The sequence below is a fragment of the Bos grunniens genome, chromosome 10 (assembly GCF_055505025.1).
Source record: "Bos grunniens cultivar Pamir isolate PY7600 chromosome 10, Bosgru_T2T1.0, whole genome shotgun sequence".
NCBI classification, from domain to species: Eukaryota; Metazoa; Chordata; class Mammalia; order Artiodactyla; family Bovidae; genus Bos; species Bos grunniens.
Window position 1 is genome coordinate 52,583,606 of NC_141174.1, and position 564,213 is coordinate 53,147,818.

The window sequence follows — 564,213 nt, forward strand, 5'->3', positions numbered from 1 at the left end:
CTGTGGTTAGTGGCTACAGTATTGCCCTGTGCAGATATAGAATATTTACATTGTCACAGAAAGTTTTATCAGATAGCCCTCATCTACAGCAATAATTTCCTCATCTTTTCAACTGACATCTCTGTCCACAACGCTGTACCTTCATTGGTCAGCCTGAAATGAGCTTTGGATCTGGAATTTTCCTCCAGCCTCATCTTTACAACGTTATATCAGTTGTCCCTGATAGAGATGATTTCCCAGGTCCTTATATGGTTTTGTCTCGTCTAGCAGTTCTGATCAGTAGATACTGCTGCCTGGACTGAGGCAAGAAGGATCCAGAGGCTGGTGCTGGACTCTGGGGGAAAAGCCAACGCATGTGAGCCAAGGGGCAGGGCTGCCACCTGGGTGCTGCGCCTCTGACAGGTTCTCACAAGACATCCCAGGCATGGAGGATGCCCTACAAGAGTTTGTCAGCCAGGGGACTTGAGTGACTCTGATGCCCCCTAGGGAGACAGACCTGGCAGGCCTGGGTTGCCTGCATGCATGCTAAGTCGCTTCAGTTGTTTCCAACTCTTTGTGACCCCTCGGCTCCTCTGTCCATGAGATTTCTCAGGCAAGAATACTGGAATGGTTTGCCATTTCCTTCTCCAGGGGATCTTCCTGACCCAGGGATGGAACCTGCGTCTCTTTACATCTCCTGCATCGCAGGCTAGTTCTTACCACTAGCACTCCCTGGGAAGCCCCTGGCAGGCCAGGAATTAGGGTGAGCCAAAATGGAAAATATGAAGGGACACCAAAATCTCTGTAATTAAGATAAATAGTATGTTAATGCAATGTTTTTTAAAAATCAAAAATAATGCCAAAAATTGCACAATGAACAAAATATGTTCAAACCATGCTGTATGAAGCTATTTTCGATCTGAGGCAGAAATAAAATTATGTGCCCCATATACATGTTTTATGTAATTTTATTAAATATTTTACTTTTGTGCATCATAGTGTTTGTTGTTTTTTGGTTAATTTTTATTTTTAGAAATATTGCACAAAAGTACTATTATCTTTGGGCTGCTCTTCTCCTTACACTTGGTGAATGAGATGAGGGCTCACTCACCTCATCCTAAGCCCGGCCCTGCCCAGATGTCTAGAAATTTGTGGCTAAATTCACTTCTCAATGATTGTTATTAGCTTATCTCAGGGACGTCTAATTGCTTTAGAGGGCTTCTGGTCTGTTTTTATCCCTAACTGTCATGCCTGGTCTAATTTTCAAACTTGTGACCCAGTTTCCTTGGTGATAGGATGGGGACACAAAGAAAGCTAAGCTCTGACTCCTTTCTGAGACTCTGGAGGCCATAGTGGAGCAGGATGGAAGGAGGTGAAAATGTTTGCTCCGTCTCATCACTTGCTGGCATCCTAGAGAGAGCTCGCCACCTGGCCAGCCCTTCACTGTCCTTTGCTGCCTCCATGTGGAGGGAATAGAAACTTCTTTTTGTTGATGAGTTGATAAATTGTGTCTGACTCTGCCACCTTGTGGACTACAACATGCCAGGCTCCTCCATCCTCCACTATCTCCTGGAGTTTGCCCAAACTCATGCCCATTGAGTCAGTAATGCTATCCAACCATCTCATCCTCAGCTGCCTTCTCCTTTTGCCTTCAGTCTTTCCTAGCATCATAGTCTTTTCTAATAGAATAACTTTTGGAAAACCTTGTTTTTAAATTGCAGTATATGGCAATCCACTCCAGTACTCTTGCCTGGAAAATCCCATGGACGGAGGGGCCTGGTAGGCTGCAGTCCATGGGGTCACTAGGAGTCGGACATGACTGAGCAACTTCACTTTCACTATAGTTTATTTACAATATTAGTTTCAGGTGTACACATAGTGTTTCAAAATGGTTCAAGATTATATTCCATTTATGTTTATTATAAAACATTGGCTGTATTCCCTTGCCGTCCAATATATCCCTGTAGCAGCAGTTTGTACCTCTTAATTCCCTACCGCTATCTTACCCCTCCCCTTTCCCCACTGAAAATGAAAGTGAAAGTTGCTCAGTCGTGGCCAACTCTTTGCAACCCCATGGACTATACAGTCCATGGAATTCTCCAGGCCAGAATACTGGAGTGGGCAGCCTTTCCCTTCTCCAGGGAATCTTCCCAAGCCAGGGATCGAACCCAGGTCTTCTACATTGCAGGCGGATTCTTTACCAGCTGAGCCACAAGGGAAGCCCAAGAACACTGGAGTGGGTAGCCCAGCTCTTCTCCAGCAGATCTTCCCAACCCAGGAATTGAAACAGAGTCTCCTGCATTATAGGCGGATTCTTTACCAACTGAGCTATCAGGGAAGCCCATCTTAATTTCTTGACCAGGGATTGAACCTGGGCCTTCAGCAGTGAAAGCATGGAGCCATAACTGCTGGACCACCAGGGTTCCCTGGTCTCTCTCACCACTGGTAACTGCTTAGTTTGTTCTTTATATCTGTAAGTCTGTTTGTGCTTTGTTATAGTCATGTTTGTTTTATTTTTTAGATTCCACACGTAGGGAATGTGTTCCAGTTGGAAGAACCCAGAACCAAAGAATTCCTCTGTGGAAGAGCCCTTGGAGATCCTTGAGCTCAGCTCTCGTCTTCTAGAACGGGAAACCAGAGAAATTAGAAGTAGGCTTTGCAGGTGAGGACGCATGACAGTACTGTAGACAAGCTATAACCGTGATGGTGACTCAGCGCCAACTCTGCACTAGCTGGGATGTGGCATGAATGCAACAGACCAAAACTTCTGCCTTTATAAAGTTTCAAGCCTAGTGTGAGGTGAGGCTGGGGAGAAAAAAGAATAGGCAAGTAAAGGCCAAGCTGGTCGGTTGATGGTAAGGAGGGAAATAAAGCAGGAGCTGGGAATAGGGAGTTCCAGGAAGGGAGGTGCCAGGTGAAGGAGGATGGCCAGGGAAGGCCTTGCTTAGATGCAAAGGCCTGATGGAAATAAGCGGGGAGCCAGGCAGCTACCCAGGGGAAGAATTCACCTCTATCTTCTTATTTTTATAAAACAACACAGTTTACAATTGAGGCATTCCATACGCATCTAGCTACTAATGTGTTGGCTTCTGGCTAAATAGTAGCTTTTTTACCTTTCATGCTTTTATCATCCCTGATTGCCTCATTGTTCCCTATTTGGCTTCTCAGTTTCCATACCGTGGATGACCAATTCTCTGTAGTAAATTCTGTGCATGAAATATTGATCCTAGGCAGGTTCTGTCTTCCCAAATGGTGCCATGCTGACATAATGTGTAAGGTGTAAATTGCACCTGGGATCATCACATGCTCGGCCCCATCATCCGTGTGTTTCTCCTCCAGTGCCATGAAGATCTTTGTGAAGAAAGAAGTGTTCACCCATTGAGATATGGGGAATTCATTCTGGCTTATATGTGGTTTGGCTTGAATTTGGATGTGCTTTTCCAGTGCCATGAAGATCTTTGTGATGGAAGAAATGTTCACCCACTGAGCATTCATTCTGTCTTATACATGGTCTGGCTTGAATTCGGGTATTGAGAATGGCCTGTCTTATAGCCTTTTTATAATGCATTCTGCATCTGCTTTAGCCATTCAGAGAAGAATGCATGATCTGGAACTAAAGTATGTTCATGGTGAGGATAAGGATGAATGCCCCCCAGACCGTGCCCAGGCTAGTACTCCTTAAAAGACAAGATTCCCTTCCCAGGTATTGAGGTCACATTGACTTGCTGTATATGTGCTAATCTATTTCATTTGAAATCTTTAAAGAATATGTTAATACCTCTGCCATCATTGATGTTCTTCATTCTGACAAGATATAAAGCTCTACTGAAAACCATGCTTCTCCAGAGGGCTATCTTTCTTGGTAGAGCCTGCACTCCTGGGCTGTAGTCCTCAGTTGGGCTGAGTGAAACTTTTTTTTTTCTGTTTCTTTTGCAGATTGTCGATTGAGTATTTGCATCGACGTTTGGAACTTCCAGGCTTGTGCTCACTGATAAGCCAATACCACCTCTATTAGCTGAGATTGTTTGAGTGTGTCCCACATCATGCTGATCCTTGTATCTACCCAGAAGTCTGGACAGAGCAGTCCCTCTGTCCCTGCCCAGGTCTGCCAGCAGTTCCCTCAGCTGAGCACTCTAGAATCTAGCCAGGAGCTGTCCAACAGCTGCTTGGTTGCTTCCCAAACCAGGTTGGACAGGGCTATATGCTGGGTTTTCTTAAGTACGAACCTGTGAATAAAAAATATCGCCTGCCATATCAGAATGTTGCAGCGATCAAACCTTTACATTGCATCCACCCAGAAGATGAGCCCTGACATTACTCAGGAAGGAGGCCCAATCCCCCTCCATCTAGCAGTTAGCCACTGCAGCTATCCTTGTCAGCGCACCCCGAGGAGAGTCTGGATAAGAACAGAATACTGGCTGCAGATAGCTGAGATGCATAGCAAAGGAATGATTTCAAAAAGCCCAGGCTTTGTATCTTCCCATATGTAGAAAAGTGCTAAATTCCTTTGAGATACCTGGTTTTCCTTAATTTACAGTAATGTTTTGATGTTCTGATTACCTGGTCTTGGTTGCAAAAACTCCTATATATCCTGGCTCCCCTCCTTGCCTCTTTGGAACAGCCTCTCAGAGTTATCTGAGATGTTATGTCCCAGGCTTAAGTCCTCAGTTTTGTCCACCAAATGTAACTCTTGGGCTTCCCTGGTGGCTCAGTGGTATTTCTCCTGCCAGTGCAGGGGACACAGGTTCGATCGCTGATGCAGGAAGATCCCATGTGCTGTGAGAGGCAGCTAAGCTCTGCCACAACTACTGAGCCTGTGCTCTAGAGCCAGGGAACTGCAAGTACTGAGCCCACGTGTTACAACTACTGAAGCCCGCATGTCCTAGAGCCCGTGTGATGAGAAGCTGGCACACCACAACTAAACGGTAGCCCCTGCCCACCACAACTAGAGAAAACCCCATGCAGCAATGAAGATCCCGCACAGCCAAAAATAAATAAATCAACACTTTAAAAAAAACATAACTTTTAGGTTGTGGATCTTTTTTTCAGTTCACAGACCTCAGCCTCGTCTGCTATCACCACAGTTCTCAGTGTCTTCAGACACATGTGGGTGTTTGGACCAGTTTTCCATCTCTAGGTTTCACCCCAAGAGTGAGAAAAGGGATGACATGTTTGTTAGCTGTCCTTTTTCCTCCTCACACCGCCCCCCAACCCCGGGATGAAAGAGAGGGCTGTGCTTCCTGTTTCTGCTTCCTATGCGGACCAGGTCGCCACTCAGCCTCATCTTCCTCACTCCAAGCCCTTGATGGTAGAAGGCATATTCTTTCTGCGCCATGGAGGCCAGTTTGCTTTATGACCAAGTCCATGGCCCATGCTCCTACTAGGAGTTAAATTTAGAAAACTCTCTCTCATAACAAAGCCTGGCTTTTGAGATTTGTCTGGGTGTTCAAGATAGCTATTCTGGGTTTCAAAACTTAATGTGGACTGCTTTCTCTTGGCGTCCTTGCTATCACTGTCCCAGTTCCCTCTTTGGCCAATGGATACTTCCGTAGAAGAGGGAACAGGTGAAATGCAAGGATATGCAAAGACACGATTACTAAATTAGCTAATTTCAAAGTATTATCCCATTACATATACCTGGATATACTCTAGACTTTGATCTACTTGAAGGCATTGTCACATTTCCCCAGATATCTCAAAATGTCTAAGAGAAGTCAGATACTAATTATGAGAAGATGTATGGATTTACTAACTTTTTTGGCTTTCTTATGTTGTCTCCCATTATAGCAGCTCCTTGTAGGGCAGCTTCCTACTCTAGATTAGTTAGAAATTCCAATGAGTAGTTCCAGATGGGCTAGGGTCTTTGATGAATGAAAAGTGAAATGAATTAACTTTAATGTACTTTAAAAATTTATTTATTTTTGGCTGCACTGGATCTTTGTTGCTGTGCGTGGGTTTTCTCTAGTTGGCAGCACATGGGCTTAGTTGTCCTGAGGCATGTGTGATCTTCCTGGTCCAGGGATTGAACTTGTGTCCCCTGCATTGGCAATGGATTTTTTACCACTGGACACTAATGAACTTTTAAAAAACTAATCTTTCTAAAGGGTTTGTGTCTGGGCTAAAATTCTAAATGGAAGGCAAAAATTTGGGGGATCAACTGTATTAGTCATTCACTGAGCACTTACTCTATGGAAAGTGTCTTTTGCACATTATCTCATTTACTGTTATTTATGAACACTGTGAAAAATAAATTTTATGGCAGACCTGTCTTAAATAGGCATTCTGAAAGCCAGACAGTATAAATTTCTCTGGCTCAAGAAGAAGAAATCATTTCAGCTCAATCTCATTTTGGCTCTTTTTCTAACCTGTAGAAATTATAGAGCTATAAAGTCTATTACTAGATGGAACAATAGGTAGATTTTAAAGAAGCAACAAAGAAAAACTGACACCCCATAACTACCACCCCAGCCCTCAAATTTCTTAAAGAATGATGACCTGATTACATGTATAGGACTTTGTAATTTACAAAACACTGTCTAAAATACTTAGCCCTCATAATTCCCCAGAATTACTGTTACTATTATTATTCTCATTCTTAGATAAAGAAAGCAAAGTTAATCATTTTAATTGAACATCTACTATGTGCTGGACACTTTAAAATTGTTTTTCGCATTTATTTTGACCACAATCCAATGAGTAAGAGATTACTATTTCCATCTTACAAATAGGGAACCTATTAATAAACCTCAGAGAAGTTTGGTCAAAGTCATACAGCTGGCGAAGGAAGGCTGAGCACCCGCACATTCTTTGATGCCACGTTTAATGCATTTCCTACTCCAACCTATTACATCCCTCAAGCTGCTGGGGAGGAATGCGAATGTCAGAGCCTCCTGCACAGATCCACTTAGCTCTGCATCTCACAGCCCTGCAAAGATGTAGAGGGGAGGAAGGGAGAGTGAGAAAGGAGAAGTTTCCATTATAGCATCAGTGTGAAAAACACAGGCAGTTCAGCCTGAAAAAAATTCCTCTCCCTTTGTCTCACTTCTCCCGCTGCCTTTCTCAGATATTTTTGTAACACCTCCTTTTGCTTGTTTTCTCCTGCCAGTCGTAGGTAGCTGTAGGTGGCTTGACTCCTTGAATAAAGCCTCGTGGGTGCTCATTACTGTCAGATTGAAAATGCTTTTTGGTAGTAAGAAATCCTTTCTTTACATGGTGATCCTCCCCACTTCCAAAGTCCTGAATCCCTTTTATTTTATTTTTTAAAATATTTATTTATTTATTTGGCTACACAGGGTCTTAGTTGCAGCATAGGGGATCTTTAGTTATGGCATATGAACTCTTAGTTGCAGCATATGTGATCTAGCTCCTGACCTAGGATCGAACCAGGACCGCCTACATTGAAAACGTGGAGTCTTAGCCACTGGACCATCAGGGAAGATCCCTCTTAAAATATAAAAGTACTCTAATGCCTAGAAAAAGGACAGGTGACACTCAGTAAGCATTTTTGGATAAATGAACACATATTGAAATATAAGACTGGATGGTAGTGTTTCTATTTGAAGCATCAGCAAATTAACAACACTAAATATATGGAACGCTCGTTATCCTAAAATTTACAATCAGGAGTCCTTATGTGACTTGGTAACCTTCTGAATTATTCTAGAAATGTCAGTTTTGGTGAGTACTTTGATCACAACTGTTTAAATGAAATAATTCTGCATACAATATTTTGCCCAGATGGCTTATGCCCCTGGTTGTAGCCGATTGGACCAAAGATGGACACCCTGTCAAAGACAGTCAGTCACAGGTGAACAAAGCTGAGTTGGGTCTATAGCTATTTAAACATCCCTTCCACTTGCTAGGGGATGAAGTGGTGAAGAAAGATTGATATAAATTAGCTACTATCTGGGTTATATGGATATTTACAGCTGCTTAGTATAGATTCTATTGTACAAAAATCTGTACAAGAATATTCATAGAACTATTATTCATAATATCCAGAAGGTGGAGCAAAACCCAAATGGCCATCCAATGATGAATGGATAAACAAAATGTGGTGTATCCATACAATGGGCTATTGTTTAACCATAAAATAGGAGTGGAATTTTGATACACGAAAGGACAAATATTCTGATTCTACTTATATGAAATGTCCAGAGTAGGGTGGTTGTCAGGGGCTGTTGGGGAGAAGGAATGAGGAGTGATGGCTAATGGGAATGGGGTTTCTTTTTGGGGTGATGAAATGTTCTGGAATTGGATAGTGGTGATACTCAGTAAATATACTAAAACACTGAATTCTACTTTTTTTTTTTTTTTTTGCAGTGCCACGTGGCAAGCAGGAGTTAGTTCCCCAATCAGGGATCAAACCTGTACCCACTGTGGTGGAAGCATAGAGCCCTAACCACTGGACTGCCAGGGAAGTGCCCTGACTTGTAAACTTTAAGAGTGAATTAGACCTCAATCTGTCATTAAAAAAACATTCAAAGAAATAATAGCTTCCATTAAGAAATATAGTGGGGGTACTTCCCTGGAGGTGCATTAACAGTCCGTCTTCCTATGCAGGGGATGTGGGTTTGATCCCAGGTTGGGAAACTAAGATCCCACATACTCAGAGGGAACTAAGCCCTCGAGCCACAACTACTGATCAGCTCATGCAACAGAAGATTCCATGTGCCCCAGCTAAAACCCAACAGGGCCCTCCCCCCTACATGTAGTGGGACTTCCCAGGTTCAGTGGTTAAGACTCTGAGCTTCCACTGCAAGGGGCATGAGTTTAATCCCTGGTTGGGGAACTAGGATCCCAAATGCCCCACAGTCAGAAAAACAATAATAAAAAATAATATAAATATGTAGTAAGAATAAATGACACCACCCTTATGGCAGAAAGTGAAGAGGAACTAAAAAGCCTCTTGATGAAAGTGAAAGAGGAGAGTGAAAAAGTTGGCTTAAAGCCCAACATTCAGAAAACAAAGATCATGGCATCTGGTCCCATCACTTCATGGCAAATAGATGGGCAAACAGTGGAAACAGTGTCAGACTATTTTTTGGGGCTCCAAAATCACTACGGATGGTGATTGCAGCCATGAAATTAAAAGACGCTTACTCCTTGGAAGGAAAATTATGACCAACCTAGATAGCATATTCAAAAGCAGAAACATTACTTTGCCAACAAAGGTCTGTCTAGTCAAGGCTATGGTTTTTCCTGTGGTCATGTATGGATGTAAGAGTTGGACTGTGAAGAAAGCTGAGTGCCAAAGAATTGATGCTTTTGAACTGTGGTGTTGGAGAAGACTCTTGAGAGTCCTTGGACTGCAAGGAGATCCAACCAGTCCACGCTAAAGGAGATCAGTCCTGGATGTTGATTGGAAGGACTGATGCTAAAGCTGAAACTCCAATACTTTGGCCACCTGATGTGAAGAGTTGACTCATTAGAAAAGACCCTGATGCTGGGAGGGAATAGGAGCAGGAGAAGGGAACGACAGAGGATGAGATGGCTGGATGGCATCATTGCCTCAATGGACGTGAGTCTGTGTGAACTCTGGGAGTTGGGGATGGACAGGGAGGCCTGGCGTGCTGCGATTCATGGGGTAGCAAAGAGTCAGACACGACTGAGCAACTGAACTGAACTGAAGAATAAATGTGTGGTCCTGCCTTTGGATCCAAGAATTAATGAGATAAAGTAGACATCTACTTTTCTCTGACCAGCCTCCACCTACTCTAGGTGACAGTCTCTGATTTCTCTGGACAGTTAGCTTCCTTCTGATGGTCCTGTTGAGAGCCTGAGTTGTAGGGTCCCTTCACTCCCTCCCTGACCAGAGAAGTCTGTGACTTGGAAACCTGAACCCCAAGCTGAGTGGCTCATGGATGCTGTTGAGACTGAATCCTTCCCAGGACATCACTGAAAGTTTCCCAGTAAGACTCCTGCAGCTGGCTCCATTCCTGTGTTTAGTTTTGGGCATGTCTTGTGATACATTTCTCTTCTGCCCAGAATTGGTTAAACCGGAGCTCCTTGTGAAGGGAAATCTCGATGGATACCTCGAGTCCCTGTGCTGTAGCAGCTGCACATGCAAAATATCAGAAGTTTAAGTGTCACTGGTAGTAACTGCAGTGAACCATTGTCTATCACGTGTGGGACTGGGCTGTGCTAAGAACTGTGCTTGCTTCTTCTCATTTAATTCAACATTCACAATGATTTTAGTTGGTAGGTATTGTCTTAGCTCTAGTTTACCAATGAGGAAATACAGCACAAAGAGATTACGTACATTTTCTGAGATCATGCAGCTAATTAATGTTGGACTCCAGATTCAATCCAGGTCTGCCTGACTCCAGAGTAGTGCTCCTAACTGTTTCTTTGTACCACCTCAAAAAGAGTCAGCGTTGTTGTTACCAAAAGTGGGGTCTGGCTACTCACTGCTCAGAGGCCAATACTTGAGAGGCAGACGTGGTAGAAAGGAAAGTTTGCTTTTTTTCGGAGGCGGGCAGCTGGGGAGGACGGCAGATTCTTGTCGGAGGTCAACTTTCCCCTGACAATCAGTGGGCAAGAATTTTTAAAGGGGAGTCTCAGCAGTGTAGAGGGCTTCCCAGGTGGCGCTGGTGATAAAGAACCCACCCGCCAATGCAGGAAACATTAGAGACTCCGGTTCGATCCCTGGGTCAGGAAGATCCCCTAGAGGAGGGCACAGCAACCCACACCAGTATTCTTGCTGGGAGAATCCCATAGACAGAGGAGACTGGCAGGCTGCAGGCTATAGTTCATGGGGTCACAAAGAGTTGACATGACTGAAGCTACGTGGCACGCGTTCACAAGGGTGTAGGCAGAAAGAGGTGACTACATAATAGAAGCAGCAGAGTCCGCTCTGACAGTCATCTTGAAACTGATTATGCAGTGGTCTGATCAGTGTCATCTTGATCTTTCAAAGTTCAGTTAATCGTTAGTCCCAGAGTCAATTTGTTCTCATTGCCTTGAAGACAGTTCTCAGAACTTTTGCAGCTTTTTGGTTGTTTTTGTTGTTCAGTTACTAAGTTGTGTCCAACTCTTTGGTGACCACATGGACTGAGCACGCCAGGCTTCCCTGTCAAGAACTACCTCCCGGAGTTTGCTCCAATTCATGTCCATTGAGTCGGTGATGTTATTTAACCATCTCATCCTCTACCACCCTTTTCTCCTTTGGCTTCAATCTTTCCTAGGGAAAGATTTCCAAAAGCTTGGGAAAGCCATCCTTTTCCAGTAGGTTGGCTCTCCTGTTGCAGAAAACCAGTACTTGAAAAACCAAACACCACACTCAGAGAGTTGGAGAACTCAGGTTTATTATGCTGGTGGGTCCAGAGGAGTTAACACTCTAAGCTCTGAGCCCTGAACAAAGTGGGTACAAACAGAGTTCTTATAGGCAGACTATAGTGGGCAACACTAGCTGCTAATAGGCTGGTTTAAACTAAGGGATTTCGTGCACACAGGAACAGCAGTCAAGTTGGGGAGGGGGATGCCTGACCTTTACATGAACAGGCATGATTAAGCATGTTTGCAGGGGGTGGGCAATTGCAAAGAGCAGGACAAGGGTGAGTGAGCTAAGCTCTAGTTCCTAGTATTGTAAGTCCCCACCTTCTGAGACTCTGTGACCTTGGTGATCCAGACTTTGCAAGGAACAAGCTGAGTTACAGAGGTAGAACGAGCAGGAGGTTATGTAAAATTTTAACTTTTCCCTCTTCACCCGCATTAGCCAAAGTTATTGGAGCTTCGTTTTCAGCATCCATCCTTCCAATGAATATTCAGAGTTGACTTCCTCTAGGATTGACTGATTTGATCTCCTTGCAGTTCAAGGGACTCTCAAGAGTCTTCTCCAGAACCACAGTTCAAAAGCATAATTCTTTAACACTCAGACTTCTTTATGATCCAACTCTCACATCCATACATGACTACTGTAAAAACCATAGCTTTGACTATATAGACCTTTGTTGGCAAAGTGATGTCTCTGCTTTTTAATATGCTGCCTAGGTTTGTCATAGATTTTCGTCCAAGGAGCAAGCATCTTTTAATTTTGTAGCTACAACCACCATCCTCAGTGATTTTTGAGCCCCAGAAAATGAAATTTGTCTCTGCTTTGATTTTTTCACCTTCTACTTGCCATGAAGTGATGGGACTGGATGCCATGATCTTAGTTTTTTGAATGTTGAATTTTAAGCCAACTTTTTCACTCTCCTCTTTCACCTCCATCAAGAGGCTCTTTAGTTCCTCTTCACTTTCTACCATCAGGGTGATATCATCTGCATATCTGAGGTTGTTGATATTTCTCCCAGTAATCTTGATTCCAGTTTGTGATTCTCCAGCCTGGCATTTTGCATGATGTAGACTGTGTAGAAGTTGAATAAACATGGTGACAATATACAGCCTTGTTGTACTCCTTTCCCAATTTTAAACCAGTCAGTTGTTCCTTGTAAGGTTCTAACTGTTGCTTCTTGACCCACATAGGAGGCGTAAGGTGGTCTGGTATTCCCATCTCTTGAAGAATTTTCCACAGTTTGTTGTGATTCACACAGTCAAAGGCATATCTGTAGTTAATGAAGCAGAAGTAGATGTTTTTCTGGAATATCCTTGCTTTCTCTATGATCCAGTGAATGTTGGCAATTTGATCTCTCATTCCTTTGTCTTTTCTAAACCAAACCTTTATATCTGTGAGTTCTCGATTCATGTACTGCTGAAGCCTAACGTCGGATTTTTGAGAATTATACATCATGGCTACAGTTTTGTTATCATGTAGTTAACTTCTGCCTGCTTTCAGTATCTACTGAATAGCTCAAAGCATATGGCACAGAATATTATCTAAGGCCCTTGTAGAAGAACTAAAGATCCTACAATTTGCTTAATGCCTAAACTTTTATTATTTGGTCTTGTTTGACTGTTTCCATACTTTCTCATTTCTCTGACTAAATTATTTTGACTAACAGTTTTCCATAGGCAGGCAGAGGACTGGGGAGGAAGAACCACTGGGCCTTGCTCTGTTTCATTGTGGAGGGCTGCCCTAATCAAATGGGACCTCAGGCCATGACCTGAGAAGTTCATGGTGGCAGAGCACGTCTAGCCTTTCCCTGGCAGTGGTCTCAAAGGGAGGGCCTGCATTCTAGGACACTCGATGGCAGAGTTATCAATCCTGGCTGTACGTTACAACCAGCTGAGGAGGTCTAAAACCACTGATGGCTGGATTCCACCCTCTGATGTAATGTGTCAGCAGTACTCTTGGGCCATGGATGGTTTTCCAGTTTTTCCTGTGGTTCTAATATGCAGGGATGATTGCTGACTTCTGTTTTCTCAAAATTTGAAGGGCATAATATACACTCATGCTACCGCTACTGCTAAGTCACTTCAGTCGTGTCCGACTCTGTGTGACCCCATAGACGGCAGCCCACCAGGCTCCCCCGTCCCTGGGATTCTCCAGGCAAGAACACTGGAGTGGGTTGCCATTTCCTTCTCCAACGCATGAAAGTGAAAAGTGAAAGTGAAGTCGCTCAGTCGTATCCGACTCTTAGCGACCCCATGGATTGCAGCCTACTAGGCTCCTCCATCCATGGGGTTTTCCAGGCAAGAGTACTGGAGTGGGGTGCCATTGCCTTCTCCGAATATACACTCATAGATCTTGTTAAAATGCAGATTCTGCTTTGGGAGATCTGGATGGGGCCCAGGAGTCAGTTTTCTAACAAGTGCCTGGTAATTCCAAGTAGAAATGCCATCCTGAGTAGAAGTCTTCCTACTCAGAGTGGTGAGCAGCAGCAGCAGATTCATCTAGAGCTTGTTAGTAATTCAGACTCTTGGGCCCCACACAAACCTATGGAACCCCAGCAGGAACACCATGGAGAGGCCAGGTAAATTTCATGCATGTTAAGGAGTGGGAAGCATGTGGAACTCAGGGTATATTTAAAGAGAGAGCAATGAGGCTGATGAGGGGATTCAAAACTGAGGCATCTGAGCAGGTATGGAAGGAATGGAGGATGTGGAGCCAGGAGAAGAGGAAAGAGAACAGGAGGCAGGTGCACACTTCAATCCTGAAGAGACTGCTTTGGGAAGAGGGGGGTTACTGAGGGAAAACGCGTCATCAAAGTATGACCTCGGATGTCAGAGGGATGCATTTCTGTCCAGCAGGGGTGGTTGGTTGGTTGGTTTCCCCTGTAACTGTGGGGGCTACATTTCTTGTCAAAGAGGACAACCTCCATTATGGCAGAAGAAATTCAAAGATTGTAAAGATGTGATGACTTCTGAGCTGTCTTGCTGCTCTGAGATTGTGAGTTTGTGGAGTTGAAGTGGTAGGATTGTTGGGTCACCTGGAAACCTAGTCCCTGTGGAACTGAGATGAGACATGTCAGAACTTGAGTTTGGAGGGGTGCAGTATTTTGGGATGAAACTGATAAAAACCAGACCTATGTCAGGAGATGCCCAAAGAGTGGTTCTGGGGAGGAAGACCTTTTACTCTGCCCTTCTATGTTCTTCGGGCTGGTCTAAGAATTGAATTGACATTGGAGAGATTAAGAGGAGAAAAATCAAACAAAAGTTTAGTAACTTGTGTATGTGGCAGAGACTGGAGAAAATTGAGTAACTCATCAAAATGGCTGAAACCCTCACCTTGAATAGCATCTTCAAATGAAGACACAGGAGGATGTTGAGAGTGGGGAGAGTCAGTTATGGGAGGTGACCAGGAAAAGAGCAGTAAACAGGGATAAGGTTATGATGTGAATTTAGGTCATTGCCTTCTCCATTGATCAGTTTCTAGAGATTGGTCCTTCTTCTCTTCCAGGTACACATAGAAGTTGCCCATAAAAATGGGGATTTCCCTTACAATGGTGTTTCTCACAAAAGAGTAACTCCTATGTGTTTTTCAGAGCCCTTCCCACGTTATTTCTCAGAAAATGACCAGCTTAGAACAATTAATATGTCAAAGAGATGTATTCAGATCAGATGAGATCAGTCACTCAGTCGTGTCTGACTCTTTGCGACCCCATGAATCACAGCACGCCAGGCCTCCTTGTCCATCACCAACTCCTGGAGTTCACCCAGACTCATGTCCATCGAGTCAGTGATGCCATCCAGCCATCTCATCCTCTGTCGTCCCCTTCTCCTCCTGCCCCCAATCCCTCCCAGCATCAGAGTCTTTTCCAATGAGTCAACTCTTCGCATGAGGTGGCCAAAGTACTGCAGTTTCAGCTTTAGCATCATTCCTTCCAAAGAAATCCCAGGGCTGATCTCCTTCAGAATGGACTGGTTGGATCTCCTTGCAGTCCAAGGGACTCTCAAGAGTCTTCTCCAACACCACAGGTCAAAAGCATCAATTCTTTGGCGCTCAGCTTTCTTCACAGTCCAACTCTCACATCCATACATGACCACTGGAAAAACCATAGCCTTGACTAGACGAACCTTTGTTGGCAAAGTAATGTCTCTGCTTTTGAATATGCTATCTAGGTTGGTCATAACTTTCCTTCCAAGGAGTAAGCATCTTTTAATTTCATGGCTGCAGTCACCATCTGCCGTGATTTTGGAGCCCAGAAAAATAAAGTCTGACACTGTTTCCACTGTTTCCCCTTCTATTTCCCATGAAGTGGTGGGACCAGATGCCATGATCTTCATTTCCTGAATGTTGAGCTTTAAGCCAACTTTTTCACTCTCTACTTTCACTTTCATCAAGAGGCTTTTGAGTTCCTCTTCACTTTCTGCCATAAGGGTAGTGTCATCTGCATATCTGAGGTTATTGATATTTCTCCCGGCAATCTTGATTTCCAGCTTGTGTTTCTTCCAGTCCAGCATTTCTCATGATGTACTCTGCATATAAGTTAAATAAACAGGGTGACAATATACAGCCTTGATGTGCTCCATTTCCTATTTGGAACCAGTCTGTTGTTCCATGTCCAGTTCTAACTGTTGCTTCCTGACCTGCATACAGATTTCTCAAGAGGCAGATCAGGTGGTCTGGTATTCCCATCTCTTTCAGAATTTTCCACAGTTTATTGTGATCCACACAGTCAAAGGCTTTGGCATAGTCAATAAAGCAGATAAAGTCAATAAAGCAGTTTTTCTGGAACTCTCTTGCTTTTTCTATGATCCAGCGGATGTTGGCAATTTGATCTCTGGTTCCTCTGCCTTTGGGTGGCAAATTCACCTTCCTTACAGGAGAGACATATTTCACACAGGAGTGTTTGAGAGGAGACTCATTTCAGTTCAGTTCAGTCGCTCAGTCGTGTCCTACTCTTTGCGACCCCATGAATTGCAGCACGCCAGGCCTCCCTGTCCATCACCAACTCCCGGAGTTTACTCAGGCTCACGTCCATCGAGTCAGTGATGCCATCCAGCCATCTCATCCACTGTTGTTCCCTTCTCCTCCTGCCCCCAATCCCTCCCAGCATCAGAGTCTTTTCCAATATGCTGCCTAGGTTTGTCATAGCTTTTCTTCTAAGGAGCAAGCATCTTTTAATTTTGTAGCTACAACCACCATCCACAGTGAGTAAACTCTTCGCATGAGGTGGCCAAAGTACTGAAGTTTCAGCTTTAGCATCATTCCTTCCAAAGAAATCCCAGGGCTGATCTCCTTCAGAATGGACTGGTTGGCTCTCCTTGGAGTCCAAGGGACTCTCAAGAGTCTTCTCCAACACCACAGTTCAAAAGCATCAATTCTTCAGCGCTCAGCCTTCTTCACAGTCCAACTCTCACATCCATACATGACCACTGGAAAAAACATAGCCTTGACTAGATGGACCTTTGTTGGCAAAGTAATGTCTCTGCTTTTGAATATGCTGTCTAGGTTGGTCATAACTTTCCTTCCAAGAAGTAAGCGTATTTTAGTTTCATGGCTGCAGTCACCATCTGCAGTGATTTTGGAGACTAGACACCTCCAAATCCAGGAGGGTGACCCCAAAATCCTGAGACCTGTCCCTCTGTGCTCATGATGTGAGCACATACCTGGGGTCATGATGTGTGAACATGAGGAGCAAGAAATGGGAGGTGGGACCAAAAACTGGAGTGAATTTGCAAGGTGAATATGTCATACCAGCCAGAGAATGGGAGCTCAGATTGGAGTGTCCTGATGCTTCAGATAGAAACAGCTCTAGAAAGGGGAGGGGCACAGTAGCACCATGAAATCGTTGTGTGAAAGGACTAGAATCCATTCTTTCAAGCAGTGTGGGTTAATTGTTCCTGTGACGTGAGCAGAAGCTGAGTGAAGCCACTCAGGGAGACCTAGAAGGAAGGGGAGGTCTGGGCCCCAGGTGGCTTTACAGGTATTGGCAGCTTGGCTTTCTGGATCTTATTTCTTGGGCTCAATCTTTGTAACTGTTTGGTTCCCCTCTCTGTCCTGGTGTGGATCTGGTGTCTGCCAGTTGAATCTGGCTCTGCCACCTTGGGTGGTGGCTGGGAGAGGGGCCAAGAGCCACAGAGGCAGGGGCTGCAGAGGGTGGGGATCCTGTGTCCAGGCAGCTGTGGCCTCAGCCTCTCTCTTTGCTCTCCTGCATGAGACCATGAGGGGACTTTGCTGGCCTGTGTAACACTCAGAACTCTTCGTTGCTGTTGTTCAGTTGCTAAGTTGTGTCTGACTCTCTGGCACCCTGTGGACTGTAGCCTACCAGTCTCCTCTGTCCAGGGAATTTCCCAGGCAAGAATACTGGCGTGGGTTGCCATTCCCTCCTGCAGGGGATCTTCCTGACTCAGGGATTGAACCCAAGTTTCCTGCTTGGCAGGCAGTATCTTCAGCACTGAGCCACCTGGGAAGCCCATTGTAGGTGTTTGGCCCCTTGAGTAAAGCCCCGCAGGTAGTCAGTCTCAAATCGAAAATGCTTTTGGTAGTAAGAAGTCCTTTCTTTGTGGTGATCCTCCCTACCTCCTTAGTCCTAAATCCCTCTTATACTAATATATATATATATACATTTGACTACAGTGTTTCTTAGATGGGGGGTGAGGGATCTTTAGTTGTAGCATGTGAACTCTTAGTTGCAGCATGTGGGATCTAGTTCTTTGACCAGGAATCAAACCAGGGCCCCCTAGATCAGAAGCACAGAGTCTTAGCCACTGGACCACCCAGAAGTCCCCTGAATCCCTCTTAAAATATAAATTTATTCTAATGCTTAGAAAAAGGGCAAGGAACTAATAGGTAATCAGTAAGTTTGTTTGATAAATGGTTATTACTGAACACATATTGAAATGTAAAAGTGGATGGTTTGAAGCATCAGAAGTTCAGCAAATAATACTAAATATATGGAGCACTCTATCATAAAATTTACATTCAGGAGACCTTCTGTGACTTGGTCACCTGAATTATTCTAGGAATGTCAGTTTGGGTGACTTCTTTGCCACAGCTCTTTACATGATATAATTCTGCACACAGTTTTTTGCCCAGATGCCTATGCCTTATGGTCCTGGTCATAGCTGATTGAACCAAGGTGGACACCCTATCAAAGAGAGCCACTCACAGGTGTGAAAAGTTGAATTTTAAAAAAAAGCTGTTGTGTCTATAGCTATTTAAACTTGCATGTTAATCCCTTCCACTTGCTAGGGGATGAGGCGGTGAAATAAGATTGACATAAATTAGCTAATATCTGGGTTATGTGGATATTTATTCTATAGCTGCTTAGTGTACACTCTATAGTGTACAAAAATCTGTGCAAGAATGTTCATAGAAGTGTTATTCATAATAGCTAAAAGGTGGAAACAACTTAAATGGCCATCCAGTACTGAATGGATAAACAAAATGTAGTATATAAATATAATGGGACATTGTTTGCCCATAAAAAGGAATGGAATTGTGATACACAAAAAGACAAATATTATGACTCTGCTTATATGAAATGTCCAGAGTAGGCAAATTCAAAGAGATAGAAAGTAGATTGGTGGTTGTCAGGGGCTGTGGGGGAGAAGGAATGAGTGATGGATAATGGGAAAATGGGGATAGGGTTTCTTTTTGGGGTGATGAAATGTTCTGGAGTTGGATGGTGGTGACATTCGGTAAATTATTAAAAATACTGAATTGTGCACATTATTCTTTTTTTTTTTTTTTTTGGCTTGCCATGTGGCATGGATCTTAGTTCCCCGAGGAGGGATCAGACCAGTGCCCTTTGGAGTGGAAGCGTGGTTTCCTAACCATTGGACTACCAGGGAAGTCCCAGTAATTTTATACTTTAAAGGAGTGAATTAAACGAAGATCATGGCATCCAGTCCCATGACTTCATGGGAAATAGATGGGGAAACAGTGGAAACAGTGTCAGACTTTATTTTTGGGGGCTCCAAAATCACTGCAGATGGCGACTGCAGCCATGAAATTAAAAGACGCTTACTTCTTGGAAGGAAAGTTATGACCAATCTAGATAGCATATTCAAAAGCAGAGACATTACTTTGCCAACAAAGGTCCATCTAGTCAAGGCTATGGTTTTTCCAGTGGTCATGTATGGATGTGAGAGTTGGACTGTGAAGAAGGCTGAGTGCCGGAGAATTGATGCTTTTGAACTGTGGTGTTGGAGAAGACTCTTGAGAGTCCCTTGGACTGCAAGGAGAGCCAACCAGTCCATTCTGAAGGAGATCAGCCCTGGGATTTCTTTGGAAGGAATGATGCTAAAGCTGAAACTCCAGTACTTTGGTCACCTGATGCGAAGAGTTGACTCATTGGAAAAGACTCTGATGCTGGGAGGGATTGGGGGCAGGAGGAGAAGGGGACGACAGAGGATGAGATGGCTGGATGGCATCACTGACTCGATGGACGTGAGTCTGAGTGAACTCCGGGACTTGGTGGTGGATAGGGAGGCCTGGCGTGCTGCGATTCATGGGGTCGCAGGAAGTCGGACACGACTGAGCGACTGAACTGAACTGAAACCTCAATAAAGCTGTCATTAAGAAAACATACAAAGAAAAAATAAAAACTTTCATTAAGAAAAAGTAATGGGGGACTTTCCTGGTGGCCCAGTAAATAAGAACCCTCCTGACAGTGCAGAGGACACGAGTTCTAACTGTGCAGCAGTTAGGTCCATGGCTAGAACTATTTAGCCCCTGCTCTGGAGGTGGGCTCCTGAGCCCAAAGTGCTGCACGTACTTAAGCCGGTGTGCCTAGAGGCTGTGCTCCACAACGAGAGAAACCACCAAAATGAGACACCCCTGCGTGGCAACTAGACACTAGTCCCTGCTCTCTGCAACTGGAAGAGGTCTGCAAGTAGCAACAAAACCCAGTGTGGCCAAAGATAAATAAGTAAATATTTTTTAAAAATGTAGTGGGAATACCCTGGTATTCAGTGGTTAAGACACTGAGCTTCCATTGCAGGGGGCATGAGTTCAATCCCTGGTTGGGCAACTAAGATCCCAAATGTTCCACAGCCAAAAAACAATAATAAAAAAAATTAATATAAAAATGTAGTAAAAATAAATGTGTGGTCCTGCCTTTGGATCCAAGACTTAATGGGATGAAGGGGACATCTCCTTTTGTCTGGCCAGCCTCCACTTCTCTAGGTGACAGTCTCTGATTTCTCTGGAGAATGGGCTTCCTATTGATAGTCCTGTTGGGAGTCTAAGTTACAGGGACCCTTGCTTACCACATAGAGGGCAGGTGACCCTGGCTGACCAGAGCAGACACTGGCTTGAAAACCTGAACCCTGAGCTGAGTGGCTCATGGATGCTGTTGAGACTGAATCCTTCCCAGGACATCACTGAAAGTTTCCCAGTGGGACCCCTGCAGCTGGCTCCATTCCTGTGTTTAGTTTTGGGCATGTCTTGTGATACATTTCTCTTCTGCCCAGAATTGGTTAAACTGGAGTTCCTTGTGAAGGGAAACCTCGATGCATGCCTCGAGTCCCTGTGCTGTAGCAGCTCACATGCAGACCATCAGGAGTTTTAGCATCGGTGTTAGGAACTGCAGGGAACCACTGCCTGCCACCTGTGGGGGCTGGTGCTGTGCTAAGAACTGTGCACGCCTCTTCTCATTTAATTCAACCCTGACAGTGACTTGTCTTGGCTCCACTTACTCACAAGGAAATGAGGCCCAGAGAAATTAGGTACTGCCGGGAGCCAGCGTAAGGAGCTCCGCCCATGGCAAAGGTCATGAGGAAGGAGGCTCAACATACGCAAAGGCGGGATCGAGCCTCAGGAGTCCCCCTGGAAATTCTCAAGCATCTACCCCCAAAACCAGAGCCTGCCTACTTTACTACTTTCTGCTCTCACCTATGCCTCTGACTTTACGGGGGGCTGTCCCCCACCACCTCTTTTGGAGAAGGAGTTAACTTACAGCTCCAGTTAATAATAATTTCTGGGCGTGACAGGAGTGTTTCAATCTACAAACTCCTCTGAAATTTCTCTAGCCTGCCTGACAGGCTTGTCTGGCCACATGTGATTGCTCACAGCCTGCCAACTGTGAGAGGCATGAGATGCTTTAAACCTTCTAAAAACAGGTTCTTTAGAGAAGTTAGAAAACTATTAGTGTAGTATAGTAGGCTGATTAGAAATTGTATTGGTGAAGGGTTTTTCATTTGTTGAGCCAACTTTACTGCTAAGTCTCCACATCCCCTGCCCTTATACACATTAATGAATATATAGAAGAGATAAGTATTAACCTTTGATATTAATCACATCAGACCTTAGGCTAAGCAAATTCTTTCCTTAATTAAAACCCACTACACCCTCACCCTATAGGAATGTAGCTTTATCTGGTACCTTTGGAAGGTGGCTTCTGTTTTAAGAATAATCACCCCTGGAGAAATAAGTGTTCTGGTTGACTGATCGCTGTCACAAGGAGAGGGTCATAAATTGTCAGCAGGCCCCCTGGCCAGAAGATGATGTAACACCCCTAAGACCTCTGTATACATTTGTATGAAGCACCTGACTTTAATAAAAGTCAGGACTGCTGACCCCACGTGACTTTTGTATAACATCTCAGTGTATAAAAACAGATTCTGGAAAAATAAAAAATGGGATCAGTTCCTTGAAATACTGGTCTCCTCATGTCCTTCTTTCTCTCAACCTCTGGCTGAGTTTCCATCTGGAGCGCGGAGGCCCGCCAAGCTTACTAATTTTGCCTGGGCTTCTAAGATCTGACCGGGGAGGCCTCAGTGTCTCCTCTCCTTCGGGAGAATGGAAGGACACCTGCAGCCTATGTAAGTGGTGCAATTCTTGTCTTGAAGTTTTATTGGTTTTCCGCATAAACCAAGCTACTCAGCCTCTTTTCTCCACTGAATTTTCCTGCTGAGCTATCCTCATTCTATTACTCTTTGTATCTCTAATTAATATCTAATTAAAGCCAGTGTATTCGCCAATGCCGTCTCTCCTTTGAATTTCCCTGGATCCACCAGGGCTGGACCCCGGCAAGGTACATTTTCTGAGATCGTGCAGCTGATTAAATTGGACTCTGTATTCATTCCAGGTCTGCCTGACTCCAGAGTAGTGCTCCTAATCATTTCTCTGTACTGCCTCAAAAAGAGTCAACACTGTTGTTATAGAAAGTAGAGTCCATCTGCTTGTGGCTCAAGGTCAACACTTGAGAGGTAGGGCTGGTAGAAAGGAAAGTTTGCTTTATTTCAGAGGTGGGCAGATGGGGAGGACAGTAGACTCATGTCCAAAGGCCAGCTTCCTCCTGACAATCAGTGGGTAAGAGTTTTTAAAGGAGAGTCTCAGGGGTGTAGACAGAGCAAGAAGCTACATACAGAAACAGCAGAGTCAGCTCTGACAGTCATCTTGAAACTGATCATGCAATGGTCTGATCAGAGTCATCTTGATTTTTTAAAGTACAGTTAATCATTAGTTCCAGAGGCAATTTGTTCCCATTTCCCTGAAGCCAGTTCTCAGAATTGTTGCAGCTTTTTGTTTTTGTTGTTGTTCAGTTACTAAGTCACGTCCCACTCTTGTGACTGCATGGAATGCGGCCCACCAGGCTTCCGTGTTATGAACTATGTCCTAGTGTTTGCTCAGATTCATGTCCCTATACTCTGTGATGCTCTTTAACCATCTCATCCTCTACCATCCTCTTCTTCTTTGGCTTCGATCTTTCCCAGCATCAGGGTCTTTTCCAACGAAAAGACTCTCACATCCGGTAGCCAAATTATTGGAGCTTCAGTTTCAGCATCAGTGCTTCCAATGAATATTCAGAGTTGACTTCCTCTAGGATTGACTGATTTGATCTCCTTGCCATCCAAGGGACTCTCAAGAGTCTTCTCCAGAGCCACAGTTCAAAAGCATCAATTCTTTAACACTCAGACTTCTTTATGATCCAACTCTTACATCCATATGTGTCTACTGTAAAAACCATAGCTTTGACTATATAGACCTTTGTTGGCAAAGTGATGTCTGTGCTTTTTAATGCATTTGTTATGTTTGTCATAGCTTTTCTTCCAAGGAGCAAGCATCTTTTAATTTTGTGGCTACAGCCACCACCCATGCTGATTTTGGAGCCTCCTAAAATAAAATCTGTCTCTGCTTTCACTTTTTCACCTTCTACTTGCCATGAAGTGATGGGAGCAGATGTCAGAATCTTAGTTTTTTGAATGTTGAGTTTTTTTTTTTTTCTTTTTTTTTTTCTTCCATTTTTTATTTTTATTTTTAAAATTAAAAAAATTTCAGGTATACACGTGCTCCCCATCCTGAACCCTCCTCCCTCCCCCCTCCCCATACCATCCCCCTGGGCCGTCCCAGCGCACCAGCCCCAAGCATCCAGCATTGTGCACTGAACCTGGACTGGCATCTCGTTTCATACATGACATTTCACATGTTTCAATGCCATTCTCCCAAATCTTCCCACCCTCTCCCTCTCCCACAGAGTCCATAAGACTGTTCTATACATCATTGTCTCTTTTGCTGTCTCGTATACAGGGTTATCATTACCATCTTTCTAAATTCCATATATATGCGTTAGTATACTGTATTTATGTTTTTCCTTCTGGCTTACTTCACTCTGTATAATAGGCTCCAGTTTCATCCACCTCATTAGAACTGATTCAAATGTATTCTTTTTAATGGCTGAGTAATACTCCATTGTGTATATGTACCACAGCTTTCTTATCCATTCATCTGCTGATGGACATCTAGGTTGCTTCCATGTCCTGGCTATTATAAACAGTGCTGCGATGAACATTGGGGTACATGTGTCTCTTTCCCTTCTGGTTTCCTCAGTGTGTATGCCAAGCAGTGGGATTGCTGGATCATAAGGCAGTTCTATTTCCAGTTTTTTAAGGAATCTCCACACTGTTCTCCATAGTGGCTGTACTAGTTTGCATTCCCACCAACAGTGTAAGAGGGTTCCCTTTTCTCCACACCCTCTCCAGCATTTATTATTTGTAGACTTTTGGATCGCAGCCATTCTGACTGGCGTGAAATGGTACCTCATAGTGGTTTTGATTTGCATTTCTCTGATAAGGAGTGATGTTGAGCATCTTTTCATGTGTTTGTTAGCCATCTGTATGTCTTCTTTGGAGAAATGTCTATTTAGATCTTTGGCCCATTTTTTGATTGGGTCATTTATTTTTCTGGAGTTGAGCTGTAGGAGTTGCTTGTATATTTTTGAGATTAGTTGTTTGTCGGTTGCTTCATTTGCTATTATTTTCTCCCATTCTGAAGGCTGTCTTTTCACCTTGCTAATAGTTTCCTTTGATGTGCAGAAGCTTTTAAGTTTAATTAGGTCCCATTTGTTTATTTTTGCTTTTATTTCCAATATTCTGGGAGGTGGGTCATAGAGGATCCTGCTGTGATGTATGTCAGAGAGTGTTTTGCCTATGTTCTCCTCTAGGAGTTTTATAGTTTCTGGTCTTACGTTGAGATCTTTAATCCATTTTGAGTTTATTTTTGTATATGGTGTTAGAAAGTGTTCTAGTTTCATTCTTTTACAAGTGGTTGACCAGATTTCCCAGCACCACTTGTTAAAGAGATTGTCTTTAATCCACTGTATATTCTTGCCTCCTTTGTCAAAGATAAGCTGTCCATATGTGCGTGGATTTATCTCTGGGCTTTCTATTTTGTTCCATTGATCTATATTTCTGTCTTTGTGCCAGTACCATACTGTCTTGATAACTGTGGCTTTGTAGTAGAGCCTGAAGTCAGGTAGGTTGATTCCTCCAGTTCCATTTTTCTTTCTCAAGATCGCTTTGGTTATTCGAGGTTTTTTGTATTTCCATACAAATTGTGAAATTATTTGTTCTAGCTCTGTGAAGAATACTGTTGGTAGCTTGATAGGGATTGCATTGAATCTATAAATTGCTTTGGGTAGTATACTCATTTTCACTATATTGATTCTTCCAATCCATGAACATGGTATATTTCTCCATCTATTAGTGTCCTCTTTGATTTCTTTCACCAGTGTTTTATAGTTTTCTATATATAGGTCTTTAGTTTCTTTAGGTAGATATATTCCTAAGTATTTTATTCTTTTCGTTGCAATGGTGAATGGAATTGTTTCCTTAATTTCTCTTTCTGTTTTCTCATTATTAGTGTATAGGAATGCAAGGGATTTCTGTGTGTTGATTTTATATCCTGCAACTTTACTATAATCATTGATTAGTTCTAGTAATTTTCTGGTGGAGTCTTTAGGGTTTTCTATGTAGAGGATCATGTCATCTGCAAATAGTGAGAGTTTTACTTCTTCTTTTCCAATTTGGATTCCTTTTATTTCTTTTTCTGCTCTGATTGCTGTAGCCAAAACTTCCAAAACTATGTTGAATAGTAATGGTGAAAGTGGGCACCCTTGTCTTGTTCCTGACTTTAGAGGAAATGCTTTCAATTTTTCACCATTGAGGATAATGTTTGCTGTGGGTTTGTCATATATAGCTTTTATTATGTTGAGGTATGTTCCTTCTATTCCTGCTTTCTGGAGAGTTTTTATCATAAATGGGTGTTGAATTTTGTCAAAGGCTTTCTCTGCATCTATTGAGATAATCATATGGTTTTTGTTTTTCAATTTGTTAATGTGGTGTATTACATTGATTGATTTGTGGATATTGAAGAATCCTTGCATCCCTGGGATAAAGCCCACTTGGTCATGGTGTATGATCTTTTTAATGTGTTCTTGGATTCTGATTGCTAGAATTTTGTTTAGGATTTTTGCATCTATGTTCATCAGTGATATTGGCCTGTAGTTTTCTTTTTTTGTGGTATCTTTGTCAGGTTTTGGTATTAGGGTGATGGTGGCCTCATAGAATGAGTTTGGAAGTTTACCTTCCTCTGCAATTTTCTGGAAGAGTTTGAGCAGGATAGGTGTTAGCTCTTCTCTAAATTTTTGGTAGAATTCAGCTGTGAAGCCGTCTGGACCTGGGCTTTTGTTTGCTGGAAGATTTTTGATTACAGTTTCAATTTCTGTGCTTGTGATGGGTCTGTTAAGGTTTTCTATTTCTTCCTGGTCGAGTTTTGGAAAGTTGTACTTTTCTAAGAATTTGTCCATTTCTTCCTCGTTGTCCATTTTATTGGCATATAATTGTTGATAATAGTCTCTTATGATCCTTTGTATTTCTGTGTTGTCTGTTGTGATCTCTCCATTTTCGTTTCTAATTTTATTGATTTGATTTTTCTCCTTTTGTTTCTTGATGAGTCTGGCTAATGGTTTGTCAATTTTATTTATCCTTTCAAAGAACCAGCTTTTGGCTTTGTTGATTTTTGCTCTGGTCTCTTTTGTTTCTTTTGCATTTATTTCTGCTCTAATTTTTAAGATTTCTTTCCTTCTACTAACCCTGGGGTTCTTCATTTCTTCCTTTTCTAGTTGCTTTAGGTGTAGAGTTAGGTTATTTATTTGACTTTTTTCTTGTTTCTTGAGGTGTGCCTGTATTGCTATGAACTTTCCCCTTAGGACTGCTTTTACTGTGTCCCACAGGTTTTGGGTTGTTGTGTTTTCATTTTCATTCGTTTCTATGCAAATTTTGATTTCTTTTTTGATTTCTTCTGTGATTTGTTGGTTATTCAGCAGGGTGTTGTTCAGCCTCCATATGTTGGAATTTTTAATAGTTTTTCTCCTGTAATTGAGATCTAATCTTACTGCATTGTGGTCAGAAAAGATGCTTGGAATGATTTCTATTTTTTTGAATTTACCAAGGCTAGCTTTATGGCCCAGGATGTGATCTATCCTGGAGAAGGTTCCATGTTCGCTTGAGAAAAAGGTGAAATTCATTGTTTTGGGATGAAATGTCCTATAGATATCAATTAGGTCTAACTGGTCTATTGTATCGTTTAAAGTTTGTGTTTCCTTGTTAATTTTCTGTTTAGTTGATCTATCCATAGGTGTGAGTGGGGTATTAAAGTCTCCCACTATTATTGTGTTATTGTTAATTTCTCCTTTCATACTTGTTAGCATTTGTCTTACATACTGCGGTGCTCCCGTGTTGGGTGCATATATATTTATAATTGTTATATCTTCTTCTTGGATTGATCCTTTGATCATTACGTAGTGACCTTCTTTGTCTCTTTTCACAGCCTTTGTTTTAAAGTCTATTTTATCTGATATGAGTATTGCTACTCCTGCTTTCTTTTGGTCCCTATTTGCATGGAAAATCTTTTTCCAGCCCTTCACTTTCAGTCTGTATGTGTCCCCTGTTTTGAGGTGGGTCTCCTGTAGACAACATATGTAGGGGTCTTGTTTTTGTATCCATTCAGCCAGTCTTTGTCTTTTGGTTGGGGCATTCAACCCATTTACGTTTAAGGTAATTACTGATAAGTATGATCCCGTTGCCATTTACTTTATTGTTTGGGGTTCGAATTTATACACCATTTTTGTGTTTCCTGTCTAGAGAATATCCTTTAGTATTTGTTGTAGAGCTGGTTTGGTGGTGCAGAATTCTCTCAGCTTTTGCTTGTCTGAGAAGCTTTTGATTTCTCCTTCATACTTGAATGAAATCCTTGCTGGGTACAATAATCTGGGCTGTAGGTTATTTTCTTTCATCATTTTAAGTATGTCTTGCCATTCCCTCCTGGCTTGAAGAGTTTCTATTGAAAGATCAGCTGTTATCCTTATGGGATTTCCCTTGTGTGTTATTTGTTGTTTTTCCCTTGCTGCTTTTAATATTTGTTCTTTGTGTTTGATCTTTGTTAATTTGATTAATATGTGTCTTGGGGTGTTTTGCCTTGGGTTTATCCTGTTTGGGATTCTCTGGGTTTCTTGGACTTGGGTGATTATTTCCTTCCCCAGTTTAGGGAAGTTTTCAACTATTATCTCCTCAAGTATTTTCTCATGGTCTTTCTTTTTGTCTTCTTCTTCTGGAACCCCTATGATTCGAATGTTGTAGCGTTTAATATTGTCCTGGAGGTCTCTGAGATTGTCCTCATTTCTTTTAATTCGTTTTTCTTTTATTCTCTCTGATTCATTTATTTCTACCATTCTATCTTCTAATTCACTAATCCTATCTTCTGCCTCTGTTATTCTACTATTTGTTGCCTCCAGAGTGTTTTTAATTTCATTTATTGCATTATTCATTATATATTGACTCTTTTTTATTTCTTCTAGGTCCTTGTTAAACCTTTCTTGCATCTTCTCAATCCTTGTCTCCAAGCTATTTATCTGTGATTCCACTTTAATTTCAAGATTTTGGATCAATTTCACTATCATTATTCGGAATTCTTTATCAGGTAGATTCCCTATCTCTTCCTCTTTTGTTTGGTTTGGTGGGCATTTATCCTGTTCCCTTATCTGCTGGCTATTCCTCTGTCTCTTCATCTTGTTTAAATTGCTGAGTTTGGGGTGTCCTTTCTGTATTCTGGCAGTTTGTGGAGTTCTCTTTATTGTGGCTTTTCCTCGCTGTGTGTGGGTTTGTACAGGTGGCTTGTCAAGGTTTCCTGGTTAGGGAAGCTTGTGTCGGTGTTCTGATGGGTGGAGCTGTATTTCTTCTCTTTGTTCAGTCGCGCTGTGGGGAGGGAGGGAGGGATGCTGCAAACAAATAACACTGGCGTGCGCTCGCAGTGCCTCAGCCACACTGGGTCTGCCCCCGCTCACGGCGCGTGTAGCCTCCCTGCCCACACTGCTCGGGCTCTAGGTTGTTCCGCCGGGAACAATCCGAGGCTGGCCCTGGGTTGCATGTACCTCCCAGGTCCAAGCCGCTCAGGTTCAGGCACTCGGGTAGTCCTCAGAGGCGCAGACTCAGTTGGGCCTGAGTTTTGTGCTCTTCCCAGGTCCGAGCAGCTCAAGTGATGAGGTGTTTGGCGAGCGCCAATGCTGCGACTTATCGCCTCCCCGCGACTCGGTTATCTGGGCATAAAACCGGCGCACCTTCTCAGGCAGATGTTAACCATCCAGACCCCCAAGAAGTTTTAGTTAGCAAAGAAGCCTGCTTACAGTTTTATAGATAATGTCTCTCTGGGGCTGCGATTGCCCCCTTCCGGCTCTGGCTGCCTGTCACCGGAGGGGGAAGGTCTGCAGCCGGCTATCTCTGTTCAATTCTTTGTTCCGTGCGCGGGCCTGGCGGTGTCTTAAGTTGGGGCTGGCTTTTCGCGTGGTAGATATCCCACAGTCTGGTTTGCTAGCCCAAATTATTTCGCTCAGATAGTGCTCAGGGTATTCAGGCCAGATTCTTACTCTAAGCGATGCAGCCCGCGCTGCGCCTCCCTGCCCAGCCCCCGCTTGCTAATGGCGCGTGCAGGCGTCTACGCTGCTTCTCCGCTGGGGGAGTTACCGTAGGACTCGCAATCTTCGAGTTTTAATTGTTTATTTATTTTTTCTTCCTGTTATGTTGCCCTCTGTGCTTCCAAAGCTCGGCACAGATTCGGCAGTGAGAAGGTTTCCTGGTGTTTGGAAACTTCTCTCTTTTTAAGACTCCCTTCCCGGGACGGAACTCCGTCCCTCCCTCTTTTGTCTCTTTTTTTGTCTTTTATATTTTTTCCTACCTCCTTTCGAAGAGTTGGATTGCTTTTCTGGGTGCCTGATGTCCTCTGCCGGCATTCAGAAGTTGTTTTGTGAATTTACTCGACGTTTAAATGCTCTTTTGATGAATTTGTGGGGGAGAAAGTGTTCTCCCTGTCCTACTCCTCCGCCATCTTGGCTCCTCCTCCTGAATGTTGAGTTTTAAGCCAACATTTTCACTCTCCTACCCTCATGAAGTGGCTCTTTAGTTCCTCTTCAACTTCTGCCATTAGGGTGGTGTAATTAAAAGATGATTACTCCTTGGAAGAAAACTTATGACCAACCTAGATGGCATATTGAAAAGCAGAGACATTACTTTGCCAACAAATGTCCATCTAGTCAAAGGCTATGGTTTTTCCAATGGTCATGTATGGATGTGAGAGTTGGACTGTGAAGAAGGCTGAGCGCCGAAGGATTAATGCTTTTGAACTGTGGTGTTGGATAAGGCTCTTGAGAGTCCCTTGGACTGCAAGGAGATTCAACCAGTCCATTCTGAAGGAGATCAGCCCTGGGATTTCTTTGGAAGGAATGATGCTAAAGCTGAAACTCCAGTACTTTGGCCACCTCATGTGAAGAGTTGACTCATTGGAAAAGACTCTGGTGCTGGGAGGGATTGGGGGCAGGAGGAGAAGGGGACAACAGAGGATGAGATGGCTGGATGGCATCACTGACTCGATGGACGTGAGTTTGAGTGAACTCCGGGAGTTGGTGATGGACAAGGAGGCCTGGCGTGCTGCGATTCATGGGGTCACAAAGAGTTGGACACGACTGAGCGACTGAACTGAACTGAACTGAATTTGCATATCTGAGGTTGTTGATATTTCTCCTGGCAATCTTGATTCCAGCTTGTGATTCATCAAGCCTGGCATTTTGCATGATGTACTCTGCATAGAAGTTAAATAAAGAATGTGACAATATAAAGGCTTATCATACTACTTTCCTAATTTTAAACCAGTCAGTTGTTCCCATGTAAGAGTCTGACTGTTGCTTCTTGAACAGCATACACATTTCTCTGGAGGCAGGTAAGGTGGTCTGGTTTTCCCATGACTCTTTAAGAATTTTCCACAGTTTGTTGTGATCCACACCATCAAAAAAGTTCCTGTAGTCAATGAAACAGAAGTGAATATTTTTCTGGAATTCCCTTGCCTTCTCTGTGATCCAGAGAATGTCAGCAATTTGATCGCTGGCTCCTCTTCCTTTTCCAAACCCAGCCTATAAATCTGTAAGTTCTGCTAAAGTCTAACTGAAGGATTTTGAGAATTACATCATGGCTACAGTTTGGTTTTCATGTAGTTAGCTTCTGCATGCTTTGAGTTCCAGTATCTACTGAACAGTTCAAAGCATATGGCTCATAATGTTATCTAGGGCCCTTGAAGAAGAACTAAAGGTCCTTGACTTTGCTTAATGACTAAATTTTATTATTTGGTCTTGTTTGCCTGTTTCCTTTGTTTATGCATTTTCTCATTGCTCTGATTAACTTGTTTTCAACTAACGTTCTATAAATGAAAGACAGGCAGAGGACATAGGGAGCAAGGACCGTGGGATCCTGCTTTCTCAGTATGGAGGGCTGCCCTGAGCAAATGAACCTCCAGCCAAGACCCAAGGAGTCAAGGTTGCAGGGCACACCTTGTCATTCCCTGGCAGTTTCCCAAAGAGAAAGTCTGCACTTCAAGATACTCCATAGCAGAGTTATCAATCCTTGTGTGTTACAACCACTGGGGGAGGTTTAAAACCACTGATGCCTGGATTCCCACCTCTGATGTACTATGTCAGCAGTACTCCTGGGCCATGGGATGGTTTTCCAATTTCTCCTGTGATTCTAACATGCAGGCATGGTTGCTGACTTCTGTTTTCTCAAAATTTGAAGGGCATAATATACACTTGTGGATCTTGTTAAAATGTAGACTCTGCTTTGGGAGATCTGGATGGGGCCCAGAAGTCAGTTTTCTAATAAGTGCCTGGTAATTCCAAGTAGAAATGCCATCCTGAGTAGAAGTCTTCTTAATCAGAGTGGTGAGCAGTAGCAGCAGCAGATTCACCAGGAGCTTGTTAGTAATTTAGACACCTGGGCCCCACCCAAACCTATGGAACCCCAGCAGGAATACCAGGAAGAGGCCAGGTGAATTTCATGCATGTTAAGGAGTGGGAAGCATGCGGAGCTCAGGGTATATTTAAAGAGAGAGCAATGAGGCTGATGAGGGGATTCAAAACTGAGGCATCTGAGCAGGAGTGAAAGGAATGGAGGATGTGGAGCCAGGAGGAGAGGAGAGAGAACAGGAGGAGCCAGGTAAGCACTTTGACCCTGGAGAGGCTGCTCAGGAGGGGGAGGGGGGGAACTGAGGGACAACGTGTCATCCAAAGAACAACCGAGAGGTCAGGGGGACTTGTTTCTGTCCAGCGGTGGTGGTTGGTTGGTTGGTTGGTTTCCTCTGGATCTGTGGGGGCTACACTTCTTGTCAAAGAGGTCAGCCTCCATTATGGCAGAAGAAATTCAAAGATTGTAAAGATGTGATGACTTATGAGTCTTGCTGCTCTGAGATTGTGAGTCTGTGGAGCTGAAGTATAGGATTGTTGGGTCACCTGGGGACCTAGTCCCTGTGGAACTGAGATGAGACATGTCAGAACTTGAGTTTGGAGTTTGGAGGGGTGCAGTATTTCGGGATGAAACTGATAAAAACCAGACCTATGTCAGGAGATGCCCAAAGAGTGGTTCTGGGGAGGAAGACCTTTTACTCTGCCCTTCTATGTTCTTTGGGCTGGTCTAAGAATTGAATTGACATTGGAGAGACTAACAGGAGAAAAATCAAACAAAAGTTTAGTAACTTGTGTATGTGGGAGAGACTGGAGAAAATTGAGTAACTCATCAAAATGGCTGAAACCCTCACCTTGAATAGCATCTCCAGATGAAGACACAAGAGGATGTCAGTTATGGCAGGAAAAGCACAGTAAACGGGGGCAGGGTATATGGATTGAGATCATTGCCTTCACCATCGATCAGTTTCTAGAGAATTGGTCATCCTTCTCTTCCAGGTACAGACAGATAGTTGCCCATAAAAAGTAGGGATTTCCCTTACAACGGTGTTTCTCACAAAAGAGCAACTCCTATTTGTTTTTCAGAGGCCTTCCCATGTTATTCTCAGAAAAATGACCAACTTAGAACAATTAATATGTTAAAGAGATGTATTACAGGGTGGCAAATTCAGCTTCCTTACAGGAGAGACATATTTCATGCATGAGTGTGTAATAGGAGATTCTGGGTACCTCCAAGTCCAGCAGGGGTGACCCGAAAGTCCTGAGAGCTGTCCTGCTATGCTCTGGTACCTGAGGTCATGATGTGTGAACGTGAGGAGCAAGAAATGGGAGGTGATGCCAAGAACTGGAGTGAATTTGCAAGGTGGTTATGTCATACCAGCCAGAGAAGGGGAGCTCAGATTGGAGTGTCCTGATGCTTCAGATAGAAACAGCTCTAGAAAGGGGAGGTGCATGGTAGCACCATGATGTCACTGTGTGGAAGGACTAGAGTCCATTGTTTCAGGCAATGTGGGTTCATTGTTCCTGTGAAGTAAGCAAGAGAAACTGAGGGAAGCCACCCAGGGAGATCTGGGAAGGAGAGGTCTGGGCTCCGGGCAGCTTCACAGGTGTTGACAGCTTGGCTTTCTGGATCTTATTTCTTACATTCGTTCTTTCCAACTGTTTGGTTCCCCTCTCTGTCCTGGTGTGGATCTGGTGTCTGCCAGTTGAATCTGGCTCTGCCACCTTGGGTTGTGGCTAGGAGAGAGGCCAAGAGCCGCACAGGTAGGGCCTGCAGAGGGTGGGGATCCTGTGTTCAGTTGGCTGTGGCCTGAGCCCTCTTTGGTCTTCTACATGAGACCTTGAGGGGACTTTGCTGAGCTACACACAAACAGGAAAACTCTTTGTTGTTTTTAGTTGCTAAGTTGTGTCTGACTCTTTGAGACTCCATGGACTGTAGCCTACCAAACTCTTCAGTCTATGGGATTTTCCAGGCAAGAGTACTGGAGTGGGTTGCCATTTCCTTCTCCAGGGGATCTTCCCAACCCAGGGATCTAACCCAAGTCTTCTCCTTGCAGGCAAATTCTCTACCACTGAGCCACCTGGGAAGCCCATTGTCGGTGCTTGGCCCCTCAAGTAAAGCATCACAGGTAGTCATTAGTCTCAGATTGAGAACACATTTTAGTAGGAAGAAGTCCTTTCTGGTGATCCTCCCTGCCCCGTTAGTCCTGAATCCCTCTTATTTTTTTAAGGAAATATTTTTTTATTTATTTGACTACACTGGGTCTTAGTTGGGACATGAAAGTGAAAGTGAAGTTGCTCAATTGTGTCCAACTCTTTGTGACCCCATGGGCTGCAGCCTCCCAGACTCTTCAGTCGATGGGATTTTCCAGGCAAGAGTACTGGAGTGGGTTGCCATTTCCTTCTCCAGGGGATCTTCCCAACCCAGGGAATGAACCCAGGTCTCCCACTTTGTAGGCAGACACTTTACCATCTGAGCCACCAGGGAAGCCCAGTTGGGACATGAGGATATTTAACTGTGGCATGTGAACTCTTAGTTGCAGCATGTGGGATCTAGTTCCCTGACCAGGGGTTGAACCTGAGCCTCCTACATTGTAAGCTGGGAGTCTTAGCCACTGGACCACCTGGGAAGTCCCCTGAATCCCTCTTAAAAGACAAATTTATTCTAATGCCTAAAAAAGGACAAGTAATTAATAGGTAATCAGTAAGTATTATTGGATAAATGGTTATTACTGAACATGTATTGAAATGTAAGAGTGGATGGTGGTGTTTCTATCTGAAGCATCAGCAAATTAACAACACTGAATATATGAAACACTCATTATCCAAAAATTTGCTTTCAGGAGTCCTTCGGTAACTTGGTCACCTCTGAATTACTCTAGAAATGTCAGTTTGGGTGTCTTCTTTGCCACAACTCTTTACATGAAACCGTTCTGCACACAGTCTTTTGCCCAGATGCCTTATGCCCCTGGTCACAGCTGATTGGACCAAGGTGGACACGCTATCAAAGACTGCCACTCACAGGAACAAAAAGCTGAGTTGGGTCTATAGCTATTTAAACTTGTATGCAATCCCTTCCACTTGCTAGGGGATGAAGTGGTGAAGGAAGATTGACATAAACTAGCTAATATCTGTCTTCTGTGGATATTTATTCTACAGTTGCTTACTGTACATTCTCTTGTACAAAAATCTACGATAATTTTCAAAGCAGTACTATTAATAATAGACAAAAGGTGGGAACTCTCAAATGGTCCTCCAGTGATGAATGGATAAAGAAAATGTGGTATATCAATACAATGGGATATTGTTTGGCCATAAAAAAAGAATGAAATTTTGATACACAAAGGGACAAACAAATATTATGATTCCACTCTATGAAATGTCCTGAGTAGGCAAATCTGTAGAGATAGAAAATAAAGTGGTGGTTGTCAGGGGCTGTGGGGAAGAAGGAATGAGGACTGATGGCTAATGGAGTGGGGTTTCTTTTGGGGGTGATGAAATGATCTGGAATTTGATGGTGATGATACTTGGTAAGTATATTAATAGCTACTGAATTGTCATTTCATTCTGTTTTTTTTGTCTGTGCCACAAAATGTGCACTATCTTTGTTCCCCCAAGGAGGGATTAAACCCATGCCCCTTGTAGTGGAACCACTGGACTGCCAGGGAAGTCCCCTGAATTGTATACTTTAAGAGTGAATTAGATCTCAGGAAAGCTGTCATTAGAAAACACTCAAAAAAGAAAGAAATACTTCCATTAAAAAATGTAGTGGGTGACTTCCTTGGTGGCTCAGTGAATAAGAATCCTCCTGCTGGTGCAAGGAACAAGGGTTTGATCCCTAGTCCAGGAAGATTACACAGGCTGCAGAGCAGCTAGCTCTGTGGGCCAGTATTGAGCCCCTGCTCTGGAGTCCACAGGTCATGACTACTGAGCCGACATGCTGGAGGTCCTGAAGCTGGTGAGCCTAGAGACTGTGCTCCATAACCAGACAAACCACCATAGTGGGAAGCCCCTGAATGGCAACTAGAGAGTAGTCCCCGCTCTCTGCAACTAGAGAAAGCCCCCATGCAGCAACAAAGACCCAGCACAAAGATAAATAAGTAAAAACTATTTTTTAAAATGTAGTGGGAATTCCATGAGAGTGTAGTATTTAAGACTCTGAGCTTCCACTGTCGGGGACATCAGTTCAATCCCTGGTTGGGCAACTAAGATCCCAAATGCTCCACAGCCAAAAAACTTAATAAAATAAATATTAAAATAATATAAAAATATAGTAAGAATAAATGTGAGGTCCTGCCTTTGGACCCAAGATTTAATGGGATGAAGTAGACATCTCCTTTTGTCTGGCCAGCCTCCACTTCTCTAAGTGACAGTCTCTGATTTCTCTGGAGAATGGGCTTCCTATTGATGGTCCTGTTGGGAGTCTAAGTTACAGGGACCCTTGCTTACCACATAGAGGGCAGGTGACCCTGGCTGACCAGAGCAGACACTGGCTTGAAAACCTGAACCCTGAGCTGAGTGGCTCATGGATGCTGTTGAGACTGAATCCTTCCCAGGACATCACTGAAAGTTTCCCAGTGAGACCCCTGCAGCTGGCTCCATTCCTGTGTTTAGTTTTGGGCATGTCTTGTGATACATTTCTCTTCTGCCCAGGATTGGTTAAACTGGAGTTCCTTGTGAAGGGAAACCTCGATGCATGCCTCGAGTCCCTGTGCTGTAGCAGCTCACATGCAGACCATCAGGAGTTTTAGCATCGGTGTTAGGAACTGCAGGGAACCACTGCCTGCCACCTGTGGGGGCTGGTGCTGTACTAAAGAACTGTGCATGCCTCTTCTCATTTAATTCAACCCTGACAGTGACTTTAGTTGGTAGTTGTCTTGGCTCCACTTTACTCACAAGGAAATGAGGCCTAGAGAAATTAGGTACATTTTCTGAGATCGTGCAGCTAATTAAATTGGACTCCGGATTCATTCCAAGTCTGCCTGACTCCAGAATAGTGCTCCTAATCATTTCTCTGTACTGCCTTAAAAAGAGTCAGCATTGTTGTTACCAAAACTGGGTCTGTCTGCTTGCTCCTCAGAAACCAATACTTTAGAATCAGGGTTGCTTTATTTCAGAGGTGGGCAGATGGGGAGGATGGCAGACTCATGTCCAACAGCTAGCTTCCCCCTGACAATCAAAGGAGAGTCTCATGGTTGTAGGCAGAGGGAGGGAGCGACATACAGAAACAGCACAGTTAGCTCTGATGGTCATCTTAAAACTGATCATGCAATGGTCTGATCAGAGTCATCTTAATTTTTTAAAATACAGTTAATCATTAGTTCCAGAGTCAACTGGTTTCCATTCCCTTGAAGCCAGTTCTCAGATTGTAGCAGCTTACATCATGGCTACAGTTTGGTTATCATTTAGTTAACTTCTGCCTAGTATGAGTTTCAGTATCTACTGAACAGCTTAAAGCATATTGCTCAGAATATTATTTACCTAGGGCCGTTGAGGAAGAACTAAAGGTCCTTGATTTTGCTTAATGAATAAACTTTTATTACTTGGTCTTGTTTGCCTGTTTCCTTTGCTTCTGCATTTTCTCATTTCTCTATTAAATTGTTTTCGACTAACATTCTTCTGTAGACAAAGGGCAGGCAAAGGACATAGGGAGGAAGGACCATGGGGTTCGGCTCTCTGAGTGTGGAGGGCTGACCCGAGCAAACGGGACCTCCAGCCAGGACCTGAAGAGTTCAAGGTTGCAGAGCATTTCCTGCATACCATTCTGGCATTTCCTGGCAGTGGTCCCAAAGAGAGGGTCTGCACTTTAACATACTCGATAGCAGAGTTATCAATCCTTGCTGCATGTGATAGTCACTTGGGGAGGTTTAAAATCACTGATGCCTGGATTCCAGCCTCTGATGTAAGTGGTCTGCAGTACTGCTGGATCATGGGATGGTTTTCCAGTTTCTCCAATGAGTAAGATGTTCAGTCATGGCTACCAGCGTATATTTTTTTTTCATAATCTTAATGGCATACTATATATCTTTGGATCTTGTTAAAACACAGATCCTGATTCAAAAAGTCTGGATGAGGCCAAGGAGCTACATTTCTAACAAGCTCCAGCTGATTCTGAGTAGAAACATCCCAAGTGAGATCCCAGACCGTGGAACCCAAGCAAGGATGGCAAGGAGAGGCCAGGTGATTTTCATGTATGTCAAGGTGCAAGAAGCATGTGGAGCTCAGGGTATATTTAAAGAGAGAGAAATGAAGCTAATGAGGGGATTCAAAACAGAGGCATCTGAGCAGGCATGAAAGAAATTGAGGCTGTGGAGCCAGGAGGAGAGGAGAAAGAACAGGAGAAGGCAGGTAAGCACTTTGACACTGGACAGGCTGCTTCAGGAGGAGGAGGGGACTGAGGGACAACGTGTCATCCAAAGGATGACATGGGATATCAGGGGGACTCATTTCTGTCCAGCAAGGGTGGTTGGTTGGTTCCCCCTGGGACTGTGGGGGCTATGCTTCTTTTCAAGGAGGTCACCCTCCATTATGGCAGAAGGAATTCAAAAATTGTAAAGATGTGATGACTTCTGAGCTGTCTTGCTGCTCCGAGATTGTGAGTCTGTGGAGTTGAAGTGGTAGGATTGTTGGGTCACCTGGGGACCTAGTCTCTTTGGAGCTGAGGCGAGACATATCAGAACTTGAGTTTGGAGTCTGGAGAGGTGTAGTATTTTGGGTTGAAACTGATAAAAATCAGACCTATGTCAGGAGATGCCCAAAGAGTGGTGCAGGAAGACCTTTTACTCTGCCCTTCTATGTTCTTCGGGCTGGTCTAAGAATTGAATTGACATTGGAGAGATTAACAGAGGAAAAATCAAACAAAAGTTTAATAATATGAAGATATGGCAGAAACCAACACAATATTGTAAAGCCATTATCTGCCACTTAAAAATAAATAAAATTTTAGTTTAATAACAGGTATGTGGGACAGACTGGGGAAAAATGAGTAACTCATCACAATGGCTGAAACCCTCACCTTGAGTAGCGCCTTCAGCTGAAGACACGGGAGGATGTGGAGGGTGGGGAGAGTCAGTTATGGGAAGTGACCAGGAAAAGCACAGTAAACAGGGTATATAGACTTAGGTCATTGCCTTCTCCATTGATCAGCTGCTAGATAATTGGTCATCTTTTTCTTCCAGGTACAGACAGACAGTTGCCCATAAAAATGGAGATTCCCCTTACAATGGTGTTTCTCACAAAAGAGCAACTCCTATATATTTTCAGAGCCCTTCCCATGTTATTTCTCAGAAAATGACCAGCTTAGAACAATTAATATGTCAAAGAGAAGTATTACAGGGTGGCAAATTCAGCTTCCTTACAGGGGAGACATATTTCACACAGTGTGTGAGAGGAGACTGTGGATACCTCCAAATCCAGCAAGGGTGACCCCAAAGTCCTGAGGCCCGTCCTGCTGTGCTGTGGTACCTGAGGTCATGATGTGTGAATGTGAGGAGCAAGAAATGGGAGGTGGGGCCAAGAACTCGAATGAAGTTGGGAGGTGGTTATGTCACACAAGCCAGAGAAGGGGCACTCAGATTGGAGTGTCCTGATGCTTCAGATAGAAACAGCTCTAGAAAGGGGAGGTGCACGGTAGTACCATGATGTCATTGTGTGGAAGGACTAGAGTCCATTGTTTCAAGCAATGTGGGTTCATTGTTCCTGTGAAGTAAGCAGGAGAAGCTGAGCAAAGCCGCCCAGGGAGACCTGGAAGGAAGGGTCTGGGCCCCGGGTGGCTTTACAGGTGTTAGCAGTTTGGCTTTCTGAATCTTATTTCTTGGGCTTCATCTTTGCAGCAATTTGGTTCCCCTCTCTGTCCTGCTATCTGCCCATTGAATCTGGCTTCTACTGCCTTGGGAGGTGGCTGTGAGTGAGGCCAAGAGCCACACAGGTAGGGGCTGCAGAGGGTGGGGATCTTGTGTCCAGGCGCTGTGGCCTGAGCCCTCCCTCTTTCGTCTTCTACATGAGACCTTGAGGGGACTTTGCTGACCTCTGTAACACCCAGAAAAACTCTCCTTTTCCTTGAAGGGGCTCCTGTTTATCTTTCTCGAAACCTCTTAGGCAACCTTGCATGTTCTGTATTTGGTAGAGAGACAGAAATACTTGTGCTAAGTGTTCAGGCCTTGCAGTGCTGTTGGTGTGGAGCTTCCCCAACCTTCCTCAGGGAGGCTTGCCCAGGGCCTTCTCCTCGGTTGTGTGTGTGCTGGGCAAGGGCAGTGTGTGGGCTGGGCTTAGGGGTGATAGGTAGGGGATCAAGCAGAAACTTACCAAGAATCTGCTTGGTGTTCCTTAGGAACAAACCCATCAGGTCTCGGTGGGTTTCCCTGGCCTTACATACAGACTGGGGAGCTTCAGACTTCTCTAGCCAGCACTTGGGAAATGCAGGTCACATGGAAAAGCAGTCAGAGGTGCTGGGGGCCCTGCTTGGGGCCTCTTCTTGGTCAGCGTAGGTCAGGGGAAGGCCAAGGGAGCCTGTGATTTGAATGAATTCCCATGATGAACTGTGCTCTGTTCCTCTTATTTATGATCTCATCAAATCCTCATGAAACTACCCATTTGGAGATGACACTGTACCTCAGAGACACAACTTGCTGAGGTTCCCTGCTACGAGGTGCAGCCCTGGGGCACCCAGAGTGCTGGTCCGTTGCCCTCAGGTGCCTCACAGAGGCTTGGGCCATTTGTGTGTGGTGAGGGGGGTGGTGGGGGCAGGGCTCTGCCTGCTCAGGTGCCTGAACTGCTAGACACGTAGAAACCCTTACAGACCAGAAGAAAGGGCTATTGTTCTCCAGACAATACCTTTCCTTCAAAAGCCTTCGCTTTTAATCATGTTTTAACTGATTGTTATGATCCCAGGACGGCAGCATTAGGTTTCATTTACCTCCCAGTCTAGATTCACCAGGAAGTAGCTTTGCTCAGACCTCCGTGTTCCCTGGGCACCTTGTTCTTAGGAGGAAGTTGATAAAAGTTTTCTTGCACCTGCTGTTTGGAGTTTCCAGCCAACAGTTGTAGCCCAGCTCCAGTGGGTATTAGTCACTCCTGTTTGTGCTGACTTAGATTGACTTCTTGGAGAAGGCAATGGCACCCCACTCCAGTACTCTTGCCTGGAAAATCCCATGGATGGAGGAGCCTGGTAGGCTGCAGTCCATGGGGTCGCTAAGAGTCGGACACAACTGAGCAACTTCACTTTCACTTTTCACTTTCATGCATTGGAGAAGGAAATGGCAACCCACTCCAGTGTTCTTGCCTGGAGAATCCCAGGGACGGGGGAGCCTGGTGGGCTGCCTTCTGTGGGGTCGCACAGAGTCGGACACGACTGAAGTGACTTAGCAGCAGTAGCAGCAGCAGATTGTTTTCTGAAGGCTCTGTTGGTTCTCCTATGGGAGGGGAAGAGCAGCTGTCTCCTCCGGTACCCATCTCAGTTGCCCTCTGAAGTTTGTACTCTCAGCCCTGCTGTTGATTAAATATCATGGCTTGTCCTGAGCTAGCAACATGTCTGCTCTTTGCCACAAAGTCTGCAAGAAATTCTTCCTATGAGGAACTTCTTGAATAGATGGTTTGTTCAGTCGCTCAGTCATATCTGACTGCATGCCAGGCTTCCCTGTCCTTCTCTATCTCCCAGAGTTTGCTCAAACTCATATCCATTGAGTTGGTGATGCCATCCAACCATCTCATCCCTTGTCGCCCACTTCTGCTGCCTTCAATCTTTCCCAGCATCAGGGTCTTTTCCAATGAGTTGGATCTTCACATCAAGTGGCCAAATATTGGAGCTTGAGTTTCACTTCAGCATCAGTCCTTCCAATGAATATTTAGGGTTGGTATCCTTTAGGATTGACTGGTTTGATCTCCTTGCCATCCGAGGGCCTCTCAAGAGTCTTCTCCAACACCACAGTTCAAAGGCATCAATTTTTCAGTGCTCAGCCTTCTTTTTTTTATTGTCCAGTTCTCACATCAGTACGTGACTACTGGAAAAACCATAGCTTTAACTATGTAGACCTTTGTCAGCAAAATTAAAAGCTTTTTAATAGACTGTCTAGGTTTGTCATAGCTTTTCTTCCAAGGAGCAAGCATCTTTTAATTTCATGGCTGCAGTCACTGTCCACAGTGGTTTTTGAACCCAAGAAAAGAAAGTTTGTCACTATTTCCATTGTTTCCCCATCTATTTGACATGAAGTATTGGGACCGGATGCCATGATCTTCGTTTTTTGAATGTTGAGTTTTAAGCCAACTTTTTTACTCTCCTCTTCCAGATTTATCAAGAGGCTCTTTAGTTTCTCTTCACTTTCTGATGTTAGGGTGGTGTATTCTACATTTCTGGCATTACTGATATTTCTCCTGGCAATCTTGATTCCAGCTTGCGCTTCATCCAGCCTGGCATTTTGCATGAGGTACTCTGCGTATAAGTTAAATAAGCAGGGTGACCACATACAGCCTTGATGTATACCTTTCCTGATTTGGAACCAGTTTGTTGTTCCATGTTCAGTTCTAACTGTTTCTTCTTGACCTGCATACAGTTTCTCAGGTTTCTGCTTATAGGTTTCACATATTTAAGTGTCATTTTTATATCATTTTATATCAATTGATTTTTCTCTGTGACTTTTCTATAAAATGTTTGGTCTCTTTTCCTTCTATTTAAAGATCTATCTATCTATCTATATCTATATCTATATATACATACATATACATACAGCCTTGACATACTCCTTTCCCAATTTAGAACCAGTCCATTGTTCCATGTCTGGTTCTAATTGTTGCTTCTTGTCCTGTATATAGATTTCTCAGGAGGCAGGTAAGGTGATCTGCTATTCCCATCTCTTTAAGAATTTTCCACACTTTGTTGTGATTCACAATCAAAGGCTTTAGCGTAGTTAATGAAGCAGAAGTAAATGTTTTTCTGGAATTCTCTTGCTTTTTCTGTGATCCAGCGGATGTTGGCAATTTGATCTCTGGTTCCTCTGATTTTTCTAAATCCAGTTTGTACATCTGGAATTTCTTGATTCACATACGGTTGAAGCCTAACTTGAAGGTTTTTCAGCATTACCTTTCTAGCATGTGAAATGAGTATGATTGTGCTGTAGTTTGAGCATTCCTTGGCATTGCCCTTCTTTGGGATTGAAATGAAACTGACCTTTTCCAGTCCTGTGGCCACTGCTGAGTTTTCCAAATTTGCTGGGATATAGAGTGCAGCATTTTTTAGGATTTGAAATACCATCATCTTTTAGGATTTGAAATAGCTCTGCTGGAATTCCATCACCTCCACTAGCTTTGTTCATAGTGTTGCTTCCTAAGGCCCACTTAACTTCACTCTCCAGGATGTCCGAGTCTAAGTGAGTGATCACACCATCTTGGTGATTCCGGTTATTAAGACCTTCTTCTGTGTATTCTTAACCACCTCTCCTTAACCATCTTCTGCTCCTGTTAGGTCCATACCATTTCTGTCCTTTATTGTGCTCATCTTTGCATGAAATGTTCCCTTGGTATCTCTAATTTTCTTTAAGAGATCTCTAGTCTTTCCCATTCTATTGTCTTCTATTTCTTTGCATTGTTCACTTAAAAAGGCTTTCTTATCTTTCCTTGATGTTCTCTGGAGCTCTGCATTCAGACCAGTTTATCTTTCCTTTTTTCCTTTGCCTTTTGCTTCTCTTGGCTATTTGTAAGACCTCCTCAGACAATCATTTTGCCTTTTTCCATTTCTTTTTTTTGGAGATCATTTGGATCACTGCCTCCTATATAATGTTATGAACCTCCGTCCATAGTTCTTCAGGTACTCTATCATATCTAATCCCTTGAATCTACTTGTTACTTCCATTGTGTAATCATAAGGGATTTGATTTAGGTCATACCCGAATGGTCTAGTGGTTTTCCCTGCTTTCTTCAATTTAAGTCTGAATTTTGCAATAAGGGGTTCATGATCTGAGCCATAGTCAGCTCCTTGTCTTGTTTTTGCTGACGGTATAAAGCTTCTCCATCTTGGGCTGCAAAAATTATAATCAGTCTGATTTTGGTATTGACTGGTGATGTCCATGTGTAGAGTTGTCTCTTGTGTTGTTGGAAGAGGGTGTTTGCTATGACCAGTGCATTCTCTTGGCAGACTTTTAGCCTTTGCCCTGCTTCATTTTGCAAGGTCAAACTTGCCTGTTACTCCAGTCTTCTCTTGACTTCGTACTTTTGCATTCCAGTCCCCTATGATGAGAAGGACATCTTTTTTTTTTTGGTGTTAGTTCAAAAAGGTCTTGTAGGTCTTCATAGAACTGATCGTCTTCTTCACCATTAGTGGTTGGGGCATAGAATGGTTTGCCTTAGAAACGAACCGAGATCATTCTATCGTTTTTGAGATTATACCCAAGTACTGCATTTCAGACTCTTGTTGACTATGAGGGCTACTCCATTTCTTCTAAGGGATTCTTGCCCACAGTAGTAGATATAATGGTCATCTGAGTTAAATTCACCCATTCCAGCCCATTTTAGTTCACTGATTCCTAAAATGTTGATGTTCACTCTTGCCATCTCCTGTTTGACCACTTCCAATTTACCTTGACTCATGGACCTAACATTCCAGGTTCCTATGCAATGTTGTTCTTTACAGCATCGGACTTTACTTTCACCACCAGGCACATCCACAGCTGGGTGTTGTTTCTGCTTTGGCTCAGCCTCTTCATTCCTTCTGGAGCAGTTTCTCTACTGTCTCCAGTGTCATATTGGACACCAACTGACCTGGGAGATTCACCTTTCAGTGTCCTGTCGTTCTGCCTTTTCATACTGGGTCTTGGTCTGGTGGACATGGCCATGCTCAGTAAATCTTTAATCCAATTTTCTGCTAGTGGGTGTGGCTGTGTTCCCTCCCTGTAATTTGGCCTGAGGTCAAACTGTGATAGGGTTAATGGCAATAGTGGCAACCTCCTTCAAAAGGACTTATGCCATCACATAAGTTACTGTTTCTCTAAATCAGTGGATGAATGCAATGGTCGTTAGATGAGCTTCTGCTGCATCCACTATATAGAGCTGTCCTTCTAATACTTAAGTTAGGTGATGTCATTTTTTCACTCAAAACCCTCCAGATACTTTTTCTGAAGTACCTACAGTGATCTACCAGGTCCTATGTTGCCTGCCCTGCCCTCCTACCATTCCTTCTCTCTCACGGGCTCCTTGGCTCACCTAGACTTGTTACTGTGGCCACATTAGCTTGTATTCTGTTTGTCCTACTAGCCAATCTTCTACCTACCTCAGGGTCTTCCCTGGTGGCTCAGCTGGTAAAGAATCCACCTGCAATGAGGGAGACCTGGGTTTGATCCCTGGATTGGGAAGACCCCCTGGAGAAGGGAAAGGCTACCCACTCCAGTATTCTGGCCTGGAGAATTCCTATGGGGTTGCAAAGAGTTTTACATGACTGAATGACTTTCACTTTCTTTTCCCTACCTCAGGGCCACTGTACTTGCTGTTCCCCCAGCCATTCACATAGTTTAATCACTTCTTGCAGGTCATGACTCAAATGTGACCTCCTCAGTGAGACCTTCCCTAATTATTCCCTAGATTCGTCCTCCCTCCAGCCCTTCCTTTCTCTTGCTTTGTTATTTTCTATAACACTTGCCTATCTGATACCACATGCCCATTCCTTTGTACTAGGATTTAAGCTTTCTGAGGTAGGATGTTATTTGCTTACTTGCAGAGAACACTATCAGGCAGTAAGAGATACTGACATACCTAAGGGAGTAGATGAATGACTGTCTCCAACACAATGTCTTCAGAGGCCAGTTGTGTAACATAAATAGACAAAATGACTGGAATAAACACAAAAGTGGGAGGAGAGTTGAGAGACACACATCCCTGCTAAGGGGGTTAACTTAAATCACAGCAATAGCAATCACAAAACAGTCCCAGCTACACCAGAGCCATGTATGTGCAGCTAGTGTGTGACGGGCTGTCAGATGGGCTGATTCTCCAAACCTGGACTTCCCTAGAGTTGCTGTCAATAAAGGGCTCTGAGGAGAGGCGCCATGGTTTTTCTTGAGGGCTTGGATTCCCTGGTGGCTCAGATGGTAAAGTGTCTGCCTGCCATGCGGGAGACCCAGGTTTGATCCCTGGGTTGGGAAGATCCCCTGGAGAAGGAAATGGCAACCCACTCCAGTACTGTTGCCTAGAAAATTCCATGGATGGAGGAGCCTGGTGGGCTACAGTCCATGGGGTCGCAAAGAGTCGGACACGGCTGAGCGACTTCACTTTCACTTTCTAAGAAGTAGTTCATGAAACTCATCTAGAACATTCTAAATGTAATAAGACATTGTTCATTATATTGTAATTTTTTTCTCCCATTGGTATCATGTCTGGTATGTGTTTCTCAAATCATTTTATTTTTGAATCGTATAGACCCTAGGGCTTATGTTACTGATAGTCCTTTTTTCCAGGTAGAAAATTTAGAATTGAATCTGTAACCCTCTTAAAGACATGAGATGTTCTGGCATACATTTTTGTATTAGGCACATTCCGGTTCTACATTATGTCTTGACCATTTCATATCTTTGCATCACCTTTCTTACTTGGTCTTCCCATAAGAAATGAACTGATCACTGACTTGCTCAGGCTTTTAGGTATGAATGACATCCAGAATAAATAGGCCAGTTTCTCCCCTCCTTTTTTTTTTTTCCTACTAAGACCCTCCAACTCAAAGGTGTCATGTACTGTGTGATAGTCACTGGGAATTGGGAGAGAAATAAAAGTGGGAGAGAAATACAACTGGGATCTAACAGAGAGGAAAGGCAGGAAATAGAAGAGGCTGAAGAGAAGGTTGGAAATAGGTGGCAAGAGGAGTAGAGCTTTGCTCATAGCAGAATGAAATGACTCTTCTCCAAGAATGAGATCACCCCTCTTATACAAGATCCGACCTCATGAAATACAAAGAACATTCCCACGGTGGCCTGGGTGACCACAGGTGATTTGCACAGGTGTGTTAAAGGAAGCGCAGCTTCTTTGCTTGGGTTTTTGGGAATATCTAATGGTCTTATCTCACATTCAAGTTCTGGAGACCCCTCTGGTTTCCTCATGACTCTCAAGAGTAGGGGTCCTGCCTGTTTGTGACTGACTATACCGTCCCAAGAAGACTCATTGACTCTTAGAGGTCTTTCCATTGTTCATTTCTCAGGAACTTCATTTTGTTATCAGGGCAATAAAATCACATGCCTGAGCTACTAGCTGGATGGGCACAGCTGTAAAACTGACAGCAACCCTGACAGTAGGGGAAACCACCCTGGTGAAGTGGTCAAAAGAGAAGTAATTATTGCTTCTAATCTGACTTTATCCAGGAAATGCCCCAGTATTTCCCGATCTATGATCTGCTAATACATTTACTGTGAGCACAGAGTAAATGTTTAACCTTGCTGGTTTTATCAATTAGTACTTTTGTTTACTTTTTTTATTGGAAGATAACTGCTTTACAATACTGTGTTGGTTTCTGCCATACCTCAAGATGAATCAGCACACAGTATCAGTATTTATCCTAATGATTGTGTTGATTCTGTGTTTACTTGTTGCAAGAATGTTTCCTCATCTCCATCCCGGGAGACTGTACTCTGAATATTGTCAGGAAGCCCTTTATGACCTTGAGCAACTGCATGACTCATGTCTAACCTTAAACTCTTACCAATTAAGTGAACAGTTGTATTCTCTCATTGAGATGGTTTTCTTCCTGCTTTCATCATGTAACACCCCCTGCCAATTTTAAAAAGACCCCCCCCCCCCACCCCGCCGCCAAAGAGAGTGTCCAAACTACCTACTTGAGTTCTTGTCGTTTCTTCTGACTGGTAGCTTAATTCATTACTTACTCTCCCCATGGCCAGAATTAGGTAAAACAAGATTTATAAAGCAATTTCCATGTGTCACGACTTCCCTGATGGCTCAGGGGTAAAGAATCTGCCTGCAGTACAGGAGACCAGTGTTCGATCCCTGGGTTGGGAAGATCCCCAGGAGAAGGGAATGGCAACCCACTCCAGGATTCTTGCCTGAAGAATTTCATGGACAGACGAGCATGTCAGGCTATAGTCCATGGGATTGCAAAGAGTAGGACAGGAATGAGTGACTAACATTTTTATTTTTTCTTTTCTGTGTGTGACATACTGTTCTAAGGACTGGGGACGACTTTCCTTGCTTCATGGAGTGAACTGTGCAGTAAGGGGAGAGAGGCAATAATGAAAAGTATAAAAAACATGGTGGTAAGTGTTAGGGAGGTAAATAAACCAGGAAAGGGGAGTGGGCCATGTGTGTGTGTGTGAAGGGATATAACATGGAAGTGGGGGATCAGTGAAGGTTGCCCTGGGAAGGTGACATTTGAGTCCTGAGTTGTAGGAGTGAGCCATGCAGGTAACCAGGGACACGGGTACAGATGGTGGAGTACGAGTACGAACAGAGGCTCTGAGGAAGGGAGGTGTTGGTGGGCCAGGAGCAGCCAAGAGACCCATGGCTGGAACCATACTTGAAGGAGTGGAAAAAGTGGTTTGAAACGTGGAAGGGGCAGGTGGATGATGTCAGACCTTTGTAAGGAATTTGGTTTTGGCTGATGTGGGAGCCATTAGAAGGTCATGAGCAGAGCAGTGACTGCTTGAGTTTGAGCTCTTTTTCTATAACCGCTGTAAGGAGAAGAGCTAGGAGCAAGGGAGCAGGGAGCCTGGTTAGATGGTGATATGGCCTCAGGGTGGTGACCTCCGTGGGGGGGGGGGGGGATGGGGACGTGGGGGGAGATGGGCCAACCCTTGGTGGCCCACACACACCCTAAGATGGTGACTGGTCTACTGTCTCAAACCATGAAGAATATTAAAGATGAAAGTTCTAATTCAGGTGATTCTGACTTTTAGACTAGAATCCAATAAATATTTGCTTCTCTTAAGAAGAATAAAATTGACATTGGTGAGTTGAACTTTACAGAAAAGTTGTATACAGACAGCTTCATTTAGTCTTTTTAATTAGCTCATGAGGTAGATAGTGTTATCTATTTTAATTTAAATTGTATGAAAGGTAGTACAAGATAAAATTCAGACAGAACAAAATGGCAGTAAAATGAAAAAGGCTTCTTTGCTCATGTCAACCATGTTTCCCTCACACTGCCTAAGTTTGAGTCTATAGAGAAATCCTCTAGCACATAAAAGCATGTCATTTATATCCCCACCCAAAAAGGACCTTGGACATAACATTTTTTTTTTTTTTGCACTTAAAAAGTTTATTTATTGAAGTACAATTGACTTAAAATGTTACATTTCTTTCAAGTGGATAGCACAGGGGTTCCTTATTTTTTTTAGGTTTGTACAAAATCTTAAAAAACAAACTTATTCCATTAACATTAATCCGTATAAGCTTCTTTTAATTTTTGTGTTTTTTCTCCTTAATATATGTATTTTATTGAGGTATTGTTGACATACAATGTTTCAGGTGTACAGCAAGGTGATTCAGTTATAATATACACATATATTATTTTGCAGATTATTTTTCACTACAGGTTATTATAATATTGACTATAGTTCCCTGTGCTATACAGTAAACCTTTGTTGCTTGTTGCATATCTATTTATTTAAAATTAGAAATCTAACGTTCTATTCATACTGAGTCAAACAAGTGGAATTAAAATGTCAAATTTTTAGTTAGGCAAAAATTCTACAAGTTTTCTAAAATATATATTATGCATACTATATATATACACACACACACACATGCACAAAAGCTTTTCTACTACAGTTGATAAAGGTGTAAGAAAACATGAGAAAAAAAAAAAAAAACAGATGGTGAAATTGGAAAACATAAACCAAATGAAATGAGAGCACTATGAAATAGAAAAAGTGGAAAAACTAGATTAAAGATCATCATATAGTCCAGTTGTTTTTAAACATGGCTGATCATTAGAAACACATCTGGAGCTTTGGAGGGAAAAAGCAATACCTGGGCATTTGTATTTTCCAAAAAATTCCAAGATAATTCTAATATGCATCTGGATTTTAAAAAGTGATTACAGAGTTTTCTACTAAATGGTAGTTTTGGTGATACAGAAGTCTAGTTTTCTGTTGACAGATCATGGTACAATAGTATTAAGTGAATAATAGTTACATAATCACAACAGTAAAAGATATTTATCAGTTTTTGCAATCAGGAGCCAGATTTTAAAAAAAAAAAAAAGAATTACAATTGCAAGCCATAATGGGAACATGATTAACCTACAATATAAAATAATTACATACAATTTGGAGAGTCAAGCAGAATGATGTGGTGAGTGAAAGTACATACATGCCCAGCCAGTCTAAGTCTTTTTGTTGGTGCATTTAGTTCATTTATATTTAAGGTAATTATTGATATGTATGATCCTATTACCATTTTCTTAATAAAACAATTAAGAAAATTTGGGTTTATTTTCTGTGGGTCTTTTCCTTCTGTTGTGTTTCCTGCCTAGAGAAATTCTTTTAGCATTTGTTGTAAAGCTGGTTTGGTGGTGCTGAATTCTCTTAACTTTTGCTTGTCTCAAAAGCTTTTGATTTCTCCATCAAATCTGAAGGAGAATCTTGCGGGGTAGCGTATTCTTGGCTGTAGGGTCTTCTCACCTACAGTGAGACTATAGGTCTCACTTTAAATATATCATGCCATTCCCTTCTGGCTTGTAGAGTTTCTGTTGAAAAATCAGCTGATAACCTGATGGGAGTTCCCTTGTATGTTATTTGTTTTTCCCTTGTTGCTTTTTTTTGTTTGCTTGTTTTTTGATTTGTGAAACTTTTTTTTTTAACTTTACAATATTGTATTGGTTTTGCCATATTTTAATATTTTACCTTTGTCTTTAATTTTTGCCAGTTTGATTTTTCTATGTGTTTTGGTGCGTTCCTGCTTGGGTTTATCCTGCCTAGGCCTCTGTGCTTCCTGGGTTTGGTTGACTATAGTTAAATCCTGCTGGCCTTCAAGGTTAGATCCCCAGGCTAGGATGCCTGACCTGGGGCTCAAAACCTTCACAATAGAGAAAGAATTACTTTGGTACTATTGTCCTCCAGTTTGTGGGTAACCCACACAGCGGGTATCATGCTTACGCCCCTCCTTCTGTCTTGCTGTGGCCTCTTTTTTGCCTTTGGCCCTGGGGTATCTTTGTTTGGTGGGGTCCAGTGTCCTCCCATCGATGGTTGTTCAACAGCTAGTTGTGATTTTGGTGCTCTCACAGAGATGAGCACACATCCTTCTACTCTGCCATCTTGAACCGGAAGCCAGCTTCTTTTTCCTTTTAGACTTTTAAAAATTGGAGCATAATTGCTTTGCAGGGTTGTGTTTCTGCTGTATAACAAAGTGAATCAGCTATATATATTCAGATATCCATATATCCCATCCCTCTTGAGCCTCCCTCCCACCCCACCCACCTAAGTCACTTCAGAGCACCTAGCTGAGCTCCCTGTGTTATACAGCAGTTCCCACTAGCTATCTATTTTACACATGATAGTGTATATATTTGAGTCCTAATCTCCCGATTTGTCCACCCTCCCCTCCCTCAATCCATGTCCACATGTCTATTTTCTATGTCTGCATTTCTATTCCTACCCTGCATATAGGTTCATCTGTACCATTTTTCTAGATTTCACATGTATGCATTAATATACGATATTTGTTTTTCTTTTTGACTTACTTCACTCTGTATGGCATACTGTGTCCATCCACATCTCTACAAATGACCCAATTCCGTTCCTTTTTATGACTAATATTCCATCATATGTATGCACCACATCTTCTTTATCCATTCATCTGCCATTGGACCTTTAAGTTGTTTCCACGTCCTGGCTATTGTAAACAGTGCTGCAATAAACATTGGGGTACATGTGTCATTTTGAATTATGGTTTTCTCAGGTTATATGGCCAGTAGTGGGATTGCTGGGTCATATGTTAATTCTATTTTAAAATATTTAAAGAACCTCCGTAATGTTCTCCACAGAGGCTGTATCAATTTACATTCCCACCAACAGTGCAAGAGGTTTCCTTTTCTTCACACCCTCTTTAGGATTTATTATTTGTAGAATTTTTTATTATGGCCTTTCTGAGTGGTATGAGGTGATACCTCATTGCAGTTTTGATTTGCATTCTCTAATAATTAGTGATGTTGAGCATCTTTTGATGTGATTGTTGGCCATCTGAATGTCTTCTTTGAAGAAATGTATATTTAGGTCTCCTGCCCATTTTTTTTTCCATTGGATTATGTATTTTTTTGATATTGAGCGGCATGAGCTGTTTGTATATTTTGGAGATTAATCCTTTTGCACATATTATAAATAACATGATGAGAAAATCTCAGGGGCTAAGCAGAGTTAGTGTCATTTCGTAAAAGAGGAAACTGGTTCAGGAAGAGAAGGTAACTGGCCCTTTCTTTTGCAATCAGTGAGAGAACTAAGTAAGCCTCAAGTGTTGGGTCAGTTCCTTGTGTTAATAATTCCTACCATAACCAAGAAAGCATCCTCAAGAGTGAGAGGAGCAGGAAGCAAATTCATCTGTTAGAAATAGTGTGGAGGGACACTCAGACTATCCCGGGGCCACATAGGAAATTTGTAGCCCTCTCCTCCTCACTGTCCTCAGGTTCCATCTCTAAAGAATGGCTTTGATCTTCTGACACAGTTGCTAAGGGCTTAATGGGGAAGCTTTTAAACCAGGGGAGCAATTAAGCTGTCAGGTCTGAGTTCACCTAGTAGAGTGATTGTGACAGTCTCGATGCTGAGCCACTCACCTGTTTGCATTCTCTCTGTCATTTCCTCTACTGGGTGGGATGTACACCTATCAAAGAATTCTCTCTTTTTTTACATTTTATATTTTTTCTTAAAAAATTTTTATTTTATATTGGAGTATAGATGATTAAAAATGTTGTATTAGTTTCAGGTGTACCGTAAAGTGATTCAATTATATTTATGCAAGTATCTGTTCTTTTCCCACTTAGGTTATTACAGAATATTGAGCAGAGTTGCTGTGCTACACAGTAGGTCCTTGTTGGTTATGTATTTTAAATGTAGACATGTATAGGTGTCAGTCGCAAACTCCCAGTTTATCCCCTCTTCCCTGTAACTGTTATTTCCTTCAAAGTCTGTGAGTCTGTTTTCATTTTGTAAATAAGTTCATTTATAGCTTTTTAAAAAATTCTGCACTTAAGTGATATTATGATATTTGTCTTTGTCTGATTTACTTCATTTAGTGTAGTAATCTCCAGGTCCATTTACATTGGTGCAAATGGCATTATTTCATTCTTTTCAATAAGTAATATTCCATTATATAGGTACCACATCTTCTTTATCCATTAATTCATGGATAGGCATTTAGTTTATTTCCTTGTCTTTTGTCAATGATGTTTCTGTGAGCATTGGGGTGCACATATCCTTTTTCGCCATGGTTTTATCCAGATATATGCTGAGGAGTGGGATTGCTGGATCATGTGATAGCTTTATTTTTAGTCTTCTTAAGGACCCTCCACACTATTCTCCATAGTATCTGTACCAATCTACTTTTCCACCAACAGTGTAGGAGGGTTCCCTTTTCTCCACACATTTCTCTCTTCAGCATTTATTATTTGTAGACTTTTTGATGATGACCAGTCAGGTCCATGAATCAAGGCAAATTGGAAGTGGTCAAACAAGAGATGGCAAGAGTGAATGTCGACATTCTAGGAATCAGTGAACTGAAATGGACTGGAATGGGTGAATTTAACTCAGATGACCATTATATCTACTACTGCGGGCAGGAATCCCTCAGAAGAAATGGAGTGGCCATCATGGTCAACAAAAGAGTCCGAAATGCAGTACTTGGATGCAATCTCAAAAACGACAGAATGATCTCTGTTCATTTCCAAGGCAAACCATTCAATATCACAGTAATCCAAGTCTATGCCCCAACCAGTAATGCTGAAGAAGCTGAAGTTGAATGGTTCTATGAAGACCTACAAGACCTTTTAGAACTAACACCCCAAAAAGATGCCCTTTTCATTATAGGGGACTGGAATGCAAAAGTAGGAAGTCAAGAAACACCTGGAGTAACAGGCAAATTTGGCCTTGGAATACGGAATGAAGGAGGGCAAAGACTAATAGAGTTTTGCCAAGAAAATGCACTGGTCATAACAAACACCCTCTTCCAACAACACAAGAGAAGACTCTATACATGGACATCACCAGATGATCAACACCAAAATCAGATTGATTATATTCTTTGCAGCCAGAGATGGAGAAGCTCTATACAGTCAACAAAAACAAGACCAGGAGCTGACTGTGGCTCAGACCATGAATTCCTTATTGCCAAATTCAGACTTAAATTGAAGAAAGTAGGGAAAACCACTAGACCATTCAGGTATGACCTAAATCAAATCCCTTATGATTATACAGTGGAAGTGAGAAATAGATTTAAGGGCCTAGATCTGATAGACAGAGTGTCTGATGAACTATGGAATGAGGTTCGTGACATTGTACAGGAGATGGGGATCAAGACCATTCCCATAGAAAAGAAATGCAAAAAAGCAAAATGGCTGTCTGGGGAGGCCTTACAAATAGCTGTGAAAAGAAGAGAAGCAAAAAGCAAAGGAGAAAAAGAAAGATATAAACATCTGAATGCAGAGTTCCAAAGAATAGCAAGAAGAGATAAGAAAGCCTTCTTCAGCGATCAATGCAAAGACATAGAGGAAAACAACAGAATGGGAAAGACTAGGGATCTCTTCAAGAAAATCAGAGATATCAAAGGAACATTCCATGCAAAGATGAGCTCGATAAAGGACAGAAATGGTAGGGACCTAACAGAAGCAGAAGATATTAAGAAGAGGTGGCAAGAATACACAGAAGAACTGTACAAAATAGATCTTAACGACCCAGATAATCACAATGGTGTGATCACTGACCTAGAGCCAGACATCCTGGAATGTGAAGTCAAGTGGGCCTTAGAAAGCATCACTACGAACAAAGCTAGTGGAGGTGATGGAATTCCAGTTGAGCTATTCCAAATCCTGAAAGATGATGCTGTGAAAGTGCTGCCCTCAATATGCCAGCAAATTTGGAAAACTCAGAGGTGGCCACAGGACTGGAAAAGGTCAGTTTTCATTCCAATCCCAAAGAAAGGCAATGCCAAAGAATGCTCAAACTACCGCACAATTGCACTCATCTCACACTCTAGGAAAGTAATGCTCAAAATTCTCCAAGCCAGGCTTCAGCAATATGTGAACCGTGAACTTCCTGATGTTCAAGCTGGTTTTAGAAAAGGCAGAGGAAGCAGAGATCAAATTGCCAACATCCGCTGGATCATGGAAAAAGCAAGAGAGTTCCAGAAAAACATCTATTTCTGCTTTCTTGACTATGCCAAAGCCTTTGACTGTGTGGATCACAATAAACTGTGGAAAATTCTGAAAGAGATGGGAATACCAGACCACCTGACCTGCCTCTTGAGAAATCTGTATGCAGGTCAGGAAGCAACAGTTAGAACTGGACATGGAACAACAGACTGGTTCCAAATAGGAAAAGGAGTACGTCAGGGCTGTATATTGTCACCCTGCTTATTTAACTTATATGCAGAGTACATCATGAGAAACGCTGGACTGGAAGAAACGCAAGCTGGAATCAAGATTGCCGGGAGAAGTATCAATAACCTCAGATATGCAGATGACACCACCCTTATGGCAGAAAGTGAAGAGGAACTAAAAAGCCTCTTGATGAAAGTGAAAGTGGAGAGTGAAAAAGTTGGCTTAAAGCTCAACATTCAGAAAACGAAGGTCATGGCATCCGGTCCCACCACTTCATGGGAAATAGATGGGGAAGCAGTGGAAACAGTGTCAGACTTTATTTTGGGGGGCTCCAAAATCACGGCAGATGGTGATTGCAGCCATGAAATTAAAAGACGCTTACTCCTTGGAAGGAAAGTTATGACCAACCTAGATAGCATATTCAAAAGCAGAGACATTACTTTGCCAACAAAGGTCCGTCTAGTCAAGGCTATGGTTTTTCCAGTGGTCATGTATGGATGTGAGAGTTGGACTGTGAAGAAGGCTGGGTGCCGGAGAATTGATGCTTTTGACCTGTGGTGTTGGAGAAGACTCTTGAGAGTCCCTTGGACTGCAAGGAGATCCAACCAGTCCATTCTGAAGGAGATCAGCCCTGGGATTTCTTTGGAAGGAATGATGCTAAAGCTGAAACTCCAATACTCTGGCCACCTCATGTGAAGAGTTGACTCATTAGAAAAGACTCTGATGCTGGGAGGAATTGGGGGCAGGAGGAGAAGGGGATGACAGGATGAGACGGCTGGATGGCATCACTGACTTGATGGACATGAGTCTGAGTGAACCCCGGGAGTTGGTGATGGACAGGGAGGCCTGGCGTGCTGCGATTCATGGGGTCGCAAAGAATCGGACACGACTGAGCAACTGATCTGATCTGATCTGATTCTCACTGACGTGATACTCATTGTAGCTGTTTTTTTTTTTTTTTCCATTGTAGCTTTTATTGGTATTTCTCTAATGCTGAGCAATTTATTATGTGTCTGTTGGCCATCTGTATGTCTTCTTTAGAGAAATGTCTATTTAGGTCTTCTGCCTGGTTTTTGGAATGGGATTTTCCCTTTTTTTTAGTATTGAGCTGCATGAGCTATTTGTATATTTTGGAGATTAATCTGTTGTCAGTCAGATTGTTTCAAAATATTTTCTCCCATTCTGTGAGTTTTCTGTTTTGTTTTATGGTTTCCTTTGCTGTTCAAAAGCTTTTGATTTTAATTGGGCCCAATTTGTTTATTTTTGCTTTTATGGATCAAAAGATTTTTCTGTGATTTATGTCAGAGTATTCTGCCTATATTTTCCTCTAAGAAAACATACTATCCATTTTATAGTATCCAGTCTTCTATTTAGGTCTTTAATGCATGGTCAGTTTATTTTTGTGTATGGTGTTAGAGAATGTTCTAATTTCATAAATTTTTTCACTGAACTGTCCAGTTTTACATTTATTGAAGAGATTATCTTTCTTCCATTGTATAGTGTTGCCTTCTTTTTCCTAGATTAATGGACCATAGGTGTGTGGGTTTATTTCTGGACTTTCTTTTCTGTTCCATTGATCTATATTTCTGTTTTTATGCCAGTGTCATACTGTTTTGATGACTGTTACTTTGTCATGTAATCTGAAGTCAAAGTATGATTCCTCTAGTTATATGTTTCTAAAAATTGCTTTGCCTATTCAGGGTCTTTTGTGTCTCCATATAAGTTTTAAGATACTTTTGCATTTTAACTTTCCAAATGGAAGGATCCTTATTTTTTCTGACTATGAAGATAGTGCATGTTCATTATAAAACACATATGCATATTGCTGCTGCTGCTGCTGCTAAGTTGCTTCAGTTGAGTCTGACCCTGTCTGACCCCATACATAGACAGCAACCCACCAGGCTCCTCTGTCGCTGGGATTCTCCAGGCAAGAATACTGGAGTCTCCATTTCCTTCTACACAAGTACAAAAAATGGCAAAAATTGCCATGTACTTCTCCCAGTGCAGTAAAGCTCTGATAATAGTTTAGGTTGGTTTCCAATACAGGTGTTTGGTGTGTGCCTGCAGACCTGTGTGTAAATGTGTATGCTTTCTTTTTTATGCAGATGAATTATTTCACACATTCCCCCATACTTGTTTTCATTGACAACCCATCCTGGTTAATTTCACATGCTATCTCATTTTTTCTATGCTCCAAATCCTTTTTAGAAACTTCTCTGGTGGCCCAGTGGTTAAGACTCTGCACTTCCAATGCAAGGGACATGATTCTTATCCCTTGGGGAACTAAAACCCCAGTTGCCATGCAGGGTAGACAAAAGATTAAAAATAAACAAATCACTTTTTAAATAATTTTTTAAAGATTCCAGATAACTCTATTAAAATGTTTTAATGACTTCATAAGCTTTTATTGTCTAACAGTACCATAATTATTCTTATTTTGGTGGCTTTGATTTTTTTACTCTTAAAAACGGAAGCCTAATAAATATACATGCACATATTTTAAATGCTAAATTATTCAACTCATCAATAGGGGGAAAAACAAATCAAGCTTGTTGGTTAGAAGTCAGGGGATCCAGGCTTCCTTTCCAGCTTGGCTATCTTGGATGTGTCCTTGATCAGTCATGTGATGTTAGGCCAGTCCCATCCCTTCTCTGGATCCTTTTCCCCCCAAGTACACACAAAAAAATTTAAACTCAAAAGCAGAAAGTGTTTGTAGTGGGGCCCCTGCTTTGTGCTTGGAGGCATATCTCTGAACTCTATGGGCAAAGTGAGAAGAACAGAATATGGACAAGGTCCCCCACAGCATCACACCCTGGTGACATGGCACACGCATGTGGTAGGTCAGGGGAACCACGATCCTTACCATCATCCTCCGACCTTAAAGAGAGGCAGGGTCTTGAAAACAGTGTGGAAATGATGGCAATTCAAGAACAGAATAAATCAAAACACAGAGGTGGGAAGTGGCAGGAACATATGGGGACTGTGAGGATCACACTAGGCTATGTTCAGGTGGGAAAGGCAGTTTGGCAATGGTAGGGCTTTGCATGTTGAAAAGAGGTATTTGGACTTGACTTGATCTAAGGCAATGAACAGTCCTAGAAGATGAGGGTGGGTTGGAACTCATAGAACTGCAAAGGCCTTTCTGTGGCCAGGTTTGTGTGTGTGTGTGTGTGTGTGTGTGTGTGTGTGTGTGTGTGTTGGCCCTGGGTCACTCCTTAGAATGTCATTGCTAAAAGGGCATACAGGCCAACTCTTTTGTGTGAAAAGATAACCAAACCCAGAGAGAGTGAGGCTGTTGTTCCAAGGGACGTTAGTGGCAAGCGCAGGTGTGGAGACACACCTGAGCTTGTGTGACTGACTGATATGCTCCACCCTCACTGTCAACCTGCTGAAGGCTTGTAACATGACAGCTTGGAAAAAGCACTGAGATTGGTATTGGGAAGTCAGGGTTCCAATTCCAGCTCTGCCCTGGCTGTGGCTTCCATACCCTCCCAAGATTGGCAGTTCCTATATTGAATTACTGGGTTAGGGCATATGGCTTGTTTTTCCGGTCTATCCACACAGTCTAAATCCCATAACTCTGTTTTGAAAAGCCCCTTTGTTCCATAGTAGCTCATTTAACTCAATCCAATAGTGGCTGTAGATGAAAGAGATCTTACTTGATGTTACAGAAGAAATTTGGGTTTGGAAAAGGATTAACTGCCTTATTCTTGGTTATTCAATGAGTTGTGAAATGGGGTCAATTCAGTTCAGTTGCTCAGTTAGACACAACCCCATTTGCGACCCCATGGACTGCAGCATGCCAGGATTCCCTGTCCATCACCAACTCCCAGTTTGCTCAAACTCGCATTCATCAAATCGGATATCTTTTGCTGTATCAATAAACAAGGATGTCACAACTGTCTGTGATTCTCACCCTCCAAATGTGAATTTCTGAGCCTCATGCCAGCAAGCAGCAGCCACAAGTTCCTGAGCCATCCTGACAAACAGGTCACTTCTTACAGAATTTAAGGATGTCACAATCATCAGTGATTACAGAGCCCTAAGGCAAGTTCCAGAAAAAAACATGTATTTCTGCTTTATTGACTATGCCAAAGCCTTTGACTGTGTGGATCACAATCAACTGTGGAAAATTCTGAAAGAGATGGTAATAACCAGACCACCTGATCTGCCTCTTGAGAAATCTGTGTGCAGCTCAGGAAGCAACAGTTAGAACTGGACATGGAACAACAGACTGGTTCCAAATAGGAAAAGGAGTACGTCAGGGCTGTATATTGTCACCCTGCTTATTTAACTTATATGCAGAGTACATCATGAGAAATGCTGGACTGGAGGAAGCACAAACTGGCATCAAGATTGCGGGGAGAAATATCAATAACCTAAGATATGCAGATGATACCACCCTTATGGCAGAAAGTAAAGAGGAACTAAAGCACCTCTTGATGAAAGTGAAAGAGGAGAGTGAAAAAGTTGGCTTAAAGCTCACCATTCAGAAAGCAAAGATCATGGCATCCGGTCCCATCACTTTATGGCAAATAGATGGAGAAACAGTGGAAAAAGTGGCTGACTTTATTTTTCTGGGCTCCAAAATCACTGCAGATGGTGACCACAGCCATGAAATTAAAAGACGCTTACTCCTTGAAGAAAAGTTATGACCAACCTAGACAGCATATTAAAAAGCAGAGACATTACTTTGCCAACAAAGGTCCGTCTAGTCAAGGCTATGGCTTTTCCAGTAGTCATGTCTGGATGTGAGAGTTGGACTATAAAGAAAGCTGAGCACCGAAGAATTGCTGCTTTTGAACTGTGGTGTTGCAGGAGACTCTTGAGAGTCCCTTGAACTGCAAGGAGATCCAACCAGTTCATCCTAAAGGAAGTCAGTCCTGAATGTTCATTTGAAGGACTGATGCTGAAGCTGAAACTCCAATACTTTGGCCACCTGATGCAAAGAGCTGACTCATTGGAAAAAACCCTGATGCTGGGAAAGACTGAAGACAGGAGGAGAAGGGGACGACAGAGGATGAGGTGGTTGGATGGCATCACCAACTCAGTGGACAGGAGTTTGAGTGAACTCGGGAATTGGTGATGGACAGGGAGGCCTGGCGTGCTGCAGTCCATGGGATTGCAAAGAGTCGGACATGACTGAACGACTGAACTGAACTGAAGGCAATTCAAGAAAGAGAATACCTCTGTAAAAATGCAGGATGCTGGCCCTAGATAGCTGAGATGCATATGAAAGAAATGACTTCAATAATCCCAGACTCTTGCATCTTCCCATACGTAGGAATCGTAGAATTCCTTAACCTGCTATCTGGTTTTCCTTACTTAACAATAATTATTGATGTTTAGACTACCTGCCCCCTTTGTTGCAGATTTATATATAGCCTTGTCTCCTCCCTCTTCCTCTACTGCTACTTGGGATGCTGTCTGCTGGGCTTGAAGTCCTAAGATTTTTCAACAAATAAAATAGTCTCTACTTCAGGATGTGACTAAGTTGACAGAGTAAAGAGCAAAACCCAAGGATTAGCTTACACTTACATAGCACTTACCATGTAGCACAGATGGTAAAGAATCTGCCTGCAATTCAGGAGACCTGGTTTCAATCCCTGAGTTGGGAAGGTCCCTTGGAGAAGGGGATGGCAACCCACTCCACTATTCTTACCTGGAGAATTCCAAGGACAAAAGAGCCTGGCGGGTACAGTCCATGGGGCTGCAAAGAGTCAGACAGAACTGAGCAATTTCTTACCAGACAAAGGATTGTGTGACTTGCTCTCCGTCATTCACTGAGTAAAGAGCAAAACCCAAGTTTTGGACTCCTCCATCATTGCCATTTCCATTACACTACAGAAATGAAAGAAGGCATTTCACTTTAGCCACCTCTTAGTTGACATGTCCTCCAAACAAGATCCAAACACACCTAAGTAGAGGATAGCATGGATTTGCCCCATAGGATGTGCTCAACACTGTTGGTTAAACAAGAGAGAGGGAGATAAGTAAAAAATATTTTTGGAGAATAAACTCTGGGCTATCTGGCCTCTTTCCAGTTTATTTTCTTGCATTCCTTACCAATCTTTTCACCTAACCTTGTTGATATGCCTTTGTTTCTGACTCTGGTATGGTTATTAAGCTCATGGAGAGAACAATGTATTCATAATATCATCACAACCTTTTTTAACTACTTGTATTTTCAGTGGAGATTGGCCATTGTATAATATTTTGATGGATTTGAATAACTCAGTGGGAGGGTGGGGGGAGGGGTGTGTTGGGGGTAAGGAATGCATTGCAAGAATGAATTGAATGAGTTGTTTGGTATTGTAAACCAGATTCTTGGTTACCATTATCTTGTGAAGAATTTAGTGGAATTTCTCAACCGTGAGCTTTTGGTGAAAGGCAGGTGCAACCTCAGTTGATTCATCTGGAAGCCTGGAAAACAGTACTGACTTGGCATTCTTAGGGCTTTGGAGGCTGGCTTATTACTCAGGCTACACCTTTCCTGATACTTGACAGGGGAATCTGTGTGATTTTCCTTCATTCCACTTAGAGATGAAGAGATACTTGTGTATCTTTGGCACTTTGAGGGAATAAAATGTGGATAACTTAAAATCTCTTCTGTATAATAAATTCTTTATTTTACTGTTGGGAGACTTAAAGTATTAAGCAAAACTTTGCTGACAAAGGTCCGTCTAGTCAAAGCTATAGTTTTTCCAGTAATCGTGTATGGATGTGAGAGTTAGACCATAAAGAAAGCTGAGTGCCAAAGAATTGATGCTTTTGAACTGTGGTGTTGGAGAAGACTCTTGAGAGACCCTTGGACTGCAAGGAGATCCAAGGAGTCAATCCTAAAGGAAGTCAGTCCTGAATGTTCATTGAAAGAACTGATGCTGAAGCTGAAACTCCAATAGTTTGGCCACCTGAGGCGAAGAGTCAACTCAATTGGAAAAGACCCTGATGCTGGGAAAGATTGAAAGCAGGAGGAGAAGGGGATGGCAGAGGATAAGATGGTTAGATGGCATCACCAACTTGATGGACATGAGTTTGAGCAAGCTCCAGGAATTAGTGATGGACAGTGAGGCCTGGCATGCTGCAGTCCATAGGGTCGCAAAGAGTCAGAAACGACTGAGTGACTGAATTGAACTGAAGTAGTTAACAATGGATTATTGACTAAACAAGATAGTAGGTGATAATCTAGGAGAATATTAAGTTGGATACACATCTCACTTTATTGACAAAGATAAATTCTAAGTGGGTTGAAGATTTAAATGTTAAAAAGGGAAATCATGAATGTACTAGAAGAGCATATGGTAAATTCCTTTATATGTCTAGAGTGGGGAAGATCTCTGTAAATGTGACTCAAAAGTCAGAATCCATAAGGAGAAGGTATATAACTTTGAGAGAGGGAGAGTAGGAGACAGCGAGCATCTGCAATTGGCAAAACATACACTCTAAGAAAAGAATAAAAGCAAATAGCAACATGGGGAAAAATAGCTCCAACTCATTTCACAGAATAAGAGTAAAGAGCTAATTTCTCCAATATGGCAAGAACTCCTAGATACCAAGAAGAAAAGGAATAAACCTTGTAAGAAAAATGTGCGAAGAACATGAACCTTGAACAATAGTTCACAGAAGAGGAAACAGAAATGCTCTAAAATACATGGAAAGATAAGGCTCAACTTTACACGTAATTAAAGAGAGAGAAAATAACACTATGCTTGTAAGATATGGTTCGGGCCAAGGCAGAAAATAAGGAGAGACAGAAGTAGGTTACCTTTATTAAAGCAAGGAGGGGCGACATTCGGCCTAATGACCAGGCTGAGCGCGAGAGGGATCAGGGAGGCTTCATATTTAAAGGGAGGTTTGTGGAAGTGATAAGGGAAACGTTAGTCATGCAGGACGTTTTGGGTAATCTTTAGTTGAGGTGGCATTTGTAGTTGAACGGCAGGGGAGGTTTTGGGCAGGGGGTGATAAGTCCCAGGTAGATGCAACTGGCCCAGAGCATCAGGGCGAACTTAAAGTTTGGATTTGTTTTCCCAAAGTTGGATGATCCAGCAAGGGCCTTTGAGACTGTTGTTTTCTTTTCTAGGCCCAAGGACTCCTTCAATGCTGATATACCAAATTGGCAGAAATTGCCACTATTGACAAGGCAGTGGGGAAATGGGCATTTTTAAACATGACTGGTAGATGTGAAAATAGGTTCTATTTGACAATATCAAAGTTACAAATGCACACTCTTCATTACAGCAATTCACTTTTGGGGGGCTTTATCCTCTAGATGTATGCACACTCACGTGAAATTTAGTATACAAAGATACTCACTGTAGCATTCTTTGCAATAGAGAAAGATTAGAAACAAATCAAATGTCTTCCAGAAAAGGACTAGCCCTGGTACACAGATACAGTGTAAAACTATGCAGCTGTAGAAGAGAATATTTATGTGGCAGGATCTCTAAGATCTATTAATTAAAAGAGCAAACAACCCAGGTGACAAATATCAAGGTAGGAACCAATACTAGGCTTTTAATAATATTTTGATATGACCTGTGAGTGAAAGTGAAAGTTGTTCAGTCTTGTCGGACTCTTTGCGACCCCATGGACTATACAGTTCATGGAATTCTCTGGGCCAGAACACTGGCGTGGGTAGCTGTTCCTTTCTCCAGGGGATCTTCCCAACCCAGAGATCGAACCCGAATGTCTCCCACATTACAGGCAGATTCCTTACCAGCTGAGCCACCAGGGAAGCCCAAAATTACTGGAGTGGGTAGCCTATCCATTCTTCAGTGGATCTTCCAGACCCAGAAATCAAACCAGGGTCTCCTTCATTGCAGGCAGATTCTTTACCAGATGAGCTACCAGGACATGACCTGTATATCCATGTAAAAAATGTTCCTATATTAGGAGAGGAATTAAAGAAGTTCCACATCAGAGAGGATATGGGAACTGCATGGCAGAGGAGAAGGGTGGGTGGCATGTAGGATTTTTCATTGTATACCTTAACCACTTGTACAGTGCTGTGACATGCAGAAAAGAGCAGAATGTATAATGCTGTGCTAAGTTATTACGAAGTGAACACTGTGAAATTACTATCCAGATCAAGAAATAGAACCCTGCATCAGCACATGAGTCAGTCCTCTCCTCCACATCATGACCTGTCCCTCAAGGTAGCTACTATCCTAATTAATTGGTCAACACTTCCTTGCCTTATAGTTTTATCACCTATGTATATATCACATGGCTTCTCAGGTGGCACTAATGGTAAAGAATCCACCTGCCAGTACAGAAGACGCAAGATATGCAAGTTCGATCCCTGGGTCGGGAAGATCCCCTGGAGAAGGGAGCGGCAACCCACTCCAGTATTCTTACCTGGAAAATTCCACGGACAGAGGAGCCTGACAGGGTACAGTCCATGGAGTCACTTAGAGTCAGATATGATGCAGTGACTGAGCACACATGCATCTCTAAACACTGGTGTTCGTGGAGGTACTGGATAACATCACATGCTTATGGGTATGTTATATATCCTTTTATAATGAGCTTCTTTGCTTATTTTATTTAAGATTATATTGTACATAGCTATAGTTTTTTACTTTTATTGCTGGGTACACTATTCCACTATGTAAATATGCTACAATTTATATATTCTACTTTTGGTGAATATTTGAGTTGTTTCCTGTTTAAGGCTATGATATTGTGATATATAACAAATATGTATTTGGTATTTGTCTGTGGTTCCTAGCTCATTGTTTTCCAAACCCTTGGAATTTTCTGAGGAATAAGAGCAATGGCAGCGTGTTTTTTTGTTCTAATATTTGTTCCCTTGTTCGTGGTAGCTTCATGAAAGCAAAATCAGTGCCTTGTTAGTCATAACAAGACCCCTTCTACCACAATTGGTTGTATGTTAATGAGTTGAATTTGGGAAGCACCTTAAGAATAGGGAATAGTTGTCAGGCAAGAAATCATATATTTAGAGCTTTTGAATTTTCGGTCTCCTTTCCACCTCCCCTGTTCCATGACCTCCAGGGAAGGGAGAGGGGTTGAAGATTGAATCAATCACCAATGGCCAATAAGTTACTCAACAGTGCCTATGCAATGAAGCCTCCATAAAAACACCAAAGGAGGGGTGAGCTTCCAGGTCAGGCAACCAGAGTTTCCACATGCCACCATGCAGGCTTTAAAGTTCCATGAGCACAGAAGCTACTTTGTTGAAGACTCACTCTGTATACCTATTCACTTGGTTCTTGATTTGCATCCTTTAATATCCTTGATAATAAATCAGACATCTAGTGAGTAAACTGGTTTCCTGATTTCTATGAGCAAGTTTATTAATTGAACCCAAGGAAGGGGTTGCAGAACCTCTAATTTATAGCCAGTAGGTCAGAAGCAAATGTGGGTTTCTAAGTATCATATGATGTAGAGGGCTATCTTGTGGGACCAAGTCTTTAACTTGTGGAATTAGATACTATCACTGGATAGATTGTGTCAGAATTGAGTTGAGTGGTAGGACACACAGCTGGGATTGGAGAATAGCCTGGTGGTGTGGGGACCCTCCTCTTGCACTGAAACTGAGTGTGCAGAATTGACAGGGGCTGTTGAAGTTAAGGCCCCTGAGAATAATTGTGTATCTTGGTGAACATGTACACACATTTCTGAGGGTTATATACTTAGGAATGGAATTGCTGAGTCAGAGTGTGAATATCCTCTCTTCAGTAGATACTACCAAAGTGTTTTCATAGTGGTTGCACCAACTTAAAGTCCATTGTAGCAGAATTTGTTACTTCACATCCTCACCAAAACTTGCTGTTATCCTTTAAAACTTAAAGCCAATCAGCAGTGTGGTGGTTTTCATTGAATTTTCCGATCACACGTGAAGCTCAGCACATTTTCATGTTTATTGGCCATTTGGATATCCTCTCTTGTAAATACCTAGTCTCTTACCATTTTGCTTCTCTTAATTTCTTGTCTTTGTTTCCTCACTGTGCAAAGAAATGTCATGTTATATTGCAAATATTATCTTCACCTTTGTGGCCAGTCTTCACATTCATTCTTCCAGCCTCCCTTTCTTCTCTTGGTAACATATGCATAGTGTTCTGTACCTTGTCCTTTAAAAGTATAATTGAGCTGTGAACATTGCAGGGATTAAGGGTGCCTGCTCCCCAGTTGAAAATCTAAGGGCTGCTATCTGTCTCCAAAATGAAGGAATTGAAAAATGACTCACTCAAGGGCAGGAAGCTGAAGCAGTTTTGATAGAATCAGGATTCTAACTCTGCTTCTTGTGGTTCCACATTCTGTGGAAACAAACAAACTTTGCCACACAGTTGACTTGTGTTCATCTGTAAAATGAAAAAACAGGTATTTAAATTTATTGAAAAAACTTCACCTGTAAGTGGACTTCAGCAGTTCAAACCCATGTTGTCCAGGGGTCAAATGTGTATCCTGAGGATCTTTCCATTCTCAGAAAATAAACTCCATCCTGCTTTTTATAGCTATAATGTGTTCTTACAGCAATTTACCATAATTGATTTTAATTAGCTTTAAACTCTACTGATAGACGTGGAAGTGTTTCTACTACTTGGCAACTATTTACTGCAAGGAACGCTTTAATAAATCTTATCCTAACACATCTGTTATGCATATTGACATACTTCCTTCCATAGGATGAGTTCCTAGAAGTAGCACTTCAGGTCAGAGGAGGTATAGTTTTCATGTTGATAATTAGTGTTACATGCTCTCATTAGAGTTCCTTACCTTCTGGACAGTCTCATCTGTGTGTTCTGTTATATTTTAATTTTTAAAAATCTAATAGGGAACAAATGGTACCTTAATGTAGTTTTAAACAACTTTACTATGGCATGGCTGACATAAAATAAGTGCAGATATTCAAAGTGTGCAATTTAAGTTTTGATTGTCAACATTTGTGAAACCATCACCACAAGTGAATGAATGTGTCCATCATGCCCCAAAGTTTTCTCCTGTCCCTTTCCTTCACTTTCCTTCCTCACCCCTTCCCTCCCTGAGATACCAGTCTCTGTAGACTGTGTTGTTTGTACTGAGTTGCTTCAGTCATGTCCAGCTCTTTGCAACCGTATGGACTGTAGCTCCCTGGGCTCCTCTGTCCATAGGGATTCTCCAGGCAAGAATACTGGAGTAGATTTCGTAGCCTGCTCCAGGGCATCTTCCCAACTAGGGATCGAACCCACATTTCCTGTGATTCCTTCATTGCAGGCAGATTCTTTACCACTGAGCTACAGGGGAAGCCCCTGTCACTATAGATACACAGTCAGATCAGATCAGATCAGTCGCTCAGTCGTGTCTGACTCTTTGTGACCCCATGAATCGCAGCACGCCAGGCCTCCCTGTCCGTCACCAACTCCCGGAGTTCACTCAGACTCACGTCCATGGGCAAATCCATGGGACTTTCCAGGCAAGAATACTGGAATGGGTTGCCATTTCCTTCTCCAGGAGATCTTCCCAACCCAGTGTTTGAACCAGGGTCTCCTGTGTTGTAGGCAGACGCTTTACCATCTAAGCCACCAGGGAAGTCATATATCAGTTGGGATTTATCAATTTGTCCATTTACCTGTTGATGAACATTGGAGTTTTTTCAGGGTTCTTTTCTTTTTTTCTTTATTATTACAAAAACTGTTATCAGCATTTGTGTACAGTCATTGTATGGACATGTGTTTCCCTTTATTCTGGGTAAATATGTAGGAATGAAATGGATGGATTATATCATAAGTATGTAACTTTTTAAAGAAACTTCCAAGTTGTTTTCTGAAGTACCTGCACCATTTTTCTCATTCTCATCAGTTGTACTATTTTCATTCTCACTGGAAGTTCCAATTTTTCCACATTCTTAACAACACTTGATAGGACCAATCATTTTAATTTTTACCATTTTAATAGGAGTACGGAAGTGCTGTGGTCTTATTTTACATTTTCCTAAAGATTAAGCATCTTAGTGTGCCACTTTTATATCTTTCTTAGTGAAGTGTCTGGATCTTAAGCCTATTTTATTTTTAAATTAGGTAGTTTTCTTACTGCTGAGCTGAGAAATTTTTTGTATAATTTTCTGATATGAAGTCTTTTAAAATACCTCCATAAATATCTTTCCTCTAGTCTGTGGTTTGTCTTTTCATTCTCTTAACAGAGTCTTGTAGAGAGAAGGAATACTTAATTTTGAAGTCCAGTTTTATCATTTTTTCTTTTATATATTGTGCTTTCAATGTCCTATTGAAGAAATTCTTGCCTAACCTGGAGTCACAAAGATTGTCTGTGATTTCTTCTAGACAGGGTCGTTCTAAACTTTACATTTATATGATTTTGAGTTAGAGGTATGTGTCCAAGCTTCTTCTTCTTTGATATATGGATATTCAGTTGTTTGAAGGTTATTTGTTGAAAAGAATATCCTTCTCCAGTGTACCAGCTTGGCGTATGTTATTGGTGTTTTTAACTTGGTTCATATGTACATGGGTTTTTCTGTTCTATTCCCTGATCTATCTTTCTATCTTTATACTAATATTAAGCTTGTTTTCAGTACTGTAGCTTCAAGTCAAGTCTTGAAATCAGAGAGTGTGAGCTCTTCAATTTTGTTCTTTTTCAAAGTTGTTTTGGCTAACTTGAGTCCTTTGCATGAATTTTAGAATCAGCTTGATTCTTTCTACAAAAAGGCCAAGATTCATATTGGAACTGATTTCAGTGAACCTGTATATCAATTTGGAAAACTAATGGTAATTGGTGCTTTTACCTTGTTACTAATAACCTTAGAAATTTTAAGACACTTTGAGTCCATTTACATTCCACCTGACTTCCATGCTATTTTTGCCAAATGTTTAAGTTCTAATTCATTTAAAACCCCATGAGATGTAGCTCTGACTGTTTTATATCCATTTAGATTTATTGTTTTTTTCTTCCTTGTTCCTGTCTTCATTTCTTGCTTCTACCTGGGACTGAATTCTCCAGGTTTAAGATCATTCTTTAATGTTTTCTTTAGAGCTGTTACTAAAAAATGTAGTCACAACCTGAAAGTGTTGCAGGAAGGAGGACCCTTCCAGGGCCCGAAACTGGGCTCTTGTCTAACACTTGGAAATGAATTGTCCGAGGAGACACATGTGCCAACAAAGCAAGAGATTTTATTGGGAAAGGGCACCTGGGTGGAGAGCAGCAGGGTAAGGGAACCCAGGAGAACTGCTCTGCCACATGGCTTGCAGTCTCGGGTTTTATGGTGATGGGATTAGTTTCCGGGTTGTCTTTAGCCAGTTATTCTGACTCAGAGTCCTTCCTGGTGGTGCACGCCTTGTTCAGCCAAGATGGATGTCAGAGAGAAGGATTCTTGGAGGTGGTTGGACATATGGTATCTGCTTCTGACCTTTCCCGAACTCTTCCGGTTTGGTGACTTATTAGTTCCGTGTTCCTTAGCAGGACCTCCTGTCATAAAACAACTCATGCAAATGGTTACTATGGTGCCTGGCCAGGGTGGGCAGTTCCAGCCAGTGTGCTTCCCCTAAAAAAAGTAGAGAGTTATTTTATTTGGTGGGAATGTTTAGGATTCTGGGCCCTGGAGACCGCATCTCAGTAGCTTGGAGAAAACAGCCTCAAGGAGGCAGGAGGGGAAGTCAGACCATATACAAGTTTGCAACAAAGGGAGAAGGTAGTGTGAACATCAAAGGTCAGATATCAATTTAAGGAATTTCACGTTCTGTGTATGGAAAAATGCAGTCCTCTGTGCTCACCAAAGTCATTCCTTTCATATGCACCTCAGCTATCTGGGGCCAGTTTTGGGAGCCCTCATTCACATTTGGAGGCCAGAAATCACTGATGGCAGTGGCATTCCTTGTTTATTAATAAGGCAAGAGATATTTTCATAGTCCCTCCCCATAGTCATAAATTTGACCATATTTGGGAGAGATTTCATGACATTTTCTTTTTTTTGGTTCCAGGGTGCTGGGAGCCTCATCCCAGATTAGGTGAAAGTCCTCACTGATAAGTCACTCCAGGTGTTATTTTCTGGATTAGGCCCATTAATAAATAATAAAGGATTCTCTGGATCCTCTGTCTTGTAACTTAATAGGATCCAGGAGATATCTCCCTTGTTGCCTCTTCCCATATCTCAGTTCAGTTCAGTTGCTCAGTTGTGTCCGACTCTTTGCGACCCCATGAATCGCAGCACGCCAGCCCTCCCTGTCCATCACCAACTCCCAGAGTTCACTCAGACTCACGTCCATAGAGTCAGTGATGCCATCCAGCCATCTCATCCTCTGTCGTCCCCTTCTCCTCCTGCCCCCAATCCCTCCCAGCATCAGAGTCTTTTCCAATGAGTCAACTCTTCGCATGAGGTGGCCAAAGTACTGGAGTTTCAGCTTTAGCATCAGTCCTTCCAATGAACACCCAGGACTGATCTCCTTTAGGATGGACTGGTTGGACCTCCCTGCAGTCCAAGGGACTCTCAAGAGTCTTCTCCAACACCACAGTTCAAAAGCATCAATTCTTCAGTGCTCAGCTTTCTTCACAGTCAAACTCTCACATCCATACATGACCACTGGGAAAACCATAGCCTTGACTAGACGGACATTTGTTGGCAAAGTAATGTCTCTGCTTTTCAATATGCTGTCTAGGTTGGTCATAACTTTCCTTCCAAGGAGTAAGCATCTTTTAATTTCATGGCTGCAGTCACCATCTGCAGTGATTTTGGAGCCCCGAAAAATAAAGTCTGACACTGTTTCCACTGTTTCCCCATCTATTTCCCATGAAGTGATGGGACCAGATGCCATGATCTTCGTTTTCTGAATGTTGAGCTTTAAGCCAACTTTTTCACTCTCCTCTTTCACTTTCATCAAGAGGCTCTTTAGTTCCTCTTCACTTTCTGCCATAAGGGTGGTATATCTGCATATCTGAGGTTATCGATATTTCTCCCGGCAATCTTGATTCCAGCTTGTGCTTCTTCCAGCCCAGCGTTTCTCATGATGTACTCTGCATATAAGTTAAATAAGCAGGGTGACAATATACAGCCTTGATGTACTCCTTTTCCTATTTGGAACCAGTATATATCTAGAACCACACTATTTCAGTTATTTTACATTATAAATGTGGTCTTTTTTGGTTATATATCATATAATACTAAAGACAACCATCTTTAACAAATTACAAGTAATACAGCTAATAACATGATTAAAGTTACAAATAGGGATTTAAGCCATGAAGTTTCAGAACCAAACCATCTTCCTAAAACAACACCCATTAGAGGATTTATCTGGTATCAGATTCTGTAAGGATATCAAGGGCCATATGATTTTGTAAGACAGCTTTTCTTATCATAGTGATTTCAGAATTTAGTAGACTAATAATCTGGTTGCTATCATTTAGTGCCTTTTGAGAGAAATTTGTTAAGGCTTCAGTGTGAGAAATAACACTTTCAAATCCTACTAAAGACACAAAAATAGTTGCTAAGTGATCATACCAGTGAAATACAGATCTCTTGGCCCATTGGGTTCATATTGATAGTAAATTTGCTGGAGTCACATCTAAGTTTGTATGTAAGTAGCCTTGAGCCCAAAGGAATCCTAAAGTACACCTTCCTAGCCAGCCTGGTGGAAGCCAGGGTCATAGACTGGACCCACAATGTCATTGAATCCTGTTAGGTGCCAGCGAGTATATTTCTGTACATCTGATCCAATCTGTTCCATATCAATCACTGTCTTTAAGAGAAGTGGTACCTTGGCAGTTTTTATAAGATACCCAGCCTAATTTTCTAAAGTTATTAGGTTGATTATCCTTGGTATGATCTATTTGTTTCCAGCATAGGGTGCCCTTTAGAATTGGATTACCATGTTGTTCAGTCACTAAGTCATGTCTGATTCTTTGTGACGCCATGAACTGCACCATGCCAGGCTTCCCTATCTTTCACCATCTCCCTGACTTTGCTCAAACTCATGTCCATTGAGTTAGTGATGCCATTCAATCATCTCACCCTCTGTTGCCCCCTTCTCTTGCCCTCAGCCTTTCCCAGCATTGGGGTCTTTTCCAGTGAATCAGCTCTTTGCATCAGGCGGCCAAAGTATTGGAGCTTCAGCTTCAGCACCAGTCCTTCTGATAAATATTGAGGGTTGATTTCCTTTAGAATTGACTGATTTGTTCTCCTTGCTATCTAAGAGATTCTCAAGAGTCTTCTCCAGCACCACAGTTTGAAAGCATCAATACTTCAGTGCCACATTTTCTTGCCAGCTTTTCTTAATCTCTACTGCTTATGTTAGGTCCTTGCTGCTTTTGTCCTTTATTGTGCCTATCTTTGCATGAAATTTACCCTTGGTATCACCAGTTTTCTTAAAGAGAGCTCTAGTCTTTCCCATTCCATTGTTTTCCTCTATTTCTTTGCATTGTTCATTTACAAAGGCTTTCTTATCTCTCCTTGCTATTTTCTGGAACTCTGCATTCAGTTGGGTGTATCTTTCCCTTTCTCCTTTGCTTTTCACTTCTCTTCTTTTCATTGCCTGGTATTAGCCAGATAAATCCATCCCATAACTGAGGCAGTGTCCCTGCTATTAGTCTAGAGTTTATATTTTTTGACTGGAATTCAGCCTGTTGTTTTGACCGAGCTATAGTGACCTTAAGGCAAAATTCACATTTATGGATAGGGTTAGAATAAGTATGTTTGATTGGCCAAGAGAGTGGTTCCCATTTTGTGTTATCAGTAGTAGTCCAGACAGACAGAACTATAATTTCTTTCTTTTAAAATAAACTTTCTAAGCAACATCCAATCAGAGCCTTGGAGGGGAGAAACCCATCAAGGTAAACCAGAAGTACCGGATGCAGGTACTTGACCACAAACCCAACAATTTGATTGATTTCTAAAATTTGTATAAGATGTGCCCATGATAGAGGGGGGAAAAAAACCCCATGACTTATGTGTAAGAGTCCAAGAAACTAAGAGGAAAACTTGAGAGCAATCATATGGGCCAGGTCCAGTTTCTTGGGACAGCCGTCTATTTCTGATTTCATCTTCATCTCATCCTGGCGTTGGTGTTTCCTTATTATCAGAGTATTGTTCTAAGGTGAGTTTGAAGGTCAGCAGTTCTCTCTATAGACCAGTGTGGTGCAGAAACGCTTTTTAGGTGGGAAATATGAATCCAAGAGTCAAATCCCTTCCATTTTACTGTGCCTGAGCTAGTCAGAAGAACCTGATAAGCGCCCTTCCATCTAGGTTGGAGGGACTCATTTAAATGATCTCTCTTTTTTTTACATATATATATACATTTTTACATTTATATATACATATAATCTCTTGGTTGTAAGTCATGGGACATCTGATCTTTATTTGAGGATAGCTTACTGTAATAAGCTTTATAAACTAATTTAGAATGACTTGTCAATAATTTGATTAAACTCTTGTAATTATACAATATATCTCCCTTAAGTAATATAAGATTATATAGCCTTTTATCTAATCTCACTGGTCTCCCTATAATAATTTCAAAGGGAGACAAATGATGTTTGTCAAAGGAGTGGATCTGAAGTTGAGGAGAACCAGTGGAAGGGCCCTAGGCCAAGGGAAAGAATAAGCATCCAAAATTTTAGCCACCTGAGTTTTAATTGTTCCAGTTGTCCTTCCATTAACCCAGAAGACCGGGAGTGATAGGCAGAATGGAAATGTTGCATAATTGGACAAAATTTACAGATTTCCTTAACAATTTGTCCAGAAAAATGGGTCCCTCTGTCATTATGTAGTTCAGAGGGGATTCTCCAGATGGGAATCACTCTTTCTAAAAGCAGCTTCCCTACCAATTGTGCCATGGCCCATTTTCATGGTTAAAGATTTGAATATAGTGCAGTTAGGAAACTTGGATATTTTTGCAACATAAAACATTTCAGTATAATCACTAGAATTATGACTGATAACATTTTATCAGGATGTGTCAGATGTTAGGAATTTCATATAAACTTTGAAATATCTGTATTAATGATATTTATCTATATATTGCAACCTAAAGTTTACTTTTAATCACTTGACAATGTTTTTGAATTAAAAATACCAAATAAACTTAGATTGACATTTGTCTCTGAGGTTCCTCAAAGATGTTTCTTTGAAGCATCAATCCTAGAGTCAGCTGGAGGCTAAAAGTCTTTGTTAGATTTTGATATTTGGGAAGTTTGTTAGAAATAGCAAAAAGATTTTAAAATACAGGATCTATGTCACTTGAACAATACTTATTTATTTAACCAAGGTCACGAAGAAAATAGATCATTTAAGGGCACAGAAACTCACAAAATCTGTTATGAAAAGGTGCACTTATAACAGAAATAACATTTTTAGTCATGTTAGCTTAGTTATGCGATGCTAAGTCACTTCAGTCGTGTCCGACTCTGTGCGACCCCATAGACGGCAGCCCACCAGGCTCCCCCGTCCCTGGGATTCTCCAGGCAAGAACACTGGAGTGGGTTGCCATTTCCTTCTCCAAAGCATGAAAGTGAAAAGTAAAAGTGAAGTCACTCAGTCATGTCCGATTCTTAGCGACCCCATGGACTGCAGCCCACCAGGCTCCTCCATCCATGGGATTTTCCAGGCAAGAGTACTGGAGTGGGGTGCCATTGCCTTCTCCGTAGCTTAGTTAACTTCAGTCTAAATTTAATTAATCCTGACTATGTATAGAATTTTTCCCTCAGGATTCCTCTCATAATCTCTAATCACTTTTTGTATCCAGCCTGTCTTTCATTTTTTTACCTGAAGAAAATTAACTAGTTTATTTTCAGTTAAAATGTAATTTCATTTCTCATATCTTTTTATTGAAAACATACATTTAATCTTCTGTATTCTGAAAAGTTACTGTATTATTTTTAATAGCTTTAATTACATGTGTAAATTAGAATCCTCAACTCTTAAAACCTTAATTTTAATAGAACTAAGAAATAAGTAATTATGCACTGTCTTTACATTGGCATGTTATAAATTGGTGAGCTTGAACATCAGTGATAATTTTTAAAAGCATTTGTATTCTCATAGAGAACATCTTAGATGATACCAAACATTTTCATTTATATTTTCAAATACTTTCAATTTTCTTGTTTGTTTTTTTTCTTTTTTAGTAATTGATGTCTCAGTATCTTTTAAATAAATAAACTTTCAACACTTAGCTTAAATTGGCACAGCTTTAGAATCTTAAGTTACCAAACATACGGAAGGATCATATTAATTACACATTATAAAATATGTTTAAAGTTTTTATCCCAAAGTTTTTATCTCATTTACATTTACCTAGAAGTTTTATCATGTCCAGTTACTTCCTTGCAAGAGATTGCTGCTGCTGCTGCTGCTAAGTCGCCTCAGTCGTGTCTGACTCTGTGCGACCCCATAGACAGCAGCCCACTAGGCTCTTCTGTCCCTGGGATTCTCCAGGCAAGAATACTGGAGTGGGTTGCCATTTCCTTCTCCAATGCATGAAAGTGAAAAGTGAAAGTGAAGTTGCTCAGTCGTGTCCGACTCTTAGCGACCCCATGGACTGCAGCCTACCAGGCTCCTCCGTCCATGGGATTTTCCAGGCAAGAGTACTGGAGTGGGTTGCCATTGCCTTCTCCATGCAAGAGATTAGTCAGGTCTTATTTATTAAACCTAGGTATAATAAAGTATTATACTTAATTTTGATGACTCTTAATGAAGTTTATATTAATTTAGATCCACACACTTAAACATTAATATCAGGTTTTAACTTAATATTGAATATTTCCCAGTTCATGTGAACCTATAAGTCATCTTGGCCAGTTGTCTTTAAATGTAAGCATTTTTCATTAAATTAAAAAGAGGTCTTTATAAATCCAATTCTAATAATACCGTTTAGAAGTAGAGATATTTATAATGTGTACATAGGCATAAACTAGAGATCTCGTGGCTTTACTAAAAGCTTAGGTATGAACCAGGTATTACAATATTGATATAAACTTATTAGTGACAAACAGTTGACATACCTTCAGTTGATTGCTCAGGTATTAAGGCATACTATCTTATAAGGTTTGGCTGTTGGAACATTCTCAGCAGTTTACATTTAAAACTGTCACTTCCTTTTTTCCTTGATCTTGCAGGTCTTGCCTGCTTAATTGGGCTGAGTCTAGGTCCTTGTGGCCTGTATTCTATTTGGGTTTATATATTCGTGAGACAAAGGCAGCTGTTTAGTTTTTTCAAGTATGGTTTTGTCATCTAAAGTTACTAAAATCAGTGGCAAGATTTTTATCAAACTGAAGTGTAATTTACAAAGTTCTGTTTTATAACTTTAAAGTTTTAATTTATCACATCTTTAAAGGTTTGTATAAGGCATTTCAGTTCGGTTCAGTCACTCAGTCGTGTCCAACTCTGCGACTCCATGGACTGCAGCATGCCAGGCCTCCCTGTCCATCACCAACTCCCAGAGCTTGCTCAAATTCATGTCCATCGAGTTGGTGATGCCATCCAATCATCTTATCCTCTGTCGTCCCCTTCTCCTCCTGCCTTCAATCTTTCCCAGTATCAGGGTCTTTTCCAATGAGTTGACTCTTCGCCTCAGGTGGCCAAACTATTGGAGTTTCAGCTTCAGCATCAGTCCTTTCAATGAATATTCAGGACTGACTTCTTTTAGGATGGACTGGTTGGATCTCCTTGCAGTCCAAGGGACTCTCAAGAGTCTTCTGCAACACCACAGTTCAAAAGCATCAATTCTTCAGTGCTCAGCTTTCTTTATAGTCCAACTCTCACATCCATACGTGACTACTGGAAAAACCATAGCTTTGACTAGGTGGAACTTTGTCAGCAAAATAATGTCTCTGCTTTTTAATATGCTGTCTAGGTAGGTCATAGCTTTTCTTCCAAGGAGCAAGCCTTTTTTTTTAAATTGGAAGTTAATTACTTTACAATATTGTGGTGATTTTTGCCGTACATTCACATGAATCAGCCATGGGTGTACATGTGTTCCCCATCCTGACCCTCCCTCCCCATCCCATCTCTCAGGGTCATCCCAGTGCACCAGCCCTGAGCACCCTGTCTCATGCATCAAATCTGGACTGGTGATCTATTTCACATATGATAATATACATGTTTCAATGCTATTCTCTCAAATCATTTCACCTTCGCCCTCTCCCACAAGTCTGTTCTTTACATCTGTGTCTTTTTTGCTGTCTCACATATAGGGTCATCGTTACCATCTTTCTAAATTCCATATATACATGTTAATATAGTGTATTGGTGTTTTTCTTTCTGACTTACTTCGCTCTGTATAATAGGCTCCAGTTTCATCCACTTTATTAGAACTGATTCAAATGTATTCTTTTTAATAGCTGAGTAATACTCCATTGTGTATATGTACCACAGCTTTCTTATCCATTTGTCTGCTGATGGACATCTAGGTTGCTTCCATGTCCTGGCTATTGTAAACAGTGCTGTGCTAGCATCTTTTAATTTCATGCCTTTATCTAAATCCTGCCAACTTCTCTACCTTTGGCTTTTATAAGGATCCAGTCAACAAGCTTGGTCTTAGGGATGAGTTCAGAAGGCTTTTTCTTTTTGTTCCCTGTCTATTTTACCTACTTTTATATAATAAGGCTCAGGGATTCCCAGAGTCCCATAGAGACAAGGAAGTCAGGCCCTTAGCCTAACTGTCCCAAAATAACTGATATCACAGTGTTAATTTTTATAGCCTGTAAAATATATAACTTAAAACTGGGGTAAACAGAATAGACTTGTTTAGTTTTTAATGTTGGGGGCCAGTAGGGGGTCCCTCTTGGCTCATTAACTTTAGGTAGTGTAGTGATACCAAATCTTACTTTAATCACATAAATGTCTATTTTATTTATCCTATTCTAAATAACCATCCAAAGAATTTTTTAAAATTTATTTGTGGTAACTCCTTTTTAAAAAGAAAAAAGTTTTTACCTCATTGAAATAATAGACCTTTTTTGTTTTTTTCCCAAGTTTTTTGTTGATATTTTTAATCCTTCTTATTAGCATCTGTAAGGCCCATTGAGGAGAAGGCCTCTACGATGCTTCCTAAACCAGTTTTTCTCATTCAAAAAAAAAAAAAGTTCTTAGGTTAATTAGACTTTTGTTTTCTAGGTACCAACAAAACAGTTGTTTACAATGAGAGTGCTCTAGATTTAATAATTTGTTAGTTTCTCTAATTTTAAAAGGATCCATCATTTGGTCACCAATTAAGAACACAGAAAGATCTCTTATAGGCTTAATACAAACAAACCTGCCACATTTCACCGTATGCAGCCATGAAGTCTGGCATGCTGCAGTCCATTGGGTCAAAAGGAGTCCGACACACTGAACAACAGCAGTAAAGAACCATGCACACGATAGAACACCTTAGGAAGATCAGACAGAACCTTTACATCTCAAAGACAGAGAAAAGGAGCTTCCCCCAGAGAAAGCCTTATTCAAGCTGTTACCAAGCCAGCTTTTAATTTTTAACTGTGCATGCATTAAAGTGCCCCCTCAATATTTAGGACAAGACTTAGTTTCCTCAGTTAACTAGGTACTTGCAAGTGTGAGCTCTGTTCCTATGTCTTTCTATAATGGAGCTGCTGCGGTGTCTTTCAGCCGAGCCCCGGGTATTTCTTGGTAAAATCCAGCCTGTCCCCACCTGTGCCTTTCCACAGGTGGGTATTTTCTTTAGTATGTTTCAACCCTCGTTGCCCTGGGTGTCCTTAACTGAGTCTGTCCCCCTCCCAGTGTCTTTCAGCTGTGTGGAAATTGAATTGTCTTGCTATCTTCCAACTGGGCCCCACCCAGTATCTGGATCCTGGATGGGTATTTCCCAGTGTCTTCCCACTGGCGCCCCACCCCACCCAGTACCTTCCTGAGAGGTACCTTATAGAGGTACCTGCTGCTGCTGCTGTCGCTTCAGTTGTGTCTGACTCTGTGTGACCCCATAGACAGCAGCCCACCAGGCTCCCCCGTCCCTGGGATTCTCCAGGCAAGAACACTGGAGTGGGTTGCCATTTCCTTCTCCAATGCATGAAAGTGAAGTCGCTCAGTCGTGTCCAACTCTTAGCGACCCCATGGACTGCAGCCTACCAGGCTCCTCTGTCCATGGGAGTCTCCAGGCAAGAGTACTGGAGTGGGGCCCTGCTATACCCCACCATATAAAAATTCATCATCTCAACCAATATAGGACATCCGAGGACCAGGAGAGACTTAGTCAAATCCATTCCAAACTCCCAAGGAAGCAGATGAACACAAGGGGCCATTGCTGGTAGTATGGCTCCGGTTTCTCATAGAGTTCAGGAAAATGGAGGAGCGAAATCTGCTCTGGGTCACTTCCTGTTGGTCGCCAAAACTGTTGACTAAAACATACAGTCACAACCTGAAAGTAGAGAGTTCTTTTATTTGGGGGGAATGTTTAGAACTCTGAGCCTAGAGACAGCATCTCAGCAGATCTGAGAAAACTGCTCCAAGGAGGCAGGAAGGGCAGTCAGATCACAGACAAGTTTGCAACAAAGGGAGAAGGGAAACATCAAAGATCAGATATTAAGTTAAGGAATTTAGCATTCTACATATGGGAAGATGCAAACCTTTGAGCTCACTGAAGTCATTCCTTTAGTATGCCCTCAGCTCTCTGGGGCCAACCTTGTTTCCTTGTTCACCTTGTTTTTGCATTCCCCCAGCTCCTCAGAAATCACCATGGGGAGTGGCAGCATTCCCTGGATCCCAGTTTTGGGGGCCCTCATTCACATTTGGAGGCCAGAAATCGCTGATGGCTGTGACATTTCTTGTTTGTTAATATGGCAGGAGATATTTTCATTTCATAGAGCAATCAGGCTTCCCTGGGGGCTCAGATGGGAAAGAATGTGCCTGCAATGCACAAGACCCAGGTTCAATACCTGGATCAGGAAGATAACCTAGCGAAGGCAATGGCACCCACTCTGGTACTCTTGCCTGGAAACAAGAATGGACAGAGGAGCCTAGAAGGCTGCAGTGCATGGGGTCGCAGAATCAGACACCACTGAGCAACTAACACTTTCATTTTTTCTTTTCTACATGTCACAGACTGTTCGAGGGACTGGGCATAAACAAACTTTCCTTGCTTCATGGAGTGAACTTTGCAGTATGGGGAGGGAGGCAATAAACGAAAAGTATAAAAGACATGGTGGTAAGGATAGTGAAGTGAAGTCGCTCAGGCGTGTCTGACTCTTTTGACCCCATGGCCTGTAGCCCACCAGGCTTCTCTATCCATGGGATTTTCCAGGCAAGAGTACTGGAGTGGGGTGCATTTCCTTCTCCAGGGGATCTTCCCAACCCACGGATTGAACCCGTGTCTCCTGCATTGTAGGCAGATGCTTTACAGTCTGAGCCACCAGGGAAGTTCATGGTAAGGATTGGGGAAGTAAATAAACTAGGAAAGAGGGGAAAGAATGAGTGTGTGTGTGTGTGTGAAGGGATATAACATGGAAGTGGCTGGGAAGGTGACATTTGAGTCCTGAGTTGCAGGGGTGAGCCATGAAGGTGACCAGGGATGCAGGCACAGGTAATGAAATATGAGTAAGAACAGAAGCTCTGAGGAAGGGAGTGTTGGCAGGCCAGGAGCAGCCAAGACAGACCCATGGCTGGAGCCATGCCTAAAGGAGTGGAAGAAGTGGTTTGAAATGTGGAAGGGATGAGGTGGATGGTGTAAGACCTTTGAAGGGCCTTGTAAGGAATTTGGCTTTGGCTGATGTGAGAGCCATTAGAAGGTCATGAGCAGAACAGTGACATAATGTGGCTTGAGTTTGAGCTGTTTCCTGTAACCGCTGTGAGAAGAGGCAGAGTCAAGGGAGCAGGGAGCCTGGTTAGATGGTGGTGATATGGTCTCAGCGTGGTGACCTGGAGAGTGGGCAAACCCTTGGTGGTCCACACAGCACTTTAAGATGGTGACTGGTCTCCTGTCTCAAACCATCAAAAATATTAAAGGTGAAAGTTCTAATTCAGGTGATTCTTATTTTTAGACTAAAGTCCAATAAATATTTGGTTCTCTTAAGAATAGAGGAAAACAACAGAATGGGAAAGACTAGAGATCTCTTCAAGAAAATCAGAGATACCAAAGGAATATTTCATGCAAAGATGGGCTCAATAAAGGACAGAAATGGTATGGACCTAACAGAAGCAGAAGATATTAAGAGATGGTAAGAATACACAGAAGAACTGTACAAAAAAGATCTTCACGACCCAGATAATCACGATGGTGTGGTCACTCACCTAGAGCCAGACATCCTGGAATGTGAAGTCAAGTGGGCCTTAGGAAGCATCACTACGAACAAAGCTAGTGGAGGTGATAGAATTCCAGTTGAGCTATTCCAAATACTGAAAGATGATGTTGTGAAAGTGCTGCCCTCAATATGCCAGCAAATTTGGAAAACTCAGCAGTGGCCACAGGACTGGAAAGGGTCAGTTTTCATTCCAATCCCAAAGAAAGGCAAAGCCAAAGAATGCTCAAACTACTTCACAATTTCACTCATCTCACACGCTAGTAAAGTAATGCTCAAAATTCTCCAAGCCAGGCTTCAGCAATATGTGAACCGTGAACTTCCTGATGTTCAAGCTGGTTTTAGAAAAGGAAGAGGAACCAGAGATCAAATTGCCAACATCCACTGGATCATGGAAAAAGCAAGAGTTCCAGAAAAACATCTATTTCTGCTTTCTTGACTGTGTGGATCGCAATAAACTGTGGAAAATTCTGAAAGAGATGGGAATAACCAGACCACCTGATCTGCCTCTTGAGAAATCTGTATGCAGGTCAGGAAGCAACAGTTAGAACTGGACATGGAACAACAGACTGTTTCCAAATAGGAAAAGGAGTACGTCAAGGCTGTATATTGTCACCCTGTTTATTTAACTTATATGCAGAGTACATCATGAGAAACGCTGGATTGGAAGAAACACAAGCTGGAATCAAGATTGCCGGGAGAAATATCAATAACCTCAGATATGCAGATGACAGCACCCTTATGGCAGAAAGTGAAGAGGAACTAAAAAGCCTCTTGATGAAAGTGAAAGAGGAGACTGAAAAAGTTGGCTTAAAGCTCAACATTCAGAAAATGAAGATCGTGGCATCCGGTCCCATCACTTCATGGGAAATAGATGGGGAAACAGTGGAAACAGTGTCAGACTTTATTTTTCTGGGCTCCAAAATCACTGCAGATGGTGACTGCAGCCATGAAATTAAAAAACGCTTACTCCTTGGAAGGAAAGTTATGACCAACCTAGGTAGCATATTCAAAAGCAGAGACATTACTTTGCCAACGAAGGTCTGTCTAGTCAAGCCTATGGTTTTTCCAGTGGTCATGTATGGATGTGAGAGTTGGACTGTGAAGAAAGCTGAGCACCGAAGAATTGATGCTTTTGAACTGTGGTGTTGGAGAAGACTCTTGAGAGTCCCTTGGACTGCAAGGAGATCCAACCAGTCCATTCTGAAGGAGATCAGCCCTGGGTGTTCATTGGAAGGAATGATGCTAAAGCTGAAACTCCAGTACTTTGGCCACCTCATGTGAAGAGATTCTGATGCTGGGAGGGATTGCGGGCAGGAGGAGAAGGGGACGACAGAGGATGAGATGGCTGGATGGCATCACTGACTCGATGGACTGGAGTCTGAGTGAACTCCGCGAGTTGGTGATGGACAGGGAGGCCTGGTGTGCTGTGGTTCATGGGGTCGAGAAGAGTCGGACATGACTGAGCGACTGATCTGATCTGAAGAATAACAACATTGATATTGGTGAGTCAGACTTTACAGAAAAGTTGTATACAGACAGCTTCTTTTAGTTTTTTTAATTAGCTCACTGCGTAGATAGCATTATTTATTTTAATTTAAATTGTATGAAAATTAGTAGAAGGTAAAATTCAGACAGAACAAAATGGCACTAAAATGAAATTTTTTTTCGTGAGCTTCTCTCATGAGCTGGTTTGCTCACGTCAACCACGTTTCCCTCACACCGCCTAAGTTTGAGTCTATAGAGAAATCCTCTAGCGCATAAAAGCATGTCATTTATGGCCCCACCCAAACAGGATGAACACAGCACATTCTTCTGTGCCTTGAGTTTTTCACTTATTAATTGGTCTTGGTGCCCTTCACATTCACAGACGGAATCAATCCCTGGTCTTAATGTCTACATAGAACTCTATGGTCTGGATGACATTTTTTTTTGGCATTTAAAATATTTATCGAAGCACAGTTAAAATATTATATTAGTTTCAAGTGTGCAGCATAGTAATTTGTTATTTTTTTAGATTTGTGCATGGTCTTAGAAAAATAAATTTGTTATTCCATTAGCATCAATCCATATAAGCTTCTTTTTCTTAATATATATATATTTTTTTTATTGAAATATAGTTGACTTACAACTGACAAAGAACTAATCTCAAAAATATACTAGCAACTCCAGCAGCTCAATTCCAGAAAAATAAACGACCCAATCAAAAAATGGGCCAAACAGACAATTGTCCAGAGAAGACATACAGATGGCTAACAAACACATGAAAAGATGCTCAACGTCACTCATTGTCAGAGAAATGCAAATCAAAACCACAATGAGGTACCATTTCACACAAATCAGAATGGCTGCTATCCAAAAGTCAACAAGAAATCAATGCTGGAGAGGGTGTGGAGAAAAGGGAAGCCTCTTACACTGTTGGTGGGAATGCAAACTAGTACAGCTACTTTGGAGAACAGTGTGGAGATTCCTTAAAAAACTGGAAATAGAACTGCCTTATGATCCAGCAATTCCACTGCTGGGCATACACACTGAGGAAACCAGAATTGAAAGAGACATGTGTACGCCAATGTTCATCGCAGCACTGTTTATAATAGCCAGGACATGGAAGCAACCTAGATGTCCATCAGCAGGTGAATGGATAAGAAAGCAGTGGTACCTATACACAATGGAGTGTTACTCAGCTATTAAAAAGGATACATTTGAATCAGTTCTAATGAGGTGGATGAAACTGGAGCCTATTATACAGAGTGAAGTAAGCCAGAAAGAAAAACACCAATACAGTATATTAATGCATATATATGGAATTTAGAAAGATGGTAACGATAACCTGGTATGTGAGACAGCAAAAGAGACACAGATGTATAGAACAGTCTTTTGGACTCTATGGGAGAGGGAAAGGGTGGGACAATTTGGGGGAATGGCACTGAAACATGTATAATATCATATAAGAAACAAACTGCCAGTCCAGGTTCGATACAGGATGCTTGGGGCTGGTGCACTGGGATGACCTGGAGGGATGGTACAGGGAGGGAGGTGGGAGGGGGGTTCAGGATGGGGAACATGTGTACGCCCATGGCAGATTCATGTTGATGTGTGGCAGAACCAATACAATATTGTAAAGTAAAAAAAAAAAAAAAGCAGTGAAGTGATTAAAAAAAAAAGAAATAGGTGGTAGAGGTAGCCTTGAGTACCAGCTGAGGCCCTGTGACCTGCTGCAGAAGAGGGATTATATAAGCTATGTTTTATGTCACTTAGTCATGTTTCCCTTTCCCCCAGACCCTGTGCTTTAAAAGAAAAATAATGGAGGCAGCTAACGTTTTAGCTTCAGGTGAACGTGTGATCAACTTCTCATCCCTCCAGATCTACTCTCTATCCTTCCTGCCGCGTTCCCTGCATGCACGTGTGCTTAGTTGCACCCAACTCTTTTGCGATCCTGTGGACCGTAGGCCACAGTTCCTCTGTCGATGGGATTTTCTGGGCGGGAACGCTGGAGTGGCTTGCCATGCCCTCCTCCAGGGGATCTTCCCCACCCAGGGATTGAATCCGTGTCTCCTGCGTTTCCTGCATTGGCAGGTGGATTCTTGACCATTGAGCCACCTTGGAAGCCTATTCCCGGGGAGGTTGATCTAAATGTACTGCATCTCTTCCTTCTGGTTTCTAGTCCAGTTCAACAACAAGGGAGCTCTGAGAAAGGATCAGAGGAAGGGAGAAGAGTTAGGTCAGCATATTTACGCTCTTTCTATAATCACGGTGGCTCAGACGGTAAAGCATCTGCCTACAGTGTGGGAAGAGAAGGCAATGGCACCCCACTCCAGTACTCTTGCCTGGAAAATCCCATGGACGGAGGAGCCTGGTAGGCTGCAGTCCATGGGGTCGCTAGGAGTTGGACACGGCTGAGCGACTTCACTTTCACTTTTCACTTTTGTGCATTGGAGAAGGAAATGGCAACCCACTCAAGTCTCCACTGGACTTGCCTGGAGAGTCCCAGGGACGGGGGAGCCTGGTGGGCTGTCGTCTATGGGGTCACACAGAGTGGGACACGACTGAAACGACTTAGCAGCAGCAGCAGCAGCAGTGCTGGAGACCCAGGTTCAATCCCTGGGTTGGGAAAATCCTCTGCAGAAGGAAATGGCAACCCATTCCAGTGCTCTTGCCTGGAGAATTCCATGGACTGAGGAGCCTGGTGGGCTACAGTCCATGGGGTTGCAAAGAGTCGGACACGACTGACTTCACTTTCACTTTCACTTTCACTTTCATAATGACTGCACTGTGAACAGGCTGCATCCTTCCACTAGAAGTCCTAGCTCCCATCAAGCAGCTCTTTGCGCAGAGCTCTGTTTCCTGGTTCTCATACTGCCTTTCTCTCCCTGCCCCAAAAGCCTGTATGTGGTAATGGTACTACTAAGTTACTAATACCAGAGTATTATTAACACTTTTGGTTTCCTTAAATCCTGCCCACATTTTTGTAGAGTCCCTTTGTTAAACTCTTCTCAAATTACCAACTTCACACAAATAAGTGATTTCTTTTTTTGGTGGGGCCCTGACTAATACAGACAGGTTTTCACAGGAACCACAGGGGTAATAGAAAGATCAAAAGAAGACCTTTGTTTAAAATGTGTGTGAAATTTCTTTGAAGAATATGACTTTTAGAAATTTAAATGGAGCATACATAATACATCTAGAAAGATGCATAAAACATATGCTGCTGAGTCACTTCAGTCGTGTCTGATTCTGTGTGACCCCATAGACAGCAGCCCACCAGGCTCCCCCGCCCCTGGGATTCTCCAGGCAAGAACACTGGAGTGGGTTGCCATTTCCTTCTCCAATGCACAAAAGTGAAAAATGAAAGTGAAGTCGCTCAGTCGTGTCCGACCCTCAGTGACCCCATGGACTGCAGCCTTCCAGGCTCCTCCGCCCATGGGATTTTCCAGGCAAGAGTACTGGAGTGGGGTGCCATTGCCTTCTCCAGCATAAAACGTATATAAATAGTTTAAAGAGTAATTTACAAAATGAACACCTATATAACCAGTACTATGGTCAGATATAGAACATTGCTGGCTCCCCAGAAGCACAAACTCCCCACTCCACCCTCCAGTTCAAATCACCTTTATTCTGTGTTTTATGGCAATTGCTTCACTGCTTTTCTGTGTTTTACCAACTAATGTATATTTTATCAGCAATGCAAGCATCCTTTATTTTTTTAAATTTTATTAAAGTGTAGTTGATTTACAATAAGATAATTTACAATAAATTTATTGTAATAAATTTACAATAATTTACAATAAATTAATTTACAATAAAATAAATAAGAATCAATTGAAAAATGAAAAAAAAAAGAAATATAGTTGACTTACAGTGTTTCAGGTGCACAGCAGGGTGATTCGGTTATACGTATACACATATATTATTTTTCAGATCATTTTCTATTGTAGGTTATTACAAGATATTGACTGTAGTTCCCTGTGCTATACAGTAAATCTTTGTTGCTTGTTGCATATCTATTTTTTAAAAAATTAGAAATCTAGCATTCTACTCATACTAAGTCATAAAAGTGGAATCAAAATGTCATGAATTTTTTAGTTAGGCAAAAATTCATAAGTTTTCTAAAAAATATACGTTATACATACTGTTTACATGTATGTATTTGGAAACTTTTCTACTACACTTGATAAAGAACATTAAAAAAAAAGTTGCAGTAATTGGAAAACACAAACTAAATGAAATGGGAGCGCTGAATATGAAATTAAAAAAATAAACTAGATACAAGATCATCATATAGTCCAGTTGTTTTTAAGCATAGCTACTCATTAGAAACTTTTTTTCTCCAAAGCTCATATCTGTAGCTTTGGAGAAAAAAAGCAATAACTGGGCATTTGTATTTTTCAAAAAGTGTCAAGATAATTCTGATGTGCATCTGGATTTTAAAAAGTAATTACAGGTTTTTCTATTAAATGGTAGTTTTGGTGATACAGAATTCTACTTTTCTTCTTTTAAAGAAGCTGCCAAATTGTTTTCTGAAGTCCTTGTACTATTTTTCATTCCCACTGGGAATTCCATTTTTTTCCACATTCTTAACAACACTTAATAGGACCAATCTTTTAAATTTTGGCCACTTTAATAGAGGTCTTGGGGTTTTAATTTACATTTTCCTAATGATTAAGCATCTTAATATGCCTTTTTTTGGCCACTTGTGTATCTTTTTTTGGTGAAGTGTCTGAATCTTCAACCTATTTTTAATTTGTTTAAAAATTAGGTAGTTTTCTTATTTCTGAGCTGAGAACTTTTTTCTAACAGTTTCTGAATATGAATCCTTTTAAAATATCTTCATAAATATCATTCCTTTAGTCTGTAGTTTGTCTTTTTATTCTCTTAACAGTGTAACAGTGTCTTGCAGAGAGCAGGAATACTTAATTTTGAAGTCCAGTGTTATCATTTTTCTTTTATATATTGTGCTTTCAATGTTCTTTTGAAGAAATTTTTGCCTAATCCAAAGTCACAAAGATTTTCTGTGATTTCCTATAGATAGGATAGTTCTAGAACTTACATTTGTATAATTTTGAGGTATTTGCCCAGGCTTCTTTTTTATATATATGTATATATGGATATTCAATTGTTTGAGGGTTATATGTTGAAAAGACTATCCTTCTCCAATGCACTGGCTTGGCGTATGTTGTTTTTAAATCAGTTCATATGTACATGGGTTTTTCTACTCTGTTCCCTTTATCTATCTTTCTATCTTTATACTAATATTAAGCTTGTTTTCAATACTATAGCTTCCTTGTAAGTCTTGAAATCAGATAGTGTGAGCTCTTCAATTTTGTGCTTTTTCAAAGTTGTTTTGGCTAATTTGAGTCCTTTGCATGAATTTTAGGATCAGCTTGATAACTTTCTAGGGAAAAAAGGCTGAGATTTATTTAGTAGGATTGATTTCAGTGAACCTATGTATCAATTTGGAAAGCTAATGGTAATTGGTGCTTTTACCTTATTGCTGATAAGCTTAGAACCTTCAAGTCACTTTGAATCCATTTACATCCCACCTAACTTGCATGCTATTTTTGTCAAATATTTAAGTTCTAGTTCATTTAAAACCCCATGAGTTGTAGCTATTACTGTTTTATATTCATCTAGATTTATTGTTTTTCTTCTTCCTTGTTCCAGTTGTCATTTCTTTGCTTCTACCTGGGACTGAATTATCCAGCTTTAATATCATTCTTTAATATTTCCTATAGAGTGATCACCCAATAACATTCTCGGTGTTGTTTAAAAAAATTCTTCTCCTTTAGTTCTTGAAGGATAATTTCACTGATTCCAAAATTCTAGGTTAGATACTGTTTTCTTTCAGAAGCTTGGTGATATCTTTTCATTATTTCTTGGTTTCTAACCCTTAGGTTCTATCATGTTAGCTGATTTGGAAAACAATAAGTTGTTTTTTTTCTGACTGCTTCTAGATTTTAGGATTTTCTCTTTGCTTTTGGTTCTCTGCAGTATTCCTATCACATGTCTAAAAAAGGATTTTTAAAATTTATTCTGCTAAAGGTTGGTAAGGCTTCTTACATCTGTGGATTACTATCTTTTACCAGGTTTGGAGGACTCTCAGGTAATACCGGGGCTTCCCTGGTGGCTCAGCTGGTAAAGAATTCCTTGCAATGCGGGAGCAGAGAAGGCAATGGCAACCCACTCCAGTACTCTTGCCTGGAAAACCCCATGGACGGAGAAGCCTGGTAGGCTGCAGTCCAAGGCGTCGCGAAGAGTTGGACGTGACTGAGCGACTTCACTTTCACTTTTCACTTTCATGCATTGGAGAAGGAAATGGCAACCCACTCCAGTGTTCTTGCCTGGAGACTCCCAGGGACGGGGAAGCCTGGTGGGCTGCCGTCTATAGGGTCGCACAGAGTCTGACACGACTGATGCGACTTAGCAGCAGCAGCGGCAATGCAGGAGACCTGGGTTCAATCCCTGGATTGGGAAGATCCCTTTAGGGGTAAAGAAGCACCATCTCATCAGTCTGTAACTGACTTTGAAATGGTTTAGAAAGCAAACAAAATATTAAACTTGGAGAATCTTAAGGGCATAAAGGAGTTCTTTATACTAAATTTTTGCAAGTTTCCTGTAAGTGAATTGTATTGAAGATATTTTAGGACAGAGTGAAGAGTCCAAATGAGAAATTCTATTGTGCAGTGTCCCCCAAATGTGGTAACAGATGTAGGAACATCTGTGCTGTCCAGCCAAGTCACATGCAGAGCAGTGACAGTTATCAGTGACACAATCTCAGTGACAGAACCCACCCCTTTGCCTAATGGTTGTTTGATGTATGTTGTGAAAAAATAGTGTAGATACTGAACACTTAATTTGTTAAGCAAGTTCTCTGTTATTCAATTTAATGTTCACCACACTTTTGTTTCTAGGAATATCTCATTGTTTAGAATTGAGGAAATATGGTGTTGATGGGTAACATTGAGAGGACCTGGTGATACATTGGTATTAGGAAAAAGTGGGTTCCAGGAATGACCCGGATTTCTCTTAAAAGCCATTGTTACCCTTTAGTGATGAGAGATCTGGAAGAGAGGCTGATTTGTTTGGGAGAGGGGCTTGTAAATGAAGGGGAAATGCAGATGCTAACATGAGACATTTTAGACTGCAAGAGACACCTGATGGGAGAGGAATGTACAGATTTGAATTCTGAAGGAGAGGGGCTGGGAGTTGAAGAAATTTGTCCCTCAACCAGTTACAGCACATTTGGGATGGGCTTATGTATGTGCATTAAACATAAAACAAAGAATAGGAAATTCTGGTAAATGTTAATTGTTCCACATGATGTGAGTTTTTCAGGGATTCAGCACTAGGACTGAAGTTGTCCAGTGGCTATGTGTCTTTTTCTTGTATCCTTAGCCCTGTACTAAAGTCTCAGACGTCTTTGGGAGAGTTGAAGGGAGACCAAGGGAGCAAGACTGACTGCTCAGCAGGTTCCCAGCATTGCCATTTTTCTGAACCTCGAATGCTGGAGTTGTGAGTTATAGACGGTAGGATTTTGGTCAGTATCAAGAACTGAGGTCCTTGAATACTGCCCCAAATTAAAGACATGCAGAAATGCTGATTTATCAGAAGGAATTATAAAGTTCTCAACATGTTTATGAATCTTAAGTAAAACCAATAAACAGCAACAATCTCTGCTCTTGACTCTTCTTCTTGATGCCTCTAATAACTCAGTCAATACACTTGATAATTAATGCCTGGAATTTCCCAGGGGCAGATGGGGCTATGAAGAGTACACACACACACACACACACACACACACACACTTCTTTTTCAGAAATCGAAGAGGAGGCAATACTTGAAATTTCTGTAGGGCTAGCATTTCTACAAAACAAGACAAACACTAGAAGAAAAAAAATCACAGCAATATCTCACATGAATACTGATGCAAAAATTCTTACCAAGATGTTAGAAAGGAAATTCAACAGTATATAATGAGGATACTACATTGTGACCAGGTGATGTTTATCTAGGAATTCATGTTTGGCCTAATGTTTGAAGAACATTTGAACATCAGTGTATTTCACCATGTTAAAAGACCAAAGAAGAAGCATAATCATCTCAATAGCTACAGAAAATGCATTTGGCAAAAGCCAACATCCATCTCTGCTTAAACTCTCAGCATACTAGGCATCCTCAAACCTCTTTTAAAAAAAAAAAAACCAAAACCCTATCGCTAAAATTATACTCAATGGCAGATGATTCAATGTTTATCTCCCAAGATTAGGAACAAGTCAAGAATATCTTCGTAAGTCCCCTACATAATAACCTTCAAGTTGCAGACTTTCAGAGATGGGAACGTGTGTTCCATCAACATCAGGTGTGAGTGAAATTGCTGCTTGCCTTTTGATTGTTAGTTGGGTGTCTAGGCTGACTTTGGGCTTATGAACAAATTGGATTTATGAATATGCTCTTGAAACAGAATTCATTCATATGTAGGGGACTTACTGTACTCCTAACAATTTTGTTCAACATGGTACTGGAGAGAGAGACTGATACCACTGCTGTTTCAGAAAGGAACCCTTGTGTGAGCACTGTGAAGGGTGAGCTGATTGGTGGTTGGTCCAAAAGTGTGAGACCAGGCACCAGGCAATGTGGCAGACTTTATCACAGATCTTAGTTGTGAGAGCAAAGACGGGTGACCTATTTGACTCTTCTGTCCAATGGAGAAATGAGGTGTCTATGGAAAACACTCAATTTTCATGTGCAAATGGAGGAAATAAACTTTCTTGGAATCACTAATATCTATGGCTAGATGAATGCATCCCTGGAGAAGGACATAAGCATTCATTTTACAGACATTCCCAGAAGGTCTGCTGTGTGATGTATATACATGTATGAGTCTTAATGCATATAGATATATGTATTTGATATAATAACAACATTGATATTAATGTGATAGTATCAGTAATAATACTCAACATTTACTGATTATTGACCATATGTCTGGTTCTAGAACTGTGCTTCATAGTCTCAAAAACCCTATATGAAGTAAACAGTATTTAATTTTCTTACTTTAGAGGTACAGATACTGAAACTTACAGAAATGATGAAATTTGCTCAAGAATGGGTGTGGCGGAGCTAGAATCAGAGCACAGTTGCATTTGAGATCAAAGCTGATCCTTATAAATGCTAGCCAGTATGACTTTCTTGCAGCCTGTTTGCACCTTAATTGTCAGAGTCTCCAGTCCTTGGCCATGTGGACACACTGAGGTGGTGGGGGGAGAAGAGGTGTGAGATGTTTGAGGACAGGTGGTTTTCTGATTCTTTCCTAACTAGGCTTTCTTCTCAGGGACATTTCCTTGTTCATAGTTAACTTATTAAGAGCTATGCCCAACAGTGGGGCTACTGGTTATGGAGCAGTGTCCAGACACCTCTGGTTGTTACTCTGGGAAAGTTCATCCTTGTTGGACAGCTGTATTTGCTTGAAAGTTTTTCTCTGTCGAGTTCAAATCTATCACTTGGACCCAAAACGTGAATGCTGGGGGCTGTTGGGCAAAGAGTATGATGCAACCATTGAAATCCTCTGACCAAAGGGAATCTTGAAGGAACCCCATGATGTCGCTGAAGAGTCGGGAGCTAAAGGTGGTGGTGGGGGGAAGGGAGTGCTGTGAGCCTCGGAAATGTCGAGGTGAAGGGCTTCTCCATGTGGTCTGGGGCTCTTGCCCAACCTGACCCTTCCACTACGGTCACCGTCCTCCCGCTTCCCTGTGTGCTCAGCGCCCCACCCCCCCCTTTTTTTTTAAAGACAATTTCCCTACAACCTTACAGTCCCTGCATGTTGAAGCCAGGCAGACAGCACCGTGTTGCTGCTCTTCATTTCTGCTTTCAGATGGTGAGTTGATCACCACTTCTTATGACAGCACCAGTTAGCTGTATTGCAGGCTGTTCATACCTCCAGGTTCCTCCAGATGCCTCGAGCATCTTGGCCCCTGGATCTAAGTACTAGAGCGTGCCTGGTACTTAGTCCCTGCCAGTCATCCAGGGTAACCCCAGTGACTGGAGGAGTAACTCATTCATCCAGTATTCTGGCCCCACCATGTTTCTTCCTCTCCATGTTAGCAGGCCACTGCTTGGACAGGTCCCCTTGCAGAATCTGAAATTACAAACCCTGAAGCTCCTTTCTGCAAAGGTGAACCTCTATCTTTTCTACATCCTGCTTCCCCCTAGACCTGCTCTGTGATAGCATTTCTACTTCTGGTGCCTTGAAAGTCTTCCTTTTTTTCTCAAAGCCTGAGTCCCTGCTGGCTTAGTTTGTTTCCCTATCCAGTGTGGACCTCATGCTCATTTCTTCTGCTCTCATGAACTTCCCCCTTTCTTCTCACCCTTTAACTTTCTTTTCAGGAACCTAGTTGATTTCTCACTGCAGGTAAGCCTCAGTTCAGTTCATTTCAGTTCAGCTGCTCAGTCATGTCCGACTCTTTGCAACCCCATGAATCGCAGCACGCCAGGCCTCCCTGTCCATCACCGGCTCCCAGAGTTTACCCAAACTCATGTCCATCGAGCCAGTGATGCCATCCAGCCATCTCATCCTCTGTTGTCTCCTCCTCCTCCTGCCCCCAATCCCTTCCAGCATCAGGGTCTTCTCCAATGAGTCAACTCTTTGCATGAGGTGGCCAAAGTACTGGAGTTTCAGCTTTAGCATCAGTCCTTCCAATGAACACCCAGGACTGATCTCCTTTAGGACTGGTTGGATCTCCTTGCAGTTCAAGGGTAAGCCTCAGTCAGTTCACATACAAACTGATGGGATAGTACTGGCGGAACACAAATCCAAAACCAAAACATAACCACATTGCTTGATTTCCCTATTACACAGTTAGGTGATCATTCTTTAGCTGACCCCTCAATGCAGTTGGGTTCATTTCTTTACCCTCAGTTACTCTCTTATTCCCCTCAGCTGTTGGGGATATCTTCATTTGCAACCTCATTCTTCTTTGTGCATTCACTCAGTGACCTAGCCTTCCTTCTTCATTCCTTCCTTCCTCATTCTCTCAGTCACCTAGCCTTCCACTTCTCTGAGAAGACCGTGGCATAAACTTCCCTGTTCCTCAATAAGGGCTCACCACATCCCCATGCATTCTTTTCAACTCACACCCCCATGTCTCAGAGGAGGAAGTCATCCTTCCCCTTGCCCGAGACTGTCCTGTCTGCCTCAGCACTTGTTATCATCTACTTCACCAATAATCATCCCTTCTTTATTGTACCTTAAATTCCTCTCCAGCCTCCCCTTTTTTGGCCATGTTGCATGGCTTACAAGATCTTAGTTCCCCAACCAGGTTTCAAAGGGGCACCCCACCCCACAGTACAAGCTCAGAGTCCTAATTACTGGACTGCCAGGGAAGTCCCTCCACACCCTTGAGTCTACCACAATTGAACCCAAGCGTCCGCATCCTTATACACAAAACCTCTTTCTCTCCTTTCCGTCTCAGTGTACCTTTCCCCAGCACAGTGTTTGGCTTCTATTTATCATCTATTTCATTCTAACTTTCATTATAACAAGCTGCCTCATGATTTCATAACTTGAATCTCCTATTGTATTTTTACGTCTTGAGAACAAGGATTTTAAACCACTTTGTATGTTTTATTTACACCTTGTCCTGGGCTCGATGATGAAAATAGCATTTATCCTTCTCCAATCTGATGTAAAACATGCAGGTCACTGTGTCCTACTGGGACCTGCTGAGCTTGTTGTGAGACCTCTCCATGGTGTGACAGCAGGTCAGCACAGGAATGGGGCAGGATAACTTCACATTTTGGTGGAAATTATTGCAGGAAATGGTAATGAAGTGCCTCTTTAACCTGGAATCACCACAGGACAGAATGCTATGAGACAACTTGCTAACAGATGGCAAATAGCTAAAATTTCCATATTGACTGATTTTCATCATCAACCAGATGAAAGGAGAATGAGTCATACTGCAATAGTATTTGTTGCAAGTGCTGGCTTCATGAGAATTGTTTAGACAGCAAAATCTCTATAATGAATAATTCACGTTGGCACGTTTCACAAGGATGAAACTTTACATGCTTCAGGGAGACAGGTATGTTGAGCTGGAGGGATGTAAAAGGAAAAAAAAAGATCAGGGTGTATATTACATTCAAATCAAGAAATGTAAATATCCTGGATAAGCAGATCTTATTATAAGACTCTAATTAAGTGAAAAAATTAATTAATCCTATGATTCAACAGATTTTTGTTTGAGTTCTTGTTATGGGCAGGGTACTGCTTTACGCATGGGGGACACAGCAGAAGCAAACGGAGTCCTTGCCTTTATGGTCTCAGAAGGGCTGACTGAGGAGGGGACATTTGAAGGAAGGCATAAACGGAATAAGGCATCAAGCAAGGGAGTATGTGGGGCAAGAGTATCCAAAGGGAGGGATTGCACATGAAAAAGTCCTGAGGCAGGAGGTTCTAGAACATCTAGGAATAGCAATGAGGCTAGTGGGTGAGGAATGAGGAAGAGGAAAAATGTTGCAGATACAGCCAGAGATGGATAGCCATGCTGATCAACCAGGCTAAAGACAACATGTGTGTTAAAGCACTTAAAAAAAAATCCCAGTTGCTTCTAAATGGATTTAAATAGAATTAACTTACTTAAGTGTTGAATAAATTAATTAAATAGAAACTATTTACTCTGTGTATCTTATATATCCACTGAAGTGCGTTACCCTACAATCTCTGTTGTTGTTCAGCCCCTCAGTCATGTCTGACAGTTTGTGAGCCCATAGACTGCAGCATGCCAGGCTTCCCAGTCCTACACCATCTCCCAGAGTTGGTTCAGACTCCTGTCCATTGAGTCAGTGATGCCATCCAACTATCTCCTTCTCTGTTGTCCCATTCTCCATCTGACTTCAATCTTTCCCAGCATCAGGGTCTTTTTCAATGAGTCGGCTGTTCGCATCAGGTGGCCAAAGTATTGCAGCTTCACTTTAGCATCAGTCCTTCCAATGAATATTCAGGATTGATTTCCTTTAGGATTGACTGGTTTGATCTCCTTGCTGTCCAAGAGACTCTCAAGAGTCTTCTCCAGCACCACAATTTGAAATCATCAGTTCTTTGGTGGTCAGCCTTTTATTGTCCAACTTTCACATCCATACATGACTACTGGAAAAATAGTCATGTATAGCCATATAGCTTTGACTGTATAGCTTTGTATATACAAAGCTGTATAGTTTTGATTATACAGACCATTGTAGGCAAAGTAATGTCTCTGCTTTTTAATATGCTGTCTAGGTTTGTCATAGCTTTTCTTACAAGGAGCAAGTCTCTTAATTTCAAGGCTGCAGGCACTGTCTGCAGTGATTTTGGAGCCCGAAAATAAAGTCTGTCACTGTTTCCATTGTTTCCCCATCTATTTGCCATGAAGTGATGGGACCAGATGCCATGATCCTAGTATTTTGAATGTTGAGTTTTAAGCCAGTTTTTCATTCTCTTTCACTTTCATCAAGAGCCTCTTTAGTTCCTCCTGACTTTCTGCTGTAAGGGTGAGGTTATCTGCATATTTGAGGTTATTGATATTTCTCCCAGCGATCTTGAGTCCAGCTTGTTCTTCATCCAGCTCGCCATTTCGCATTATGTCCTCTGCTGTTGAGGTCCTTTCATGGACCAGAACCTGGTGGTCTGGAGTAGACTGATAAGAAAGTAAAGGAGAGAGAAAGAGGCTGATATTCCTTGGTTTACACAGAAAGCCAATAAAGCCCCTGACACAGGGCTTGCTCTGTTCACAGAGACCTCAGGTGCCCTCTCGATGGGGTGAAGGCACAGAGTGCCTTCTTGAGAGGGTCTTGGAAGCCTGGGCAGGAAAGTGAACTCAGAGAGCCTCTGCACTCCAGGGGATCAGCCTGAAAGAGAGAGGGAGGGAGAGAGAGAGAAAGCAAGACACGGGGACCAAAGCTCTGATGGAGCAGAGGTGTTTTAATCAACATAGTGTGGGCATATATACTATAGTTATTCTCAGCAAAGATAAAGATTAAAATTCCAGACTTAAAAAACATAGGTGATCCATATTAAAGAGAGAGAGAGAGTTGTAAACAATCACTTTTACCATATGGTTCACAAGAAGGAAAAGGGTACTTATTACCATATAGAAAAACTAAGGAAGGAAATGCCTGGATTCCTCAGCTCCACCCCCCCACCCCCCTGCCCCCGGGGAAAGGCTTGCCTCTCCTCTTAATTCCTGAATATTCAGGAATTAACAAGGAACAGAGAATTCCTGACAGATCCAAAATAGCACACAGGAAGCCTCCTGTTAAATGCTTCCTCACACTCTGCATAAAAGTTAAATAAGCAGGGTGAAAATACACAGCCTTTACGTACTCCTTTCGCAATTTGAAACCAGTCTGTTGTTCCCTGTCTGGTTCTAACTTCTGCTTCTTGACCAGCATACAGGTTTCACAGGAGGCAGGTAAGATGGTCTGGTATTTCTATCTCTCTAAGAATTTTCAGCTCAGATGGTAAAGCATTTACCTACAAGGCGGGAGACCCAAGTTCCATCCCTGGGTTGGGAAGATCCTTTGGAGAAGGAAATGGCAACCCACTCCAGTACTCTTGCCTGGAAAATCCCATGGGCAGAGGAGCGTGGTAGGTTACAGTCCATGGGGTCGCAAAGAGTTGGACACTTCACTTTCACACAGTCAAAACGTTTAGCATAGTCAATAAAGCAGAAATAGATGTTTTTCTGGAATTTTTTAGCTTTTTCTATGATCCAACAATGTTGGCAATCTGATCTCTGGTTCTTCTGCTCTTTCTAAATCCAGCATGTTCATCTGAAAGTTCTTGGTTCACATACTGTTGAAGACTAACTTGAAGGATTTTGAGAATTAGTTTGCTAACATGTGAAATGAGTGCAATTGTGTGGTACTCTGAACATTCTTTGGCATTGCCCTTCTTTGGGATTGGAATGAAAACTGACCTTTTCCAGTCCTGTGGCTACTGCTGAGTTTTCCAAGTTTGCTGGCATACTGAGTGCAGCATTTTAACAGCATCATCTTTTAGGATTTGAAATATCTCAGCTGAAATTCCATCACCTCTACTAGCTTTGTTTGTAGTGATGCTTCCTAAAACTCACTTGACTTCATTTCTAGGTGAGTGACCATATGATTGTGGTTATCTGGGTCATTTAGATCTTTTTTGTATAGTTCTTCTGGGTATTCTTGTCACCTATTCTTAATATCTTCTGCTTCTGTGAAGTCCATACTGTTTCTGTCCTTTATTATGCTCATCTTTGCATGAAATATTCCCTTGATATCTCTAATTTTCTTGAAGAGATCTCTAGTCTTTCCCATTCTATTGTTTTCCTCTATTTCTTTGCATTGTTCACTTAGGAAGGCTTTCTTGTCTCTTTTTTGTATTCTTTGGAACTTTGCATTCAGATGGCTATATCTTTCTTTTCTCCTTTGTGTTTCACTTCTCTTCTTTCTCAGAAGGCCTCTTCAGCAACCATTTTGCCTTTCTGCATTAATTTTTTTGGTGATGGTTTTGATAAGTGCCTCTTGTTCAGTGTTATGAACCTCTGTCCATAGTTCTGCAGGCACTCTATCAGATCTAATCCCTTGAATCTATTTGTCATTTTCACTGTATAATTGTAAGGGATTTGATTTAGGTCATACCTGAATGGTCTAGTGGTTTTCTCTACTTTCTTCAATTTAAGTCTGAATTTTGCAATGAGGAATTCATGATCTGAGCCACAATCATCTCCTGGTCTCATTTTTGCTGACTTTATAGAGCTTCTTCTTCTTTGGCTTCAAAAAATATAATCAGTCTGATTTTGGTATTGACCATCTGGTGATGTCCATGTGTAGAGTTGTCTCTTGTGTTGTTGGAAGAGTGTGTTTGCCCTGACCAATGTGTTCTCTTGGCAAAACACTATTAGCCTTTGCCCTGCTTCATTCTGTACTCCAAGGCCAAACTTGCCTGTTACTCCAGGTATCTCTTGACTTCCTACTTCTGCATTCCAATCCCCAATGATGAAAAGGACATCTTTTTTTTTGGTGTTCTAGAAGGTCTTGTAGGTCTTCATAGAACCATTCAGCATCAACTTCTTTGGCATTAATAGTTGGGGCATAGACGTGGATTACTGTGATATTGAATGGTTTGCCTTGGAAATGAACCAAGATCATTCTGTCATTTTTGAGATTTTTTTGCACCCAAGTACTGCATTTTGGATTCTTTTGTTGACTATGAGGGCTACTCCATTTCTTCTAAGGGATTCTTGCCCACAGTAGTAGATATGATGGTTATCTGAATTAAATTTGCCCCATCATATCCATTTTAGTTCACTAATTCCTAAAATTTTGATGTTTACTTTTGCCATCTCCTGTTGACCACTTCCAGTTTACCTTGATTCATGGACCTAACATTTAAGGTTCCTATGCAATATTGCTTTTTACAGCATCGGACTTCACTTTCACCACCAGACACATTCACAACTAGTTGTTGTTCCTGCTTTGGCTCAGCCTCTTCATTCCTTCTGGGGCTATTTCTCTGCTCTTCTCCAGTAGCATATTGGGCATCCACTGATGGGGGAGGGGACGAGGGTTCATTTTTCATTGCAAGCTTGTGCAAGCTTCCTGATCGGAGGGAGTGGCTGTGGGGAAATCTGGGTCTTGTTCTGGTGGGCAAGGTCATGATTAGTAAGTCTTTAATCCAATTTTTTGCTGATGGGTGAGGCTGTGTTCCCTCCCACTAGTTTGGCCTGAGGTCAGACTATGATAGGGGTTGGCAAAAGGAGTTAAGCCTGCCTGACCTTGGGCCTCCCAAGTCCTTTGTAGTCAGTGCTCCTGACTCTGGGGCAGTCCACTGTCAATCCACACCTCTGCCAGAGACTGTTAAGCACACAGGCAAGTCTGGCTCAGTCTCTTGTGGGTCATGCTACTTTTTTCTGGGTCCTGGTGTGCACAAGTTTTGTTCATGCCCTCCAAGAGTCTGTTTCCCCAGTCCTCTGGAAGTCCTGTAATGAAATCCTGTGGACCTTCAAAGTCAGATTCCTGGTGATACTCAGTCCTTTGCTAGATCCCCAGGTTGGGAAGTCTGCTGTGGGGCTTAGAACTTTCATGGCAGTGTGAGAAATTCTTTGGTGTAATTGTTCTCAAGTTTGTGAGTCGCCCACCCCGGTTCTATATTGGGACTAGTGGTGACCTTCTTTAAGAAGACTTATGCACACACTGTGCCTTCTAGGACTGCTGTTGCCAGAGTCTTTGTCCCCATGGCAGGCCACTGCTGACTCATGCCTCTGCAGGAGCCCCTCAAACAGTCAAAGGCAGGTCTGTCTCAGTCTCTTATGGGGTCCTGCTCTTTTCCCTCCTCCTGGTGCGCACAAGGTTTTGTCTGTGCCCTCCAAGCATCTCTGGCGGGTATGAGGTTTGATTTTAAATGCGATTGCCCCCTCTTACCATTTGTTGCGGCTTCTCCTTTGCCCTTGGATGCGGGGTATCTTTTTTTTTGGTGGGTTCCAGCATTCTCCTGTCTATGGTTGTTCAGCAGCTGTTTGTGATTTTGGTGTTCTCGCAGGAGATGAGTGCATGGTCTTCTACTCCACCATCTCTGTACCCACCTGATAAGATACCATGGACTGGTCACAAGACATACACCTGCAGATTTCAGCAGGACAGGCAACCTCTAATTGTCATATAGAAGAGATCATTTATTATGGATGTTAAGTGGACATATTCTCCCTGGCTTACTGTTTGTTACTTAACTTTGCTTGTGGTGTATTTTGCCATACTAAAATGTTTAACTTCTAGATTGTTAAGTCTCAAGATTTTAAGATTTTATTTATAGCATCTGTGTTACCTTTCTTTTTTTAAAATCACATTTCCCTTTAAGCAATACAAATATCCTTTGTTTTTCTAACATTTTTATATTAAAACTTTTAATCAGTTTGGATTTATTTGTACATGGAATGAGGTACAGGTCTAACTTCATCTTCCAGGTGGATAACTAATTATGCTAGAGCTATTATTAAATAAGTGTTTTGCTGGATATATTGACAAGTATTATTCAAAAGTAAAAAATTGTGAAGTTTAGGTTTTCTTAAAGCTCAAGCTAGTTGCACACTATTAATAATTAATGACTCCAAAAATACTTTGGAGAGCTTGCTAAATGCAAGGCTCTGAGTGGTACAAACAGGGATAAGATATGCTTCCCTTTGCTGAAGATACACACACACTGAAGTGGCCCTTTCTCCTCACCTCCTTGGCTGATCTAGGCAGTTTACTTGAGAACTCTAAGCCTCTATTTTATCATCTGTGAAATGGGAATAACAGCAACATATTCATAGGATTGCTATCAAACTAAATGAGTGAAACATTTTGCTATGTCTAGTTCATAAAAAGCACTAAACAAGCATTAAGCAGATAAGATTTAGAGCAAGTTTTATTAGCAAGATAGTAGTCTCCACCATAATCCCTCCATATTTTTAAAGTTTGAGAGCACTCAGTGCTCAATATTGATTTGTTGAATGGCCAAGTAAATGGTGGTTTCCCTGGAACCATGGTTTACTCGCTGTTGCTTCTCTAGAAAAGGACTTTTCTTCAAAGAGAAGGAAAGAGTTGATGTAGATCTCAAAACAGCATCTAATTAATAGTAACTAACATCTATAGAGCATTTCTTTGTGCCCAGCTATTGTTTGTACTGCTCTTAAGGTTTTACATATATTCATTTTTTATTGTAGCTCTGTGAAGTAGAACGCATTCTTTTTAAAATATTTATTTGTTTATTCATGGCTGTGCTGGGTCTTTGTTGCTGCACATGGGCTTTCTCTATGGTGAGCAGGGGCAACTCTTCATTTCAGTGCGTGGGCTTCTCCTATCAGTGGTTTCTCTTGTTGCAGCACACAGGCTCCAGGTGAGCAGGCTTCAGTAGTTCCAGTACTCAGGCTCAGTAGTTGTGGTGTATGAGCTTAGTTACTATGGGACATGTGAAATATTCTGGGACCAGGGATCAAACTCATATCCCCTGCACTGGAAGGCGAATTCCTATCTACTGTACCACCAGGGAAGTCCAGAACTCATTCTTGATGAGGAAACCAAGTGTTGACTTAAAAAAATATACGATGTGAGAGTTGTGAGTTAAGTTTTATTTGGGGCAAAATAGGCCTGTAGCCTGGGAGACAGTGTTTCATATAGCTCTGAGAAACTGCTCCAGGGAGGTGAGGGGAGCAGCTAGGAGTTTTGCAACAACGGGTTATTATTAATGAACAAAAACCAGATATCTCAAGGAACTTGGCACTTTTCTATGCATGGAAAGATGCAAGAGTCTGTGCTCACTGAAATCATTCCTTTCATATGCGTCTCAAATATCTGGGGTCAGTATTCTGTGTTTTCACATCTTGAGTTTCCTTAAGCCCTTCACATAGAGAAGGGCAGCAATTGCTGATGGCTGTGACATCCTTTGCTTACTGATATGGCAGGAAATATTCCATTTTTTCCACAAGGTACAGAGAAGTTAAGTAACACTTCCAAGAAAGTCATACTGCTAAGAAGTAGCAAATTTGGATTTGAACCCAGGGATTGTGATCCTGCTTTGGTGCCTGTAATACAGCATTGGGCAAGCAGGGAGTGCACTGCAGTGGGTGCTGTGTGGCCAGGGCGCTGAAACCCCCACAGTTGCTGCATCAGAAGTGGTGCGGTGGCTCCTTTCTCATCGGATTTAGTTCATCCTAACACCAGCCCTTTAGATGGGGAGGCATGGCTTCTTAGTGGTCCAGTGTCCTTATCTCAGCATTGTGAGGCCAAGTACTGAAACTAATGTATGGTAAGAAATGTCAACCTCCTTCACTTGAGGATATTAAGGTCACTTCCATGTGGAAACACTTCCTTATCACCATGATTTCTCTTGGCAGAAGTAAACGTAATTTCAGATCCCTGGAATGATATGACTAAATAACATTCTTCCCTTTTTATAGATTAAGAAAGCTCAGAAAAATTGCTCCCAGCAATTGATTAAATCCTATGATATGTTAGCCTGGTGAAATCACATTGGAAGGGCTTGAACTTGGAGGAAGTCTACAATATGGAGAGGAAGGGTAGCCTAGCAAGTCCAAGGCTCAATATAGGAGCATTAGGCTGTATGACCGAGCATGGTCTAGCCTATTTTGACAGGGATAAGGGGGTATGTGAGAGGGTGGGGATGAGGAAGAATTCCTGCCGTTCTGTGGGAGGTAGCATCTGTCAGGGTGCTTTATAATTTGTTTGACTAGGCGTTTGACACGTTTGGCCATGTCTCTTTCCTCTTGGACAACATAGAAACAGTCAACCTATTACCCTATTTACTGAAAGCTGTGAAGTGAAATACTTCAGCCAGGCCAAGCCCGTGGGAGCTTAAACAAATAATTGTTGTATGAGGAACTAGAAGACAGGAAAAAAAAAAAAAGACATTGTAGTCCTTGAATGATCAAAACTAGCATTTTCCTGCTGGTTGACTTTTTTTTTTTTTTAAATTGCTTTAACCCAGTAAAATTTAAGACCAATCAGTCAAAGAAATTGTATTGTTCAGAGGATAAGGCCCCCACTCCTCTCAGCTGTACCCCCCTGGTCTCCACCTGACTATGCAAACAAGCAGATGGCAGATACTCGCTGCCCAGTAGGGGCCCTTTGAATGAGGAAATGAGCTAAGATGTCTCTGACCTGGGACCTCATATTATCATTCAAACAATGTTTACAAAGTGGTCCTCATGCTGTGAGTAATTGCCTAGCATATAGTTCTAAGCAAAAAGATTAAACTTTATAAATGTATGGGTAGAATGACTTTTAAAATTTTATTTATTTTTTAAACTTGAGTTTCTCCATGCTTTTATCTTTAAAATGTTTGTTTTTAACCGAAGGGTAATCACTTTGCAATAATGTGTTGGTTTCTGTCATATTTATGGCCCAGCTGGTAAAGAACCTGCCTGCAATGAGGGAGACCTGGGTTCGATCCCTAGGTTGGGAAAATCCCCTGGAGAAGGGAAAGGCTACCCACCCCGGTATTCTGGCCTGGAGAATTCCATGGACTCTCTAGTTCATGGGGTTGCAAAGAGTCGGACACGACTGAGCAACTTTCACTTCTGTCATACACCAACATGTCCCCTCCCTCTTGAAACTCCCTTCCACCTCCCACCTCATCCCACCCTGCTAGGTTGTCACAGAGCCCCGGTTTGAGCTCCCTGAGTCATATAACAAATTTCCACTGGCTATTTTACATATGGTACTATATATGTTTCCATGTTACTCTCTACATTTGTCCCACCCTCTCCTTCCTCCTCTTGCAGTGTCCACAAGTCTGTGCTCTGTGCTGTGTCTCTATTAGTGCCCTGCAAATAGGTTCACCAAATAGTACCATCTTTCTAGATTCCTTATATATGCATTAATATACAATATTTGTTTTTCTCTTTCTGACGTAGGCTCTAGGTTCACCTACCTCATTAGAACTGACTCAAATGTGTTCCTTTTTATGGTTGAGTCATATTCCATTGTATGTACATTGTATATATGTACCACATCTGTTGATGGACATCTAGGTTGCTTCCAGGTCCTAGCTATTGTAAATAGTGTGGCAATGAACATTGGGGTACATGTATCTTTTTCAACACCCAGTTTCCTCAGGGTATATGCCCAGTAGTGGGATTGTTGGATCATATGATAGTTTTACTCCTAGTTTTTAAAGGAATCTCCATACTGTCTTCTATAGTGGCTGTATCAGTTTACATTCCCACCAACAGTGCAAGAGGGTTCCCTTTTCTCCACATCCTCTCCAGCATTTACTGTCTGTAGATTTTTGGTGATGGCCATCCTGACCCATGTGAGGTAATTTCTAATTGTAGTTTTGATTTGCATTTCTCTAATAATGAGTGAACTAAGATCATGGCATCTGGTCCCATCACTTCATGGGAAATAGGTGGGGAAACAGTGGAAACAGTGTCAGACTTCATTTTCTGGGGCTCCAAAATCACTGCAGATGGTGACTGCAGCCATGAAATTAAAAGACGCTTACTTCTTGGAAGGGAAGTTATGACCAACCTAGATAGCATATTCAAAAGCAGAGACATTATTTTGCCAACAAAGGTCCGTCCAGTCAAGGCTATGGTTTTTCTAGTGGTCATGTATGGATATGAGAGTTGGACTCTGAAGAAAGCTGAGTGCTGAAGAATTGATGCTTTTGAACTGTGGTGTTGGAGAAGACTCTTGAGAGTCCCTTGGACTGCAAGGAGATCCAACCAGTCCATTCTAAAGGAGATCAGTCCTGGGTGTTCTTTGGAAGGAATGATGCTAAAGCTGAAACTGCAGTACTTTGGCCACCTCATGCGAAGAGTTGACTCATTGGAAAAGACTGATGCTGAGAGGGATTGGGGGCAGGAGGAGAAGGGGACGACAGAGGATGAGATGGCTGGATGGCATCACCAACTCAATGGACATGAGTTTGAGTGAACTCCAGGAGTTGGTGATGGACAGGGAGCCCTGGCGTGCTGTGATTCATGGGATTGCAAAGAGTCAGACACAACTGAGCGACTGAACTGAACTGAATAATGAGTGATGTTGAGCATCTTTTCATGTGTCTTTTAGCCACCTGTATTTCTTCTTTGGAGAAATGTCTGTTTAGGTCTTCTGCCCACTTTTTGTTTGGGTTGTTTGTTTTTCTGGTATTGAGTTATATTAACTGCTTGTATATTTTGGAAATTAATCCTTTGTCAGTTGTTTCATTTGCTGTTATTTTCTCTCATTCTGAGGGCTGTCTTTTCACCTTGTTCATAGTTTCCTTCATTGTACAAAAACTTTTAATTTTAATTAGTTCCCACTGTTTTTATTTCCATTACTCTAGGAATCTAGGATAGATTCCATTACATCTATCTATATTTAGATATATTACCACACAGACTGTGGTTCTTGGTCATTGAGTCTGTCCCCCACTCTCACTATAAAAGGTTAAAAACATCATCCAAACCAATCTAGCCTCCATGATCTTTAGTTTGACTCTACTTTTTTCTCTTTTTATTTTATACAATTCAAAATGGAGAAACTTCTAATTTTTTCTAGAGATTTTTTGGTGCACAACTTGTAAGTGAATTTCTTTTTTCCTTTTTTAATTTACCAATGTTGTGTTGGTTTCTGCTGTACAACGATGCAAATCAGCCATAACTCTACATGTATCCCCTTCCTCTTGAGCCTCCCTCACATCCCCCCTTCCCACTTCTCTAGGTCATCACAGAGCACTAGACTGGGCTCCCTGTTTTATATAGCAACTTCTCACCAGCTATCCATTTTAAACATGATAGTGTATTTATGTTGATGCTACCTTCTCTATTCATCCCACTTTTCCCCTCCCCAACTGTGTCCATAAGTCCATTCTCTACATCTGTGTCTCCAGACCTTCCATTCAAATAGGTTCATCAATATCATTTTTCTAGATTCCATATATGTGTGTTTATATATGATATTTGTTTTCTGACTGACTTCTTCTGTAAGGGAATTTCTAAAGTCTGTATTGCAATCTAAAACTCATAAGTGATTCCTCATCCCCCTCAGTAGACAAGCCTTCCAATCTCCAGAATAGAACATTTATTTCAAATATTGTGCAATACACTTTCTCCCCAAACCTGTTTGAAGTTAAGTCCTCTCTTGAAAGAAAAAGCAATCCATGAAACAAGATTAACTTACAGGCTAAATATTATAATTCCATTTTATACAGAAAGTAACATTTTAAAACTGCTTTTTTGAGAAAAAGCAAAAGAAACCTTTTAATCTGTGTAACAGAAAGAACACAGGTTGAGAAGCCTGTGCGGTCTTGCACAGACCATGATCTTGACCATCTAACAGATCTGTAAAATGTTTTATCACCACCCCCCTCCTCTAGATAAAACAGGAATCACCACATGGCAAATTCCTTCACTCTGTACTGACCCACTCAACCCCTTCATAGTCCCTCTTGTCATGAGGTAGGAACTGCTTGGGTCTTGTCATAGTAACAAAAAAGTGAAAGCAAAATCCCTCTTCAAGGGACATTTCACTCCCTTCTCTATTCATAGCCAAGCTTATCTCTGGAGTTGTCTACACACTCTATTTCTCTACCTTGCTTCCTCCCCTTAACCTGCTCTCAGCTAACCCACTGCTTCTGCCCTTCCTAAGATCTCCCATAAACCCTTCAGATTTTTCAGGCTTTTGTCACTTTCCAGAAGCATTTTTTCCTCCTCCTTGAAGTCCTTCCCCACCCCTCCATGTGGACCATCTTCTGTGAGAGATATTACCTTCCATTCAGATACCCAAGCTAGAAATTTGGGAGTCATTCTTGACTCTTCCTCTTCTCATACTCCATCCACCATAAAGTCCTTTTAATTCTGCCTCCTAACAACCATCTCTAGAATCTGACGGCCACTTTTCCCCGGCTTCAGGAGAGGACATGTAGTGGTTGAGAGCACTGGTGGATTCTGACTCTGAACTCACGGCTATGCAGCAAAGGGGAGATGGTTCAGCTTCTCTCTGCCTCATTTCAGATGTAAAGGAAATATTAGTAACAGTGCCTTCCTGTGGGCTTGCTGTGGGGATAAATGATCGATACGTGTGATGTGCGTGGCCCCATGCCTAGCTCTGTGAGTGTGTTAGGCAAGTTCTGATAGTGTTGCTCTCCCAGGTGGCTTTATTTCACTGAGAGCTAGTCTAACACGCTCCTACCTGGGTCCTCCGCTCTAGTCTTACTCAGGTGTATATCCACCCCATCAACAGACAGGTAGTTATATAGCTTCTTCTGTGTCACCTTATCACAGAGGGAAAAAGGTAAACCTCTCACCTTAGCCTAAAAGGTATCTCATGAATAAGCTACTTGTTCATGCTGCCAGCCTCATCTGTGGCTATTGTCCCAACTCGAGAGCTTCAGCCTCTTGTCATCTGTCCTACTGGAAGCCTCCCTCTGTCTTCATACATTCAGAGATGTCCACTTGCTGTCCCTCTGTCTGGAAAGCCCCTTCCCTCCCCTCCTTCCCATGGTCAGACTGCCTTCCAATGTCTCAGGCAGTCATATTCCCTGGGAAGCCTTCCCAGATCTCATTCTTCCCAGCAGAAGTCAGCTGGCCAATGCAGCTCATGTGGGGAGCCAGGCTCCTTATCCATCCAGGAACACCATGGTCTCACCCTCAGTCCATGTTGTACCTGAAAGGATGAGAACAGAACAGATGGGGCCTGGATAGCTGCTTTAGAGATGATTTTAACTTTTATTGTTCTGTTTTTGTTCTTTTATTCATTGTGTGTAAAACTGCTCAACAGGGCCAGATTATTTCTTTACAATTAACGGGACACTCCTCTGGGAACCACTCTTTTAGGGGAAGCTGTTCAGGATTCCCTCCCCAGCAGACGTGGAGCAGTCCAGCCTGTTGCTTGGTCTTGAGCTCCTGCAGAGGGCCCATTCACCAGCTGGCTTGGTGGTCAAGCCTGGGATTGCCTCTTTCTTTTGTCAGTTTCTTCAGTCCAAACTCAGCTGGCCCTTGGGGTTGTCCTCATCTAGCCTTTCCAGGTACAGGAGCAGATCTGTTTACCTGAGATAGATTCCTTTTTCCATCCCTGTTTTAGAGTTTGTGTGCATTGGATCAGGCTTCTGAGATGGCTCAGTGGTAAAGAATCTGCCTGCCAGTGCGGGAGATGTGGGTTCGATCCCTGGGTCAGGAAGATCCCCTGGAGAAGGAAACGGCAACTCATTCCAGTATTCTTGCCTGGGAAATTCCATGGATGGAGGAGCATTGGATCAGTTGATAGAGGCCAGGCAGGGGGAAACTCAGGGTAACTAAATGTGGATTTCAAGTCCAAGAGTTGTAACTGGGCCCATGCCCCTCTATTTCAGGGTACCCAGAACCACGCATCCTGAAGCTGGTGCCCAGCCCCTGACTTGGGGGTGGGGGCAAGACTGGGCAGTAGCATCAATGTCCCTGAGCCTCTGCTTGTTCTGAGGGCAGGACTCCCAGCTCAGAGTGGGCACGTTTATCATAGTTACTGCAGGAAAGAGGACAAGAGCATGGATCTGCTGATGCAAAAGGAGAGTGGGCAAGAGGGCATCTCCTGTTCTGGTCCACTGCTCCTGAGCGTTGGGCTGCACCCACTGGGGGTTGGGCTGGCACCTGCAAGCACTGTGGTCAGGTCTCAGAGTTGTTTCCAAAGAAGCAACAGCCAGAGTTAGGGCCCAGCTTTGCCCTCTGCCTATCTCACTGCCATCACCTATCCTCAATCAGTAGCTAAATTAGGTAAAAATTAAAAATTTAATTTAATAGCAAATGAAGCAACCGACAAACAACTAATCTCAAAAATATATAAGCAACTCCTACAGCTCAACTCCAGAAAAATAAACGACCCAATCAAAAAATGGGCCAAAGATCTAAATAGACATTTCTCCAAAGAAGACATACAGATGGCTAACAAACACTTGAAAAGATGCTCAACATCACTCTTTATCAGAGAAATGCAAATCAAAACCACTATGAGGTACCATTTCACACCAGTCAGAATGGCTGCGATCCAAAAGTCTACAAATAATAAATGCTGGAGAGGGTGTGGAGAAAAGGGAACCCTCTTACACTGTTGGTGGGAATGCAAACTAGTACAGCCACTATGGAGAACAGTGTGGAGATTCCTTAAAAAACTGGAAATAGAACTGCCTTATGATCCAGCAATCCCACTGCTGGGCATACACACTGAGGAAACCAGAAGGGTAAGAGACACGTGTACCCCAATGTTCATCGCAGCACTGTGTATAATAGCCAGGACATGGAAGCAACCTAGATGTCCATCAGCAGATGAATGGATGAGGAAGCTGTGGTACATATACACAATGGAGTATTACTCAGCCATTAAAAAGAATACATTTGAATCAGTTCTAATGAGGTGGATGAAACTGGAGCCTATTATACAGAGTGAAGTAAGCCAGAAGGAAAAACATAAATACAGTATACTAACGCATATATATGGAATTTAGAAAGATGGTAACGATAACCCTGTATACGAGACAGCAAAAGAGACACTGATGTATAGAACAGTCTTATGGACTCTGTGGGAGAGGGTGGGAAGATTTGGGAGAATGGCATTGAAACATGTGAAATGTCATGTATGAAACGAGATGCCAGTCCAGGTTCAGTGCACAAGGCTGGATGCTTGGGGCTGGTGCACTGGGAAGGCCCAGGGGGATGGTATGGGGAGGGGGGAGGGCGGAGGGTTCAGGATGGGGAGCATGTGTATATCTGAAATTAAAAAAAAGAAAAAAAAATAAAAATTTAATTGTTTTAATTTGCAGAATAGTTTCTGTACTTATTTGCCATGTAGTACTTAAGAGTTTAATTTTCAAGGTATGGCTATAAGTTATTTGGTTTATCAAAAAATAGCTCTTTGGTCATTGAAAATCTTGCTGAGTGTGCCCTTCTTTTAATACATTATTTTTTTTTTTTAAGATTTATTTATTTTTTGACTGTGGTGAGTCTTTGTTGCTGCACGTGGGCTTTCTTTAGTTGTGGTAAGTGGGGTGCACTCTTCATTGTGGTGTGTGAACTTCTCACTGCGGTGGCTTCTCTTGTGGAGCAGGGCTCTAGACACGTGGGTTTCAGTAGCTGTGGCACACAGGTTTAGTTGCCCTGATGCATGTGGGATCTTCCCATGCTGCTGCTGCTGCTGCTAAGTTGCTTCAGTCGTGTCCAACTCTATGCGACCCCATAGACGGCAGCCCACCAGGGTCCCCCATCCCTGGGAGTCTCCAGGCAAGAACACTGGAGTGGGTTGCCATTTCCTTCTCCAATGCAGGAAAATGAAAAGTGAAAGTGAAGTTGCTCAGTCATGTCCGACTCTTTGCGACCCCATGGACTGCAACCTACTAGGCTCCTCCGCCCATGGGATTTTCCAGGCAAGAGTACTGGAGTGGGTTGCCATTGCCTTCTCCGGGGATCTTCCCATACTGGGGATCAAATCCGTGTCTCTTGCAATGCAAGGTGGATTCTTAATGACTGGACCACCAGGGAAGACCCTTAACACCTTATTGACTGGGGGATTTTTGTAGACGCTAATGTCTGTGGCCAGTGTGATTTGTTATGTGAGTTAATACTGAAACACTCTGGTCCAGTAATGTTTGGGTAACAAAAGACATATTACTACATCTCTGGTCAATAAATTATTAATAGAAAGAGAGATGGTAAATAGTTTTATTGTCGCTTTTTCCCACCTCCAATCTTAGAGCAGGTATTAATGCTACTTAATCCTGCTTTTTGGAGCTGGACACACATAAGCTCTTGCCAGTCTGGTAACATGTATAAATCTTTCTTTTTTAATTAAGAGATGATTGACCTAGAACATTATGTTAGTTTCAGGTATGCAACGTTGATTCATTATATGTAATATTGAAAATGAGCATCACAATAATCTAGTTGACATCTATTACCATGCATAGTTATACAATTTTCTTCTTGTGATGAAAACTTAACAAAATTTATTCTCTTAGCAGCTTTCAAATATACAGTTGAGTATTATTAACTATAGTCACCATGCTGTACGTTGCATCCCCAGGCCTTATTTATTTTATAACTGCAAGTATTTACCTTTCGACCCCCTTCATCCATTTTTGCCCATCCCTGACCTCCTGCTTCTGATAACCACTAATCTCTTCTCTGCATCTGTGGGTTTGGAGTTTTCGCTTGTTTTTAGATTCCACACGTAAGTGAGATCATTCAATATTTGTCTTTCTCAGTTTGCTTTGTTTCACTTAGTATAAATGCCCTCATCCCTGTTGTCATAAAGGCAAGATTTTATTTTTATGGCTTAATATTCCATTATGTGTAGAATAATGCACTTAAAGAATCTGCCTACAATGCAGGAGACCAGGGGTTCAATCCCTGGGTCAGGAAGATCCCCTGGAGAAGGGAATGGCTATATTGCACATTATTTTAATCCATTTATCCAACAGTGGACATTTAGATTGTTTGCATGTCTTGGCTATTGTAAACAATACTGCAATAACATGGGATTGCAGTTATTCTTTTAGTTTCCTTTGGATGAATTCCCAAAAGTGGAATTGCTGGGTCATATGGTGGTTCTATTTAAAACAATTTTTTAAAGAAACTTCCATACTGTAGTCACATTAGTGACTACACCAATTTATCTTTCTACCAACAAATGAAGAAGGGTTCTCTTTTCTCCACATCCGGGCCATTGTTTGTTATTTGTAGACTTTTTGAAAATAGTCATTCTCACAGGATAATAGTCATTCTCTGACTAGCTCCTGTGAGTCCTTCACACAGGACCCGATACCTCACTGTTGTTTTGATTTGTATTTCTCTAACAATTAGCAATGTTGAGCATCTTTTTGTGTGCTTGTTAGCCATCTTTATTTCTTCTTCATGAAAATGTTTGTTCAGATCTGCCTTCTTTTAATCAGACTTTTTTTTTTGCCATTGAGTTGCATGATTTATATATATATATTATATTATATTATTAAATATTTATATTATATATTATATAATTAATAATATATAATTATATATGATTATAAATATAAATATATATGATTATATAATATATAATAACATAGTATATAACATATATACAATATAATATATATAATATATAACATATATTCTATATTATATACTATAATAATGTATATATATTACATATAATTATATATGATATATTATATATAATTATAATACAATACATAGAATATATTTGTATTATATATATGATATAAATATTTTATATATAATATATATAATGGATATTAACCTTTATCAGGGAGAAGGCAATGGCACCCCACTTCAGTACTGTTGCCCAGAAAATCCCATGGATGGAGGAGCCTGGTAAGCTGCAGTCCATGGGGTCGCTAAGAATCAGACACGACTGAGTAACTTCACTTTCACTTTCCACTTTCATGTATTGGAGAAGGAAATGGCAACCCACTCTAGTGTTCTTGCCTGGAGGATCCCAGGGACTGAGAAGCCTGGTAGGCTGCAGTCCATGGGGTCGCACAGAGTCGGACATGACTGAAGCGACTTAGCAGCAGCAGCAACCTTTATCAGATACATGATTTGCGATTATTTTCTCCCATTCTGAGTTGCTTTTTCATTTCCATGATGGTTTCCCTTGATGTGCAGAAACTTTTTAGTTTGATGTAGTCCTTTTAAATTTTTGCTCTGGTTGCCTTTGCTTTTGGTGTAAATCCAGAAAACTATTGCCAAGATCAATGTCAAGGACCTTACTCCCTATGTTTTCTTCTAGAAGTTTTATGATTTCAGGGCCTTATGGTCAAATCTTTATTCCATTATGAGTTGATTTTTGTGTATGGTGTGAAACAATGGTTCACTAGCAGCAAGAAGGAAAAAAGGAAACTTTCTTCATACACATACAAAGGGTGTGATATTGACCAAAGATGGTGGCACAATTTCTCTATGTGCTTGCACTGGTTGAGGGTGGACTTTGGTGAAACTTGGAAGTGAATTCCTGAATTCTGGTGTCCGGAATGAGCCCACCATAGGCCTGGAGGCTGTTAGGGAGGGAGGAACCCATCCCCTTCCTGGCAGTTGTACCTCGCCCAGGGACCTCTGGGAAAATAAAGTTGCCTGATCCCAGTCCAGAGTCCCCAGTCTTAGTCGTGACCCTGAGCAGAGAGTCACACCAGGGGGATCAGGACCAAGCTGTGTGCCTGGGGGTCCAGCAGGGAGTCCCCATCAGTCCTGACCCTGATGCATCTTGCTCACTTGACTGCAATTTATCATGTCTCCTTCAGTTTCTTTCATCAGTCTTATGGTGTTCAGCCTGCAAGTCTTTCACCCCCTTGGTTAAATTTATTCCTAGGTATTTTATTCCTTTTGATGCAATTGTAAATGGGAGTTTAAAAAAAAAACTCTCTTCCCGATAGTTCTTTACTAGTGTATAGAAGTGCTAGAAGTGCCATTGATTTTTGTATGTTGATTTTTTTATCCTACAACTTTACTGAATATTTTTATTCTGACAGTCTTTTACTTTTTAATTTTGAGAAAAATTTTGGGCTGTTCTGGGTCTTCATTGCTGCACGTGAGCTTTCTGTAGTAGTTGCAATGAGTGGGAGCTATTCTCTAGTTGCGGTGTTCAGGTTTCTCCTTGCAATGGCTTCTCTTGTTGTGGAACACAGGCTGTAGGTCCTGTGGGCTTCAGTATTTGCGGCTCATGGGCTCTAGAGAATAGGCTCAGCAGTTGTGGTGCATGGGCTTAGTTGCCCTGAAGCATATGGAATCTTCCTGGACCAGGGATTGAACCTGTGCCCCTGCATTGGCAGGTGGATTCTGAGCCTCTGGAACCCTAGAGGAGTCCTAACAGTTTTGTGTGTGTGTGTGTGTGTGTGTGTGTGTGTGTGTGTGTGTGTGTGTGTGTGTGTAGCCTTTAGAGTTTTCTGCATATATTACAATGTCATCTGCAAATAGGGACAGTTTTATTTCTTTTTGATTTGGTTTTTCTTTCTCTTTCTTGCCTAATAGTTCTTGCTAGGACTACCAATACTATGAAAATAAGTTGTCTTATTCCTTATTTAAGAGGAAAAGTTTTCAGCTTTTCCCTGTTGAGTATGATGTTAGCCATTGGCTTGCCATGGATGACTTTTATTGGGTTGAAATACATTCCTTTTATACCCAATTTATTGAGAGTTTTTATCATAAATGAATGCTGAATTTTGTCAAATGCCATTTCTGCATCTGTTAAGATGATCATGTGATGTTTACCCTTCATTTTATTAGTGTTGGGTATCACATTGATTTCTTTGTGAATGCTGAACCATCCTGCATCCCTGGAATGAATCCCACTTGATTCTGGCATGTGCTCCTTTTAAAGTATTCCTAAATTTGGTTTGTTAATATTTGTTGATTATTTTGCATCTATGTTAATTAGGGATATTGGTTTGACCTGTAGTTTTCTTTCCTTATAGTGACCTTATTAGATTTTGATATCCTGGTAATGCTGGCCTCATAAAATGAGTTTAGGAATGTTCCTTCCTCATTTATTTTTGGAAGAGTTGAGAAGGATTGGTGTTAATTCTCTGAAAGTTTGTAGAATTCACCAGTGAAGTCATGTAATTTCTGGACTTTTGTCTTTTTGGAGATTTTTGGGTTACTGATTCAATCTTCTTACTGATAATGCATCTGTTCAGATTTTCAGTTTCTTCATGATTTAGCCTTGGTAGGTTGTATGTTTATCCATTTGGGACATACTCTAAAAATAATATTTCAAGGTTTTGTATGAATCAAATGAAATAATATATGTGAATGCATTTTATAAATAGTTTAAGAAAGTATATAGATTCTATTATTATCATTAATTTTCTGAGGTTTGTTCATTGTCTTCTGATTGTCTCTTCAAATCTGCTGTTACATAGGGATCAGGCCAGTATGAATGCTCTGAGTAATAGTTGGAGGTGTTTTCATATACATAAAATGTGTGAACTTCAAAAAAAAAGTATCCATTTGTTCTACATTGTCCAATTTGGTGTGTAATTGTTTGTAGTAGTCTTTTATGGTCCCTTGACTTCTTTGGTATGCATTGAAATGTCTCCTCTTATAGTCATCTTCTTATTACTTTCAATGCTGTTGGCAGAAGTATTTCTTCTTGACAGTAGAAATGAAAAATTTAACAGAATATCTAGAGAAAGAATCATGTGAAACTTTAACCTACTTGCCATTGCTCTGGAAGTCACTCCTAACTTTGTTTGCCAGATTTTATGTTGTGTGGAAAGCAAGGGCAACAGAGCCAGAAATCCTGACTGATTACAGGCACCAACCTTGGAAGAGCATGTCTGAGTTGGATAAAATACATGTAAGCCAGCTATCTCAAACTTTTCCGCCTGGTAGGGGACATCTTCCCTTTTTACCCAAATAACACAACTCTCCCGTCTATGATGGAGATAAGATTTCCCCCTGTTTTCTCTCCCACAAGTGTTTCAGAGACCACCCAGAGGATATGAACTGTCTCCCTCTCTGTCCTAAGGTTGGCTTGTGTCAGTCATGGATGTTGCTTCTCACACTCCCTGGAATAATAGCCTAGACATCACTAGGTGGCCTTTCCAAGGTGTTGCCATCCCTGCCCTCAAGCAAGGACACAGGCTTTTTGCCTAGTAAAGTTATCTATTTTACACATGAGTGTATGTACGTCAATGATACTTTTTCAATTTGTCCTACTTGCTCCTTCCCCCACTCTGTCCACCAGACCTTACTCTACATCTCTACATCTGTGTCTCCATTTCATCTTCGTGAATAAGTTCATCAGTACTGTTTTTCTAGATTCCATATATATGCTTTATATATTTTTTCTTTCTGACTTATATTTGTTTTTCTGACTTCGCTGTATGTAATGGATTCTAGTTTCATCCACCTCACTACAATTATAGCTGAGTAATATTCCATTGTATATATGTACCATATCTTCTGTATCCATTCACCTGTCAGTGAACACCTAAGTTGCTTCCATGTCCTGGCTATTGTAAATAGTACTGCAGTGAACATTGGAGTGCATGTGCTTTTGTTTATCTTAAACTGAAGGATAATTGCTTTACAACATGGGTTTCATTTCTGCCATACATCAACATGTATTAACCATAGGTGTACATATATCCCCTCTCTATTGAACCTCCCTACCACCTCCCACCCTTTCTCACCCCTCTAGGTTGTTAGAGACCCCAGGTTTGAGTTCCCTGAGTTATACAGCAAATTTCCATTGGCTATCAAAGGAGAAGCCCCAGCAAGGCGGTAGGAGGGGCTAAATCACACTTAGAATCAAACCCCATCCCCAGCAGAGATACTCAGAGGGCTCAAACAAAACCTTGTATGCACTAGGAGACCTCACAGAGACTGAGCCAGGCCTACCTTTGAGTGTTTGAGTGTCTCCTGCAGAGGTACTGGTCAGCAGTGGCCTGCGCACGGGCAGGGGCTCTGGGTGCAGCAGATCTGGGTATGGCATACACCCTCTTGGAGGAGGTTGCCATTAACCCCAACACAGAGCCACCAGATGGCAACCCACTCCAGTACTCTTGCTTGAAAAACTCCATGGACTCTCGCCTACATGGCCTGTTGCCTGAGGAGTCTGGTAGGTGACAGTCCATGGAGTCGCAAAGAGTCGGACACAACTGAGTGACTTCACGACTTCACGAGAGCCACCAGAACTTACACAGGATTGGGGAAACAGACTCTTGGAAGGCACAAACAAAATCTTGTGTGCACCAGGACCCTGACCCAGACTTACCCACGAGAGTCCAGGAGTCTCCGGCAGAGGCATGGGTCGGCGGTGCCCTGCTGCAGGGTCTGGGGGCACTGACAGTGGCAGTGAGTCCACAGGACCTTTTGAAGGAGGTTGCCATTATATGCATTAATGCCACCGTAATTTGGCCTCAGCTCAAAAAACAGGAAGGGAACATAGCACTGCCCATCAACAGAAAACTGGATTAAAGATTTACTGAGCATGGTCCATCAGAACAAGACCCAGTTTCCTCTACAGTCAGTCTCTTCCATAATCCTCTTATCCTTGTCTGTCAGAGGGCAGACAGAATGAAAACTAACAACCACAGAAAACTAATCAAACTGATCACCTGGACCACAGCCTTGTCTAACTCAATGAAACTATTAGCCAAGCCATGTAGGGCCACCCAAGACAGACAGGTCATGGTGGGGAGTTCTGACAAAACGTGGTCCACCAGAGAAGGAAATGGCAAACCACTTCAGTATTCTTGCTTTGAGAACCCCATGAACAGTATGAAAAGGCAAATAGATAGGACACTGAAAGATGAACTCCCCCAGGTTGGTAGGTGCCCAATGTGCTACTGGAGAACAGTGGAGAAATAACTCCAGAAATAATGAAGAGAGAGCCAAAGCAAAAACAACACCCAGTTGTGGATGTGACTGGTGATGGTAGAAAAGTTTGATGCTGTAAAGAAAAATATTGTTAGGTCCATGAATCAAAGTAAATTGAAAGTGGTCAAACAGGAGACGGCAAGAATGAACATCGACATTTTAGAAATCAGTGAACTAAAATGGACTGGAATGGGTGAATTTAACTCAGATGATCATCATATCTACTACTGTGGGCAAGAATCCCTTAGAAGAAATGGAATAGCCATCATAGTCAACAAAAGAGTCCAATGTGCAGTACTTGGGTGCAATCTCAAAAACGACAGAATGATCTTGGATCATTTCCAAGGCAAACCATTCAATACCACAGTAATCCAAATCTATGCCCCAACCAGTAATGCTGAAGAAGCTGAAGTTGAATGCTTCTATGAAGACCTACAAGACCTTCTAGAACTAACACAAAAAAAGATGTCGTTTTCATCATAGGGAATTGGAATACAAAAGTAGGAAGTCAAGAGATACCTAACCCTAACTTGGAGTTAGGCCTTGGAGTACAAAATGAAGCAGGGCAAAGGCTAACAGAGTTTTGCCAAGAGAATGCACTGGTCATAGCAAACACCCTCTTCCAACAACACAAGAGACAACTCTACACATGGACATCACCAGATGGTCAATACCAAAATCAGATTGATTATATTCTTTGCAGCCAAAGGTGGAGAAGTTCTATACAGTCAGCAAAAACAAGACAGGGAGCTGACTGTGGCTCAGATCGTGAACTCCTTATTGCCAAATTCAGGCTTACAGTGAAGAAAGTAGGGAAAACCACTAGGCCATTCAGGTTTGACCTAAATCAAATCCTTTATGATTATATAGTAGAAGTGACAAACAGATTGATGGGATTAGATGTGATAGACAGAGTGCCTGAAGAACTATGGACGAAGGTTCATGCTTTTGTTCAGGAGGCAGTGATCAAGACCATCCCAAGAAAAAGAAATGCAAAAGGCAAAATGGTTGTCTGAGGAGGCCTTACAAATAGCTGAGAAAAGAAGAGAAGTGAAAGGCAAAGGAGGAAAGAAAGATATAAGCATTTGAATGCAGAATTCCAAAGAATAGCAAGGAGAGATAAGAAAGCCTTCCTCAGTGATCAATGCAAAGAAATAGAGGAAAACAACAGAATAAGAAAGACTAGAGATCTCTTCAAGAAAATTAGAGATACCAAGGGAAACTTTCATGCAAAGATGGGCACAATAAAGGACAGAAATGGTATGGACCTAACAGAAGCAGAAGACATTAAAAGAGGTGGCAAGAATACACAGAAGAACTGTACAAAAAAGAGCTTCACGACCCAGATAATCACGATGGTGATTATCTAGAGCCAGACATCCTGGAATGCGAAGTCAAGTGGGCCTTAGGAAGTGTCACTGTGAACAAAGCTAGTGGAGGTGATGGAATTCCAGTTGAGCTTTTTCAAATCCTAAAAGATGATGCTATGAAAGTGCTGCACTCAATATGTCAGCAAATTTGGAAAACTCAGCAGTGGCCACAGGACTGGAAAAGGTCAGTTTTCATTCCAATCCCAAAGAAAGGCAATGCTAAAGAATGTTCAAACTACCACACAATTGCACTCATTTCACATGCTAGCAAAATAATGCTCAAAATTCTCCAAGTCAGGCTTCAACAGTACGTGTACCATGAACTTCCAGATGTTCAAGTTGGATTTAGAAAAGGCAGAGGAACCAGAGATCTAATTGCCAACATCTGCTGGATCATAGAAGAAACAAGAGAATTCCAGAAAAAACATCTATATCTGCTTTATTGACTATCCCAAAGCCTTTGACTGTGTGGATTACAACTAACTGGAAAATTCTGAAAGAGATGGGAATACCAGACCACCTGATCTGCCTCCTGATAAATCTGTATGCAGATCAAGAAGCAACAGTTAGAACTGGACATGGAACAACAGACTGGTTCCAAATTGGGAAAGGAGTATGTGAAGGCTGTATATTGTCACCCTGCTTATTTAACTTATATGGAGAGTACATCATGAGAAACGCTGGGCTGAAGAAGCACAAGCTGGAATCAAGATTGCCGGGAGAAATATCAGTAACCTCAGATATGCAGATGACACCATCCTTATGGCAGAAAGCTAAGAAGAACTAAAGAGCCTCTTGATGAAGTTGAAAGAGGAGAGTGGAAAAGCTGGCTTAAAACAGCATTCAGAAAATGAAGATCATGGCATCTGGTCCCATCACTTCATGACAAATAGATGGGGAAACAATGGAAACAGTTGACAGACTTTATTTTTTTGTGCTCCAAACTCACTGCAGATAGTGACTGCAGCCATGAAATTTAAAGACGCTTGCTCCTTGAAAGAAAAGCTATGACCAACCTAGATAGCATATTAAAAAGCAGAGACATTACTTTACCACCAAACGTCCATGTAGTCAAAACTATGGTTTTTCCAACATTCAGAAAGTGAAGATCATGGCATCCGGTCCCACCACTTCATGGGAAATAGATGGGGAAACAGTGGAAACAGTGTCAGACTTTATTTTTCTGGGCTCCAAAATCACTACAGATGGTGACTGTAGCCATGAAATTAAAAGACGCTTACTCTTTGGAAGGAAAGTTATGACCAACCTAGATAGCATATTCAAAAGCAGAGACTTTACTTTGCCAACAAAGGTTCGTCTAGTCAAGGCTATGGTTTTTCCTGTGGTCATGTATGGATGTGAGAGTTGGACTGTGAAGAAGGCTGAGCGCCGAAGAATTGATGCTTTTGAACTGTGGTGTTGGAGAAGACTCTTGAGAGTCCCTTGGACTGCAAGGAGATCCAACCAGTCCATTCTGAAGGAGATCAGCCCTGGGTGTTCTTTGGAAGGAATGATGCTAAAGCTGAAACTCCAGTACTTTGGCCACCTCATGCGAAGAGTTGACTCATTAGAAAAGGCTCTGATGCTGGGAGGGATTGGGGGCAGGAGGAGAAGGGGACGACAGAGGATGAGACGGCTGGATGGCATCACCAACTCGATGGACGTGAGTCTAGGTGAACTCCGGGTGTTGGTGATGGATAGGGAGGCCTGGCGTGCTGCGATTCATGGGGTCACAAAGAGTCGGACACGACTGAGCGACTGATCTGATCTGATCTGATCTGATGTATGGATGTGAGAGGTGGACTATAAAGAAAGCTGAGCACTGAAGAATTGATGATTTTGAACTGTGGTGTTGGAGAAGACTCTTCAAAGTCCAGTCTATCCTGAAGGAATTCAGTCCTAAATATTCATTGGAAGGACTGATGCTGAAGCTGAAACTCCAATACTTTGGTCATCTGATGTGAAGAATTAACTCGTTGGAAAAGACCCTAATGCTGGGAAGGATTGAAGGTGGGAGAAGGGGATGACAGAAGATGAGATTGTTGGATGCCATCACCAACTCAATGGACATGAGTTTAAATAAGCTCTGGGAGTTGGTGATGGACAAGGAAGCTGGCATGCTGCAGTCCATGGGGCTGTAAAGAGTCAGACACGACTGAGTGAATGAAGTGAACTGATCCATTTTACATATGGTAGGGTATATGCTTCCATGCTACTCTGTCCTTTTACCTCACCCTCTCCTTCCTCCCCTAACCCATGTCCATAAGTCTGTTTTCTGTGTCTACGTCTCTATTGCTGCCCTGCAAATAGGTTCATCAGTACCATCTTTCTAGATTCCATATATATATATGTTCAATACGGTATTTGTTTTTACCTTTCTGACTCTTTTCACTCTGTATGTTAGGCTCTAGGTTCATCTACCTTACTAGAACTGACTCAAATGCATTCCTTTTTATGGCTGAGTAGTATTCCATTGCATATATGTACCACAGCTTTTTATCCATTCATCTGCTGATGCACATCTAGGTTGCTTCCAAATTCTAGCTATTGGAAATAGTGCTTCAGTGAACACTGGGGTACATGTGTCTTTTAAAATTAGTTTTCGCAGGGTATAAGCCTAGAAGTGGTACTGCTGGGTTGTATGGTAGTTTTATTCTAGTTTTTAAGGAATCTCCATACTGTCTTCCATAGTGGTTGTATCAATATACATTCCCACCAGCAGTGCAAGAGGGTTCCCTTTTGTTCACACCCTCTCCAGCCCTTGTTTGTAGATTTTCTGATGATGGCCATTCTGACCAGTGTGAGGGGATATCATCTCACTGTAGCTTTGATTTGCATTTCTCTAATAATAAGTGATGTTGAAAATTTTTTTGATGTGCTTGTTAGCCATGTGTCTTCTTTGGAGAAATGTCTGTTTGTCTTTTACCCACTTTTTGATTAAGTTGTTGTTTTTTTTCTGGTATTGAGTTGCATGAGTTGTTTGTATATTTTGGAAATTAATCCTTTGTCGGTTGTTTTATTTGCTATTATTTTCTCCCATTCTGAGGGCTGTTTTTTCACCTTGTTTATAGTTTCCCTCATTGTACAATATCTTTTAAGTTTAATCAGGTCCCGCTTATTTTCATTTTTATCTCCATTACTCTAGGAGGTGGTCATAGAGGATCGTGCTATGGTTTATGTCACACAGTGTTCTGCCTATGTTTTCTTCCAAGAGTTTTACAGTTTCTGGTTTTATATTCAGGTCTTTAGTCCATTCTGAGTATATAGTGGGGAAAAGAGAGTCTCTTCAATAACTGGTGCTGGGAGAAACGGAAAACTACGTGCAAAGAATGAAATTGGAACACTTCCTAAAACCATATGCATGCGTCTTTTTGAATTGTGGTTTTCTCAGGGTATATGCCCAGTAGTAGGATTCCTGGATCATATGGTAATTTTTACTCTCTCTAATCTTATGGTTGGTGTTCCTGGCGCACAGCCCCCAACCTTTCAAAAGTCACTTCATTAACACAATGAAAGACACTTTTGCCGCTCTAAAAACAGAAAATTCTAAGAGTTTTAGGAGTCCAGTGCCAGAAAAGGGGCTGAAGACCAAATATATATTTCTTACCATAAATCACAGTACCATACCCAGGAAGGAAGAAAGCCTCCCTTCCATCCTCAGCATCCCTTTGGATATGCAGCTCTGCCCTCAGGGATGACACCCCTTCAGATTCAAGCCTCCTGTTCTTGGGCAGGGTCTGTCTATTTACTTTGCAACTCCAAAATAGCCCCGAAGTTTTCCAAAATAGAAGATTAACTTTAGCACCAAAGCTGAATACTGCCTTTCCTTTAAACGTAAAACCCCTGGCAGTGTTGACATAGTGGTCTCTGCGGCTTCTAGCTATTAAGGTACCAGAATTGTTGGGTGCATCAGTCATTCACTGTGTTGGGAGCCTTGGGAGCTTGATTCCTCTGGAGGTGGGTGTAAGTGGTCACCATAAGTTCACGTGCAGAAGGCTGAGGAGATTTGCTGACAGAAACTCACCTCAAGGAAAAGGAAGTTCAATTGCGGGGTTGTGGCTGGGCGTGGGATTGGGTGAAGAGGCGTGGGAGTTGAGAGCACAGCACTGCAACAATATGCCTGGGTCCAGTGGAGAGGGTGATGCAGGAAACAGCAACTATTTATAGCAATGGTGATAACCAAACCAAAAGAGCTGATTGTTTTGGTTAGAGACACAATGTTGAAGAGGCTGAGCTAGCATTAAGCTCAGTTTAACACTTGGGGCACGCTGGTGAAGGAAGAATTAATTCTTTGGGAAATATCTTTAAGATAGTCTCAAAGTATCAGCAGGATCAGCTATGTGGGCCTGTGATCTATGCCATCTCCCAGGACCCTGCACTCACAAGGGCCCTGTGCTTGATTTAATACTGCCACTGTCTTGATATTCTTAAATTTTTTTTGGCATGGGACTCTATGTTATCATTTTGCTCCAGGCCGTGCAATTACGTAGCCAGTCCTGGGTGTCAATAAGAGAAGAGGGATGATGCCGGCATGGTTGTATTCCCTTTGCCAGCAGTAGCTAAAATGTGCTGTCTTGGTGAAACACTGGAGCCAGGGTCTCCTAGCAATGTTGACTCAGCTTGTTCTCAGCTCAGCGCCAGCAAGGCATCTGTGTCTTTAGAGGCAGTGGGTGACAGGGACTTGGCTTGGGCAACAGTGCCATTAACAGGTGACACGAGCTCCAGTGGAAGCTGGAGATGGTTCAAAAGAGTAGGTCAAGAGAGGAGAATTTGGCATCCCAGTGAGCACAGGACATACCCCCGGGGATGACTTTAAAGGGCAAAGAGTGGTGGTCCTGGTCCCCAAAGCCTATGGGGACTAGAGCCAGAGACAGACTTCTAAAAATTTCATTTTTACCCCAAGACTGGTGCAGCCTGGGGAAACAGGTGTGACACATGAAAAGTGTAGATTCCGATACAGATCTGTTCACTAAATTCTGCAGCTGATCCTTTGTCGTTGCCAAGTTGTGTCTGACTCTGTGACCCCATGGACACCAGGCTTCCCTGTCCTTCACTGTCTCCCAGTGTTTGCTCAAATACATGTCCATTGAGTCGGTGATGCTGATCCTTACCAGACCCCAGAAAAGGGGGATCCTCTAACCTATTGCTATATTTGTAGTGGGGATAAACATAGTTCGCTGGTGGCTCAGACAGTAAAGAATCTGCCTGCAATGCGGGAGATATGGGTTTGATCCCTGGCTTGGGAAGATCCCCTGGAGAAGGGAATGGCTACCCACTCCAGTATTCTTGCCTGGAGAATTCTGAGGACAAGAGGGGTCAGGCAGGCTGCAGTCTATGGGGTCGCAAAGAGTTGGACACAACTGAGCGACTAACACTTTCAAACACTAACCTTTCTAGACTCTAGGGCAATATGAATGAGTAATGACAGTAATACCAGTTTTTGCTCATGTCTGTTATTGTTTCAAGGCGTTTTCATAAACTTTGACATAAATGAGCAAGAGAACTAACCTGTGAGGCAGGTCAGGTTGGGACTATGCCCAGTGAGGCTAAAAACATCAGCTGACGTGCACACTGGGACCCTGCAGGTGGAATGTGGGTGAGTGTGTTCTTGCCTCTCCAGACTGGCTAGGGAAGTGCTTTCTTTATTTTGGCAACTTGGAACCTGGAATAGAAACTGGGGCACAAAGAATACATTGAATAAATCCTTGCCAGTTTCACTGAACTTGAAGTGAAATGAGAATGTGTGGAATCCAGACCCTAATCTTCTGGTTGAGACTTGATGACCCAGAGAATGGTAGTGCTTCATGCCTGGGGAGTGAGGTCTTAAGAAAAACTGGCAGCAGAAACTAACACAGTGTTGTAAAGCGATCAGACTCCAATAAAAAAGAAAAGAAAAAATGAATTTAAAACAAAACTCAAAAACAACAAAGACTAGAAAAACCATGTAAAACTGAGAAAGGAGGCAAAGAGTGCGGTACACCTTTTCAAAACCGTATTAGTCACTTTAGGCATTGTCTAACTCACTTGCTAAGTCATCTGATACTGACAGATAAGATTTTAGGCTGCTATTTTCTACTGATTAGGGCCCGGAGTCCATAAAATTAATCTTGTGGATTTTTGTCTTGAATAGATGAAAATGATTTTGTCTTTTAGAAAAGATAACCTGAAAGCTTATAGTTGATTTATCTCGTATGACATTGACCATAAGGTTTATTTTGGCATTCTTTTTCTCCTTTAATTATGTATTTACCCATCCTATCCTCCTTGGAATGAGCTCTAATATTCTACTGATTCTCTTATTAATGAGTTAAGTATGTCTTTGTGTTAAACTTCTTGAAATTTATACTTTGATAGTTCAAACCTGTATTACTAAAATTTTGCTTGGACTGAGTTATGTTTTAGATTTTTTAAAAATGTGACTATGTTAAAAATCAGATTTGTCCATTACTATTCTGTTCTTTGGTACGTGTAATTATAAATCTCCAAGAAATAGTTTTTGACAGCTGTAATCACATCAGCATTGCATCAATACATTGGATCTTATCTTTCACAGTACATGTATTCCTAAAAACCTTCATCATGAAGAATTTTGAGCATGCATAAAAATGGACAGAATAGTAAAACAAGCCTCAATGAAACCATCATATAGCTTCAGTATTTATTAATTAGCCAATCTTGACCTTTTTATCCCTCCATTTACTGTTAATTTGAAGCATGCCAAGATATATTACCTTATCTGTAAATATATTCTTAAATTACTATATAAAAGTAATTATGAATATATCCAATGTAAAATGCTTATACACTCAGTTTTGTCAGATGACGCTAAATGTCTGTCTTGGGAATTCCCTGGCAGTGCAGTGGCTGGGACTTGGCACTGTCACGATTGGAAGACTAACATCCTCTAAACCTCATGACTCAGCCAATTAAAAACAAAACAAAACAAAACAAAAACCTGTCTTTTTTTCAGTTGATGTAACATGAACATATTTCTCTCACTGTCATTAGAAAACGTTGCCTAGAAAAGATTCACTAATAAATCCATCTGATTTTAAAACTATACATATTACATATGTATGTAACATGATCAAACATGGTCATGTTGATTTAAATATTTTTGTTTGTTTTAAATTTCTAGGCAATAAAGACTAAGGGTAATAGTAGGGAAAAAAAGACGAAAGAAAAAGAGGAACTAATCTGTAGTTTCTTAACTTACAAGATAGACTAGGTAGCACAAGGGAACTATTCTAGTAGTATAGTTGATCTCGGAACAACACAGGTTTGAACTGCGTGGGTCCATTTATATTTTTTCAATAAGTATATTGGAAATTTGTTTGGAGATGAGCAACAATTTGAAAAAGTGAGTACATGAACGGTATAGCATTCTCCTTCCCTTAGGGAAAAAATAGCATATCAGTCTGTCATCACAGGTGAGTGGCTTAAAAAAAAGTAACACAGTTTTCATTACTATTTTATGAATATAACTGTAATACAGAGTACCATAAACATTTTATAATGATTCATCCATTAGGGTATAGGCTAGTCTCCTGTGAAGCAGTTGTATTGATTATACTAGGCTACCATATAGCAATTGTAATGCTGCTTTTCAATGCATGAGTCATTATACCTGTAAATAAGTATGAATTTCTTTTCCACATTATCTTTCCACTTTTGATGTCTCATGTTGGTAATACATATAATACCTACAGTATTTTGTCTCCTATGAGGCAATATTGATATAGGTACTAACAGACAATTCATCTCATAAACAGACAATATAAACTTACAGTATCAATAAATACAACACCATAAATTATTTTCCTTATGATTTTATTAACACTTTCTTTTCACTAGCTTACTTTACTGTAAGAACATAGTATATCATGCATATAACATACAAAATATGTATTAATTGACTGTGTTATCAGCAAAGCTTCTGGTCAACAGTAGGCTATTACTAGTTAACTTTGGGGGGAGTCAAATTTTCAACCATGAGGGCAGTCAGCACGCCTAACCCCACGCTGTTCAAGGGGCAGCAGTGTAAGAGTAGCAGAGGAGCTTAAGGGAGATATGGAGCATGATTGCATGGCATCAAGTCCTGGTCCTTCCAGGAAGCAGCTGTGTAACACTCCACAGCTTACCCTGTCTGTGTTCTCATCCACAAAACAGGGGAAATCGCAGTACCAACTTGGTTAGGAGGCTGTTAGGTTGTTATGAGGATTAAGTAATATTTCTAAACCCCATAGAACCTGACACATGGCAAGGACCAAGAAGATATTAATAACAAGAGGGAATGATGTTCATTTTTTCAGATTGTCTTCCAGATCTCACCCAGACCTGTAATTTGCATTCTCAGGATTATAGGGGGCATACAGTTTTGTAATCTGTTTTTTTTCCTGTCTGTAATTTGTCTTTTTTCAAATTGCTATTATATACACTATCCTGTGTGTCGAATCAGCTTTCACAATAATAATGTTGTTTGATATTCATAGTGAGGTGGCCTGCTTTGTTAGCCTCTTACTCTAGTACACGTGTCCACTCAGTTTCTAAGTTGTGTTTGACTCTTTGTGGCCCCATGGACTGTAGCCTGCCAGGCTCTTCTGTCTATGATATTTCCCAGGCAAGAATAGTGGAGTGGGTTGCCAATTCCTTCTCTAGAGGATCTTCCCAACCCAAGGATTGAACCTGCATCTCCTGCATTGGCAGGTAGATTATTTAGGTTATTCCTGTTGTTGTTATTCAGTCACTAATTCATGTCTGACTCTTTGCGACCACATAGACTGCAGCACGCCAGATTTCCCTGTCCTTCACTATCTCCCAGAGTTTACTCACTTATGTCCATTGAGTCAGTGATGCCATCCAACCATCTCATCGTCTGTCGTCCCCTTCTCCACCTGCCTTCAATCTTTCCCAGCATCAGGGTCTTTTCAAATGACTCAGCTCTTCGCATCAGGTGGCCAAAGTATTGGAGCTTCAGCTTTAGCATCAGTGTTTCCAGTGATTATTCAGGACTGATTTCCTTTAGGATTGACTGGTTGGATCTTCTTGCAGTCCAAGAGACTCTCAAGAGTCTTCTCCAACACAGTTCAAAAGCATCAATTTTTGGGTGGTCAGCCTTCTTTATGGTCCAACTCTTTGCCCATACATGACTAGAGGAAAAACATAGCCTTGTCTATATGAACCTTTGTTGGCAAAGTGATGCTTCTTTCTGCCTTTTAATATGCTGTCTAGGTTTGTTATAGTTTTTCTTCCAAAGAGTAGGCATCTTAATTTCATGGATACAGTCTCTGTCTGCAGGGATTTTGGAGCCCAAGAAAATAAAGTCTGTCAGTGTTTCCATTATTTCCCTATCTATTTGTCATGAAGTGATGGGATCAGATGCCATGATCTTAGTTTTCTGAATGTTGAATTTTAAGCCAAGTTTTTAACTCTCCTCTTTCAACTTCATCAAGAGACTCATTAAGGTTCCCCTTCACTTTCTGCCATAAGGTGGTATCATCTGCATATCTGAGGTTATTTATATTTCTCCTGGCAATCTTGATTCCAGCTTGTGCTTCATCCAGCCTGGCATTTCTCATGATGTACTCTGCGTATACATTAAATAAGCAGGGTGACAATACATACTCCTTGACATACTCCTTTCCCAATTTGGAACCAGTCTGTTGTCCCACAGTTTGTTGTGATCCACATAGTCAAAGGCTTTGGCATAGTCAATAAAGCAGAAGTAGATGTTTTTCTGGAATTCTCTTGCTTTTTTGATGATCCAACAGATGTTGGCAATTAGATTTCTGGTTTCTCTCCCTTTTCTAAATCTAGCTTGAACATCTGGAAGTTCACGGTTCACGTATTGCTGAAGCCTGGCTTGGAGAATTTTGAGCATTGCTTTACTAGCGTGTGAGATGAGTGCAATTGTGCGGTAGTTTGAGCATTCTTTGGCATTGCCTTTCTTTGGGATTGGAATGAAAACTGACCTTTTCCAGTCCTATGGCCACCTCTCAGTTTTCCCAATTTGCTGGCATATTGAGTGCAGCACTTTCACAGCATCATCTTTTAGGATTTGAAATAGCTCAATTGGAATTTGATCACCTCCACTAGCTTTGTTCATAGTGATGCTTCCTAAGGCCCACTTGACTTCACATTCCAGGATGTCTGGCTCTAGGTGAGTGATCAACCATGGTGATTATCTGGGTAGTGAAGCTCTTTTTTGTATAGTTCTTCTGTGTATTCTTGCCACCTCTTCTTTATATCTTCTGCTTCTGTTAGGTCCATACAATTTCTGTCCTTTATTGTGCCCATCTTTGCATGAAATATTCCCTTGGTATATCTAATTTTCTTGACGAGATCTCTAAGTCTTTCCCATTCTATTGTTTTATCTCTTTCTTTGCATTGATCACTGAGAAAAGCTTTCTTATCTCTCCTTGATATTCTTTGGAACTCTGCGTTCAAATGAATATATCTTTCCTTTTCTCCTTTGCCTTTCGCTTCTCTTCTTTTCTCAGCTATTTGTAAGGCCTCCTTAGACAACCATTTTGCCTTTTGCATTTCTTTTTCTTGGGATGGTCTTGACCACTGCCTCCTGAACAATGGCACGAACCTTCGTCCATAGTTCTTCAGGCACTCTGTCTATCAGATCTAATCCTTTCAATCTGTATTTCCACTGTAAGGGATTGATTTAGGTCATACCTGAATGGCCTAGTGGTTTTCCCTACTTTCTTCAATTTAAGTCTGAATTTGGCAATAAGGAGTTCACGATCTGAGCCACAGTCAGCTCCCTGTCTTGTTTTTGCTGACTGTATAGAACTTCTCCACCTTTGGCTGCAAAGAATATAATCAATCTGATTTTGGTATTGACCATCTGATGATGTCCATGTGTAGAGTTGTCTCTTGTGTTGTTGGAAGAGGGTGTTTGCTATGACCAGTGTGTTCTCTTGGCAAAACTCTGTTAGCCTTTGCCCTGCTTCATTTTGTACTCCAAGGCCAAACTTGTCTATTACTCCAGGTATCTCTTGACTTCCTACTTTTGTATTCCAATTCCCTATGATGAAAAGGACATCTTTTTTTGTGTTAGTTCTAGAAGGTCTTGTTGGTCTTCATAGAATCGTTCAACTTCAGCTTCTTCAGCATCAGTAGTTGTGGCATAGACTTGAATTACTGTAATATTGAATGGTTTGCCTTGGAAAAGAATGGAGATCATTCTGTCATTTTTGAGATTGCACCCAAGTACTGCACGTTGGACTCTTGTTGACTGTGATGGCTACTCCATTTCTTCTAAGGGATTCTTGCCCACAGTAATAGATATAATGGCCACCCAAATTAAATTCGCCCATTCTTGTCCATTTTAGTTCACTGATTCCTAAAATGTTGATGTTCACTCTTGCCATCTCTTGTTTGACCACTTCCAATTTACCTTGACTCATGGACCTAACATTCCAGGTTCCTATGTAATGTTGTTCTTTATAGTATCAGACTTATTACCATCACTAGTCATATCTACAACTGGGCATTGTTTCTGCTTTGGCTCAGCCTCTCCATTCCTTTGTAGCTGTTTCTCTGCTCTTCTCTAGTAGCATATTAGGCGCCTATTGACATGGGGAGTTCATCTTTCAGTGTCATATCTTTTTTCTTTTCCATAATGTTCCTGGGGTTCTCAAGGCAAGAATATGAAGTGGTTTGCTATTTCCTGCTCCAGTGAACAACGTTTGTCAGAACTCTCCACCATGACCTGTCTATCTTGGTGGCCCCACATGGCTTGGCTCATAGTTTCATTGAGTTAGACAAGGCTGTGATCCATGTGACCAGTTTGGTTAGTTTTCTGTGGTTTTAATTTTCATTCTGTCTGCCCTCTGATGGATGAAGATGAGATGCTTGTGGAAACCTCCTGATGGCAGGGACTGGCCATGGGAAAACTGGGTATTGCTCTGGTGGGCAAGACCATGCTCAGTAAATCTTTAATCCAATTTTGTGCTGATGGATGAAGCTGTGTTCCCTGTCTGGAAACACAGCTCTGGCCTCAGGTCAAACTACAGACAGTGATTTCTAGAGTCTTGCTATTATACAAAAGTTAGGTCTCTTTAAAGGAATGACAGAGAAAAAGAGGTGCCAGGAATGTGTAGGGGACATCAAAAAGGGGGAAAGGGCTGTTGATGAGGAAGGTAGAAAAAGTGTTCCTAAATACCCCCACCCTCACTTCTGTAAAAGCAGAAAAATATAGGTGCTGCAAAAATAGTAACAGAGTTTGAGAGGGTTAACAGAGGCCTTACAGATCAAAGCCACTGGACCCAGAACCAGAAGATCTGTCTTAGTATGGGGACCCCAGCCCACCATCAGCATGCTGCTTAGCTCCTGTGCAACCTGGTGGTCTCACCAAGGTCCAGGGATCCCCACCTGCCACACAGGATCATAGGAACCTGGAGAGCAGCTAAAACACTGAACATCAAAAGGATTGTTCTGGCTGCCAAACCTGCCATCCAGGAGGAGTTGTTAAATTACTTCAGGAACAATTTCACTGTTTCTTGGAGCAATGGGGTGACAGGAGAGAAAGAGAGATTGTGCAACCCATGGAATAATCCAGAACTGAAACAGGGAGGCATATAGCCCTCTCCTCTGACAGCTGACCCAGGGAGGCTGAGCTCCAGTGGCTTTACCTGAGGCTGGCCAGGACCTCTGTCCTACAGTGTCTAGGAAACTGCCTTTGGGATAAATTCTAGAATTGGCAAATCTCTGCTCTGAAATCTCTGGGCATCCCTGGTGGCTCACTGGTAAAGAATCTGCCTGCAATGCAGGAGGCCCAGGTTTGATACCTGTGGAAGATCCCCTGGAGGAGGGAATGGCAACCCAATCCAGTATTCTTGCCTGAAGAATCCCATGGGCAGATGAACCTGTTAGGCTACAGACTATGGGGTCACAAGAGAGTCAGGCACGACTTAGAGACTAAACAGCAACTGCTCTGAAACCTTTGCTTCCAGTCCTCTAGGCGCTGGCCTTGACACACCCTTTCCATGATCTGCTAACAGGAAAGTGAGGTTAGTGAACCCTGGGGATTTACAGCGCAGACAAAAGAAGCTCTCATTGAGTACCATATTTTTTTTTAAGTAGTGAAGTTATTTGTAAAAATACATGCATAATTCACATAACTCTGTAAGCGATTCACTTTTCTCTTTCTGTAGAAAATAAGCTTCATACCATCAAATCAGACTAAAGTGAGACTTTACCTTTTCCCTGGCTTGCTACGCCACACAAAAAGGAGCCTGGGGGTAGGGAGGAGGGAGTTAGAAGGTCCTGGGTAATTTTCCCTTTCTGCTTCTCTTCCTTCTCCTCCTTTCTCTCCTCTTGCTAGAATACTTACTGTGTTTTAAAAACTTTTTAGATTGTAATAAAAATATATTCAAACTGCTTTTAGTTTTTAATTAAATAAATACATTCAGGCTAACAGAAAAGTTGCCAAAATAGTACCCCAAATCCCATGTATGTTTCATTTCCCTAAATGTGAACATTTCACCACTTTTGCTTTGTTGTTTTTTCTCCCTCCCTTATCCCAACTCCCTGGACACACAAAAGCACTTATTCTTTTTTTCTGGGCATCATTTGAGAATAGGTTACTTACTCATGAGGCTTCCCTGGTGGCTCAGTAGTAAAGAATCTGCCTGCAAATGCAGGAGACACGGGTTTGATCCCTGAGTTGGGAAGATCCCCTGGAGAAGGTAATGGCAACCCACTCCAGTATTCCTACCTGGAGAATTCCATGGATAGAGGAGCCTGGTGGGCTACAGACCATGGGGTTGCAAAGAGCTGGATATGACCATACAACAATAATTTATACCCCCTGATCATCAAGGCTGTATATTGTTACACTGCTGATTTAACTTATATGCAGAGTACATCATGAGAAACGCTGGGCTGAAGGAAGCACAAGCTGGAATCAAGATTGCTGGGAGAAATATCAATAAGCTCAGATATACAGACAACACCACCCTTATGGCAGAAAGTGAAGAAGAACTAAAGAGCCTCTTGATGAAAGTGAAAGAGGAGAGTGAAGAAAGTTATCTTAAAACTCAACATTCAGAAAACTAAGATCATGGCATCCAGTCGCATCCCTTCATGGCAAATAGATGGGATGGAAATCTGTCACAATGGAAACAGTGACAGACTTTATTTTTTGGGGCTCCAAAATCACTGCAGATGGTGATTGCAGCCATGAAATAAAAAGACGCTTACTCCTTGGAAGGAAAGTTATGACCAACCTAGCTGCTGCTGCTGCTAAGTCGCCTCAGTCGTTTCCAACTCTGTGCGACCCCATAGACGGCAGCCCACCAGGCTCGCTCGTCCCTGGGATTCTCCAGGCAAGAACACTAGAGTGGGTTGCCATATCCTTCTCCAATGTATGAAAGTGAAAAGTGAAAGTGAAGTTGCTCAGTTGTGTCCGACTCTTAACGACCCCATGGACTGCAGCCTACCAGGCTCCTCCGTCCATGGGATTTTCCAGGCAAGAGTACTGGAGTGAGTTGCCATTGCCTTCTCTGAACCTAGAGAGCATATTAAAAAGCAGAGACGTTACTTTGCCAACAAAGGTCTGTCTAGTCAAGGCTATGGTTTTTCCAGTAGTCATGTATGGATGTGAGAGTTGGACTACAAAGAAAGCTGAGCGCTGAAGAATTGATGCTTTTGAACTGTGGTGTTGGAGAAGACTCTTGAGAGTCCCTTGGACAGCAAGGAGATCCAACCAGTCCATCCTGAAGGAATTCAATCCTGAGAGTTCATTGGAAGGATTGATGTTGAAGCTGAAACTCCAATACTTTGGCCACCTGATGCAAAGAGCTGACTCATTTGAAAAGACCCTGATGCTGGGAAAGATTGAAAGCAGGGGGAAAAGGGGACAACAGAGGTTGAGATGGTTGGATGGCATCACTGACTCAATGGACATGAATTTGGGTCAACTCCAGGAGTTGGTGATGGACAGGGAGGGAGGCCTGGTGTGCTGCAGTCTATGGGGTCACAAAGATTGGATACGACTGAGCGACTGAACTGAACTGATCCATAACCCTTAAGACTTACTTCGATGTATATTTTGTAATTAGAATGTACTCTTCCATGACCACAGTTAGCACGTTCAGGAAACCTGACCTCGTCTGCATTCTAATTTTGTCAGTTTTTCCCTTAGCGTTCTTTACAGCACATTTTCGTTTATAGTACATTTTTCTATCTAGTATTTTTCCTATCCCAGTGCAGGATTGTGTGTTACATTTGCTTTCCAGTCTCTTTAGGCTGCTTTAGTCTGGAACTCTTGCTCAGTCTTTCTTTAGCTTTTCAGACATTGACTTTTTTTTTTTTTTTTAATGTGTGCTATTTATGTTACAGAATGTTTCTCAATTTAGGAATGCCCTATTTTCCTCCTTATTATAGTCAAATCTGGCTGGAACATTATGTAAGAGAGTGTGTGTCCTTCTCAGGATGTTGCATCTGGAGGCAAGTTATATCTATTTGCCCTTCATCGGAGATGATAATTTGTCTCCAGGTCTGGGTGTCAAGGTGTTGTCCAGTTTCTCCACTGTGTTAATTATTTTACCCTTTGGAATCAATAATCTGTGGGGGCACGTTAAGATCATGCAGATATCCTGATCCTCTTCAAACTCTCTACCTTGTATTTAGAATCCGTCCTATATTTAGAATCCATGATGGTCCCTACATAGACCAACATTCACTGTGATAGTTGCAAAATAATGGTTTTACCATGCTACCACTCCCTACAGTAGAATGCCAATATTGGTTGGTATTCTTCTGTAGGGAAGGGCATTCCCTCCTCCTATTTGCCTGCTTGCCATTTTGTCCATCCATCCACCCATCCATCTATCCATCATATATTGGTTGATCTATTTTATCAGTATAAACTCATGGATTTCTATTCAATTTATTAAACTCTAGTACTATTTAATATATTTTAATGCTCAGTTGTTTGGGACGACTTCAGGTTGGTTCCTGTATTCTTTTGACATGTTTCCACTATGTTTTGTGTGCTCCCTTACTCTGTGGCACAGTAAGATACTCCAGTCTCACGGTGTTCCTTCCTTAACCCAGCCCTAGAATCATCCACTTCTCCGAGGAGCCCCAGTTCCATTTAGGTGAGAAGCCAAAAATCTGGGCACTAAGTGTGTTCACGGTTTTGGGGGTATCATTGCTCCTAGGCTCTGTCAGTGGATTGACCTAAGGGAGGTTTGTATATAAACAAAAATTGATTGATAATTTCTAAAATTATACACATACATATTCTAGAAACCATGAGTTCATCTTGGTACTCTGATTGTTTCCCCACAAGAATTCTTCTTTTCCTTTTTTCCCTTTCCCACATTTTATTTTCCTTCTTCCATGGTTGGGACACTGGTTCTCAACAATGTCAACATGTTTATCATGTTACTTATTTGCTGAGACCTGCAATAGTTTTGGATTTTCAGGCTCAACCACTGTGAAAAACAAACTTACTAGAAACAATTCAGGGTTGGTTTGCAGTTGTTTTGTCTTTAGCCTAAAGGTGCATAATCAAACTGCTGCATTCAGAGTTACTTGGATCAGTTCTCCCCCTCGCCATCTTCAGGGGGGTTATGTCACTCATTTGAAATACAGTGGGGTTTATTTATTTCTATTTGTCTTTAGTTTTATTCCCTCTACCCTCAGCTGCTTAATTTTATTTTTTGAACACATACAACATTATCATGCTTCCAATGGGTAAAACTGTTCAAAAAAATATACTCAAGAGAAGTATTCCTTTAACCCATATCCTTTCCATCTTTCCTCTCTTTCCCTTTCCCTTTTAGGTTTCATTACTTCTTTTCATTACTTCTTTTTCTGTACATAAAAAAAGGTAGATACATATATATTTTCTGCCCCCCCCCCCCACCGTTTCTTTTATTTTGCTTTTTTTACTTGACTGTATATCATGGAAATTATTCCATGTTAGTTTAGGAAGGTCTTCCTCATTCCTTTGTACCGCGTCAGAATATTCCGTTGTGTTGATGTACCATAGTCCAAACATCGCCTATGTTTGGTCACTTACACAGTAGTTCCAAGTATTTTGCAATTGTAAAAAATACTGCACTAAGTAACTATGTACATTTTTTTTTCCCCCAAATTATTCAGTATGTAACTTCAGGGCAAATTCCTAGTAGTGAAAATTGTTATATCAAAAGATAAATGTGTATGTAATTTTGTTGTTCAGTTCTTGTCATTTGCCAAGTTGTGTCTGACTCTGTAATTTTGGTAGATACTGTCAAATTCCTTTCTCAAAAGATTACACTATTTTGTGTTCTCACCAGAAATGTTTGAGAGGGTTATTTCCTTAGACTCATTAACATGTGTTGTCAAGGTCTGGAATTGTTAACTAGTATTTTTCTTATTAGTCAAGTCAAATGTCTTTTCATGTATTTAAGGGTCATTTTTATATCAGTTGATTTTCTGTATGTGACTTTTATTTTTCTGTAAAATGTTTGGTCTCTTTTTCTTCTCTTTAAAAACTAATATATTAAGGATATTAGTCCTTTAATTGTGATATATGTTATAAATACTTCTAAATTTATTTATCTTTTCATCTTGCTTTTGGTCTATGTACAGATTTTATATTTATGTAGTTAAATGTATCAGTCTTTTCTCTTATGGCATATGGATTTTGAGTCATTAATAGAAAGTCTTTCCCTATAGTCAGATTACATAGGAATTCATCTATTTATCTTCTACCATTTGAAAAGTTTATTTACAATTAACATCTCATATTTTCAAATATTTTTATTGAAGTCTAATTTATGTATAGTAAAATATTTATCAAATTGCCAACATCTGCTGGATCATCGAAAAAGCAAGAGAGTTCCAGAAAAACATCACTTCTGCTTTATTGACTATGCCAAAGCCTTTGACTGTGTGGACCATAATACTGTGAAAAATTCTGAAAGAAATGGGAATGCCAGACCACTTGACCTGCTTCTTGAGAAACCTGTATGCAGGTCAGGAAGCAACAGTTAGAACTGGACATGGAACAACAGACTGGTTCCAAATAGGAAAAGGAGTACGTCAAGGCTGTATATTGTCACCCTGTTTATTTAACTTATATGCAGAGTACATCATGAGAAACACTGGGCTGGAAGAAGTACAAGCTGGAATCAAGATTGCCAGGAGAAATATCAATCACCTCAGATATGCAGATGACACCACCCTTAATGCAGAAAGTGAAGAGGAACTCAAAAGCCTCTTGATGAAAGTGAAAGTGGAGAGTGAAAAAGTTGGCTTAAAACTCAATATTCAGAAAATGAAGATCATGGCATATGGTCCCATCACTTCATGGGAAATAGATGGGGAAACAGTGTCATACTTTATTTTTCTGGGCTCCAAAATCACTGCAGATGGTGATTGCAGCCATGAAATTAAAAGACGCTTACTCCTTGGAAGGAAAGTTATGACCAACCTAGACAGCATATTGAAAAGCAGAGATATTACTTTGCCAATGAAAGTCCATCTAGTCAAGGCTATGGTTTTTCCAGTGGTCATGTATGGATGAGAGAGTTGGACTGTGAAGAAAGCTGAGCATTGAAGAATTGATACTTTTGAACTGTGGTGTTGGAGAAGATTCTTGAGAGTCCCTTGGACTGCAAGGAGATCCAACCAGTTCATCCTAAAGGAGACCAATCCTGGATATTCATTGGAAGGACTGATGCTGAAGCTGAAACTCCAATACTTTGGCCACCTCATGCGAAGAGTTGACTCATTGGAAAAGACCCTGATGCTGGAAGGGACTGGGGGCAGGAGGAGAAGGGGATGACAGAGGATGGCATCACCGACTCAATGCACATGAGTTTGGGTGAACTCCGGGAGTTGGTGATGGACAGGGAGGCCTGGTGTGCTGCGATTCATGGGGTTGCAAAGAGTCGGACACAACTGAGTGACGGAACTGAACTGAAAATATTTATTCTTACATGCATCATTCTCTCAGCTTTGATGAATGGATATCCAAGCACAGAACACGTCTGTTGCTCTCTCTCTTTTCAAAGCTGTCAGGTCTGCTTTGTGTTCTGAAGGTTCTCATTTTCCTAGTCTGCCTCCTGCCCCTTAATCCATCACAGATATCTTCCCCCCTACACACCATAAAGCTCTTAGATGTTTAATCTTGTCTTGTATCTGTCTCTTGGAGGACTGGTACTACTTGTTAAGCAGTAGCAGAAATGACCTGTGACCCAAAGCAGGGACTTTGTGCTCCATCCTCATAACTCTTGAGTCCTGCAGGGCTGGAGTTTCCAGTTCCCATGGGATGTACTCTTATCTGGAGAAAGAGCCTATTTATCTATACCTGTCACTAAAGTCCTTTGAACTACTCGCATCCAACGGCCTTGGGTGAGGAGTTGTCATGTTAGCAGGAGTATTGACCATAATCATCAGAAAGAGTCACGGCTGCTTTCACACAATGGGGGGCATGTAGGAATGTGTCTAGAAACTTGGGGTAATTCTCTGTCTCATGTACTGTGAAGCAACAAAAGAAGGGTCTGATGACCAAAGGTGCAGACCCTAGAACGTGAAGGTTTATGTCACATCACTAATAAGACACCAAGGCCAATGAGTTGACAGATGAAGGTGAAGGGAATTTAGAGTAGACTGTGGACCTGAGTGGCACTAGGTCCATTGCTGAGACCAAACGGGGCTCTAATTCATCCCACCAATCTTCTGAGTTTCCTCTCAGGGAGGGAGGCCCATGGGAACCTTGGAAGCCTGCTTCCTGAACAAGTTTAAGAAGTGGCTATGTTTTGGCCAAGGAGCACTCCACTCATCACTTGTTAAGAAAAGCTGCTGGGGTGTGTGGTGGACTGGCACTCCAGATGCTGCCCTGCGAGTACTGAAGCTGCACTTTCCCTAGGATGAGCCCAGCCTGTGGGCTCCACACTATGGGGGCATGTGTGCCCACAAATTCCTGCCAAGTACGGGGCTTCTGTATCAGGCAACTTTGACTCCTTGTTACCCTTGCTGAAACTTGCTCAGAACTGCACTGTGGGTTGATGTTCTTCCTACATAGTCCTTCCTTCTCTCTCCCTCTGACACATGACCTAGGTTGTTGGACCTAGGTTGCTGTTTGAAAGCACCCCCACCCCCTTTATTCTTCATAGGCAGTCCCCCAGTAATCGTCTTGCATGTTCAATCCCATTTTAGTGTCAGCAGCTCAAAGGACCTGAACCAACACTTCGAGGTTGCTGAAATGGAGTGGTTGATTCTCTTCTGTATTTAAAATTGTGCCTCCCTAGGGCCTGGAGGCCATGTCATTTTTCACGTACTTTCTTTTCTAAGCATAATTCTCTCTCCAATTTCCACAAGGGTAATTATCCTCCTTTAGTGATCTCTTTTATGAGACTGACAGAAACCTGGCCCATCCTTATCACCTGACCTCTAGACAAGCCCAGACAGGTCAGCAACCCTGAGTGAACACAGTGGGAGCTCACGTGAAGACCCTAGACAAAGCAATCACATTGCACCAGTCACAGAAACCAATTCTGAGGGTTTGGCTACGAAGCAGAAGGCTCATACTCATACTGCATTTGAAATACAATCTCAAGAGAGCTGATGTTTCCTAGAAATTAGGGTCCCTACATTCTTCTTTCAGGAGCCAGTGAATTATACAGACTTTGGGGTCTACCCCAGACTGGTATACTTTGATTTACAAAGGGTTTACATTATTGAAGAGTTCTTCAATATTATACATATATACACAAATATACACACAAACATGTATAATGGTTATATATGTAACTTATGTATAATTTATGTAATTGCATAGAAAATGCACACCCTGAATACAGTATATTGGTTTCCCTTGTGGCTCAGCTAGTAGAGAATCCACCTGCAATGCAGGAGACCTGGGTTTGATCCCTGGGTTGTGAAGATACCCTAGAGAAGGGAAAGGCTATCCACTCCAGTATACAGTATGCTACGCTATGCTAAGTCACTTCAGTCGTGTCTGACTCTGTGTGACCCCGTAGATGGCAGCCCACCAGGCTCCCCCGTCCCTGGGATTCTCCAGGCAAGAACACTGGAGTGGGTTGCCATTTCCTTCTCCAATGCATGAAAGTGGAAAGTGAAAGTGAAGTCGCTCAGTCGTGTCTGACTCTTGCATCTTTGTAGAAGTTTCATGAACATCTCTTTTCTCTTTTTTTCTCTTCTTATTCTAATAGGACAGTATCAAAACCTTCAAAGTGCAGTAATATGGTCTGTTCAAATCATGTATAACTAGAATGATAAGATAATCTTCCTTTATCTTTCACCTCAAACACATCGTCAGAAAACATTAAGATGATATTAGACTAAAAATGTGATCCCATTTTTATGGTCAAAATCTGAAAACCTGGACTTTGCGATTTTCAAGCAGAGGACATTATCCTAATTGAACTATTCCCATTTTGGAAAGCGAGGAACGAAGGAAAAGAACTAAAGCTGATTTGTGTGATAATGTGAGCTGGTGGCTCTATCATGTTTGTTTTTTTAGTTGGGGCATAGTTGCTTTACAATATTGTGTTAGTTTCTGCTGTACACTGAAGTGAATCAGCTCTATGTATACATAGAGCTCCCTCAGACCTCCCTCACACACTCCGCTCCGCCGCCCGCCCCTCTCGGTCATCACAGAGCAGCAAGCTGAGCTCCCTGTGCTACGCAGCAGCTTCCCCCAGCTATCTGCTTTACACAGTAGTGTATATATGTCAATTCCAATCTCCTAATTCATCCCCCACATCCTGGCTGTGTCATCCCCACATCAGGTCCACACATCCATTCTCTATATCTGTGTCTCTTTCCCTGTCTTGCAAATAGGTTAACCTTGAGAGGGAGTTACCTTGCAAAGAATGAATCAGTTGGGAGATGAGTTCTCTTCCTTCTTGGGATTTAAACTATATTTATTTCTCCATGTTCTGTGCTGGACTGTTGAGAGTAGGGAGTGGAGAGTGGGAGTTCTAAAAATTAAAACTGTGGGGTCTGTTATGAAGGGTTGGGAGTGATAACTGCCATCACTGAACGTCCTGCTCAGCCATGAACCCAGTGAATCACGCACACACTCTGACTTGTGATTCACATTCAGACTGTGGAAAATCTACAGCAAGTGGAGGGCAGGAAATACTGGGGTAAAACTAATCCCTACAGATAGAGGTCCTGGTTTTTTCTTTGTTTTGTTTGCACCGTGTGGGATGTGGGATTTTAGTTTCCTGACCAAGGATGGAACCTGGGGCTCCCTGGATTGGGAACTCAGAGTCTTACCCACTGGACTGCCAGAGAAGTCCCTGGTCTGGTTATTTTGCATAAAAGGCAGAGGCAATATGAGGTAGGCAAGAGATCCATAGTAGGATTTTGGGAGTGCTTTGAGAGGAATTTCATATCAAATTATAGCCATTCTGTACTGATTGAATTCTCTTGTTGTTCAGTCACTCAGTCATGTCTGGCTCATTGCGACCCCATGGACTGCAGCACGCCAGGCTTCTTTGTCCTTTACTGTCTCCTGGAGTTTGCTCAAACTCATGTCCATTGAGTCAGTGATGGCATCCAACCATCTCATCCTCTGTTGCCCCCTTCTCTTCTTGCCCTCAATCTCCCAGCATCAGGGTCTTTTCCAATGAGTCAGTTCTTCACATCAGGTGGCCAAAGTGTTGGAGCTTCAGCATCAGTCCTTTCAATGAATATTCAGGTTGATTTCCTTTAGGATTGACTGGTTTGGTCTCCTTACTGTTCGAGGGACTCTCTAGAGTCTTCAGCACCTCAGTTTGAAAGCATCAATTCTTCAGCACTCAATCTTCTTTATGGTTCAACTCTCACATCTGTACATAATTACTGGAAAAACCATAGCTTTGACCATTTGGACATTTGTCAGTAAAGTGCTATCTCTGCTTTTTAATATGCTAAGTGTGTCATAGCTTTTCTTCCAAGGAACCAGTGTCTTTTAATTTTGTGGCTGCAGTCACTGTCTGCAGTGATTTGAGAGCCCAAGAAAGTAAAATGTGTCAGTGTTTCCACTGTTTCCCTATCTATTTGCCATGAAGTGATGGGCCTAGATGCCATGATATTATTTTTTGAATGTTGAGTTTTAAGCCAGCTTTTTCACTATCCTCTTTTACCTTCATCAAGAGGCTCTTTAATTCCTCTTCACTTTCTACCATTAGAGTGGTATTATCTGTATATCTGAAGTTGTTGATATTTCTCCCGGCAATCTTGACTCTGCATATAAGTTAAATAAGCAGGGGGACAATATACAGCCTTGATGTACTCCTTTCCCAATTTTGAACCAATCCAGTGAGTTTCTGCCAAATCCTTCAATAAAGACTTGACATGTCTGGACAATATTGTGTGGTGGTTTCCTCAGTTCAGTTCAGTCGTGTCTAACTCTTTGCAACCCCATGAATCACAGCATGCCAGGCCTCCCTGTCTATCACCAACACTCGGAGTTCACTAAAACTCATGTCCATCGAGTTGGTGATGCCATCCAGCCATCTCATCCTCTATTGTCCCCTTCTCCTCCTGCCCCCAATCCCTCCCAGCATCAGGGTCTTTTCCAATGAGTCAACTCTTCACATGAGGTGGCCAAAGTATTGGAATTTCAGTTTTAGCATCAGTCCTTCCAATGAACACCCAGGACTGATCTCCTTTAGGATGGACTGGTTGGATCTCCTTGCAGTCCAAGGGACTCTCAAGAGTCTTCTCCAACACCACAGTTCAAAAGCATCAATTCTTTGGCGCTCAGCTTTCTTCACAGTCCAACTCTCACATCCATGCATGACCACTGGAAAAACCATAGCCTTGACTAGATGGACTTTTGTTGGCAAAGTAATATCTCTGCTTTTTAATATGCTGTCTAGGTTGGTCATAACTTTTCTTCCAAGGAGTAAGCGTCTTTTAATTTCATGGCTGCAGTCACCATCTACAGTGATTTTGGAGCCCAGAAAAATAAAGTCTGACACTGTTTCCACTGTTTCCCCATCTATTTCCCATGAAGTGATGGGACCAGATGCCATGATCTTCGTTTTCTGAAAGGTGAGCTTTAAGCCAACTTTTTCACTCTCTACTTTCACTTTCATCAAGAGGCTTTTGAGTTCCTCTTCACTTTCTGCCATAAAGGTGGTGTCATCTGCATATCTGAGGTTATTGATACTTCTCCCAGCAATCTTGATTCCAGCTTGTGCTTCTTCCAGCCCAGTGTTTCTCATCATGTACTCTGCATATAAGTTAAATAAACAGGGTGACAATATACAGCCTTGATGTACTCCTTTTCCTATTTGGAACCAGTCTGTTGTTCCATGTCCAGTTCTAACTGTTGCTTCCTGACCTGCATATAGGTTTCTCAAGAGGCAGATCAGGTGGTCTGGTATTCCCATCTCTTTCAGAATTTTCCACAGTCGATTGTGATCCACACAGTCAAAGGCTTTGGCATAGTCAATAAAGCAGAAATAGATGTTTTTCTGGAACTCTCTTGCTTTTTTGATGATCCAGCGGATGTTGGCAATTGGGTCTCTGGTTCCTCTGCCTTTTCTAAAACCAGCTTGAACATCTGGAAGTTCGTGGTTCACGTATTGCTGAAGCCTGGCTTGGAGAATTTTGAGCATTACTTTACTAGCGTGTGAGATGAGTGCAACTGTGCGGTAGTTTAAGCATTCTTTGGCATTGCCTTTCTTTGGGATTGGAATGAAAACTGACCTTTTCCAGTTGTGTGGCCACTGCTGAGTTTTCCAAATTTGCTGGTTTCCTAGAGGACAATGAAATGAACCTTTCTCCTGGTGCCTGAGGGCAAGGCATGCCATCTTCTCACCAGAAGTGAAGCTCTAGGCAATGGCAATGGGAACTGTCCTGAACAGAGCCAGGAGCAGGGCTGAAGAAGCATTCTACTTATGTGTGATACCAGACGGAAATTCTGACTCCCTGATATATACCAGGAGACGAAAGGAACCAATCTGGAGACCATCACTAATGGTCTCCACAGGGTCAGAAACACCATGTAAGTCACATGAGCCTGTGTGAGCAAAAGAGAGGCACTGCTGACTGAAGTACTCTGCCCATTTTGTGTGACAAACAGTAGGTCAGCTTCCTCCATGGTTTGCTGTGGGACAAAAAGACACCAGACACAGAATGTTACAGTATTCTAAGATTACTTCTAAGATCGGCATTGTGGGAAGGATGGAGACGCATGATCAGACTGTTGGGCAATCAACCACAGACTGGTATTTTACCACATCAAAATGACAGAAAGTATTTTATTGATGATTATGACCTAAGATCCCTTTTGAGTGTTGCCCTGTGTCCACAGAGAGGAACACGTGACATCAAGGCAAGACAAAGGGACTTTGTGATTTACCTTAAGGAAGGGAAAAATGGATCTTATAATTCTACCTTGGCAAACTTTAAATGGCTCTTTGAAAAAGCAGTTAACATGTATTTAAAAAAGATTCCAGTGTTGGCCAAAAAAAATCGTTAAGAATTGATTGTGTTTCTAGAAGTTTATCTTGCTTTCTGTAGCCATTTACCACTCTGTGTTGTGGTAGAAGGAATGATTTATTACTTTCAAGTGTAACTTTCTTCTCTAGTTTCCAGGAAAACATAAGCGTGAGTAGCAGGGGCACTGTGAAGAGTAGTCTGTACTGATTTGGGGATCTTTATGAAAAAAAATAATAATAACAGAATGTACACTGTATTTATCTAGCATTAAGCATCAGAAATTAAAGGCAGAAACACATACCCTGAAGCTGTTAATAACTCTTTGTGGTACTGAATTTGAAAACTGATCAAAATTTTAGGTAAAATGAAGCTGGTAGTATAACATTTTATCCTTGCAATGTTAACAAATTCTCATTTTTTTCATTTGATTAATGTGAATTAAATGCACACGGGATGAAAGAGGCTGAACCGGGTCTTGCAGGACTATGTGAAATAGTTGCAGGTCAACAGTTCTTTCACACAAGACATATGAACCGTGTTGGCCCACCCAGTAGTATAGGCTTTTGCTTTATGGTTACCATGAGACTTACATAAACAACATATTTATCACAATCTGTTTTAGGTTGATAACAACTTAAGTTTGAACGCATTCTAAAACTCTACATCTTTACTCCCCCCACAGTGTTTTATATTTTTGATGTCACAATTTTACATATTTTTATCTTATATATTCCTTAACTAATCATTGTAGCTAGTTAATTTTACTATTTTTGTTTTTAATCTTCATGCTAGCCTTAAAAGTGATTAAAACACTACCTCAGTCCTGTCTGACTCTTTGTGACCCCAGGGACTGTAGCCGGCCAGGCTCCTCTGTCCATGGAATTCTCCAGGCAAGAATACTGGAGGGCATTGCCATTTCCTCCTCCAGGGGATCTTCCTGACCCAGGAACTGAACCAGGGTTTCCTGCACTGCAGGCAGATTCTTTACCTTCTGAGCCACCAGGGAAGCCTAATTACCTTTACCTTTATACTCTAGGATGTTTTCTTGTTCTTAATTAGCACCTTTGCTTTTCTGCCTAAGAACTCCCTTTAATATTTCTTGTAAAGCAAATTTAGTGGTGATGAACGTCTTTAGCATTTGCTTGTCTGGAAAGCTCTTTATGTTTCCTTCAATTCTGAAAGGTATCTTTGCCAGGTAGGGTATTCTTGCCTTTTGTCCTTTCAGCACTTTAAATATATAGTACCAGCACTTTAAATATATAGTACCATTCCTTTCTAGTTGCAAGATTCCTGATGGTAGTCTCATGGGGAATCCTTTGTATGTAAGAGTTGTTTTTTTCTTGCCACATTTAAGATTTTCCCTCATCCTTAGCTTTAGACATTTTGATTATAATGTGCCTTGGTGGGTTTCTTTGGGTTCCTCTTCTTTGAAATTTTCTAGACTTTCTGGGTCTAGATGCCCATTTCCTTCTTCTTGCCTTATATTTCCTGTCTCCCTGTTGACGTTCTCACTGTGTTCATCCATTTTTGTCCCAATTTTGCAGAGTATATTTATGACGGTTAGTTTGAATCCTTTATCAGGTAAATTACTTTTCTTTGCTCCATCAAGAGTTTCCCCCCTGAGGTTCTATCTTTTTCTTTCATTCAGAACATAGTTCTCTGTTTCTTCACGCTGCTTGACTCTGTTGGTTTCTATGCAGTAGATAAAACAGCCATCTGTCCCAGTCTTGAAGAAGGGGCCTCATGTGGCAGATTAAACCCTGCCTTAGCTCTCAGTAGTCTCCAAACCTTTGGGATTTTTCAAGCAACTTATTTTATTTTTAATCACGCCCAGTGTTCACTTGGGGTGTTTACTTTGTCAAGGACTGTCTCTAGAATTGTTAGTTTCTAGGAACCTAGGAATGCAAACCTTTCTGGCCACCAGAGCCAGGCGATCCAGAATCGTCCCCTGGGTAGCAGACAGAAAACCCAGGCTCCAGACATATGTAAGTGCTGGCTGTGTGCTATAGATGTATCAAGATTTCCTTCATTTTTTAGGCTGAATTATATATTTATTTACACCCCATTTTGTTTTATCCATTCATCCATTGATGATTTACAATGCTTTTTAAAATGTTTGAGGTATAATTGACATACAGTAAACTGCACATATTCAAGTCTACTTTCTCTCTCTCATATGGCAGACCTCACTGTATTGTGCTTTGCTTTTTGGTGCTCAGGACATACTGCATTTTTTAAAAACAAATTGAAGGTTTGTGGCAACCCTGTGTCAAGGGTCTGTTGATGTCATTTTTCCAACAGCATTTGCTCACTTTGAGTCTCTGTGGTACGTTTTGTTAATTCTCGTGATATTTCAAAGCTTCCACCAGCAAAAAGATAACTCACTGAAGGCTCAGATGATAGAATTTTTTAGTGATAAGGTAATAATTATGGTATGTAAATTTTTTAGACACAATGCTATTGCACACTTATTATACTGTTCAGTTCAGTCGCTCAGTCATGTCCGACTCTGCGACCCCGTGAATCGCAGCACGCCAGGCCTCCCTGTCCATCACCAACTCCCAGAGTTCACCCAGACTCACGTCCATCGAGTCAGTGATGCCATCCAGCCATCTCATCCTCTGTCGTCCCCTTCTCCTCCTGCCCCCAATCCCTCCCAGCATCAGAGTCTTTTCCAGTGAGTCAACTCTTCGCATGAGGTGGCCAAAGTACTGGAGTTTCAGCTTTAGCATCATTCTTTCCAAAGAAATCCCAGGGCTGATCTCATTCAGAATGGACTGGTTGGATCTCCTTGCAGTCCAAGGGACTCTCGAGAGTCTTCTCCAACACCACAGTTCAAAAGCATCAATTCTTTGGCACTCAGCCTTCTTCATAGTCCAACTCTCACATGCATACATGACCACTGGAAAAACCATAGCCTTGACTAGACGAAACTTTGTTGGCAAAGTAATGTCTCTGCTTTTGAATATGCCATCTAGGTTGGTCATAACTTTCCTTCCAAGGAGTAAGCGTCTTTTAATTTCATGGCTGTGGTCACCATCTGCAGTGATTTTGGAGCCCAGAAAAATAAAGTCTGACACTGTTTCCCCATCTATTTCCCATGAAGTGATGGGACCAGATGCCATGATCTTCGTTTTCTGAATGGTGAGCTTTAAGCCAACTTTTTCACTCTCCACTTTCACTTTCATCAAGAGGCTTTTGAGTTCCTCTTCACTTTCTGCCATAAAGGTGGTGTCATCTGCATATCTGAGGTGACTGATATTTCTCCTGGCAATCTTGATTCCAGCTTGTGATTCATCCAGCCCAGCGTTTCTCATGATGTACTCTGCATATAAGTTAAATAAGCAGGGTGACAAAATACAGCCTTGACGTACTCCTTTTCCTATTTGGAACCAGTCTGTTGTTCCATGTCCAGTTCTGACTGTTGCTTCCTGACCTGCATACAGATTTCTCAAGAGGCAGATCAGGTGGTCTGGTATTCCCATGTCTTTCAGAATTTTCCACAGTTTATTGTGATCCACACACTCAAAGGCTTTGGCATAGTCCATAAAGCAGAAATAGATGTTTTTCTGGAACTCTCTTGCTTTTTCCATGATCCAGCGGATGTTGGCAATATTATACTGTGGTATAGTATAAACATAACTTTTACATGCACTGGGAAACCAAAAATTTTTCATGACTTGTTTATCACAATATTTGCTTTATTATGATGTCTGGAACTGAACCCACAGTATCTCCAAGGTACACCTTTTTGGATATGTATGTATATATAGTCCCATAAAATCATCTCAATACATATATATTTCCATTTCTATAATATATATATTTTCCATAAAATCATCATCCATAAAGTATATATATACATATATATAATCCTATAAAATATACATATATATTTCCATAAAATCATCATCTCAATAAAAAAAGATCCCTTTATGATGCAGCATTAAAACAAAACATACAAAAGGGGCATAGTTTACATAAGTGTTCATTGTTGGTGGAATAATCACAATCCTAAATTTTCTCACAAATACCAGTATTTTGTAAGTGATAACAAAGAAGGTTAACTATAAAGCCATAAAAACTTGTGTTTTATTATTGATACTGGGTCAGGCAGTGTACCTGAATGTAGGAAAAATGAAAACATTCCTTGAAACAAATTTCAAAGCCATGACATGTCAGTGTGACATGCATGACTCTGAACTATGATGAAGTTGACTGTTAACTTGTTAGGAACTTCCTGCTGAATTTGAACGGAAGCTGGTCAATATCCAGAGACAGGTGATTCCATGGGGCCAAGACCCAAGCTCCAAATGTGGCCGAATATAAAATGCTGACCAAATCCCAGGCTTCTTCATCCTCAAGATTACGCTGTCAATGCTAAAAGTTAGAGCACAGGTTACAGGTCATCTGTGTTGAAATATGTTGAAAGGAACTCTTTCTATAAGCATAAAGTAAACATTCTAAATGACCAGAAAGCTTTGTGTCTAGCTTATTTGTTGTAGCACTGGTTTTTCCTCAGTGGCTCATGAAAAGCAATGCATCTTTTAATCAATGGTATCTTACATCTGAAGAAAGGTGGTGATTAGGAAAGGATATGAAAGGCAGTTTCAATAGCTTCCAAGCGCGGTGTTTCTGACTGTCACCCCTTCTTTAGACGCCTTTGTGTCCTGCAGCCTAGAATTTGTGAGAAGCTTGGGCTCAGGCTGCACAGAATGGGATCCTACCTGGCCAAGTGACCTCAGCAGTCCTATTTAAGTATTATTACTAGCCCAAGCTGATACATTTCACACAGAAGTTAAGGGAGTTGACCCTCTGTGCAGTCAAAAATCCAAGTATAACTTTATAGTCACCCCTCCACATCTGCAGTTCCACATCCATGAATTCAACCAACCACAATCCGTGGAATGCTACAGTATGTATTTATTGAAGAAAAAAGTCTGTGTATAGCTGCTGCTGCTGCTAAGTCGCATCAGTTGTGTCCGACTCTGTGCGACCCCATAAACAGCAGCTCAACAGGCTCCTCTGTCCCTGGGATTCTCCAGGCAAGAATACTGGAGTTGCCATTTCCTTCTCCAATGCGTGAAAGTGAAGTCGCTCAGTTATGTCCAACTCTTAGCAACCTCATGGACTGTAGCCTACCAGGCTCCCCTGTCCATGGGATTCTCCAGGCAAGAGTACTGGAGTGGGTTGCCATTGCCTTCTCCGGTGTATAGCTAGATCTGTGGAACTCAAACCCCTGTTGTTCAAAGGCCAGCTGTATTACTTCAAACACAGTGAGTTTTCCCTGAAATGATAAAGCAAAGTTAAATGTCCAGACTTTTATACCTTTCAACTGTTGTGTAAGAGAGTTCAGTCTATCTCACCCAGCAATAAATATTTATTTATGTATTTAAATAATATTTATGTCTCCTTGCTCATTTCTTCGCTGGTGGCTCAGATGGTAAAGAATCTGCCTGCAATGCAGGAGACCCGAGTTCGATCCCTGGGTCAGGAAACTCCGCTGGAGAAGGGTATGGCAACCCACTCCAGCATTCTTGCCTGGAGAATTCCATGATCAGAGGAGCCTGCTGGGCTACAGTCCATGGGGTGGTAAAGAGTCAGACACGACTGAGTGACTAACATATACACAGGTAGATATGTAGGTTTATTTAACCACTCTCCAGTCTGGGCCAACTGTGCTATAGAGTATTATAAGTGGCAATTGCCTGTGGAAGGGTTGGCTTGGTAAGTTTACTTCAGTGGAGAAAAGGGAAGTCAAGGCAATGATTGGACTGAACTGATCACATTTTTTAAAAAATTTTGAAGTATAGCTGATTTGGGGGCTTCCCTGGTGGCTCAGACAGTAAAGAATCTGCCTGCAATGTGGGACACCCTAGTTTGATCCCCGGGTTGGGAAGATCCCCTGGAGAAGGGTATGGCTATCCACTCCAGTATCCTTGCCTGGAGAACTCCATGGACAGAGAAGCCTGGAGGGCTACAGTCCATGGGATAGCAAACAGTTGGCCACAACTGAGCAATTAACATAGCTGATTTACAATGTTTCAGGTGCACAGCAACGTGATTCAGTTATGCACACATACACATTCTGTTTCAGATTCTTTTTCATTATAGGTGAATTGATCACTGACTGAATTTGTTCACCAATATAACCACATGATTTTATTTTCTATTCCATCCATTTCATTCCAGTCTGTTGGTTGGACATAAATATTAGCCACAATCCTAGGTCCTGGGGATACATAATAAATAAGAGTTCAGTTCAGTCGCTCAGTCATGTCCGACTCTTCGCGACCCCATGAATCGCAGCACGCCAGGCCTCCCTGTCCATCACCAACTCGCGGAGTTCACACAGACTCACATCCATCGAGTCAGTGATGCCATCCAGCCATCTCATCCTCTGCCGTCCCCTTCTCCTCCTGCCCCCAATCCCTCCCAGCATCAGAGTCTTTTCCAATGAGTCAACTCTTTGCATGAGGTGGCCAAAGTACTGGAGTTTCAGCTTTAGCATCAGTCCTTCCAAAGAAATCCCAGGGCTGATCTCCTTCAGAATGGACTGGTTGGATCTCCTTGCAGTCCAAGGGACTCTCAAGAGTCTTCTCCAACACCACAGTTCAAAAGCATCAATTCTTTGGTGCTCAGCCTTCTTCACAGTCCAACTCTCACATCCATACATGACCACTGGAAAAACCACAGCCTTGACTAAACAGACCTTAGTTGTCAAAGTAATGTCTCTGCTTTTGAATATGCTACCTAGGTTGGTCATAACTTTCCTTCCAAGGAGTAAGCGTCTTTTAATTTCATGGCTGCAGTCACCATCTGCAGTGATTTCGGAGGCCCCAAAAATAAAGTCTGACACTGTTTCCACTGTTTCCCCATCTATTTCCCATGAAGTGATGGGACCAGATGCCATGATCTTCGTTTTCTGAATGTTGAGCTTTAAGCCAACTTTTTCACTGTCCACTTTCACTTTCATCAAGAGGCTTTTGAGTTCTTCACTTTCTGCCATAAAGGTGGTGTCATCTGCATATCTGAGGTTACTGACATTTCTCCCAGCAATCTTGATTCCAGCTTGTGCTTTTCCCAGCCCAGCATTTCTCATGATGTACTCTGCATATAAGTTAAATAAACAGGGTGACAACATACAGCCTTGATGTACTCCTTTTCCTATTTGGAACCAGGCTGTTGTTCCATGTCCAGTTCTAACTGTTGCTTCCTGACCTGCATACAGATTTCTCAAGAGGAAGATCAGGTGGTCTGGTATTCCCATCTCTTTCAGAATTTTCCACAGTTTCTTGTGATCCACACACTCAAAGGCTTTGGCATAGTCAATAAGGCAGAAATAGATGTTTTTCTGGAACTCTTGCTTTTTCCATGATCCAGCGGATGTTGGCAATTGGATCTCTGGTTCCTCTGCCTTTTCTAAAACCAGCTTGAACATCTGGAAGTTCGTGGTTCACGTATTGCTGAAGCCTGGCTTGGAGAATTTTGAGCATTACTTTACTAGCGTGTGAGATGAGTGCAATTGTGCGATAGTTTAAGCATTCTTTGGCATTGCCTTTCTTTGGGATTGGAATGAAAACTGACCTTTTCCAGTCCTGTGGCCACTGCCGAATTTTCCAGATTTGCTGGCATATTGAGTGCAGCACTTCCACAGCATCATCTTTCAGGATTTGAAATAGCTCAACTGGAATAGGCTTTATCTGTAAGAAGGTGGCTGGCCAAAGGAGTGAAATAGTGGAGTGTCAGGCCAGAGAGTAATTGACTATTTTACCACATTGTGACAAGTGCCAAAAGAGGTTCAGGTTTTGACTGGACAGTCCTGGTATCTAAGGCTTCTGCTTATAAAACAAATGGAAAAAAAAATTAATAGGAACAAACATTAGGTCTCAGCCTAGGAGTGACCTTTCTCACAAGTCCTCCCTAACCCACATGTTTGTTTCCAAAGCACCTTATCATATCACCTAAAACATGGTCTAACACAAGCCTGTATTCTCTAGAAGTCTGTTAACTTCCTCAAGATAAGGGCCTACGTTTGGCCCACCAAGAACTCCCTTGTATGCAGTATTGAAATGATAAATATTCTTTGTGAAAATATTCTAAAAAGAATGTATCATTTGCTTCCCCTGATGAATATCTTTTTTTCTAGAAAACTTGCTCTTCATATTTAGGTTTTTAAAAACTCTACCTTTGAATGTTTAAAAGTAGAAAAATTAATTCTTTAATGAAAAATCTAATAAAATGTGTTATTAAATCTACAGACATGATGTAGATGATCACAAATTGTCATCTCACATTGGCATATTTATTTTGGGGCCAGAAAATATTTATCTAGCATGACAGATATGTTAATTGATATATCTTGATATCTGCAGATGAGGAAGTTGACAAAAAGGAGGATGTCAAAGAAAGGCATGGGTGTGGGGAATCCTGCATCTGTTCTGGGTGCCCTGGATGGTGCTTTCAGTGGTCGTGTCTTTGAGCAAGGTTTGTTCAGTATAAAGGAACCATGCTGAATGAACGAGTCTGGATTTTATTTTTTGAACCCATTCCCTAAGCAAAGGGAAATTGTAAGGTATTTGTTTTTGGCAGGGGAGTTGCATGGGCAGAGCTGTTTCAGGGTGATAATCTGAAAACAAGGGAGGCCAGATTGGGACAGGGGAATAATATAAGAGGCTGCAGCTATAGAGTTTAAAGGCAAGAAAGGAGGGTGGTGAGGATGGAGAGCTAATCAAGGAGGAATCTGAGGGCTTAGCAATCTGCCAGAAGACTATTGCACTTATTGTCCTTATTGCCTGGGAATTATTGCTCCATAAATGTCTTACTGAACGAGCGATTTCCTGTAGATAGGAAGAAACAAGGAGGAAGCTAAGGTTACTGCCAAGTCCAGCCCCAGTGCCTGGGTAGACAGTAGAGTTGGCCAAGATTTGTAATGATGGGTCTGGAGCAGGAGTGGGAGAGATGTGCTCAGGCTGGGTCAGCAGAGGGGTCATCAGCCTCTATTTCCTTTTCCCAGTTGTGCTTCCTGTGACTATGGTTCTGGCCCGCTGCCAGCTTCTCCCATGCTATCAGCCATCATCATTTTTGGGGGGAGAAAGCAGGTTGGATATTCTTGTTTTTTAAGAAACTTCTGGGCATTTGCATGCTCCCCGGGAAAATCTCATCATTTTTGTTGCAACTGTAGTAAGATCTTAATAAGACAAAAGGCTCAATAACTGGCAAAGGATGTTCTGTTTAACTGAATTTTTCTGATGTCCTTCAGGTAAAATAGGAACCTTTTAAAAATACTTGGATGGCATACTTGTAAAAAGGAGAAGTCTACTTTACTTCAAAGGCAGATGGCTGACAATTATCATTAAGAAAAATTATTTAGAACTTAGGAATAAGAGGGAGAGGTAGGCAGCATACCCTTGCAGTGATGACATGAACACAGGGGCATTCTTCAACAGGCTCACCCAAGGGTTAGTTACTTACCCGAGGCAGGACTTCTCACCTTCACGCTATTCACCTTTTGTGCAGGATACGTCTTGGTATGGGATTTGTCCTCTGCATGGTAGGATGTTAGCAGCATCACTAGCCTCTACTCACTAGATGTCATCCCTCCCCCTGCCCCCCACCCCCACCCCCGGCTGAGTTGTGGCCAGAAGCCATCATCTCCAGATGATGCCAAATATCCCTTGAGAGGCAACATCACTCCTGTTTGAGAACCACTGATTTAGAGAATGAACATTTGACTTGGCTATTTGCTGTTAAGGGCACAGACTCAGTCAAGTAACTGCTCCATTTGCAGATCTTACTCTGTTGAGATGCAAACAATTTCTCCTCAGTAGAAGGAAGATTCCAAATGTTATGGTTTCCTATCATCTTGCAGGGAATTAGCCAGTGGTGTATCTGCAAGAGGAACTTGACTCTAGCCTTCTTTTATCAGTTCAGTTCAGTCGCTCGGTCGTGTCTGACCCTTTGCGACCCCATGGACTGCAGCACGCCAGGCCTCCCTGTCCATCACCAATTCCTGGAGTTTACTCAAACTCATACCAGTTGAGTCAGTGATGCCATCCAACCATTTCATCCTCTGTTGTCCCCTTCTCTTCCTGCCTTCAATCTTTCCCAGCATCAGGGACTTTTCAAATGAGTCAGCTCTTCGCATCAGGTGGTCAAAGTATTGGAGTTTCAGCTTCAACATCAGTCCTTCCAATGAACACCCAGGACTGATCTCCTTTTGGATGAATTGGTTGGATCTCCTTGTAGTCTAAAGGACTCTCAAGAGTCTTCTCCAATACCACAGTTCAAAGGCATCAATTCTTCGGTGCTCAGCTTTCTTCACAGTCCAACTCTCACAACCATGCATGACCACTGGAAAAACCATAGCCTTGACTAGACGGACCTTTGTTGACAAAGTAATGTCTCTGCTTTTTAATATACTGTCTAGGTTGGTCATAACTTTCCTTCCAAGGAGTAAGCGTCTTTTAATTTCATGGCTGCAGCCACCATCTGCAGGGATTTCGGAGCCCCCCAAAATAAAGTCTGACACTGTTTCCACTGTTTCCCCATCTATTTCCCATGAAGTGATGGGACCAGATGCCATGATCTTCGTTTTCTGAATGGTGAGCTTTAAGCCACCTTTTTCACTGTCCACTTTCACTTTCATCAAGAGGTTTTTGAGTTCCTCTTCACTTTCTGCCATAAAGGTGGTGTCATCTGCATATTTGAGGTGATTGATATTTCTCCCGGCAATCTTGGTTCCAGCTTGTGCTTCTTCCAGCCCAGTGTTTCTCATGATGTACTCTGCATATAAGTTAAATGAGCAGGGTGACAAAATACAGCCTTGACGTACTCCTTTTCCTATTTGGAACCAGTCTGTTGTTCCATATCCAGTTCTAACTGTTGCTTCCTGACCTGCATACAAATTTCTCAAGAGGCAGGTCAGGTGGTCTGGTATTCCCATCTCCTTCAGAATTTTCCACAGTTTATTGTGATCCACACAGTCAAAGGCTTTGGCATAGTCAGTAAAGCAGAAATAAATGTTTTTCTGGAACTCTCTTGTTTTTCGATGATCCAGCGGATGTTGGCAATTTGATCTCTAGTTCCTCTGCCTTTTCTAAAACCAGCTTGAACATCTGGAAGTTCATGGTGTGTACAAATAGCAAGTTTCTCAAAATGCTCTTGGAACAAGCTTTACTATCTGACTGTTTCCATTAAGCAGTCAGCTGAGCATTTGATGCATTTCAGGGGTTGCACAGAGTCGGACACGACTGAAGCGACTTAGCAGCAGCAGCAGCAGCAGTGTATGTTTAGAAAGAGATTTTTTAAAAAAACTTTTGGGAAAATTATGCATCAGCATGGTTAACTTTTCCTGGCAATCTCATGACTTGGGTCTGCCAGTGCGAACTTTGGGTCAGAAGGCTCCTAGCTTTTGGATTTGGTTTCCAAGCCTTCTCAGATCTCTCCCTGTGGTACTTCTACATTCTTCCTGTCCCTCACAACCCTTTCCTCTGGCTGTTCCCATAGACCAGCCACTTACCTGGTTGGGCCCTCATCATATCCACTTGACCACTTGTCATATCTGCCCTGCAGTCCTCGTCACTGCCAGTCTTTTGCTCCTTCCTCCCAACCCTGGTAAAGTCCACCACTAAATAAGGATTTCTGAACTGTGGCTCTGACGTGATGCTTGCAGGACAAAGACTCCAGGCAGCAGAAACACAGAATTTTATTTTCTTTTTAAAAATTTTGTTGAAGTATAGTTGATGTACAATATTGTGTTAATTTCTATTGGACAGCAAAGTGACTCAATTACATATATGTGTGTATATATATATTCTTTTCCATTATATTTTGTCATCCGTTCAGTTCAGTCACTCAGTCATGTCCGACTCTTTGAGACCCCATGAATCACAGCATGCCAGGCCTCCCTGTCCATCACCATCTCCTGGAGTTCACTCAGACTCACGTCCATCGAGTCAGTGATGCCATCCAGCCATCTCATCCTCTGCCGTCCCCTTCTCCTCTTGCCCCCAATCCCTCCCAGCATCAGAGTCTTTTCCAATGAGTCAACTCTTCGCATGAAGTGGCCAAAGTACTGGAGTTTCAGCTTTAGCATCAGTCCTTCCAAAGAAATCCCAGGGCTGATCTCCTTCAGAATGGACTGGTTGGATCTCCTTGCAGTCCAAGGGACTCTCAAGAGTCTTCTCCAACACCATAGTTCAAAAGCATCAATTCTTCGGCACTCAGCCTTCTTCACAGTCCAATTCTCACATCCATACATGACCTCTGGAAAAACCATAGCCTTGACTAGACGGACCTTTGTTGGCAAAGTAATGTCTCTGCTTTTGAATATGCTACCTAGGTTGGTCATAACTTTCCTTCCAAGGAGTAAGCGTCTTTTTGAATACAGTTCCCTGGGCTATACAGTCAGACCTTGTTGTTTATCTTGTATAATATTGATAGTTTGCCTCTGCTAATCTCAGACTCCCATTCCTTCTCTCCCCTACATCTCCGCCTCCTTGGCAACCACAAATCTGTTCTCTGAATCTGTGAGTCTGTTTTTGTTTCATAGATATGCTGATTTGTATTTTAGATTCCACGTATAAGTGACATATGGTATCTGTCTTTCTCTTTCTGACTTATTTCGCTTCGTATGATGATCTCTTGGTCCATCCATGTTGCTGCAAATGGCATTATTTCATTCTTTTTTTTATGGCTGATCAATGCATTGTGTGTGTGTGTATGTGTACACCACACACCACATTTTCTTTATCCATTCACTGTCAATGGACATTTCCATGTCTTGGCTATTGTGAGTACTGCTGCGGTGAAAAAATTGGTCTTTCAGATTCAAGGTCAGAGGTTCGGATTAAGGTTTAGAGTTAGGGTTCCCACACAGTGAGGAAACGGAGACCCAAGGAAGTCAAATGCTGTGTTAAGTTGCTTCAGTCATGTCTGACTATTTTCAACCCCATGGACAGTAACTCACCAGGCTCCTCTGGCCATGGGATTTCCCAGGCAAGAATACTGGGGTGGATTGCCATTTCCTCCTCCAGGGGATCTTCCCAACCCAGGGATCGAACCCACATCTCCTGCATTGGCAGGCAGTAGCTGATTATAAAATCACACAGAGAGGGAGAGAAATCAATTTGAAGAGGTTAGTCATCAGGTTGAATGTCCTGAGGTGGTCTCTGCACACTGGCTTTTGCATAAATCCCAGATATTATTACCTCTTCCCTTGTTGTTTCCTTTCCATTATGTCATTCCATTGCACTCGATAAATCCCAGGTGTTACCTCTTTCCCCGTCATTTCCATTCCATTTCCATTCCATTTCCATTGCAGGGCAGAAAATGGTTGCATTCATGGGCATGAGGAAGGGAGTGCCAGTTAACCCAAGCGTTTCGGGCTTCAATCAGAACTTCTCAGGGCAATCTTGACCAACATTCCTTGAGCTTTAGTATCTTGCCTGCCTTTACCCCGGTAAGGGCTGTCTGGCTTCCTTCTTCTGCCACTCATTGGATTGTGTGGCTGGTTTTTCCTGATACTCCTGTAGTTAATCTGTTTGCTTTCCACTGGCTGTTTCTGCTTTCTTCCAGCCCCCTGGCCTCCCAGTGCTACTTCATTTTCCTGCACGAACACCACCTTCTAAACTCTCCTTTTTGTGCTTCTCCCACCAAGAACTGATAAGTGTGTTAGCTGCTTAAAAAACTTTCCCCCTACAAGTATAATTGAGTCAGCTTTGTGTCAGATGCTGTTTGTCTTTGCACAAGTGTCTGGATCACAATGTGTACCATATCACTTTTCTTTCCTCAATCAGGATTGTGATTAGAGCCCCACTTAGAGTATCGTATTTAATACCTGAGCTCTGTCACTCAGAATGTAGCCAAGATTAAATGCTTCTTAATAGAGGTAATAACATTTCATGTGGTGTGTATGTGGCTCAGTTGTGTCTCACTCTTTGTGAGCCCATGGACTGTAGCCTGCCAGGCTCCCCTGTCCATGGAATTTTCTAGGCAAGAATACTGGAGTGGGTAGCCATTCCCTTCTCCAAGGGATCTTCCTGACCCAGGGATCAAACCCTTTCCCTCATTGTAGGCAGATTCGTTACCATCTGAGGCACCAAAAATCCCATTTTATAATACCAGTTAAGATTTAGTTTGTTTGTTCTTTCTTTATTCAGGTTCTGATATTCCTCACAAAATCACCAGCACTGTGTGGTTTTTCAAAATCATGAACTGGTGTTTATGTAATAAAAATTGAATGTATTTTTAGAGCTTAGTGACACTCCCCCTTCACACACCACTGTGTTCTTAGGTCCCCATGTCCCCTCCTCCCCCCCATTCATTGGTGCTTGGCATTTTCCTGAAGTGCCAAGTCAAAAGGCTCACAGCTTTATTTCAAAGCATAGTTGTTTGATCCTATTATAATCATTACCTTGCCTATTTCATTCCATACATCAAAATATATTCCAGATTAATCCAAAATTTAAATGTTAAAAATCACAAAATCTTTTTAAAGAAAATGTGAGTGAATAGTTGTATGGCCCTGGAGTGGAAATGAGCATTCTATGCACTATATGAATTTCAGAAGCCAAAGCGAAAGTATAGATAAATTCAACTACATTTAAGATAACTGCAAACTTCAATACATCAATGTTGACCGTTGGAAAGAACCCCATAAAACATAGTCGAACAACACATTGGGAGGAAATGCCTCTAAAATCAGAACAAAGGATAAATAACTGATAAATTCAAAGAGCTCTTACAAATCAGTTAGAAAAACTAACAGCCCTATAGAAAAATGGACAGAAAAAAATCAACCGGAAAGAAATATAAGAAGAAACACAGGGACTTCCCTGGTCATCTAGTGGTTAGTACTTAGCACTGTCTCTGCTAGGGCCTGAGTTCAATTCCTAGTTGGGGAACTAAGATCCTGCAAGCCTCGTAGTGTGGCCAAGAAAAAAAGCAAATGGCCAAAAACAGGAAAAGAAGCTCAAGCTCACTAATAATCAAAGAAAAGTAGACAGAAATCATAGTGGGATAGCATTTGTCATCTTCTGATTGTGGGAAAGACAAAAAAGAAAGATAATATCCGGGAATGCTGAGGGGAAACAATTACTTTTGTGGTTAAAGTGGGTAAAACCTTTTGCTGCTGCTGCTGCTAAGTTGCTTCAGTCGCATCCGACTCTGTGTGACCCCATAGACGGCAGCCCACCAGGCTCCCCCGTCCCTGGGATTCTCCAGGCAAGAACACTGGTGTGGGTTGCCATTTCCTGCTCCAATGCGTGAAAGTGAAAGTGAAGTTGCTCAGTCGGGTACAACTCTTAGGGACCCCATGGACTGCAGCCTTCCAGGCTCCTCCCTCCATGGGATTTTCCAGGCAAGAGTACTGGAATGGGGTGCCTTTTGGGTAGTGCCAATTTAGACAGTTTTAAAGCTGTATAATCTTTGACCTAGAAATTATTCTTTTAGTAATTTAGTCAATAAAAATAACTGAACAAATACACAAAACTATAATTTTTAATGTAGCAATTTTTATAATTGGAAATGCATTGGGAATAACTTCATTTACATTGACAAAAATGTATGGACAGTGAATGATTTTCAGTGTGTATTGTAAAGAGAAAAAAGCAAGATTCAAAAGGGCAGATAAAACAGAATCCTCTTTTTTTCATCATCATCATCATCATAATATTGGCTTCCCAGGTGACTCAGTGGTAAAGAATTCACCTGCCAACATAGGAGAAGCAAGAGACATGGGTTCGATCCCAGGGTCGGGAAGATATCCTGGAGGGGGGAAAGGCAACCCACTTCAGTACTCTTGCCTGGGAAACCCCATGGACATAGGAGCCTGGAAGGTTGCAGTTCATAGCATCACAAAGAGTTGGATACAACTGAGCATGCACACACACACACACACAATAATAATAATAATATATGTTCACTGCTGTTGATATGCATTTTTCTAGAAGTTTCCTACCATGAGTCAATCATTAGGTTTCTGGATGGATTCAGTGATCTTCCCTCCCTTCAGAGAAGGGCAGGTTTCAGCCATTCAACCACCTGGTCACTCACTAATTCCATAAATGTTTGTTGTGCCCCTGAGGCAGTGAGAGTGAGCTTAAGTAAACTGACTCTGAAACTGATTGCCTGTGTGTGACCCCATTACATGGTGCTCTTCTTGGGCAGGTTAATTTCTCCCCTTAGACATGATCCACTCTACCTTCCACTGTGAGTGGAGGAACTGAGGCCCAGTGAAGGTAAAGCCTGCGTTCTCGATGGCTTCTCAGGGAGAGGCCGAGGCCGAGCTGGAATTGCTCCAGGAGAGGCAGCCTGGCTAGGAACTGTATTCCTAGTGTGGTCAGTGAAGTGCGGACAAGGGAGTGGTTGTCAGGTCAGACCCCGGGGTATGAATTCTGACCCTGCCACCTGATACTTGTGTAGCCTTGAGTAAGTTCCTCCGTGTCTCTCTGCCTTACAGGATTTGTTGTGAGAATTAAATGTAAAGGGCTTGAGACGGTGCCTGAAACACAATATGTTTCAGTCCATGTTGCTTATTATTTGCAAGCCTTCAGGGATTAAGAGGTGGGCCAGAAAGCATGGTCCTTGCAACTGAAGGAATTTATGACATCGTGGAGACAGTGTTGGGAAATACTATGATGAAGTCATGTTTCAGGATCTTAAGAGGACAAGGAAGCAGGGGGTCACAACCAAGCTGAGGCCCAGAGGTGGCAGGGGTGGCCTTTCCCTCTGGGTGGAGGCAGTAAACTGGGTCAAAGTCCAGAGCTGAGCGGAGAAGTGGTCATTTCCAGGAGCTGAATGTAAAGTGGGAGAAATTCTTGATCTCATGCTAGGGTGAGGAACGCTATTGTTCTCTTGAGGATAAGGCAACTAAGTTGAACCTTCAGCCTGACTGTTTCCTCTAACTCTACTCTTTGCCTGACAGATCTGTACACTCATCCAGAATGAGCCTAAAGGCTACCTCCTTCAGGATGTCTTCCAGGGATCCCAGTTTCCCACAGAGATTTCAGTCTACTTGGTATGGGTATCCTTGGTACTTTCCCCACTTAATTGTCCTTGACTGTTGATTGCTCTTCCCTACTAAACTGTGAGCTCCTCCATGACTGTATGATATTTGCATGGCTCTTGTTTACCAGTGCATGCCTGTTGGTATGGATGAGACAATGGAGGCAGGGAGAGGGTCTGGGAGCTTCCCAAGGAGAAAGAGGTCCAATTTCTGTTTTGAATCCCTGAATTCCACACCCATTCCACCATGGACTCCTGTTCACTGTCAACCATGGGAAGCGTACCCAGGCCGGACGTGGGCTGCAGCTGCCCAGCTTTACTGTCCAGGGCAAAGACAATGCTTGTACTTAATACTCTGTAATAACCTACAAGGGAAAAGAATCTGAAAAGGAATATATATATATATGAGTGAGTGAAAGTCACTCAGCTATGTCCAACTCTTTGCAACCCCATGGACTATAGCCCACCCATTTCCTTTTTCCATGGGATTCTCCAGGCAAGAATACTGGAGTGGGTGGCTATTCCTTTCTCCAGGGGATCTTCCCGACCCAGGGATCACACCCGGGTCTCCTGAACTGCAGGCAAATTCTTTACCATCTGAGTCACTGTATATACATATGTAACTGAGTCACTGTGCTGTACACCTGAAACAAACATGACCCTATAAATCAATCATACTTCAGTTTGAAAAAAGTAACAAAGGAAAAAAAAAAAAGACAAAACTAGCCTCCCACAAGCTGGAACTACAGTATTTGAAGCCTTGAGAGGTACCATGGACCGAGTTTGGTCTGTCTGGCCTCCCAGTTGCTCAGGAATCCACTCTGCCTTTCCGACCAGCAGGTGTAGGTAGGGGAGAAGTCACAGACACCACTGGTTCCTACAAGCCTGCACTCCTCCTCCTCACCTTGCCCTCTGCTCCCCACCCAAGAAGGTAGACTCTCTCCACCCGGGGTGCAGCATGTTGTTGCAACAGTCTATGACTGAAAGATGGCGATGACCATAACCACACACGCGAAACCTGCTAGGAGTCCACAGGGTGTACAGTAGATATGACCTTATGGGCTCAGATAGCTAGAGAGGGTCCCATCCTAGAAGTACTTTCTTTTTGTGCTCTCCAAAAGGACGGCATGAAGGGCCAGTAGTTTTTTTATTTCTATTTTGTTTTTTAAGCTCAAGAAACTAGAACTAAGATATGTGTTATTTTATCATCTAATGCATTTTAATCTTTCCCTATGAGTTGGCATGGTGGTCATTTTCCTTTAAGAGATAATATGAGTGAAGGGGCACTTGGTGTTCGGTGGTGCAAGCATTTCAATTATTTTATTTAGGTTCTTGTTAGAACGTCCAATTTTACATTAAAAAGATATTTTCTATTAGTATCCAGCTAGACTTAAATACATGCACATACACACAATCATACATTACGCATCCCCCTCCCCCAAATAAAGACTAGATTTGTTCACACAGACCTGCAAAGAGGTAAAATAAAGAAAAAGCATCAGGCTTGACTTCTGCAATCAAAGACAGCATGATTTTTTTTTTTAATTGAACTATAGTTGATTTAAAATACTGTGTTAGTTTCTGGTATATAGCAAAGTGATTCATATATATATATATATTTCTTTTCATATTCTTTTTTATTGTTTATTACAGGATATGGAATATGGTTCCCTGTGCTATACAGTAGGACCTTGTTGTTTATTTTATATATTGTCGTTTGAGTCTGCTGATCCCCAATTCCCAATTTCTCTCTCCCCTAGCCCCTTTCCTCCTTTGTAACCATAAATTTGTTTTCTGTTTGTTAGACTGTTTCTGTTTTGTAAACAAGTTCATTTGTATCATATTTCAGATTCTACATATATGTGATATCATATGGCATTTGTTTTTCTCTGACTTTTTTCACTTAGTGAGATAATGTCTAGCTCTATCCATGTTGCTGCAAATGGTATTATTTCATTTTTTGTGGCTAAGTAATATTCCATTGTATAAAGATACCACATCTTTATCCATTCCTCTATCAATGGACATTAGATTGCTTCCACATCGTGGCTATTATTAAAGAGTGGAGAGCACTATTTTGTTTTGCTTCCTAAGATCCAAAATCACTGCAGATGGTGACTGCAGACATGAAATTAAAAGACGCTTACTCCTTGGAAGTAAAGTTATGACCAATCTAGATAGCATATTGAAAAGCAGAGACATTACTTTGCCAACAAAGGTTTGTCTAGTCAAGGCTATGGTTTTTCCTGTGGTCATGTATGGATGTGAGAGTTGGACTGTGAAGAAGGCTGAGCACCAAGGAATTGATGCTTTTGGACTGTGGTGTTGGAGAAGACTCTTGAGAGTCCCTTGGACTGCAAGGAGATCCAACCAGTCCATTCTAAAGGAGATCAGCCCTGGGTGTTCTTTGGAAGGAATGATGCTAAAGCTGAAACTGCAGTACTTTGGCCACCTCATGCGAAGAGTTGACTCATTGGAAAAGACTCTGATGCTGGGAGGGATTGGGGGCAGGAGGAGAAGGGGACGACAGAGGATGAGATGTCTGGATGGCATCACTGACTCGATGGACATGAGTCTAAGTGAACTCCGTGAGTTGGTGATGGACAGGGAGGCCTGGCGTGCTGTGATTCATGGGGTAACAAAGAGTCGGACAAGACTGAGCGACTGATCTGAAGATGATTCTAAAATAGCTTTTTTTAAAAATTAAAAAAATAGAATGCCTGTGCATTCTAGATAAATCAGAAAACTGATGAGACAAAAAGGGGAAACTGAAAACCAGCAACAATCACATAACCCAGAATACCATGGTTAATATTTTAGTACATTCCTTTCCAGACGTTTCCCTGAAATGTGTTTTCAAATAAGAAACAATAATGGTGGTGGTGTTATAGAGATGGGAGAGGTGGTGGTAGAGAGTACAGAAATTAGAGCTCCTGTTCTGAACTTTGCAGGTTTCAGAACTTCTTTTTACTCCCCTGAAACCTATGCCTGTTTCATACCTGTTTCTAAATGTCCCTGAGTTAGGAAACAGCTTTTGCATCTGTGATTCATGTCAGAGACCTGAAAAAATAGTGGCCACATAAGGCAGAAAATTTCTTTCTCATATAAATGAAGCCTAGAAGTAGGCAGTCTAGAACTGGTAAAGGGGCTTGATGGCTCCCTTCCTCAATGTTGCCTCCAGGTCCTAAGTAGCTGCCAGAGCTCCAACCATTACATCTGCTTTCATGATAATAAAAAGAAAGAAGGGCTTAGCCTCTCCCTTTTAAGGAGCTTTCCTAGAAGCCCATTTTACACTTTAAATTGTATTTTTGTTTATGATTTTTTCACAGTCAAATCTGTTTCTTTTTTGTTTATAATTTTCAGGTTTTGGTATAATAGTTAAAGTACTTTCCTAACCTAAGTATCATTATTCTGTATATTTCCTGAAATTTTAGAACTGTCTTTTCCTTTTGGGTTTAATCTGTAGTTTATTTATGTTTATAGTGTGGGGTAGGGATCTAACATTCTTTTTCCAAATGACTTCCATAAGGGGATGTTTTCTTTAATCCATAATATCTGTTCCTCTTGTAACGATCAGCCAAGATCCTTCCTGAAACAATGCAGGAGGCATTCAGACAAATTCTTAATTTTCTTTTTCTAGATTTCACTAAAACCTACACTAAATTGTTTGCACTTGTACTTCTAACCATCTCTTTTTTTAGTTTTAAACTCTGGTCCTCCATTATATCCAACACATATATTTTTTTGCACTTATACATGGCATTATAATCTACTTTCAAACATTTCTCCCACACAGGACTATAAACAACTTTGTTTATAGTTGTTGTTCAGTTGCTAAGTCATGTCTGACTCTTTGTGACCCCACTGTAGCACTCCCGGCTTCCCTGTCCTTAACAGTCTCCTGGAGTTTGCTCAAACTTACGTCCATTGAGTCAGTGATGCCATCCAACCATCACATCCTCTGTCATCCCCTTCTCCTCCTGCCCTCACTCTTTCCCAGCATCAGGTTCTTTTCCAGTGAGGCAGCTCTTGACATCAGGTGGCCAATGTATTGGAGCTTCAGCTTCAGTATCAGTCCTTCCAATGAATATTCAGCTTGAGAGTAGGGACTGTCTTAATCCACTTGGTATCTCTAATACTGAAATGTTAGCAGCTTCCTCAATGTTAAATGCAGTGAGTGAATAAAACAGTGTCATTGTATATGTCATTTGTTACAGGTTCCCTTTAAAAGGTTACTTTATAATGACTCAGTAGGAGATAACATCATCTCAAATTAATATGCCTTTAAATTTCAATTTTGGAGGGTTTCTTCTGAGGAAGTTTCTTAAGCAAAATTGATTCCATTAATGCTGCTTGGATTTCAATTGGCTTCAACTCTGTGGTATTGTATTTTTGTGTACAGTTGGAGGGTGCCTCTATCCATCAAGTCCAGTAATTATTAGTAAGCCTTGGTTTCATGACTCCAGTACTTAGAGGACCTTCAAGGGACACCAAGGATGCTGTTGGATTCAGGAAACCTTTCTGGTGCATCGTCATTTGCAAATTCTCGCACGAGCTGCTGTAAAGAGGCAGATCTGAGTCAGAAATGGTCCTTGCCCTTGGGCTCATGACACCACAATGAGGACGAACAAGTGTGTCTTGATGTGTTCATGGAGTGGGAGTTGGGGTGGCACAGACAAAGCCTGGCCATGGCTGCCCTTCCATCTGTGGTGCTGAGAAGCAGGAACCCTGGGCTTGGTAGAAAGCAGAGCATCACCCAAAAGTGAGGGCAGAGAGAGTGAGGAAAAGGGGCTTCCTTTATAACTTAGCGAGTGATCCACCTTGGGAATGGGAGGAGCAGGGAGAGCTGGATTAGTTTACCTGAGGAGATTGTTTTCTTCTTTTCTCTCAGAAGTTTCCTCTGCATTTAGCGAGTAAGTTCTTACTGAGTTCTGTGGGGTTTTTTTTTCTTCTTCTTCCTTTTTTTCTTTTCTTTCTTGAATCTTTTTTCTTTAGAAGTGTGGAGTGTGTCCAGGGGGAGGGAGAGTTTTGTGTGGGACCAGAGAGTGCCCCCAGCCAGCCAGCCTTAGCTGAGCCTGAGTTGTGTTCTACACCCCTGATTGGAGACAAAGATGATCACGCTGGGCCTCTGAACCACTTCTCTGTGGCTAGAGGCCATAGTCCATCTTCTCCAAGAGCGTACTGATACAGAACCTTGAATGAGGTTAGGGCTTAAAGTGCCTACACCCCACCTTTCTCAGCACCTTCTCTCTCTTTCAGACTCCAGTTCGACCTATCTGATAATGTATTAACTTGGCTTGGTTATCTCTTTTTATTTCCTCTGTCTCTGAGTCATGGCCCCTTCTCCTTAGCCAGTCAGTGGGGCTCCCCTTGCTCTCTCTGACCACATGCAAACTTTCTCTTCTGGGGAGCCTTAGAATTCTGCTAATACCTACTGCACTAGGAAGTGAGAGAGAACGAATATGTTTTCAGGAGCTTGCAGTTAATGAGAGGACAAAACTGACAGATACTAGAGGTGAATACCACCCTAATGAAATAAGTAAAAGGATGCATTTGCTAATTTGTAAACTCAGCATCAAATGGTTGGATCTCTGCTGCCTGGACCTTCCTCTGACCCTCTTGTTGGGTGTGTGTGCGTTTGTGCACACTGGGCTGTGTCCGACTCTTTGCAGTCTTTCTCAGAGTAGGCTGCCAGGCTCCTCTGTCCGTGGGATTCTCCAGGCAAGAATACTGGAGTGGGTTGTCATTTCCTACTCCAGGGGATCTTCCTGACCCAGGGATGGAAACTGTGTCTCTTGAGTCTCCTGCATTGGGAGGTAGATTCTTTACTGCTGTGCCCTCTGGGAAGCCCAGGGTTCCCTGTACCTCCCTCAATGTTAACACCAAACTCTACTGCATTCTTCCAGATCCATCATGGTGAGCCTGCCTCAGTTTCCCCATTGTTGAAACTCCTAGACCATTTCACAGACAAACAGAGGTTTGTGATTAAAGACCACAGAAGCAGGTAAAACTGTTTGCCAGTAATCAGATGAAACTCATGATTGGGAGAAAAGGGTTGAGTGGTCTGAGTGCGAAAAGTCTGCTATTTCAGAAATGAAACCAAAGCAATAGTCCTTGTGATAACTCAGGACTGTGTCAGATTTATATTTATTATTGGGCTTAATGTTGCTTTTATTTTCAATACTTGAGGGAGGTGAGTGTGTGTGTGTACGTGTATGCTCAGTCATGTGCGACTCTTTGTGACCCCAGTGGGATTTTCCCAGCAAGAATACTGGGGTGGGTTGCCATTCCCTCCTCCAAGGGGTCTTCCTGATAGAGGGATCGAACCTGTGTCTCCTGCAGTGACAGGTGAATTCTTAACCACTGAGCCACCAGGGCCCTCATCAGTTTCATTGCTCCGGACTTGAAAATATCTTTGTCCCCAGGCTCACTTGGCTTTATTGTATCTCAACAAGGCTAAAAGAAACCCACATGAAGGGATTAATTTCCTAGGTCTGGGTTCCTGCCTTGAAACTTGCTTGGTCGCCAGGTACTCTGAGACTGGGCTGTTCCTCCTTTCTTCTTCTTCTTCTTCTTTTTTTTTTTTAAAGTATTTATTTATTCATTTTACTATCTGTATTGGGTCTCAGTTGTGGCACTAGGGGTCTTCCTCGTGTTGCTCAGACTTTCTAGTTGTGGCACAGGGGCTCAGTAATTGTGGTACACAGCCTTAGTTGCCTGACGGCATGTGGGATCTTAGTTACCCAGTCACAGATGGAACCTGTGTCCCCTGCATTGCAAGGCAGATTCTTAACCATGGGGCAGTCCCCTGTTCCTCCCTCTTGCCAGTGCTGAACTTTCTCTTCAAGGCCAGCACGGAGTTAGGTGTGGAATCTGCTGTACTGTGATCTCTGCGGGTTGCCTGGCTCCTGATCTTCCTGTGTCTCTCTCCAGCCATTGTTTTCTCTCCTGAATTTCCCTGGGGTCAGCTTACACTTACCCCTCCTCCCTGCAGTGCTAATACTGACCACTTAGACGAAGAGCACAGAGAAGGGGCCAATTCCAGGTCTCTTCCCTGATCTACCCATCTAGCCACATCACCAGCATCAACATTTTCTCTTGATCCAGAGTTAAAGAACACTATTTGTACCCTCCTTGAGCTATTCTGTGAGAAAACTAGGCCCCATTGGAGACTACCTAACAGTAACCTTCACCAAGGGGCTGCGTATGCCAGCTTTAAAGTCAAGCTGCTCACTGTTGTTGTTCAGTCGATAAGTGGTATCCAACTCTTTGCAACCCTATGGATTGCAGAACACCAGGCTCCTCTGTCTCTCGTATGTTATCTTGCTTAATCTTTACAACAATTCAATAAAATGGGTATTATATATATAGCCCCACCTATATAAAGGAAGTCGTTGAAGCACAGAGGGATTAAAGAATCTGCCAATGAACACACAGCTAGAAAGTAACAGAGCCAGGATTCAGAGCTAGATCGCTCCTGCCAAAACCCAGGTGTGCCCATAACTACCAGCCACTTGGTGTTGCTAATATGTAGACTATCTTAACAAAATATATCCACAATTTGTTAATGTTCCATTAGCATATATTTAACAAATAAAAGTGGATATCTGTTTAGGTTACCTTAAAAATAAAATATTTAAGATATATCTCTATTGAAAGATTGTGGTTTTTTTTTTTAAATGGTAAAGATGGTGGGACTTTGAGGAGGTCATCAAAGCAAAGAAAGATATAAAACAAATTAGAAAGATTTTGCTACATCCAGATACTGAAGTAAGTGTTATCCTTTAATTGTTTTTGCCTCAGAGTGACCAAAGCTGGCAGAAGACAAGAGCTGATGGAGGGAGGGGGCATCAGAGGGGGCGCATATGACTCCATATGGCTGCCTGCCCTTGGTTTGTCTTCATCTATAGTCAGAAACCGGCAGTGCATGCTAAGTTGCTTGTCACCTCTGACTCTTTGCAACTCTATGGACTATAGCCCGCCAGGCTCCTCTGTCCATGGGATTCTCCAGGCAAGAATACTAGAGTGGGTTGCCATTCCTTTCTTCAGGAGATCTTCCCGACCCAAGGATCGAACCCACGTCTCTTACATCTTTACCACTAGCCTACCAGGGAAGCCTCCATAAACAGGCAGAGGAGGTTCCCCAAAAGGAAAAGACCTAAATTCCCGATGCTTTACTGGGGGCTGCGTAAACAATTCTCGTAGAAGGAAGGCAGCACTAACTCATCCCGGATATTACACTGTTGTCTTTACATGAAGCCTGCCCTTCTGGACTCACCTTTGTTATATGGGGAGTCTGCAAATCATGTTAGTGCTTTATCAGTGCCCCCTGTTACACTCTGCCAATAGGGGGCGCTGGAGGGAGGCTGGAGGCGGAACTTCCTGTTGTCTTTCTCTGTACATTGCTTATGTTAGCATCACCATGGCAACTCCCTTTTTCCTTGCTGTGGCCATTCCTTTACGTGCCTGCACTGAATCCGGTTAACAGTAACGGAGGACAGAGACACTAGGCTCTTCAGGAGAGGTCTGGATCTCAGGCAAAGAGGATCTCCGCTGAGCTCAGTGACCCAGGTACCATCTGCTTAGAGTTCCCATCTCAGAGGTCTGAGTTGCTCCTTATTGGCACCCCTCTTCCCCAGTTCTCAAGTAAACAGTTCCTAAGTATCTCCCTCCTTCCAGCAATTGCTGCTGCTGCTGCCAAGTCGCTTCAGTCGTGTCCGACTCTGTGCGACCCCATAGACGGCAGCCCACCAGGCTCCCCTGTCCCTGGGATCCTCCAGGCAAGAACACGGGAGTGGGTTGCCATTTTCTTCTCCAATGCGTGGAAGTGAAAAGTGAAAGTGAAGTTGCTCAGTCGTGTCCGACTCTTAGCGACCCCATGGACTGCAGCCTACCAGGCTCCTCCGTCCATGGGATTTTCCAGGCAAGAGTACTGGAGTGGGGTGCCATTGCCTTCTCTGGCAATTGCTACTTCCCTAATAATTTAGCATCGACTATCCCTCCCCTGACTTTCACTTACTTACTTGATACCTAGTTAAATTCTTTCCATGAAATTATTAATATTAAATTTGCTATTTCAAACATTTGATGAGGAATGCTGCGTTTTTGGAGGAGTGGCTTGAGGGTGAGAGAGACAAAGAGTGGCAAGCAATGTGAGCAGTTTTTTGTTTTTTCTTGGGTGTGGCATATGAGGATCTTAGTTCCCTACCTAGAAATTGAACCTGTGCCCCCTACTTTGGGAGGTCATAGTGTTAACCACTGGACCATCAGGGAAAAACCTGTCAGCAAAGTCCCTGCCAGCAGTTTTGAAGGAGGCATTTTTCACACTGTATTGCCAAAACCATCTATGACTCTCTTGGTGTTATCCTTTGTTCAGACTGCCAAGAACCCTAGAGTCTCAAACATTAGTGAGGGAGATCTACAATTTGGAACCTCAAGGATCTTTCTACAGCCTAAAGATTATTAACAGTCATGGAAAAGCAAATGGATTTTTTGTTTGTTTTATTTTTTTGAGAAGTTTCCATGAAAGAACAAACTCTGTTTTTTACTTACTTTTCCCCTTCAAATAAAACAACAAAAGAAACAACTTTGAAGGTCATTTTTATTGCTTCAGTCTTTTTTTTTTTTTTTTTTTGCTTCAGTCTTCAGGGAATGTAAGGGGAGTAATATCTGATCTCCAGGTCAAAAGAAGGCGAGGGCACACCTGTATGTGTTCATGGTTCCTTGTTAGGAGGGAAAAAAGCTTTCGGGTTCTTGCATGAGTATTGACAGGTTATGAATGATTTTGCAGCAGGAGAGCATGGCTACAAACTGGACTGTTCTGGATCAAAAAGCTGCTTGCCTTCTCAGACACTGCCAGCATTTTTTTCTGCTTGCTCACCTCCCTCAGCGACTCGTTCTTGCAAATATGATCCTGAATGATATATCTGAGCTTGCTCTCTTATCTGAGAGCAGGAAGCTGGGTGAGTGACGGAGGCACCTGCTGGTCTTTACTTTACAGAGATTAAGGGAGGAGCCTGCCACAGTCTCTTGGATGTCCTGTGGAAGTTAGAAAACATATTCTGGAGAGGCTGAAAGGAGACCAGGAGATATGGTGTTCATGTTCGCTTCCACAGAACCCGACCCTTGGAAAAAGAAACACACCGTGGCAATAGATCTTCCCTAGATAGGACAGAAGCGATTAAAGGTGAGTTTTCTTTATTGTTCATTTTTCCTTCCTCTTAGATTTCCATAAGTTATCCCTCAAGTGGATACAATCTTATGCATCAAAGGAGATTGTGATAAGGGAAAAGAGTTATTGCTGGAAGGATATGTCACATTTTGTTTCTCTTTCTCACCTTTTAGGAATTTTTCCCCCCCTATAGTATCTGGTTTTCTTTGGTACTAAGTATCCTAGTGATTCAAATAGACATTTAAATACATACTTTTTCATATTCTTTTTCGTTATGTTTTGTCACAGGATATTGAATATAGTTCCCTGTACTGTATATAGGACCTTGTTTATTTTTTTACCTAGTAGTTTCTAAGTACCCTGTATTATATTTAAAATGTAACTGTGGTGGAGGAACAAGAATCAAGCTTACAGACAGACACACACACACACACACACGCATGCACACAAACTGGGGGGGACCAGGGAATATGGATGAGTCCCAGATTTGCTTCTTATAAGTATGTGGTATTTGGCAAGTTATTTAGCTTCTGTTTTCCTCTCTATAAAAGAGGCTTAATAATACTGTGTCTTAAGCACGTTGTGAAGATCCAACAGGACAACGTAAAGAAATACTTCTGACTCATAGAAAGCACTCATTAAATACTGATATGCATAGCTCCGTGTGTCTCTGTGTGTGGATGGTTGAGTCGCAAAGTCGTGTCTGACTCTTGCGACCCCAGGGACTGTAGCCTGCCGGGCTCCTCTGTCCATGGAATTCTCCAGGCAAGAATACTGGAGTGGGTTGCCATTTCCTTCTCCATGTGTGTAGATATATTTTATTTATCTATGTTTGGCCTCACTGTGCAGCATGTGGGATATTAGTTCTACAACCAGGGATTGAACCTGCACCCACTGCCTTTGAAGCGTGAAGTCTTAACTACTGGACCACCAGGAAAGTCCCTGGATAGACTGTAAATCTGAGTCGACTGAGAGTTATCTATATGAATCACTACAATGTATTTTTGGAATTATGTTCAATTTTTTGTACTTGTTTAAGAACATTTTCTTTAAAGCATGGCTAAATGCTATATCTAACCAGTGAATTATGTGTGGTGAAAGCATCTAAAATATGAACTGTCAAATAAGACCAAGAAGTGAACTTTATCTTTTAAAAGCACTTTGGATTTCTAGAACTGAAGGTGAGAGTATGAACTTCCTGTCTTTTCTGTCTAGACCAATCACAAATTCTGTCCTCCAGATAAAAGCTATTTTAGACACAGGGTGGTAAGGTGTGGGCAGAAGTCCTCTCTTCCTTGGAATAAAGGGTGGGGACTTCCTCTTACTCAGTACTCCTCCACAACAGCAGGTACCCAGGGCTGCTTCCTTTTCTCTTTCCCGGGTGGAGGTGGAGCCAGTCCTAACTCCAGTCCCAGCATGATCAGCTGGTTTGCAGCATCAGGTTACAGATCTCCATCCACAAGGGTCCTAGGCAGGACTTGACTGAGGATATTTGTCTAGAGAAGAAATCTATCTTTGCCATCACTCTGGAGTTGAACTTGATGTTCCTTGAGGATGTTCCGGATTAGTTTGTAACTAAAGGCATTTTGTTCTGTCCAAGGATCTCCTCCTCCACCTTCCCTGTGCCCAAACTCTACTGATCTCCCATCCCATGAAGATGACTGGGTGGAAGAAGAAGCTTTGCCGGGGGCATCATCTGTGGGCTCTGGGCTGCTATAGCCTGCTGGCCGTTGTTGCTCTGAGGCTTTCTCTCAGGTTGAAATGTGATGTAGATTCCTTGGATCTGGAGTCCAGGGACTTCCAAAGTCAGCGTTGTAGGGACGTCTTGTACAAGAACCTGAAGCTGCCAGCAAAGAGATCCATCAACTGTTCTGGGATCACAAGAGGGGACCAGGAAGCGGTGGTCCAGGCTCTCCTGGACAACCTGGAAGTCAAGAAGAAGCGGTTGCCTTTCACTGACACCTATTACCTCAACATAACCAGAGACTGTGAGCAGTTTAAGGCCCAAAGGAAGTTCATACAGTTCCCACTGAGCAAAGAAGAGTTAGACTTCCCCATTGCATACTCGATGGTGGTCCATGAGAAGATTGAAAACTTTGAACGGCTGCTGCGAGCTGTGTATGCCCCTCAGAACATATACTGTGTCCATGTGGATGTGAAGTCCCCAGAAACTTTCAAAGAGGCAGTCAAGGCCATTATTTCCTGCTTCCCCAATGTCTTCATGGCCAGTAAGTTGGTCCCAGTGGTTTATGCCTCCTGGTCCAGAGTGCAGGCTGACCTGAACTGTATGGAAGACTTGCTCCAGAGCTCGGTGCCATGGAAATACTTACTGAATACATGTGGGACAGACTTCCCCATAAAGACCAATGCCGAGATGGTTCTGGCCCTCAAGATGTTGAATGGGAAGAACAGTATGGAGTCTGAGATACCTTCTGAGTACAAAAAAAATCGCTGGAAATACCGCTATGAGGTGACAGACAGACTGTACCTAACCAGCAAGATGAAGGACCCTCCCCCTGATAATTTACCTATGTTCACGGGGAATGCCTATTTTGTGGCTTCTCGAGCCTTTGTCCAACATGTCTTAGAGAACCCCAAATCCCAAAGACTGATTGAATGGGTCAAAGACACCTATAGCCCCGACGAACACCTCTGGGCCACCCTTCAGCGTGCTCCATGGATGCCTGGCTCTGTTCCTTACCACCCCAAGTATCACATCTCAGACATGACTGCCATCGCCAGGCTGGTCAAGTGGCAGGGCCACGAGGGAGATGTCAGCATGGGGGCGCCTTATGCACCCTGCTCTGGAATCCATCAGCGGGCCATCTGCATTTACGGGGCCGGGGACCTGCACTGGATTCTCCAGAACCATCACCTCTTGGCAAACAAGTTTGACCCAAGGGTGGATGATAACGTCCTGCAGTGCTTAGAAGAGTATTTACGTCATAAGGCCATCTATGGGACTGAACTTTGAGCTGTACTGTGGGCGGATCGCTACCCAAGGGCCAGGGACATGTGCCAACATGCCCAGGGCGTACTGGTACTGTGTGGGGTGGGGGACGAGGGCTGTGGAATTCATGGCATCCCCCAGGGTCAGAGGGCTGCTTTTGGAGTGTGGAGAGTAGATATGCTGACTTGCAGACTGCTTCCCTGGGTGAACACTGACTCAGCCCACTTCCAATAGCTCCTTCACACACTTTCTCGCTGAGTTCATAATACGAACCAGCTGTCTGGGCAAGTGTGGGAGGAGACCCTGGATTTCAGTTGAATTGGTATTGAGTTTTCCACTCTCTAGAGGTGCCCATTCCTAATAATTCTAGGCTTGGTAGTGGGGAGGGGACTTTGATGGACAGAAGGCCTTCTGTTTTGTACTATTAACTTAATAAATAGCTTTTGATTAAAATCTCTACCTCTTTTTTTTTGGCCTAGTAAGCCAGAAATAAAACCGTGAAACTGTTTCTGATAACTCTTGGTGACATTTGAAATCCCCGGTGGCCAGCAAGAGAATCACCATTATTCCCTAGTGATCATGGCAGGCTGTATAAATGGTTGATGCACAAGAATGTAAAGCCCCCCTTGTTTTGTTAACATTGCCAGTAAAAAAGCCAGGGTGATTTAACCAATGTGACCATCCATATCCTTACAGGAAAATTACAGCGCTAATTTTGCAAGCTTCACAGCCAAAGCTTAATGTTTCATAACAAAGATTGTAGCAGCCATTAGGTAAGGTCATCGTATAATTTACTGTCAAAACTGGGACTCATTTTAGTTGGCGGGGGCTGGGTGGCCTGTAGTATTAATGATTATTTAGATAACAAGAATAAACTAGGTCTAGTTACTCATCTTTATGCCTCTTGAGTCAAAACTCTTATTTAGGTATGTGAACGGAATGGTCACTGATTTTGTGGTTTATACATTTCCTTGGGGGAGACAGTTGTGTGTGTATGTTGTATGTGCATTCTCTGCCCCAGCCTTCTGGCCACCTGCCCAACAAATGTTACCCAGTGAAACAGTTTCTTTTCTAAAGCTCCAGGGATAATTATCAGGTTGTGTTAGTTGCTTAGTCATGTTGGAGTCTTTGCGACCGTTTGCGACCCCACGGACTGTAACCCGCCAGGCTCCTCTGTCCATGGGATTCTCCAGGCAAGAATACTGGAGTGGATTGCCATTCCCTTCTCCACAGGATCTTCCCAACCCAGGGATCGAACCCTGGTCTCCTGCATCACAGGCAGATTCTTTACCATTTGAGCTACAGGGAGATCTCACTTTATCAGAAGGCAATTAGCTGCAAGTTATATTCTTCTGTGATGAGGAAGTGATCTTTTGTAAACAGATAAGTGTATCTTGTATATGGTAGAACTGGTTTTCTGCATACAGTACATTCTGGAAAAGTGATTTATACACCAGTTTGTATAATCTGGGGCTTCCCTGATGGCTCAGTTGGTAAAGAATCTCACCTGCAATGAGGGAGACCCCGGTTAGATCCCTAGGTTGGGAAAATCTGCTAGAGAAGAGAAAGGCTACCCACTCCAGTATTCTTGGGCTTCCCTTGTGGCTCAACTGGTAAATAATCTGCCTGCAATGTGGGAGATCTGGGTTTGATCCCTGGGTTGGGACGATCTCCTGGAGAAGGGAAAGGCCATCCACTCCAGTATTCTGGCCTAGAGAATTCCATGGACTGTATAGTCCATGGGGTCACAAAGAGTTGGAACACAACTGAGCAACTTTCACTCACTCACTCACTTGTATAATTTGATCCTGCAATGAGCCTGTATTTCTTCATTTCTGAGTTTGATTCAGTTCATCGAGTGTTCTCTCACAATCAACTTCCCCAGCATTCCATGTACCCTGACATAGCTATGACTGTCTGGCACAGTGACTTTTCTAAGTTAGTGATTGCTTCTGTAAGGTTGTATTCCTTTGATAATGGGCAATGCACCACCTTACCTGCACTGTTGCAGGGTCCTCGTCACCTTGCTCTCATCATGGAGATGACTAATGAGTAGTCAGTTGCTCTGCAGTGAGCCCTTAAGGTCTGTCCTTAGCGGCAATGACTGTAGACCTCTCCACCTATTAGCCTTTTGAATGTCCTTGGTCCCCCTCTGAGTGGGCTGCAAGGGGGCAGAGAAGTTTCCAAGTACACATGTCCTGAAAAAAGAACTTGGGTCTTTGGCTTCATAGTCAACTTCCTCTTTAAATTTTCATGTGGGAAAAAAAGTATGTCTTTATATAAATACATTAAAAAGATTAAAATGTGAACTTATCATTTTGGGGGAACAAGCTTATACATTCAGGTGAACAGGAAATGCTCTTTATTTAATAACAAACACAAGGTCTTCATATCATAAGGGTCAAATTTCGCCCTCCTTAGATTAGTGTATTTTAGAAATTGTACAATTAAACCAACCCATCTGTTGATTTTTCCTTCTCTCATATCTGTTTCTATACCTTATCTCTGGAAAGGAAACATCCTATTGATGAATTGAGCAATTGTGTTTGTATTCCTTTAGAAAGCTTGAATTTCCTCTTTTGATTTGTGGACTGTTGATAAGTGTTGTTTTAATCACTATATTTTTGCTGCACACTCTGCCCATTGTAATATGCCCTCTTGATTTTGTGAAAATTTAAGAAAAGAAGAAAAGGCAGTTAATCTTGTTTGGAAACAGATGATATAATTTATTTGGGGAGAACAAGTATTTGAATTAAAAATGGACAGAATAATTAAATCCATGGCCTGCCTTAAGTACTTCAGCTGAACTGAATTTATCTACTGTGACTTCTTTCCCTTAGTTAGCCAGTCATTACAGAGATAGAGTTCCCATCTCTATGAAGCTTTGAGTGTATGACAAGCAATGGAATAGCTCATTCATTCATTCCACAAATGTTAATTAAGCTCTTACTATTTGCTAGGCATTGTTCTTGACACCAGGGGTAGTGTAGTCAATAAAACAGACAGAGATTCCCATGCTAATGTTGTTCACATACCAGTGGGAAAACAACTATAAACAGTTAACATATATGTATATTAGCAGGCAAATGCTAGAGAGAAATTGAAGGAAGTGAATGAGACCTTCCAGTGGGGAGGAAAATTTTAAATAGTGTGGTCAGGTCAGGGAGGTTACATTTTAATGAAAAAATGTAACATTTGAGTAATCATCCGAAGGAGATGAAGGAATGACCCGTGAGGATAAATGGGGGAAGAACATTCTAGGCCAAGAGGAAAGACTTGCATAGCCCTGAAGCAGGAACACACCTGTCATGTTTAAGGAACAAGGAAACTGGTGTAAATGGAGCAGAGGAAAGGGAGGGGTGAAAGAGTTAAGAATACAGGGGAAGAGGATGTATCCTGATGGCTTTTGTGACCCATAAGGTGGACTTTGTCTTCTCTGAGAGATTATAGGCCACTGGAAGGTTTCGAGCAGAGGGCTGACATGATCTAACGCTTGAATCCTGCACTGAGGACAGATTGGCTGGCTGGGAGGCAGGGGTGGGGGCAGGGAGGCTAGTGTAGAGGCCAGCGTGCTGATCCCAGCACTGCAGCAGTGGCGAAGACCCGGGTAGCAGCAGGAGAAATGGTCAAAGTGGTCAGATCCTGAGAATGTTTTGAAGGATCAATATGAGAGTTTGCTGACAGATGGAGTTTGCTTATGAGAGCAGTGGAGGAGTCAGGGATGACTCCAGTGGTTTTGTTCGGGTGTTAAGTTTAGGAGGACAGGGCTACCATTGACCAAGACAGGCACACTGTGAAAGAGTGGTTGTTTAGGGGAAGACCATGGGTTTGACTTTGAAGATATAAAATTGAAGATGCCTATTAGACATCTGAGAACAGATGCTGAGGGGATGACTGTGACAGGAGTCTGGGTTCAGGAGAGAGGTCTGGACTGGAGACACTTAACCTGGTGCTCCTCGGTTTATATATCATACAAAGCCATGAAATGGGATGAGAGCCCCCAAGGAGTAAACAGAAATAGAAAAGAGCCTCCCAGATGAGTTCTGAGGGCCTTCCGAAATGCAGAGGTTACGGAGGTAAGGAGGAGCCAACAAAAGAAGAGTTGGAGGGGAGCAGCTGGTGTAGTAGAAGGAAAGCAACTGGCTGCGCAGTGTTCTGGAACACCGACTCGGGAACGAGGAAGTGGACGACTGTGCCCCAAACCACTGAGAGTCACTTAAAATGAGAATGAAGACATGACTATTGGATTTAACAACGTAGAGCTGGCCTTGATAAGATCAATTTTTTTGTGGTGTTTGGAGGTGAGCATATGATTGGAGGTGGTTCAGAGAGAATGTTAGAGCAAATCTGGCTTTGGCCAGTATAGATAAATGTTTTGAGTTTTGCTTTAAGGCAAGAGGAGAATAAAAGTAAAACAATGGAAGGTTAAGAGTGTTTGTCCTAAAAATTAGAAAAGTGATAGCATATTTGTTGGTTGATGAGAAAGATCTAGTCTAGAGGAAAAGATGCAGGGATGAGATGGGTTACCTGCCAGAGTGACATCCTAGTGAAGAAGATGGAGTTGTTATGTAACGCACAGGAGAGGGCCTGTCTCTGATGGAAGCACGGATGACAGTTCACTCACAGCAGCAGGACTGAAGGCAGGATAGATGGACTCAGAGGTACATAGATGGGTCAATGTGGTGGTCTGTAGAGTTTGTGGAGTTCTATCCTTCTCTTTAATTAACATTTTATTTTAGGTATAATATACATACAGAAAGGGGGATTCCCGTGGCACAAGAATCTGTCTGCCCAGGCGGGAGATGTGGGTTCTATCTGGGTTGGGAAGATTCCCTGGAGTAGGAAATGGCGACCCACTCCAGGATTTTTGCCTAGAAAATCCCATGGAGAGAGGAGCCTGGTGGGCTATAGTCCCTGGGACTGAGTCAGACACGACTGGGAGACTGAGTATGTGCACATACACACACACACGGAAAAGTACAAAAATCCCAAATATATAGATTATAATTTTTACAAAGTGAACAAATCTGTGTAACCAGAACCCTGATCAAAAATCAGAACATTATCAGCAACCCAGAGGGCTCCTGTGTCCCTTTCCAGTTACCACCTAGGCTGCAGCAAAGATAACCAGACATTGAAACCCAGCAGGACCCTGCAACGCCCTTCTGGGCACAAGCCCTTCTGTGTCTCCAGTTCTTGTTTGTAGGAAAAGCTTTCCCTCCCTAGGTATTCCTAAAATTTAAAAGAGCAGACTCGAATTAATGACTAGAGAAAATAAATGTGGAAAGAAAGAGCTTGAACATTGGAGTCAGAGGACTTCTAGTTCCTCCTGAAGGGAGGTAGGTAACAGTCTGATACATATCTTTGAATTGTCCTGCAGAAACTAAGACTCACATCTGGTGGAGGATCACAAGATCATAGACCCCAGACTGGTAGAACCAGAAGATTGACCATTAACATTCCTGAAACCTCATCCAACCTGATCACTCATACTGCAACCCTCACCTCTCAAGTTGCCTTTAAAAACCAAAAACCATTGGGAACTTCAGGTCTTCTGAGTATTTAGCTGCCCAGTCTGCTTGCTTTTGTTGTTTGGTTGCTCAGTCATGACTGACTCTTTTGTGACCTTTGGCCTACATGTTCATGGTTCATGTGTCCATGGGATTTCCCAGGCAAGAATACTGGAGTGGGTTGCCGTTTCCTTCTCCAAGGGATCTTTCTGGTCCAGGGATTGAACCTGGGTCTCATGCATTGCAGGCAGATTCTTTACCATCTGAGCCACCAGGGAAGCCCACAAATAATAGTACTTTCCTTTATCACCATCCTGTGTTAGTGGATTGGCTCTGCAACATTCAGGTAAGTGGATCCAAGTTCTCTAACACCACTGTTCTGTGACCTGTTTTTGAATTTTTCTAAGTATTATGTTCTCTTTTGTTTATGACTCCTTAAACTCAACATTTTGAGTTTCATCTATGTTGCATGTAGTTGAAGCTCAATGATTTTCACTGCTGTGTGATATTTCCTATGTGAATATACCATAGTTTTATCCATTCAACTGCTGCTGAATATTTGGGTTAACTTTTATGAATTGTGCTCTATGAACTTCTTAAAATGTTATATAGGGAATATATGTCTACATTTCAGTTTAGTAGGTATGTAGGAGTGAAATTGCTGGGCCATAAGTTATACACATGTTTACCTTTAATAAGTACTGTCATCGTTTTTACAACATGATCTACCAAAATAACTCCCACCAGCAAGGTGTGAAAGTTGCATTTGCTTCATTTCTTTGCTAATATTACTAATCTTTTTCATTTTAATCATTCTGGTGGGTGCTGGTGATATCAGATGGTGGTTTTAATTTGCATTTCCCTACTGTTCAGTAGCTTTTCAAATGCTTGCCACTTGGATATTCTGAAGTTCTCTTTCAATTACTTTTATTTTGTTCAGGCTTCCCTTGTAGCTCAGTTGGTAAAGAGTCTGCTTTCTATGCGGGAGTGAGTGAGTAAAGTTGCTCAGTCCTGTCTGACTCTTTGAGACCCACAGACTGTAGCCTACCAGGTTCCTCCGTCCATGGAATTTTCCAGGCAAGAATCCTGGAGTAGGTTGCCATTTCCTTCTCCAGGAGATCACCTCGACCCAGGGATTGAACCCAGATCTCCCACACTGTGGGCAGACGCTTTACCATCTGAGCCACCAGGGAATGCAGGAGACCCGGGTTCAATTCCTGGGTTGGGAAGATCTCCTGGAGAAGGAAATAACAACCCACTCCAATATTCTTGCCTGGAGAATCCCATGGACAGAGGAGCCTGGTGGGCTGAAACAGCAAGATGATTTTATGAGGAAATGGGGAAGAGATAGTGGAGGTTTAAAAAGAGGAAAATGTATTAAATGTTTCAGATTGGGAACTGGAAAAGAAACCAGGAAAAAAAATGATGCCTGGCAGCATTAAGAACCCATTGACGTTAGGGAAAGTGAATATAAAAAGAAATCAGCCACTCATTCACATTCAGCTGCAAGAGTACAGGCCTATAGTAGGAAGAGTAGGCTTTACTCAGGTTTGTGATTTATCCTAGCAAATATGAGAAAAATTATCAACTCCTGACCAACCTTGCTTTATCTACATGCAGACTAAATTTCTAACCCCAACTGGGCTATTTTGAAGTAAAGCCCAAATATGTTTTTATTTTTAATTTATTTTTAAAATAATTTTATGTATTTACTTATGACCATGCTGTGTCTTCCCTGGTGGCTCAGAGGTTAAAGCGTCTGCCTGCAATGCGGGAGACCTGGGATGGGAAGATTCCCCTGGAGAAGGAAATGGCAACCCACTCCAGTATTCTTGCCTGGAGAATCCCATGGATGGAAGAGCCTGGTGGGCTACAGTCCACGGGGTCGCAAAGAGTCAGACATGACTGAGTGACTTCACTTCATGCTGTGTCTTCACTGCTGTGAGGGCTTTTCTCTAGTTGGGACAAGCAGGGGCTACTCTCTACGTGCGGTGTGTGGGCTGCTCATTGCAGTGGCTTCTTGTAGTAGAGCACATGCTCTAGGCCTTGCAGGCATTAGTGGTTGTGGCAAATGGGCTTAGTAGCTCTAAGGCACATGGGATCTTCCTGGACCAGGGACTGAACTCATATCTCCTGCACTGGCAGGTAGATTCTTTACCACTGAGCCACTAGGGAAGCCCCTAAATATATTTTTAAATTAACTTATTCTGCAGTATGTAAATCTCAACTGAGATAAGTAATAAACATTTAAAAAACTCAACATATTATATCATACCTAACATAGTAACCACTATGACCATTCAGGTATGACCTAAATCAAATTGCTTATGATTATACAGTGGAAGTGAGAAATAGATTTAAGGGACTATATCTGACAGATAGAGTGCATGATGAACTATGGATGGAGGTTCGTGACAATGTACAGGAGACAGGGATCAAGACCATCCCCATGGAAAAGAAATGCGAAAAAGCAAAATGGCTGTCTGGGGAGGCCTTACAAATAGCTGTGAAAAGAGACGCGAAAAGCAAAGGAGAAAAGGAAAGATATAAGCATCTGAATGCAGAGTTCCAAAGAATAAACAGGAGAGATAAGAAAGCCTTCCTCAGCAATCAATGCAAAGAAATAGAGGAAAACAACAGAATGGGAAAGACTAGAGAGCTCTTCAAGAAAATAAGAGATACCAAGGGAACATTTCATGCAAAGATGGGCTCGATAAAGGACAGAAATGCTATGGACCTAACAGAAGCAGAAGATATTAAGAAGAGGTGGCAGGGATACACAGAAGAACTATATAAAAAAGATCTTCATGACCAAGATAATCATGATGGTGTGATCACTCACCTAGAGCCAGACATCCTGGAATGTGAAGTCAAGTGGGCCTTAGAAAGCATCACTACGAACAAAGCTAATGGAGGTGATGGAATTCCAGTTGAGTTATTTCAAATCCTGAAAGATGATGTTGTGAAAGTGCCGCACTCAATATGCCAGCAAATTTGGAAAACTCAGCAGTGGCCACAGGACTGGAAAAGGTCAGTTTTCATTCTAATCCCAAAGAAAGGCAATGCCAAAGGATGCTCAAACTACCACATAATTGCACTCATCTCACACGCTAGTAAAGTAACGCTCAAAACTCTCCAAGCCAGGCTTCAGCAATACGTGAACCACAAACTTCCAGATGTTCAAGCTGTTTTAGAAAAGGCAGAGGAACCAGAGATCAAATTGCCAACATCCGCTGGATCATCAAAAAAAGCGAGAGAGTTCCAGAAAAACATCTATTTCTGCTTTATTGACTAAGCCAAAGCCTTTGACTGTGTGGATCACAATAAACTGTGGAAAATTCTGAAACAGATGGGAATACCTGACCTGCCTCTTGAGAAACCTATATGCAGGTCAGGAAACAACAGTCAGAACTGGACATGAAACAACAGACTAGTTCCAAGTAGGCAAAGGAGTACGTCAAGGCTGTATATTGTCACCTTGCTTATTTAACTTATATGTAGAGTACATCATGAGAAACGCTGGGCTGGAAGAAGCACAAGCTGGAATCAAGACTGCTGGGAGAAATATCAATCACCTCAGATATGCAGATGACACAACCCTTATGGCAGAAAGTGAAGAGGAACTCAAAAGCCTCTTGATGAAAGTGAAAGAGGAGAGTGAAAAAGTTGGCTTAAAGCTCAACATTCAGAAAATGAAGATCATGGCATCTGTCCCATCACTTCATGGCAAATAGATGCAGAAACAGTGGAAACAGTGGCAGACTTTATTTTTTGGGGCTCCAAAATCACTGCAGATGGTGATTGCAGCCATGAAATTAAAAGACGCTTACTCCTTGGAAGGAAAGTTATGACCAACCTAGGTAGCGTATTCAAAAGCAGAGACATTACTTTGCCAACAAAGATCCATCTAGTCAAGGCTATGGTTTTTCCAGTAGTCATGTATGGGTGTAAGAGTTGGACTGTGAAGAAAGCTGAGCGCCGAAGAGTTGATGCTTTTGAACTGTGGTGTTGGAGAAGACTCTTCAGAGTCCCTTGGACTGAAAGAAGATCCAATCAGTCCATCCTAAAGGAATCAGTCCTGAATATTCATTGGAAGGACTGATGCTGAAGCTGAAACTCCAGTACTTTGGCCACCTCATGTGAAGAGTTGACTTGTTGGAAAAGACTCTGATGCTGGGAGGGATTGGGGGCAGGAGGAGTAGGGGACGACAGAGGATGAGATGGCTGGATGGCATCACCGACTTGATGGACGTGAGTCTGAATGAACTCTGGGAGTTGGTGATGGACAGGGAGGCCTGGCGTGCTGCAATTCATGGGGTCACAAAGAGTCGGACACGACTGAGTGACTGAACTAGAATGAACATAGTAAAAGTAATTCTTTGATACCAAATGTTTTAAAATTTTGCCCAGTGTCTTAATTATGTTGTACAGTGGCTTATTTGAATTAAGACACATTGAGTTGATAAATCTCTGTTAATTTTAGATTCCTTTCTCCGTCTTTTTTGTTTTGGCTGTTTGTTAAACAAGTTTTTTGTTTTTTCCGTGAATAGTCACCATGCTTTGGATTCTGCTGATAGGATGCCAGCAATACTATTTAACATATTTAATATGTTCCTGTCCCCAATATTTCTTATAAACTGGTACTTAGATTTAGAAGCTTAAAAGGATTCAGGTTTGAAGTTTTGTCAAGAAAATTTCATTTTGGTATCTTGTATTTCCTATTCCATCACAGCAGGGGGTAGATATGTCTGTTTGGCCTTTTTTTTAATGTTGGGATTGAACTATGGGGTTTGGAAGTTGTCACGTGGATTATACATTTCCTATAACCTTTTCACCTAATCATTTAAGCAGCCATTGAAGATCATTGTTTAGTCCTATTATTTTATAACAAATTACAAAATGGTATCCTAATTCTATAAATCCTTCATTTAAAATTTAATGTGAAGCAAAACTTCCTTATCAACTGTATTGCTAGTCTGAAGAACAATATTTCCCTTTACCAGTTTAATGCAGAATAATGAATTGGTTACCTAATGAAAATGAATCTACGTGTATTTTAGAACTCCAGAAATGTTAAAAAAACAACTTACATGCTGTGACTCACTGCACTTATTTTAATGATGTTCCATCTTTGGCTAGTGTATTTTCCTATGGCTAAAGGACCAAAGTATCACAAGCCTAGTGGCTTAAAACAACAGAAACTCACTGTTTCACAGGTCTGGATGACAGAAGTCTAGAACCAGTTTCATTGGGTCAGGACGGGTGTTGGTGTGGCCACGCTCCCTCTGGAGGCTTTTGGGGAGAACCTGCTCCTGGTGTCTTCCAGCCTCTGTGGCTGCCGGCATTCCTTGGCTTGTAGCTGCATTGCTCGTCTCTCCCTCCACGGTCATATTGCTTTCTTTTCTCCTGTATGCCAAGGCTCCTTCTGCATCCCTCTTATAGATACATGTGATTGCACTTAGGAGCCATGCTGATTATCTTACACTTTCCCCCATTCCAAGATCCTTAATAACATTTGCAAAACTTTTGCCACATAAGGAAACATTTACACATTCCAAGAATCAGGACTTGGTATCTCTGGGAGTCATTTTTCAGCAGAGTGAGAACTTTTTAAAGTTGGCTGTTTCCTTGGGATATGATTCCAGTAATTTTGGATAACTTCCGGATTTTCTGTTACAAAAAGCCTTTCTAAGATTGTATTTCTATCCTTTACCTTTAGTTAGCTATTCTCATAAAATTTTTCTGGTTTTTAAATGTGAATGGTATTTTTAAACCACAATTTTGGCATTAGAGATGCTCTTTGTAAATGGGTTGTCACTGAAACAAAGGATCCAGGAATCAAGAGGGTGAGTGTGGCTCTCAGTAAAGTTACATTCAATAACCCATTGAAAATAATTTTTGCTTCCTGTACCTGCAACTTTGGGCTCTGCTTTTTCGGCCCCAAGGGAGGAATTCTTCCACCAGGAAACCAACAATGTTCTGGAACCAACACTGAACTGGAAATTGAGATTCCCCCTTGAGTATTTAGGGGCTTTGTGCTCCTGGACCAATGGGAAAACAAGGGGGTTATTATATTGACTGGGGTGGAAAGTGAGTACTCGCCTGTGTCTGATTCTTTGCAACTCTGTGGATTGTAGCCTGCCAGGCTCCTCTGTCCATGGAATTCTCCAGGCAAGAATACTGGAGTGGGTAGCCATTCCTTCTCCAGGCTATCTTCCCATCTCCAAGGATCAAATCTGGATCTCCTGCACTGCAGGTGGACTCTTTACTGTCTGAGCCACCAGGGAAGCCCATTGTCTGGGGTGGTTGATCCCAATTATCAAGGGACATATAGCTGCTGCTGAACTCTGTGGTGTTGGAGAAGACTCTTGAGTCCCTTGGACTGCAAGGAGATCCAACCAGTCCATCCTAAAGGAAATCAGTCCTGAATATTGGAAGGACTGGTGCTGAAGCTGAAACTCCAATACTTTAGCCACCTGATGCGAAGAACCAATTCATTGGAAAAGACCCTGATGCTGGGAAAGATTGAAGGCAGGCGGAGAAGGGGACGACACAGGATGAGATGGTTGGATGGCATCACCTACACAATGGACAGGAGTTTGAGTAGGCTCTGGGAGTTAGTGATGGACAGGGAAGCCTGGCGTGCTGCAGTCCATGAGGTTGCAAAGAGTCAGACCTGACTGAGCAACTGAACTGAATTGAAACACTGTAACTCACTGGAGTGCAGTTCAGTTCAGTGGCTCAGTTGTGTCTGACTCTCTGCGACCCCATGAATCGCAGCACGCCAGGCCTCCCTGTCCATCACCAACTCCCAGAGTTCACTCAAACTCACGTCCTTTGAGTCGGTGATGACATCCAGCCATCTCATCCTCTGTCGTCCCCTTCTCCTCCGGCCCCCAATCCCTCCCAGCATCAGAGTCTTTTCCAATGAGTCAACTCTTCACATGAGGTGGCCAAAGTACTGGGGTTTCAGCTTTAGCATCATTCCTTCCAAAGAAATCCCAGGGCTGATCTCCTTCAGAATGGACTGGTTGGATCTCCTTGCAGTCCAAGGGACTCTCAAGAGTCTTCTCCAACACCACAGTTCAAAAGCATCAATTCTTTGGTGCTCAGCTTTCTTCAGAGTCCAACTCTTACAACCATACATGACCACTGGAAAAACCATAGCCTTGACTAGACGGACCTTTGTTGGCAAAGTAATGTCCCTGCTTTTCAACATGCTACCTAGTTTCATCATAACTTTCCTTCCAAGGAATAAGCGTCTTTTAATTTCATGGCTGCAATCACCATCTGCAGTGATTTTGGAGCCCCCAAAAATAAAGTCTGCCACTGTTTCCCAATCTATTTGCCATGAAGTGATGGGACCAGATGCCATGATCTTCGTTTTCTGAATGGTGAGTTTTAAGTCAACTTTTTCCACTCTCCTCTTTCACTTTCATCAAGAGGCTCTTTAGTTCTTTGCTTTCTGCCATAAGAGTGGTGTCATCTGAGTATCTGAGGTCATTGATATTTCTCCCTGAAGTCTTGATTCCAGCTTGTGCTTCTTCCAGCCCAGCATTTCTCATGGTTTACTCTGCATATGTTAAATAAGCAGGGTGACAATATACAGCCTTGACGTACTCCTTTTCCTATTTGGAACCAGTCTGTTCTTCCATGTCCAGTTCTAACTGTTGCTTCCTGACCTGCATACAGATTTCTCAAGAGGTAGGTCAGGTGGTCTGGTAGTCCCATCTCTTTCAGAATTTTCCACAGTTTGTTGTGAACCACACACTCAAAGGCTTTGGCATAGTCAATAAAGCAGAAATAGATGTTTTTCTGGAACTCTTGCTTTTTCCATGATCCAGCAGATGTTGGCAATTTGATCTCTGGTTCCTCTGGCTTTTCTAAATCCAGCTTGAACATCTGAAGTTCACGGTTCATGTACTGTTGAAGCCTGGCTTGGAGATCTACTTTCAGCAACTTTTAAACACCCAGTTGACCCTTGAACAATGAGGCCTAGGGTTGCTGACCCTTTGCAGTTGGCCTGTATAACTTACAGCTGGCCTTCTGCACCGGCCAACTATGACTTGCAGTTGGCCTTCTATATGTGGTTTTCCTGAATCTGTGGTTCCGCATCTGCGGATTCAACCTCCTGTGGGTCATGTAGCACTGTCATGTGTGTGTATGTGTGCTCAGTCGTGTCTGACTCTTTGCAAACTCATGGCCTATAGCCCACCACGCTCTTCTGTTCATGGGATTTGCCAGGCAAGAATAATGGAGTGGGCTGACATTTCCTTCTCCAGCTTGTGGTACTTACTATTAAAAAAAAAAAAAAACCCTGTATAAGTGGACTTGCACAGTTCAAACTAGTGTGAATGATAGTACTTAACATTTTTTTAATTGGAGAATTGCTTTACAATGTTGCATTGGTTTATGCTGTACAAGTGTGAGTCAGCTGTAAGTCTACACATCTCTCTTCCCTCTTGAGCTCCCCGTCACTCTCCTCATCTCACCCCTCTGCTGCTGCTGCTAAGTCGCTTCAGTCACGTCCGACTCTTAGCGACCCCACAGACGGCAGCCCACCAGGCTCCTCCGTCCATGGGATTCTCCAGGGAAGAGTACTGGAGTGGGGTGCCATTGCCGTCTCTGCATCTCCCCGCTCTAGCTCATCACAATGCACTAGGCTGAGGCTCTCTGTTATATAGCAACCTCCCATTAGCTATCTTAGCACACGATGTGTATACACTTCAGTCCCACTCTCTCCTTCACTTCTTACCTAGTCATTGTGCTGCACATTGTATTCCCTGGACTTATTTATTAGCTGCAGGTTTGTATCTTATGACACCTTCACTCATTTTGCTCACCCAGGTCACCACCTACCTCTGGCAGTATCTGTTCTCTGTACCTATGAGTTCAGTTTATTTTAGATTCTACATGTAAGTGAGTTTAGATAGTCTATCTTTCTCTAACTTCTTTCACTTAGGATAATGCCCTCAGGATCTATGTTGTGGCAAATAACAAATTTCCATTTTTTAAAAATGGCTGAATAATATTCTGGTCCTTGTGGGCCACACATAACACTGTATGCATTCACCCATCCATCCACGGTCACTTATTTTCACATCTTGACTACTGTAAATAGTGCTGCTTTAAACATGGGTGCGGGTTATCTTTTTAAGATAAAAGATTTCATTTACTTCACATAAATACTCAGAAGTGGAATTGCTGCATCATATTCTAAGGTTTTAAATTTCTGAGGAATCTCCAAAGTCTTCCGTAAGTGGTTGCACCAATTTACGTTCCTGCCAACAAGGCATGATGGTTGCCCTTTTCTCTCATCTTTGCTAATGCTTGTTTGTCTTTTTGATAGTAGTATTCTAACAGGTGTGCAGTGATTATCTTACTGTGGTTCTGTTGCAATTCCCTGGTTAATGATGGGCATGTTTTTGTGTACCTGTTGGTGTTACTTATGTCTTCTTCGAGAAAATGTCTATTCAGATCTTCTACTTTTAGCTATTGAGTTGTCTGAATTGTTTATTTTTTGGATATAAATCCATCAGATATGTAATTTGCAAATGTTGTCTTCCATTCTTTAGGTTGCCTCTTCATTTTATTGATGATTTCCCTTGCTGTGCAGAGCAGCTTTTTAGTTTGATGTAGTCCCACTTAGTTTTGCTTTTGCTGCCTTCGCTTTTGGTATCAAAAAAAAAAAAAAAAAAACTGCCGAGACTGATGTCAGAGAGATTTACACATTTTCTTTTAGTCTAATGACTTTTGGTCTTAGGTTCTTTAGTGCATTCTGAATTAATTTTTTGGTGTACTGTAATATAGTGGTCCAGTTTTGTTCTTTTGTATGTGGATGCCCAGTTTTCCCAATGCCATTTATGAACAAGACTGTCCTTGTCCCACTGCATATTCTTGCCTCCTTTGTCATAAATTGATCATTTATGTGTGGGTTTATTTCTGGGCTCTCTATTCTGTTCCATTGATCTATGTGTGTGTGTGTGTTGTTTTTAATGCCAATGTAGTACAGTGCTGTTTTTTTTGGGGGGGGGGGCGGGACAGTGTTTTGATTACTATAGATTCATAATATAGTCAGAAAGCAGGAAGTGTGATGATTTCAGGGTTGTTCTTGCTTTAGCTATTGAAGGTGTTTTGTGGTTCACTTTGGGGAACAGAATGAGTAAAAGCAGAGGAAGAAAGGATTAGAGAATAAGACAGTTGGAATATTCAAGACAGAATACTGTTGACAGTTTTCTTGCACAATGCTCTCTTGAACTAATCCTGCTAAATCCTTTGCTGCATGCTTCATAACACCTTCACGCATTTACCTTCAGTTCAGTTCAGTTGCTCCGTCGTGTCCGACTCTTTGCGACCCCATGAATCGCAGCACGCCAGGCCTCCCTGTCCATCACCAACTCCCGGAGTTCACCCAGACTCACGTCCATCGAGTCAGTGATGCCATCCAGCCATCTCATCCTCTGTCATCCCCTTCTCCTCCTGCCCCCAATCCCTCCCAGCATCAGAGTCTTTTCCAATGAGTCAACTCTTTGCATGAGGTGGCCAAAGTACTGGAGTTTCAGCTTTAGCATCATTCCTTCCAAAGAAATCCCAGGGCTGATCTTCAGAATGGACTAGTTGGATCTCCCTGCAGTCCAAGGGACTCTCAAGAGCCTTCTCCAACACCACAGTTCCAAAGTATCAATTCTTCGGTGCCCAGCTTTCTTCACAGTCCAACTCTCACATCCATACATGCCCACTGGAAAAACCATAGCCTTGACTAGACAGACCTTTGTTGGCAAAGTAACGTCTCTGCTTTTGAATATGCTATCTAGGTTGGTCATAACTTTCCTTCCAAGGAGTAAGCGTCTTTTAATTTCATGGCTGCAGTCACCATCTGCAGTGATTTTGGAGCCCCCAAAAATAAAGTCTGACACTGTTTCCACTGTTTCCCCATCTATTCTCATGAAGTGGTGGGACCAGATGCCATGATCTTCGTTTTCTGAATGGTGAGCTTTAGGCCAACTTTTTCACTCTCCACTTTCACTTTCATCATGAGGCTTTTTAGTTCCTCTTCACTTCTGCCATAAGGGTGGTATCATCTGTATATCTGAGGTTATTGATATTTCTCCCGGCAATCTTAATTCCAGCTGTGCTTCTTCCAGCCCAGCGTTTCTCATGATGTACTCTGCATGTAAGTTAAATAAGCAGGGTGACAATATACAGCCTTGACGTACTTCTTTTCCTATTTGGAACCAGTCTGTTCTTCCATGTCCAGTTCTAACTGTTGCTTCCTGACCTGCATATAGGTTTCTCAAAAGGCAGGTCAGGTGGTTTGGTATTCCCATCTCTTTCAGAATTCCAGAGTTTATTGTGATCCACACGGTCAAAGGCTTTGGCATAGTCAATAAAGCAGAAAAAGATGTTTTTTCTGGAACTCTCTTGCTTTTTCATGATCCAGCGGATGTTGGCAATTTGATCTCTGGTTCCTCTGCCTTTTCTAAAACCAGCTTGAACATCTGGAAGTTCGCGGTTCACGTACTGCTGAAGCCTGGCTTGGAGAGTTTTAAGCATTACTTCAGTAGCGTGTGAGATGAGTGCAATTGTGCGGTAGTTTGAGCATTCTTTGGCATTACCTTTCTTTGGGATTGGAATGAAAACTGACCTTCTCCAGTCCTGTGGCCACTGCTGAGTTTTCCAAATTTGCTGGCATATTGAGTGCCGCACTTTCACAGCATCATCTTTCAGGATTTGAACTAGCTCCACTGGAATTCCATCACCTCCATTAGCTTTGTTCGTAGCATTTACCTTAAGACAAGGTAAATGCCTTGCCTCAAGCCTTGTGTACATTTTATCTACCTATGTACTAGAAAAATAAGATTCTATCATTACTACAGCATATAAAAAAAATGGTTGAATTTTCACCAATTTACAGGGCATTTTTAGATCAACAAAACTAAAGTTGCAAATTCTTATTTTAGTTCTGCTAATAGAGGAACAGACTTTTTTTTCTTGCATATTAAGAGGCAAGTAAGCTTATTATCACTAGAGCCTGTGGGAGAGCACAAACTGGTATACACTCTGGCCGTGTCTCTCCTGTAATCTCTACTAAAGTCTGAGTACTACCATGGTGGGAAGATTGAAACAGCTATATCACTATGCAAATGTTAGCCATGTGATGTGTATGCAAGTAATTACAACGGAGAGGGAATGTCAGGCTGTGACTGCTGCACTCATGCCCAGGGAAAAACAGGTGTGCCAATGATGGCTGAGCTGAATGCAAGAACTGGTTTCAACCTGTGGAATGTGGTATAATCCCTAGGGACTACACCTGGGGCATTAGAGGTGCACCTTAAACACTTGGCACTCCGTACCTGTTACCTGGGTGAATGTGAGTGAGTACTGAGACCCATGCAAGTCCTTCCTGTCCTTTGCTGTGTTTTCTCATGACTTCTCTGTAAAGAACTCATAAGGAAAGAGATCAATATGGGTTACACTCAATACAAGTGGGTTTAAGTTCTGAAGGATGGGTAGGATTTTGATTCTGAAAGGTAAGTCATGAGAAATGAAGGAAACTACATAACCAAAGACAGAAATCTTTTTTTGTATCTTTCTCAAATTAACTGAGCAGACTATGCGATCGCTGGTACGAAAGAGTAGGAAGAGAACACTGGAATAGATTATGCAGAATGGGCTGCAAGAATGAAAGTTAAGTTTTAATGTTAAGAATCAAGGACTGCACTGACATACTGATGTAACACTAGGGGCACCCAGTCCTTCCTACCATTACTAGGTTACAGTAGTCAACCATTTCCTATAAGAAACTCAAGACCTAGGCCAAAGTGCTTCTGTATCTTTTGCAAACACAATCTAGTGACATCATTTATAGGATTTAAAATTCCCAAAAGTATACACCTCCAGTCATAGACTTCAAGGTCTGTATGACTGTTCATAACATGAAAGTCTAAACCATTATTCCTTCGGAAACAGAAGTTTTTCAACCATTCTAAGTTTACTATCAACATTACTCGTCTTGTAACCATTATCCTGAACCTTCAAAATAAAAAGGTATTGATCTTGACTAACTGCAGTTAAGACAAATCCTAATTACATAAAGCCTTTGGTAATTAAGTTTCTAAATCTATAAAAGCGGAACAAAGTTCTTCCAGGGTCTTTGTGAGGATTATCTAGAAGAAAAACACACAGCACCTGGTGTTTACCATAATCAAGTTAATGATGTCGGTCCTTCTCTTACACAGATCAGACTGACTTAAAAACGTGACACCTACAGCGTAACATGCTTTCTCAACAACAAAAGAAAAGCTGAGGGATTGTGTGCAACATAAAGATCTTTTTAATATTTTAATAGGTTTATGATGGAGTGAGAGTGAAAAGACAGCATCATACTGAAAAGGGTTGAATTGGGGGGGACCACAGGCTGGGGCTCTAAAAGCCTGCTCCTACTAAATATAAACATTCTGCGAGGCATTTTTAGAAATGCCACATTCTTCATCATGTATTCCTAGACTGACAAAACTTTTCCTTCAAGTACACAAAGATATGGCAGATGGTTAACAGGACTTTTTACTTAAAGTCTAGTAACTGGTAAGATGTAGAGCACTCTAGAAATGCAACTTGACTGTTATGGCCAATTTAATTACATGTCATGTGAAGACTATTTTATGATGTTGCAAATAGGTTTTTTGGTTTTATTCTAGCTATGAAAGTCACTCAGTCATGTCCGACTCTTTGCAACCAGGAATTGTCCAGGCCAGAATACTGGAGTGGGTAGCCTTTCCCTTCTCCAGGGGATCTTTCCAACCCAGGGGTCGAATCCAGGTCTCCTGCATTGCAGGTGGATTCTTTACCAGCTGAGCTACAAGGGAAGCCCTTATTTTAGCTATATAAGCTGTCTAAAGATGGTCTAATTTTTTCTTAGTTGAGTTTTTCACACCAATGATTACCCTTGTTTTTGCACTCTGAAAAAGATTTTTATAAGGAAAGTTCCAGTCTGGAATTCTGGTTTTGCCCCTGCTAATGCTTTCATCAGCTGAACTCGCAACTGATAACTAACTTGACTCTGTTGAAATGAACGCATGTTCTAATTTCCTTTGCAAGGAACATGGTACTCTTTCAAAAAGCTTATCTAGTATCCACATTTGTGAGCTTAGTGGCTCTAGCAGTTATTACTCACATTGAGTTTTAAAATGAATTTATTAAAGAATGGTCCTAGGAAGGCAACAATGTTTGATTTGTCATTAAAAAAAAAGTTCTGTTTCTTCATGCTGTATAATAAAGAGGGTACAGAGTTATGAGCTTCTTTCTATTGGAATTCTCTGATAGTATAGCACAGAGTAGTCATTTCTGCAATGCTAGAATAAATTAAAAAAAAAAAGTCTCTTCTATGCTTCTCTTCAAAAAGCGATGAACAGTAACAGGATGGCATTAAAAAGCCATTTCTTTTTTCTATTCATTCTGTAGTATTCGAGCCAGTATCTAGGAAACAGAGGAGAGAAAGAGTAAATTCAAGAAGCAACTTAAATATTTCAAGAAAGTCTTTCAAAAGTAAAACAGGAACTAACGGTGGTGAAGAAGCGGAGACAAAAAGCTGACCACAGTAGTATCTTCTGTACTTAAATGTCATTTTACTTTAATGGGAGAGTCAACCTTTAGCCTCCATATTTATGTTAAGAAAAATCAAGCCATACTGCATTTGGTTTATATACTTTTTTTCAGGTCCTCTACTTTCCCCAAATTTAAAACCACAAAGGACAATAATGTATAATCAGAAGAAATTTGTATTTAATTCCTGGTGAGGAAAAAAACCCCCAAATTCTAGTCACTATCACTTTTTCTCTGCTTCTCTATTAGGAACTGAACTGTATTTCAGATAGCTGACCTGTAGAAAAAATGGTTTTATTTCACAGTAGCACTGCATTTATCTGGTTAGGAATGGTACTACTTAATCTCCTACCTCTAACTGCCACAGCCATTTATATTTTAATGACTGTTTTTTTCTGCTGACATAGAGGAACACGAACACAATCTAAACTTTTCTTGAATACTCAACAATTTCTTCTTTGAAGAGCAATCACTTATACTGTGCTGTAAGTGCAGCAGGCTCCTCAGAAGCCACCGAAGGAGGTAAGGCTGCTTTGTACTTTACATCCACTGAAGTTTGAGAAAATAAGATACATCTTTTATTTTTAAGAAGCAAGAGAAATATACTTTAAGGACCATTTATAAGTAAAATACATATGTTTACATGGAGTCTTTGATATTAAGTTTGCTCAGGGGCCTTCACTGACTTTTTGGTTATTAAATACGTTTCAAATAATTGAAACCGACACTCTGCTAGTCTATAACTGTGCTGTCCAATATGGTAGCCACTGGCTAGGCACATGTGCTTCAAGTTAACTAATATATATGAGACCATTAACTATCTCAGCTACCCTAACCCATTCCAAGTGCTTAATATCAGATGTGGCTACAGGAGAGTACAGATAGAAAATTTCCATCAGGATGCTGATCCATATAATTAACTCATTTTGGTAGAGGTCTAGAAATTACACAGGAATGCTAAAATCCTATAGTAAAAGTTTGAAAACTTAAGGGTTATAAGGATGCTATTAGCCTAAATTATAAGAAAGACTTGGGGAAAAAATACATTATCTGACATATAGAGAAATGTTATCACTTGTGATCCAGGAGCTATTTTTAAACAGACTTTTGTTGTTGTTATAACAAGGACCAATGTATATGATAACTATGTAAAGTTATCCTAAAGTTCTTAGAATGATTATTTCTAGTTAACCTTCTGAAACATACAAGCCACTGTAACATTGCTCATTTTAGACTCTGACATCTGGAAAACACAATTTCTTTAAAAAAGGGAGAAAGGTATAATTTCAGGCAGCTATCAAAAATCAGGCTTAAGAGAACAACAGTTAATGAATTGTGTGAAAAACGATGTATTCACAAATGAGTATTACTATAAAGATATATATAAATGAAGGCTAGACGATTATATACTCAAGTGATACGTTATCTCCAGATGATGTTACAAATGATGTCTTTTCTTCTGTGTGGTTTTCTGTCTTTATATCTTTTCAGTGATTAGAGCGTTTCTTTGAAACCCAAATTATAACAATAAAAACCTAACCTATAACCCAAGAAATGTAGGGTTTTGCTGTCCACATTGGTCTTTCTCTTGCTTTTCACAAGTCCCCTTCTTGGAATGTAACAGTCTTTTCTATTGAATTTCAGGAATAATTGCTTTAAATGCAAACTGTTCAGAATACAAAGTAAAAGTAAGTATATTTAAAATACAATTTATATATTTATTTTTGCTAATTGAATTTAATCATGGGACAGAAAGCAGGGACATACAGTTTCTGAAACATTAAAGGCGTGAACAAGTTCCTAGGTCTGCTGTGAAAATATCTGTGAGTAGCAGATGAGAAGGCTAGATGTTTACCCTTATGAGTGATGGGGCTCTTATAATTATTTAAAAGATTTTAAATAATCACTTTAAAATGTATAGCTATTCAGTAACACAGAAACCATAGGATAAATTGTTGAAATTAAACACTTAAGGAAAAAGAAAAAGCTTGAGAAATACTTCAAACCTGTAACAGAAATAGGGAAGAAAAGCTTACTAATTTGTTCCCCTTTCCCCCAACACAAATTCAACCTGTGCAAGTAGTCTATGTGTCATATGAAGTGTTTATACCTAAAGTTAGTAAGAGGACTATTTGAGATCTAGAATTTAGAATCTGAGAAAGGAGCCAGGTCTCTAGCTGGGAGTAGATCATTAGCCAACTTTCCCCCTTACTTTCAGATGATTGTCTAAAGACGCATGAAAACAAGATTTCAAGTAGTTTTGCTTTCACAGTAATTAGGGTAGACACTTACTTTTACCATCACAGGCTACAATTTTCACTTTATCCACTTTAATAAGTTCTGTCACCTCTCTGAATTCAACATCATTCAATACAAAAGTCCACACGTTATCGCAGAATCTGTATGTATTTAGAGAGCCCTTTAAAACAAAACATTGAGGCAAACCATGAAGTCATTTTTGCCCCCTCACATTTTTCTCCAGACAACTTATGAAGTCCTAGCTACAAGTACATAATTCTCAAAACAGGATGAAAATTAAGGAACATACAGCAAGCAAGCTAAGTGTTAAAATACCATACTATTACTTAAAAACAATCCTAGAGAAATATGCCAAGGTAAGAGTTTATTTTAGTTAGCAGACTACTTCCAGCACTGGAAGAGCCTGCAAACTACTCACCTGAAATCTGAAGGGGAATGTGAATTTGTATTTCTACTGCCCTCATGTGGTGAAATTATGAAAATGTATTTGAATTTTTATGAAACTATTTTAAGAAAGCAACCTATTTTATTGTGTGTGTTAATTCTCCAAATTTGTACAGATGCATGGAATTCCTAGAAACATTACTATATTAGCCACTAAGATAACATTATTGTCCTGTGCAACTGACATTCTAATTTATTTCTTTTAGGAAAAATATGTGTCTGAACATCAAAAAGGTCTTTTTGAAGAGTGTGATGGTGCAAGGATGAATGCTAGCAGAGTATAATCAAAACCTGAGAGACATACACATGCACATGGATTCACAAAACACTGAAATTTAGTATGTGATAAGACACTTACATGCCTAAAACCTTCAAACCAGAAAAAAAATTCAGCACAAAACTGTTCCCTGCAGCGTTACCTGTAATACCAAAAATGTGAGTTCTCACTAATGTCTTACAAAGTTAGGATGACTAGGGTAACTATAATGGTTATGACTCAGTTTACTAAATTCATTAAATAATAGGAATAATTACCATCCTAGGTGCTAAGGATACAATGGTAAACAACAGACATATGATCCCTGCCACTCAGGAGGTTTAGCTGAGCAGGGAGGATCGTTAAAACAAGTAAATACGTAGCGTGAAGTGCTATGTAAGCATGAGTTACTTGGAGTATAGCAGAAGACAGGACAGAGGACGCTTGCGTTCCACAGACTAAGGAGTCAAGGAAACAAAGGTGGGACAGCAGCAATGAAGACAAATACCTGGTATGGGATAAGAAGTTCCAGAAACCAGAATATGACAGGAGGTCCTAAGGTAAAAGAGATCATGAACCTTGGGAAAGCTTTCATATCCTGAGGGTATCAGGAGGTCAGTGAAGGATCTCAAGCAGAGGAGTAATGTACTAAAATTGCATTTTTGGTGATGGCATGAAGACCAGACAACAGGGGAGTGTGACTGGAGGAAGGAGCCCCTAAAAAGCTATAGCTGGCTGTGTCAAACAGGTGAGAGAGGCTGGGAAATAGCAGGAGCAAAGGGTCCTGAGAAGTGGAGAGGTTTTAAAAGATGGCTCTGTCAAAACTTGACAACCAACTGGATATGGTTGGATAGTGAAGAGAGAAGTCTCTGTTAGTCCCAAGTTTCTGGCTCCTGTAACAAGCCAGAAAAAGCTGGTTTGAGAGGAAAGTTAAATTTGAGTTTGAGTTACAACTTACTGTATCCAGTGCACAGCTGGACTGTAAAAGCAAGTATGGGAGAATATCAGCTTTAAAGTCAAAGACTGGATGAGATCATGAAAGGAGCATATGTGAAGCCCTAGATAACCCCTTAGGAAAACCAACAATTAAGTGACAGAGACAGTAGGAAAACTACAAAGGAGCCTGAGAGAGGGGTCAGAGAATAGAAGGAAAGCTAGAACAGTATGGTTTCAAGGGAAGTATGAATTTTAAGAGATTAATCAACAGTATTACTGATTGTACACTGGATTTATCAATAAGTAACCTGGCAAGAGAAATTTCAGTAGGAATGAGATTAATGCATTGAAAATCACTCAGAACATACTGTTAAGTAAAAAGACACAAAGTTGTAAGTGTAAAAAAAATTTTTTTAATTAGATCTGTTCTTTTGACTATAGTTTGAGGCTTTTGGAAGGCTGAAAAACCAAATGCCAACTTCAGTGTTCATTTCTGGCATCCCTGAGTGTGTGTATAATCCACGATCCTATGAATGTGTAGGTTACTGTCATTTCCAGTCGGTGGTAGCTGTGTCAATAATGTGAACTAGGTAGGTCACTGTGATTTACGATTAGCATGTAAACATTCAAATATGCTGAAATTCAATACTTTATATTCAAAATATTCCTTATAGATGATATGTGGTTACACTGTATCTTTACTATACATTTTTCCCACTTTTTGTTTTACATATATCTATAACTGAGTACAGAGAAGACAATGGCACCCCACTCCAGTACTCTTGCCTGGAAAAAATCCCATGGACGGAGGAGCCTGGTAGGCTCCAGTCCATGGGGTTGCTAAGAGTCGGCAACGACTAAGCGACTTCACTTTGACTTTTCACTTTCCTGCACTGGAGAAGGAAATGGCAACCCGCTCCAGTGTTCTTGCCTGGAGAATCCCAGGGACGGTGGAGCCTGATGGGCTGCCGTCTATGGGGTCGCAAAGAGTCAGACACGACTGAAGCGACTTAGCAGCATAACTGAGGAACACTTTTTAAATCCTTTAAACATATCCAGACTAGAAATCTACAATAACTAGATGATCTCTCAGACCTTGTGAACCCTATGACTCTATAAACAAACAAATTCTCTACATGGGCTAAAGTTTATGTACCATCATGGCTCAATTTAAAGGATCAAGTTTTGAATAACAAACTAGACAGATGTATATATATGACTGTACAAAAAAAAAGCTAACTTTGCCAGAATTACTACTGTTCAAGAATCTACTGATAAAATTTTATAAAGACATATTTTACTCTAGATAATTATTAGGCATGTGAAACTGGTGTGACTTGTTTACAAATATAAAATACATGCAGATTTTATCCCTTCATGTAAATAAGTCAAATGTGGCCCTGTTTGTCTTCTTTTGCCTTTTATACCCAATATCCAGAACAATGCCTTGTACTAATGGGCATTGAAATGTTTGCTGAATAAATGGCATTTTGTCTTTTGTGTTTTTCATCACCAGCTAAAACCAAAATCCCCAAACACTGATGTTCTCTTAAATGCAAATTAACATCTATGTTCTTTTTATATGATGATTTTCATATCTTTTAATCCGAATTTACTATCAAATTAAGATTGTTTGGTTTGGTCTTACTGTTCAAAGTACAAATGATTCCTATGAGACCTAGCTATCAGAAGAGCCCATTATTTGCCAACAGGTCTGCCAGTAAGCCATGCTATCTAAGAGTAGGTGGGACACAACATGAAGTTTCTAGAAATTACATTATACTTCCCTGGCCAGAGTTTAAAAATCATAACTGATCCTTAGAGATTACTCTCCCTTACCTTCAATCCTGAAGATATTGTTTCAGACGTCTGACATCTCAGTAACTCTTCAAGGAAGGTAGCCAAACATATATAGGCTGATTTGTGAAATAATGGAATAAAAATCTAAAAAGTGTGTCTCACATTAAGTGAATGAACTGGTAGATGTATCATTTAAATATAAAACAACAGGATTCAGTTGGTCTAAAACAAGTTTTAAAGTTTCATTAAGTCATGTCTTTTTATGATTAATAACTACAGAGGTATTATAAAAATCACTTTTGTGACAACCATGGTGCAGCCTCTAGATTTCAGAATACATCCTTACCCTGAAGTTGACGCGGTTCCTGACCCTCTGTGCCAGCGCTGCATTTATTGCCTTATCAAACTGAAGTAGAACTTGAAGGGCAAGTTGGGGGGTAATCTGTTGAGACTGAAAAAATAAAGGTCATGAATCCTCTTTGGGAAGAACATTAAAGACAAATAAAAATACATGAGTTATCATCTAAAATTTAACTAAGTTTAATCAGAGCCTCTAAACTCGAATCCCTTGTTCTTTCTTTGCAATGACAGGCAATTAATAAGCAAAACCTGACAGTATTTTCTTATACTATCTTGAAACATAATTTTGAAAAGAAAACATACAGTGATGTTACAACATCAGGACAAAACTTTGTCTGTCATTCCTTCACAGTATCTGGAAAGAAGTTTTCACTGATAAACTGAAGGAATCAAGTCCTGAGAAAAAACTTGGGATCAGTAATATGTTAAAAAAAAAAATCTAATAAAATTCATCAAAGTTCAAGATATATGAAAATACACAATATGTTCTTGGATGAGAAGTTTATGTATAAATGTTAATTTTCCTAAAATTATGAATTCAAAATTCTAATTTACATCTCAAGACTTGCATTAACTTGTCTAAAGTTAAAGCTACACACAATAATGCTATTTTCATAATTATGAGAACAAGAATTACTATACATCCATCTAAATAAAAATGTTGATTTTTAGTCTCTCACCTGTATAAGCTCATCGAGGCTCTCCTGAAGACTGTTTCCCAATGTGGTATTTCTGTACAACTGATATGCCATGGCTTAGGAGGGAGAAATTCCTTTTCTTATTCAGGCTTGCATTGATGTCCTAAAAATTTAATATGAAAGTATTAAAAAAAACATTATAAATCACATATGTAATACAGTCTACTTCATATATTCAAATATACACTATTACTGGGCTTCCCTGATGGCTCAGTGAGTAAAGAATCCACCTGCAATGGAGGAGACACAGGCGACATGGGTCCGATCCCTGGGTCGGGAAGATCCCCTGGAGGAGGAAAATCGCAACCTATTCTAGCATTCTGAAAAATCCCACTGATAAGAGGAACCTGGTGGATTACAGTCCAAAGGATTACAAAGAATTGGAAGTGACTGAGTGACTCAGCTGGAGAAGGCAAGGGCACCCCACTCCAGTACTCTTGCCTGGAAAATCCCATGGACGGAGGAGCCTGGTAGGCTGCAGTCCATGGGGTCGCACAGAGTTGGATACGACTGAAGTGACTTAGCAGCAGCAGCAGAGTGACTCAGCACATACTATATATACTATATATTAACTTAGGAATTACAAGGAATGGTTAAAAACGCTTTTTCTATTTTTCTACTATTTCAACATAGGCATTTACACTCCTTTATACAGAGTGTGTGTGTGTATATGTATATATAAATGCACACCTTTATCATTTCTTTCAAACATCTACCTTTTGATCTACTCTGGACTTTACCATGTACCATTTTTTCCCACTTACTGCCAAGGCAGTGATTCCATCTCCAGCTCACATTTGTGTGCCTTCCCCTTCATTTTCCTATTCTCTTAAAATGCAATATTTATCGAGTGCCTACCAAGAAGTTAACACGGTGATAGGTATCGTGGGAGAGGAAGATGAAGATACACTCTGATTTTAAATAATTTATACTTTTGGGAAGGTAAACATAAAAAAGACATACAAAAGAAATTTAATAGAGATTAAGAACTGTGACAGAGACTATACAGAAGCTGATTGATTGAATGAGTTGGCTCACAAAAACTTCCTGATTCTTCAAGCTAGACTTTAGCCAAGCAAAGGAGGAAAGTCACCTTAGGCTGAAAAAACAGGAGTAAAGCCACGGAAGGATGAAATCATCCAGTCTACAGACAGAACTACAAGTTGATCCATATTAGGGTATAGGTATATGAATAGGAAGTGGAAAGGACACGAGGCTGAACAAGATGACATGGGTGGATTTGTCAGGAAAGGTGCCAGAATTTTACCAGTGAAGGTAAGGGGAGCCCCTGAAGCTTTCTAGGTAGGAAAGGTCAGACAAACGGGCAGCAATGTAAAGGACGTACTTGAATACAAGTTTAGAAAGAGATGAGGGATGAGGAGTACAGATTCAGCAAATACTGAGCTTCTACCATATGCTGCGTCCAAGATCCCTGACCTTGTCACACTTTCAGTTTGGACAGAAGGAGACAGTTGTACACAGAGTAGCCTCAAGTAAAACTTAGCAAAAAATAACAGCTGCCTTCTCATTACATACTTGGTGAGCATCTGATACACCTGATCACTCCTGCCTTCTCCGAGTCTTTTCTCTGGCTTTTGTGACGCCACAGTCAGCCTTCTCCTCCCGCCACACTGGGCACTACAGTTTCTTGTTTCCTTTGGTGGGCTGCTCCTCAGCAACCTGACTTCTAAGCCTTGAGTACCCCGAGGCTTCTTATGTCTTCTCTGTATTTGTTTACTCCCTTAATTACCCTATCTAGGCTACAACTTTAAATACATTGTATTTATCTGCTGATGACAACCAAACTTTTTGCCAGTCCTGACCTTTCATATGTCCATGCTGCCGCACACAAAATGATGTCCTTGACACTGGATGGAAATATCAAATAGTAGATCAAATTAAATTTGTCAAAAACCAAATTCCTTGATATTCTTTCTTCAAAACTCCTCTGCCCCTGGTTTGCCTACCTCAATTAACAGTACATCTAGTCTTCCAGAAAGATGGCTCCAAAACCTTACAGCCAAGTCCTCTCACATCCTGCATGCAAGCTATCAGCAAATCCTTTCAGCTATTCCTTCTGAATATAACTAGAATCGGACAACCGTGACCATCTCCACTGCTAGTACTAGATCACCATCATCTGTCACTAAGATTTACAGTGATAGACAAGTAAGGGGTCATCCTCTTTCTGCCCTTGCCTATCCCACCCCTGCCTGCCCCTTGAGTTGTTACAGTGAACCTTTTAAAACAGAAATAAAATCATATCACTCATCTATCAAAACCTCTCATGGCAGCATCCTATTTCAAAGTAAAAACCAAAGTCCTCCTAATGGTTTTCAAGGCCTGAGTGATCTGGGCCCTCCACTATGTCTCTGGAACTTGACTTCTTCTACCCTCTCTCTCACTGATTGCTTCAGCTGTACCAGTGCTCTGCTTCAACATGGCAAGATGTTCTTGCTTAGGGCCTCGGCGTTGGCTGTTCTTTTTGGTTCAAATGTTCTGCGCAGATACCTGCATGGTTTACTCTCATTTGATTCACATCTCTGCTCAGGTATTACTTCATCAGAAATGACTTTTGTGACCAACCTAGAAAAAAGAACTTCCCCCCTTTCCCTTTGCACTGCTTCATCTTCATTCATACCAGTAGCTGAAGCTGACATAAATATGCTTATCCGGTTTCCATCCCCACTAAAACAGATGTTCCCTAAAGATAGGACTTTCATTCACTTATATATTTATCATCTGGAGCAATGCCTAGTACACAGTATGAATTCTGTTCATACTGTATCTGTTCATGAATAAATAACTTGGTGATATGTCAAAATGCCAATAGCAAATTGTATTGCGATTAGGTGTATTTATAATAGCTTTTCTACTTTACTGAAGGAAGTGAAGCAGTAAGAACTTTAATTCTCAAAACTACATCTAAGCACCTATCAGTATCTGCACACTCTGCTTGTCATTAAGTCAAACTATCAATGTTGTTACCTAGATACAACCTGTGTACCAGGTCCTAACCTCTCTAGGACAGGATATTGTTTCAAGAATTCAATTATTCCTTCTCTATCAAATTCCTGTCTATGGATCTTTCCCAGGAACAAACAGGAGCTATTTCTCTCATCTTAAAAAGTCTCAACTTGCTTTTCCCACCAGCCTCACTTTTTTTCTCTATTCCTCTATGTAGCAAAAATGCCAAATAGTTGTTTGTATTCATGGTCTCTCATTCCTTTTCTCACATTTTCTCTTAAATTTACACCTTAAGGTTTTGCCTCAAGCATTAAATGAAACAGATTGTGAAGGTTATCACTGGCAATGATACAACTAATAATCCTCAACTCTTAGTTCTCATCAGACTTAAGCATTTGGCAAAGATGAATGTTCGCTCCTCTTTGATAAAGGATCTTGTCTTAGCTAGTGGGACAGTACACTTTCAGGGTCGTTCTCTTAAATTTACTGGTCCCTCCTCAATATCGTTTGCTAGTTGATGCTCTTCTCCCCCAACTCATAATTTCACAAGACACAGCCTTGGTTCTCTGACTTTCTGTGTACACTCATTCCTTGCTGCTATCACTCTGTCTCATGGCTTTACACACCATTGCTGATGATCCCCAAATTCGTATACTAGCAAAGACCTTGCCCTGGACTCATTCCTGGATCCAACTGCCTACTCAGCATCTCTATTTGTTGTCTTTCCTGTCTGAGTTGATCAAACTCCATACCTCTATGGGCTTAGGCAAAAACCTGTGAAGATATTCCTGACCACCTTTTCCTACTCTTGGTCTGGCCATCTTACCTCCACATCCAATCTCTAGCATAACCTGGTAACTCTACTTTCAATATGCATTCGGAATCCAGCCGTTTTTCACCATTTGTACTCTCATCACCCTGATGTCTGCCACTGTAACTGTCACGGGATTACTGAAATAGCTTCCTAACTGGTTTCCTGGTTTCCATGCTTGCCTTCTACATTCTAATCCCAATTCAGCGGTCAGGTGCTCTTTTGGAACACAGTATTTCTCTTCTTTGTGCAGAACTCTCATGTAGCGCCACCCAAGTTGGACAGGTGATAGTGGAGAGTTCCAACAAAATGTTATCCACTGGAGGGAATGACAAACCACTCCAGTATACTTGCTGTGAGAACCTCACGGACTGTATAAAAAAGCAAAAAGATACGACACGGAAGATGAGCCCCCGAGGTCAGAAGATGTCCAATATACTACTGGGGAAGAGCAGAGGACACCTACTAACAGCTCCAGAGAGAACGACGCGGCTAGGCCCGAGTGGAAATGGCACTCAGTTGTGGATGTGTCTGGTGATGAAAGTACCATCCAATGCTGTAAAGAACAAGTACTGCAGAGGAACCTGGAATGTTAGGTCCACGAATCAAGGTAAACTGGACATGGTCAAGCAGGAGATGGCAAGAGGAAACATCGACATTTTAGGAATCAGTGAACTAAAATGGATGGGAATGTGTGAATTTAATTCAGACAACCATTATATCTACTACTGTGGGCAAGAATCCCATAGAAGAAATGGAGTAGCCCTCATAGTCAACAAAAGAGTCTGAAATGCAGTACTTTCGTGTAACCGTAAAAATGACAGAATCATCTTGGTTTGTTTCAAGCCAAACCATTCAATATCACAGTAATCCAAATCTCTGCCCCAACCACTGATGCTGAAGAAGCTGAAGCTGATTAGTTCTATGAAGACCTCCTAGAATTAACACCAAAAAAAGATGTCCTGTTCATCATAGGGGACTGGAATGCAAAAGTAGGAAGTCAAGAGATACTTGGGAGTAACAGACGAGTTTGGCCTTGAATACAAAATGAAGCAAGACAAAGGATAACCGAATTCAGCCAAGAGAATTCAATTGTCATAGCAAACACCCTCTTTCAGCAACACAAGAGATGACTCTCCACATGGATATCACCAAATGGTCAATACCGAAATCAGACTGATAACATTCCTCATAGCTGAAGATGGAAAAGTTGTATATAGTCAGAAAAAACAAGACTTGGAGCTGACTGTGGATCAGACCATCAGCTAGCTCCTCACAGCAAAATTCAGGCTTAAGCTAAAGAAAGCGGGGAAAACCACTAGTCCAGTAAGGTATGACTTAAATCTCCTATGAATATACAGTGGAGGTAACGAATGGATTCAAGGGATTAGATCTAGTAAACAGAGTGCCTGAAGAACTTTGGACAGAGGTCCGTAACACTCTACAGGATAATAAACCATAATACTGAAGAAAACATAATAAATAGGATAAACCATAATACTGAACATAGCTGTAATACTGATCAAAACCATCCCAAAGAAAAAGAAATGCAAGAAGGCAAAGTGGTTGTCTGAGGAGGCTTTACAAACAGCTGAAGAAAGAAGAGAAGTGAAAATCAAGGGAGAAAGGGAAAGGTACCCCCAACTAAACGCAGAGTTCCAGAGAATAGCATGGAGAGACGACAAGGCCTTCAATGAACTGCGCGTAAAAAACTGTTCATGAAAACTACCTTCATAAAAACAGAAGGTAACAACAGAAAGGGTCAGACGAGATCTCTCCAAGAAAATTGGAAATACTGAAGGCACATTTCATCCAAAGATGGGCACAATAAAGGACAGAAATAGTAAAGCTCTAATAGAAGCAGAAGTAATCAAGGTGAGATGAAAATACACAGAAGAACTGTACAAAAAAGATGTTAATGATCTGGATAACCCTGATGGTGTAGTCTTTCACTCAGAGCCAGACATCCTGGATGTGAAGTCAAGTGGGCCTTAGGAAGCACTGCTGCCAATAAAGCTAGTGGAGCTGATGGAATTGCAGCTGAGCTATTTAAAATCTTAAAAGATGATGCTAGTATAGTGCTGCACTCATTGTGTCAGCAAATTTGGAAAACCCCACAGTGGCCACAGGACTGGAAAAGGTCAATCCTCATCCCATTCCCAAGAAGGGCAGCACTAACGAATGTTCAAACCACCAGGCAATTGCACTCATCTCCCATGCTAGTAAGGTTATGCTCAAAATCCTCCAAGCCAGGGTTCAGCAGTTTGTGAACTGAGAAAGTGCAGATCTTGCAAGCTGGGTTCAGAAAAGGCAGAGGAACCAAAGACCAAATTGCCAACATTTGCTGGATCTTAGAGAAAAGCAAGGGAATTTCAGAAAAATATCTACCTCTGTTTCACTGACTATACTAAAGCCTTTGTGTGGATCATAACAAACTGCAAAATTCTTAAAGAGATGGGAACACCAGACCATTTTACCTATTTCCTGAGAAACCTGTATGTGGGTCAAGAAACAAGTTAGAACCTTGTATGGAACAACGGACTGGTTCAGAATTAAGAAAGGAGTACGACAAGGCTGTTTACTGTCACCCTGTTTATTTAACTTATATGCAAAGCACATCACGCAAAATGCCGGGCTGGATGAGTTACAAGCTGGAATCAAGACAGCCAGGAGAAATATCAACAACTTTAGATATGCAGATGACACCACTCTACACACACGCTTGGCAGAAAGTGAAAAGGAACTTAAGACCCTCTTGATGAGGGTGGAGGAGAGAGAAAATGCCGGCTTAAAACTCAATGTTAAAAAAATTAAGATCATGGAAAAATTAAGATCATAGCATCAGGTCCCATCACTTCATGGCAATTAGAAGGGGAAAAAAAGGTGGAAGCACTGACAGATTTCCTCTTCTTGAGCTCTAAAATCACTGTGGATGGTGACTGCCTCCATGAAATCAGAAGATGACTGCTTCTTGGCAGGAAAGCTATGACAAACCTAGAGAGTGTGTTAAAAAGCGAAGACACTACTTTGCCGACCGAGGTCCGTATTGTCAAGGCTATGCTATGGTCTTTCCGGTAGTCATGTATGGATATGAGAGCTGGACAACAATGAAGGCAGAGTGCTAAAGAATTGATGCTTTTGAGCTGTGGTGCTGGAGAAGACCCCTGAAGGTCCCTTGACTGCAAGGAGATCAAACCAATCAATCCTAAAGGAAATCAACCCTGAATATTTATTGGAAGGATTGATGCTGAAGCTGAAACTCCAATACTTTGTCCACCTGATATGAACAGCTGACTCACTGGAAAAGACTTCGTCACTGGGAAAGACTGAAAATAGAAGAACAGAGTGATAGAAGATGAGATGGCTGGATGGTACCACAGATTCAATGGACATGAACTTGGGCAAACTCCAGGAGATGGTGAGGGACAGGGAAGCCTGGTGTGCTGCGGTCCATGGGGTCACGAAAAAGTGAGACACGACTTGGTGACTGAACACCACCACCTATTATCTCAATGACCTCATCCACCATCTCCCCCTCGTTCTTGCCCTTCTCCAGACACAATGGCTTCCTTATTTTTCTTAGAACATGACATACACGTTCCTGCCTATGTAAGCCTTTGTGACAGCTGTCTTTTCTACCTGGAATTAGCTTCCCCTGGATATCCACTTGGTTTTCTTAATCCCCTTAAGAACTTAATGGGGCCTAAACAGACCACATATTTAAAATCCCACCCCCACTCCACTCTGCAGCTCTCAATGTCCCTCACTCTGCTCTATTTCTTTGATGGCACCATGACCTTCTAAAACATTATACAGTTTTCTTATTTTATGTTTACTTTTCTGCATCCTCCAGCAGAACGTAAAACCTACCAGAGCAAGGGCTTTTATCTGCTTTTGTTTACTGAAGTAAACCAGGCATTGAGAACGAACACTACCTGGCACATGATGGAAGGAAATTAAACATCTGTTCAAAAAATAAATGAAGGCAAAAAACCAGTAAGCATAATGTGTGGGGTAGGTTAGGGGGACAGAGAGAGCAAGGAGTACCACTAGGAAGATATGAACTTGACAAAAGTAGAGTATAGAATCTTGTGTCCTCCCCATTTCCCATTTAAGATAAGTCCAAGAGTTACCTAGAAATGAAGAAAGCTGAGCGCTGAAGAATTGATACTTTTGAACTGTGGTGTTGGAGAAGACTCTTGAGAGTCCCTTGGACTGCAAGGAGATCCAACCAGTCCATTCTAAAGGAAATCAGTCCTGGGTGTTCACTGGAAGGACTGATGCTAAAGCTGAAACTCCAATACTCTGGCCACCTCATGTGTAGAGCTGACTCATTGGAAAAGACTCTGATGCTGGGAGGGACTAGGGGCAGGAGGAGAAGGGAACGACAGAGGATGGGATGGCTGGATGGCATCACCGACTCGATGGATGTGAGTTTGAGTGAACTCCGGGAGTTGGTGATGGACAGGGAGGCCTGGTGTGCTGTGATTCATGGGGTCGCAAAGAGTTGGACATGACTGAGTGAGTGAACTGAACTGAACTAATGAATTATCAGAAGGAGAAATAAACAATCCTGTTTGCAACTGCCTCAAAAAGAACAAACTATATAGAAATAAATTTAGCCAAAGAGGTAAAAGATATGGATATTGAAAACTGCAAGACAATGATGAAAGAAACTGAATATGATACAAATAAACAGAAATTCCATGCATGTGCACTGGACGAATCAATATTATTAAAATGTCCATACTACCTAAAGCAATTTACAGATTCAACACAATTCCTATCAAAATTCCAATGGCATTTTTCAAAGACATAGAACAAACAATCCTAAAATTTATATGAAACCAACCACAAAGACCCCAAAATGCCAAAGCCATCTTGAGAAAGAAGGACAAAGTTGGAGGCATCATGTCTGCTGACATCTAACTCTATAATGAAGCTACCGTAATGGAAACAGGATGCCACTGCCAATAAAAACAGATGTACAGATGAATGCAAGCGAGTAAAGGGCCCAGAAGTAAACCTGTGTGTGTATGGTTGATTAACTTATGATAAAGGAGACAAGAATGTTGTACATGGGGAAATGACAGTCTGTTCAATAAAGGGTGCTGGAAAACTGCGCATCCTCATGACAAAAGAATGACACCGGACCACTATATTACACCATACACAAAACTAAACTCAAAATGGGTTAAAAGCTTGAAATATAAGACCTAATACCATAAAACCCTAAAACTCCTAGAAAAAAACAGAGATGGTAAGCTCCTTGATACAGAGCTTGGTGATGGTTTTTTGAATCTGACATCAGAAGCAAAAGCAATAAAAGCAAAAATAAATAAGTGGGATTGGATCATACTAAAAAGTTTATCCACGACAAAGGAAACCATAAAAAAATGAATAGGCTATGTACTGAATGAGGGAGAACATTTTCAAATCATACATCTCATATGAGGCTGATATCCAAACTATATAAAAACACAAAACTCAATAGCAAAACCCCAAACAATCCCAGTAAAAAAAATTATAAATTACATGTGTAATATGTAGTAGTCTATTTAATATATTCCAATGTATACTATCAGTTATTATAAAAAAGACAATACCAAGTATTGGCGAGGATGTGGTTAGAGGGAACCCTTGTGACTTGCTGACAGGAATGTAAACTGGTACAACCACTATGGAAAACAGTATGGATGTTTCTCAAAAAAGTAAAATAGAACTCCCATATGACCCACCAATTCCACTTTAGGGTACTCATCAAAAGAAAAAGAAAACCCTAACTGGGAAAGACACACGCACCCCCATCTTCACATATTCCCAACAGCCAAGATATGAAAGCAACCTAAGTGTCCAGCAAAAACGCAATGGACAAAGAAACTGTGGGGTGGGAGACCAGATGGCAGAGCAGAAGGACATGAGCTCACTTCCTCGCTCAAAAACACCAAAATCACAGCTAAACGACTGCAACATACCAAAACAAGTTTTCTATATCCACACACAAAGAAGCCAGGATACTGGGATACTCATAGGATACTAGGTCAGACCTGCATGCTGGTACTCAGCTCAGAGAGGTGAGTAGTGTCGGTAGCTCATTTTGAGGACAAAGACAAGGGTGGCAGGAGTTCTGGAGAGTACTCACTGGTGTGAGCCCTTCTGGAGGCTGACACTCTTATTAAACAGCCTGTAGGCCCCAGTATGGGGACACCTCAGGTCAAATTATCAACAGGACAGGAACACAGCCCCACCCACTGACAGACAGGTTGTCTAAGTCTTTCTGAGCCTACAGTTGCCTACTAAACACACCCCTTGATATGGCCCTGTCCAGCAGAGGGACAAGATGCAGCTCTACCCACCAATGGTCAGGAACCAGTCCTTCCCATCAGAAGGCTTGTAAAAGTCTCTTAGATCAGCCTCATCCAAAAGGGACCAGACAGCAGAAATAAGAACTACAGCTCTGCAGCCTGTGGAAGAGAAACTGCAATCACAAAAAGTCAGATAAAATGAGACAGGAGAGAAATATGTCCCAGATGCAGGAACAAGGTAAAGCCCCAGAAGGGGAGATAGGCAATCACTCAAAAAATAATTCAGAGTAATGATAGTAAAGATGATTCAAGATCCTGAAAAAAGAATGGAGGCACAGGCCAAGAAGATGTAAGAAATGTTTAACAAAGACCTAGAAGATCCAAAGAAGAAATGAACTAAAATGAACAATACAATAAAATGAAATGAAAAATACTCCAGAAGGAATCGACAGCAGAATAAATGATGCAGAAGAACAGAGAAGTGAGCTGGAAGACAGAATGGTGGAAATTTCTGCCATGGAGCAGAATAAACAAAAGAATGAAAACAAAAAATGAGGACAGTTTAAGAGACCTCTGGGACAAAAACAGATGCACTAGCATTCACATTATAGGGATTCTAGGAGAAAAGAGAAGACAGGACCTGAGTAAGCATTTGAAGAGGTAGTAGCTGAAAATATCCCTAATATGGGAAAGAAAAAAAAAGACATCCCTAAGTCCAGGAAGCAGAGTCCCATTTAGTATAAACCCAAAGAGGAATACACCAAGACCCACAGTAATCAAACTGACAAAATTTAAGATGAAGAATAAATATTAAAAACAAGGGGAAAACAACAAATGAAATGCAAGAGAAATCCTGTAGGGCTATCAGCTAATTTTTCAGCAGAAACTCTGCAGCAGGGAGTGGCACAGTACATTTAAAGCGATGAAAGGGAAGAGCCGACAACCAGGAATACTTTACCCAGCAAAGCTCTCGTTCAGATTTGACAGCAAAATCAAAAGCCTCACAGATAAGCAACAGCTAAGAGAATTCAGGGCCACGAGACCAGTTGATAAAGGAACTTCTCTTCGTGGAAAAGACAAGACTGCAACTAGAAACAAGAAAATTATGACTGGCAAGTTCACAGGTAAAGGTAAACATACAGTAAAAGTAGGAAATCATTGACACACAAATATGATACCAAATCCAGCAACCATGAGTAGAGTACAAATGCAGGAAAATGGAAACACATTTGAAATTAAAATACCAGCAACTCATGGTAACTGCAAACTGAAAATCTACAATAGATACATACACACAAAAGAAAAAGGAATCCAAATACAACTCTAATTATCAAATCAAGAGAACAGAAGAAGAAAAAGTAAGAGTGTCAAAAACAAATCCAAAACAATTAAGATAGCAATAAGAACAGGCATATTGATACACTTTAAATTAAATGGATAAATGCTCCAACCAAAAGACACAGACTGGCTAAATGGATACAAAAACAAGACCTGTATGTGTGCCGTCTACAAGAGACCCACTTCATATGTAAGGACACATATAGACTAAAAGTGAAGAAAACATAGGCAGCATACTCTTTGACATAAATCACAGCAATATCTTTTGGGATAAACCTCTTAGAGTAATGAAAATAAAAACAAAAATAGTGAAAGTTAGTGGCTCAGTCGTGTCTGACTCTTTGTGATCCCATGGACTGTAGCCCACCAGGCTCCTCTATCCATGGAATTCTCCAGGCAAGAGTACCCGCGTGGGTTGCCATTTCCTTCTCCAGAGGATCTTCCCAACTGAGGGACTGAACCTGGGTCTCCTGCACTGCAGGTGGATTCTCTACTGTTTGAGCCACAGGAAGCCCTCAAATGGGAACTAATTAAACTCAAAAGTTTTTGCACAGTAAAAGAAACCATAAACAAAGCAAAAAGACAATCCACAGAATGGGAGAAAATATTTGCTAAGGATGCAACCAACAGGGGATTAGTCTGCAAAATTTATAAACAGCTCAAGGAGGCAATATCAAACAACTAAATAACCCAATCAAAAAATGGCTAGAAGACCTAAATAGACATTTCTCCAAAGAAGACACACAAATGGCCAAGAGACACATACAAAGATGCTCACCACCACTGACTGTTAGAGAAATGCAAATCAAAACTATAATGAGATATCACCTCAGGCTGGTCAGAATGACTATCATCAAGTTGTCTACAAACAACAAACGCTGGAGAGTACGCGGAGAAAAGGGAATGCGCCTACACTCTTGGTGGGAATGTAAACTGGTGGGCACTATGGAGAATAGCATGGAGGCTCCTTAAAAAACTAAAAATAGGGACTTCCCTGGCAGTTCAATGGTTGGGACTCCACACTTTCAATACAGGGGGCACAGGTCTGATCTCTGGTGGCGAACTAAGATCTCACATGCTGCATAGCCAATAAGTTTAAAAAAATAAATAAAAGTGGGTGTTAACACAAAAACTGAAAACAGAACTATCATATGATCCACCAAGCCCACTCCTGGGCATATATTCAGAGAAAGCCATTGTTCAAAAGGATGCATGCAACCCAATGTTCATCACAGTGCTGTCTGTAAGAGTCAAGACATGGCACCAACCTAAATGTCCATGGACAGATGAAAATATGAGATATACATATATATATAAATGGATGAATTAAGATATGAGAGAGAGAGATATATATATATATAAATGGAATATCACTTAGCCATTAAAAAAGTGAAATAATCCATTTGCAGCAACATAAATGAACCCTGCGATTATCATACTAAGCTAACTCAGAGAAAGACAAATATATGATATCACTTACATGTGACATAATACAAATGAACTTGTTTACAAAACAGAAAAAAGCTCACAGACTTAAAAGACACACTTATGATTATCAAAAGAACGGTGGAAGGAAGGGATAAATTAAGAGTTTATAACTGAATCACTTTCCTATATACCTGAAACTAACACATTGTAGCTCAACTATAATATAAAATATACTTTTAAAGAAATAAAGAAATTATGGTATCTATACACAATGATCATTCCGTCAGAAAAAAGAGAATGAAATCTTGTCACTTATTATGGCAGGGATGGAACTTGGCATGATATTAAGTGAATGAAAAGTCAGAGAGGAAAAAAAAAAACCAAATGCTCTGTCTTGTATGTACAATCTATAAAACAAACAAAAAACTCCAAGTGCACAGATACAGACAGATTGCCAGTTGCCAGAGGTGAAGGGAGTCAAACAAATGCAATTGCAAAACAAATATAGAAATTCTGAATCATATTCAACAGGCAAACCTTATAATACACACATGTATATGTTAAGCATGTGTGCACACCAAGTTGCCTCAGTTGCGTCCGACTCTTTGGACTATGGACTGTAACCCACCAGGCTCCTCTGTTCATGGGATGTGCCAGGCCAGAATACTGGAGTGGGCTGCCATGCCTTCCTCCAGGGGATCTTGCTGACTCAGAGATCAAACCAGCATCTTCTACGTCTCTAGCTCTGGCAGGCAGCTTCTTTATCATTAGTGCCACCTGGGAAGCCCATACATGTTTATATATACGCTAAAAATACATATGAAGACCTACAAGACCTTCTAAAACTAACACCCCAAACAGACGCTCTTTTCCTTATAGGGGACTGGAATGCAAAAGTTGGAAGTCACGTAACAGTTGCCTGGAGTAACAGGCAAATTTGGCTTTGGAGTATAGAATGAAGCAGGGCAAAGGCTAACAGAGTTTTGCCAAGAGAACGCACTGGTCATAGCAAACACCCTCTTCCAACAACACAAGAGATGACTCTACACATGGACATCACCAGATGGTCAACACTGAAATCAGATTGATTATTTTCTTTGCAGCCAAAGATGGAGAAGCTCTATACAGTCAGCAAAAACAAGACTGGGAGCAGACTGTGGCTCAGATCATGAATTTCTTACTGCCAAATTCAGACTTATAAATTGAAGAAAGTAGGGAAAACCACTACACCATTCAGGTTATGACCTAAATCAAATCCCTTACGATTATACAGTGGAAGTGAAAAATAGATTCAAGCGATTAGATGTGATAGAGTGCCTGAAGAACTATGGATGGAGGTTCGTGACATTGTACAGGGGACAGGGATCAAGACCATCCCCAAGAAAGAGAAATGCAAAAAAAGCAAAATGGCTGTCAGAGGAGGCCTTACAAATAGCTGAGAAAAGAAGAGAAGTGAAAAGCAAAGGAGAAATGGAAGGATATATCCATTTGAATGCAGTCCAAAGAATAGCAAGGAGAGATAAGAAAGCCTTCCTCAGTCACCAATGCAAAGACATAGAGGAAAACAATAGAATGGGAAACACTAGAGTTCCCTTCAAGAAAATTAGAGATACCAAGGGAACATTTCATGCAAAGATGGGCTCCATAAAGGACAGAAATGGTATGGACCTAACAGAAGCAGAAGATATTAAGAAGAGGTGGCAAGAATACACAGAACTATACAAAAAAGATCTTCATGACCCAGATAATCAAGATGGTGTGATCACTCACCTAGAGCCAGACATCCTGGAATGTGAAGTCAAGTGGGCCTTAGAAAGCATCACTATGAACAAAGCTAGTGGAGATGATGGAATTCCAGTTGAGCTATTTCAAATCCTAAAAGATGATGCCGTGAAAGTGTTGCACTCAGTATGCCAGCAACTTTGGAAAACTCAGCAATGGCCACAGGACTGGAAGAGGTCAGTTTTCATTCTAATCCCAAAGAAAGGCAATGCCAAAGAACGCTCAAAGTACTGTGCAATTGCACTCATCTCACATGCTAGTAAAGTAATGCTCAAAATTCTTCAAGCCAGGCTTCAAAAGTACATAAACCATGAACTTCCAGACGTTCAAGCTGGATTTAGAAAAGCCAGAGGAACCGGAGATCAAACTGCCAACATCCACTGGATCATGGAAAAAGCAAGAGAGTTTCAGAAAAACATCTACTTCTGCTTTATTGACTATGCCAACACCTTTGACTGTGAGGATCACCACGAACTGTGGAAAATTCTTAAAGAGATGGGAATACCAGACCACCTGACCTGCCTCTTGAGACATCTGTATGCAGGTCAGGAAACAACAGTTAGAACCTGACATGGAATAACAGACTGGTTCCAAATAGGGAAAGGAGTATGTCAAGGCTGTATATTGTCACCGTGCTTATTTAACTTATATGCAGAGTACATCATGAGGAATGCTGGGCTGGATGAAGCATAAGCTGGAATCAAGATTGCTGGGTTATCAATCACCTCAGATATGCAAATGACAACACCCTTATGGCAGAAAGCAAAGAAGAACTAAAGAGCCTCTTGATGAAAGTGAAAGAGTAGAGTGAAAAAGTTGGCTTAAAATTCAACATTCAGAAAACTGAGATCATGGCATCTGGTCCCATCAGTTCATGGCAAATAGATGGGGAAACAGTGGAAACCACGTGACAGATTTTATTTTGGGGAGCTCTAAAATACTGCAGATGGTAACTGCAGCCATGAAATTAAAAGACACTTACTCCTTGGAAGAAAAGTTATGACCAACCTAGACAGCATATTAAAAAGCAGAGACATTACTCTGCCAACAAATGTCCGTCTGGCCAAAGCTATGGCTTTTCCAGTAGTCATGTACGGATGCTGAGAGTTGGACTATAAAAAGAAAGTTGTGCGCCAAAGAATTGATGCTTTTGAACTGTGGTGTTGGAGAAGACTCTTGCGAGTCCCTTGGACTGCAAGGAGATCCAACCTGTCCATCCTAAAGGAAATCAGTCCTGAATATTCATTAGAAGGACTGATGCTGAAGCTGAAACTCCAATACTTTGGCCACCTGATGGGAAGAAATGACTCACTGGAAAAGACCCTGATGCTGGGAAAGTTTGAAAGTAGGAGGAGAAGGGGAAGACAGAGGATGAGATGTTGGAGGGCATCACCGACTCAATGGACATGAGTTTGAGGAGGCTCCAGGAGTTGGTGATGGACAGGGAGGCCTGGTATGCTGCAGTCCATGGGGTTGCAGAGTCAGACACGACTGAGTGACTGAACGGAACTGAAAAATACCTAATGAGTTAAACGTTAAATCAAATTGAGCTGATCAGAGGACATGTGAATTAGTATTCTGAAAACAATGAATTTATCAAAATACAGTTAAGAGTTTTCAAAGTGATGTAACATATAGAGTCATGCCAAAAAACTAAATAGAAAGGCAATGTATAGATGTTTTCTTTTTTTTGGCCACACTGAGCGATACATGAGGGATCTTGTTTTCCTGACCAGGGATCAAACCCAGGCAGTGAAGTGTGGAGTCTTAATCACTGGACCACCAGGGAACGCCCAACATACAGACTGGGAAAAAATATCTGCACATCATGTATCTGATAAGGAGTTACTATACCCAATATATTAGGCGTTCACACACCTCAACAGCAAAAAAGCAGAGTAACCTGATTAAAAAATGGAGAGAGGATCAGAACAGACATTTTCCCAAAGACTACATATAGATGACCAAAAACTGCTCATGATTAATTACCAGGGAACTGCAAATCAAACCCACAATAACATATCGCCTCACACTTATCAGCATGGCCATAATCAGAAAGACAAGAAATAACAAGTATTTGGTGAGGATGCAGAGAAATAGGAATAATCACTGTGTAATGCTGGTGGGAATGTAAACTGGTACAACAAATATGGAAAACAGTATATAGGTTCCTCAAAATATTAAAGACAATTATCATATAACTCAACAATTCCACTTTTGGGTATTTATCTGAAGGAAAAGGAAACACTAATTCAAAATGATATATGCAACCACAACAGATGCACACACACACACAAATAACACAAACACAACACTAAAGACAGTCATCAAACCAAAAAGGAAGGAAAAAAAGAAGATGGTCAGAAACAAATCCAAAACAATTAAGAAAATGGCAAGAAGAACATACACATCGAAATACCTTAAATGTAAATGGATTAATGCTCCCACCGAAAGACACAGACTGGCTGAATGGATACAAAAATAAGACCAGTATATATTCTGTCTACAAGCGATCTACTTCAGACTAGGGACACATATAGAAAGTGAGGGGATGGTAAAAGATACTCCATGCAAATGGAAATCAAAAGAAAGCTGGAGCAGCAACACTCCTATCAGACACAACAGAGGAAGGACACTACATAATGATCAAAGGATCAATCCAAGAAGGTATGAGAACTGTAAATATATATGCACCCAACACAGGAGTGCCTAAATACATAAGGCAAATGCTAACAGCCATAAAAGGGGAAATTGACAGCTACACAATAATAGTGTGGAACTTTAACACCACACTTTCACCAATGGACAGATCATCCAGACAGAAAATCAGTAACGAAACACAGGCCTTAAGTGATACATTAAACCAAATGGACTTAACCTATACAGGACATTCCATCCGAAAGGAGAATACACTTTCTTCAAGTGCACATGGAACACTCTCCAGGACAGATCACATTTTGAGCCACAAATTGAGCCTTGGTAAATTTAAGAAAAATGAAATCATGTCAAGCATCTTTTCTGCTCATAATGGTAAGCAATTAGAAATAATTACAGGGGGGAAAAAACCTGTAAAAAACCCACAAATATGTGGAAGCTAGTGGATGTTACTAAACAACCAATGGATCACTAAAGAAATCAAAGAGCAAATTTTTAAAAACCAAGAAACAAATGACAAAGAAAACATGATGATCCAACCTCCATGGGATGCAGCAAGAATAGTTCTAAGAAAGAACTTTATACCAATATAATTTTACCAGAGAAAACAAGAAAAATCTCAAACAACAACCTAATCTTACACCTAAAGCTACTAAAGAAAGAAGAACAAACAAACCCAAAGTTACTAGCAGGAAAGAAATCCTAAAGATCAAACCAGAAATAAATGAAATCAAGACACAACAACAGAGAAGAACAATGAAACAAAAAACTGGTTCTTTGAAAAGAAAAAACAAAATTGACAAATCATTAGCTAGAGTCATCAGGAAAGAAAAGGAGAAGGTTCAAATAAATTAGAAATGAGAAAGCAAAAGTTACAACCAATATCATGGAAATACAACAGATCATAAGAGACTACTATAAGCAACTATACACAAATAAAATAGACAACCTAGGAGAAACTATAAATTCTTAGGAAGGTACAACCTTCCAAGACTGAATCAGAAAGAAACAGAAAACATGAGCAGACCAATCACAAGTACTGAAATTGAAACTGATAAAAAAAGACTCCCAAGAAACAAAAGTGCAGGACCAGATGGCTTCACAGGCGAATTTATCTCTATCAAACATTTAGAGAAGAGTAAACACGTATCCTTCTACTGAGAGAAAGAAGAAAGTCAGTCACTCAGTCATGCCAGACTCTTTGCGACCCATGGACTGTCGCCTGCCAGGCTCCTCTGTCCATGAATTTTCCGGGCAAGAATGCTGGAGTTGGGTGCCATTGCATCCTCCAATCCTTCTACCACCCTTTTAAAACTCTTTCAAAAAACTGCAGAGGGGGCTTCCTTGGTGGTTCAGAATCCACCTGCCAGTGCACACGGAAGACCCTACACACCACAGGGCAACTAAGCCAGTGTGCCACAACTGTGCCTTCAGCCCACGCTCCGTGACAAGAGAAGCCACGCGAGGAGGCCATGCACCGCGACTAGAGAGTAGCCCATTCGCTACAACTAGAGAAAGCCTGCACATAGCAACGAAGACCCAGAGCAGCCAAAAACAAACACATGAATCTTAAAAGAAAAAAAAATCGCAAAGGAACACTCCCAAGCTCATTTTACAAGGCCACCATCACCCTGATACCAAACCAAAGATACCACAACAAAAGGAAATTACAGGCCAATATCACCGATGAACATAGACACAAGAGTCCTCAAGACAACACTAGCAAACTGAATCCAACAACACGTTAAAAGGGTCATACACCATGATCAAATGGGATTTTTCCCAGGGATGCAAGGGTTTTTTTAGTATTTGCAAATCAAGGTGATACACCACATTAGCAAACTGAAGAATAAAAACCATATGATCATCTCACTGGATGCAGAAAACTTTTGACAAAACTCAACACACATTTATGATAAAAACGCCCCAGAAAGTGGGCAGAGTAGAAACCTACCTCAACATAATAAAGGCAATACACGACGAAACCACAGCTAACATCATTCTCAACAGTGAAACACTGAAAGTATTTCCTCTAAGATCAGGAACAAAACAAGAATGTCCACTCTTGCTACTTTTATGCGATAGTTTTGGAAGCTCTAGCGATGGCAATCAGAGAAGAAAGAAGAGGAATTCAAACTGGAAAAGAAGTGTAGCCACCGCTTCAGATGACACGATACTACACACAGAAAATCCTAAAATGCTATCAGAAAACTACTAGGGCTCATCGGTGAATTTGGTAAAGTTAGACGATACAGAAAGACATCTCTTACATTCCTATACACTAACAACAAAAGACAATAAAGAGAAATTAAGGGGAAAAAACCCCAGGACTTCGCTGGTGGTCCGGTGGTTAAGAATCCTCCTGCCAATGCAGGGGACATGGGTTCAATCCCTGGTATGGGAACTAAGACCCCAGATGCCACAGGGCAACTAAGCCTATGTGCCACAACTACGGAAGGAGGTGTGCCCTAGAGCCTGTGCTGCGAAACAAGAAAAGCCATCGCAATGAGAAGCCCCCGCCCCACAACAAAGAGTAGTCCCTGCTCTCCACAGCCAGAGAAAGCCCATGAGCAGCAATGAAGATCCAGCGCAGCCAAAAATAAATAATAATAATAATAATAAAAATCCCATTTACCATCACATCAAAAGGAATAAAATTCCCAGGAGTAAAGCTACCTAAGAAGGCAAAAGACCTGTACTCTGAAAACTTTATAAGATGCTGATGAAAGTAAGCAAAGATGATACAGATGGAGAGATATACCATGTTCTTGGAATGGAAGATTCAATATTATCAAAATTGTTATACTACCCCAGGCAATCAACAGATTGCCAACCAACAGGGCAATCAACAGATTCAATGCACTCCCTACCAAATCGCCAATGGCATCTTTCACAGAATCACAACAAAAAAGTTTACAAGTTCTATAGAAACACAAAAGACCCTGAATAACCAAAGCAATCTTGAGAAAGACAGAAAGAGCTGGGGCAATCAGGCTCCTTGAATTTGGACTGTACTGGCACAAAAATAGAAATATAGATCAATGGAACAGGATAAAGTCCAGAGATAAAACCATGCACCCATATTCAAGTAGTCTATGACAAAGGAGGCAAAAACAGACAATGGAGGAAAGATGGTCTCTTCAGCAAGTGGTGCTGGGGGTACCTCCCTGGTGGTCCAGTGGTTAAGAATCTACCTTCCAATGCAGCGGACTGAGGTTTGACTCCTAATGGGGGAACTAAGATCCCACGTGCTGTGGAGTAACTAAGCCCACGCAGCCGCAGCTAGAGAGCCCCTGCACCAATACTGAGCGTGCATGCTCTGTAGCCTGTGTGCCACAACAAAGGCCCAGTGCGGCCACAAAGAAAAAAGATTTCAAACACTCAGATATCCTTAAAAAAAAAAACGGGGCGGGGTGAGGGGGGACTTCCTTGGCAGTGCAATGGATAGGAATCCACCTTCCAATGCAGGAGACATGCATTTGATCCCTGGTCAGGGGAGATTCCACATGCTTGGGAGCAACTAAGCTCGGGCACAAGTACTGAGCCCAAGTGCTGCAACTGCTGAAGCCTGTGCACCACAGCCTGTGCTCCCAACCAGAGAAGCCACTGCAACGAGGAGGCCGTGCACCGCAGCTAGAGCGCAGCCCCCGCTCTCGCAACTAGATAAGAGTCTGTGCAGCGACGAAGGCCCAGCGCAATCAGACGATGCAACCAAAAATCAGTAAGTATGTAAATGACAGTAATCTGAAAAAGGGGGGTGGGGGGAAGTGGTGCAGGGAAAACTGGACAGCTACATGTAAAAGAATGGAATCAGAATATTCTCAAACACCATACACACACACAAAAAAACCCTCAGCATAAAGACCTAAACGTAAGACTGCATACTATAAAACTCTTAAAGGAAAACATAGGCAGAACACTCTTTGACATAAATCGAAGCAATATCTTTTGGGATTCACCCCCTACAGCAATGAAAACAAAAACAAACAAATGAGACCTAATTAAACTCAAAAGCTTTTATACAAGAAAACCATAAACAAAACTAAAAGACAACCCATAGAATGGAAGAAAATATTTGCAAACGAAACAACCAACGAGAGATTAATCTCCAAAATACACAAACAGCTCATGTAGCTCAACATCAAAAAACCCAACCAACCCAATAAAAAAATGGGCAGATCTAAATGGATGTTTCTCCAAATAGGACTTCCCTGGTGGCTCAGCTGGTAGAGTCCACGTGCAATGCAGGAGACTGCCTGCAATAAGTAAGAGACGTGGGTTCAATCCCTGGGTTGGGAAGATCCCCTGGAGAAGAAAACGGCAACCCACTCTAGTATTCTTGCCTGGGAAATTCCATAGACAAAGGAGCCAAGCAGGCTGCAATCCACGGGGTTGCAAGAGCCTGACATGATTTAGTAACTAAACCATCAGCACCAAATCAGACAGACAGATGGCCAAGAAGCACATGAAAAGATGCTTAAAACTGGAAAAATGCAGATCAAAGCTGAAATGGGGTATCACTTCACACCAGTCAGAATGGCTATCAGCAAAAGAATCTGGAAACAATAAATGCTAGACAAGGTGTGGAGAAAAGGAGATGCTCCTGCACTGATGATGGGAAGGTAATTAGTGTACCCATTATGGACAGTAGTGTAGAGCTTCTTAAAAAAAAAACAACTAAATACAGAACGACCATATGATCCAGCACTCCCACTCCTATGCACCCTACTGTCCACTGGAGCTTCCCAGGTGGTGCAATGGTAAGAATCTGCCTGCCTTATGCAGGAGACGCAAGAGAAGTGCATTTGATCCCTGGGTTGGGAAGATCCCCTGGAGTAGGAAATGGCAATGCACTCCAATATTCTTGCCTGGACAACCTCATGGCCAAAGGAGTGTGGCTGGCTACAGTCCATGGGGTCACACAACTGAGCAGGCACGCACACAATGTTCATTGCAGCATTATTTACTTACAATAGCCAAGACTCTTAGTCATGTCTGACTCTTTGTGACCCCATAGACTGTAGCCTGCCAGGCTTCTCTGTCCACGGAATTCTCCAAGCAAGAATACCAGACTGGGTAGCCACTCCTTTCTTTGGTTCCTTTTGGACCAAGGGACCAGAGCCAAGATATGGAAGCAACATAAATATAGATGTGGTACGTATATACAATGGAATATTACACAGCCATAAAAGAGCAGAATAATGCCATCTGCAGCAACATGGATGGACCTAGAGACGTCATACTATGTGAAGTAAATGAGACATGGACACATAACACGTGGTATCACTTCTATGTGGAATCTACAAAAATGGTACAAATGAACTTATCTTCGAAACAGAAATAGAGTCACAGATGCAGAAAACAAACTGCGGTTACCAGGGGGATGAGGGAGTGATATACTGGGAGACGAGGACTGACATGTACACACCATTTATGTAAAACTGATAACAGCGCACATTTCACTGTCTTTTTTTTATATTAAGAGAAAAGATATTTCTGATGAGCTAAATAAACCTCTGGAGATGAATGAGCAGCATAACTAATTTACCCATTACTGTCTGTCATCTTCAGACAACAGTCAATAGCCTCATCTTACGTTTTGTATTTCTTTGCATTGTGATGGTTTTGCATGTTAATAAAAATGAAAAAGCACTGCAGGTGTTTTAGTATTTGTTGTATAGAAAATATAACTTTTTAATCTAAAAAATAAAAAAGTAAAAAAAAACTGACAATAACGACCTGCTGTAAAGTACAGGGAACTCTATTCAGTAATGACCTACATGAGAAAAGAAATCTTAAAAAAAAGTAGATATATGTATAACCTATTTACTGTACACCTGAAACTAACACAACTATATCAACTATATTCCAATTAAAAAAAACCAAACACAAAAAGATATATACAGTCTTCCACTGCAGCATTATTTACAACAGTCAAGACACAGAAACAACCAAAATGTCCATTCATGGATAAATCAATAAAAAAAGGTTTGGTATATATAATGGGATGATTATTCAGACACTTAGAAAAGTGAAATCTTGCCATCTGAGACAATGTGAATGGGCTTTGACGGCATTACACCAAGTCAAATAAATTACATCGAGTCAAATAAATTAGAGCAAGACAAATACCACATGGTCTCACTTACATGTGGAAACCAAGAAACAAAAGAAAATTAAGCTCATAGAAGATTAGGGGTAAGGGAAAAGCATGATGAAACTACAAACTCCCAATTATAAAATATAAATCATAAAATTATAAATTAATAAAATTTAATTATAAATTATAAAATACATCACAGGGATATAAGGTACAGCATGATGACTAGAGTTGTTAATATTGTATTGCATATTTAAAAGTTCCCAAGACAGATCTTAATTCTTCATAAAAAAACTTTTTTTGCAACCCTGGTGACGGATGCTAACTAGACTTACCGGGGTGATCCTTTTGCAGTATGTACAAGCATCGAATCATGTTGCACACCTGAAACTCATGTAGTTATATGCCTACTATACCTCAAAAAATACTTTTACAAATAGTTATTTAAATATTTGTTAAAATTACTTGCTTTAATAGTCTTAGATTCCGAAAAATTGCTTGTGATATGTTCAATTCCTCTAGATGTAGTTTGAGCCACATAATTTTAGTACTACTCCATTTTGCAGTTTAGAAAAGTAGAAGGCTCCACGTTCGGAAGTAAACCGACAGTCCTAGTCTTTCTTGAGCAATCCAGTTTAAATTCATTCTAGTACGAATTCACAAGGGGTTTGAAAGCAGGCTTCAAGTGACCGAAGACACAAGAATGAGACATTTCAAGAAGGCGGCCCCTCGATATTGGGGTGGGGAAATCACCCCTGTAGCTTTAAGACATTCACCTGGCTAAAAATACGGTGCTAGGCTGAGGACCTTCCTCCCAAACCCCTGTGTTCCCTGGACTGTTTACTTGGCACCCGGTGGACAAGAAGCCTCCTGGCCGCCTCCCTTTCCTTCCCATCCCGGGAGCGCCGCGGGACCATTCAGGCATCGAAACTGGTAACGGGCGAGGCCGAAAATGCCCTCCCACAAGACCCAGTCGACGTAACGCCTGCTCTGGAGAGTGGCAGGGAGTGCGGGCCGGTTCACCCAGTACCTGGAGAATAGGCGCTTCCCGCCTCGGAGCGGACAGAAGTGGCGCAGTCAGGAGGTCAGCCCAAGGTACCTACTTCCCCGACCACTTCTCCCGCCGCAGCAGAGATCGCAGAGGTGGGCCGACGACCCGGAAGCGCTCGCAGAACCTGGAAGTGACAACACAGGGGTGGGCCGAGAAGCCCCGCCCCTTCCCGCTCCCGCCATCCACTCACGCCTGAGAAGGCGGGGGTGCGGAGAGAGGAGCGTGGAGCCGCAGTTTTCAAGCCTACATCGCTCACCCCACTTAGATCCCGAGTAACTCACCAGGTCCACTACATAATGAATAAGAATTATAACTTTACAGGTTGTCCTTCACTATTAGACACACTATTAGAAAATCTAAGGCAGTCCCATTTTATGCCTGCAGCGTGTTTAGCGTAATACTGTTAAAGACCCTGTAAACTGAAGACAAACTCTTAAGTTTACAGCAATAATTCAAAACAGTGCGCAATTAACTTAACACTGCAAGCGCTTGGTTTGTGAACCATATAGTATTTTGATTTGGGAGAATCTGTATTTAAAACTTGTGCCTGCTGCTGCTGCTAAGTCGCTTCAGACGTGTCCGACTCTGTGCGACCCCATAGATGGCAGCCCATCAGGCTCCCCCGTCTCTGGGATTTTCCAGGCAAGAACACTGGAGTGGGTTGCCATTTCTTTCTCCAATGCGTGAAAGTGAAGTCGCTCAGTCGTGCCCGACTCTTAGCGACCCCATGGACTGCAGCCCAACAGGCTCCTCCATCCATGGGATTTTCCAGGCAAGAGTACTGGGGTGGGGTGCCAGTGCCTAATACAAGACAAATACTTAAATATAGATTCGCATTGTGTAATCTCAAGTGGTATCCTAACTGTGGAACAAAGGAAGCTGGAACATGCACAGCTGTTTGCCGTTAAGCAGCTGAACAGTGATTAGAGGAGTAAATGCAAATCAAGTGCTACCATTTGGAACCTCTGAGCAGGTCCACAGAGTCAACAGGTTATTATTTGTGCTGTTTTCAGCCACTTAGTGAACTGATGTCACTGTGGATTCCCCATGACTGAACTAATTCCAAACTATGAAATACAAAGTGTGATTATCCTTAAGATAATGTTTAAAATTAAAGCAGGATGAATTCTTTACCCCTCTGAATAGGAAGCAGCACCCAAAGTACAGAAACAAGAGTAAAGGTCTAAAACTATTTGAAAAGCTTGCAAGATAAACTTTGTAAAAATTCTGTAGTGAAATGGGACACAGAAAAATGTGATAAAATGAGTCAAAAACAAACTTTACAATTAATTTATTTAAATTCATTAATGTTGCAAAAATATGGTGTGCAACAAATCAGGACACAAGTTATTGTATTCCTAACAAGTCAAAGAAAATATTACATCTTAGTATCAATAAATCAAGACCAACCCTAGTATTTCTTACAGGGACCAACCACATCAACAGCTTGCACACACAGTTTTTGGAAGTGAATCTCTCTCACTGTAAAAGGAGAGCACTGGGCTACACAACGTTACGTGAATAGTGGTAACATGATCACAGTACGTTAACTGTGTCTAAATGACAGCATGTGAACTTAGAGTAAGAAAAATGTTTGAATTCTTGGAATACACTTATCAAAGTGCGTTAGTGTCTAACGAATTCTGAATTGTGTTCCATGTGCCCCAAAGTCTGTGCAAGTCAGTGCCCTGAACATCACAAATATTTACTAGCTAGTTTACGTAAATAGAACTGTTTAAGGGGCATAACTTTAGAAAATTCAAATACAAAAAGTGCAGTGGAGTAGCTAATTAACATTACTTTCCAAGTTCCTCCCTAGCTAAATTGAATGTGAAAATGTATCAAAATTTCAAAATGCAAATGTTTTAACCTCTTGCAGAATGTCTTATAAAACAGAACTAGCTATCTGAAAGAGATAATAATTCTTTAGTAACATGAAAGCACTAAACCTTTGATTTTCTTCTGTTGTATGATGTATTAAGTGCTTTATGTAGACTTTCCATAGCATTTTTAAAGTAGTTCTCAAAACATAAGAAATTAGGTAGATTTACCATATATAGCTGCAGCAAAGTAACAGTTCTCTTCAAATTTTAGTGTCACTCCTTGCCGGTCAACACATTAGTTTCAATTACCATTTACAACTTCAAAGGAAAGTTACATTACTAGGACTCATCACTGATCTGGGTCTAATTTATTCAGAATCTTGGGGTAGGAAGAGAAGGGTGAAAGGCTTCCCCACGTAATTCTTCTTTACTATTACAACACTAATAATCTCCCACTTCTCTTACCCAGCTGACCTTCTCATGCAAGCATGCAAATCTAAGTCCTTAACTTTCTGCCAGCAACTCAAATTCCACAATCCCTATTCCCAACAGAGTACTTGGTCTAACTTTTAAGTGCGTTAGTTCTTCTAGATATCCCACCCTTCTGCGATCTGTGATCCATTTCTCAAATGTCTATACAGGATAAGAAAAAACATAAGGCATGTAAAAACAGAATGGGGTAGCCATATCTATCTATTTTCAGTCCATCTCCTCCTCCTCCTGATTAAGCAATGTTAGCAATTCTCCACATATAACATGGGGCAAAGGATGAAACTACTGTCACCTTATATACAACCTTTCCAATCTCATTAGGAAACTGGACTGTTCTACTTGATAATCCTAATGCTAATTTACCTGTCAACTGAAGAAATCTAAAAAGCCACTTCTGTATTAATTCAAACACTTTCAAATTCCCTGAGCACTCCCATGACAACAGCCAGAGTAACAGAGTCATTTACAAGAAGGCTCTATCAAAAAAGCAGATTCCTTACCTTTTTAAGTTCTGGAATTGCAGCTGAAAGACAGTCTAGCTACCTATATAAACCTGTCAATCAGCAAATTTCAATATTCAGTATAGTTACTAAATAACGATGTCCATTTTGGAACAATACATTAAATGTTTACCAGCCATGAAATGTCAAAAGTAACCTATCCCATAACCCTACATTTTAACCTGAGCATTGTAATTGCCAACATTCCCTATTTAAACTTGCTTCTGTATGAAGAGACAAAGAAAGAAAGCAGAAGGAAATATGCATTCTCATTGGAGGTATTACCAGCCTTTGCACACTTCACTCCAGTCTCATTCATGTATTCTGTATGTAGCCTGCAATATTCTGTAAATTCCTGCTTGATACAAAAAATGGTACCAACAGCTGCCATATATAGTACTTCCCTTAACAAGGACACATTCAGTGGCATCTTAGATAACAACTAACTTTATCCCTAGGCCCTACTTAGAATTATATTTCTTTACATATCCCCCCACCCCCAGTTAAAAAGACTATTAAGCTTAAATTGTGGGATCAATATATTGATTACCCTTGGTGCTAATAAGGAATATGTCCAAGAAGAAACACAAATTACTTTATGAGAAACTTCTGACTAAAAAAAGAGACACTCCAAACTCAAACACAACAAAAAATAGTGACAGAAGCATCAAATTAAGTTAAATCCATGATCCCAGCAGAAAGATAAAACACAATTCTATCTATTTATCTTAATCAGTAATGGAAAATTAAAATTAAATGATACAGGGAAAATGTCACATAGTCACATTACTATTTATAAATAACAATTTAATAAATACTTTTCCTCTAGCCTACGTTTTATGATCTTCAGTCTCATAGTTATGAAACATTATGGGGCATGTCCCTGGACCAGATTCCATTAAGGTATAGGTTAGAACAGGTATTCTTTTAAATGTAGTGATTGATAGCACACCCCTTTGCTTATATCACATTCCCTCTGAATTTTAATGTTCTAATAGAATATAGGCTACCTCTCCTTCAAAAAAAAAGAGTAGGAATATGCACCACTTTTGCAACAAGTTGTATCTATAGTCAGGAACAATGCTTGTGAAAGCAAAAGTCAATAAACAGTAACAGGTTGAAACTGAAGAACTGGGTACTAAGTGGGGAGAAAAGTCACTTATTAAAAAGCTCAGCCCAGTTTGAAACTACTTTTCAGATGAAAAAAAATCACTTAAAGCACTCTACAAATATACACTCTAATCACAAATAAATTCAGTATGATCCTTTATTCATAATTCTCATGTAATAAATTCAGAAGGAATTTATTGTGCCTAAATTGTTAGTTTGCATTTGCAACACAAAGTATTTCTAAGATCTGAGCAAGCAATATGGTTTTGGTTTTAGTCACTGTAATGACGATAGTTCAGGATCTGCCTACAACTGCTGGATCCAAGTCAAGTCAGAGGGCTGCTGAGGGAAGAGTCTCATCCTGGGAATCCTCCAGCCTCTCTCAAAATAGGACTTGGGTTAGCATGTCAAGTTTATGAGTGGAGAGGACAAAGAGTAAAGGAAATTCTCTTCTGTAATAGAAAAGTTTATACTGAAAACAGTAATGATAAAAGCCAATCTAGGATAGAATACAGTTTGAAGATTTAGCTCTCATTCTTCTCAATTTCACTACTCTTTTCATATAAATTACCTTATGTGAAGGTCTGGAGTATGGTATGACCCTTAAATTAGACAAGTACTGAGTTCACCAAATATATGAGTCCCACAAATATATTAGACCAATCTGTTGCTTCTGGATGATTTTGTGTGTAATTAAGTTCTACCTGGGGGCATAAGTACAATTTCAATGTAGAGTCAAGGTACTTACCAAATTAAACAAGGACTTTATATGCTTATACCAAATGAGTCATCCGCAACACCACAGTATGATGATGCTCTAAGACTTATAAAATAACTTAGTTTACAGTACTGTCAACACAATTTAACAGAAAATGTGAAAACACACCACACCTAACTAGGTCGAACACCTGATAGGAAAGTGTTTTGGTAAAGTGCCCACATTGAACGCAGTTAAAAAAGCAGCCCTGTTTTCTAAAGAGAAGACGTGACAGCGAGTAACTCATCACATTCTCTAACTATTACACTGCACTCACACAAATTCATAAGAGTGATATCCTGGACACACAGCTTATTTCACATTAGTGAACAAACCTAACATTTTTATGAAGTTTTGACTTTTGGCCAGAAGATAAAATGTCCAAAATATACATATATACACACAAACTCCAATTCTTAACCTCTTTAAATTCTCTAATTCTAGAAATGGCTTTTTGATTTGTCTTTAAAAAAAAAGTGTGCAATATACTTGTATTTGTGTCTGAATTAAGAAACAATAAATGTTAAGTGAGAAAAATGTTCAGAATGGTACTAATCTACTTAGATTATGTACACGACCTTTGAATATTCATGAAAACCAGTTTAACTGTCCCTCACCTTATAAGCATATTTTCGAAGTGACCCAGGAAGTATATTTAACCATTTACAAAAACAAAACTTCTAACATGCACTTTAAAAAAATCATGGTCTTATTTACCTGCATATTTGTCCACAAGAAAGGTATACATTAAAAAATATTGCTCAAAAACATAAAAATATATATTATCTCTTTCCTTTTTCCATTTAGGCATATAAATATTTTACTGAAGAAATTGCATCATTTAACAAACAAATGCAAAAATTGCTTTATATAAAGTGTGGTTCTCTGCTATTTAGCAATATAAAGTATAAAATGATTACAATATAATTAGCTAGTAAAGAACTAAATTCAAGAGATCTGCAAACCAATACAGCAGTGAACAGTCCCTTATACAAAAGTCCATTAAGAAAAAGTCAAGTCAATTCTGTAACAGGTTACATAAAAATCAGGACCAATAAATGCATTATAAATGCAAAAAAGCACTGCTTCATCAGCACATTCTTCAGTTGTGTTTGGACTAGATGCCAAACTTACTGTTCATTTTTCGGTTCATCTTGTTTTCCATTAAGCTCTTGATCAACTCTGTTTAATGAAAAATAATACAGATAATAAGTTATCAGCAAATGATCAATTTTCTTTTTAAAAATAATGACAAATTTTACCATAGATTATTATTCTGTTAAAAACAAAGCTTTGCAAAGAAGCAGACATAGTAAAAAGGTTACCAAACATTCTCCCAACCAGGAAAAGATAACTTTTAAAGGCAAGAGGACACTGGCAAGAATGTGACTGCTGCTGCTGTTTTTTTCCTAAGAAGTATAAGATACTTCATATACAAATGCACATAAATTTTATTAGAAGTTCAAATTACAACAGGCATATTAAGATGTTGAACTGTAACATGGCTGGGGCAGGGAGCTAAGTGATCTGAGTGGCAGGAAAAATAACTTGTCAAAAACTATTTTGTTAACTGATATATTTAAATGCCACAACTGCCACCAACTGATCAATTTGTATTTTTAAGTTCAGTGATGAAAGTACATATTTATGGATGCCATAATTATTCTCCAGAATTTTACTGGTACACTAAGAATTTGAATGCTTTTCATTTATCTTGATAGTAAGAAGTCACAGAATTTAATAATCAGAAATATCTAGATGTAGATTAAAAATTAGGAGAATTATGTAATTAACCACAAGAAACTTACAGACAACCCTTCACAGATAATGTACAACAATTTATAACTATTATATTTGTATATTTTTATTTGTAGTACTTTGAATCACTGATGGAGTTTAAAACATCTTGGTATGATATATGAAGATACTTTCCACACTTGTTTCTATTACTATGACCAAAGCCTTGGCCTGTGGTAAAGCCAGATTAACAACATTTAAAAATATTAGTTATATTGGTATCAAAAATTTGAAAGGTACATATTCTTGATAAGGCATGCAATATATACATCAATCTTTTCAACATCTGAAATATCACTATGAACTAATTTCATAATTGCTTTATTTTAAAACTCTGTTCAAACATTTTAACAGTCAACATCTATCTGGCTACACTTACACTGAGTTGTTTGAAACCAACATCTAAAACTGCTATATTTAAGCACACTTAGCTCTGAATCTTCCTATCACCAGTACTCATTATAGAGATTTTACCTTGAGTAAGTTCCCCACAGGTAGCTTCTGTTAATTTGATATTAAAAACATGCCCTTCTATTTTTAAACTTGAATGTTGCCATTTTCAAGCTGACAAGGATTATTTTTCAAGGCTAAAGAAACTTTGTACAAAAACTAAGAAGTGCCTGAAAGATATATGTAATGATTCTATTTAAGGTTAAATAAAACAAAAGTTAAAAAAAAGTCAAGATAAAAAGAGTATTTGTAAGTTTCAAACAATACATTTAAATAAAAAGTACAATTCCACTTTTTTTCTGGTGCCTAAGTTACTTAATTAAGAATTTTGTAAAAAGATACAACACAGCAGATTTCATCCACAAAGGCAATCATCTTGAAATCTATGAAGCAGCTGCCTTCAAAATATTCTATAATTACAGACTATATTTCAGCCAGTTGTCTGGCAAGTGCACACCAATGCCCTGAGAGGAGTGAGAAATGAGCAAGATCTAAAATCATTGTTCTTATCTCTATCTAAAAATGTTTAGCTGTAAAGTGTCATATAGAAATGTAAAGCTATGATTTGATCACGTGGTCAACTGAATTCTTGCTCATCAACAGAACCAAAATGTGTTAGAAGTTAAATGTGAAGTTAAGAATATTTCAGCTTTAATTCCTCACAGTGGTCCAAATAATAAATAAATCTCATGCCTTAACTCTTATGAAAGATTGTATGAATCTGTTTTGCTGATTTAATTGTCAATATTTTAAAAATCCATTAACAAGTCAGATCTAAATCCTGTACTTTTCTAAATTACTATATAAAATAGTACTAATTTATACCCTTGCCTTTCATCTTCTATGCTAACATATTAACAGATGACAGTCTGTTATGCTCAAAGCGGAAGTATTCAAAATTAAATTAAAGATGGAAAGCAGAGTGTTTAACTATCAAATGGTACATTGAACTTTTAGGTATTTTATCACATGGAGAATTTGACTAGTTAGCAGGCCATTGTTTAAGCATACAAGGAAATCAATGTTGGTTAGCCAAAGAATATCTGCATTGTAAATATAATTATCAACCCCAGGGGGGAAATCTGATATATTAAAAAAGAACATAAATATTTCAAAAGCACAAATTGGTAAGGTATTATAAGTAATTGATATTTCAAAGAGCATTCTTAGGAATTTACCATCTGTTATTTATACCAAAAGGAGGAAGGAGACGTGGTCTTTATTTACTAACTGGCATTATTAAGTGGGCTTTATTTTCTAACTGGCCTTTATTTTCTATGTAGAGAGAATCCAAGCCACACTCAGCAGCACGAACTTTGGATTCACTGCATATATGGGTCCTGGGGTATATTTATATTTACACATGCTGTTATCTTTGTCTACAAGCTAACCAACCGATAAGGAAGAGTTAGTCTGTGCAATGCAAATGGACTAGTCTAGATGCAACCCAGTCAAGGTGTGCATATACCTTTTCTTTTTCTTTTTTAACTTTTCTTCTTCATACCTTGGTGGGGAAGAGTTATTTTAGTAAATATACATGTTATGAAGATGAACAAAAATTAAAAAAAAAAAGGCTCTAACAACAAACTCGTTTGTAGGCAAACGCAAAAATACTTAATACACTATATAGAAAGTCAGAACTGACGTAAGAAACGTGGTGTTGATATATTCAACAAACTAAAACCTCAGATTATTAGAACAAAGAAACATTTTTCTACATTATAGCACTGTGATACTCAAGTATTTATGTTAACAGCCTTCTGCTAAGTCCTTCTAGAAGTTACATAAGTAAATTTGGTAAACAGAACAAATTATAGCCACTGAAAAGTATCAAGGTTAGGCTGATATAAATATATTTTATTTCCCTAGTAATATGATTATTTGATGCCATAATGAGCTTACTTAAATTTAAAGAGCAGCATGTTCAGGTGTGGAGAATGTGCTTTAGTACTGACCAATCAAGAATCATCTCTTAGACTGTCACTAGTCTTTAAAATTATAAATGAACCAAACCAGAAACAATTTCTCCTACTTCAACTGATACCCCAAAGAAAATGGTGACTTAAAAGGAAGGTGTTAAAAAATGTCTTCTTCCCCCTTTTCTTCATTATAAAAAAAAGAGCAGTTACAAAATATTTATAATATATGAAGGGAGAAAGAATAGGTGCCGAAATATTTACCTCTTGTATATCAAAATATAAAGATCCAAATACAATGAAATAAATAAAACACAACATACTGTTTTATGCATTCTGGTATTCCAACATATTCCATGGGGACAAGCTCTGCTAGTTCTGCCAAATTAAAGACGTATCTAATTTTTTGGCTGAATTTTGAGCTATAGAAAAAAAATAAAGATAAATACCTTAATATTTTTGACCAACAGAATTGACAAAACATTCATACAAAGAGTTTGTAGATTTTTTTTTTTTTTTGAGTTAATGGCTCTCAGAAAATTACCTAATAAATGGTCTTGTAACAGCCAGAAGTGTTCTTATAAACCAAGAGGGATGTACAATGATTAGAGATTTTAGGTTTTTCCGTAACCTGGAGTTAAAAAAAAAAAAAAAAAAGTTTGGAAAAAACTCTACAAATTCTAATGCTAGAAGAAAAGCTAAGTCATCAATAAGTTTGTGCAAGTCTATACAAAAAACTGAAAAAAAAAAACACCAAAAAAACCCTCATTCAAGAGCTGTCATTTAGATATATTACTAAAGACAACAAAAGATAAAACAAAAAGCACTCCTAAATTGAAATGGCCCTTCCCACTGCCATGAAATTAATTCTACTTCATTCATATTTATTTTCACAGTGTAGCCTGTTATTAAACGTCTCCTAGTATACAACTTGTCTTCAGGACTCTGTCAGTCAGGGGTAGAGGTCAATGATGAATATAAAAGTAAGCTCTTTTCATTTCTCAGGAATGGAGGGGAAACTGTTACTGATTTCTTCAACAACATGAAAGGCACTGGGCAGGCAGAAAGATGAGAGGGGAAATCACCTAGGGAACAGGCAACATGAATCAGATCTAATGTATTCTTATGGAGTCTAAATGCAGAAGGAAATGGCAACCCACTCCAGTATTCTTGCCTGGAGAATCTCATGGACAGAGGAGCCTGGTGGGCTACAGCCCATGGGGTCGCAAGAGTCTGACACGACTTAGTGACTAAACCACCACTGCCAACACCAAGTCTAAAATTCTGATTGAAAGTTAAATGCATTATCCCAGAAAACTTAAAATGATGAAATAAAAACTGCTGTTTTATTGTTATAGTTTACACTTATCATAATCATTAAACACTAAAAAATTACATGAACCAGCCAATGTCATGTTCATGTATGAAGAGAAACCTATTCATAGACCTGAGTTGATTAAACTACTCTGAATTAGCTGTGGTCAAATCAAACCAAAGAGAGAATCAAAATTCCTTCTATCAGCATGCACGACTCTCAGAAGAATACAATTCTAGAGCTCACTCCAAAGAAAGATTACAGATAAATAAGCATCATAAATAACAAAATACAGTAAGCACTATGTGCTCAGTCGTGGTCGATTCTTTGCGACCCCATGGACTGTAGCCCACCAGGCTCCTCTGTCCATGGACTTTTCCAGGCAAGAAACTGGAGTGGTTTGCCATTTCCTTCTTCAACTAAGCACTATAAATGAAGCAAAACCCAGAATGTAATAAAATAGGAAATGTACTGAATTCCCCATCCTTTCTCAAAATATAAACTATAGGAAAATGTCTGATGTGGTACAAAAGAGAAATAAAGAGCAATTTTATAAGTCTGAAAACAGAAACTTGCTATGAAATTAGTAAATGTAATTTATGAAGTAGATACATGGTACCTGTAAGTGGTAACAGAAAATAAATTTTAAACTAATAAGGACATTATAAAATTTATTCAGACTAGCTTTTAACTTGTATTTACAATACCTTCTATCAATTTGTTGATAGCATTTCCTGAGCCATCCCAGACTGGGCATTTTTCTTCGAGTTGTTGCACCATTTAAATAAACTATCATGTAGTTTTCTGCTACTAACAGCTCCAAAGTGCCAATAACATACCTATAAAAATAAAGTCTTAAACACTGCTATGCAGAACCAAACCAGGTTTATCCAAATAACACAATTCCCTTCCCTCTCCTTCACTGAAAGCAAAAATTCAAAACTATTAGTATTATTGCCTTTTAAAGAAAAAAAAAAAAAAAAACTTCTTTCTTTTAGAAATACACATTGAAATGTTTATAGATGACAAATACTTTGCAGGGATTTGCTTCAAAATTATATCATGAGGGAAGTATTTATGGGAATAATGTATAAACTGATAATTGTGGAAGTGGGTGAGAGTTAGACAAAGATTTAATATATACTTCTCTCTACCTTTGTATATGTTTGAAATTTCCCACAATAAAGCACTTAATGTGTCCTCAAATGTAAAATAAAGAAGTTGGAACAAATAATCTGTAATATCCCTTCCAGTTTTAGAATGACAGTTCTTCTGTTGAGTTGGAATAGTTTCAGAATGCCAAATAACAGACTTAAGGAACCAGAACCAGGATATTTACAATTTTTACCTAGCTAAATAAAGTGCACTTTCTTAGAGATCTGACTTACTCAGTTCTTTCCAAATATTGTGATGATCTACTTACTTAAAGAGATTGTCCATCAGGTATCTATAGTTAGGTTGACCACTTTCAGGCATAAAACAGACAGCAAACACAACAATGGCATTTAATCCATCTCCATAATACCCTGAAAAAGAAACCAGTATGATTACACTATGAAGACTTTTCAGGGGATATCATTTATAGTTGATAAATTATAGTGGTTTATGTTCCACACACTTCTGAATCAAAAAGTATATTTTTTGCTGTCACTGGTCTGACCTTGTATAGTCTTACAAAGATCTTTAAATCCTCTCTTGGGAGAGGGTGGGAAGATTTGGGAGAATGGCATTGAAACATATATAATATCATGTATGAAACGAGTCACCAGTCCAGGTTTGATGCACAATACTGGATGCTTGGGGCTAGTGCACTGGGATGACCCAGAGGGAGGGTATGGGGAGGGAGGAGGGAGGAGGGTTCAGGATGGGGAACACATGTATACCTGTGGCGGATTCATTTCGATATTTGGCAAAACCAATACAATATTGTAAAGTTTAAAAATAAAATAAAATTAAAAAAATAAATAAATAAATCCTCTCTTCTCAAAAACAATAAAATTTGATGAGGAAATGGTGGCCATATAAACCAGAAACCCACTTAAATTAGCATACTCAAAAAGCTAGCCCTATTTTATCAAGTAGACAGAATGATATAATCCAAGAATATACAACATCTGCAATAAAACATTCTTATGCAACTTTTTTTTACATGTAAATAGTACATGTAAAAATAGTTTCACATTCAGTGATGTCTAGCATTTTGTAGCTTTTAGGGTCTTACAAAGTAAGAAAAGATTGTATCTCTGATATAAGACTAAATGAAGAAAAACAGCACTAAAACATGTTTTAATTATAATCTCTAAAATGTAAATGTTTTAATTATAATAGATATTAAGCTGTAACCAGCAACAAGTATTTCTGCTTTAACTTTCATTCCTGTTGTTTACAAACATGCACTGAACAGGTTGAACACTTCATTAGAATCTTCACAACCTTTCTTAACCCCTTAGTCACGAAACACATTGCAGTAACTCAGTAGGACAAAATGGCCCTAATTACTATTTTCTCTTAAATAAAGTGCTATGTCTCAAAAATATTAGGTTTAAACCATGAGGCAGGTCTCACAACTTGCTTCCAATGAATGGAGCTGAATTAATACATTATCTGTGGACTTCCTGATCCATATTATCCTGTTTTCTTCACTGCGTAAGACTAAATTAGGCAGAATAATGCAACTGCAAACATTCAAGTGATTTGTTTTCAAATGAATGAAGACCATAGAAATAAGCAGGAGAAAGCATTTGGCAGAGAGTAAATTAAGCAGAAATGACTATGTGAAAAAACCAATCTGCTTGACCTGTGTGGCACCTTGTCCTGCATTAGGAGGAATTCAGGTTATATGACAGGATCTACAGAGTAACATTCTGGTGCTATTTAAAGAGTGACTATGCAAACTTCTACATACAGGACAGTCAGAATGATAGAAATTATAGCTGTACTTCACAGCTTTTCCTATTTGACTTGTAAATTTCTTAAGGAACCAAGCCTTATATTTGTATATTCCAGAAATACACAAAGTAGGTGTTCCATAAAAATGCAGAATGAATTCTCTACTTTGTGGTAAGGCTAAGTGATTTGTTCACAGTTTTAAGGTAAATTAAGAATCATATTTTAAAGGGCCAGGTTGTATTTATAAACACAAAGACTTGTACAACAACGCTCACGGCAGTTTTAATCATAATAGCTCAGACTGGAAAAATCTCACATGGCCCATCAAAATAGAGATGGATAAACAAATAAGCAGTAACAAGGAATGAACTGCAGATACATGCAACAGCAAGGATAAATGTCAAAATCATTACGCTGAGTGAAAGCAGACGAGTGTAAACTGTGATTCCAGATACAGGAAATTTTGTAACAGGCAAAACTAACCATGGGGTAGGCATTACAATAGTGGTTACTGCAGAGAGGGTATTCATTGAGAGGGAGTACCAGAGAATTTTCTGGGGCAATGAAAATATTCTGTCTGTCTAGATGGTGTAGATTATATGAGTATATATGGTTATATAGGCATTTGTCAAAACTCAGTGAATTATGCACTTAAGATTAGAGCATTTCTAATGAAACAAGAAAGATAAATACTCTGTATCATTTGTATCTAAAATATCTAAACTCTCAGGAACAGAGATTAGAACGGTGATTACCAGAGATGGGATAAAAGGGGAAATAACAGTCAAAGTACAAACTTCCAGTCAGAAGATGAGTAATTTCTGGGGAGTAATGTACTACATGGTGACAACAGTTAACACAGTTAACAATATCTATTATGTACTTAAAAGTTGCTAAAAGGGTAGTCTAGACCTAAATGTTCAGACCACAAATAAGAATTGGTAATTATGTGATGTGATGCAAGTGTTAACAAATGCTATGGTGGCAATCATTCCCAATACAGAATGCATCAAATCAACATATATTATACCTTAAACTTATATACAATGTTACATGTCAGTTTTCTCTCAATGAATATGGAAAATTAAAAAAGGAATTTGCAAAGACTGCAAAAAGAAAACAAAGGATTAGAGTATTTTACTGCATATAAATTCAATTCAGTTCAGTCGCTCAGTCGTGTCTGACTCTTTGCGACCCCATGAATCGCAGCACGCCAGGCCTCCCAGTCCATCAACAACTCCCGGAGTCCACCCAAACCCATGTCTATCGAGTCGGTGATGCCATCCAACCATCTCATCCTCTGTCGTCCCCTTCTCCTCCTGCCCTCAATCTTTCCCAGCATCAGGGTCTTTTCAAATGAGTCAGCTCTTCGCATCAGATGGCCAAAGTATTGGGGTATAAATGGATAAAAAGAGGAGAGTGTTAAGTCCCAGTTTAAGGGTGTTTAGGGATAAGGGTGGAGGGAGATAGTTTTCATTGTATACTCTTATACTTTTGGAACTTATTGTATGTGTATATTAACAATTTTTAAATGTTTTATTCTTTTACTTCAAGCCTGTTACATTTCTAAAAGGACACAATGTTTATTATACTTTCAAAATTATGTTAATATCTCAAAGGAAAGATTCTCTAAGCATTCAGATTCTGACAGCGTATTAAAAAATCTGAAAAATCTTTGGTAACTCTTACCTCCATGGCTGATAACTTTCTTATAGGGTTCAATTGCTTTCATATCAACCCTGTGGTCCTGTTCTCCAATTCTGAACATGCGCCAGCGTCGTCCATCTTCCTTTTCCTCTGCTGCTGTATATTCAGTAATTGAGCCTTTCCTAATAACTTCAGTAGTCTTGGGTTTTGGAAGATCATCTGTTAAAATAAAAGATTTTTGATTCATAGATTGTTACTTACACAATAAAAATCAAATTACATGTTAACCACTTTACTATCTAATTAGACTGTTCAGAGAATATTTTTTATTATAACTTCTGTGGAATATTTTTTAACTTTTTATTTTATATTGGGATATAATTGAGTAACAATGTTGTGAAAATTTCATATGTACAGCAATTTCATATTGTACAGTTTCATATGTACAGTTATACATATACATGTATCTATTTTTTTTCCAAATTCTCTTCCCATTTAGGTTGTTACATAATACTGAGTAGAGTTCCCTGTTTGTGGAATTTTAAATATTTCTTCCATAATAGAGGAAAAGGCTTACTCTTGATATAAGGCCATTTTATTTTTGGAAATCATAGTTGTTTAACTTTTTTTGTATTGCTTAATTCAGAGGACCTAACTGCAGTACAATGTATATCTACAATTTGCAGATTCTGTTGACAACACTGTTCTTGACAGATAGTTACCACTATGTTAACTAAAGCAACTCACTGGGTGCGAGTGTTTTTTGTTGTTGAACACATAAATTATTCCCCAAACATTATAATACCAGATAGAAAGTGGTTAACAAGTCAATAGTTACTTCTCATTTGATCAGTTTCATAAAGCAGAAAATTATTTGATAATATTCCAAAGTGTACATGCAAAAGTCTATTTTAAATTGACATTAGCCAAAGCACAAGCACCAGTGATCAGGTATGATTTACACCTTAAGGTTGCATTTTAGCTGATTTTTCATGATGTAATGAATTTCAAAATTTTAGTATCACAGTCCTTACCAAGAAATGGGGGAAGGGGAAACCTACTGTATGTTAGTTGTCTGTTTCCAAGACAAAGTTGTTAACGGAAAATATCCTTCCAGGAAATGACTACAGCAGCATTAAAGAAAGAAGAGACAAAACACATAGGCAGAAAACTATTTCAGTATCTTTATAAAATATTGTTTACTACTGGATTGCTTATTGAACCAGTAAAATGGGGAAGAAAAAAGAACAAAAGATAAAGTACATTAAGAATCTTACTCTTTATTGTGGATAACATACCTAGTTCTAAACTTTTGCTTGGAAGCAAAGGTCACTTAAAAGATGAAATATATATATATATAAATTATTCCCAACTACAAAGATACTAGACAGCAATTATCTAACTAAAGGAAGCATGCAAAGCAAAACACATGCCAATTCCTTTCAATTCCAAATAGCTAATGATAACAAATCTAAGAGTGGAGTCAAGGAGACCACATTAGTTCAAGCTGGTCATTTACAAAGTGCAGCACTATCAGATGAACCCACTAAAAAAAAAAACTCAAAAAACACACCTCTAAACCTTCCCTATAGAACTCCCTCTCTGCAAATTCTTAATTACTTTTAAGAATTCCCTAAAATATGTTTTTCAGTGCTTTCCCTCTCAGTTGATTGACTGAATAAAAGAACACGCTGTAATTATCAAGCAATATATGGAAGCAAAATGGAAAGACATAACTTTATAGCACTAGGCAATTAAAATAAAGCCACATGTAATCTACTATAAACAGTTCGGGAAGCCATAATATTCAACGTTAGCCAAATTTTGTATCTTTACAACCTATACATGAACTTTAGAACTGATAATACCTTATTTCAATAAAATCCCTTAATCATTGATTTTAGTTGGTTTCATGGTCAAGTGAAAATGCCACTATGTATATACATGAACACAATCATTAATAAAGGTCAGGTAAAATCAATGAAACACCTACCTTCCCACTCAAACTCATTACTGTCCTCCGATGGCGTATCTAAGTCATCTAAGTCAATCTCCCCACTTTCATCCAAATCATCTGACAACACAGAGCCATCACTAGGGTCCAGAGTTAGGCTAATGTCGGGAGCCATTAGTTTCTTTCTCACTTTATTGCCATTAACTTCTAGTGAGCCTGGAATGGTTAAAAAGAAAAATCAAAGATATATTTAGAAAAAATGCTTACATCCATAAATCGAATAAGGGAACTTTAATCACTTTATTCTTGAGAAAATAACATTCATTAAACAATTCCAAAGCCCTTACTTACAAACTTTGGACTTTGATCACTACTGCTTCTGTATCACAGCAAGCTGACACATCCCAGTAAGGATATGCCTTTTTAAAAAACAGAAGCAGAACTTACAGTCACTATTTACTACTAAAAATCATCTTCCCTCTCTCCTTCATGATCAAAATTTCTAAACCCAAGGGTATGTTTTTGCAAAGTATTCCAAAGCATTCCAAAAATGCTTTCCTAAACAGTCAACTTACCCTTTGGCACCCTATGATGGAACAAGAACTGAGTATAATTTATATCTTGACAAAGTGTGTTAGAAAGAAATACCACAGATAAAAGTCTATTTTCTAAGTGTCAAGTTCTTACCAGGCTGACTCTCTGGTCCAGTTACAGCTAATATATCTGCTTCAATACTATCATCTTCTGGTAAAGGTCTAAAACACACAGACATAATTTTTAACCCAGAAATTAAAAAAATAAAAAATCTTTTGACATTCAAAGAGCTATTAAAATAGCTTATAGAAACAATTATGCGGAAAACTGAATAAAGCAATGTTTCTTTAAGCTTGAGTAATTTACAAACTACTGTTAAAGAAAAATTTCAAACTGTCTCAATTGATTTACATATCTATATAAGTAACACATAAAAGTAGGTATATAATCCCTATGTAACAGCTCTTAAATACAACTACAAAACAAATTTTAAAAATCATTACTTTACAATATACTTCAAATGCATGAATTTAATGGGATGTACAATACAATGTACGATGAAGCTAAACTGTCACTTATAGAGGGAATATGAAAATGACGATTGCATGTTTTTGAGCTCAGCATTTCTATATTATGATTATCATGCTGTGCTACGCAATGACTCAGTACTCTCCACCAGCTGTTCCTATTCCAACTGCTAAGTAATCTTCTTATGCACTGAGATGGTCTTCTAACCAAAATGGCATGGATCCCTTAAACATACGGTCTGCCTTTGCTCTCTTTCTCTTACCCTAACCAGTGCCGACAGAACTGTAAACACACAAATGTGTCACGGTCGCTCACCAGATAATATAGAAAGCTTTCCTTGTCTAACTTAACAAGTTTTTGTCTTAAAATAAAAGCATAAAATTTAATGCTTCCTGCAGGCTTCTAAAGACCATCTTCCTCTAGAAATCCTGAAGACTCTATTACTAGTCCTTAATGAACATTTTGCAACACTGGGTTTCTTTAAGGAGTCCGATCAATATTCATTTAGTAAGTGACACCTCAGTAAAGAAGTAGTGAAGTTCTGTTTTGAATTTGTTTTCATTTAAAAACATTGCTCACATTGGAAAATCTTCATCTTGCCATTCTTCCTTAAGTTCTACCCCCTCCATCCTCAGTCTGGATTCAATGTCAACTACAAACTCCTGATAATCGACAGTGCCAAAATCCTGTTAAAAAAGAAAAGAGAGAGAAAGAAAAAAATTCATAGGCTTATTTTCCACATTATCTGTTGAAAAGATGCAATAGTCTTATATTTGAGTTCATACTTTCACCCTGGTTATGAAATAACTTTAGCGGGTTGCAACTACTACTTTCCATTCCCCTCCCCCACCCCAAGAATTAGAAAAGAGTCAGAGTATATATATTCTAGAAATTACCGTTTGTGATAAGGGTGCTGTGGAGTGAAGTACTTATTCCACATGTATACATACATACATGTGTGTGTCCAGGAAATGATTTACCATTTATTAGGTACTGTGAATTATGGAAAAGCAATTTTGGGGCTGAGGGACACAAATAATAAAACTAAATATATTCTCTATTCTAGACCCATCATCAAATTCTCTGTCCTTTGGAGAGAGGTTAATTCTGGAAATTGAACACTAGTAACTAGCATTTATACTCTTAATTCAGCAGAGCCCAAGTGGTGAGCTGTCTCTTATATTTACTTCTCCATAGTTCCAATGCCACGATTTCTGAACCACTTAAAGAGGGCTATTCAGTACCTGTTCAGTAAATGAATTATGCCATATTTTTGTTTCATATCTATACCAAGCTTTTCTCATGTAGTTTAGCATGAGTTTTCAGACACTGATCTTAGTGAATATTTCTATTCACGCAACTACATGCTTTAACTTAGTTTCAGTTTTTCTAAGGAAGGATATGGGTGTTACTATCCTCAGTTTATGAAATGACGGATCTAGAGTTTGCCAAGGTTGATGGAATATGAAAGAGAGGTTTAAATATATTTAAGAAATCATTAAGGTCAACTGGTTAGCAGTACAACAAAAACTGTGGCAACCTGAAGGGGCAGGAGGTATAAACGGAATATCTGATTTACTTACAGTAGAGTAAGTCAATAGATGAGTAAACTTAACTTTAAAAAATGAAGTAACTCCTGAGAAATCTGTATGCAGGTCAAGAAGCAACAGTTAGAACCGGATATGGAACAACAGACTGGTTCCAAATTGGGAGAGGAGTAAGTCAAGATTGTATATTGTCACCTTGCTTATTTAACGTATATGCAGAGGACATCATATGAAATCCCTGGCTGGCTGAAGCACAAGCCAGAATCAAGATTGCAGGGAGAAATATCAATAACCTCAGATACGCAGATGACACCACCCTTATGGCAGAAAGTGAAGAGGAACTAAGAGCCTTTTGATGAAAGTGAAAGAAGAGAGTGAAAATGATAGCTTAAAACTCAACATTCAAGAAACTAAGATCATGGCATCCAGTCCCATCACTTCATGGCAAATAGACGGGGAAACAGTGGAAACAGTGACAGACTTGATTTTCTTGGGCTCCAAAATCACTGCAGATGGTGACTGCAGCCATGAAATTAAAAGACTCTTGCTCCCTAGAAGAAAAGCTATGACCAACCTAGATAGCATATTAAAAAGCAGAGACATTACTTTGCCAACAAAGGTCCATACAGTCAAAGCAATGGTTTTTCTGGTAGTCGTGTATGGATGTGAGAGATGGACCATACACAAAGCTGAGTGCCGAAGAACTGATGCTTTTGAACTGTGGTGTTGGAGAAGACCTGCGAAGTCCCTTGGACTGCACGGAGATCAAACCAGTCAATTGTAAAGGAAATCAGTCCTGATTATTCATTGGAAGGATTGATTCTTGAGCTGAAACTCCAATACTTTGGCCACCTGATGTGAATAACTGACTCATCGGAAAAGACCCTGATGCTGGGAAAGACTGAAGGCAGGAGGAGAAGGGGATGACAGAGGATAAGACGGTTGGATGGCATCACCGACTTGATGGACATGAGTTTGAGCAAGCTCCAGGAGTTGGTGAGGGACAGGGAGGCCTGGTGTGCTGCAGTCCATGGGGTCGCAAAGAGTTGGACACAACTGAGTGACTGAACTGAACTGAACACATACATCTCAAGAGACAGAAAGTATTACTAGTTATCACTAGAAGTTTTAAAACAGAGGTAAAGGGATTGACACCAGTGGAAGAAGGTGAGATGGGGAGAATGAGGCTGTTCACAGTAAATCCTTCTAAATTATTTAAGTTTTAAAACCATGTATGTGTAACCAGTGGTCATGTTTAATGGTTGCCTATCTGCTGTGTCATTATAACACTCAAAAGATACACAAAGCTGTAGCAAAAAACCATTGTGTTCCAGAACAACAATAACAAAATTACATAGAAGTTTTCTAAAGTGTTAGATTTCACACAATAAACTAAATTCTTATTTCTGCCAAGACTGGGAGGCTTTTTTCCCAGTTTGAATTCTTACTTAGGCTTAAGAGTTTCAAAAATCTTTAAAAGGTTTACATTTCTTAGGAGCCACTTGCAAACAGAAAAAAAAGCAAATGCTGTCTTTTCTTCATCAACATATTTGCTAGGAAAAGTCAGTTAATTTATATGTAGGAATAAGGCATTTTTAATTCTCTGGGAAAAACTTAAGCAATTTTGAGAAATGAATGGAAAACACACTTAAAATACAATAATCTTGACTTATTTAAACCTTTGATATTCACTATAAAGTGAACTAATGTTTTATCCTAGATTTAATAACCAGAGAAGTTTCATTATTTAGTCTCACATTTGTACTGGGTGTTGGAAAAATAACAGGACGCTCTCAGTATTTTTTCAAATACTTCACATACTCAAAAATATTTAATATTTCAAAAATATAAGCAGTGACTGGAGGTTGCTACCTCTATGTTTACAACATCTAGCACAGTGTCTGGCACATAACAAGCCTGTAAATACTAGTTAAATTGAAAAATAAATATTTAATTGTAAGGTGTAACACTGAATAATAAGCATTTGCTTTGCTCAACCTCAAGCTTATTTTTCTAATTAAACTACATAAATAGGCTTCCTGCTAAGTCTTACACCTCAATAAAGACTAGTGAAAATATTTGGGGCAACTAACATACTGTCCATTTCTGCTGGTAAAAATATCCCATGTTTGTAAGAGAAAACACACACCTTGTGCAATTCTAAAAGATAAACCATGTCTTTTAGCTATTTTACCACCTCAGTAAGTCTATCACGTGAAAATACTACTTTAAACACAGAGAACCAGAATCTGTCAGCTAACTAAGCTGATTCATTCAATTTTTACTTTAATATCATTGAGTCACATGATGTTAATACACCCCAGCATGTGGACATGGATATTTAGTTTGGGAATAATTACTGAAGTTTGTTAAACAGGACCTAGAGGTAGAGAAAAATAGGTTCCCTCTTAATCATTTCATCACAAATTTTAGAGGGAAAAACATTGATACACCAGGTAAAGTTTAAACTAGGCAAAGTTACAAAGTCCTTGAAAGATGACTGTTCTTAGAACCACATTATCAGCAGTTGTAAGAACAGGAAGCAAGAAAGGAGCAATATAAGCACTACAACTCTGAAGGAAATCAGGATATCGCTGACTCACAATATAAATAAATCAGAATGGGGAAGTAATAGTTTAAGATGCTAACTGTCAAAACAACCAAATGCAACAGGAATCACTTGATTTCTCAACAAACTTGTGGTAGCAGTGGCACATTATTACTTATGCCAGTTATCAGTGGTGGTGATAGAGATAAATTCAAAACGGTATAGCTGACTTCAGTGAGGTGTGGTGGTAAATTCAACCCAGATGAAACTGGGGATTTCCTCATGCATCCTAACAATATAAGTAAAAATTAAATATTAAGATCATATTTAGAAATGCCCAAATTATAACTTAAAATTTTACATGACAACTTCACTATTATGTAGTTTAACAGATGGTGGAATAAGTGCTAGTAGTCAACATGTACACTCAAATCAATTTTGTTCGGCAAAAGGACATGCTTAGGCAAGCCTTTCACATCCCCATTTAAACGAAAGGACTTTGTTCCAAATGTTCATGTTCACATTTTCCTATGAAGCTGGTAGTACTGGTAGCACACAGAAAATACTTTCGGCCAGCCTGTATGTTCAGGAAGGTCACCGATCCACCTCTGTAAAGATCCTACATGCCTGCTTCTCACTGTTTCCTTGAGAGCAGAGGCATGTAGGTTTTTAAGAATGAAATAACACAAAGATACTAACAGCTTAGAAGGGCTATTCTCAAAAAGACCAGAAATAACAAGCAGCAGTGAGGGTGTGGAGAAAAGGAAATCCTTGGTGGGAATGCAAACTGGTGCAGCCACTATGGAACACAGGAAGGAAGTTCCTCAAAAAATTGAAACCAGAATTCCGGTACAATCCAGCAATTCCACTTTGAGTATTCATCAGAAGGCAATTAGAACACTAATTAGAAAAGATGTGTGTACCCCCATGTTCACAGCAGCATTGTTTACAATAGCCAAGATATTCAAGTAACCTAAGTATTCACTGGTGAATGAATGGATAAACATACACACAGGAATATTATTCAATCATTTAAAAAATCTGCCATCTGCCACAACATGGGTGGACCTTGAAGGCATTATGTAACATAAGTAAAGTAAGTCAGAAAGAGAAAGACAAACACGTTATGATCTCACTTATGTGTGTGTAATCTTAAGAAAACAAAACAGAAAAAGCTTATAGACACAGCGAACATACTGGCAGTTGCCAGAGGTGGAGGGTGGAAAGTGGGTGAAATGGATGAAAGGCGTAGAAAGGTATAAACTTTTAGCTGTAAGTTAGTTCTGGAATGGAGAAGGAAATGGCAACCCACTCCAGTGTTCTTGCCTGGAGAATCCCAGGGACGGGGGAGCCTGGTGGGCTGCCGTCTATGGGGTCGCACAGAGTCAGACACAACTGAAGCGACTTAGCAGCAGCAGCAGCAGCAGCAGTTCTGGAAAGGTACAGCATGGTTAGTATCACTGTATTAGATATGTGAAAGTTGCTAAGACAGTAAATCTTTAAAGTTCTCATGATAAGAAAAAAATTTTTATAACTAAATATGGTGATGAATGTTAAGTAGACTTATCATAGGTATTTGGCAATGTATACAAATATCAAAATCATGATGTTGTATACATAAAACTAAAAAAAAGTTATCTGTCAATTACATACCTCAATTAAATGTGATACCTTATCAGAAATGTTAATACAAAATTCAAGAAAAATTACAATAGCGCTGTTTCTCACAATTGTGAAGAGAAAGCACAGTACAATTATGCCAACCGTAAAAGGTACATTGATTGTATTATCAGTATGCAGAACATACTGGAGAGCTCTGAGACCTTTAAGAATATTAAAGTCTAATAACTGACTTATAATACTTTCTAGAGTTACAAATATTAGATGTAATATAAAAGTATAACTTTGGAATATTATTATCATCACATTATACTAGCACTCTGCTTTATAGAGTGTAAGCTTAAAATGACATCTTTCGATCCACAGTCAGCCAAGGTTGAATTATCTCATCTGGCTATACATATACTTCCTTTCTTAGGTGTCTTTTTCCATTGCTGCTCCTTCTGTGAGCATTACACCAGAAGAATGAACAGAACCATTTTCCAAACAGTGCTTTTCCCATTTAATGCTGTTGCTGCTGCTGCTAAGTCGCTTCAGTCGTGTCCGACTCTGTGCGACCCCAGAGACGGCAGCCCACCAGGCTCCACCGTCCCTGGGATTCTCCAGGCAAGAACACTGGAGTGGGTTGCCATTTCCTTCTCCAATGCATGAAAGTGAAAAGTGAAAGTGAAGTCGCTCAGTCGAGTCCGACCCTCAGCGACCTCAAGGACTGCAGCCTACCAGGCTCCTCCGTCCATGGGATTTTCCAGGCAAGAGTACTGGAGTGGGGTGCCATTGCCTTCTCCGTTCCCATTTACTAACTGTTCATATATCCATCTCATACATTCCAACCAAAAATTCTGTATCACATATAAAATATGGGGTTATTATCCCCATTTTAGCCTATATTTGAGGCAAATAACCACATCCTGGTTTCCAGGTTAGACCCAGATTGTTTCTAATACAGCACTGTCTCCAGTTCACTGGCAACTTTCTACAGAACAAGCCTGTCAAGCTAGATTTGGCTAAACTTAGCTTCAAAGGTTTGGAGAAGGCAATGGCACTCCACTCCAGCACTCTTGCCTGGAAAATCCATGGACGGAGGAGCCTGGTAGGCTGCAGTCCATGGGGTCGCTAAGAGTCGGACACGACTGAGCGACTTCACTTGCCCTTTTCACTTTTATGCATTGGAGAAGGAAATGGCAACCCACTCCAGTGTTCTTGCCTGGAGAATCCCAGGGACGGGGGAGCCTGATGGGCTGCCGTCTCTGGGGTCGCACAGAGTCGGACACGACTGAAGTTATCAGCAGCAGCAGCAGCAGCTTCAAAGGTTCTGTAATGCCTAAAGACACCAGTAACACTAACTTACGATGATTGAGTTCAAGTCCTATGTTTGCAGAAGGAGACCTGTCATACTTCCTGTCTAAAACTAAAAATATTATGCTGCAACGGAGATTATGAAAATTAAAAATAGTGTGTGGAGAAAATGTAAAATGATAAGAACTAAGGAGAAGATATGCAAGATCATCAAGAAAATGGTCTATAGGATAACTAGATACAGTAACTTTAGTTAAAATTCTGAGGAAACATCCATTTACAAATTGTAGAAATTCCTATACAATTTTAGATAAAGAATACGTTAAATTTTAAAAGTTAAGTAGTTAAGCATTAGGAGAAGCAGCCTGATTCTTTTTTTTTTTTAAAGGTGAAGATGGGGGGGAAAAGCAACATCAAAAATCAATCACACATTTCATTAAACTATATGGAAGGCGCTAAGACTACCTGGATGACTAAAGCCGTGCTCTCAAAGAGCTTGCCAGAGCACAGCAGACCAAGGGGAAGTTTCAAATCGACGTAATAGACGCAAATAAATTTCTGATTTAATATGCGTTGGTCTAGCAGATTATCCATGGCATCAGGTGCACCAAGGAAACCCAAGCTACCTGTGCCAGCTATTTAAATAAAAGATAGTGTCCATGCAGGAACTCAGCTTTTCACGAATCAAGGTCCATTACAAATGCCGCTTCCTTGTCTATTCCCCAAGGGTGTGGAGCATGTTAGACATCCAAGTTCCTTTGTTCTGTACCAGGACCGAGGCTGGTGAGAAATAAGGGACTAACAGGGCCCAGTGACTGCACCCAGACGGGGAAGTGTGCAGGGGGCAGAGAAGAGGGCAGGTTCTCAGCCGAGCACAACCACCACGAATGGAAAAGGCTTGGGAGAAGGGGGGAAGCAAGGGTGGCAAAAAGCAAACAGAAGCCTGGCCAAGGGCGGGGGCCAAAGCGGGGCGGGGATCCGGGAAGCGCCTCCGGGCAGTTTCTAGGGCGCCTCCCGTAACGGATAAAGCTCGGGGCTTCCTTTCTCGGACCGCCCCGGGTGTGCGCCCTTCGGATGTCTGCCCCCGAGGCCTGTTCTCAGCTCAGACCCGCCGGCCCCCAGCCTTCCCGAGGGGCACTTACCCCGGAGGGAGCCTTGGCCTCCTCGTCTCCTTCTCCCCTCCAGGCCGGCGACGTGGGGCTGACGGCCAGGTCGCAGAAGGTAGCGCCGAGCGCAGCCTGCTCCTCTCTGACGGCAGCGAGACCCGGGCCCAGCCCCTGAGCCACAGCGGCAAGTACAGCGGCCGACCCGGATACAGAGAGCCGCTCCGAAGGAAGTGACAACACCCCGACCTTCTCCAGACCCCGCAGCTGGAGGAAGCCCAGGCAGAGGCGTGGCGTCTTCGTGAGTCCCTCCCCACGCCCACACCCTCAGTGGCGGCGGGCGGGGCCGGGAAGGAGGAACTAACGCTCCCGCCAGCTTTCTGCTTTCTCCAGCAACTTGGGCAGCGGAGCTGTCAAGCGTTTATGTTAGGTTGGCAGTCGTTTACACATCTGCAGGAGCTTCCTCTTCCTGCGCTGGGCCACTGCCCTTGAGCTTCAAAGAGCCATTTTTATATTCTTTATGTTGGCTTTACTGATCATTATGATTTACACTATATAATAAAATGGATGCAAAAAGGTGAGGAAAAATAGTTGATGTCTCATTGGGGAAGTAAAACTCAGAAAAACCCTTCAGTTCAGTTCAATTCAGTCGCTCAGTCGTGTCCGACTCTTTGCGACCCCATGACTTGCAGCACGCCAGGCCTCCCTGTCCATCACCAACTCCCGGAGTTCACCCATACTCATGTCCATCGCCTCGGTGAAGCCATCCAGCCATCTCATCTTCTGTCGTCCCCTTCTCCTCCCTGCCCCCAATCCCTCCCAGCATCAGAGTCTTTTCCAATGAGTCAACTCTTCGCATCAGGTGGCCAAAGTATTGGAGTTTCAGCTTTAGCATCATTCCTTCCAAAGAACACCCAGGACTGATCTGTAGAATGGACTGGTTGGATCTCCTCGCAGTCCAAGGGACTCTCAAGAGTCTTCTCCAACACCACAGTTCAAAAGCATCAATTCTTCGGCGCTCAGCTTTCTTCACAGTCCAACTCTCATATCCATACATGACTACTGGAAAAACCATAGCCTTGACTAGACGGACCTTTGTTGGCAAAGCAATGTCTCTACTTTTGAATATGCTATCTAGGTTGGTCATAACTTTCCTTCCAAGGAGTAAGTGTCTTTTAATTTCATGGCTGCAATCACCATAGAGCTTGGTAAAATTCTTAAGTGAACAATGCAAAGAAATATAGGAAAACAATAGAACAGAAATACTAGAGATCGCTTCCAGAAAATTAGAGATACAAAGGGAACATTTCATACAAAGATGGGCACAATAAAGGACAAAAATGGCAAGGACCTAAGAGAAACAGAAGAGATGAAGTAATGGTGGCAAGAATATACGGAAGAACTGTACCAAAAAGTCCTAATGACCCAGATAACCACAATGGTGTGATCACTCACCTAGAGCCAGACATCCTGGAGTATGAAGTCAAGTGGACTTTAGGAAGCATTATTACAAACAAAACTAGTGGAGGTGATGGAATTCCAGCTGAGCTATTTCAAATCCTAAATGATGATGCTGTTAAAGTGCTTGCTGCACTCAATATGCCAGCAAATTTGGAAAACTCAGCAGTGGCCATAAGACTGGAAAAGGTCAGTTTTCATTCAATCCTAAAGAAGGGCAATGCCAAAGAATGTTCAAATCACCACACAATTGCACTCATTTCACATGCTAGCAAAGTCATGCTCAAAATTCTTCAAACTAGGCCTCAACAGCATGTGAACCAATAACTTCCAGATGCACAAGCTGGATTTAGAAAAGGCAGAGGAACCAGAGATCAAATTGCCAACATCCATTGGATCATAGAAAAAGCAATAGAATTCCAGAAAAACATCTACTTCTGCTTCACTGGCTATTCTAAAGCCTTTGACTGTGTCAGTTCAGTCGCTCAGTCGTGTCTGACTCTTTGCGACCCCATGACTTGCAGCACGCCAGGCCTCCCTGTCCATCACCAACTCCCAGAGTTAACCCAAACTCATGTGCATCAAGTCAGTGATGCCATCCAGCCATCTCATCCTCTGTCATCCCCTTCTCCTCCTGCCCCCAATCCCTCCCAGCATCAGAGTCTTTTCCAATAAGTCAACCCTTCACATGAGGTGGCCAAAGTATTGGAGTTTCAGCTTTAGCATCATTCCTTCCAAAGAACACCCAGGACTGATCTCCTTCAGAATGGACTGGTTGGATCTCCTTGCAGTCCAAGGGACTCTCAAGAGTCTTCTCCAACACCACACTTTAAAAGCATCAATTCTTCGGCACTCAGCTTTCTTCACAGTCCAACTCTCACATCCATACATGACCACTGGAAAAACCATAGCCTTGACTAGATGGACCTTTGTTGGCAAAGTAGTGTCTCTGCTTTTGAATATGCTGTCTAGGTTGGTCATAACTTTCCTTCCAAGGAGTAGGCGTCTTTTAATTTCATGGCTGCAATCACCATCTGCAGTGATTTTGGAGCCCCCCAAAATAAAATCTGACACTGTTTCCACTGTTTCCCCATCTATTTCCCATGAAGTGATGGGACCAGATGCCATGATCTTCGTTTTCTGAATGTTGAGCTTTAAGCCAACTTTTTCACTCTCCTTTTTCACTTTCATCAAGAGGCTTTTTAGTTCCTCTTCACTTTCTGCCATAAGGGTGGTGTCATCTGCATATCTGAGGTTATTGATCTTTCTCCTGGCAATCTTGATTCCAGCTTTTGCTTCTTCCAGCCCAGCATTTCTCATGATGTACTCTGCATTTGATTGTATAGATCATAATCAACTGGAAAATTATTAAAGAGATGGGAATACCAAACCATCGTGACCTACCTCTTGAGAAATCTATATGCAGGTCAGGAAGCAACGATTAGAACTGGACATGGAACAACAGACTGGTTCAAAATTGGGAAAGGAGTATGTCAAGGCTGTATATTGTCACCCTGCTTATTTAACTTATATGGAGAGTACATCATGCAAAATATTGGGCTGGATGACTCATAAGCTGGAATCAAGATTTCAGGGAGAAATATCAACAACCTCAGATACTCAGATGATACCACCCTAATGGCAGAAAATGAAGAGGAACTAAAGAGCCTCTTGATGAGGTTGAAAGAAGAGGTGAAAAATCTGGCTTAAAACTCAGCATTCAAAAAGCTAAGATCATGGTATCTGATCCATAGATGGGGTAAAAATGGAGACAGTGATAGAGTATTTTCCTGGGCTCCAAAATCACTGCAGATGGTGAGTGCAGCCATGAAATTAAAAGATGCTTACTCCTTGGAAGAAAAGCTATGACCAACCTAGACAGCATATTAAAAAGCAGAGACATCACTTTTCTGACAAAGGTCCATATTCAAAGCTATTGTTTTTCCAGTAGTCATGTATGGATGTGAGAGTTGGACCATAAAGAAAACTGAGTGCTGAAGAACTGTAGTGCTGAAGAAGACTTTTGAGAGTCCCTTGAACAGCAAGAAGATCAGACCAGTCAATCCTAAAGGAAATCAACTCTGAATATTCATTACAGGGACTGATGGTGAAGCTGAAGCTCCAATACTATGGCTACCTGATGTAAAGAGCTGACTCATTGGGAAAGATCCTGATTCAGGGAAAGATTGAGGGCAAGAGGAGAATGGAAAAACAGAGAATGAGATGGTTGGATGGCATCATCGACTCAATGGACATGAATTTGAGCAAGCTCTGGGAATTGGTGATGGGCAGGGAAGCCTGGTGTGCTGTAGTCGATGGGGTCACAAAAGTCAGACATGACTTAGCAACTAAACAACAACAAACCTCAGAAAAATCCTTAGAGTTTGGTAAAATTGTCCTGGGCGAACAGCTTTATAACAGTACTTCTCAAATTGTTCCCAGAAAACTGGGTTCACCTCTTAGTCGGGATTGAGCCAAAAGATAACCAAGCTAAAGATCACAGGAAGGATTTCTTGCACCAAGCAAGCAGTATGCTAGGGAATCTTTCCCAAAGTAGTGTCTTCCAAACAGAGAAATTTTGGAAGTTTTAAGCCAAGGATTCATGCATGTGCATGAAGGGGCTTGATCAGAATATATTGCAACATAGAATTGGGGCAAAGTTTGACAGAGTCCAAGCTTTAGTGTCAGACTTTATTTTTGGGGGGCTCCAAAATCACTGCAGATGGTGACTGCAGCCATGAAATTAAAAGACGCTTACTCCTTGGAAGGAAGTTATGACCAACCTAGATAGCATATTCAAAAGCAGAGACACTACTTTGCCAATAAAGGTCCCTCTAGTCAAGGCTATGGTTTTTCCAGTGGTCATGTATGGATGTGAGAGTTGGACTGTGAAGAAAGCTGAGCGCTGAAGAATTGATGCTTTTGAAGTGTGGTGTTGGAGAAGACTCTTGAGAGTCCCTTGGACTGCAAGGAGATCCATCCAGTCCATTCTAAAGGAGATCAGTCCTGGGTGTTCATTGGAAGGACTGATGCTGAAGCTGAAACTCCAATACTTTGGCCACCTCATGTGAAGAGTTGACTCATTGGAAAAGACTCTGATGTGGGAGGGATTGGGGGCAGGAGGAGAAGGGGATGACAGAGGATGAGATGGCTGGATGGCATCACCGACTCGATGGGCATGAGTATGGGTGAACTCCGGGAGTTGGTGATGGACAGGGAGGCCTGGCGTGCTGCGATTCATGGGGTCGCAAAGAGTCGGACACGACTGAGCGACTAAACTGAACTGAAGCTTTAGTTGACTGAAGTCGTTTGATGGTGAGAAAAGGTCAATATCATCATTTCTTAGGTTCCCATTAATCTGTTGGTTGAGTGTTCAGGTTAATTTTTACCATTGCAACAGAACTGGGAGTCTTTACAATCGTCTTTGCTATTGTTTCTTCTTTTGCCAGATAATAGTCATTTGTTCTTCTGTTTCTTTAAGATCCTTATTACTCATAGTAGTGTATATATGTCAGTGCTACTTTCTCATTGACATATATACACCACCATGTGTGAAACAGGTAGCTGGTGGGAAGCTGCCGTGTAGCACAGGGAGCTCAGCTCTGTGCTTTGTGAAGACCTAGTTGGGTGCGTTAGGGGTGAGATGGGTAGAGGGGAGTCTCAAGAGGGAAGGAATGTATGTTCACTTATAGGTAATGCATGTTCCTATATAGCAGAAATGAAAACATTGTAAAGCAATTAGACTCCAATTAAAAAATAAATTTTAAAAAGTGATTTAAAAAAACAAACAAAAAACAATTTAAAAACAATAAAAAGAAAAAAGATCCTTATACTGACAACCGTTAAAAGGCAAGCACTGTGGCCAGGGTTGGATCACAAAATGGCATTGGCATATAATGGCTTCTCTTATGTTAAAACACTGTACTAGTTCCTTTCCTCCGAGGACCCACTACCCTATCTGCTTAAAAAACTATATGCAGAGAATGATCAACTTATTTAGTTGTAGACCATGCTTTAGTAAGATAAAAGTATCAGGAAAATTTCATCATTAGAGTCAACAGCCGTAAAATTACCTGCCAAGTTGCTATAAAGTTTTCTCAACATTTATTCTCAGTCTCTGTACTATTTGTCTCACTGTGGCCCAGTAACAAACAGTTCTCTGAAGGGCCCAGGTCTGTGAGCCATGTTTTGAGTAGCAACGCTGCTATATGTGGAGAAGGCAATGGCACCCTACTCCAGTACTCTTGCCTGGAAAATCTCATGGGTGGAGGAGCCTGGAAGGCTCCAGTCCATGGGGTGGCTAAGAGTCGGACATGACTGAGCGACTTCACTTTCAATTTTCACTTTCATGCGTTGGAGAAGGAAATGGCAACCCACTCCAGTGTTCTTGCCTGGAGAATCCCAGGGACGGGGGAGCCTGGTGGGCTGCCGTCTATGGGGTCACACAGAGTCAGACACGACTGACGAGACTTAGCAGCATCAGCAGCTGCTCTATAGCTTCAATGAACGAAGATTAGTTTGGAGAATGTAATGACCCTTCTCAAATCCCAAACCCTAAACCCCTGCAAAGGCCCAGTAGTCAACAATTTGGGTTGACTACGGAATGGTGGGGCTTGAGGGGAACTGCAAAGCTCAAAATTTTAAGTCATTGACCCAAAATGCAGTTTCCTGGGTTTACATTGCTTTGGAAACATTTACTCACAGCTGGCAGGGGGTTAAACTGTGTGTCTCATCTATAAAATGGGGAATAAGGAATACTTCATAGGACTTTTGTGAAATAAAGCCATATATATGTTAGAATAGTGTATGGTATGTTGTCGGAGAAGACAATGGCACCCCACTCCAGTACTCTTGCCTGGAAAATCCCATGGATGGAGGAGCCTGGAAGGCTGCAGTCCATGGGGTCGCTGAGGGTCGGACACAACTGAACGACTTCACTTTCACTTTTCACTTTCATGCATTGGAGAAGGAAATGGCAACCCACTCCAGTGTTCTTGCCTGGAGAATCCCAGGGACGGGGGGAGCCTGATAGGCTGCCGTCTATGGGGTCACACAGAGTCAGATATGACTGAAGTGACTTAGCCTAGCCTATGGTATGTTGTAATTGTATATGTGTTAGGTATTATTTTCCTATCAATTTTGTTAAGTATCTGGCAGAGTGAACAATAAAAATAAAACCAATCAACTGATAGAGCTTTAAACAACTTCTTGGACGATGCTCCTTAAAAAACAATTTCATCTTCAATTAACAGATTTTTCAGTTCCATGTTCTGCAATGTGTAATATTCTCCACAGGGTGGCAGAAAATCATTTGAAATCATAAACAGTTACGTGGTTTTACAATCTTTAGTTTCTTTTTCATTTCACTAACTTTATTGTTTAAATATGCTTGGTCAGTATTTGCTTTGGATTTTGAGTAAGCCATTCTACTATTTGACTTTTTATCCCCATCTCATGAATTATCCATTCTTATTGTTGAAATGTTACAAATTATGGATAAGACAAGAAGGATAGTTGCACTATTAACACATTTATGTATAGCCTTTCAGATTTGTGTGTGTGTGTGTATATATATATAAAACTACAAAAATAGCTCATAATGTATAAAAATAAAATAATTTATCTAATAGTTTATAATCTAATTTTTTCTTCTCATTTAAAAATATATCCTGAATTTCTTTTCTGGTCAATAAGTATATTTAATACCATCATTTTTATTATGGATAATTTATGTACTGACAATTTCTTATTGAACATTTAGGCTGCTCAGTTTTGGATACTCCATCTAGTGTTAAAGACAACACTGCACAGAGTATCCATAGGTCAGAAACATAGGACTGACTTATTTTCCAAACAATATATTGGCTACATTTTCAAATTATACATTCAATATGTTTTCCCTCAACTTTTAGGTTAAATAACTTGAAGCAATGGGTCCAGTTATTAATCTGAAAAAAGAATATACTATTTTCCCTGTGTTTGCAAACTTTTCACATAATCTTTAGTGTACTGTAAAAATCACTTGCTTTTTTCTATGTGGTTCCGTGAATAGGTAGATGTTTAGACTCCTAAAAATTGGAAAATAATTCAGAGGTGCCCACTAAAGAATGCGCTAGCCGTGTGGTGCTACAGGGATTGAATCATTAGAATTGCAGCTGCTGACTTTTAATAGACGCCGAAAGGAGTTCAGGGTGGAGATCAGAATTGAGGCCCTTTACGATCTGGGAAAACTGGCAGAATTAGCCTTTAGATAGTTAGATGTTTTCAGGAGAAATTTTTTATGAACCTGGATTCTTGCATCTTTCCATATTTAGAAGAGCACTAAAACCATTAACTAAGATGTGTTCCTTGTGACTAGCAGCAAACTTCGGAGATGTATGCTTGGGTGCACATTCCCCCTTTGCCGAAGTCACAGATATACTGATCGCCCCTCCCTCTTTACCTCTTTGGAACAGTATATCAGAGCTATCTGAAATGCTGTCTTCCCGCTATAGTTCTTAGAAAGACACTGAATAAAATCTACTTGCAATTTTTACCTTGTGAGTTTTTTTAAGTCCACAAAGGAAAAATGTGTGGCTTCCAGACCTTAAGCACAAAGCAATACATTAGCTCAGAGCCACCATCGGTCTTTTTCTCTGTGGATTTTGGTTTTGGTGTTATGTTTAAATAGACCCTCCTCACTCTAAAATTAAACAAGTAGTCATAGTTGTTTAGAGTTCATCTTTTTTAAAAAATACGAACGTTAAATCCAATTGGAATTTTATATATGTGCTTATGATATGAGGTAAGAAGGAAAGTTATGACCAACCTAGATAGCATATTCAAAAGCAGAGACGTTACTTTGCCAACAAAGGTTCATCTAGTCAAGGCTATGGTTTTTCCTGTGGTCATGTATGGATGTGAGAGTTGGACTGTGAAGAAGGCTGAGTGCCAAAGAATTGATGCTTTTGAAGTGTGGTGTTGGAGAAGACTCTTGAGAGTCCCTTGGACTGTAAGGAGATCCAACCAGTCCATTCTGAAGGAGATCAGCCCTGGGATTTCTTTGCAAGGAATGATGCTGAAACTGAAACTCCAATACTTTGGCCACCTGATGCGAAGAGTTGACTCATTGGAAAAGACTCTGATGCTGGGAGGGATTGGGGGCAGGAGGAGAAGGGGACGACAGAGGATGAGATGGCTGGATGGCATCACTGACTCGATGGACGTGAGTCTGGGTGAACTCCGGGAGTTGGTGATGGACAGGGAGGCCTGGCGTGCTGCGATTCATGGGGTTGCAAAGAGTCGGACATGACTGAGTGACTGAACTGAACTGAACTAAGGAATCTGATTTTTACTAAACTGACACAATATTCTGCTGCTAAGTCACTTCAGTTGTGTCCAATTCTGTGTGACCCCACAGACAGCAGCCCACCAGGCTCCCCCATCCCTGGGATTCTCCAGGCAAGAACACTGGAGTGGAATGCCATTTCCTTCTCCAACGCATGAAAGTGAAAAGTGAAAGGGAAGTCGCTCAGTTGTGTCCAACTCTTCATGACCCCATGGACTGCAGCCTACCAGGCTCCTCTGTCCATGGGATTTGCCAGGCAAGAGTACTGGAGAGGGGTGCCATCGCCTTCTCTGACACAATAATTCTACCCAACATCATTTATTGAATAATCCAGTAAATTTTTGAAATTGACTAGGACTCAATCAAGTGAATGTTTACCTTCAAAGTTATCATCTAAGGTCACCCACTCTGTTCAAATACCCATTCACAAACATTTTGACAAACCTTTGTATTCATTCACAGATCATTAGACAAATCTTTACTGGACAATATTGTGAGTCCTGAGGGTTGGGCCCTGAGGATAAGATGAAAAAGACATAATGTCTGCCTTCAAGGAGCTCGTAGACTAGTCAGAGAAAAGGGCAAGTGAAGACAATAAACAGTTCAGTAGATTGAGTGATCTTAGTACTTCTAGGGTGCAGCTAAACAGAAGGGAGCTAACTAGATTGGGGGGTGGCAGATGGGGTCAAGAAAGGAAGACTTTCTGCAAGAGGTATATCAAGCTTAAGAATAAGAGGAGTAGGGACTTCCTTCCCTGGTGGCCCAGTGGCCAGGACTCCGTGCTCCAAATGGAGGGTGCACTGGTTCTATCCCTGGTCAGGGAACTAGACCTCACATGCTGCAACTTAAGAGTTCTCATGCCACAACTAGAGATCCCATGTGCCACAACTAAGGACCCTGCATGTCATAATGAAGATCAAAAATCCGTATGTTGCAACTAAGATCTGGTGCAGTGAAATAAATAAACATTAAAAAAAAAAGATTAAGAGGAGGATCTTCTAAGCAGAGAGACTAGCATATAAAATGCCTGTTGTTCATTGTGACTAAAGCACAAGCAGTGGGAGTATGAGCAGGTATGAATGGCTGTAGTAACAACAACAGGCCAGATAAAAAAAGGATTTTTTCCCCCTGAAAATTGAGCTATCATATGATCTTGCAATCTTACTCCTGGGCATATCTCTGGAGAAAAACATCATTGGAAAAGATACATCCACCTCAATGTTCATAGCAGCACTATTTACAACAGTAAAGACATGGAAGCAACCAGAATGTCCATTGACAGAGAACTGGGTAAAGAATATGCAGTACCTATATCCAATGGAATATTACTCAGTCATTAAAAAGAATGAAATAACCCCATTTGCAGCAATATGGATGGACCTAGAGATTGTCATACTAAATAAAGTAAGTGAGACAAAAACAAATAAACATCATATGATTATCACTTATATATGGAATCTAAAAAAATGATACAAATGAGCTTATTTATGAAACAGAAACAGATTCACAGATATAGGAAACAAATTTATGGCTCCCAAAGGGGCAGGGGAAGGATAAATTAGGAGTTTGGTATTAAAATATACAGACTACTATACATGAAATAGATAGCCTACAAGGACCTACTGTATGGCACTGGAAATTATACTCAATGTCTTGTAATAACCTATAATGGAACAGAACATAAAAAGTATATGTATTATATATATATGTTCAGTTATATATATATAACTTAATCACTTTGCTATACACCTGAAACACATTATAAATCAACTATATTCACACACAACATAAATCAACTATATTTCAAATAAATTTTTTTAGAGTAAAAAAGAACGTTTCTTTAATACTAAGGATTTATTCAAGCCCAATAAATATGATGAGCAAACTGGAAAGGCAATCAATTACCACTTTATTTTACACTCCAAAAGAAGAGCTTGAAAATGACCTGCACAATGGCAGCTTCATTAGGATAAGCCCTAAGAGAACAACTTTGAGAGGGATAGTACTCATTGGAATGTATGCTTTGATTATTCATGTTCTTTGTCAAACTTCATACATCAAAACAAAAGCGCTCAGTCAAAATGGACTTAAGTGATGAACCTACTCCCCAACCGCACCTCAATCTTGCATCTGAGGTGAGATGAGGGGTGATGAAGAAGACATTTGAGACAATGCTAAGAAAACGTGTGTGTAAATTTCAGAAGACATATGTACATTAAACAAAACTCTTCAAGGCTGCTGCACTCTCCACTGTATAATTTTATAGACAGATTGTTATTGTTGCTGATGAGCATATAAATTCAGTGATGTTTGGCAGCTCACTAATAATTTTGGAAAAAAATAAAGTATCCTTTTTACATGGGCTGAAGATGTCTTTGCTAGTTGAGCTTGAGGGTAAAACTGGATACAATTATATATTCATTTAATTATTCATAACTTGAGTCTGAAATGAATGTGTATATATTTTTCCCTTACTCACTTTATAAAATTCAAAACTAAACCCAGCAGCTTTGTCTTTGGTATGGTGACAAGTTTCTGTTTTACAGTGAACCAGTAAAAGATATTGTTCGAGAGAGAATTTCTGCTTCCCAATTTCAGAAAATTCAAATTGGACTGCCTACATACATTACACCTCACTGTTGGGTGATGCTGCCACATTCTACAGGATAGACACAGGGAAGCATCAGCATACATTCCTATGAAATATTTCTATGCATAGAGTTGGAATATGGCCATTTAAGAGGAAAACTAGGCTGATTTACTGGAGTATTTCAGTCTGCAGGATTTTAAGGATTCAACTCATTCAGGGAAATAGCTGGGTTATGGGTTAAAGTCATATGAGAATAAGAGTTCAGATCTGGACATGGTTATGTTTGTTGGGGACAGTTCAGTTCAGGTGCTCAGTCGTGTCTGACTCTTTGCAACCCCAAGGACTGCAGCATGCCAGGCCTCCCTGTCCATCACCAAGTCCCAGAGTTTACCCAAACTCATGTCCATTGAGTTGGTGATGCCATCCAACATCTCATCCTCTGTAATCCCCTTCTCCTCCTGTCTTCAATCTTTCCCAGCATCAGGGTCTTTTCAAATGAGTCAGCTTTTTGCATCAGGTGGCCAAAGTATTGGAGTTTCAGCTTCAATATCAGTCCTTCCAATGGACATTCAGGACTGATTTCCTTTAGGATGGACTGGTTGGATCTCCTTGCAGTCCAAGGAACTCTCAAGAGTCTTCTTCAACACCACATTCAAAAGCATCAATTCTTCGGCGCTCAGCTCTCTTTATAGTCCAACTCTCACATCCATACATGACTACTGGGGACAGTAGGGATATGCATTTCATTCAATAGAACTTAGGAAAGACTAGTACTAGACTTCCCTGGTAGCTCAGCTGGTAAAGAATCCTCATGCAATGCAGGAGACCCCGGATCAATTCCTGGGTCAGGAAGATCCCCTGGAGAAGGGATAAGCAATCCACTCCAGTTTTCTTAGGCTTCCCTGGTGGCTCACATAGTAAAGAATCCACCTGCAATGTGGGAGACCTGGGTTCGATCCCTGGGTTGGGAAGATCCCCTGCAGGAGGGCATGACAACCCACTCCAGTATTCTTGCCTGGAGAATCCCATGGACAGAGGAGCCTGGCAGGCTACCGTCCATGGGGTCTCAAAGAGTTGGATATGACTGAGCGACTAAAGCACAGCACACCTTAGACTATTATCAAAACTAATACTGTGAACAAAGCTTAAAGTCCATACTCAAGCCCTATATGAAGATATTAATGCCTGGTGGTCCAGTGGCTAAGACTCCACACTCCTAATGCAAGGGTTCCTGATTTGATCCCTGGTCAGGGAACTAGATCCCAGAGGCCACAACTAGCAGTTCGTATGCTGTAACTAAAAGACCCTGTGTGCTGCAACTAACACTGGGCCCAGTCACATAAATAAATGCTTTTTAAAAGATGTTGATGCAGTCTCATAAAGGAAACGGTGAATGAGTTTAAAACTATCAGATGGTATACATTTTATAACATAAAAGCACAAACTTTGGCAAAATCATGGCAACAAATAGATTGGCCATCATGATTGTCGTCTGGGAAGATGATGGGCAGAGATCCATCTACCCCAAAGAGGAGTCATTACCAAAGTATCACTCCACTTATTAATTAATGCCTTTGCAAACATATGAGACATAGTATTACTATGCTTAGATTATTACTAAAATACAGACTCATTTTGAAGAGGGAAGTAGATTTTACTCTTCCTTCTCTCCTTGAAGATATGGAATCTTCTTAGCAGTATGACCATCTAAAATTAGAAACATACAAATAACTAATCGCCTTCAATTAAAAAAGCAGAGTTTGATTGATTGATGATGATGATTTTTACCAGTGTTAATGATTTTTTAATTCTTTCTGGGCTGGGTAACCAAAAGTGGGAATTGATAACTAAAGTGAACTGTCCCACAGCCAATTACAGTTCCTGCACTGAGATTAACTCAAAATTAGATACAGCACTGTTGTTCACCAAAGCATTAACAACTTATTCTGCATCTTTAGAGTTGAAGTACAATTTTACTTGTTTCAAGAAAACAAGTAAGTGCATTTTAAAAGACACAATTTGGGGTCAATTGGGAATTTCATTCTACTTAAAAAATGTTAACATGGCTCTATGTAAGGCAAATGCATTTTTATTTTTTATTTTATATGAATATAAAAATCAAAAGTTTGTATTATCTAATCCACTACTGTGATGGGCTAAAAGTTCTGCAAATGTATTTCCCCAAATACTTTAACCTCCTAAAAGTAACTACCTCAGCTGAGAGAATCTAGGTGATATCATTTATATTTTGAAACACTGGAACTCTGTAAATAAATAAAATGTACTAACTCAGATTCTTGTTAATGAATTTCAGTAAAACTGATGAGAAAATATTAATATTGTAATATTCTTTTCCACTTACAGTTCCCTTATAATACTTAATGACAAACATCTTTCTTCTAATGTAATTACTAAAGAACCAGATTATAGTTACTAAAAACAAAGAATACTTTGTAGTTTTAGGTGTTTATAAAATGAGGAGAGATAAAATGATAGAAGTTTAGCATGAATTATCATCTTTCTTTAATCTCTGAAATTATAGAGTATTAACTCTTCAGCAAAGTCTCCATTAATATGAGGAACTTTATGGGCTTCCCTTGTGGCTCAGCTGGAAAGAATCTGCCTACAATGCAGGAGACCTGGGTTTGATCCCTGGGTTGGGAAGATCCCCTGGAGAAGGGAAAGGCTACCCACTCCAGTATTCTGGCCTAGAGAATTCCATGGACTCTATAGTCCATGTGGTCGCAAAGAGTTGGACACGACTGAGTGACTTTCACATGTATATATATATATATAATATTATACACACACACACACACACACACACACACACCCCTATATATGAGATGCTATTCCATCTGACAATAACCTTACCCAGGCACTATTTACAAATATTGTATCTAAAGTTCTTAAGTGTAGTTTGGGATATGAGAGAGTGTGGGGGTGAATTTAAATCGATAAGATGACTAACGCCTGAAACTGCATTATTAGTCTTTCCTTAATTAGCTTATGGCACTAGTTCCTTTTAGAATGCAATTAATTTTTCATAGAATGGCTTAACACATAAACCTTATGTGAAAATAGAAGGCTAGGACTGGACTGGGATGAGGAGAGGCATATTAGTTCTTATTCCGCTATAGTCTCTGTGACCCCTGGGCAAGTAACCTATGACCCCAGAACTTCAGTTTTCTTGTCAGTAATTTATGAGGTACCAGAGACTCATTTTTACCTAAGTTAGCATTTTGTTTGAAGTTGGGCTTATTGTTTCATTAAATTTTAGGAATTCACGAAAATGTTAAGTGAATGTTTAAGTACAAACCTCTGAAAATTACCTGCCTTACATGTCATCTATCTTTTTTAAAAAATGGCATAAAAAAAAGAAGACAATCCAAATACATAAATAAAATCCATGCTAGGTCATAGGAAAGATACTTGAAAGAATCTGAATATTTACCAGGGATACTGGTGTTTACAGTTTGCAAGCTTGTAGAATACAGTAGACCAAGTCTTGAACTCATAGTCAGCAAATTTCCTTTAAAATTCCAACTTGGGACTTCCCTGGTGTGCAGTGAATAAGAATCCGCCTGCCAATGCAGGGGATATGGGTTCAATCCCTGGTCTGGGAAGATTCCACAGGCTGAGGAGCAACTAAGCCCCTGCAACACAACTACTGAGCCTTGTGCTCTAGAGCCTGGGAGCTGCCAACTACTGAGTCTGTGTGCTGCACCTCTGAAGCCTGTGCACATACAGCCTGTGCTCTACACCAAGAGAAGCCATCACAATGAGAAGCCTGAGCACCACAGTGAAGAGTAGCCTCTGCTTGCTGCTGCTGCTGCTAGGTTGCTTCAGTCGTGTCCAACTCTGAGCGACCCCACAGATGGCAGCGCACCAGGCTCCTCCACCCCTGGGATTCTCTAGGCAAGAATATTGGAGTGGGTTGCCATTTCCTTCTCCAATGCATGCATGCATGCTAAGAAGCTTCAGTCATGCCTGACTCTGTGCAACCCCATGGACAGCAGCCCACCAGGCTCCTCTGTCCACAGGATTCTCTAGGCAAGAATACTGGGGTGGGTTGCTATGTCCTTCTCCTCTCTACTTGCTACAACTAAAGAAAGCCCACACACGGCAATGAAGAATAAGCACAGACCCACTCCAAAAAAAATTCCAACTTGACTACCAAATTTGTAAGTCTCCTCCCTTCTCTTCAATGCAACATGCATTCTCTAAGACTAGGACATAGGTACCAGTAAATGAAGAAACAGATGGCAATCTCAGGGAGTCTTAGGAACTGTCTTGATCATTTTTGTTTAAGGACCATTCTGAAAATGAGGAGTTTCTTCAAAGTTTAGTTTATAAGCATGCTTCTTCTGATAATAGTTTTGGCTTCAGTTCTTTATTTGACCTAGAGGTACAGAAAACACATGCTGGAATGAAATCACTTGAAATTCATTCCTCTTTTGGATCTTAATAATTCTTGGTGTTTTGACTATTAAAAAAGTCAGTCTCTATATAAACAATTTCTTGGCATAGCTATCTATTTTAAAAGTGTTAATGAAAATGTATGTATTTTCAGGTTCTTATAGCTAGAATACATTTTCTAAAGGTGTCCCAGGGCCTCCTAAATAAGGGATCTTTTTGTTAAATTAATAAATCTATCAAAAAATAAGCTTTTCACTTCAATCTATTTTAGGAAGAAAAAAAACAACTCATAGGTTGAAGTCTTTATTGCCCTTCTTCCCCCACATCCTCATAAATTGGTTTGGTGTTTAATTTTTGATCTAGGAAAGAATAATTCATTTTTATCTTCATTTAATTTTAATAGTCAAGGAGTAGTCTACAGAGATTGAATAAATTTAATCCTTCTGCAATTAGTGTCAAATTAATTCATTCTGGATGTGGATAACTAAAGAAATACAGACCCTCCCACACACTGACAGAAACCTTTATCAGGTTTAATGTTTTATGTAAATGATCCTACTAGAAAGGAAGCTTGTCTTGTCTCTCCCTCCTCCCTTTCTGTCCTCGTTAATTGTTTGTTTTTAAACTAAAGTTTCTTGGAGGACTGTAGTCTTTGATGGATCAACTGTGTGATCCTATAAGAATAACATTCTGCCACTGATTTGGTTCCTTTGGGTAGAGAAATGAAATTTTTTCCCCTAATAAAATTCACAGCTACATAACTTCTGTGGGATGCTTCAGCAAGGATGGTATGGTCAGACATCGTGAGGACGATCCAGCTGTGTCTTGTGTGCAGCAAGCAGCTAGGATTATGGTAAGGAGCCATTGTTTCACACAACATGATCCATCAGGTGCATCCCAGCCTTGTCATCCAAGGATGATTTCCTGAGCAGGACTCTTGTCCCTCCTATTTATCGAGAAGCCCAGACACAAAAAGCTACCAAGTAGGTCGGCGTCCAAAACATTTACAACTCTTTCTTCTTTCTTTCCTTTAAAATTAGCATTTGGGATTATATGGTTGTTGTCAATATAGGTTTTATAATTAACCATCTTAATAGATGAAGAACATAACAATCTAATACTCTTCCTTTAATTACTTATATAGCTATAAATGCAGAGTGGCAATTGCTAAACATGACTCATCAAGGTTTCTTTTAAAAGATAATTTAGTTATCTCTTGTCAAGTCACTATTTAATGTTACTTTCTATATTTGCTGTGATAAGCATTAAAATTTGTATATTGGTTGATAAATCATTGTTTAGGAGTGTCTAAAGGGTTCAGTAAATGGTATGAAATTGCCATAGTGTAATAAATGGTTATTTGATAATGAATGAAATTGTTTGAAAATACTGTTAAAATGTCAAGTTTAAACATATACATCATTACTCAAAAGGAAGGCAAACATGGAAACCACAGTGACATCATAAATATACTGCAATAAACACATTTATTTATACTGAGCAAGTTGTAGGTACTTTGTATAAATGTGCACGAATTGATATATGAAGTTAATTTCAATCTGCAAAAGTAATTGCATTGGTTTAACTTATTTAACTCTCCTTACAATAATATTTACTGCAGAAAAAGAAGGTAAAGAAATAAATGATGATAAATAGATAAAATACATAGGAAATGGGAATTGTTTTACAATTTAATTACACTGTCACATAAAATTATCACACAAATACACCAACCCGACAGCAGAAATACATTAAAACTCTATTATCTAATGCAGAGAACAGTTTTTTGGTTGGCTATTATTTCATTTGCACATTTAAGATAATTTTGCTTTCTTTCCACCAGCATGAAATGTTAAACAATCTCAAAAGCAAAAAAGAGTCGGTTGGAAACAAACACTGCCTAAAGGAAATGTTTTGCTTTGTCCAATATTATGAAGATTGACACAACAATTTAAGAAAAGGGCAACAAAAGCATGCCATCCTTCATGACTGATAAATAGAAGAAATATAAACTCAGGATAGAAAGTGAAGTTAATTGATTTGTTAGACTTCAGAACTCACAGGAAGTGTTGAAAATAACTTAGTAGCTGTGCAGCTTAAATGACCTAACATTTCATTTTGGGATAAATAAATATACATGGCAAAGATTCATTGGTCTTACAAAACCAACTCAAATATGTATTTCCTAACACTTTCTAGCCTTATGCTAGATACTGGGGCATTATTTTGGCTCTGTCCTTAAAAAGTTAACCATCTAATAAGGGAAATGAGACATGTTCATAAGAATAAGGCTTTTATGTCACAGTTGTTTATTTATTGATTGATTTGTATATGTATCAGGTTGTTTTGCTCTAAGTTTCCAAGCCATAAACTGCGACCAGAATATAGTGCCAAAACCTTTCTATTAAAAATCCTGAGCTTTGGTATCAATTTTTGTCTCTGATATCTAATCCTAAAAATCCTGCAACATATTTATTAATATCTAATTTTGTTACATTACGTAGGTTATTAGGGCAAGAATAATTTTATTTAGTCTAGGAAAATACAAAATAGAAAAGTACAAACTTCAGTTTGAGAAAAGTGAACTACTCAAAGGGAAAAAGTAATTGAAGGAATGAGCGAGAATTAAAAATAAATATCGAAGTGAAAACTTAAAGGTTTAATGCAACTAATAATATACAGTGATTTAAACGCATATTCTGCAATTTTTTCATGAGTGTCAAATATTTACCCAGGGCCAATAAACTAATTTTTTAGATGGTATTTAGTATTTATGAAATAAAGCCTTATTTCTCTTTCATTTTTCTCAATATCCATTGAAATAGAAGGCAAATTGGTGGGTCTTCTACAGTCTGGGGGTTAAATAAGACTGTAACACATACTTGGATCTCAAACTGGAGTTATTCTTCTAATTTATCAAATGACTAGTGGGGAACATAAATGATGAATGAAAAACAAGAAAATTTTCATGGGTTCAATTGACCACTTAGGACTTATCTGAAATTAATTATGCTATTTTCTAAGCTAAGGAAATCTCTGATAATTTTCTGATCACTGTATTTGAAGCATTTTTAATGGTAGAAGTTTTAAAGAGTCATTTTACTGTTTTGTCTGCTGATATGTATGTGTGTATATAGTCATTTTATGTATATTTATTTAGGTATAGCCTCTATTACATGTACATTTTCAATGGGTAACATTTCTTTCTTAAGTAAAATAAGCAGAGATAATGATGAATACAGTTGCAACAGCATTCAAATAGTTTTAAAATTTAAAAATAAAATAAAATACAAATTTTTAGTATTTTATTTCTATTTTTATTCCTGTTAAAAGATTCTTTTTAATCTGAGATGTAATGATTAGATAAATGTAAACATAATTCTTATTAGAGAGCTATATCTGATTTTTCTTAATGGCATGATATATGATAATTAAAATGTGCTTTAAATCTTAAGGGCTTCCAGGCTATTTTGGCTCCAGTTGGTGAATTCATTTATAAAAGAAAAGAAGCAGACATTGAAATAGGTAAAATACAATAATAAAAGTAATTCAGACATGACAATGGAAAATGGAGATGCTTAAAAAGAAAATTTAGAGTATCAGATATTGATGAGAGTAGAATCATAAAATGTTATTCCTAGAATGGTTTTCATATTCCTATAAATTAAATAAACTGACTCACTTCTGAACATTAGGGTCTTCAAAATGATAGGTATATACTGAAAATATGATCTTTTTTATTGGCTATTGCTACAGAAAGGGTCATAAGTAATGCCAGCCATTATTAGAATTTAGAAGACATCATTTATTATACTTCAGAATGGCCTGTTATATACAATCGTTATTTAAGAAAATATTGAACATGGGATGTAGTTAACTTCTAACATATTGGAAATATCGTTAATTTAAAATTCAAATTCCTCTATTCTCAAAAAGTGTGGTGTTTAACCGCTGTAAAAAATTTATACCCCATCTTAAATTTAAACATAAAACTCAAGAAAGATAACCAATGTTGTAAAACAGAAATGCCTACATCTCTCTGAACATATACGATGCTATCATGTAACACAGAACACTTGCCTTTCTTTTCTAACGTCCTCTCAGTATTAATGCTTTCACTAATCCTCGTACTACTTTTACTGCTCCTTCCTGCCCCTTCATGACACCAATTCCTCATTTGACACACTTTCCTAAACTGTGTCATTTGGGCCCCTGTTTTGTGTGATTGTGTGTGAAATTGCAAGAAGAGAATAGAGTAAATTCTCTTCCTCTTCCCTAAGATTAGAGGTGGGCAATATAATAGTCCACACCCCCTGTTTATATAGAAATTACATTCAAGTCAGGTCAAATTAAAATAGAAAATTACCAGTTGTGTCTGCCTTTTACGTCAGTAGAAGTATGAATCCTGAAATGCTGCACAGACCTTCCTAAGACGTAACCTGTCATGGATACCTGTAAAAGCCTACAGGGAGAGACCTCTCTAAGATGTGAAAAGTAGGGGTCAAGGCTAGATAAAAAATGGCTTAAGCCAAAATTGACTTCTCTTCTGTCAAGAAATCCATGCCTGGTTCTCTTTCCCTGAGGACCTTCTACTCTATCTTCTTACAGCAGGAAAGCTATCAAAAGTTCATGATTGATTCCAATGAATTGTGCACTTAATCATTGCTATTGAAGTTAACTACCCCTGAATGCTTTTGTGAACACCAAGTCTAAAGGACTCTTCCTTCACAATCTGTTACTAGATTTTTCTTACTGGTATCATCTCATCCTTAGATTACTACAGCAATTTCTAACTCATTTTTTGTCCTCTAGATGCTTTCTACTATAATCAGTGCTAACTATAGCCATTGAACTGATCAACCTAAAACAGTTCTATTGCTGCCTAACAAAGTACCACAAATTTAGTGGCTGAAAACACTCTTTTTAATGTTCACAGTTCTGTGGGTCAGAAATCTGGACACAGTGTGACTGGGTTCTCTGCTTAGGGTTTCACAAAGCTATTAGTAAAATTAAGATGTTGGCTGGATTGCATTCCCATTTGGAAATGGGGCCCTCTTCCAGCTTATGTGGAGAGTTCAATTCCTTGTGATCATAAGACTCAGATTCCCATTTCTTACTGACTAACAGCTGGAAGATGCTTTTAGTTCCTTAAGGCTATTCTCATTCTCTGATAGGTAACCCTCTTTGTCTTCAAAGAGCAATCTTCCATTTTACTTCAAATATTTCTAAGGAGTGATTGATCCCACTTAAGGGCTCACTGGATTAGACCAAGTCCATCCAAGATAATCTACTTCCCTTAGAGTCAACAGTCATGAAATCAAAAGCTGCTTGCTCTTTGGAAGAAAAACTATGACAAATCTAGACAGCATACTAAAAAGCAGAAACTTCACTTTGCTGACAAAGGTCTGTGTAGTCAAAGCTACGGTTTTTCCAGTAGTCACATGTGGATATGATTTGGACCATAAAGAAGGCTGAGTGCCAAAGAATTGATGCTTTTGACCTGTGGTTCTGGAGAAGACTCTTGAGAGTCCCTTGGACTGCAAGGAAATCAAACCAGTCAATCCTAAAGGAAACCAACCCTGAATATTCATTGGAAAGACTGATGCTGGAGCTGAAGCTCCAATTCTTTGGCCACCTGATGTGAAGAGCTGACTCATTGGAAAAGACCCTGATGCTGAGAAAGACTGAGGGCAAGAGGAAAAGGGGGTGACAGAGGATGAGAAGATTGGATGGCATCACTGACTCAATGGACATGAGTTTGAGCAAGCTCCAGGAGATGATGAAGGACAGGGAAGCCTGGCATGCTGCAGTCCATGGGGCTGAAAAGAGTCAGACGTGACTTAGCAACTAAACAACAATGATAACAATTTAATGTAACATAACCTAATCATGGTTGTGATGTCCCACTCACACTCAAGGATAGGAATTAGACAAAGTATATACTAGAGATTACTAGAACTGGGGGATCTTGGGGCCATCTTACAATTCCATCTACCTAAACAGTAAGTAGCTATTTAAATTTAGCGACATTAAAAACAAACCTAATTTCAATGCTGTTTATTGCATCTTACTTCTTTCCTCTAGGTTCACTTTTATCTTTGACAACATTATTTGTGATTTGACATTGGTTATATTATTATTTGACAAGATCCTTTAGTGATGATTTTATTGAGGGTCAGTAACAGGTAAGCACTTTTAGTTGCCAGAAAATGTCTTTATTTTAGTCTCACTTTTAAATTATAGTTCAAACTTGTGTGGGACTCTAATTGACATTTACAGCTACTTCTCTATTGCCTTCTGGCATCTGAAGACTGAAGCTGGATATTAGTTCAATTGTACTTCCTTTGTAACTAATGTTTTCCCTCCTCTGATGGGATTTAACAGTGATATTTTCTAGTTCCACAAATCTAATTGTGTACTTATTTATTTTCCTTTTGGTTTCTAGAATATCTTTTCAATTTAAAGATTCCCATCTTTCTTAAATTTTGTAAAATTCTGTATGTTTTCAAATGTTGCTTCAGTCAGTTCGGTTCAGTCCCTCAGTTGTGTCTGACTCTTTGAGACCCCATGGACTGTAGCATGCTAGGCTTCCCTGTCCATCACCAACTCCTGGAGCCTACTCAAACTCATGTCCATCGTGTTGGTGATGCCATCCAACCATCTCATCCTCTGTCATCCCCTTCTCGTCCAACCTTCAATCTTTCCCAGCATCAGTGTCTTTTCTAATGAGTCAGTTCTTCGCATCAGGGGGCCAAAGTACTGCAGTTTCAGCTTCAGCATTAGTCCTTCCAATGAAGATTCAGGACTGATTTCTTTAAGACTGACTGTTGGATCTCCTTGCAGTCCAAGGGACTCTCAAGAGTCTTCTCCAACACCACAGTTCAAAAGCATCAATTCTTCGGCGCTCAGCTTTCTTTACAGTCCAACTCTCACATCCATCCATGACTACTGGAAAAACCATAGCTTTGACTAGAAGCATCTTTGTTGGTAAAGTAATGTCTCTGCTTTTTAATATGCTGTCTAGGTTGGTTATTGCTTTTCTTCCAAGGAGCAAGTGTCTTTTAATTTCATGGCTGCAGTCACCATCTGCAGTGATTTTGGAGCCTCAAAAATAAAGTCTGCCACGGTTTCCATTGTTTCCCCATCTATTTGCCATGAAGTGATGGGACAGAACACCATGATCTTAGTTTTCTGAATGTTGAGTTTTAAGCCAACTTTTTCACTCTCCTCTTTCACTTTCATCAAGAGGCTCTTTAGTTCTTCTTTGCTTTCTGCCATATGGGTGATGTCATCTGTGTATCTGAGGTTATTGATATTTCTCCTGGCAGTCTTGATTCCAGCTTGTGCTTCATCCAGCCTGGCATTTTGCATGATACTCTGCATATAAGTTAAATAAGCAGGGTGACAATATACAGCCTTGATATACTCCTTCTTTTCATAGAACAACCAGTCTGTTGTTCCATGTCCAGTTCTAACTGTTGCTTCTTGACCTGCATACAGATTTCTCAGGAAGCAGGTCAGATGGTCTGTATTCTCATCTCTTTAAGAATTTTCCACAGTTTGTTGTGATCCACACAAAGGTTTTGGTGTAGTCAATAAAGCAAAAGTAGATGCTTTTCTGGAACTCTCTTGCTTTTTTGATGATCCAGGGGATGTTGGCAATTTGATCTCTGGTTCCTTCCTTTACTAAAACCAGCTTGAACACCTGGAAGTTCACGGTTCATGTACTTGAAGCCTGGCTTGGAGAACTTTGAGCATTACTTTGCTAGTGTGTGAGATGAGTGCAATTGTGCTGTAGTTTGAACATTCTGCTGTATTCTTTTCATTATTTTTCTCCCCAGGAACTCTTAATAGAATAATATCCAAAATAATTTATTCTCCATGTATGTTAACTGCTCTTTCATATTTTTATTTTTTTGTATCTAAGTACTGCATACTGAGAGAATCCCCCAGTTTTGTCTTCTAGTTCAGTAATTCTTTCTTCAACTCTTATCCAGAGTTTATCCCTTCTACTGATTTTTTAAAAATGTCTTATCAGTGTAATATTCCATCTGAACACTTTAGTTTGCTTTATTAGCCATGCGTTTTGTGTAATTTTTTACCTATAATTTTTTTTTAAGTTTCAGAGGAAAATTTGTATTTCTTTGCAGAAACAAACTATATTTGTTAGATTTAAAAAAAAAAACTATTTTCTTTTGTCTCAAGTAAACTTGCTTTTTTTTTTTTTTAACCACAGTTTTATTTGGCTCCTCTGTCCTAGAATTGGTTTCCTGGTTATATTTTAGAATTTCAGTTTTCAGATTCTGGGGTAGGAGGTTTTTATTTTTGTTTCTTTTTTTGTGTGTGCTCATCTCCTGCTATCTAGTGGTTTCATAGTTGCCTCAGAGAATCACCCCTAGCTGCCTCAGGCAAGAGCTCAGTGTACTGGCAGCTGTTCCCAGGTCCCATCCTAGGTGATATTATTAATATACAAGGCAGTATTGGGTCAGATCCAGGTAAAGAGGATGTGTCTACGTCCTTTCACCTCTCCAGATGCTGACTGTCTCGTAAATTATATTCCTGGGTCAAAGCATCCTTAAAGTCAACAGAAGAGCTCCAGCCCTAGTCATGGCTTCAAGCAGTAGAGGAGATTAATTCCCCAATATGTCATGAGAATGTTACTCCCTGTTATCCTTCAGAAGCTGTTCTGCTACCTCCTCTACGTGCTTCCAGACCCAAAGCATGATCCACAGCTTCAGCCCCATCGATCTGCTCAAAACTGTGAGCAGAGGACTGACATAATCTGGGAAACATTTTAAAGAAGTATATCAGCTGCTGAAGTGAGAATGGGCTTTGGGGATCAATGGCGTGGTTGATGGAGCAAAAGTCAAGGCAAGGAGACTAACATTAGAGATGATGGTAGCTCAGACTGGCACAAAGGGAAGCAGAGAATCAAGGATGACTGCGAGAGTTTTGCTCTGGGCAGCTGGGTGGATGCGGCACTCTTCACTGAAATAGGGAAAGACTAGATCTTTTCCCAAATAAGTGAGGTGTTTTTCCAAACCCAGATGATTAGGGTTTGTTGCAGGCCCCTCGATTCCAGATGTGAAACAAAAAGTTAGAGGAAATTTGGTCTTCAGCATTAAGGTCAGAGATGTATTGGACCAAGGGATCAGAGATCCTAAAAGGATGGGTCCCTCTAAACTTGGGGTAGGTTAAAGAAGCCTCTTGGTCGTGATAGTCAGTGGCTGATTTACTCTAAACTTAGTTTAGCTTCTGTTTCTATATATTCACTGCCACCTAATTGTGTGAATCAGCCTGTGTCCTGTATGATTTTGGGGGGTGAGGCTATTTCTCTTTTCTGTGTGATACCTCTGGTTTAATTCTGTTATCTTGGAAGTTAGCACTGGTAACAATACTACTCATGAGAAATCAAAAGATAATTTAGATTCATAACTGAAGTATCATTTAGGGCATGTCTCTGTGCATAGAAAGTGAAATCAAATGTTCAGGCAATTATGAGAATTATTCAGGCAAAGACATTTCTTCCTCCCTTATATGGATATTTCATGAAAAATTTCTAGGCTTGTCATTAACTAGCTCATTACTTTAATTAACCACTTCATTATGTAAGTGTAGACACAGTCTTAGAATTATTTGTACTGTTTCTTCCTGTGTGTAAATAACTGTGAAGTAAAAATATTAATTTATGAATGTAATTGTGTAGGTGATCACTCCACATTTACTCAGAATTAGCAATTAGTGCATGCAAATCAGCTAAGACAAAAGTCTCTCTGATCCTGTTCAGAATACAGGAAGAGTTAATTTGCAAGAATGCCTGCTTCTGGCCCATTTGATTCTTAAAAGTCACGTTCTTGCCTCTGAAAATCAGAAACGGACCATATTTGTTGTGAGCTTTATGATCACCGCTAATGCCCTTGCAAACACAAGAAATAAAATGCTAACAAATCATCAGCCATTACCTAATTATATTTACCGAGACAGATAAAGCTGGGGAGGGGAGCGGAAAGAGTGGATCACATTCTTTTAAAGGCGTTTCTCACTTTGCAAACAAAGATGAAATTTATAGCTTAATTATTCTTCATAGTGCTATACTGAGCCTTTTCTGTTAATCATACCCAAGTCCTAAGATTTTTTCCCAAAAAGGTATAAAATGTGTGTTGACTCCCAATTAGATCAGATTCCCTCCAGTACAGGTAATGCTAATGGGATTTAGCATTCCTGAGGCTTCACTGGGGCTCTCAGTAGGAAAAACTCTGATATACATAAAGTATCACTCTTTCAGCAATATAAACATCAACTAGCACAGAATAGTACATTTGCCTTGGACATTTTGAATTGTGAAAGTTATTAGAATTAGTTATCTTCATTAAAGATCATGCTTGTGATTGAATAGCAGCAGTGAGTTGCCTTGATCATTGAACAATATTTGGACGCTTATTTCTAGGTTGTGTGTGTGCCGGCTAAGTCGCTTCAGTCATGTTCAGCTCTTTGTGCCTCTGTGGACTGTAGCCCGCCAGGCTCCTCTGTCCAGTGGGATTCTCCAGGTGAGAATACTGGAGTGAGTTGCCATGCCCTCCTCCAGGGGATCTTCCCCACCCAGGGATTGAACTCAGGTCTCCCACAGTGCAGGTGGATTCTTTACTGACTGAACCACCAGGGAAGCCCAGGGAAGCCCTTATTTCTAGGTTATCTATTTACAAACATTTGTGGTGATTGCTGTTCAGTTGCTAAGTCGTGCCACTCTTTTGCAACCCCATGGCCTGTAGCCCAACAGACTCCTCTGTCCATGCAGTTTTCCAGGCAAGATTACTGAAGTGGGCTGCCATTTCCTTCTCCAGGGGATCTTTCCATATTAGGGATCAAACCCATGTCTCCTGCACTGGCAGGTGGATTCTTTACCACTGAACCACCAGGGAAGCCCAGATATACTGTCCCTGAAACAGAGCAGGAGCCTGTGGGGCCTTCCTAGGACAGACTCACCCCATGCCCTCCACCTGTCTTCTGTCTGTAGAAGAACTTAAACCAAAGAATAAATGTATTCAGAGAAAGCAGTCAAACAAGACAAAAAATAATAATAATTTAGTCATTAAACAAAGTCAAGGACCTTTAGTTCCTTCTCAAAGGCTATAGATAATGTTCTGAGCCATATCCTCTGAGCTGTTTTATATACACTAAAACCCCCACAAGGTGGAAGAAGTTAACTAACTACATGACCACACTGTAGCCATGACGTGTGTGTGTGTGTGTGTGTGTGGGTGTGTGTGTGTGGTGTGGGTGTGTGTGTGTTTAGTCGCTTTTCTGCTGCTACTGCTGATAAGTCACTTCAGTTGTGTCCAACTCTGTGTGACCCCATAGATGGCAGCCCACCAGGCTCCCCCATCCCTGGAATTCTCCAGGCAAGAACATTGGAGTGGGTTGCCATTTCCTTCCCTCAGGGAGCCATGACATAAGCTGCCATAACTCTAAGAACTGGCTTCAAGGCAATGGGAACAAATCAACCCTGGAACTGAAGATTAACACATAATTGACCGGGGGATTTCTGCAGAAACTAACAGTTCTGGCCAGCAATTTGTTACGCAAGCGAACGCTGAAATACTCTAGTCAATATGCAAGTGAATATTGAAATACTCCAGTCAATAACATTTGGGTAACAAAAGACGTATCAATACATCTCTGGTTAATAATTTGTTAACTGTACTTGGAACAACATAATGCTGATCAAACCACTGCATCACTAATTTCATGATGATTGTCAGGGCTGACCATACTGGTCTACATGTAGGCCTCTATTTGTACACTCCTGAAACTCCTCTTTAAAAGCTCTTGTCCACTGATGCGCAGGGGGCATCTGGTCTTTGGACATGAGTCTGCCTTCTTTCCCAGTGCCAGTCTCATGAATAAAGCAACCTTTTTTTTCTATCAACACCTACCTCTTGAATATTCGCTTATGAGCAGTGAGTAGCTGGAGCTGAGTTTTGATAATATCCTGAAGTTTTCTAAGATACATCCACAAGTCTGTGTGAACTGAGCTATATGTGCTGGCTACTGTGATCACATATATTCTTAACTCTTCATATGCTTTGGGGAAACTCTTAGGTGCCAGACTATAACTTGAGAGCTCCTTTGAAAAAGCATGGACTGAAGTGGTTAGGGAAGATGAAGGTAGGTATTTAATCCGCTTCTTATTTACTCATGAATTTGATGTTTCAACTTTCAGTCTCCTGCTTAGTGCAACTCTCTGGCATCATCACCAGAAGGAGCGAGGTTAATGTCTGGCGAGAAAAGCAGGTAGCTTTCCATCACTACTCACAGCAGTGTTAGATAGCTTATCTATCAGAGGCTAATATCTAAATGTCAGTCACATGCTAGGTATTTCACAACATTATTTCTTTATTTTTAATGTCTGATGTTTAAATTATATTATTTCTTTTTAATAATATATTCATAAGTTTGAAAATTTTTCAAGTTCAACAGACTATACAATGAAAACTCTCCCCTGCCACATTTGTCCTTCAGCCTCTCAGCTATATTTCTCACAGGCAACTGACATCAGGCAACTGACATTACCAGTTTCTTGTGATATTTCACTTCACACATATGTAATGTTATCTGTTTCTTTAGAGCTAATTTGTGCATGCACGTGTCTGACATTTTACGACCCCCATGGACAGGGCTCCTCTGTCCATGGAGTTCTCCAGGCAAGAATACTGGAGTGGGTTGCCATTTTCTACTCCATTTATGTATGTGTGTGTGTTTACATATGTAAACAAACACATTCTTTCCCTACCCTTTTAAGATAAATGGTAGTATGCTACGCACATAACTGTGCATTTAATGATATATCTTAGAGACAGTTCCGTATCAATACAAAAGGATCTTTCCTAATCGTTTTTATGCTATCATTGCGTGCATGTGCTACAATTCATTCAATCAGTTCTTTATTGATGTGCATTTAGGTTACATACAATCTTTTGTGATTACAAACAATGCTGCAATGAATAAACCTGTAAGTATACTACTTTTTAAAATGCAAGTTTGCCTTCTGGGAGGAGATGTCAGCAGTAACTCTATTTTGTACTTTATGACTCCATAAAGTCCTGACCAAACTCTGCTTTCAAAAAAAGGAGGGGTGGGATATTTGCTGAGAATGTAATTCCTGAAAACTACATAGAAAAGTGCCTTTACTAAGACATCCTTGACAAGGCAAGAAATTGTTTTAAAAAATTGGCTTGGCCAAAATGTTCATTTGGGTTTTTCTGTAACATCTTATGGATGGTTCAATCATAGTTCTTGGCAAACAACTTATGTAAACTAAATGTACTTTGCTGTTTTACTTTTAAAACCCAATACTTTTTGTTTCTCAGACAGGACATTATTCTGGTTGCTGCCAGAATCTGTGCTCTCAGATTGCCATTCCAAGACCACAAATAAATGCATTTCTTTGTTTGCAGTCTGCCTCTTTTTCTCACGTGACAACCTGTAAGATACATTCTTAGAACAGAGTACCTGGGTCAAAGAGCATACATGCTTATAGGCTATTTCCAACTACATCACCATTTCACACAGAGGAGGTTCTCAGAGAAGTCAAATGACTCACAGTTATTAAACACTGGAGCCAGAATCCAAACATGTGCTTCTTCTATATCACCACATTGATTTTTCACCGGTTGAAAAGATTTTTCCTCAATAATAAATGAGTATGTATAGGTACAATGTGTGTGGTAAGTGCTTTATAGGATACAAATGAGTAAAAACATGGATACTCTCCTCAAGTAAGCTATGATTAAGTAGTTTCAATAAAATATTGGAAGGAAGGAAGTAGATGAAGCTATGGGATATATATGCCTCACATACTTACATTACACACATACATATATGTGTGTGTATATATGTATGTATATTTTTACACACATGTGCCATTTAAAGTAAATATAAATAATGGATGTGACAAGTCAAGCAGTATAAATAACCTCTACTACAAGTCTGCTACCTCATTCGCTCATTCCTTCAACAAAATTGACTAAGAACTTGCTGGGTTTTTCTGTATAGTCCTCAGTCTTAGGTTTTATTTGTAGATTTCTACCTTGGTCCTGATTCCTCAGTCCTTATCTAACCTGTTAGAGATGTTTCCCTTCAGACTAAAGTGTAGTCTTGTCCTTTGTGTTCCTTCCCTGAGATGAGTCTTTGTTCTGATTTCTAGGCCAGTGGCTGGTGCCCAGCTGTTTGTTGACAATGTTTCCAGAGGTTGAAGCTTAACTATATAGTCTCTGGCTTTCACCTAGCCTAGATCTGGAGTGCCAGGTCTAGAACTTCCCTACTGTTCTGGCTCATTTTAAATAAATGGGCCCAACTTTATATGGATAGAAATGTTTGAAAGATATAGTATATGAATAGGTAGTTTTTGGGGGGCTTCCTCAGTAGCTCAGTGGTAAAGAATCCACCTGCAATGCAGGAGATGTGGGTTCAATTCCTGGGTTGGGAAGATCCCCTGTAGAAGAGCATGGCAACCCACTCCACTATTCCTTCCTGGGAAAATCCCATGGACAGAGGAGCCTGGTGGGCTATAGTCTGTGGGGTCACAAAGAGTCAGGCATAACTAAAGCATCTGAGCACAAGCAAGATATACTTTTTCTAATTATAAAGTGTTATACAAATTCTAATTATTATTATGAAAGGATAGGGCCCTAGGTGTAAATTTGGGATGTTATCAGCACAGAGGTATTCCAGCAACCCACTCCAGTATTCCTTCCTGGGAAAATCCCATGGACAACAGAGCCTGGCTATGGTCCATGGGAATTCTATGCCTCTGACTTGGTTCTGCTGTTAAAATTTCTGATTTATGTAATTAAAATTACCTGCCAAAATACAATGACATGATTAAAGAATATCCTCACCACTCAAAGTATGCTGAGAATTTTGTTTCAGTTAATTGGAGTTATGCATGTACCTCCAGGGTTGAATAGTTTGCAAAGGTGCACTATCTATTTTCTTTTCAGCTAAACTGACCCAGGAGATGTTTTGTTCCTAAGTTGTCACACAAAAAGGTGAATTTAGGGACTTCCTGTGGTCCAATGGTTAAGAATTTGCTGTCTAATGGATGTGAGAGTTGGACTATAGAGAAAGCTGAGCACCAAAGAATTGATACTTTTGAACTGTGGTGTTGGAGAAGACTCTTGAGAGTCCCTTGGACTGCAAGGAGATCCAACTAGTCCATGCTAAAGAAGATCAGTCCTGGGTGTTCATTGGAAGGACTGATGTTGAAGCTGAAACTCCAATACTTTGGCCAACTGATGCGAAGAGCTGACTCATTTGAAAAGACCCTGATGCTGGGAAAGATTGAAGACAGGAGGAGAAGGGGACAACAGAGGATGAGATGGTTGGATGGCATCACCGACTCAATGGACATGAGTTTGGGTGGACTCTGGGAGTTGGTGTTGGACAGGGAGGCCTGGTGTGCTACAGCTCATGGGGTCGCAAAGAGTCAGACACGCCTGAGCGACTGAACTGAACTGAACTGAATGCAGGTGATGCAGGTTCAATTCCTGATCAGGGAACTAATATCCCACATGCCACGGGGCAATCAAGTCCATGTGCTACGACTAGAGGTCTGTGCCACAACTACTGAGCCTGTGTGCTGTAGAGCCTGTGCTTTGCAACAAGAGAAAGCCCACATGCCACAACAAAGAGCTTGAATGCTACAACAAAGATCCAGCAGAGCCAAAAATAAAAAAGGTGAATTTAGTGTACATTCTCAGTTGTGTCCTATACATTATGTGCACAATGACCATAATTGCAAATTTACTCAAAATCTGATGAAGAATCTCATTTTTTAGATATTTCAAGGTTCTTGTTCTGCAATACCAGGCCTCATACTACTAAGGGCTTTGCTTTTGCAAATGACAAGAATGTTGAACCCATTTCAGTGAATACAATTCAACAAAATCTCAGATTCTTTTAATAAGAGTTTAACAGATAAGAGATATTGTATACTTTGATAATTTCAGTCTTATTAGTTTTTCTCATTATTCCTTACAATGATGTTCATAATTGTAACATGCTTTTGAATGAAGAAAAACAATAAAAAGATGCTGAAACTCACAAAAGGAAAATAGAGTATTTTCGTGTTTTTTTAAGTTCAGTTCAGTTCAGTCGCTCAGTTGTGTCCAACTCTTTGTGACCCTATGGACTGCAGCACGCCAGGCCTTCTTGTCCATCATCAATTCCCAGAGTTTACTCAAACTTATGTCCATTGAGTCGGTGATGCCATCCAACCATCTCATCCTCTGTCGTCCCCTTCTCCTCCTGCCTTCAATCTTTCCCAGCATCAGGGTCTTTTCAAATGAGTCAGCTCTTCGCATCAGATGGCCAAAATATTGCAGTTTCAGCTTCAGCATCAGTCCTTCCAATGAATATTCAGGACTGATTTCCTTTAGGATGGACTGGTTGGATCTCCTTGCAGTCCAAGGGACTCTCAAGAGTCTTCTCCAACACCATAGTTCAAAAGTATCAATTCTTTGGTGCTCAGCTTTCTTTATAGTCCAACTGTCACATCCATACATGGTATTTTTTTATATCTAGATAAATAGTCTTTAGAAGACTATTTTAAATCCAGTCTAAGATTAGCCTAATTTACAAGTTCTATTGTAAATATTAGAAAGGAAGTGATTCAATTACAGTAGATTATTTTTCAGGAATATTATCAATGAGCAACAAGTAATACAGTAGAGATAAATAGCATTTCCCAAATAGGACTATTTTTCACATTTTAGACAATGTGAAAACACAATCTTGCAGTGATTTGGAAATACAAAACTATTTACTGTGGAAGCTAACTCAATTATAAATGAAGCAATTATGCTTTATAATATAATCTTACAGTTTAAGGCTGGACATTACCAAAGTGCACACATACACATTAAAAAACAAAAATAATTTTTAAATGGCAAACATTATATTCATTTTTAATTACAAAATACAGATAAAAACAGATAAAAAATAAAATATAAATAAACATGGTCCCATTACTCAAAGATTACCATGTTTTGATGTATATATTTTGACCTTTCTCTTTGTGTCATGTATATTACAATGTACGGTTTTTACAAAATGAGATTATAGCTTACATATTGTATTATATCATGAGTTTTTAGTTTGAAATGATTTAAAACTTACAGAAATTTTGAAAGTACAATACAAAGATCTCCCTAAATCCACCATTCAAAGAACCTATTCAAGTTTTGTTAACTGTACAAATAAATGTTCTTTATACAAAAGGATCCAATCCAGAAATAAACATTGCTGCCTTTTTAATCTTTTTCATTAAAAAGGACATTCATTAAAAGGACAGTTCCTCAGTCCTTACTTGACTTTTATGACCTTGACATATTTGAAGATTACCGGTTAGTTGCTTTGTCAACTGCCCCTCTATTTGGTTTTGTCTGCTATTTCTTCATGATTAGACTCAGTTTATGCATCTTTGGTAGGAATATCACAAAAGAATGTTGTGGCCTCTCACTGCATTTTTTTTAAAATTTTATTTTATTTTTAAACTTTCCAATATTGTATTAGTTTTGCCAAATATCGAAATGAATCCGCCACAGGTATACCCACGTTCCCTATCGTGAACCCTCCTCCCACCTCCCTCCCCTACCCTCCCTCTAGGTCGTCCCAGTGCACCAGCCCCAAGCATCCAGTACCGTGCATCGAACCTGGACTGGTGACTCGTTTCATACATGATATTATACATGTTTCAATGCTATTCTCCCAAATCTCCCCCCCTCTCCCTCTCCCACAGAGTCCATAAGACTGATCTATACATCGGTGTTCACTGCATTTTATACAATGGCATACTATTAGATTTCTCCACTATTAGTGCTATTAACTTTTGTCACTGGTAAGATGGTTTATAGCAGGTTTTTCCCTATAAAATTGCTTTTCCTTTGTAAGTAGTAAATATTTTGTATGGAGATATTTGGAGATCATAGATAAATATGTGTGTGTGTGTATCTCCCATTTTTAAACCAACTCTCTTCCACTAGTTTTAGCACTTCTTGATGTTTCTTAATTAAGTTTATTACTACTATGATAGCTACCAAGTGGTGATTTTTCTAAATCCATTATTTCTTCTATGTTTGTTAGTTGACATTCTATTATAAAGAAGAGCTTTTTCTTCATTCATTTATATCAGTGTGGATCATGGATTTCTATTGTTTTTCTACTACTATATATTTCTATTACTGCTATTAATTAATTATTCTGACCATGAAATTGCCCCATATTTAGCCAATGGAAGCCTCTGAGAGCTAGCTTCCATGTGAAGGCCCACACTGTTCTCTGAGCACTGCCTTACCTTCTGGTACAAGATGTCCCAGGCATATTGTACACTTTTCCCGCTCTAGCCCTGGAATCACTATTTCTCCAAGAAGCCCTGCTTCTTTTTCATGGAGGTACTTTTTAGTGGAGAAGTCTTGCCAGACCTAGAAAGTGGTGTGCTTACTGCTTCTGGAATGTTGATGCTCCCAGACACTCAGATATGTATAATACATGTACATTTATATCTGGTTTTATGTTTATGCATACTGAAAGCCATAAATTTGCAACAATATCACCAATTCTAGTCCAATACTGCAGGGTGAATTTTAACCTTCACTCCTTCCATATATGTAACTCTCTTCTCTGATAGTGAATAACCTCGTTCTCTTAATCCATCGTTCAATCTGCCACCCTCTGCTCAGTCATCATAAACCTCACTAAAAAGAAACTTAATAATATATTACTATTTTTCCAAGTCACTAAATAATTATCTACAAGACCATTTTTAAAGGCTGAATGTTAGTTCACTGAAGGTATACTTGGCCATTTAAGTTGCTTTCCAGTAATAAATATTCTTTTATCTGAATCTTTACATAATCCATTATTATTTACTATTTCTGAAAGTGAAATTACTGGTGAAAGGTAAACACATTTTTAAGACTCTCAATTTATAGTGCCACATTTTAAATTTGAGTAAAACTGTGTGAATCTGGATCCCACATATATGGAATTGATAATCACTTTTTCATGGACTTAACTAAAACTGAACTTTGCAGGGGCTAAAAAAATGTGGCAATTACATCATAAAATGAAAAATATGGAAGAACTGTTTACTCAAGGGATAAAATGGTTTTCAAACTCCTCACAACTGCAAGCATCTATTTAGTAGCTACTTCCTGAATTTCAACTTGGTTCAAGCCACTTGCTGCGCACTATAGGTGACATAAGTTTGCATTAGATGCCAATTCCCTCCTCAAGGAGGAGCCTGCTGCTGCTGCTGCTGCTAAGTCGCTTCAGTCATGTCTGACTCTGTGCGACCCCATAGATGGCAGCCCACCAGGCTCCCCCGTCCCTGGGATTCTCCAGGCAAGAACACTGGAGTGGGTTGCCATTTCCTTCTCCAACAGGAAACCATTAAATCAGTGAATTAAAAATTCTTAATTTATTCATCAAAATAAGGCCCTTCAGGACCTTTGTTTGGCAGGACTTTATTAAGGATTAATTTTCATTATTTAAGAAAAACTTTTAAAGGGCATTTTTTAAAAGTCTAAAGTTGAGACTAATTCAGAACAAAATTTTCCTTTATATCCTGTTGTACAGTTTTCTTATTGGAACACCATAGGGTACATTTTTTATTATTCCTATTCTTCAAATCCCCCTTTCTTTCCACTTAAACCCTAAGTTCTACATGCTTATAAGACACTGCCAAACCACCCTCCCCCAAACAAGGCAAAAACATATAAATACATAGAATTTAATGAATCTATCCAACAAAACGTGAACATTTCAGTGCTCAAAGCAAGATAGACCTAGAATACAAACCCTAATCATACCAACAAATTACTTAGATATATACCTACTGATATACACAGACATCTCCCTAGATCTATTGGTCATTTATATTAAAATTTTAACACTATATCTACCATAAATTATATAAAACAACTACATCTATGGTACTTTGTATGGAACAGTCTTATGGACTCTGTGGGAGAGGGAGAGGGTGGGAAAATTTGGGAGAATGGCATTGAAACATGTAAAATATCATGTATGAAACGAGATGCCAGTCCAGGTTCAATGCACGATACTGGATGCTTGGGGCTAGTGCACTGGGACGACCCAGAGGGATGCTATGGGGAGGGAGGAGGGAGGAGGGTTCAGGATGGGGAGCACATGTATACCTGTGATGGATTCATTTTGATATTTGGCAAAACTAATACAATTATGTAAAGTTTAAAAATAAAATAAGCTCAACTCCAGAAAAATAAATGACCCAATCAAAAAATGGGCCAAAGAACTAAATAGACATTTCTCCAAAGAAGACATACAGATGGCTAACAAACACATGAAAAGATGCTCAACATCACTCATTATCAGAGAAATGCAAATCAAGACCACTATGAGGTACCATTTCACACTAGTCAGAATGGCTGCGATCCAAAAGTCTACAAATAATAAATGTTGGAGAGGGTGTGGAGAAAAGGGAACCCTCTTACACTGCTGGTGGGAATGCAAACTAGTACAGCCACTATGGAGAACAGTGTGGAGATTCCTTAAAAAACTGGAAATAGAACTGCCTTATGATCCAGCAATCCCACTGCTGGGCATACACACTGAGGAAACCAGAAGGGAAAGAGACACGTGTACCCCAATGTTCATCGAAGCACTGTTTATAATAGCCAGGACATGGAAGCAACCTAGATGTCCATCAGCAGATGAATGGATAAGAAAGCTGTGGTACATATACACAATGGAGTATTACTCAGCCATTAAAAAGAATTCATTTGAATCAGTTCTAATGAGGTGGATGAAACTGGAGCCTATTATACAGAGTGAAGTAAGCCAGAAGGAAAAGCACCAATACAGTATACTAACGCATATATATGGAATTTAGAAAGATGGTAACAATAACCCTGTGTATGAGACAGCAAAAGAGACACTGATGTATGGAACAGTCTTATGGACTCTGTGGGAGAGGGAGAGGGTGGGAAGATTTGGGAGAATGGCATTGAAACATGTAAAATACCATGTATGAAACGAGATGCCAGTCCAGGTTCAATGCACGATACTGGATGCTTGGGGCTAGTGCACTGGGACGACCCAGAGGGATGCTATGGGGAGGGAGGAGGGAGGAGGGTTCAGGATGGGGAGCACATGTATACCTGTGATGGATTCATTTTGATATTTGGCAAAACTAATACAATTATGTAAAGTTTAAAAATAAAATAAAATTTAAAAAAATAAATAAAATAAAATTTTAAAAAAATTAAAAAAAAAAAAAAAGAAAAGGCAGAGGAACCAGAGATCAAATTGCCAACATCCACTGGATCAGGGAAAAAGCAAGAGAATTCCAGAAAAAATCTATTTCTGCTTTGTTGACTATGCCAAAGCCTTTGACTGTGTGAATCACAATAAACTGTGGAAAATTCTGAAAAAAAAAACAAAAAACAAAAACACAACCTGTTTATGTAGCTTAAATCTTAAAGCTTAAATCCTGAAAATGCCTAGATGAGTTTATTAACTCCATAAATACATAGGTTTTGTCCCAGCCTTTCTACTAGTTTTTAATAAAATTACACATGCAAGCATCCACACCCCAGTGAGAACACTCTCTAAATCATTAAGATTAAAAGTAGCAGATATCAAGCACACTAATAGGAGGAGTTCATAAGGCCTTGCTTAACCATACCCATGGGAAATGGGACTTCCCTGGTGGCTCAGTGTAAAGAATCTGTCTGCCAGAATCTCCTGCCTACAGGAGATGTGGGTTTGATCCCTGTGTTGGGAAGATCCCCTGGAGAAGGAAATAGCAACCCACTCCAGTATTCTTCCACTCCAGTACTCTTGCCTGGAAAATCCCATGGATGGAGGAGCCTGGTAGGCTGCAGTCCATGGGGTCGCTAAGAGTTAGGCACGACTTCACTTTCACTTTTCACTTTCATGCATTGGAGAAGGAAATGGCAACCCACTCCAGTGTTCTTGCCTGGAGAATCCCAGGGACGGGGCAGCCTGGTGGGAGGCCGTCTATGGGATTGCATGGAGTTGGACATGACTGAAGCGACTTAGCAGCAGCAGCCAGAATTCTTGCCTAGGAAACCCCATGGACAGAGGAGCCTGGAAGGCTACAGTCCATGGTGTGGCAAAGGAGTTGGACATGACTTAGCGACTAAACAACAACATCAGCAACACAATCATGGGAAAGAGCAGTGATAAAAATTACACCATAAACAAAAGTTCAACTAAGGTATATTATCTAGGGTTGGTGAATTTTGTGCCAGCCACCATGGGCATACAATTGATCCAAATTAATAGAAAACTGATGTAAAGCATATTAAAGGGTAATAAAAAAATAAAGTTAAATTCTAACTAAGCCAAAAAAACCCATGGCTAAAATAAACCATGAAAGTGATTTTAATATTTTCTAATTACATGACAGCTAAGACCCAAACTGGGATTAGATACCCCACTATACTTAGCCCTAAACCTAAATAATTATAATCAAATTATTTGCCAGAGTACTACTAGCAGAGGCTTAACACTCAAAGGACTTGGCATTTTGTCACATTCCTTTAGAGGAGCCTGTTTCATAATATATAAACCCTGATAAATTTCACCAACCCTTGCTAATTCAGTCTATATACTGCCATATTCAGCAAAACTTAAAGAGGAATAAAAGCAAGCATAATTATACATAAAAATATTAGGTCAAGGAGTAACCTATGGGATGGGAAAAATGGGCTACATTTTCTACTTGAAGAATATATTTCTCATGACAGGAAGTTTATTTGGAGTGTAATTGCTTTACAATGTTGTTAGTTTCTGCTGTACAACACAGTGAATCAGCTATATTTATACATATATCCTCTCCTCTTTAGCCTCCCTCCTACCCACTCCCATCCCACCCCTCTAGGTCATTGCAGAGCACCAAGCTGAGCTCCCTGAACTATACAGCAGGTTCCCACCAGTTGTCTGCTTTACAGAGTGCAGTGTATATATGTCAACGCTACTCTCTCAGTTTGTCCCAACCTCTGCTTCCCCAACTGTGTCCACAGTCTCTATGTCTGCATCTCTATTCCTGTCCTGAAAATAGGTTAATCAGGACACAAAAGTTTTTATGAAAACTAAAAACCAAAGGAGCATTTAGTAGTAAATTAAGAATAGAGAGCTTAATTGAATAAGGACATGAAGCACACACATACCACCTGTCACCCTCCTCAAGTATTAAAACAACTTTCTATAACCTATTAACAAACACTAACTATAAGAGGAGACAAGTTGTAACAAAGTAAGCACACAAGGTAATTGGGCTTTGATAAATTAAAGCTTAGCTGCCAGAGTCCAGCTCCAGCAGCCAGGGAATCAGCCTGAAGGGATGAGCAGTGTCTGCCAAGAATGATGTAGCCTCTGACTGGAGGTTCGTGGGACTACATGTTTATTTCAAGCATCAGGTCTTCTTTTATACTTTGACAAAAGCATTAGGTCAGAGGTTTGACATTTTAAGTTCCCCCTCACCCAGATTTATTGTCTCATTGTTGCCCTTCAAACAGAGTTCCTGCTTCAGCAATTCTCTCAGAATTGTGTTTACTTGTGATTACATTGTAACTCATACTTATGTCTGGGCTGCCTACCACATCCCTCAGTTTATTTCTTATCTTTCTAAATCTTGCTTGCCCCTAGTATCCTAAGCTCACTATCTCCTAAAAAGGCTTCTAGCTATTCTTAATTATTCCTAAACCCTAAGCTCACCAAACTTCCTTTGCCATAAACATTCCCCTCACAAACAGGTCTCAGATAACAATCCTTCCCATGGCCTCAAGCTGCGGCCTATGTGCTCATCCTGGAACATTCTTTGTAAAGATCCTTGAACAAATGTCAATGGTTATTTTATAGATTGTTTTCTGGGCACAACTGCAGAAGGCTTTGTGCTTTCTCATGCTTCTCTCAAGAACAATAAGCACCTTAACATTCTTTCCAGCCAACTCAACCGAAGAAAGGGAAGAACAAGTCAGAATCACAAAACCTAACTCCTTCATCCCAGGACCATGCCTGTGGGATGAGGAGAGGGGGTTGGGGCTGTGCCTCCATTTTGTCAGTAGTGCCTAACGCGGGTCCCGACACATGGCACCTAGTTTGGACCTACATTCATAGTCCATGAATGTTTTGAACTAAATCTAGCCCTGTTGCTGCTGCTAAGTCACTTCAGTCGTGTCCAACTCTGTGCGACCCCATAGACGGCAGCCCACCAGGCTCCCCCGTCCCTGAGATTCTCCAGGCAAGAACCTCCACAAACTTTACTAACACAGGCAAAACAAATCAATCATTCACTCAACATTTAAAGTATAGGAGACAGAAATTTAAATATTTGGTACTATAGCAAAGCAATAGGGTACTGTGGAGAAAGTACCCTAAGGGAATGATGATAAAAACATTGAAAGTAATTAAAAGCAGAATTTACCCCTTTCACCTTTTGCATAATGATTTAACTAGTAAACATTTAACAAATAGAACTTAAGCTAAATATTTCAAAATCAGATGAGCTACTTATGAACAGTTTGTAGAACAAGTTCATCTCTGAAGCAAAACAGTGAGAAGATGTACAAATAGAGGTGATAAGCCTAACAAGCCTGGTGATACCAAGGGAAGAATCTTAGCTCAATTTTAAAAAGTACAAAAAAATGATAAATTTAATGTGTTTTTAAAAGTTACCCTAAAAAGGCACAGCTTCTTAGAAATGGATAGAACCTTATCTATTTGGTGTGCTGCAGTTCACAGAGTCGCAAAGAGTTGGACACGACTGGGCAGTTGAACAACAATAACAACCTTATCTAGAGAGTAGAAATAAACAACGTCACAGTTGGCTTTAAAAGTAGCCATGAATTAAGAAAGTGTTTGCGCTGAAAGAATAACTTAAATATCAACAATAAGCAAATCAACTCCTAGTTTTACACTGGACTAATCTATTGGGTTGACCAATTGAAGCAATAACTGTTGGTATAACTAACAAGAAATACTTCTCCTTGCATAAGTTACCATCAGTAACTGATACTTTGCTGATAGTTAATAGCAAATGAACAAAACTCAACATAAATTAATACGTACACTGTTAACCCAACATAGGCATGCACCCAAGGGAAAATTTAAAAAAAGTAAAAGGAACTTGGCAAACATAAACCCTGCTTATTTACCAAAAATCATCTCTAGCATAACTAGTATTAGAGGCACTTCTTACCCAGTGACAGTTGTTAAACAGCCATGGTAACCTGACCATGCAAAGGCAGTATAATCATTTGCTTTCTAAATAAGGACTGTATGAAAGGCTACACAAAGATTTTACGCCTTTTTTTTTTTTGGCCACTTGGCTTGTGGAATCTCAGTTCCTTCACCAGGGAATGAATGCGGGCCCTCAGCAATGAGAGCATAGAGTTTTTACCACTGGACTGCCAGGGAATTCCTTGTCCCTTACTTTCTAAATCAGTGAAACTGACCTTCCTGTGAAGAGGTGGGGAATAACAAAATGATGTGAAGATCCTCAGTTCCGTTCAGTTCAGCTGCTCAGATCAGATCAGTCGCTCAGTCGTGTCTGACTCTTTGCGACCCCATGACTTGCAGCATGCCAGGCCTCCCTGTCCATTACCAACTCCCAGAGTTCACTCAAACTCATGTCCATCGAGTCAGTGATGCCATCCAGCCATCTCATCCTCTATCGTCCCCTTTTCCTCCTGCCCCCAATCCCTCCCAGTATCAGAGTCTTTTCCAATGAATTAAATCTTCACATGAGGTGGCCAAAGTACTGGAGTTTCAGCTTTAGCATCATTCCTTCCAAAGAACACCCAGGACTGATCTCCTTCAGAATGGACTGGATGGATCTCCTTGCAGTCCAAGGGACTCTCAAGAGTCTTCTCCAACACCACAGTTCAAAAGCATCAATTCTTCAGCACTCAGCTTTCTTCATAGTCCAACTCTCACATCCATACATGACTACTGGAAAAACCATAGCCTTGACTAGACGAACCTTTGTTGGCAAAGTAATGTCTCTGCTTTTGAATATGTTATCTAGGTTGGTCATAACTTTCCTTCCAAGGAGTAAGCGTCTTTTAATTTCATGGCTGCAGTCACCATCCGCAGTGATTTTGGAGCCAAAAAAAATAAAGCTTGACACTGTTTCCCCATCTATTTCCCATGAAGTGATGGGACCAGATGCCATGATCTTCGTTTTCTGAATGTTGAGCTTTAAGTCAACTTTTTCACTCTCCTCTTTCACTTTCATCAAGAGGCTTTTTAGTTCCTCTTCAATTTCTGCCATAAGGGTGGTGTCACCTGCATATCTGAGGTTATTGATATTTCTCCCGGCAATCTTGATTCCAGCTTGTGCTTCTTCCAGCCCAGCGTTTCTCATGATGTACTCTGCATATAAGTAAAATAAGTAGGGTGACAATATACGGCTTTGACGTACTCCTTTTCCTATTTGGAACCAGTCTGTTGTTCCATGTCCAGTTCTAACTGTTGCTTCCTGACCTGCATATAGGTTTGTCAAGAGGCAGGTCAGGTGGTCTTGTATGCCCATCTCTTTGAGAATTTTCCACAGTTTATTGTGATCCACACAGTCAAAGGCTTTGGCATAATCAATAAAGCAGAAATAGATGTTTTTTCTGGAACTCTCTTGCTTTTTCGATGATCCAGCGGATGTTGGCAATTTGATCTCTGGTTCCTCTGCCTTTTCTAAAACCAGCTTGAACATCCTATGGAGCTTTAATTAATTAAACCCCACATCCCCCCAACTAAACCACCAAAGGTTAACAACACTTTCACATGGGATAACAATTTTGGTTGGAGTGACCTCAGGGAACAAAAAAGCCTCTGAATGAAGTCTATACTAGTCTATATTAATTCAAAACACACTACCACAAAAAAATGGATCAATGGAACAAGTTATCCTAGGCATAACAATCTAGTTTAGAGTTCATACTGATAATAGGGTTTATAACCTTGATGTTGGATCAGCACATACCCATGGTATAACTGCTACTATTAGATGTTCATTTGTTCAGTGATTAAAGTCCTACATGATGTGAGTTCAGACTGGAGCAATCCAGGTTGGTTTCTATCTATTACATATTTCTCTCAATACAGGAAGACAAAATGTGACAAAGTTGGGTAATTGCATAAAACTTAAATCTTTATAACCAGAGGTTCAAATCTTCTTCTTAACAAAACACTCATAATTAACATCTTAATGCTCATTATCCCTATTCTTTTAGCCACGTGTTTGCAGTATAGTTGTGAATTCTTCCATTCTTACAGGATACTTCTGAATCAAAATACTAAAAACTGATTTTTCAAGTTCTAGGAGAGTCTGGTCATTTGGTCTTTTTTAGGTAACATGAACTTAGTATAAATACTTTGGTCTAGATGCAGAAATGGGCCTACTTAAGGTACAATATGCTAAAAATCCAGGGACCAGATTTTGAAAGGGAAGTGCTGAACGTTGTATTCACTGCTTTTATTGGATCCAGTGCTCACTACCGCTAGGACACCAAGATACATGAGAAATACCCTGCACACAAGATGTCCATCAGCAGATGAATGGATAAGAAAGCTGTGGTACACAATGGAATATTATTCAGCTATTAAAAAGAATGCATTTGAATCAGTTCTAATGAGGATGAAACTGGAGCCTATTATATAGAGCGAAGTAAGTCAGAAAGAAAAACATCAATACAGTATATTAATGCATATAACGATGACCCTATATGTGAGACAGCAAAAGAGACACAGATGTAGAGAACAGACTTTAGGACTCTGTGGGAGAAGGCGAGGGTGGGATGATTTGAGAAAATAGCATTGAAACATGTATATTATCATATGTGAAACAGATCTCCAGTCCAGGTTCAATGCATGAGACAGGGTGCTCAGGGCTGGTGCACTGGGATGACCCTGAGGGATGGGATGGGGAGGGAAGCGGGAGGGAGGGTCAGGATGGGGAACACATATACACCCATGACTGATTCATGTGAATATATGGCATATTGTAAAGTAATTAGCCTCCAATTAAAATAAATAAATTAATTAATTTTTTAAAAAGTGGAAAACAAGAAGGTGACTAGCTTAATAAAACAAAGACCTACTCTCCCTGAATTAAGAAAATGAGACTTTCTTAATTTCCAAGGTGGCGCTAGTGGTAAAGAATCTGTGTGCCAATGCATGAGATGTAAGAGAAGCAGGTTTGATCCTTGGGTTTGAAAGATCCCCTGGAGAAGGAAATGGAAAATCCCATGGAGAGAGGAGCCTGGCTGGCTAAAGTACCAGGGGTCACAGAGTCAGAAAGGACTGAAGCAACTTAGCACTGCACTGCGACCTCTAAGACATGGGCAACCCAGGTGGCTCAGTGGTAAAGAATCCACCTGCCAATGCAGGAGATGCAGGTTTGAACCCTGGGTCAAGAAGATCCCCTGAAGAAGGAAATGGCAACCCACTTCAGTATTCTTGCCTGGAAAATCCCATAAACAGAGGAGCCTGGTGGGCTACAGTCCACAGGATCACAAAGAGTCAGACATGACTTAACAATAGGGCACACAGTCTCTAAGACATACTGTCTGAGGAATCCAGTCTGATGAATGAAACAATAGTTCAGGGGGATCAGGCAAGTCCCATCCATGTTCTACAGCAGGACTCCCAAGGGCTGAAGTCACTAACAAAGGGTTGGTTTATTTAAGTGTATCTGCCACAACATAAGTTTGCAGTCACTTTGAGGTTGACATTCTGTGAGTACTTTTCTTTTTCCCACTTCTGAGAGTTCCTAATGAAAAATAGCTCTGCAAGGCTCTTATAAGGACCTAACTCAGATCTATGAGTCTTGCTGATTCTTGTTCCAGGGATAAGAAGATCCAATTCTTTGAAAAAGTCTCATTTCTCTAATGAATAGCACTGTGTCTTGTTTCTGTAGGGCTTCTTACATCATTCTCAAGAAAAATCTCTCACAGACAGTATCATATTTTCTGTTTCTCATGGGTTCTAATACTGGAACAACTCTCTCATCACCCTTTGGGAAACTTCTCTAGTTTAGAAACTAAACATTTTTAGTTTAGAAACTTTAGAGGACTCATTATATTTCTTTGAATGTTTGAAGGCAGATTTCTAGGTTTTAAAAACTTAGTAGGGCACTTCCCTGGTGGTCCAGCGGTTAACATTCTGCTTTCCAACGCATGGGGTGCAGGTTCGATTCCTGGTTTGGAGGCTAAGATCCACACGCCTCAGGGCCAAAAAACCAAAACATAAAACAGAAGCAATATTGTAACAAATTCAATAAAGACTTTAAAAATGGTCCATATTAAAAAAAATCTTAAAAAATAAAGACTTAATGGGATGGTGACAAACTCATTTTAATCTGAGTACCTATAATGCTGGATTGAGGTTCTGAAGTTTATCTGGGCTTTGTGGAAAAGAGCACTGTGTCTGATTGCCGACATATGATAGGCTTGGGAGAGGGCATCAATAATTTAACAGAACAGCCAGTGGCTCTTCAACTTTTTCTCTGATTCCTGTGTTATTTTGACCACTGCAGGGTAGAGCTATGGTATGTTTGGTTCCCTGGAGAGTTCCTTCACCCAAACTCCATTTTTCAAGTTTAATCTTAAGGAATCTCTCTGATTTGTTCCTGAGGTCTCTTTTTCTGCAGGTGGATTTCATGCAATGGGAGAATGGGAAAGTACTTGGGATATCAACTTTCATATGATCTATACCAGAGCTTAACAGAGGAAAAATGTCCCATCACTGTCAATGGAATGAATATTCTATCAAAATGGCTCTCTCATTCTCCAGGATTGAGATTAACTTTACCTGCTGAACGGGGTAAAATTTATTTCGGTGGCCTATGACCACCATCTATCAGCATCCGACCCCTATCTATAAAAAACAATAAGCATGATCTTAAGGCACTCTTAGGGGCTGTCTAAGAGATGTATATTTGCTGACATACAACCTGACTGAAGCCAAACACCATTACCCCTGTGAGTGATTGGAGGGTGGCCATAAGTGAACAGTTTTATTTCCCTCTAGCAGCTGAGCTCCCTGACCAGGCGAGCTGAGCTGACACGGCATTTCAAGTCCTGTTACCAGCTCAATGGTTCTCTTACATAAAAAAAAAAAAAAAAAGCAAGCAAGAAAAAAAAAAAGCACCTCTTCATTTAGCCTCTCCATCTTGATCATTGCTGATGGGCTATCAATAATTTCAAGTTGGTTGAGCAGTTGGCTGAAGGTTAAATAAATCCTGCCGGCTGTTTGCATGATTGTACACGAGCGGAAGGCTTCCAATTTGAAGTAGTTTTCTTGCAAGTGCTCCATGGAAATGTTTCTAGGGTCAAGAAAGTTAAGAAATTCCATAACAAAGGCCCCAGTGCACTTGAAATGAAAACCCAGTCAGGAGCCACATGCATGCATATACAAACAAAAATAGGTTTTTCTCTGTTTCAGATATTCTTCAGAGTAATTTAGAATCCAAAGAATGCATGCAATTAATTATTAGCAGGAAAATTCTCAAGACTCTAAAGTGCTCTTTTGGATATTGGTATTTGTTTTTTTAAAAAAGGAGTCAGATTATAGTTTCAGAAGCGTGGCCAATAGCAACAAGCAGAAGAAAGTGCATCACATAGTCATACTATATAAGGTTTTAAGTTGCTATGCAATAAACTTTTAAAATACTTTATTCACATTCAAGACATGAGTTTTTTAAAGTAAAATTTGGTCCTGTTTCTCTTGTCCCCATATTACAAAAATAATATACATTAATTATGGAACATGACAAAGTACTCTTAAGCAAAAAGAAAATAAAAATCACCATTGAAGCTAACTCTTAATTTATTTTAAAAAATATTTATATATGTGTATATATGTATATATTTTAATTTTGGCTGTGCCAGGTCTTAGTTGTGGAATGTGGGATCTTTAATGCCAGCATATGGGATCTAGTTCCTGACTAGGGATCAAACCTGGGCCCTGTGCATTGGGAGCTCGAAGTTTCAGCTACTAGACCACCAGGGGAATCCCTCAGTATTTTATATTTTTCTAGCTTTTTCCATATATACTTATAACTCTTTTACTAAAATGTGATTTTACTGACTATAAAATATTGCAGCTATTTCACATATATGGTTGAAAATCATATAGATGTTGTTAAAGATATGTTTTTAGCTTCTGGAAATTATTTCAACTATTTGGTGAGAATTGGTGCTGTCAGAACCCAAGAAGTTCTCAACTTCTGGGGTCTTGTCTATGATACCATGTTTCTTGATCTGCTTTTTTCTAATTACTGACAGTAAAAGTGCATCTTGTTTACCTAAGCCATAACTATTAATTATTGATTTTAAATAAGCTTATGCAAATTTCTGAAGAGTTTTAATAGTTACAATATTTGGGACATTGCTTTACAAACAATAAAACCCCCTAACTTCCTTTCAAGTATTTCAGGAAGGACTTTTATGGATGTTTTATGTGACTCTTGCACAGGATGATGGATCCCTGTTTTACACTTCAGTGGGCTTTGCACTGCTCCTTCTGCTTGCCACATGTGAGGCTTTCAGTATAAGTGTGAGCTACACTGTTTCCAGTTCTCTGGAGATTTTGGCATGGTAGAAATATCAATAACTTCAGATATGAAAATGATACAACCTTTATGGCAGAAAGTGAAGAGGAACTAAAGAGCCTCTTGAGGAGGGTGAAAGAGGAGAGTGAAAGCTGACTTAAAACTCAATATTCAAAAAACTAAGATCATGGCATCCAGTCCCTTCACTTCATGGCAAATAGATGGGGAAATAATGGAAACAGTTACAGAGTTTACTTTCCTGGGCTCCAAAATAACTGTGGATGGTGACTGCAGCCATGAAATTAAAAGATGCTTGCTCCTTGACAAATCTAGACAGCATATTAAAAAGCAGAGACATTACTTTGCTGACAAAGGTCCCTATAGTCAAAGCTATGGTTTTTCTAGTAGTCATGTGTGTATGTGAGAGTTGGACCATAAAGAAGGCTGAGCCCTGAAGAATTGATGCTTTTGAAGTGCAGTGTTGGAGAAGACTCTTGAGAGTCCCTTGGACTGCAAGGAGATCAAATCAGTCAATTCCTAAGGAAATCAATCCTGATTATTCATTGGAAGGATTGATGCTAAAACTCCATACTGGGCCACCTGATGCGAACAGCTGACTCATTGGAAAAGACCCTGTCCCTGGGAAAGATTGAGGGCAGGAAGAGAAGAGGGCAACGGAGGATGAGATTGTTGGATGGCATCACCAACTCAATAGACATGAGTTTGAACATACTCCAGGAGATGGTGAAGGATAGGGAAGCCTGGCATGCTTCAGTCCATGGGGTCTCAAAGAGTTGGACACAACTGAGTGACTGAACAACAATAACAAAAAACAGAACTCAACAACTGTGATAAAACTTGGCCTTTCCACACTTTTTCTAGCTCTGTTAGGCACGTATGATTACCTTACATTTGTAGTCATTGCCATGGTGAAAGATGAAGGTTAAGTTGTTGAGGGAAAGTGAAAACTACAGAGTATTATCTTGGTTCCTATGGCTTTGCTCTAACTTGTGATTAACTTACCATGTTTTGCTGATTGACAAGGGAAGATAATAATTAAGTGGAAATGGACACAAATTTCAGTGATTTAGAGTAATCCTATTCCAAGTGTGCTCTGCTCACCAACTGTATTGGCATCATTTAAGAGCTTATAATAAGTGCAACAATCTCAGACCTACTGACTCAGAATCTTCACTTTAACAAGAGTCCCCGGTTATTTACATATACATTAAAACTCGAGACATTTGTCTAGAAGAATGGATTTCACAAGTAGGGTTAAAATGCTGAAACTCAGTCATTTGTCACTGAACATTTAAGTGATGTAATCTGACACAAAGACATTGAAACTATTTTGACTTCTTTTAAAACAATCATCTCAAAGTATGGTACTGGTTTTTGAACTGCAAAAAAATAAAGCTGCTGGATGAATGGATAAAGAAGATGTGTATGTGTATACAATGGAGTACTAGTAAACCATAAAAAAGAATGAAATAATGCCATTTGCAGCAACACAGAAGGATCGAGATTATCATGCTAAGTAAATCAAAAAGAGAAAGACAAATCGCGCAACATCATTTATGTGTGGAATCTAAAATATGACACAGATGAACTTATTTACAAAACAGAAACAGATACACAGAGGAGAAAACTGAGACTTGGCTGCTAAGTCACGTCAGTCGTGTCCGACTCTGTGTGACCCCATAGACAGCAGCCCACCAGGCTCCCCCGTCCCTGGGATTCTCCAGGCAAGAGTACTAGAGTGGGTTGCCATTTCCTTCTCCAATGCATGAAAGTGAAAAGTGAAAGTGAAGTCGCTCAGTCGTGTCCGACCCTCAGCGACCCCATGGACTGCAGCCTTCCAGGCTCCTCCATCCATGGGATTTTCCAGGCAAGAGTATTGGAGTGGGGTGCCATTGTCTTCTCCGTGAGACTTGGCAGGGTCGAGTAATTTGTCCAAAATTATTCTGAGAGCAGGTCGCAGAGCTGGGACTGCAGTCCAGGGTTTTGTTCAGTTCAGTCGCTCAGTCGTGTCCGACTCTTTGTGACCCCATGAACTGCAGCACGCCAGGCCTCCCTGTCCATCACTAACACCTGGAGTTCATTCAGACTCACGTCCATTGAATCGGTGATGCCATCCAGCCATCTCATCCTCTGTTGTCCCCTTCTCCTGCCCCCAATCCCTCCCAGCATCAGAGTCTTTTCCAATGAGTCAACGCTTCGCATAAGGTGGCCAAAGTACTGGAGTTTCAGCTTTAGCATCATTCCTTCCAAAGAACACCCAGGACTGATCTCCTTCAGAATGGACTGGTTGGATCTCCTTGCAGTCCAAGGGACTCTCAAGAGTCTTTTCCAACACCACAGTTCAAAAGCACCAATTCTTCGGTGCTCGGCTTTCTTCACAGTCCAACTCTCACATCGATTCATGACTACTGGAAAAACCAGCTTCAAAGCACCTTCTCTTAATCACTCTGAATATAAAAACACAACACTTGCACATTTTATGTTATTGTGAAATATACTGATTTGAAATCATGTAGTATAAAATATTAGCTGAATCTCTCATGTACAAAATTTTAAACAATGAACATAATCTCAAAAAGAAAAACCTGTCAAGTATCTCATTTTGAAGTGGCCTTGTTGAGGGACTTGTAAACTGTGTTTATGCTATTGCCATAAGGTGGCGTCACTCCAACGGGGAAAAAAAGATTGGCTATCCTTTGTCAGCACTATGGGAAACAGCCTTGAATTATGCTAGGCCTCTGTGAGAAACCCTCAGACACAATGTAATCCTCACAAATTTAACTGACTAACTGGAGGTCTGGTTCAAGCTCTCTGTGTTAACTTCAAATGAAAAATTTCAGCTCTGTGCATTATTTTCACTGTCACTTTGAATTCTCACATTAATTTCAAAGTTCACCTTTCAAAAAGACTGAATTTGGGGAGAAAGGACTGGAAAATAAGGTAACTCAGCAGTAACTCAGCAGTTTTTGCTTCTGCTGTCATATCTTAGCCAGACTTTGACTGTGGAATGTGGACATTAAAAAACTGTAGTGTCTTCTTTGAGGGAATGAAGCGAACTGTTTCAAGTTAGAGAGTAGTCAATAGAACTACTTTTTGTTGTTGTTATGAAATTCACATTGCTTATTTTATTAATATCCTATCTCACTATAAAACTATTAAACCATATTCTTTGCTTGTGGCCCCATGGACTGTAGCCCACCAGGCTCCTCTGCCCATGGAATTTCCCAGGCAAGAATACTGGAGTGGGTTGCCATTTCCTACTCCAGGGGATTTTCCCAACCCAGGCATCAAACTTGTATCTCTTGTGTCTCAGGCACTGGCAGGTGGATTCTTTACCACTAGTGCTATAAAATGTTCCTTAAGCATTTTATTCAACATTAAAGAGAATTCAAATTAATTTTGCTTAATAAAATTTTTGTTTACTATAAATCATTTATATTTTAACACATTTTTTCGGATATTGGAAAATACTGTGGAGGTTTGGGTATTACTACAGGAAACCACCATACTCCCAGTGAATATTTTTCTGCTTGAAAAGTTTATGACTACGATGGCAACAGTTTTACTTCCTAGAGCATAAGATTAACCAGAGAGACTCTTCCAAAGTAGAGCTTCATAGAGAAATAAAATCCAGACAGTTTTTCTATTGCTAAGGTGATCATAAGAACATTGGAGTCATAATTCACTGAACTAATCATCATTTTACTCTAAGTTCAAGGCACAAGTGAATTCCTCATAAGAAAACAAGTTATCTCACATCATTTTAAAACTGTCAGTTTATTCACGGGTCAGTCATTAATATATGTACCAATATACTAGAAATATAGACCTAATAAAACTGGAGGTTATGGTAAGTCATTAATTAAGACTGGTGGCTTTGGCAAACTGTCTCAATCAATTTTACAGACTCATGTCAAAAGTGTTCTACAGTAGTTGGAAGGGTTTCTTTCGAAAGATAGCTCACAAAATTAAAAAAAAATTACCGACCAAAAAACTACTTATAAAAATATGTATATTTAAGTTGCTTCACTGAAGGCCCACGACCTGCCTTGTCGACACCATTTCACACACTAAATGGAAGGTGAATACCCACTAAAGAGAAAAAATGAAAAGTGGGTGCTAGTTGTTTTCCCCCCGACCTCCAGTAGGTGTGACAAGGGAGAGAGATGATAGGATGGTACTAAAGATGCAGCCCAGTTACTGAGAGACGAGAGAGCATTGGGAGGTTAGGTCTGTGCCAACCTTGACTGAGCACTTACCGTGAGCTGCATACTGGGCCCAGGGGCCAACACAGGAAACCCAGCAGAAGAGCTCTGAGCACAGACACTGGAGCCAGACTGCTTGGCCTGCTATCCTGCCTCCAGCACTTGTTTGCCTTGAGACCTTGGACAAGTTACTTAACCTCTCTGGGCCTCAGTTTCCTCATCTGTAAAATAGGGAGGTTGTTATCAGGATTAAACGAGTTGATATGTGTAAAAAACATTTAGTATTTGGTACAATCTATTTACTTATTTTTTTAAAAGCTTTTTCTCTGTCTTCTCCAATTCCCTTAAAGCCTGCAATGGAGTCCAGTTCATGGCTCTACAAGCGTGAAGTTAGCTTTTAAAACCACAAGTGAGCTTTAGTCAACCTCACTACCTCCTGGATTACATTCAAACTCCTTGGTGATGTATAGAGACCTTATACAACAACCCTTCTCTCTTCTCCAGTTTTTGAACCTTATCTCTGGTCAGCCCCTATTCCAGATACACAAAATGATTTGCTCTTCCCCCAATCTAGCAAGTTTCATGCTTCCAAACTTTGCTTATGCTGGTCCTTCTCCATGAAATCCCATTTTCTCTTTATCCAGCTGGTAAACTCTCTAAGGCCTAGCAGAAGGCTTTTTTTTTTTTTTTTTTTAACTGTAGATAGCCTTTCTGGACCCTTCATCTTTGCCCGGCCTTCCTCCCCCAGCATTACCTCCTACTAACATGAATTACTCACTATTATATGCATCCTCCCTCTGAAACTTAGATGTCATTACCTTAGATGTCACGCTAGAATATAGATTTCTAGAGGTCATCTGTTTCCCCAAATATTTGTCGTATGACTATTGTTGATAATTTCTTACTATACGGTATTGCCTTTCAATGCAATCCCTCTTTCCATCTTTGACTCTTCTCATCCTGGGTTTTGATCTTCCAGAGAAACCTAGGTTTTCAGTCTGTATCTGGGATCATCTGAGCTGGCCCAAGGACCCGCTGTTGGAACCAGCCCATACAACCCCTTCTTGATAAGTGGGCAGGTTGCTGGGTTTGTGCTGGATTCCAGAGCTATCCTTCCTGGTTTGGGCATTCATGTGCAGCGTACAAACCTTCAGGATCCTACAACCATCCCTCATTTGAAGAAGGCTATCTGCCCACTACAGACTTTATTTCCCTGGAAATAAAAGGAAAAGGCACAAAGTACTACATTTTGGATCTAAATATTATACTTAAAAAATACATTTGGGACTTTCCTGGTGGTCATTGGCTTAGAATCTGCGCTCCCAATGCAGGGGCCTAGGGTTGATCCCTGGTCAGGGAACCAGATCCCGCATGCCTCAACTAAAGATGGAAGATCCAAGTGCCTCAACAAGACCCTGCACAGCCAAATAAATGAATAAATACTAAAAAGAAATCTATTTAATACCAAACATAAGAGCTGTCCCAGATACCTGTATGTGTATTAGTCACTATCTCTAATTCCTTCTCTCTGTCTTAGGCAAATGTTGTAGAAATTTTTCCTTTTCCACACTCAGTGTTGAGGTTGGTGATTAAAAAAGCACCTTCCCCTTCATAGCAGGCTTCCCTTTCAAATCACTGCTGCTGCTGCTGCTAAGTCGCTTCAATCGTGTCTGACTCTGTGCGACCATAGACACAGCCCACCAGGCTCTGCCATCCCTGGGATTCTCCAGGCAAGAACACTGGAGTGGGTTGCCATTTCCTTCTCCAATGCATGAAAGTGAAAAGTGAAAGTGAAGTCACTCAGTCACGTCCGACTCTGTGCGACCCCATGGACTGCAGCCTACGAGGCTCCTCCAATCCATGGGATTTTCCAGTCAAGAGTACTGGAGGGGTTGCCATTGCCTTCAAATCACTAACCAGCCTTTAATGCTGTGTTACATTGTATGGTGGATTGTGTTTTGGGATCAATGTCAACATTTTTTTTTCAAGATTTAAAGATTTTTCTTTAAAGATTTTTCCAGGGGGAAATTGCTAATCATGAATAACTGGCTGGGAATAGAATCGAAGTTCTTAAGAGAGATTTCTGTTCCATATTCTTTATTTCTCTGGCTTTCATAAAACATGATACTGGCACAGTGGGGTCATAAGAATGTAAAGTACACTCAGGATAAGTAGGGCCTTTTTAAAAAAATCATTTTGAGGCTAATCAGCTATCTCCAGTCAGCAGAAACCCTGAGTAGTCAAAATAACTATTAGAAGATATGTTTCCTAGACATGGAGATAGAAAGTAATGAAGTACATTGGGTGATTAATGTGTTTTGAACCTACAAATGAAAACGATTTCTTTGGAAGGTAAATAAAAGAGAGATTGACATATTTTGATCTCACTTTCTATTATTTGGAATGAGGTATAGGACCACAGACATCATTATGAGCAGCAAGGAAAGAAGAGAGAGATTTAAGGTGTTAACGTGAAAACATGAGGATGCCCATCACATATTTTTAGTGAAGGGAGTTTGTGAATCAACCCATGTGTCCTGTTCTCAGAAAATTGGTCAATATACTATCTTAGTATTTGCAAATGATACAACTGACAAGTGCTTAATTTCTAAAATATACAAACAGCTCATACAACTCAACAATTACAAACAAAACTCAAACAACCCAATCAAAAAATGGGCAGAAGACCTAAACAGACATTTCTCCAAAGAAGACATACAGAGGACCAACAGGCACATGAAAAGATGCTCATCACTGCTAATTATTAGAGAAATGCAAATCAAAACTACAGTGAGATATCACCTCACACCAGTCAGAATGGCCATCATTAAAAAATCTGCAAATAAAAAATGCTGTGGAGGGTATGGAGACGAGGGAACACTCCCACCCGGTTGGTGGGAATGTAAGTTGATATAGTCACTGTGGAGAAAAGTATGGATGTTCCTCAAAAAACTAAAAATAGAGTTGTCATATGATGTAGCAATCCCACTCCTGGGTATACATCCAGAGAAAACTCTTAATTCAAAAAGATACATGCCCTCCTATGTTCATAGCAGCACTATTTACGATAGTCAAGACATGGAAACAACCCTAAATGCCCACTGATATATGAATGGATAAAGATGAGGTATAGAATGACATAGAATTCAGCCTTAAAACATTAAAATAATGCCACTTACAGCCACATGGATAGAACTAAAGATTATCATACTAACTGAAGTAAGTCAGAAAGAGAAAGACAATTACCATATGATATTGCTTATATGTGGAATCTTAATAAGACACTATGAACTTATCTACAAAACAGAACCAGACTCACAGACACAGAGAAGAGACGTGGTTGCCAAGAGGAAAGAGGAATGGGGAAGGGATGGATTGGGAGTTTGGGACTAGCAGATGCAAACTATTATATATAGGGTGGATAAAAAACAAGCTCCTACTGTATAGCACAGGGAATTATATTCAATACCCTCTGATAAACCTTAATGGAAAAGAACATAGAAAAGAATGTGTGTGTGTATATACATATGTATATATGCACAACACATGTAACTGAAGCACTTTGCTGTACAGCAGATGTTAACACAACACTGTAAATCAACTATACTTTAATAAAAAATAAAGGAAAAACACTATCCTACACAAATGTATTTGAGGCCAGTCCTCCATGTTGCCAGTTCTGAATGACTTTTTGTCCTAGGGTACATTCAATATGAATTTTATCAGTTAAATTGTGTTTAAATTAAACACATTGTGTGCTTTCAAAACTTTCTATAGTCATCATCATCCCTGGAGCAGTAAAAAGGACATAACCCATTGGGTCAATCTGCCTCTTTTCATCCTATTTCCTAGCGTGCCCTCAAATTCTCTTTAACCTGTAAAACAGTTTTGTTATGGATAAATGTTGCTGTTAGAATTAGTTTGCTTTTAAATCTTATTTAACACCTTTTTCTCCACTTATGCTCTAGAAATAAAGGTTCAGTTCAGTTCAGTTGCTCAGCTGTGTCCGACTCTTTGCCACCCCATGGACTACAGCACACCAGGCCTCCCTATCCATCACCAACTCCGGGCCCATTCTTGTTGTCCCAAATGACAAATTTTTTCTGGCTGAGTAATATTCCAAATATTCCATTGTGCCTGTATGTATTGTTGTTTAGTCACTGAGTTGTGTCCAATTCTTTTGTGACTCTATGGACTGTAGCCTGCCAGGCTCTTCTGTCCTTGGAATTTCCCATGCAAGAATACTGGAATGGGTTGCCATGCCCTCCTCCAGGGGATCTTCCTGACCCAGGGATCCAACCCCTGTCTCCTGGGTTGGCAGGTGGACTCTTTATCACTGAGCCACCTGGGAAGCCCGTGTGTGTGTGTGTGTGTGCATGTGTGCATATGGGCATTCAGCCATATTTTGGCTATTGCAGACAATGTTGCAATAAGTATGAGGTCGCACGTGTTTTTTTTTGAATTAGTGTTTCTGTATTCTTCAGATAAATACTCAGAAGTAGAAGTGCTGCATCAAATGGTAGTTGTATCCTTAATTTTTTAAAGAATCTCCATACTCTTTTCCACAGAGGCTGCACCCATTTACATTCCCACCAACGGTGCACAAGGGATTTCTTTTCTGCACATGCTTTTCAACGCTTCTCATTTCTTGACTTTGGATAACGGCTGTTCTGGCCCGTGTGCCATCTCTTGCGGTTCTGACTCTGTCTTCCTATTGGAGAGTGGTGCTGAGCGTCTTCTCACGTGCCTGTTGGCCGTCTGCGTGTCTTCTTTGGAAAAATGCTTATGCATCTCCTCTGCACATTCTTCAATTGTCTTTTTTTGAAAATTGTTTAGTTGTGTGAGTGAGTTCTTTATGTATTTTGGATGTTACCCTACTATCATATATAATTTGCAAATATCTTCTCCAGTTTGGTAGGTTGTCTTCTCGTTTTGTTGCCAGGCAATAACTTTCTAGTTTAATGTAGTCCCATTTCTTTATTTTTGCTTTTGTTTCCCTTGCCTGAGGAGACAGATCCAAAAAGACGCTATGAAGAGCAACGTCAAAGAGCATACTATTTATGTTTTCCTGTCTTGAGTTTTATGGTTCCAGGCCTTATTCTCATGTCTTGAATCCAGTTTTAGTTAATGTTTATGTGCCGTGTAAGATAGTCGTATGACTTCTGTTTTTGAAAAGTTTTATTGGGTCACAGTCAAGCATTAATACATTCATTCACTTATCTGTGCTTGTTTCATGCTATAATGGCAAAGCTAAATGGTGGCAAAATCAATGTATGGTGTACAAGCCTAAACTATTTGGTGACTAGCCCTTTATAGAGAAAGCTTGCGAATTTTTAATAGTTCACTATTCTTAGGGAGCTTTCCTATATACATCTTTTGAACAACATACAGGATCAAGATATCAGTGAGGATTTTGTCTCCAAAACTGCCCTTTTTCTGATTTCAAAATTAGTGTAAACTCTCCCTAAAAATTCCAGAATACTAAAAAGTAATAAAGAAGAAAATAATGATCAGCTATAATCCTGCTATTTAGAGAATAGCTATGGCTGTTCTTCAAGTATTTTCTGTATGTACATGTGTAGTGGTGAATTTTTTCAAAAGATGAATTATTAGATATGCTGCTTTGTTATTTGAATTTTCATTTGATATATTTGGACAGTTTTCATGCCAACAAACATGCATTCATATCATTTTAATGGCGGCATAGTATTTGACTTTATGATTTCACTATAATTTACTTAGCTGATGAATTTTTATTTGCAGAAAGGAGAAAAAATAAATTGCTTACTGCTAAAATAAGTTATGACAAAAAGAACACTATTCAAAATTTTAAAGCTTTCTTAATTACAGTAAAATCATAGGTTGATTTGCACCTTAATCTAATATTGGGCTCATCTAAATGCAGACAAACCTCAAGAAATTACAGTATTTCACCCTGTACTCTAGAATCTGTGGGGGTTCTCTGAACATTTTCCAGTGACCCATGTTCAAGTGAGCATTTTATATTTGAGACCAGCGTGCTTGATATATCGCTGGTTACCCGCCTGGATGTTTTACTTCCCTTGTTATGTTAAAAGGGAGGCAAGCATGCTATTTGATAACATGGCATAATTAGATTGTTATACCAAGTAATAGCCACATCTACAGTAGCGTTTTGGCCTGGAATACAAAACAGTACATGTTGTGGAACCAGAGAAGGCTAGCGATCATTAAATACAAACTCTTCATTTTATAAATGAGGACATGGAGCTCAGGGAGCTGACTCTGAGAACAGTGCTCTTTTCACAATGAAATGTTATTTTTTACTTTACATTAATTTTTATTGGAGTATAGCTGCTTTACAATGTTGTGTTAGTTTCTACTGTATGGCAAAATGAGTCAACCGTACATGTAGATATATCCTCTCCCTTTTTGACTTCCTTCCCAGTCAGATCACCACAGTGCATTGAGTAGTTTCCTGTGCTATTGTGAAATTTTAGCAATAGCCCTTTCTCCTTTTGAATGAACTCTTACTGGGAGTACCAGTCTACAATGTGGACGAAGGAGATGTGTTGCAGTTGAAGCAGGATGGAGGGCAGCAGTGGCTCCCTGACCTTTTCTTACCCCAGATGGGGGCCTCCCTGGGTTCAAGACCATCAGCACTGTGTCTTGATAGCTGTCTGGGTCTTGAACCCTAAGTTGGGTTCATTTCACCTATTTCCTTTGTGCTTGAGACTTCCCCACCCTTTGCTATGTTAAAAAGAGATTTCTATCTGAAAGGCATTTGGCTGGGAGTTATTTTCTCCCTTTGTTCATCAACCATATCTCTAGCTAGGAGGGGAGGACTAATATTTGGTATTAAATGCACAAAAGCATTTGTTTCATGCAGACTTAGTCTTAAAGGTCAGAAAAAAGACACTTTGATATTGTTCCAACTTCAAAGCAGTGTTCTGGTGATGAATATTATGCTATCAATGGTCAAATATATTCAATGAAACATTCATTTTTGCTATTCAGTGGCACTTTGCCACAGGAGTGATCACAAAATTTACTATAATTTTGGGGACATTTTTATTCCAACGTTTTATGAAAGGTGAACCATTCTACTACCTACTCCAGTGGCATAAATAAGAATTATTGAAACCCATCTAGAGCATTACTTTACTGATGTTTCTCACCTGCATATCCTTTAATATACTGTGTTTATCTTGGAATGACAATGCCTTGCAGCACAAAAAGAAAATGGAAAATCAGATCTTCTCTAAGAGAAAATTAAGATCATTATGTAAACAGCAGCCAGGTCTCATCAAGAATATGTCACATAAATATCACACCATCAAACAAGAAATGTAAATTATTGTACATATGCGGTAATTGAAAATTGTATTATACATTAGTGGAGTCGCCCATTTATCTAATCACAATCAGTTCCCATAAAATCTCATTTAGGAAAGTTGAGTGCAGCTCAGGGGAGGTGGCTACAGGGAATTTCAATCACGGAAATCTAAGGCTGGGTTGAGATCTCATCAAGCTCTGCAAATCAGTTTTTCTCACTCCTCAAGCATACTTTTCAAATCTCTGGAATGGTTTATATCTGAACTGACCATCTCAGTCTCTCAACTGGGCAGAAGACAAGAGATCAGCTAGCATTCATGAACTTGTTTCTAAATCCTCATTCAAAGACAATGTTTGCGGCACCATTTAAATGTTTTCTGGAACTTCTCACCCTTCTCTGATTTCTCTGTGGGCCACATTTCTCTATGATCACTTATATTCATTCATTTGTTCAAATTTTTTTCTTTTACTCAAGTAATATGTACCTACCTAGCACCTTCTTGCAGAAGGCAATGGCACCCCACTCCAGTACTCTTGCCTGGAAAATCCTATGGACGGAGGAGCCTGGAAGGCTACAGTCCATGGGGTCGCTGAGGGTCAGACACGACTGAGCGACTTCACTTTCACTTTTCACTTTCATGCATTGGAGAAGGAAATGGCAACCCACTCCAGTGTTCTTGCCTGGAGAATCCCAGGGACGGGGGAGCCTGGTGGGCTGCCGTCTATGGGGTCGCAAAGAGTCAGACACAACTGAGCGACTTCACTTTCAATTTACGTATAATTTCAAGCTGTGATGGATGTGGAAAAGGAAAGATAGAGGGGGCTATGAGAATGTAGAACAGATTTGGTTTTATGGGGAGCATTTACACAGGAAGGGGTACAGGCGGGAAAGGAATTGGTACAAAGTAACCTTTACCACATGTAAAGGTTTAGAAGGGAGAAGAAGTTTGGAGCATTAAAAAATACTGAATCAAGGTGGGTGTAGCTGGAGCCCGGTGACCAAGAGAGAAAGACTGCCAGATGAGGCTGGAAGCTGATGATGTGGGGAGAAGCATACAAGGCCAGACAGGCCAGAATTAAGGATTTGGGGTTGTACTTCAAATGCAATTTGAAACCACTGAAAAAGGTTTACAACTTGGAGGGTGCAGAGATGAGATCATCAGAACCTGACTGGCCTTTAAAACATCTATCAAGATACAGAGGAAGAGCAGAGTGGGGAAGCCAGTTTGGGGGTGATTGTGATACAGGGAAAGTAGTGGTTAACTCAGGAAAGGACTGACATTAAAAGAAACAGAAGTGGGTGGATTTGAGAGTTAAAGTCAACAGGCTAGGCATGGACTTGGGGTTGGGGCCAGTGAGGGGGAGGAAGGCATTAGGGGTGCCACCCAGGTGTGTGGCCTGAGAACTTGGATACATCACATTGCCAATCCCCAAGACAGTAACGAGAGGGAGGACCAGACGCCTTACAGGCCCATCGCATTTGCTGCCTTCGCTGTACTAACTGCCATAAACAAATGATAAGTTGTGGACCAGAGCTCTTCCCCATAATGATGACAAATGAAAGGGTGGAAGTTTCTTCTCAGCAGTCTCTGAGAGAACACTGTGAATTCCCTTCTGAATTTATCAATATAAAATGTGTTAATGGATATTAATATTAGGTCATGGTAGTATGAATTCAATCGCATTTGAATCTATCACAACTGCCAGGAGAACTTTGCTATCATCCTCTTAGATTTTCAGTGGATAAAACACCCAGGCGTTTAGAAATTTCTTCTATGCAATGTCTTAATTATGCATTCTGATGAGAGAGGTAGTAGTTTTGAATCATCGTGAACAATAATAATAATACATTTTAATTTATGGACAATCCATGCTGAAGGCCTCTTGGCATTTAAACGGAAGACAACTAAGACAGTAACTTATATTCAAACAAGGCAATATGCCCAACTAAATAAATGTCAGAGTTGGTCCGTAAATAAATGACAATACCCAGAATTGGGCTTCCCAGGTGGCTAAGTGGTAAAGAATCTGCCTGCCATGCAGGTGATACAAGTTTAATCCCTGGAGGGGGAATATTGCAAGGAGAAGGGAATGGCAACCCACTCCAGTATGCTTATCTGTGAAATCCCATGGACAGAGGAGTCTGGTGGGCTACAGTCTGTGGGATTGCAAAGAGTCAGACGTGATTTAGTGACTAAACAACAACAACAATATTACCCAGAACTCTACATACATAGCACTTAAAGAAGTGCTATATATGAAACTGGCAGAGATTTGAAAGAAAAATTAAAATTATTCTTATCTGGAAGTATCCTGAAGTCATCAGGTTAAGTAATAGGACAGAGCCTGGACCCGTGGTTACTTTATATATATGGTGGTGTGTGTAGCCAACACCTATCAGAATGAAGGCTGCCTACCCTTCTGCCAGTGTCACCAGGAGAAGCATCACTATAGCAACTCCCAGCTTCGCTTGCAGCCAAGATACATGCCTCAGAACTAGGCTCCACCAATCAGATGCACCAGTGGGAGACTGATTTGCCTGAGCTATTTGAGAAACACCTGTGTGCAGCATTTCCAATTTTGCAGGTGGGGTGGGTGGCACAAATACCTATCTTTCAGGTACAGCAAAGGCAAAGAGGGATTTACCCAAGTGGTGTCAAGGGTAATGTCCTGGTACAGAAGAAGCTGTGGGGGCAGAAAGGCAGTGTCTTCTGCTGGTCAGGAAGGCAGCAGTAGCAATGACAACTTCTCACCTGGCCAGGTGCCCTGGGTGATTTAGGCCTTGCTCTGGGGAACTTAGCCTCATGTTGGCCCTCTCGCCCTTTCCCCAGCTCTTTTAATTATCCATTGTCCCTCCCCACCCCTGTCTGATGAACGTGTGTATTAAATTTACCCAGCTTCAATAACTGGGCACCTTTTGCTATATTTGCTTTGTCTTTCTCTCCCTCTCTGTGTTTGTCATTTCATCCTCATTTTTTGCTATACCACTGGAAAGTCATTCACTTGAAAGTCATTAACCCAACATTTTACTCCTAAATACCTCAGTTCATCTAAAGAGTACATCTCACAAGTATAATCTTCTACAAAGCCACAATACTGTTATCAAACATAAGAAAATTTATATTAACTTCATAATACCACCTAGAACACAGACTATATTAAATTCCTTCAGTCTGAAAATGGCTTTTATAACTTTTTTTTTCCCCCTAAAACAGGATCCAGTCTAAATTCAATGTTGTAACTGGTGGTTATCTCTCTTTAGTTTCTCTTATTCTGGAATAATTTAAATTCTTTCTCAAGGGGACTTCCCTTGTAGTCCAGTGACTAAGACTCTGTGCTCCCAATGCAGGGTTCCATCCCTGGTCAGGGGACTGGCTCCCACCTGCCTCAGCTGGGAGTTCGCATGCCACAAATGAAGATCCTGCAGACTGCAGCAAGGATTAAGCATCCTGTGTGCCTCAAGTCGGAGAAGGCAATGGCACCCCACTCCAGTACTCTTGCCTGGAAAATCCCACAGACAGAGGAGCCTGGTAGGCTGCAGTCCATGGGGTCGCAAAGAGTCGGGCACGACTGAGCGACTTCACTTTCACTTTTCACTTTCATGAACTGGAGAAGGAAATGGCAACCCACTCCAGTGTTCTTGCCTGGAGAATCCCAGGGACAGGGGAGCCTGGTGGGCTGCCGTCTATGGGGTCGCACAGAGTCGGACACGACTGAAGCGACTTAGCAGCAGCAGCAGTGCCTCAAGCGGGACCTGCTGCAGTGAAAGTAAATTAATGTTAAAAATTTATTCATGGCATTGACTTTTTGAGGGGTAAAACAGTTGTCTTAGAGGCTCTCCTACATTCTTGATTAGTTTAATAGCTTACTATTTGTGGTATTTAATTTATTCCTCTTTTTATCTTTCCAGTAAATCTGAAATTAGGGCCAGAGTCTTGAATAGATTCAAGTTTACATTTTGGGAAGCATACTTTGTAGGTGTGTAGGAACCACCTACTGATAGGGCCTTTGCCATTGTTGGTGATACCAGATTTAATTATTTGGTCAGGATGTGCTCACTGCCAGATCACTTCCATGTCAATATATGGTTTTTCCCTTTTGCAAGCAATCTTTGTAGTAAGTAGCTTTCCTGGTGGCTCAGATGGTAAATAATCTGCCTGGAGTGCAGGAAACTTGGTTTCGATCCTTGGGTCAGGGAGACCCCCTGGAGAAGAGGATGGCTACCCACTCCAGTATTCTTGCCTGGAGAATTCCATGGACAGAGGAGCCTGGCAGGCTATATGTATAGTCCACGGGGTCACAAAGAGTTGGACACGACTGAGCGACTAACACTTTGTAGTAAGTAATCTGTACTTTACCTATTATGAACATTCTGTTCTTCAAAAAGTTAGCTTATGATTTTAGTATCCACTGGGTGATTTTTTTTCCTAGAAACATCTTTTGAACGAACTCCTTTTCTCATTTATCACCCCAAATGAGTCGCTGTTGTCTGTAACCAAGCAGTCTAACTTGGTAAGCCACCACCTATTTGTAAGAAATGGCATGGACTCGGGGGACCAGAGAGTTTGGAGTGGCTCATTAATGGGTGTGTCACTCTGAGGGAGCATTTGGTCCTCTGTGTGGTTCTGATGGAAACAGTCCCCATGCACTGTTCTGAATTTGGCCAATCTTTTACTTTTTCCCATTGTGTTCCAGTCCCTTCTCTTGCCAGTCTCCTCTTGGGGGGACACACAGCTTGGTGGACTATAATGTTAGCTGGTTGCTTCTGTCGGATGCCTCCGTGTGGTTTTCCAACTTTCAACTCAACCTGTTGTCTCCACTGTGAGCTCCTTGAGGAAAATGAAGCACTGACACACAGCAGACACACAATGTGACTGAGTAGATGATGAGTGAATGCCAACTCATGTGCAAATATAACCCACCCATTCAATGTACACTTTTCTTGGGCTTCCCTGGTCGTCCAGTGGTTAAGAATCTACCTTGCAATGCAGGGGACACGGGTTTGATCCCTGGTCTGGGAAGATCCCACATGCCCTGGAGCAATGAAGCCCATGAGCCACAACTTCTGAAGCCCACATGCCTTAGACTTGTGCTCCACAACGAGCCACCATGATGAGAGGGCTGCACACCACAATTAGAGAGTGGCCCCTACTCTCTGCAACTAGAGAAAGCCCCCACACAGCAATGAAGACCCAGCAGAGCCAATAAATAAATTGTTTACACCTTTCTTCATCCCTTTCCTGACCTCCAAAGGCAATGCTTTCATGAGGTGGTATAGTACAGGGAGCAAAAGAAATGCACACACCACGGGGTCAATTCGATTGCCCAAGTTTCTAGTTAGTCCAAGGCAGAGGTAGAAGCAAGTTTCCAATTACTGGATCATTTATTTTCATCATCACTAAGTTCTGGGAAATGCTATCACCCATAACAGGCTTGAAGAAACACATACTTGGCACAGCCTATTTAGACCTTAGAATCCCTGCTCGGACCACTGCCCCTGTGAAGCATTTCTGACACTGTGGCCACCTGCTCACCTCTGAGCCATCACCCCATTGCTGGACCAATGAATAGCAGAGCATCCAGGGGCTGGGTAGAGATAGCCCCGGAGGTCTGTGCCTGATTGCCTGTTCCCGTAGATGCCCTCAGTTCTTAGTGTAATTGATGTGTCATAGGCTTCATCCTGTGATTTGTTATGGCTCATTGATTAACGGGGGGCTGACAGAGCCCAGTGTTTTCCTGCTGCCCTCTCTGGCAGGAATGTTTGTTCAGCAAACAAGAAGGAAGGGGGTAGGGATGAAAGCACAGAGATGCTGCTTCCTTTTGCGTCTCTCTTCCCTTCTGGATGTCACGGAACCAGTCAGGGCCAAATTCACCTGCTGGGAGCTTGATGATGTGGGCTTCATTACAACTGGTTTCTGAAGTTTCCTAAGGAAGTGATAGTGGCCTCCTTCCGTTTTATAAGTAACTGGAGGCTTACAAGAATTTATGAAAAGTTGCTGGTATAGAAGACCTGACTGGCTTTTCCAGCAAAATGAAATAAAATATAATGTAGACTGTTGGCCAAATGAATTGATGGTGATCAAACAGAGCATAGTTTTCTCTGTAGGTATGAAATGACAGGGAAGGGGCAGGAAAAACCTGCAATGATGGAAAGGTTTTGTGTCTTGATCTGGGGGAGGGGGTGGTGGTATGTGTGTGTGTGAGAGAGAGAGAATTAATTGTGATGTTCACTTAAGATTTATGTACTTTACTCTGTGTATACTATAATCTTATTACATATCTTCTTAAAATACAGTCTGTAGTAGTGGAAATAACACTGTATTCAGAGCCACCTACTTCTTATTGTTCACATCTTTGCTGTCTTTGTTTCTTCAGAGAGATCTTCACTGACCATAGCTAGAGTAGCCCAGCCTCCCCTCTATACTCTATCCAATTACCTGGTTAATTTTCTTCATTGCACTTATCATCATCTGAATATAGCTTATTTATTAATGCACTTACTGGCTATCTCTCACCACTAGAATCTTGTAATGGCTGTGCTTCTCCTTGTCTTATTTTCTATGGAATCCCTGGCAGGAAACATATGTTGATTGACTGACTGACTGATGAAGAGATACTTAAGTGATATTGGGACTTGGTTATAGGATTAATGTTAATCAAAATAAGGTCAGGGGATCAAACAACACTGCTGGTAAAGACCTAGGACTATAGTCAAAGCTGAGTTAGAGTTCACCACACCAAGGTCCAACATACAAGCCAGAAAACAAAGTCATGGTCAACATCAACATCAGGCTAGCTACAAGGGCAACTCAAATGTGGCAATGTCTGGAGACATTTCTAATTGTCACAGTTAAGGGGAGGAAGACTACTGGCAGCAAATGGGTAGAGGCCAGAGATACTATAAAATATCCTTCACTGCACAGGACAGCCCCTCAACATTCAGCAAAGAATAAACCAATCCAAAATACCAGTAGTGCCAGATAGAAACACCCTGGAATAGAGGAGGACAGACCCTACTCAGAGTGGGGGGAATTAGGGCCTCTGCTGTAAAAGTGTACAAATACTGCATTTTTCTCCTGCCAGAGGCAAAGATCACAGATTTTCTCTAGTATGTGCTCAGTTGCTAAGTTGTGTCTCATTCTTTTGCGACCCCAAGGACTTTAACCTGCCAGGCTTCTCTGTCCATGGGATTTCCCAGGCAAGAATACTGGAGTGGATTGCCATTCCCTTCTCCAGAGGATGTTCCTGATCCAGGGATCGAAACTGCATCTCCTGCATTGGCAGGCAGGTTCTTTACTGCTGAGCTGCCAGGGAAGATTTCCTAGAGGGAAAATATTCTATCCATAAGCATTCTATCCATACCTTTATTCTATAAAAGATTTTATTTTATGGATATCCCTTTCTCCACAAGCACAGGCTGACTGGTATTTAAATATGTTTTACAGTGTTATTCTAGATTTAAAGCCTCAACTAGTTTGAATTTTTCTCCCTGGATGAGCTCCTAGCTCCTGGCAGCTCTGCCTGACAACCCATCATTCTTGGGCTCCAGGCCAATTTCTTTAATGAATCTCTCTAATTTAATTCATATTTTCCCACCTCTCTATTAAGTACCACCCAGGCTCATCGAGCCTAATATTTGAACCAAACGCATTTAATGACTGTCCCTTCATTAAACATTACAAGCTCTTTCAGGCCTTGGCAGACGGGCATCCCATTTGATAACCTAGCGCCCCAGCAAAGTCAACAGCCAGGGCCAAGTTCATCCCTCTACTTCCTGTCTTACAGCTGGGGCTGGAGCTTCGTGGGCAAGATGGGCTTTATCACTGGGGAAGCGTGAGTTTTCCAGGCCAATGGATTCAGCGTTCTGGCTATATCTCATATCTTGACACTAGATGTCAGCGAAGGGTAATTGTTGTCTCAATTTAGAGGCCAGCTCAGGTAGTGGCTGGCACCCTCGGTTCATGTTTTATAGCGAAGGTGAAGTATGGCTCTGTTCCCACCACACACATATATTACAATAAAAGGGATATCGGCGCCTAGTGTTTTTAAAGGCTAGTCATAAAAGATGAATAACGAGGCAGTTTAAAGCTAAAAGACAGCTGCCAAGCTCAATGGCCATGATGGATGCCGAACACCCAGTGTGGAGAAAACCCATTCCTCCGAGACCACTATCCAAAAAATTAATTACTACAATTCAGCATCTTTAAATGTGCCACTTAATATACTGCTACCATAATTAAATTTCCAGCCCTGTGACCTTGAGACCATTTCCTGAGATAATAAATGAGATCAAGGTTTAATCGATGCGGATGCAAGTAGAAACTGTCCAAGGGTGCCGGGAGACTCCGTGCTGTGAGTCAAGGCTGGGGGTTGGAGCGGGCTGTGCCAGAGTCGGGCTGGTCCATTCTGGGGTGGGTTGGGGTAGGGGGAACTTAAGTTTCTGTGTTTGCCAACCAGGATGGCACAATGAGGTAGAAACAGTGTGGAACTAGGAGCCAGGGGGCTAGCATTCCAGGCAGAGCTGTGTTGCTGAAACTGTTTGACCTTCATAGAGTCACTTCTCCCTGGGCGGTAGACAGAAGGGCTAGACAACTTGCTCTCCACAGCTCTGTGTAGCTCTAGTGTTTTCTAGTTCTTTCTGTTAAATTGTATGGAGGAACACGTCAGCTGCCCCCTTCCCTCCCAGTGCCAGTATCCCCCCATACACACACACACACACACACACACACACACACACACACACATCTATCGTTTAGAAACTGTATGATAAGCAATTAGGCTTCTCTATCATTTACCAGGGGATTATAGGTGGTGATAGGAGGTGAATAGGGTTTGCTAGTATCTCTCCCTATAGAATGTCACTGTCTTAATAGCCAGATTCCTGGGAGGGCTATGCTAGTGCTTAGTCACTTGGTCATGTCTGACTCTCTGTGACCCCATGGACTGTAGCCCTCCAGGTTCCTCTGTTCACGGGATTCTCCAGGCAAGAATACTGGAATGGGTAGCCATTCCCTTCTCCAGGGGACATTCCTGACTCAGAGGCTGATTCCAGGTCTCCTGCATTACAGGTGGACTCCTTACCATCTGAGCCATGAGAGAAGCACCTGGAGGGCTGTGGACCTCCCCTTGTCCAGCTAAACTACTAGTTCCTTGCCAGGTGAAGAGCTAATTCTCAAATGGAAGCACACAGAAAATGAAAGGTCTTCATAAAGAATCTAGCTAAATGAAAGGTAAAAGCAGGTCTAAAGTGCAGGCCACATGCAGTAAGAACTGTGAGGGGAAGAAAGGGTAGGTGATTCCCACCCTGTGCTTTGGGCCTGGGAGGCAGTGGTGCCCACATTTAATTTCAGTGAAAAACCACTGGCCACCAACGAGGCACCGGGGACCATGCCAGAGGCTGGTCCTTACCCTCAATTTGTTCACAGTGTCTTAGGGAAATGGGAAGGAATCATTTCAAGCCAATGTTGTAGTACAATCATACAGATGCGTGTAAGGGATTGCTGAGCGGGATGGAGCCTTATTAGCTTCGTCTTTTCTTAGTCCCCCATTTTCAGAAGACTCTTTGAAGACCTGCCCATTGACTGGTCTGCAGCAGAACCTCCTGCCCAACAAAAATATGGAAATTAAAAGCCTTAATTCAGTTGAAGTTTGACAGAAAACAATGAAATTCTGTAAAGCAATTATCCTTCAATTAAATAATAAATAAATTTAAAAAATGTTTAAGGATTCCAAGCCAAAAAAAAAAAAAAAAGCTTTAATTCATCATTGCCCAGGAAAGGTTGTTTACGTTAGCTTTTTCCTAAGTAAATCTGAATAAATCCCTCAGCCTACCTACACACCTCCTGTCCCCACACGTGGCATATATCTCAGGCAGTGTGTCTCAACTGGCAGTGACTCTGACCCTGAGAGGACATTTAGCAATGTCCGAAGATGTTTTGATCGTCACAGCTGGTGTGGGTGTAGCTGCTGGCATCTGGTGGGGAGAGGCCAGCGGTGCTGCTGGCTACCCCCCAGTGCACAGGACAGCTCTGCCCACTGTCCTTCTGAAATCCTGTTCTAAGGTAGTCAATCTAACAGCGACAGTTCCAGAGTAATAACAACAACCCCACATCTTGTACCTTGGTCTTTATATTTCAGAATAACTGGTTTCACTGATTTTCTTTTTTTCTTTTTTTTTTTTGACTGCACCACACAGCATGTGGGATCTTAGTTTCCTGACCAGGAATCAAACCCACATCCCCTGCATTCCTACATTGGGAGCATGGAGTTTTAATCACTGGACCACCAGGAAAGTCCCTGTTTTTTTTTATTATTGAATTACTTTGGTGTGAACTGGTGAAGGCACACCATAAAGTGCTGTCAGGTGGTTAAAGCAGGTGTTGGTGCTCCTAGAATCCCGAGGCTGCACTAACTGGAGGTCACAGGCAAAATAGAGTCACGCAGTCACCAGAGGGGGAGGGGATCACCATAGGAAAGAAAACTGAGCCAAGGACTGAGCCCTGCAGCACTCTGACATCTAGGGATCAAGGAAGAACTAACAGAGAAACCTGACCAGAAGACTAGGAGAACCAGGAGAGGAGTAACTCAAAAAGAAAGTGAAGCAAGTGTTTTCAGGAAGAGGGGGTGATCTGTATCACTGACAGGCCAACCACAGTGGGAACGTGGGATCTTAGTGCTGAGATCTTTGACGACCTTGACAGGAGCTTTTTCAGTGCAGTGGAGGAGAAAGAAATGACCCGAGAATGAAAAGAAAAGAGAGTGTAGACTCTCTTATGAGGAATTTTGCTATAGAAGAATAGAGAAACTGGACTATAGCTAGAAGGAAGTTGTGAGACCAAGAGGTACATGTTTGTTTGCTTTTTAGATGGGACATATTATCACATGTTGGCATGCTGATAGGAATGATTTATTAAAGAGGAAAACACTGGTGATGCAGGAGCGAAAGGGGACACTGTGCTTGAAGAATATCTGTGAGTTAGTGAGAAGGGATGGAGCCTAGAGCACAACGTTGGGTTGGCCTGAAATGGAAGCATGGACAATTCATCCACAATATGTTAGTTATCTATTGCTGCTTAACAAATTCCCCCCAGATTTACTGGCTTACAAACCAAGAAAACCCACATTTATTATTGTGCACAAATTCCAACAGTCAGGAATTCAGCAGCACCTAAGCAAACTGGTTCTGGCTCAAGGTCTCTTCTGAGGCTGTAGTCAAAACGCCACCTAAGGCTGCAGTCATCTAAAGGTTTGACTGGCTTCCGGGACAGCTACTCACATGACCGGCAAGTTCCTGTTGGCAGGAAGCCTGAGTTCCTCACCAGAAGGATCTCCCCAGAGGGCTGCATGAGTATCCTTGCAACATGGCAGTTTTCCCCCAGAACAAGTGACCAAGGCAGAAACCTCAGTGATTTTATAACTTATTCTTCTAAGTCACACAGCCTCAGTATCTCCATATTCTGTTAGAACAGTGAAAGTCACTCAGTCATGTCTGACTCTTTGTGACCCCATGGACTACACAGTCCATGGAATTCTCCAGACCAGAATACTGGAGTGGGTAGCCGTTCCGTTCTCCAGGGGATCTTCCCAACCCAGGGATTGAACTCAGGTCTCCTGCATTGCAGGTGGATTCTTTATCAGCTGAGCCACGAGGGAAGCCCCTTAGAAAGAAGTCAGTAAGTCCAAGTTGAGGGGAGAAAATTTACATTCCCCTTTTTGAAAATTCTTTGAATGTCACAGAATCTGTGGGTGTATTTTTAAACCACCACCTATAGTAACAGGAAGGAAGTCAGCAGACATGGGCACAGATGCCGTCAGGCTGGTGGATGTGGGAATAGCAAACTTCTATATTTTTACCCAAATAGGAAGCAAGATCATCAGCCAAGAGTGGGTTTGAGGAGAAGCTCTTGGAAGTTTGAGGCGAGCTAGAATATAGAATATAGGAAACAGCTGATGAGGAGAGTGAACGAGTGAACGGACAGGTAGGACTTCAGGAGAACTCAGGGCTCCCTGAACTTAAAGTGCAGCTGTCAGCAATTTGGGCATCCTAATCCAATGAGGTTCACCTGAGAGCGTAAGAAAGGAAATCCTGACATTCATGAAGTGAGACAATGGTTTTTCCCTTTTTTTTTCCTTTAAGTCTTAACACAAACCTACTTACTTTTTCTTAAAAGAACATATGTGTATTCACATAGGAATGGTGTTTCATATTTCTCTACAGTTTGTTTCATTCAGTCAAGTTTTCCAAAATTAACTGGATGTAAGATTTCTCCTATTAACACGAACAAAAGTGTGTAGTGTGACTCAGAGCCTTACCGTGCCCAGAGCTGGTCAGGTCCCACGGGGAGCACTGATTTCATCTTGGACTCATCATTTTAAGAGAGTTCTCCCATCATTTCCCTTAATGGGGAATTTCCTGGTGGTCCAGTGGTTGGGATTTGGCACTTTCATTTCTGGGGCCCCAGGTTCAATCCCTGGTCAGGGATCTAAGATCCCACAAGCTTCGTGGTGTGACAAAAAAAAGTTGACACTTGATAAACTGGAAAGTACTGAGAGGAAAAGTGGCCAACACAGCAAGGCGCCATCTCCTCGTGGGGAAATGACAGAAGGCATGGAAATGCCTCTGAAGAGACGTGGCCAGTGTCTTCAAGCATCTGTGTGCCCAGTTTGCTGCTTCTGGCTGTGGCTCATTTTCTCAAGGATGTACCCCTCAGGAGGGGTCCTCGGGGCGATCATCCATCCTAGGACAGGGTGCTCACCAGAAGATGATGGACAGAAGGTGTCGATTTTGATGTACATCCAAGTTGCTTTTCTAAGAGTGTAAGTCCACTCCACCCAGCTGGCTATAAATCAGCTCCCTAACAGCTATCCCAACAGGATAGATTGTAGGGGCAGCATGGTGGTAGGATTCAGCCCTCCTGGCTCCAGCAGACTTAAGTTGGAGGACACGAAAATAACCACCCTTGGCTTCCTGTTTAAGTGTTGCATTTACTTGCAAACCTCATTTACAGGAGTAATTTGGCAAAAGAAGGGGCTATATTGTGCTATTGGGGGCCAAACTGGAACTCTTGGCAGAAGTCTCAGCAGGACACATCTCTGTTCATGTGAGGAAAACACCCCAGGGGGCAGAAGTCATTGAACATGAAAAAGACTCCCTGCGAGTGGTGGGTGAGCTCCCACTTTGGGGCAGTGTTGAAGCAACTTCCTCCAAAAGAAAAACCTGTACCAGGTAGAAGACTGGATGAGCCTATTTCCAAGGCATCCTCCAGTTCTGTGATCCAGTCACCTGGGGCCTTTTCAGTGAACAAATATTTATTGAGCCCCTACAGTGTGACACACATCAAGTGCTGAACACCTCTTGTATATCACTTCAGGTCTTCTCAGACTTGCCTCTTGTGCCAGCCACAGCTGTGGCCCCCTGTTCTCTGCAGGCTTCACCTGACTCTGTGCAGAGGCAGCCTGGCTGGACTTTGCTGTAGGCCTGCACCACAGGCCTCTTGCTTCCTACTTCTGCTTCTCTGAAGCTGTGTCATTGGATGCCCAGGAGAACCCACTTGTAACTCATGCTTGCGTAACTTGGAGTGGTAGGGGAGTCAAAGTTTGGTGAGAATGTCTGACCAATGGGAGCTGGGACTGATGGATGAATGCCTTCCCCTTTCTGTCTCCGAGCGTAAGGGTCTGTGACGCATTATATAAGGCTCCTCAGAAGACTGCATAGTATCTACCGGCTACTTACAGCAATGGTCAACTTGATAATGCAACATTGTACTGGCCCTCCCTCCTTCCCTGTTCACTCTCTCTGTCCTTTATTCTTGCCTGCTGGCATCACTATTTTGCACATAGCCTTGATCTAGGCTCTACTTTTGGGGAAACTCAGGTTAGCATCAACAATAATTGGTGATAGAAATATGCCATTGATCAAAAGAAATGCAGCCTCTGCCTTCATGGGATGTATAGACTTATGACTCATGCTATTATAAAAGTCTATATTTGTTTCATCAATGAAGAGAAAGGGAAACATATTGCATATTCATGGGGTATTTGATATTTATGAAACCCTTCAGAGGCACCTTTATCAAATCATCTTGGTTGAAACCTTAGATTATGAACTAGCATTGCCGTGTGCAGTTCGTCATCAAAGACCTGAGTCACAGAGTCACACACACATCTTTTTCTACCTGTTTTAATTTTTAAAAAATGGAGCATTATGTATCTTGATCCTTTCTTTTAATACATATTTGAGATCTTGCCATTTCAACATACAAATAAATTCATCCTTCATTTTACAGCAGGATAGTACTCCATGGTACATTGACTGCAATAAGCAACTCATGGAGATGCTATATCCCTGCAGGCAAGTATCCACAGGATAAATTTTCTAGAAGAGGAAATGCTGCAGCAAAGACTCACACATTTGTAGCTTTGATAGACAGCAATACATTGTCCTCCCTTGGCCTTGTAACAGTGAGCGCTCTTACCAACAAAGTATCAGAATGCCTGTTTAGGCAGGGAAATGATTTTTTTCACTTTTTAAACATTAACAAATGACTTTGCCAGGGGGCTTTTGTTCTGTTTTGGCCACGCTGCTTGGCTTGCAGGATCTTAGCTTCTCAACCAGGGACCAAATGTGGGCCACATCAGTGAAAGTGCCCAGTTTTAACCCCTGAACCATCAGGGAATTCCCACTTTGGTGGATTTAATGGAGGTCAAGCAAGTAAGTGAAATCAACGTTTACCTATTGTGAAAGTTACATTTTTAAGAAAGAAAAATTAGAATCAGCTTTACCCCAAAACAAAAATCTATAGAGAACATTCTATGATTTGAACCTTGAGGCTAAATTCCTATTCCCATCACCTGTGGATTTGGAAGTTTCTTCTCCAAAGACTGAATGCTCAGGCTTCTGACATCTCCTTTGTGAATGACATGTCCTGACATGTCCTTTGTGAATTGGTGAAGTAAGTTTCTTGGCTCTCTCATTGTTAGGAAGGGAGGTTCACTCTGTGGTGTGTCAGGATGGGCTGCAATTCGACTAGCTCTCCTGATATCACATGCAATGAAACTTCTCACCCTCTCCTCTCCCCTGGAACTCTCCCCAAACTAATGTGTTTCTCCTGGGATTTCGTCTCTGCCTGGACACACTGGTACCAGTAACTCCCCTCTTTTCCATTTTTTTCCTACTGATTTTCCTCTCATATTTAGTAGACTCTTGAAGTTGCTTTAACTTCATTCTCTATTTCTCCAAAGAGTTCTAGCCCCTGCTTAATTCATTTATTGGATGTTGATTTTTGCAAGGTCACCTAGAAGTTTTTGCTTGAGATTTTAGTATATCTCCACAAATCACATTTATGTGGATTCATCTTCTCCCCAACCTGGAGTAACATATATACATGTTGAGAATGGAGCCCCCTTCAAGGCAGTGTGGACTTGTGAGTCACTGACACCCAAGGAAAGAAGTCCCTTGGCCTTTTGGCCTTTGGAATTTACTAGCAGTGGCTACCATTGTTATAGAGCAGTGGTCACTGCCAGGTACTTTACTTTCCTTAGCTCATTTAACCCTGATAATAAACTCACAAAGGAAGTACTGTGATAAATTATATCTCACAGATGAGGAATCTGAGGCACAGATAGTTTAACAACTTATTGACCAGAGATATATTAATATGTCTTGTTACCTGAACATTATTGACTGGAGTGTTTCAACATTCACTTACATAACAAATCACTGGCCACAGGTGTTAGTTTCTGCAAAAATCCCCTGGCCAATAATGTGTTACGTTGCTTACTCAGGGTCACATGGCTCACACAGAGCCCTAAATCTGGTCTCAACCTACCTCTGAGGATTTAAAGGGAGACTTTGAACATCGATTTCCCTGGTGGCTCAGACGGTAAAGCTTCTGCCTGCAATGCGGGAGACCTGGGTTTGATTCCTGGGTCGGGACAATCCCCTGGAGAAGGAAATAGCAATCCACTCCAGCACTCTTGCCTGGAAAGGAGCCTGATAGGCTACAGTCCATGGGATCGCAGAGTCGGACACGACTGAGCGACTTCACTTTGAACATCGGAATAGTCATAATCTGAAGTATCCTATTCTCACTCAGTTCTTGACATACTTGTTTTCAAATTTGGTTTAAAAAAAAAAAAACCCTCTAATTTTCCTCCCTCTTCTTGTATTTTTAAATAACGATCACACTTTGCTCCATGGTAGAAAAGACAAAGGAACAAGCAATCAGTGCTTGCCTTGACTGGGTACTCAACTTTCTCTTTTGCATCCTCATCTCCATATCTTACAGTTACCAGCATAAAAACTATTTCCAAACTTGTGGGGAGATAATAAGGGTATGCACAGAAACTCAAAGGGAGGGAAAGAACAAATGTAAATCTTACCTTTAAGACACACATTGCTAGATTCAACAAACGATTACTGCTCTCTAGCCCCATCTGGGAGATGGTGAAGGACAGGGAAGCCTGGCGTGCTGCAGTCCATGCAAAGAGTCAGACATGACTGAGGGACGGAACAATAACCCCCCATGCCAGATAGATAATGGTATGAATCTTTACATTCAGGAATTAAAAAAAATCCTATTGGGGCTGGCTGGAGATAGTTAGAAGTGACTGGGAGAAGGCACAATGAAAGTAAGGATTTATATCTTGCAACTCTCTCTTCATCACCCTGCACTGCATCTTTCATGCATAGAATCCTTAGGTGACCTTACTCAAAGCAAGATTTCTCTTTAAAGGGAGATGGGTGGGATGAATTGGGAGACTGGAATTGACATATACACACTACTATGTATAAGATAGATAACTAGTAAGAATGCACCGTATAGCGCAGGGAATGCTACTCAGTGCTCTCTGGTGACCTAAATGGGAAGAGAATCTAAAAAAGAAGGGATATATGTATAACTAATTCACCTTGCTATACAGCAGGAGCTAACACACGGTTGTAAAGCAACTACATTCCAATAAAAATTAATAACAAAAAGATTTCTCTTTAAACAGAAAAAGCTGTGAATAAAGAAAACACACAAAATTGGGTTCCAAATTATTTCCTAGTGGGGGGATTCTTGACAACTTTGGATTTATTTCTCTTTAGTAAATATGGGCGAGAGGCAGAAAGATTGATGAAGGATACCCATCATACTATAATGCCTTCTCTACCACATTAAAAAATAAAACTAGGAGTGAGAATTATGCAAGCAGAAGATTATAAAGCTGTCCTATTAAGGAATAAAACTCATCTCCGCCAAGGAATCCCACTACTTGAGTCATAACTGTTGAACCATGGGAGTTGGTTCTATAAGCCATAAACTCAATGCCTCCCAAATTAAAATAAACAAAACCCTGAGCCATTCTATTATCACTTCATTATCTTTTAATGTATCCTGAGATAAGCAGAAAAGGTGGGTGAGAAAGGAAGTTACCAAAGGATGGCCCCAAACTCTGAGTCATCTTGTCAATTAGATTATGAATAGAAAAGACCAAGGATGGCTAAAGCTAAGTGTGATTCAGCTAAAAGCTCAATGTGGAAAGGTCCAAAATCAAATGTCATGAAAGAGTCTGACTTTAAAATTTTAAAATAGCTTATTTAGAGGATTCCAACAGTTAAGCTTGGCCAACCAGAAAAAGCCCGTAAGGATCTAAATATATTGCTGCAGTGACTTTGAACAACCTCTAGGAAACATTCATTTTTCCATCTGCAGCTCAGGTAGCCTGTGCTGTCGGAAGAAACCCCAAGATGGCATTCTTGCCTTATTTTTCTAAATGGTTCCTTTGGCTCAAAAACAAAGCAAAAACCTTCCAAAATGCTTTATAAGGTTAGCTAACTTGATTTGGTGGAGAGGGGAGAGGGAGAAAGTGACATTCTTTCTATTACCTAAGAATCATGGCTTTCTGAGTGGGTGAAAAAGGCAGTTGCCTACTGGATATGATTTTAGGTATACTACAGAAAAAGGTCCTTGCTCGTGATGATCTGCCTGCTGGTCAGCTGTGCTGCACGCAGTAGGATTCCGAGACCCTCTTTCTACGTAACACCAGTGAGACTACAGAAGTCTCACGGTTGACATCTAGAAGCTGCTGAACAGTAAGAATGCCAGTTACAGATAAGGAAACTGGGTATGTTATCTACCTAGCAGGGATCTGAAGGAAGAGGGCATAGGCAAAGTAAACTTTGGCTAAACCGGTGGTTGAGGGGAAATAATACTTGCTTTCAATTCTATTTTATAGTTTATAATTTCTGTTCACTTACTATGCTGTTTCGCTCTTTCTAACAATCCTGCATGTTAAATGATGAAATGCCGGTTAGGAAGCTGCTTATTGTCTAACGTTATGGGGGATAATACAAAGTGGTCAAGACATTGGGAGGATGATGGAGAATCAGGATGAAAAATCACCTCTTCCCTCTTGTGTGTATATGGCCCCTCCCTCTCAGGCAGCTGCTTTCCCCTGACAGTTAAACACACTCAAACCTCTGCCATCACTTGCCCTGTTGTTAAATCTAATGTGCATGTGTCAGTGTCACTTCTCTTGATCTCTCAGCAGAAACTGACATTATTGATCATTTTCTTCTTAAAACACTTTTCCCCCTTAGTTCCCAGATACCACACTTTCCAGCTTTTCCTCCTAGCACTTGGCTTTCCCATTTCAAGTCTCCTGTGCAGGCTTATTTGCTTCCACCCAATCATCACACAGAGAAGGTCCTCCTGGTCTCACCTAGCTCTTCTATTCTTTTCCCATATCTCACTCTATACATATCTATTGTTCTAATTACTGAAAGTGAAGTCGTGTCCGACTCTTTTCGGCCCCATGGACTGTAGCCTACCAGGCTCCTCTATCCATGGGATTTTCCAGGCAAGAATACTGGAGTGGGCTGCCATTTCCTTAGTGACTTGTAAATTGAAATCTCCAGCTCAGACCCCTCCTCTGAGTTCCAGATATCTACAGGTACCTACTCAACATCTTCACTTGGCTATCTCAAAGATAACAGAGATTCAGCATCTCTAATACCCAGACCCAAACCAGGTCCTTTCATGCTTTCTACCTATTCAGTACTGGCATCCAAAAAGTTATTTAAGCCAGAGACCTCAGACTCCTCTATGACCCATTTCTTTTTCTCCTTCTCTGTAGCCAATCCATCACCAAGTCTTCTCAATTTTATCTAGTTATCTCTCAAATGTGTCCATTTTTCATTTAAAAAATTATTTATTTATTTATGACTGTGGTGGGTCATTGTTGCTGAGCAGGTTTTTCTCTAGTTGCAGCAAGCAGGGGCTACTCTAGTCGTGATGCACGGGCTTCTCATTGCAGTGGCTTCTCTTGTTGTGGGGCATGGGCTTTAGGGTGTATGGGCCTCAGGAGTTGTGGTTCACAGTCTCTAGAGCACAGGCTCAATAGCTGCAGCTTCATTGCTCTGCAGCATGTGGGATCTTCCAGGACCAGGGATTGAACACATGCCTCCTGCATTGGCAGGCAGACTCTTTACTGCTGAGCCCCCAAGGAAGCCCTTCTTTTCATTTCTGCCACTGGTTCTACAATAAACTAAGCCATCCCCACCTCCAGACCAGACTTTCCACCCTTCTCCCTGTCCAACTCTGCTTTCTCATTAATCTCCACAATGAAGTTAAAGTAGTTTTTTTCAGAACGTGAATTTGGTCATGTCTATCACTTGTTTAAAACATGTCTCTACTGCCCTTATGATGAGGACCAAAATCCTGAGCATGTTTTACAAGGTCCTGTGTGACTGGAGTTCTGCCAATCTTCTGACACCTTCAGCCCCTGATCCCCAACCTCAGCTTGTTCTCTGTGCTTCAACCATTCTCTCTTGATCCCAGGTCCCCATTCATATCTTTTCATCTAACAGGTCTTAGATCAAGGGTCATCTCAGGAAAGACTCTCCATAACCTTTCCTCTCCCATTCTAGGTCAAGTTCTTTTGGAATTATTCACTTTCAAAGATTGGTTACCACCCTTAAAATTTTTTTAAAAAAATTTCTAACACCAAAACATTCTGTATTGGGGTGTAGCTGATTAACAATGTTGTGATAGATCCAGGTGAACAGCGAAGGGACTCTGCCATACATATATACATATCCATTCTCCCCCAAACCCCACTCCATCCAGGCTGGCACATAACACTGAGCAGAGTTCCATGTGCTATACAGTAAGTTTTTGTTGGTTATCCATTTTAAATATAGCAGTGTGAGGTTGCCAGGGAGGAGGGGGAGGGATAGTTAAAGGCTTGGGAAGGTCATGTACACACTGGTTACCACCCTTTAAAGTGCTTAACTCAGTTGTCACTATGCATTCCTTGGCATGATTATATGACTAATGTATATTTTTACCATTATATTCTGGGTTTGATTTTTGCTTACCATTTAGTATTAAATACAAACTCAGGGCCTGGCATATAGCAAGTAATCAACAAATATTTAAGAGACTGAACACTGAGAAATGAATAGCAAGATCCATATCTCTTTCACTATTTCACCTAGTTCAAGCCATGATGTAGATTTTCAGAGATAATTAATATTATCTACTTCATACTTTGGACTTCCCAGGTGGCTCAGACAGTAAAGAATCTGCCTGCAATGCAGGAGACCAGGTTCAATCCTGGCTCTCGAAGATCCCCTGGAAGGACATGGCAACCAACTCCAGTATTCTTTCCTGGAGACTCCCATAGACATAGGAGCCTGGCAGGCTGCAGTCCACGTGGTCAGAATCGGACATGACTGAGCGACTAACACACACACCCACCTCATACTTCAGGGGTCTTAAAGAATAACTTTCAAGTTGGCTACTTTTCAGTGTCATTCAACACGTCCCACAGTTGTTTTTATTTATTAACTTTTTAAAAAACTTTAAATTTTATATTTGTGTGTAGCCGATTGTTATGATAGTTTCAGATGGACAGCAGAGCAACTCAGCTATACATTTCCATGTATCCATTCTCCCTCAAACTGCTCTCCCAGCCAAGCAGCCACATAACACTGAGCAGAACTCCCTGCGCTAGACAGTAGGTCCTTCTTGGTTATCCATTTTAAATACAGCAGTGTGCACATATTGACCTCCAACTCCCTAACTATCCCTCTCCCCATCCTTCCCCAGGGTAACCGGAAGTTCATTCTCTAAGTCTGTAAGCCTGCTTTTGCTTTGTAAATAAGTTCATTCGTATCATTTAGGTTCTGCATATAAGGGATGTTATACGGTATTTCTTTTTTCTCTGACTTCACTCAGTATGATGATCTCTAGGGTCCATCCACCCCATAGTTGTTTTTAATGTAAAAAACAAGGTGATATAACCCTAAAAGTAAACATCTGTTTATAGGAACTCATATTTCTCTGAAGTAAACATCCAGATATTTTCCATAAGTTATCAAGTTGGGTTTTTATCATGAAGAAAAGGAGAAAATTACAAGGTAGAAGCTCTTGTTGGAGGAGATGAAATTCCTTGCCTGAATCAGCAGAGAGCTGACTCAATGACAGGTGCTGAGAGGACTCCTGAACATTTCCCCATTAAATGTAACTGCTAAAAGAAATTACAACTACTGGAAAGTGGACCGGGAAGATGGAAACTTGATTTTTGTATGAAAATGGTCCAGTCAGATATGGCTAAAAGTAGCTGATATTCATATATCTCAGAACATTATCATGGTGATCTAAATAAAACTGTTATTGAACGTAATCAAACTTACTATCTTTTGCAGAGCAAAGGAAACAGTAAACAGAACCAAAGACAACCTATGGACTGGAAGAAAATATTTGCAAATGATGTGAGTGACAAGGGCTTAATTTCCAAAATATACAAACAGCTCATAGAACTCAATAACAAAAAAACCAAACAGCCCAATCAAAAAGTGGGCAGAAGACTTAAATAAACATTTCTCCAAAGAAGACATACAGTTGGCCAAGGTCCATTAAAAGATGCTCAATATTGCTAATTACTAGTGAAATGCAAATTCAAAACTACAATAAGATATCACCTCATGCTAGTCAAAATGGCCATTATTAAAAAGTCTACAAATAATAAATGCTGGAAAGGATGTGGAGAAAAGGGAACCCTCCTACATTGTGGGTGGGAATGTAAATTGGTGCTGTACTATGAAGAACAGTTTGGAGGTTCTTCAAAAAAACTAAAAATAGAGATGCCATATTATCCAGCAACCTGATTCCTAGGTACATATCCAGAGAAAATTATAATTTGAAAAGATATATGCATTCCTGGGGCTTCCTCTCCTCCATGGGATCTTCCCTACTCAGAGAGCAAATCCATGTCACTTACATCTCCTGCATTGGCAGACAAGTTCTTTATTACTAGTGGCACCTGCGAAGCCCTATATGTAAATATCAGTTCAGTTCAGTCGCTCAGTTGTGTCTGACTCTTTGTGACCCCATGAACGGCAGCACACCAGGCCTCCCTGTCCATCACCAACTCCCGGAGTTCACTCAAACTCACGTCCATCGAGTTGGTGATGCCATCCAGCCATCTCATCTTCTGTCATCCCCTTCTTCTCCTGCCCCCAATCTCTCCCAGCATCAGAGTCTTCCAATGAGTCAACTCTTCACATGACGTGGCCAAAGTACTGGAGTTTCAGCTTTAGCATCATTCCTTCCAAAGAAATCCCAGGGCTGATCTCCTTCAGAATGGACTGGTTGGATCTCCTTGCAGTCCAAGGGACTCTCAAGAGTCTTCTCCAACATCACAGTTCAAAAGCATCAATTCTTCGGCGCTCAGCCTTCTTCACAGTCCAACTCTCACATCCATACATGACTACAGGAAAAACCATAGCCTTGACTAGACGGACCTTTGTTGGCAAAGTAACGTCTCTGCTTTTGAATATGCTCTCTAGGTTGGACATAACTTTCCTTCCAAGGAGTAAGCATCTTTTAATTTCGTGGCTGCAGTCACCATCTACTCAGCCATAAAAAGAATGAAATAATGCCATTTGCAGCAACATGGATGGAACTAGAGATTATCATACTAAGTGAAGTCAGAAAGAAAAAGGTAAGTACCATATGACCTAAAATGTGACACAAATGAATATATATTTGAAACAGAAACAGACTCACGGAAATAGAGAACAGATTTGTAGTTGCTAAGTGGGAGGAGGTGAGGAAAGGATGGGTAGTTTGGTATGAGCAGATGCCAACTATTATCTTCAGGATGGATAATCAACAAGGTCCTACTGCATAGCCCAGGGAACTATATTCAATATCCATAATGGAAAAGAATATGAAAAAGGATAAATCTTAACTGAATATATATATCTATAACTGAATCACTCTGCTGCATAGCATAACTTAACACAACATTGTAAATCAATTTATTTTAATAAAACTTTAAAAATGTTATAATGACATAAACATACCATACAAACATAATATATCCTATAGATTTTCCTAGGGCCAATCTGATTTTTAAAAACTTTAAAAATTAGAGAAGCTAAAATTGGTAGGCATATTCTTCATGCTAAATCTAATAATTGTTAAATCCAATTAACACTTAAAAAAATTAGCACTTAAAAAAAATGACATGATTTCTCTGAAAACAAGTTTGTTAAGGAAATGTGACATTTCAGTGAACTGTAGTTTTTATTACAAATTTACACTTTGTGCATTTTCCAAAAGTTTCTCATAGCTATGTTTATAAACACCAGCTTGCTGGGAACATGTCATTTAATTTGTTCAAGCTACTTGTTAGCAGCTGGATATTTTAGAGAAGTTACCATTTTGGTTGAATCCAACAATAAATGAGTGAGTTATTTTCTAAATTGACTTTTTTGAGGTAGAAATTCAACTGATCTTGGGCTTGGTGGCTCAGGGTAAAGAAAGTGCTTGCCAGTGCAGGAGACATGGGTTTGATCGCTGATCCGGGTAGATCCCACATGCCTCAGAGCAACTGAGCTCGTTTGCCACAGCTATTGAGCCCACATGCTGTGACCACTGAAGCCCCTGTGCCCTACAGCGCATGCCCTGAAACAAGAGAAGCCAGGCCAGTGAGATGCCCACATATTGCAACTGGCGAGTAGCCCCTGCTTGCGTCGACTTGTGAAAAGCCCAAGCAGCAGTGAAGACCCAGGACAGCCAAAAATAAAATAAATAAATTTAAAATTACTTAAAAAAAAGAAATTCAACTGATTTCTTTTAAAGCCCTGACATATCCAAGAAAATTAATACCTAACCATAAACATAGAAGCTTACAATGCATAATTTATCTTTTGCATTTACTTGTTATATTAACACTCATAACTAAGAAAGTGAAATAAATATCATTTTTCTTTCTTAAATACTGTGGTTCTGACTTTTGACTCATCTTCAAGACAAGCTGAGGACAAATACAAAATTTGAGAGATATATTTTTAAAGACAATTTTTTCTTCCATCTAATTTAGGATCTCTGGGATAAACAAGATATTTTACATAATCTGCTAGAAATAATTCATAGTTCAAGCTTCTATGTGTTATACTTGTTAAAATATTTGCATTCAAAAGCAAATTCAGAATTGTAGCTCAAGGCTATATGTATATCCTTCCTAAGGAACATAAGACCTAAATAGCATTTTGAATTATAATTGTTTTGAAATCATACATTTAAAGATACAAACCTGCATTAAAAAAAAAATAGGACATAGATTCCTTCATTCAAGCTTTTTCACTGAATATATGCCACACACTATGGCAACTACTGGATATGAAAAGAGAGTTGAATAGCTGTCCAAAGAAGCTTTGAATCTAGTGAGGGGACACAGACCATAATCAGATAATCGCAACTGAGTATTTAACAAGTATTGCAATTGTTGTTATTACTGGATTCTGAGAGCAAATAGGAAGAGGTCTGTGCTGATTATCAGTGACATTTACTGAGATTCTGGGTCTCTGTGGAACAAATTAGGACTGCACTTCTTTACCTCTTTAAAGTTTGGCATGACTTATTTTGTTTTTATTTTTTGGCCACATGGCTTGTGGGATCTTAGTTCTCTAGACCTGGGATTGAACCTGGGCCCTGGCACTGAAAGCACTGAGTTCTAATCACTGGGTCTCCAGGGAATTCTCAACTTAATTTTGGCTAATGAAATATGGGTGGAAGTAACACAAATCATATCTAGGTGGAAAGCCTTTTTACTTATGGTGACTGGCATTATTGCATATCTGGGCTTAGACCCCAAAGGTGGATGATATGAAACTGAGCCCTATTTAGTCTCAAAGGATACACAGTATATATCAGAAATAAATGTTCATTTTTTTTATTAAGCCACTGAGATTTGGAGATGTTTGTCATTGCAGCACAGCCTAAGCTGTACAGACCACTATATGTTTTACTCCAGATGTGGACAATTCAACAAGTTTCCCAGGGTGCATGAGGCTAAGCTGAGACCTAAAGACTTGAAGAACTGAAAGGAACAGCATTCCAGAGGTAAGAGTATTTACATGTGAAGGCTTGGAGCAGGATGAGAATTCAGCATGTTTGGGGAAGAGGTGTTTTGCTTGTTTACTTCTTTGTTTTTTTTAAAACAAATGGAGTGTAGCCATCCAACAAGGGTACTGGAGATTACTCTGAGTAGGGCTAACAGTAATTGCTACTCAAGGATAAGATTCCAAAGGATTTCTGCCTGGTTCATTTGGGCTTTTGGACACAGAAAAGAGAAATTAAGAACCAAATTGCTATGAACCAACATAATGGTGAAAGTGAAGTTGCTCAGTCATGTCCGACTCTGCGACCCCATGGACTGTAGCATACCAGCCTCCTCCCTCCGGGATTTTCCAGGCAAGAGTAGTACAGTGGGTTGCCATCTCCTTCTCCAGGGGATCTTCCCAACCTGGGGATCAAAACCAAGTCTCCCTCATTGCAGGCAGACGCTTTACCGTCTGAGCCACCAGGGAAGCCCTAGCATAATGGTTGCTGCTGCTGCTAAGTTGCTTCAGTCGTGTCTGACTCTTAGTGACCCCATGGACTGCAGCTTACCAGGCTCCTCCATTCATGGGATTTTCCAGGCAAGAACACTGGAGTGGGTTGCCATTTCCTTCTCTAACGCATGAAAGTGAAAAGTGAAAGTGAAGTCGCTCCGATTCTTAGCAACCCCATGGACTGCAGCCTACCAGGCTCCTCCGTCCATGGGATTTTCCAGGCAAGAGTACTGGAGTGGGGTGCCATTGCCTTCTTCAAACATAATGGTACTTGTCCTTAAAAAGAAAAGTCACCTGCAATGTACAAAGTGCCTCTTTCAGGGTAGAGTCTTTTTATTTCTCACTTACATCTTTGCCTCAAGTTTCTTCTTTACATAGAGACTCAAATGAATTTTTCGTTTTGTTCATGTCTGTTATATTTATGTCTTTTCATGTCTTGAAGGCAGGGCCCATGTCATTTTCATGTTTATGCTTTGTAGGTATTCAAAAACTACCTATTAAGACAGCTGCCATTATCTTAGGAATCTAAAAGCAGAACACAGCCTTGACTAGTTTCTAAAAGGCTGCTTCAAAAGAAATCTCCGGACACAGAAGGGGATCTGCCCATTTAAAAAGTGACCTAGAGATACACTGAGGTCTTGTGATGACAGTTAAGGCTGTGGGCCCATGGAATTTGCTCCCAAGACCTAGATTCTAGGGTCACCACTTCCTGATTGTGAGCCCCTGGGTTTAACTTTCAATCTTGATTTCCTAACTTGTGAACCGCAGGAAAGACCTGCCCTACTTACCTCTTGGGGCTCTTAGGGGACTAAAATGACAACTCTGAGAACTTTTAAGTGTTGTACAAGTATGAGGCAATATTCATATTACTGCTGTTGGCAGCATGAATCTTGGATCATTAGAGGAAATGGGTATAATGCAAAGCCTGTACTGTTGATGAGACCTGGCTTTGAATTCTTTCTCAATCTCTTAATAGTTGCATAATTTTGGTCAAGCAATAAAATTCTAGAATATCACCAATGTCCTACTGGTTTGGACTAAAATACATTTCCTATACAAGTATCCTTAGTAAAGAACACTAGAAGTATGACATTGGAAGGCCACTGAGCTTCAAAAAATCACAAAGGTAGAATTCAAATCCCACTTCCATCATTCATTAACATGTGAGGTTGGTTAAGTTAACTACCTCCTAGAGTCTCAATTTACAGATCAATATAATGGGGATAATATTACCCAATTTCCAAAGGTTAACAGAAGCCACTTAAAGTAGAAAATGTTGGCTTATTAAGCCTTTGAAATGCTTACGTGCCTGTTTAGCATTAAGCGAACTGCATCCCTAAAAATTCTGAATCAAGGTTATTCACAGAAAAGACTAAGTAACACTCAACTCCTGTTAAAGAAGCACCTTCTCTTATCCCAACATTGAGAAAAATGACTGAATGAACTTAAACCTAAACCTTGGGTCAATCTGTGGCTCATCCAACCAGACAAGTTTCCTATTAACCTTCAAGTGTCCAAGGTAGCTCCTGAGATCCCACAATTTCTCATCTTCCCTTTCCTAGGGATGGCAAGGACTTGCTTTCCCCAGGTTGTACAAGGTGATTTGGGAGAAAAATAAGAGATATGGGCCACATTCTTATGAAGACCACTGCACCAACAAGACAAATTTTTGTCTGTTTTCTTAAGTACACAGCTTGGTCTAATAAATTTGTTCCCTGTGGCTGTTGTCATGGTCCACTCAGCTGGCCTTTGTACAAGTCCACTCTTATGCAGGTGGATGAGTGAGGCTCCAGAGAGAAGCAGGTTCACCAACGTGTCAAGCCTCACACACAACTTCTGAGGTGCATTCCTGATGAAACAGCATAAGTGGGCTCTTTGCTGGCTACTTGTTTTCACTGTGAGTGTGGTTTGTGCACAAGCACTATCGGCATCTTCCGGGATCTTGTTAGAGATGCAGACTCTCAGGCCCCACCCCAGATTTGCTGAACCAGATCTGCATTTTAACAAGATTCATATATACTTTAAAGTTAGTGAAGACTTTGGCTACAAAGTCTAAATACTACCCAACATAGGCTTCTGTGGTGGCTCAGATGGTAAAGAATCTGCCTGAAATGCAGGACATGTGGGTTCAATCTCTGGATAGGGAAGATCCCTTGGAGAAGGGAATGGCAATCCACTCCAGTATTCTTGCCTGGAGAATTCCATGGACAAAGGAGCCTGGCGGGCTACAATCCATGGGGTTGCAAAGCATAGTACACGACTGAATAATGAACACACACGAGGTGCCAAAGAGAGCTATTTTTTAGGGCTTACTGGGGATACACCCCCTCCCCAAATCTCTTTGCCCCAGTTCTTAAACTAGACAAGACATTCAGTTAAAGCCGTAATGGTCTCTCTGCCCTACTGCATATGTATACTCAGTGCAATAAAGATATTATTATTCACTCTCTAACAAAGGATTTACAGATTTCACAAGTTGTGGAAAATCATACAGCTAGGCAGTTGCTAAAATGTAAAATAACCTTCCTTTTCTGTAACTATTGGTTTTGGCTGATAGAAGTCATGCATACAGTCATATTTCAGAGAAATTACCATGCCTTAATGAGAACTTTAGGTTGAAGGAAGACATTTCAGTCAAATGATAGTGAAATTGATATGATCAAAATGAAATATGTGGCATATTTATCTAATCAGCTAGAGCTGCAATCTCGAACCAGAGTCATTTACAGCTCAATCAACTCATCTAGTCATTATCAGCTAATGATACAATGAGTGATTACCCCCACTTTGAGATAATAAGTGAGTTCATGAAAATCAGCACTTCTATTATAAAGTGTGACAGGTAGGGCTGAAAATAAGGTCTTTGAATGCAGTGAGTGCCTGGCTTACCTGACAAAAATTTAATAGGAAAAAATGGAACTGCATAGTTATAAGACGAGGTACATCCCTTTTGGAAAAGCAACTTAGCAATTTGTATGAAGAATCATTATAATGCTCACACCTTTGCATCATGTAAATTTTTTCTTTTTTTTTTAGTTTGAAACAATATCCAACTTTCAAAAACTGAAACTAGAATACAAAGAACTTTCCTATCCTATTGGAGAGTAAGTTGCTGATATGAGCCAACTCACTGGAAAAGACCCTGATGCTGGGAAAGACTGGAGCAAAAGGAAAAGGGGGTGGCAGAGGATGAGATGGTTAGATAACATCACTGACTCAATGGACACAAATTTGAGCAAACTCTGGGAGATAGTGGAGGACGGAAGAGCCTGGCATGCTATAGTCCATGCGGCCACAAAGAGTCAGATGTGACTTAAGTGGCTGAACAACAACAACAAATTATCATCCTTGGAATACATTACAGTGAATTTCTTACTGATGAATACATTTTTCTGCATAACCACAAAATAACCTTCAAAATTAGGAAATTAACACTGATACATTACTACCATCTTGTCCTCACACTATACTCATTTTGCCAAATGTCTTAATAATGTCTTTTTGGTAAAAGGATGCAGTTCAAAATAACATGTGTTTTGGTTGTCATGGCTCTTTAGTCTCCTTCAATATGATCCAGCAATACCATTGCTGGGCATACACACTGAGGAAACCAGAATTGAAAGAGACACGTGTACCCCAATGTTCATCGAAGCACTGTTTATAATAGCCAGGACATGGAAGCAACCTAGATGTCCATCAGCAGATGAATGGATAAGAAAGCTGTGATACATATACACAATGGAGTATTACTCAGCCATTAAAAAGAATACATTTGAATCAGTTCTAATGAGGTAGATGAAACTGGAGCCTATTATACAGAGTGAAGTAAGCCAGAAAGATAAACACCAATACAATATACTAACGCATATATATGGAATTTAGAAAGGTGGTAACAGTAACCCTGTATACGAGACAGCAAGAGAGACACTGATATATAGAACAGTCTTTTGGACTCTGTGGGAGAGGGAGAGGGTGGGAAGATTTGGGAGAATGGCATTGAAACATGTATAATATCATATATGAAACGAGTCGCCAGTCCAGGTTCGATGCACGATACTGGATGCTTGGGGCTGGTGCACTGGGATGACCCAGAGAGATGGTATGGGGAGGGAGGAGGGAGGAGGGTTCAGGATGGGGAACACATGTATACCTGTGGTGGATTCATTTTGATATATGGCAAAACCAATACAATATTGTAAAGTAAAAACAAAAAAAACAATTCCCCTTTCTTCCCTTGCTTTTTACAGTCATTCTGCTTTTGAAGACTACAGACCAGTACCCTTGTATTAACACTGGATACCTCAACTTGGGTAAATCTGCTGTTCCCTTAAGATTTGATGCAGGTTATGTGACTTTGGTAAGAATATCACAGAAGTGATGGTGTGTTCTTTTCATTAAATCTAATTGTGTGGCACATACATTTAACTAGTTTTTTTTTTTTTTTATCTTTTTCTGGCCACACAACATGGCTTGTGGGATCTTAGTTTTCCAACTAGGGATCGAACCTGTGTCTTCTGCAGTAGAAGTGCAGAGTTTTCTCCACTGGACCATCAGGAAATTCCCAGTTTGATTAGTCTTATTAGTGTTTATATTAACTTTAAATACTTCACTGAGGTGGTATCCACCAGCTTTCTCCATTGTAAAGTCATTCTTTTTTCCCTTTATAATTAATACTGATTAGGCAAGAAACTACTTTGAGATATTAGATATATTCTGTACCTCAAAATTTCAATTTATTAATCTTAATGAATTAATATTAGTTTCTTTAGGCTACCATAAACTTACATATTCCTATTTCATTTCATCTATTACTTCATTGCTTATTTTGCTGCAAGTTGTCCTAGATTTGGGCAGGATGCCATTTCCTACTCCAGGAGAATCTTCCTAACCCAGGGATTGAACCTGTGTCTCCTGCTTGGCAGGCAGATTTCTACTACAGAGCCATCTGGGAAGCCCTATTTTTTATGTTGAGACTAGTCCAAATGAAAAATATATATTAAGGATGCCATTTCATGAATAAAATAAATTTAATATAGAATTACATTTAATAGATGAAGATTGAAAGGAAGAAATGATTAAATAATGGTAAACATGTACATTATTAGGCAGTCCCTACAAATGTTGGTCACTTTCACTTTTCACTTTCATGCATTGAAGAAGGAAATGGCAACCCACTCCAGTGTTCTTGCCTGGAGAATCCCAGGGATGGGGGAGCCTCGTGGGCTGCCGTCTATGGGGTCGCACAGAGTTGGACACGACTGAAGCGACTTAGCAGCAGCAGCAGCAGCAGCAGTGAAGAGAGTAATTTGAGCACCTATAATGAATCTAACTCAGAGCAAGCATAACTGGAGGCAGGGGTGTGCTGTGATTCCAGTGGCCATCTATTCCAGTTCAGCTGGAACAGTCCCAGTTTACTCTTGTTGTCTCATAATTATCAGTCTTCTTTTTCAGTTTTAAAGTATCTCAATTTAGATGATAAATTACATGGCCAGAGGATGAAGAGATCAAAACTCAATCTCAGTAATTTTTCCAGGAAACATTCTAGAAGAGGAGACTACAAATAATAGGAGTCTTTCTAAAGTGTTTCTTCCCAATTTACACTTAAATAGGTCAGAACAGTGAGTGGCACAATACAAACATTCAAAAATATTAGCCATTATGGTCCATTTGACTGGACAATCTGAGCAAATATAAGGCATTGCTGTGGCTGACTCTTCATGAGGGGAATCTTGGATTTGGGGTGATGACTGGAGTGCTCTGGGCTTTTCTGGTGGCTCAGATGGTAAAGAATCTGCCTGCAGTGCAGAAGATCTGGGTTCAATCCCTGGGATAGGAAGAGTCCCAGGAGAAGGGAACGGCTACCCGCTGCAGGATTCTTGCCTGAAGAATTCCATGAACAAAGGAGCCCTCCATGATGTTTCAATGAGGTGGACAGGACTGAGCAACTAGCACTTTCACTGGTGTGCTCTGGTTGCCACAGTTGAGATGTAGAGAAAACTCATAGGCACATAGGTGAAGCTCTCTGCTGTAACTACTCATGTTATCACCTCTACATTATTTTCCATCAATTTCTAGATGTAAATAAACTACAGCAAATTTAAGCTTTTTCTTTATTTACTGTTTAGATGGAGATCTCAATAATTTTCAGATTCAAGTGAACTCGTAAAAGCAGATAAGCCTGGATGTCATGAAAAGTCATGGAAAAGATAGAGTGATTCAAGAGAAGGGGACACACCTTTATCAATCAAATCATCTATTATCAAAGAAAGAGGATAGAACTAGACGTTTTCAAATAAATGTTCATATCAAGACTCCAACAGAGAGGCAGGAGACAAGATGGTGGAGTAGAGGGACTTGAGTTCGCTTATCACGAAAACACTGAAATCACAACTAACTTCTGAACAACCACTGACAAAAAAGACTCAAATCTACCAAAAAAGACACTCTACACCCAAGACAAAAAGGAAGCCACAATGAGATGATGCGTTGCTGATGAGTTGCTCAGTCGTGTTCAACTTTTTGAGATGCTATGGACTGTAGCCCACCAGGATCCTCTGTCCATGGGGATTCTCCAGGCAAGAATACTGGAATAGGTTGCCATGCTCTCCTCCAGGGGATCTTCCCAACCCAGGGATCAAATCCAGGTCTCTCACAATGCAGGCAGATTCTTTTATCATATGAGCCACCAGGGAGGGGTCTTTTCATGATATGATCATATTCCATACCTGCTACCCACATACTGGAAAATAATTATATCACAGAGGTTCTCCCATAGGAGTGAGAGTTTTGAGCCCCAAGTCAGGCTCCCCAGCCTGGGGACGTGGCATTGGGAGGAGGAGCCTCCAGAACATTTGGCTTTGAAGGCCAGTGGGCTTGAGTGCAGGCACTTCACAGAACTGGGTGAGACAGAGACTCCACTACTGGAGGGTGCCCAAGAGGTTTCACATGCACTGGGACCCAGGGCAAAGCAGTGACTCCATAGGAGCATGGCCCAGGCCTACCTTTGAGTAGGCCTGAGGAGGCAGAGAGTGGCTGTGTCTCACTGTGGGAGAAGGACACTGGTGGCAGGGGCCCCAGGGAATATTCATTGGAGTGAGCGCTCCCAGAAGTCACCAATTTGGCATTGAGACCTGGCTCCAGTGCTGAGACACCTCAGGCCGAACCACCAACAGGGTGGGAACACAGCCCCACCATCAGCAGATAGGCTGTATAAAGTTAGCCTGAACCCACAGCCGCCTATAAACATACCCCTTGACACAGTCCTGCCCACCAGAGGGACAAGACCCAGCTCTACCCACCAGTGGGCAGGCACCAGTTCCTCTCACTTGGAAGCCTGCACAGGCCCCTGGACCAACCTCATCCACTGGGGGGCAGACACCAGAAGAAGAACTACAATCCTGCAGCCTGAGGAATGGAGACCACAAACACAGAAAATCAGACAAAATGAGACAGCAGGGGGATATGTTCCAGATGAAGAAACAAGATACAATCCCAGAATAACAACTAAGTGAAGTGGAGATAGGCAATCAACCTGAAAAAGAATCCACAGTAATAACAGTAAAAATGACCCAAGATCTCAGAAAAAGAATGGAGGCACAGACTGAGAGGATACAAGAAACGTTTAATAAAGAGCTAGGTGCTTTGAAGAACAGAGATAAACAATATAATAACTAAATGAAAAATACACTAGAAGGAATCAACAGCAGAATAAATAAATCATGATGCTGCCAGGTTATCAAATATTAGGCAGTTGTTAAAATATGTGATCAAGTAATTTTGAGTCACTTTGGGGAAATATTTATGATACCATGCTAAGAGACAAACACTGCCTATTAAGTTTTGTATAGTCCACTCTGTTAGTTTATATTCTATACATAATATATAGAAATGCATTGAAAAATACTGAAAGAGGATGCACTATAAAATTTAATAGTGATTACTTGGATAATTTTAAGCTTTCTTCACTATATGTCTTTGAATTATCCCAAACTTTTAAATAATAAGAATATATGAAAAAAATAGAAAAAAATATATGAAAAAAAATCATAATCCTTGCATCTTAATCCAGCTCATTTAACTTTCCTTTGACAGAATTCCTTCCCAATTAAACTGGGGCTGCCCTTTGAGAAAGGCATGCTGTTGAATGAAAATGAAATATTTGAATGGTTTCTTTTGACTCTGAGAAGCAAGAAGATGTAAAAAACACAATGGGTTGAAATAACTTTGTAGACAATGTAAAAGCCAGGATTACAAACACCTCCAGTTTTCTTTTACTGTTTTATGGATACTGATGTTTCTGTTTCAGGGTCAAAGTATGTTCCCCATTTTTGAAGTTGTTGAACTGTAATTTCCCAGTCAGTTTAAGTAATAATTGAATTTTCAAAGATACTTTTGTTGTAGAATCCAAGCATATATTTTGCACAAAAAAAAAAAAGAAAAAAATAGAATTGGAAAATGTGATTATGATAATCAGCAACATAAAGATTATGCAAGATGAATGGAAGGGGTAGATGAAATTAGGGTTACCATTAGGGTTTTGAAATGAAGGTTTGTGAAGCCCTGACTACCAGTGTGGTTGTATTTGGAGATGGAGACTCTAGGTAAGTAAGTAATGATGTTTAAATGAGGTCATAGGATGGGGCTTTGATCAAACAGGACTAGTGTCCTTATAAAAAATTATCCCAGAGTGCTCGTTCTCTCTCTTTTCCTGAGCACACACTTAGAAAAAGGCATGTGAGGACATAACAAGGCGCCATATACAAGCCAGGAAAAGAGGTCTCAGCAGGAACCTCAGTTCAGTTGCTCAGTCTTGTCCCCTTCTTTGTGATCCCATGGACTGCAGCATGCCAGGCTTCCCTGTCCAACAGCAACTCCCGGAGCTTACTCAAACTCATGTCCACCAAGTCTGTGATGCCATCCAACCACCTCATCCTCTGTCATCCCCTTCTCCTCCCACCTTCAATCTTCCCAGCATCAGGGTCTTTTCAAATGAGTCAGTTCTTCAGAGGGCAGACAGAATGAAAATCACTGGAGAAGGGAATGGTAAACTGTTGGGGGTCTGCAACATGGAGAATCAACCTGTCCCGGATCTAAATTGGAGAATTTGCATCCTGTGGAAAAATACAAGCACATCCTCGACCACTAGTTAATAATGGGTCAGGACCCTTTCATTGTCCTGAGAGGAGGTCCTTCCATTTAACTAATGGTTTTGCATTTAATTGCTCCAGGCATCAATGACGAAGCATTGCAGTAGTTCCAGCCAGATCAGCATTTAGAATATTTATTACGAAAAGAGCATGTTGCAAGATTTGATGGGGAGAACTATACTTAAACTCCCCTTCTTTTAATTTTTGAATTTGAAGCTTTAATGTTTGATGTGCTCTTTCCACAATGGCTTGTCCCCGGGGATTATAAGGGATGCCTGCATTGTGTTTAATTTGAAACTGTAAACAAAATTCCTGAAAAGACTTAGAAATGTAAGCAGGAGCATTGTCAGTTTTCAGAGCTTTTGGTAGGCCCAAATATGAAAAACAAGTAAAGAGATGTTGTATAACACCTTTAACTGCCTCTCCGGTACGAGAAGTTGCAATAATGACATGAGAAAAGGTATCTATAGTTACATGAACAAAGAAAAGTTTTCTAAATGAAGAGATATGAGTTACATCCATTTACCAGAGTATGTTAGGTTTGAGACCGCGAGGGTTAACTCCCATAGGTAGACTATATTATAAACAGTGGGGCAATATAAGCAAGAGCGCACAATCTCCCTAGCAGTTTCTCTGGGAATTTGGAATTGATATCTTAAAGCGGTAGCATTTTGATGATGAAGTGAGTGAGAGGCTCTGGCTTCCTCAACCACCGTAGCCACTGTATTTCTGGTCAGCCAAATCATTAAAGGCATTTAAAGGGCCGGGCAATCCGGAATAAGCCTGAATGTGTCCAGTGAAAAATATTTTATTTCTTTTCCAAATTTGTTGCTGTAATTTAGTTAACAAATGAAATATGGTAGTTTTATTTTCAGACAAAAACCGCAGTTTCAATGTGTGGAAACAACCTGACAATATACTGAGAATCAGAATAAAGATTAAATTCCTCATCTGCAAACATAGGAAAAGCCTCTATGACTGTTGTTATTTCAGCGCTTTGAGCTGAAGTTTCCTGTGTTTCTAAAACCTTTTGGTGATTTTTAGTGACTATGGAGGCTTTACCGTTTGCTGACCCATCAGTAAAAACTATCTGAGCATTTGGAATAGGAGATTGTTTACATCTGACAGGGAAAATAACTGGATGTCTGGATATAAAATTCAGCAAAACATGCGAAGGTAAATGATGCAGAATTTGACCACAATAATTTCCTATGGCAATCTGCCAGTCTTCATCAAACATTAGAAGAGCATCAAGTTGTTCTTTATTATATGGAATTACAATTTCTGATGGCTCTTTACCAAATAATTCAATGCTCCGTTTTCTCCCTTTTAATATCAACATAGGTATCAGTCCTGGATAAGAAGCCACTATTTTTTTAGCTTGGGCGGGGAGATGGACCCATTCTAGGGGGCCGTTTTGCCATAAAACCAATTTTTTGTCTGGCTACCCCAATTACACCTATGGGGGTTTTATGGTAAAAGAATTGTCAAGCAGTTGTCAATTTAATTTTTTAAATTTTTAAAATTTACATTTTAACAACATAAATTTTGGGATATGTTAATTTAGGTCTAATGTTTAGTTTAGGTCTCTGTATAAATTTAAATAATAAATGTATAACCTCCTTATCTCATTTTGGTAAACAAATATATCTAAATGCAAAATGTATTTATATATGTATTTATACATGGCAACAAGTATAAACTTATTGACATAATCAATATACTTGAATTAATCTTTATAATTAATATGTTAATTAATATATATTACAGCAATACAACACGTACACAGCTAATACCAGCCAACACAAACCAATGTACTGCAATAATACATGTCACACATATATAATTATACAGTATATAGAGCATATATCATCACAGCACATCAATCCATACCAATTAATATCAGCCACACACATTTTATTACTGCAATATATATTTGATTATACAGTATATATATAATATGCATATACAGTATACATACCAATTTATATACAGATTAATTAAGTATAGATCCATAAATAGAATTAGGTATACCTCTATTATATTTTATTTATACCCATACCTAATTAGGTGAACTGCAATTAGGCAAATATATTTATATTATGTATTTATAATAATATGTATAGTATTATTAATTGTACCGCCTGTTGATAACTAAGAAATTGAGAAAACCCTTCTCTGAGTATCTCCTATTTGAGACAGCACGTCCCTCTCCCATAGGGTAAAGGGGAGCATAGGAACTATGTAGGGTTGGAAAGTTCCACAGGTATTCTCAAACTGCCAATCTAACATTTTTGAACTTTTAACTACTGTGGGGGCTTGAGGGCAAATGAAACAAAATTTGACCCCTGAAATCTATCAGGGCAACTTGCCAATCATCACTATTTTGTAAAAGACTTGCAGTTGATCCTTATTGAATGGAATTACTATATTTGCTACTTTTTTTTTCTAAAAAGTTCCACACTTCTTTTTTCCTCCTTTTATAATTAATTGTGCCACTGAGCTAGGATAAGATAAAACTATTTTTCTTGGGGTCACTGGTAGATGGAACCAATGGGCCTTTTTGTCACAAGCACCCTGTAGGTGTATGTTTTATGGCAAGAATAATTTAATCTCATTTTTTGGTAATATTAATCCTAATTAACTGATCATTTAAAGTCTCATCTACTTTAACAAGAGCCAACTCTGTCTCATTAGTCAACTTTCTCTTAGAACTGGAATTAGGATCAATTTTTAAGCAATCAAATAAAGGCTTTAAATCTGCAGTAGTCAGTTTTAAATGAGGGCGTATCCAATTAATGTCCCCTAATAATTTTTGGAAATCATTTAAAGTTAGTAAACAATCTCTCCGCAGCTTCAAAGGGGCATTATCAGTTTTTTAAAACTTTTGGCCGACCTAAATATGAGAAGTAAGTAAAGAGGTGTTGCACAACATGTTTATAAGCTTCTCCAGTTATCGTTTTGTAACCTAAATCTGGTCTATAGCTTTTTAGATGACAAGCAACCATCTAATCTTTGCTTGAATACTTCCAGCAACAGGAAACTCACTACTCTTACAAGGTTTTAAACTCTCCCTCACCTTTTTTTTTTTTTCTACAGCATTCTCACCCCGCATATCACTTTCTCTAATCCCACCAACTCATTTTCAGTATTATACGTGGGCCAGGAACTAGGCCAGTCTTTTCCAGCAATGTTAAGAGACGTCTGTTCTTGTGTCTAATAGCCCTGACATTTTATTTTCTTGAATTAAAAGATATTTTAAAGGCCTTGGAGCTGTAATTTTCTGCACCCAAAAGGCTAGATCACTAAATCCAAATGTTCTGTGGCTCCTAGCCTGAGAAGTCAAGGTTTTTTCTTGTCTGATAATAAGGTAAAAAGCAAAAGCTGTGTTACTCTTTGACCTTTATTAATTTGCACAGTTTTAGTAGGCGGTGAAAACAAAACTTTAATTTCTCAATATAATCAGAATCTACTACACCATGCACCACCGAAACTTTCTTTTTCTTTTTATTTACTTATTTATTTATTTTCTTTCTTTCTTTCTTTTTTTTTTTTTAAGAAAGCGAGCTACGCCCTAGCACAAGTCCTACAATGCCCTCAGGTAGGGGGCCAGCCACTCCCGTTGGAATTGGAGTAACCTCGTCAAGGGTTAATATTGTTGCTAAATCCCCTTACCATTTGGCTTTTCTCTTAGCCTGGGTGAGACCCCCCTGAGGGGGTTTTCTCCAAGGAGCAGCTCTGCATATTGTGCATGCAGTCTGTTTTAAAAGCTCCACTGTTTAAAAAACTTTTTATCTTTTTCAGGCTTAGGCAACACTTTGAGAGGCTTTGGGGGCAAAGTGGGGAACTCTTGGGCCCTGGAAGGCGCAAACGGAGGCGGCGGCTATCGCCCCAAATCAGAAAGTGGTGGATAAGTTTTTTTAAAAGTTTGCGCAGAGGGGGGGTAGCTCGCCAGGGCGTCTGGCCACAGTGTCCTGTAAGTCCTCTCCTCTCTCCTCTGCTGATTTTTTCTTCCTTCTTCTCTTTAAATCTTTCTCAAGTTTTCTTTCCCTCACTCTATCTTTTTTCCTTCCTCTTCTATTCTCTTTTACTTTCTATCATTTCCTTTTTGCTTCCCTCTTTCATTCTCCCTTCTTCCTTCTTACTACCTTCTCTTTCTTTCGTTTCTTTTCCTTTACCCTCTTTCTTTTTCTTTCCTCCTCCCTCTCTTTCTCTCTGTATCTCTTTTTCTAACTTCCTTTTTTTCTTTTTCTATCTTGCTGCATTCCCTGATTCCTTCCTCCTCCGTTCCTCTCTCCTTTTCACTCTTTAGTTCTTTTTCTATCTTTAGATCTTTCTCTATTTTCTTTCCTTTTTTCTTTTTCACTTTTTTTCTTTTTTCTTTTTATTTTTCTCTCTTTTTTTGCTTGGGTGAGGCCCCCCCAGAGGGGGTTTTTCTGCAAGGAGTAGGCTCTGTATATTGTGTATTTTTTAAAGGCTCCTTTGTTTAAGAGAAATCTTTTTTATCTTTTTCAGCTTTAGGCAATGCTCTGGGAGGCTTTGGAGGTAAACTGGGGAATTCCTAGGCCCTGAGAGGTGCAAGCGGAGGTGGGGTAGTCGCCTTAAATCAGAAATTGTTGGACAAATTTTTAAAGGTTTGTGCAGAGGGAGAGGGGGCTCGCCAGGGCGCCCAGCCGCAGCGTCCTGTAAACCCTCTCACTCCTCGGGAGGTAGAGCACAGTGTCCCTCCTCTTCCTAGTCAATGGCAGAAAATATGATCTGCGCAGAAGGTGGAGACCCACTACCATCCACCGCTATAGCCTCTCCCATAGGTCACCCCACAGCCTCATGACGAGGATCCAGAACATTTTTAATCATATTTATAGGATAAGTGTTTAGTTGTTTTTTTCACCTTCACCCAAGTATCTAAATTAACAGTAGCTTTAACAGTTTCAAGATTACTTGTATAAAGAGTTGCCATTCTTAGTTTCGTGTTACCCATGTCAGAAAATTAAGTATAATAGAAGATAAAGCTTTTAGCTTTTAAAAGATCAGGCTCTTCTTTGGCCTTTTAACTTCAGAAACCATTTTCTCTCTCTAAGTCTAACTTTTAACACTTTCAACACTTCCCGCTCCTCTCGCCCTGTCTATCCTACAGGGGGGTCCGCGGCACCCTCGAGTGGGGTCCTAGCCGTCCCGAACCCTGGAAGAACAATAGGGCTGGTGACCCAGATTGTTCCGGGGGAGGAACAGTAGGCTGATGGCCCAAACTGTTCCGAGGGAGGAGCAGTAGGGCTGGTGACCCAAACTGCTCCGTGGGGGAACAAGAGGGCTGATGACCCAGTTGTTCCAAGAACGGGGAGCAATAGAGCTGATGGCTCTGATTGCTTTGGGGAGCTTACCTTCAAAAGTCCCTGTTCAGGCGCCACCTGCCGGGGACCAGCCCCGGCTGATCCAGGGTATTCGAAGGAGAGACGGCGTAGGCGAAGATCAGGATACGATAGCTTCAATTAGATATTAATTAAAGATATAAAGAGTAATAGAATAAGGATAGCTCAGTAGGAAAATTCAGTGGAGAAAAGAGGCTGAGTAGCTCGGTTTACGCGGGAGACCAATAAAACTTCAAGACAAGAAGTTTGCACCACTTACGTAGGCCGCAGGCGTCCTTCCGTTCTCCCGAAGGAGAGGAGACACTGAGGCCTCCCCGGTCGGATCTTAGAAGCCCAGGCATAATTAGTAAGCATGGTGGGTTCCGCGCTCCAGATGGAGACTCAGCCAGAGTGAGAGAGAGAGCGACATGGGGAGACCAGTATTTCGAGAAACTGATCCCAATTCTTTATTTTCCAGAGTCTGTTTTTATACACTGAGATGTTATACAAAAGTCACGTGGGGACAGCAGTCCTGACTTTTATTAAAGTCAGGTGCTTCACACAAATGTATACAGAGGTCTTAGGGGTGTTACATCATCTTCTGGCCAGGGGGGCCTGCTGACAATTTACGACCCTCTCCTTGTGATAGCGGTCAGTCAGTCAGGACACTTATTTCTCCAGGGCTGATTATTCTCAAAACAGACGCCACCCAAATAAAGTTACATTCCTACAGGGTGAGGGTGTAGTGGGTTTTAGTTAAGGAAAGAATTTACTTAGCCTAAGGTCTAACGTGATTAATATCAAAGGTTAATACTTATTTCTTCTATATATTCATTAATGTGTGTAAGGGCAGGGGATGTGGAGACTTAGCAACAAACATTGGCTCAACAAATGAAAAACCCTTCACCAACACAATTTCTAATCAGCCCATTATACTTATACTAATAGTTTTCTAACTTTTCTAAGGAACCTGTTTTTAGAAGGTTTAAAGCATCTCGTGCCTCTCACAGTTGGGAGGCTGTGAGCAATCACATGTGGCCAGACAAGCCTGTCAGGCAGGCTAGAGAACCTTCAGAGGAGTTTGTAGGTTAAAACACTCTTCTCACACCCAAGAGTTTTTATTGACTGGAGCTCTAGGTTAACTCCTTCTCCGAAAGAGGTGGTGGGGGACAGCCCCCCGTAAAGTCAGAGGTGTAGGTAAGAGCACAAAGTAGTAAAGTAGGCAGGCTCTGGTTATGGGGGTAGACGCTCGAGGATTTCCAGGGGGACTCCTGAGGCTCGATCCCGCCTTTGCGTATGTTGAGCCTCCTTCCTCATGACCTTTGCCATGGGCGGAGTACCTCACTCTGGCCCCCAACATCAAACCACTTCAGTATTCTTGCCTTGAGAACCCCATGAATGGAACACCAGGAACCTAGTCAGTCAGAATCTTGATCTTGGCCTTCTCAGCCTCCAGAACTGTGTGAAACAAATGTCTTCTGTTTAAGCAACCCAGGTTATGACATTATGTCACGGAAGCCCAGTGGAATAATACACTAATTAAAAAAAAAAAAAACATTCTTTTTAAAGTGGAAGGAAACACTCCAGAGAGTAATATCAGCTGGGTTTACCCCTCCCTGTCCTATTTCTAAACATAGCAGGAAGCCAGCGAGTTGTCAGGTAAAAAACTGTGGGTCAGGGGACGAGTCCTAATGTTTCTGGTTGAGGACAAGCTCAAGGTGGGCCACCAGAGTGTGGCTGCCCAATTCTTAGAATACTGTGTTTAGGGCTGGTGCCTGAAAAATGAGGTCACAGGCTAAGTTACACATTCAGAGATTAAACAAGTCTGTGAAGCCTCTTCCAGAAACAATTTCTGGGCTGGTGGGTAGAGAAGGAACAGTGTCTGCAAGTAATAACACAAAACTTTTGGCATTCTCTTCAACCTCTGAGATGCTCTTAGAAGCTCTCTTTAAATAACAGATAGGAGGTTACCCTGGGGGTCCAGTGGTTGCTTGCCAATCAGGGGATGTGGGTTTGATTCCTGGTCTGGGAAGATTACACACGCCTTGGAACAACTGAGCTCGTGTGCCACAACTACTGAACCTGTGCTGTGGCGCCAGTGGGCTGCAAATACGGAGTCCACTCGCTGCGACCATCGAAGCCCACGCACCCTAGAGCCTGTTCTCTGCAATAAGAGAGGCCACTGCAGTGAGAAGCCTACCCACATCAACTGGAGAGTAGCACTCTCTCTCTACAACTAGAGAAAGTCCATGCACAGCAACGAAGACCCAGCACAATCAAAAACAAGTAACTTAATAACAGAAATTTCACTGATTATATAGTGGATTTCAATTTTCTTTATCCTGCTCTAAGGTAAAGAATACAGAGTTTCATTATCTATTTTTGTAAAAAGGAGGTGTACAGTAGCAATAGTGTCATACTCAATCTTAGTATCTAGCAGAACATGACAATCATTGCCTATTTGAAGGCTCCAGTAAGCAAGCAAACAAGGGGGCGTTTCAGGGAGGGAAGATGGCAGATTTCTGCATGCTACAGAAGGGGCTGCATAACATGGTATCAATGTTAATGTGTTCTTCAAAAAATCTCAAGACTCTTTCGTTAAGTGGTTAAAATCCAAATAACAATGTAATCTGTGCTTTTGCAAATTAGCCACAAACCATCTAGTTTCTCAGCAATTACTTGATGTTTTTTATCTACCTCTAAATGTTACTGACCTAAAAAAAAAATCTGATCAAAGGCTGTGGAAATTCTAACCCCTGCAGCAAGTATTAAATTGGTCCACTCTGTGTCCTATGCTGACAAATCGTTATACTCTAGAGCCTGACGACCTATGAGTGACTCAATTAGATGCACAGATGTGGCAGCAATGTTTTAAAGTTGTCTGCACTTGACTTCATTCCTTTAAAACAACAGCCAACCCGCCCACCCCCTTAAAATCTTTCCCAACCTAATAAATAGAAATGTCTTTCCTTCTATATGCTCCAGAGCAGACATGAAGGCGACTGTACCTTCTGGTAGTCACATAAAATGAGCACAAGCACCTTTGTGTAATAAATCTCTCTCTTGTAACCAGCTTCCTCTCATATTATGTTTCTCTTTATATTATGAAGATCTATGCATTTACATGGAATCTTCCTTCTTACCTGTCCCACTCTTTCCTCCACCTCAGTCCATTATAGGCACTGGTTCTCTAGAAGTTTATTGGTTGGGTTAAGGAGGACTTGATAGTGAGCGGTTTGGTATCAGATGTCAAACCCAGCCCAACAAGAAGCCGTGGGAATCCCTGACATCTCTTCCGCCATGGAACTGACTGTGTGAGGGAACAATGGAAGTATAATATTCTGAGAATATAACTTGGTATTTTCGGAAAATGTATTCCTTTATTGAGAAGTTACCTCTTGGATATGTCTAAACATTACCTTTCACAAAAGATCATATTTTTTTCAACATTAAAAGACATGTCACGCATTCCTGTTGTACATACTATAGTACCCTGGTGGCTCAGATGGTAAAGTGTCTGCCTACAATACAGGAGATTCGGGTTCAATCCCTGGGTTGGGAAGATCTCCTGGAGAAGGAAATGGCAACCCACTCCAGTATTCCTGCCTGGAGAATCCCAGGGACGGAGGAGCCTGGTAGGCTACAGTCCATGGGGTTGCAAAGAGTCGGACACGACTGAACGACTTCACTTCACTTCACACATTCCTGTTGTACATACTATAGTACCAAGTACTGTATGAGACACAATATAAATACTGATGCAAATTAGGTTCAGAAGGCATATATCCAGAGGAAAATATGGTTCAAAGGATATATGCATCTCAGTGTTCATTGCAGTACCACTAACAATAGCTCGGACATGGAAGCAATCTAAATGTCCATCAACAGATGAACAGATAAAGAAGATGTGATACATACAATATATTACTTCGCCATTAAAAGAATGAAATGATGACATTTGCAACAACGTGGATGGACCCGGAGATTATCATACTAAGTGAAGCAAGTCAGACAAAGACAAACTTCATGTGATATTGCTTATATGGGGAATAAAAAATAAAATGAAAAAAAAAATGAAACAAATGAACTTACTTACAAAACAGAAACATACTCACAGACTTAGTTAAGGAATTAATGTTTACCAGGGGAAAGGGTGGTGGGAAGGGATAGCCTGAGAATTTGGGACTGACATGTATACACACAGCTGTTTAAAACATAAAACCAACAAGGACTTACTGTAAAAAATAATAATAATAATAATGAAAATTAAAGAAAAAAATACTTTTCTGTCTGGTAAGATATATGATGTTACTATTTTTGTGCAGTGTATTCAGTGACAAACAGAACCTGTTGTCTGGGGATAAGGCAGACTCTTTTCTTATTTGCCTACTGTGTTCTCATTAGAACAGTGTTCTGATGTGTGCGTGTTTGCACACGTGGCAAACTCTCAGCCTACAGAACCAGCCTGACATCTAGCTTCCTGGACAGCTTACAACGGAAACAGCTGACTGCAACTTGCCTCAGTAACAGGAGTCTAACTGTTCATTGCTTCAGTTAACACTGAGAGAGTGCATTTGCTTGAACAAAAGTTAAACCCTTTGCCTAATATTTATGGAATGCCTCCCTTGTGCACAGTGAGACCTGAAACACTTATTAGCGCTCTGAACAATTTCTCCCCACTAAACAGTCTCTATAAAAAGTCTCCATGCCTGCCTCTAGCACCATGTGACTCTGTCCAGAGGGGAGCCGAACTGCTCTGATGTCTCCTGTGCAGGTTCCAAGTAATCTTGCTGTCTTTCCATCTACTTTCTTAGACACATACTTTGTTTTCACTGTCTTTCTGGCACATGACCAATATTTAGGTTTGATTTTGTCTCTTAGAAGGACACTTCTTTCCATGAGCACAGGATCAGAGCAGAGACCCAAGCATTCCACTTGTTCAGTGGGGAAAGGTCAGACCTCTGAATGTATTTTAGACTCGACTATGTCACACACCCACAAATGTGAAGACGGGCTTCCTACAAGTCTGAAAACTAATCATGCAAATGAAACCTGTTACATCCCAAACGCACAAGCTTTTCAGTTCTCTAAGGCTTGTGGAGGAACTGTGGGAAACACAGTGCCCATGATACTCAACAAGCAGGCAGGAGTCTCACTGAAATACAAAGACTTGTGGTGCAAGTGAGAAGGGAAGTGTTTTGCTCCTTATCGGCCCTGTTGGATCAGTTCTCTCTTCAGTGGTGTCTCCCACTTAGGGTATATACAGAAAAAGCCACACCTGAGAAAGTAGAAGCAAAGTCATTTCTTTTAGCATTTCTGACAATTAAGAAAGTTTAGCCTTGATACACAACACTTTCTTAATGTATAGCACAGGGTACTATGGTCAATACTGTGTACTAAACCATAATAGAAAAGAACATGAAGAAGAATATATATGCTGCTCCTGCTGCTGCTAAGTCTCTTCAGTCGTGTCCGACTCTGTGTGACCCAATAGATGGCGGCCCACCAGGCTCTGCTGTCCCTGGGATTCTCCAGGCAGGAACACTGGAGTGGGTTGCCATTTCCTTCTCCAATGCAGGAAAGTGAAAGTGAAAGTGAAGTTGCTCAGTTGTGTCCGACTCTTCCCAACCCCATGGACTGCACCCTACCAGGCTCCTCTGCCCGTGGGCTTTTCCAGGCAAGAGTACTGGAGTGGGGTGTCATCGCCTTCTCCAAGAATGTGCATAGATATAACCAAATCACTTTGTTGTACTTCAATAAAATATTTTAAAAAGTCAAGCCTTGACTCTCTAGCATAAGTGTCCTGACACTTGTAAGCACAAACTCCACCTCATTTTGGAGGTTTCCTGCTGCTTCTCTTTGCTTTGCCTACTGCAGACTCCACAAGTAAAAGGCCCACATGACCCCTATATCTTATGGCATATATCTGACAATTCATTGGGAGTAGAATTGATGATCAACAGCCTGGTGTGAGCATTAAAGAAAACAGATATGAGAAAAACACCCAGCAATATAATTTGCACATAGTGAGTACTCAACAAATACTGCTGCTTGCTTTTTCTATAGTTCCAGAGAGGATTTAAAGCAACTTATGAAAATACTCAGAGTCTAACAATGATCAGTTTTCATTCCAATCCCAAAGAAAGGCAATGCCAAAGAATGCTCAAACTACCACACAATAGCACTCATCTTACACGCTAGTAAAGTAATGCTCAAAATTCTCCAAGCCAAGCTTCAGCAATATGTGAACTGTGAACTTCCAGATGTTCAAGCTGGTTTTAGAAAAGGCAGAGGAACCAGAGATCCAATTGCCAACATCCGCAGGATCATCGAAAAACAAGAGAGTTCCAGAAAAACATCTATTTCTGCTTTATTGACTATGCCAAAGCCTTTGACTGTGTGGATCACAATAAACTGTGGGAAATTCTGAAAGAGATGGGAATACCAGACCACCTGACTTGCCTCTTGAGAAATTTGTATGCAGGTCAGGAAGCAACAGTTAGAACTGGACATGGAACAACAGACTGGTTCCAAATAGGAAAAGGAGTACGTCAAGGCTGTATATTGTCACCCTGCTTATTTAACTTATATGCAGAGTACATCATGAGAAACGCTGGGCTGGAAGAAGCACAAGCTGGAATCAAGATTGCCAGGAGAAATATCACTAACCTCAGATATGCAGATGACACCACCCTTATGGCAGAAAGTGAAGAGGAACTAAAGAGTCTCTTGATGAAAGTGAAAGAGGAGAGTGAAAAAGTTGGCTTAAAGCTCAACATTCAGAAAACGAAGATCATGGCATCTGGTCCCATCACTTCATGGAGAATAGATGGGGAAACAGTGGAAATAGTGTCAGACTTTATTTGTGGGGGCTCCAAAATCACTACAGATGGTGACTGCAGCCATGAAATTAAAAGACGCTTACTCCTTGGAAGGAAAGTTATGACCAACCTAGAGAGCATATTCAAAAGCAGAGACATTACTTTGCCAACAAAGGTCTGTTTAGTCAAGGCTATGGTTTTTCCAGCAGTCATGTATGGATGTGAGAGTTGGACTGTAAAGAAAGCTGAGCGCCGAAGAACTGATGCTGTTGAAGTGTGGTGTTGGAGAAGACTCCAGAGTCCCTCGGACTGCAAGGAGATCCAACCAGTCCATTCTGAAGGAGATCAGCCCTGGGATTTCTTTGGAAGGAATGATGCTAAAGCTAAAACTCCAGTACTTTGGCCACCTCATGCGAAGAGTTGACTCATGGAAAAGACTCTGATGCTGGGAGGGATTGGGGGCAAGAGGAGAAGGGGACGGCAGAGGATGAGATGGCTGGATGGCATCACCGACTCAATGGACATGAGTTTGAGTGAACTCCGGGAGTTGGTGATGGACAGGGAGGCCTGGCGTGCTGCGATTCATGGGGTTGCAAAGAGTCAGACACGACTGAGCGACTGAACTGAACTGAACAATGATGGAATTGATGGCTCTGAGCCCTAGAGAAAAATACGGAGAACTTTCTCCTTAAATTTTTCTCTCATCTTACCATCAGCACCACCAGGTACTGCAAATAAATAAGTCTTACAAGGCATTTTTATTTAAATAAATACATCTATTTTTAAAAGCACTGTGCATACTGTATAACCTCTCCATTGAGTCTGCACTGTTCCTGGGGTTTAGGTACTTTGAGACACTGACCAACACCATGGGTTAAGCTGAATCAATGAGTTACAAGACTGTCAAAAGGATGGATGTGTCCAATCAGACACCATATGCCTTGACACATAGAAGATACGTATTGAGACAATGCAAGCAGCTTGATAGAAAACCAAACCGAGTAGGAAGCACATCTTCCATGCATCTGAGCCAGGGAGGCTATACTGGAGCTGTAGGAAGTCAGTTTTTCCTTTGCACTGTATGTTATGTGAGGTGGCTCTGTGATCTGGGGACACTGATGAAGATTATGCCTCCCAGTTCCTTCCCACCTCCCAGTTTACGCAGACATGGAAGTTTTTGGAAGGAGGTTGTCACTACCTAGTCAGTTCTCTGAAACAGAAAGACTTGGTGGTGAGAAGAATGCTGTTTTTTTTTCTTTAATGTAGATTTTTTTAAGTCTTTATTGTATTTGTTACAATATTGTTTTACAATACGGATTCTGTTTTATGTTTTGTTCTTTTTTTTTGGTAACGTGGCATATGGGATCTTAGCTCCCTGACCAGGGATTGAACTCACACCCCCTGGCATTGGAATGCAATGACTTAACCACTGGACCACCAGGGATATCCCAAGAGGACTTTCAGATTCACATCCATTTATGCCACAGCAGCTTCCATTTCTTGGGCAAAACAGACTTAAGACTGAATGATAATGAAAAAACTCAAGAATCCTATTTTTCACTTTACTTCCTGGCCCGGCTATCTGGAAATGGCTTCATATCAACTAAGTTTCCGCTGAGGATCTAATTTTGCATTTATAGGTAAAACTGTGGTGTATGTTATCCCAGTATAAGTTGGTCAACATTAGAGTTCCTGAAAGGTAACTTTGAATATGATGTGGCATCAACTCTAGTTATGAGTAGAGAGAACCACTGCAGCAGCTTTCTTCTCTACCAGATTGAGAAATTACCAATGAACAAATGATTTGGGAAAATCAGAATGAGGATAGTTGCGGTTCTCCTTACTGTGAAATCAAAACACCCCACAAGCACTTCTTCTTTTAATCCTGAAATTACTTTACTAGCAAGAGCTGAACAGTATGAGATTCACTGTGAAATGAATATCCCACCATAAAAGCCCAGCATATTCATCTTTAAAAAATTTAGTATCTTAATGTGATTCATGACTTAGTCACCTTTTGTACCACTTTCTGTTTGATTATAATTTTATCTATTAATCATGTTAATCCAATAGACTCTGCCTTAATCAAATGTGAGTCAATTACCCAGTTCTTCAAATTATATTTTTTAATGAAAGACATTTTTTAAAATTGAATGCCAATTAGGGCCAAGCCAAACTTGTTCATAAAGTTTGGGTTATCACAGAACAGTATGAGCCCTTGACTATACCTGTATTTTCAGCTCTTTCTGATGAGGGCGTGCTGTGTGCTTTCAGATATAACCATTAACCTCTCTGTAATTCCTGTTTTTCCACCTGTGAAATGAGGATAATGATACTCTGGCTTAGGAAATGATTTTATGACTCTTAGTTGAAAAATGCAACCAGAATACCATTTAAAAAATGCTTTTTGTAATTTCACTCTTAATTTCTTACCATAAGTGGTTTTGTTTTTCCTTAGCACTGAACTGCTTTTTGACATCGTTAGAGAACTATATATAAATCCACTGAGAGGGAAGTGACTCAGAAGGGTTCCTTTGGAACAATCTTAACTGTGGACAGTGATGGACAGAATGACAAGGATGTTCTATCCACAGGCCTCCAGAAATAAAGTCCAAGTGGACTCCTGGAGCTCTGTGTTGGGAAAAGTTGTAAGGCTTCCTCCTCGTTCAGCTGAATCGAGCTTCTTTCTCCCATTGAGGAATGGGTACTGGTGGTGTAAGAGCAGACAGAACTAGCTGACAGTGGAAGGGGCTCCATGAATGGGCCTCTGGTGGTGGGGGTGGTCCTTGTGCTCCACTGATACTGTGTAGAAAGTAGCATGTGTACATTTCTCTAGAATGGGAGTGCATAGCCATTATTTTAATTTTCAGTAAGATTCTACAAACCAGTCTATCCTAAAGGAAATCAACCCTGAATATTCACCAGAAGGACTGTGGCTGAAACTTCAATACTTTGGCCACCTGATACAAAGAGCCAGATCATTGGAAATGACCCTGATGCTGGGAAAGATTGAAGGCAAAAGGAGAAGGGGGAGGGAGGATTACTGACTCAGTGGACACGAATCTGAACAAACTCTGGGAGATAGCGGAGGACAGAGGAGCCTTGCATGCTACAGTCCGTGGGGTTGCAAAAGAGTCAGACACAATTTAGTGACTGAACAACAATCAGATTGTACAAACCAATGTTTTAGGATCAAATGGATGATGAGGTCAGGGGCCCAAACCTTGGGCTGGGACTGAGGCCAGAGGATCACCTTCACCTGTTCAATGGGAAAGGTGAGAGATCTCACTGCAGACAAGTGTTTCTGCTTCTGTTCTGCAAAGCTGGCTGCCTGCCATTACACCATCTGAAATTGGGGATCTGGGTTTCTCGGGAAGAGAGCTCTTTCACAGTTGTTGAAGTTAAGGAGGTAATGATAGTTATTTCATTCCCTTTCTTTTCTGCTCCAAGTGCCCTACTCCTCTGGTATTTAGCTCTGTTGTTGAGGTGAAATCACATTAGTGTATTACAGGCTAAGCCAGCTGAGTACATTCTGTGAAGAAATGACAAGTGAGCTGGTGGTGGAAAGCTCTCCTATGGCAGGTGGTGGCATGGCTCATTTGTGCTTCTTGATGGACAGCTAGGGACCTGTTGTCAGTTTCCAGATGCTCTATCACTATGGTTCCAAGAAAAATCATTCGTGCTAATTATCACCAAGGAGGAGTGACCTGTGCAGAGAGCTTCTGTTCCATAAAGTGGGCTGGGCAGTTAGCTAGATAAACTGAGATGTTCCAACCCTTCTATTAATAAGCTCCTGTGGCCATTCCACCTAGATCAAAGCCTTACATTTCCAAGGGGCTCAAGGCCATGGCAAATAGATGGGGAAAAAATGGAAATAGTGACAGATTTTTCTTGGTTTCCAAAATCAGTGCAGATGGTGACCACAGCCATGAAATTAAAAGGTGCTTTGCTCCTTGGAAGAAAAGCTATGAAAAACCTAGACAGCATATTAAAAAGCAGAGACATCACTTCGCTGACAAAGTCCCTATAGTCAAAGCTATGGTTTTTCCAGTAGTCATGTAAGGATGTGAGAGCTGGACCATAAAGAAAGCTGAGCAATGAAGAATTGATGCTTTTGAACTGTGGTGCTGGAAAAGATGCTTGGGAGTCCCTTGGACAGCAAGAAGATCAAACCAATCAGTCCCAAAGGAAATCAGTCCTGAATATTCATTAGAAGGACTGATGCTGAACTGAAGCTCGAATACTTTGACTACCTGATGTGTTGAGCCAACTTATTGGAAAAGACCCTAATGCTGGGAAAGATTGAGGGCAAGAGGAGAAGGGGCAAAGGAGGATGAGATGGTTGGATGGCATCACCAACCCAATGCACATGAGTTTGAGCAAACTCTGGGAGATAGTCAAGGACAGGGAAGCCTGGTGTGCTGCAGCGCATGAGGTTGCAGAGTGGGACACAATTGAGTGACTGAACAACAAGACCAGTTGGAATCAAGACTCCACAGGAGTCACTATTTCTGAGTTATAAATCAGTGTTAAATGTGAGTGGGCAGAGCTTTTATTTGCATGTGATTAGAATGAAGACCTTTTGCATTCCAGTGTGTGTGTGGTCATCTGAGAATCTCACTCTTTGTTTCCATGAGGGCCAGGTGTCGATGGCTGATACAGGGGTGCAGGGTTATTCACACCCAAGGGGCAGCATAAAACTCCACAGCGCCCCCTGGGAAGCCCTTGGCAAGTATCCAGTTTCCTCTAATTGTCTAGCCATTTTCTTATTAACTCTGAATGCCTGGATTCTGATGCTTCTCCCACTCTAGCCCCAGCAAGGATGACAAAGAACCTCTTGAGCGATAGAAAAAGAAAGACCTTACCATGCTTGTGTTAAACAAACTTTTCCCTCCAAAATTTCTAATTCTCTTACATAAATTTTTAGCAGTGGAATTACAAGGTCAAGTAAATTGAATATTATGAGGCTTCTGACTGCCAAATTGGTTCCAACGTATTGTATTAGTTTAGGAGTTTACTTCTAGTTGTACTTTTTGTCCTTTGAGGATTGTCTTTTAGATACTTTACATATATTGTTTGGGGCTTTTCTGCATCTATCTGTGTGAACTCTACATACTAAAGATGATAGCTTTCTGCAATATCTGCTGCACATATTTTCCTAAGGTTATTGGGGGTTTTCTGTTTTTGTTCATATCCTTTTTTCTTTTATGACTTTCCTGGTCATTCTATTTCAATAAATATTTATTAAGTGTGTTAATGTACTAGGCACTGTGGTGGGTTTAAACATAAATAACACATGAAATCTGGCCTCCAAGAACTTGCAGTCTATGTGAGGATGTGAAGGCACAGACAATTTCAATATATTGGATTGGGGGGACTTTCACTTCTGGAATTCTGGCTGATAAGGTGCGCAGAGACTCCCTTAGACTGCAGAACAGTGCAGAGATTCTGGAATTAAACCCTAGAAAGGACACACTTGTAGAAGTATTACTAAGTTTATAAGAAGTACAGGAGGACTCTGAAGAACCCTGCCTATTAGGAAACAGGAAAGGCAGAAAAACTGTGAGGTGGGACTGGATAAAGCCAGAATGGCTGTGGCTAGCAGCAAGGGGGAGGGTGGTTTCTTGATAGCAACTCTACCTTTTATACAAAGTTGGCTTAAAGCTCAACATTCAGAAAACTAAGGTTATGGCATCTGGTCCCATCACTTCATGGCAAATAGATGGGGAAACAGTGGAAACAGTGGCTGACTTTATTTTTCTGGGCTTCAAAATCATTGCAGATGGTAATTGCAGCAATGAAATTAAAAGACGCTTACTGCTTGGAAGGAAAGTTATGACCAACCTAGACAGCATATTAAAAAGCAGAGACATTACTTTGACAACAAAAGTCCATCTAGTCAAGGCTATGGTTTTTCCAGTGGTTATGTATGGATGTGAGAGTTGGACTATAAAGAAAGCTGAGCACTGAAGAATTGATGCTTTTGAACTATGGTGTTGGATAAGACTCTTGAGAGTCCCTTGGACTGCAAGGAGATCCAACCAGTCCATCCTAAAGGAAATCAGTCCTGGTGTTCATTGGAAGGACTGATGTTGAAGCTGAAACTCCAATACTTTGGCCACCTGACAGGAAGAGCTGACTCATTTGAAAAGACCCTGATGCTGGGAAAGATTGATGGTAGGAGGAGAAGGGGACAACAGAGGATGAGATGGTTGGATGGCATCACCAACTTGATGGACATGAGTTTGGGTGGATTCTGGGAGTTGGTGATGGACAGGGAGGCCTGGCATGCTGTGGTTCATGGGGCTGCAAAGAGTTGGATATGACTGAGCGACTGAACTGAACTGATCTGATCTAGTCTTGGGGCTTCCTAGGTGGCTCAGTGGTAAAGAATCCATCTGCCAAGGCAAGAGATGCGGGTTTGATCCCTGGGTCATGAAGATGCCCTGGAGAAGGCAACTGTAACTCGCTCCAGGATTCTTGCCCGAGAAATTACATGGCCTGGGGAGCTACAGTCCATGGGGTCACAAAAGTCAGACACAACTTAAGGACTAAACAACAATCTAGCCTGGGGCCAGCAGGAATGGGAAAACTGACCTGGCACCATCCTTAGACTTGTGCAAAAGGGGACCCTATATTCAGGCTTGTTTTGGAGAAGTCTCTAGGTTTAATATATATGTACATGCACATATTAAGGACACACACTCAGCACTGGCACAGCATGACATGCCCTGTACAATCACCCTCAAGACTAGCTCCATTAAGGCACCAGGGAAACCAGCACTTGAGCTGGGTCGCATCTAAACAAAGAGCGATACAGTCTACATGTGGTGACGTTTGCTGGAGATGGACACTGCTTTAGAAGGTAAGGAGCATTCCAAGGTTGGAAACCTTTAGAGAAAATAAAAGATAAATTTATCAACTTGGTAAATCTTTTCCTTTGGAGTGAATTCAATGAGTTGTCACACAGTCAACTATGACTCAGCCATCTCAATCATCCATTCCTTGGGTGTCTTTTTTGGTCCAATTTGTGCTTCAGGATGGACTAACAAATTAGCACAGTATTTGCAACCAATGCATGCAGGTGTAGAAGAAATTTTCCAGTACTAAACAATTCACGTTGCTTTCATAGATGTGTGAACTTCAATACACTTCATGTGACATATGATATCTATGGATTCTTTACATTAGAAACTAGAGAAACACTGAGCACTAGAATTACAAATGCTTTTTTATGTTATATAAACATATAATAATTTTAAAATTTAAATTATATTTAGAAAGTTTCAGTTTCTTGAAATAAGAAACTGAATTATGTATATCATTTTGGCTGGCAAATATTTACATGTATACTTTGAATGCAATTTAGGAGAGTCAAAAAGTTGGCTTAAAGCTCAACATTCAGAAAACTAAGATCATGGAATCTGGTCCCAGTCCCATCACTTCATGGCAAATAGATGGGGAAACAATGGAAATAGTGGCTGACTTTGTTTTTTTTTGGTTCCAAAATCACTGCAGATGGTGATTACAGCTGTGAAATTAAAAGATGCTTACTCCTTGGAAGAAAAGTTATGACCAAACTAGACAGCATATTAAAAAGTAGAGACATTACTTTGTCAACACAGGTCCATCTAGTCAAGGCTATGGTTTTTCCAGTGGTCATGTATGGATGTGAGAGTTGGACTATGAAGAAAGCTGAGCGCCAAAGAATTAATGCTTTTGAAATATGGTGTTGGAAAAGACTCTTGAGAGGCCCTTGGACTGCAAGGAGAAGCAATCAGTCCATTAGAAAGGAGATCAGTCCTGGGTGTTCACTGGAAGGACTGATGTTGAAGTTGAAACTCCAGTACTTTGGCCACCTGATGCCAAGAGCTGACTCATTTGAAAAGACCCTGATGCTGGGAAAGATTGAGGGCAGGAGGAGAAGGGGATGACAGAGGATGAGATGGTTGGATGGCATCACCGACTCAATGGACATGAGTTTGGGTAAACCCCGGGAGTTGATGGACAGAGAGGCCTGGTGTACTGCAGTTCATGGGGTCGCAAAGTGTCAGACACGACTGAGTGACTGAACTGAACTGAACTGTTTTTTTATCTTTTAGGTCAGTGTTGATAGAAAATAAATTATATGAACATCCTTAATATATCATAAGTGATTTTTCTGAAATAAAGGCAAGAAAGTTATTATATACTTATTTCATAAAAGTTAAGAATTGTATAAGTCCCTATTTCTCAGCCAAATCTCACTAAACTATCTTAAGGATACCCAGATTTGTACAATAATAATTTAATTTCAATTGTTTCTACCATTTTGTCTATCATTTATATGACTTCCAGTCATATAAAAGTCATAGTTTTACACATAATTCTCTGCTTGGTTGCATGAAGGTATAGTTCTCAAAGTAGGGAAGTGGAACAGATTTTGTGTACCAGGTTAATTTATAATTTTTAAGCATTTAGAGATAAATATGGAGACATCTCATTTTTATTCCTACTCCAGCCACCACGCATGTTAGGGGCAGACTTGCCTAAATTTTCAAGGGGGCTGAACTGTCCAGGTTTGGTGGCCTCTCCTGGATCAAACGTGAACTTATATGAGATATTTTTAAATGTCATTACAAGAATTGTGAAAGTTATACATGTCAAATTTTCTCTAGGATGCAGGAAAAGTGGTCTTTTATATTAATACATTTAAGTTGCTTACATTAGAAAAGGATAAATGATACAAATTCATGAAAGTATCCAATTAAAAAGTTTTACAAAGTAGAAAAGAATAAACTAAAAAATAGAGAAGATAAAGGTCAAAATAGTAATAAATGGAAAAAAAATACAAAAGATAGACTAAAAGAGCCCAAAGTTGCTTCTTTTAAAAGACTAATCAAATAGAGAAATTTTTGGTAACAGTGATTAAGAAAATAAAACAGAAATGACCAATATAAAGAAGAAAAGAGAAATAATTATACATGCATTTCAACTCCTAAAATATAATTAAGAAATATGATGAATAATAATCCAATCCCAAAGAAGGGCAATGCAAAGAATGTTCAAACTAATGCACAATTGTGCTTATTTCACATGCTAGCAAGGTAATGCTAAAAATCCTTCAAGCTAGGCTTCGGCAGTACGTGAACTGAGAATCTCCAGATGTACAAGCTGGATTTAGAAAAGGCAGAGGAACCAAAGATCAAATTGCCAACATCTGTTGGATCATATAAAAAGCAAGAGAATTCCAGAAGAAATCTACTGCTTCATCGACTACGCTAAAGCTTTTGACTTTGTGGATTACAACAAACTGGAAAATTCAAGAGATGGGCATACCAGACGACCTTACCTGCCTCCCAGGAAACCTGTATGCAGGTCAAGAAGAAATAGTTAGAACTGGAAATGGAACAACAGATGTTCAAAATTGAGAAAGGAGTACGTCAAGGCTGTATATTGTCACCTTGCTTATTTAACTTATATGCAGAGTACATCATGCAAAATGCTGGGCTGGATGAAGCACAAGCTGGAATCAAGATTGCTGGGAAAATTTCAGTAACCTCAGATATAGAGATGACACCACCATTATGGCAGAAAGCAAAGAGGAACTAAAGACCCTTTTGATGAAGGTGAAAGACAAGCACAAAAGCTGGCTTAAAATTCAAGATTCAGAATACTAAGATCATAGCATCTGGTCCCATCACTTCATGGCAAATAGAAGGGGGAAAAAATGGAAACAGTGACAGACTTTATCTTTTTGGGCTCCAAAATCACCGCAGATGGGGACTGCAGCCATGAAATAAAAAGATTCTTGCTCCTTGGAAGAAAAGCTATGATAAACCTAGACAGCATATTAAAGAGCAGAGACATTACTTTGCCAACAAATGTCCGTATAGTCAAAGGTATGGTTTTTCCAGTAGTCATGTATGGATGTGAGAGTTGGACCATAAAGAAGGCCAAGCACTGAAGATGCTTTTGAACTGTGGTGCTGGACAAGATTTTTCAGAGTCCCTTGGACAGCAAGGACATCAAACCAGTGAATCCTATAGGAAATCAGTCCTGAATATTCATTGGAAGGACTGATGCTGAAGCTCCAATACTTCGGCTCCCTGATGTGAAGAGCCAACTTATTGGAAAAGACCCTAATGCTGGGAAAGACTGAGGGCCAGGGGAGAGGTGGGCAACAGAGGATGAGATGGTTGGATGGGATCACTGACTCAATGGACATGAGTCTGAGCAAACTCTGGGAGGCAGTGAAGGACAGGGAAGCTTGTGTGCTGCAGTCCATGGGGTTGCAAAGAGTTGGACATGACTGAGCAACTGAACAACAACAAATTAATAATTTTATGCCAACTGATTTAAACAATTAAATGTAATGGATAAATTCCTGGAAAAAATAACTTAGCAAAACTGACTCAATATGAAATAGAAAGCTTGAATTGTTCCATAATTGTAAAAGAAATCAGAATGTTAGTTAATAATGTCCCTATAAAGAAAACACCAATTGAGTTCTACTACTACCACTAAGTCGCTTCAGTCGTGTCCAACTCTGTGTGACCCCATAGACGGCAGCCCACCAGGCTCCCCGTCCCCGGGATTTTCCAGGCAAGAACACTGGAGTGGGTTGCCATTTCCTTCTCCAATGCATGAAAGTGAAAAGTGAAAGTGAAGTCACTCAGTCGTGTCCGACCCTCAGCGACCCCATGGACTGCAGCCTACCAGGCTCCTCCACCCATGGGGTTTTCCAAGCAAGAGTACTGGAGTGGGGTGCCATCGCCTTCTCCGAGTTCTACTAGACCAACCCAATAATGAACAAACTTCTCTAGAAAATACAGGAAGAGGAAACACTTCTCAACCAATTTTGTAAAGCTTATATAACTTTAAACAAGACAGGACAGATTGAGAACGGAAGATTTCAAAATTTTTACAGAATTTCCAGTCCAGACTTTTTTTTTCTTTCAAGAGATTTGATATACAGTTGATCTTTGAACAACACAGGTTTGAACTGTACAAGTCCACTTGTACTTGGATTTTTTTCAGCAGTAAATACTACAATTCTAATGGTTTGAAGTTGGTTGAATCTAAGGAAATGAAGGAAACTTGAACGTGGAGGGGTGACTAGAAATGATACTCAGGTGTGTGACGTAGAAGGGGGCCAGCACCCCAATCCTAGAACTGTTCAAGCATCAACAGTATATTCAAGAAGATATTTTGGAAACTCTGTGTTCAATTAAAAATGCTTAACTAGATATCTATCCAGAATTTATTTATATATGCGATGTGAGATGAACATACATACACTTTTCAAACAGCTAAAGCACAGTTCTCTCACTATAGAGTAAATAATCTTTTCATTTAGTAAAAGTGAAGATCAGGTTACTTTACTTTAGGTGTACCCCCAATAAACACTGATTAAAAACAGCTCTTGATGCTGATACTTTAAAAAAAAAGAGAGAGCGAGGCAGACTATTATTCAAGTTAAATTTACTTTTAAAATTAGCCCACTTTATTTGAAGAGCTTGTGTCAATAACTTATCTCCACCTATCTTTTTAATTACCACAGTGACAGTTTAATTACCATGAACAATTAAAACAGTTAGTATTATTTTGAGTTTTTTATGTTACAGTAGATTATTTCACATTAAATGTTAAATACCTATCACTTTTCATTTCCTGTTAATAAATTCTCACATTCATCAACCTCAAATACTATAATATTTTTTAAGACACACACACAGAGGGGAAGAGAACAGGGGTGGAGGGGGTTCAGGGAGAGAGCCCAAGTAAACTGTTTGAGGCCTTTGCAGAAAAATTATTCAGGCAGCTGCTTCTTACTGGCTTGGGGTTCTGACTGATGACAGACAACATAATAAATAATCTATTTACTAACTCCTAACAGCTAAATAATGCCCTTATTTTTCACCATAACTGAATTGCCAATACTGTATTGACAAAGTGTCATAGGGTTGGAGTTAAACTGACCTCATGTCACCATTTTTCTTTCTATAGCATCAATGAAGACCCTGGAAAAGACCCCCTATTACTCTGATTAATGGAAGGCACTAAAGGTTACCAGTGAACTTGGTTGCATTTATTTATTTACATGTAATTCACTGGTAAGGGGTGGATGGATGGGACTCATTGGGTAATGGAAAACATAGTAATTTTTTTTCTTCTCTCCCACACTGTCTACATACATGACTGCTTTGCATAATGCAGGTTGCTTCTGGGTGCAAGCAGATTCCATTCCCCATTCCACAGAGCTGGAGCAGGGTGTGTATGGCACAGAAATGGAATCTTCTCAGGGTTGAGAACAGCCACAGTCCAGAAATATTTGTCCATTTGGCTTGGAGATCCCAGAACCCAGAAAGGGTGACTGGGAGTAATTATCCATGATTCTGAAGAAAGTAATCACTAACGTTCTCTCTCTGACTATGCCTCCAAAATTAACTGTTCGATACCAGTTAACAATGTATTTAGGTATTTCATAATAAACTACAATGGAAAAGAATCTGAAAAACAATACACACACACATATCAGAATCACTTTGCTGGACAGAAGAAACTAACACAACTTTGTAAATCAACTGTATTTCAATTAAAAAAGTGTTTAGCCTATGTCTACACAGTTGTAAGGTGATCTCCTAACCTTCTCCTCCACTGCATCTCCTTTACTTCAGGTCTTGCCAGGTGTGATGGCTTTGAAGTCATCTCCTTATTCACTAATATAATCCTCATCTGGATTCCTGGAGCAGAAGGGTTTTCCAAAACTAGCTCTGACCATGACCTACTCTCATTTAAAGACTCTTTTGAGGCACCAATAACTTAAAGATAAAGCCTAAACTTGGCATTTTTAATGCTTTGACTTGTATACCTTTTCCTCTTGACAAACTCTGCCCCCAACCCCCCTCCCACCGCACATTTTCTTTATCCTTTCTTTTCTTTGGCTGCAGCACGCAGGGCATGCAGGATCTTAGTTCACCAACCAGGGATTGAACCTGTGCCCCCTGCATTGGGAAAATGGAGTCTTAACCACTGGACCACCTGGTAAGTCCCAACAAACTATTTTTTAAGCAGGTATCATATTTCTCATGAGGCTGTCCCATTTCCCAGCATACGTTAGACACTGCCTGCTTTGTGTCACGATCACTGGGGACCCAAGGCTACTGCAGCTCTCAGCACACCACGGGGTCACCACTCATGTGTCTGTCTGCTTCCTCTAATCTTCACAGCTCTGATTCTTCCTAGAAACCCCTGGTATTTTGGTTCCCAATTCAGTTCTGTCTTATTTCTCTGGTTTGTATTTTCAAAGTCTTTTCTCACAATTAGATCATGAACTCATGGAGTTTCTATTATATTTTTTTGCCTACCGGGTTCTTGGACTCAGAATAGTTGTTTATGAGTCTGAAATGGAGTAAAACTTAGATGAGAAGAAATCTAACTCTAAAATGTGTATGAGTGTGTTTGTGTGTATGAGGGAAATTCTTATTTACCAATGTGTGGTCCTTAGAAATGTACATTATTGTCTGCAGATTGTACTGCAGCAGAAAAACAATTCATAAGAATGTCAAGCTCTTTGAAGCACTGGGGAATAATCCCTTATCAAAGTGGCTCAATTACATTTCTTGCTACTGATTAAGATTAATCTAAACCTTTGTACGACCAAAAATTTGTTTGCTGGGATAGGATTTTATAGCTTTATCACTATAAATTTATATCCATATAAAAATTGTCAATGTATATAATTAACTGCCAAAATATTCCCTGGGGTTAACTGTCAACTGAATTAACTAAGCAATACAGTTAGGTTTTAATTAGCCATTTTAGGGCCTGGAGAATTAGGTACAGAGAGCAGGGAGATAATTTCATATAAAAAAGCCTCTTCTCAACTTTTAATTTCACATGAAATTATTAATACATAAACATATACTTTCCAATGAAATCTTCCCTTCCTCCCTCCTTTCCTTCCTTTTTTGTAGTTTTTCAGCTCATATTTTAACAGTAAAAAGTGAACACTTTCTAAGCAAGAATGTTTGTCACAGGGAGATTACCAACTATTCCAAAGTCTGAAATTTATTTAGAAAATCGACCCTTTACAAATTTTCAAAATTATTTTTAAAAATATTCTTAGGAAAAATCTCATGGCTATCTGTGATTAAAAGCAATCTTGGGACTTGCCTAGTGGTCCAGTGGTTAAGACTGTGTTCCAGTGCAGGGGATGTGGGTTCGATCCCTGGTCAGGGGGCTAAGATTCCACATGCCTCGTGGACAAAAAACCAAAACATAAACTATATCATAACAAATTCAATAAAGACTTCTAAAATGGTCCACATTAAAAAAAAAAAAATCTTATGACTTCCCTGTGTCTCAGTGGTAAAGAATCTGCTTGGCAATGCAGGACACACGAGTCTGATCCCTGATCCAGGAAGAGCCCACATGCTGAGGGGCAACTAAGCCCATGCACCACAGCTACTGAGCCTGTGCTTAAGCCCCGGAGCTGCAGCTACTGAAGCCCTCATTCCTGAGAGCCTGTGCCCTCCGACAAGAGAAGCCCACCGCAGTGAGAAGCCCACGCACAGCAACTAGAGGAGCCCCACTCTCCACAACTGCAGAAAAGCCTGCATAGCAACAAAACCCAGCACAGAAATAAGTAAATAAATAAAATTATTTTTTAAGATAGTAAACTAAAAAAAAATGTTTAAAAAAGAAATCTTAAACAACTACTCATTCATAAATTTGTGAAAGAATTGGCAGTGCTTGTTAAATAATGCCTAACTGCCTAACTAAAATGCTATTTATACATCTTTTGAAATCTTTGAGCATGGCTATCTAGTCACAACTGTCTCGTGCTTTACCCTACATACACACACTTGGACTGTACTAATAAATCAATAAGATACTACACACTTGGCTGTGCCTAGGATACATTTATAAGTGATAGAAGTTTCAATTATTTGATTGCACAGCATCTGGCACAGAGCATCAGAATAAATTATGGAAGAGGCAGTTTATTTAAAAAGAATGAAGCTATTCTGACACTTTAAGTGATGGTTATTTGATGTACTCTCAAATAGTAATTGACTTGATACCAAGCCACTGGCCATCTGAACATTGAATAAGTTGAAAATAAAATGTGTAAGATGACAAAGAACACTAGACCATTTTCCAGTTCTCATTTCAAAATTCAATTCTGTTACCTGCCTCGAACACATACATTGATAAATAAACTGAAGAATGAATATTTTAAATAGCTCTCTTTTTGTGTGCTATGGAGCCAGTCAAAGAGATTTTGAAAATATTATCTCAAGTATTTGAAAAAACTGACATTTCTGTCTGCTTTCATTCCATTAAAAATATATTCAAGACTTCTGTGTTTTGATTAGGAGAAGTTTTGTAACTAGGCAGTTCTTAAACTAGAGGACTTGCTTTTGTATGAGTCCATATCCCACCAAGGATTATTCTCTAAATTTTAGGCAGTAGCTGAGAACTTCAGGAACCAGGGTTTGACTTTCATCTATGTGGTCTTAAATAAGTCACAATCTCTGTGGGCTTCATGTTCCATGTTTATAAAAAGGATAGAATATGCTCATCAATGGGGGCATTTGGAGGATAAAATACAGTAATATATGAAAGTGCTTCACAAAATATTATACTATCCAATTGCAAAACTAGAAAAATTATATTATTATTGTGTTCCTACCAGATATTATTCCTCAAACCATTTTTGTTCTCAGTGACACTGCTAACATAATGTGATATCTATCTAGGCTTATTAGAAGAGGGAGAGATTATTCTCTCTGGGCCAACAGCTTTAGGTATTTACCTTTATAATAGCATTTAATACACATGATTTCCTTAACTTCAGTACTCTCTAAACTTTTTGATCAGTTATAAATGAAAATTTGGGGGGAGCATTCAACCTAATATATTTATAGGTACAGTATGTTGATATAAATTTTATACATATTTTAATATATTGTAGAGATGCTAAAACATATCCAAACAATTGTAATTTTAAAAGGACTGAAGGGACTTTGGGTTTGTATACAGTGCCATAAAACCAGCACTTCTTTCTTCTCTTCCTGGAAACCACTCAAAGGCAAGGAGGAAAATGAGAAAGAAAAGACAAACTCCACTTCTGACAAAACCAAGAAATAGCCAGAACCTCAAACTATAAGTGAAAGTATTGCCCAAAGTAGTGGAGATTATTTTGCAATACATGGGGAGAGAGGACCTGCAACACAGATCCTGGGAAAAGACAGAATACACCTTTCAAAGGTGAAGGTTTACCCTAATGTGGAACACTGAAAACCTTGTATGAAGCAGTAGAAACAGGGTGCATAGGCTGGCAGTAGGAGCACCCTTGGACATAGTTTCAGTTAAAGACAGAAAAGAAGTGAGGCCAGGAGAAAAAAACCATAGAGATAAGTCATATTTGTAGGAAGTAGTCTATCCCTGTCAGAGGGGGAGAAAAGTAACCTTGTCTTAGAAAACCCTCATAGCTGCTAAATCCCATTGACTTAAGAAAAACAAACATACACACAACACTTTGCAACATAAGAAAAGTTCCAGTTTGCCTTAGTGTGAACTTTTGCAAATATCTCATCAGGGAAAAACTCATATTGCAAAGTTGAAAGATTAAAAAAAAAAAACAATCAGAAGATCAACAGAAACACAGGAAAAAAATAAGTGGCAGACAAGCACCAAGAAAATATTGCCCCAAGGTAGATGAAATTTATGAGGAAATTTTCTGCCCCAAATTAAAAAACCTTGATGAAGCAATTGACTAGATGACAGAAGAGCACAAATTAGAAATGCAAGAACTCCAGAAAGACATCATGAGGCAACAGAGGGAGAAGTGATATGTGATCTGGCAGAGCTTAGGAAAAACACGGAAGGAAAAAATAAAACCATTACAGGAATTAAAGTGAAATTGGAAAAAGCACCAGAGAGACTCACTGCTGCTAAAAATACAGCAGGGAACATAGCAGATACAAATGGGAGGTCGGGTTGGAGGATGCAATGGGGGAAAACAAATGAAATCCAACAGAAAAAAGAATTAAAAGGATAAAAAAGAAAGATGAGAGGCAGAGGATAGGCAAAAGAGATCAAACACATGCATACCTGGGGTTGCTAAAGAAGAAAATATTGAATCCTAGTAGCTCAGCTGGTAAAAAATCTGCCCACAATGCAAGAGACCCCAGTTCAATTCCTGGGTCAGGAATATCTACTGGAGAAGGGATAGGCTACCCACTCCAGTGTTCTTGGGCTTCCCTGGTGGCTCAGCTGGTAAAGAATCCACCTGCAATGAGGGAGACCTGGGTTTGATCCCTGGGTTGGGAAGATCCCCTGGAGAAGGGAACAGATACCACTCCAGTATTCTAGCCTGGAGAATTCCATCGACTGTATAGAGTCGGACACAACTGAGTGACTTTCACTTTCACTTTCAACCAAATATTTAAAGATATAATTCAAGAAAACTGCTCTGAAGTCAAAGAAAACTTGTATCTATGTAAGAACAAACCACATTCCAGGAAAACAGATTCAGAAGAGCTAATACTGAGATATATCCTAGTAAAGTTATTGGACTTCATGACAACAACATTCTTTTGACAACACGGTGGAGTAATTCACAAAAGGAAAAGGGTGTGCTGGCCTCAGGATTCTCCACAGCAGCAATCCATGGAGAAGTTAGAGGAGTGACACCTACAATATCAGCAAGGAGAGAATGTGTAACCTAAAGAGGTTATTGGGTATAAGGGCAACAGGCAAATACTTCTGAAGACGCAAGAATGCAGAGAATATTGTTCCCAAAGCCTTTCTTGGGGGAACAGCCTAGAGTACTAACTTTCAGTATCTTAATCAAGATAAGACAGTAAGGAGACCAACATGAGCACTTAGTGTATTAGTGTTGTGTGTGTGTGTGTTCTAAGTCACTTCAGTCATGTCCAACCCTTTGCAACCCTATGGACTATAGCTAGCCAGGCTCCTCTGTCCATGGGATTCTCCAGGCTGTCATGCCCTCCTCCAGGGAATCTCACTGACCCAGGGATCAAAACCATGTCTCTTATATCTCCTGTACTGGCAGGAGAATTCTTTATCACTAGCACCACTTGGGAAGCCCATAAGACTAAATAAATATGCAATTTGGATTATAGAGCAGAAAGTAAATGTTATGTGCCCTAAAAATGCAGACATGATGGGACTGCCTGGTCATTCAGTGGTTAAGAATCCGCCTTGCAATGCCAGGGATGTGGGTTTGATCCCTGATCAGGGAACTAAGATCCCAAGCACCGTGGGGCAACTAAGCCCATGCACCACAACTACCAAGCCCCTGATCCAGAGCTTGCATGCCCAACCGGAAAGCCCATGCCACAACTACTGAGCCTGTGAGTCACAACGAAAGACTGCATGATTCAACAAAGATCCTGCATGCCGCAACTAGGACCCAAGGCAGACAATAAATACCTGTTTTAAAATGCAGACATGATATAAGAATATAAGTTGGGAAGATAAGAGTGAAAGCAGTGGAAAGTAAAGGCAAAGCAAATTCACAAGAAAAATCTGCAATGTGGTTTCCTCATCTTTAAACAGCTGCTGATTAAAGAATACCATCTTAATATTAACAAATAAATTAATATAGGTAAGCATATATATCTAACAGTTGAAAAAAAAATGCCAAGAAAGATGAAATAATCCACAAAAATTGCAAGGTGGAAAAGAGAATAAAGAAGAAAAAGGAATACATAGAATTCTTTATGTTCTGAAAAAGTAATGCATATTGCCTGAAGAAACTGAGGATTCACTATCATTAAAAACTTACAATTTCAGGGTAATCACTGTATAAAACCTAAAACTTTCTATTTACATGAAAAAAAATGCACAAATAGATAAAGCAATAGAATACATGTTGGAAAATGCTCATAAAACTATAAAATGCAAAACATAATACAAAATAATCTTACAGGAATAAGACAAAATTGATCTGTCAGACTAGTAAATAAAAATGAACTCACCTCATCTGCTAAAAGAAAATAACTTTTGGAATGGCTCTTAAAGCAAATCTGAGCTACACATCATACATGAGAGCCACTTCTTAAGTAAAGTGGTTCAGAAAGGTTGAAAACAAAAGAATGAGTAAAATAGACCAGACAAATACAAAAACAGAAAGGAAACAAGTTAGTCATCTTGTCTGATGTCAGACAAGGCAGAATACAGGACAAAGATCATTAAATGAGTCAAAAGTGGGTTTCTAATTTTGTTGAAAAGTGCAATTAACAGCGATGATGGAAATACTGAAAGACATAGCAAGGATGAAGCTTCCTTGAAGTGGATCCCCCAGACCCAATCAAGCTTTCTGATGACTGAGACCTGAGCTCATAGTTTGACTGCAATCTCAGAGATCCTAAGACAGATCACCCAGCTAAGCTGCACCTGGATTCCTGACCATTAAATATCGTGTGAGATTTTTGAAAAGTTATTATTATTTATAGTCACTAAGTTTTGGGGAAGGGAATGGGAACTCACTCCAGTATTCTTGCCTGGAGAATCCCATGGACAGAGAGGCTTGTCAGGCTACAGTCCATGGGGTTGCAAAGAGTCAGACATGACTGAGTGACTATCACTCACAAGTTTTGGAGTGATTTCTTACACAATAACCAATAACTAATAAAAAAAGACATTAATGAATGAACATAAAAGTGAAAGAAATTATCACAGAGAAGTTAACTAGAAAATAGAAAGCAGTATACCTAGATAAATTCAAAAGTTAATTTATTTTAAGGAAAAACTTAAACTAGATAAACTATTACCTACACTAATTCAGGCAAAAGAGAAAGAGCAGAAATTCACAAGAAATGATAAAGTTGAAATAACTACAGATACCATGGAAATGAAAAGAATAATATGAGCCTACATTGCTCAATTCTATGAAAATAAACCTGAAAAATCAAATGAAATGAATAATTTTTTAAGGAAAATATAATTTACCAAAATAAATTCAAAAAAGAACATCTAAACAGCCAATTATCAATGAGAACATAGAGAAAGTGGTCAAAATATTATCCCTCCCGTGAAACATCAGGTTCAGGTGGTGTCACAAACGAGTTTCGCAAAATCTCCTAGAAACACATACTTTCATTGCTATTTAAATTCCAGATGTAAAATTTGAGGTATCAGAAAAGAAGCAAAGTGTCCAAATTATTTAATGAAGAAAAAACTAACAGATTAGTCACAGAAAGAAAACTACAAATGAATCTCACAAATATGAACATCAATGTAAAAATTCTAATATTAGCAAACATAATCCAATACTACATTTAAAGGAAATTACAGGGCTTCCCTGGTGGTCCAATAGTCAAGAATTTGCCTGCCAATGCAAGAGATACAGGAATATCCCACATGCTGCGGGGCAACTAAGCCTGTGTGCCACAACCACTGAAGAGCCCTAAAGCCCATGGTCCGCAACGAGAAGCCCCTGCAGTAAGAAGCCCATGTGCTGCAACTAGAGCAGCCCCTGCTTGCTGCAACCAGAGAAAACCTGCGTGCAGCAATGAAGACCCACTGTAACCAAAAAAAATTTTTTTTAATTAAAGAAAATTATGGTATGACCAACCGTCATTACTGTAGAAATGTAAGGCTGATTCAGTATTAATAAATCTAGTTATATGAAAGTGGTGGTTGCTCAGTTGTGTCTGACTCCGTGACTTCATGGACTGTAGCCCGTCAGGCTCCTCTTTCCTTAGAATTCTTCAGGCAAGAATACTGGAGTGGGTAGCCATTCCCTTCTCCAGGGGATCTTTCTCACCCAGGGATCAAACCCAAGCCAGATTCTTTACCACTAACACCACCTAGGAAGCCAGCAGTCATATGAAGTGTGAGTCGTTCAGTTATGTCCAACTCTTTGTGACCCCACGGCTCCTCGGTCCATGGGACTCTCCAGGCAAGAACATTGGAGTGGGTTCCCTGGATCAGAAAGTGGGGATGTTCCTGACTCAGAGATTTAACCCAGGTCTCCCACACTGCAGGCAGATTCTTTACCATTTGAGCCATCAGGGAAGCCCAGTCAATCATTTTAATATCTCCAAAGAGAACAACCATATGATCATATTTAAAGATGCTGAAAAACTATTTGATAAAGCTCAACATTTATGCTAGATTTAAAAAAAACTTCAATAAAAAAGAAATTGGTGTATAGTTCCTTAACATGATAAGATGCTTCTACCTCAACCCAAAAGCTGACATTATATTTAGTAGGCAAACCACTTCAGCCTTCTTGCTTTGAGAACTCCATGAATAGTATGAAAAGGCAAAAGGATTTGACACTGAAAGATGAACTCCCCAGGTTGGTAGGTGCCCAATATGCTACTAGAGAAGAGAGAAGAAATACCTCCAGAAGCAATGAAGAGGCTGAGTCAAAGCAGACACAACCAACGCCCAGTTGTGGATGTGTCTGGTGGTGAAAATAAAGTCTGATGCTGTAAAGAACAATATTGCATAGCAACCTGGAAGGTTAGGTCCATGAGTCAAGGAAAATTGGAAGTGGTCAAACAGGAGATGGCAAGAGTGAACATCAACATTTTAGGAATCAGTGAACTAAAGTGGACTGGAATGGGGGAATTTAATTCAGATGACAATTATATCTGCTCCTGTGGGCAAGACTGCCTTAGAAATGGAGTAGCCCTCATAATCAACAAAAGAGGCTGAAATGTAGTACTTGGATGCAATCTCAAAAACGAGAGAACAATTTCTCTTGTTTTCCAAGGCAAATCATACAGTATCACAGTAATCCAAGTCTATGCCCCAACCGCTAATACCAAAGAAGCTGAAGTTGAAAGGTTCTAAGAAGACCTACAAGACCTTCAAGAACTAACACCAAAAAAAGATGTCCTTTTCATCCTAGGGAACTGGAATACCCAAGTAGGAAGTCAAGAGATACAGGCAAGTTTGGCTTTGGAGTACGAAATGAAGCAGGGTAAAGGCTAATCGAGTTTTGCCAAGAACAGCAGTGGTAATAGCAAACACCCTCTTCCAAAAACACAAGAGAAGACTCTACACATGGACATCATCAGATGGTCAATACTGAAATCAGATTGATTATATTCTTTGCAGCCAACAATGGAGAAGCTCTATACAATCAGCGAAAACAAGACCAGGAGCTGACTGTGGCTCAGATGATGAACTTCTTATTGTAAAATTCAGATGTAAATTGAAGAAAGTAGGGAAAACATGAGGTCAATCTGGTATGACCTAAATCAAATCCCTTATGATTATACAGTAGAAGTGACAATAGATTCAAGGGATCAGATCTCATAGAGTGCCTGAAGAACTATGGACAGAGGTTGGTAACATTGTAGAGGAGGCAGTGATCAAAACCACCTCAAGAAAAAGAAATGCAAAAAGGCAAAATGATTGTCTGAAGAGGCCTTACAAATAGCTGAGAAAAGAAGAGAAGCAAAAGGCAAAGGAGAAAAGGAAAGATATATTCATCTGGATGCAGGGTTACAAAGAATAGCAAGGAGAGATAAGAAAGCTTTCCTAAGTGAACAATGCAGTAAAATAGAGGAGAACAATAGAACGGGAAAGACTAGAGATCTCTTCAAGAAAATTAGAGATCCCAAGGGAACACTTCATGCAAAGATGGGCACAATAAAGGACAGAAATGGTATGGACCTAACAGAAGCAAAAAATATTAAGAAGAGGTGGCAAGGATACACAGAAGAACTATACAAAAAATCTTCATGACCCAGATACCACAATGGTGTGATCACTCACCTAGAGCCAGACATCCTGGAATGTGAAGTCAAATGGGCCTTAGGAACCATCACTATGAACAAAGCTAGGGGAAGTGATGGAATTCCAGCTGAGCTATTTCAAGTCTAAAAGACGATGCTGTGAAAGTGCTGCACTCAATATGCCAGCAAATTTGGAAAACTCAGCAGTGGCCACAGGACTGGAAAAGGTCAGTTTTCATTCCAATCCCAAAGAAGGGCAATGCCAAAGAATGTTCAAACTACCACACAATTGCACTCATTTTACATGTGAGCAAAGAAATGCTCAAAATTCTTCAAGCCAGGCTTCAACAGTACACAAACTAAGAAATTCCAGATGTTCAAGCTGGATTTAGAAAAGGCTGAGGAATCAGAGATCAAAATGCCAACACATGTTGGATCATAGAAAAAGCAAGAGAATTCCAGAAAAACATCTACTTCTCCTTCACTGACTACACTAAAGCCTTTGACTATGTGTATCACAACAAACTGTGGAAAATTTTTAAAGAGATGGGAATACCAGACCACCTTACCTACCTCCTGTGAAACCTATATGCTGGTCAAGAAGCAACATTTATAACCGGACATGGAATGACAGATTGGTTCAAAATTGGGAAAGGAGTACATCAAGGCTGTACATTGCCATCCTGCTTATTTAACTTATATGCAGAGTACATCATGCGAAATGCTGTGCTGGATGAAGCACAAGCTGGAATCAAGATTGTCTGGAGAAGTCTTAATAACCTCAGATATGCAGATGACACCACTCTTACGACCGAAAGCAAAGAGGAACTAAAGATCTTCTTGATGAAAATGAAAGAGGAGAGTGAAAAAGCTGGCTTAAAATTCAACATTCAAAAAACTAAGATCATGGCATTCAGTCCCATCATTTCATGGCAAATAGATGGGGGAAACAATGGAAATAGTGACAGATTTTATTTTCTTAGGTCCCAAATCACTGCAGATGGTGACTGCAGGCATGAAATTAACAGATACTTGCTTTTGGAAGAAAAGGTATGACAAACTTAGCGTATTAAAAAGCAGATACATTACTTGGTTGACAAATGTCCGTATAGTCAAAGCTATAGTTTTTCCAGTAGTCATGTATGGATTTGAAAGTTGGATCACAAAGAAGGGCTGAGCACCAAAGAATTGATGCTTTTGCACTGTGGGGCTGGACAAGACTCTTGACAGTCCCTTGGACAGCAAAGAGAAATACCCAGTAATTCCTAAAGGAAATCAGTCTTGAATATTCATTCAAAGGACTAATGCTGAAGATGAAGCTCCAATACTTTGGCCTCCTGATGCAAAGAGCCAACTCATTGGAAAAGATCCTAATGCTGGGAAAGACTAAAGGCAGGAGGAGAAGGGGGTGACAGAGGATGAGATAATTGGATGGCATCACCAACTCAATGGACATGAGTTTGAGCAAGCTCCGGGAGATGGTGAAAGGACTTGGAAGCTTGGCATGCTACAGTCCATTGGGTCACAAAGAGATGGACACGACTGGGCAACTGAACAACAACAAGAACAACACTCAGTGGAAAAGCATTAGAGAAATTCTCCCTGAAGTCATGAATGAGTTAACCACTACACTATCACCATTACTGTTTAATTTTTCAGAATGTATTGTCAAAATAATTAGATAAGAGAAAGAAACTAGAGGCAGAAAACTGAAAAGGAAGAAATACAACCATGTTTGCCTTGGTATGATATTTGAAAAATCTAAAAAGTTAATCTGAAAAACTATTAAAATCAAAGAGAATTCAGTATTGACAGACAAAAATTAGTTGCTTTTGTGTATATAAAAATTCACTGGCCATCAGATAAAGGGAGAAAAAAACTTTTATTTACAATAGCAACAAAAACATAAGATACTTGGAAATCAACTTTAAAAACATGCAAAATACATATGAGGTAAACTAAAACATGCCTCAAGGATGCAAAAAGATTAAGCAAATCAAAAGCCATGTGATCCTCTTAGATTTACTATCATAAAGCTGTCAGTTCTCACTGTTGGGCTATATATCTAGCCTGATCCTAATAAATGTACCAATTGATTTATTCTGAAGTGAGACAAACTAACACTGTTGTGGAAAAGAAATTAATTAGCAAGTTTAGCCATGAAAAATCTGAACAAGTGGAGTAAGAAGAAGGAACCAGCCCAAAGAAATAATAAATACGTCTATTAAAATAGCACCATATGAATAGAGAGAAACTGCACAGATTTGAAGGTCCAGAAATTGACATATATTTCAGTTTGTATGTAGTATACAACCAAACCTAGTATATGATAAAAATGCTCTCTGGAATCAGTGTGGAAAAGAAAGCTTATTCAGTACATAGTTTGGTAATAGGAAAGCAATTTCCATTAGAATAAGTCCAAAATAGGTCAAATATCTAAATATAAAAAAAGAATTCTAGAACAAGAAAATTACTTTATAATCTAATAGCAGGGAAGATCTTTAAGATTATGACACTAAACTCAGAAGCCATAAAATATTAGATGGTAGTAAAAAAAAAAAAAAATCCGAAAGTTAAAAACTACCATAAGCAAAATCAAGACAAAAGTGGTAAAATAGCATTTGCAACTCATATGAATATGACAAAGGCTGCCTTTCCTAATATAAATTTGTTGCTACAAATCAATAAGAAAAAGAATAACATCTCAACAGAAAAAAATGAATTCAAAATATGAATCAAGGAACAGATACAGCAGAAAGGAAAATATAAGTGGTCATAAATATATGGAAAGGTTTTCAACATTGCTCTTAAGAGAAACCTAAAAACAAAACTACATTGCTGTATCGAAAGGCCATTTTTTCCTATAATTTGGTAAAGACCAGAAAATGCAGTAATGTACTGTGTTGACAAAGCTAAAGGAAAAGAGATGTTTTCTTACACTGCTAGGAATACTGCAATCTCTCCTGTGAGAAATGTGGTAAATTTTATCAAAATGCATATACCTTTCACTGATTTTTCTTCTAATAACTTTAACAGCAAAGGATGGAAACAAAGGTCCATCAACAGTAGACTGGTTAAATAAGTTACAGTGCGTGCCCAGGAGAGGGACTTCTGGGTCATATGGTAGTTCCATTTTTAGTTTTTAAGGAACCTCCACACTGTACTCCAGAGCAGCTGCACCAGTTGACATTTCCCACCAACAGTATAGGAGAGTTTCCTTTTCTCCACATCCTCTCCAGCATTTACTGTTTGTAGATTTTTTGATGATGGCCATTCTGACCAGTGTAAAGTGGTACCTCATTGTAGTTCTGGTCTGCATTTCTCTAATAATTAGTGATGTTGAATATCTTTTCATGGGCCTTCTGGCCATCTATATGTCATACAAAATTAAAAAAAAAAAAAAGAAATTAGGAGGAGTGGAGAGGGAAAAAGGATAATTTCCAATCCCTCAATAGTTCTCATTCGTGTCCAATCAAGAAGAGATAGAGATCCGGCCATACATAAGGTTGACACTGCACATAAAAAATATCTGAACAACAACAAAAAACACACTCTGACTTCATGTCTACCAGCATATAAGCAAATGAAGAAATTACTAAATCTGAACCCCTCAAATCAAATTAAATGAGTAGAGACTAAATCCAGCACTGGGACAACCCAGAGGGATGGTACAGAGAGGGAGGAGGGAGGAGGGTTCAGGATGGGGAACACATGTATACCTGTGGCAGATTCATGTTGATATATGGCAAAACAAATACAATACTGCAAAGTTAAAAAATAAAACAAAATATATAAAAAAATAAAATAAATAAAATATTTGCTACAAGAAAAAAAAATCTAGCACTTGAATTATCTTTGAGTTCTCAGTTGGTATCATATATGCATTTTGAAATTTTAAATAAAATTTTGCACTTTAGACTTTAAAAGTGCATGCTTTGGGGGCTGGGTATGCACATATACATATGTGTGGGTATATAAGTACCCTGTGGCTTTATATGGCGCTTCCCCAGTGGCTCAGCGGTAAAGAATCTGCTTGTAATGCAGGAGACCTGGGTTTGATTCCTGGGTCAGGAAGATCCCCTGGAGAAGGGAATGGCAATCCACTTAGTACTTTTGCCTGGAGAATCCCATGGACAGAGGAGCCTGGCAGGCTATAGTCTATAGAGTCACATAGTCGAACACAACTGAAGTGACTTAGCATGTAGTAAGCATGTATATATGTTTATATATACATAAAGTACCCTGCAACTTTATATGCTTCAGTGTGTCTCTTTTTCCCTCTTTGTCTTCAGTGATTTTAGTACATTTATTCTATTCATTCTCTAACCCAGCTGTCCTCAACTGGGGGCAATATGCCCTCCCCTTCCAAGAACGTGTGGTAATGTCTTGGGATATTTTGGGTTGGCACAGATGGGGTGAGGAATGCTACTGGCATTCAGTAGGGGGAGGCCATAAATACTTCTAAACATTACTTCTAAACATCCTACAGTGTATAGGATTATATAATTATTCTGACTCGCAACAATTATTCTGAGTCAAAACGTCAATATGTTTGAGATTAAGAGACTTTGCTCTGGGACTTCCCTGGTGGTCCAGTGGTGAAGAATCCATTTGCAACGGAGGGGACACAGGTTTGATCCCTGGTCAGGGAAGATTCCACATGCTACAGGGCACCTAAGCCCATGCACCACAACTACTGAGCCCAAGACTGCAACTACTGAAGCCGGCGCTCTGGAGCCCGTGCTCTGCAACAGAGAAGCCACTGCAATGAGAAGCCTGTGCAGCACAACAAAGAGTAACCCCCGATCACCGCACCTAGAGAAAGCCTGCGCAGCAATGAACGCTCAGCACAGCCATAAACAAACACACACTTTTTTTTTAAGGAAATAAACTTTGCTTTAATCTAAAAGAGATGTCATGTTTGGTTCAAGTCAATTTTCCCTTTGGCAGTATCCTTCTAGAGGTGAGCTGAGCCTGTAGGTTAAGAAGTGACCTTCATTCTCAAACAGTCTCCAATCACTACATATATTCATTCCCTCACACACTTACTCACTCATTCAATCCTTCATAGCTTTACTAGGAAAAAAAGCACAGCATAAGAAAAACATATTTACTGTCCAAATTGGGACACTATTGAGGGTTGTAAATAATTATGCTGGACAGCAGGAGTAAATCAAGAAGGTCCTGAGTAAATCAGATCATCTTGCCACCTTAATAAATTGGCAGCATGCAGTGTTCAAAATGATAGATAAGACATGGAGGCATTCCTAATGGCAACCAGTTGGGAGGACAGTGTCTGGGCAATAGGACCGAGTAGCAAAGGTGAAGCTAAAAATTATTCCTGGTTCCAGTGTTGATGAGATCACGACAAAAAAGTCCAGTGTGAAATCATAACCACTACAACAGAATTTGATTTTGGAAGGGAAAAAATAAACATAAAACTCAGAACATACAAAGAATATAAACCCTGCTAAAGGCATTACTCTTCCCTGGACAATTCCATGGACAGGGGAGCCTGGTAGGCTACAGTCCATGGGGTTGGGAAGAGTCGGACACGACTGAGCGACTTCACTTTTCATTTTCATGCATTGGAGAAGGAAATGGCAACCCACTCCAGTGTTCTTGCCTGGAGAATCCCAGGGACGGGGGAGCCTGGTGGGCTGCCATCTATGGGGTCGCACAGAGTCGGACACGACTGAAGCGACTTAGCAGCAGCAGCAGAGGTATTATCAGTTCAGTCGCTCAGTCGTGTCCGATTCTTTGCCACCCTATGGATTGCAGCATGCCAGGCCTTCCTGTCCATCACCAACTTCCAGAGTTTACTCAAACTCATGTCCATTGAGTCAGTGATGCCATCCAACTGTCCCATCCTCTGTCATCCCCTTTTCCTCCTGCCTTCAGTCTTTCCCAGCATCAGGGTCTTTTCAAATGAGTCTGCTCTTGGTATCAGGTGGCCAAAGTACTGGAGTTTCAGCTTCAGCATCAGTCCTTCCGATGAATAATCAGGACTGACTTCCTTTAGGATGGACTTGTTGGATCTCTTTGCAGTCCAAGGGACTCTCGAGAGTCTTCTCCAACAACACACTTCAAAAGCCTCAAATCTTCAGCACTCAGCTTTCTTTATAGTCCAACTCTCACACCCATACATGACTACTGGAAAAACCATAGCTTTGACTAGATGGACCTTTGTTGGCAAATTAATCTCTCTGCTTTTTAATATGCTGTCTAGGTTGGTCATAACTTTTCTTCCAAGGAGTAAGCGTCTTTTAATTTCATGGCTGCAGTCACCATCTGCAATGATTTTAGATCCCCCCAAAATAAAGTCTGTCACTGTTTCTATTGTTTCCATCTATTTGCCATGAAGTGATAGGACCAGATGCCATGATCTTAGTTTTCTGAATGTTGAGTTTTAAGCCAACGTTTTCACTCTCCTCTTTCACTTTCATCAAGAGGCTCTTTAGTTCTTCACTTTCTGCCATAAGGGTGGTGTCATTTGCATATCTGAGGTTATTGACATTTCTCCCAGCAATCTTGATTCCAGCTTGAGCTTCATCAGCCCAGCGTTTCTCATGATGTACTCTGCATATAAGTTAAATAAGTAGGGTGACAATACACAGCCTTGATGTATGCCTTTCCTGATTCGGAACAAGTCTGTGGTTCCGTGTCCAATTCTAACTGTTGCTTCCTGACCTGCATACAGATTTCTCAGGAGGCAAGTCAGATGGTCTGGTATTCCCATCTCTTTAAGAATTTTCCACAGAGCCATTAGAAAGGATACTAAAAACAAACAAACAAAAAAATCCTGTATATCGCTCACACATAGTAGGTATTTCACAAACATCAACTGAAGAATAAGTCCACATGGTCTTATCTGCCATGTGGAAACCTTTCTCCATTTCAATTGTTATTTTAAGCCATGTGATTTCCTAAACTTACATCTAAGATGCACAAAATAGGGCTACCACCCCTTCTGTGCTGTAATAAAAAATTACAAATTTTGGATTTGTCAAAACACAACAAAACCACTGAGATGAGATAAATAATTATAAATGCCAGTGAAGTCTCTTTCTTGTTTTCCTTTTGATCTGTAAGGTTACTAGTGGATGAGATAATCTTTTATTTATACTGCATGTGGTAAAATTTCGAAACAGGATTTTTGCGTCCATCACATTCTCCCTCCATAATTAAGCCTGTAGGGCTGGCTGGCTGATATTTTTTAATGCGGAGCTTGTCAATTTCTGTTAACACTAATTTAGAGTTCACCGCTCCATATAGCATGGAAAAATGAGGGCAAAACATTTTATATAAAAAACATTTTGAGGAGTTGAACAAATGGAAAATCCTTTATTCACCGACTTCTCAGCACTTCTGTTCTGCTGACAGCACTGGTTTATACAGTGCTGCACACAAGCTCACCTTCCACGTTTGATTTTCCCAGGTTCCTTGCTCCGCCCTCCTCTTCCTTTCATACCTCCCCTCCTGCTATAAATAAATGCTCCCTCCCACTTTGCCATGTGTTGTCTTTTTAATTAAACCCCAAACTCCAATCGAGTCAGTCCAGGCCTTGTTTTGCCATTATCTCGGGAAGAAAAGAGGCTGCCTCCTGCATTTCACAGGAAACATTACAAGGGCAGATCAAGGCTTTCATCCTGTCCCACCTTCAGCAGACAGAACAATAGGCAGCTATAATCATGTGACACCCACAACTAATTTATCCACCCAGAAGACAGGTAGCACTCTGCACTGCCGCTCCTGTCTGAAGAGATGCAGTAAATACTCAGCTTAATAGTAGCTTCTCCGGCAGGAGGGCAGCATATCACAGCATGGCGTTTTTATAATCTTCCTGGCATGCCGACAGCCAGGAGCACGGCCGTGCATCTCCCTCCTCAGTGGAGCTCAGGATGCATGTAACTGTTAGATGGTGACACATTGTGCCTTTAAGCAAGTTTAACTGTTTTATATCCCCTCTGATCTGCAGCTTTGTACATCTGTTAAGCTGCCTCTTAAACTTCTGTGGGCGCATCTGTGGAGCCACTCCTTGAAGCTCAGCATACGTTGTAGGCCTGGTGCGGAGTTTCTTTGTGATTGCCTCTTGTTTATCTGTGAGGAGTTTCTCTGCTGCACTGCAGGGCCACAGCTAAATGCATCATCTTGGCCAAAGAGATCATAATAACCTTGTGACAGTTAAAAGCAATACACGTAGCCATGGCTGAATAAAAAGCTTGTCTGGAGAAGCTCTCATTTAAAAACAAATGCAAAAAAGCTGCTCATTTTTAAACATTAAAATGGGAATGTGGGAACATTATTTCCCACATGACTGTGGATCATTTGGGCTTCAGCTGATCTGATTCCAAAAGTTTATATTAGTCAGGATTCTCCGGAGAAGATACATGGACATATGAGAGAAGGATTATTAGAGGAATAGGCCCATGTGATTACGGAGACCGAGAAATCTCATGATAGGATGTCGGCAAGCTGGAGAACTAGGAAAGCCCATGACACAACTCAGCCTGAATCCAAAGGCTTGAGAACCAAGAGCTTCAAAGACTGAGGGCAAGAGAAGACAGATGTCCCACCTTAATAGGAGAGTAAATTCACCCTTCCTTCGCCTTTATGTTCTAATTTAGGTTCTCCACAGATTGGATGATGCTCGTTTACATTGGGGAGGGTAGCCAATTCAAACACTAATTTCCTCCAGAAATGTCCCCACATACACACCCAGAAATAACATTTTATCAGTTATCTGGGCATCCCTTTGCCTGGATGCTGCTGCTAAGTCACGTCAGTCGTGTCCGACTCTGTGCGACCCCATAGACGGCACCCAACAGGCTCCTCTGTCCCTGGGATTCTCCAGGCAAAAACACAGGAGTGGGTTGCCATTTCCTTCTCCAACACTGGATTCTCCAGGCAAGAACACTGGAGTGGGTTGCCATGTCCTTCTCTTCTTATTTGCCTGGATAAGCTGACACATAAAATTAATCATCACAAAAATGTAAGTTGGGTCAAGGTCTGCTCCACGTGTCTCATCATTCTTAAACAAGAGGTACCCGAGGCATGTTCTTCCTATGACAGAATGCAACTTTGTTTCAAGTCTTGCATCTTTGGCTAAGTTTCCATTGGCCAAAGCAAATCATGTGGATGGCCAGGCACAAATCAAGAGACAGGGTGGTGCACTCTGCTTATCATGAGACTAATGCAAGTCACAGGGCCAAGGTTAGCATCAAAGAGGCAGGGAAATAAATTCCTCCCAGGAAACTGGGAGTAGGGGAGGAAGTGAGTATTCGCTGAACAACAATCTAAGTTACAACACTATCCCCATCTATAAAACAGAGCAACTACTGAGCACTGCTGTTTGCCAGATCCTGGGAAGCTGCATATACTGAGTCCATCAGTATGGGTTCCATTTCTTAAAGACGCCAAGGACACCATGAAAGGATGGACAGCAGAAAGGTCTTGAGGACCTGAGATCAAGATAAAGAGGTTACCTCTAGGACCTGTCAGTCTGATTCACTAGGAGATTTTGAGAGCCTGGTTCTGGTTCTTCAAGTCTTGGTGAGATATGCCATGGTTTGAAAATTTAACCTATAAGAAAAAAGGAAAAGAGGCACTGGCTGAGAAACTCAGGTTTTAAAATATTTACCATTTTTCTTGATGTTGTAAACTTTGTTCATTCTGGTCTTTTAGCACTTTTGGTGTCTAAATACTTGAAGAAAATAAATGTGATGGCATCCGGTCCCCTCACTTCATGGGAAATAGATGGGGAAACGGTGGAAACAGTGTCAGACTTTATTTTGGGGGGCTCCAAAATCACTGCAGATGGTGACTGTAGCCATGAAATTAAAAGGCGCTTACTCCTTGAAAGGAAAGTTATGACCAACCTAGATAGCATATTGAAAAGCACAGACATTACTTTGCCAACAAAGGTCCATCTAGTCAAGGCTATGGTTTTTCCAGTGGTCATGTATGGATGTGAGAGTTGGACTGTGAAGAAAGCTGAGCACCGAGGAATTGATGCTTTTGAACTGTGGTGTTGGAGAAGACTCTTGAGAGTCCCTTGGACTGCAAGGAGATCTAACCAGTCCATCCTAAAGGAGATCAGTCCTGGGTGTTCTTTGGAAGGACTGATGCGGAAGCTGAAATGCCAACACTTTGGCCACCTCATGCGAAGAGTTGACTCATTGGGCAAGACCCTGATGCTGGGAGGGATTGGAGGCAGGAGGAGAAGGGAACGACAGAGGATGAGATGGCTGGATGGCATCACTGACTCAATGGACATGAGTTTGGGTAAGCTCTGGGAGTTGGTGATGGACAGGGAGGCCTGGCGTGCTGTGATTCATGGGGTCACGAAGAATTGGATATGACTGAGCGACTGAACTGAACTGGCTAAATATATTTACAGCTCTGTGATGCTGGGTCTTTGTTAGGCATGTAAATTATGATTCTGGATTGACTTGTCAGCTCTTCTAACGGAAACCTTCTTGCCCACAGCCTTTGCAGAAAACATTCATTTTTGGCTGAATTACAAAACTCCACATCCCAACCACCTCCCCATTCTGGCCACAACTGACTGGACACAACTGGATGGGCACCTGACCCAAAGACAGCCAACAACTACACTCAGGTCTGTAAGGTGGCTTGTCATTGTGTTCCTCTTTAGATGTGTTGCATCAATTCAGTTCTCTATCTTAGAAAAGTGAATTGGGAAGTCTGGAGTAAATCAGATGTTATCAGTGATTAACTGGAAGAATGAGATTAGCACTGTGTTTTAAAATCAGTTTGTTGAGGAACGTATGGTTGCCAGTGTGGGGGTAGGGAGAGAATGGGAGGATGGGATAATTAGGGAGTTTGGGATGGACATGTACACTCTGCTATATTTTAAACAGATAACCAACAAGGATCTGTTGTACAGCACAGGGAACTCTGCTCAGTGTGGCCCCCTCAATAGGAGGGGAGTTTTGGGGAGAATATATACATATACATGTATGGCTGAATCCTTTTGCTATCCAACTGAAGCTATCACAACATTGTTAGTTGGCTATATTCCAACATAAAATAATACATTTTTGAAAAACTCAGTTTGTTGGAGTCAATCTGTATTAGTTTTCTACTATAGAGTAACAAATCACCCCGAAACTTAGGAGCTTTAAACAATGCTACTGCTGCTGCTAAGTCGCTTCAGTCGTGTCCAACTCTGTGCGACCCCTGAGACGGCAGCCCACCGGCTCCCCCGTCCCTGGGATTCTCCAGGCAAGAACACTGGAGTGGGTTGCCATTTCCTTCTCCAATGCATGAAAGTGAAAAGTAAAAGTGAAGTCACTCAGTCGTGTCCGACTCCTAGTGACCCCATGGGCTGCAGCCTACCAGGCTCCTCCGTCCATGGGATTTTCCAGGCAAGAGTACTGGAGTGGGGTGCCACTGCCTTCTCCACTTTAAACAATAATGCACTTTAATTTATCTCATAGTTTCCAGGCATAACTTAGCTTAACCCTCTGCTTTAGGGTCTCTAATGAAGCTGCAATCAAGGTGCTGGCTGAGGCAGTGGTACTCTCAAGGCTCAGCTGGGCAGGATCCACTTACATAGGGTTCAAATACCAGGAAACAGGGATCACTGGGAACCACTTCATGAAGCTACCTCCCAGAGTCACTTTTTAATTTTACTTGCAAAATAACTTTTGCAAGGGCAAATGTCTTTAAAAGTGTTCCCAATTCTAGAAAAATAATATGCACAACTATTTGTATATGTTGAATTAATTATAGTTAAATGAATGAGGTCTTGTTCAGTGGTTAATTACACAGGTTTGATGAGCAAACATAGTTTGCCACTTTAAGTGAACAAATCCGGTTCTCTACAATAAACATTTAATAATAAATGTGAGCATTCACTAACAAATATTTATAGTCTTGAGGTTGTAAGTCAGTGTTTCTCAGAACTACTAAAGCAAACCTCTGAATATTACAAAGGAAAGCCCTTTGGTCTTCCTAATTAAAAAAATACAGACTGAAACTTACTAGATTACAAAATACAGAAAGTGAGTATGGATTTACCTTAAATTTTATGAGTTAATACATAAATATTGATCAATCATCTTCCTTGTCTTTTCAAACAAAAGATAATGGCTAGCCTAGGATTTTGCATTCTCAAAATCTCTTGTGTCAACCCTATGTTCACTTAAAAGCCATTATTAAAGATCATTGAAAGCTACGGCAAATGAATTTTACTCTAGCTTTAACTGAAGCAGAACTGAAGAAATTAGGGTTTATGATGCTCTGTTTCCACAGTCTGGGAGAGTTGAAGGCTAGAGGGCCCTTCTGGACCAGGAAGGGTGAAAGGTACAAGTCACCGGAAGGCATGGATGAGCAGAAGCTTTGAGATGAAACAAACACTAGTGGAAAAGGGGCTCCCATGATGTAAAGTGATACAGCCACTATGGAAAACAGCATGGAGATTCATTACAAAACTAGCAATAAAACCACCATATGACCCAGCAATCCCACTACCAGGCATATAACTGAAAAAGACGCATATATCCCAATGTTCACTGCAGCACTAGGACACGGAAGCCGCCTAGATGTCCATCCACAGATGAATGGATAAAAAAGCTGCGGTACATATATACCATGGAATATTACTCAGCCATAAAAGGAACACATTTGAGTCCGTTTAATGAGGTGGATGAACTTAGGAGTCTATTATACAGAGTGAAGTAAGTCAGAAAGAGAGGAACAAATAATGTATACTAACACATATATATGGAATCTAGAAAGATGGTACTGATGAAATTAGTTGCAGGGCGGCAATGCAGACACAGACAGGGAACAGATTTATGGACATGAGGCGGGGGGAGGAAGGGGAAGGTGGAATGTATGGAGAGAGTAACATGGAACCATACATTACCGTATGTAAAATAGATAGCCAAAGGGAATTTTCTGTGTGACTCGGGGAACTCAAACTGGGGCTCTGTAACAACCTAGAGCAGTGGGATGGGAAGGGAGGTGGAGGGAGGTTCAAGAGGGAGGGGACATATGTGTATCTATGGCGGATTCATGTTGATGTATGGCAGAAACCAACACAACACTGTAAAGCAATTATCCTTCAATTAAAAAGAAATAAGTTTTTAAAAGAGAGAGAAAAGGGGCTCCAACAAGCACACAAAGGGGAAATAGGAGGAGGATGGAGGGAAGGTACCAGCACCAGAGGGAAGATCCCCAACTTCCTGCTGCTGAGGCTGCTGTGGGTTCATTTCCTGTCTCCACCAGCGTATGCTCAGATCGTTTCTATTCATGGATTCCTCTCCTTAGTTCCTCACTACATTACCCTCCTCCTTCCACCCCTCCCCTCATTCCATTGACATTACTTCCTTGAGTGAATACTCAGGAAAATTGATGTTTCACATGTATAAAATGGTACTCTTTTGGTTTAGTTCCAACTTAAATTACCTAAAGCCAAAGTTTTTACTGTGGTAAAATACATATAAAAATTTACCATTTTAACCATTTTTCAGTCAACAGCTGAGTGACATTAAGTACATTCACATTATATAAACATCACCACCGTGTATCTCCAGAACATTTTCTTCTTCTCCAAATGAAACTCAGTGCCAAGAAAACACTAACTGCCCCAACCCTGAGCAACCACTATTTTATTTTCTGTCTCTCTGAACTTTACTATTCTAGGTACCTCATATAAGGGCAGAAGGTAGGCCAGATCTCCTAAAAAGGTGTGTGTGTGTGTGTGTGTGTGTGTGTGTGTGAGAGAGAGAGTAGGCAATAGTTGGCCATACCGAGTGGTGTCTGAATCAGATTTTCCATGATCAATCCATTTATCAATCAGTACATATTTACTCTATAGAGGTGTTAGACCTCTTATATCCCATGGGCTTGAATGGGACAGGCAAGCGGCAGGCTGCTCCTGGGTTGCCCTCACCTCCACCCAGTACTCTTTAAGAAACTATGTAATGCTGCTATTTCTAGAGGTAGCTGGCTGGGGGCATAAGCTCTTGGCTCTGCCTAGGGAGACTACAACCCTGGTCAGACAAAGTGGAGAGAAATAGGCTGAAACACAGAGGGGACAAAGGGAGCTTCCAGATGGACAAAGGGTGCCTACTCTACTGTGCTACAGTCTTTCATGGAACAAACCTCATTTTTTTATTTGCTTACCATTCTCTGGTCAAGTAGCCACCCTACAGAAGACAAATGATAACAGGCACTCACTCTACAGACATTAGGTTTTCTGTTTGTTTTCAATTAATTTTTTTTAAACCATGAACTGTTGGTTTACTATAACAGTGCTGAAAAACAAATTGTTGCTTGATCTATACTCTAATATTGAACAAGCATGCTCATTTCTAATAACCCAAGTTTTAATTATTCCAGAGGGCTTAGGAAGTAACAGCAAGAACAACAACGCTTTAACTAAAGCCACGTCATAATATCATCAACAAGTCCTCTGTTGTGAAGTCAAAGTCACTCAGTCATGTGTGACTTTTCACAACTCCATGGACTGTAGCCTGCCAGGATCCTCTGTCCATGGAATTCTCCAGGCCAGAATACTGGAGTGGGTAGCCATTCGCTTCTCCAGAGGATCTTCCCAGCCCAGGGACTGAACCCAGGTCTCCCGCACTGTAGGTGAATTCTTTACTGTCTGAGCCACTGGAGAAGCCCAAGTCCTTGGCTAGGAAGGGCTTGATGTTGCCTTCACATTTGATTACCTTCTTGCTCTCAATCCAGACATTCAGAACATTTAGAATATAAATTTCTGGCCTGTAAAAATGGGGGTTACTTAGTTCAAAAGCAAAACAGGTCCTTCTCTGGTACCAAGTCTCCGCTTTTTCTCTGGCAGGCCCTGGGGAGGTACTTCCCAGGGGACCCATGTCAGAGCAGCTTTCAGAGAAAGGAATTTGAACTTGATCCCAAATAAGCCAAGGGAATGGGAAGGACAACAAGGCAGATGTACTTATTTATGTCACTGCCTTTACATGGTGATGAGGTCCTTATCCCTGCTTTCCTCTCAAGCCCTGTAAATCCCTACAAGGGGGCAGTGGGATCAGACCATACATTTAAATGATTTTCAAAGATGTTAAGCAATTCCAACTTTCTGAATACAGGAGTGATAAATCTCCAAAACGAAGAGAAGCTTCCCCCCTTTCAAATTTGAGCTGTGAAATACTGATTATGTATTTACACTTTGGAGCTGTGTAAAGCTTTGTTAGGCAAATCAGCAACCCGCCTCTCCTAGCCCCAAATCTATAGCTCCTATTTATCCATGATGCATTTTCTGGGGCTCTAAGAACAGATGTCTTAATACGGTCATCATCGGTCCTTTGCAGAACATCTGAGGAGCCAGAGACTTGGTTGAGCTGACAGCAGACTTTTCACTTCAACAAGCCTCACCACTATAATGGAAATCCAAAGGCCTGGAAACAATGTACATAGCTTCCCTGACTAATTTTATTACGCAGACATACTTAATGGCTCCTGTTACAATCACATCCGGGGTGGGAAACAGTACTGGATTGTGACGATCCCACTAAATCGACAAGGATTATCAGTCATTAAAAAGGAACCAAATTAGCCTCAAGCAGTAATATTTTATACTTATCAAATCTTCTGCTGGTCAAGGTCCATTACTGAGCGACACCATAAAGGCAGGAGCCGTCAGCTCATTCTCCAGAACATTTAAATCTCTATTGTATTTGTGTAGGATATAATTTCTGGTAGCAATAAAGCCTAATAAAGGTTACACCCCGATGAATAAAGTGTTCATAAATTGACCCATGACATTTAAATGGATAATTATATTTGAGATAAAGGAAGAATCTCTCATTTCAGTGAAGAAGTGTTTCAAGTTGTGCCCAACCCAAGTGGCCTACCAGCTACAGGGTGGTTTTACATGGCTTTATAGTGGTATAAAATATTAATATTGCTGGTTACTATTGTATTAGATTAATTATTCATCAGGTCTTCCCAACAATTCCTGTCTATCAGAATCATCAAGACTAAATTTAAAATGTTCCCACATGATAAGCAATTGAATGGAAAAGACCTATTGCCTGTATCTCTAAGCATGGCTGACATATGCTAGTATTTACTTTCCCCTCAACCCCCACCCTGCCACAGCGTGTCAGCCTGTCACTAGACTTTATCTTCACATGGCAGAGAAGTGTAAAATAGAATCAGTAAATGATTAGGAGGAAACTGAAAGAGTTGTTACCGCATGTGATGTATTGAATCCAACTGGAACATTTCAGCATATGTTACGTACTGATGCCTCTCAGTTCTCATTAGGACTGTACCACAGACAACCAACAAAACCTATCTAGGCGAAAACAAAGCGCAAGTGCTGAGGGGTTATAAGCATGGTTTCCCTTCTGTCTCTGGGGTAAGTCATCTCCTATTTCTTGTAAGCATTAGACTTAGGAAAATAAGAAAGACTCAAGTGTAACACAACTAATGCTAACTTGTTTTATTAATCAATTAATATTTAATGTGTGCATGCAACAAACATTTATGCATTAATATTAGGAAGCTATTTGACTCTTTTGAGAGAATACTGGCCATATTATATTTTCTCAAATAAATTGACTAAATCAAATGTTACAAATTCTAAGACGAAATCTCAGAGAAGTCAGCCAGCTAGACTTTCATCACTTTTAAAGCAGGGACTGGGTTTTACTATTCTTTATATGCCAGGTGCTTAGCAATAAATCTTCAGTGGGTAAATATAATTTATTTTTAAAGGAATTTTCTCTCCAACAACAGGATAGAGTAGAAACCCTAAACAGATGTCCTTGGATAAATTACAAAATTTCCCTTAGGAAAGCAACATTGAGCTGGAAATAAAGTAAGGAGTCTTCTGATGCCAAAAATAGAGTGAAAGGTGGGACTCCATTGAGCAATGAAGTCCTTTTATTCCAGAGAGCTTCTGATGAATTCTGGTGACTCTGAAGTTCCATTTTGACTACTGCATGGGAAAAGGGAGACAGAGGGCAAAACTTACAGCCCACCCAATATGGAGAGTCTAATAAGAAACCCCTGCATAATTCTGGGATCATAAAAAGTTATGTTATTAGAAACAATGAACCAGAAATAAACATACTTGGAGAAGAAGACTAAAAGAAAATTGTCTTTTCTGACCTTGGCAATGGGAAGAGGGGAAACAAAGCCTTTCCTAACTATAGCTAAGCCTACATACAGATTTGCAACCCAAAGTACACTTACAGAATATTTTGAGAAAGGTCAAGTCAAAACTTTAGTTTAATAGTTTAGGGCACCTGGATGAAGCCTTACTTTCTTTACAGAAGTTAAACTCTCTGTAAAGGAACATCCTTTAAACCAAGGCTTTCAAAATATTCATGAAATCTAAGTTCATTGTAAAAAAAACATAGGTAGAATACACTGACATAAATCACAGCAAGATCCTCTATTACCCACCTCCCAGAGTAATGGAAATAAAAAAAACAAATAAACAAATGGGACCTAACTAAACTTAAAAGCTTTTGCACAATGAAGGAAATTATAAGCAAGGTGAAAAGGCAGCCTTCAGAATGGGAGAAAATAATAGCAAATGAAACAACTGACAAAGAATGAATTTCCAAAATATACAAGCAGCTCCTGCAGCTCAATACCAGGAAAACAAACCACCCAATTAATAAGTGCGCCAAAGAACTAAACAGACATTTCTCCAAAAAAGCCATACAGATGACTAATAAACACATGAAAAGATGCTCAATATCACTCATTATTAGAGAAATGCAAATCAAAACCACAATGAGGTATCATCTCACGCTGGTCAGAATGGCCACCGTCAAAAAAGTCTACAAACAGTAAATGCTGGAGAGGGTGTGGAGAAAAGGGAACCCTCTTACACTGTTGATAGGAATGCAAACTAGTACAGCCACTATGGAGAACAGTGTGGAGATTCCTTTAAAAACTGGAAATAGAACTGCATATGATCCAGCAATCCCACAGCTGGGCATACACACCAAGGAACCCAGAATTGAAAGAGACACATGTACCCCAATGTTCATGGCAGCACTGTTTACAATAGTTAGGACATGGAAGCAACCTAGATGTCCATCAGCAGATGAATGGATAAGGATATTAACACATATATATGGAATTTAGAAAGATGGTGATGACGATCCTGTACGCAAGGCAGCAAAAGAGACACAGATGTAAAGAACAGACTTTTGGACTCTGTGGGAGAAGGCGAGGGTGTGATGATTTGAGAGAGTAGCATTGAAACATGTATATTACCATATGTAAAACAGATGACCAGTGAAAGTTTGATGCATGAAGCAGGGCACTCAAAGCTGGTGCTCTGGCAATCTATAGATTCAGTGGAATCCCTACCAAGCTACCAATGGTATTTTTCACAGAACTAGAACAAATAATTTCACAATTTGTATGGAAATACAAAAAACCTCGAATAGCCAAAGCAATCTTGAGAAAGAAGAATGGAACTGGAGGAATCAACCTGCCTGACTTCAGACTATACTACAAACCTACAGTCATTAAGACAGTATGGTACTGGCCCAAAGACAGAAATATAGATCAATGGAACGAAATAGAAAGCCCAGAGATAAATCCATGCACCTATGGACACCTTATCTTTGACAAAGGAGGCAAGAATATACAATGGAAAAAAAGACAATGTCTTTAACAAGTAGTGCTGGGAAAACTGGTCAACCACTTGTAAAAGAATGACACTAGAACACTTTCTAACACCATACATAAAAATAAACTCAAAATGGATTAAAGATCTAAACATAAGACCAGAAACTATAAAACTCTTAGAGGAGAACATAGGCAAAACATTCTCTGACATAAATCACAGCAAGATCCTCTATGACCCACCTCCCAGAGTAATGGAAATAAAAGCAAAAATAAACAAATGGGATCTAATTAAACTTAAAAGCTTTTGCACAAAGAAGGAAACTATAAGCAAGGTGAAAGGACAGCCTTCAGAATGGGAGAAAATAGCAGCAAACAAAGCAACTGACAAAGAATTAATGTCAAAACTATACAAGCAGCTTATGCAGCTCAATACCAGAAAAATAAATGACCCAATCAAAAAATGGGCCAAAGAACTAAACAGACATTTCTCCAAAGAAGACATACAGATGACTAACAAACACATGAAAAGTTGCTCAACATCACTCATTATCAGAGAAATACAAATCAAAACCACAATGAGGTATCATCTCATGACGGTCAGAATGGCTACAAGCAATCCAAAAGTCTACAAGCAATAAATGCTGGAGAGGGTGCAGAGGAAAGGAAACCCTCTTACACTGTTGGTGGGAATGCAAACTAGTACAGCCACTAAGGAGAACAGTGTGGAGATTTCTTAAAAAACTGGAAATAGAACTGCCTTATAACCCACCAATCCCACTCCTGGGCATACACACTGAGGAAACCAGAATTGAAAGAGACATGTGTACCCCAGTGTTCATTGCAGCACTGTTTTTAATAGCCAAGGACATGGAAGCAACCTAGATGTCCACTGGCAGATGAATGGATAAGAAAGCTGTGGTACATATATGCAATGGAATGTTACTCAGCTATTAAAAAGAATGCATTTGAATCAGTTCTAATGAGGTGGATGAAACTGGAGCCTATTATACAGAGTGAAGTAAGCCAGAAAGAAAAACACCAATACAGTATACTAACGCATATATATGGAATTTAGAAAGATGGTAATGATGACCCTATATGTGAGACAGCAAAAGAGACACAAATGTAAAGAATAGACTTTTGGACTCTATGGGACAAGGCGAGGGTGGGATGATTTGAGAGAATAGCATTGAAACATGCATATTACCATTTGTGAAACAGATTGCCAGTCCAGGTTCGATGCATGAGACAGGGTGCTCAGGGCTGGTGCACTGGGATGACCCAGAGGTCTGGGATGGGGAGAGAGACAGGAAGGGTTCAGGATGGGGGGACACACATGTACACCCATGGCTGATTCATGTCAATGTATGGCAAAAATGACTGTGATATTGTAAAGTAATTAGCCTCCAATTAAAATAAATATACAAATTTGAAGGAAAAAAAACAGCTGTGGAAAAAAGACAGTTCCTCTGCAAAGGAATGTCACTTAGACTGACAGCCTGATAGCTAATTTCTCAACAGCCACAATATAATCCAGAAGACAATGTAATGATCTAATGTTTCAAGAGAAAAAAAAAATTGTTAAATTAGAATTCTATGCCCAATAAAATTATCTTCCATGAATAGGGTAAAGAGACTTTTACATAAGCAAAAATGGAACTTAAAATTAGTTTTCTATTGCTGCCATGACAAATTACCACAAACTTAGCAACTTAAAACACAATTTTATTATCTCACAGTTTTATGGGTCTTATTCATTGAAAAAGCATAAGGCACTACAATTTCTAATGCTGATTGAACTTTGAGATCTGGGTTTCAAAGTGACTCTCTATGGAGCCTAAGTAGGTCCAGTCAATGCTAATGGATCCTAGACTCAATTTATAGGCAAGATTCTAACAGACACCCAACCTGTTTTATGATAAAAAGATGAGGTCATCCCAGAGTAAGTGATGCCAGCAAAAACATCACTTTTAAGCAACTCCTGCAGCCATTAAAAGTGCAAAAGATAAAATGTTGGAAGCTGACCCAAACTTGGAAAGAAGTATAACAATTCACCAAAGCACAGAAAAGACCCCAACTCCACGTCATAGGTTATATGATAACTAGAAGGGAAGCACTGTTCAAACTAATTTTGATTGTTTTTTTTTTTAATTTCTACAATTAAAGACTTTAATTCTCAATATGTCTAATGTTTTAACTTACAAGGTACAAAGTATTAGTTTTACTATTTTTAAAATTTCTGCACACATTTATAAGCAACAGTTAAGATGAATTTTAAGATTTTGACAAAAATTTTTTTAAAGGTCATGAAACAACTGCAATTTTCCCCCCCCATGGTTATTAAGTAAGATCTCTAGGGTTCCAGCTTGCTCAGTCATTTTTATACTTTTGCACTAACAGGGAAAGCCACAAATGCCAGTGTAGTATGTTGATTTCATGTAGGTGTTTGGCTAAATATGCATGAGGAAAACAGCGTTTTTAATACCGCTATCCTTCATTTAGAGTTTCTATTCTTTAGGAGACAGTTTTGCCAATGACAAGATGATTAACGCTAAATAAGCTAATGAATATCTAAAAGGGACTGTTAATAGTAGAAAAATAGTTCCTTTATTGAAGGGTTGTCCACAAGTCTAATTTATAAGCTTGTCAATTTCTGTGCGTGGGAACATCAATTTTGTGTTAGTGATCAAGATGAAAAAGACTTGGGAGACCTGCTAGAGTAAAATTCTCTGAGTACTTTTCAAAGGTAAACACATATATCACCTTAGTCTTCTGAGTGGGAAAGTTTGATTACCTACATCCAAAAATATGAAATTCTATTATAGATGCCATATGAGTGAAAACTGTACTCCAGAACCTTAATTTATAATATTAAACAGCATTGTGATGCCAGAAATGGCTAAAAATTACAAATACTAACAAAACTGAACAAACAAAACAGTGCTTTTAAACATTTATAGTATAAATGAGACCAACCATAACTCCCTATGAAACTGTTTACCTCAGATTGGGACTTGAATCCATGCGCTGGGGCTCAAACCCAGCCAAGATCCAGTTTGGGACTTGAACCCACAAGACCAGGACTTGAACCCAGACAAAACCCTGCTTGGGACTTGAACCCTTGTAGGGGGGACTCAAACCCGGCCAAAATCCTGCTTGGGACTTTGGGACTTGAACCCATGTGCTGGGACTCAAACCCTGCCAAAACCCTATTTGGTACTTGAACATCCATTGGCCTGGGACTCAACCGAGCCAAAACCCACAGTACCTGGCTTCAGGACCTAATGAAGCTCAGGTTCTTGATGTCTCATTGCAGAAAGAATTCAGTGAGACACAAAGTGATAGATAAGAAGTGGATTTATTTAGATTTAGAGAGGAGCACACTCCACAGTGTATGGGCCATCATAGAGGGTGAGTGCAGCCTCGAAATGTGGTTGCTTTAATATGCTGGGCAATTTCATATATGAATGAGTGGGAGGATTATTCCATCTATTTTAGAGAAGGGGTGGAGATTTCCAGGATTGGGCCACCGCCCAATCCTTGGTCTTTTGAAGGTGCCTTGGAACTGTCATGGCACCTCTGGGTGTGCCATTTTGCTTGCTGATTGAGGATTAAGCTTTAGTCTTGTCTGCCATCTTGGTCCCTTTTGATTCTAATCAGTTTATGTTGTGTCCATGGGCTATGTCATTCTTATAAAAGTTGTGCCCTGCCCCTTTTCTTCCTGTTACACCTTGGGCACCCCCCACCCCCTTAAATAAACGGCCAGGAGGAGTTTATCTAAATAAATAACAGGATGGGTGAAGTCTCCGGAATGGAGTTTAGGTCATGAGGCACTGAGTAATGCCTGATTTAAATTAGCCTAAGATAAGTGGGAATTTACTGGCTTTGGAGCCAGGGGTCTAACCTCAGACATGACTCAATTCAGGCTTACAAACATGGTCAGCAAATTGGCATCTCTCTGCTCTGTTTTCCTTCTCAGTGGCTCTCAAGAGGGCATGATGACCACTGGAAGTTCCAGGCCTACTTCTTCTGACTCAGCAACTCCAGTCAAAAAGAGGTTTTCTATTCCTAATGGAACCATCAAAGTTCCAAGGCTATTGTAATGACACTAAACTCGAGTTCTGCCCCCTCCCTGGAATTAGAGTCCTAGGCTATAGGACTCCAAAAGGTAATGACCCCATCTTTACTGTTCCTCTTCCCATGGTCAGGAAGCTAATTCTGTGGATGAACAGTTCTGGTTGTTAGAGTCCTTATACTGTTCCCCAAATCTACCTTGCTGTAGTTTCTACCTTGACACTGTGCAGGGACCCTGTGGGGCTCCTGGGCCCAAGGCCTTTCTGTGTCCCCTATTTCTTTGATTACAGGAAACAACCTTCATTCAGCCTCCGTGACCTTCCCTGAGTTCCAATGGGCAGATTCAAGCAGTTGTTAAGTAGGGAAGGGAGAGGATGTGAGATCAGGGAGAAACAAATTGTCAAGAGCAGGCATGGGGCAAGATTCTGTTTTTCCCATCAACAGATTCTCACAACAATATCTTTGAACTATTTCATATATACTGAAACCCATTCCAAGTGGGAGAAGTTAACAATTAATGATGGTATGCTGCCCACAAGCAAGTAGATCCCAGATGACTTGGAGTTTGATGATGTTGACTCCTACTTACTTTACCAGTAACTCATCAGAAGAATGTTCATGAGCTGATTATACCCTTTTTGAACTACTACTATAAAATTCTTCACTATCTTCCCCAAAAGGGTACACACGGTTTTGAAAGTATGAGCCCACTGTGTCACCCTTTGCCCAGCAAAGCAACAAAGCTCTCCTTTTCTGAAATAAAGTGTTAGTCACTCAGTCATGTCTGACTGTTTGTGAGCCTATGGACTGTAGTCCACCAGGCTCCTCTGTCCATGGGATTTCCCAAGTAAGAATACTGGAGTGGGTTGCCATTTCCTTCTCCAGGAGCTCTTCCCAATCCAGGTATTGAACCCGGGTTTCCTGCATTGCAGGCAGATTCTTTACCATCTGAAACACCAAGGAAGCCTAAAGAAAGTCAAAGTGTCACTCGCTCAGACATGCCACTCTTTACGACCCCACGGACCGAAACCTGCCAGGCTCCTTTGTCCGTGGAATTCTCCAGGCACAATACTAGAGTGGGTAGCCATTCCCTTCTGCAGGGGATCTTCCTGACCCAAGGACTGAACCTGGGTCTCCCACACTGCGGGCAGATTCTTTACAGTCAGAGCCAGTAGGAAAGCTCCTGTTCTACTTCACCCAAAACTGTCTCTGAGATTTGTACAGAGATTTGTACCTGTGTACAGAGATGTTGAGCTTTCAGCATATCTTTGGGTCCAAATCATATCTCCATGAACACTAGAGAAGCAAAGCCATGGTTCCTGGACTGGTGAACACAGCTGATAGCATCCTTCCCACCTGTCTTTCAAGTTTTCCTCCCTACCCCACACATATATTCACAAGGAGAGGTGAACTCACTGTGGATCTATTAAAGCTCAGGTATCAGGGACCCTCATTAGCACAAGCTCCACGAGTGCTGAGAGTACAGAGGGTCCTAGGAGGGAAGGGGAAGTCAGGTTACCAATAGGAAGTATTTGTTCTTACACAGTTTTGGTTAACTGTCTAAGAGCTCTCAGAAAAAGGGACTGGAATCTCCAAGGCTCCAGTAGTTTGCTGTGATCCATTTCTGCATTCAAAATAAATATTTAAATTCATATCTAACTTTGTGATGATAATTTTGTTTTACTCTTTTCTTAAAGACCTTCTTCCCCACCCCTCCCTCAAAATGTACACACTTTAGGCCCGACAATATCTTTTTCTGCCATCACTGCTATCTAGATAATATAAAGGTCCATATAGTCAAAGCTAGGGTTTTTCCAGTAGCCATGTATGGATATGAGAGTTGGACTATAAAGAAAGTTGAGCACCAAACAATTGATGCTTTCGGGTTTCAGTCCAGATTAAATGCAATTGCCCAGACTTTCTTGATCTACAATTTTAGTTTTTATATTCTGATAAAGTGATGCTCAGAATTTCAAGTTTTGGAATTTGGAAGGACTGACTGTTATCAATTTTTAAGATCACCAGACTAGAGTTATAAAGTCTGAAGGCTGACCCAAACATTTCAAACAATGACATTTTGTTAATTTTTATTAGTTAAAAGAGAAGGGCCCTTTGTTAGATAAACTCAGAAACAGTAAACTCTTTTGCTAGACTGTCAACTCCTGGAGAACAGAGATGATGTTTGATTCAGCTCACATTCTTGCCTCACCTGGCATAGTTCCTCACATATTGGGCTGCTTAGGAAATATTGGATATATAAATGAATGAGGGAATGAATGAATGAACTGATGAATAGATTCCTTTGGGGGTCAGCTTCCCCACTGTGTTTTGTCCTTTTGTTTTTAAAGATTCATCTGAGAATTTTGCTCCTTGACAAAATGGAGACCAGTGATGTGTAAGGTATCCCAGGTTTGGACCACGTACATATTTTTCAGAGCTAATCAGCAAAGCATTAGTAACTGAGTTAGGGCCTGGGCAGCACACTAGACTCAGAGTTTAGAGACCTGGGTTTGAAACTTAGGAACTGCTTTATCTTTGAATCTTAAGTTTGCTCATCTGCACAATGGGGATGGTAATATGTTCTCTGTCTTCTTTTCAAAGTTGTAGTGAGGATCAAATAAAACAGAGTACAAAAGTACTCTGAAAATGATGAAATATCCATAAAAAAACAGGAGGTATTAGTTCTCCTAATTCTTCAACTAAGTGGCTATGAGTCCTAGATCATACCCCTTCATCCTTCTCAATCTTGATTTCTTCATCTTGAAACCAAGAGGGCTGGACTAGATGGTCTCTAGTGGGTGTTCAGCCCTCACGTTATGTACACACAGCTGGGTTGCTCAGCTCTGGTGAGAGGAAGGAGAGGAGGGATGGATCAAATTCTTTGCTGAACAGACTTAGGTGATTTAAGACTTCCCTGATGGCTCAGTGGTAAAGAATCTGCCTGTGATGCAAGAGACCTGGGTTCTATCCCTGGGTCAGGAAGATCCTCTGGAGAAGGGAATGGCAATCCACTCTAGAATGCTGCCTGCAGAATTCCATGGACAGAGGAGCCTGGTGGGCTACAGTCCATGGGGTCACAGAGTCGGACACGGCTGAGTGATTAACACTACTACTTGCCCACCAAGACAAAGCAGTCATTCTAGGTGGTCAAATTCCATCTTAGAAAGCGAGCCAGAGACAAATGCATCTCGGCAGGCTAGAAGCCCTGCATTTGATCTGCAGAGAGCTTTATTTGGGAGCGAGAGATGTTTAGAAACAACACAAATCACTCACAGAAATGTAAGGAACAGTCATGTTTTCAGGTACCCGCTGACTCAGATATTGTGTTAAGCACTTGAAGTATATTATCTCATTTAGGCTCACGACAATTTTTCAGATTAACTATTATGCCCATTTTCCAGTTAAGAGCTCACTGAGATTCTGAGAGGTCATATAAGTCAGAGAAGGATTTAAAATCAAAGCTGTTTGGCTCCCATGGTTTTCCTTATATGATTCTACCTCTACAATATGCAAATCACAGATAAAAATTTTGGAAACAAAGCTGCATTTTCCAGGAGGCAATGGCTGTGGCATCGCCTACAAACCTCTTTTGGCCCAAAATACAAGCAGTAAAAACCCCAAATCAAAACACCAGGGGCTTCCTGGAGACTCTGAAAAGTGACCTTCAGTTTAGTTCAGTTCAGTTGCTCAGTCATGTCTGACTCTTTGCGACCCCAAGAATCGCAGCATGCCAGGCCTCCCTGTCCATCACCAACTCCCGGAGTTCACTCAGACTCACGTGAGCACCAACTTCAGACATAAAATAAGGCTGCTAATGACATATTCCTAGCTTTTGACCCTTCAGATCAGATGGTGGGTCCATTTCAAAACACTTCTCAAGCTCAAAGATCCATTTTTCTAAGCTGCAGCCTTCTAAGTTCGCAGTCTCAACTTACCAGATCCCTGGAGGGAATTTCTGAATTACTCAATTCCCTTTGCCGTACTGATATCCTAATGATAGGACATTAAGATGCAAATGAAACAGAAACTTAGCAAGCAAATCATGGCACTTTCTAATGGATACATCAATAAATGCTTGCTGAGAGGCACCACACGGTTGCCAAACCTAAGCAAAGATTTCAAAGGCCCACCTGCAAGCCTGAGGCACACAATATGTTAGAAATTCTCTCTCACCAAAGTCTGTAGGGTCAGGCTTCTCCTCACGGGGTGGCTGAACTTGCTGAACATTCTTCTTTGACTCCTCCCTTCCAGTGCCGACCGAACCCCATGCCTCGCAACTACTGAAACCCTAGAGCCCATGCTCTGCAAGGAGACAAGGCACCGCAGTGAGAAGCCTACACACAGCTAGGGGGCAGGCCCTACTCATCGCAACTAGAGAAAGCTTGTGCAAAGCAACGAAGACCAGCGCAGCCAAAAATAATTTTTAAAAAAAGTCATTGACTTCTATAATCAAATTTACTTTAGTTACAGTATCTTAGAAAGTCACAGTTTATCTTACATTTCACTATCTCTGGTTCTTGGCCAAAGACAGTACAGGAAATGGAAGAAGCTTAATCAATGCTCAAGAGTGAAATATGACCATCCCTTGATTTCAGTTAGTTTACGCAGGAGATAAGTACCGAGAGAGTCATTTCTCCCATTTCTTGGGGTTTCAAGACTCTGGGAAATGCCCACGTGAATCACACAACTCCTGGATCACACTTTTAGAGACAGCTGCAGTGTTTCTCACTTTCTCCGAAGTTCTTACTGCACTCACTGTCAGTTTCTACATAGTCACACATATACCATTCAATTCAGCTCCTAATCATAACACTATCTTGTGCTGTTTCTCATTTGTCTTCTTCAAGTAGGAGATCTAGCTGGAACCAGGGTCCAGAGACAGGTTTCCAAAAGCAAGATCATGAGCTTTAAGAATTACATACAATATTTTATGTGTATGGACCTTTTTTTTCCCCCTGAGACATAGTCTATAGCTTTCAATAGATTTCCAAAGGGATGCAAGAGCCAGGATCATATTTGCCATTACTTCCCTCTCCCCCAGCACCTAACCTTGTGCTGGGTTCCTTCATTCAAATACTGGGGGAAAAGGAAGACTCTGTGTGGGGAATAAAGCTAGAATGCCTGAACTTCTTACCTTTCTGGGACCCAGGTGGGTGAAAGACCCTGGATTAAAGACACGGGCAAGCCAGGTAAACAGCTGAGCTTGAACTAAATAATGGATGCAACAATCTGGGTTCAAAATTGGGCAGGGAAAGTGGAGGCTAGTGTGTCTGTGATAAGAGAATGAAGGCCAATAAGGTCTGCATCAGGGGGTCATGCACACTCAACCTACAAGCACGTGCCCACAAAGGACTCTAGACTCGAGGTTCCTCCATGTGTGCTGTGCTGCCCCAGCAGAGTTTAAGGGAGAATCAGTAGAATTATCCAAGTCATGACACACACTTCTTTTACCTTTTGCAGCATAATTTATACAGAGAAAGAAATTTCAGGTGATGTTTTGAGGAATAGCTGCAGACATTGATACTCTATAAACAGCAGTTTGATTTTCTCTTAAAGGCTGAGGGAGATCTGTGGAGGGACGTCTGGACCCCAAGATAAGGGGAGAGTTGGTGGGCAGAAGACATGAGCATTGTTAATTAAGGTCGATTATCTGGCTGACTTGAGCCCTTCATTCAGGGTCTTTAGCCCACAATGGTTGTCAAAACTGGTAGGAAGGAGTTCGAAGCATCTGGCTTCATTCTTCACCAAGTCCCAGGCCTCCTGCCTGGCTCTCTCCTTTGCTCCCCTCGCCCCTCACTCTTGGTTCCACCTAGCTCTGACTTCCCGGCTTTATTTCCCATCCCAGTCTGATCTCGTCTCTCAGGGAAGATGACAAACCCTGGCCAGTCCAGTTTTTAACCAATGCCAAGTGTGTGCACTTTCTATAGGACGACAGTGCTGTGTTTTCCCCCTGACTACTCTGTTCTCATTACTTCACTCAGTGAAGTTGGGGTGCTCAGTGGGGACCCCATGGTTTGCATAAACCCCAGTGGTCAAAAGTGATTCAGTACAGCAGAAACCAACATTGTAAAGCAATTATTTTTCCATAAAAAAAAAAAAGATTCAGAAGAACCTTTAGAATTTGAAGGTAAACAGATTCCACCTTTGTAATGGAAAAATAAAGCAGCCTGAAATTTTATGGCTAAATGCATGTCAATTTGCAAAAAATTGTTTGAATGCAGATCCTCTGGTGGTTCCACCTCATGTCCAGCCGCCCCTTCCACCACACACAAAACCATGGTGTTAAAGGAATGGCACCTCTATCTTACAAAAGGGGTATCTGACTGGAGACAACAGAGTAAACAAAAAATTTCCATTCACCAGAATGCTCAGGAAATAAGGAATTCTGGTTATCTGAAACTTCCAGGAAAATTCTAGTTAAAGATTCTCATCTCCTATACTTTGACATAGTACATATATTTAAAATGATTTGCTCTAAGAAAAAGTCAGAGGTGCACTGATGCTGCAACACTGGGAAGACGTATTTGCACAGGGAATAACTTACATGCATATCAAGCCCCTCGTATACACCTGGAGTCGGCGGAGGGCATGGAGCATTTTATGCCACGACAGGAAGGGTTTCTCTCCTTCCCTCCTTCCTCGCTTTAATCACCCTGTCCTTTCCTCCTGGTTCCTGTGATTGTACCCACTACGAAAGTATACACATAAGACTTGCCTCTGGTTTGCTTTCTGGAAAACTTGGGCTACAACACAGAGAATATATGAAACTAGTGATTCTCAGTGGCCTTTGGTTGGTTGGTTGGTGTGTGTGTGTGTGTGTGTGTGATACTTTTGGAGGGACAAGGGAGGGAATAATTCTTTTCTCTGAAATTACTTATGACATCTCTTCTCCTCAATCAGTCGGGGTCCAGTCAGGAAGTAGAAACAAAGGCAATAACTTGGATATGAAACATCTAGTATAAAGATGTATAACTATTGAAAAAGTAGCTGATTACCTAAAGGGGTAAAAGAGAATATTAAGGAGTTCAGAAGCAGCATATACAGAAAGCAGTAAGAAAAAGGAATGAAGAACTTGCCCCCTTCAAGGATAAGAATCATCCTGACTTTGTCAAGGACCCTTACTGAAGGGTGTGGGCCAAAAGTGGTCCATAGAGCCGCCTGCCAGGTGGTGAAGAACCTTTCAGAGGCTGTGGATGGGAGCTGGTGCATAGGAATGGTCCCTGAGTACTGGGAAAATATGATGAAAGTGCAGGCTGGCAGAGTTGGTCCACCCGGGATACAGAGATGAGTACCACCAGCCTCCCTCCACACTGACCTGCCAGACCCAAGGCCAAGAAGAGGAAGGGAAATGCATTCCTCCTGTTTGGCCCTAAACTGGCCCTTCAGCACACTCCATACAAAGTCTAATACCAGCCGAAGGCAAAGGAGAAACGTCCACAGGGTTTTCAGGTCCACTGTTACCAAGCAGGGCAATGAAAGGTGGAGTCAAAGTGAGAGGTAATTCATAACTAGCATGCCCACCTTCTCTGTGTAGAAAACATTCACCCTATAATAGTAAGTTTAAACATAGAAAATAAAAATCTATGCTATTTATAAAATACTAATAATTATTAGCATTTGATAACACAACTAAATATTTCTAAAACTTGTCTATATAATCTAAACTTTCAAAGAATAATCATATATCTATTTCTGTCTGGAGAAAAATATTATCTTTAAAAATTCTCATTCATCACAGTTTTACTGGGTTCCATCAGTAAACACGAAATTTGTATTACACATTACTGACCAGAGGATTTTTGAACAAACTATGCCCGTGGGGCAACCCAAGACAGGCGGGTCATGGTGGAGAGATCTGACAGAATGTGGTCCACTGGAGAAGGGAATGGCAAACCACTTCAGTATTCTTGCCTTGAGAACCCCATGAACAGTATGAAAAGGCAAAATGATAGGATACTGAGAGAGGAACTCCCCAGGTCAGTAGGTGCCCAATATGCTACTGGAGATCAGTGGAGAAATAACTCCAGAAAGAAAGAAGGGATGGAGCCAAAGCAAAAACAATACCCAGCCGTGGATGTGCCTGGTGATAGAAGCAAGGTCCGATGCTGTAAAGAGCAATATTGCATAGGAACCTGGAATGTCAGGTCCATGAATCAAGGCAAGTTGGAAGTGGTCAAACAAGAGATGGCAAGAGTGAATGTCAACATTCTACGAATCAGCGAACTGAAATGGACTGGAATGGGTGAATTTAACTCAGATGACCATTATATCTACTACTGTGGGCAGGAATCCCTCAGAAGAAATGGAGTGGCCATCATGGTCAACAAAAGAGTCCAAAATGCAGTACTTGATGCAATCTCAAAAATGACAGAATGATCTCTGTTTGTTTCCAAGGCAAACCATTCAATATCACAGTAATCCAAGTCTATGCCCCAACCAGTAACGCTGAAGAAGCTGAAGTTGAACGGTTCTATGAAGACCTACAAGACCTTTTAGAACTAACACCCCAAAAAGATGTCTTTTTCATTATAGGGGACTGGAATGCAGAAGTAGGAAGTCAAGAAACACCTGGAGTAACAGGCAAATTTGGCCTTGGAATACAGAATGAAGCAGGGCAAAGACTAATAGAGTTTTGCCAAGAAAATGCACTGGTCATAACAAACACCCTCTTCCAACAACACAAGAGAAGACTGTATACATTGACATCACCAGATGGTCAACACTGAAATCAGATTGATTATATTCTTTGCAGCCAAAGATGGAGAAGCTCTACACAGCCAGCAAAAAACAAGACCAGGAGCTGACTGTGGCTCAGATCATGAACTCCTTCTTGCCAAATTCAGACTAAAATTGAAGAAAGTAGGGAAAACCACTAGACCATTCAGGTATGACCTAAATCAAATCCCTTATGATTATACAGTGGAAGTGAGAAATAGATTTAAGGGCCTAGATCTGATAGATAGAGTGCCTGCTGAACTATGGAATGAGGTTCGTGACATTGTACAGGAGACAGGGATCAAGACCATTCCCATAGAAAAGAAATGCAAAAAAGCAAAATGGCTGTCTGGGGAGGCCTTACAAATAGCTGTGAAAAGAAGAGAAGTGAAAAGCAAAGGAAAAAAGGAAAGATATAAACATCTGAATGCAGAGTTCCAAAGAATAGCAAGAAGAGGTAAGAAAGCCTTCTTCAGCGATCAATGCAAAGAAATAGAGGAAAACAACAGAATGGGAAAGACTAGGTATCTCTTCAAGAAAATCAGAGATACCAAAGGAACATTTCATGCAAAGATGAGCTCGATAAAGGACAGAAATGGTATGGACCTAACAGAAGCAGAAGTTATTAAGAAGAGACGGCAAGAATACACAGAAGAACTGTACAAAAAAGATCTTCATGACCCAGATAATCATGATGGTGTGGTCACTGACCTAGAGCCAGACATCCTGGAATGTGAAGTCAAGTGGGCCTTAGAAAGCATCACTACGAACAAAGCTAGTGGAGGTGATGGAATTCCAGTTGGGCTATTTCAAATCCTGAAAGATGATGCTGTGAAACTGCTGCACTCAATATGCCAGCAAATTTGGAAAACTCAGCAGTGGCCACAGGACTGGAAAAGGTCAGTTTTCATTCCAGTCCCAAAGAAAGGCAATGCCAAAGAATGCTCAAACTACCGCACAATTGCACTCATCTCACACGCTAGGAAAGTGATGCTCAAAATTCTCCAAGCCAGGCTTCAGCAATATGTGAACTGTGAACTTCCAGATGTTCAAGCTGGTTTTAGAAAAGGCAGAGGAACCAGAGATCCAATTGCCAACATCCGCTGGATCATAGAAAAAGCAAGAGAGTTCCAGAAAAACATCTATTTCTGCTTTATTGACTATGCCAAAGCCTTTGAGTGTGTGGACCACAATAAACTGTGGAAAATTCTGAAAGAGATGGGAATACCAGACCACCTGATCTGCCTCTTGAGAAATTTGTATGCAGGTCAGGAAGCAACAGTTAGAACTGGACATGTAACAACAGACTGGTTCCAAATAGGAAAAGGAGTATGCTAAGGCTGTATATTGTCACCCTGCTTATTTAACTTCTATGCAGAGTACATCATGAGAAACTCTGGGCTGGAAGAAACACAAGCTGGAATCAAGATTGCCGGAAGAAATATCAATAACCTCAGATATGCAGATGACACCACCCTTATGACAGAAAGTGAAGAGGAACTCAAAAGCCTCTTGAAGAAAGTGAAAGAGGAGAGTGAAAAAGTTGGCTTAAAGCTCAACATTCAGAAAATGAAGATCATGGCATCCGGCCCCATCACTTCATGGGAAATAGATGGGGAAACAGTGGAAACAGTGTCAGACTTTATTTTTCTGGGCTCCAAAATCACTGCAGATGGTGACTGCAGCCATGAAATTAAAAGACGCTTACTCCTTGGAAGGAAAATTATGACCAACCTAGATGGCATATTCAAGAGCAGAGACATTACTTTGCCAACAAAGGTTCGTCTAGTCAAGGCTATGGTTTTTCCTGTGGTCATGTATGGATGTGAGAGTTGGATTGTGAAGAAGGCTGAGCGCCGAAGAATTGATGCTTTTGAACTGTGGTGTTGGAGAAGACTCTTGAGAGTCCCTTGGACTGCAAGGAGATCCAACCAGTCCATTCTAAAGGAGATCAGCCCTGGGATTTCTTTGGAAGGAATGATGCTAAAGCTGAAACTCCAGTACTTTGGCCACCTCATGTGAAGAGTTGACTCATTGGAAAAGACTCTGATGCTGAGAGGGATTGGGGGCAGGAGGAGGAGGGGACGACAGAGGATGAGATGGCTGGATGGCATCACTGACTCGATGGACGTGAGTCTCAGTGAACTCTGGGAGTTGGTGATGGACAGGGAGGCCTGGCGTGCTGCGATTCATGGGGTCGCAAAGAGTCGGACATGACTGAGCGACTGATCTGATCTCTGATATATATATATATATATATATATATATATATATATAAACATCTCCAGTCAATAATGATTGGGTAACAAAAGATGTATTAATACATCTCCCATCAAGTTGTTACACCTGCAAGGTTGAAAGGGTCTTAGACAGATTCAAGGACAGTGTTTCTGAGCATACATCAAGCAGGTGGCAGTTTGGTTAGCCCAATCTCTGGCCCTGCAGTAACCTGGAACAGCATACACCCTTTGGCTTCTTGTCTTTATCCCACTATACACCTAACATAATAAGGACACAATGGTTGGGACTCTGAGCTTCAACTGCTGGTGGCTTGGGTTTGATCCCTGGTCGGGGAACTAAAATCCTGCAAGCCATATGGCATGACCAAATAAATAAATAAAATAATAGGAAGAGAAAAATAAAACAATGGGAAGAGGATACTGAGAAAAAAGCAGTAGCTCTTGCTCCAGAACCAACGTTACCGATGTTAATACCCATATAAACTTCCTGCTCTCTTGGACTCTAGAGCCTGCTTCTCTAGATATTCACAACCTGGTGGTCCTTGCTTTGGCTGAAAGTCCCTGGACTTGGCATCTTCCCTCCTACCATTTCTAGGCAGCTCACGTTATCTCTTACCAAACTCCCCAGGCTTTGAACTTAAGTAGCAGAAATATCAAACTCCAGGTAGGGGTTCCTCTGGCTGCCTGCTCCATGTTTCCTTCCTCAGTGTCTTTGTTCACCTCAGGCCTCCAACTAAACTAACCTTCTACTCCTTTCAGCCAGCACGCCCCCAGCCTCCTTAATCTTTCAAGACTCAGTTCAGGTGTCACCCTTCTAGGAAAGTACCTCTCAAGAAAGATCTTGTGTACACATGCTTGCACAGTGCATTCTGCACTGTTCTGTATTGTTTTGAAATGATCAGATTAGTTGCCTTGTCTCCTCACGTCTGGCCTCAGAGTTTCCTCTTGGCATCTTCAGCAATAAGCACAACGAATGGGGTGGAGTGGGTACTCAATACCTTTTGGTGGAGCTAACACGTCTCCAAATTAGCTATATCAAACCCTAAAAAAGGATGCTGTGAAAGTGCTGCACTCAATATGCCAGCAAATTTGGAAAACTCAGCAGTGGCCACAGGACTGGAAAAGGTCAGTTTTCATTCCAATCTCAAAGAAAGGCAATGCCAAAGAATGCTCAAACTACCACACAATTGCACTCATCTCACATGCTAGCAAAGTAATGCTCAAAATTCTCCAAGCCAGGCTTCAACAGTACCTGAACCGTGACCTTCCAGATGTTCAAGCTGGATTTAGAAAAGGCAGAGGAACCAGAGACCAAATTGCCAACATCCATTGGATCATCGAAAAAGCAAGAGAGTTTCAGAAAAACATCTACTTTGACTATGCCAAAGCCTTTGACTGTATGGATCACCACAAACTGTGGAAAATTCTTAAACAGGTGGAATACCAGACCACCTGACCTGCCTCCTGAGAAATCTGTATGCAGGTCAGGAAGCAACAGTTAGAACTGGACATGGAACAACAGACTGGTTCCAAATCAGGAAAGGAGTACGTCAAGGCTGTATATTGTCACCCTGCTTATTTAACTTATATGCAGAGTACATCATGAGAAATGCTGGACTGGACGAAGCACAAACTAGAATCAAGATTGCCAGGAGAAATATCAATAACCTCAGATATGCAGATGACACCACCCTTATGGCAGAAAGTGAAGAACTAAAGAACCTCTTGATGAAAGTGAAAGAGGAGAGTGAAAAAGTTGGCTTAAAGCTCAACATTCAGAAAACTAAGATCATGGCATCTGGTCCCATCACTTCATGGCAAATAGATGGGGAAACAGTGGAAACAGTGATAGATTTTATTTTGGGGGGCTTCAAAATCACTGCAGATGGTGATTGCAGCCATGAAATTAAAAGACACTTCTCCTTGGAAGGAAAGTTATGACCAACCTAGATAGCATATTAAAAAGCAGAGACATTACTTTGCCAACAAAGGTCCATCTAGTCAAAGCTGTGGTTTTTCCAGGAGTCATGTACGGATGTGAGAGTTGGACTATAAAGAAAGCTGAGCACTGAAGAATTGAGGCTTTTGAACTGTGGTGTTGGAGAAGACTCTTGAGAGTCCCTTGGACTGCAAGGAGATCCAACTAGTCCATCCTAAAGGAAATCAGTCCTGAATATTCATTGGAAGAACTGATGCTGAAGCTGAAACTCCAATACTTTGGCCACCTGATGGGAAGAACTGGTTCATTTGAAAAGACCCTAATGCTGGGAAAGATTGAAGGTGGGAAGAGAAGGTGACGACAGACAATGAGATGGTTAGATGGCATCACAGACTTGATGGACATGAGTTTGAGTAAACTCCAGGAGTTGCTGATGGACAGGGAAGCCTGGTGTTCTGCACTCCATGGGGTCACAAAGAGTCGGACACAACTGAGCGATTGAACTGAACTGAACACATCTCTAAGCCCTAACCCCACTGGTCCTTTTGTTAGGGGAAACACTGACTGAAACTGCCCACCCTGGTCAGGCAAGATAGTGACCGCTTGCATGAGTTATCATACAACAGGAGCTTCCGGTAAGAAACTTGGAACTAACAAGCTACCACCAACCAAAAGAATTTGGGAAAGGTCAAAAGGAAAGAGGAGATGCCAATCCATATGTCCCACCAGCCTTCCAGAATCCTTCTAGTTGGAATCCATCTTGGCTGAATGATGCACATGTCACCAAGGAGGACCCTGATTCAGAATAATTGGCCAGAGACAACCCAGAAACTAATTTATTTAATTGCCATTAAACCAAAGACTGTGAACCAAGTGGCAGAGCAGTTCACCTTACCCTTACCCTCCTGCTTTCTGCCCGGGTGATCCTTCCCAATAAAGTCTCATGTTTTGTTAGCTTGTTGTCTCCCCGCTAAATTCATTTTCAAATATTAGACAAGAGCCCACTCTCAGGCCCTAGAGGGGCTCCCCCTTCCTGTAACACTCTCCTGCCATGCATCCTTGGCATGAGGTGCCCATGTAGAAGGAGACCTTGGGGCCAGAGGCATCAGGGCAGAAGTCTCGTGTTTTGGTGCCAGCCTTCTCTTCACCAAGCTGTTCTCAATAAGTGATAGGAAGAACTGCAGATATAAACACACGTCTTTCTAGGAAGAACTGCAGACATACACATGTTTTTCTAAAAACTCAGATTTCCATTTGAAATATACAAGAATAGAAAGAAGCAAATGCCACTCCTTACAAGCACTGTAGCTGATTTTTACAGGTTTGACCTAATGTGATTGAGGGGCCAGGAGACTGGGCACATTTTATTTTCCACATCCAAACCTCCCCTTTCTGGCACTTGCACAAACTCTGCCCACACACTCAAATAGCTATCCATCTATCACTTTCACCTAAAATATATGAACAGGTGAAGCTGAAATGAGCTCGGATGTGTTGCATTGTCATGATCATAACCTCCGTTTCACACACTGGAGACACCATCACTCACGCAGTGGAGCACACTACCCTGCACACAGGCCTCCTCCCAAGTCACAAAACACTTTTCACCTCATAGGTTAGCTTATTCTGTCATCAGAACACTGTACGGGTAAGTGAAGCTCAGGAAGATGGATCAGGTTGTTAGGAGCAAGCATCAGGGCTGGGTGGGTGTCCTTGTGAAGTCACAGGTAAGGAATGTGGTCACATACACACAGGCACAAGCAGGGTTGGGTCAGACAAGCAGACGGGGTTGCAGCCTTCTCTTTCCTTGTGTTTACCTCTCAGGAAAATCCCCTTTTTAGGGCCATAGGCTGCTCCCAACACCTGTTGGCCCATGGTACTCAAAAGATGCTGAAGGAAGGAAGGTCTCCCTTTAAATACTCTTATTAAACTATTATATCAAGTCGCCCCGCTAGATATAAATGCTGGAGAAAAGAATTTCTAAATCCAGGCAGAGCTGGAGTCCTGTGTAATCTCACAGTAGAGTGAAGGAAGTCAGAGAGACACGCTTGACTCAGGCACAACCTGTTCTACCACCATCCGTCACCAGAACTTTCCTCATGTTCTTAATTTCAAACTAATTTCTCCTGCCCTTAATTTCAGACAATAACTTTCCTAGTTGTGCAAAGGGCACCCCATGAGAGACCCATGCCAGGGGAACTTCTGCCACTTTGTAAAGGACAGCAGGGTGCACATGTCTCAACTGGTCCAGGACCTCAAAGTTTTCTTGTCACTCTTTTAGGGAAATCTTGTTTTCCAGATTGTCCTGGCTAGTCTTGCTTGACAAAATGTATTCTCCTGTTTCTAAGATGATTCTTATTATTTGAGGTCCTTATTCATTAGATGGGACTCTTGAGCATAGGAAGAAAGAATGAGAGTGAGTGAGAAAAAGAAGGAAAAAGGGAGAGAGGAAAGGAAGTTTATTTAGAGCAGAAAGCTGTCTCCTGACAGCCTCAGGGAATGGGTGTGGATCTTGAGAAATGAAATGGATGGCACGGGAGGAGCAGTGCTGAATGTATGGAGAGACCCCACAAGGGTTACTGCTGGGATGAGCGGGCTGGTGGAATGCTACCAGTCTGTGCAATCCCCTTTAAACAACAGTACATGAATACAGGGTGAATTGCATAAATACTCAACATATGTTTAAACAATTTAAAATATTTCGTATTAAAAATAAATTTTAAAAAGTTTGTATCAGGAGTCACTACTATTGACTTTAACCGGTGAAATTACAAAACTGCTTAGATAACTTGAAAATTACCTTTACACCCCAGCTGGCTGTCACACATGTGACATATATGGCTCATGTTTCCCCTTTGCATAGAGAAGAAGCTCTTGCTGGGTTTTCCCACTGTTTCTTCATGTCTTTTCCACTTTTGTAACCTCAGCCAGTGTCTCAGACTTGGCTGTTGAAGCTGAGCTATGAAACATAGCTCGAAAATAGAGTGGTTGACACTATACTGGAGTGGGTAGTCATTCCCTTCTTCAGGGGGATCTTCCTGACCCAGGGATCAAACCTGGGTCTTCTGCATTGCAGACGGATTCTTTACCATCTGAGCCATCAGAGAAGCTCTTTTTTCAACTTTGACTCATCACTTCTTATGTGCCGGGCACTGTTCTTATCCATGACTGTATTAGCTCATCTAATCTTTACATTGAGCCCATGAGTTACCCAGTGATTCTCTTTCAGATGACTTCTTGTACACATTTGGTAAAAGCACCAAACAGGTGCCCCAGTGGTGTGTAAAAAAGTTTCTAGGAGTCAAGTATCTCTGGCTAGAATGTGTGTCTATTGCAGTAAGGTCCCTTTAAGGGCATGGAAAGATGAGACCGATATTGCTGCTTGCTGTTTAGTTACTAACTTGTATCCAGTGCTTTGTGACCCCATGGACTCTAGCCTACCAGGCTCCTATGTCCATAGGATTTCCAAGGCAAGAACACTAGAAATTTCAAATTTAGTTTATCTCATCTAATAAAAAATATTAGCAATGAAAGTGTGTAGAGCAGGCAATAGGGGGAACTTGGAAAGAGTGAGAGAGAAGGGATATAGCCGGCCTCTCTTTCCTTCTGCTAGAATGAAGGGAGGCAGAAATCTAGGAATCCATCTGAAGGAGAATCCACTTGGCTCCCCTGATTCAAGTGCATAATTAACCATGATAACTGCCAGCCCTTAGATAAATTAATTCACCCACTGTTTTGCTCACGATGCCCTCCAGGATAACAGGTGTGGGACATAGCCAGAAGGGACACAGATTAACAAAGATGTCATTACCCAGCTGTCTCCAGGGAACCCAGCCCACCTGCCCTTGGACTTGGCAATGCTGAAGCCAAGCTATAAACCAAGAATAACTTTTGCCTAATTTGAGAGGAGTCGGCACCCTTGAGAGTCCTAGAAACCTGTTTTTTTCTCAGTCTCATGCAGTTTCCTCAATGGGCCACCCTCTTGGCCAACACACTGGGAGCTGCCAGCAGAGACAGTGGGAGCAAAGAGGCTTCCTTTCAACAGAGCTTTCAATTAATTTGGAGAAAAAGATATTTGTACAGTGACTTCATTGGGAGGTTTGCTGTTGGAATACTGAGCAAATTTCACACTCTTTGTTTCAATATTTGCCATGAAATTCTTGGCAGAATTCTGACGAGAGATCATCTTCTATTCTTGGGTCCCATCCTGTACATGGGGAATAAATACATTTCTTCTTCTCTCCTATTTACCAGAAACTGTTGAGAGAGCCGAGTTTAGTGGTGGCTGTCCAGACTCAATTCAGACAGACCCAGATATTGATAAATTCTGATATGTACTGCCCTGTACTAACTATGGGATTTCCCTGGTGGCTCAGCTGGTAAAGAATCCACCTGCAATGCAGAAGACCTGGGTTTGATCCCTGGGTTCGGAAGATCCCCTGGAGAAGGGAACTGGCTACCCACTCCAGTATTCTGCCCTAGAGAATTCCATGGACTATAATAGTCCATGACACTATGGACAAATTCTTTAAATTCCACTTTCCTCACCTATAAACTCACTTCAATATCTTTCATAATTCTTTTTTAAAAGAAGGATAAAGAAAACAAAATACCACATAAGGTTGCTCTGAAGATTAAGAGATATGCATGGAAAACTCTAGTATAGAAACTAGCAGAAAATAGTCAACACATCACAGCTGTTTCTTATTTAAGATTTTCAATATCATCCAGTATTTCACTCTGCCTGGAGTGAACCTGGTGGCTTGGATGAGAGTGTTCAAAATCTCAAAATCAGACTAAAATGAATTGCTTCTCATGTTAAATTCTATCATCCCAAATGGAATTACACCTGTACGATGTATTTAGAAGGCTGGATAGTACACAGAACTCTTTTTTTTTTTTTTTTTTTCATATATTGAATCACATTTGACAGATGTGGCCCATAATTGCTGGATAGTCACCGGACATTTGATTTCAAATATCCTGTCCCATGAGAAGGAGCCCTAATTACTGGCACAGAAAACACGGTCTGCCTATGTCCAACACCATCTTGCATCTATAATCGGCTTTCTTCAAAACAGGACAGTTCTGAAAATTTGGAGATCTGAGGTCACTGCTTTGGAGTCCTTGCCATTCTCTAACTTGGAAATCAGAGATAAGTAAGTTAGGGTAATGACAACCCACTCCAGTACTCTGGCCTGGAAAATCCCATGGGCGGAGGAGCCTGGTAGGCTGCAGTCCATGGGGTCACTAAGAGTCGGACACCACTGAGTGACTTCACTTTCACTTTTCACTTTCATGCATTGGAGAAGGAAATGGCAACCCACTCCAGTGTTCTTGCCTGGAGAATCCCAGGGACGGGGGAGCCTGGTGGGCTGCCGTCTATGGGGTTGCACAGGGTCAGACACAACTGAAGCAACTTAGCAGCAAAGCAATTACAGCTCGGGGGAGGAGGGTCTTGTATCTCTACAATCATGCTGCATGTTCCTAGAGTGTCTGCAACTGCTTATACAAAGGGACTTCCTCCTTCCCTCCCTTCCTGATGGAAGTAAACTCTAGAGATAAGAATTTCTAAGTCCATCCCAGTAAAGCACAGCTAGGGCTCTGTGCAAATTCATGGCAGAGAAAGAAGCCAGAAGTATAGTAGTCAAGTCTTTGACTAGTCAAGTCCTGGTGATTTTGTCAACTAAACTCACCCAGATAAGTAGGGGCGCAAGTGACACAAGAGGCCAGAAACACTCTACTTTGCAGTGTGAAGTGTGACAGGCAATTTCCCAGAGCATCTCACCTTTTACTGTGGAACCACTTGCCTCTAGCACACACTACTGTGGACTTAATTTTCTCTGTTCTGAAACTGCAGGTGTCACAAGATATTACGAGATTGGTCAGTGAATTCTCTCCTCCTCCATCCCCGCAAATCAAAAGAAAATTGAAAAATATAAAATATATAACTCCATATATGGAATAAATAGGCAACAAAACCATTCCATTCCTAGGCTTTAATCATAAAGCCAGGAATTCCGGTTGCCTCCACCTTAGGGCAGCAACCCACAAAGGAACAGGGTAGAACTCAGACCCCAATTTAAATTTCATTTAAACTGTTTCCTTACTACCTCTCTCCCAGCACAAGAAAAAGGAACTTCCCTGAAAGTTCCTGTTCTTATACTCTGTGACCATAGTGTTCCAATCAAGTCCTTGGGCTCTAAGTAGCCCACATATTTGTCAAACACAAATTGGAAAGAGGTTGCCACCTCTGGCTTACACAGCCCAAACACTCTGAAAGTCACCCTTGGAGACCACTCAGCATGCAGTACCTATTCAGGCCCGCTCACCTGTGCTTCTGGCCCTGCTGAAGGCAGCCCAGCTGAAGTGTGTTGGCCACACAAAGGCAAGCCACCAGGAGATCACTGAGTGGAAATCCAAAGGAGCCCAGGCCTCGTCCTGCCACAGGTCCCATCCTTCCCCCAGGTCTCAGAGGTGGGACTGGGCTCTCACAGCTCCAAGCCTGGAGATGTGCCAGGGTGTTGGCTCCTGGACTCTCAGTCCCAAGAACTGCCAACTGGAATCTTTCCAGAAAGCTTCTGTTCACTCTTTTTCACTGTCTTCCTCCTCCCTTTATGGTGCTTAGGATCCTCACAGGCTGTCCTAGGTCTCTCTTGGATACAGCTGAATGAATCAATAACACTTTAAATCAAGTGAAATCAATGCATCACCTTGCCCAGGGACATGTGCATTTTAAAAGAATGAGAGACTTTCAAGCGATGGCTTCAGATGGGGGATAGTTTTGAACAGAAGGCTTATTTTGATGTGTAAAACCTTTCATTTAGGCGACTGTCTCTTCCACCATGTTAAGGTCAGTCAATTCTAGAAAGAATTGAAAAATCAAGGCTGCCCAAGATAAGGTGGTACTGAGTAAAGAAAGTATCAAAATATGCCATTTTTATTTCATAGCTTCTATGTCTTCATACAAGGAACAACAAAATAAACATATTGATGTACCAGGGAGCAAAAGCAAAATGTAATACCCAGGTGTGGGGGACGGGCAATCTGGGTCCTTATCCCAGCTCTGCCACTTTCTCATGGCCCCAGGGCAATTCACCTAACTTATCATACCCACCTTCTCAGTTTCCTTGTTTACACAATGGAATGACAAGACAAGTAACCTCGTAAAGGTGCCATGAGAGTCAAAAGTGAAAATCTGAGATTGCCTTGTAAATGAAAAAGCACTCTAGACACAATAGGTGGGGCTCTGATCAAATTCATGAGGGGTTAAACAGCGTGGGCTCTTGGAGTGTTCAGCTGTGGGCGTGAATCAGTCAAAAGCATAGAGTGGCAGAGATGTGGGAAGGAGGGGAGAAGTTGTTTCAAGCGTGGGAAAACAATAGGAACCAATGAGGCAGGACCCCCAAACACATTTGAATGTATTTCAGCCCTAGTGTAGATTTAAGTTGTATCGTATTTTGAGAGGAAAAGAAAACTTGCATTTTTGTTAAATCATGTTTTGTTTGCTCTCAAGTCAACACTTAAGTGCTTGTTGAACACATATGCTGTGCCCTTATTTCATCAGAAGTGAACAGACATTGCTCCCCATGCATAGCAAGAGATGTTGTTGAGTACCAACAGCTGGCTCTGCAGATGTCAACAACAGCTGCATTTTGTCATTCAGAGATGCGTTAGTCCCAATTAATCTCCTTCTATCCTTGTTTTTAGAAACTCTGATGTCTATGTATAAATTTATTTTATCTTCCTGGTTAAACTCCTTTGGCCAACACACCCAGTAGCCTTGACAAAATTAGGTCTGGTTTGCTCAGGAACTGGAAATAAAAATGAACTTGTCTCAATTATTAGGGAGAGAAATCTCAAATGAAGGCATGATCTAGTCCACTAATCACTTCTAGTAAAGGCTCTGAGTCATACGTCAGCGAGTTAAATCACCTGGCCCCCACAGAGATACTTCAGTAGGAAGCCTGTAAATAAAATGGATATTTAATATTTCATAGTGCATTTTTATTCTAACAGGTGTGTAGAGCAGGGCCATCACTCAATAGATGGGAGGAAGATGCTCAGTTGAATGAAAACAAAGGGAGATGCCTGAGAGAGTTAAACCACGTTTGTAAAGATGAGGATTGTTATTTCAACCTAGATGCTTGTTTCATCCATCAGAAAGTACCTAACACAGCGATACTCATAGGCACCATTCAAAATGAAATTCAAATACTAAACAGACTACAGCAGACATGGATTTAGACAAAACATGTTCCTGGGCAGAATTTGTTTGAGTCAATGGCTGCAGGGCAAAGTCTTGGCCGTGTATGTGCTGGGGCCCAATTTGGGGCATTTGTTAAATGAATGAATGGTTGTAAAGTATAGCTTTTCCTCCATGGACCCCCAGGATGGGTGGAAACAATCCAGAGGAGTGGATCATGAAGACAAGAATGAAGTAGGGACAGCCAGGGAGTTTATCACCAAGGTGGGGCCTGTCTATTCCATTAATATGATGAACTACTTTTACAGGCCTAATTTCTGCCAGTACCTTCTGCTCACTCCACCCATCAGAGAGAGAAGGGAAGAGGCACACGTGAAAAGTTCCACTAAGAATAATCATACTGGGGCCTCTTCACTTAAACAAAGAAGGGTGTTTTGGACTTTCCTGGTAGTCCAGGGGATAAGAAGGGACCTGCCAATGCAAGGGACATTGGTTCGACCCCTAATTTGGGAAGATTCCGCTTGCTGCAGAACAACTAAGCCTGTATGCCACAGCTATAGAAGCCCACATTCTAGAGCTTGCATGTAGACTCTAGATGCTGCACTGAGCCTGTATGCTGCAACTTATGACGTCTGTGGTCCTGGAGCCCGGGGTCCGCAACGAGAGAAGCCACTGCAGCGAGAAGCCTGTGCACCACGACAAAGAACAGCCCCTGTCCCCCACAGCTAGAGAAGGCCAGTGTGCAGCAACAAAGACCCAGCGCAACCAAAAATAAAATAAACTATTAAAAAAGGAAGGTGTTTTCATTTATACAGAATCATCTGTTACTTTACATAGTCAAGTCTTTGTTCCCATGGATGATATCCACAGTGACCTTTCTTTGTGCAGGATCAACATGCTACAGCTGTCTGTTAATAGGATCCTCACCTCCGCTCAAAGACCTCACATGTTCCCCTGCAGAGGATGAAAGAAGTACTTGGATGCAAACATGTTCTACTCCTCTACCTGCTGCAGTGGTTTCAGCAGTGGAAAGTCTTGAATCCAAACATTCAAGAAGTTGAATTAAAATCATTATGCTGTACATCTTCAACTTATACAGTGCTATATATGAGTAAAACTAAAAGGAAAAAAAAATGCTCCCAAGGAATTTTAACAGGCCCCTTCAGCTAATGTATATCTGGGAACCATTTCTCCAAAATTCCAATAGTTCTCAAACATGGCAGCACGTTATGTGAGTGATCAAAACAACAACAGCAAAACCAAACTATTAAGCAGAACTCCATGGCAGTAGAAAATGTTGGTGGCTCTGATCAGAATGTCTCAGATTCCTTTTTGCTAGGAGTGAGTGAGTGAATGAGCGAGAGAAAGAAAGAAATGAAAAGAGAGAGAGATTCTGGGAAGACTTAGAGGTTTTCACTTGCAGCTACTCTGGGGAGACTGGCCTCAGGCTGCTTTGCTCCACATTCAAGAATAAGCACTGCCCAAGTATTGAGGCCCTTCTGGACAGCTCTTAGCCAAGGACTGACAGAGGGCTTGAAAGCTTCAGCTCCTGTACCTCAGACTAGGACAACTCTTACTCCAGACATCCCCAGAGGTATCAGGCAGAAGCTCCCCTCTGTGGGTATCTACCTTGTTTGGCTTCTTCTACTTCCCTGTAAGAGGAGAAAGCCCTTACATAGTCTTGTCTGTCCCCAGCACAGAGCTGGGGACAAGAAGGAGCTGCTGCTAATGCTAAGTAGCTTCAGTCGTGTACGACTCTGCACGACCCCATAGACAGCAGCCCACCAGGCCCTCCTGACGCTGGGATTCTCCAGGCAAAAACACTGGAGTGGGTTGCTATTTCCTTCTTCAATACTTGAAAGTGGAAAGTGAAAGTGAAGTTGCTCAGTCGTGTCTGACTCAGTGACCCCATGGACTGCAGCCTACCAGGCTCCTCCGCTAAACAGAGGCAAAAAAGACTTCAGGAGCCTCAACAGTCCCTGAGTCAGGATTTTAAACGGTGGCGTCTTCATCCTGCTGGGCTTCCATGGATGCTCTGTGGCAGTAGACTCACTGTATGTTCACAAGTAAATCAAAGATGTATTTTAAAATCATTTCTGTGGTTCTCCCATGTGAAGAAAGAGAGGCAAGTGAGGTCATAAGATGAAATGCGTCATGAGGAGGACTTCTAGACAGTGTCCTAGTCAAGGATCCAGAAGCGGGTATTGGTCATCGATTTTGCCAGGCCTGCCTGAGTGCTTGAGCTCAGCAGGGGTGCCCTGTAGTTTATACCGTGGAGCTTAAGTTCTCACACTCATCCTCCCTGAACCTGGCTCTGACCCACTCTCATAGACCAGTTCCTTACACTTGACTCAGTCCTGCCTCCCAGCCCCCAACCTGGCCGTTCCTTTCCTGTTCTTATTCTCATTTTACTCTTTGGATCTGACACATAGCATATCAACTCCTCCCAGCAATGATTCTAGGTCTCCTCAGCTCTATAACTTGAGGTCCCTTGGAGAAACACCCCCTCTTCGTTTGGCTATCAGAACCCTCCTACCCTAGAATTGATCCTTCAAGCAGGATCTGGCCTGATTAGTGAAGGAATATACTCTCTGCTTTTCACAGTACCTACATTCATTTGACATACTAGATATTTTACTTATTCCTTTGTCTTTTTTGTATCCTATTAAAATATGTCCCATGAGAGTAGGATTTTTTTAATATGCTTTGTTACTTACTATATGCTCAGTTGCCCGCACAAAGTAGATGCTTAATAAATGTTTTGAAAATTTCTAAGAGGCCAGAAGTAAAAAAAGAAAAATGTCCCATGTTCTTAACATTCTCTTTTCATCATATGACCATTTTGTGCAAAAATTTTTTAAACTCAAATGTAATAAATCACCCAACTTCTCCCCCTTCCAATATTTCAGGAGAAAAAAGAGGAGAGCAAGAGGAGAGAAAAAACATTTACACAAAGTGTACTGTGTTTTGGATGTAGTCTTTAAGATCAGTGGAAAGAAAACAAACTCTGGGTGAAAATACTTGGATCTGTAACAGTATTTTTTTTTTTTTTTTTAAATAGTGTAGTCCAAGAGGAAATGTGTGTAAACAAATTACATTTACTTTGATATACAGTGTTTTTTCTTATGCAAAGTGCTGGGTATAAACCATGTCAGTTCTGTACAGAAAATGTAGAAAAGGAAGTAGTAGTCTACTTGTTGCCATTATACCCTCTATTTCCACACATTTAAGGGTCAGCAGAACACTGGGCTGACCTTCGTCAATATTCCTTTGGGGGTATGCTGTTAAATTCTTGTCTTCCATTTCTATCTTGTCTCCAGTATTCACTGTTGACAATTCTATATGGAATGGCCAATCCAGGCTGCTGACCGGAGAGTCCCAAGTAAACTGAATTATGTAACAGAAAAAGCCAACTGAAAATGGGTAGAGGGCCTGCTCTTACGACTCTGTCATATGTGCTAGACCAACCCCTATACTTTACAAAAGCTGGATAAAATCAGACAAAAGCAAACAAAATCAGTTATTTTAAGGTAGTAAGAACAAAAAGGCAGCCAGTAATAGAAGGAAATAGAAATAGTAACAGGGAATTTGCAAGTGATACAGTGAAGGTACTAAAGTCAGTGAGGGTGTCTTATTGACTGGTGATCTTACCAGTCACCACAGTAACTGCTGCGGAACTCTGAGACACTGTATAGAACAAGCCTAGAATTATCCCAAATAAAGAGCAAGGAATTTGGATTGCTTTTTTATGTAAGTTTCAGGCGTGTAGAATTCCAATTCAACATTCCTGTACACTACAGAGTGATCACCACAAGTCCAGTTTCCATCCGTCACTATATGATTGACCCTCTTCACCCACTCCAACCCCTCTGGTAATCACAAATCTGATTTCTGTTTCTGTGAGTTTGTTTTCTTTCTTGCTTTACTCTTTCATCTATAAGATTCGATATTTGAGTGAAATCATACAGTATTTGTCTTTCTGTGTCTGACTTACTTCACTTAGCATAATACCACCAGGCTCCATCCATACTATCACAGCATCATGGATTTTCATTCCCATCTGTCTACTAAGTATGCTTTCTGGGAATCTTAGTTCAGGCTTCTATAACAAGATACCATAGACTGGGTGGCTTAAATAACAAACGTTTATTTTTCACAGTTTTGGAGGCTGGAAGCCTGAGATCAGGGGGGCAACTGTGGCCAGATTCTTGTGAGGACCCTTCTCCTGGCTTGTAACAGCTCCCTTCTCTCACATGGCCAAGAGAGAGAAATCATCTCTTTTGTGTCTTATAAAGGCATTAATCTTATTTATGAGGGCTCCACCCCTACAGTGTAATTACCTCCCAAAGATCTCCCCTCCTAATACTATCACACTGCAGGCTAGAGTTTCTCCATATGACTTTTGGGAAACACATCTAGGCCACAGCAGGGCATTACTTTTCTGACACTTTAGGCTCATGTGGGTCAAATATGCAACCACAGCCACACAAACGCCCTGCAGTAGAGAGACACATGTGTTTTCAGTAAGTGAGTTCTGGTGTGTCAAGGTAACAGGCTATACAATTAATATTAGTGCTATGCTAATGCTAAGTCACTTCAGTTGTGTCCGACTCTGTGCGACTCCATAGACGGCAGCCCACCAGGCTCCCCCATCCCTGGGATTCTCCAGGCAAGAACACTGGAGTGGGTTGCCATTTCCTTCTCCAATGCATGAAAGTGAAAAGTGAAAGTGAAAAGTGAAAGTGAAGTCGCTCAGTCATGTCCAACTCTTAGCGACCCCATGGACTGTAGCCTAACAGGCTCCTCCATCCATGGGATTTTCCAAGCAAGAGTACTGGAGTGGGGTGCCATTGCCTTCTCCGAATATTAGTGCTAGTGTCTGCTATACTCTTTGATATAGTAATTTCACTTTTAGATATATACTCAATGCATATACCCGTGCCCTAAATGACAGGTCTAAGGATATGCACAGGAACACTACTGGCAATAGCCCCCAACTGGAAATTACCCAGATGGCCATCAGCGGTTCAACAGAGAAATATATTGTGGTGAACGTGTGCAATTCACACTGCTCCAATGCTAGTCCACACTACCGTTATCACTCGGAGCCCTTCTGCAGCCTCCCAACTTGTCTCGTGCCTCATTTTTGCTCCTTGTGGTTCTTCTTCCAAAAGCAGTTAGAGTGATCTTTCTAAAGCATAAATCAATTACATGCCATTCCCCTGCTTAACACCCTCTAATAGGGTTTTCACTTCACTTAAAATAAAGTACACACTCTCTTTCATGGACCCTGCCCACCTCTTTGCCCTCTTCTGTCTGTCTTCATTTACTACACTAAGCTACGCTGGCCTTTGCCTGCCCTTCACATGTTCCCACTTGGAATCTTAAAGCTCCTGCCACTTGGATCATTTCCAGACCTTCTCAACATGGCTACTTTCTTCCTGTCTTCTTTTGGCCACACTAGCTCTTCACTGTGGCACACAGACTTCTCTCTAATTGTGGATGAGGCTTAGTTGCCCCGCAGCATACATGATCTTAGTTCCCTAAGCAGGGATTGAATCCCTGTCCCCTGCATTGGAAGGCAGATTCTTCACCACTGAACCATCAGGAAGTTCCCTTTCTGTTATTTTCTATTGTGGTATAACATAAGTCTAGAAAAGTGAACAAATTGTAAGCAATAAAAAGACATGGAAGAATTTTAGGTAGAGGTAACAGGGCTTGATTTGAGTTTTAGAAAGGTAGTCCTTACAGAAAAGAAGAAAGGGAAATAGTCTGAGGAAGCGATGATGGGGAGCCTAGTGTTAAGGAGTTGGAAGTGAGTTGAGAAAAAATTAAGATGTGAACAAAGGCGTTGGCAGTGGGAAGGGAAAGGAGGGAACAGAGAGACTCAAGAGAGTCTGCCAGCGCCCCAGGCCTGCAGCGGCTTATAGAAACTTACACCATCTTATTGTAATCAGTTTAAGGATTAACCCTGATTTAGAAGTAGGAAACTCTCTAACTACAACTTGGATTATCCCTTGGCTTTTTTTTTTTAAACTAATTAGACCTGTAATTGCTTTTTTTGAAGGAAACCTATCGTCTTGGCCACTGACTTTTTTTTAATTTCCCTTGTTCATTTAGAAATATGATTATTTTGATACAATATGTTCCTAATAATTCCTTCCTCATCTTGGATCCCAGTCTTTCTCCTGCTTTCTTCCAGCCATTATATGAATAAAATATTGAGCTGCTGATTAACGGTCTTATACATGCCACACTGTGATGTCTGAAGGAATTATCGAAACGCCCAGAGAGTTCTATAATGTCACATTTAAATTAGAGGCTGAATTTGTAAAAGGCTGTCCTCTGTTGTGAATACTGTTATAAAGATGGTAATCAGACCTAATTTCCTTTTAAGAGAAACAATAGAAAGGGTATCTCTTAATGTCAAGAAAAGAACACGAAATACAGTACTTATTATAGACAAACATGTAAGCTAATGCTTTGACTTCAGCAACATTTAGTCCCAGAATGTATGCTTTCTCAGGAGAGTCTAAGAATGGATGGGGGATTGTGATTTTTGCTTTTAATTGCTTTTGTCTTAGAACTCTGAAGTGCTATCACTTTTCCATTCTTTGGCTTCTGGGGCCCTGTACTACATCCCAGGCTGAGACGGACCATACAGAAGCTGCAACCAAGAGTGCCAGGCTGTGTTGGCACAGGAGCAGCCGAGAGGAGCTACCCCACGTCCAAGGAGTGGTGGCTGCATGGGCGCAGGAGGGCTGAGAGGAGCTACTCCACGTTCAAGTTCAGGAGGGGCGGCCGTAAGGAGATACCCCTCGTCCAAGGTAAGGAGCAGAGGCTGCACTTTTCTGGAGCAGCTGTGAAGAAATACCCCACGTCCAAGGTAAGAGAAACCCAAGTAAGATGGTAGGTGTTGCAAGAGGGCACCAGAGGGCAGACACACTGAAACCATAATCACAGAAAACTAGTCAATCTAATCACACTAGGACCACAGCCTTGTCTAACTCAATGAAACTAAGCCATGCCATGTGGGGCCACCGAAGATGGGCGGGTCATGGTGGAGAGCACTGACAAAATGTGGTCCACTGGAGAAGGGAATGGCAAACCACTTCAGTTTTCTTGCCTTGAGAACCCCATGAACAGTATGAAAAGGCAAAATGATAGGATACTGAAAGGGGAACTCCCCAGGTTGGTAGGTGCCCAGTATGCTACTGGAGATCAATGGAGAAATAACTCCAGAAAGAATGAAGGGATGGAGCCAAAGCAAAAACAATACCCAGCTGTGGATGGGACTGGTGATAGAAGCAAGGTCCGATGCTGTAAAGAGCAATATTGTATAGGAGCCTGGAATGTCAGGTCCATGAATCAAGGCAAATTGGAAGTGGTCAAACAGGAGATGGCAAGAGTGAACGTTGACATTCTAGGAATCAGTGAACTAAAATGGACTGGAATGGGTGAATTTAACTCAGATGACCATTATATCTACTACTGTGGGCAGGAATCCCTCAGAAGAAATGGAGTGGCCATCATGGTCAACAAGAGAGTCCTAAATGCAGTACTTGGATTCAATCTCAAAAGCAGAATGATCTCTGTTCGTTTCCAAGGCAAACCATTCAATATCACCGTAATCCAAGCCTATGCCCCAACCAGTAATGCTGAAGAAGCTGAAGTTGAACAGTTCTATGAAGACCTACAAGACCTTTTAGAACTAACACACAAAAATGATGTCCTTTTCATTATAGGGGACTGGAATGCAAAAGCAGGAAGTCAAGAAACACCTGGAGTAACAGGCAAATTTGGCCTTGGGGTATGGAATGAAGTAGGGCAAAGGCTAATAGAGTTTTGCCAAGAGAATGCACTGGTAATAGCAAACACCCTCTTCCAACAACACAAGAGAAGACTCTACGCTTGGACGTCACCAGATGGTCAACACCAAAATCAGATTGATTATATTCTTTGCAGCCAAAGATGGAGAAGCTCTATACAGTCAGTAAAAACAAGACCAGGAGCTGACAGTGTACCACTAGACCATTCAGGTATGACCTAAATCAAATCCCTTATGATTATACAGTGGAATTGAGAAATAGATTTAAGGGACTACATCTGATAGAGTGCCTGATGAATTATGGACGGAGGTTCGCGACATTGTACAGGAGACAGGGATCAAGACCATCCCCATGGAAAAGAAATGCAAAAAGGCAAAATAGCTGTCTGGGGAGGCCTTACAAATAGCTGTGAAAAGAAGAGAAGTGAAAAGCCAAGGAGAAAAGGCAAGATATAAGCATCTGAATGCAGAGTTCCAAAGAACAGCAAGAAGAGATAAGAAAGCCTTCCTCAGTGATCAATGCAAAGAAATAGAGAAAAACAACAGAATGGGAAAGACTAGAGATCTCTTCAAGAAAATTAGAGATACCAAGGGAACATTTCATGCAAAGATGGGCTCTATAAAGGACAGAAATGGTATGGACCTAACACAAGCACAAGATGTTAAGAAGAGGTGGCAAGAATACACAGAAGAATTGTACAAAAAAGAGCTTGACCCAGATAATCACAATGGTGTGATCACTCACCTAGAGCCAGATATCCTGGAATGTGAAGTCAAATGGGCCTTAGAAAGCATCACTATGAACAAAGCTAGTGGAGGTGATGGAATTCCAGTTGAGCTATTTCAAATCCTGAAAGATGATGCTGTGAAAGTGCTGCACTCAATGTGCCAGCAAATTTGGAAAACTCAGCAGTGGCCACAAGACTGGAAAAGGTCAGTTTTCATTCCAATCCCAAGGAAAGGCAATGCCAAAGAATGCTCAAACTACTACACGATTGCACTCATCTCACACACTAGTAAAGTAATGCTCAAAATTCTCCAAGCCAGGCTTCAGCAGTACGTGAACCGTGAACTTCCAGATGTTCAAGCTGGTTTTAGAAAAGGCAGAGGAACCAGAAATCAAATTACCAACATCTGCTGGATCATGGAAAAAGCAAGAGAGTTCCAGAAAAACATCTATTTATGCTTTATTGACTATTCCAAAGCCTTTGACTGTGTGACTACAGTCAAAGTTTCCACAGTTTCCACAATAAACTGTAGAAAATTCTGAAAGAGATGGGAATACCAGACCACCTGACCCGCCTATTAAGAAACCTGTATGCAGGTCAGGAAGCAACATTTAGAACTGGACATGGAACAACTGGTTCCAAATAGGAAAAGGAGTACGTCAAGGCTGTATATTGTCACCCTGCTTATTTTACTTACATGCAGAGTACATCATGAGAAACGCTGGGCTGGAAGAAGCACAAGCTGGAGTCAAGATTGCCGGGAGAAACATCAATAACCTCAGATATGCAGATGACACCACCCTTATGGCAGAAAGTGAAGAGGAACTAAAAAGCCTCTTGATGAAAGTGAAAGAGGAGAGTGAAAAAGTTGGCTTAAAGCTCAACATTCAGAAAACGAAGATCATGGCATCTTGTCCCATCACTTCATGGCAAATGGATGGGGAAACAGTGGAAACAGTGTCAAACTTTATTTTTTGGGCTCCAAAATCACTGCAGATGCTGACTGCAGCCATGAAATTAAAAGACGCTTACTCCTTGGAAGGAAAGTTATGACCAACCAAGACAGCATATTGAAAAGCAGAGACATTACTTTGCCAACAAAGGTCCATCTAGTCAAGGCTATGGTTTTTCCAGTAGTCATGTATGGATGTGAGAGTTGGACTGTGAAGAAAGCTGAGTGCCGAAGAACTGATGGTTTTGAACTGTGGTGTTGGAGAAGACTCTTGAGAGTCCCTTGGACTGCAAGGAGATCCAACCAGTCCATCCTAAAGGAGATCAGTCCTGGGTGTTCATTGGAGCGACCGATGCTGAAGCTGAAACTCCAATACTTTGGCCACCTCATGCAAAGAGTTGACTCACTGAAAAAGACCCTGATGCTGGGAGGGATTGGTGGCAGGAGGAGAAGGGGATGACAGAGGATGAGATGGCTGGATGGCATCACCGACTTGATGGACATGAATTTGAGTGAACTCCGAGAGTTGGTGATGGACAGGGAGGCCTGGCATGCTGCGATTCATGGGGTTGCAAAGAGTCGGACATGACTGAGTGACTGAACTGAACTGAACTACTTCCCATCAAGGCACTGGTAGTTGGCAGTGACTCCTTGTTACAGAAAAACATACCACTTCTCAGGACTAGAAAGTAGAATCTTTGAGCTCACTATAACTGAGATTAGTGGAAACACAACAGAGCTGGAGTCCATGAGGAGGTCTCAGTCATCTTGATTTTGAACAATAACAAAAACAACTACAAAGATAATAGCAATAGGACTAATTGCAGGCATCATACAGCTGATATGATTAAGTTTTTATTGTATGCCAGACTCTGCTGAGTACTTTACGTACTGCATTTAATATTTTTTGGAATTACTTTATTTCTTAAACTGAAGTATAATTGATTTACACTGTTATGTTAGTTTCTCACGTACAGCAAAGTGATTCACACATATATATATATAGAAAACTTGTGGGTGAAAGAAAGTCACTCAGTTGTGTCTGACTCTATGACCCCCATGAACTGTAGCCTACCAGGCTCCTTTGTCCAAGGAATTCTATAGGCAAGAATACTGGAATGGGTAGCCCATTCCCTTCTCCAGGAGATCTCCCCTACCCAGGGATCAAATCCAGGTCTTCTGCATTGCAGGCAGATTCTGAACCATCTGAGTCATCAGGAAAGCCCAAAAGTGGTGTGAGTATATATACATTTTGTTGTTCAGTCGTTCAGTCACATCCGACTCTTTGCCATCCCATGGACTGCTGCATGCCAGGCTTCCTTGTCCTTCACCATCTCCCGGAGCTTGCTCAAATTCATGTCCACTGAGTCAGTGATACCATCCAACCATCTTGACTACTGTCATCCCCTTCTCCCCCTCCTCTTCCTTCTCCTCCTCCTTATATATTCCTCTCTATATATTTTAGATTACTTTTTTTACGTATATATATATATATATATATATGTAAACTGGTGTGTATATGTACGTATAGATTCCTTTTTATTACAGTTTATTATGACACTGAATATAGTTCGCTGTGCTACAGAGTAGGACCTGTTTATCTGTTTCATGCATAGTAGTTTGTATTTGCAAATCCCAAACTCCTCATTTATCCCTCCCGCTTCTACACAGGTATACTGTTGGGAAGAGACAGAGTAAAAATCCAAACCAATGTCTGTCTGATGCCAAAGAGCATACTTTTCACCACTGTATAGTACTGTAGGATCTGAGCTACTGCATAGCTTGATATTCAGAGACTTAGCCCATGATGGCTTTCTCCATGTAAAGTATATTTTGGATTGCTTAACCTATATTAAAAGGAAAGCAAACACTACTTGGATTGGAACATACAATCCCCAAAGTAACATCTGAATCTAGTGATTGAATGAACAATGGTTATACAGATCTCAAAGTTTCTAGACAGCTCAAATTTATAATATTTCCCTTTATTCTCATAACTATCATGCCATTTATCAGATCACATGTATCAATTTTTGGATTAGAAACTATGACTGGGACAACCATTCTGATCTTTTTAAGCCACAAAAAGGGGATATCTGTCTTCACCATGAGAGTCTTTTAAGACCTAAATGCTACCAAGCCCACCCAACACTGATTGCTTCATCTCAGAGAGCCATCCCAACTTCAAATACTTTCACATTATTGTTGCTACCTTATTCCAAAGCAATTTTTAGTGTTATCACAAAATCACAAAGTTTCATCTGGAAAGTGAGAAACTGTTTAAGTGTAATGAGCTCTTTCCTGAAAATGACAAAATTATTCCAAGGTTCATCTTGAAGAAAAAAAAAAGGTAAAAGAAGAGTTAAGAAAGAAGGGCCTTGTGTTTTAGCACATATTTAAAAACTTCAGTAATTTAAAAAGTGTAATAGTAGTGTAAAAATTGACATTGATATCCCTATCTACCTACAACGACAAACTACATATATGATGAGTACATTTACACACCACTGAGAAAGCGATAAATTATCCTTTATGTAGCATGAGGAAAATTGGCTTTTGGGGAAAAAATTAAGTTAGACTCTCACCTCAAGCTATAGCACTAAATATATTCCACCTGGTTTGAAAACTAAGTCTAAATATTAAAAACTTGATTTTGCTTACATTTTTTAAATGGGAGGAAAATATAGAAATATTCAACTTTTCTTACTTTGTCCAAGGAATGCCTAAGCACTAGAGAAATGGATGAAATCAAGCAATATGTAAATAAATTTGACCATTTAAACATGAAAAAAAAGTCTGACAGTCAAAACACACACACACACACACACAATACAAAAATGATTTACAACAAGCACAGTAGTCAGAGGATTAGAGTCCTTGATACATTTTTTTGAATAGAAAACTAAAAAACTTATAAACAACCATAAAACTGAGCCATTCAATCTTACTTGTAATAAAGAGAGCTACTCATCATACAAAAAAGTTAATGTCAGTATGAATGCAGTGAGACATATTCTAAATGAGAAACAATCTAAATCATTAGAGGAAGTGTTGATTATTACTAACTGCTGTATAGTAATTTGGTAAGTAAAAGTACTAAAAAGTCCATAATCTTTGTCAAAATAATTTCAAATTCATCAATTTCAGTAAAAATCTTACCTACAAAGGTATTCAGCAAAAGATTATTTATATCATTCATGACTAAAAGGAATCAAGGCTTCTTGGGGAAATGGCTGATTTCAGAGCTGAGGCAGAAAATATAAAAGTAAGCTTGGAATACAATGAGTCAAAACCAAGGAAACCCCAAAACTACCAAATGACATGGATGCCCAAAGACACAGAAGATACCTTGGAGGGATTCCTGATAGAAAACTGGAGTATCAGAAAGTTACTATAATTGATTGCACAACACTGAAGTAAACCCCATGAGTCTATGGTAATACAAAAAAAAGGGGGGGGGGAGATAAGAAAGAGAGAAACAATTTATTTCATTCTTTAAATTAGTACTTAGAACAAAAGAAATAAGCATTTATCCTGCATTTGGAGAGGGAAAACTTTTCTGTTCAGAAGAATATCAGCTACTAAATGTAGGTGAAATAAGAGAATTATAAAAATCACCTCTGGAAGCTTTCAATAAAATAACTGGTTTAGGCAAGAATCACCAATGATGCTAAAAACCATTAAGGAAAAGTTGTCGGGAAACAGAGCAGTCATATGACACCAAAGGAGTGAGTGAGTGAGTGAAGTTGCTCAGTTGTGTCCTACTCTTTGTGATCCTATGGACTATGGCCTACCAGGCACCTCTGTCCATGGAATTTTCCAAGCAAGAGTACTGGAGTGGGTTGCCATTTCCTTCTCCAGGGGATCTCCCGACCCAGGGATCAAACCCAGGTCTCCTGCATTGCAGGCAGACACTTAACCGTCTGAACTACGGGAAGTCCAAAAGAGTACCTCATAAAAAATGTACTAATTGCAAAGGGAAAAATATACCTCTAGGTAACATTTCATACAAAGATGGGCTCGATGAAGGACAGAAATGGGAGGGACCTAACAGAAGCAGAAGATATTAAGAAGAAGTGGCAAGAATACACAGAAGAATTGTACAAAAAAGATCTTCACGACCCAGATAATCAAGATGGTGTGATCACTCACCTAGAGCCAGACATCCTGGAACGTGAAGTCAAGTGGGCCTTAGAAAGCATCACTATGAACAAAGCTAGTGGAGGTGATGGAATTCCAGTTGAGCTATTTCAAATCCTGAAAGATGATGCTGTGAAAGTGCTGCACTCAATGTGCCAGCAAATTTGGAAAACTCAGCAGTGGCCACAGGACTGGAAAAGGTCAGTTTTCATTCCAATCCCAAAGAAAGGCAATGCCAAAGAATGCTCAAACTACCACACAATTGCACTCATCTCACATGCTAGTTAAGTAATGCTCAAAATTCTCCAAGCCAGGCTTCAGCAGTACATGAACCGTGAACTTCCAGATGTTCAAGCTGGTTTTAGAAAAGGCAGAGGAACCAGAGACCAAATTGCCAACATCTGCTGGATCATTGAAAAAGCAAGAGAGTTCCAGAAAAACATCTATTTCCTGTTTATTGACTATGCCAAAGCCTTTGACTGTGTGAAATACAATAAACTGTGGAAAATTCTGAAAGAGATGGGAATACCAGACCACTTGACCTGCCTCTTGAGAAACCTATATGCAGGTCAGGAAGCAAAAGTTACAACTGGACATGGAACAATAGACTGGTTCCAAATAGGAAAAGGAGTACGTCAAGGCTGTATATTGTCACCCTGCTTATTTAACTTATATGCAGAGTACATCATGAGAAACGCTGGGCTGGAATAAGCACAAGCTGGAGTCAAGATTGCTGGGAGAAATATCAATAACCCTAGATATGCAGATGACACCACCCTTATGGCAGAAAGTGAAGAGGAACTAAAAAGCCTCTTGATGGAAGTGAAAGAGCAGAGTGAAAAAGTTGGCTTAAAGCTCAACATTCAGAAAACGAAGATCATGGCATCTGGTCCCATCACTTCATGGGAAATAGATGGGGAAACAGTGGAAACAGTGGCAGACTTTATTTTTCTGAGCTCCAAAATCACTGCAGATGGTGACTGCAGCCATGAAATTAAAAGACACTTCTTGGAATGAAAGTTATGACCAACCTAGATAGCATATTCAAAAGCAGAGACATTACTTTGCCAACAAAGGTTCGTCTAGTCAAGGCTATGCTTTTTCCACTGGTCATGTGTGGATGAGAGAGTTGGACTGTGAAGAAAGCTGAGCGCCGAAGAATTGATGGTTTTGAAGTGTGGTGTTGGAGAAGACTCTTGAGAGTCCCTTGGACTGCAAGGAGATTCAACCAGTCCATCCTGAAGGAGATCATCCCTGGGATTTCTCTGGAGGGAAAGATGCTGAAGCTGAAACTCCAGTACTTTGGCCACCTCATGCGAAGAGTTGACTCATTGGAAAAGACTCTGATGCTGGGAGGGATTGGGGGCAGGAGGAGAAGGGGACGACAGAGGATGAGATGGCTGGATGGCATCACTGACTCGATGGACGTGAGTCTGAGTGAACTCCGGGAGTTGGTGATGGACAGGGAGGCCTGGCGTGCTGCAATTCATGGGGTTGCAAAGAGTTGGACAGGACTGAGCGACTGAACTGAACTGACTGAAAGGAATCTAGTGGTCATCATCTGAACCGAGTAACAAAAACTTCACATGAGTGGTCATGGGACAACCTTCTGTTATATACTCCTGATGCTGCAATTACTCATAAAGTGTCCTTGCCAAAATTGTTTATTTAAATCTAATTAAGACTTTAGACCTAACTTCAGTTTATAGGAAATCCAGAGGCTAGAGGAACAAGTTAAAAGGAACTTGTTGAAACTACAAGGGAACTATCAGACAAGTTCAGTATCCTATGGATATGCAGAGGAATGTCTTTATTCTTGGAAGAGGCATGGTAAAGTCTTGAAGAGTGAAATGTTATGACGTTTGCAATTTACTTTTAAAAGGTGCCACAAAACAATAAAAACACTCAATATACATGTCTACATCCATGCAGACGCACACACATGCAAATAAAAAGAGAAACTATAACACAATGTTTAAAAAACATTTAAGGTATGGGTGTATGTGTACTATTCTTTCAACTTTTATATATGTTTGAACTTTTTCATAAGTTAAAAAAATATTATTTATAAAAACATCATGCACATGCCAAAAATTATATAATGATTCATTAAATAAGAGAGCAGTCATAGAGTTGATATTATACAAGTATTAAACATTTTCTCAAAGAATTTTCAAACAGAGGCAAAAAGTTACAATGCAGTGGTAAGAGAGAAAAATAGGATATAAAATTTTGTATATGGTATGTATAATCTCATCTCTTTCATATTCACCCAATACATTTATTGAGCAATTATAATGTTCCAGTAACTCTTTTGGGTACATAAGGAAAAAAATATACTTCAGTATTAATAGGGCTGTCCCTGGCTACTAGGTTATGTTGTGGTTTGGTCACTAAGTTGTGTCTGACTCTTTGCAACCCCATGGACCATAGCCCACCAGGCTTCTCTGTCCATGGAATTCTCCAGGCAAGAATACTGGAGTGGGTTGCCATGCCCTCCTGCAGGGGATCTTCCTGACTGGGAATTGAACCTACTCTCCTGCGTTAGCAGGTGGATTCTTTACCACTGAGCCACCTGGGAATCCCAGCTATGGTTATAGGAGTCTTATCAGCTTCTGATACCCTCCTAAATTTCTCAAATTATACAATCATTTTTACACTAAAAAACAAACAAGCATTTTGTTTAAGAGCAGTGTTAAGAATTCAACATTGACAATAGCAGATACTGACCAAGTGCTTAGCATGTGGCATCCCCTCTTCTCTATGCTCGACAGGGATAAATCTGCTTAATCTTCCTGTCAACTCCTAGAGGTAAGCATTATTTTTATCCCCATATATACAGAAACTGAGCACTGAGAGATTTGGTGATTTGCCAAAGAGGGGGAGGCGCTGGCCCCGCAGTGGTCATTTGGCAGTATTGGGAGACATTTTGGTTGTCACACTGAGGAGAGGGTGGTAGAGGCCAGAGATGCTACTAAAAATTGCATGTTACAATGCACAGGATAACTCCTCACAGCCAAAAAACTACCTGCCCAAATCTCAATAGTGCTGAGTTTGAGAAATTCTGATCCAAGATCACTTAGTGGTAAGTGATAGAGCCCTACTTTGAGCTCAGGCAGCTTGACCCCCTAATCTACCCTCCTCATCACTCTATACTGCTCTTAAACACTCTGTCACACTGATGTTTTATCATTAAATGTTACAGTGTTTATTTCTTGAGGGCAATTATACTGCTGCTATATATGATGCTGGGTGATTTATCAAAAATTTAAGCAAAATATGAACATGAGAATCTCAAAGTTCAAAAGGTACAAATTAACTAAAACTGCATCTGATGTGGTAAAAAAACATTCCATTGATATAATTCTTTTAGAAAGCAGTTTTGCAATTTGAATCAAAATCTTAATATTTATAATCTTTGATCCAGACATTCTACTTTGGGAAATTTATTTTAAGAATATAAATCAAAATACAGTAAAATCCTGGTGTGCAAATATTTTTTTTTAGAGTAGGGGTAAAAAAAGGAAGCTACTCAAATGTCTAATAACAGAGGAACTTAATAATCTGGGCACATGTGCTTCAGAGAATCTATGTTAGGATGTGGAAAATCACACAGTATATTACCTAATAATCATATATTATAATCACATAATATAACAATGTATTGCTGTTGTTGTTGAGTCACTAAGTTGTGTCTGACTCTCTTGGAACCCATGGACTGTAGCCTACCAGGCTCCTCTGTCCGTGGAATTTCCCAGGCAAAAATACTGGAGTAGGTTGCCATTTCCTTCTCCAGGGGATCTTCCAGATCCAGGGATTTAACCCTGGTCTTCTGCATTGGCAGGCAAATTCTTTACCACTGAACCAACAGGGAAGCCCTATAGTATTAATATAGTATTAGGTGAACAAAAGAAACACGACATAGTATCACAGACATATGTTTGCAAGCACTTTAAACAGCAGCATCATTTAATTTTAAAAGGAAACATACTGCCAGAATTGCTGGATTAGGATTACATTATAGTTTAAAAAATAATTCTTTTGTCTTTTCTATTTTCTGTCTTCAATTTTCAATAAAACATAAATATGAATTTTTATGGAATAAAAACAATTTTCTTATTTTTTAGATGGACCTAAATCCTAGGAAAGTGGTATCTTTTTTTTTTAAGAAGGCCCTTTACAAAACCTGAAATACGTGTAAACAAGCTTATGACCTAGATCTGAGCACTTTAAAGGTAAAAAAACAAATCTGAGAACAGAGCCAACGGTCCTCCCAACACAGTCTCTGTATTGCTATTAGATGAGAAAATCTCCTCTCTGGCAATCTTAATGTCTCCTTGTCTCTCTATAATGACTTGATGCATAAGAATTAATCTTTTCCCTCGGCTTTGATCCCTGAGCTCCTTAGTGAAGATTCCATCTTGTTGTATAACACATGAGGAAGCATTTTCTCTGTTATAATGTGACAATGGCCCTACTGAGCACAACAATTTGAGTCTGAATGCGTCACAGCCTAAGAGGAAATCTTAAGAGGCAATTCCACCTAGAACTATTGGCAGGTACATAAAAAAGATGCATTAACACTGTCTGAAAAAGTGCCCTCAACAAAAGAACACAAAACAGAACTGGGAATGGAGGAGGTGGAAGTGGGGCAGGAAAAGCAAAAGGGTGAGATGCTGCTGGGGTTCTATCCCTAAGTGCTAGTCATGTAGATTCATCAGTTTTTGCACCACCCCCCCACCACCACCCCAAAAAAAGCATTTGAGAACTTTCAATAAAAAAGATTGTCAAGGTTAGGGGAAAAAACATTCTTTAATTAGTTTACTCAAATATTAAGTATGACATCTAGAATCTCAATATTAGCAAAAATGTGATAATTATAGCTGGAAGGGTTTTTTATTGAATGTAAATTCATGTATAACACTTTTAGCATATCTCACTCCCTATTGTTATTTCTCATGCTGTGTTCACACGTAATGGACGCCTGTGGGCTCTGCTCTGAAATCTGATTTCAAATTCACAGCCTCCATCCTTTCTTTTAAAGTAGTAGTTCAGCAACAAGCTGACAAAGCACATGTCCGTTTGGAGAGAAGATGCACCCTTGAGAGCTTCTGCTGCCTGGGGATCACCCCACCCTTCAGGATGCCCAGGCTGCTCCAGAAGCGGCTTTCTATATTACATGGGGTCCCATGTCATATCACTGTTCCACATGGAGGGCCCTAGGTGTTTTACATCAACCACTGTGACCCATTTGGCTGTTGTCAACTCAGTGAAAGAGCTTGCCAACTTAATCTAGTTATTGGCCTGAAGACAGAGGACAGAAGCAGGGAACATGTGTTTGGTGTTAAAGTGGGTCAATTTTGTGCAAACAAGCATTTGTTCATTTTACACTCACAGCATCCTTGTTTTATAGAGGAGGATCCTGGGACTGGGACAGGGTACATGACTTGCCCAGAATCATGTGATTAGTGAATGGCACAACCAGAATCCAAAGGCTGGGTCTGCCTGTGTTCTGCTCTCTCTAGGACTTGCTGGGGTTGTGGGGAGGGGACAGTGGAGAGATACCCTACCAAGAAACAAATACACACAGGTCCAAATGTGAGCTGACCACATACAGCTACTCCTAAATATCAACACATCATTGTGGGTTCCTGTAGTAAATATTGAGACATGGTAATGTTTGGTGTCTGGTTTATTTTACTTTAAGGGAGGAGCTGGCAGCCATTCATTAATCTCCAAGGATTATAAGCTCAAATGCCTACAGGAGCCAAGCTTTTCTGAGACATTAGGAAGAAGTGGGGACCAGAATGGCCTGGAGAGAATAGCGCCTTCTATATGACCAGTACCTGGAAAAAACAGCCCAGAGCTATATAACCAGTATCTCGGGTCACTATGGGTAATGTGCTCATTGTACAGAGCTTTTCATTTTTCCAAAAATGTCAGAAACTTTTTATGTGAATACTGCAGATTTGCATTAAAGTTGGCAACCATTAAAACTTTTTTTCAATTGTCTGAGCAAAAAAAAAAAAAAAAAAAAATCATGTTTGTAAGCCTGATTTAGTCTTGGCCTTTTGCTCTGCAACTTCCAGTCCTATACCTGTCAGACCTGATAAGGTGGGAAGGACCTCAGTTAGGGCAGCCCTTGAAGTGTAATAGACATAGCTAATGGTTGCCACCATGCATTTGGTGAAGAAATACCTTGTCCATTTTTGTAGCATGTAGTGTTCATCTAACATTATTTCTTGGAAAACAATCATCACAAATTCTTTTTTTTTTTTTTTTTTTCTTCCCACCCTCTCCCTCTCCCACAGAGTCCATAAGCCTGTTCTATACATCAGTGTCTCTTTTGCTGTCTCGTATACAGGGTTATCATTACCATCTTTCTAAATTCCATATATATGCGTTAGTATACTGTATTGGTGTTTTTCCTTCTGGCTTACTATATTAAAATATGTACAGCTTCAAAACCAATGATCAGGAAAGTGGGCAAGAGGTCAAAGGGATTTTAAAGGTTAGCAAAATAGACAAACTAGTTTAAAAGAGTAATAAAAGACACTGGCTAGTATTAAGCAAACCCTTAACAAGAGTCCCATTCCAACCACCAAGGAGAGACCTATTACAGGATTCTCTAGTGGACCATTTTATTTTCAGAGTGAACACATTTCCCATGATCCATCCTTTTCCCCCACCTCTTTCCTTTTCACCTCATTACCACCTTGTCTCTCAGGATACTGATTGAGTCACAGACCAATTCTAGCTGCATTTTATTACTGAAATCATCCTCTTGCAAATGAGGAAAATGAAAGTTAAGCATAATCTGGTGCTTTTAACCATGTGGGCTCAGGCACCCCAAAGTACATCTTCAGATAACTCCTTACCATCTAGCAAGATGAGCGCTTTCACACGAAAATATGCTTCATATGGAAGCATTTGAATGCACTTTCTTGCTTATGTAAACATGCAGATGCAGGGACTTCTCGTGGTGCTGTGTTGAGAAGTAAGTGAAGGAAACAAATTATAATGAGCTCACAGATGTGAGAGAATCTTCGCGAAAATCCTGTATCACCAGTTGGCCGTTAATATTTTAATGTATCTCTCCAACCAGGCACTACCTTACAAGAAATTAACTGTAGCAGAAAAATGCTCCTAGGAAAGTAGCTCAAGTGCATAATTTTCTAAGTCCAAATAAAACCATTTTGCTGCTATTTGTGGAAGGGAAGTTGTAACCTCTCTAGACCAGGACAAGGTAGAGAATTCCATGGTCTGAGAAATTTTTGATGAAATCCAAGATTTAAACTCAGGCTGTTGATTCTGTGATTTCATTGGCAATGGCATAGTTTATAAGCAGCAGAGTGGGCACTCTTGACCTTGGGCAAGATCAGTCTATTTAAGCTGTTATAGAGGGTATGTCTCAAAGAATTGATGAGATATTTCAATCCCCAGCCCACTCTCACCAGCTATGTGAACCCTGGGCAAGTAAGTTCCTTAACACATTACTGACCACGGGATTTTTTCAGAAATTAACTCCTGTGGCTGACAATTTGTTACGTAAGTGAATATTGAAATGTCTCCAGTCAATAACATTCTGGTAACAAAAGATGTTTTCATAGGTCTCTGGTCAATAAGGTGGTTAATAGCTCTGGACCTTATTTTCCTTGTCTAAAAGTGAGGGTGAAGATTTTTTTAAAAATCACAATAAAAGCTAACTTATTGCTTATATTCTCTAAGCCAGAAAGCTCAGTACTAAGTATATTACACACCTTGTGTGTGAGTCAGTCAGTTGTGTCTGACTCTTTGTGACCCCATGGACTACAGCCTGCCAGACTCCTCTGTCCATGGAATTCTCCAGGCAAGAAGCCTGGAGGGGTAACCATTCCCTTCTCCAGGGAATCTTCCTGATGCAGGGATCGAACCCAGGTCTCCTGCATTGCAGGCAGATTCTTTACCATCTGAGCCACAGGGGAAGCCCATTACATACCTTGTCTCACTTACTGACCATTAACAACATTGATAATTTATAAAGTTAATTAAAAACAACTGACAGTAATACCATCTTCATAGGGTCATCATGTCGAGTAAACGATAGAAAATGGATTAAAGCTCTTTACCAGTTAAAATACATACAGATGTTCATTATAAAATATTACTAAAAACAAGGCAACAGGCCCAAAATGGAGTTGCTAAGCCCTATGGCACCAAACTGAGACTTAATTACAGTTTCAGCTCTCAGAAATGGTATCTTAAAGAGTCAAGTAAGAATTCCCTGATCAACACTGGTTAGGCAATCTGCCTGACAGACCCTCATACAAAGGTGTGAAGTCATTTTGGTCCTGTCTTACTCTTTGTGACTCCATGGACTATAGCCAGCCAGGCTCCTCTGTCCATGGGATTCTCCAGGCAAGAATACTGGAGTGTATTCATGCCTTCCTCCAGGGAACTTCCTTGTCCCCACTCGCTTATAAAAGTCTTCCATTTTCTACACCTCCCTAGAGATCCTTTCTTTCTGCTACATATGATACTGTCTGATTTGAATCAATTTTTGTTTAAATAAACTCAATTTTTAAAATATTCCTCAGTTTACCTTTTAACAGCTCTGGTGTCAGAAGAGGGACTCAAGAAGAGCCCAGACCAACCCCAAGTGCAACAAGCAACCAGGCGTAGGCACCTGTGAGCCTCTCAGGCTCACTGCTTCTAGAGATGTGCTAAGTCCCTCTCCTGGATCCTAGCTCCACAGCTTTTGTGCTATGCACTTTTGAGCATTTCTTTTTCTAGACTGGGTCTGGAAAGCAGCTGGAGCCAGACAGTTTGACTTGAATATTGGACCAGGTCCAGGGTCAGCCTGGGTCTGACTTAAGCTAGATTGGGTTCAGCATGAGGCCTTGGGTGAATTCAATTTTAAGATTGAACGATCAGGTTGAACTTTCCAAAGATAGTCTTGAACTACAGGGGCCACAGTGGAGAACTTTTAAACTAGATAAGCTTATCCAGTTAGGAGGTGCCCTAAAGGAACAGGGATCTCAACCAAGCCCTCACTATAAAGAGTTGAGGAAAAATGATTTTTCCTCCTCTCTAGTTTCTGGTGACCAGGATGAGACCTGCTAGAACATCCACTCTCTCCAGATCTGCAGACAGTATCCTGGGAAAACTGGCAGATGCCATCAGTTCAGTTCAGTTGCTCAGTCATGTCCGACTCTTTGTGACCCCATGAATCTCAGCACGCCAGGCCTCCCTGTCCATTACCAACTCCCAGAGTTCACCCAGACTCATGTCCATCAAGTCAGTGATGCCATCCAGCCATCTCATCCTCTGTCGTCCCCTTCTCCTTCTGCCCTCAATCCCTCCCAGCATCCATAGAGGGTGAGAATTCTTATCAGAGTCAGCTGTCCCAGATCACTATCTGTAGTGACTGGTAGAGAGGGGAAGGTAAAATTTTACATTCTTTCTTTCCAAATTCAGATCGGCAGGAAAAACATTTATAAGAAGGGCTTCCCCGGTGGCTCAGAGGTAAAGGATCTGCCTGCAACGTAGGAGATGCAGCTTTGATCCCTGGATTGGGAAGATGCCTTGGAGAAGGAAATCGCAACCCAATCCAGTATTCTTGCCTGGGAAATCCCATGGATAAAGGAGACTGGCAGGCTACAGTCCATAGCATTGCAGAAGAGTCGGACACTACTAAACAACATGATATTTAAATTGTGACTCATGGATATGCCTAGGGTACCCACTGGTACCTTTCTCTCCCAGGACAGCTACTGCCTTCTTTTTTGTCTTTTTCTGTGCCCTGAGAACTTGGCTTGGAAATTGTCAGGTCAGGAGACCGAAAAATATGACAAGACAGAAATGTGGGTGGCCCCCATTTGCAGATAGATGTAGCTAGACAGAAATGTAGGTTGCACTCCATGAGCACCTGGGGTCTGGCTGACTGTTGCCAGCTCTCAGGGGAACTCTTGCTTATTGTGGGGAGTAGTTCAGAAGAATTCTTTACCACCTGAGCTATCAAGGAAGCCCTGTTATAAATGACAAAATTCTGTATAAAGACATTATTTACTACTAACTCGCAAGAGGATCCCACACAGAAAAATCTCAGTGAGGTTTTGAAACCAAAGTGAATAGAGATTTAATCACCATCTCTGTGCACTTTTGTGTCCAAATGTTTGCGACCCCATGGACTGCATGCAGCCTGCCAGGCTTCTCTGTCCATGGGATTTTCCAGGCAAGACTACTAGAGTGGGTTGTCATTTCCTTCTCTAGGGGATCTTCCTAACCAGGGATGGAACCCACATCTCCTGCATTGGCAGGCAGATTCTTTACTGCTGAGCCACCAGGGAAGCACCAGCTCAGAAGGATACTATCTTTCTGAGTATATCCCCACCATTTGTGGGGACCCCTCTTTCATGCATGGGATTATTAATATTGCCGGGAATATTTACTATTTGTACCAGTTGAAACCTGAAAATATACTTAAAAAATAATTTAAGTCTATGGTCAAAAGTTGGCCAAAGTGGAAGATGATATTCAGAGCCTGAAAAGAACCTTTTTGAGACCTTCTTCCCTGACCTAAGATGAAACCATACCCAGAGGGAAATAAAAACATTCTGAAGCTCTATGTGTAAGAATTTACTAAAACGTTCCGAAGAAACACGTCTCTAAATCTAGAACATAGAAATCTTTTTATTTCCCACTGAGTTGAAGATCTTCTCTCTGATACAAATAAGCAAACTGAAGATGATATAGTTGGATGAGTTGGTAACCTTGATAACTTCAGCTTGCAACCTAATTTTCTCTTTTTATTTTATATTGGAGTATAGCAGATTAACAATGTTGTGACAGTTTCAGGTGGACAACAAAGAGACTCAGCCAAACATATACATGTATCCATTCTCTCCAAAACTCCCTTCCCATCTAGGCTGACACATAACATTGAGAAGAATTCCTCGTGCTATACAGTAGGTCCTTGTTGGTTATCCATTTTAAATATAGCAGTGTATACATGTCAATCTCAAATTCCCTAACTATCCCTTCCCCATGTCCTTCTCCACTGGCAACCATAAGTTAGCAACCAAATTTTTTTAAGGAATTGCAAACATCTGTACTGTCTTGCAAATCAGGTCTTTACAGGAACAGAAATGTGGTGCTAGAAACAACTCAAAGCCCACCTATCCTTTTTACCAATCCCAGATCCTCTTGTATCATCTCAGAAGGCTTGCGGTCAGAGAACAAAAGTCCCTCTTGGTAGAACTTGCATTCTTCCTCTGCATCTTTTGAAATGTAAATATCTTTCCTGGTCTTCTCCAGAAACCGAAGTAATTCTTATCAGAAGCAGAGGACAAAAGGAAAGTCTATTTTGAAAACTTAGCCTATGAAACACCCTAAAATCTCTTCCTCAAATTTTAGTAAAAAGTTTAACCCATGTGAGCAATTAAGCTGACTTTATACCATCCACCAGAAAAACAATTCGGATCCAACAGTTCTTTATAAACTAGTGAGTTTTGCATTAGAGCTTCCCAGGTGGCTCAGGGGTTAAGAATCCACCTGCCAATGCAGGAGTTGTGGGTTCCATCCCTGGGTTAGGAAGATCCTCTGGAGAAGGAAATGGCAACCCACTCCAGTACTGCCTGGAGAATTCTATGGGCAGAGGAGAGCCTGCTGGGCTACAGTCCATGGGGTCACAAAGAGTCGGACACAACTGAGCATGCGCACACGCACATGAGTTTTGCATTATGTTTCATGGCTAAAATTTAAAAACAAAGCTCTAAGATCTTTGTTTGCATCTGTCTGTATATTTACATATGTTGATGTGTATGTAATGTGTGTTTTTTTCCCTACCTCTGATGGTATTGCCAAAATTAATTTGTAATGAGCTCTATTTACTTGGCTTAAAGACAAACAAGCATTGATATAAATCAAGTAAACACTGAGAAATAGACACTAACTGAAATGTTTCCAAGTTCATGTAATCTAGAATAATCTTTAGTAAGTAAAAGATAGTTTAAATTTGTTGGTTTAATTAAAATACACATGTCCTAGAGTTATCAGCATTAAATAATACTTTTATTCTATCTAGGTTTACTGAAAATCAAATAAACCCATGTTATCTATTATGTAATTTGTCAGCAAGAAAGATAATTTAAGATGATGGTTAGCTGTTTAGTGCCTCATGAAATTTTCATGACTAAACATAATTGTTAAGAACTGAATTAAGTAGAGGTAAGTAGGAGAAAGGCTTATAAATAAAGTTTTGAACCATAATTATGCTCTATGGTATGTTTATTCAAAAATAGTTTCCAAAATCTTTTTGGTAACTTACAACCTTAAACTTATACCTAGACAAGTTAAATAATGGAAAATCACTAAATATCTAGATCTTTTCCAAATAAGATAAAATACTGAGACATTAATTACTGAGTATAAGTTTATCTACATTTGGCTTCCTTTAACAAAGGCACTAAAACTGTTTGCATTTATTAGTAAACATATTTTGGGCCATATTGGAAACTTATGAAGAAAAATATACTTCTAGGAATTATGAAATACATTTATAAATTTGCCAAGATACAGAATACTAGAGTAACACAGTCCATAATGGCTTACTTCTTAGTTTTCATTACAAATTAAGGATTCTAATGGCTAAAAATTCTAATTAATTCAGGCAATCAAGGCTACTTAGAAATATTAAGGGTGAAAGGAAACAACTGTGTATGAAAAATAAGTAAGGAAAATAAAATGACTGCTTATTGCTTGTTTCACAAAAAGTTAAATGTCTTAGGACAAAATCTGAATGGATATGAAAAAGTTGTAGACGTGTGTGGAGAAAGAATCTTGGAAAAGACATTTTATGTGTGGTCAAGCTGATTAAGATTAGAATGGATTTATGTACATTTTTCAAGAATGAGTTTTAATGTCAACAGTGCACTGATGCAAGATTAGAATTTGGTTTTCTGTTAAAAGGACAAAGCTTTCTTAGATTATTGGTCTGCTTTTAATACAGAATTGTAACCAAAGGTTTTTGTTTACCTGTTAATTAATCTGCCTGAACAGCAAAGATGTGTCATACCAAAATAATTTACTGTTTTTCATTTATCTTTATTGTGTTAAGTCACTTCAGTTGTGTCCAACTCTTTGCAACCCTATGGACTATAGCCCACCAGGTTCCTCTTTCCATGGGATTCTTCAGGCAGGAATATTGGAATTGATCGTAATGCGCTCCTCCAGGGATCTTCCCAAATCAGGGAGTGAGCATATCCCCATCTTTTACATCTCCTGCATTGGCAGGTGGGTTCTTTACCACTACCGCCACCTGAGATTGTCTTTATTAGGTTTTTGATTACTTAAGAAAATCTCATCTTCTCAATACTTAAAGCACTAGATTTTGTTCACAACTATGTAACCTTCCTATTTGTCTTTAACATCTTCTGCTATCACTTTGGTGAAATAGATAACTATTATTTCTTAATGATGTGATATGTTCAAAACATTTGACATAGTCTCAAGATCAAATTCTAAACTAAGTCTTTTTTATCTCAAATGAACTTTGAGATTTCCTGGAGGGTCCCTGGGAAATCTCAAAAGGATCTCTCTCTCACTTTGTAAAAGAGAGATATTAAACTATTAATAATTAGGTTTATTTGGTATGTTACATTACATGGGAAGCATTGTCGAATAAACCTTCTTAGGTTATGTTTGTATGGATGCATGTTAGTAATATATTTTAGGAACTGTACAAAGTGTAAAAAAATCTAACATGTCCAGGTATGATGGGATGAGTCAAAATTCCAGTTATTATCCTAAAATGTTTTATGTCACAGAAATAATGAAATTTCCTTATCAATTACATTGTAATGAACTCTCAAGAAATCTTTAATCATGGGCGTGTTTAAAAGTCTTTTGTCAGTTACAGACAGTTATTGCTTCACTAAAAAGCCTCTTGATGAAAGTTAAAGAGGAGAGTGAAAAAGTTGGCTTAAAGCTCAACATTCATAAAATGAAGATCATGGCATCTGGTCCCATCCCTTCATGGGAAATAGATGGGGAAACAGTGGAAACAGTGTCAGACTTTAGTTTTTTGGGCTCCAAAATCACTGCAGATGGTGACTGCAGCCATGAAATTAAAAGACGCTTACTCCTTGGAAGGAAAGTTATGACCAACCTAGAGAGCATATTCAAAAGCAGAGACATTACTTTGCCAACAAAGGTCCATCTAGTCAAGGCTATGGTTTTTCCAGTGGTCATGTATGGATGTGAGAGTTGGACTGTGAAGAAGGCTGAGCACCGAAGAATTGATGCTTTTGAAGTGTGGTGTTGGAGAAGACTCTTGAGAGTCCCTTGGACTGCAAGGAGATCCAACCAGTCCATTCTGAAGGAGATCAGCCCTGGGATTTCTTTGGAAGAAATGATGCTAAAGCTGAAACTCCAGTACTTTGGCCACCTCATGTGAAGAGTTGACTCATTGGAAAAGACTCTGATGCTGGGAGGGATTGGGGGCAGGAGGAGAAGGGGACGACAGAGGATGAGATGGCTGGATGGCATCACTGACTCAAAGGACATGAGTTTGAGTGAACTCCGGGAGTTGGTGATGAACAGGGAGGCCTGGCGTGCTGCCAGGGGGTCGCAAAGAGTCAGACACGACTGAGCGACCGAACTGAACTGAACTGATTGTTTCATTTCGACGTTTTTGCAAAAGTGAGAGTCATGGAAAGGACCCTCTCCAGTACTCTTGACCACTGACACAGCTGTAAGATCAAGGTGTTGAAACTTGAGTGTGTATTTCACAAATGAAGAAGGCGTCACTCGACATCTGGTCCTACGCAAACGCAGAGGCTCTCATAATCAAATTGGTTAGGAGGAGAAGTAACTGACATTGATGCAGACTGCTTTCTCCTAAGATGTTGGATCAAGGACATTTCTTTCCGTTCCTCTGTCCCTCTCTGATCATCCTTTTCCTAATTCTCATACCATGAAGCTCTTTATGATTCTTTTGTTCAGTTTTTATCTCTCTCTGGCCTGGAAAGATAAGGCCATTGTTTTATTTCAGGCCATTGCAAGAGTGAGTAATGCGACCTCTAAACAACTGCTGGATTTGTCATGATGCTGGTGACCCTATAGGTTGGTCCATCACAAACTTCCCTCTAATTTCAAATGCCTCAGTTTCTCTGCAACAAGTTCAGCTCTGTATTGTGTCAGACTCCCTCAGCCTGTGGATCCATTTCCTTGTCTCAGATAACAATTCCAAGCCCGGACTTCCCTGGTGGACCAGTGGTTAGGACTCTGTGCTTCCACTGCAAGGGCCATGGGTTAAATCCCTGGTGGAGGAACTAAGATCCCATATGTCCACGAGGTGAGACCAAATTAAAATAACAACAGTATCAAGCCCAGGAGACCTGGCATCCCGGCTCTATACAAAGAAAGGAACACAAGGTAAAGGGAACCTGAATAAAACCACCTGTGCAGTCCACAGAATTTTCAATTTTTCTGGCCTCTGTCGCAGTCACCTTTTCAATCCTGAGCTACTACTCCAATGGGAATTACTGGGAGGCATTCATGATTCAAAAGGAACCTCTAAATGACTTTAATTCAGTCTTGGTTTGGTGACATGGGGCTCAACATAAGAACTCTATTTGGGTTCTTAAATAAAGCCTTCTCTGATAGATCTCTACTGCCGTGGCTGGAAGTTAGTGCAAATGAAGCTATGGTTAGGACTGTCTCCTTAACTTTTTAAGATACTGCCAAATCAGCTGCTTAAGGAATAGTTGACCAACAAAACTCCCTTGATTCTCTGGAGAAAGGTGTTCTTGGCACCACGGTAGCCCCTGATTATCTTTTAGCCGAGCAAAGAGGTATTTGTGCTCTGACCAAAACCATTTGTGGCACTTGGATTGACACTCTGGGGGAAGCTGAGGCTCAGATACAGAAGATCACTAAGCAAGCCAGCTGGCTTAGGAAAATGACTCCTTCAGCAGGAATCCTTCATTGACTTATTTGACCCTGATTGGTTTGAGTCATGAGGACCATGGCTCCAAAGTGCACTCTAGACAATGGGAATTACCCTGCTTATAATAATCACAGTAGTCTCCCTGGTGTGCTGTATTCTCTCAAAACCTTCAAGTGCATCTTCACAGGTGCTAACCACCAAGCAAAGGATCTCCCTAAGACTTGAATGTCAGAAAAGGAAGGAAGAGAATGACTGATTCAGAGAACATAAACCCAACACCGTGATCTGTGAATATCACACAAAGCGTCAGCAGAAACACCGAGAAGTTTAGAGCAGAAGCTGGGAATAGCACGAATGCCTTACATTTCAATCACATCTCTCATTTAGGCTGAGAGTCTGATCAAAAGGGAGATTGTCAAAAACAAGATAATAGGCCCCAAATGGAATTCTTATGTTAAGCCCCATGTCACCAAACCAAGAATGAATATAGTTTCAGTTCTCCCAGAAATGTCTTAAATGAGTCAATCAGGAATCACCTGATCAACACTTGTTAGGCAATCTACAGACCCCTGCCATTCCCTAAAGCAAAGTGACTTTGCAATAATCAACCTACTTTTTTGCCTAGTATAACTTCCTTGTTCCTGCTCTCTTCTGCCTACAAAAGTTTATCTGCTAGATTGGATACTGCCCAATTCAAATCTACTTTTACCCAAATAAATTCTTGAAATTTTTTAATATGCTTCAGTTTATCTTTTAACAATATGTAATAAAGTTTCATGGAGAAGGAAATGGCAATCTACTCCAGTGTTCTTGCCTGGAGAATCCCAGGGACAGGGGAGCCTGGTGGGCTGCCGTCTATGGGGTCGCACAGAGTCAGACACGACTGACATGACTTAGCAGCAGCAATAAAGTTTCAGAAGCACCCAGGGAGTTCCAAAATTCTTATCTGTGGCCTGAACTATCTTTATCAGGGATCAAATTATTTTTTACTCCAAAACTGCCACAGGGTTTAAAACCCCTGGAACCTGGAATCTCTGTTTGGGGATTTTAGTAACCTAAATACCACACCAAGGGATAAATGCTGGATCCCAAGTCTTCCTGAGTTTTGCTTGGACTGAGGATACAGAAAGAAGACATGGTCCCTGAAATTTGGGGAGGATGGGAGGAGCAAGTAACAGTCTGTGTAACAGAAAGGGGTATCACCCTCCAAGAGGAGGGTGGCACCAACTTGGTGGACTTTGATTTCTCTTAATGGACAGAGAGGAAGCTAGTAATAATAATAATAAACACATAATAGATGTTTCCTCAATAATAGTACAGGGCATTTAATCCTATTAACCACTCTTTTTTTTTTTTTTTTTTTTTTTTTTTTTTTATTCTTGCCTCCTTTGTCAAAGATAAGGTGTCCATAAGTGCGTGGATTTATCTCTGGGCTTTCTATTTTGTTCCATTGATCTATATTTCTGTCTTTGTGCCAGTACCATACTGTCTTGATAACTGTGGCTTTGTAGTAGAGCCTGAAGTCAGGTAGGTTGATTCCTCCAGTTCCATTTTTCTTTCTCAAGATCGCTTTGGCTATTCGAGGTTTTTTGTATTTCCATACAAATTGTGAAATTATTTGTTCTAGCTCTGTGAAGAATACTGTTGGTAGCTTGATAGGGATTGCATTGAATCTATAAATTGCTTTGGGTAGTATACTCATTTTCACTATATTGATTCTTCCAATCCATGAACATGGTATATTTCTCCATCTATTAGTGTCCTCTTTGATTTCTTTCACCAGTGTTTTATAGTTTTCTATATACAGGTCTTTAGTTTCTTTAGGTATATTAACCACTCTTATGTAGCTGTGATACCTGCACACCAGAACATTTACATCAGAAGTATCAACTTCAATTTTAAAAAGCTGTGAGAATAAATCTATCCAAGTTTTCATTAATTTGGACATCAATATATTGGAATGTGTGCTGATTTGAATGAGAGCAAAGCAGATGCTCCCCTTTGCTCGGCAAACTGCCTCTTCATTGATAATGCAAATTGTGGCTGCAAACATCATCTCTGGGGGTTGTTTAAAGTGCTTAAGGGAACACACCATGCACTTCAGAAGCCTACCTTTTATATGCAATTAGTCTGTTCATGACACATCATTCTTATCTATTCATTAAAGTAAGTCCCTGGCTTAGTTGGAGGCATTTTATGGATTTTCAGACTCTTGGAGACACAGAAGTCTCAGGAGCTGAAAGGTCATCCAGTTCACGACCTCTTGGGGTCACTCCTCTCTCTCCAACATCCATGCCTGGGCTACCATCATTTTTGATCCTGTCCAGTGAGAGGCCACTCTTGACCTCCCCTAACTGACCTTGGAAAGCTCATGAACTCTGGAGTCAGGAGGACCTGTATCAAATTCCAGCTTAATCCTTTACTAGTTATTCAAGCCTCGGTTTCCCCAGGAAGATTGTGTGCAACGTGGCTACCATGTAGCGTGGTCTCAAAAATAGAAACAGAGTAGATTCATGATCATCTCTGGGGTTGTAAAGGGGATTGATGACAAATGGACAAGAGATTTCTTTTGGGGGTGGTAGAAATGGTTTACAGTTAGATTGTGATGATGGTCACACCATCTGTAATTTACTAAAAGTCAGTGAACTGCAGACTCAAAACAAGTGAATTCCATGATCTGTAAATCATGCTTCAATAAAGCTGCTAATGAAAACAGAGAGGAACTTTTTTAAAATTAAAAAACCCAAGGTGCTAAGCATAGTACACATGAAATAAAAGCTAACTTGGGGTGTTGTGGGAGAAAGTATATGTGGTTAAAAAGTAAAAGGAGTGTTATAAAAGCTTCTGCTTTGTAATCTCAAGAAAATTACATAAAAATTGTCTCTATGAAAGATAAACATCATAAAAACTGAAAAAAAAATATAGTTCCACAACTTTAGAAGAAATCCATGAGACCAATGTGTTTAAGAATTCAGAATTTTTTGAATTTTAGAAAATTGTGTTAAGTCGCTCAGTCGTGTCTGACTCTTTGTGACCCCGTGGACTGTAGCCCGCCAGGCTCCTCTGTCCATGGGATTCTCCAGGCAAGAATACTGGAGTGGGTTGCCATTTCCTTCTCCAATTAGAATGTGAGACATTTTCCATAAATTACATAACACCCCAACAGGGTATGCAGTAGCATCTCATAATTAAACACATTAATATATATTTAATGAAATGTATGAATATTCATACTAAGTAGGATAAATACAAAACTATAAATAGATTCATGTCAGTTCAGGCCTGGTTTTGCTGGCCAGGGAGTTTTTTACAAAACTTCAGAAAAATCTTGTTTAGTCAGACTCTCAGGATTTCTGGAATAGAGACCTGGGTTGTGGTTATTGTTGTCATCACACTGCACTCTTTCCTTCTTTTTCCATGTCTTATCCCAAGATTGTGACAGTCTCTCCCAAGGGAGACCCTGAAGTTGAAGACCAAGCTTGGAGTTAGACTGGAAATTCTGTACTGACAATACTGAGCTTAGATGAGAGATACTGAAAGATTATAAGATAAAAATGGAAATTTTAAATGGAAAATACTGTTCAGGATAGAGTGGGGAGAGAAAGAAGGAAGCCAAATTGTTTTAACTAAGAATAAAGGCTGGAAAGTATACCCTTAAAAGCTAGCACACAAACATAGGAAACAAAGGAACAGTGCAAGTCTAATTCATGCATAGGTTCTGTATCATTTACTGAGCTTGTTTATTTCAGAACTACCTTGTAGAAGTTTATGAAGCCTTGCAAAGGATTTACACCTCTTCTTCTCTCCCTCTGATGCAGTAAGTGCACAATCCCACCCTCCTGCCTCTGCAGAGGGACCCTGGGTCAGCAGAGATCCAGGGTGTTACAACACCATGGCCAGGAGAGCCAGACTTTCCCCTCAGCCTGGTGACAATGTTGTGACAGCCCACCATGGCTGGGCAGACCATACCTATGACCCTGAGTTTCAGGGCAACGCTTTTTTTTGGGTTTGTTTTTAAATTATAACACTATGATAACACATTTATAGACTTGGAAAATACAAAACAAAGTTACATATAGTTCCACTATATAATTATTTTTAAGAAAAGATTTTTAGTTTGAGTTTCAATATCAAACTCTCAAAAATTAATAGAATGAATAGATAGGGAAAGAGAAGGATACAGTAGACCTATACAGCACTACAGACTGGTTCCAGATTGGGAAATGAATATGTCAAGGCTGTATATTGTCCCTGCTTATTTAACTTATATGCAGAGTACATCATTAGAAATGCTGGGCTGGATGAAGCACAATCTGGAATCAAGACTGCCAGGAGAAATATCAATAACCTCAGATATGCAGATGATACCACCCTTATGGCAGAAAGCGAAGAACTAAAGAGTCTCTTGATGAAAGTGAAAAAGTTGGAGGAGAGTGAAAAAGTTGGCTTAAAACTCAACATTCAGAAAACTGAAATCATGGCATCTGATCCCATCACTTTATGGCAAATAGATGGGGAAACAGTGACTGACTTTATTTTTGGGGGCTCCAAAATCACTACAGATGGTGACTCCAGCCATGAAATTAAAAGATGCTTGCTCTTGCTCCTTGGAAGGAAAGTTATGATCAACCTAGACAGCATAGTAAAAAGCAGAGACTTTACTTTGCCAACAAAGGTCTGTCTAGTCAAAGCTATGGTTTTTCCAGTAGTCATGTATGGATATGAGAAAGAAAAAGAAAGCTTGAGCACTGAAGAATTGATGCTTTTGAATTATGGTGTTGGAGAAGACTCTTGAAAGTCCCTTGGACAGCAAGGAGATTAAACCAGTCCATACTAAAGGAAATCAGTCCTGAATATTCATTGGAAGGACTGATGCTGAAGCCAAAACTCCAATACTTTGGCCACCTGATACAAAGAACTGACTCATTGAAAAAGACTCTGATGCTGGGAAAGATTGAAGGCAGGAGGAGAAGGGGACAACAGAGGATGAGATGGTTGGATGGCATCACCGACTTGATGGACATGAGTTTGAGTAAGCTCCGAGAGTTGGTGATGGACAGGGAGGCCTGGCGTGCTGCAGTCCATGGGGTTGCAAAGAGTCAGACACGACTGAGTGACTGAACTGAACAGCACTATGAACCAACTAAACATAATGAGACTCCAAACTCCTAAAGGGCAGAGACTCCGTGAATCAATATTTTATTTCCACGGCTTACCAAGTATCTCAATAAACACATGCTGATTAACTAAATGGATGAAAGAATAAATCTAATGTCAAATAAAAGTAGTTTCATAGTTGACTGTTTTGCAAAGATGGCCGACCCTTGCTCTGGGATCAATAGTTCATGGAAAGGATGCAAATCCCTGGGTTCTCCTCATGCTACCCCACACAATATGTTCTAAGAACCTGCTTCTCCTGTGGAGATGTGAGCTGACTATGGGCATGAATGGAATAGTACACAAGCTTCATAAAAACGGACTGCAGCTTCCTCATACCTGACTCTCAACCAAAGAATCATTTTCTGCCGGCAAGACTAGAACAAAATGTATGTTTTTATCTTTCCCTTCACACTGACCAAGTTCACCAAGTTACATGGCAAGGCGGCTCCCCATTTTCTACATGGGAGGGGCTCAGGGACTGGGGTGTGCAGGTTGTGTTGGAATTGAATTTCCACAGCAAACAATCTGTGCTTAGACCATATATTTATCTGGGCTGTTTTGCAGATACTGAGGAGATTCCCGAGAGTTTGGTAAGGCCTCCCCAGCCAACCCGTAGTCACCATTTTAGAGAATCATAGCCTACTCCCTTCACAAGCCAGTGAGAATTCCATAAACTGTCATTCAAAGTATCGGCTTTTCCCTTGGAGCGGTTTATCTTATCACCATGTCTCCCCTAGTGCCCCCACCCCAACAAAAGAAACCCCACAATTTCATCAACGCACAAAATCAGAGACTCTCAGATCAGACAAAACCTTTAAGATTAACAGCCCACCCATGTGGTTTTAATCCCCACTCTAACGCACCCTCCAGATTCAGGGAACACGGACGCAATTTTAGGGAGTCTCTGACATATGTCTGATATTTTAAGCACATACATACACTGTATTTACATGAATTCACGTCCCTGTAAAAACAGGTAGTTACCTTGATTTCCCCTCCGATCTATGGTCAAGGAAACTGGGACCCGGACATGCTGGGTGACTCACAGCCCACAGCTGTTGAGTCAGAGTGAGATATAAACCTGGAGAAACTCCGAAGATGGTGCTCTTCCCAAGTCTGTACACCACGGAAGCCAAGGGACTGATGCCATCCGCTGCGAGAAAAGTCCTGCTGAGGATGAGTAGCCACCAGTGCCCTTGCCTTTCACCCACCGTGCCTTGGAGCTCAGGACTAGAGACTCTCGTGTGGCCAGCATCTCAGACAGGTGAAGACAGTTCTCGGGTCCACCCGCTTCCACGGGCCCACGGCCCATTCAGGTGTTACCCAGCCAGGTGTCTGCTGGCAGTGCTCTCCTCCTTCTCTGCCTTCAGGGTGAGCACGGGACAGGGAGGCGAGATGGGAGGCGAGGGGAGAGAACCATGAACACCTGTGGTCGATCACGTGGCGACTGTAAGAGCGCAGCGACAAATGGCTTTGTGTTTTGAGACCTCTGAGCCTGAAGTCCGTGCCTGAGAAAGCTGCCATCTCTGCTTCTCATTGTCTTTGTGGGAAAGAAGCAGACAGGTGCACACAGGAGGGACTGGGGCTGCATCCTGCCCTCCCTGCCTGCCCCACAGATCAAGGGCCACAGATGCCTATTTTTATAGTCTTTTTAAAAAGCTTTCCTCCCCACTTCCCTTCTCTCCTTCCCTCTTCCTCTCCCTCCCTCCCTCCTTTCTTTCTTCCTCCCTCCCTTCTTTCCCTCCTTCCTTCCTCCACACAGCACAACATTACAGTTCTAGTGAACTAAGAATCTAAAAGTCTGGGTTCAGAATCTGGCTTTGCAACTCACTGCTAGGGTGATGTCTGGTCACTCACTGCAGCTTCTTGGGGCTCAGCCTCCTCACTTCTGCCAGGAGGATTACAATGATTCGGCACCCAGTGCAGACACTTAAATGCACTCTGGAACCATAAACACTGTATACCATCAGGGCTGTTAATTGCATGACTAGGGATTTACTGGTAATAAGTACTGACTGCAGACCAAGGCTTATTTCCAAGGTTCTCCACACATCCTCATATGTTATCCCATATGGTATTAGGACCTGAAGGGATGTGGCTTGTTGCTTTCACCTACCATTTAATAGTAGCTGAAGAGAAGACAGGGCCGAGGACACTGTTTTGGGTAGTATTTAAAGATCTCCATTTATCGGGCTGTTGTTCGGGGACCTTCAACAGAAACACGAGGAAAGTTCTTAAACATAAGCCATGATACTCCCATTCAATAAGCTATCATGCAGCCAGAGAAAATGATGTGTCAATAGAATATTTAATGACATGAAAAGATAGTCCCAATGTTTTTAAGTAAAATAAGCTAGTTACAAAATAGAATATAAATTATGATCCTTTCATAAACAATATAGGTTTACACAGAAGAGGACATAGCCTGGTATGTTTGCATTTGTTATCTTTACTTGGTAGAACTACAGGTGAATTTTATTTTCTGCTTATTGATATTTCTTCAATTTTTTGCAAAAAAGATGTCTTTACAAGAAAAGATTTTTTTAAATAAATAAACTCGAGCAAGTCCAAAGTGGCATGCTCACTAACTTTTCAAGTCCAGAGCATAATGTTTGGCCCAATTACCCTCTTTTAATTGTTCTTTGAACAATTGCATGGCTGTACTTCTTGTAAATAAACCACATCCTAATGCATGGATTCTAAGAAATCAACCCCTACCTCAGTGTTAGCTGAAAGTACATCACCCCCCTGCATGCCCCGAAACTCCACTGTCTACAGACAGTTTGCACTGAGGTGACTCAGTGATTATGCCAGGTTGATTTTGAAGCCTGTTAGAAATGTGCAGCCATGTTTTATAAAGTACATATGGATGTATTTCCATATTAGTAATGACTCTAAGCGGAGAAGGCAATGGCACCCCACTCCAGTACTCTTGCCTGGAAAATCCCATGGACAGAGGAGCCTGGTAGGCTGCAGTCCATGGGGTCTCGAAGAGTTGGACACGACTGAGCGACTTCACTTTCACTTTTCACTTTCATGCATTGGAGAAGGAAATGGCAACCCACTCCAGTGTTCTTGCCTGGAGAATCCCAGGGACAGGGGAGCCTGGTGGGCTTCCGTCTATGGGGTCGCATAGAGTCAGACACGACTGAAGCGACTTAGCAGCAGCAGCAGCAATGACTATATGATATTATTTGCAAAGCAGAAACAGACAAACAGATATAGAGCGTAAATGTATGGGAAAGATGGGTGGGATGAATTGGGAGATGGGGATTGACATGTATGCACCACTGATACTATGTATAAAATAGATAACTAATGAGAACCTACTATATAGCATAGGGAACTCTACTCAGTGCTCTGTGGTGACCTAAATGGGAAGGAAATCCAAAAAGAGGGGATGTATGTATACGTATGGCTGATTCACTTTGCTGTACAGTAGAAACTAACACAGCAGTGTAAAGCAACTATTCTCCAATAAAAAATGTAACCATTCTTTATAATGCACATTTATGTACATGTATTTATACTTGGCAAATTATGAATTCACAGTTGCCCTTAATACACACGTAATCTATACAGAACAGTGAAAGCATGGTTTAGTAGAAGGCCAGTGGACCGAGAACAAAACATTGATTAAGGTCATCCTTGGCATCTGGCCCCATCACTTCATGGGAAATAGATGGGGAAACAGTGGAAACAGTGGCAGACTTTATTTTTTGGGCTCCAAAATCACTGCAGATGGTGACTGCAGCCATGAAATTAAAAGACGCTTACTCCTTGGAAGGAAAGTTATGTCCAACCTAGACAGCATATTCAAAAGCAGAGACGTTACTTTGCCAACAAAGGTCCGTCTAGTCAAGGCTATGGTTTTTCCTGTGGTCATGTATGGATGTGAGAGTTGGACTGTGAAGAGGGCTGAGTGCTGAAGAATTGATGCTTTTGAACTGTGGTGTTGGAGAAGACTCTTGAGAGTCCCTTGGACTGCAAGGAGATCCAACCAGTCCATTCTGAAGGAGATCAGCCCTGGGTGTTCTTTGGAAGGAATGATGCTAAGGCTGAAACTCCAGTACTTTGGCCACCTCATGCGAAGAGTTGACTCATTGGAAACAACTCTGATGCTGGGAGGGATTGGTGGCAGGAGGAGAAGGGGACGACAGAGGATGAGATGGCTGGATGGCATCACTGACTCGATGGACGTGAGTCTGAGTGAACTCCTGGAGTTGGTGATGGACAGGGAGGCCTGGCGTGCTGCAATTCATGGGGTCGCAAAGAGTCGGACACGACTGAGCGACTGAACTGAACTGAACTGAATTGACAACTTGTTCAAGACATTTAGCGCACGTGCCTCAGTTTACTCATCCATGTGGAACGCCCTAGTTGGTCTGGTGGTGCCAGCAAGAACCTTTCAAGAGGTTGAGCAAGTCTAAATCCCAGTCATGTGCTTTGGTGGTTGTGTTATTTAACCTTGTGATCCTCGGTTTTCTTCTCTGTCTCAGGGGTAGCAGCGCCTCCCTCATGGAGTGCTATGCCTGACACGTTGAAATCTTCCGCAAATGATAGGGAGAAAGGCTTGGCAACTGCATCCTTCCCTTGAATGGAGGAGGAAAGGGTCGGGTTCCTTTTCATTGTCCTGTCAAAGTTGTGCAGAGGGCCACAACGACACAATGTTGAACGTCAACAAAAGGTGCATGGCAAGGCTGAAACACACCTGCTATAAGAGTCTCATGTCTTCAGCAGAGTCAAGCAACAACTCGCTTCAAAGATCCATGAATTATCTTGATAATAAAAGCTTCCTCTTTCCAGCAATGGAACCTTTACATGGTGACAATTTAAGATAAATTTCCTGTATTTTTCTTTTATCCTGACTTTTTCTTTTTAAAGAAATTTTTTTTTTGATGAGGATCATTTTTAAAGTCTTTATTAAATTTGTTATAATATTGCTTCTGTTTTGGTCTTTTTGCTATGAGGCACGTGGGATCTTAGCTCCCTGACCAGGGATCGAATCCACCCGCCACCCCCTGCACCGAAAGGTGAAGTCTTAACCACTGGACTGCTAGGGAAGTCCTCTATTCTGACTTCTTAACTGAACAGACTGACCTGCATGTCATTTCCATTGATGTCTCAGGTCCCCACTATCCTGCCGTGAGGGTGACAGCTCTTTACCTACCTAATGCTTGGACCCCTCCCTTCTTAGGCTCTAGATTTTTTTTCTTTTGCTGCTATTGTCTCTGCCTTAAAAAGTGATCTTTATCACCTGCTAGTTGCAATAAAACCAGTGCTATAGGATTATCCAGTACAAACTCCCTCTTTAAGAAATAAGAAGCAAATTTGGAGAGCTGAAGAGAGGCTGTGAAGATCAAGTCTCCTTGAGGTGTTTAATCGACGATGGATTGGGAGCTGAGTGAAGGAGCTTAACAGGAATTGCATGGTAAATAAAAATCAATACAAATCAGATGAAAGTCATCTGAAAGAACGGAAGCACGTGGCTTGAGTCCAGCTGCTATATGGTACTTCTTTTCCAGAGACCCTCAGAAATCTTTTCTCTACACCTCTTGCATTATGAGGGCTGCGGGAGGTGGGAAACTAACCTCCAGGTAAGACAGGCCACCTGTATGCACACACACACAGCACAGTCCATGTGTGCTCGCAGAGATACACACCCACACACAGATCAGGGAGGAGACGAGGTACCTATATGAGTTAGCTCAACGAAATAAGCCATTTAACTCCTGTTGGCTTAAACAGGTCTTGTTTTAAACGATGCACTTTGAGATAACCTGTGGGAGATCTGTGCACTGAAAGTGTTAAAGGGCTTGAGAAATCTCCACCCAGAGGGTAGTCAAATCCTTCCTCACATTTCCTGCCTATTCCAGCAGCAATGGCCTCAAATGCCTATTGAAGAAACCTGCCTTTTCTCTCCAATACTACAGAACGACTGCCAGCCAAGGAACAAATACAAAAACTTTAACAGCATCTCAAGAGTGTTCCCCCTTTGCTCCTCACCAACTACTGACAATCAATGTAAAAGTAATCCTAGTTTTTATTTGAAGCTATCTTGGCTTTAAAAGAACCTTCCAAAAAATGATTGATGCGATGAATTAAACCCATAGGTAACCCCTGAAATCTGCTTTGAATAGCAACAAATTCCTAACAATATCTTCAACGCCTGCAGCAACGAAATCTAATCTCTGAACTCCTAAAGGTCAAGATTTGCTGTCTGGTAGCACGGCTCAAGAGTAAATGCTCCCTAATGCTGTGCTAGGCGATTGCTTTGCACTCCAGACAATGTCAATTTTGTCCAAGTAGCTGCAGATGTGTCTAGCATTAAGTCAGAATGGTGTCAAGGGCCCTTCTTGAACACCGGCTGCTTCTCAGAGAGACTGGTCCTAAAGCCCTAGTCTATTACAGTCCATGCCCAAAAGGCAGACGTTTAAGGCTTAAAGGAGGATGGAGAATAAAGCTGCATTAGATTTTTTAATGTTTCTGAGTCAGGAGACCCAGGGGAAGAAATTCTCTGGTGATCCAAATGTCCTTCCCTCTCCCCTCCCATCACCAACGGTCCTCTGGATTTCCTGATTAAGGTGCTGCCACAATATCTATGAAGTCCTACCCTTGAGCTGCTTTCCTGATAAACCATTCATCACCACTCTGGCCCATTCTAGCTATGGAAAAGCTATAATAGACTAATGCACCCATTACATTAAAAAATGTATATGTTACAGGAAGCAAGGTGCCAAGGGAAGGCATGGGGTGGAGGGTGGGGGAGCGAGAAGGAAGCAACCTCTGAACGGAGTACTCAGAATAATGAAGTCTGTAAATGAATCAGCCTCTCCATTCCCAGCCATGCAAAGACATGCCCCCACCACAACAAAACATGCTTCTTTAGTTTAAACCTTTTTTTTTTTTTAAAGCAGGAAACCATTATAGATGATTTGAAAGCATTCTTAAACTAGAAGATATGGATGAAGGTATTTTAGTTTCTAAAACTGGTAGGGCTGAGTGTAAACCAAGTAATTATTCTCATATTTTACCATGAAAACCCATTCATCCATCAGTCTGGGGTAATTAATCTTTTATTCCTTTTCTTCTGTGTTCTCATCATCCTCTGTCAACCTTGAAATAAGGAAATGTCTACCTGGGACAGACTGCCATGAGTTTCCATAGGTATCCCTTTCTGTGGAGGAAATAGTTTTCAAGGCAGGGGAAATGGGAATGTTGTTTCCTGTGTCAAACAAAAGACTCTTCTCTTTGGGTATCTCACACTCTCACTTGGCAGGGAGATCCAGGAGGAAGGGACATGCCACATAGTTTTCTAAACCTTTATGAGTTTCCTCCTCAGCAACAGATGAAGTTGCAGAGGTTGCCATCAATTTATTCTGGATCGTCTCTGTCCAAAAACAACAATGTATTCTACAGGTGAAATGTCATTTGTTCTGTAAAGGCAACAAAGGAGGAGAACCTAATTTCTCTGAATCAGGAAATGAGAGGTTATTGAAAACTCTGGGTTTGATTCCCTGCTTCACCTCGGTCCCAGCTGCATCATGCCTTTGGTCCTTTTTTACTGTCAGTAACTTGCACTGGATGGTAAGTACCAATGCGAACATCTATGGGTATCAATCAGCTCAGAATGCAGGCAGGGAACACAATGAGAGGAGGGAGCAGATGTGAAGTGAGTGGTGGGACCCGTGGTGACATTCTCAGCTTTGAGCCAAGTGTTGCCATGTAGAAATGCTTACTTCCAATGCTGGATCATCTGAGCTGTTGTTATTTTAATGACAAGGGAAATCTGGATTTTTATTGTGGGCAAAATCTCCAGATTGTTGAATATTGGTTCAAATTTTTAAAAGCTGAGACAAAATTCAGCTTCCTACCCCATCTAGCACCCAATGGGGTGCCATTTGTATGTTCTGCTCTAAACCCATTTACAGCTCAGCTCAAATGGGTAGTTATGTGACCTATGAGATGCTTTGATAGAGAAATCCCCCTAGATAAGGGGTGATCCTACCTGCATGTCCATGTAGACCAAGCAAATCCTGGGATTGAACCTATGGGAGTGGGTTCAAAGTCTTCTTATTCTAAAAGTGGGAATATGGGCATAATTAGCAAACGAGGTCTAAAACTAGGAGATGTAGCTGAAGAAGTTAAGAAAGATGAATTGTATGGACAGATAGCCTAAGATTTAAACCAGGGGTGCTGCTAGGTACTGAATGTGTGTGTCCCCCAGATTCATGCACTGAAGCCTGAGTTTCCAATATGGTGGTGTTGGAAGATGGGGCCTTTGAGGGGTAACTGGGTGGGTTTGGATGAGGTTATGGGGGTTAAGCCCCCTTGGAACTGGTGCTCTCTCTCACCCCTCTCTTGCTACCCCAACCCCCGCCCCCTCCATGTGAAGATACAAGAAAGCAGCCATCTGTAAACCAGGAAGAGGGCCCTTATGTTGTCATCCTGATCTCACATGTCCAGCCTCCAGAACTGTGAGAAATAAACATTTACTGTTTAAGCCACCCGGTCTATGACATTCTGTTACTGCTATCCAGACTGATTCAGACAGATGCTAAGTAGGATTTATCACACCTGCCAACTCTAACTGACCAGGGTCCTAGGCTTTTGGGGGTTTGGACATCTGGGAGGCAAGAGCGCAAAGGTGGTGGTGTCTCCAGTGCAGTGTCTTGGTATCCCTGGTCTGAAAGAGCCTAAGAGTAGAGGTGTTACCAGGCAGTGAGCTCTTCCTCAGACCAGCAGGGGTTCCACTTCCACCACACGGTCACAGCCCTCAGCATAAGTCTGTTCTGTATCTTCAAGTCATGTTTATAGTGATTCCAAAGAACACATCAGAATTTGGATTTATATCAGGCTTTTTGAAATAGTAAAGAATGTTTCACACTGGAAAGAACAGTTTAAAATATGGTCTAAAGCAAATGACTCAAATTCTGATTATAGAGAAAAATATCAAGTGATAACATGTATAAGGGTATACGGGTCCCACACTTGGCATTTAATATTTAAATATTAGAATTCATATTATAAATATTAGAATTATAATTAGAATTCTAATTATATTAGAATTATTAGAAGTAAATATTGTAATTCTAATATTTTAACATTAGAATCCACTCAAGTGGATGTGGTAGGGTAGCACTCACATTCCCCTTCCCTCTGCCAGCTGCTGGGAGGCCTGCATACTGATGGCTCACATCTGAGTCCTCTCCAGGTCCTGCCTTCAGTCACAGACCAGCCGCTGGGCACAGCCTCCCTTCTGCGGCTGGCTGCTCAGAGAAGGATACAAACTCCAGGCCTCTCTGGCCTCATGTTGGACAGCTCTGAAAGGCCATCTGAGCTCCAAAACTCGCCAAACCTTGTTTCAACTATGCTACAGTTCAGTTTTCCTTTGCCCAATCCTCCCTCCTCCACTCTTCATTCTGCACATAAATCTCAGAATCTGTTTCCTGGAAAATTGACATACAACACAGACCTAGCTGAAACATAAGAGAATAATAGGATATCAAAGATGCCATATGCCCGGCTAATTTTAAGTGACTTTCACACTGAAAGAATAAAACTGCAACTTGAGGGAAGCGAGGAAGAGGCCATGTCAAGCTTTACCTATGTGTAAGGAATACATGTCCAATTTACTTAGGATGCCTCTTTGTCCGTTTGAGGAACTCTCCCCACTCCAATGATGAGATTTGAAGAGCAGGTGCCAACTGTGGTGCCCAAGTCCTGAGGCAGGACTTGGTTCCCCATATCTGGTATACAATGATTAGTGCAAGAGAAGGGCATGTGACAAAGGCAGAATCAATAAGAGTTGTTTCATGGGATTGAACAGTGTATACCATGAAAGAAACACTATGTCTTGCCTCTTACATCATAAGCTATGATAATATAAGCCTGGAGCTGCTAGCAGCCAGGTACCTCACTGCCCATTTACAGTAGAAGAGAAAAAAGTCAACACAGAGAGAATTACAGCAAGAGATGAAGAGATAAAGAGAAGGAAGACCACATTGTATATGCCCTTGGATTTGACTGTGCTTGAAATCAGAACTAATCTTGGACAAACCAGTTACACAAACCAAAAAATTTCCCCTTCATTTTGCTTAAGCTGTGTTGAGTTGGGAAGTCTACCTTTTGCAGCCGAAAAGAGTCCTGATGAGTTCACTGCACAAATCATCCAATCAGAGACAGAGTAAAACAAAACCAGACCACCACCCTAAGGGGTAACAGCAAAGCAGAGGTCTGTAGCATCAGAGCCAAGAGCTCTTCCAAACAGAGTGATGCAGCCATAAACCAGAGAAGACGTATTCTGGGGAAGCTGTTGTTTAGAAGTTCCAACTGAGAATCAGAATTGATATAGGCAGAATACACACGAGAATACAGGCATATATAAAATGGTGTTTGCTCTGTAAAAAAAAGTCACAGATAACCCATGAAAACAAAAACAAGCAGCACAATAAAAATTATACCTGGCATTCTTAGAGGAATACCAGAGTAGAAAGGAAAACAGTGCTGAGTTGAAGTCAGGGTGCTTGGGCTAAGAAGGCTGAGAGCAGTGGAGGAAGTTCAGGTCCAGACGGGCAGTCTAGAGGAAGCAGCTGTCAGACTTACGTTAGTGCAGGTCTTTCCACATCAAGAAAAGTGGGTGGTGAAGGAGACTCACTGGTTTACTCATATCTTGCAATTCATAAGCAGAACAGATTATCTGTGAAGTTCACAGTAATTAAGTGTCAGTACCCTGTCTTACCTTGCTGGTTCAGACAGTAAAGAATCCGCCTGTAATGTGGCAGACCTGGGTTTGATCCCTAGGTTGGGAAGATCCCCTGGAGGAGGGCATAGCAACCCACTCCAGTATTCTTGCCTGGAGAATCCCATGGACAGAGGAGCCTGGTGGGCTACAGTCCATGGGGTCGAAAAGAGTTGGACATGACTGAGTGATTAAGCACAGCACAGCAAACCCCTGTCTTGCAAAAGCCCTTCTAAGATCCTGTGAGGGGCTCTTGAAATTTGTTCACTTGGTCATATGTGTTTGTAAAATTTGCGCAAGTAAGCTAAGTTGGCCACAATTGATTAACAAGTGCTTTAAGACACTCTTTCTAACCTGATTTCTCCTCTTTCTTACTGACCTTCATTGTCACATGGCATCAAGTGGTCATGAACATCTTGGGGATCTAGCTAAGGGGAAGTTGAATTGAGGACCCATTTTGATTGGGTTTGGTGGATTATTTTTAGGTAGTTCAAGGTCTCTTTCACATACAGCTATACCAGTATTGCTTATAGTCCTGCTACAGTTATGTCCTCCAGGGATACACCTATACCCTGCTGGCTTACAAGATGCAGGACAAGAGATGCTAGAGCCATGTGACTGTGTCCTCTGCCACCTGAATCAGGCATATATGGGTAAGGGAGGAGAATGTATTCTGAAATCTATACAGCCAGAAAGCAGTCCTCTGGATCATTCTTCAAATCAATCATCTTATGTGAAAAATTCTAAGACTAGGATCTAGTTCTCATCATCACCTCATCAGAACAGGGGCTGCATTTCCTGTCAACAATAAACTCAGTTAATTGTGGGGACATAATCACTAAATATATTCTAAAATTTTGGTAAGAATTTCCTGACTTGGCATATATAAGGGTTCTTGTGTTAAAGGCAGAAACCTCTGGCAATATTACAAAGCCGGTGCTTCTAAGTTATACGCTTTATGCATTTTCACAGAAACTATTGAATCAAGTTAAATATTTTATGCCTCTCTACAAAATACAACATGAATGAAGATAACACAAAATTCTTATATCATGTGCCCACACTGAGCACTTTGACAATGAAATGGTTAATGAATGATAAACTGATCATTTCAAAAAGTATTTAAGATTAGTCCTTGCACAAGAAAACTTGAAATGTTCTAAAGGTTTACATGTCTCAAATGAAAGAAACTGAGTGAGGTTTTCCCCTAATTTAAAAACAATCCTAAAAATGCATTTGACATGATTAACACCAATTCATGAAGCTGAAAAAAAAAAAGATTTCCCAACTGGTCAACAAGTGACTTTCTTTTTTTTTTTGGTCCACCATATTAAAGGAAATCTTTGATTTTCTCTATAGAAAATATTGGAAAACTGTCATTTGAGAAGACAATCAAAGTATTTGTAGCTAGAAAATATTGGGGGAAAATATTTTTAAAATGTTATAGAAATATGCCAAGCGAATAATATTGGGCCTAATTAATGTTATTTTTCTGTATATCATTTTGTGATGCTTATATAGCATTTTATCATTTATTCTGCTTTCTATTATCATTCTAAATAAATACACACATTCATATCCAGTTTTTTTTTAATTTTATTTTTTAACTTTACAATATTGTATTGGTTTTGCCATATATCAAAATGAATCCACCACAGGTATACCTGTGTTCCCCATCCTGAACCCTCCTCCCTCCTCCCTCCCCATACCCTCCCTCTGGGTCGTCCCAGTGCACCAGCCCCAAGCATCCAGTATCGTGCATCGAACCTGGACTGGTGACTCGTTTCATATATGATATTATACATGTTTCAATGCCATTCTCCCAAATCATCCCACCCTCTCCCTCTCCCACAGAGTCCAAAAGACTGTTCTATACATCAGTATCTCTTTTGCTGTCTCGTATACAGGGTTATTGTTACCATCTTTCTAAATTCCATATATATGCATTAGTATACTGTATTGGTGTTTTTCTTTCTGTCTTACTTCACTCTGTATAATAGGCTCCAGTTTCATCCACCTCATTAGAACTGATTCAAATGTATTCTTTTTAATGGCTGAGTAATACTCCATTGTGTATATGTACCACTGCTTTCTTATCCATTCATCTGCTGATGGACATCTAGGTTGCTTCCATGTCCTGGCTATTATTAACAGTGCTGCGATGAACACTGGGGTACACGTGTCTCTTTCCCTTCTGGTTTCCTCAGTGTGTATGCCCAGCAGTGGGATTGCTGGATCATAAGGCAGTTCTATTTCCAGTTTTTTAAGGAATCTCCACACTGTTCTCCATAGTGGCTGTACTAGTTGGCATTCCCACCAACAGTGTAAGAGGGTTCCCTTTTATCCACACCCTCTCCAGCATTTATTGCTTGTAGACTTTGGATCGCAGCCATTCTGACTGGCGTGAAATGGTGCCTCATAGTGGTTTTGATTTGCATTTCTCTGATAATGAGTGATGTTGAGCATCTTTTCATGTGTTTGTTAGCCATCTGTATGTCTTCTTTGGAGAATTGTCTATTTAGTTCTTTGGCCCATTTTTTGATTGGGTCATTTATTTTTCTGGAATTGAGCTGTAGGAGTTGCTTGTACATTTTTGAGATTAGTTGTTTGTCAGTTGCTTCATTTGCTATTATTTTCTCCCATTCTGAAGGCTGTCTTTTCACCTTGCTTATAGTTTCTTTTGTTGTGCAGAAGCTTTTAAGTTTTATTAGGTCCCATTTGTTTATTTTTGCTTTTATTTCCAATATTCTGGGAGGTGGGTCATAGAGGATCCTGCTGTGATGTATGTCAGAGAGTGTTTTGCCTATGTTCTCCTCTAGGAGTTTTATAGTTTCTGGTCTTCTGTTTAGATCTTTAATCCATTTTGAGTTTATTTTTGTGTATGGTGTTAGAAAGTGTTCTAGTTTCATTCTTTTACAAGTGGTTGACCAGATTTCCCAGCACCACTTGTTAAAGAGATTGTCTTTAATCCATTGTATATTCTTGCCTCCTTTGTCAAAGATAAGGTGTCCATATGTGCGTGGATTAATCTCTGGGCTTTCTATTTTGTTCCATTGATCTATATTTCTGTCTTTGTGCCAGTACCACACTGTCTTGATGACTGTGGCTTTGTAGTAGAGCCTGAAGTCAGGCAGGTTGATTCCTCCAGTTCCATTCTTCTTTCTCAAGATTGCTTTGGCTATTCGAGGTCTTTTGTATTTCCATACAAATTGTGAAATTATTTGTTCTAGCTCTGTGAAGAATACCATTGGTAGCTTGATAGGGATTGCACTGAATCATATCCAGTTTTGTATCTGTAATTTTGAATTTTTGGTAAGACCTCCCACCCTATACCTCAGATTGTATAAGCACCAAGCCCCACAAAACCTGTTGCTGGGGTTGAATTTCCTCCACTGGACAAGGAACAAAGTTCAGAAGTGAAGAGGCCTTGAGCCAGCCCTCTAGTGACTGCGGCAAAAGTTTACATTTTTATGATCTGCATTCATAGCCAGCTGACTAGACTTTGTGTTTATTCAAGGGACTCAATTCCTTCCACACCTTTCTATCTCCCTGCTGAAACTGACCTGGTGTCTGGGATTCCTTTAACAGAAGTAAGAGAATCCTGTTTTTGTACGGTACAGTTTAAAATGCAAATGTTTGGTTTAATTAAATCTTCAGTGTAAATAGGTTTATTTTTCACTGTTTGTAAGGAATGCAATGGGGATCAAATGATTAGGGGAAAGAGGGAGGAATGGGAAGAGAGAAGAGGAAGAAAGAAAGAGGAATGAGAGTGAGCATCCTTCCAACCAAGGGGAGATGGAATGATGCAGAAATGAAATGGGGAACAACTGCACAGACTAACAACTCTTGTGCCCTTACCTTCAGCACAGCGGTGCCAAACAGAGCCAAACAGAGCACACAGTGCCAAGGGATGCTGGCACGTGGCTGCCAGCACGGGTAGCCCAGCTGCATGATTTATGGAGGGTTTTCCAGCACAGCCCTAACATCCTGTGAAGAAGGTTCATCCCCGGGGATTCGTTAATCAAGGAGCACTGTGCAAACACCACTTCCTGTGGGATGTTAATAGTGTCTGTAAGCAATAGCGAGAGCACAAGCAGGGAATCATTGTTTAGTGGAGAGAGAAATTAGCTCACCACTCTAAAAGAAAATTTGCCTCAATGTAGAAAAGACCTCTTTGCTAATAAGTGAACAATAAGCAACTTTCTTATGAAGGAACTTGAATATCTGGAAAGCAGATTCTATACTTACTAAAAAGTAAGTACTTTCTTGGAGCTCCTAGGCTTCTTGGGGTTAGGATTTTCTTGGAAAGATGGAGCAGGCTGGGCTACCTGATTTCAGCCTGAGAGTTGGACTTTGGCTGTTTATTTACACGAGCTGTTTGTGTACATGGGTTAGTATACATCAAGGAGAAAGATGGGACTTTTAAGGCAATGGTGTGCTACCCATCCCCACTCCCCTGAGTCTGGCTTTCAGCCCTACAGGGGAGAGGCAGGGCCAGATGTGGAGGGTGCTCCTCCCTGGCAGGTTAGAGGCTCTATTGGGAGAGAAGCAACCTTATCCCCTGTCTTGGGAGCATCAGAAAGTGGTGTCCTGGCCCAGATGCTGGCAGCATCCTGGGCATGAAGGCAGCTGCACTGGTGACATATTGAGGAGCAGAGTAGGGCAGGTAAGAAGGACTTATGAGGATGGAAGAACACAGCAGAATCATAAGCTGGAGGTCGAGCTGGCCTAGGAGTCCCTTTGGCTTTATCCCTTGCCTCCCACCTTCACTAGATCTCACCATTCCTAAGACCAGGAAAACCGAGATGTCCAAGGAAAAGGAGAGAAGAGGCAGTGTTTCTCCCTCACTTAATACTAACTGCCTGCAGTCCACACTGAGGACAAAGACTCCTGCGTGGAGCACAGCCCAGAGCCACCTCATCACGCCAGTTACAGGGTAGGCACAGTCCAGTATGAGACAGTGGGGCCAGGGCTTTCAGAGCCTTCAACACAGAGAAGCCAAAGTGGTGCATTTGAAGAGTGGAATCATCTCCAGGAGACTGGACAGTGCCTCGGACTTAACCCCCGAACCTGGCAGGGAGAAGAGTTTCCTGAGCCCCTGCTTCCCAGATGCTAATCCTAGAACTCATTCTCCAAGACTCACAGATTTCCTCTTCTAAGAAGAGACTGCTGCTGCTGCTGCTGCTGCCGCTAAGCCGCTCAGTCACGTCCGACTCTGAGACCCCATAGACAGCAGCCCACCAGGCTCCCCTATCCCTGGGATTCTCCAGGCAAGAACACTGGAGTGGGGTGCCATTTCCTTCTCCAGTGCATGAAAGTGAAAAGTGAAAGTGAAGTTGCTCAGTCATGTCCGACTCTTAGCGACCCCATGGACTGCAGCCTACCAGGCTCCTCCATCCATGGGATATTCCAGGCAAGAGTACTGGAGTGGGGTGCCATTGCCCTCTCCCAAGAAGGGACTGAGCAGAAGACATATCTCTTCCTTCTGGCCCCCAGTCCTGCCCCTGGTAACACTGTTGCATCCATCAGAACTCTTATTGTTGCAAATGGCAGAAACATTGAAACTGACTTTAGGCACAAAATTGGTGAGGTAGATTTTTCTTGTCCTGGACCATTTTTAAAGTCTTTTTTTAATTTGTTGCAATATTGCTTCTGTTTATGGGTTTTTTTTTAAATGTTTTATTTTTTTGACCAAGTGGCATGTGGGATCTTAATCACTTAACCAGGGATCAAACCTCCACCCCCTGCATTGGAAGGGGAAGTCTTAACCACTGGACCACAAGGAAGTCTCTTTGTGGACCTTAGAGTCCACAATTTCAGAGACAGACTCTCTTTCTCTAAATGTAAGGAAGGCAAAAGTAGCAAAGCAGCTTCTTAATGGTCAGGCTTGGGCCATGTGACCAGTTTTGAACCAATCACCGTATCTAAGAGGATGAAACTATCCAGTTGGAAATGAGAATGGAACCAACTCTATTTCAACACATGGACTGAACAGTTGGGGTGGGGAGGGGTGATTCCTCACCCAATTAGTACTCATATAAGATTTAGTTTAAATGATCAGAAAAGTCAGCCTTGAAGGGGTCAGGAAGCATCAAAAATGGACATGTGAAAGAGAGAGGGGGCATTCCATAGCTATTTGGTGGCAGCAGAAAGAATTAAATTATGAGCCAGCTGTGTTCACTCAAGTTTCAGATCTTATATGGTTTCCACTGGCGAACAAAGTTGCCATCTTTATCAGCCCCACCCCTCTCCTCACTGTCTGCTCTCATCATGACATTCAGGGTGTCTTCACTGCTTATCATCATGTGCTGAAGGAATGCCCGGTCCTCAGCTCCCTGAACAGAGAGGCAGTGCTGGGCTCTTCCATGCCCAGTGGTAGCCACTGACTGGAGAAGAGATGGGGACAGGATACAAGAGTGGTCCATCTGTGGGCACCTCCATGAGATGTCATGGAGACAAGCGCAATTAACCAAACCAATCAGACTGGGGCTCTGGGAAAGCACCTGGTTCCCGCGGCAGCCTCTGATCTCAGTGGCTTTCTGCCTCCAGTACTAGTTCTAGTCCACATAACTCCTCACAGTAACCACCACACTGTTTTTCCTTAAGAGGGTCTCAGGAAGTTTTGACAGTTCAGTTTAAACCTCTACTGCAGGGCAACAACTCACTACACTCTAGGAGCAACAGCTTTTATGGTGCCAAATCCTCTCTGGTGACAGGCTAGGTCACAAAACAGCCTAGAGGGAGACACCACGACAGCTAAATTCTCAAGGTTGCTTTCAGGAAACGGATGCTCAGGGCGGCAGACAACACGGTGCATCACAGCAGGGGGTTTGCGCTCTATTGAAAGCACCTGTCCACCGTGCAGACTCTCTTCAGGCCATGAGAATGAACATTCGAGAGGGCAGAAGGGAAATGAGGTCAGGACACCCAGCAACGCACAGTCCTTACTCCAAGAGAGTGGCTCATTAAAAACACTGCTGCCCAAGCAAGATGGAAAGGTGCTTCAGGCCGCTTACCTTTGTCCTGGAACATAAGTATGCTTCAGAAAAAAAGAACAAAAAAGACAAAGCTATGGATAAGAACCAGTATAACAAATTAGAGAAAAAGCTCTTGCTTCCAGGCATATAATATATGAATTTCCTCCACTTGTCAGCTTGTCAAAAATGGAATCCTGAGTCCTCTCAGTCAACATCAAGCCATTGCTGCCTAGTTAACATTAATAGAGGGAGTCAGGGAAGAGGTGAGGGGGAGCATTGGATAAGTGCTGGGGGAGCGCTGCTTTAGAAAAGCACCTTAACCTTTTTGTCTGTTCCAGTTCCTGTGGGGGAGATAGAACAGGTGGGTTTAATTGGCTCTGAACAAAGTCCTTGAAATCCCTGGAAAGCTATGCAACCAGATGTCACTCTTTGGCAATAAGCGTTGAAGAGGCATCTTTGTAACAAGCCCAGAGGAGGGTGGATGGCAGATTTCTTTCAATGAATCTAAGCTCCCACCTTCACTTTACATATATTTTAGGAGGCCCCTCCCCACAAAAAGACAACAAGGTACTTACTGTAAAAGTTTACAATCCAAGTTCTAAGTGGACCATGTAAGGTGTGACATGAAGTTAAAGGACATCTTGTCAAAACAGTATCCATCACAATTGCTCCCCCTTCCCAGCACCATTACACTCTCCTCCACTCCTTGATCTTTAAGGATACTTCACTTTTCTTTATGGAATCATGGAAAGATCACTTTGCCAGGAGACCAAAGTCCTAGATTTGAGTTCTACTTTCATCATTTGCAATGTGTTGGATCCTGGGCACATCGGTTATCTACAACAAGCCTCTGTTTCCTTCAGCAGCAAGAAGGACCAAATGTATTCATCTGCCGGATGTCTGCCAGGCACCTGATTTGTACTGAGTGTAATGAGGAATAGGAAGGAATACAGTTTGAACTAGATTCAGCTCCACCCTTGGGAACTCACGGGACAGCTGATGTCCAGGACTGCGTCTGCAAAGAGCACTTTGCAAAGGGAAACCATTTCTGTTTCCTGTTATGTCCTCTAGATTCATCCTAGATTTTGCCAAGCCCCTGTCCTCGTAGATGGTCTTAGTCTATTTCCTCTTGGTCCCAGCTCCTTTCTTTTTCTTTACTTCTAAAGTTGTGGCTTCTAAATGAGCTTCCCTTTGCAAGTAGAGAAGTTTCCAGTTTTTCTTACAGGTTAATCTTTATTGAACACAATCTCCAGAAGAGGTAACTCTTCTACTGTGAGACTCTCCTTTTGGATCCAGGAGAGATTCTCAAACCAAGATGCACCAATATACAGATGTAGCTTCCATGCAGACATTCAGACATTGGGACACTGAAAGGGATAGAAACAAGCAGCCACACGCAGGGGTGGCATGTGAATAACTCCTTTCAACAGATGTGTCCCCAGAGCTGTCCCAGAGACTGTTTGGGAGACCTCCCTGCACTGTCTGCTTTATTTCCTTTAGAAGGAGTGGGGTTTTCCTTCTTATGAACAAATGATCTATCTGACATTCTGCCCCAGACAAGCAGGACCCTAGGACACCTGCGCTAGGCTGGTCTTGAACAGATGTCTGAGTTTAGCCTAGCAACAAACCGTATGTCTGTGTGCTGCAGTACATGAAGGTATAGCCATGATTTTAAATGGAAAACATGAAAAAGAATCAGCTACTGAATAGCTCACCCAGTATAAACAGTCACTCAGTGGAAAGACACAGCTGAAAAAGTATCAACCACCAGAGGAAAAAAATATTTAACCCCAGCCAACATTTTAAAAAGATACAGGGGGCCTTCCCTAGTGGTCCGGTGGCTAAGTCTCCGTGCTCCCAATTCAGGGGGCCCGGATTCAATCTCTGGTCAAGGAACTGGACCCCACGTGCTGCAGCTAGGACCCAGCACACCCAAATAAATAAGTTAATTTAAAAAATACAGCACCGGTCCAGGCTGGACCTTCAGCTTCAGTTTCCTTCGTTGGAATCATTCCATCAGAAAAGTGAGCTTCCACAGGAGCTTTGAGGCTTCACTGGGCCCATGCCAGGCTCCAGAATATAGGAGAAAATCTGTTCTCTCAAGAGGTCTTGCAAAGTGCAAGAAACCTACTTTCAATACATAATCACAACACCATGACAAATACAGCTTTAAAAATGTGTTCCAGGTGGGGAGCTAACAGAGACAGGAGTGACCAACAACATCAGACAGGACGACAGGAAAGGCTTTCTAGAAAAAGCGGGCTTTTGAAAACTGAACAGGAGTTTGTCAGGCAAATTGGGTGAAGTTAGAGGGGGGAGAGGGGAAATTTGAGGATGACAGAGAACAGCACCCACTTGCACCTCAATGCTTTAACCTCCCCTGACTCTCAGGAACACCCCCGCTCTAGTTACTCTAGCCATTCTGCTCTACTTGCCAGAATGGGCGCCCTAGACAGCATGAGAACCGGCTGCACCTTCCGCCTTGCAGACTCAGTGTTTCACATCCTCATCTAGGTCTGCAGCCACCAGCAGACCCCCTTCCCGTGTGCGTTTCTCCAGGTCTTGCCTGTGGTCCTGATTTATTCCTCCTCTCCTGGTCCTTCTGAGACAGGCTGGGACCTGGGATCCGTTGTTGCACTGCTGCAATGTTTGTATCTGGACCGATCTCTCCTTCAGCAACAAAATGCAAAGAAACAATAGGGGACTAAAAATAAATGAGTGCCTGGGTACTTGGGGCAAACTCTGGACCCAAAAGCTATACAGAGATCAAAAAACCCAGCTGTTGCTTCTGAAGAGCTGAGAGCAAAACTGGGTGCTGGGAGCTAAAGCAGAGTACTGAGCATACTCCCTGCACTCAACACCACCAGAGGGGTAGTCAAAACACCTAAGCCGTCCTTCCCACCCTTCCGGCCCGACCCCTGAACACATCCCTACTGTCACCCCATAGAAGAAATAAGCTCACTGCCCCCTCATAAAGAATCTGCCTGCAGTGCAAGAGACCTGGGTTCGATCCCTGGGTTGGAGAAGATCCTCTGGAGAATGAAATGGCAACCCACTCAAGATTTCTTGCCTGGAAAATCTTATGGACAGAAGGATCCTGGTGGGCTATAGTCCATGGGTCGCAAGAGTGGGACACAATTTAGTGACTAAACCACCACCCCTCAGAGAGTGAGCAAGCAAGGCAACATGTAGTTTGTTCTTGCTCCCCCTGCTGCAGCAGGGGCCCCAGTGAAGCCTTGCCTAGATTTCTTGTCTGACCTCTAGTCAATTTCTATTGATCAAGGAGGCCAAGAACCCTGGTCAATAACACTTTACCTGAGATCCCAACATGTTCTGCTTCCAGATTCACCCAAGTTAGGGCCTTGAGATACAGTGAATGTTCCCTGCATTGGGGTGGGGGTGGGAAGGAAGTAAACTAGGCTTGGAGGATGGTAAGATGTCCCTGGGTGGCAGAGAGGAAAAAATTCAAGGTGGGGATGGAGAGAAGGTGAGCTTACCCTGGGTACTGTGAGCTAGTGGTAACTTTCTCACTGAGCAGTATGAGAGGAAACCTAAGTTTACATCAGAAAAGACACTATTTCAAACAGAAGTTTCCTGGGAAACCCACGACACAAAGGCACCAAGGGCACAGTGTATCCAAACATTCCTGAGCATGACACCTTGTCCCGCCATGGGTCAGAGTTGAGCGACATTCTAAAGCTCCAATTTGTCCTAAGTGAACCAATGTGCAGAACTAACGAGGTCATCAATTTTTCTTCCAGTTAATGAACTCGTCAGAAGGGGTGTGATGCAGCAAGATGATGAGATGAGCAACCAAACCTGATTAAATAGTTTCATCTTCATCAAACAATCAGACTCAGAGCTGAAGCCCCATTATTCACTGTCAGGGGATAATTACACAGAGGGGGCTGCCATCAGGGCCACCCCTCCCCTCACCCAACAGGCTCCATTCCCTTGGGGACAGGGAGGATGTCAGACCTGGGAAAAGGCATTCACTTAATTCAACAACTATTTATGGGCAGCTTGCTCCATGTCAGGTGTGGACCAAAAACAAAGGATGGAGACAAGTATCATGGAACAACCACTAACCAACATATGCTGTGAAAGATGATCCCCCAGCACTTCATACCTAGTGTGAGGGGGATAGAGGGGAGCAGGAAAGGGGAGAGGACCAGGGGCATCTTCTCATAAGTGGTCACCCTTGAGCTGGGCTTTAGAGATGAGCAGAATATCATATGGAAAAGACAGGGGAACTGGAAGGGCATATCAGGCGGAGAGACGAGTTTGAGTAAAGATAAGGTGGTATGACAACATCCAGATAGTCTGAAGAAATGAAACCAAACAGGACCCTATGAGGCCTTCCCAGAACAGCACTCCCCACCCCCCACAACCTGTCCTCTGATGGCCTTTTGTCCGTAGAAAAACTTTAATTATAGAATATATTCAATCAGAGAAGTGAGAAGATGCAGAAAGAAAGGAAAACAATCAAACAGGACCAAATATTAATAGTTTAGCCATTAAGCAAAGTCAAGGGCTGTCATTATCTGCATGAAAATGGGTCTAAACCATGTCCAGGTTTCAGCTAGAGGGGTAGGGAAAGAGAACTTGGAGGATGCTTACCTAAAGCCTAGATAGAGAAATGGCATCCAGTTTGCATCTTATTGGCAAGAAGAATGTCACATGACCAACCTAAGTGCAAGGGAGGCTGGGAAATGTGGTGTAGCTAAGATTGACTACAATTATGATATCATGGAAGAAGGGAAGAATGGATTTAGGTGAATAGCTGACAGTTTCTGCAACACTGCCTAAGACTAAAAGGTCTAATTGGTGGACTCTTTCCCACTGTAATTTCTTACGAGGCTCTAGAAAGTCCATAACAGACTTAAACCTCTTTGTTTTCCTCATGACTATAACCTTACTATAGCAGCATATAGTAACCAGTGACTGACTGTACACCACTGTCCATGGCAGCTGATTAGAAAGGAGTTAAAATTAAAAACAACAGTCTCTCACTACCCTAAATTATAACCAAGAAAGAAATCTGTGCCTTCAAAAAAAGAGCTAGAGATTTATACCATTCGAAAAAATACTCCCATGGAATCCGGGCAAACTTCTGTAGAACTCCAAGATTCCACTGAATACAGTTTGAAACCCTTAAAGCTACGGATAGGACAGGGTTGAATGCTGATTAAGAATTCACCCTTGAAATTTCCTGGTGGTCCAGTGGTTAAGACTGAGTTTCTGATGCAGTGGCCATGGGTTCGACCCCTGGTTAAGGAACTGAGATCCCACAGGCTAAGTGGCATGGTCAAATTGAAAGATAAAGTAAAATGTAAACAAGTAGTTTCAAGTTTTTAAAAGAAAAAGAATTCACCCTGTGATTTAGATTCATGAGCAAATCTCCACTTCTGCAAACAGAATAGCGCTAGCATTTTTTCAGCTGAGGATAGGAGAGCTAAAAGTTTTGATGGGAGCAGAATATTTTGGTATCCGTAAGTGTCTCCCCTGCCTGCAAGATATTCTCCAGTTACCCTACCATGGCAAGCAAGACTCTTTATAACCTGACCACAGCCTAAATTTCCCAATTCAATTCCAACATTTCTTTCCGCCATGCTCCCTGAACCACTTGCTCCTTTCTGAGCATGTCATAACCTTTTTACCCTCATGCACATACTGTGTTTTCCCCCTTTATCTCTGTGCATTGGAACTCCACCTTCCTAATGGTCACCACATCTGTCAAATCTTCCCTGATCTTTCTAACTTTGTGTGTTTTCTTCACTCTCACATTTCTTTGCTTGTTCCTTACAATGTGTTACAATTCTATCTCATAACATTTGCTGGCTTCCTTGACAAACTCTGTGGCTAGAGTAAGGAACTTCTTCTAGGGTAAGGACAAGTCTCAGTCACCTCTTCCTTCCTGCCATGTCTAGCCTAGTATCTTGAGGTAGTAGGTACACATCAAAAAGCTCCTCCTTTGGTGGGGGGTGTGGCGGGTGGGGTGCCCCACTGAGGTCTTCTGGGATATTAGTTTCCAACCAGGGATCAAACCCAGGCCTCTGGCAGTAGAAACACAGAGTCCTAACCACCGAACCATGAGGGAATCCGCCCCCAAAAAGTTTGTTGAATTACGACTTCAGTCAGAAGTTTTGAGACACTAAGTATTCACTTAAATTCAGTCCTTCTTTAGGGAAGAGAAAGTATTTCCTCAAATGCCAGGGTAACCAGTAATTAATGTGCATTCGAGATATGATTTTAGATTTAGCACTGCATTCCAAACATAAATTTATTCAACTATTCATGTAACATTCTTTGTAAAATATCTGGATTAATAAAAAAATATTTCCTTTGAACAGCTCCCATAATAGGTAGGTATGAGGAATCCAATATTGAACAGACAGGTTTGGCCCTTTTCCTTGAGGAGCTTATGGTGCAACTTGTCAGAGAGCCATCAGATCCATTACCAACTACAGATACTAAATGAGAGCCCATGATATACGGAGGCATCATGCCAGGGGCGGTGGGGTGTTGTGCACTGGTTAGGGTGTGCAGAGTGGAGTATCTGGAAACAGGTCACATACAAAGTCAGAATCTGGTTGAGAAGACAGGACATAGATAAAAACAAAAAAACTGCTAAGTACCATATGCTCCTTACCAACCAGGAAATCATTCATCAGGGGAGGCAGGTCTTTAGAGGCAGGATTTCTTGCTAAGGCCAAGTAAGTCTGAAAAATGTCATGGAATTGGAGGGACTTGTTCCAGGCCTTGACAAAATACTAGGCTTGGTTACAGGGATATAAGAGAAAAGGAGGGCATTCCAGGGAGTGTCAGAGGAATGCACAGTGAATTCAAGAAAAAACAAAGCAACTTTACAGGAGCAGAGCCTCCACTCATCCTTCCTATATTAATTCAGCATGCATGATATTATAACGCACTGGAGAGGTGTTGGGTGGTTGTCACATGGGTACAGAGTGTGGCCCTTGCTCTAGAGAAGTCAAGGCAGAATTTCATCTCCTGGTGTCATTCCATTCTCTGCTTTCACTTAAGAGTGCAGAGCATTGTCTCTAAGAGTCCCTTTTCTTCCTGGTGATGGAGGGAGGACACTCAGGAGGCTGGTACATAGCTGGTATTTTGACTCATTAGCCAGCTAGTATGCAGGTATACGGGCTTCCCTGCTACCTCAGCCGGCAAAGAATCCACCTGCAATGCAGGAGATCCTGGTTCAATTCCTGGGTCAGGAAGTTCCCCTGGAGAAGGGATATGTTATCCATTCTAGTATTCTTGGGCTTCCCTGGTGGCTCAGACAGTAAAGAATCCACCTGAAATGAAGGAGACCTGGGTTTGATCCCTGGGTTGGGAAGATCCCTTGGAGGAGGGCATGGCAGCCCACTCCAGTATTCTTGCCTGGAGAATCCTCATGAACTGAGGAGCCTAGTGGGCTACAGTCCATGGGTTTGCAAAGAGTCAGACATGACTGAGCAACTAAGTATACAGCACATGCAGGTATACATTAAATGATGATGTCAATAGGGACAGAAGATCTAGCTGGATGATCAGGGGCTGGAAATTTGGGTGTAGATTTCAAACATTTCTCTCCCCATTCCACACTGTTAGAATTACTGGCTATTTCTTCTAATTCTTTCTAGAATAGCTCTTCTTCCATTCTCCTCTTGTGCTTAAAATTAACTGTGACTCACAGAACTTAAAAAGAATAGAGTTACTCTAGGGGCATTTCCTGTAGCAAAGGAAAAAGGATAATAATATGTCAGATGAAAGAATGAATCACCTTAGTTTTGAAATATCTCCTTCAAGGAGAAAAATATAATCAACACCTGAGTAAGATGTGAAATATCATGTATATAGAAAAACATATCCCCTCACTTTCTGTTCTCCTTCTTACTCTTTCCAGTCTGCCCAGGCAGGAACAACTGTTTTGTCAATATACTAAATAAATTTCTGTTTACAAATAATAAATGCTGGAGAATGTGTGGAGAAAAAGGAACCATTCTACACATTGATGGGAATGTAAATTGGTGCAGCCACTATGGAGAACAGTGTGGATGTTCCTTCAAAAACTCAAAATAGAGTTACCATATAATCCAGCAATCCCACTACTGGGCATATATATATCCAGGAAAAATCATGATTTGAAAAGACACGTGCACCCCTAGGTTCACAGCAGTACTATTTACAACAGCCAAGACATGGAAGCAACATAAATGTCCATCAGAAGAAAATGTGGTGTGTATATGTATCTATATAGATGCATATACATAGGAAGCCCATATATATACGGTGGCTCAGACAGTAAAGAATCCACCTACAATGCGGAAGACTTGGGTTCAGTCCCTGGTTGGGAAGATCCCCTGAAGGAGGGCATGGCAACCCATTCCAGTATTCTGTCCTGGAGAATCCCCATGGACAGAGGAGCCTGGTGAGCTCCATGGGGTCGCAAAGAGTTGGGCATGACTGAGCGACTAAGCAAAGTACATATACATATATATGTATATAGATAGATAGATAGATATACACACACTTACCCAATAGGATTTTCCAGGCAAGAATACTGGAGTAGGTTGCCATTTTCTTCTCCAGGGTATCTTCCCAGTCCAGGGATCGAACCTGCATCTCCTGTGTCTCCTGCATTGCAGGTAGATTCTTTACCCACTGAGCCATTGGGGAAGTGCTCACAGTGGGATATTACTCAGTCATAAAAAAGAATGAAATATTACCATTTACAGCAACATGGATGGATCTAGAGTTTATCATACTAACTAAAGTAACTCAAACAGAGAAAGACAAACATCATTATTATATTGCTTATATGTAGAATCTAAAAAATATATAAACAAACATGTGCAAAATAGAAATAGAGTTACAGACATAGAAAACATAGTTAGCCAAGAGGAAAGGTGGGAAAGGATAAATTAGGAGTTTGGTGTCAACATATACACACTAATATATAGAAAATAAACAACAGAGACCTACTGTATAACACAGAAAACTATACTCAATATTTTATAATAAGTTACCAGGGAAAAGAATCTGAGAAAGAATATATACATACATACATATATATATATATACACACACAAAAGAACTTCTCTGTGTATTTGAAACTAACACATTATAAATCACGCTAAATTTTAAATGCCCTAATTTACTAATTATATAGCAAATTTATTTAATAAGATGATCCAGAGAATTTATTTAAAACACCCTAATTTTAAAATATACTAAATAAAGTTCATAAATTAGAAGCCTTATAGCTCTAGTAATTTTTCTGGATCTTTCTTTTTCTACTCAAATTTGAAATCCACTGTGGTTATAATTTTTTATCAGAATTATTCTAGAATAACATACATTCTCACGAATGACCTCCTGTGTTTTGAAGAGATCATTTTCTTGATAAGCCCCCTGACTCACTTTTTGCAAGTCTGGCAGTGTAGTTTATTGGCTTTGTAATAGGAAGCTCTTGCCATTAGGGACTGAGCTAAGATCACCAAACTAATTCCCATATATTCTTAGTTGAGCTTTGAGTCACAAAAGTAGTAGAAGGCCCAGCATGATATCTCCTCTGAAATGAGCAATCCCTTAATTAAACAGAAGTAAATAGAGGTTACAACGTGTTCCTTAATTAAATAGATGTAAATGCCCAATCACTGTGCTTTCCACACACATCAATTTCGCATCATCTCATTTTCCTGTTTGCCCAGTGGAAATGAAAATTCTGAAGCTCTGTTTTGGTTGGAATGTCCCAAGTGTGCCTGTCAGGCTGGGTATTCAATCATGAATATTTACCTACTGGTTTACAGAAATGTGTAGCTGGTGTCTACTCTTCCTTCCTTTAGCATCTGTGAGCTTAGGAATGACTGTGAACCTTACATTACTGGACCATCAAAGAAAAGTGGCCCTGCTTTTGCCCAACAAAGCATCCTGACTCCCATCTTTGGAAAACATACCTGGAGACATGAGGTGAAGTGTGTGGTGTGGAAAGTTTAAATAACATAAAAACCGAGCCCTCTGTGTTGGGTCATGGTGGGTGATCCTGAGACACAACGCCTTGTGTCTGCTGTCTTTCTTTACACCCATCTCCACATTATTCTGGAGAAGGCAATGGCATCCCACTCCAGTACTCTTGCCTGGAAAATCCCATGGACGGAGGAGCCTGTTAGGCTGCAGTCCATGGGGTCGCTAAGAGTCGGACACGACCGAGCGACTTCACTTTCACTTTCATGCATTGGAGAAGGAAATGGCAACCCACTCCAGTGTTCTTGCCTGGAGAATCCCAGGGACAGGGAGCCTGGTGGGCTGCCATCTATGGGGTCGCACAGAGTCGGACACGACTGAAGCGACTTAGCAGCAGCAGCAGCAGCCACATTATTCTGGGGGATTGTAAATGTAATTCATGGAATCTAAGATGGTTCATTTTTGTATGACAACTTGACTGGCTACGGTACTCAGTTCTTCAAAAACTAGTCTAGATGCTGCCATGAAGGTATTTTGTAGTTATCATTAACATTTACAAACAATTGGCTTTAAGTAAAGGGGGTTACCCTCCATAATGTGGGTGGGCCTCATCCAATCAAATGAAGACTCTAAAAGCAAAAACTGAGGTTTCCTGGAGAAGAAGGAATTCTGCCTCAAGATTATAACATAGAACTCCTGTCTGTGTTTCCAACCTGCTGGCCTAAATTACGCATTTTAGATTTGCCAGCGTCTACAAATCGCATGAGTCAATTTTTTAAAATAAATCACCCTCTAAGTATATATACATCCCACTGGTTCTCTTTCTCTAGAATCCTGACTGATAGTACAGAATTTGTCTAAATTAGATGAAACCATTATACTTCTAATTTTCAGAAAGTAGCCCAATTCAATCACAGCTTAAAGCAAGCTGACAGTGCCTTCGAACTGCTAAGTTGAGAGCAGTACTGGGGTGGAGAAGCCAGAACTGAGTCCATGCACTCAAAACGCTGATCACATTTAGGTAGATATAATCTCCTGGTTAGCTCTGGCATGGCCAGCAACTTGCCACCTATGAATTAGATGGTTATCAGAGGACAGCAGTGGGTTAACAACATTTTAACCGAGTCAAACTGTTAATTGGAATAGAATCCATCTCAATGTATTCCTAGAAACAGTTCTGCTTTTCTGAAGCATTAGGAATAAATTGAGGTGGATCCCATTCCAATTAGAATTTATGATTAAGACCATCATTTCAGGATGACAATCTAAGCAAAGTTGTATATCTGAAAATCTGTATGACTGAGGGATCTTAAAGAAAAAGATTACTTGACAGAAGGTAAAAATTGCAATGACCCACTCTCACTGGTGACTTCTCCCCAGTCCCTGAATTTCCAGCAAAGCAACTGATATTTGAAGGTTAGGTTCAAGGACTATTTTCATTGACTCATAGGAGTTCAGAGGTGGAAAGAATCTTTTATAAGCGGAGGTAAGCTCAGAGAAGAGGAATGACTTGCTCCACAGTGATGACAACCAGGGGTGTCTGTTTCACCAACTTCATCTGGAGGGGTGGACATTCCCTCTACTTCAGCCTTAAGAGTAAAATGAGTCAACAGTTGAAACAATTCTCTTTGGGTGCGTGCTCAGTCACTTCAGTCATGTTCAACTCTTTGCGTTGGGATTCTCCAGGCAAGAATACTTCTTCCCTTTTCCAGGGGATCTTCCTGACCCTGGGATTGAAGCCGTGTGTCCTGCGTCTTCTGCACTGTAGGCAGAGTCTTTATTGCTGAGCCACTGGGTGGCCTCTGTTTTTTTCCCTCTAAAATCATTACTGAAAAGCTAAGTACACTTCTCACTTTGGAACAGAGTCAATGGGTAGAAAGATCATGTGCTCAACCTGGCACTGAGGTTCAAGGAAAACCATATCATTAAGACCTACCATGTGTCAAGTGACTTGACCACAATCTGGAGGATATTATCAGAATACCTGCACTTCACCTAGTACTGTGCTAAGTACTTTCAATAAGTCTTTACAACACTTCTGTGAGTAGGTCCTATTTCTATTTCCATTTACACAAGAGAAAATTGAGGTAGAGAGAAGTTAAGCAACTTACCCAAAGGTACACAGAGAGAGGAAGTGCATGACTGAGACATGAACCTGGGCAATGTGAGGCCAGAATTGACACTCGCCAAGTTGGTGATGGACAGGGAGGCCTGGCCTGCTGCGATTCACGGGGTCGCAAAGAGTCGGACACGACTGAGCGACTGAACCGAATGTGTTGTTCCAGGCCAGCTCTCACTGAATCTTCACACTTTCATCGTGGTGATATTATTCTCACCATTTTACAGATGGGAAAGCCAAGGCTCAGAAACTGTGAAGAACCCATCTGAGACCAATGTATTAGCTGCTTTGTAGACCATCTGCCCCCAGATATTCCTGCTACACAACTTTCCAGTGATTTGTCTCCTAATGATCATTTTCTCTCCCAAATTCTGAGTGCACATATGACTTCAGTAAAGAAAATAAAGTCTGTCACTGTCATTTTTCCCCCTCCTATTTGCCATGAAGTGACGGGACCAGATGTCATGATCTTAGTTTTTTGACTGCTGAGTTTTAAGCCAGCTTTTCGCTCTCCTCAGTGATGGATTTCACCTTCAGTGACAGATTTTACTTTCTTGGGCTCCAAAATCATTGTAGACAGTGACTGCAGCCTTGAATATAAAAGATGCTTGCTCCTTGGAAGAAAAGCTATGACAAACCCAGACAGCATATTAAAAAGCAGAGACATCACTTTGCTGACAAAGATTCATATAATCAAAGCTAGGGTTTTTCCAGTAGTCATGTATAGATGTGAGAGTTGGACCATAAAGAAGGTTGAGTGCTGAAGAATTAAGGCTTTCAAACTGTGGTGCTGGAGAAGACTCTTGAGAGTCCCTTGGACAGCAGGGAGATCAAGCCAGTCAATCCTAAAGGAAATCAACCCTAAATATTTATTGGAAGGACTGATGCTGAAGCTGAAGCTCCAATACTTTGGCCACCTGATGCAAAGAGCTGACTCATTGGAAAAGACCTTGATGCTGGGAAACTGAGGGGAGGAAAAGGGGGCAACAGAGGATGAGATGGTTGGATGGCATCACTGACTCAATGGACATGAATTTGAGCAGACTCTGGAAGACAGCTAAGGACAGAGAAGGCTGGCCTGCTGCAGTCCATGGGGTCACAAAGAGTTGGACATGACTTAGCGACTAAACCACAACCACAACAACATGACTTCAATAAATAAATTGATTTCCTGGATTCATGTCTACTTAATGCTTCCAGGCAGATTAAAGCCAGTTCTCCACTTGTGGAGAGATAAGTATATGGCCAATATCATTATAGGCTTCAGTCTTGAGCAAAGTGCACACAGGTCATTCCTGCCCACTGGTGTTTCCCAAACTTCCTTGGAAACAATAACCTTGTTAAATATAAACTCCAGGACCCCATCCCAGACTCAAGCATTCCTAAACCCCACAGAATAGACCTAGAAAGCACCATGACTAACAAGCACCCCCAGGTATTTCGGTTCCTCGGGGAAATTTGGGAATGCTGGATAAAAGTGCCCTCTTGTTCCCTCTTTCAGGGCCAACATTAAATGGCAGCACAATGTCAGACCTGGCTTTGAATACATGGGCTTTACATCCACAACACTTGCTCGATCACTTACCAACTTTACAGTTTTCAGATGAGTCATTTGACCTTTTGATACTTCAAGGTTCTTTGCTGTCCAATAGGAATAACAAAAGCATGTTTCATGGTGTTGTTCTGAAGAACAGATGAAATAAAACATATAAAACATCTAGCATAGTGCCTGTCACAGAGGCAGGGATCAATAAATGTGAAGTATTCCTTCTTTCTTATTTCTCCTACTTAGGGAATTTACCTTCCAGAGGATTCAGCATCCTTAGTTCTCAAAGGTGCAGTTTCAGCCTTCAGCAGCAGGTGCAAGAGCCAAGTGGTAGAGAAGGGCACTGGAGCTCTAAGCCACTCCTGAAACCATACCACACACCTGTGGGGACAGATGAAGCACAGAAGGGCACCCTGAGCTCCAAGCTGCAGGGGCACCCACTTCCACCTGGGCAGCAGGGCTCACTGTTGCAGTCCAGGACCCGTGTGAACCTGGCACAGTGACACATGTTCCTATGAGGACTTGGGTCACATCCACTGATCTTAAAGAGCTCCTAGAGGTCCCGGAGAGCAAAGATCCAGGACAAAGTGTCTCTTCATGGCTGGGCTGGTCCCTCATCATCAAGACTGAGGAAGTCCTGGGCCATGAGCCTCTCCAGCAGCTCTCGGGTTTGGCTCAGTCAGAAGTACCTCCTCTAAGTCAGTTTAAGCCTGAACCCCAGACCTTAATCTGTAACGGGGGTGAGGGCAGACATGTATCCATCCATTCACTTCTTTTTGTCTCTAAGATGGACTGGACCCTGTACTAGACCTTTGGACACCTGGTCCTGTCCTTCAGAAGTTTACTGCCTAACAGGCAAGATCACACAGTGTTAGTTACCATGAGGCATAACCTCGGAGTACCTTAGAAAGTCACTTCCAGTTGTTTCAAATCCTCAACACAGACCACAGGTACTGCATCTCGTGGCTCCTGCCAACACCCACCAGCTTCATCTCACACCCCTTTCCCACCCCACTGCAACTGCACATCAGCCACTGGACTTCTTTCTGTTCAGTGTGCAAACCATTAAGTTCTTTTTAGGCTCAGAACCAGGCCTTCGCGTCAACCCTTCCCCTTCTCTTGTCGAGACTTTTTTTTTTTTTACTGTGCTAGGTATTCATTGCGACAAGAGAGCTCAGTAATTGTGGTACACAGGCTTCTCTAGTTGTGGCATGCAGGCTTAGTTGCCCTTCCTCCCCTGCCATGTGGGATCTTAGTTCCCTGACCAGGGATGGAACTCTCACCTCTGCATTAGAAGGTGGATTTGTAACCACTGGACCCCTAGGAAAGTCCCTGTCTGGACTTCTTAACTATGCCTTCTAAAGGGAAAATACCCTTGATCTGTTTACCAGAGGACCTCCAGTCTGCTTTATCTCTGGGTCTCAGCACTGAGCATTGCACCTGGTGTACATGATGTCAGAACAACCTTTTCTTCTGGATATTAAATAACTTATCATGGATTCCCTCCACTTGATTGTCCATATATCCAAGCGTAGATGTGCCCACATCTCTGCCATCATTAAAAGAAACTTGACAGGTTCCAACCTTTTGCAGCAAAATCCTTGTAGATGTTGTAAAATTACAGATGCTTTCTTAGCAGGAGCCAACGTGGATTCTTTTGGGGTGAGGTTCCCTCCCTCCATAGAAATAGAAGAAAAGCACCACTTTAGTAGGAGAATCAGATCCAGCAGATCTTTCACTTTTGGTTGTGGTGGTGCTTTTAACAGCAAATGTTTTTCTTCATAGTACCCACTTGGTGACCTGGGGCCAATTAACTGAATTTTAGAGTTTTGTGAGCTGATTGTTGGGCCTAGACATTATTAAAAATCCCATAAATGTGCAATTAAATAAGTTACATTAAAAGCAAAGGTCCAGTTCAGTCACTCAGTCGTGTCTGACTCTTTGCGACCCCATGGACTGCAGCATGCCAGGCCTCCCTGTCCATCACCAAACCCCAGAGCTTACTCAAACTCACGTCCATTGCGTCAGTGATGCCATCCAACCATCTCATCCTCTGTCATCCCCTTCTCCTCCTGCCTTCAATCTTTCCCAGCATCAGGGTCTTTTCAAATGAGTCAATTTTTCACATCAGGTGGCCAAAGTTATCAGAGTTTCAGCTTCAGCATCAGTCCTTCCAATGAATGTTCAGGACTGATTTCCTTTAGGATGGACTGGTTGGATATCCTTGCAGTCCAAGGGACTCTCAAGAGTCTTCTCCAACACCACAGTTCAAAAGCATCAGTTCTTCAGCACTTAGCTTTCTTTGTAGTCCAACTCTCATATCCATACATGACTACTGGAAAAACCATAGCTATGACTAGATGGACCTATGTTGGCAAAGTAATATCTCTGCTTTTTAATAAGTTGTCTAGGTTGGGTCATAACTTTTCTTCCAAGGAGTAAGCGTGTTTTAATTTCATGGTTGCAGTCTCTATCTGCAGTATTTTAGAGCCCCTCAAAATAAAGTCTGTCACTGTTTCCACTGTTTCTCCATCTATTTGCCATGAAGTGATGGGACCAGATGCCATGATCTTAGTTTTCTGAATGTTGAGCTTTAAGTCAAATTTTTCATTATCCTCCTTCACTTTCATCAAGAGGCTCTTTAGTTCTTCTTCACTTTCTGCCATAAAGGTGGTGTTATCTGCATATCTGAGGTTATTGATATTTCTCCCAGCAATCTTGATGCCAGCTTGTGCTTCTTCCAGCCCAGTGTTTCTTATGATGTACTCTGCATATAAGTTAAATAAGCAGAGTGACAATATACAGCCTTGACATACTCCTTTCCTGTTTTGGAACCAGTTTGCTTTTCCATGTCCAGTTCTAACTGTTGCTTCTTGACCTGCATACAGATTTCTCAGAAGGCAGGTCAGGTGGTCTGGTATTACCATCCCTTGAAGAATTTTCTGAAGTTTGTTGTGATCCACACAATCAAAGGCTTTGGCATAGTCAATAAAGCAGATGTTTTTCTGGAACTCTTGCTTTTTCCATGATCCAGCGGATGTTGGCAATTTGATCTCTGGTTCCTCTGCCTTTTCTAAAACCAGCTTGAACATCTGGAAGTTCATGGTTCGCATACTGCTGAAACCTGGCTTGGAGAATTTTGAGCAATACTTTACTAGCGTGTGAGATGACTGCAATTGTGTGGTAGTTTGAGCATTCTTTGGCATTGCCTTTCTTTGGGATTGGAATGAAAACTGACCTTTTCCAGTCCTGTGGCTACTGCTGAGTTTTCCAAATTTGCTGGCATATTGAGTGCATCATCTTTCAGGATTTGAAATAGCTCAACTGGAATTCCATCACCCCCACTAGCTTTGTTTGTAGTGATGCTTTCTAAGGCCCACTTGACTTCACATTCCAGGATATCTGGCTCTAGGTCAGTGATCACACCATTGTGATGATCTTGGTCATGAAGCTCTTTTTTGTACAGTTCTTCTGTGTATTCTTGCCACCTCTTCTTAATATCTTCTGCTTCTGTTAGGTCCATACCATTTCTGTCCTTTATCGAGCCCATCTTTGCATGAAATGTTCCCTTGGTATCTCCAATTTTCTTGAAGAGATCTCTAGTCTTTCCCATTCTGTTGTTTTCCTCTATTTCTTTGCATTGATCGCTGAGGAAGGCTTTCTAATCTCTCCTTGGTATTCTTTTGAACTCTGCATTCAGATGCTTATATCTTTCCTTTTCTCCTTTGCTTTTCACTTCTCTTCTTTTCACAGTCTTTCTCTAGTCTTTTCTCTAGTCTTTCCTCTAGTCTTTCCCATTCTACTGTTATCTTCTATTTCTTTGCATTGATCACTGAGAAAGTGATCAAAAGCAAAAGTATAAATGTACAAAACACATGACTTCCTGTTTATTCTATGGTATGTTTGTGTTATCTACACTCTTGATAGTTTTTAGGAAGCATTACTATGAACAAAGCTAGTAGAGGTGACAGAATTCCAGCTAAACTACTTAAAATCCTTAAAGATGATGCTGTTAAAGTTCTGCATTCAATATATTAGCAAATTTGGAAAACTCAACAGTGGCCACAGGACCAGAAAAGGTCAGCTTTCATTCTAATTCGAAAAAAAGGGCAATGCTAAAGAATGTTCAAACTGCTGTAGAACTTACTCATTTCACATGCTAGTAAGGTTATGCTCCAAATCCTTCAAGCTAGGCTTCAACAGTACCTGAACTGAGCACTTCCAGATGTACAAGCTGGAGTTTGAAGACGTAGAGGAACAAGAGATCAAATTGCCAACATCCATTGGATCATGGAGAAAGCAAAGGAATTCCAGAAGAACATCTAGGTCAAGAAGCAATAGTTTGAACTGAACATGGAACAACTGACTGGTTCAAAACTGCAAAAGGAATAAAACAAGACTGTATATTGTCACCCTGATTATTTAACTTCTATGCAGTGTACATCAGGCAAAATGCCAGGATGGATGAGTCACAAGCTGGAATCAAGATTTCCGGGAGAAATATCAATAACCTCAGATACACAGGTGATATCACTCTAATGGCAAAAAGTAAAGAGGAACTATAAGAGCTTCTTGATGAGGGTGAAAGAGGAGAATGAAAAAGCTGGCCTGAAACTCAATATTCAAAAAACTAAGATCATAGCATCTGGTCCCATCACTTTATTGCAAATAGAAGGGGAGGAAGTAGAAGCAGTGACAGATTCTCTTTCTTGGACTCTAAGATCACTGAGGACAGCGACTGCAGCCATGAAATTAAGACACTTGCTCCTTGGAAAGAAAGCTATGACAAACCTAGACATTGTATTAAAAAGCAGAGACACCACTTGACCAACAAAGGTCTATACTATCAAAGCTATAATTTTTTTAGGAGTCTCGTATGGATGTGAGAGTTAATCCACAAAGACGTGCTGTGCTGTGCTTAGTTGCTCAGTCGTGTCTGACTCTTTGTAACTCCATGGACTGTAGCTCCTCTGTCCATGGGATTCTCCAGGCAAGAATACTGGAGCGGGCTGCCATGTCCTCCTCCAAGAGATCTCCCCAACCCAGGGATCGAGCCTAGGTCTCCTGCATTGCAGGTGGATTCTTTACCATCTGAGCCACAGGAGAAGCCCAAGAATACTGGAGTGGGTGGTGTTTTCCTTCTCCAGGGGATCTTCCTGACCCAGAAATTGAACTGGGGTCTCCTGCATTGCAGGTGAATTCTTTATCAGCTGAACTACCAGAGAAGCCCATAAGAAGACTGAGCATGAAATAAACTGTGGTACTGGAGACCTCTTGAGAGTCCCTTGGACAGCAAGGAGATCAAACCAGTCAATCTTAAAGGAAACCAACCCTGAATATTCATTGGAAGGACTGATGAAGCCGAATCTCCAATACTTTGGCCACCTAATATAAAGAGCCAACTCAGTGGAAAAGACCCTAATGCAGGAAAAGATTGAAGGCAAAAGGAGAAGGGGTGGCATAGATAGCATCACTGACTCAATGGGCATGACATGAGCAAACTCTAGGAGATAATGAAGGACAGAGGAGCCTGGTGTGCTACAGTACATGAGGTCTCAAAGAGTCAGATGTGACTTAGGGACTGAGCAACAACAACACGCTCTTGAGTTTATTGACATCTATCATGTCTGTATGGTGGTAGATGTCCTATATTATGGTGTGCAACTGCTTCTCCCTTCCTGACTTTGCATTTAGAGACATCACGTAGATAGATTGAAATCAACATGGTGAGAGCATTTACCAAGGAAACTGACAAATGCTACCAATCAGGGCTTATTCTTTTATTTTAGGGAGCTTGCTTTTAGCATCTACCAGCACACTACTGCCACTAACCAAAGACAAATGAGATCAGTCCTTGAGTCCCAGAAGTTTGCAATTCAGTGGTAGAAACACTACACACACACACACATACAAGTTTAGCATGAACCAAGGCAGAATGGAATGTATTAAAAAGAGCAATGGACAGCAGCCAGGAAGTGGGTGGCGGGGGTCTGACTGATTTGCCTTCAGATGTGGGACATAAGATGTAAAGATTCATAGATGAGACCCAGAACATTTGCTTTGCTATCTAATTTTTTGGATCCTTACTAATGAATTATTCAGAAAGATCTTTCTATAGACACTAACTTTCAGCCTGTGATCAATTCATGCACTTACCTTAAGGTGATGTGCTTAGCTTCTTTCTCTGTCAGGAGAAGATCAGTAGGTACAGGTCAGACTGTTTGAATATATCAGAGAGCTTGGAATGCCTCCAAAGATGGTATTCCATCTTTGTGCTGAGAACTAGGCCCTCCCCATGGTTAGGAATCACTTGGCCTGTTCATTACTGGAGCTCAGTAAAGTGTGTATTGATTTTTCTCCAAAAGATTTACCAGTCTGAAGCAGAAGCCCTCTAACAAAGATAAAATATTAATAGCATTAAAAAGGTACCAGACTCAATTTTTGTTATTATAAAGGCCAAGAAACTGTTAAAAATGTTAAAAGACAGGTGGGGAGTTCTAAGCCAACCAAGCTGCTAGTAGTCTAAATCTGAGTCGATGAGAGGATTCTCAGCTTGTTCTTAACACGGTTGTCAGGGGATGCTTTGTTGAACTTTAACAGTTATGTTCCAATTTAACTTACATGTTTGTAGCATTTTAGAGAAATAGTCCAGTTATTTTCAGGTTTTAAATTATATCTGCCCACCTACATGTATCTATGTCTATCTGTGTATCTATTGGCTATCTGTCCATCTATCTAAGAGTGAAAGGAAATATGTTAGGGAGGACAGAAGAGTGGGAGGAGAAGCAAAGATGAGGGACAAAGGGAGAAGAGAGGGAGGAAGTTAGGAGGGAGAGGAGGACAGTGAAGGCAAAGGGGATTGGAATCCCAGCTCTTCCACTTCAAGGGATGCCAAACCAGTGCAAGTTTTCTCATCCCCATTTTTAAAAAATTAATTTATTTTAATTGGAGGATAATTACTTTACAATATTGTGATGGTTTTTGCTATACCTCAATATGAATCAGCCATAGGTATACACGTGTCCCCTCCCACCTCCCTCCCCACCATTTTACAGATAAGAAAACCAAGGCTGAGACTGGAAATTATAAAATGAGGATGAGAAAACTTTCACTGCAGGGTTTTCCAGAGAATTAGGCGAGCACAGATGCGTGAAGAGGAGTCCCAGCACATCCATCAGTTAAGTGTGGACGCCATGATGACTGGTGCCAGCAGGAGTTACGTATCTCTTTGAAAGGACGTGCTTTCTTCCCTGGGGCCTGGGCTTGGAATCTCTTGAAAGTGGAGCCCAGGTGTCAACCCACCTGAAAAGGTAGTACTGACGTGCTGGGTGCCAGGGCATTTCTGCTGCAGAGGATGCCAGGATTCCTGTGGTTTCATCGGGTGCACCGCGGAGGTGCCGCCAACCACCAGTGAACTTTCCACAAAGACAGTTTGCTTCACACGGATCTCCATCCATAACCTTTACTGGTCTCTGTAGAGTCATTACGACCATTAGGCTGTGGACTCAGCACTGCTTTAGCTCTTAAGTTAATACAACCGAGACTTTTTTACTTTCCTATTGGGAAGGAACATGTGCCATTTTAGTGATTTCTTAGATCATTCCATAAGTAAATCAAATATTCTTTCAAGCCCAGTTATCAAAACTGTGTCCTCTGATACCACGTCTTCCATCAAACTGCAGTAATCCAGACCAACACATTTTAAACCTCTGCTATCTCCTAATACCATCCCTACTAGATAGAGTAATTAAATTTGTACTTTTTTTTTTACAAGTCGTACTCAATAAATCTGAATAAATTAACAACGCATTACTAAGACTGCTACATTAAATTTGCATAGTGCATTTAATGAATATGCAACTGCAAGTGAAAAGGTCTGCTACTGCGAACCTCCCACATTAGCATAACTACTTCCAGCATGTTTCTTAAATAATGCACTCATTTGCACATCACTGACTTGGCTAATTCTAACTTCAGTCAGGGTAGCCTTGTAATTAAGACTCTTGCTTTAATTTTTAATGAAGTTTATGTTACATCAATCCTGACAGTAATGAGGGGACATGGAAACAAAAAGGCTGCTAATAATTAAATTCACAAACCAGTTTGAGGGATAATAATTCCTGAGGAGAAATTACATGACTAATTATTAATTAAATATTCATACTATTGCACAGCCATCTCACTTAACTGCTCTTCTTGTTGGTAATAATATTGAGCTGTGGATGACTTTTGCCAACCATTCGGAGTTTAAGGTCTCTGGTTAATTTTAGTGCGCCATTAATCAATATGACACAAAAAATAAAATTGTTTTAATTGGTATCATTTTATTGTGTCTAAATATTACTACAGTTGGTTTAGTTTGTGGAGAATTAATCTAGTTAGTCGGTGCCTGTTTTATGGAAACATAAATCCAGTTTATATCCATAAACATCTAATGGCAGGACAACTTGACCTTTTTTTTTTTGTAACATTACTGTTTACAGATAATTACACCAACTCTTTAAAAGGTTATTTAATAGCTTTGCATTCATCACAGTAAAATGAAAAACATGCAATATTATTTAACTCCAGCCTGTTCTGAGGAGGTCTCTAAGACCCCCATTTACCCCCGCTGAAAAGTAAGCAATATCAATGTGTGGGTTTTTAGGAAACGTATGAGCGTTTTCTTTGAATGTGTACAGATTTACTGTTTGGGTCTGGATCGGCAAATGTCTAACTCATAACTGAGATGTGATCTGATAAAGAAGAAAATGTTTATTATTGTTATAACTTCCCATTGCAAGAAAACATAAGGATGGAGGTTTTATGAGTCTGGAGATCAGAAATGGCAACAATTTCCCTACAAAATTCAGTAAACAAACATTACAAAGCCAGAGAAATTACTATGATGAGACCTAATTGGCTGCAATATTTATTGTAGACATGCTTTTTTCCCCTTCTGTTTTCAAAGCAGTATTTAGGCATCTGCATTTCTAACGAGAAAGTCCCCATCTGTAGGCAAGTTTAGCAATGACAAGAAAAGATCAACAATATTTAACTGGATAACATTAAACATTAAATTTAAACAGATCATGACATTCGTTTAAAGCTCTGATAAATTCAGAACAAGAAGCTTCACGAGACCATTATGCGTATTATAAAATTAAATACTCATAGGAAAGGGATCATTTTATCCTGCAGGGGCCTTTGGAAATTCTGGGCCAGGGCAAACATTTTGTTTGTCTAATAATTCAAACTAGGTGATTCATCAAAGTGGACCAAGTCTATGACCATCAACCGAGGGGCAAGGATTTCCCTCAGCTACTCTTGTCACTTTAGTGCAAACTGACAGGTTTGTAGGGCATCATTACTGGACTGGTGTGTATCAATTGCTCCGTTTTACTAAATCTTAAAAATCTTTTCAAATTTTCTTTTTTAATCTACTCGCTTAAACTAACACCTGAAGGCAATTGGAAAAGACCACTCGCCGTGAAATAATTCACAGGCACGGGTCAGTGTAAAGATGTAGGGTCTGGGTCACTGGTCTTGCTTTTTAATTCATTCATTTCAGGAAACTTTCTATGCACCTGAATGGCAGTAAGACCTCCAGACTGGGCAAAGTGAAGGCACAGAAGCAACCAGGTTCATGGGTTAAAATCTGGGGCACTGGTTCTGTTCTGGAGGAACATGCAGAGTCCTGCCTTTTTTTCAATTCATTGCTGTGTGCAAGCTGTATCTGTCCCAGGTCTAGAAGATGGAGGGGACCATCCAATACCAATGGGCTGACCAGAAAGACCCCATTATATCCTTGTAGGGATGTGACCATAGTGCCAGAGAGGGTTAGGACTTGGAAACCAGACACACCCAGGTTCCAGTCTCCCTTGGCCTTAGTGAGCAGCTTTAATAACATCTCCTCTCTCTGAACTGTGATTTCCTTTTCTGAATGGGGATGCTCATGTCACCTCAGCAGGTTGCTGTGAGAATTAGTCACATAGGCAAGTACTTAATTCTGTGCCAAGCTCATGAGAGACTATCACAAAATGCCAGTGATCCTTATCATGCCATATCCTTATCATAAGGATCATCCTTATCCTTCCTTCATCCTCCCAAGGAAGACTGTCAGAAAGTTTGCCATTGGAGTCACTCCTTTGAGATAAAGAACACTGTCTCAAGGAAGTCTTTTTTCTTTTCTTTTTTCAAAATGCAGACTATATACCTTGAAAGGGATTGGCAGATATCAAGTCAGCTCTGGTCACCAAAACCTTTGTGTGAGTTAATGTACCAGTTCCGTTTTTTCTGTAACAAAGACAGATAAGGCAGTACTAGAGAGGTGAGTTAGTAGAAGGATAAGGGTTGAAGTGGAAGAGGAGGATATGGAAAGGGGAGGTGGAATTGTGAGGGGGAAATATTATGTATGTTTGAGCTGTTTAATCACAAAGGTACAATAAAAGGAACTCTAAGAAAAAAAAAGAAAACAAAAACCTACCTGGCGGATATGGATTCCAATGTTCCTGAGCTTCGGTCCTGTAAAATGACAACTATTAAGAGTCTGATGACCATGCATCCCCATTTTTCTAGAATGGCTTAATTTCAGTTACTCTGGTATCTCTCAGGACTTGTTTGGGGGAAGGGGGAAGAGGTAGTATGTCATAAATTGTCTCCAGTGACAGGCCCATGTTGTGATGGGCAAAGAAGGAAGGGCACATGGCTTCATTAAGTATTTAATGAGCATCATCAGATACCTATTTTAAATGCCAAGTACCCCAAAGAGAAAGCCTTTTCTCCCACCTGTTTTCCCCACACTCCTTAGCAATGATTGTCCAAGAGATCACCACACACAGCTACTTTACCTGTAGCCATACCAGGGCAGGGTAGCTTGAGGCAAGTTCCTGGTGTCTGGCTCTCTCAGGCCCTTTTCTAGGAAGACATGCAATGGAGAAATAGATTCTGAGTTGGATAAATTCCAGCCCCCTCACTCTACTTGCTGTGTGACTTGGATAACTTGTTTGACCTCTCCAAGTCTCACGTGTAGATGGGGAGACCACCGTGTGCCTCCCGGCTGATGCTGAGGGTTACAGGACATCTGTGTGAAAAGGTCCAGGTAATTGTACATGGCAATCCCTTTTCTCTAGCTCAGGATCAAGCCCGATCTCCTGTGAGGCGTAAGGACTTATTGCTGGAGGAGATTTACATATGGATTTCAACGTTCTTGAGTCTGTTTCTATAATACCACATTTACCATTTTTTTTCTTGACCAATCATCTAGGTTTTCAAGGTGAGGCTTTATTTCAATTCTGTAGTCCAGTGGTTTGTCTAAATTGTCATGAGGATTAGGAAAGTATTTGTAAAACAACAGTATCTGGCACATAGCAAGTGTAGTGCTAAGTCGCTTTAGTCATGTCCAACTCTTTGCAACCCTATGGACTATAGCCTGCCAGGCTTCTCTGTCCATGGGATTCTCCAGGCAAGAATACTGAAGTAGGTGCAAATAAATTAAAATTTCAAAACCATGAATCCAATCCATTCTTATTTGTACCCTTTCTTCATCTGTCCACATAGTCCATGATCAATAAATGGCAGACATATATACAATTTCTTACCTCTGTGCTTTTGCAAATGTGGTTCCCTTTGACTTGAGTGACTTTCTTTTTCTACTCAACCACCTGTCAAACTCCTATTCATACTTCAAAACCCAAATAAACAACTACTTCTTCCATAAAGACTTCCTTAACATTTCTTCTCTTGTCATTATTTTTTCTGTGCTTCCTCTGTAGTGTGCCCATCCTTCTATTACATTTTGCCCTCTGGGCTATAGGTGATCTATTTTCCCTCTTCCTACAAGAGAAGGACTATGTACAGTATTTGTATCCCCAGTTCCTTGTATACTGCAGGGCACACTTGTCACTGCTCAGATATTTGTGGACTCAAAATTGAATTCATGTGACATACAGCAATTCCATGATTATTTCATAAACATGAACATTAGAATTCCAATATACATCTTATAGTAACACAGTAATTAATGGACAAAATGTTTCTTTCTTCTTTTTCTTTTTTTAAGAGGCCATGGTAATAAGATACAAGCAGATGTGTGAAAGTGGAATGAAGGTGGGAAAAGGTGAGGAAGAGAGTGATGTGTACATTATAAACAGCAATTTCTTACAAGTTAGGATCAGTGAAACATTCCTTGACATCATCAGTGGTTATGCAGTAACAAATTTAAAATTCCTGTCTGAGTTTTAATTAAAAGAACCACTAAATGTCCCAAATCAGTTGGCACAAATGTACATTTTTTCCCATGGTTATAAAATTATCTGTCATGATGTTGAGCTTGAATCCAAGAGTGTTTGTAGGCTACAATGTTGACATCTTTCCTCATTAATCCAAGAACCAGAAGCTGCTTGATTGTGAAAGCAAACAACAAGTAATGATTTTAACTCAAGATGCATGGATGCTTGCTAGGAATGGACAGGTAGATTATACACTCTCAAAGCAGCTGACCAACCACCACCATCTCCTGAGCATTTATGATATGGCCAACATAGGAGATACGGAGCCCACAGTCCACTGGCTGCACCTTTTCACGGCGAGACAAGTCTTCACAGAGGATGTCTGAAGTCAGGAAGAAATGCTGGAGTTCAGAATGAAGAGGGAAAATCACCAAAGGCTAGCATGCTCCTTTTCATCCTCTTGTCTCTGAAACATGGATCAGCTCCCTTAGATCAGTTCTCTGCCTTCTTCTCTTCTGTCAAAGACAGTCATTTGCAGAGGTGAAGAGCTCAGATCCAGGAATTTCCTGGTGGTTAGGACTTCACACTTCTATTGCAGGGAGCACCTTTTTGAGCCCTGGTTGAGGAACTCAGATCCTGCAAGCCACGGAGCTGCCAAAAAAAGAAAGCTCAGATCTAGAATCACCTTTCTCGGTTCAAATCCTAGCTCTTCCCATCATTAGCTGTGTGACCATAAACACATTACTTCATCTCTGTGTGTCATCTCTTGAATAGACATTGCTAAGAGAATAATACTTTTAGTGTAGTATCACTTTCAAATTGGAAAAAACCCTATATTCTTGTGTGAGAACAGAGAAAGAGTGGTAGGATACAAATTATATATTAACACTGAATATCTGTGAGTGGGGAAAATTGTTAATATTTTCTATATTTACCTTGATATTATTTTAAAAATCCAATAAAATAACTAACAAGAAAAGAATGGGAGACTGAGGAACTGATATCCCTTCTGTTTCTAAAGAGGATTTTTGACTGGTTCCAGGAAAAATAAACATATGATAATACTGTGAATATACACAGTAACTGTTGACTCCTGGTTTTCGGCCTGCTTGCTACAATCCCAGCCAGCTAACATGGGAGGTAGCTTGTATAGCACATGCCTTCCAGGCAACAGTTCTCTCAGTGTGTCCCAGTGACTGTGTGGAGGGAAAAATATCGGATTGAATGCAATAAAACCAAGGGAGAAGCAACAAATCTGCAGTCTCCTGGCACATGTGGATACCCTCTTTTCACGGTTAGAAACTGTCTGTCAAGATATTGGCGCCTGTGTCTCTCACGTTCCTCTCACATTTACACATGGGATTTCTTATCATAAGGAAGGTGCCTCATTGTCAGAGCCACTGGGCAAAGGGAGTGCTCAGTGTAGCTGATGTTTTTTTAAATTAATTTTTATTGAGTATAGTTGCCTTATAATGTTGTTAGTATCTACTGCATAGCAAAGCAAATCAGCTGTACGTATACATATATCCCCTCATTTTGGGATTTCCTATTTAGGTCCCACAGAGCACTGAGTAGACCTCCCTGTGCTATACAGTAGCTTCTCATTAGTTACCTGTTTTATAGTGTGTACATCTTAATACCAATTCATCTTAATCCCAATCAGCTATATTCGCCCCAGTATAGCTGATATTGAAGCCAGAACCTTACTTTGCAACCTCCCATGATGTTCTTAGCCTCCTCACTCCTGGAGTCAAAAGTGTACAAATTATTCCAGCTTTGCCCACCTCTCCTTGATTTGTTTATCTCTCCATAAAGTGCTATGGAAATTCACACCTTTTTATAAATTTCTTAACTTAATTCATTTTATATCTACTGATCTACTTCGATCTCTTTCCTTCCTCCAATACAGTCGATTCCTACTCTGAATCCTCTCTTTGATCAATGCCATCCATACGTACACACATACAGTGTGGTCCTCCTTCCTGCTTCACTATGACAAAAGCATTTGCTGATCTTATTCATCATCTCAGTAATACCACTTGCAGTGGTTATACGTTTGATAGACTTAAGTCGTGGTTTACTCAAATATCCTCTAATTGGTTGAACACGTGCATTGTTCCAACTCTCCACTGTTGGGAACGGAATTCTAAAAAATATTTTATAGCATGAAACTTTAAAGAATTTTTACTATTTATCTCCCTTTAGAACAGGGTCTAAAAAGTGAAGATGATGTTAATGTTTGATTTTCTTGGGAAAAAAGCTATACCCTCTATTAAAAATCAAGCATTTCTCAAACATATTCATGAATGTTCCAGGTTCTTCTGTAAGGGATGAGGAACAGATATGCTTTCCTTTCAGTTAAATGATATATTCTTTTCTTTCCCCCTTCTTTCTCCTCTTTACCTTACTTTCTTATTAGAAAATCAAAACAAAACCCCAAAGCACAAACCCTAGGGGAGCACTGTCAGTGCTGTCCCTCCAATCATACAGTTATGGGCCAGTTATTTTACGTCTTTACTGGATCGTTCCCTTTGGTGTAAGCAGGCCCCCCCGTCCATGGAATCCTTCAGGCAAGAATGCTGGAGTGGGTTGCCATTTTCTTCTCCAGGGGATCGACCCAGGGATTGAACCCAGGTCTCCTGCATTGCAGGCAGATTTCCTTCCCACCAGCACCACCAGAGAAGCTCATCAATCCCATCCATTGCTAAAGGTCTTTGAATCCTTAAGCCTGTTTTTAGTCTGCTTTGACCCAGCCCTCCTTTTTCAAGTGCACCCCTCTCTGCTTTCATTATTAGCAACTAAGAATGTTCAATTTGTTGGAACTAACTAAGCTAGCAAATACATAAATAGGAAAAGGTACTCTTAAGAAAGGCGTTGGGCAAACACTTTGTCACTTTGACAAATGCTTTGTCAAAGCATTTCCTACTTCTTGCTTCTTTACCTTTTCTACTTCTACCTGGAAAGGTAAATCTTTGTTACAAAAGATTTTCTGGAGAGCTGACAAGGCTGACCTTTATAGGAAATGGTATCTCCTTTTCTTTTGCAAACGTACTCCTGTACCCCAAAAGGTTTAGGATTACATTTTCAGAATGGTCCTGCCTTTGGTAGTCTGAGATTTTGGGGCCAGGGAAATCATACCCCTTGCCCATTTTATAAGTCATGACAACAATAACAGTTTCTAATTGACAAGTATTTTATAATGAGAAAAGCACTTCTACCTGTGTTCTGCTATTTATTCTTCCATACAAGTGTATGCGTGAATTAGGTGGTATACAAGTGTTTCTTCCTACTTTATGAAGAAGCCTGAGACCCTATAGAGTTACCTGCTTAAGACATGACAGCCAGGCCTCTTGGATTTGGATTTGATGACTCCAGATTCAGTGTTTTTTTTTTTTTTTTTTCTGGCATAGATTTACCTGGAAAACAACCAAATATACTTAAGTGAACTGAATAATATGGTATTTATGAACCTTAGAAATCTTAAGAAATATGATATTCTAAATCAGAAATGTATAGTTCTTTCAAAGATTAATCAGAAAATCCTCTTGCTTTCCTCTATTAAAAATGAATCTACAGGGGACTTTTCTGGTGGTCCTGTGGTTAAGACTCCATGCTTCCACAGCAGGGGCATGGGTTTGATCCCTGGTCAGGGAACTAAGATCCCACATACTGTTCAGCATGGCCAAACATTAAAAAAAAAATTTTTTTTTAATTCTTTTAAAAATTATTTTAAAATGACTCTAAATAACAAGAAAGACAAGAATAATTCACATAATTTAACTTAAAATACCTACTGAAAATTCACTGTGTGCTACCATGTGTATATGGGCTTCCCAGAGGGCTCAGTGGTAAAGAATCCACCTGCCAACGCAGGAGATGCAAGAGACCGCAGTTCAGTCCCTGGGTCAGAAAGATCCCCTAGAGAAGGAAATGGCAACCCACTCCAGTATTCTTGCCTGGGAAATCCCATGGACAGAGGAGCCTGGCAGGCTACAGTCCAAGGGGTCTCAAAAAGAGTTAGACGTGACTTAGCGACTGAAACAGCAATCATGTGTACATACAATAAAAAATTACTAACCTCTCCAAATCTGTTTGTGGATCTGTAAAATAGAAATAGTATTGCTTTCTTCCCCAAAGAGCTGTGATGTAAGCTGATGTAGTGATGTAGTTGAGATAATAGTTATCTCAGTTTACAGATCCACAAACAGATTGGCAGAGGTTAGTCATTTGCCTGAGTCAGAGACAGAGGTAAGGAAGGGAGGCAGGTCTTGACCTGGGTCTGTTCAACTCCACAGCCGGAGTTTACAGCATGGTTTTCCACTGCCTCTCCAAATCTCTCACAACTGAAAACCAGATTAAAGGATGAGGTGACAAGCTTGGAAATTCTCTGATTGGGGTTGTAGATGGGTTGGGATGTAGGCACCACACTGCTCCCATCAAACACTTGACTCCTTTCTCACTATTCCCATCAGATTCCTTCAACCCCTGTAAAGATGAAACCGCAGACTGGAATCTTCAGGACAAGTAATTTTACTACTTTTGACCAACTCTGATAGTGAAAAATGTCTTCCTTACATTGAGCTAACTCCCAGCTCCTACTGGACTCCATCCACAGAACCTGGTTTTAGTTTTGAGGCTCCAGAGAAAAGGTCTAATGGTTCATGTAGCATGAAATTTGGAGACAATTACAGTGTGTCCTCTGAGTCTGCTCCTCTTTAGGATAAAAAACTAGTTTTTTCAGATATTTCTCCAATGACATAATTTCAACCTTACTGCCTTGGTGAACGGAGAAGGCAATGGCACCCCACTCCAGTACTCTTGCCTAGAAAACCCCATGGACGGAGGAGCCTGGTAGGCTGCAGTCCATGGGATCGCTAAGAGTCGGACACGACTGAGCGACTTCACTTTCACTTTTCACTCTCATGCATTGGAGAAGGAAATGGAACCCACTCCAGTGTTCTTGCCTGGAGAATCCCAGGGATGGGGGAGCCTGGTGGGCTGCCGTCTATGGGGTCACACAGAGTTGGACACGACTGAAGCGACTTAGCAGTAGCAGTAGCAGCCTTGGTGAATGTACTCGTTTTAAAGTGAACGTGATTCTCTAGATGTAGTCAGCCTAGAGAAGAATAGAATTATTTCCTTTTCTTCTAAATGCTCTAGATCTGCCCAAGAGACCACTAGGCTTTCTTGCCCTGATACTGTTAGGTTATATTCAGTTCATAATGTACAAAACCCCTGGATCTGTGTCAGAAAACATGCTGATAAGTCATGTGTTGCCAGTGCTGTGCTTGTGCAAATGCCTTTTTTTTTTTAAGTTTTTATTAGAATACAGTTGCCTTACAATGTTGCATTAATTTCTGCTGTACAGTACAATGAATCAGTTATACATAGGCATGTATCCTATCTTTCTTAGATTTCCTTCCTATTTATTACCACAAAGCACTGAGTCCCCTGTGCTATAGAGTAGGTTCTCATTAGTTTCTGTTCTATACATAGTAGTGTATATATGTCAGTCCCAATTTCCCAATTCAGCAAATGTCTTTTTCTGATCAAATGCAAACATAAACTTTTACTTCTTATATTACTTTATCATCTGTTTAGGTAGATTTGGCTCCCAAATCTAAACTGTTAAGATTCTAAGCCAGTTTTATTCAAGTCATTATAGAAAAATCAAATCCAGCCTTTAAAATAGCCACACTAAGGTCTCTAGAATTAATGAGTCATAATTTATCAAGTATCCCCTTATTGACAGACTAAAGACATTTGTCTAGTTGCTAATTTGTTTGGTGACTGTAAGCAACACTACAAGAAATATGTGCATACTTACATATATATCTTCACATAATGGTGTTTCATTTCTAAAAATAGTCTCAGAAGCAGCATTGCTGGGTCAAGGGTGTGTGCTGCTGTAATCCCAGTAGATATCACCAGATGATTTTACTGAAAATTTGTAACTGTTCAGTTATGCTGTCAATATATGGGGTAGTGAGAAGAGTTAGAAATAAAGAAAAAAGTAGGACAGTGAAATCAAGCTAGGAGTGAAATAAGTCTTTGAAGTTTTATATAGTGCACATGTATTGCTTGATAAGCAGGAAAAAACGGTTAAAGAAACTAGATGAAAATTTTCCTCATAAAGCTTTTTGTTAATAAGCCTGCCTCAACAATCATCTCTCCCTCTGTACTCCTGAAGTATTTATTGTTTGCAACACTCAGAATCTGTTCCACTTATGAGGCAATTAATCATGAGGACATGACCACCAACCCTTCTGTTGCCACAATGAGCTGTCATTCAAGAGCTTCATTGCCATTCACACCTTCAAGACACAAGAGCTCAGACTTGGAATCCAACTCACCAGGGCTCAAATTCCAGCCATTTACCTATTTCCCAAGTGTGTAACTTTGAGACATTACTCAGAAGCTCTAAGTTTCAGCTTCTGCATCTGTAAAATGGGTCTGATGTTGCTTTCCTTGCACATTTTCCTTGTTTTCAGAATTAATAACACAATGTACATAAAGCCCCTGGAAGAGCACTCAGCACATACTACTATTGGGTAGGTAATGATTGTACATACTCTGAACACAGAGTCACAGCCAGCATTAACTGAGTGCTTTGGTACTGGGTATTTTGCAAAGTACTTTGTGTGCCCTGTCTTACTTGAAACTAAGCTGTAACTCATGCACGTAGCCACTCTATACATTAAGAATAAGGTAAGCACTATTATGACCTCTGGGTTTCCCTGGTGGCTCAGACAATAAAGAATCTGCCAGCAATGCCAGAGATCCAGATTTGATCCCTGGGTTGGGAAGATCCATTGGAGGAGGGCATGGCAACCCACTCCAGTACTCTTGCCTGGAGAATCCCCATGGACAGAGGAGCCTGTCAGGGTACACTCCATAGGGTCGCAAAGAGTCAGACATGACTGAGCAACTAAAGCACAGCACACCTAATGACCTCTATTTTATACATGAGAAAATGAATCAGAAAGGTAAACTTGTCTAAGGTCACAGACTTAGTAAATATCAGAATAGGGACTGAAATCCAGATCTAGCTATAAAATCTTCATCCAATAAATGGCAATTATCATAATTACTAACAATATTCTTGACTGCCTTAATTAATATAGCTTAAGCCATGAGCCTTAATGAAAGCTCAGTAATGGAAGGATGGAACTCAGTAATGGAACTTAATGGAGGATGGGTGAGTGAAGGGGATCATTTCAGTTCAGTTGCTCAGTCATGTCCAACTGTTTGCAACCCCATGTACCCCAGCACGCCAGGCTTCCCTGTCCATCACCAACTCCGGAACTTGCTCCAACTCATGTCCACTGAGTCTGGGATGCCATCTAACCATCTCATCCTCTGTCATCCCCGTCTCCTCCTGCCTTCAATCTTTCCCAGCATCAGGGTCTTTTTCCAATGAGTCAATTTTTCACATCATGTGGCCAAAGTATTGGAGTTTCAGCTTCAGCATCAGTCCTTCCAATGAATATTCAGGACTGATTTCCTTTAGGATGGACTGGTTGGATCTCCTCGCAGTCTAAGGGACTCTCAAGAGTCTTCTCCAACACCACAGTTCAAAAGCATCAATTCTTTGGCGCTCAGCTTTCTTTATAGTCCAACTCTCATATCCATACATGACCACTGGAAAAACCATAGCCTTGACTAGAGGGTCCTTTGTTGAAAAAGTAATGTCTTACTATGCTGTCTAGGTTGGTCATAGCTTTTCTTCCAAGGAGCAAGTGTCTTTTAATTTCATGGCTGCGGTCACCATCTGCAGTGATTTTGGAGCCCCCAAGAGGAAAGTCTCTCTGTTTCCATTGTTTCCCCATCTATTTGCCATGAGTGAAGGGGATAACCTTGTTTAGGTTGTAGTCAGCCCCCACATTGCAAAGGGCTAGCACAGTCTAGGCAGGGCATTATACTCCTCCACAGAGTCTAGGTACGGAGTGGACTCTGTACCACCAGAAAGTGGCAGCGTGGAGGGACCTGGTGAGATCTGAGGGACCAGAAATGGGGTTGGTGAGATGGCCCAGTCTCTAGGGAGAGGGGGTTGGGAAGACTTCAGCTCTAGTCATGATGGGATTTTCATCCCACGGACTCAGGGGTCAAATCAGAAACAGTGTGAAAGCTCAGTGGTGATGACATGGCCATGGTGGGGGCTGGAGAGGACCAGAGCTCTGGATCCATGGTACCAACATCCTGCCACGGGCTTTGGTATAGGAAAGCCAATAGCTCCCAGGCCTCCGTGCCTGCTGCCAGGGGAAATCAGGAGTGGAAGGAACTTTTGTTCACCTGGCCCATTCAGTCTCCATCAAACTCAGCCACGATTAATTAGCTCCAGAGAATACGCTGATATCCCAAGCTTTGGAGACTTTACCCTGTGTTTTGTGTTCAGATAGAAGCTTTTGCCTCTTAAAACCTTCCTCTAGCTCTTGATTCAAAAGAATACATTAAAAAAAATACATCAATTAAAAGTTAACACCAAGCAACGTGTCACATATCCCACATGAACAGCAATACCAGTCTCTTCGGTGCTCATCAACAGCAGCTCTATGATCCTGCACCAGTTTCAGCACCTTCCTGATCTCACGCTCTCTGGCTCTTTCCTCTTAAAGCTCAGAAAACGGTAGTGTGTGAGCCTCAGCGTGCGTCTCTCTGTAAAGCACCCACTTACGTAACTCTTCCAACCACTATCTCAAAATATGTCAGCACAGTTGGCTTGACAGTGTTTTTTAGATTTAAAATTTACACTCAACACTTCAAAAGTCTGCCAGTAAGCCTGTTGAAACTTCCAATGTAAAAGCTCAGAAATTTTAATAAGCACTAGACGACACTCACAAATCAAAAGTGTTTCTTTGAATCCCTTGCTGCAGGGATCGGGAAGAGTAATTAGAAAAATTGAGATAACACCTCCCTAAATTAAACCAATCCTGCCCTCTCCAGAGGTTTTCATCAAATGCAGGGGAAGGAGTACCGGTTTAGGAACTAGAAGAGCTGGAATTCTTTCCTGGCACTTGCTGGCCACGTGACTTAGGGTAACTGGGCTTATTTTTCTGAGTCTCTGTTTCCTTACTTGTAAAACAGGGGAATTCAAAACCTCATGGAAAGATTGGGAGGATCTAATGGGATGATGTATTTGAAAGCAGCTGTAGACTCGTAGCTGAGGCCCTGCTCTTCCTTCTCCTTTGAGAGTCATTGTACATTAATTTGCTTTCAAGGTAGGAACATTTGTCACCACATTTGAATGGGCAGCTTGGGAGATGAAGACTCAGAACTAGTATTCTGACCTTACTGAGTCGTCTGCGAAAGCCACCTTTATCTCTGCATCTTATGACCTGATCTAGGAGAAATGGGGTTTGACCAGATGTTCGTAAGTGTCTCCTCTCGATCTGTGATTTGAGGTTTCACCTATTCATTCAGCATCCCCACTTCATGAATTATCTGGAGTAGTGACAAGACAGAAGCCCATCTTTTCTGCCCTGGCAGATGAGCCATCTCACTGGTGGGTTCTGACTTGTCTGTGTTTCTGTCCTGTTCTATGCTGTGACAGCATTTAATTCTCAAAAGTACCTTGTGAGTGTGGTTGGGCAGATATTACTGTCTGGCATCATTTTATAAATGATGCAAGGGAGGAACCAAGTGGGTGGAGAGATCCGCCTAGACCACATAAGTAGTTGGAGAAGTTCCCTGGACCATTGAAGGGAGTGACTGTGAGGGGAATCAGTGGACACAGAGAACCCCATCTTACCACTGCCCTGAGTCCACTTTTGACAGAGTCATCATCATCTCTTGCCTGGGGTAGCTTCATCCCCAATCTGCCTACTTGTACCCTTACCCCACAGTCACTTCTCACTAGAAGCAAAGTGATGCTTTAAAAATATGTTAGTTTGTGTTCCTCCTCTGCCCAGATCACCTCCGAAAGGGCTCCCATCTCACTCAGTGTCACTCCTTACCCTAGTCTCCATGTATCCACCTCTCAACCTCTCTTCCTCCTGCACTCAGCTGCCTCATCTACTCCACTCTGAATCCATTCGTCTCCTTACTGGTCCTTGCAAATGTCAAGTGCCTGTAGGACTTCTGCACTGCAATTCCTTCAGCCCAAAACATCCTCACCCAGACACCTGCATGGTCATACCCCACTTCCTTCAGCCCTCTGCTCAATATCATTGAATCAGAAAGGTTTTTCCTGACCGCCTGTACAAAGTTATACTCTTAATTATTTCTACCTGCTGCTATCCTTTTGACCTGCCAGCAGACATAATTTACTTTTAAAATTCTTACTGCTTATTATCTATTTTCTGTTCTAGAATGTATGTTCCCTGAGGGCAGGGGTGTTTGCTTGCTGATACATTGGATGTGCTTAGAACTGTTCTGGCACACAGGAAGTGTAGGATAAATACTTCCTGAATGGATGAATAAACCAAAACCAGGCCAAGAAATATGGCCAGAGAAATATATCCATGAACGAATCATGAAAATTATTCATTTCTAAAGTAACAAAAGAATTGGCTATGAGAAAAGAAGAATGTTTCTCATAGCTGCAGGATGGGGCTTTCTTCTCTCCCCAAAGAGCTTCATGCAGGAGGAAGACTTTTTCATCACCATATCAAATTGAGACAAGATTGCATTCAGAACAGACGAGGGCTCTGAGAAGCTAGGGTCTTTCGCCTCCCCGCATATCTCTGTATTTCCGCACGTCCTTTTCCCTGGGCCTTCAATGTCCCCTCCTCTTTCATCTTCAGCCCCCAACCCAGTGAAGCCTCCAAGAGGCCCCCTCTAACCTGTCTTTTCCTGAGCCCTCAGGCTGCATAAGCTGGTTTCCTACCTGTACTTGCGACCTTTTGTTAAAGCTATTGGTGTTACAAGTCTTTTTTCCTCCAGAAAGTATGGCTGCTAGGGTCACACTTCCAGTGCTTGAACCAGGACAGTTCCGGGCAAATCAGGATAGTTGGTCACCCTAAGGGTGAGCTCTCTAAAGGATCCTGATCACTTTCCTTTGTTTTTCCAGAGTCTAAATAAGACCCAAAGCCTGTACGTTTAGTTAAGTGGAAAATGTGAAGATGTGTGTGCCAATCTGTAGGAACTAGAATGTGTTCTCTCTGAGCCTTTTGAAGATGAACTCTGCATAGCCCAGGACAAAGTGAGAAATAATAGCACACACAAATCCTGTTAGAAACAGAAGGTCCTTTTATGCTTGCTGTGCATGCGGAAGGGCACAGTCTTAAAATATGCAAACTGAATACCCAGGTGGTTCTCAGCCTTCAGGGTCTCATTGCTGAAAGTGTGGTCCCTGACCAGAAGCAGCAGCAGCAACGGAGACTGTGTTGGACACGCAGAATTTCAGGCCCTACCTTAACCCTACCAAATCAGAACCTGGGGCTTAAGAAAATCCCTGATTCATGTATACAGTAAAGTCTGAGAAGCACTGCTTCAGGGGACATCAGAAACACCCAAGGAGCAATATCAACATGTACTTTGCCAGCCTCATCCCTGAAAATGCTGATTTGGTAGACAGTTTTGATACTAGCAAAGGTCGAGAACTGCTGGCAACGTCTTTGTCCCATTGCTCTTGTTTTTCAAAATATGGTATTAGGACCACCAGTACCTGGTACTTGCAACAAGGACAGATTTCTGAGTAATACCTGAGAATGTGGAATCAGAATGTTGCAGGTAGGGAAAGGCCCTGAAATCAGTATTTTCAATAAATTTCCCCAGGACTTGCCCACAGGTAGAGTGGTTAAGACTTCACCTTCCCACGCAGGTGGTGCAGGTTCGATCTCTGGTCGAGGAGCTACAATCCCACATGTCTTGCTATGCCAGTACCATCAGACATGCTCAGGATTGGTTTTCAGGATCAAATTTTGGAACCTTTCCCCAAATCAAATTCAAAGAATGCCACTCAGATTCATCATGTGATGAGGCAAAATGTATCTTTCTATCACTGCTTAGAAGATTCAAAATGACAGAACGAGAAAGTAAAACAGTAACATTTTTCTGATGTAACCCATGCTCTTTCTGCAATCCCACAGGAGAAAGATTTAACAGAAAAAGATAGGTTGCAATACCAGTTTCACTGGGATTGAGCTGTGTGGCCTTAGGTAATTCACACAACCTCTCTTGAACAGTTTCATTAGCTATAAAATGGGTAATAATGCCTATTCTGCATGAGTGTTATCAGGATGAAACATCATAGGATATGCGTTTTGAAATGTATGACATGCAAGGCAAACGTGACTTACACTACTTAACTAAGTAATACTACTACTGTTACTACTACTACTATTCTAATAATCTCCCAATGTAAATAAACATCAGGGTATTAAATTGAGAGGGGGAGACACAATGAAATGGAAATTCTTTCCCCATGATGTTTCTTTCATCCAGGTCTTGGAAAAACAAATGAAATTGTCTCTCTTATCCATGATTTGATTTAGGAAAATGACAACAGACGTTACTGAAGTTCTACATCATTGACGAAATGAGTTCACATCTATTACATTATTTCATTAATTCACACAATATTTCCAAGGTCGCCCTCTGTGCTGGGCCCTGCGTTTAGAACTAGTAAAAGCCTTTAATCATGAAACATCTCCTTGGTGAAGAGGACACTGCATGGCAAATCTCTGCCAGGCACAGGCAGGTGACATGCAGGGGCTTGCCAGAATTCCTAAACCTGAATCATACAGTACAATCATTTCACTAAAAAGAGTATTTTTTACAAGGGGATAGTCCTGGTTTCCAACCTTCACCCCCATCTTCTGACCATGGGCCACACCTCATGTTAAAACTATAGACAGCATCATTTTTTATTACTTTGCGATTTCACATATTTTTCCAAATCTAATTTGGTATTCAGTGTCTGCCTCTCTCTCAGAACCAAGATGCAGACACAGGCTCTAAGACGAACCTAGCAATTTAGTTCAACCAACATTTATCGAGTGCCCTTGAATGTGAGGCATGATGAAACTCTACGATCTTTGCCACATGGGTCAACCACTGAGGCCATACATGCAGAGTGCAGCCATGCAGGTGCTCTGAAGCCCAGCGGAGCAAAAGAGCCTCCTTCCATGTGGATAATATACAACCTAAAGGAAAACTTCAGCCTGTGTTATCACAGGTCTTTCTGTTCTGCTGGGCCATGCGTGCCGAGGAACACAGAAATCTCTTTTATTTTAATTGTGAGACATTCCAGCTAAAAAACATCCTCGTGGCTGGCGTGTTTAATTGAGCTCCTGAGAGGCTGTGTCGGTGAGACTTCGGGATGAATCGCCTGCAGTCCCATTGGTCTCACCAAGAACCCATTGATGTTTCATAAATCCAAGTCGGTACAAATCTAATTGAGTTACCATGCTGAATTAGCTCACATCTAAATGGCATTCATGTCTACAAATGGAATAATTAGAGTCTAGAAAATGGGATATATCAAGTGGCATCCCAAGTGACAACAGAGAGGCATTTGTATTCATTCAATCAACTGCTTGAAGAAAAAAAAAAGCTGCTGCAAGGCTTGACTTGGGCTGGATGATTAGATGGTGTTTGGGCGCTTGGTGTCTCTTCTTTTTTATATTTATATTTACCTGCAAAAGGCCCCTTTATTCATTCTTCAGATATGTGAGAAAGGGATATCAGATGTGAAGTTATTTTTAACCACCTAGCTTAAAAAAGAGAGGGACAGTCCCATTTCAGCCTACAGATCTGTTTGTTTCCATTGATGTCAAGTGGCTTCCTTATTTCATTCCTTTTGAGCTTTCTTTTTCTTCTTCTGCATTTGCTTTGAAGAACCCTGATTAAGATGAACCCACACCCTGGGATGCAGGGAGAGAGGCAAGTGGACTCAAATATGAGTGCCTGACCATCTTCTATATGAAAAGGGCCAAAATATCTAATTAGAAAAAAATAGAGTTCATATCTTGTCCAGAAAGGACCTCATTAAATGGTTTTATTTCCAAGTTATTTTCATTGTGAGATTTTAGGATATTTGAATTTAATGCTTCCTCGATTAATAGTTCAACTCAGCAAATATTCCGAACAGGAAGAAGGCATTTTGACTATACAAGCTAATGGCCGCCATCTAATTCACACTGTAGCCTTCAATCTAATTTACATGCTTAGTTTATTTATTACCCCAATTAAGTTTTGCAAATAGTTTGCAATGAGGTCCCCATGACCTCATAACTCACAATTACTCTTGGGATCTCCTGCCCACTTTGGCACATTTTGAATAATACTGCAATATCTTCCAGGAAAGGGTTGCACTTAAAAAAATGATGGATGGTGATTGTATCTTGTCCATAAAAGACAGGATCTGAAAAGTGTCTTTGGTCTGCTATTTGGTGTGTAGTTTACACACCTCACTATTTGGAATTGGCCACTGATTTTCTCATCACAAGACCTCCCTCTCTTGTCAAGCCTGTGGATGCTTCACTATCAGAATAATTTGCTCATTAAGATTTTGAATCAGTAAAATCCAAACCAAGTCTGTAGACTAGTTCATAACACTGTGCCAAGGTTACTTTCTTAGTTTTGACAAACGAACCATGGTTATGTAAGATGTTAACATTAGGGAAAGCTGGGTATATCTTTGCAACTTTTCTGTAAACAGAAAATTACTTCAAAATAAATAGTTTTTAAAAAAGCTTTCTATTTGTAATCTAAAAGTCTAGTAATATCTTTATAAGTGCCCCCTATTAAAGTCCACTCAAGGGAATTTCCTGGCAGTCCAGTGGCTTGGACTCAGCGCTGCCAGTGTTGTGGGCCTGGGTTCAATCCCTGACTGGGGACTAAGATCCTGCAAGCTGCTCAGTGAGCAACTCGCCCTCCCCTCCTCCACAAAAGGTCCACTCAAGAGTGGGCCAGCCTGAGTCTAAAGCCTGTGGGGTGGTTGTGGTGGGGAATTTGTGCGTGTGTGTGAGGGAGCTAGGTAATGGGAGACAGAGGGGCCCTGGGTTCTGCTGGTGCATGTCCTGGCTTTGATATACACCTCATTATTGATGAGGAAATTGGGGTATAAGCCACTAAATCTTCATGTACCCAAATTTCCTCATCAATAGTGCCACCAACAGGGGTTCAGAAAGGAATAAATGTGAAAATAATGACTATGTTTAGGACACTAAACAGTTGTACAGATTTTTATTAAACACCTCTGAGGAGGCTTTCCAGGTGGCTCAGATAGTAAAGAGTCCACCTACAATGTGGGATACCTGGGTTTTATCCCTGGGTTGGGAAGATCCCCTGGAGGAGGGCATGGCAACCCACTCCAGTATTCTTGCCTGGAGAATTCCATGGACAGAGGAGCCTAGTGGCCCACAGTCCATGGGATTGCAAAGAGTTGGACACGACTGAGTGACTAAATACATATGAGGAGGTGAGTGGGAAGGGCAATATAGAACTATGGTGTGAACAATGCCCTAAGATATCACAGAAATCATGGAAAGAGTCTTTGGTGTTAACTCGCTAAATCTACCTTTACAGAGGAGAAACATGGAGTGAAGAAAATGACCCGTTCAGGGGTCACTGGCAGAAACAGAACTCACCGCTTCTGCTTCCCTAGACTGTGCTCTTCCTTCTGGGCTGCACTTCCCAATGTTGTGTTCAGGACTGGCCCTGACAAACGTCAAGCAAAATGATCTGCTGGGTGTTTCCTTTCCAGTTTTGATTTGAAAAGCACCCCTTCCACACTTATAAGATGTTATTAGTATGTAATCACAAGGACTTTCCAAACTAAAAGGATTGCCTGTTAAGGATCAGTTCAGTTCAGCTCAGTTCAGTCGCTCAGTCATGTCTGACTCTCTTGTGACTCCACCGACTGCAGCATGCCAGGCTTCCCTGTCCATCACCAACTCCCGGAACTTACTCAAACTCATGTCCATAGAGTCGAGGTGGCATCGCCTGTTAAGGATGGCCCAGTTATTAATGCAGAGAAAATGTGTTAAAGTAAATGGAATCAAAGTACTGCATAGAATTGGAAATTCCAATGGAGTTATAATATCCAGTTATGTGAAACATCTCTACACATCTTTCCTACAACAGCTGAGATACCCTGCTGAGAGATACAGCAGCTCATTTAACAGGAGAATCCCCTCCTTGTTTTTCCATTTTCCTTGCAGCATCACTCTCCTCACTGTTTTCCAGATACCAAATCTTGGAGTCACTTTTCTTTTTCTCTGTCACTGTCTTAAGTTAATGTCTTACTGAAACTCCTCTTGAGAACAGAATCTAAGTCTGACTCATTTTCACAAACTCCCCAGCATCTTACAGGATGCCTGATGCCTCCGGAGAAGGCAATGGCACCCCACTCCAGTACTCTTGCCTGGAAAATCTCATGGATGGAGAAGCCTGGTAGGCTGCAGTCCATGAGGTCGCTAAGAGTCAGACACAACTGAGCAACTTCACTTTGACTTTTCACTTTCATGCATTGGAGAAGGAAATGGCAACCCACTCTAGTACTCTTGCCTGGAGAATCCCAGGGATGGGGGAGCCTGGTGGGCTGCCATCTATGGGGTCGCACAGAGTCAGACATGACTGAAGCGACTTAGCAGCAGCAGCAGCAGCAGCAAGACTGTTTCACGAACATGTCTGTGGGAAAGCTCTTACATGAAATCTTTCAAAAGCTCATGTCAGAATTCCTCAAGGTCCCAAAGAAAGAGGATTTCTCTTTGCTTCTTTTCACATGTGAAACCATACAATATTAAAATATAAATTAATCCCTTTTACTGCAAGTTGGGCCAATGCACTGATTATCCTATGTAAATCAGATCCCCAAAGAATACTCAGAAGAGCATCCCTCCAACTGCCAGGTTAAAGGCGACTTAATTCTTTAATGTTAAATACTTCCACTATAGGTTACTATACAGTTCATTAATAGATTACAAGTCTCCCTGTATTTTAATCTATGGCTACACCCATTTCTCTCCAATTTACATTGTGTTATTTATCTGTTTTGTGTTAACATCCTATACTAGTGACTCAATACCTGAGTGTTTACTTTCTGAAATAATCATATAATCAAATGCAAGTTGGCTTAACATTTTGAATGCCACCCCCAGCAAAAGTTCACAGGTATGGAAAAGTAACTTGATTGAAATCTTAAGTAGGCTTGTTATTAAATAATTCCAAACTGGGGCAGTAAAGGTGACAGTCTGTAACTAGCTGAGATAAATTTATCCTTCACCTGAAATTTTTGCAGCAGAGGACTGACATGGGATCAGTGGCTCAGTCTACTCAGCTTTCATGAGAAAAGTTTTCCCAGGAAATGAGTCAATAAGAAGCTTTGGGGAAAGGTTTTTCAACACTCCAGTATTCTTGTCTGGAAAATCCCATGGACAGAGGAGCCCAGTGGGCTACAGTTCCTAGGGTCTCAAAGAGTAGGACATGACTGAGCATGCCCACATTCATCTTGGGTAAGGATCGTCTTGGCTGACTCTAAGAGAATTCTGGTATGGTTTTGTGTATCTACAAAATGACTGAAGTCATTTAGTTGTCTGAGAAAGAGAAATGGAATCAGTAGGAAAGATAAAAGTCCCAATGCTCATCCAGTACAAACACAGAAAGAGACAAAATTTTGTGTTGCTTTTAGCTAAACCTAACAGAGATCCTTCTCCAGTGTTCTTGTCCGGAGAATCCCAGGGACAGAGGAGCCTAGTGGGCTGCTGTCTATGGGGTCGCACAGAGTTGGACACGACTGAAGCGACATAGCAGCAGCAGCAACAGAGATCCTACCTCAAATGGCTCAATAAAAAAGGAAATGCTTTACTGATGAGGAAGTTCTGAGTCGTGTAGCTCCACCAGCAGCTCGGGACTGTAATGAAGAACCCAGCTCCTCTCCATCTTTTCCTTCTGCTAATAGCAACATGTCAGCTTTGCCCTCATATTGGCTCCCTTTGTGGGCCAGCAGATACAGGATCACTTCTGCAGGAAGAAGTGGGCCAGTTCTTCCTCATGTCTCTTTGTAAGACAAGGCATCATTTCTGAAAGCCCAAAGCATATTTCCACTAGGTTTGTAGTGGCTAGAACTCAGCTACATGCCTTCCTCTCAACTAATCACTGGCAATGGAAATGACATTACAAAGCTTGGGTTAGCTTAAACAGGGTTTATCCTTGAACTGTGGTCACATTCCCTGAGAAGCAGACACCTAAATAAACTTGCGTTTATGTCTGCAAGAAAGACGAGAGGAATAGACATTGGTGAGTAACTCCACAAAGCAAACACACACTCTGTAAAATGACATGGGAATCACATTTCCACAACTGGACACTTCTCATGCCACAACATCTGTTAGACATATGCAGAGAAATCTGTAATTCCAATACCCTAAGGGATGCCCTTTTAATAAGAGATAGAAAAGGGGAGATGAAATTACACTAGGAGGGACTTCCCTGGTGGTCCAGCGGTTAAGAATCCACCTGCTAATGCAGGGGACATTTGTTTGATCCCTGGTCCAGGAAGATTCCACATGTCACAAGGTGACTAGGACTGAGTATCAAAACTACTGAGCCTGCGCTCTGGAATTGGAGAGCCACAACTATTGAGCCCACGTGCTGCAAATACAGAAGCCTGCACACCTAGAGCCTGTGCTCTGCAACGAGAAGCCACCGCAGTGAGAAGCTGGTGCACTGCAACTAGAGAGCAGCCTCTGCTCCCTGCAGCTAGAGAAAAGCCGAGCAGCAACGAAGACCCAGCGTAGCCAAAAATACTTAAATAAATAAACTACACTGGGAAAAGTTCTCCACCCCCTGACTTCACATGTGAATCATTAAAAGTGCTTTTACTTGTGGGATCACACACAGAGATAACAAATAGGAAACTGCTTCTCCAAGGGCTTGAAAGCAAAGTCTATACATAATGTGTGACTAGCTGTGGCAGCTAACAAGGAGCCTGGGTTTAGGAAGTTCCAAAATTCAGTCAAGGTATCTGGGATGCATTTCTTAAAGCTGGACCACAGATGGGGTTATAATTGTATACGCTCAGTCGCTCAGTCCCATCTGACTCTTCATGACCCCATGGGCTATAGGAAAGTGGAAAAAAAAAAAAAAAGGAAAGTGAAAGTGTGAGTCACTCAGTTGTGTCCAATTCTTCACAACCCCATGGTCTGTAGGCCTCCAGGCTCTTCTGTCCGTGGGATTCTCCAGGCAAGAAAACTGGAATGGGTTGCCATTTCCAACTCCATATAATTCCATACGTCATACCCAATCAATATCATAGCATTCTGTTAGGAGGAAGAGGGATATAGAGAGGGGATTAGGAAAACCATAGGACATTTAAAAAAGAAGAATCCTAGAAGAAGTGCCCATCCATGGAAGGCATAGGGAAACCCTCTTTGGTGAGGTAAGAGTACCTCCTACTCAGCACTCAGAGTGCTGAGAAGTTCTCTTTGACATCAGCAGCTCCTCATAAGTGGGACTCTCTTAGCTTTTCCTACAGGGGATGGATGCACCGGACAGATGTGTGTGTGTAGTCTGACCTCTAGGCAACTAATTAGACTTCTTGCTGTGTCCTCACCTCCAATTTCATGTGTTGAAATCCAAACCCTCAAGGTAATGGTATTAGGAGATGGGGCCTTTGGGAGGAGATTGGTGGCAATAACCTCAGATATGCAGATGACACCACCCTTATGGCAGAAAGTGAACAGGAATTAAAAAGCCTCTTGATGAAGGTGAAAGTGGAGAGTGAAAAAGTTGGCTTAAAGCTCAACATTCAGAAAACGAAGATCATGGCATCCAGTCCCATCACTTCATGGGAAATAGATGGGGAAACAGTGGAAACAGTGGCAGACTTTATTTTTGGGGGCTCCAAAATCACTGCAGATGGTGACTGCAGCCATGAAATTAAAAGATGCTTACTCCTTGGAAGGAAAGTTATGACCAATCTAGATAGCATATTCAAAAGCAGAGACATTACTTTGCCAACAAAGGTTCGTCTAGTCAAGGCTATGGTTTTTCCTGTGGTCATGTATGGATGTGAGAGTTGGACTGTGAAGAAGGCTGAGTGCCGAAGAATTGATGCTTTTGAAGTGTGGTGTTGGAGAAGACTCTTGAGAGTCCCTTGGACTGCAAGGAGATCCCACCAGTCCATTCTAAAGGAGATCAGCCCTGGGATTTCTTTGGAAGGAATGATGCTAAAGCTGAAACTCTAGTACTTTGGCCACCTCATGCGAAGAGTTGACTCATTGGAAAATACTCTGATGCTGGGAGGGATTGGGGGCAAGAGGAGAAGGGGACGACAGAGGGTGAGATGGCTGGATGGCATCATTGACTCGATGGACGTGAGTCTGAGTGAACTCCTGGAGTTGGTGATGGACAGGGAGGCCTTGCGTGCTGCAATTCATGGGGTTGCAGAGAGTCAGACACAACTGAGCGACTGATCTGATCTGATCTGATCTGGTGGCTCAGATGGTAAAACATCTGCCTACAATGTGGGAAACCCTGGTTCAATCCCTGGGTTGGGAAGATCTCCTGGAGAAGAAAATGGCAACCCACTCTAGTATTCTTGCCTGGAGAATCCCATGGATGGAGGAGCCTGGTAGGCTACAGTCCATGTGGTCACAAAGAGTTCGACATGACTGAGTGACTTCACTCACTATGTCAGGAAAGCAGAGCCCTCACAAATGGGGTTAGTGGGATGAGAAAACCCTTGCCCCTTCCAATATGTGAAGTTACAGCAAAAAAAGGCAGCCATCAAAGAGCAAGGGGGCTCTCACCACACATAGGGTCTGCTGGTGCTTAAATCTGGATTTTCCAGCTTCCAGAATTGTGAGAAACTAAGGCATATTTTTTGTAAGTCACTCTGTCTCTGGTATTTTGTTATAACAGCCTAAACAGACTGACATTTATTATAAAATAATGAACTAATTTCCTAATCCTTTAACAGATATGAGAATTCCCATGTGTATGTAGGGAACTATGTACAGACACACCTGGATACCAGTGTGTATGGAATTGTTTCAGTTATTGCCATCCTTTACCCAGAGCTAGATCCACTCCAGGTCAGTAGATAACATCCAAACACACATGAACTCAGTAAGTTCACTGAGGCAAGTGTCACCTACACAGTCTCTCTACTGATTATTTTCTTTTACCATCTTCCATAATTAGTATTTCTTTAGACTATCAATTGGTAACTAATGGAAATATTCTGATGATCTTTGTTTAATTAGACAAGAAAACCCTTCTGTTTTTATACCAAACATCTTCAATTAATTCAATTAACATCTTTAATTCAATTTGACAAAACCTACAAAGTTTGCCATCATAAAACCCTTACTCAACTAAAAATTCTGGCCTATAATTTTTGTTAACTACACTTAAGTTTTACAAGAAAGAGGCCACTCAGATAAGCTTATATCAAGTGAGTGTTTAGTGTTTAAAGCCATGTCCCTGAGATCTACAGGCTTCCCTAGTGACTCAGATGGTAAAGAGCCATCTTTACCTGCAATGCATAAGATCTTGCTTCGATCCCTGGGTCAGGAAGATCCCCTGGAGAAGGGAATGGCTACCCACTCCAGTATTCCTGCCTGGAGAATCCCACGGACAGAGGCGATTGGAGGCTTACAGACCATGGGGTTGTAAAGAATTGGACACAATTGAGTGACTAACACTTGCATTTTCCTTTTTTCCCTGGGATCTATAAAGATTCAGCTCAATCTCCTACACCTTCTTCATCTCCACCTACAGGTTCCAAGATGAGATGCTAGTTCACAATGGGACTAAGAAGTAGGCAGGTTGCACATATCTCAAGCATCAGGAAAAATATCAAGTATTTCCACAAGACTGTAATACAAAAAAATAATCTAAGAGGCATTTCAACAACAGTTGCAACCAGAAGTGTTTCTGATTAACACTGGGGCAATTTATCAAAGCCCTGAACAATCTGTTCCTAACATAGAATTGTTTCTTATAGTCATTTAACTGTTGTTCTTTCACCAGATGGAAACTCTTCAGATGTGCCTTCCCTTTCAGAGAGCTCTGTCCTTATTAATACACAGTTTGTGGTCTTAATTTATTCAAGTTTGCACTCTCTAGCTCCTGGCACACAGGGGACACTCCTTATCAAGTGGCAATGAATAATAGTCATCGCTAAAGGTTGTGCGGTTTCCTATGGCGATAAGGTGTTTCTTGCTATGAACTTACAACATGCAGAAAACCAAATGTCAAGACACGTTCATTGATTAACTGAGAAAATTAACTTTTCCCCTCAGTATCAAAAGTAGATGCAACACTGAAAACAAAGACATGCCTATCCTCCAGTTGGGCTGCAAAAGGAAGATGCTTGCTTCCTTTTAAATTTTGCATAAAACCAACATCTCTCTCTTAGATATAACTGCTTCTTTAAAAGAACTCAAGTCTTTCTTTTATTATTGTAAATATCATCTCATAAACCTAAAACTAAGGTAAAACAGAGAACTGAAAGCTCAGTGTTATTTAAATCAGCAAAATGTAGACCACACACTCAGCTGTGTTCACTTTTTTTTTTAATGATATGCTTTAAAAAACAATTAGTAGAGTGTGTTATGCATGCACATAAATACTGTTACTAACAAGCTGGCATAAGAAGACCATGAGAAAAACCACTCGATGAGGACCCATCAGGAGTGGCCATTCCTGAAATCAGATGATGCTCAGGCATCTCCAGAAAGAGTGGGACATTTGCCATCAACAAGGAATAAGTACAATGATAGCTTGGTCCATATAGCATCCTGAAGCATCAAATCTAAGCCTGACTGTTCATATGTCCATTTCAATGTATGCACTTATTGTTTCAAAGTGTGGTCCAAGAAGCTGCAGCATCAACATCACCCGGGAACTTGATAGGCAAATCCTTAGTTGTCATGTGTCATCTACATATACATACAGGGGCATAAACTCACATCTCCCACTTCATGCCCCCATGTTACTTTTTCAACCCCCACCTGCATCCCCAACATACTGAATCATAATCCTCCTTGCAGAATATCCTCAAGTGATTCGAATGACCATTCAAGTTTGAAAGGCACTGCTGAATATCATTTTAAAGTAAATACCTTTTCTTCAGTGTCCCCCATTTTACTGGATTCCACCACAAAAAGCACATAACCCAAGTGATTGTTTATCATATACGAAACACAGAAAGAGGAAATTTTCCCCAAGGAGGAACAGACTGAATAGTATTAACAGTGCTTTAAACTGTAATGAATTCCCAGTCTAATTCACTATGAGGTTTCAATTTATACCACATTTTAGAGTACTCCAGGTTCAAGTAATCACTGCAGTAATTAGCTTACTTCCAGTCCTCCAAAATAAACCCACTAATTTTTGCAATCAGCCTTCATTTGGTTAATCACCAGTTTAATTGATTTAATTAGTTTGATCTGCAAAATTAGTCAAGTGTAAATACTGTTTTGTAAACAGAGTTTAGCTCCAAGCTGTAAGATAGGGAATTCTAATTCAAACCTAGAGTTAATAATAAAAACCCACACATACAGGATTTTGTCATGAAATACAGCAGTTTTAAGGTTTCGAGAGAAAGGCCTGTGAAGGTTCTAGGGAATGTTTTGGAAATGTGCTGTTGTAATTACAAAATTGACCAAACTAAGAGACACCCTGCTTCCCTGCTCCTTCTCAACCACTTCTAACACCATACAGTGGTATGTTTTGAAGACGATTATAAAAGGAATTATTTGTCATTTCCCTTTTTAAATGAGCTGGCTCAAATAACCCTAATATTGACAGTTGTCCAGATTTTAATTTCATGTTATTTTTAATATTTCAAGCCTTGCCCACTAAGGGATATTTTAAACCTTTCCTGAAACAAATTTTAATACAGTAATTGACTCTTTAAAGCAAACATGTCTACTTATATTCACAACACGGAATTCTGAAGATGTAGCACACACTGTCGGAGAAGGCAATGGCACCCCACTCCAGTACTCTTGCCTGGAAAATCCCATGGACAGAGGAGCTCCATTGTGTCTGACTCTCCCATGGACTGTAGCCTACCAGGCTCCTCTGTCCATGGGATTTTCTATCCCTATTCTGTTATTATGGGACAGGTGGCTACTGAGAGTTGGTAGAGATATTATTTCCAACAAAGCCACATTAAAGTCCATTTCATAACCTGTCATTTACAATTTCATATCAATTTCAAAATGGTTGTTCCTTGCTTATAGAAGTCACTTCATATACTAGATCCAAAAGACATTAGGCCAACAAGGAATTAGATATGGGGTTCAGTAGGTATTGAAGAAGAAGGGAAAAAGAGCCAGAGACTTCTCTACAAATGTGAGGTCCTAACTGCCTTCTTCGGAGAAGGCAATGGCACCCCACTCCAGTACTCTTGCCTGGAAAATCCCATGGACGGAGGAGCCTGGTAGGCTGCAGTCCATGGGGTCGAGAAGAGTTGGACACAACTGAGCGACTTCACTTTCACTTTTCAGTCTCATGCATTGGAGAAGGAAATGGCAACGCACTCCAGTGTTCTTGCCTGGAGAATCCCAGGGACGGGGGAGCCTGGTGGGCTGCCGTCTATGGGGTCGCACAGAGTCGGACACGACTGAAGTGACTTAGCAGCAGCAGCAGCAACTGCCTTCTTTTTTAGCAACTGCCTTCTTAAGAGTCTTTAGGGCAGAATCAGGACTGTACTAGTTGCTCAGTTGTGTCTGACTCTTTGTGACCCTATGGACTGCACATGGCCAGGTCCTCTGTCCATGGAGATTCTCCAGGCGAGAATACTGAAGTGGGTTGCCACGCTCTCCTCCAGGGGATCTTCCCAACCCAGGGATTGAACTCAGATCTCCCGCATTGCAGGCGGATTCTTTACCATCTGAGCCACCAGGGAAACCCTCCATCCCATTCCAGCTATCTTTAATATTCATACTCCCTTTAAATTTTCCTTGTTGAATATTATTCTAAGTTATTTTTACTTTAACGTGGTTTCACTTGAAGCAAATTACTATGATTGTGGGAAAGGGGATTGATTGAAAATTACAACATGATTTGTCTGCTCCTATTCTTCTGTAAAATGACTCTGAGTCCCTAAGTCTCTTGGAAGGTTTTGCAGATATATACTGTGGGTATTCAGTACTCATTTCTCACTATTCCTGACAAGGCGGTTGGAATCGTCACCAGTGGGGCTTGATTACAATGTTTCAATAGGAGCTTAATATTCTACAAATTCCCCAGAGGTAAAAGATGAGAAGCCTAAAATGTATTCCTCTCAAATCTTTCCACTAATACAGCTGGAAACTTCCAAGAGACAGGAAGAGCCTTGTTTTTGTTTTTAAATGATTCTGAATTAATCTGTATCATTCCAGTAGCCATGGACACTTCCTTGGAAGTTCTAACTGCATCTTAGTGGGTGCATGACTTTGGGGGAGGTCATTCAATCTCTCTGAACTGCAAATTTTTTCTGTTGAGTGGGTTCACAGCAAGTAAATGTTTCCATTGCTCCATCAAATCCTCCCACCTTGATGACCTGGGAGCTTTTCTACATGGGAAAAATGCATGTAGAAATGCTTTGTACAAAGGATAGAGATTCAAAAAGGTAGGGTTCTGTTAACACAGGGGTCCCTAACCCCCAGGCTATGGACTAGTACCAGTCATGGCTTGTTAGGAACCACAGCAGGAGGTGAGCGGCAGGCAAGTGAGTAGAGCTTCATCTGTATAAACAGCCACTCCCCATCTCCCTGTCCCTGGCGCTGCCACCTCAGCTCCACCTCCTGTCAGATAAGGGGCAGCATTAGATTCTCACAGGAGTGCAAACCCTACTGTGATGAATTGCGCCTATGATGGATCTAGGCTGTGTGCGCTTTATGAGAATCACCCCCAAACCATGCCCCCTCCTTCCATGGAAAAACTGTCTTTCACAAAATCAGTCCTTGGTGCCAAAAAGCTTGGGGACTGCTGCATTAACACACACGTATTGAGCATCTTCTAAGCATAGGGTATTAGATTTGAGGCATAGGAGGCACAAAGGAAAAAGTAGAGTTAAAATGGGCTGACCGCTAAAGAGTAGTATAAGCAAACGTGGTTCATGTTGGAACACCCAGCCTTCCTGGTATGTGGCTGCCAGAAAAGTCTTGCAAAAGGGGACAGGGCTAAGCAAAAGGGGAGATGGAACATTTTATGCAGTGAGAAAGGCATCATTCTTTCATCACTCCACATTTGATGACAACTTTTTTTTTTTAATGAAACCTTCCTGCTCCAGCTTGGCATAATGAATTTGTCTGAAACTTCCCCTGGCAGAATTTGCACGATGAGCACCTACTCTTGGATTTTTGCTGGGTTCACACAGAGGTGCTGGAAGAAGAAAATAAACCAAAATAAGAGCTGAAAGAAGAAAATAAACCAAAACAAGAGATTTGAAAAATCTCTTCTCATTGTTTCACTAGGTATGTTTAGACCTAATAAGATATGTAATTGTTACATCTTATTACAGATTTCCTTGACTTCTAAGGTAACTAAGTACCCATAAAATCTTCAAATTGTTTGTGTAGTATCTACATTTTCTAACAAGGAAAAGGATTTAAATGGCAGATTTTGAGCATCTCAGAAATTTTAAAATTCTCAAGGTATTTGTGTGAGATTGGTAAAGGCTTCTGTGGGGAAAGGAGAAAACTGCCTCATAGATGAACTTGCCCACCTGGGAGTTCCAAGTGCAAATAGCAGTAGGATTTGGGAGTCTTAACATTTTGCAGCAAGAAGCCTCAGATTTATTTGCCAGAGTGTATCCAGGTTAATACATATATTTGGCCAAGTTACTGAGGGCCCTGCTAAATTCCCCAACGTTTTTCCAGTCAGTATACTTTTCAGATTTGGGGTGCTAATTTGTATCATTTGCAAAAACAACTGTGAAAGCTATTTGGTGCTTGCAATGCAATTATCACTAAAGAGGTTTGGGGGAATTCTCATTAAACTGAGTCCCAGATGTTTTTGCCCTTGTGATTTGTGTTGATCTGTTCTTTGTCGGTTCTAATTATCAATCAAGATGAATGAATTAGTCATCCACTTGGTGAAAATCCTATTTACGCATATGATCAGGACCCAAGCTAAAAGAGCCTTCAGAGAAGTCTAACCTTGGAATGGACCATTTCTTCTGCTTGCATGCACAGACGGGTGGGCACAGCATTGCTTTATTTTCCTCTGTCTCAGTCATATGCTGGGGTTTTACATTTAATGTGTGGTGCATGCGAGTGTGCACAAAAATATGGACACACACACACGACATAGATACACTTCTGGAATGACTACAGATCTATCTGCAACCACTTCCTCATCTAGTACAGTATTTTTGATTTGAAGACTTTCGTGTGGATAACATTTCTGAAGGGAAATCTCTAATTGCTGAGCTAGGAAAACCATGCCCTAGGAATGTGATTACAGTATTTTAGTGTGTTTGTTTCCCTTGGAGTTTCCCACCCTGCTATTAACAGGGACACACGATATCCAGTGGGCACTCAGTATTCCTCACAGGAGATTAGGACACATTGTGAATATGCATTAAACCACAGTCCCCTACTCCTGCAGCCTGCTGTGCCTCGGATGCCACACTGGCAAGCGTTCTCAAAAGCAACGTTTGCAGTATCAGACTGGCATGATGCCACCACACATGAAATATGTCTCTTTTTATAACTGTTTCAATGCTCTTGGGAACAAACTGGCCATCTAACAGATTCTTGAACTGGGAATTCAAATGGCTTTGGATAGGCAAGAAATGTCCATCTGGGAGGCAGAAGGAGGGGGAAAGAGTGCCAAGCGCAAGTATAGTCATTTGTTAGCAAATTCCCATGCCTCCAGTCATCAGTGTATAACATTACCAAGGGGAGAAGAACCTTTATGTCTGTAGTAATAGCAGGTGACATCACCCATCCTGTCTAAAGGAAATGTAAATTAAAATTGTGCATGTATTGAAAAGGGAGAAATTAAACTGCTTCATCCAAGATATATAATTCAAACTGTTGTATAACCAGAAACTAACACAACATTGTAAAGCAATTATATTCCAATAAAAAAAAGACAAATGATAAGCATTTTCACTGAGTTTGAATCTGTTGTGTATATGTTTTATATACATATTAAAGGATTGTTTAAGAAAAGGCCTATTCTCCAATTATGTAGGACAGTTAACAAAAAAAAAAGTATTATTAACGTACACTGAGAAATTTTTAAAATCACTGTTTCTAACATTTGGAAGATAACTGGGGGAATCTTGAAATCATACAAGCATGTCCTTGGTAGACTGGTTAGATGTTAATTTGCCTTCAGGAATGAATGAAGCAGGCTGCACTTTTGCATGAGGGTTATCTATTATATAAAAAACTTTAATTCTGTTTTTTTTTAAATCAGCTGAGGGGTATATCCTTTCCCTTGAATCAATAAGAGTCCTTGAGACTGTCACAAAACAATGTCCCTTGAAAAAGGGAAGGAAACTTTGGCAATGATCAACAAAAGCTCTGAAAAGGTTTATAACCTTTGACCCAGTTATTCTCCTTCTGGGAACACAGCGTAAAGAAATGTAATACGTAAAAATGTCTATGCACAGAGGTGTTAGTTACAGCATTTGTAATAACAGGGAAAACTGGAAATGGATTTCTTTACTTTGACTCTTTCTGGTTAAGTAAATATTGTCTATCCAATGAATTATTCATTCATTAAATATATTTGTAAATATAATAAACACATTTATACACTATTTGTAAATATATGTATAAGTATAGATTTATATAAGTAGTGCTATATATAGTATCAATTATTAGTGTGCTAATTATTATATTATATAAATATAACATAGTTATATTAAATATATTCACACATTTATATTAATAAGAGGAAATACATATACTACAATGTTAAATTAAAATTGCATAAGATATGCAATGTCTACTTTATTAGAGGAAAAACACTGCAAATCAATGTACCAAAATGTTAACAGTATTTCTCTCTAGGTGTCAAATTTGTCTAGGTGAAAATTTCCCCACTTCTTTCTATTTTTCTATATTTTCCAAATAATCTATACCCAAAGAGTGGTGATTACAATAGAGAAATAAAGTTTTGTTTTGCAATTAAATGGGCAGCACATTTTCCAGTAATGCCGAAGGTGGTCAGCAGACAGATGGGAGAAGTTCTGTTTATTATTTGTTATATTAGTCATATCCGTTTCAGGGATAGGATTGGCTCTGGGTGTGCTGGCAGCTCAGGAAAATCATGCTTCCATTTCTACCTCTGAATTAATTTTCTCCAAGGAAGGAATCCAACTTGAGTCAAAATTCTCAGGGAGGTACCCACAGGTACGCATCTGAGCTGGGAACATAAAACCCTTATTTGCCTGTCATTACAGAGCTCCAATTGCCTGTGGATGAGAAGAGTCCTTCAGAGGAATATTTGGGACCAATTGAGCTGAAATGTTGAAGTGAAGTCTTTGGAGTTCAGCAAAGAAGAGGCCAGAATCCCCAGGAGGTCCTGCAATGACAAGACAAGATGATGCCTATCTTGTCCTGGCGCCAGCGAGGTCCCAAGGGAGGGATCTGGGGTGGGGGCTTGGCTAAGATGCAGCTTTTGTCAAACCTAAAACCTGTACCTGAGAAGTCAGATGCATTTACGTTTCCTGCATTTCTTTAGTCCATTTGCTTTGGGTTTTCCCTTGGCATCTGCTAACTGTTTTCAAGGCCAGTCTGTCTTGAGATGGTGCCTGTGCTGTAACCAGAGGGTATGTCCCTGCAGCAGCCAAGTGAGCTTAATCCCAGCTATCCTTTTGGAGGATGCCAACTGGAAGCTTTTTACATCACATGGCTAAGGCCCCAAAGAATCTTTTTTCAAAAGGCTTTGCTGCTGCTACTGCTAAGTCGCTTCAGTCGTGTCCGACTCTGAGCGACCCTATGGATAGCAGCCCACCAGGCTCCCCTGTCCACGAGATTCTAAAGGCTTTAGGTTATTAATTTACACTTAAAATTCATATGCCCATATGTTGCTAGAAGAAAGAAAGTGTATTCTTCACTCAAAGTTCAAATTTCAACTCAAGTTTGGGTCAAACTTGTAGAAGCACCTCTATAGCTCCTTGTTGGAAGCATCGTGAAGATAACGTGTGCAAGGGGACCAATCCTTGGCCCATCATTCGGTATGTCATTTGCGTTAACAGCTCCTCTTTGTTTAACCATGGCCTCTTCATTCCAGCCACTGCCTTACAGCTCTTGTGGCCACCACCTTTATATCTCTCTGCCCCCAGGCTAGTTCACAATTAGCTCTCTCCATCTTACTGCTTGTCACCTTATTGTCAGAGTTAGAGGTTGGACACAAGCTCAAAATACAAGAGATCATGCAACCCACTCTGATCAACAGTTAAACCTGTCCTTCTCAACACTCTACTCAAATAAAGAGACTGACTGAATAAGAAAATACATTAAGACAATATTAAAAATGGCGTTGGCAGGGGGTGAGATGGGTGATTTAAATTTTTCAGAAACTTTTTTGGAATAAGACTGGCAATAATAATGAAAATTTTTAATTTTGTATGATAAACTGTTCACAATAAAAGTAAAATCTATGCTGTCTCTGTTGAACAAGTTTTACTTCTAGATTTTAAAAGTAACCCAGAATTCAAATGGAAAGAAAAAAGAATTTAAAAAATATATAGTGACCACAGTTCACCAACTGCTGTGTTTCCTACTATAAATCATGGCTCATGTTAAGTCCTTAACTTAGTGTTAAATAAGAAGTGAGAGTTAATTTAGGAAGCAATTGTGATGGGAGCATCTTAGAGCAACAATGATCATGGGACAATTAGTTTTCAGTTTGTAATGAGAGTAACTCCCATAGGACTAACTCACTGATGAATTTCAAATAAATGGACTTCAAAATTAAAAAGAAAAATGGCTAATTATAAGCTAAGGGAGAGAGGAAGGTGGAGAAAGAAAAGAAGTTCAAACTACAGGATTCAACTAGTGATGCCTTGAAATCTGGGATCATCAGGAGGATGTGTAATCGCATACAGCTGGAAGAGCTACCAACAGAATCGGAATGAGGAAAAAAGGCCAGTGCAAGACTGACAGAATACACATCACTGCTTACCGACCACAGAATAGGCTCTGGTCTGAAAATGAATATGGACCAGGTGTTATGGGTGCCACCAATCCAAAAATGTACATGGCAAGGATCAAAGAGAGACGTCAGCTTGGCCCATCTGGAGTTGAGAATGCACATGTATTGCTATGAGATGGGCTATGGGGAAATCAGCCTCCTGCAGCAGCCAACCCACTGCTAGGCTGTCAAAGCTCTGAAGTTCCCCAACCAGCAGCATCCAGAATGAAGATGCATAGACTATGTGCAGACAGCCTTGGCACAAGCTTCTGGCAGCTGCTCTTCTAGCAGCTGATACAAGGCATGAACTCCCAGTTCTTCCCTCTATGTCTCAATATTTTATAGGGTTGGGAAAGCTACTCTTGCCCCTGACTTGATAGAAGATAGGAGAGGGCATTCCTGTTCTCCAAAACAAGCCCAAGAATGAAGGTCTTACTGCTCCCTCTTCTGCCCTCCTCAGCTGGAGAGTTTCTCCAGTGGTTCCAGCCATTGACGACCTTATTAAGAAAAACTTGGACATCCCATTCACCCTTGAAGTGCCCACCAGTCAGATGGGGTGCAGGACCCAGCTAAGCTGGGCATCCATAGAAACAACAACCAGAGCTCCAGAAACTATGTCATTGAGGCAGTCTCCTTCTTGATTTTGGTAAATCCAAATGAACATCTGCTCTCCAGCCAAGAATCTCACTTTGCTCAGGGATATCCACTACCCTACTCCTAGAAGAGAATATTCATCCTAGCCTGGTTATCTCTAAAGAACTATGCTTAGCTTTAGTGTCCCAGCCTGCTGTGGCTATTTTGCTCCTAGTAATAGAGCTGCTGTTTCTCTGGGGGGAGGTTTACCACCTGTTCCCAGCCAGTGATGGGCATGTGACCCAGTCCTGCCAGGATTCCCCACCCCTTCAGCCACCATGACTGTTTCAGGGCTATGTACATAATCCAAGCAATAACTGATATTCTCCAAGAGACTTCTTAATATGGACCTTGGGAAAGAGAATGGGTCTTCTTTGTTGGGTTATGAGATAAAAGCACTGGGTAAGCCAAGACCTAGGGCTTCCCAGGTGGCTCAGTGGTAAAGAATCTGTCTGCCAGTGCAGGAGATGTAAGAGATGTGGGTTCGATCTGGGGCTGGGAAGATCTCTTGGAGGAGGGCATGACAACCTGCTGCAGTATTCTTGTCTTAAAGATCCCATGGACAGAGGAGCCTGGCAGGTTATCCTCCATGAGGTCACAAGGAGTTGGACACAACTTAGCAACTATGCACACACACACAGAAGCTAAGACCTGCAGGGAGTCATTTTTTTCTCTCATTCCAAGGGACCTGATAGTAAAGCCAACCCAGAAGAATCAAAAGAGAGATAAAACCCTGACAGCATCAGATTCAAGATACACCCAGGCCTGAAGCCAGTACACCTCTTTACTTTCCAGCTACTCCAGCCAATACATTGCTTTTTGCCTCAAGCTACTTTGGGTTGAGTTTCTGTCACTTGTATCATTGAGAATCTAGGCTACAGCAAAGGGAGAATGGGGGCCATGCCAAATTTTGTATTAGGTACAATTTGTACAGTTATACATATAATTTGTACAGTTGTACATGTAATGGAGTCATATGTACCTGCCTCCTAAGAAACCTGTATGCAGGTCAAGAAGCAACAGTTAGAACCGGACATGGAACAACGAACTGGTTCAAAATTGGGAAAGGAGTACGTCAAGGGCTATATATTTTCACCCTGCTTATTTAACTTACATGCAGAGTACATCGTGGAAAATACCATACTGGATGAAGCTCAAGCTGGAATCAAGATTGCCAGGAGAAATATCAATAATCTCAGATTTGCAAATGATACCACCCTTATGGCAGAAAGCAAAGAGGAACTAAAGAGCCTCTTGATGAAGGTGAAAGATAAGCAAAAAAGCTAGCTTAAAACTAAACATTCAAAAAACTAAGATCATGGCATCCAGTCCCATCACTTCATGGCAAATAGATGGGAAAACATGGAAACGGTGACAGACTTTATCTTCTTGGGCTCCAAAATAACTGTGGATGGTGACTGTCGTCATGAAATTAAAAGATGCTTACTCCTTGGAAGAAAAGCTCTGACAAACCTAGATAGCATATTAAAAAGCAGAGACATCACTTTGCCTATAAAGGCCTATATAGTCAAAACTATGGTTTTTCCAGTAGTCATATATGGATGTGAGAGTTGGACCATAAAGAAGGCTGAGCGCTGAAGAATTGATGCTTTTGAACTTGGTGTTGGAGAAGTCTCCTGAGAGTCCCGTGAACTGCAAGATCAAATCCTAAAGGAAATCAACCTTGAATATTCATTTGAAGGACTATGCTGAACCTGAAGCCCCAAAACTTTGGCCACCTGATTCGAAAAGCAGAATCATTGGAAAAGACCCTGATGCTGGGAAAGACTGAGGGCAGGAGGAGACAGGGGATGACAGAAGATGAGATAGTTGGATGGTATCACTGACTGAATGGATATGAATTTGAGCAAGCTCTGGGAGATAGTGAAGGACAAGGAAGCCTGGCTTGCTGCAGTTCATGGGGTCACAAAGAGCTGGACATGACTGAGTGACTGAACAACATATAAGGTCATATATTCCTCTAGAGGTGCATGTAGGTTGGAGAAGGGGAATAATGAAGGTCCTTAACAAAATTTTTTGTTCTGTAAAATGATTCTTCTGATAGATGGTATGCTCCTTGAGAGCAGGCACTACATTTACCTTATTTCTTAATTTTTACTTAATATTGGAACATAGTTGACTAACAAATGTTTTGTTAATTTCCAGTGTACAGCAGAGTGATTCAGTTATACATGTATCTATTCTTTTTCAAGTTCTTTTCCCTGTTAGTATTATTACAGAATATTGAGCAGAGTTCCCTGTAGCTTGTTGGTTATTTATTCTATATAGAACAGTGTGTACATGTCAACCCCAAGATCCCAATCTATCCCTCCTCCCCACCCTTCCCTCCTGGTAACCATAAGTTCATTGTCTAACTCTGTGAGTCTATTTTCTAAATGAGTTCATCTGTATCATTTTTTTTTAGATTCTGCATATAAGTGATATCATATATGTCGGTCTGACTCACTTCACTTAGTATCATAATTATCACATTTATCTTATATATCTTAGTTTCCCCAGAACCGAGAAGACGTGCAAAAAAATCTGGCTGAGTTGATTTTTTCACTTCTAACAGAAGAAATATTACCTCACTTCTAACAGAAGAAATAATAATGAAGCAATTAACTATCATAAATTTAGTTATTTTTGCTGAGTTTTCTCTATGTGAGGGCAATCCAAAGTTTTGGGATGTGTCCTCTAAAGGAAACCCTGGGAAAAGGACTTGAGTGCAGGGAGTCTGAGAGGAGAGACAGGGAAGAGAGAAGAGAGTGGGTGTGTCCATGTGCTGAACTGCTGAGGCAACTGGGCTCCATGCCCCTGGAGAGGCTCAGAGGTACATGTAAGAACACCTCAGAGATGCACCATCTGAACTGGGAGGCTGAGACATTTACCCCCTGACAGGTGACCCACACTAACAGAGAGGTACCTTCCAGAGTGCTAACCTCTGATCCTCCAACACACATGTGCACGCGGGTGCACACACACACACACACACACTTTGGATTGCACTTGGGTGTGACTGAGTGGCCTTCTGCGCATTTGAGAACACTGAGCAGAAACTCTAGAGTGCCTTCAGTGGTGTATGAAACAGTCTGTCACAGTTGTGCTGAAACCAGACAGACCAAGGGACATGGGATGGTGAACAAGCAACAGCTGCTGGCAGTTAATATTCCTAATAGCATTTGGAGCATGGAAGCCTGGAAAGCTACATGGCATAACTGCTGATATTCTTGCAAGAGCATGTTAGAATATTTCATGGCCTTATAAAGGTCATATGTAATGTCTTCCTGGTCTGGTACAGGTTCCACAGTAAGCCTTGGGCGGTGTCAACGGGCCATGGCAAAACGAAAATTGCCTTTTTGTCCATTGTTCAAGTAATGCTGGACCATGAACATCATGAAGGCAGGAACTCTGTCAGTTATGGCTGACTGGTGTATCTCTGTAGAGCATTCCTAGTATATACCACATGTTGAATAAATACGGCTGAGTATATTATACAATAATAAAATCTTTTAAAGGAGTATTGCTTAGGGATTATGTATTATCTCTAAGAGACTTTGGGTTAGCTGGTCCTTTATTCTACATCATTGTCTTGGGGTGAGCTTTATAAACACTATTCACCATTTGAGTTAGGTCATAAGTGCCACAGAGTTCAAAAAAAGAATATAATAAGTTACCAGGCAGCAGGAAAGTAGGATTGGGTGGGCCTTGAAAAAAAGCACTGGTGCAGACAAGTAGATGGGAACATGGAAGTTTTCAAAGGACATTTGTCAATCAGAGATAACACACAGTGGCAAGTCTCTCTTAAAGTAAGTGGAGCCCACTTATCTTAAAGTGGAGAAGAAAATTTGGGAGAAAAATTGCTGGAAACATCTTTCCTCTACTTTCCGTATTTGTGAAAATCCTTTTTAATCCCAGAAAGAAGCAACAAAGGAATAAAATATTCATTCATTTATCTGATCAGTGAATACTTGAGTTCTACTATATACCAGGCAGTGTGCTTCTGGGGATGAAGCAATGAGTAAGATAGACACAATCCCTGTCCTCAGGGGACTTACAGCCTGGTACAAAGGTTGTGTAAAAAGTATATAATAATAAATTATCATGGCAGCTGTAAAGGCTATTATAGGAGTCTATAAAAAAGGTATAAGGGGAATCTTCATTTTAAATGGAGGTTCAGGGAAGGTCTCTGAGCAAGAGACATAGACAGTGACATCCAAAACATCATCAGGAATGAGCTGGGCCACAGGGCAGGAGATTCAAGCATTAAGAAGCAGCATCTGCAAAGACCGTGAGGAGAGGAGGACTTGCCAAGTTCAATGAACCAAAGAAAGGCGAGTAAGTCTGGAACCAAGTGAATGAAAAAGTGAGGAAAATAAAATCAAAGAAGTGGTAGAGGCCAGGAGAGTGAGTGAGTGGCCTTGGAGCCCATACTGAAGACTTCAGATTGTTTTTCTGTCATGGACATGGACTGTGTTTTTTTTATTGAAGTAAAGTTTATTTACAACGGAAAGGAAAATATAAAGCTGTCATTGTTTAAGATTGGTTTCTATGTACACATGATAAATAGATAATCCTAAATATCTCACCAGAAAATTACTAGAGCTCATCACTGAATTTGGTAAAGCTGCAGCATACAAATATACAGAAACCTATTGCATTCCTATATACAAACAACAAAGTATAAGAAACAGAAATTAAGGAAACAATACCATTTACCATTGCATCAAAAAGAATAAAATACCTAGGAATAGATCTACCTAAGGAGGCAAATTTGTATGCAGGTCAGGAGGCAACAGTTAGAACTGGACGTGTAACAACAGACTGGTTCCAAATAGGAAAAGGAGTACGTCAAGGCTGTATATTGTCACCCTGCTTATTTAACTTATATGCAGAGTACATCATAAGAAAGACTGGACTGGAAGAAACACAAGCTGAAATCAAGATTGCCGGAAGAAATATCAATAACCTCAGATATGCAGATGACACCACCCTTATGGCAGAAAGTGAACAGGAATTAAAAAGCCTCCTGATGAAAGTGAAAGTGGAGAGTGAAAAAGTTGGCTTAAAGCTCACCATTCAGAAAACGAAGATCATGGCATCTGGTCCCATCACTTCATGGGAAATAGATGGGGAAACAGTGGAAACAGTGTCAGACTTTATTTTTGGGAGCTCCAAAATCATGGCAGATGGTGACTGCAGCCATGAAATTAAAAGACGCTTACTCCTTGGAAGGAAAGTTATGACCAACCTAGATAGCATATTCAAAAGCAGAGACATTACTTTGCCAACATAGGTTCGTCTAGTCAAGGCTATGGTTTTTCCTGTGGTCGTGTATGGATGTAAGAGTTGGACTGTGAAGAAGGCTGAGTGCCGAAGAATTGATGCTTTTGAAGTGTGGTGTTGGAGAAGACTCTTGAGAGTCCCTTGGACTGCAAGGAGATCCAACCAGTCCATTCTGAAGGAGATCAGCCCTGGGATTTCTTTGGAGGGAATGATGCTGAAGCTGAAACTCCAATACTTTCATCACCTCATGCGAAGAGTTGACTCATGGAAAGACTCTGATGCTGGGAGGGATTGGGGGCAAGAGGAGAAGGGGACGACAGAGGGTGAGATGGCTGGATGGCCTCACTGACTCGATGGACGTGAGTCTGAGTGAACTCCGGGAGTTTGTGATGGACAGGGAGGCCTGGTGTGCTGCGATTAATGGGGTCGCAAAGAGTCGGACATGACTGAGCGACTGAACTGAACTGAAGGAGGCAAAAGATGTGTACTTGGGAAACTCTTAGGCACTGATGGAAGAAATAAACAATGACACAAACAGATAGAAAGATATACCATGTTCTTGGATTGGAAGAATTGATATTGTTAAAATGATTATATACCCAAGGCATTCTACAGATTCAGTGCCATCTCTATCAAATTACCAATGGCATTTTCACAGAACTAAAACAAATAATTTTAAAATTTTTATGGAAACTCAAAAGACCCCCAAAGAGTCAAAACAATATTGAGAAAGAAGAATGGAACCAGAGGAATCACACTCTCTGACTTGAGACTATCCTACAAAGCTACAATAATCAGACAAGTATGGTACTGACACAAAAGCAGACACATAGATCACTGCAACAGGATAGAAAGCCCAGAAATGAACCCATACATTTGGTTAATTAACCTACAGTGAAGGAGGCAAGAATACACAATGGAGAACAGATAGCTTCTTCAGTAAGTGGTGCTGAGGGAACTAGAGATGTAGAAAAAATTAGAACATTCTCTAATAACATCATATACAAAAATAAACTCAAAATACATTAAAGACCTAAATGTAAGACAGAATAGTATAAAGTTCCCAAAGGAAAACATAGGCAGAACACTCTGACATAAATCACAGCAATATGTTTTTGGATACATCTAGAGTAATGGGAAAAAAAAAATATACAAATGGGACCTAATTAAACTTAAAAGCTTTTGCACAGCAAAGGAAACCATAAAATGAAAAAACAGCCTACAGAATGGGAGAAACTATTTGCAAACAATGCAACCAACAAGGGATTAATTTCCAAAATATATAGACAGCTCACACAGCTCAGTATCATAAAAGCAAACAACCCATCACAACATGAGCAGAAGGCATAAATAAACATTTCTCCAAAGAAGACATATAGATGACCAATAGGCACATGAAAAGATGCTCAACACTGCTAATTACTAGAGAAATGAAAGTCAAAACTACAATGAGGTATCACCTTACCCCAGTCAGAATACGTACTAAGTTGCTTCAGTTAGGTCTGACTCTTTGTGACCCTATGGACTGTAGCCCACCAGGCTCCTCTGTCCATGAGATTCTCCAGGCAAGAATACTGGAGAGAGCTGTCACGCTGTCCTCCAGGGGATCTTCCCAACACAGGGATCAAACCTGCATTTCTTACATCTCCTGTATCAGCAGACAGGTTCTTTACTACTGGTGCCACTTGGGAAGTCCCCTGTCAGAATGGCCATCATCAAAAATTCTGTAAATAAATGGAGAGCATGAAGAGAAGAGGGAACAAACCCTCTTACACTGTTGCCGGTAAAGAAAATAGGTAGAGCCACTATGGAAAACATTATGGAAGTTATTTCAAAAGCTAAACATAGAGTTACCATATGATCCAACAATCTCACTTCAGGGCATGTATCCAGAAAAGATGAGAATTCAAAAAGATACATGCACCCTAATGTTCATAGCAGCACTATTTACAAAAGCCAAGATATAGGAAACAACCTTAGTATACATCAACAGATGAGTGGATAAAGAAGATGTAGTATACACACACACACAAACACACAGGAATGTTACTCAGTCATAAAACAGAATGAAATAATGCCATTTGCAGCAACATGGATGGACCTAGAGATTATCATACTAAGAGAACCAAGTTAGAAAGAGAAATACCATATGACATCACTTATATGTGGAATCTAAACTAGGACACAAATTAACATATCTATGAAACAGAAACAGACTCACAGACATAGAGAACAGACTTCTTGTTGCCAAGGGGGAAGAGGGGAGGGGAGGGAAGGATTGGGAATTTGGATCAGGAGATACAAACTAGTATTTATGGATGGATAAACAATAAAGTCCTACTGTATATCATGGGGAACTATATTCAACATCCTGTGATAAACCATAATGGAAAAGAATATGAAAAAGTACACGTATAACTGAGTCATTGTACTATACAGCAGAAATTAACACAATATTGTAAATCAACTATATTTCAATAAAAAATTTTTTAAAGACACTAAAAATAGAGTTACCACAGGATTCAGCAATCCCACTCTGGGGCTTATATCCAGAAAAGATGAGAACTAATTCGAAAAGATACATGCACCTCAATGCACTTCATAGCATCAGTATGTACAATAGCCAAGACATGGAAGCAACCTAAGTGTCCATCAACAGATGAATGGATAAAGCACATGTGGTATATACATATATAATAGAATATTACTCAGCCATAAAAAGTGATGAAATAATGCCATTTGCAGCAACATGGATGAACCTAGAGATTATCATACAAAGTGAAGTCAGATAGAGAAAAGACAAATATCATATGATATCACTTACAGGTAGGATCTTAAAAAATGATATAAATGAACTTATTTATAAAACAGAAACAGACTCACAGACATAGAAAACAAACACATGGTTACCAAAGGGGAAATGGGGGGGAAGGATAAATTAGGAGTTTGGGATCAACATATATACACTACTGTATACAAAACAGATACACAACAAGGACCTACTGCATGGCACAGGGAACTATATTCAATGTCTTGGAATAGCTATTATATTAGGAAAAGAATCTGAGAAAGAATGTATATGGCTTGAAGGTTGAGCTAAGGATGAAGCAGGGAGGTCAGTGAGTGAGCGTCTCTGTGGCTCAAAACATGACCCTGGCTAGGACTAGAGCTGTGGCCAAGGAGATGGTGGCTAGTGGGCATATTTGAGAGGGAATTGGGTGTAGAAATGACAAAATGATTGGATGTAGAAATGAAGAAGAGGAAGGATGAAAGGACGACTCCTAGATTTCTGGTCTAAGACATGGGAGGGTGAAGGTGTCAGTAAGTGATATGGGAGACTAGGGGGGATTGCTTGGGGTTAGGAGTGGGGGCAGTTAGCAAGGGTTCAGTGTGGACATATTGTTAGGTGAAATGACAAGTTGGGATATCTTGGAGCTCAGAAGAGAGGTCATGCTTGATTATTTATTGGTTTCATGGGGATTCTGAAATGTTCTAGGTTTCTGAGAACCAAAAATTCTCACAGAAAAATGACTGTGTGTAGATTTTATTAATGCATTTGGTTTCCTACTATTTCATGTACAACAGCAAGGCTCAGTCAACGCTTTCCAGGACCATCCCTTATTTTCCCCGGACTTGGCGTTTGATATACAATTCATTCTCTTTGAATCCTCACCAAGTTTCTAGTGTTGAGATGATCACAATACATTGGAAAAAAAACTGGAAAAAATAAACCAACATAAACAGCAGTTATCAGTGAAAGGTCAGATTATGAATGATTTTTAGATTCATTTTCCAAATTTCCAAGTGTTTGATTAAAAGCACATGCTTTAGATTCCATACACATGTATTGGAGAACAGATTTTTGGACACAGTAGGAGAGGGAGAAGGTGGGATGAGTAGCACTGAAACATATACACTACCATATATAAAATAGATTTCCTGTATGACACAGGGAACCCAAAGCTGGTCCTCTGTGACAACCTAGAGGGGTGGGATGGAGAGGGAGGTGGGAGGGAGGGGACATATGTGTACAGATGGCTGATTCATGTTGATGTGTGGAGGAAACCATTGCAATATTGTGCAGTAATTATCCTCCAATTAAAAATGAAATAAAATTTTTAAAATATATGCTTTAAATATATGATATAGCCTTGAATTCCAGTTGAGCTATTTCAAATCCTGAAGGACGATGCTGTGAAAGTGCTGCACTCAATATGCCAGCAAATTTGGAAAACTCAGCAGTGGCCACAGGACTGGAAAAGGTCAGTTTTCATTCCAGTCCCAAAGAAAGGCAATGCCAAAGAATGCTCAAACTACTGCACAATTGCACTCATCTCACATGCTAGGAAAGTAATGCTCAAAATTCTCCAAGCCAGGCTTTAGCAGTACGTGAACGGTGAACTTCCAGATGTTCAAGCTGGTTTTAGAAAAGGCAGAAGAACCAGAGATCAAATTGCCAACATCTGCTGGATCATGGAAAAAGCAAGAGAGTTCCAGAAAAACATCTATTTCTGCTTTATTGACTAGGCCAAAGCCTTTGACTGTGTGGATCACAATAAACTGGAAAATTCTGAAAGAGATGGGAACACCAGACCACCTGACCTGTCTCTTGAGAAACCTGTATGCAGGTCAGGAAGCAACAGTTAGAACTGGACATGGAACAACAGACTGGTTCCAAATAGGAAAAGGAGTACGTAAAGGCTGTATACTGTCACCCTGCTTATTTAATTCATGTGCAGAGTACATCATGAGAAACACTGGACTGGAAGAAGCCCAAGCTGGAATCAAGATTGCATGGAAAAATATGAATAACCTCAGATATGCAGATGGCACCACCCTTATGGCAGAAAGTGAAGAAGAACTAAAGAGCCTCTTGATGAAAGTGAAAGAAGAGTGAAAAAGTTGGCTTAAAGCTCAAGATTCAGAAAACTAAGATCATAGGATCCGGTCTCATCACTTCATGGCAAATAGATGGGGAAACAGTGGAAACAGTGTCAGACTTTATTTTTTTGGACTCCAAAATCACTGCAGATGGTGATTGCATCAATGAAATTAAAAGACGCTTGCTTACTCCTTGGAAAGAAAGTTATGACCAACCTAGACAGCATATTAAAAACCAGAGACATTACTTTGCCAACAAAGGTCCGTCTAGTCAAGGCTATAGTTTTTCCAGTGGTCAGGTATGGATGTGAGATTTGGACTATAAAGAAAGCTGAGCACCGAAGAATTGATGCTTTTGAACCATGGTGTTGGAGAAGACTCTTGAGAGTTCCTTGGACTGCAAGGAGATCCAACCAGTCCATCCTAAGGGAGATCAGTCCTGGGTGTTCATTGGAAGGACTGATGTTGAAGCTGAAACTCCAATACTTTGGCCACCTGATGTGAAGTGCTGACTCATTTGAGAAGATCCTGATGTTGGAAAAGATAGAGGGCAGGTGGAGAAGGGGACGACAGAGGTGAAATGGTTGGATGGCATCATTGACTCAATGGACATGGGTTTGGGTGGATTCCGGGAGTTGGTGAGGGACAGGGAGGCCTTGCGTGCTGCAGTTCATGGGGTTGCAAAGAATTGGACAAGACTGAGCGACTGAACTGAACTGAACTGATGAAATATCATTTTAGAATTTAAAAACCCAAAAGTATAAGCAATAGTTTGGCAATCATTCTAATGGAATATGAAAATGTTACTAATTACTTATGCAAATGAACAGTTAGAAAATAAAAAGTGAACATCTATTTTTGCCAGGACACTCAGCAAAACACTCCATACAGGTATCATGGAATAGACAGCACCGCCACTGTTCTATGGATGAGAATTCTGATACCCTGAAAGGTTAGGAAACTTGTCCAAAGACACAATCAATACATGACAAAGCTGGATCTGAACTTAGGTCATGGACTTTTTTGTTTTGTTTCTTAATTTTTACAATGCTGTGTTGGTTTCTGCTGTACAGAAACACAAATCAGCCATTGTTGTATCTGTTGTCCAGTCGCTTAGTCGAGTCCGACTCTTTGAGACACTATGAACTGCAGCATGCCAGGCTTCTGTCCTTCACTATCTCCCTGAGTTTGCTCAAACTCATGTCATTGAGTTAGTGATGCCATCCAACCATCCCATCCTCTGTCACCCTCTTCTCCCCTTGCCCTCAATCTTTCCTAGCATGAGGTTCTTTTCCCAGTGAGTCAGCTCTTCACATCAGGTGGCCAAAAAATGGAACTTCAGCTTCAGCATTAGACCTTCCAATGAATATTCAGGGTAAATTTCCTTTAGGATTGACTGGTTTGATCTCCTTGCTGTCCAAGGGACTCTTAAGAGTCTTGTCCAGCACCACAGTTTGAAAGCATCAATTCTTTGATGCTCAGCCTTCTTTATGGTCCAGCTCTCACATCCATACATGACTACTGGAAAAAACCATAGCTTTGACCAAATCAGGCATAATTATACATAAATCCCCTCCCTCTTGAGCCTCCCTCTGCTCTTCTATATGAGGAGGTCATCTACCATATAACCCAGCAACCCCACTACTGGGCATATACCCTGAGAAAACCACAATTCTAAAAGACACATGTACCCCAATGTTCATTGCAGCACATGTTCATTGGTTATTTACAATAGCCAGGACTTGGAAGCAAGGAAATGTCCATCAACAGATGAATGGATAAAGAAGATGTGGTACATATATATATAAGGGAATGTTACTCAGCCATAAAATATAGGTCATGGACTTTGAATTCAGCATTCTTCCCATTTCATCACAACTGCTTCTGAATGAGACCAGGATTAGTATTACACATGTGGGGGAGCAGTCTGGTCCATGCAGCATAAGGATATTCACACACTGGGAACAGTGTGACATGATAAAAAAGAGGAATGGGCCTGAATTAGGGGAACCAAGCCCCACCTCCACCTGCCATAAACGCCATTAATGTGTGATTTTAAAGATGTCACTTGAGCACCAAAAGTCCCGGTTTTCTTCTGCTGGATCAAACCACTCCAAAGCTTCCTCCATTTTTAAAAGTATATGGTTCTGTTTGTTTTTACTAATTTAACATTTGACTCCTGCACTTTATTGTGTAGATATATAGGTTCTGGACAGAGTCAATAATTCATAAAGATGCAAATTAACATGGTCAGACTATTGCACAAAGCTTCAGAATATTATTGAGGTTTTAAATTACATTAAAAGTCAACACAAAACAGCAAGGGTGTGGGGAAACTAGCATTCTCATATTATTGGAGGGTGGGTAGATTTGTACAGTTTTTTAGGGCAATTTCACAACTTCTACAAAAATCAGACTTAGAAAATCCACCTCCAGGAATTGATCCTATTGCTGTAAGAATATCCAGCCATATTCATTTCTGTTTGCAGAGGTGTGCACAGAAGGAAATTCTCTGCAGCACTGTATGTAAATGTTAAGGATTAAAAGCAACTGATGAGCCCATCACAGAGGACTGTCTAAATAAATTAAGATACATCTATAAGACTTCTCTGGTGGTCCAGTGGTTAAGAATCCGCCTGCCAATGCAGGGGACATGGGTTCAGTCCATGGTCTAGGAAGATCCCACATGCTGAGGAGCAACTAGAGAAAGCTGGGGCACAGCAACAAAGACCCAATGCAGCCATGAATAAATAAATAATATATATATATATATATTTTAAAAGCTTAAAAAGATACACCCATAGTACAAAATACCATCCAATATTATGGAAAATGGGGGCAGATGAGATGTACTAATATGGAAAGCTCACAAGATATATTGCTAACTTTCTGGATGTGGCAGCTTCTGGAGTATGCTCTATGTGCCTGTATGGGCAATACCTTTGGAAGGACAAAGAGGAAGTTAGTAACTGTAGTCATTTCTGCAGATAAGAGAAGAGGATCTGAGAAACAGAGGTAAGAAGAGACTTCCTGTTTGGTAGTCTTTCAAGTTTTGTTTGTTTTTTTAGCCTTACGTATGTATTGCTGATTGGATGGGTGGGGGATGGATATTTGGATGTCTAGATGGACAGCTGAATGGATGGAGGGAGAGAATAAACAAAGTCAAGAGAAAATTATGATTGTTACATGAAATCAAGGCAAGAGACACCTTGCTCAGACATATACCTCTAATGCAGCCCATGTTTCCACAACACAATCGTATACCTTATGAATCAGCAATAAAAACAGCAGTAACTATCCTGTGAGTATTTTATGTACATCTCTTCTTTTAATCTACACTCTACACCTGAAGCAACATACCTGCACAGAAGCCTATATCCTGGGATGGATAAATTGAGGTTCAGGGAGGGGATGCAACTCACCCAAGGGCATCCAGCTTATGAGACAGAACCAAGTTTTGAATCCAGGCTTGCTGATGGCAAAACTAATCCTCCCTATCACTGACTACAACTGATGGTGAAACTGCAAACAATGACAATAGTATACAAAATGGACTGTGCCCACTGGCAAACTATGAACAAATGTGTCTAACAGCATTCATTTCAGGTTTTGTTTTTCACCAAACAGAAGTGCTAAATTCACCCCGGATTTCTTTGGAAGTCCAGAAAAGTTGTGCTTTGTCCCTAAATGGCTAGATCCACAAGACACAGAATAAACTCCTTCAATAAAGTTCACCCTGTTCCTCATTAATTCCCCTCCTGTCACCTCTTGGGAAAGACCATGGAAAGGAGGGCGAGAGGGCTGGTCCCCTCTCCGATGCAGAGGTCCAAGCCGATTCTGACAGAGTGCCAAGGGCCTGTAACGCCGAAACTGGTTGCTGCCAGCTGGACAGCTAATCATCATTTCCCAGAAAGGCTCTCTGAGACCTTGAGCATAAAAGAGCCTGTTTCAAACCCGAGGATCCTCTCTGGTCTGTGCTGTACCCACAGGGACGCAGCAGCCCTTCTAGTATCAAGAATCTACTGACACGGCTCTGAAATGACTTTGATAACAGCAGCAACACAAAAGCCCTCAGCTGCCTCTGGGAACACAGGCAGTGACAGCATCTCACCAGCACAATTACAGCGCTCACCTGAGCTTTTCAGGTACAACAGCATCACCCCCTGCTCCCGCTGCTTCCCTTGCTTGCCACGTTTTTGGAAGCCCTAAACTGCTGTGGCTGCGAGATAGTAAGCTGTGCCAGATAAACACTGTTCTCCAGGGTTGGCTACTTCTAACATAAGCTACTAAAACCTGCCTGAATGTTACTCCAGGCAAGAGTGGAGTAACGATGCTTTTTTAAAAAACGGGATTTTGTGTTTTGTTTTTTTTTGACATAGCAACCGTAGGTGTACGTGTAAAGCAACTGTGAATATTCAAATACTGTAATTGGAGATGATTTACATTGTTTTGAATTAACTAAAATTCCATTGTTAAGCACAAATACAGCTCCACTAAATCACCATGCTTTTAATAGGTCCTCGTGAGCAGGTTACCGAGCGCATTAGGATTTATAACGCTCCTGGGGAGCTGACCACTGTATTATGCTTCCTGCTGCTAGGTAATATGCATGACACATTTCTGGACACTAATTCATTTATTTAATAGTAACAGTATGCAAAAACAGAGTTCAAAATGAGGCTGACAAAGGAGGTATAAAAGTTTTATTAATCCATAGCTAATCAAAGGCCAGTGGAAGGCATATAATGGTGGCATTTACAGACCATATCAAATGTGAATAAATTAACTTTTTGTTTCCTAAAATCTTACTAATAGGATGAATTTGACTTGAAACATTTATACTTTTAATTACAGAAGCAGGCAATTTGGAGCAGGTTTCCAGCTGCACTTTCCTTAAAAACTACAACTTCGCATCAAGGATCTAGGTAAATCCTGATATCAGCTGTTGTCTCAAATATGATCAATTATAATAGAAGCTGCTTCACACTAAAAACTTCAAATGTTGTTTATTTTATTGCTGGTTTAATTGCAGGCTGTCAATCATTAGAAAATAATTTTCTCTGAAAGATGTACAGTATCTATTTTTCTCCTATTGCCCTGATCACTACACAAAGCACATAAGCAGGTGGCAGAATGCTTCATGAAGAAAACCTTTTTTACAGTTTGATGGCTCAGCGTTACAACAAATCAGAGCAAAACGAGAAAGACAGAAGTACAAGCAAAGGAGAACATGAGAAAAGACCAAACAATACTGTAGCGCAGGGGAGAAACATTCTCTTGGCTTAATTCCATACCAAATGTTGGGAGAATATTTGCCCATCATTTCTAAGTCAAAACAGAAGGAAATGAACACATCAGAAGCACAAACCTCTCTCCATTACAGAATTCTAAGTACGTTCTATTGCTCAGAGCATTTTGTAGCAATCAGCTACTTCTCCCTTAATAGTCTTACGTGAATATTGTTCTCATACTGAAGGTGAGAAAGAGATCATAGAATTATTCATGGCAGCATTTTCCTGAGTGTATATTGCAGAGCATGAGCTAAAGAGCTTTTGGATTATTAGGAGGGTTTATACTAAACAAGGGTACCGTGGTCAATGAGTTTGGGGAATGCTGGATTAAACAAAGCTGTGTAAACATGGATCTTTATTCTAGGTTTTCTCACAGCCTTTAATACGCTAACAGACACTGTAAAATTCCAAGAGGAGGATACAGTATGAAGTTTTCCCCAAATTTATTTGATAGTGGAATTTTTACTGAGAAGGAAAAGAACATGACCATCCCAGAACTCAATTTATAAAACACTAGTATAAGGAATATGGTCCCATACTGACAATCAGGACATACCAGTGGGTCTTAAATCTTTCCTGGAAGTTCCCCAAATTCTTCCCCCCACCATCCCTCTCTGCAGCCTACTGACTGAAGTCCACTCCCTTCTTGATCTCCAGGAATTTTATAGTCAGCTTCAAAATCCATACACACATTGTAGGGCTTACAAAAATCTTCTATCACTCTATAATCAGTTGCCCACATGTATAAGACAAAAAATAAAGAGCCTCCACCTCCAAGATCACAATTGTATTTTGATATAAGCTTGTTCAAAAAAGCATCGGGATACTACTTAAAAAACTACTAGAATAAGTAAGCTTAGTAAGGTCAGAGGAGACAAGTCAATATTCAAAAATCAACTATTTCTATACACTAACAATGAACAATTAGAAATTTAAAAAAAATTTTAAATGCTATTTATAGTAGCATTAAAAATAAACAGGGATAAATCTCACAATATAAGTGCAAGAGCTGCATGTTGGAAACTACTAAACAGCAATAAGAGAAATGAAAAAATGCCTAAATACAGCTGTAGTGTGTTCATAAATTGGATGACTCAATATTGCTAAGCTCTTAATTCTCTCCAGATTGATCTTTATAATCCACAAAATGCAAGTCAAAGTATCAGCAGGCTTCTTGGTAGAAACTGACAAGCTGATTCTAAAATTTATATGGAAAAATAGAGGATTGAGAAAAAACAATTTGAAAAGAACAAAATTGGAATACTTGCATTAATTGATCTCAGAACTTGCTCTAAAACTATAATGATGAAGGTGATGTAGTATTGACATAGGTATAGATACGAAGGGGGGCTTACCAGGTGGCACTAATGGTTAAAGAACCCTCCTGCCAATGCAAGAGACATAAGAGATGCAGGTTCGATCCCTGGGTCGAGAAGATCCCAGAGAGGAGGAAATGGCAACCCACTCTGGTATTCTGGCCCATAGAATCCCTTGGACAGCGGAGCCTGGAGGTCTACAGCCCACAGGGTCACAATGAATCCGGACACAACTGAAGCAACTTAGCATGCATGCATGCATCGACACATAGATGAATGGAATAGAATAGAAACTCTAGAAAGAGACCAAAAGAAATATGGTAATTGATAATCAACAGAGAAGCCACCGTAATTCAATGGTGAAAGGTTTTCCAACAAAGATGCTGCTAAAACAATGCAACTGAATAACATAAACTGAACCTTGATCTTTTCTTCTTACTGTATATAAAATAAACCTGAGGTGACTCATACACATGTACGTAAAATCTAAAACTATAAAACTTCTAGAAGAAGAGTATGACCTTAGTTTAGGTAAAGATTTCTTAGTTAGAACACAAGAAGGGCAAACCAAAGATAGGGTTAAAGATTGATAAATTATGCTTTATCAAAATTAAAAACGTTGTTCTTCTAAAGACTCAGTTATGAAGATAAAATGACAAGTTACAGACTGGGAAAAAATATTTGCAGAACAAATATCTGATAAGAGATTTTACCCAGAATATATAAAGAACACTTCGAACTCAATAATAAGAAAACAAGTCAGTTTTTTAATGGGCAAAAATTTGAACAGTTACTTCACAAAAGATAAGATGTGATGGCAAATAAACACATGAATCATTAGAAAATACAAATTAAGACACAATGAGATACTACTACATACATGCCAGAATGGGCAAGCATTAACAAGCCTGAAACTATAAGGGGTTGGTGAAGACATGGAGAAATTCCAACTCTCTTACAGAACTGGTGGAAATGCAAAATGCTAAGTCATCACTTGGAATATTGGTTGGTGGTTTTTCATAAAGTTAAACACACATTTAGCACACAACCCAGCATCCCACTCCTAGGTATTTGCCCAAGAGAAATGCAAACACATATGCACACAAAACCCTGTTTAAAGCAGCTTTATACATAGTTGCCACAGGCTGGAAACACCTTAAATATCTTTTAAACGGTGAATGGATAAGAAAATGTGGTACCTCCAAACCACAGCATAGTATTCAGTGATGAAAAGGAAAGAATTGATGCATGCAATGACATAAACGAATCTCAGAAATACTGCTGATGCAGGGCACAAAAGATATTATATTATATGCTTCTATTTGTTTTTTCATCAAAATCTTTTATTTTCTTTCCAAAATTGTTTTTCTAAATCAGATAAAGCAATCCATCAAGATTTTATTTAGGATTGACCTCCAAGGTTTTTTTTTTTTTTCTTGAGGATATCAATCACACTGGTTTTCTAAGATTATTCTCTCTAAATTCGATCTCTCTAAATTCAGATAATGTGGCTGAATAACAGATGAGACAACTCTAAGAATAAATTTTTGAAAACCAGTAATTTAGAAAATATACTTTTAATAACCAATAATTTAGAAGGTACTATTATGATCTTAAACGGAGAAGGAAATGGCAACCCACTCCAGTGTTCTTGCCTGGAGAATCCCAGGGACAGGGGGAGCCTGGTGGGCTGCTGTCTATGGGGTCGCACAGAGTCGGACACGACTGAAGCGACTTAGCAAAAAAAAAAAAACAATTATGATCTTAAAAAGTAAATTTATGATTCAGTGCCTCCAGTTCTAGACTCTCAAAGTTTAAGGTGTACATAAAGTTTTCAAATTCCAAATGAAAACCTAAATTAAGTGTTTAAATCTGTATTTTAATAATATATGATTCTATTTATATAGCAATCTTGAAAAGGCCAAACTCGAGAGACAGAAATCAGATTAGTGATTGCCAGGGACTGTGAGTTGGGAAAGAGGAATGACTAGAAAGAGGTATGAGGAAAAATTTGGAGATGATAAAAATATTCTATATCTTGATTATGATGGTGGTAACAAAACTAAACATATTTGCAAAAACTCATTAAACTCTATAACTGGAAAGGATGAATTTTACTCTGTAAATTATATGTCAATAAAATTGATTTTCAAAATAAAGCATAAATTCATATTTGCTTTGGTTCATCCTACATTGTATGCAACATACCCACATGAATAATTATTCTACAATTTAGTGGTATTACACATTTTATATACAAGTTTGATTTTAAGGTGGAAGTTTCAATTTAGTGGATCCTTGGTGTTAAACAGTGTTTGACAAATGGTTACACCTACAGTGAAATTTTCCCCTATACAGTAGTAAAACACACTGGTGTTATTGTAAAAATTTTAAACTGAAGGAAGTGGCCAATTAAAAAAACCACTAAGAAACAGAAAGTGCCAGATATTGTGGCTTTGGCTTCCTGTTCTAAAACTTCTGTCTCAGCTCTGATCCAAGAAACTTGAGTGCTTAAGCTCTCCTACCAGCCAGAAAACACTTCCAATCAGGAATATTAAAAAATTGCACTTTATAGGTCCTGGCTTAAAAATTGTTCAGCTCTTTCAGTAAATATGGTCCCCCCTAGTTTATTGACTTCCTCAGGCATCATCACCATTTCCTTCTCTTTTCTCTCATAGTGGCATGTTCATTTGAAAGCCAACATTTCCGGAGGTGTATAATTATAAGAAAATATTATGAGCAATTCTCTGGAAGTAAAAACCTGGAGAAGATGGATATCTTTGAGAAAAATATACGTGATTTAAATTGATCTATATTACTAAACATTACAGAATTGTACATTCTAAAACTACACGTTACTAAAAGCAGTTGAATTTTGTGACATGTAAATAAAGTTATTTTTTAAAGTTTGTAAAAGAAATTACAAAACAGGACAAAACTTGAATAGACTAGTCATCATGTGTGTGTATGTTAGTTGTTCAGTCGTATCCAACTCTTTGCAACCCCATGGACCGTAGCCCACTAGGCTCCTCTGTCCATGGGATTCTCTAAGCAAGAATACTGGAGTGGGTTGCCATTTCCTTCTCCAGGGGCTCTTCCCAGCCAGGGATTGAGCCCAGATTTTCTACATGGCAGGCAGATTTTCTTACTGTTTGAGCAACCTGGAAAGCCACCAGTTATAGAAGATGTAAAAATGATTGTGAATCTATTTTAAAAGAACCAGAACTAAAGAGTTTCACAGCTGAGTTCTGTCTCATTTTGAAGGAACACAGATAATTCCTTTATAATTCGAAATAACTCAGACCATAATAAAAAGTTGGAAAGTACCCTAATTCATGTTGATTCCAATACAACTTTAATTCCCAAAGCTGACAGAAATGTTATAAAAATAGGAAACTGTAGCCTGATCTCACTCAGGAATTTAAATGCAAAGACTTAAGTACTGGCAAAGGGAAATTGGCAGTATATGAAAACAACGCTCTATGACCAAATGGGGTTTACTCAGGAAATGTAAGGATAATTTAGAATCAGGAAGTCTTTCAGTGCAAGTCATGACATCAACAAATTAAAGAAGAAAAGTAGTATGATCATATCAATAGATACTAAAAAGACTTTTGTTCTCTGAAACAGTTGCACTTCTCAGAGGTGGATGATTTGGGCTCATGAATTTCTCCTCTGGGCATCAGTCACTCTGTTGGGGACACCAGCCTGGGAAAATCTAAAGGTCTCATCTCAGACAGACTAGACCACTCAGGAGGTGGGGAAGTGGTTTTTCCACACTTTTCAGGAAAAGTGTCTCCAACATTGTTGTGAATGGGTATAGGCCCTAACTGCAGAGGACTCTAGTTTGAGGATTAAGCTGTCATAAAGAAAAGGACAAACCAGAGAGAACTAAAGGAAAGCAGATTTAGTGTCCAGATGTCCTCACAAACCTCTTTTTTGCCTATCTTCTGAGCTTTTCTAGATCTTAGTCTGCTTGTCTGGGAAAGAAAGAGCTCTTCAGATGCCTTGGCTAGGTTCCCATCTGCTCCAGAGTTGAATGTTTCATTAGCCTGACTAACTTCTTCAAAAGATACACAGGACAGCATTAAATGCATAAGGATACAGGTGGGCATTGAGCTTTAATATGAAGACTAGAAATCCTCCTTGATATTTTTATGATGTTTTATGGTTGGTTTGTTCCTTCCATTAGAAGTCACCTCTTGGCTTATGATAGAAATTAATGATAATATTCAACAGGGACTTCTCTGATGGTCCAGTGGCTAAGACTCTGTGCTCCCAATGCAAGGGGGCCTGGGTCTAACTCATGGTCAGGGAACTAGATCCCATACGCCGTAACTAAGAGTTCACATGCCACAACTAAATACCCTGCCTGCCACAACAAAGATTGAAGATCCCAAGTGCCACAGCTAAGACCAGCACAGCTAAATAAATAAATATTTAAAAAAGAACGTTCAGTGATAAAGTTCTGTTTTACAAACAATTTTAAAGCGATATACCAAATAGGAGCATTTACCAAATAAGAGATGTTACATGTTTTTAAAACATAGGTTGTGGGTTCAAATATGAATCAAAAAATCCTAGGTTTTTAATCAAGCACATTTCTTAACTGATGGGGCTGAACTTTAATTGCTGATGTGTACTGTGAGTCTCCAGAAAGAGAGTATCCTATGCCCCAAACATGACTAACCTCGGCCAGCTTAATATCTCCCTGCCTTATTTCCCTCCCTCCTTCCTTCCTAGCAGAGTCTCAAAGGACTGGCATTCTTCAGAACAACTTAGGAAAATAGCGAATGCACAAAGTGAAAACTTATGCCAAAATGAGAAATAAAAAGCAGTGTTGATCTAGAGTCATGTGGATATTGTTTTTGCCTTTTGGAGGCTGTTTAAGACCTTAGAGGCTGAATCAAAACGAAGCTTTTTTTTTTTTCTCACGATGATGAGAGAAGTTCTATTTTCCAAAGGCAGCTGTGTTCCTTTCATCTCAGGAGGTAAGTCAGAAATGAGAGATAGGCATGGACAGCTCAGAAAAGTACAGGCTACAGCCACTGAGATGGATTTGTTCACCGTGTCTGAGTAAGAGTATCAAGCACTGGCAAGATCAAGTCATCACTGCCCTAAATCCGCAATCATGTCGGCCTCCACTCCATAAACCAGTGGGGCAGCTGGCCATCCAAGCGCCTAAAGGTTAAGCACATACCATTGACCTTGTAGAGAAACGAGTTCTCACATCATTAAATACGACGTGTTCTCCAGCTTTGCCTGATCACATCGAAAAGTGCCCTGGGAGCATTATTCAAGGCTTAGATGTTTCACCTACATTTGTGTGACACAAAATCAATATCTTTTCCCTGCCTTTGTTTGCTTGGATTATGTTTAACTACTAAATGGCTTTTAAGACACCAATCAGATTTAACATCTTGCATTTTACATAGGCAGTTGTGTGAACAAGAAAAATATGTTTTCTTTCCCTGTGGGTTGTCAGGACAAGAAACATGAAAGAGCTTATTTGGAGTATGCTTTTGTTTATATAAAAATAAACAATCTCTAATCTTGATAACAGAAATGTTTTCCCCTTGAAAACCTAAAGGACTTTTTGACATTGGTGCTTTCAGAGAACACTGAAAGAACAGATCATAATAAATAGATAGTGTGCTATCCACTTGAAGGAAAATATTAAATTTCAAATTAAACATACATAAAAATAAATTTCCAGATGGATTATTTCTTAAACACAAAAAGTAGAGGTGTTTGACAAATACCAGAGGAAAAAAAATTTTTTTGAAAAAAAATTTCATAAAGTCATAAAGGAAAGGATTGATATACGTGACTTTGTAAAATTTCTGAATGGCAAAAATAATTCAAATAAAGTTAACTACACATAATATTTATTCAGTACTTACTATGTGACAGAAATTAAGCTAACTCTTCACATATATTGCCTTCTCTCTTCCCAATAGCACTGTAAGGTAGATGACTGTATTAGGGTTCTCCAGAGAAACTAAGCCAATAGGGTTGGAGAGGAGGAACATATGTGCGTACAATTAAAGGATTTATTGTAAGGAACTGGTTCAAGTAAATATGGAGGCTAAGAAGTTCCAAGATCTGCAGAAGGCAAGCTGCAGACCCAGGAGAATTGATGGGGAGTTCTAGTATTCTTGCCTGGAGAATCCCATGGACGGAGGAGCTTGGTGGGCTACAGTCCACAGGGTCGCAAAGAGTTAGACACGACTGAGTGACTTCACTTTCACTTTTCTTTTCTGGTCCTAGTCCAAAGACCTGAGAAGCAAGACCACCAATGGTGGAAGTTCCAGTCCAAAGGCTAGCAGGTTTAAGATCCAAGAAAAGCTGATGTTTCAGTCAAAGTCTGAAGGTCAGGGGAAAAATAACAATGTTTCAGCACATCAGTCATGTAGGAGGATTCCCTCTTTGTCAGCCTTTTTGTTCTAAACAAGTCTTCAATGAATTGGATGAGGCCCAACTACATTGGGCTTCCCTGGTGGCTCAGCAGGTAAAGAATCTGCCTGCAATGAGGGAGGTGAAGTGAAGGTGAAGGTGAAAGTTGCTCAGTCGTGTTGACTCTTTGCAACCCCATAAACTTAGTCCACGGAATTCTCCAGGCCAGAATACTGGAATGGGTAGCCTTTCCCTTCTTCAGGGGATCTTCCCAACCCAGGGATCGAACCCAGGTCTCCCATATTGCAGGCAGATTCATTACCAGCTGAGCCACAAGGGAAGCTCAAGAACACTGGAGTGGGTAGCCTATCCCTTTTCCACCGGATCTTCCCAACCCAGGAATCAAACCAGGGTCTCCTGCATTGCAGGTGGATTCTTTACCAACTGAGCTATGAGGGAAGGAGAATCCCTTGGTTGGGAAGATCCTCTGGAAAAGGAACTGCTACCCACTCCAGTATTCTGGCCTGGAGAATTCCATATATTGTATAGACAATGGGGTCACAAAGAGTCCGACACGACTGAACGACTTTCACTTTCACCTACATTAGGAAGGGCAGTCTGCTTAACTTGGTTTACCCGTACAAATGTTAACCTCGTCTAAAAACACTCTCACAAACACACCCAGAATAATATTTGACCAAATGCCTGGACTCTATGACCAGTCAAGTTGACACACAAAACGAACGTCACACCAATATTGTTCCTTTTTAGCACATGAGGAAATGAAGGCTTAAATTGTTTCACCTGAAAGACACATGGTAACCAGCTCTACCTGAAACCAAAAGGGAACTGACAAACTGAGGGAAATGCTTCAAAATATAAGACAAAGAAAAAATACTAAGAGCAGTAACAAGGTCTTTTACAAGTTAACAATAATTGATTTTACAAATCAATTAATAATACATCAGGCTTGGCAAACAAAATGAAACATATAGAAAAAACAGACAAGGACAGAAGTAAAGACTATTAATACAAATAGATATGTTCAGTCTCACTAATGATTAAATGCACCATATGACCCAGCAATGCCACCCCTGAGAAAAACCACAATTCAATTAAAAAAGATACACACACCCCAATGTTCACTGTAGCACTATTTAAGATCGTCAGGACATTGGAACAACCTAAATGGCCATGAACAGAGGAGTGAATAAAGAAGATGTGGTTCATATATATAACAGAATACTATGCTATGCTAAGTCACTTCAGTCGTGTCTGACTCTGTGCGACCCCATAGATGGCAGCCCACCATGCTCCCCCGTCCCTGGGATTCTCCAGGCAAGAACACTGGAGTGGGTTGCCATTTCCTTCTCCAATGCATGAAAGTGAAAAGTGAAAGTGAAGTCGCTCAGTCGTGTCCGACCCTCAGTGACCCCATGGACTGCAGCCTTCCAGGCTCCTCCATCCATGGGATTTTCCAGGCAAGAGTACTGGAGTGGGGTGCCATTGCCTTCTCCGAACAGAATACTATTCAACTATAAAAACCAATGGAATTGTGCCATTTGCAGAGATGTGGCTGGACCTAGAGACTGTCATACAAAGTGAAGTAAGTCAGAAAGAGAAAAGCAAATATCATGTATTAATGCTTATATGTGGAATCTAGAAAAATGGTACAGATGATCTTATTTGCAAAGCAGAAACAGACACAGATATAGAGAACAAACGTATGGATACAAAGGGGGAAGGGAAGTGGGTGAGATGAATTGGGAGATTGGGACTGACGTGTATACACTATTGACACTATGAATAAAACAGATAACCAATGAGAATCTACTGTAAAGCACAGGGAACTCTACTAAATGCTTTGTGGTAACCTAAATGGGAACAGAAATCCAAAAAAGGGATATATGTAAACATACAACCGATTCACTTTGCTGTACAGCAGAAACTAATACAACATTATAAAGCAACTATGGTCCAATGAAAATTAATTTTAGAAAATGATAAATGCAAATCAAAACAATGATACTTCATTATAGATATTGTATCTGATAGCTGATATCATATCAGATTTGAAGATGATGTAGAATGATCATACCCAGTGTGGGCTTGGAGTAAGGCAAATGACATATTCACATAGTCTTACTAGAAAGTGTATGAATACAAACCTTTAGGACAGTCAATTTGGAGGAATCTATCAAAATTTTAACCACATGCTCTTTTTGACACAGCAATCTCTTCAAGGTATTTCTCTTACAGAAATACATTATGTGTGCAGATATATTTATAAAAATGTTCACTGCAGTAAGAATAAACTATCATAAACAAGTTAGTTTAAATTACAAATATATTTCATAGGATGAAATTCTGGGTAGCTTATAAATAAAATAGAGGGAAAACTGCGCTCAATACAGTTTGAATGGAGAAAAGCAGGTGTACAATCAAATGCACAGTATGGTCATATTTTTATATAAATAAATAAAGTTCACATGGGGAGTTTTTACTGAAAGATATAGGTAATTGTTGATGGAGGAGACAGAATCAGACTGAACTGTCACTTTAGCAATGCTGTTTCCTTGTCAAATTTACCATGAGAAGTTCATGAAGTCTAAGCTTCAGGGCCTCTCTCTTGTACAAACCTTTTCCCAAGGTTTAGGGAGGGGCCTTAGCAATATGTTCACAGAGTCATATGCTTTTGAAAATTTAGAAAGTTAAAGTAATGCAACTTCAGTCAATTAAGACAAATGTCTATTTCAATTGAGACTTCTCTGTCACTCTGCGTCTCATGTTGGGTGCTTTAGAAATACTTTTCTACCAATGTCTTCTCCTAAGGCAAGGCTTTTAGCATGCTTTGACTTCCATTTAAACTTTCCCTCTTATCTCTATTTATTATTGTTGTTGTTGTTGTTAAGTCATGTCCAACTCTTTGCAACACTATGGACTGTAGCCCACCAGGCCCCTCTGTCCATGGGATTTCCAGGTAAGAATACTAGAGTGGGTTGCCATTTCCTTCTCTGGGGAATCTTCTCGACCCATGGATTGAACCTGCATCTCCTGCATTGGCAGGCAGATTCTTTTGCCACTGAGCCACCAGGGAAGTCTATTTATTATTGCCATCTATTATATGTCCTCAATCTCTTTTCTGAAATTCTAAATCCAAGAAAAAGAGCTATGAACAGTATTATCAGTATTCCTTTGGTAGCAAAACTTGATGTGATTGGAGCTCATTTAATGAGAAAACCTGACTTGAACTGACAGGAGACTATTAAAGATTCTATTTATCCCACACAGAGTGAGCATTCATGATTTTCTATGGAAATAATTATGCCTTTGATTATGAGGTATTGCTCAGTCCCCAAGGAGTTTTTAAGTAATAAATAGTACATGAACTAAATTATCATTCTAAACTCTGAAATTTTTCAGTTCCTAAACATAACAGATCTCATAGGTTTTAGGAAGAAAAGATTGAGCTTTTATTTAGTTTCATATAAAAGATGACTTTTAAAAAATTCACTCTTAGTACTTAGCTTTCCAACATGTTTAATCAAAACTTAAGCTGATAAAGGGGATCTTCAAAAAATTCTACTGCTAATGTTACACTTAATGGTGATGAGCTGAATTCTTAACCCTTAAGATCAGTGAAAACTCAAAGATGTCTATTCTTACCATTTCTGTTCAACATTGTACAGGCAGATTCTACTCCATCTGAGCCTTGAGATGATGGCAACCTTGGCCAACACCTGGGTTTTAGTCTTGTGAGAGACCCAGAGACAGAGGATGCAGCTAAGCCACCTCCAGACTCCTGGCTCAAAAAACTTTTAAGACGATAAATGCTGTTTCAAGCCATTTAAGTTTAGGGGTAGTTGTTATGCAACATTACACACTTAATACTAGAAGTACAAAATGTTAGTAGAACTAACAATTGAGTTTATCAAGATCACAGAATACATGGTCAGTATAAAAAAAACTATTTGCATTCTATGTAATAGCTATAAACAATTGAAAATTGACATTTTAAAAAATATGCCGTTTACTCTGGTACCAAAACATTCATTAAATACTTAAGAGGTAAATTTAACGAATATGTACAAGATCTGTTTGTTAAAAACCACAAAACACTGCTGACAGAAATTTAAACAGAACTAAATAACAGGAGAGATAAAGTATGTTCCTGGATGGGAAGTCTCAGGATTATTAATAATTTTTTTTTCTTTCATGGATAATGCCTTTGGTGTTTAATCTAAAAAGTCATCACCAACCTCAAGGTCATCTAGATTTTCTCCCATGTTATCCTATAGGTGTTTTATAATTTCACATTTAGATGTATAATCAATTTTGATATAATTTTTTGAATGGTGTAAGGTCTGTGTCCAGATTTTTTTTATTTTGCTCATGATGTCTAATTGTTTCAGCACCATTTGTTGTAAAACCTATCTTTTCTTCATTATATTGGCTTTGCTCCTTTGTCAATGAACAGTTGACTATATTCATCTGAGTCTCTCTGTGGGCTGTTTATTCCATTCCATTGATCTCCTTGTCCCTTCTTTCACTAGTACCACACTGCCTTAATAACTATAACTTTATATTAAGTCTACAAGTCAGGTGTATTGGTTCTCTAACTGCTCTTATCCTTTAAATGCAGTGTCAACTATTCTGGGTATTTTTGCCTGTCCATATAAGTTTTATAATCTCTTTGTCAGTATACACAAAATAACTTGTTGGGATTTTGATCTGGATTGTACTGAGTCTATAGATCAAGTTCAGAAGAACTGACATAATGACATATTGAGTCTCCCTATGCATGTACATTTCCCTATCCATTCACTTTTAAGTCTTTAAGAATCTTAGATGAAAGCGGGTTTCTTATAGATAAATATAGTTGGGTCTTGCTTTTTGATTCACTCTGATGTTCCCTATGTTTTAATTGGTGCATTTACATGTCTGATGTTCCAAGTGATTACTGGTATGCTTGGATTAATAGCTATCATATTTGTTATCCTCACTCTTGGCTTCCCTGGTGGATTAGCTGGTAAAGAATTAGCCTGCAATGCAGGAGACCCAGGTTTGATCCCTGGGTTGGGAAGATCCCCTGGAGAAGAGAAAGCAACCCACTCCAGTATTCTTGCCTGAAAAATCCCATGGACAGAGGTGGGCTACAGTCCATGGGGTCACAGAGGAGTTGGACGTGACTGAGCGGCTGACACCTTCACTTGGCTCTTACTTTGGTATTCCACTCTTTTTCTGTCGGTTTAATTGAGCATTTTATACATATCTCTTCTTTCTATCTTCTCTTTTCCTCCTCCATTACCTTCTGACAAAAACCCATTCAGCTTCCAAGGCCAATGCCAAAGCCACACACCAGGAAGGCATCACTTCTCCTCACCCTGAGCTTCCTATGTATATTGTTTTACTACTCCCATGCTTCTGGTCCTACTGAGTTTTAGTACAGCTTCTTATTATACACCACATCCCCTACCAGACTGCAGGTTCTTTGAAAACAGAACTATGAGTTTTTTCATCTTTGTATACTCTTTGGAACCTAGCTCAAAGCCAAGTTCAGAGACAATAAATATTTGTTTAATAAAACTGAAGTACTAAATAGTGTGATACACATACAAGTCCTATAGAAGCACAAAATGGAGACAGCAATGTGGTTTGAAGTAGTCAGGGAAGGCTGGATGGGGCAGGAAAAGGGTCCTGGTGGAAGCAGGAACAGCTTTAACAAAGTCATGGGAACATGAGGGGCATTCAAGTAACCTGTCCTCCTCCTTACAGCGAGGAGAATGGATAGTCAGGGAAAGTACTCTTTATTGACTGTGGCCATTCTCAAGTGTTCAGGAAACCCTCTGTAAGATGGGTTCTGTCTCATAGATAGGTTCTGCAAAATATTATATATAGAATGGATAAACAACAAGGTTCTACTTTATAACAGGAAACTATTCAATATCCTATGATAAATCATAATGGAAAAGAATATGAAAAAGAATCTATATACATATAACTGAATCACTTTGCTGGACAGCAGAAATTAACACAGTATTATAAATCAACTATACATGAACTTTTTAACATTTTTAAAATAAATTAAAAAATAGAAAAGATGGGTTCTGGCTATATTTTTACTTCAATCCAACTATATACGAGGCAATAAACGATGATGTATGGAATAAAATCTTCTTCCCCAAAGACCTCATTTTCTTTAGATTCTACCTTCAACACAAGTCAAGTGATAATCTATGCCAAACTTGAAATATCATATATCTGTTCATTCTTTTATTTAATAAATATTGATTAAGCAACAGTTATGGCCAGAACTGGGCTAAGTGCTGCAGATACAGCATTGGATAAAATGCAATCACTTTTCATAAGGCTAACAACCTAACAGGAAAGATTAGCTCTCAGTAAGTTGGCAATTGTCCATTTCAATACACTCTTTCTGTGAGTAATCTTAGACTCATAGTATTTTGCAGAAGTTGAACAACTGTGTTCACCTGAAGCTGAACATGCCTCCCAAAGGGCAGAGCTTCATGTAGTTAAGTATGGGAAACACAGAA

At 40.8% G+C, this 564,213-nt stretch overlaps 3 protein-coding genes, 4 long non-coding RNA genes and 1 other non-coding gene across 14 annotated transcripts in view; 4 read left to right on the top strand and 4 right to left on the bottom strand.

Moving 5' to 3' along the window:
- The window catches only part of LOC147364535 (uncharacterized), a 7,675-nt gene extending 4,209 nt beyond the window's left edge, over window positions 1-3,466 (top strand). The window contains exons 2-3 of the long non-coding RNA XR_015134639.1: window positions 2,501-2,641; window positions 3,319-3,466. This is a non-coding gene — a long non-coding RNA (uncharacterized LOC147364535). The remainder of the gene's footprint in view (window positions 1-2,500; window positions 2,642-3,318) is intronic.
- Window positions 3,467-31,395: 27,929 nt separating this feature from the next.
- Window positions 31,396-163,387, top strand: LOC147364536 (uncharacterized). The gene is made up of 4 exons (XR_015134640.1): window positions 31,396-32,061; window positions 33,863-33,934; window positions 161,541-161,633; window positions 163,274-163,387. It is a non-coding gene; the product is annotated as an uncharacterized LOC147364536 (long non-coding RNA).
- Window positions 94,293-123,335, bottom strand: LOC147364537 (uncharacterized). Its single transcript, XR_015134641.1, has 3 exons — window positions 123,116-123,335; window positions 100,423-100,583; window positions 94,293-95,082 (listed from the first exon to the last, which is right to left on the bottom strand). It is a non-coding gene; the product is annotated as an uncharacterized LOC147364537 (long non-coding RNA).
- Window positions 163,388-171,676: 8,289 nt separating the features above from the next.
- Window positions 171,677-175,194, top strand: GCNT3 (glucosaminyl (N-acetyl) transferase 3, mucin type). The gene is made up of 2 exons (XM_086321269.1): window positions 171,677-171,806; window positions 173,392-175,194. Exon 2 carries the CDS (start codon window positions 173,443-173,445, stop codon window positions 174,763-174,765), a length of 1,323 nt encoding a protein of 440 aa, XP_086177395.1. The 5' UTR covers window positions 171,677-171,806; window positions 173,392-173,442; the 3' UTR covers window positions 174,766-175,194.
- Window positions 175,195-194,425: 19,231 nt separating this feature from the next.
- GTF2A2 (general transcription factor IIA subunit 2) lies at window positions 194,426-226,159 on the bottom strand. Its single transcript, XM_086321278.1, has 5 exons — window positions 226,022-226,159; window positions 201,588-201,708; window positions 200,894-200,998; window positions 197,145-197,271; window positions 194,426-194,726 (listed from the first exon to the last, which is right to left on the bottom strand). The coding sequence occupies exons 2-5, from the start codon at window positions 201,657-201,659 to the stop codon at window positions 194,701-194,703; spliced, it is 330 nt and encodes a 109-aa protein (XP_086177404.1). The 5' UTR covers window positions 201,660-201,708; window positions 226,022-226,159; the 3' UTR covers window positions 194,426-194,700.
- Window positions 201,622-460,865, bottom strand: BNIP2 (BCL2 interacting protein 2). 7 transcript variants are annotated; one of them, XM_086321277.1, is made up of 14 exons: window positions 460,242-460,865; window positions 390,218-390,314; window positions 303,555-303,721; window positions 244,334-244,440; window positions 243,380-243,447; window positions 242,732-242,908; window positions 240,781-240,957; window positions 237,626-237,728; window positions 236,910-237,041; window positions 235,432-235,518; window positions 235,211-235,309; window positions 234,440-234,475; window positions 231,859-231,906; window positions 226,021-226,166 (listed from the first exon to the last, which is right to left on the bottom strand). In XM_086321277.1, the coding sequence occupies exons 3-14, from the start codon at window positions 303,564-303,566 to the stop codon at window positions 226,091-226,093; spliced, it is 1,122 nt and encodes a 373-aa protein (XP_086177403.1). In that variant the 5' UTR covers window positions 303,567-303,721; window positions 390,218-390,314; window positions 460,242-460,865; the 3' UTR covers window positions 226,021-226,090. The 7 variants fall into 7 exon arrangements, with proteins under 7 accessions (XP_086177396.1, XP_086177398.1, XP_086177400.1 ...); XM_086321270.1 differs by lacking the exons at window positions 226,021-226,166; window positions 234,440-234,475 and adding an exon at window positions 201,622-201,708 and having other exon boundaries at window positions 460,242-460,862; XM_086321272.1 differs by lacking the exons at window positions 226,021-226,166; window positions 303,555-303,721; window positions 390,218-390,314; window positions 460,242-460,865 and adding exons at window positions 201,622-201,708; window positions 251,908-252,094.
- On the top strand, window positions 224,342-224,468 carry LOC147364541 (small nucleolar RNA SNORA19). The gene has a single exon (XR_015135634.1). It is a non-coding gene; the product is annotated as a small nucleolar RNA SNORA19 (small nucleolar RNA).
- Window positions 460,866-497,899: 37,034 nt separating the features above from the next.
- On the bottom strand, window positions 497,900-506,474 carry LOC147364542 (uncharacterized). Its single transcript, XR_015134642.1, has 3 exons — window positions 506,139-506,474; window positions 501,072-503,466; window positions 497,900-498,162 (listed from the first exon to the last, which is right to left on the bottom strand). It is a non-coding gene; the product is annotated as an uncharacterized LOC147364542 (long non-coding RNA).
- Between the last annotated feature and the right edge of the window lie 57,739 nt (window positions 506,475-564,213).

Coding starts and splice junctions, on each gene's coding strand:
- BNIP2 (XM_086321277.1), bottom strand. Junction 242,909..243,379: donor TGGACCAGAGAGTCAGCCTG/GTAAGAACTTGA, acceptor TAACCATTCCAG/GCTCACTAGAAGTTAATGGC. Junction 231,907..234,439: donor TTAAAAAAGAAAAAGAAAAG/GTATATGCACAC, acceptor TTCATTAAACAG/AGTTGATCAAGAGCTTAATG.
- GTF2A2 (XM_086321278.1), bottom strand. CDS start 201,659: ATGGCATATCAGTTGTACAGAAATACCACATTGGGAAACAGTCTTCAG. Junction 197,272..200,893: donor GGAACCGCGTCAACTTCAGG/GTAAGGATGTAT, acceptor TTTGTTTTAAAG/GGCTCTCTAAATACATACAG. Junction 194,727..197,144: donor TGTAGCCTGTGATGGTAAAA/GTAAGTGTCTAC, acceptor TCTGTTTCCTAG/ATACTGGCTCGAATACTACA.
- GCNT3 (XM_086321269.1), top strand. CDS start 173,443: ATGAAGATGACTGGGTGGAAGAAGAAGCTTTGCCGGGGGCATCATCTG.